The sequence below is a fragment of the Arvicola amphibius genome, chromosome 15, assembly GCF_903992535.2.
Source record: "Arvicola amphibius chromosome 15, mArvAmp1.2, whole genome shotgun sequence".
NCBI classification, from domain to species: domain Eukaryota; kingdom Metazoa; phylum Chordata; class Mammalia; order Rodentia; family Cricetidae; genus Arvicola; species Arvicola amphibius.
The window spans coordinates 20358724-20935439 of NC_052061.1; the positions used below are offsets into that span (position 1 = coordinate 20358724).

General features: G+C 40.1%; 1 protein-coding gene and 1 pseudogene across 2 annotated transcripts; both read left to right on the plus strand.

Moving 5' to 3' along the window:
- Nucleotides 1–4945: 4945 nt before the first annotated feature.
- Nucleotides 4946–404986, plus strand: Inpp4b (inositol polyphosphate-4-phosphatase type II B). Of its 2 annotated transcripts, none has more exons than XM_038312818.1 (24): nucleotides 4946–5007; nucleotides 24482–24691; nucleotides 26644–26688; nucleotides 53616–53734; nucleotides 56046–56162; nucleotides 156668–156718; nucleotides 169302–169381; nucleotides 200231–200342; nucleotides 205840–205912; nucleotides 217644–217791; nucleotides 244401–244531; nucleotides 244891–244995; nucleotides 256203–256311; nucleotides 273805–273982; nucleotides 286430–286633; nucleotides 302879–303056; nucleotides 322380–322552; nucleotides 323865–323988; nucleotides 325132–325249; nucleotides 328162–328302; nucleotides 330970–331067; nucleotides 356227–356339; nucleotides 359270–359424; nucleotides 401076–404986. In XM_038312818.1, exons 2-24 carry the CDS (start codon nucleotides 24601–24603, stop codon nucleotides 401206–401208), a joined length of 2796 nt encoding a protein of 931 aa, XP_038168746.1. In that variant the 5' UTR covers nucleotides 4946–5007; nucleotides 24482–24600; the 3' UTR covers nucleotides 401209–404986. The 2 variants fall into 2 exon arrangements, with proteins under 2 accessions (XP_038168746.1, XP_038168748.1); XM_038312820.1 differs by having other exon boundaries at nucleotides 401081–401201.
- A 4880-nt stretch (nucleotides 404987–409866) lies between these two features.
- On the plus strand, nucleotides 409867–482345 carry LOC119801704 (annotated as a pseudogene).
- The last annotated feature ends 94371 nt before the right edge of the window (nucleotides 482346–576716 follow it).

Here is a 576716-nt window from a genome sequence, read left to right on the forward strand (position 1 = left end):
CTATAATAGCATTCTCATAATGGAGAATGACAACTTTGAATTTTATGTAGACTTAGCATTGCACTGTGAGCCTTTAAGAAGTTCTGACTCTTCATGAGTCTGTGTGTAATGGTGATGATATACAACCAAGTTAATATAACACACGTTTTCCAGTATTTCTTTATTGTTAATTTTTAGGCACATCTAATTATTCCTATTTAATACATACTGCAGAAATTCTTTGTCCTTTCACTCCTTATTCTTTCTCTCTTCCTCTCTTTCTCTCTCTCTCTCTCTCTCTCCATTTTTATTTGTTTTGTGATGAACTCACATTCACATTCTATAAGCCTAGCTGGCCTTCAACCCACTCTGTAGCTCATCATCAGTACTGCTGTTCATCTTTCCTCAGCCTTTTGAATGCAAGATGCAGGTATGAGCTGATGCCACACCTGGCTTATGTTCCCCTTATGTTTGAGGTTACTTCCCTAGAATAGAATCCTATACTTAGAACTGTTTAAAACTACCACATTGAAAGTGTGGACATGTGTTTGCTGAGAAGCCATTTTCTGGGAAGCCATTGCCACACTTTTGCTGGGATTATCATGAAGAAACAGTTTTGTAACTTCATGTGATTGCTCAGCATACTTATTCCAAATTGTTGACTATGGTATCTCTAAGACCATGCTGATGCTTGACAATCAGTTACCTAAAAGTGTGATTGATAGATGTTAAGATACAATACTTGACAGGGGCATGATGGAGGACTCTCATTGGTTAATAAAGAAACTGTCTTGGCTTTATGATAGGGCAGGATTTAGATAGGTGGAGTAGACAGAACAGAATGCTGGGAAGAAGGGAAGTTAGTGAATCGCCATGCCTTTCCTCTCTGAGACAGACGCCATGGAGCCAGCCTCCAGGTCAGACGTGCTGAATCTTTCAAGGTAAGCCACCACCTCGTAGTGCTACACACATTACTAAATATGGGTTAAAGCAAGATGTGAGAATTAGCTAATAAGAGGCTGAAACTAATGAGCCAGGCAGTGTTTAAATGAATACTATTTGTGTTGTTATTTGGGGGCATAAGCTAGCCAGGCGGCCGGGAGCCAGGTGGTACAAAAAGCAGGCCTGCCCACAGCTCATTACTACAGGGGCATCTTCTCCTAACTACATGGGGTTTGAATGCTGCTTGATGCTCTAGTACAGGGCCAAGAACTGTTTGGGGATGCAGGAAAAATAGTGCTCAAAGTAGCCCCTCAAAAGCTTCAAATGTGAATATTTTTTTCTTCTTGCCAATATGTTAAATTAAATATTTCTGGTCATTGCTTTACTAGTTATTTTCCTGGGTACTAATAAGGTCAAATACTCTTTTGTTTGTTCTTCAAAGAGCTGTGTTTCTAATTGTAAATTATCCATTGGTTACTTATCTTCTTAATATTAAATGTTTACTTAAAATACATTTTATTGCAGCAGAGTTATTACAAACATCATCTAATTTTATTTTGATATTTAAGCTAGAGGGGTTTTTCTCTAGTATAACGTGCCATACATTTTCTTTGTATAATCATAAGGTTTTCAAAAACACACTTGGTCTCTATAAAATTGCATGCAAATAAGCTGTACTTAATTTTATTTTTATTTTGCATTTCCTTGTGTTCACCTCAATGATACACCTAAAGCTAGCATCTATACCTAATAGAATATATTTGATTTAATACTGAAACTTAGGCAGGCAACGACTAGACAATTTTCTTCTGCTATATTTGTAGTTCATCTTTTAATGCACGCTGAATTTAAGTTTTCTCTCTGTCTACTTCCATGGGGTCTTGTGTCAGTTTAAATTAAATTATACTAAAGAAGATATCAATGAATTTGTCCCCCTCCAAAATTAATGGAAGGATGAGGTAACGGCGTTGCCATTTTAATAAGTAGCATGGTATCCCGTAGTGCCTGTCGGGTGCTACACATTGTTAAATGAAAGAATGTATAAGGTAATATATTTGGGAAGAGTCCCATATTGTGCCATTAATACCTGCATCCCTTTCAGAGTCATTTCTGTACTGTGTTAAGTGTTGGGTTAAGAAAATACTTTATCATTAGTGCAAATGCATCTCTTTAATATCCATATTCAAAATTTACTTTATGATCCACAGCTTCAATGAACTCCAGAAAAAATTAACAGGCTGTAAAATTACTCCCACTGGAATTTTTACTTGAATTGCATCAAAACTAGAAATTAATTTGTGCAACAAGTGATATTTTCATTGCAAATACTTTTCTGCTCATGCATGCATTTTCGCTCCTTAGTTCTCCGTACAGCTTTCTATAATTTTATTTACACTGCTATTCATAAGTATTTCATTAATTTTATTGTTACAGCTGTAATGACTCAAGTTATTGTTGCTGCTATGGGAAGTTACATTCATATATTTTGAATGATTTACTTTCTATTTATTACTATTACACAGAAAAGTTATTGTTGCAAATTTACCTTACAACCTGGGAATATGCTTGAGTTGTTTTACCAATTCTAACAATTTTTTGTAGTTTTATACGGTTGAATTAAGACCATTTTGAGCTGGACCTTAGTGACTGCTAAATTGCCCTTTGGTCTTAAAGTGGATGGTGGGAATAGGCTGCAGAGTGAGAATTTGGAAAATTGCTGTTGGAGATGGAATTGTTTATTTTAGAAGAGGGTGATGACAAAACATTTAATAACTACATATAGATGTCATGTGAAGCAGATACAGAAATGCCAGTGCCTGTAGGAAAGAGAGGTTTTATCGTGGAAGACCTCTGTACTTCAAGATCCCCTGAGTCACCTAACATGCTCTCTCCTGGGCTGCTGATCACTCCTCAACTCAACCCTTCTCAGCTTCTGGTGTTAGTGTACCCTAAAACCTTTTCCTGAGAAGGGAGGCTCTTCCTCAGAGTCACCCAGGATGTCTCAGGTCAACATAAAGCATTTGAAACCCAAGCGTCTTCCATGGGCCAGCATGACAAAGGCAGCAGGTTTTAAGTAGAGCTGCCGCTAAGTTGATCCACATAACTCTACTGTAGAACGGGAGGCTGGGCCACAGAGGGAATGGATACAGAGACCAAAGAATGCACCAACTTCTATAATGGAAGATAGATCCCAGATGGAACCGTTTCAGCCAATTTGAACGTGCCACATCCTAATCATAAATGATAATGTTCATTCCATCCTAAGGCCCAGAAGTCACTTATAATAGAAATTTGTTGTTCGTTTTAAAGAAAACTTTCATGTTCTAATTAATGAAAATTTCCCATTTGGTAGCTTACGTAGAAGGTAATGATAAGTGTTAAATGAGATTTACTGTGTGCACTAACTCCACTGGGGTGTTTATTTAAGGGGTCTATGGCCTGCAAGAGATTAGAGCAAATGATGATGGGGACTGAACGTGTTGAATAGCATCACAATGGGAACAAATTGATCCTGAAAGATCCAGCCTCATATAACACAGCTGATCTGTCTGCATCCGAGAATTTTGTTCTTTGGACTTGCACAAGTGTCTTGTTCATTTAAGTGCATTTAATTATCACTGTGTGAAGATCTCCCCTTGTGTATGTTTTTCTTGTTTTTAAAAAGATCATTTAAGGACTTTTTAAGACACTACATATTACATGAGAGTGTGTTTACTTCTGAACCATCACACTTTATTTGTATAAATAGACTCATCACAATTTTAAATGTAATGATATTCAGGACAGGGCCTGGCCATATTCAATATGTACAAAGGGGTCACAGTGTTAATTTCTGGGTGGACTTGAAATTATGGATAACTTATGGTTTGTTCAAGTTAGGATGAAGCTACCATCATAGACAATGATCATGACCAATTATGCCAAAGTAGCTTTTGCAGCAGCTTCTAGCTGAATAAACGCTTAGCAAGCCAAGCTTACGGCATTTCTCTGTGACTAGGGCACTGCTTTCTGTTTTGCATCTACTTAGTGACCGATTGGTTGGTTATATTTTCTCCATTTGTACCTTTTGTCTAATTTCTCACGGTGAAAATCTCTAGCACTTAACTCCACAGCATTGTTGACTCCATCACACTCAAATGAGATCTCTTAAGAGGCTTTCGGGTTGCACCCAGCTAGATTCCCTCAAGTTCCATGTCCAAAATACGTGGTGTCTTCAGCAATAGAGATTCACTTTCAAGTTCTGGGAAGCAACCAAGTGCAACAGCAATTACTTTATACACATACACTTATACAAACACATAAATATATTATGTCATTTGATGTAAAGACAAAACAATACTATTCTTATGGCTTTTATGTGTATAATCTAGAATAACTACAGAAACCAGACAACTTAAAAGCAACTACAACATGAGGGGAGAAGTTATAGAGGGGGGGAAAGCTGGACACAGATACTATGGATGGGGGAAGAGGAAAATGGGCCGAGGATTTTAAAAGTGAGGAGGAAACAATACTGTAAGAGGGGAGAAGACACTAAGAATAAATGACACGAAGGTCTGAGAAAGCAGACACTGTTATCAGACTCTTTCAAGAACTCAGATCTCATCACCCAGCAGTCAACTAGAGGCTGGTCCTGAGACAGGCTTTCCTGGAATATGTTGGGTTTGGGTAATGCAGAGCTACTGAGCTGACCTCATGTTGACCCTTGGCTATGAGTAATGAAAGTTAATCCATGTAACTTAGAGCAGTGCCTGGCAAAGAAGAGAGCTAGGCACACATGAATAAGAAATAAGGGGCAATGGCAATTCTTCTAGTGAACTTTCTGGGCTGCAAGGGGTATATTAACTTTGACTAGAAGTAAACAGCGTTCTATGTAATAATAAGTTCCCCTATATTTGTAATGCTCTTCATTGGAAGTATATCAAATGATGTATTTGAAATATTTGTGGGTATTTTATTAAGGTATGCTTTGTATGTACATAAAACAAAATTCTAAAAGTTTGTTCCTTTGTACTTTACAGAGCCATAAAACCAGAGAAACCATGAATGCAGATCCAAGCTGTTGAGGAACACAACATATATCAGGTAGAGGAGTCATTCTCTATCCATTTGTTAAACTGATAATTATGCAAGCATATTACTTCCATATTAACAAACTATTTTATAGTTCTGCTATTTGATGACCTAGATAGGTGTGAGTGCATATTGAAAGGTAGTTGAGCAGATTCTGAAGATAAATTAATTGCTTTCTTTATATTAAATTATATTTGGGGGCTTCAAGTATACTGGATATATACAGAAATGCAAAAATTAACAAACTAGCATTACCCATTAGGGAGTGACCTCTGAAATGCTTTACAAGATTAAACAGCATAGACATGTCCATTCTTGCCTTCCCAGGACTTGAAGCTCACTAAGGAAAACTTCACTTAAACAAACATCCATACACGAAAAAAGTTTATGATAAATGCTATTTAGGAAAAATGCAGAGTTCAATATGGCAATACATTAAGAAAGAATGGAAGAGTCTACTGAGTTTGTGTAAATAGTATGTATCTTCCTGTGTGTTCTTTCAATTAAGACCTGAAATGTGAGAATAAAGATACTCAGGCTAATTGAGGAACACTAAATAAACATTGAAGAAGGAGGAAGAAGAGGAGTAAGAGGAAGAGGAGAAAAAAGGAGGCAGAGAAGGAGATGAAGAAATGAAGGAGGGAAAAGGAAGGAAGAGGGCACAGGAAGGAAAAGACTAAGAAGGTAGAAAAAAATGGAATCGTTAGTGTGACATCAGCAGGGTCACACGATTGGAAAGAGACAGTGGATAGTGTGACATCAGTAGGGTCACACGGGTGGAGACACAGTGGGTAGTGTGACATCTGCAGGGTCACAGAGATAAAGACAAACAGAGGATAGTGTGACATCAGCAGGGCCACAGGGTGGAGACAGACAGTGGATAGTGTGACATCAGCAGGGTCACACAGGTGGAGACTGCCAGTGGACAGTATGACATCAGCAGGGTCACAGAGATGAAAACAGACAGAGGATAGTGTGACATCAGCAGGGCCACACAGGTAGTGTGACATCAGCAGGGTCACACAGGTGGACACAAACATGAGAGGAGTCTATGATGAAGAGGGCAACTAGCCTGGCATTACAGGCTTTAGTCCCTATCATAAGATGTCCCTGGGCCAGTTTACTTTGGTCAATTTACCCTATGGTTTGTCAGTTCCATGTTCCTGTGTTTTCGCTGATTCCTGTCTACAGGTGGTTTCAATCCTATCCCTTTTCCCCAGGCTTTCCTTGTCATCTCCTGGGGAAGTGCAGTGAAAATGGGGTACTGCTGTGCAGAGACATGGTCACCATGTTCATTCCTTCAAATATTACTTCCCTGTAACATTCTGTATAGCATAATTAGGTTTAAAAAAAAGAGTTTGGAATTGTCTGAAGACTGAAATTCACAAGTGCTTTGAGCATCGATGAGCAGTGTAGAGTTTTACACATTATGCGAAAAGCAAAACTCACATACACATATCTGCACGTACATGTTTGCAGGCATATACATGAATATATAACTGTATTTATTGTTTGCACTTACCTTAATATTTCCCAAAGCTGTTTATTGTATGGTAGTGTGAGGGGTTGCAGAGGATTCTCTTGGGACCTGTTTTATGATATTCCTTTACACCTGAACCTAGCCTACCTTTAGGTAATGAGGCCTATTTCATGTGTATGCATATTAAACCAACTCAGGTAGATTCCTAGGATCTAGATAATTCAAGCCAGGATATCTGCTTGCCTCGATTTAGCTTCATCCAGCACAGGATTTTTCTTGACCTAGATTATATGGCTAGTTTTTTTCAAGAACTCAGTATATTTGAAAGTGAAGGCCCAGCCTGGGGTAGCATTAAGGATTTCTAAACAAGAGCTTAATAAATAAATTTTTAATGTCAGCATTAGCAATGTTGATTTTTAAAGTCAAAGCAACACAGGAAAACCACAAAGATACTGTTTGCATATCAACTAATCTGACTCATTCCTTTCCACTAAAAAATGCTTATTGCTGATTTTTTTAAATTCTCATAATTTAAGCACTCCTCTCCCTGATCAAGCAAACCTCTTGCAGTGGGGGGTCAAAGAGCAAGGCTGATGCCTAGTGCAGGGTGCTAAAGAATGCTGGAATGAGGTGGGATTTCCTACCCGAGCTGATAGGAGTCCCAAGAACTCTGAGTTCTAGAGTTCATTTACATTTTACAAAAAGGAAGTTTAGCATTTGTGTGAGAAAGGTCATGGGCTTTTATAGATGAAGTCAACATCTTTCATTTAAATTAATTATTATTTTGAAAAGAAGAAAATCACAAATAATTTCCCAAAGTTACGTTTCATCCCAGAAAGACAAGATACAGCTGCCTTTTAACTAGTCCTGTCATTTGCTTCCAACTAGAGACGCATGCGCACGCCTTTAATCCCAGCACTCGGGAGGCAGAGGCAGGCGGATCTCTGTGAGTTCGAGACCAGCCTGGTCTACAAGAGCTAGTTCCAGGACAGGCTCCAAAGCCACAGAGAAACCCTGTCTCGAAAAACCAAAAAGAAAAAAAAAATTGGGATCTAATTAGAAATCTTAATTGAAAATGGTTTTCTTTAACAAAGAAAAGAAAGCAAAATGATTGGCATGGAAGCATAAAAATGGGGAGAAAAACAGAAATAGTGATAGCTCACCCATACTGAGTAAGCACCAGTCTGGGTCTGAGGTGGTCTCTGGGAAGTTGCTATCTGAGTGCAATCTGAACGTCACTGAAGAGTTTCCTCAAGCAAAAGAAATGGCTCATTCTCCATAGCTTATAATTCCCAAAGCGAGGAATTTCTTCTTCCTAGGATAGGAAGGAATGTCTTCCTGAAAGGAAAGGAAAGGAAAGGAAGGGCAAAGTAAGAAAGAAGCACAGCCCTACTTCATCCCTCCCTCCCTCCTTCTTTCCTTCCTTTTTCCTTCCCTTCCTTCCTTCCTTCCTTCCTTCCTTCCTTCTTTCCTTCCTTCCTTCCTTCCTTCCTTCCTTATTTCCTTCCTTTTCTTCCTTATTTCTTTCTCTTTTTCTCTTTCTCTTTCTTTCTTTCTTTCTTTCTTTCTTTCTTTCTTTCTCTCTTTCTTTTTTTAAAAAAGACAGTAGTCTTAAATCCTAAAGCCCAGGGTAATTGCCAGCTCCCACACTTTCTGTGTTGCCCTGAACTCATTTTTAACTATGCTCTAAATTTCTTATACATCTCTATAAGATTGTTAGATTTTCTAATCTCGCTTTTCAGCATGATTTCTATCTTGTCTTGGGTCTCCACTTACATGCTGTCTGATGCTTAGCAGCCAGCCTAGAAAGACAGCAGTAATCACCAGAAAGAAAGGAAACAGTGGGAAGTAAAATAAGAAAGCCTTCAGAACATTACCACAATATCTAGTGGCCTGTTGCCGATGAAAACACGGAGACTTGTCTTGTGCTTATTGATTCCGCCCAACAGAGGCAAAGACTAAAAGGCAGATGCATTGATCTTTCACTCGGACAATTCTTGCAAATGGTATATGCAGGGTGTAAGTTCCACTTAGAGTCCAGGCAGCACGTTGCTGAATGGTACAGGGCACTTTGAGTGTTATTAGGTATGGTAGACACTCAGCATTTGGTTCATTGAGTGACACTATAACCTCACAGGATCAGGGACAAATAAGATCATTTGTAGTCTTCTTTGGATTACAAACCGTGCCTAACATAGAGGGGGAATGAATCACAGCCTCCCGTGAGTGACTCCATTAGATGATATCACACCTATATCCTGCTCCCATCATTTTGCTCCCTTTGCTTGCTGCCACCAGCGCAGCCTGGAGAGCCAAGACTGGCTGGGGGTGCCAAGATTGACACACGGAGGCTTCTTTTCAGATGGAAGAACAGCAACCTTTATTTTGCGCAGCAACCTTTTATACCTCTACTCCTTCTGTGGAGACCCACCAGCCAGAGAGAACACAAACATCCTTGTCAATTACAGACCACAAGGAAGTTCCGCTGTGGGTCGGGGGCATGAGGGCAGCTGGATCACAGCATTGCTAATATTCAGGCACCGTCCACACCCGTAGCCTTTTGTCTTTGTTTTCATTTCAAATACTCTGTGCCTACTGCCTTCTTAGTCTTTCTCTCTTCATTCACTCTTTTTATCTTCTTCCTTTTCTCTGTCTCCAAATCGTTTAAATTCCTGTCACATGACATATCCATGCCAGGTGCTCCTGAGATCATCCTTTTACTGCTCTCTTTCTTTGCTTTGTTTTCAGAAAGTTATGGTCGGGTCCAGCCTCGATGGGTTCATACATTCCAGGGTAGGGGCGTGTGGATTCAAAATGTTAGGCAGAAAAAACAGAGATACCAGATAAAAAGACAGGACTCAGGAGAGAGTTGGGAGGGCAACCCAGTGAATACTGAATTTGTCCACTTTCTATACCCTTATGCTTTAGATATCCCAATCCAAAAGTGGGGGAGAAGGCAAGACTTCTTTACCATGATGTAAACAAGAAACAAAGTAATTACCTCTTCAATACCCAAAACATCAAGCAACTATATCCTGAGTTAAGTGTTCTGTTGTTTTGGCAGGACATGAAATGACCACACCATAGGCCAAGCATCCTGTAGGCAGGCACACCCCGGGTCAAATCTCTGTCATAACCTCAAAGGAGCAAGAATAGGCTTGAACTCTCTGACCTCTGGTCAAGGTGGAACAAATCCATTTTCATGGACTCTGACAAAAGTATGCTGTGTTTGACATCACTAAAATCTGAGCTCAGCATAGAGTCCATGACAGCCAAGTCACAGGCTTGTCCAAGCATCTTCCCTTCCTCTCTCTGCTGCATCCTTTACCCCTTTTCTACCACAAGAGTGGACCACTAGAAAACTTGTGACTTGCTCCCATCTCAACTTCTGTGCTACTAGAGGGATGAAATCAGGCTGGGAGCATCAAGACAAAGGTCCTGTTTGTTATCTGTGTCAGGTGACTTGGTTTTCAGTCTTCCTTCTGTATTCCTCAGAGACAGGAGCCAGGATCTGCTACCCAGGAAGACTTTGGTTCTCTGGTAACTCCTTGCATCCTGTTCTTTTTGTTCCTTCCTTTTGTTCCTTCCTTGATTTATGAGTTACATGTACACGGTGCTGAGCACTATATCGGCACAAATGCTTCTCTACCACCCCCCAAACTGTCCTCTCAGTACAAAAGGTTATAGAATATTCAAGTAAAATGAATGCATCTTGCTTTAGTGGTCCTTTGGCATCTATGGGTAGCATGCTTCCCATCTGCTCCTGGTCACTGGGAGAGCCTTTGGCTGTAGTTTTATATCCTACTTCAAAATGGTGCACCAGGAACTTATGCATGTTAATATCTTTACTTGTCATCATAGTTTAATAAATGGGAATTCCCATCTACCCAGTATGCAAAAACATATCCCAAGAGTAGCATGTGAAATGAATTGTCCAAAGAGCCACAGTAAACAGAAGAGGCTTGGCAAGCGGGGCTGATAACTGGCTTCTTAAGCACTTGCTATTTCTCTCGGTGAATGACCACAATTCGAGGTGCTACGCTAGAGGAATTCCAGTACACACACCAGACTAGCATAAAAGAATATAAAGAGGCCCCAGAATAGCAGCAAGATGTAGTCAAACAAAGGCGAGTGTCTCACCTCAAAAAAGGAACAGGGAAAATGCTCTCAGTACTTCTCAAGGAGAGAGAAGTCAGGGGCTCCACATGACGATGAAAAGAGAGGTGTGCAGAGCTGGGTGTGCAAAGCAAAGTGGGGTGCAGAGAGACGGGTACAGAGAGAAGTGAGAGGGTCCAGAGCTGGGGAAGATGAGAGGTGGCGCAGGCACAGCTGCCATGCTCTTGATAACCAAGCCTTGAGAAATCCGTGCTCTGGAAGACTGAAAGGAAGCTTCTGTTTGTACTGTGCACTAAGTGCTGAACAAATGTGCATCATACAGATATTGGCTATGATATTTCTTCTTCTCACTTCTCCTTATGCTAAAACCAAAGAAGTCCTAAAGTTGACCTCTACAGTCATCAGTATAGCGATTCCCCTGTAGGCTTTACAGCAGGCAGGGAAAAGGTAATCCTTGAGGAGACAAGAATGAAACTTGGCTCAGCCTGATTTTATTGTAACTGGTGCTGGACCAAGACCTCTAAAGCCTGAATCAGATCATTTTACTTTAGCCTATTTAAGCACAGCACAATTTTTGAAAAGGTATTCAGCCAACAATTAACTCAGTTCCAAGTGCACAACAATTTATGACGTGTTTACATTGAGATTTCTTATCAAGTATGTCTGGCTTCTTTTATAAGAATGAATACAGTAAACTCAGAAAAAGTGCCCAATAGGTCTAGGGAGTTTGACTGAGGTAAGCATAACATCTCTGGGTGTTGAGATTGTCCTGGCCCTACGATAACACAGAAGTCACTTAGGCTATTATAAACCACAAGGGACCTCACTCATAATAGTGGATTTTATGGCCTAAAATCAATGCTCAATATCCAGGGGGAAAGGTCTAGGATAATGTAAAACCTAAACTCTTGGAGACAAGGCAGAGCCTGTTTAACCAGACAGCAGAGGACCACCGGGTTGTACAACGACATCATTCCTGGCTCTCCAGGTAGAGCAGCTACAGTTCATCCCGCTGAAGAGCTGAGCTGTGTGCTTAGTTTCTCTGGCTTCTCCAGTGCTTATCTGTGTACACAAAGTCTTTTGCCCTCTACACATCAGAAAGGAAGGAAAGAAGTTGTAGAGAAGTTTGCCCATGAGTTTTTCAGTATTCAGGCATAAATGAATGGTGTAATCTCATAGTGTGTGAGTTCCCAGTCCTCCAGTGTTTTAATGTAGGCCATTTCCTTCTGATCACAGAAGATAGTTATGGTATAAGAGGATATAATTAAATTGATTCATGACTTGCTCTAGCTCTGTGGTATGTCCCAGACAATTGCAGCCTGAATATGCTGGTGGCATAGTGGCCTTGAACACCCTTCTTCACCTGCGAGCTTTTGGTGGATAGTCTACCCATTGTAGGCAGCAACTGAATTTTCCTTCTGTAACAATGCGCATTGCTTGTTCTTATATTCAGTATAGGATGGTCTTACTACATAAAAACTTTTAAGATGAAATGTGTGGTTGTGTACGTATCAGAGAGGTAAGAAGCTAGCAGTGAATGTGTGAAAGATGTGTTATGTCTGCCTTAGGCAACAGAAATGAGATGGGTCCGTGTGCTATGTCATATTCTTTATAGATAACCTCAGGCACTCTATGAACTTCTCTGGAGAGTTAAAATTCCAATAATTACATGTGTACATTTGTTCTTCCCTGCCATAATAGAAAGCAGAAGATAATGTTTTAATTAAATCTGCTATCTGTCTTGCTTTGAAATTTTAAATTTCAAAAGAAAACGCGCATTTCATCATCAGAAATTGCAGATAATTTAGTCAATACTATCTGGAACCTGAACTGTATCATCATGAGCAATTCAATCAGCTCTGTGAATTAATAACTTTGATGATGTCTGCATTAGGAATGGCCCGAGGATATAATCAAAACTCCAACTTTCGTTTTGCTCAGGCACATGAAATCTAAGTGATCTTGGATGTATATATGTGACCACGCTCACAAGGATTTGGAAACAACTGCCACTGTTCAGGCCCCATTTCTCTAGCCTTCCCTAAAATAAGAAACAACTTTATAATCTCTGTACATCTCTGCTCTTAAGACAGAGTGGAGACAGGCTACCAGATGCCATATGCTTTTAAAGCACAGTTCAAAGAAAAGTGTCAGGGAGAAACTTTTGTCACCTAAGTATAGGTAGTAAAATCTAGTTGTTGCACTGTTGCCTAAAGTTTAGTTTTTAATTTATTTTTATTGTTTGAAGATAGCAGAGGAAGCCATTAGAAAATCAGTAAGGATTCCGGGTGCTACCAACATTAACCATGATGTTCAGTTTCAAATGAAAGAATGAGAGATGCTGCTAACTCATGAGAACACTGGCCTAGCAAGCAAGGAGCCCTGGGTTCTATTCTCAGCCTTGCATGAAGGGGGGCTCCAACAACCCTTTGACGGGTTAACCCTTCAGAAAACACAGATATTTACATTTATGATTATAACAGTAGTAAAAGCACAGTTATGAAATACAATGAAAAAATGTATGGTTGGAGTCACCACAACATGAGGAACTGTGATAAAGGGCTGCAGCCTTAGAAAGACTGAGAACCACTGACTGAGAATATGAACCCGTTATCTGGCAGCTGGATACACTTCTGGTCCATTTCTGGGTCTTGGGGTCTTCATCTCTTCAGAGATAATCATCCCAAATTTCTCACAGTCTGTTAAGTCTGTGTTCTGTTGAAATACTTGATTGTTATATTCTATTTTTAAACTGTTTTGTCTCTTTTCAGTACTAGTTCTTGACCCCAAGGCCTTCCGCATGCCGGCCACGCACTTTGCAGATGAACCAAACTCCCAACCCCTATTCTTTCCACAACTGCTAGTGTGTGAACATATTATCACTAAATAATTCAAAAGGAGTTGGAACTTAAATGAAGCGTGCATTCACCGGTCCTTGGGGTGCCTTCTCTCTTGCAGACCGATAGAACAAAACAGAGCCAATCAGGACTAAAGGCCGATTTACAGTCCAAGAGCAGGCGCTAGCCAGTGCCTCCCATGCACATCTCCTCGCACACCACCCCAAAGCGCAATCTCCTCTGCTCATTTATTCCTCCTGCCATAGCATCCTGTTTATAGGCTTGGTTGTCCATGGCATGTCTAGATCCTAACTTTCCAATTGTTACATTAAATTCATAAGTGTTTCTGCCTTTCACTTTCTTGGGGTAATATTTCCCATTTCTCTGTCTTGTAAAGACATGGCCCCTATTTCCTCAAAAGAGCACAAAGGTAAACACTACAGACATTAAGGTGAGGCTGTCATTTTCCGAGGCCTGAAGCAGACCTCCCTTGTGACTAAGATGTCATGTATGATGACAGATGTATCACTATGCTCTGCTTCTGCTCACTTCTGTCACATTTATTGGCAAAGCTTCTGTCCTCTGCAAACGTTTCTTGGGGACATTATCTTTCATTGGTCCCCAAGTTTCGCCTATTAGTCTTTTAAATGATTAGATGATTTAATTTCCATGGGAAATTCCTATGTAACACCCATCACTCATAGTTTCTTTATCGTGGAGATGCTAGCCACTTTCAGCCACCCACTTAGTTCATGCTGTGCTCAGTTCTCATCTTTTCGAACAGAATACTTCACTCATCTGCCACTAAATGGCATCTTTCCCTGTAGGTGGCTTCCCAGTTCAGCAGAAAGGACTTACTGCATTCATCTTTTTCTCAATGCGTTGTGAGACAAATGTTTAGCCCTGTGTCACTTGTTCTGTCTGCCGCTCAGTCCTTGGGGAGAAGGCCACCAGGTAGGTAAACTGTCACCCCCCCCCCAATCTGTGGTGTTAAACGCAGACCACTTGTTCCTACCTAACGTTCACAATGGCCAACCTAATATTCCATCTCCCTACCTAAAGTGCAAACCACCCACGGCCTCTTTATTTGTTGCCAGCACATGACTGCGCCCCTTCTGATTTAAGTTCCTAAGAATGCGTAAAACACATAAATGAATAAGGAAAATAGAATACATGTTCCATTTTATCTTTAAGAAAACTCTGCAGATGGAGTTTAAAACCTACTGTGCTCCCTCCCAGACCACACCCCGGTGCCCCCCTCCTTGCCAGCATCACACGGAGTCTGACTTGACAGTTCCTGGTGAACGGATCTGTACTTGTGCCTCATGTCTGCACACTCAGTGCAAAATGGAGCTACAGAGTGTTGGTTTACACATTATAAATTATTAGAGTGTTGGCTCCACGTTTTCAATTTTTCTAAGCATCTTACCATGTCTTCTGTCTTCGTGCCCCTCCCGTGTCTTACTCTCCCTTTCTTAATATTTTCTGAACTTGTTTTTTTTTGTTGTTGTTGTTAAATGAAACAAAAGTTTACTAACTTTACTGCAAAATTGAATGGGAAATCCTCAATGTACTTACTGAAGTACTTTCTTACTTAAGGATATTTAGTCTGTTTGCAACACTTTTTAGTACTGGAACTTCACTAGTAGTGAACATTCTCCAAATGATTTGCTGGCCTGTGTTTCTAAGTGTTTATTTCGAACATCTGCTTGAGAGTGGCATTGGAAAAAAAAAAAGAAAATGATTTTGGTTTTCCACTTTACCAGACATTGACAACTTGGTTTCTACCATGACTGACATTGGTTTTCCACTTCACCAGACTCTGAAAACTTGGTTTCTGCCAGGACTGGCATTGGTTTTCCATTCACCAGAAACTGACAACTCGGTTTCCACTGCAGCTGATGCCCCATCACTGCAGAAATTTACACAGATTAAATCTTCACCAAACTTTCAGGTCTGGAATTTAATACTGTTGCTTACCAATGACTATTTGGTCATATCTCATTTGCTTTGTCAGACTGCTAATGAATTTGAAAACCTCCTAATATATTTCTTAGCCACAATTGTTTAATATTTTAACTACTAGTTCATATATTCTCACAGACTTTTCTTCTGATTGAGTTGTTTTGCCTTTTGTTTTTTTTTCTGGCATTTTAAGTATTTTCTAGAAAGTAAATCTTTATGCATTATACTTGCTATCTATACTATTTTCTTTATTCTGCATTTGTAAATGTGATTTGAATTATTGTAATTATGTTACAAGATTACATTATGGATTTGTGATTTGTTTTCCTAATATATGCATTTGAAACCATTACTTTCCCTCCAAGTACATTTTGATACACAGTATACAGACTTTCCTTAATATCAAACACATAAAAGGTATCATTAAACTTTATTTTTGATTCCTGAGCTATGTGGAAATATATTATTTAACTTCTATCCCCTTGAAAGATTTTCTACATATCTTTTAATGAGTAATTTCCAGTTTAATTTTATTGTGGTCAGAAATATATTTTCTATGACTTCATTTCTTTTAGACTTGTTAGGGTTTATTTTGTGGCCCATAACAGTCCATTTTAGTTATTTCTTCATGCTCACCTTGAAAAACAAGATGTGACTTCTGTTGTCAGGTAGGCAGGTTTCTAGACGGTAGCTAGGCGAGCTTGTCAGGAAGATTTGTCTGTATCTGTGCTAAAGAGGAGCTTTGATGCCTCCAGGTGGAACAGTGAGTTTATCTACTTCATTTTCTGAATCTATTGTTAGGTTATTCCTATATGATTCATTTAGGGTTATTATATCTTTTGGTGATTAACATTTTATAATTAACAATGACCCTGCTAATATTAGTGGAAGCAAAATCATTTTTTTTCAGCATGTGGGAAGCCACTCGAGCCTTCTTCTGATGAGTGTCCAAAGTGAACGCGTTTTCTCATCCCTTGGCTTCTTATCTATCAATGCTATCAGGTTTAAATGTAACAAAAAATAAAGGAAATGCTTGAATGTAGCTGTGACATACATAGAATTTGCCTTTTCTGCATAATCTTAGATCTGATCATTGAAGTGTACGTAAGAAATTGCATGTACTGTAATTATATGTTTGGGTTAAAACCATTGTGGTCACTGGATTTCATATCTTCTAGTTTTATTTTTTTTTAATTTATTCATCTATTTATTTGTTTCAAAGATTTTTATTATTCCAATTGTGAGTGTGGTATGTGCACATGAATGGAAGTACCTCCAGAGTTCAGAGGTGTGAGAGCCCCCTGGAGCTGGGATTCCAGGCAGTTGTAATTCCTGATGTTAGTCCTGGGAATTGAACTTGGGTCCTTGGGAAGAAAGTAACAGTAACAGTAACAATAACCTTTAACCACTGAACCATCTCTCCAGCCCATCTATTTATGTTCTTTTTTAAAAATTGCACAATAATTTTATATTTTATTCTAGTCTGTCACCATTATTAGTTTATCATCTATGTTTAAATACCACTAATGATTACCTAGGATTTTCATATCTACTGTAATTCTTTAGTGTCTATTTATTAGGAGAATAATCATATACTATGCCTTCACCATACAAGCAATACCAGGGTATTCTTCATTGGTTCTCACTGTGTTTAGTGTTGATGCTTATATATACATATATAGTATATATGTATGTATATATGTGTTGTTTTAGATTATATAAATCCAAAATATTTTCTTATTAATTTTGCTATAAACTAGTGGTTGCTGTCTCTGAATTACAGGTCAAATCTAGAATACAGTGAATTTTGTCTGTAAAATTTGTCAGCATAGTGTCTATTGTTTCTATATTATCAATGGCCGATTTTGCATAGCAACATCTAAACTGAGCAATTGTAACAATAATAAAACAAAAAAATATGGCCAACAATTTTTTTTCTTACATTTTTCTTTAAGTGCCGGAGGACAAACCCAGAGTCTTTTACATTTTTGTCTGAGCAGAAAATGCCCACCTTTGACTCAGGCAATTAACTTTTGTCCTTATTAAAAGCAAGAGAAAATGAAGTTAACTTTTGTTTTTGTTATGCTTTCTCTAGAGCTGCTCTTTCTTTCATAGACCTGCATATCTCTGTCATGCTTGAAGAACTTCTCTTCCATTTTGTCAAGGACTGATGATGAGTTTTCCATTCCTTATTTCTGGCTGAAGAGCCTTTAGTGTTCTCCAGTGCTTAGTAGTTATTTTTGCCTTGTGCAATATGCTGGGTTGATAGGTTTTCTAATTTCAAAGCATTGGAGATACCATTCTGTTCTTTTAACATGTAACCGTTGAGGCCATTGTGTTTCTCAACGTGTTATGTTTTGCTTAGATGTCTCAGGATTTCTCCCTGTGATGGTTCACAATGCGTAGGGCTTCTGCAGGTGTGTGTGTGTGTGTGTGTGTGTGTATGTGTGTGTGTGTGTGTGTGCTGTGCCTGTGATTTAATGGTGTATAGGGTGTGGGCTCTTCCTTTGCTTGATGTTTTCTGAGCACATTTGGATATGTATTTTGATATCTTTCAACATTTTTGGAGCAATCTCAGTCATTACCACCTCAAATATTTGCTCTGTTCTCTCTTCTGAGAATCAGACTGCACATGACTGGTGTTCCCACCAACATGTTGCCACTGGTCTCTTTGCTTTTTGTGTCTCTGTTTGGGTACATACAATTGACCTACTTTCTGAATATCTCAGTTTTAGGTTGTGACAGATCTACAGACAAGTCTGCCAAAGACAGTCTTTATTGGGTTGCTCACTGTATTTGACATTTTTAATATTTATTTTATTCGTTTCTTTCTATTTATATTTTGACTACCATTTTTTATCTGGTTGTGTAGAGCTTTCTGCTATAACCTTCAGAACAGTCTCTCTCCGATTCTGTTTTTGATGATTTTAGCATCTGTGCATTACCTGGATGTGGCCTCTTTAATTCTGTTCTTACATTTTCTCTTTAAAGATTTTCCTTATTTTAATCCTCCTCCCCCATTTCTGTTCCTCCCCCTGCTCCTTCAATTTTCACTCTCCTTCTTTTCATTTCCCTTCTCCTCTTCCTTTTCTTGCTCATTTTCCTCTCTGTCCTCATCTGTGTGCTATGTAGAGCTGCAGACCTTGGGCTGTAGAGAAAGGATTTGTGGCAGGAACTGGAATTCCAGTTTTACTTCTAAGCCTTTAATGTGTATTCTGGGGATCTGGAATCCATCTAGTCAGTAGTTTAGCAGGCTTCTGCATTGTTCCTATTGCATCCTTCACAGCTGACTATACATTCTACTGGTGTTACTCCTACACAGTATGAGTAGGGATGAGTGGTTGGAGACTTAGTTCTCTGCTCCCAACATTAGGCTTTTTCTGGGAGAGATGTTCACGGTTCACAAGTGAACTGTGATATGCTCACAATGGTCACAAGTGGGATGTAGGTAGCTTGCCATATTTGCACTCTGCTTTCAGTGCAGTAGGGCAGAAATCAGGCAGGGCTGCTTTCTACTGATGTCTTAGAGCCAAGGTCTTAGATACCAAGCTCTTTGACTATGGATCACAGTAATAGGGATCAAAAAGTCCTTAGTGGACCTGTTCCATAGATTCTCACTGTTTTCTTGTTTCCACTCCCTAACTGCAGTGGATCTAGGTTGTACCCTCATGGAAGCAGGACCCATTGTTTCTGCATTGTAAGGAGGTGACTAGATTAGTGCTATGTGCATTTCCTGCAATGACTGCTTTTCCCACCCACGGGCTTGTTTCCCAAAGAGGTGCTGTCTAGACACCCAGTCAGTTCTGCCTTTCTCATAAGCACCTGAGTGAGGCCAAAGACAAAGGAGCTGTTGATGAGTACAGGCAATGCCTGAGATGGATCTCAGGAGTCGTCTCCACCCTGATTCTATCCCTGATCTATTAGCAATTCATCAAACATTCTGCCTGAGTTCTTACTGCAAGCTTGTGACCTGGAATAATTCTTCTTGTCCTTGGGCCCTTGGAGGCATCTGTGCTTCTGTTGTTGTTTGCTTGTTTGTTTTCTAAGATTCAGATCAATTGATCACCTTGAGACTTTTTCCTAATTCATTAGTGGAAAGTTTTAATTGTATACATTGTTAGCATTTTCTTGACTGTGGGATGGGGCTGATTTAAGTCTTTGCAAACTGAACCTCAAAAGTTCCATGTCTATTTTCTAGGTGTGCATTTTGTTTTCTCATTGCTATAGTGCTGTTTGTGCCTAGACCATTTTTATTTTAATGTTTACAAATGCCTTAGGCTTCTGTTGCTGTGATTAAACACCATGACCAAATGAAACTTGAGGAAAAAAGAGTTCATTTCAGCTGATATATTCTGAACACAGCCCATCATGAAGGGAAGTCACAGCAAGAAATCAAGGCAGGAACCTGGAGGAAAAACTAATGCAAAGGCCATAAAAGAATGCCACTCAGTGGCTCTGTCGCTCATGGCTTGCTCAGCCTGCTTTGATGTACAACCCAGGACCAACTGCGCAGTGATGGCACCACCCTTGCTGGACATGGCCCTCTGACATCAGTCATGAACCAAGAAATTGTCCCACAGACTGTCTTACAAGTCAATATTCATTTTACCAATTATGATTCCTTCATACTAGATTTAGCTAGGTTTGTATCAAGTTGAAAAAATCAGCCAGGACTTCAAATTTATTAATCGTTACCTGTATGGTCTGAGTTTTTCAAAGTAGATTAGGACTTTCCTATATTTAATTTATGAGCATATATGACTGTGTCTTTTTAGCTACAGGAAGTGAGGTCATGGTGGGGAGCATCTTCTTGTGAGACCATTGCCTCATTTTCAGTTCACATCCCTCCCCCTGCGTATAACAGACTCTATCTATGATATTCTCTTACTGTTTCCTGCATCCCTTTATCAATCAGTTGTGCTCATGTCTTCTCACCAAAACTGCCCTCAGTGGAGCAATGGCACCGATCCATTGACTGCTTCTTTATTCCTTTCTAGTTTTCCTCACTGCTTCTTAAGCTTTTTTCCAAGAATCCCTACTTATCCCTCTGAATTTCTTTGTGTCTTATAATTGATTCTCCAAACCTTTCTTTTTATTTTTCAGTGAGCTTATACACTGTACCAACTTAGCCATTAGCCAGGGTTTCCAAATACACCTAAATTATTCCAGCTTGTCTTTCTTTCTTCAAAATCTATGCTCCTATGTGTACAAGAACATTGTAGGTGAAGCAACATGTTTAAATACCAAAACTCACCTCCTTGGCTAAAATATTGTCTTGTTTCTTCTCCAGGAAGTTCATTGGTTCAGAGTTTCCTAGGTATCAAAAACATACCTATTTTTCACAGTTGCTACACCAAATTCTGTCACTAAGACCAGTATCATTTGAAATTATGGCTCTCTTTTCTAACCAAATATTTGTATGTTGGCATAGATTCTCGTTTTATTTTTCTGAGCTACTAAAATCACTGACAAATAAGATAATTACCTTATCATTATCCTTGTCCAGGCTTCTAGGATAATCTTTGCTTTGAATCACTTGGTGAACTTCCTACAGTAAATATGCAGTACATCTGCCTTGGTGTATTCCTTCTCTTTCTACCTAGTCTGCTATATAGGCTTCAGATTGCCTAATTGCTGAGTGTTATGTGCTCTTTCTTTGGAAGCAATTCTTATTTCTTAAAATTAGAAAATAGAGAGAATGAGCTATCGTAAAAACAGTAACAGTGTTGAGCTCTGGAACATGTTTCATGAACTCTGTGTGAGTCGGGCTACAGCAAAGGAACAAACCTGGAGGTAGCTGCCCTAGATTTAGGATAGGAGTCAGGGCATCAAAGTACTTATCTACTCATGACCCTGTCCTCCCTTTGGGACTTTACGTTCTAGAGCGAAGTTACCTTACCCTTGAATCTGGTCTCACACCTGTCTCTTGTTGTTCATCCAATCAAAGCTTAGTTGAGATCCAGAGACCCAACCAGGTCTATTCATATAACTGTAGTGATGAGGCCAGCAGGCCTGCTTTTCGTCCACCCAGCTCCCGCACGGCTAGCTTTACACCCGAACTAACAACACACAAATTGTATTCATTTAAACACTGCCTGGCCCATTATCTCCAGCCCCTTACTGGCTAACTATCACATCTTGATTAACCCATTTCTATTAATGTGTGTAGCATCACAAGGTAGTGGCTTACAGGAAAGGATCTTAGCCTACATCCATCTTGGGCTGGAGCTTCATCGCATCTGCCTCACTGCCTTCTTCCTCCCAGCATTCTGTTCTGTCTTCCCCACCTACCTAATTTTCTGTCTTATCAAAGGGCCAAGGCAGTTTCTTTATTAACCAATGAAAGTAACACATCGACAGATGACCCTCCTCCATCACATAACAGAAAGTGAGAGAGGTGAGCGAGCCTCACTTCATCAAGCTCAGGTGTCTTGCCCTTCCTGTCCTAGAATAAATAGCAGGGCTCGGTCTCTGTAGACAGATGACACCATTTGGTAAAACTAAACTGTGCATTTGATTGCAAGATGAATATCCTTACTATACCTTTTGGATGTAATCACTATGGACCTGATTCTTCTATTCTCTATTTTATTTTTTTGTAATTTTTATTACAATTTCAGTCCTTTTTAAAACTTTTTAATTGAATTTTTCCTTAAAGATTTCTAAAGCATGGCAAGGCCACATTAATATATGACAGTGTAGTGGAAGGGTGTTGTCTGAAACACACCACAATGGCTAAGCCCATCATTCTTGGTATCATGTCCTGTGCCCACTGTTTGCTTTCAGCACTCTATCTTGGCCAGAAGATGCCATTTGATCTGATTGTCAATAATGAATGACCAGCACCAGGCTGCAGCCTTCAATGCTGAAGGTATTTCATACTGCCCCTTCACCATGGAATGTCTCTGTTTTGTCCTGTGTATGATCAGTCTCTTCCTAATTAACCATGATATGACTTTTGTGACAATGTCACAGTTTTACTTTTAGTGTGAGGCATGTTAAAATATTTAGCAATGTTTATTACATGGTCTATGAGAAATAATATTCAATAAACTATAACTTGTAAATATAGCTCCACATCATTTGTCCTCGTCTGGGGGAGTGGGAGAAGCAACAGTGCTTGCCCACGACTGTGCAGTACAACCCTGCATTTTATGCATTGCTTCTGGGTAGGTCTGAAGGTCGAAGACCTGGAAGTAACAGTCCCTATGCTTAAAAATGGACCTTTAAATGTATGTGTGGTAGGCAGAAACCTAGCTGAATGATCAGCAAGCCAGAAAACTTCCAAACAGACCCAGAAAAGGAAGCCAACCACAGCAGGGTAAATACTGCACTTACCACCTGGGAACTGAAGGGTTTTCCGGAGCTTTGCTACTGATATGTTCTGAGGCCTATGTCTCGATAGCAAGTATCAAATCTTAAATTATTCTTCAGTTTAACAAACGAAGAGTAAAACTAGACCCTTGTGCTCAGCAGTAGCACTTACTTTTCCTGTGTGTACGGTTTTCCCATGCTGTATATGTTTTGAGTCGATGATACAGTTAAGTGTGACCATGGCAAGAAAAGCTCAGAGACATCATACTTCCTCCTTGTCCCTTCTCTCCACACTATGCAAGTGTGCACACAGACCTGCGTTAGCATTTATTTTATCAATTATTTTATTCATATTCGCTGTGCTGAGTGGCTATTTTATCAAGGATTTGCTTCATCTTTTGTGGGTCTTGCAATTTTTTAAAATGACTGATCAGGATTAAAGGTTGAGTATTTAATTAAAATAATATAATGAGGTTGATAAGATTCTCATGTCCAAAGGCCGCAGAATTTTCAGGTCTTTGGGAGACTATGCAATGAATATGTTTGTATTTATCAGAAAAGAATTATGAATGGAATAGGCAAAGAAGAAATTAGAAGAACTGTATTAATTCAAAAATAATTTTGAAATGGATGATTATGATCTAATTGATGTCAAACAGTCCTTTACCTTAGACAATAGTCTCTTGCTTATATCATTAAGACTAATATCTGCAGCCAAATTTTAATGTTTTCTAAAGATTCATGTTGCTTTCTGCATGTGAATTTTGTCAAATGATTTCTAAGAACTAAAACTGAATTCTAAATGAAGCTACTTTGTTAAGAACAGCAGAATGTAGGATTGTTGATTTGTGGGTTTTGAGGTTACATCAGTATTCCAAACCAAATTCGTTGACTGTTATCTCATTAAATGGCGCTGGGTAGACTTTTAAAGATTTTTGCACATTTTAATTCAGCTGGTAACTTGATTTAAAACAACACTGATTTTTTTTCAATTCATTCTTGGTCATGTATATCAACATGAATTTGTAACTATTTGAAACTATTTAATACAGAGTATTAAATCTGGGGGGGGGGACCTTTTTCAGTATTGATCACCACTAGTTTTCTGTTTCTTTCATTTTCCTTTGAGCTTCAGCTTTTAAGAATTATTTTTCATTCTTTCCCCACCATACCTCAATCATTAAATAATTAAACCACCATCAGACAGAACAGTAGGAGACTCTGGAAAATAACGAGGCTGGAAACTCCCCTTTTGAACCTGCGGGCCCGTCTTGGAAGAGAAGTGCATGCCAATTAGGGTTATGTGCTTATGACCAATGCTCTGCCGGGGGCAGAGTGGGACGTCCTGGACATAAAGGGAGATTCCAAGGGAAGGAGTTGCAATGATGATCTTAGTGGCGAAGCAGGCAAATTCCTTAACAGGATGCCATCTGCTGTGTTTTAGCTCAGTAAATAAAATTGAAGAGATGAATATATGCACCTTAAGTTAGCAACCCTGTATGTATCCCATAAAAATTAAATTAAATTAAATTGAAGGGATGAATATACCTTTCTGGATTTAGGAATTTCCCATATGACTCTAATGATTACCTTGAAAACATTGACTCAGCCTAGAGCTCCCAGTGCATTGTGTAGTTTGATTCTGAAAGTGCAAGAGGCCTGGACATGGAGGAAAGGAAATTTGTGAGTTGTTGTAGTTTCTATACTAATCCTTAGCGGTCATTTGAGCTCAAAAATGGGTGAAATGTTGAATCTTTGTATTTTCTATGTGCAGAATTTCACAGCGGGATATTAGATCGTTAGAGTGAAGACATATCAGCCTTAAACCGGAACCATTCTCTGGTACCATTTGGACAAGACACCGTGGACAAGAAATCAGTTGTGCGGTGGATCATGGAAATCAAAGAGGAAGGCACTTCAGAAGAAGGCCAGCATTTTCTTCCTACAGCTCAGGCAAATGACCCTGAGGACATTCAGTTCACAAGTAAGTACATGTGTCTTGTCTCCCATAGGTTTCTAAAGAGCCAAACTGTAACCCAGATATGTGTAAGACAAACAAATATCCTTGCGCATTCACAGAAACCTGGATTCCACCAAGGAGCATGGGATTACCCAGTTGTTTTCCCCCTTTCTCTCTGTGCTTTGGGCTGTGAGTGCATGACATTCTTCTCAGCTTTATCTTAGGTGAGACAGATGATGTGCCAGCATGAACCAGCATCCAGTGATCAAGTTTACAAACATGTATTAAAACACTGACAAATACATTTGATGGACCCTTTCCAGATGCTAATCTTATTTAAGTAATAACAACTTCCATTTGGAATTTATTTATTCCAATAGAGAATCAATATTTTGGAAGCTCGACCTTGTTAAGACCAAGCGGTATTTAAGGTGAAAGCATTAGTGGAAAGTGGTACCCAAGGTTTGCCTCGCAGCTCTCCCAGTCGGCAAATCCACAGAACACAGAATGCTTAAAGACTTGGCCAAGATTTAAATCTGAACATTGGCATCAGATTCTGTGCTAGTTAAGTAATTAAGAAATTTAGAAGACTACTATGTTTTCTCTCATGCTTACAGTTCTAGGATTTCAGCTTGTTCTTCAGTTTAAACTCTGGCCTTTTCTTTCCAAACAGTCCTTTCGTTCATTTTTAGCACTAGCAGATAGATGCCTAACCTCATTAACCTTATATCTTAAAATAATGTCTCTAGAAAAGGCTCTTTGTCAGATGCATTGCCAATACATTTGATTGTCAAAGCTTAGAGCAGAGTTAATTATTAGTACTCAAAACAAAAACAAAACTGGATTATTTCACAGGAACTTCCCTAATGATTCTAACATCCTTGGACAGCTTACCATTGTTAACTGGAGCTTTTTAAATGACAGCAAGAGAAAAAAAAATAGTTTATGTACTAAAAAAACAAGTAAATAATTAATTCTGTGGGTAAAAAGGCATTGCATCTTGCTCAAAAAAAGTGGATTTAAAAATAGGTTATTGAAAACGTGCTAGTTAATTTAAACCGTTTCTGAAGGAATACACAAACAAGGGCGGGGGCTTTACATTTATTATTAAGTGATATAATTTTCTATATGTTTTACTTTGTTTTTTTTTGGCTACTTATGAGCTGTAACAAAGAATGTCATTCATTCACACCCTTGCCATGCTTGTTTGGGACTGCTATTCACTCTCCCTCATCTTCAACATCCACCTCCCACAAGGGATTGCTGTTGACGACCCATGGTCTTCAATATCCACCTCCCACAAAAGATTGCTGTTAACTACCTATGGTCTTCAACATCTGCCTCCCGCAATGTGTTCCTGCATCCTGAGCATCTCACTTTCTCACAGTTACACACCACATTTCTAGGCCCTCGTTCTGAGACTCACTTCCCCGCTCCTACTTCATCTTCCATCATTTGATGTGCTGTCTTCTTTTGGAAATATCACTGACAAAAGGAGTAAAGGGAGTGAGCAGAATTTGATTGAAATAGTCAATAAGTGAGCAAAATAAGCAGCTCCATGTCCACGCCGGCTAGAACTTGGCTGGAGCCATCATCCCAGTTGTTAGTGGTTCCATATTTACAAGTCATAGAGCCTGAAAGAAAACACACTTAAGAGAGTTCCTTGGTGAGGTGATTCCTTGTAAAGCTCCCACTTCTATCTGCACACTTCCAAACTAAGTCGACACAGTTGACAAGCGTGTTCTATATTACCACTTGGGGTTTCTCTATGGCCGTGAGTTGTCGTTATTTCTATTGACTTTACAGCATGTGCTTTGCTTTCGCCTGAGAACTGGCAATGGTTAGGCCTGATTATCTAACTCTATTCATTTTGCCAAAAATATATGTTCATATCTGATCAGATAAAACAGTAGTTAGTTGCTATAGTATTGATAACAAATACTTTTAAAACCTAAACGTATCCCTACTATTTCTAGGTATACAGAAGATCCCCAATGAACCGCAGCTGGAATTCATTCTTGGTAAGGAATTCTACCTTACTTATAGCAACCAGCAGAATGAGAATTTAGGCAGAAGTTTGCAAACTATGGGTGTATTATGTGTATTATCACATTTTACTTTTATAAATATTGTTCTATTTTTAAAATCTTCTTATAAAATAGGAATAATTTTCCCAACTTGTATTAATAAACAAAATCTGGGGTGTGTATAGATCCATACAGTATGACAGTAGCTTACACTTTGTTTTAAATTAAGCATTTTAGATTAACAGATTTACACATTCAAATTAATATCCAGAGATGAGATATATTTTACATGTCAATAAAGATATATTTTGAAGTTTGGGGAACAGATTTTAAAATATAGATATACTAAATTGAGTCTTAGTGATTTAAAGTTTCAGTTATTTTAGTCACATATACTTTTATTAATTAACAAATTTGTACCCTCTGTTCAGCCCATTTTGAAGTATAACATACTGAAATAATAATTATACACAAATAATATTTTGAGCATCTCGGTTTTGTGCATCTTTCTGAAAGGATGTAATAACTAAGCATTCTGGACAGGAATTTCCTAGGTATTGTGAAACAGGCAAAGTTGTGAAAATATAGAAATATTCATGACAAAACTTACAAAGCTGTACTTGCTTGAGTTTTGAGATGGCTTCAAACATAGAGAGAAGTTGCTTTCAGAAAGTGAACTGAGACGCAAAAGGAGACGAGGGCAAACTCAACACACTGATGAGAACCCAGAGCTCATATCTTCCGGGGGAAACTAATTTAAAAGAAAACAAAACCCTTTCTCTAGACTTTCTGAGAAGAGAGTGGTAGTTAGAGCAATGCGCCGTATTTCAAAGTACAAATAACTCTCTCTTTTATCACATGCAGGAGAAAGGGGAATCTGGAGACAGAGCCCTGGCATTGAAGGGAGACATGGAGACCAGATATCTGGCTTTTTATTTCAATTAAAATGAGTGGCTTTGAACAAAGTCAGTTGTGCTTTTTAGTGCAAGAGCCCAGTTCAGTAGTAAATCTGTCCAATTCAATGGCAGCTCTGTTGTCTCTTATATTTTGGGTTTTGAAACATAAATAAAAGAGAATCACAGGGTCAAATTCATTTATAATAATGGATCCAATTTAAATAATGTCCATTCTTTTTTCTTATACTTATCAAAAACACAGTAAAATTGCTAAAGGTGGATAATTTTATCTTATCTTGTATATCTTAAGGACAGAACACACATTTACCAAAGACAGTCAGTCAAGAAGGAATTCATGATTTAGCAGATATACGTAAAGACAGTCAGTCAAGAGGGAAAGGAGACTTGGGAGGTGTATGTTACAAACTGTCAGCTTCGTAGCATGTGAAGATTCTTGACTTTCTCGTTTCTAACGGGACCTTTTCTCATTGTCTCATCAAGGACACCATCCATCCTTTACCTGTGGATTTTAGTGTATTATCCTGTTAATTTACCTCCTTAGAAGTATTGGTTATTTCCAAAAATTCTTTGGCTCTAAATATTATATGGTTAACTATTCATTTCATAATAGATAAGATAAAAATAATTCTCCGACGTTTGTTTTTCACTTTTTAAGGGGATACATAGCTACCTAATCAAAATAAAGAACAAATTTTAGAAAAAAAGAAAACAGAACAAGAAATGAGACCTTTTCCCCTATTCAAATATTTGGATGCTTGATTCTGTACTCTTTACCAAAACTGTCAAATAACTTGGAAATTCCAATGGCTTTGCTTATTAAGTGGGGAACAGCCACACTTGTTATCCGGACAGGTGGTGTACTGCTCCGAACGCGTTATTTTATGTGAGGTCTGTTACTCGGTGATCTCTGTGAAGATCGTTTCGTCTTGCTGGAATTTCCCTGCTCCATCTTTATTCAAGTCAATGAGGCAGGAGATGCTTAGTCAATTGAGCAAGCGAATGGACTAAAGACATCTTGATAGCACTCGCTAGGCGTGCTCAGAGAGAGCACTCTGTCCACCCCAACCTTGTTTCTAGCGGGGGACTGCAGCTAAAGGAAGAAATTTACTCTTACAGCTTGGAGTCTGAACCCGTATTTGCTTCCTTGTCTTTTTGCTTGTACAGCAGTTCTTTATGTTTCACAGGGAAAGAAAAAAAATAAAAATCCCAGAGAGTATTTATTTTGTTTACAGTTTAATAAGATTGTTTTTGTGTAAGCAAAGTTAACACTAAAAAGGAAGGGACATTTTTTAAATTTTGGCTACTTGTTCTTGAAATTGTTGAGGAAATTGCATAGAGAAGATCAATGGTGGAAAAGGTGTAACAGGAAAATATTTAGAAACTGTTTAATTTCATTCCCCAAGTATGCTTAAAATGTTGATTGCCACTTATCTCTTATTATTTCAAGTGAATCAATGGCTTATTAAAATTTTGTTTATAATTATTGGGCATGGTGGCATATGGCTTCAGCCTCAGCATGGGAGGAAGACATAGGTAGATCTCTGTGAGACTGAAGCCAGACTGGTCTGTAGAGTGAGTTCCTAGTCAACCAAGGCTCCATAGTGAGACCCTGTCCTCAGAAAAGTCATGTTGGTGGGGAGATGGTTCAGGAGTTAAATGCACTTGCTGCTCTTGGAAAGGACCAGGGCTTCAGTTCCAAGTAACTGCATGGCAGCTAACAGCCTCTAGCTGTTAGTTTCGTTCCAGAGGCTCAGATATCCTCTGGATTTTGCAGGCACAAAATGGACATGGCATATAGATAGGATACACAGACAGTATGCCCATATACACAAGAATAAAAGTCAATAAAGTTTGAAGAAAGTACATTTTTGTTTCATATGCAAATAATATATATTATAATTTAAATCAATAGGTAGCAAATCCTGGAAATTCGTAGAAGGGAATGGCACATATATTTTTCACATGACCTCTGAATTCTTTCACACTATAAAGTCATGCCCATGAAGCTAATTTATCTCAGTGCTGGATTTTTAGTGTCAACCAATTAGACAGAAACAAGACACAAAAAGTTATGCATATATATCAGAAAGCTTTTATTATAATAGGGTGAAAATATGGAATCCGGAGTGAATTCCCTGAGAAGAGAAAGCCTGGCATCTATTCATTGTACTAGTCATAGTTAGCTCAGAAATGAAGCATTTCCAGCTAATGGCAAGTCCTAGGCAGACAAAAAATCCAGGCTGCTGGAAGGAAGGCTGTTTACTTGGGGAAGAGGAAATTTCTTAAATATATATTTAAAGAAGCCTCTAGGATGCCCAAGATATGGATGTGTATTGGAAATTGTCATACTGGACTGAAAACCTAGGTGACTTTGCATGAAGTAGGTGATGTTGGAGCATCAGGTCACATGGTTCTTAGGATGAGATAATGAGGATGAAATGGCTGTAAGTAGGTTACTAGTTTGCACAGTCATGAAACAAAGTGATGTGTTGATACAGTTCTGAGATAAAGTACCACAGGGGTATTGGTAGATCGTGAAGGACCATTGGCTAGCACACTGGAATGCCAAAGTAGAACAGAACACTTGGTGGCTTGAGTAGATGTTGAGACAAAAAGCCCCTACTCCTAGGCCTCTCATTCCTAACTCTGACCTGACCCCTTGCTCTCTGGAAAGTAGGATGAAGCCCCACAACTGCCTATGGTCTCCACCATATATAATGGTCTCATCCATTATAAAAGAGGTGAAGAGAACTGTATTTTAAAGCTTCTTGGTTGCTAGAATCCTTGTCTTTTGTGAAGCTATTTATATTTTAAGAATCAACTCTATCAAGACTTTGCAGATAGCTCAGTACGTAAAGGTGCCGTGTCACCCAAACTGATGACCCAAGTTTGATTATCACGACCTGCATGGTTGAAGGAGAGAACAAACTCTTGTAACTGGAGGTTTCTCTCCCACCTGCCTGTTCCAGAATAACTGCTCTGAGACTTAATATTAATTACAAACTGTTTGGCCTGTTAGCTCAAGCTTACTATTAATTAGCTCTTACAACTTAAAATAACCTGTTTCTATTAGACTATATTTTATCACAAGGCTTGTGACTTGTTACTCATATCTAGCTGCTTGTGTCTCCCTGACTCTGCCTTCTTTCTCTCTGTCTCTCTGCTTGGATTTCTTGTGTGGCTCTATTCTGCCAGGTTATTGGCCAAATCAGCTTCTTTATTAACCAATGGTAATAAGACATACTCACAGCATACAGAAGAACATCCCACACCAAAATCAGCATGTGCACAATAGCATGAACATACACACACATATAAGCCCCCTCCTACACACATGGACATGTGAAACATAAGCAATTGCAAATAAAATACCAACAGACTCAGAGTCTCTTCTCTTCTGAAATCATTTCCTTTTAGGTTGTTTTTTCTAATTTTCCTTTTGCATTTCCTGCCTCCTCTATAGGCTTTGTTTCACAGAACAGTACTCGTCTTAGATTCCACTTGTTTACATAAAATTATTCAGCTTTCCTTAAAACTGTTAATTCTGCATTAATGCTCTACTGATTGCTGGCAAGAATCAATAACAGGCAATTCAGAAATTCATCACAGTTAAATACAAATGCAGTCAAATTACAGCATATGTCTCTAGCCAGAGTCAACCCTTTTTTCTTTCTCTTTCCCCTTCTCAGTATTGGCTCCCTCTTAAAACATAAGATTCAGAAAGTGTGAAGTAAAACAGGGGCCACTGTACCTCATTATTAATCCAAGTAAATCAGCCACATTAAGTTTAGAGTGAAATTAGAGTTTGTTCTTTTTAACATGATATTTTTATTTATTATTTGGAAATTTCACATAATGCACCTCAATCACCCTTACTTCCCAGTCCTCCCAGGTCTGCCTCCCCACCCTTGTGACACACCCCACAAAAAAAGATACATTAAAAAAATTGTGTTGTGCATATAGTCACTGGCATGTGGTTAAACTCTCTGTGGCCAGCCCTTGAAAGGAAACTGAGTTCTTCCACACTCACACCCTGCCAGTAGCTGTCTGTCATTGAGAGCTACACCTCAGCATCTTCGTCATGTTTTTAAAGAGTTTCTTTGATGACTTCCTGTCTAGGCTGGTACTTTGGGGTGGGGCGTAGACACAGAAATCTTCTGTCTCTCATTCTCAGCTGTGTTATTGTTAAGATAGGCTGCTTGGCAGCCATTATAAATTATCTCTCAAGGGAATATTTTATCACCCAAGAAAATACAAACAGTTTTAAAATGGCATAGCAAACCATCTGCCTAATATGATCCGGAATTAACTGCCTGTCTGCTTGTGCAAGGGAACATGAATGAAAAAAAAATAGGAATGAGTATTTTTAATTATGGTTATTGCCAGTTTGTAGATTTTATTATTTATTTTGTTATGCTCTTCCAAAGTTTGTGCAAAATTTTATATCGGATATTTTTCTTTTTGATAAATGACCCAAATATGACAAAGAAGCATATCTAAGGTAGAAAATTTGTCTTCACTTTTGTTTGCTTATAGAATAGGGAGATCAAACCACAACTTCTGAAACCACTAGCAGCCGCGTTGGACTAGGTTACTTCTTTGGGTTTCTAAGAATACAGATACAGGCAAATAGAGGCAACTGATAGAGAAAAAGTGAGGAAGTTGTACCAAGAACTGACCAAAGTTAAATTCTGAGGGAAGAAACCAGGGCTGGGATGTCTAAAGAATAGGAAGAATTGCGTCTTGGACTCAGAGATCAGCATAAGGAGATGCTAGGTGTTTGTAAGAAGAGAAAGAGTCCAGACTCGGAATGCGAAGGAATTGTCTGTTGTTCTGCCTGCTGCCATATTGAGGAAGGTCGTCAGCTGTTGTTCACTGTGACAAATACCAGAAAACCAACTTACAAAAAGATACTTTAATTTTGCTTTGGTTCTGTGGTGCCGTGTGATAGGGGCTATGTGGCATGGGAAATAATTCATCGCAGGATAGCCAGGAGGCCCAGAAAGAGAGAGGAAGGGCCAGTGTTTGAATGAACATTCCTTTCAAGGGTGTGTCCCCAATGGCCTGACTTCTTTAAATGTGTCCTTGTTTCATTTGCTTGCTTGTTTGTTTAAAAACAATCTTTTCTCATTTTACAAATCAATCCCAGTTCCTACTTCCTCCCCTCCTCCCATTCCTTTACATCCTACCCTCACTCTATCCCCATTGACTCCTCAGAGAAAATAAAGCTTCCCATGGGGAGTTAACAAAGTCTAGCACATCACTTTGAGGCAAGACCAAGGCCTCCTCCACCTCCCTGCCTATATCTAGGCTTAGCAAGGTATCCCTAAAAAGAGAATGGCCTCCAAAAAGCCAGTTCAAGCAGTAGGGATAAATTCTGGTCCCAGTACCAGTGGCCCCTCAGACTGCCTATGTCTCAGAACTGTCATCCACATTCAGAGAGCCTAGTTTGAACAATACCCCCTTCTCGCCATAACAACACAGGCAGTGAAGCAAGCTTTTAAAACATGTGCGTTTGGGAGTCACTCAAGAGCCAACCTGTGGGTAGAACTGGACCATCTTGTCTTCCTAGAAAAGGACATGAAAATAATGTTCTCATATTGGCATCTTTAGGTGCACAAACCCATTGTGTACCTGTGCCATGCAAATGAAGCATCAATTCAGTTCTATTTGAACATTTTCTTCTGATCCAATGATGAGATGCCCTGTAGGACCTTACTCTAAATGTCAAAGCAACTTTAGATCAGGAGGGATTAGGATCTCTTTGGTTTTTAAGGCTTTGTCCAAGAAAATGCAGAGCCAATTAAAATACTTCCTACATTATGTCATGTGTCAGATCCAGCACATGGATTTGGGATGTTTATAGAAAGAGCAACTGTATTTCTAATAACTATTGCATCAGGAAAAAGATGGTGTGATCAGTTGTTAGTGCTCAGAGTACGGCAGTGTATGGACGGAATTGTGCCAAGTCTGACAAACTGCTCAAGAGAAGCAGTCTCATCTATTAAAAAACGTAGACACTGGTAAGGCTCTTCACTAACTTGTGTGCCAAGGCCGTTCATACCATGTAAGGGCCAATGAATCAGGCATTGTTTAATACCTCTCTAAAAAAAAAAAAAAAAAAAAAAAAAACCTAGAAAGCCCATCTTAGATTCCTTTCTCACTTCTACTAGTCTCCTTTTTCTTTCTTTTTTTTTTTTTACTTTTCAATTTTTTGAGACAAGGTTTTTCTGTGTAGCCCTGGCTGTCCTGGAACTTACTTTGTAGATCAGGTTGGCCTTGAACTCATGGAGATCCACCTGCCTCTGCCTCCTGAGTGCTGGGATTAAAGGTGTGCGCCACCACCACCCAGGTACTTCTCTTCTTGGCTTGCACTTTATAAATTATTGTAAAGCTCAAGTATTTCTAAAACCCAGTGGAAAAATGCAAACATTTAATGTACTTTAATCTTATGATAGTATTTTGATCTTTCAGATGTCTGCCAGACCAGCTGAAAGGAATCCTGAACAAATAAATATGGTTTCACATGTAGCACTGTGATAGAGCTATGTCTTCTCTTTAATGGATGCAAGGCAATCTTCAGAGCAGCAAGAGAAGCAAGAATTACCTATTAGCCAAGGTTCATACAATGTTTGCCTTCTGCCCTATCATAAATTAACTGCTATCAACATGCTAATAGCTACATGCTCTGCCATGTGTAAAACAATCTATTCCTTCATAAATGATAGATCCATTGTGCCAAGTCCCAAGAAAAGCCAGGGCCAACTGCTTTATCTTCAGCTTAGCTGTATACAAACAAGTGTACGTCACCCAAATCTGCCAGATCCTAATACAAAGAGTAGAAATTGACTGCATGTGGTTTTGTTGTTATTGTTCGTAATTCACAGATGCATGCTTTTCCTTTGTGTACACGCACGTGCACATTTGTGTGTGCCTGGGTACCATGCACATACCACAGTACACCCGTGGGATTCAGAAGACAACTAGCATTAATTACTTTTCCCCACTGAGCCATCTCGCTGGCCCAGATTCATTATTTTAACTTTCACAAAACATGAAGAGTTTGTCTCTCATCATTCTTATCTTATTGGTGAGAAAACTTTGGCATGAATAGATGATATAATAAGGAATCCCAGCGCTCATGCTCTTATATTGTGTTTACCCAGTAGGCAAAGACTGCTAGCTTTCCGAAGACCTTATGAAAGACCATGCAGCCATGGTCCGAGTTGAATTTGGCTAGTTCTGAAACCCCGCATTTAACTGTCAGACTGCATCCTCTCCTTCCAGTTCCTACTCACTAGGAAGCTCCAGAGATGGGGCAGACAGAGCTGTGCCATGCTGGGCACACTATGATAGGGACATGCAGAGGCACACTCCAGCGACTGTGGCTATGCTGAGAAATAGTGATTCAATAGCTCTGGTATCAGAAGTAGTATCTCGGAGGAAAGGGCTTTGGATCCAGATCTTGAAGAATGAGCTGTAGCTCATTTGGTTTAAAAGGAGCACATGATGGAACAGACAGAGAGAGTAAGCCGCAAAGAACATAAAACCCCAGAACTCCCTTCCCACTGTGAGACAGTGCCAATTTTTACTTTTTCTTACAATCCATTCTTAAATAGGAAAGAACCAGAAATCCTCTTGTGGCTTTTATGATTACTGTGCATATACTAAATGCTTGCTTTGAAATTCTTAATAATCTGCCTTTAAGCTTTGTTAAACAGCTAGTAAATTGTGTTAAGTCATCGTGACCGAGTGAGTCTTTCTGACATTAGGACTGTGGCAGATGAAACTCACGAGGCTCTGGCCACCCTGAGATGGACAGAGAGGCCCCTCACTGTATTGTGTCCAGATAACTGACTGAGGGTTTACAGTTGCATGTGAGCAAACTTTTTTTTTTTTTTTTTTTTTTTTTTTTGGTTTTTCGAGACAGGGTTTCTCTGCGGCTTTGGAGCCTGTCCTGGAACTAGCTCTTGTAGACCAGGCTGGTCTCGAACTCACAGAGATCCACCTGCCTCTGCCTCCCGAGTGCTGGGATTAAAGGCGTGCGCCACCACCACCCGGCTGTGAGCAAACTTTTTTAGGTAGTCTCTATATCATGTCAGCTTTGTTAACAGTGAGTAATTAATGATACAAGAAAAATTTTCTAAGCAACCACTTACTAAGGACACAATAGCAAAAATAAATATGAATCATTTGCTAATGGTTTTAGCTCAGGTGAAACTTACATTTGAACCAGGGATTGAGAGTTTGGGATATGTCGCTAATTTTCTAGCTTTGGAATTTCATTTTATTTATTAGCTACCTATCTTCGTGGTCAAGGAGTAACTGTGCTGTATCTCTGAATGTCACCTATAAGACAGGAAGGTTTGTATCCACCACAGAAGGTTCCTTTGAAGATCAAATTAGTTAATGCATGTAAACCACTTAAACTAACTAGCATGTAAGATTGGCTTTGTATTGTTATGAATAGTACCTTGGATGGAGCTAGCCTTTGTAGTCACTGCTTCCCTGAGCAGGCCGTCTGGGTCCCAGAATTCCTGTGCCTTTGATTATTACCACTTACTGATACCTTCAAAAAGCCCAATACTTCTATGTTTTCTTCCTGTAACTGTGATGGACTCCAAGGTACTTCTCCTTATTCCCATTTCACAGGCGAGTCTGACCCTTTGTGTGATGGTATGGAGCAAGAATATGAAGGCATCTAGATTTTTAACTAAAAAGAGCATGCTCTCTGCGGTTGACTATTAAAAGCACAGGAATGGCAGAGAGAAGAACAATAAAATGTTATCTAAGACCAGCAAAATTGTTTTTTCATTGTGGAAGTAATTAGAGATTTAATTGAAGAAAAGAAAATGAACCGATTATTTTAACTAGTCTGTTGTGTGGCAGTGACTCCCAACACCTGAGATTTAATTCATTGTGCACTGGGACCTTTGCTTGCCTCTTTAATGCTGATCTAAAAGCCAGCATGATACTGTCTGTTACTGTTGAGAATCATGGCATCAGTCACCAAGCCAGAAGGACGCAAGAGCAAATTTTTCCTTCCTGCTTTTTCTTACCATGCCTGTTTCCCTTTACTGCAGCTGAGTTGCTGTGGTGTGAGTGTATTTTCCCCCTCACGTTTCTTTCTATGTAACCTTCTGCAGAGGCATTTAAAGAAAGCGGTGTCTTTTACCAAATTTCCAATTTGGCTTGAACTGTTAAATTGTGGGGTGTTTAATTTTTTTCTAAATGTTCCCCTTCTACCTTTATTATTTGTGTCTTTTATTCATGGCCAATATTACTCATCCATTTTATTTCTCTTTCTGTGTGATTTACCTAATTACTCTCTGCCTTGCATTGTCTAATTGTGGAGAGCCCTGGTCATTGGGATGGAATACTTTTGAAGCATTTATTAGTAGTTATGGGTAATTGGGGAATCAGGTCTATCTCACGGTTTTGTTCATTGGGTGTTTTGGCATCTCGTTAAAGTTAAAGCCACTGAGACTGTGGGGTGCAGCATCCCTTAATGTTGTCAGTGTGGTTGAATATGATCAGTTAACCTTCTCGTTGGGCAACTAAGTGTATCTAAGACCAGTTGAGACTCACGCTATGGAGAAAAGAGATCAGAAAGTGGAAGGGAAGATTAAGAAAAAGTCCTACTGTAGAAAAACATCTATCCCCAAATGCTTCTTTCTGGAGCTTTAACCGCAAACAGACAACACTGTTAGTTTTTCTACTGAAAGAAGTTGGACCTTTGGAGGCCGAGCAACAAGCCTGCAGTCACAGACTGGAAGGGAGAAGCCGGAAGCTTCTTGAGTCCTCTCTCTCTTCTATTTCTGTCCCTCTCTCCCTGTGACACAAACTGCTCTGAGAAGGGGCAGAAATCACTTTCAGCAAACAATGTACCCCCAAGTCGAAATGTATTCAAATTCAGAATATCAGTTTTGTTTTAAAACATGTAAACATCCAAAGCAATGTAAAGACCAATGGCTTTAAAATAACATTTAAGGGCCTTTCTGAAATTTGCAATCCTTGCCTTTATGCGGTCACAGCTTTCAACTTTGTTCCAAAGCTCTACTGGATTGGTCGATTTATTTGTCTCGCGATTATTTTAAACATACAGCAGCTAAAACTTGGCTTCTTGATCTGCATTCCTGACACCAAAATATTTGACACCCTTAGGATGCACATGTTTGTAAAACACACCAGTGTCCACTCAATTAATGAAATACCCAAACTCTTACTCTTTGGGACAACTGCTTCCTTGTCAGCGTGCCTCAGAGTTACCCTCTATTTCTGTATATGCTCTGCTGAAAAAATACTCTAAATTCAAGCAGTGATATTGCCCCCCTCCACTGTATCTATGCCAAACTATGGCAGAGTGGGTGGGGAGCTGTCATCTGAACCGCTCAAGGAAGTTTCCAGGTATGGCTTTCAGTCTGTCGACACAATAGCCAAAAGTATCTAAGGTGATATCCATGTTCCCCAACTCTGGGTCTCCAGTGGCACCCAGTCTCGCCGACTGCATAGTAGCTTACTGAGTTCTGCCTAGATCTCAGGGAGACATGACAGTTGTTCCTTTCCACACATACTCTGATCTAGGCCACCTTGTCCTTCTGCCCCTCACGTGGGCTGAACGTTGCCTACATATTGAGCATATTGGTTCCTTAGGTCACAGCCAAGGGTCCGATCATCCTAGAAGCTTCTCCTCACCCTGTCCTCCAGCTCTCTTATTTTATTTCCCTGTCTAGAATGCTGGCAGCTGTATGAAACTGTTAACCAAAAATAAATAACTAAATAAATAAATAACGTTTCCAGCATTCAGGAAGCTTCCTTGGGCTGGGTGCATACATGAATTCCAATCCATACAGTACATTGCTGTCTTTAGAGGTGCCCCTGAAAGTGTTTAATATTGACTGCAAGCATATTGTTTGAAAACTTAAGTTCAGAAAGCCTAATGTATACAATTAATTGATCATTCCTGTTTTATGATTTCCATGTTCTCTTCAGAAAATGGAGTCTCTGGGGTCTTTGCAGTTCTTCTAGAAAGAACTGACATAAAGAATGTGTTATAGGAAATATGATTAACAAACGAGTTCTATAGCTGAATTGTGTCTGACTGTCAAGATTTGAACCACATGTGTGCCCAATCTGATGCTCAGAATTCCTCACAAGATAGCTTTGAAAGCCCTGTGCTTTTGACACTGGGAAGCAAGTAGTCCATGTTAAGATATTCTTAAGAGTAGACACAAGATGTCTATTCTAGATGGCAGCAACTAAGATAACAGAAATGGAATGGTAAGAAGACTGGAGATGGCATTTGAGCCTACAGCATAGCACACAAGGAAGCAGAGCTAGACTGCATTGCCTACACTGCAAGTTCCAGACCTCTGGGTCCTGACTGTGCCCCTGGCTATCTGCATGACCATGAACAATTCTTTTCCACTGTGTTTTTTTGTATGTTTGTTTTTGTTTTGTTTTGTTTTTCTCAAATTGAACAAGACAGTTTCTTAAAGCAGTGAGAATGGTGCCAAGTGTATAAGGATCACTTTGGTGCCAGGTGTGTGAGAATTACTCTGTGGCATTCTAGTCATTGTTTTATATTAATCCTTCACCCTTCCTGACATCCTTGTAGTAAGGAAGGGACTACTTGTTGGTTCCCAGCCGCGTGGGTATCTTAGACCTGAAATAATCAAACAGAAACTATATTAATTAAATCAATGCTTGGCCCATGAGCTTTAACTTCTTGTTGGCTAACACATCTTAATTCAACCCAATTCTCTTAATCTGTGTATTGCTACATAGCTGTGGCTTACTGGCTAAAGTTTCCAGCATCTCTCTACAGAGGCTCCATGGCTTCTCCCTGACTTTGCCCTTCTTTCTCCCAGCATTCAGTTTAGGTTTCCCTGCCTACCTAAGTTCTGCCTTGCTATAGGTCCAAAGCAATTTCTTTAACCAATAAAAGCAACACATAGACAGAAGGACCTCCTACACCATTTCCCCTTTTCTGTTTAAATGAAAAGGAAGGTTTTAACTTTAACATAGTAAAATTACATATAACGAAACAGGTATCAAGCAAGAATTACAGTTACAATATTTATATCTACTTTATCTTTTATCATAACAAAGGAAAACTATAATTATAAATATTTCAAATACATCAAAGACTCCAGAATGATATATTATTACCTATGTAAATAGGAAATACATTGTAAGCAACTTCCAAACCTTTAGAAATGACAGAGACATCTCACTGTCTGTACAGTCACCCAAAGTTTTTTTGTACAATTGGGGCATCCGTCTTTAGCCTATAGGCCCATAGTATCCAGTAGACTTTTCCATGAAGCAGGAAATTTAAAAGACAGTTCCACCTATGCTGGCAGTTTGTCCAGCAGATTCTTTCATGAAGCAAGAACCCCAAAGGACCACCTCACCTTTAGGCAAGTTCAGCAGTCATTTCTCTGCAGGTCCTGCATTTGTAGTCAAGCAGTCCAGGCAAGAGCAGTTTCTTGCCCAAATGGCTAACCAACTCAATAGGAGCCTCTTCAATGCCCATTCTCCTCTTGAAGTAGCTTGGTGATGCCAGGAGCAGATGTGTCTCATTGTCATGAAAAGTCTTAAGTTCTTAAACATTTTAAATGCCATATTCTGTAGTCTTTGAAAGGTTTGAAGAATGCCTATCCATCTGAAATACATCTCTGTACATCTAGAAAACCTAACTAACATGACTACAAACTTGACTATTATAGATGACTATCTATTACACTACATTTTAAAATGAGCTGCACAAATACAATACCTTAATCAAGATCAGAAATACATATACACATAACAAAATTGACCTTAAATTTGTATCAATAAAGCAAGATCCACACCAATGCAAATATTTATAGCATATCCCCCTTTAAATGTACATAAACATTTATAGACATTATTTGGGAATATGGGTATAGTTTTCTCCATACTGCTTCCTGCTGATTGTTGGACATAGTAATTTTTGGTGGTCTTCATGGCTACCTTCAGGGGTTTTTTTCCATCAAAACATACCAGTCTGGAAGCAATCCACAGGTTCTCCTCTTCTGTGGAAACAAGAGAAGAACAACTTTTCCAAAGCAACAAATCCTTAGACCCAAATTTGGAAGTCATGATACCTTTACAATATACATGCTGTTTTAGCTTATCAGTGCATACATGAAATATCTCTCTGTACTTAGCTCATTCACAGTCAAAGAACTCAAAGATAACATAATAATATACATAATCGAGACTGTGTGTATTCCGTATTTATGTGACTTATTTCTTTTACTTTATTACTTTTTAATATTTCCTTTAATCTATGACTGCTGAAAACCATTTACTTCTTTTCCAACTCTCTATACTCTTTTTCTTCTCTCTCCCAAACCTACATACATTTATCTAACACTGTTATCCATTTTTAGAGGTCTTTTATGTCTGAATCTGTCCTACTGTATATCTGTAATTCTTTTAATTCTTTTTTTTTTTTTTTTGAGACAAGGTTTCTCTGTAGCTTTGGTGCCTGTCCTGAAACTAGCTATGGTAGACCAGGCTGGCCTTGAACTCACAGAGATTCACCTGCCTCTGTCTCCCAAGTTCTGGGATTAAAGGTGTGTACTATCACCACCCAGTTGTATCTGTAATTCTTTACCGTACAGGAGTGCTTCTTAAAACTTAAGCTGCGCCATTACTAGGGTATATACAGTACCTCCTGTTTGCCCTTCTCAGTCCAACATGGTAGAGCCACTTGTGCCTCTGAGGTGTGCACACCACCTCACTTACAGGCACACAGCCAGTCCACGTTGCCACCAAGCAAGCCACAATACACAGCTCACAAATCCCATCCAAATGCTCAGTTTCCCTAAAGAGTCAGAGTTTTTGCTAGCAGCACAGCCCACAGCTGGGAAGCTGCCGGTTTGAAACTATGCAGCTGCTACCATTGAATCAGTAAGACCTCTTTTAAAGGAGCTGCAGCATGCCTCCTCAAGCAAAGCCCATTTGGGAAAAAAAAGTGTCTAAACTTTGTTTTTTAGTGTCTAGAATTTCTTTTCAAGCACTCTCAGGTTTTACATTGACTCCAGTTTGTTGGAGGAAGCTGCTTGTTGGTTCCTGGCTGCTCAATCCTGAAATAATAAGCATCCTTCTTCACATTCTAATTCCATATCTGTAAATTGTGGATAATAGCTCCTATTACCCACAGTGTTTGACCTAAGAATATGAATATAAGAAGTGTGTTATTAATATATTATTGGTAATTTCATAAATCATTTTGCCCACAACATCTCTGTAACTGGGTCTTTCTGAATATCCAGTGAGAACGAAAAGAATTATCTGTATTTTCAGATAAAGATAAGGGAATATCTTTTTTTTTTTAAGTGAGTGTTTAGAATATAGACAGGATGAAAAAATTTCCCCCAAACCCAAATAGAAGATGTCTTCTATTGGTTTTCATTTACTTTAGACAGGGTCTTGGTATATAGCCCAGGCTAGTCCCAAACTCACAATCTTCTTGCAGCAGCTTCCAGAGCGCCAGGACTGCGGACTGCAGGCATGTGCCGGCTGGACTGCTTCAATGCTGCCTTTTATCTTTTTTTATTTATTCTATTTGATTAACATTTTTCATTTGTTTTACATACGGATCACAATATCCCCTCCCTCCTCTCAACCCCTTCTTCTCTCACATAGGCTCTTGCTTATCCTGGAGACATAAGGAGGTTCTTTGGAAATTAATGTGATGGTTTGGACCACTTTGTAAGAAAATGTTCATTATCCCTGGGTTCCAAGCAGTTTGCCATAGCGAGCTGCTCTGCTGGTCTGTGGGTCTGAGCTGTCTTTTCAGAACTCTTTGGTGTCTGCAAATACCCCACTTTGAATTAACTTGGCTTCATTTTTCTCCATAGACTGTTGAAGTAGTAGGAGTGTTTCAAACTGTCACGTACTCTCTGCCCGCAGCTTGCCCAGCATTGCTTTCTGACTTCCCCATTCCACCTAATGCTATACCATGGGTCACAAGTCAGCAGGAGCTGTAACTGACCTGATTGTGCCTTCTAGCACCAGTGAGGCAACATCTTACCTCAGAGCACTTAACTCTCAGAGTCGTCTTAGTCAAAACTTGTATTGAGCCGGGCGGTGGTGGCGCACGCCTTTAATCCCAGCACTCGGGAGGCAGAGGCAGGCAGATCTCTGTGAGTTCGAGACCAGCCTGGTCTACAAGAGCTAGTTCCAGGACAGGCTCCAAAGCCACAGAGAAACCCTGTCTCGAAAAACAAAACAAAAAAACAAAACAAAACAAAACAAAAAAAAAAAAAAACAAAAAAAAAAAAAACAAAACAAAACAAAAAAAAAAACTTGTATTGAGACTTTTTTTGGTTGTTAGGACAAAACCTCACATGTCCTTGAAGAAGTAGGCAAAATCAGGATCCTTTCAAGAGATTCACAATTTGTTCAACAAAGAAAGACCAAAACAAGGACACATGAAATGAGAGATTAATCATCCCTTAGAAACATCTAGTTTTCCTTTTACCCTTAGTTCCTAATCTACATTATATATGTTAATTTTATTTTATGTTTTAATTTTGCTTGTAAGATATTTATCAGTAGACTGAAAACAATTTAGCAATCACACACACACACACACACACACACACACACACGAGTTTGTTGATCCTGTTTTATTTGAGACAATGCCTCACATAGTGCTTGCTGATTTAGGATTAGCTATAGACTTGAGGATGACCTCAAACTCATGATCTTCTGGCCTCTGCCTCTACCTGCAGGGATTACATCATGATTCCCAGATATTAAAACTATTGATTTCACACATATAAGTATTGAACCTAATATGTCCACAGGAAAAATTACTTTAGTATAAGCACCACTCTCTATAAAGCAAGTCCTGGGCACAATTTGTTTTTGGAACTTTTTAAAAGCAATTTGTGTTGAGAAAACACATCCGGAAATGGAATTCTTGGGGATGTGTTGGAAGCACACACATGACTCAGTGTGCTGGATGAGAAATCAGCCAGGAAGCGGCTGGTCCCTTTGTTTCTTCCTGCCCAGACAAGTGGACCTCAGAGACCCTGGAAGCTGCCGTTCCCTCAAGACATCATCCCAGGCCCTCCTCCCCAGACTCCTACACAACAACCAGGGTGTAGATTCAGTTAAAATTCATCAACTTTGTGCAGCCTTCCCTTAGCCATCCCTTCTGGCAGCCAATGCCCCCAGAGTCCTAAGACCCTTTCTGGTACCTCCTCTCTCCACCAACTACATTGGCCTCATCTTTTAGTGCAAGGTAGAGCCCAGTAACCATCGACCTTGCTGAGCCCACTAAGTAGCCTTATGCGTGGTAGGAATCCTTTCTGCTCCTATGCCAATGGCAACTGTTTTGGAAAAATGTTACCCCTGGAGAAAAGAAAGTGAGAGTCTCTCTCTTTCTCTCCCTTCCTCCCTTCACTCCTCCTCTCTATCTCTATGTATGTAAGTAAGTATGTATGTATGTATGTATGTATTTGTGACTCGGATCAAATTTGTGTATTATGCTTCAGGTGCCTTCCACCTTAGCTTTAAAGACAAGGTCTCACTATCGTGGTGCTCACCAAGTTGTCTAGGCTTGCTGGCTAGCAACCCCCAGGGATCTGCCTTTGTCTACCTTCCCAGCAGTAGGATTACAAACACAGGAAGCACCGCAGCCATCTATTTAAGTATGTTTTAGGGGTTGGGGTCAATCCTTGTGCTTGGAGACCACTGATTCTATTTTAGTTCTTCAGATTTCTTTAATGGGATGTCGATATTCCTCTTCGTATTCAGCGGAACCCGCTTTCCTCCTTGGAATAACTTTCTCCTGCCTTCTGAAACAGCACATATGTTCCTGCTAAAAAGAACAGCAGTAAGCAGCATGCACTGGCTGTCTCTCTGAAGTGGAATGTGGGCTGGGAGCATGCTCAGACAGAGCCATGCCTATGTGCAATTGCAGGCGATGCCAGGCCAGTTGACGGTTTGTGACATGTTGGTGTGAGATATCAAAATCCAAAGAGACTCGAGCACAGGCTTGTTTATGATCCAATTGCTTGAAGATGGAATCTGAGCCACCTCGGGAATATTCATGAAAACAAGACAAAAAAGATTTTCTAAGGATCGACACCAGAGAAGCTGAGGGAACAGGGCTTGAGTTCAAGAATGGAAGTCTTCTGGTACTGACAAGAGTGATTTGAAAAAAAAAAATGTTCTTTTTATATGCAAATTATCTGTCTGCCTGACAGCTGTTATGATGTCTCGCTCCCCAGCACAGATAATCCAAGTGTGTTTTCAGGGAGCACCATTGTTCCAGGCAGGGTTACATTTTCTTTTCCTTTCCCCAGACTGCCCAATGAAACCTTTTGATCTGGCACTGGATAGGAAGTGAAATTTAGTCTCAATAATGTTTCCTAAGTAAAGATGTGAGCTCTAGCTTCTCGGCCACCTTTTCTTACGGACACGTTTCCACGTAACACACACAGAGACACATATAAATTATGGTGACTTAGTTATATATTGTTCTGTACATGACAGAGTAAGACATTTTATTTCAAGGCATATTTTCCAACCCAAACGTAGCCTTTTAGAGAAAGAAATCAGTTTTATGTGAAAGAGAATTGGCTGGAGTGGAATTTAGGAGCAATGGGCTCAAGTTTCAGTGCAGCAAGAACTGTAAAGCCATCCTTCTGAAGCCATCACCTTGTTTCCTCAAGAATTCTATCATCTGTTTCTTCCCTACGGTGTTAGCCTCATGCTTTCCCCAATTGTTATCCGAGGTCGACTCTCAAGAGTGTAGAGTCTTGAAATTCCCATTAAGAGCTGGTCCTCCACTGGGCCGGCAGAAGAGCCAGCTGTATTGACAATTGACTGTGACTCTGAGCACTGACTTAGTGGTTGCTGGGATTTGAACTCAGGACCTCTGGAAGACCAGCTTGTGCTCTTAACCGCTGGACTATCTCTCCAGTCAGCACTGACTTATTGGTAAAGTAAAAAAGAGAGTCTTCATTCTTGAACTTCACATCGCAGCCTACAGATATCCACTGACTCCCCCCATCCCCCCCAAAAATGTGCATTTGGACCTGATGGGGCAGTGAGACTGAGCAGGCCGCACACTATCACCCTGGGCATTAGCAGAAGCCAAGGATCTGATCACAGAGCCCATCTTCCAGAATTAACGTCGCTGGTCCCACGATCTTGGCGTGGTTCCCATATTGTCTTAGATGACAATTGTAGAATCTAGATGGTGGCTAGAAGTTCACACTCACAGTGCTGTTCCAGTTTGCCTTAGCGACTCCAGCATTAGGATAACCTCCAGTGTTTGCTTCCGTCCATTCCTTTGCTCATCGCTTGTTAGTCCAAGTCACACGAATGTGGATGTTATCTTTCTTGGGAGAAATATAGTGACTTGAATTTTGGAAATAAGATTTTTTCTTTTAATTTTATTTTAAGCTGGTGTCTAGAAAGGGAAAATAAAAATGTATAGAAATGAAGAAAACTTTCTAAAGCTTCGTGTGTTTCCTCTGCATGCCCACATTTATACATTTATTATTATTTTTCCAATAACTCTTGGTTGTGTTGGCAGTTATACATGGTTATAGTCTCTTTAGGGAAGTGTATGTTAATTAAAATCTCCCACACAACGCTTAAGGAGAAATTAACATTTTTTTTATTATGTCTACAGAGGTTTTAAACATGGTTAGTAAACTGAGAGGGGACAATGTCGTCTGTCCTTGACCCTGAGCGTCTCAGATTTTATGAACACTCAAGTGGCGGTTCCTGTGACCGTGTCTTTTGGGATGATGAGAGGAACATGTATTAGAGTGTAATTTGAGATATTAGAGAAGAAAACAGAAAGCAATAAAACCTATGAGAAAAGTTACAGAAAGCAGACATTTTCATTAAAAAAAAAAAAACTAGAAGGAGCAAAGAGACAAAGGATTAAAAAAAACAGTAAATAAATTAAAGATAGCTCAAAATTTTAGAGGGCAGAGAATGGATGTGGAGGAGGGATTTGCCAGTGGCTATAGATCAGCTCAGTACCTTAATAGTTACATTCTTCTAGGAAGCAGCTCTAAGATCATCTTACAGAGGATGCCCAGCTGCCCATGGAGCACTCCTTGTGTGTGGGCGTGGGTACCAGGCAGGAACACTGTTCATAGTGCCACTTTCCTTCACCCAGTGTGTTCCCAAGTATCTAGTCAGGGAACGAGGCAGCATTGCCTAGTAAATCTACTCTGGAGGTCTGGGGTATAAGGGCTGGCATCCCAGGCTTCAGGGAATTGTTTCTTAAATTTTCTGGGGGAAAACAAACAAACATCAGTCAGAGGCAACTGAAAATAAGAAAGCCTAACACCCTGGAGAAGCAATTAGGGAGAGGGTCTATTAGACTCTGAAGTGTTCTATACATCTTTCTCTGTATGATGCAAATTAACTTAATCTAAATGTAATCACTGGTGTAGACTGGGAACTGTGAAGCCCTACAATGAAATCCGATGATTTATTGGACTGCAGACACAAGCTAAATTGGTGTATCAATTCATCAGTAGAATCTAATTTTCTAGAGTGCAAGAAGAAACACTGTCTAAGTGGTATTTTGGAGAAACAAAACCAAACGCTAAGAATCTGAGCCACGGATAAGACCCTGTCCCCAGGCTGCAAAAGCCTCCCTTAGTTCTCAGGGAAGAGGCAGATCCTGATTGCAGAGGTGTGTGGATAAGAAGAGTCATTTGGGACAAGCTGGAAGCACTCTATTTATTTCTCTAAAGCCCTGTGGGTGTAAGGCCACACACTGGATCTAGAGTACTTCCTGTGGTGTGACCTCTTTTGGTCTTCACAGGCTTCATATTTCCCTAAGAACAGTCAAGGGCGCAGAGTTCCTTACACTTACATTAGTACAAAGGTGCACTTCCACCCGGCCACCCTCGGTTCTGCTTTACTGTTTTTAATTGCAAGGTTTTGCTGGTGTGGTAATGCAAGTTCTTAATACGAGCACAAGGTCAGCCTTTTACACACACACTCATACATTCTCACACACAAACACCCACCCACATTCACATTCAATATATTCACACATACACACACTCACACATAGACATATACCCACACATACACATGCACACACATGTAGACATTCACACACACACATACACAGACACACACACATATACACTCACATACTAACAGATATATACCCAAACACGTACTCACACATACACTGACTCACACAGACTCTTACACACATGCACACTCATACACACATACATATGAAGACACACACAGTCTCATACACACATACACACACATACACACTATCTTATTATTTGTTTTAATACTATGACAAAGGCCTTTGGCAATAGCAATAGAAAAGGCTTATTTGGTTTCCTAGCTCCCGGGTACTGTCCATCATGGCAGGGAGTCATGTGGAGTAGCAGGGGACACCAGGTCGTGTTTCATCCAAGATCAGGAATCAGAAAGATGAATCCTGCTGACCCGATCACCCTCTCCTGTTTAATATTTCTGAGCTCTGACCCTATTCCAAGGAAAGTTGCCACTTATATTTAGGGCAACTCTTCTTACCTCAGTTAAACAAATATACATAATCCCTTACAGCCATTCCCAGAGACTTGTCTCTATGCAATTCTAGATCCTGTTTAGTTGATAACCAATATCAACTACCAATCATTACCTTCTATGGTTTTTATGCAAAATCTACCTTGTCTTTGTTGTTGTTTGCAGGGGATCAAACAGAATGAGTCATTTGCAAAAATCCATAGTTCTTCAGGCGTGATGCAACTAGTTAGCACAGTGTTATCTTCAGCCAAAAACCAAACAAACAAAAACCAAAAAGACAAACCTTCTTTAGGCTAGGGATGTAGCTTATTGGTAACATGAACGCTATCCCAGCACATATGAAGTTCTGGGGTCCCTATCCAGTACCATATAAACTGTGGGTGGGCATGTGTCCTAACCCATTATAACCAAGTAGAGCCTGTAGGATTGCAAGTCCAAAGCCATCCTCAAAAACACGGATCTCAAGACCACCCTGGGATATGTGACATCCTGTCTTGACAACAAAATAAAACTCCAAATATTTCTTTATTATACTATGCAGTGTCTCCTCTGCTCCTTGATTTTCTCTGGCTCATCTTAGCAGAGAATTTTAGAACTCTGGAAAGTCGTCATGATACCCCACCTACTTCCCTACTCCTCATATGTTCAGTTCCAGGGGGAAGGGGGAAAGAGGGAAACATTGCCAGTTGTGAGTAACACTGGATGGATGCTGGTAAGGCAAGAAAAGGACTGAGCTTCACAGGAGGAAGGAGATGATTGTCTGGGCTATCTACGAACACAGGTGCCCCAAAGCTGGCATCTGTCTTCCCTCAGTCTTGTACCCCATATCCACTGTAAGGCTCAGACCTCCTTGAATGGACAGTTGTGCTATTCTCTGATGTGAGCCAAGAGACTTTTCAGCTTCCAGCTACAGTTGCCTAGAAAGATGGAGAGGCTCCTTGGGCCTAATAGACATGGCATGATTTAGATAACCGCTTGAAACACAGCTGAGATTTTATTTAATAATGCCAGTGTTTTGTGGATGATAGAGTCTTTGACTTGAGAACAATCCCGAAGATGCCCTCTCTTTGACCTCAGGATCCTCAAGTAATAGAATAATTACCAGAGCAGAAGCCATTCTTTTCTTTTTCTAGACATCCAAGTCACACTGCAAGCATCTGGAACAGACACTGCTAACTTCCAGCCCTCAGGCTGAGGTTAGCACAGGGTGGGTACTGTGGCTTTTCTAGTGCTCACTGGCAGGGTGGCTGGGATTTCAGAGCTTGAACAAATCCCAGAATGCAGCCACACTGGCTGCAGTTTCATGTTCTTCTGCTGGCTCCTGTGCCTCCCCGCAAGACACAGAGGTCCCCTTTATCTTCATCACTGCATTTCCATCTGCAAGACTAGAGCTGCCTGGCCCCTGTACAAGCCTGAGCTGGGTTAAGTTTTACAGCTACTTGGCTCAACATCGTTGGAAGAAGAAAGGGGACCATCCTGTTGATAGATGCTATGTGAAGTCATCAGGAAAAGAATCATTTATAACTAGTTCATATTTTTCTATGAAAACCAAAAATTATAATTTCTATTAATTACTCCATTTCCCTCCTCTCTGTTTTTTAGGTAAAGCAGCCAATCAATGGACATGAGCACATTTTCACCCCAACTTTTCAACATAGGTATTTTAAGCTCTTGTTCTTGGAAAATGCTTACCAATGGCTAAGTCCAAAGAAAATTAATAAAAAGGCAGACGCAAAAGCTAAAAAGCCACTGAGGAGTGCATCACCTACTAATACTATTTAGTTAAAGCAGAATTATTTTTAATCAACCATTTAATAAGTATTTTTCCATTTCATTAGCATAAATTAATTCTGCCTAATTATGAATTTCTTTACATATTTTCATATATGTATATAATGTATTTTGATAGTATTCATCACCTATTACTCTCTATGACTGCCTTATTCCCACTCTTCCAGACCACTTCCCTTCTACATTCATGTCATTTATGTGTTTATTTTGAGGGCCTAGTGTGTCTAATTAGGATTTCTTGTCAGCAAGGTGTCACTTATAAGGACAGAGCCACCTTACCAGTGACTACACCACTAGGAAATGCTCCCTTTCTTCCCCAGCCACCATTGAACACTCATGGAGCTTTTGGGGGATGCAGTAAGAATTCTTAAATAAAACAGAAGCAAAGATCCCCAGATGTCCTCTGGTGGGAAATACTGAGGAAGGCTGCTTATCCAGGATACTCTGGGGTAGAGCTACTGGGAAGTAGAGCCAGGGGAGACTGCTGTGGAAGAGGGGTGGCACAGTCTCGGCTTCTGTGAGCTCACTTTCAGGGTTCTTCTCTTAGTCACTTTTGTATTGTTGTGAAAAGAAGTCACAACCAGGACAATATATAGAAAAATATGTTTCATTTGGTCGGTACTTCAGTTAGCATCTATGATGGTAGAACATATGAGTAGCTGAGAGTTCTCATTTTAATCCACAAACAGGGGCAGAGAGGGAGCCTTGGGAATCACACAAATCTTTTGAAACCTCAAAGCCCACCTCCAGTGACACATCACCTCCAACAAGGCCACACCTCCTAATCCTTCCCAAGCAGTTCCACCAACTAAGGACCAGGTATTCAGATATGTGAGCCTATGGGGACCATTCTCATAAAAACCACCATAGATCTTTATTGACTACTGAAAAATCCTATGCAGATTAGATTTCATAATGCTCAAATGAGTAGCATCTCCACGCAGTAAGCACTGATTTAGCCTTCACAAGCCCTCCACGGGGCAGTTGCAGGAGACATAGATTCATGCTTATCTCTTCCACTTTTTGATATATAGTCTGTCATAGACTGGCACTTGTAAAGAGATACAAATCTGGCAACAGATTTTATAGAGTCATGTAAGTAGAACTATACCAATAAAGTTTATTTAAGTAACAATGACATCAAACACTGTTAAATATTAATATAATGCTATTTGTAAGCATGAGTCTTGCATGTAGAAGTTTACCATAAGAGGCCCATGTTCTTTCCACCCCAACACATGAGGCAGTTGAGTGGTAGAGTTTGTGATTTATTTGCTCTGTGTCACAAAACTAGAAAACAGGAAATCCAATGCTATATTTTAGGAATCCTGTTGGATCTTGGGATCTCTCTCTGTCTCTCACTGACTTAGCATTAAGAAACAGTAAATGCCGTGGGCTATTGTTCAAGCTGAGGAGAGATAAGAGCACAGCCTCCAATGTAACTGTTGCTGCTGTTGGTCTCTGTGCCTGGCTTTGAACACAGACAGTAGCTGAATAAAAATGGTGGTGTTGTTGGTGCTCTTCCTGGCTCACTCTTGGGGCATTGGGAGAGCTGCACTATGGTTCTATGTGCTGTCTGTTCTTACGGGAAGTGCAGCTGAGAGGCCCTCTGCTGAACCACAGAAGAGCTGCTTGCTTCTGGGAAGAACCACAGCCACAGCCGATAAGAACTCAGAAGAGGTGTGACTTATTTTGATCAAAGGTGTCAAGAGCCCAGAAGGCAGGGGTGAGGCTGCCACCAGAGAGTGCATGAGATGTGTGCTTTTGAAATTCAAAGCCCCTAGCATTAAAACCCCCAAAACAAGATACTTGTAAACTTCAATAGATGTTCACAGTGAGCAGAAAGCCAAGAGGACCGATTCAATGAAACACACTCAAAAGGCAAGTAAAGGAAGTGATGAGAATAACCACCAAAGAACAATCGCACGAAACCTTCCAGTGCAAAAAATTTCCCAGCGGTAGATTGATATATAGAAATCATTTCTAGGGAGGGTTTTTGTTCGTTTGTTTTGTAAGAGTAGATTCATTGGAGTAAGCAATAAATGATAGTAATAGTGGGACTTCCATCGGCAGATCCACTATGCAAGAGATCATGTCGCTATGCCAAAGAGAGAAACAGAGACAAGGACTTTTGGTGCACTCTGAAGGTTAGGCAATGAGCAGAACGCCTCAAAAATTGTGCAGGCTAAGTAAGCTGTGGCTGTTCTGTTCCACCCATGCTTTCATTTAGCATTTCTGCTTTGCTTAAGCCATGTGGTTTCAGTAAGGACAATATAACAACAAAATGATATACAGGAATAAAAAAGACCCCTAGTTTGGCAAGAAGTGAAGAAGTTGCATAGTCCCCAAGCTTTACTTGGTTATCAGGCTGGTTTCCTTTCAAAGCGCCTGTGTTTTCTCTCTCCTTCTGTTTCTATAAATAAGGAGCTAGCTGTTGGAAGGTGATAATTGCATCTATAAATTGCTTCGCTTTCAAGTTTCAAATTTAAGCTGCGTTACCTTTGTCCTAGTGGCCCTGCAAATTGCAGAGGTACCATTGCAGAGTGTAAACACACCCTTCTCCTCTGCCTGTCTTCTTGGTCACTGAGTGGATTGGGGACAGTCTGGAGCCCTGGATATCAGCATGTATCATTCGCAGGGCTGCGTCTCTCCCGTAACCTAGCAGTGGCTGCAGCCTGTGGCAGGCAGGCCAGCAGTTTTACCCATCTCTGCTGAGTGAAATGCTTTTGATCACACTTAGTGGTTGATTTCAAGAAGTAGAAATTCAAAAAACAAAATCCAAGAAAATTCACTATTTCAAAATCAGAGGGGGCAAGAAGGGAGGAGAGCAATACCAGACTTTCTAAGAAAAAGAATTAGCACCCCCCCCTCCGATTCTTTTTCTTTTTCCAAAACTGGGGGATGCTGTGTGAGAGGAGAAAATACTCCAGTAAATATGGCATGGTACTGGAGCTGCAACCAGACCCGACTGTGTCAGAGAAAAGATCTTAGAATGTGTGGCCCCTGGGCAGCAATTACCCAGTCCTTATCAGAGTTGCTTTCTCCCAGGACAGGACTGAATTCCAGACAGAGGGCACTTTAACCCCTGCCTGCTTCCTCTTGTGCTTGAGCTGTTTGGTAGGGTAATCACTCTTCCTGTTTCCGCAGGGTGGAGGACTGGAGGAGGCCAGTTCTAACACAGGTAGGGGGAGGAACGTGAAGAGTGCATTCAGACCTTCGTCTTAACCCAGCCAGAGTCAACAAGAGACATCTTAGTCTCCTGGCTGTGGCCCACATTCGCTGCAAGACGCAGGAGTGTGAATGAAAAGCCCAGGGGTTAAGGGCTAGTCAGAGTCCCCTCAGTCCGGGAGCTGTGTGCCGAAATATTCACACGCTGGATCTGGGATCTCCGAGCACTCGGGACTTGCATGTGCTGCAAATGTGGCCAGTGGAAATGAACTCTCAATTCAGCTTGGCCGCACGTGACTTCCTATTTCTGTAAGGTACTTCCAAGAGACTTCCTCTGTAAAGCCAGCTGAGGACCAGGAGATTTCCTTCGGCGACTAGGCAAAGTTTGTTTCAGCTCTGGACAGAAGTTTGCCCTAAGAGATCGAGTGAGGTGTTTCTCTTTCTTTCTTTTTCTGCTGTTGCCAGCGTGCAAGGATCTTGTGGCGCCCGTCTGTGATCGGAAACTGAACACAGTAGTGCAGATCTCGGTCATCCATCCGGTGGAGCAGACCCTGACGAGGTACTCCAGCACGGAGATTGTGGAGGTGAGCCTGGCATGGGTTTCTCTCCGCCTGTCGTCTCTCTCCCTCTCGCAGCGCGCTGTTGTCCCTGGGCATCCTGCATGCCGCTCCCTCCCCCCCCCCCCACCACTGCCTCTCTCCCGCCCCTCTGAACAGCTGACATAAGTTAGCCTGTGGTCTCTGGTCCTGCTGTTGCTTTCGTCTGTCATTAAGGAACACAGACCTGAGGTTTTGAAGCACATGCAGAATAAACAGATGGGAAAGAATTTGACTTTCCTTTGAAAGGTTTTAGCTTTCTTCCACAGAAAACTTTCCACTGCGAATTCCAAGAGAACAGGATACTCGCCTAAATATTTGTGTGTCTCTACATATATGATCCACTGTCTACATTGATTTTAAACAGAACAAACACATTTAATGATGGAAAAAGTTGAACATACAGAGTTTAAAAACAGGTGAAGGGGATTTTGCTCTTTACAGTTTTTCCAGCCCAGTAGTGAAAACTTGGTATTCTCTACTATGTGTCTTTCAAAGCACAGTGTTTTCCAAAGAAAGGAAGGTGATTAACTTGATTAGCTATAATGTTTCCGGGCAAAATGTGTAAATGTTACTCATGGGATGAGAGATTTCCTATTTACGTTTATTGTTGCTAATGCAACATTCACCGGGTATCGGGAAATTCATTATTGTGCTGGCTCACATTCAACGGGACAAGTTTCGCTTTAGATGGTTTTGTTCTCCTGACACATTTCAGGACATCAGTGAGTGACAGATACTTATCTGAACATCTGGGACTCTGGAGAGTGTCCCTGCAGCTCCTTCAGTTTCTCTTATTTCTCTTCCACTTGTGAGCCCCACTATTCTGAATGTGGAGTTTCTGTCTGAACTTAGGCAGTCTGCTCTAGCCTTGGCCGGCTTTGCTCACCGTTTGCTTTAAAGCAGTGGATGGAACCAATGATTCAGACTGCAGGAGAGTCATTTCTATTCTGGGAATGGCCTAAATCCTGTGTGTAACCCTGTGTCTGCTCCTTCACGCAGGCCTGAATCTGCCCTTTGGAGACTTCAAGTTCTAAAGCCAGTACAATGTATAGTTAGCCCATAGTTCAATTAAAAGTAGATAAAGTCATTTTCTTAATGAAAACACCTCAAGTATTATTATAACTTGGTTATTTTTAAACATTGTTAAATTTCAAAGTAACTTGGTTTTGCTTTTATTATTTTGTTCTACTACCCTCATTTATTCTCCTGTGATAAAACACACATATTTTGAAATCTATTATTATAACTATAAAACTAAATTATGTTGACTTTTATATAGAATATGCATAATTTTCTTAGCTGATTTATTTACTGCCTGTCTCCAAATATGTCTGATCAAGAAAATACCATTTTTTGAGTTAGAAGCCAGCTTTGTCTACAAGAGCTAGTTCCAGGATACACTTCAAAGCTACACAGAGAAACCCTATCTCAAAAAACAAAGAGAGAGAGAGAGAGAGAGAGAGAGAGAGAGAGAGAGAGAGAGCATTTGCCTTTTGAAGAATAAAAAGATGAGTAAATTAGTACCACAGGCTTTCAGAAGTTTTAGTAGACTATTGGCTTACAGACTTTTAAAAACATTTTCAAATATATTTGGTTGCGCACGCGTGTGTAAAATGTCGTGTTAGAGACCAGCTTTCTAACAGCGGTTCTGAGGCCCTGGAATGTCTTGGTGACCACATTCCAAGCAATAATTGCTTTTCCCCAGTCTATCATGTTTAGACTTCTCACTAGTTTTCAAGTTTGTTTGTGGACTGAAAAGTCACCATTAAACATCTAAAAACAATCACACACTCATAGAGCATAGCTTTCTATTGAAGCAAAGTAAGAAAAAAAAAACATTTTTAAAAGGATAGCATAGCATTTACCAATGATTGAAGAAAATAGTTTCATTCAATTTGGTGAGATGGTATCTTAGATTATTTGTTTCAATAATAAATATATATGTAGTATTTTATGTGTGTGTGTGTGTGTGTGTGTGTGTGTGTGTGTGTATTCAGATGTGCTGGCAACTTGTCCTAAAGATAGGTTCTGATTACAACTTTTAAAACTGGGTTTATTTTAAAGTCCTTAGTCACTTAAAAAAATGCAAGTTCACCTACTCAGTAGCCATCAGTACAGTGGGGCCCTGGGCTCACGGCCCACAAGCAACACTTGGCTCTTCAGATCTCTCTTTTCACAGAACTATTCCTAGAAAAGCAGGCAGAGACACACTCTCTGTGTTCTCATTTGTCCCTGCATGCTGCCAGCTACAGTTGCTGCCTTCCTGAATCCAAGTTATCTGCTTATGCTGTTTCAGGGAACAAAAGACCCACTGTTCTTGACGGGTGTCACATTCCCATCCGAGTACCCCATCTATGAAGAGACTAGAATAAAACTGACAGTCTATGATGTCAAGGATAAGTCTCACGACACTGTAAGTACTTGATCTTCTTTCTCTGGGAATAGAGGATGAGTTTTAGACTTTGCCAAGCTGTTGGACTTTGAACGCTACCAGCATTTTTAAACAGGGCTGTTTGGACTGCACTTATATTTGTCTTGTGGCTGTACTTTACTGTGTGTTGTTCAAACTCATTTGGCTTGTCCCCAGCATGGCAATTAGCTAGGGACAAAAACTTGCTGAACAGACCTATCTCTCTTTCCTAAGAAGGCTGATTTGATCTCTCGGCTTATATATTTGCTGCAATTTTAAGCTGATCGGATGATAATGTGGTTGAAGGAACAGTTTAAATAATAGTCCACTTTTTAAGATACTGTAACTGCCAAAAGCTGACGATTGACAGTACTCTACTCTCGCTGTTTTTCTTTTTATACTGCGTCTAGAGAAACTATTTTTTTCCTGATGTTGTTACTACCCAATGTAAGAGTTCGTGGAAACTCAACTGAGGCTTACTCAGTTCTTTTACACCAAGGACTTGCACAGTCTGAACAGCCTTTTGTCCTAGATACTCAAGATTCCTATCCAGTTTGATTTTCTTGTCGAATGAGTCCTCTGCCTGGTTAGGCATTTAGGTGTCCTGATACAGTCCATGAACATGTGACTTATAACTCCTGACCAGATCCTGAAGCTGCTGGTGGATACCGAGACAGGGAAGCTGGCCTTCCCCTTCAAGTATCTGTGATAGTATGAAGGTCTATGGGTTTTTAAGGCAGCATAATGATGGGATTTTAATACTCAAAAATGAAGCAAGAGGCATGGAAGAGTTTCAATGGCACTTGGACCAGAAAGTTCCAAGGAGGGCTCTGGTTGAAACCAAAGGGGGAGAATGGGCTTGAAGAATCACTCAAGGGCTGAAGTGTATTCCGACTGCGCCTTACTTTGGCCATAATAACTCTATACAGTGTAGTAGAAGGAGCTCACATGTACTGGTAAGGTTATTTAGTAGAGGAAACATATATTAAAGAGATTTATGTATGTTTATATACATCAAACCAAAAAGATTCATTTCTTATAAATTATGGAATAAATGCCCCATTAAATGTAAGCATATTCATGGGATAGAAATGGCCACAGCAGTCTGCTACAGTCATTAAAGAAGAGAGTTGCTTGCCCAGGATTCTGGATTTATTTCACCTACCAGCCTTGAGTTTAAGAGAGCTTATTTTCTATATCTGCTCCTCCTTGAGGCATTGGTATAAGGAGAAAATGAGTAAATGTGTGGAAACTGTTTAGGGTCCGGCATATACAGAGACATGAACAATTAGTAATTACAAGTATTGTAGTCATCATTTTGAATAATAGTTCCTCATAACAGGTAAAAGCCAAATAAAAGTCTAATAAACAAAATCAACAAAATCATTTTCTGTATTTAGTAGCTTTTCTCTTTTCAAAAAAAAACAAAAAACAAAAAACAAACAAAAAAAAACCAACTTTTTTTGTAATTGAAAGAGAATTCTAATTCAACTGCTGTTTATGTGTATCTGACTTTAGGGCTGACCACTCTGTATTGAATGGCCAGTAAGGGAGGGGCTTCCTGGGAGAGGCTAATTCTCTTTCTCTCAGAAGTTATTAGTTGCCTATAGTTCTTTATCTAGGCATGAACTGCTTTAAAATCTCCCCACCTCCATGTTTAACTGACCATTGCTGCCTTCAGGTCTTTTCTAGAGCCCTAGGGGAGACTTTCATAGCTGAGTTTCTGGTATTCTAAGTCTTACAATCTTTCCTACCTTTCTTCTCCACTATTTGTATTCTAAAACAGATGCAAGAATTTAGGCACATTTTTTTCCTTTCTATTTTCTTGGGAGTTATATTTTTGCTTTTCTTTTCTTCATTTTGGAATAACACAAGAAAATGGAGATTGAATGAGGCCTGATGGGTTATGCACAAAGTCCCCAACTTCTTCCTTGTCTCCACAAACGTCTACAAGATGAGAGAAAGAAGTGGGTAGAAAATCACCCAGTGAGGAGTGAGAGGGGAGCTGGTTCTGATGGAAGGTGGGCATCCATATTGCACCTGTACCGGGAAATAATGATCTGAGGATGTGGTGAAGGACAAGGAAGAGGAGCAGAAACAGTTAGCTTTACGTCATCACACACATAATTAAAGTCAGTGCTGCAGCAATTCCCAAGTACAAACAGAAAGGACAGAGATTGTGAGCAGGGTAGAGTTTTAGGAATATTATGCTTCAGAAATTTAGGTTCGTCCCCAAGAGTTATGGTTGCTAAATTTTAGAAATACCAGAGGTTTCTTAGCTACTTTTGTTGTCTCGATGGCAAAATATCTCATGGAAGCAACGTAAGGGAAGAAAGATATACTCCTCACTGATCGGGCATTCTGCCCATCAGACCAGGGAAACCAGAGCCTTAGTGACGAGCAGCTTGGTCCAGGGTGGCAGGAATCTACAACATGGCTTTTTATATCTTGGCAGATCAGGAGAGAGAGAAAGAGAGAGAAAGAGAGAGGGGGAGGGAGGGAGATAAACGGAGAGAGGAAGAGAGAAAGAGAGGGGGAGGGAGGGAAATGGAGAGAGAAGGGGGAGGGAGGGAAATGGAGGGAGGAAGAGAGAGAGAGAGAGAGAGAGAGAGAGAGAGAGAGAGAGAGAGAGAGAGAGAGAGAGAGAGAGAGAGAGAGAGAGAACTGAAGTAGTAGTACTGGGTTATAATCCCCAAAGACCTATTCCTACACTTCTAGTGGTCTATGCCTGGAGTACATGTCCAAAATGTTCCACAATCCCCAAGAGCTATGTTACTAACTGGAGCAGGGTATTCACACACATGAACATGTGGTATATAGTTCACACTGAAAACTTAACACAATATTAACCACCCAAAGTGTCTTAATCTTCTACAATCCACTCTACTTAAAATGCATGCATTTATTAATCCTTCACGGGGAAACAGCTCTCTTACTCATCCATTGTACAATCTGTTTGCTTTGTTCTGAAAACTCATTCCGTGGATTCCTTTAACGACTTTCTTCTTTGACTGGCAGTGTTCTCATGTTAGCATATTGGGTGAACTGGAAACTCTGGCTGTAGAATAAAATGTGAGAAACTTGAACATACTAAGAGATGCAGCTGGCTGTCATTCACCAAACTCTGTCAACTAAAGCATAACCTGTTCCTTCCTGGTGATGGAAGTGTGAATAGAAACACAGTTCATTAATATGCTAATCATTCCCAGAGATACATGCAACATTGCATCTCTTCCCACCATCTCTTGAGGTTCCCTTTGGGGTGGGGAGAGGAAGTAAGTGGGCTATATTAGAGCCTTTACGTGCTTAACAACCTAAGTGCTTTAGATCCCAATATTTCTAAACCAAAAGGAAGGAGACTGAATTTGTGTATGTTTTGGGAGATTGGTGATTATATACATATATTTTAAAGCATGTTAACTATTTGATTTCAGCAAGCCTTTAATCATATTAGACCTGGAATAGTCAGGTCTTCTCAGTTCATTTGGCTGAGTCCTCTAGTGGGCTGAAGCCGAAGACTTGGTTGCTTGTGTCTTTCTCGGGAGTTTATCCTGGCTCAGAGCTAACCAGTCGGATAAATGTGGCAGCTCCCTACTTTATGCTAACTTGCAGACATACTTCTGTTAGATGCTATTAGAGAGAAAAGGTGATATTCTCCTCTGTGTGTTCTTGCAATGCATACTCTTACCTAGATATTCTTACATTCTTCTGATCAACTTGACCTAAGATTCATTACCTCAGTGACTCCCGCAGAAATGCAATTAATCTTCATAACACACGTGAGATGTCTGACTGTTGCTTCAGAGTGACTGTCCCTCCTTCACCTCGTTCATAGTGCCCTGTACGGCACTGCCTGCTGGGACAGCTAGATGGAGACTGTTGGGCTGTGAGTTGAGGAGGGCGACAGGAACTGTCAGGATCATTATCAAGACTTTATAATATTGTGGTTCTTCCCTCATTATGATAATATATATTCTCTGAATGGGCTGTTCAAATATCCTGCTGCTTGGTAGGGATTTAATGCCTGAAAGAGAAATGCATGGGCTAGGTATAAAATCTCCTGGGACCTGAAATTTAAACAAATATATTTTTTCAGAATGTTATTTACAATAATCAGCCACAGGGACAAGCAGGGAAGGCGGGTCTTCCATGTTACTGTGGAAACTTCTGAGCAAGGAGAAACTTGTGGCAAAGAATATCAGTATCAAAAGTGGTTTCTCTTCTTTCTCATGCAAGCTGGGGTGTTGGAAGGCACTGTATGAAGTTTCTTCTGCTCTGCTGAGGAAGGCTGTCCCACCAGCCAGCGTATGATTAGATCAGAGCATTGCTTCTACCTGTGGTTGAAATGTGAATTTCTACCCTATTTTGCAGAAGTATTCACTGACCTGCTTTTTGTTCTGGAGGTAAATAATTCTTTGCTCTATCTACAACTGAATTAGTTCATAAGAGAATCTGATGTGTAGTGGACACTAGACAATCCTATGGTTAGGAGATATAGCCTACCTCAATTTAAAAACTGCCAGTTACTGCTCTAACTGTCCACTAAAGCCTTACAGAACATCAACAGCACCAACCACAGTGCCGGTAAATGTATTGCTTCCCGTGTTCTCTGCCCCAGGTGGATACAGTTAGTACAGATCTATCGCTAGATAAAAGGACTCGGTCCTCTCATCTGTGGTCTTTGCACTGGCCCTCTCCGAACATTCAGTCTAACTAGTTAAGACACAGACCCTGGTGTCAGGGAAAGTCAAGATGCGGAGGGAAACAGAAGGCAGCTGAGACTGTCGGCCACTGAAACTCTTCTGCGCGCTCCATGCATGCTCCCTTTCGTTGTCACGACAGTCCTTTAAGTGTGCTATCACTGTGCTCACCTTGAAGATGCAGCTGGTGTCTGGAGAAGTACAGGCCATGTTAAAAAGCTTTCAGCTCTCCAGGCTCAGCTATAGTGCTGTGTTACAGGCATCGATGGTAAGCTCTCCTTCATTCCCCCTCCACGGTACATTTCCATTTCAACAGATGTGTTAAGAACACTCTTATCATAGAACTTAAACGCTTATTATTTTAAAAAAAATCAGTGTTCACAGATAGGGAAAATATATAACCCAAGTTTTAAGCACTTATAATAATTATGTTCATATATATATAAATATCAAATATGTTCATATATATATTTGATAGACATTTATTTGTTCCTACTATTTGACAACAGTGAATAAAACATCAGATATCTGTGCTTTTATTATCTTGAATATATACTGTGAGATGATAGGGCAAATTCATATATGTATATGTTTATGCATATGCAATATTATAATATATACAACTATTCATAAAGGAAAGTAAAACATAGTGGGTAAGACTATTTGTGAAATTTCTAAGTTTATGGCTAAACTTTCGTCTTTTCCTCTTGACCTTGTTTTTCTGTTTGTTCTGTGTTCTCTGTGGGCCTGACAACATGCCCCTTCTCTCAGGCTTGGCTTTGGGAAGGCATGGTTTATAATGGGGCTAGAGATCCACACAGAAGGGGTTCACAGGCTTCAAGGCTTGCTACTCTTTCTAAATGAGCTCGCTTCCCAAAAGCCTGATGAAAACTGTCATGCATTCAGAAATGGGGTGCTTATTTTAAATTACCGTAGGCTTTACATATAATATTATGGGTGGGTATAAAATGATGAGTTTATTAGCTACATATGCCCATGTAATTTCTACCTAAGATAGGATAGAAACCATTCCACTTATTCCAGAAAATTCCCTTGTGCCTTTTTGCAGCTGACATCCTATGCAAGCTCAGACAACCACTGTCTCATATTGGCATGACATTTATTTCTTAAAATGTTTATGATTGAAATAGTATGGAATGTTTCATCTATGACTGATGAATTTTGCTCAGCATAAAGTTCAGATTCATTCATTTGCTGTGTGAATCAATAGCCATCTTTGTTCTTGCTGAATTGCATGCTTCTGTGACAGGCCCCAATTTGTTCATCATCTCTTTATTGATAGACATTTAGGTTGTTCCTAGTATTTGACAACGATGAATGAAACATCAGATGTTTGTGCTTTTATTCTCTTGGATATATACACTGAGGAACATAATTGTTAAATGGTAGGGCAGATTCATGTTTACTATTCCTAAAACAATCAAACTGTGTCCCAGGCCACAGTTGCTCCTTGCTACCTGACATTGCTGGTTCTTTCATTTAGTAGGAGTTCATCAGTTGCATTTCCGGATGGCTGGTTATATTTAAATCTTTATGCTAATTGGACATCTTTACTACTGAAGTTTACAAGCCTTCTGCTTTTTCAAAGTTTGCTTTCGTTATTCTTTCTGAGAGTTCTTTGTATACTGTGTAGACACATGCTCTTGGTGAATTTCAGTCCATGTTATTTTCAGTCTACGGCCTGACAATGTCTTTAGGATGTACTTATAATTTAAAGCTGAGATTATTATTCTTTCAGTTCAAGTTTAGTGTTTCCTTTTGGAAATTGTAATAAGAGCACTGAAGACCTCCCTTTTAACAAGACTACATAACATGACACTTTAAACTGTAGTCCCAATGTGTACACAATCTCTAGAAACTGTTCATCATGAAGAAATGAAACGTTAAGCCAGGCATTAGCAGGTCCTTGATCATTGCAGCCCTTGTCCTCTGCACCGCAGTTAATTCCCCTGGTAGTGAGAGCTTGCCAGCCCTAAACTCCTCAGACAGTAGAGGCACAGTGTTTGTCCATAGGTAATGGGCACCTATCACTTAACGTAATGTTCTTAAGGTTCATCCATGTCTCCTAGGGTGGAGTTTCCTGTTTCTTAAGGTTAAATAATGTTCTGCCACATGTATTGATCACCGTGTCTTTATCCATTTGCTGATAAATATGGGCTGTTTCTCCCTGACTGCTATTATGTCTAGCACCACAGTGACCCTGATGTGCTAATAACTCTTGGAAATTTTGATTTCACTGAGTTGATACGAATAACTACAATTGCTGTATTATATTCATGTTTAATGCTTTGGCAGAAGAGTCTAGTAATCCCTAGACTGCGATTCTATTTTGTTGGATGTGATCCTGGGTTTTCTGAAAGGCTTTTGTAATACGTGTTGCGTCTTAGTGTCATCAAGGGGAGAGTCTCTCATCCGCATTTACGCCTTGACCTTTCTCCACCTCTGCATTCCCACCTCTGTCTTTGTGCCCCTCTCCACAGTGCACGTGTCAAGTGCATCCTGTTCTGAGTTGCTCTGTAATGACTTCACGGTCCCTCTCCTATTCCTGTCCTCTCTGTGACTCCCACCTCTCTCACAGTGCCATTCCAGATCATCTCTTGAAGGGTTTTGTTAGTTTCTAATTCTGCTTTTGTGTCTCTTTTGGATTTCCACAATAGAAGGAATGATATCGATTGAATATATTGTCATTTCGCCCAGTAAGATGGATGTTACCTGCATAGAGCAAGGCTGGCTCTTCACAATGGAAAACTAACGATCTGAAAACAAAGTATGTGAGCCCTACTACTGTCCAACTGGCCGAGGGAAACTTGGAAAGTTCCAGCACCTGGCATCACTTCACTGTGTTTCACTTAGGTGAGGTGAGGTGACTTCCTGTTGTGTTTTGAAAAGGTGACCCATTTATTGGTATTGATCACTTGAGGAAGGGAGCATTGTCCAAACTGCATCTACCATTGCCCTACGTTCACACAGCATTCAGCAATGGCTGTTGTTTTAATTGTTCACCGTTGTCTACTTTTGAGTAGCGAGCATTTTTTATTGTTGCATTTAATCATTATGAAAGAGTGTTAGGAAGGCTGAGGGTGCTGCAGGAGTCTCAGAGACAGAGCCTGTCTGTCCTTAGAGTCGAATCGTGCATACTTCACATGCCAGTTTTGAAGAGAGCCTACACGAGACCTTAGAAATATTTCTGATCTCTCATCACAAGGAAGTAGGATGTCAGGGCAAGCTTTGAGTTATAACCACACTTCCCTTACTCTTTCTTTCTTTCTTTTTGAAGGGGTAAGGATGCCTAAGGTCACACAAGGTCACACCAAGTTAGGCAAACACTCTCCCACTTAGCTACATACCCCGGTATGAGGTATTCTTTCAAACAAGCCCAGTGGTTACTACACTGTTCAAGAAATCGCTGGTACATAAACAGCACCACGGTAAAATAGAACAGTTCCCAAGTCTACTTGTGAATGCTAGTCAAGCTGAATGCCAAAACCTGATGGATGTTTCTAAGCCTATCACCAAACTTCAACTAAAATAGAGGCATAAAATTATAAATTGGCTAGTATATACCACAGTAGACCTATGTAAGAAAGCATCTGCTTGAACCAAGTGAACTTATCTTAGGAAAACTAGAGCAACTCAATGTCACCTCCTCTGTCAATTTGGCCCATGTTGTTAATAACTGAAGGAGAACATTTGGTGAAATGAGACATTTAATGATGTGTCTTTGCTAATCAGATAAATGGGTTATAGCACATAACCAAACCATTTACCAGTAAGGTCTAATAAATCTTTTAAATAATTAGGGAAATCCACTCAATACGAGGCTGGCTGCTATAGTTAACATTATCAAGCATTTACTGGAAAGTATGAGCAATGAAGAAATTCCTTGTATGTATGAAGGCAGGGGCAAACCCTTCTCTACTAATCTGATAGAAATCCAAGAAGCTTCAAAAGACTTTAATAAATAAAGACCAATTATTGGTAATAAATAAAAACCATTTATGTGGTTTTTATTTAGGTAAGTTGCCTATAATTTGTTGGTGATGGGCGGTCTTAGTTACTGTTCTATTGATGTGAAGAAACAGCACGCCTACGGTGATTCTTGTAAAAGAAAGCATTTAATTGGGGGTGATTACAGTTTCAGATGGATAGTCCACACTCATGGTGGGAAGCAGACAGGCATGGCGTTAGAGCAGCAGCTGAGACTTACATCCGGATCCACATTCAGCAGGCAGAGAGAGACAGAGAGAGGTAGGAGGAAGAGGAAAGGGAGGAGGACTGGGAGGGAGAGGAAAAGAGACTGGGCCTGGATGGATTTTTGAAACCTCAAAACACAGAGACTGGGGAGTGATACACCTCCTCCAATAAGGCCATGCCTCCCAATCCCTCCCAAACAGTCACACTCCCTGGTGACTAAGCATTCAAACATGTGAGTCTATGGGGGCTATTCTCATTCAAACCACTACATGGACAATTTTAAACTTGTAGCTTCTTCTTGAATAGCATTAATTAGTTAAAATAGGATATCCTGTGGAGAAATATTCAATGCAGTCTTTATAAATCGAGGAATATGACTATGCTTGAACATGAAACCAAATAGAAGCTGTTTAAGTTCAACTTACAGATTCACTGTAGTTTTTAAAGAATTCTCAAAAGTTCCTTTTTGTGGGAAGGGATATTAAGTATTAGATAAATTTTTAAGTTTATAGGGGAAATAACATAATGATAACATAATGTTATCATGTATTTAAAACCTATGTTATGTTTTAAACATAACATAATAATAACACCTACCTGTACAGGTATCCAAACATAACATAAAGAGAGGGCAATTAAATCTGGGTGATGTTCCAGAAATCTAGAAACAGAGAAGAGAGGCCTATTAGATCTGGAAACTGACTACAGGTCACATGACAATGTAATATGGTCGGGACAGCTTTGACTCTGCAGGCAAATGATGGACAATTTCCCGAAATAAGATGATATGGTAATTGTACATCCGGAAGAAAATCATGCCATCACCATGTTCCATTGAGAAATACTTTTCAATGGGCTGAGTGAGCACGAAAAGACGCTGGAGGAGAGTGGTGTCAGAAGTCGGGGGCAAGGGAGATTTCCTGAGCACATGTATGGCTGCTCATAACCTGATGCTCATTTAAGATTTATATGTAAGACTATATGGCATAAAAAGAGAGATAGAAATAGATATGGAGGATTATTGCAGTTTGAAGCTAAGAGCTTAATCTCTATTATATGAAAATTGCTGTGTGAAAAATTTAGTAAAAATTGGACAAAGAATTAATGAGACAGTCTTCGGAGAAACAGATCGGGAAAGTACTCCCATAGTCTTTGGTGAGACACACAGACTTGGAGAAGTACACGGCCAGTGTGTTCTAACACTGAAAAGCTTTGCAGGCTGGCTTTGGGAGGGCTGCAACAAAACTGTGTCCATATAAAATGTTGATGGAATGTGTTTTTCATCTTCCAAAAGTAATCTATGGTGTCCTTTAAAATAAAAAGCTCGCGTGTAGTTGCTTCAACCATATTATTTCTTACTATCAAGCCCATCGAATCAAAATTCCAAGACTTCAGAGCAAATGCAAATGCTTGTAATGCAAATGCTGTGATGAATCTAGCTCCTCACAGTCGTGGGGAACTGTGGGGAAACTGAGGCACAACCACCTGACAGGACATCATGATACCTTTGTGAAGGAAGGATGGAGGGCGTGTGTTAGAGCTGCGGAAGGACAGGCGCCTGAAAGACTTTCTGGGATTAAGATGCTGCAGAAGCCATTAGAAGCCCCATTTAAATAACAGTATTATTTTCTGAGGCAGATTCTAAAGTAGTGCAGGGCTGGCCTTAAATTTTCCATGTAGCTAACACTAGCCTCAAATTCCTGATCCCCATGTCTCCACTTCCGAAGTTTTAGGTTTACTGATGTGAGTCGCCATACCTGGCTATCATTTCCTTTAAAATAGCTAATAATAAAAAGTGACTACGTATATATGTGTAATTGTATGTGACAGCTATGACTGTGTAGAAAGATATAGGAGAACCCATACCATAGGTAGAATGGAGGAAAGGAAGTAAATTTAAAAAATGAGGGAAAAAGAATATGAAATATAATAAAAGCAGAGTAAGACAATCATGGTAGTAGATATCCTTACTTAAAACAAAAGCAAATAAATGAAATTGCTTATAAAGAAGGGTGTCTTTTCCATTGTCCTGTGAAGAAAGCTATTCTCATATTCTGAGGTTTCCATAATTAAGGCTGTCATGGCAGAACCCCCACCCCAGTCGCACACAGAGAAGGGCCCACTTTGAACGAGTGGAGTTTGTGAGCACGTGTGGGCCTGTGAAGATAAGCAGACACGCCATCAGCCACAGTCCAAGTACACCATAATCTGTCACTGAAAATACCCCAACGCTGGTCAGTGTAGAGAAGGACGAGAATGGCAGGCCCCTGCCATGCACACGTGGGCGCGCACACACATGTGCTCTCTCTCTCTCTCTGTCTCTCTCTGTCTCTCTGTCTCTCTCTCTCTCTCTCACACACACACACACAAACACACACACACACACACACACACACACACATACTTCCTGAAGCAGAGGAAGACTCTCTGAACTAAGTAGGAGGAAGTTCTCCTTGGCTGTCAGCGATCACGAAGCCTCCTTGTGCTAGTAGAGTCAGTAAACTATGATTCATTCATGATTCAGAGTGGATCTCACATCATTTACCTGCTAATTAAATCATCTGATGCCTGACCAACCTGTGAGGTCTGTGAGTGAAGCAGGAGCCCTGAACTGAAGAGCTCGCTTCCAGTCCCTGTTATTTTTCCTCTACTCTGGACTTTTGGCCTGCTCCTCTTATCTTCAAGGTTTCTTCAGCTGTTGACACATGCCTGGTGGATTAGCTCCTTATTGTCTGCCTAGCCGTCAGAGCTGTATCTGTCTACACTGCAACCCTTTGGGCACAGCTGTCTCTGTGGGCGGATGTTTGGTAAGCATGCTGTTTGATGGTTGGTGAACACTTAGAAGGCCTGAGTGTGGGCAGTGGGACATGTGTCTTGTATTAGATTCCTTCTAATGCTTGGTTTTGCAAAACTGAAATGTGATACACTGCCAAAATATTTCGTCTGTTTTGAAAGGAGCAGCAGTTAGTTATTCAAAAGCTTTCGCTGCTCTGGCTAGGAATAGCTTTTAATTAACGAAAGTTTATATACACAGCACAGTGGGAACAAAAGGAAAGTCTAAAGAAACATAGGCTGCTCTTGGAGTCCTTTGAATGGAATGATAATTATAGCCAGGTTAGGTTAAATTGAGGTGAAAATTATGTTTCAATGAATGGAAAGGTCATATGTAGATCAAGAAAAGGTGATGGCCATGAGCGTAAAGGGGCATCTGTTCCCACATCACAAAGATTTTGTTCTCACCTTGTCATGATCTCGGTTGTGTGAGTATCATGTGTTAAGTCAAACTGTCTTTAAGGTGATGCTGTGATGGCGGTGGCTTCTTGTACCACGTCCTAGAGAATTCAGTGTGTGGGTATGCACAGACATTAGTCTTGCATACTAACTGTTGCATAGTTTTGAACCCTGATGAAGATTTGCTTTTGGAAGGTGACTTAGGAATTTATCTAATGAGACACGTAACTTATTATTTTTATATGGTATATTGATTTTTTTATATTGTCAGTTGAGTTTTTGAAGAAACTATTGATAAGCACATTATATTCAACTATAGCCTCATTTTGTTTCTGCTTAGGATTAAAGAAATTGTTTAAGCTGGTACACTTGCTTGTCATTCTCAGATTTGAGCTGAGAAGGAGTAGAATTTATAGGGCTGCTTTCTCAGGCCTCAGAGCAACAAACAACCTAAGGCCTTATCTCAGAAACTCTAGTCTGTAGTTTTGGTTCATATGGACACAAATTTTAGGTATGAATCTATACACTAACATTTATGATTTGAATATGTGTGTGTGTGTGTGTGTGTGTGTGTGTGTGTGTGTGTGTGTGTGTGGTGTTGGGTACAGCTTTAAATTTAAATCCAAGGCTCAAGTTCGTTTATTCCTGAAAAAGGGCCAATATGTGCTAGGAAGTGGTAGTGAGAGAATAACAATGTTCTGTGTCTGTACAAAGAACCTTTCCAACTAATGTAGGCCACAGTCCGAGGATGCCTGTTAGAGCATCACTGCCTCCCTCTGCTGCTGCCTTCAGCATACAGAGGGTTACACAGCTGCTTCTCCTGGCAACCTAAGAAGGCATCAGAGGAAAGATGATCCCAAACTGAAATGGATGATTATATTAAGAAGTATTTGAAACCCCACCAGGGGCTGCAAGAACAAAGGTCTGAACAGTGTAGAGAGAAAGGAGATACATAGCAAAAAGCTGTACCAAGAACATGTCCCAGTTGGGTAGAAGATACACCGCTTTCTCCCCCATTGATTCCTTTACAACCAGAAAGGCACCAGTGGCTTTGGGCTTAGATCTGCTACAGGCTGGGTGGATGGGGGATCTCAGCGCCTGCTGTTCTGTAGTGGAGGCTCCAATACCTGCTCTGACAATGAACGGGAAAAATGTAAAACTCCTACAGAGCTGCTTTAGGAGATCAGGATGCAGTGGGGATGCCAACACTGGCCACATCTGTTACATGTTTTGCACTCAGAAGTTTATTTTTTTAATGACACCGTCTGTGTCTAAGAGAAGACTTGCTGGTGCCAGACACAGCAAGTTGACTGTCTTCGCTGTGTACCTTCCAGTCTGGTATCTCATCTGTGCTCTTGTTGGGTGACCTGTAGCTGGTCCAGGTCTGTAAGATGACCCAGGGCTCTTGTTCTTGTTGAGTGACCTGTGGCTGGTCCAGATCTGTAAGATGACCCAGGGCTCTTGTTCTTGTTGGCTAGTCCTACAAGATGCTCCAGGTCTGGGTGTTTAGCTGGGTGTTTGACCAGGTCTGTATGATGATCCAGGGCAAGGGTGCTTTCACACATGTGAAGAATAATGAACAAAACCCCATTTTTCTATTTCTTAAAAAAAAAAATTGTTCCTATACTCTGCCTTTTGATATGGCGACAATCGTTCCCCAAGTCCTGCTGTTTCAGAAAGGGGGGAAAACTGTAAAGTGTGAAGACTGAACACAGTCCTGCTCGCACGTTCCTGCCACTGGGACCAAGCCATCTTGATTCTGTGTTCTCATTTCTGTCCCATTATAATGCACAGTGTGTCTATGGTCTATCTCCTGAAATGACTTTTGAGAAAGAATGAGAGACAAACAAATTCTTTTCATACTTGCTGTACTGACAAGAAAGTCATCCTGTCCATCTTTCTGTCCAGTCACCATTCAGTTTCATATCTGAGATATCATTCATATGCCACGAAATCAAAGGTCATTACAGGGTTCTTTGACCTTGCTTCCTCTTCTTTAAAAGCAGTGTGAGAAAGGGAAAGATTAGCTGAACGGTTCTTCTATAGCTCAGCCTCTGGAATTTCAAGAATGGCTAACTATATTAGATTATAGGGAGCAACATCTGAGAACATCACCATCTCCCAAATATCCATAAAGTCTGCCCTTCCCCTTCTGCACCCCTACAGATTAACCAGTTAGACAGCCAGAAGCATCAAAGACCATTAAAAGGCAGGCATAAGTGCTATTATTAATAACAGATTGGACAGTGTACAAGTGGTAGTAATTAAAGTGGTAGATTAAAGGGGAAGGTAAATTATTTTACAGCTATATAGTTACTTCACCCTTAATTCTGTTTGGAGCTTAACAAAAAGTAAAGATCAAATAATTGATACAGAACACGACAGATTAGAAATAATTTGTACATAACAATATCACATTTGATTCCCACGGTATCCCTATTGTTTCAATCCGTAGAGCTGAAAACCAAATTTGATTTGCTCAGAGTTATAAGTAATCACGGTCGGAGTTCGATTCTGAAGATGAACGCACCTAGCAACAGGAAGTGTCTCAGCAACAGGGTTAAAGTGTACCCGATCTTACTGGTCTTTCACTTTGAAGGTGGCTTTCAATTTGTTCGTTGTTAGGGATAATCAATCCTGTGTACATAGACAGGAGCTGCCTCTATGCTGAGCCTCCTGATGCAGAAAGGGGGGGTCTCCGTATTTGAAGATTCTGAGGATCTTTATTCTAATGCCTTGGACAATGCTGGATTCTCCAGAAGCCAGTAGATCTCAGTGCATATGCTTACTGCCCTGGTTAGCCATTGACCACTCATTTCCATTGTGATAAACCTGCCTTATGTCACTGTGTAGCAAGGACAGCGAAGCAGCTTGGTATCAGCGATGCCCACCCACTTAGTATCAATGATGCCCACCCACTTAGTATCAGTGATGCCCACCCACTTAGTATCAGTGATGCCCACCTATGGTCGGCTGAGTGACAGAAGCGAGGCTTAGGTATAGATGAGCTAAACGACATGTGAGAGAACCTCAGACGTGTTGTCAAGTGATCAAGAGATCTTATCCCAGGGAGCCGATGCCAGGATAAAATCAGGGAAATGTGGGCCAAGAGTTACACAGTCCAATTCCACGTCCTTGGAGGGGCTTCCTAGAGGCTGTATTTCTGCATTAGGGTTTAGCTGCATCACAGTTTGTAAGTTCCTTTATTATTCTATATACAATGCTGCTTTGTATTAAGTATAAAGATGCCACATATATTGGCTCCTTTCTATCAAATTGATTTTCATTATGATTAATTTGGTACAGATGGAAAAATCCATGTGGGAAAACCCTTAAGCAGACACAGAGAATGAAGAGACAGCAACAAGACTGGCCTTGTTTTCTAGAAACACCTGTCCAGCAGTTGCATAAGTGATTAGGACTCTACCCTTCACACACACACACACACACACACACACACACACACACACACACAGCAAAGGTCACATGTGGCCATTGCTGATGTGTTTCTGCTGTGTATGATATTAGCATCAGAGGTCTAGAATCCTCTTCCCAGTCTCTCCTCCATCTCCTTAACCTCTAGTCCCCCTTCCTTCCCCTTGCACGGTCGGTTGTTGCAAGGCAGGTGCTGCACACCTAGGGTTGTGTGTTTGCTTATCTAACTTAGGAGGTCACAAAGAAAGGATTTCACCCACTCGACCTCTACCACACACATCAACTCTCTCCACCCTTGCTTGAGTCTCCTTGACCAGGACTGTGCCCATGTGTCTGTTCTTTCCCCTTTGAACTTGGGTGTATTAAAATGGGGCAAGTGGAAAGATTTTTGGATTAAGTAAAAAATAAAGATAAGGGAGCAGACTTACAGAAGTGACTCATGGAAAATGAAAGACTTTTCAAAAAGAAAAAGAGTAGATTGAGAAAGCAGTTGAAATGTAGAATAAAGCCTGGTAACGTGCTGGGACTTAGGGGCCGTCAAGCTCCGCTGCAAATGAGGAAACATGATAAGAAATACAAGTAGCACAGGTGGAAACCAAAGTAGAAGAGAACTTTAGGATGGAGAGAAAGGGACAGACTGCCAGGTCTGCAGAGATTCGGGAAGAGAAAAACACAGAATCTAGTGGTTAGGTCCCTGACCTCTTGGGAAATCCTTAAGGAGTAGCTGAGACTATACTGATTGTCTCGTCCAGCCTTGATTTGATGGTTTGTGCCAAGTATTGCATCTTGTTATGCCATGTCCGGCTTCTGTCCCTTGCTCTTTTTTTTGAAGGGAAACAGAAAAGAAAAATGTGGGTGAGTGGGTGGGTGACTGGGAGAGCTGGGAGGAGAGGAGGGAAAACAGCGGTTGGGAAGCAATGTATCAGAGATTAATAATAATAGAATAGAACAGCTGAGAGATTAAAGAGCGTGAAGAAAGCATCGAGGCTGAATGGGAAGCAGAGCTGGAAGGACTGGGTGCGGGCGGGTGAGCGTGTGGAGACAGTCACCTTAGTCTGTGTTGATCACATCTGTTCCTGTGTCTTAGGCCACTGGAGCAACTCGGCTGAGTTCCCGTAAATCTTGGAATTGTGAGCCATAGGATTCCAGAAGGCATCGCTAGCATCTCTGAGTAAATGTTTTAGAAGAATTAATCAAATTTTACTTTGTAAACCTCAACTTGCAAACTTTCTCATGCAGCATTATTTATGTTCCAGTTCATTCTTTGGGTCAATTTCCAAGTGAAAAATAACAGTATCCCTACCTAGGGTCTGGGTCGTTCGAATACTAAGTGGGAAAACTATTTCCCATGATGCCTTTGGAGGGGGATTGCTCTTCATGAAGAGTGTCACTATGGCGTCTGCAGACAAAAGGAGACCTGTGCTGTCTAGCTATCTTTTCCTAGTTACAGCATCATCAACAAAGTTTTTTTCTGACGAGTTTGGGAAAAACAAGGATACCAAGTAAACAGGATAAAAACATGAAAGAAATGGCACTCGGCAGTGGGATAGGCACCATTTGTTTGAACTAACTCGGTCGCACTGCAGTGTGGAAAGCTTTCTGTTTTATTACAGATCAATTTCTATATTTCATGTCTTTGAAAATATTCACTTAGTTGAGGTTCCCTGGTAAATCCAGAGCCTTCACAAAAGTTACCGTTAGCATGAGAACGCATCATTGCGGCAAACGATGGCCTGATGTTACTAGTAAGCCTTGCTTTGGGGTTTATAATCAGGCTCTGCTGTTTGAATCTGTGAGCATGGACCAGTTACTTAATGACTCTAGATTTCCTTTTCCGAATCAGAAAAAGGAGGGATAGCTGGATACTTTTGTAAGGATGAAATGAGATCATCCCTGCAAAACCTCTTCCTCTGTGTCTGATATACAATCGCTGCTGCTTTCCCGGGAGGCTGTCTATTCTGTAAGCAAAACAATTATTGCATTTGCATATTCGAATAGGGCAGGACAAGTGTTCATCGTGGCACATGTCGAGGTCAGAGGACAACTTTCCAGGCTTGGTTCTCACCTTTCATCATGTTGTTCCGGGTTAAGCAAAGAGCGTCCAGCTTGGCAGAAAGCGTCTTTAACCCCAGCCATTTTACTAAGCCTCTCAGTCTGCAATCTTTGTTTGTACCTTCATTGTATAATCAATGTTAGAGCGGTTTTTGTTTCATTTTTGCTTGTTTTAGCACTAACCACAGAGAACTTCTTACTCAGGAACATGAGCAAAGACAGCGACTCTTTGTCTGGTGTGTCTGAGTTCATGTGTTATCGTTTCTTTCGATCTCAGTTCTCAGTACATTTTCTAAGCTAGTTTCAAACTCATGAGTTTAAGGAAGGAAGCCTCCCTTTAACTTCAACTTCAGCCTCACATGTAGCTGGAACTACAGGCATTTCCTGCCATGCCCAGCAATGTATATTTAAATATGTAATCATCCTCGTGCTGATCACCATAACAGCAAACCTTCCATACACTGTGCTCCATCACAGACCATTAAACAGAGGCATGATGGGATATCAAGTCATCTGGTGTTCTCTGGCACATTTGTTCACTTAACCTTCATAATGTCTTAGTAGGGGAGAGACACCTTTGGCCCATTTTCATTTTCTATATGAGCGTGGGGAAATAAATAACCCGCCCCAGCATCATGAAGCTAGCTAAGGTCTGGAAGAGCTGCTCAGCACCAGAGCCTGGGCTCTGGTCTCTTCTACTCTGACAGTAAGCACAATGCTAATCCAACTCATTGTGCATGTATGTGCTGATTTTCCCACGCAGGTGTTTTTCCTTATATATTTTAAGCCTCAATGAGAACAACTCCAATCGTTTCACAAAAAAATATGTTTATCTCTAAGTATTTGAGACTTAACTGTCTCAGGTTTTCAGAACTTTAAAAGGTCAAAAGTTGCTAATTCTGTTCATAGTCTCAACTTTGACTCCAAGAAAGGGCACCAATCTGTTAGATGCAGATGCAGAGATAGAAATCATGGCACACGTGGGCCTTGGCCCTTCAGTTAGCCTCCGTTCACTATGCCACACCAGAGACAGACATGCAGAACGGTCCTGGTGAGAGTCAGCAGCTATTGGGAGAAAAGAGACGGCTCAATTTAAAACTGTTTCTGTTTCATGTCCAGAAGCCCTTACGTGTGTGTACACCTACATTTGTGTATTTGGTAGGTGAAGCAGAAGCTGAATTCTTGGTTCATAGTGTGCAAATCTAAGCAAACAATTAGGAGGTTCTGTGAGGAGGCATCAAGAAGGGGGTGGTAGAGGGTTGTTGCTTCTGGCCCCATACTGAGCTCACTGGCTCCCCCTGGGGGGGAGAGAGAGAGAGGAGAGAGAGAGAGAGAGAGAGAGAGAGAGAGAGAGAGAGAGAGAGAGAGAGAGAGAGAGAGAGAGAGAGAGAGAGGAGAAAGCTCCTGAGCATCATGGGCCATTCCCATCAACTCTACTCTCTATTCTTGAAAACTGTCTCCTTCTGAGGCACACATTCCCAGCAGAGGTCAGAAGCCACATTGGAAATGCCTTTAGGACTTAGAGGCCTGCCTGGTAATCACTTCTGTCCTGCTTTCCCTTTCTTAAAAATTTCTATGACAGGACCAATGGTGGGTCCTATTCTCTGCCTGTCTTAGTCCTACCTTTTCTTTCTTTCCTTCCTTCCTTCCTTCCTTCTTTCCTTCCTTCCTTCCCTCCCTTCCTCCATCACTCCCTCCCTCCCTCCCTCTCTGTGTCTGTCTCTGTCTCTCTCTCTCTCTCTCTCTCTCTCTCTCTCTCTCTCTCTCTCTCTCTCTCTCTCTCTCTCTCTCTTCCAGTGCATAGAATTATGTTATACCGATCTTATGGTTTGAGGATCAGTAAGTCTGAACCCCTTTTTATTATTAGTGCCCTTTGCTTTAAAGGAAGGCTGTGCTGCATGGGGACTAAGTGCGTTCGTCACCGCACCTCAGGACGGGAGACAGGGTGGGGTTTCAAAGCAACTACTGGACAAAGTCCCAGGCTGGGAACTATCATAAAGATAGACACTGGGGGTTAATAAATAGGTTTGACCATTGACCAGGTGTTTGCATATTTAACCCTTTAACTTCCTAAACGCTACCATTGTTTAAGCTACTATCATGTGCCTACTGGTGTAGCACAGAGTTCTCTCCTAGGGTTTCCAGACCTGTGGCTGGAGGAAGAGTGGGAGTCATTCTGATCTAAGGTTTTAGTATTTTCACTGTGGAAATATTGTCAGGGGAAGCTTTCTTTGGCATGTGATGGGGGAGTTTCATCAATTATCTGAGAAGAATTAAGAGCAGGAACAACAAAGAAGAGATAAACACAAAGCCATAAAGAGCAATTGTAGGTGTCGTACCTAGTGTAGACAGACTTGGCTGACTGCAGATAGTAGCTGTGTGAGCGTCTTCTACAGTTCCTTACTTTCTTCCTTTGTTTTGGTTTGGTTTTTATTTCTTTAACCTTCCCATACTTTTCCAGTTCTCCTTCCCTCCCTCTTGTCTTTTGTCATTCCTTCTCATTCTCCCTCTGCTCCCCCTACCCCTGCTCTTACCACTGTTTTTGGAGAAATTTTCAAGAGCTCCACCCCAGCACATATACCTCTTTCCACATGCAGCACCTGTTGCTGCCTCTGTGTCCCTTTGGGGGACACACCTCTCCATTCTTCTTCTTTCAGCCGTTCTTTTCTCTGCTTCTGTACTGTTTGCACAAAATGCATCTTAGCAATTCCCACTGAGTAAAATACTTTTTCTTGTGCACAGTCCCAGCTGGATGGCATGCCTTTAAAGCACTTTTTGTATGTTTGTTTGCTTTAACATCCTTTGTATTATATGTCTTTCGAAAGAACAATGAATTTGCTCAGTTGCTTTTCTTGGTAATAGTGATATTTTATGTAGATTTCAGTTGTTACGCATATTAAAAGGGGAAAGACACCATGGTGGTTTGAATAGGAATTGCTCCCATAGACTCATGTGTTTGAATGCTCAGTCCATTGGAAATGGCACTATTAGGAGGTATAGTCTTGCTGGAAGAAGTGTATCACTGTGGGGGTAGGTTTGAGGTCTCATATGCTCAAGTTACACCCAGTATGGGAACAGTTCACTTCCTGTTTCCTGTGGATCAGGATGTAGAACTCCCAACTACCTCTCCAGCACCATGTCTGCCTTCATGCTGTCTTGCTTCCTGCCTTAATGATAATGTACTAAACCTCTGAAACTGTAAGCCAGCCCCAATTAAATGTTTTCCTTTATAAGGGTTGCTATGGTCATAGTGTCTCTTGACAGCAATAGAAACCCTGACCAAGACAGACACTATTGCTAATATTTCATTAGCTAATATTTCATTAGAGAACTAAGCATACTATGAGCAAAAATACACACTCAATGATAGAAATAAAAAATTATTGCTTGGTTTTAAAGACAACGTATTCACATTTTTATAGAATTATCTGTGTTGGTTTGTATTTTATTTTTGGCTGATAAACATAATAGCATATATTTATTATATTTAGTGTAATCTTTGGCATGTCTCCCTATTGTAAAATGTGGAAATGACAAATTTTAGCACAATACTTGAAAACCAGAAGAAGAGAGTCATTAATTGACATCAAACCATTTATTTTATTTACTTGATATGTTGAGCTTTAAGACACATATAAGAAAATAATAATCTGTGTTCATCACAGTAATAAAAGGACTGTCTTTGTTTTAGAGAGCTGTCTTAGATTTGCAGACAATTCCTGTTGTTTAATCTCAGGCACTTTACTAACTACATCGGCCATGTATAATTCATGCCAGTGAAAAGTGAGCTTTTGTATTTGTAAATATCTCAGTACAGAGAGGTTGAAAGTGCAGCACTTAGTAGGCCTTTTATTTGTTCACTTTTGAAGCCTGGCACATAATACTTCCAGCTCACTTTTTTGGGAGTTTAATGTCATTAGCCAAAAATTAACTTCATAAGAGAAATCATAGTCCATCTGTCTCTGAGAACATGCTAGAACTCTCCCCGATTCACAAACTATATACACCATCGTAGCAGGGCGAGGTGTCCAGCCAACGTAGTGGCAGAGCCATACCATAGGGCACATTCTCAGCTTTTGAGCCTGGCACCCCTAATATGGTTCATTATGGCTGGTGACTTCTGTGTTAGTTTTATATGATAAAGGATGATGTTGATATGATGCTTGGAATGAAGCTAATGTAACTTTGAGTCTTGACTCCAGAGTTCTGATTCTGTGACCATGGGCAAATTTAACATCACTAATTCTCCAGTTTTCTCTTCTTTGAGATGTGGGCAGCAATAAGATGCTTTTCATCTGCTGTAAGTAATAAATAACAAGTCACAAGGAGCCCTGGGAGAGTTCCTGACACACCAGTGACTCTACACATGTAACTGCCTTTATTATTCTTATATAATGTCTTATAACATCTAGTAGGTAAAAGCTCGGTTAGAAGTTGGGGGCATTTTCAAATCAGTGTTCCATAAAGATAAGTCATTTGTCCATCTTCTATTTCCCTCCTGAGGTCAAATAAGAAGTCCTCTAATTACAGATGTGTGCATGTAAACGTCTACATATTCAATTCAAAATGAATGATAGGCAAAAAAACATTAGAAGCATTCCAAATATTCATGACCATTTTTTTCATACAACAGAAATTAGTGGAATTTGTGGAAGGGAGGACTGGAAGCTTTGGTAGAGGATTGTGCAGAGAGAATGATCTTCAGAGATTCTAGAGGAAAATGTGAGGGAGGTTATTAGCTATGCAATCAGCGTTTTCTCTGAAAGTATAAGCATGTCATGGATATATTACTGATAATTATCATAATTGTAACAAATATGTTTCAAAATTTATTCACATGTCATTTATTTATTCATACCTCTTCGTCCCTTTGACTTTATGTTGGGAATTCCAGGAGTAGTCTGCTGAGGACCAGCATCAACAAAATCACCTCTTACCAGTGTAGGGGCATGGGCATAAAATAATAAGACAGAAAATATAAGACAGTATCAGGAGGAAGGTTCAGGATTACTCAGATCCTGAAAAATCACTTGCGCTTATTTTTCCACAGCTTTTATACCCAAAGTAACCTAGGGGAGAGGGTAACAAAAGGCTTCATTAGCATGATACAAAAGATTAACTCACAGGGTCAACTCTGAGACTCCGTCGCCTAGGTAGCGAGAAGCCCAAGTCACGTGTACTCCTCCCCAGGTGACTTCTTAGTTACAAAAGAAAGGAGCAGAGACACATCTGCATATCCTGACCACTTGTCATGATGGCACTAAGCTTATCTTAACTTCAAAAAGGGCCAGGCAGCCACCTCCTGAGTTAGAAGGTAGGTGCAGTTAGGCCTGTTAGTCTCCAAAACTCTCTGGCCGTCAGACAAAGTGAATGGACCTGAATTTCTTGGCGTCCTCTGTAGTCTATCAGTCCTTGGCCTCAGAGCAGAGTTTTGCATCACAACCTCCCACACTACGGGAATGCGACATTAATTGAGGGCATTAACTACTGACGTGTGTTGATGGCTTTTTGGTTGCTTTCATAAACACCATGACCAAAGGCAACTTGAGAAAGAGAGTTTCAGTTTACAGGTTATAGTCCATCACGAAGGAAGTCAGGGTAAGGACTCAAGGCAGGAACTGAAGCAGAGACTAAGGAGGAATGCTACTGACTGGCTTGCTTCTCGTGCCTTTTACATGTGATTTTTTTTTTATAAGCACCCAGGACCACCTCTCCAGGAGTGGTACCACCCACAGTGAGCTGGTACCTTCCACACCGACCACTAATCAAAAAAATGTCTGGTAGGCTTGTCTACAGGCCAGTGTGATATTGGTACTTTATCAGTTAGGGTTACCTCTTCTTAGATGATCTTAGATTATATTGAGTCAATTAAAAAGTAACTAGCACAGCAGGTAATTACGTAAAGAGGGCTTTTCCAACTCAATCCTTTAAACAACCAAAGTGCATAATGTTCATTTTCTTTTTAGGATTTTATTTTTATTTTCAATTTTACTTGTGTGCTTGTGTGTGCGTGTGAATATATAAAAATAGGCGCTGTGCCTTGGGAGGCGTTGGCTGCTCTGGAGCTGGAATTACTGGCAGTTGTAAATGGCCTGATGGGAGACCTGAACTTGGATCCCCTGCAAGAGCAATACATATTCTTATCTACTGAGACATCTCTCTAGTCCCGTATTGGTTGCTTCTAAGTATGATTCTCTAGTGTCTCCTATAGCTGAATTGTTGACTCTTCATAACATTTATGCAATTGTGCTGAGCCAATTATTTGGCCTGGTTGGTTGTAAATATATCCAATGCAATGGATTAGTTAATATTTAAATTTTGGCAAGCAATGGTGGTATACATACAACCCAGTATCCAGGAGTCTAAGCAGGAGAAACATGAGACTGGGGACAGTAAACATAAGATTTTGTCTTTAAAACTTTTTTTTTCTTTTTAATCTTGTATTTCCTTGATGCTTTGGATTTAGATTCAATGACCAAGGCCTGGAGTCAATGACTCAGCGATGAAGAGTACTAGCTGCTCATCTAAAGGACCCAGGGTCAATCCCCAGCACCACACAGTGCTTCAAAATCATTCGTAATGCCAGTCCCAGAGAAAATGTGAAATGTGATACCCACTACTGGCTGCTGTGGGCACTGTCCACAAATGTTCTCAGACATACATGCAGTCAAAATACCCATACACACACACACACACACACACACACACATATTTAATGACTGCAAAGATAGAAATCTCTTTTGTTTTTGCACACCAATTTATGAGTCAGAGTTAATGTTTATAGCTAATCTTAAGGCACCAGGGGGAATTATTTTCCTTCATATCCATTTTTGTGTCCTTTCATACACACAAATTATCCCAGAACATCAAACTTCCTATGTGAACTCATGCAGTCATGCGGCCGGGGTACACTAAAATGCTCACATTGACTCTCAGGAGAACAGTCAGTGTTTCTCTTTCTGTCAGATGAAGGTGCAGCTAGTGGCCTCTCAGAAAAGTCCTGCAACATGTTAGCTCACAGCTTATTCTTTATTATTTGAAGTCAGTAATTCAAAAGAAGGAGCGGGTCTTGCTCATATCCCATGGGAGAGAAGAGACATCATAATTTTCCACTTAAGGTTGAAAATATGCTCCCTATCTTGAATAGTGAAAGTTGACTATCTCAGGACATGAGTCTATCAACTCCAAGGAATTCAGTAAAACCCAAAATGCCAAGAATCATTGAGAAACGTATACATATAGTCAAGGATTGGAGACCTAACCTCTTTGACTTCCAATTAAAAGCTTTAGATATTCCATCTTCTACCTCCCCTCCAGCCTCCTCCAGTCTTCCCTCACGGAGCTGCAGTGGGGTTAATCCTTCCAGGCTTCAGTCTGTTCATATTCCCGTGATTCACATTATGTTTTCAAGCTCACTGTGTTTTCTCTGATGTGTTTTCCGAATCATCAAAGGTGTGTAGACTCTTTGGTCATTGAAGTGCACTCATTGAGTGGCAAATTCATCTTGTAGAAATAAATAGCTGGAGAAGATCTCAGAGCTGCGTGAAAGAATACGCGCATTGTGCCAAAGTTTTCACCTGTGCCTGGGAGGAAGGTCCGTTCTACCAGTCACTTCTTTAATAACTGGTCGGTGATGTGGACTCAACGTCAGGGTGCCAGATGGCTTGACGGGAGTATCTTCACTTCACAGTGTCAAGACAGGATTTTGTTCTAATAAAGACCTGAATTGAAAAAAAAAGACAGGATTTTGTGACCTCAAACAATTGATCAAGAAATCCAGTTTACTATTTTCTGAATTCTTATTTTTAACAAACAAGCCAGAAGTTTAGTTTGCCTTTTCCTTTCACACCCCCAAACTCATTTATTCTTCCCACATTTCTGTGCCCTACTCTGGGCTCTCTGATTATTGCCCCCAAGACCTCTGCTGTGAATTTGACTTTGGCTCTAGGCAGCATGAGCCCTTTCTGGCGATGAGAATGTGGAAGCTGAGCAAAGCCGGGCTGTTGAGCATCCCACTCCAGCTCAGCTTCCCTCTCTAAGGATCTAGCTGCTTCCCTCTCCTGCCACCTTCCCACTTGGGGCTGGTATATGCATTCCTCACTCACTCTCTCAACAAATCTTTTGTTAACCTGGCTCTGTCCTCTATACCTTTCCCCTAGTGACAGGGTAAACTGACTAGGAGGCTCCACTCTTTACTGCTTCACTAATCCCTTTTATATCTCTTATCCTCCCTCTTTTTTATAGACGATCCTTTCCTTTAATCTTTTATTGTTTAACCATTTTTGAGTGTTAGAGCAAGAGGGACTTGCTTGTAGCCTGTAAAAATATTGGCTTGTTACATATCTTCTTGTTTATGGTGACACCTACAAGCTACTATTATCTTATTTTTGCCATTGTGAGTTTTGATAAATCCTCTATAAGATGTATTGTTATTCTAGGACACTTTAAAAGTCTGTTGAATTGATTTGAACACACACTAGATCCTTTTATTTTCACTGCATCAAGCAGTGTGGTAAACTGCGCATAGATTACAGAGTGGCAGTTTCCTCACAGAAACTAACAGTCAAATATATAATTAAGTTTCACCTTCTCTCTTACTTCTCAATTATATGACCTACTGTAGCTGTCCTTGTTCTGAAACGTAATCATAGGAGTGTTAAACCAGAGATAGTTGCTTCTGGTAGTATTTAATTTTAATATTTATGGCAATTTTATAGCTGTTATTTTTCTGGTGGTGGGAAAACACTTTCAAAAATTATTGCCAGATTGAGGTCATTGTAGGCTCAATTCATCTGATCAAGATGATCCCTAGGTCATTCGAAGTTACCATGAGTGAGGAAAAATAATTGATTATTTTGGCATGCATTAAACCACTGAAAATTGTAACTTTTAAAAAAAATCGTGATATATGATTGAGAACAGTATTTTGTGGTTTTATGCCTTGCTGGATCTTGGCTGCTTTGGCGGGACCATGCGTTATACTCAGTGGCTCTGGGAATGACTGATGTTGTGAATACACATTGCATTTAATTGATGTAGCTCATGCTTGAAATAAATGTTCTTGTGGTGTCAAGTGTGACCCTCTCTAGTTTATTCAACACTGCCCACATCCAAGTGTAAAAGCAGGCACCTGAAACCGGCAGGGGCTCCGGCAAGAAATGCTGCAGACCGTTTTCTTTGTATTTCTTACACCTAGCGCTGATGGGCTGTTTTCATGGCAGTAAATCATCTCTGCAGAGAACATAAATAGTAGTCTTTCTTCTCTGCTAATACCCGCTCTTCCTCCCCCGTGGTCTCCGTTGATTTTTGCGTCCATGTCTATCTAGCAGAGTGAGAGGGCTAGGCTCAGTGGGAAACACACATGAAATGGTTCTAGTTTTCACCAGTCCTTGCTCCCCTGTTGTGTTATGTCAAATTCGTCTTCCCAGCTGGGTAACAGATCCCTTAGCAACATCTTAGGCAGATTAGACAACTTTCAAGTCATTGTTCACAACTCACATTCTGCCTAGTTGAAAACTCCAGTATCGTTTCTTATGTAGAAAATTCACCATTACAGGCTTTTTGATTTCTGAGGACGCCTTGGCTTAGCTTTCTTGTTGCTTCTTCCTCTGCAGGGAAAAATTTGGTAGCTGACTTCTGGACTATTTCTTCCCTTTCTTTTTCTTGCATGGAGAGGCTGGAAGTAAGCAAAGGGGACAGACAAGACCAGGAATCATTGCATTACTGGGAGTGTTGCATTTGTGGGATTATTGTTGCTTTCTAGGTAACTGCTTGCTAGTGGCACAGCTGTCTGTCCTGGGGACATATAAGGGCTTAATATATGGCTCAGGGTGTAGGAGCTTCCTTTCTGTAATGATCTGAACCAGATCTCAGGACCTCACTTGTAGGTTCTTGCTGTAGGAATGCCAGAGTCCACGGCTGTGAAGTCAAGTGGCACAGGTCCCATCCAGCTTTCTTCCTAGACGCCCACTTCCCATCTGATACGTGACACGAGAGCAAGATGCTGTGCTGAAAGCATCGCTGTGTTTTGTCACCTGATTTCTTTTCAGCTTGCTTTGCAGTTTTCTCATCCTAGATATAATCCAAGCTGATCAGGAGAGCACTGCATGAGTGGAAACATCACCCAGCGCTTTCGCAAACTGTCTAAACACCCCAAGCACTGGCACTTCCGGATTCCAGGGCCAAAGATGTGCCATCAAGCGCTCAAGCAACTTACACAACCACCCAGGGCCCTCAAGCCCTATGCGACGTACGTGCAGCACGGTCACGTGATCTACATAACCAACTACATAAATCCCTCTGCGCATGTGGTAGGCAGCCTTTAAAAGCTGGACACGTCCACTTCAGGCTCTCTTCCTGTACCATCTTCCTCAATGATGCACATGCGTCTTTCTCTCTCTCAAAAATTGGGTTTCGTTGTGTGTCTTGTGATCCGTTCTTGCTAGCACCTGGTAATTTCAGTCAGCGTCTTCAACACCATTAGCTGTTGCCTCCCATCAGGGCAATAGCTTGTGGCAAGAATGTAGGCCTTTGGTGATTTTCTCTGTGTCTTTTACAGTTAAGTAAAAGGACTTTTAAGGCTACTGTGATTTTTCTTTTACTTTTTTTTAATTTTATTTTTAAGACAGTATTATTTTACATACCAAGCGCAGTTTCCTCTCCTTTCTGGCCTTCCACTCCCAGAGAAGTCGAGACCTCCCATGGGGAATCAACAAAGTCTGTAACATCGCTTGAGGCCAGGCCAAGGCCCTCCCCCTCTGCATCTAGACTGAGCAAGGTATCCCTCCATGGGGAATGAGCTCCAAAGAGCAAGTTCTTGCATTAGGGATAAATACTGGTTCCACTGCTAGTGGCCCCACAAACTGCCCAAGCCATACAACTGTCTCCCACATTCAGAGGGCCTAGTTCGGTCTTATGCAGGTTCCCTAGCTGTCGGTCTGAAGTTAGTGAACTCCCACTAGCTCCGGTAAGCTGTTTCTGTGTCTTTCCCCATCATGGTTTTGGTCCCTTTGCTTGTAATATCGTTCCTCCCTCTCTATGGCTGTACTCCAGGAATTTGACCCAGTGCTTAGCTCTGGATCTCTGCATCTGCTTCCATCAGTGATTGGATGAAGATTCTATGATGACAATTTGATTACAGGGGAAGGCCAGTTTGAGTACCCTATCCACTATTGTTTAGGATATTAGCTGGCATCATCCTTGTGGATTCCTGGGAATTTCCCTATTGCCTGGTTTCTTGCTAACTCCATAATGGCTCCCTCTTTCAAGGTATCTCTTCTTTGCTCTCCCTCTTTGTCTTTTTTCCAGCTCAACCTTCCTGATCCCTCATGTTCTTCCTGCACCCCTTCTCCCTTTCACATTACCCTACCACCATTTCTTGTCCCCCACACTGCCACTTTACTAAAGAGATCTTGTCCCCTTCCTGGGGAGATCCATTAATGGTTCTCCTTGTTTCCTGTCTTCTCTGGGGTTGTGGACTGTAGGCTGGTTATCCTTTGCTTTATGTCTACTTTATACTTATGAGTAAATACATATCATGTTTGTCTTTCTGTGTCTGGGCTACCTCACAGTGATTTTTTTTCCTAGACTCATCCATTTGCCTGCAAATTCCAAGATGTCATTGTTTTTTATTGTTGAGTCGTACTCCATTGTGTAAATGCACCACATTTTCTTTATCCATTCTTCAGTTGAGGGGCATCTATGTTGTTTCCAGTTTCCGACTATTAAGAATAATGTTGCTATGAACATAACTGGCAAATATCCTTGTGTTATGATTGAGCATCCTTCAGGTATATGACCCAGAGTTGTGTTGCTGGGTCGTGAGGTGGATTGAGTACCAATTTTCTGAGAAACCATTATACTGATTCAAAAACAGCTGTACCCGTTTGCACTCCCACCAGCAATGGAGGAGTGTGTTCCCCTTACTCGGCATCCTCTCCAACATAAGCTATCCTCGGTGTTTTTGATCTTGGTCATTCTGACTGGTGTAAGATGGTACCTCAGAGTCATTTTGATTTGTGTTTCCCTGGTAACTAAGGATGGGTCCACTACAGATGCCGAGGAGGCTTGTCATATAAGTAACCTAGTTGTTTGTAGTTCTGTTTAGAATGTGAGGCACTTCTGTTCTTTCTGTTCTTCGAGTTAATGATCAATTTGGTCAAATTTAAAGTTCATTTCCCTGTCTGAGGGACAGAAGTATCACAGAAAAATATTAGAAGTCTTGTCATGGAGTGATAGGCACAGCCTCTTTCCCCGAACCCCACCCTCACTGAGACATCCTTTTAATAGAAGGGGCCCAAGGATAAAAGCAGGGACTTCAGTTCTGTCTGATGCTACTGGAGCTCAGCAGTTCTCCTCAGCTTCACCCTTCTCAGCCTTGGGTGACCCATATTAGGGAAGGGGGCTGATGAGCCCACCTGCTTTTGTCTTTCAGGGATGCTGGAGACAAATGTGCTAATATCCAAAAACCTTTGGAAGGAATATTATGGGTAATCTTGGACAATGTTTTATGTGATACACACCTCAGTCATTCTTTCCCCTGTGACCGGGAAGCGTCTTTGTGCTGCTGTGGGTGTAGAAGACTAGCAACGCCTTTGAAATCTCTACTCTCTTTTCTTTGCGAGCACAAACACTCCCTTGTTTCTTTCAAGCAAGCAATACCACGTAGAAAGGAGCGGCAGGGCTGTGTCCCACCACCTGGCTAGCTTTACCCAAAATAATTACATGGAAACTGTATTCTTTTAAATACTGTCTGGCCCGTTATCTGTAGCTTCTTATTGGTTGATTCTCATATCTTCCTTTAACCCATATTTAGTAATCTGTGTAGCACCACGAGGTGTGGCTTACCAGGAGAGATCTTAACCTGCGTCCATCTCAGAGAGGAGAAGCATGGAGACTGCATATGGCGACTGCCTGAAGCATCTCCCCACTCATGCTACCCAGCATTCTGTTCTGTCTACTCCGCCTACCTAATTTTCTGTTCTCTTAAAGGGCCAAGGCAGTTTTCTTTATTAATTAACCAATGAAAGTAACATAGACAGATAACTCTCCTCCATCAATACCATACCATGCTTTGTTTACTTTCATATCTAACAATGTGCAATAAATTATTACTCAACCCTCATAGGCACTGGAAGAATCCAATAACTCAAGGAGTAAGATAGGTCTGTGAGTTGTGAGGACACTGTGAAATACAAATGAATATGTATCATAGTCTATTAGCTTTACATTATCACAGCAAAACACTTGAGGCTATTAAATCCTATGAAGCTTTAGCTCACAGTTTTGTAGGTTCAGTACTGGTGTACTCATGGGGCTTCTGATAAAAACACTGAATGGCAGTGTTAGTCAGGTATGGGAGAGGGTACATTTGGAACAAGCTTCATAAAATGAGCCACGAAGTAAAGACCTTCCCAAATGTCTTTCTAGAGAACACCTGCATTATTTTAAGTATATCCTGTAAGACTACAGCTCATTAGATTCTATGGTCTCCTAATATCATCACTCTGGGGACCACGTTGTTAATGCATGAACCTTTGAAGGCATTCAGCATTCAAACTTTTGCATGCATGGAATAATAGAACTCTGCCTAACATAGGTACTATGTATTTCTCTTTACATATATACATGCACACTCTAGTTACTGCATTAATTGGGTGTTTCATCTGATGGGACAACACTTTGTAATTTTTAGATTGATAAAAGCATATGATATAGTTAATTCAGTGGATCTCCTTGAAAAGCTGAAAACATGTTTACACACACCTGTGCATTTGTGTTTGTGTTAATAGATTGTAAGAGGTCATTGAAATTTGTTTTAAGCTCCAGAATTTTCTGAACCTTGCCTCTGGTGATGGCATCTAAGTTGCAGTGAGGTTAAAGTAATTTAAAATAGGGAAGACCTATAAGAGCACAAGCTTTCAGAGGTAAATTTCTTTAGCTTTCTATAAAGTCTGTAAGTCACATGATCTTCCTTTCTTTCATTTTTCAGCTTTTTGTCTATATGTTTACAATAAGTAACTTCCCTTTATCTTTCTAGATTATAAGAGTTATGTATATGCATTTTTATAATAATTTTAATTGACACCCTTCATAAATGTTGATAGAATCTGCACAAACACCACATCCTATGTCTCCCCTCTCTTCCATCTCCACAGTGAACTTTTGTAATTTGCCCACATTAAAACATAATTACTCTTTGTAAAACTTTTTGTTTGTTTGTTTTTTTGTTTGTTTTGCTTTTTTGAGACAAGGTTTCTCTGTAGCTTTGGTGCCTGTCTTGGAACTACCTCTTGTAGACCAGGCTTGCCTCAAACTCACAGAGATCCACCTGCCTCTGCCTCCTGAGTACTGAGATTAAAGGAGTGTGCCACCACTGCCTGGCTTTTGTAAAACTTTTAATTTACATGTAGCATGTAGTGTGGTGGTGGTGGTGGTGGTGGTATGACCTCTGTTTGTGTACCTGTGCTCACCACAACATGTATGTATAGATCAAAGAACAACTTCTAGGTTTTGGTTCTCTTTGTACCAAAATGTGGATTTTGGAGATCAAAGATCTCCAGTTTTGTCAGCCAGTGCCATTACGCACTGAGCCATTTTGCCATCCCAAAGCACAATTATTATTATTCCTTGGATTCAACTGGATTGTCTTGAGGTTGGAGCTAAAGGAAGGGAACACACAGGAATGTAAGCTCTTCCATGTTCCCCATGCACAACCTGAGCTTCTGGAAGCACCTCCTGGGTAACCTCTCTGAGCTGTTGTTCATCCCCACTGTTCAATTGTCTTTCCTACTTTGTTCAAATAGGACTGAATGTTGTAGCCTAGACACCAGTTCAGCCACAACATTTCCCAATACTTAACAATAAGGATTTCTTTCTCCTTTGAACCCTATGGCATTTGTGCCTTGCTTGTGACACCCATAATGATTGTGTGTGCCCATGAATTTCTGCTGCAGAAAAAGGGGAAATGATGTGGGAGGGTCTTCTGTTTTGAGTTGATTTCATTGGTTAATAGCGAAACTGCCTTGGCTATTTGATAGGCCAGCCCTTAGGTGGGTGGAGTAGACAGAACAGAATGCTGGGAGGAAGAGGGAAGTGAGGCAAGAGCCATGTCTCTCCTCTCTGGGTCAGTTGCCATGAAGCTAGCCACCAGGTCAGAAATGCTGAATCTTTCCCGGTAGCCACCACCCTGTGGTACTACACAGATTATTAGAAATGGGTTAAGCAAGATGTGAGAGTTAGCCAGTAAGAGGCTAGAGCTAATGGGCCAGGCAGTGTTTAAATGAATACAGTTTCCATGTAATTATTTCAGATGTAAAGCTAGCTGTGCGGGATCTGGGTGGGACGAAAAGCAGGCCTGCTTGCCTCCTCAGTACAAATTTCCCTTTGCATTGGTCTGTGTCATTTTTAAAAGTGCGAGTCATGTCATATTTACTGTTAATTATGTTTGCATCATCAAAATTAATGCCTTAAACAAGATAAATGTGTCACAAATGCTCATTGATGTATTGGACTTATCGCATAATTTACAATGTTTAGTTCTTATAAAATGATTTTATTCTTTTTTAAATGTTATCTATCCATCTGTCTATCTATCCATGTAGTAATGGGAGCAGCGGACTTCATTCCCTCCCAGCTCCCGGCCGCCTGGCTAGCGTATGCCCCAAAATAACAACATACAAATTGTATTCATTTAAACACTGCCTGGCCCATTAGCTCTAGCCTCTTACTGGTTAACTCTCATATCTTGCTTAACCCATTTCTATATAATCTGTGTAGCACCACAAGGTGGTGGCTTACTGGGAAATATTCAGCATTTCTGACCTGGTGGCTGCCTTCATGGCGACTGTCCCACTGCCTTCTTCCTCCCAACATTCTGTTCTGTCTTCCCCACCTACCTATATTCTGACCTATCAGGCCAAGCAGTTTTCTTTATTAATTAACCAATGAAAGCAACAGATAGATAGAAGATCCACCTACATCATTTCCCCTTTTTCTGTTTAAACAAAAAAGAAAGGCTTTAACTTTAACATAGTAAAATTACATATAACAAAACAGTTATCAAACAAGAATTACAGTTACAATATTTAGATCTACTTTATCTTTTATCATAACTAAGGAAAACTATAACTATCTATTTATTCTTCATCTCCATCAAAGACTCCAGAAGGACTCAATATTACCTAGGTGAACAAGAAGTAAGCAACTTCCAAAACTCTAGAAATGACAGAGACATCTCGCTACTGGGACAGTCACCCAAAGTCCCTCTGTACCGTTGGGGCATCCATCTTCAGCCTACAGGCCCATAGTATCCAGCAGACTTCCATGAAGCAGGAAATTTCAAAGGCAGTTCAGTCACTATCTGCTGTCTCCTGCAGAATGTCTCGCAGACTCTTTTATGAATCAGGAACCCCAAAAGACCATCTCACCTTTAGGCAAGTTCAGCAGTCCTCTCTCTGTGGGTTCTTTGTGTCCAGTTTATACAACAGTCCAGGCAAGAGCAGTTTCTTGCCCAAGTTGTTATCAAACTCCACAAGGAGCCCCTTCAATGTCCATCTTCCTCTTGAAGTAGATTGGTGCTGCCAGGAACAGATGTGTTTCATTGTCATGAAAAGTCCTAAGTTATTAAAACATGTTTAATACTAAAACATATTCTGTAGTCTTTGGAAGATATGAAGAATGCCTATCTAACTGAAATATATCTCTATATATGTAAAAAATCTAACTAACATGACTACAAGCTTGACTATTATTGATGATTATCCATTAACAACCTATATTTCCTAATTAAACATTACATTCTTAAAGGAACTACACAATCACAATACCCTAATCAAGATCAGAAATACATATACATATAAAAATTGGCCTTAAAATCCATATCAATGCAAATTATTCATATCTATATCATATCCCCCTTTAAATGTAAAAGAACATTTATAAACAATATTTGGGAACATGGGCACAGTTTTTTCTCTGTAAACTGCTTCCTGCTATATGGGGGCACTGCTAATCAGATCTTCTATGGTGTAACCTGTGTGCCATGTTCATCTCAGTCATCAGTTGGGTGAAGTAATTTTTTGAGGGTGTTCACAGCAACCTTTCAGGAGAGCATGTTCTATCATACCATATTGGCATAGAAGCAATCACAGGGTCTCATCCTCTGTGAAAACAAAAGAAGAAACTCTTTTCCAAAGCATGATATCCTTAGATTCAAATTCTGAAGTCAAGGTATTTTCAAAATATCTATCTTGGATTAGTTCAGCATTTATAAACAAATATTTTTTAGCAGCTATTGTTCCTTCCTCAGCATTCAAACAATTCAAAGAGAGCATAATAGCATACAGTATCAAGATTCTCTGTGTATTTTCCATTTTTGTGCAGCTTTATTTTAACCTCTATTTCGTTTATTTTTACTTTTATTTTTTGAGACAGGTTCTCTGTATATCTTTGTCCTGGAATAACTCTGTAGACCAGGCTGTCCTTGAACTTACAGAGGTCTATCTGTCTCTGCCTTTTCAGTGCTGGGATTAAAGGTGTGTGCTACAACACCTTAAACTCACAGAGATCTGTCTGTCTCTGCCTCCTGGGCTTTGGGATTAAAGGCGTGTGCTACCACACCTTGAAATCACAGAGGTCAATCTACCTCTGCCTCCCAAATGTTGGGATTAAAGGTGTGTACCACCACACCCAGCTACTCTCTTTTTTTCTTTTTTAAGTACTTTATCCTTTTTCTTTTCTCTCCCAAGCCAGCATATATTTTTAACACACAGTAAACCATTTAGAGATTTTTTTTTAAATCTCTCTTTACTATATATCTCTCTTTTTCTGACCACATGAGTCTTTATGGAGAGGATTAAAGCCATGGTTTTGAGGACTATATCCAGCCCATTCCTTAGCTTTCCAGCCTCATGGTGGAGGTACTGGCTGTAGCCATTTTTATTGTCACAACTCTATGGTGTTTCAAGGTCCCTGCCAGCAAACAAGCTGCAGTATTCTGCTCACAGACCACACTCAGTTGGACCGCCTGCTTGAAAGAGTCAGAGTTTGCCTTGGCAGGACAGCCCAGAAAACTGGCATTTTAAAAGAGCACACCTTTTTTCCTGCTACAGCTGAAAACTGAAAAGCATAGGGTCGGCTTTTCATCAACACTCTGTGTTTCATGGCAGGATCTCTTAAAGGAGCTGCAGGGTATTGCAGCTAAAGCTGAGTCAGGAAGCCTCTCTTAGATGAGTGTGTTTGCTTGCTTCTAGCAAGCAGAGCAGACCTGAGAAATAGCTGCCACCCAAAAGCCTTGTTTTAGTCTATTCTTTCCCAAGCTTTCTCAGGCTTTCTGTGGATTCAGTTATCCACGTGGGCACCATTCTGTAGTGATGGGAGCAGTGGGCTGCATTCCCGACTGGCTCCCAGCTGCCTGGCTAGCGTATGCCCCAAAATAACAACACACAAATTGTATTCATTTAAACACTGCCTGGCCCATTAGCTCTAGCCTCTTACTAGCTAACTCTCACATCTTGCTTAACCCATTTCTATATAATCTGTGAAGCACCACAAGGTGGTGGCTTACTGGGAAAGATTCAGTATGTCTGATCTGGTGGCTGCCTTCATGGTGACTGTCCCACTGCCTTCTTCCTCCCAACATTCTGTTCTGTCTTCCCCACCTACCTATGTTCTGACCTATCAGGCCAAGTAGTTTTCTTTATTAATTAACCAATGAAAGCAACAGATAGATAGAAGACGCACCTACATCATATCATATATATATATATACATATATATATATATATATATATATATATATATATATATATATACATATATCATGCTTACAGTGTTCTGCCTGCACACTAGAAGAGGGCACCAGATTGCATTGTAGGTTGCTGTGAGCCACCAATGTAGTTGCTAGGGCTTAAATCCAGGACCCATGGAAGAGCAACCAGTGCTCTTAACCTCTGAGCCATCTCTCCAGCTTCAATTTTATTCTTTCTTATTTACCACAAATATTTGTTTAGTACAAATGCTGTGAGAAATGGCAATGACCAACTATGACTAAGGCAGAAATGGTGTTTATAGAGCTTGCAGAAGAATCTGGAGACACAAGCAAAATCACAAAAATATAGTAAATTGTGATCATTGTTACAAGGAACATGATTCTATGACTCACAGTTACAATAGGGAATCTAATTTTATAGACTGGACAGGGAATTTCTATGTGACAACTAACTGGAAACATAAAGCATTCCCTCAATTAGAGACAACCTTTTATATGTTGTAGATGCTACGATCAGGCAATGAACCTTCTCTATACAGAAAGCTGGAAAAAATGCCATTCCTGACAAATCTGGATTATGCCATTAGGACAGATATGCCAAGTTGATATAGGGTAGGCCAATAACGGTGTCTGTCCCACTTAACAAAGCTGGTTCATATCCCACTAGAGAGTGTGTTAGGACTATAGTGTACACCAGTCCACTTAGGATCTTAATGATGTTTTAAGGTATTTCAGAATCTGAAAGTCATTGTCTTTTTTTGATGTAATGATTCTTTTTTATTTATTTATTAAAAAATTCCACCTCCTCCCCTCCTCCCATTTCCCTTCCAATCCCCCCACTCCCCCTCCCTCTTCAGTCCTAAGAGCAGTCAGGGTTCCCTGCCCTGTGGGAAATGCAAGGTCCTCCCCCATCCATCCAGGTCTAGGAAGGCGAGCATCCAAACAGACTAGGCTCCCACAAAGCCAGCCCATGCAGTAGAACCAAAACCCAGTACCATTGTCCTTGGCTTCTCAGTCAGCCCTCATTGTCAGCCACATTCAGAGAGTCTGGTTTGATCACATGCTCATTCAGTCCCAGTCCAGCTGGCCTTGGTGAGCTCCCATTAGATCATTCCCACTGTCTCCGTGGGTGGACACACCCCTCGTGGTCCTGACTTCCTTTCTCATGTTCTCCCTCCTTCTGTTCTTCACTTGGACCTTGGGAGCTCAGTCCAGTGCTCCATTGTGGGTCTGTCTCTATCTCCATCCATCGCCAGATGAAGGTTCTATGGTGATATGCTATGGGATATGACCAGTTTAGGCTCCCTTTCCTCAGCTGCCCAAGGAACAAGCTGGGAACATCTCCTTGGACACCTGGGAACCCTTCCTAGAGTCAAGACTCTTGCCAACCCTAAAATGGCTCCCTTAATTAAGATATATACTTCCTTGCTCCCATGTCCACCCTTCCTTTATCCCAACCATCCCATTCCCCCAAGCTCTCCCCAATCCTCCCCTTCTCCCTTCTCTCTCCCCCATTGAGTGACTTTAGATATGGAAAAAATATCACCCTACTTGTATGTTCTTAAATCAGTGTGTGTGTGTGTGTGTGTGTGTGTGTGTGTGTGTGTATGTAAGTGTTTTGCCTTCATGTATGTGTGTACCATGATATGCCTTGTACACATGAAGGCCAAAAGAGGGCATTAGGAACACTTTAAGTTAAAGGTGGTTGTAAGCTACCGTGTGGGTGCCGAGAGCTAAACCCACATCCTTTGCCAAAGCAGCAAATACTTTTAACTGCTGAGCCATTTTTCTGATTCCTGGATCCCCCCTCTTAAGTTTTAAACGATGTGTCATCTGCTCTGTGGGATGGGGACTGGATGGCAATGTGGTCACATCAGTGTGTTGGCAGTGAAATGAAACAGAGTGTTGAGATTTTAAATACACTTTTGCGGCGAGCGAGCCCCGACCAGCGGGGAAAGATCACCACCGACACAGGATTCTTCTCTGATCACACTTTATTGAAGCGCTGCTTGGTTGAGGGAAAGCTGGAAGCAGGGGGCCCCCCCCGAGCCGGGCTGGGTGGCGGCTTATATACAGGAGGACGGGGCGTGTCTACTGATCAGGCGATGAGGCAGAAAAGGATTGGTGGAAGCCTGTTGCTAGGTAGATGTGGCGCGAGAAGTTCGCGCCACATACTTGTTTACTTCAGCCCTCGGCGCCATCTTGTAATGGCGAAGTGTAGGTGTGGCCGCCACAGTTTCCTTTTTTTTTTTTTTTTTTTTTTTTTTTTTTTTTTTTTTTTTTTTTGCGCAGAGACAGTCAAGGTTGAGGCCAGAAGACCTTACCCTGAAAAATGAAGTGTCCTAGTTTTCTCAGGGATGGGAAAAGTATTATAGGACTACCCATGTGCATAAGGTCATGACCTCCTGAGTGGATCTACTCAGTGCACTCTTAGGTGCAAAACCTCCTGTCCAGGACAAAACGTCCCCAGATTCAGGGGAACCTCATCGATCCCTCTTTCCGAGTGCAATGGCTCAATGGCCTTCGGGTGCAAAAGCAGGGATCAGGGTCAGGAGTCCTGTAAGATGCTGATCCAAGCTTGGGGGGAGTTGCCGGCCTCCAAGGCTGCGAGGGCACGTGCAATGGCTACCTTTTCCCGTTTCCTTACCCGAATCAGCCTTAGAATCAGAAACAACGCCAATATCACTCCCGAAGTTAATATTAATCCTAGCACGCCAACCCCTGCCCATTCCTTAATATATGAAAAGGTATCTACCAGCCAATCTGTAAATTCCCCCAGCGAAACCATAGTCGCCTGGGTTTGATTCAAAGCCAAAATCTTCAAACTAAAATTGGCTTGCAATTGTTCCAATTCCCTTGTCCAATTGCCATTTAGATATTGAGAAATCGCTCGGGATTCATTAAGGGTAGCAGTATAGGGGGTAACACACAAGTGCTTAGTACGATCCACACAACCAAAGGTAACTATATCAAACATTTATAACATATTTCTTTCCACCAAATCAACTCTCTTATTTAACAATAAAATACCTGACATTAATTGATGGTTAATCTTTTCTTGTATATACATAGCGTCCGAGGTTTTTTGTACCACGGAATTGATAATAGTAACTGTCTGAACTTGATTGGCCATAGCTACTCCTGCAGTGACAGCCGCCACAGCAGACACTGCAATAGCCGTCACAATAGTTGCTGTAATGCCAAAATCCCTTTTCCGGCGAACCAGGGTGGCTAATGGGAAGTTCTTAGGATTGGCTTTTACAGGCAAAAACACAAAGGTAGGGATGCGCATAACAATCGCACCTGAATGGCGGAAATTCCAACATTGTGACAGAGAGCAATTATCCTTCTTGCAATCAACTGCAGTATTATTTGAACTCCCTGTAATATTAAACAAAAGCCAGACAAAGGGAGGATCCAGGCAAACTCTGGTCTGCCGTAGAGTAGTATTATGTTTTTTCTCTACACTAGTTATATTAATTTCTTTAGAAGTGTGATTCATAATCCCTGTATAATTATTTAACACAATTATTCCAGAGCGAACAAATGTAGCAAATGGAGACAACTCAGTTATAGCTCCTCTGGAATTCATAAGTATCCATGGTGTAAAGGGTGATCCAACCTTTATCATAAGTTTTCTTTTAACCTTAAAATGGTTAAGATTCCTAAGAACCCATCCAGAATTATTGTAAAACTTATCATATCGTCCTCTGCAATCCACAAATTCAGGGGGATAGCTCAAATCATTACCAGAGCATCTAGGGACAGACCAAGAAAAAATATTATTACTAGTATGATTACTATTGCCAACCTGTGAATCACTATTATTAACCTTGCTAACCTGTACCCAATTGGGCGTTGTAAGGTTGCAACTTATCCCATAAGTGGTAACATTAACAGTATCATTGGAACCGGAATAGGAGCCAGATCCAGATTTAGCTCCAGATCTGACCTGAGGCAGGGCTACGCTAATGGCCTTTCTCAAAAAATTGGGGGTATCTTCTAAAAATGGATCTCTAGCTACAGTAAGATTCATGGCATCTAGCAAGATGCAGTCTGAGATAGAAGTGCTCTGATTTGTGGTAAAACATAAAGTTCCTGCTAGGGGCACTACAGTTTGATTAAATTTTTGTTCCTGTGCATCCACCTTTTTGCAAACTAAGTTCAATTGGCAACTATCAACAAAAAATTGTGGCAATATTGTGGACTCATTGTGAACAGGAATTGGAATGGGCCATGTACGGGCCACAGCCCAGAAATAAGATTCTTCAGATTCAACTGGAACCGGCAGGTTCACCAACAGGATCAGGAGCAGCAACATCTCCTTGCTCTTCGTCAGGCTGTTCCAGTGTTGTCACGATTCTTGTCAGTCTGGTAGGGATCCACACCGGGTCTGGCCGATTCTGAGGAAAGACACAAACAGCTCCCCTGGACCTCTGTATCACAGGGTCCGGTCCATACCATTTATTATCAATTACATCCTTCCATTTTACTAATTCTGTATTTCTGTGTCTGTGGTCCATATGTCTTTCCGTGGCTGAACGGCCATTGGAATCCAAGGTCAAAAAATTAAATGTAAAGAGAGCGAGAGATATTCTATCTCGCGGGGATGCGCCCTCGGCTATTCCCCCTTTTTGTTTTTGAAGAAATTCCTTAATGGTGCGGTTAGCCCTTTCCACGATGCCTTGTCCTTGTGGATTACAGGGCAAACCAGTAATATGATTAATTTCAAAAATAGAGCAGAACTGTTGAAAACTTTTAGAGGCATATGCCGGGCCATTATCAGTTTTTAAAGAATAAGGCTTGCCCCAAGCAGCCCAGGCTTCTAGGCAATGGGTCTTTACGTGAAGGACCTTTTCACCACATAAAGGGGTGGCATGTATAACACCTGAACAAGTGTCCACAGAAACATGCAAATATTTTTGTTTGCCAAATTCTGAAACATGAGTAACATCCATCTGCCAAAGGGTAAGTGGCTTTAACCCACGTGGATTAACCCCAATATGAGGCGGATGATGAAAAACCACACAGGAGGAACATTGTTTAACTATCTCACGCGCTTGGTCGCGAGTAATATTAAACTTAAGGCGAAGGGTATTTGCAGGCACATGAAACTTTCTATGAAATTGTTCAGCCGATTGCATAGGATCCAGGGCAACTAAAGCCATTTCCCTGGTAGCCCTATCAACCATATCATTAGCTTCAGTCATAGGTCCAGGAAGACCGGAATGAGCTCTAATATGACCGATAAAAAATGGTTTAGCACGTTGAACTATACAATTCTGAATTTGTAATAACAAAGATGCAACCATGCTACTAGGTTTAACATATGCAGCCACTTCCAGATGTTTTACAGCATTAACTACATAGCATGAATCAGAATACAAATTAAAAGGCTGATGGGGAAAGGCCTTAAAGACCTCCAACACTACTTGACACTCCACGACTTGGGATGCTCCAGAGCGAAATTCCAGAGTAACAGGCAGGGAGCCATATACCATATAGGCTCCAATTCCAGTTTTGGACCCATCAGTAAAAATAGTCAAGCCATTATTCAAAGGAGAAGCACTGGTAATCTTTGGAAAATATACAACATTCTGTGTCATAAAGGACAGCAATTTATCAGACGGATAATGATTATCAATAACGCCTGAATATGAGGAAATCAATACGGCCCAATCATCAGTAGTCCCTGTCAAAACCTCAATTTGATCTTTGGTATAGGGCAATATTAACTTTTCTGGCATTTTGCCAAAGGTGGTCAAGCTGAACTTCACTCCCAATAAGGCCTGTTGTGCCACTAAATCAGGATAATAGCTTAATGTGCGCGAGCCAAGAGTATGACCATGTATCCACCAAATCGGGCCTGTCTGCCACAATACTCCAGTAGGATGGCCAGCAGTGCGCAAAATGCAGAGCAATAATGGCTGTTCTGGATCAAACCGAAGAACCTGTGCTTGTTCTATGGCCTTTTCTACTATCTTTAATGCCTCTTTGCCCTTGGGTGTAAGTTCTCTAGGTGATGTAACATCAGGATTTCCTTCTAATATGGAGAATAACGGCTGCAAAACCTAACGAGTAATGGGGAGATATCCTCTCAGCCAATTTATATCTCCGAGCAATTTTTGAAAATCATTTAAAGTGCGTAAATGTGATGTGCGAATGCAAATTTTTTGTGGAAAAATCTGTTTTGGGGTAACACGGGCTCCTAAAAACTCTATAATACTTGTCTTTTGAATCTTATCGGCGGCAATAATCAGCCCCTTTTGTTTTAAGGATGCCTCCAGGGCAACTAATGCCCGTTCTAGCATATGCTCTTGTTTTGCTGCCAATAGGATATCATCCATGTAATGGATCAGCCTAACTTTGGGAAAACTACGTCTCACTGGTTGTAACGCCTGATCCACGTATAGCTGGCACATGGTGGGACTGTTGGCCATACCCTGTGGTAAAACCTTCCATTGATAGCGTTCATCAGGCTGTTCATGATTTATAGAGGGAACAGTAAATGCAAAACGATGTTTATCTAAAACATGCAAGGGTATAGAAAAGAAGCAATCCTCAACATCTATGGCAAAAACAGGCCAATCTCTTGGTAAAGCACTTAAAAGAGGCAACCCTCTTTGGACAGATCCCATGAGTTGCATCTGTGCATTAACTGCTCTAAGGTCATGCAGCAGCCTCCATTTTCCTGATTTCTTTTTTATGATGAAAATAGGGGAATTCCAAGGAGACACAGAAGGTTCAATATGACCAAGCTGAAGTTGTTCTTTAACTAATATGTGTGCGGCCTGGAGCTTTTCCATAGACAGGGGCCACTGAGGCACCCAAACGGGTGTATCTGTGCCCCAGGGGATGCATAACGCATCATCAGTGGCCCCTAGGAAAAACCCAAGCCCTTCCGATCAGATTTGGGAGTGGGCAACACGGGGTCACTTCGTCCTTGAAGGCGAGCCCCCAGCCCTTTTCCTGGCACAAAGCCTTGTGCCTTCATGATATCTTTACTCACTTGAGAATAATCATTGGTAATTATCAATTTTAATTGTTGTTGTACATCCCTTCCCCATAAATTTAAAGGGAGGTCTATGACAAAAGGCTGAAAAGTGCCTTGACTGTGTTCCATCCTCCAATGCAATTGCTTAGCACTCATATCTGGAGTATTTTGGTATCCTAGACCCTGTAAGGTTTGTGCAGCCGTCTGTAACGGCCACTTCTTCGGCCAATCCTGTTTACGCATCACACTTCTGTCCGCTCCGGTATCCAACAGGCCCGTAAAGAGCTTTCCTTCTACTTCTAGGGTACACATGGGGCGATCATCAAGTCCTATAGACAAGCATGCTAGCTCAACCCCAGAGGAGCCGAACCCTCGCTCGCCCCTCTCTTTCTCACAAGCGGGAAATTTTTCATGGTCTGATCAAAGAATTAACAATTGTGCGATACGATCTCTGGGTGCAATCGAAATGATGCCAAACGGAGAATGACACATTACCTTAATGATGCCTTTGTAGTCAGGGTCGATCACTCCAGGTAGCACTAATAACCCTCTAAGAGTACTGGAGGATCTTCCTAAGACTAGTCCCACTGTTCCTTCCTCCAGAGGTCCTGACATATCTGTGTCTATAGCTTGAACACCCATACTCTGAGTCAGTACTAATCCGGTGGTGGCACGGAGGTCCAACCCTGCGGAGCCTGTGGTGGCCCTTCTGATGACTGGGGTGGTCTCATGTTTGGCTCCTGAATTGCCCCATAAATTCTCGGGCCCTGGGGTAGTGGGCCCTTCTGCCCGTTTTTTGACATGGCCGGTGTGGCATTGGGTATGGGCTGTCCATTGATATCCTTTACGGATCGACACTCATTCGCCCAGTGTTTTCCCTTTTTGCACCGCGGACATGTGCCAGGCTGTCTTTGGCTTTGGCTCTTTTGCTGTGTGCCTTGGGGGCAGTTTTTACGCACATGCCCTGGCTTCCCGCAGTTAAAACAGGAACCTGATCTCCCCTGCCCTCTAGATGCCGCTAGCATAGCGGCCGCTAGACCAGCATTAGTTAGAGGGCCGCCTATCTCTCGGCAGGCCTTGAGCCAAGCATCCAGCCCTTTATTTTTCCATGGCATGATGGCTCTCTTACATTCTTTAGTAGCCTGTTCAAACACTAGCTGTTGAACCAGAGGCATAGCTTCTTCCGCCTCACCGAAAACTTTTCCTGCAGCTTCCATCATGCGAGCCACAAACTCCGAAAAAGGTTCAGTAGGGCCTTGAATAATTTTAGTAAGGTTGCCCGTCACTTCACCTCTTTTTGGTATCATTTTCCATGCTCTTGTGTAAATTTCATTAATCTGTTGATATACCTCCACTGGATAAGCTGTCTGATTAGCTGTCCATCGTCCCTGCCCTAATAACATATCTGCATTCCAGGGAGCTCGATTTGGCGTTTGTGCATTTACCCGAGCTTGAGTATGGGCGGCCTCTACCACGATAGATCTATAATCTAGATACTGGCCTGTAGAGAGGCATGCTCTAGTGATCTCCCACCAATCCGTTGGTGTCATAGCTCTGGTGGTCAACCGAGTCAGCAATGTGCGAGTATACTGCGCATTAGCTCCATAAGTCTTTGCCGCTTCCACTAAATCTTTTAACTCTTTATAAGGGACTGGCTCATGATATCTTTGTTGATTTTGATCCTCAAAGACAGGAAATACCACCACTGAAGGTGGATAATGCACAGCTAACTGCGCAAGAGTGCCCCTGTCGATGAAATGGCAGCTACTCCTGGGCTGCACGTAAGGAGGGGGAAGCTCTCTAGTGGGCGCTTTTAGAGCTGGCCCATATCTCTCCTCCTCATAACGTGCATCTTCCTCCTCTAAGCTCTCCTCCTCTGCCTCTGACAGCTCCTCTTCAGACAGCCGCAAGGCTGCGAATTCATCCAGCACCGGATACAGGGGAGGTGCTGAAGGTTTATTTATCTTAGGATCCTCCTTTTCTTTTATATCTTTCTTTTCCCCTTTTTTGTTCCTTATTACCGTGCACTTTTCTTCAGTATCCTCCTCTGTCTTTGAACCTGCTTCTGAAAGGCTGTCCTGGTGTCTCGCCAGCATCTTCCTTCCTTCTCTTAACTCCTCTACATTTTTTCCGTCTTTCAAGCAGGAGTGTACTAATCTCCAAAAAGGATAAGTCCCCTTCTTTAATTGCCCCTGTTCCTTTGCTGCCTCCAAATCTTTGCCTAGCTTTCTCCAGCAATGCAGATTTAGATCCCCAGACACTGCAAACCACGGCGCCGTGCGATCAATATCCCCGACAATCACCTTTATGGTGGATTTCGAGATTTTCAATCCTCTCTCCTGGAGTAACCGCTGTATGGGATCTACAAAATCGCATGCACTGGAGACAGACTGATCGTTGCCCATCTTTGCTTACTTTTCTACAAGAGGCTTACAAGAGGGCAGAAAAATCGCATTATCTGCCACGGACTTACTTTCGTTTTAGATGTTGCAGCAGCGACACTCCTCTCCTGGTCTATGACAACGGATAAAAATGCAAAAGGCATAAACCACTACAGCAAAAACAACCACTGCTAATGCAAACCACAAAGGACTAATTCCTCCAAGAAGCATACCTGAGGACACTTACCGGCGCCGACCGCTTCGTGTGTAGAGTTCTGAATCCTCTTCGGCCCCCCCCCCCCCCCCCCCCCCCCCCCCCCCCCCCGCGTGTGTCCGCCGAAGTTCCCGGGTTTCGGCACCAGCTGCGGCGAGCGAGCCCCGACCAGCGGGGAAAGATCACCACCGACACAGGATTCTTCTCTGATCACACTTTATTGAAGCGCTGCTTGGTTGAGGGAAAGCTGGAAGCAGGGCCCCCCCCCCCCCCCGAGCCGGGCTGGGTGGCGGCTTATATACAGGAGGATGGGGCGTGTCTACTGATCAGGCGATGAGGCAGAAAAGGATTGGTGGAAGCCTGTTGCTAGGTAGATGTGGCGCGAGAAGTTCGCGCCACATACTTGTTTACTTCAGCCCTCGGCGCCATCTTGTAATGGCGAAGTGTAGGTGTGGCCGCCACACACTTTAAGACGGCGGACTTAGCAGATCCTTAGAGAGCAGTTGCCATAATGAGACAGCATCAAGATGACACCCAAAGAGCAGAACGAGCGCATGCATGCTATGTATAGACCATAACAAGCAGGTATCATATTTATAGACTATAAATGTTTGCCTGCAGTGAACAGTCCCATGAAAAGATGCTGATACAGATTCTTAATCATTCTGCAAGATTTCCTTCCAATGTTATCTAAAATTGTGTTCTTTTTTTCTGCAGTGTGTAGGTCTCTGACCTGAATACCATGGGATTTGGAGAATTAACATAGACGTTATCCTACCCACGGAATGACCTAAATTCTTTACTGGCTAGGGAAGGATTTTAGCATTAATTATTTCTAGTATATTATAACTACACTTGAATTTTGAATATAAAGTATTCTTGAGGAACATGAATCTGAAATGAACGTTCAGGGTAGATTCCCATGAATTTCCACGGTTTTAAATATATTTGACAATTTTGAAACATCTTGACCATAATGTCTTTCTATCTGGTAAAAGGACAAAATGGTTTCAGATGACCAGCTGTTTGTTAAAGACAAAATAAGGCACTAAATAATATTGACAGTCTTAAATGAGCAAGTTTTATAGTTTGATACCTGCTGGGTTGCCTCTTCAATCATCCTTCTATATAGTAGGCTCTGAAGTGTTTTTATTTTCATAATTAGCATCCATGTATGCATTATTATTATTATTATTATATGTATATTCTCATAGAGTCAGAATTTACATAGATGGTGCCAGAATTGTGAAGTCATGTTCTATAATAGGGTCCACATTGTAGTTAAAATTACCTCTAATAGTGCTTTGTTTGGCATTCTTTAAAAGCGTCTCCTCTCTATGACATTTAATGCAAAGGAAAACACATCTAAAGGTTCCAATGTCCTTTTTAGATGTCATGTGCTTTCTACAACCAGTGTATATAATGGCAGCTATCACTTTGCCATTTTTCTAAATGGGCACAAAAACCAAACCCAGAGAAAAGGGGGATTAAAGTTCAGTGTGACTGAATAAGTTTTGACGTGAAAAAGAATTTCTTGCTAGATAGGTTATATTAACTCAATAACTTACAATACTCCAAGATCCCCAAAGCCTTCAAAAACATAAACTAAAAAAATAAAGTTTTAACCAAGGATAATCATAATTCATGGATTACATTTAAATTCATATGTATCAACATAATTTGTTGTTAGTGACAGAAATGGGCATCAAAGCCACCTGCTGTTGTTTTGAGCTATACAGAGCCTGCACATTGTTTGAGGTTAGCAGTAGTACATATGAACCTTTGCCAAGTGCTTAGCTTGTGATCACATATCCTTGTTTTTCTTGTCACGTCCATGACAACAATGTGAGGGTAGGTACTATGATTACAATTCCTGATCTTACAAAGGAGAAGCCTGAACATGATACCATTCAGTGAGGAACCCAAGTTTGCTCGGTTACTTTTATGAGGCAAGGATTCCCCTGCAGCTCTGCCCCAAAGTCTATTTTTCACCTGTGTTCTTTGTCACTTCTTGAAGAAATGTCACAGGGAATTTTGAGGATATAATATCAGTGATTATTTCTAAGTACAGTAGATGATATGTACATGGGGTGAAAGGCATGCCGACCCCAGCCACTGCCATCGTATGAAGTCCCTCCATAGGCTAAAATCATTTTGCAATGGTTTCTGAACTGATTTTCCCAATTCGAGCCAGACTGACCATTGCATCAAGAAGGTCAGAATGGCCATTTAGACATGGGTGTTATCTGGAAAGACGAGATTACTTTCTAAATTGATTCTCTGGCAAATAAGGGTTTTCAAGAGGCTCTAAAGCGTGCCTCTGAGCTCTGTTCATTGAGACACAGTGACTTTTCTCCTGGGACTCTGTCTGAAGCACTGTTCAAGTGTACAGACCCCAGCCTGGCTGCTTAGGAATCTGGGCACTGCAGAGTCACATCTGTACGAAGGTCTCCATCCAGTTCTCTTATTTTGGAGTGTTGGGAACCCCAGTGCCCAGCATGACTTTCAACCCTGACTGCGGTTAGAGTCACCAGGGAGGTTCTCAGAAGCAGTAGTATCTTGATCTTGCCTCTGGATAATTTTTATCTGGCATAACATGAGTATAGCAGATTTTTCATAAGCTTATCAGTAAATTCTGGCGTGCAGCTTAACTTAAGAATTCTTGCTTTAGAAAGATTGGCTCAGCGAATGGTCACACAAGTGCATGGTTACACCTGTGCGTGGTCACACTGCACAACTGTGTTTGAAGCTGGAGAAATTTCAGTCTGTTGAGACATAATTTATTGTAGCTGTTGGTGTGATTGGCTGTGCTTATATATACAGCAGGGGCAAATCCTCTTTTACAGTCTGTGAGTAGTCTTCTCTTTTTATCAATATACCTTGTATTTCATCTTTTCTGGGATGCCATTTCAAAATGGTATTCATGGATTTATTATAGGGCTTTCACATTTAAAAAATCCAGATAGTAATAATCTTATAATTATATTGATTTCAGTCTCCCAGAATTTTATTGCAAAATATTTTGTGTTGATATAAAATTATAGGAGATGCAAATGTGCATTGTGATGGGTTGAATTTTTATTGGTATGCTTCTGACTCTGGGGCCTTTGCATGGTTCAGTTGCTAATTCCCTGTTATATGCTTACCTAGAAAGGCTTTTGCCTCCCATTTTGTAGGATGTCTTTTGTTCTGTTATTTCCTTTGCTCTAGAACCTTTCCAATTCCATGCAATCTTGTTTGTCCTTTTTAGAAAGTCCCTACTTTTTCTGTATCTTGAAGTGTTTCTCTGTGTTTTCTCCTAGCAGTTTTGAAATTTTACAGTAATCTTTCCTTTCTTCCACTGAGGATCTAAGCTCTTTTTTCCTCCTCCTTGTTCTTGTTCTTCTTCTGCTGCTTCTACTCCTCCTCCTCCTCCTCCTTTTCTTCCTCCCCTTCTTCCTTCTCCTCCTTTTAAACTAGGCTTGTCAGTCTGGCCTACTTAACCAGGCTTCCTTTCCTTAGCCACAGTCATTTGATGGGGGTGTTTCAGATGTCCTCATTAAAACATTAAACAGCCCCCTGTCCTGTAATTTCTGGGTTTCCAGCCTGGGTAAGTTCCACTGTCCAGTTGCTTTCATTTTCGGTAGGGCACTAGGTGTGGCTGGAGAGAATTTTAATATCAGATTCCTCAGCTCTCACCTTAGCTATTCCCTTCTCATTGTCCACTGCATTTTGCCTCATAACTGGTACCCGCCCTAACACACAAGTCAAGAAGTCCCCAGGTTTACTCGGTGATCCCCAATAAAGCGTTTTGTCATTGTCTAAGAGCTGAAGAATAGGACAGTGGAGGACTCTGAGGCTACCCAGGTTTTCTTTACACTTTCTCTTCTATCAAATATTTTATAAATTTTCTATTTCTTCTCTTTCACTCAACCTTTATCTGAGTACAGGGAACCAACCACACTTCTCCTTGGAGGTGTGACCTGAGGTGTGACCTGTGGTGTGATCTGTCCATTGGAGCTCTGGATGCTTTCCTCACGCCGTTGGCCTTTTTTGAACTCATGGAATTTATTGGATCGGATAACTACCGCCTCCTTCCTGCGTACTCATTTCCTTTGCATGCGACCCATATTCCCTGTGGCCAGAATGAGCAGCCTAAGAATGCTTTGTTTGTTTTCTTCCATTGCTCAGTAACCTACAGCTCATCTCTAGTACTTTCCCAAACCATGTGGATCTCCCTTTCTCTCCCACGACCTCCACTCCCTGCCTTCCTCTCTTCTTCTCTAACTTTCTTTTGGATTTGTCTTCTAAGACAGGTTCTCTTATCCCAGAGGACCTCAAACTGCATCCTCACCCTCTTAATTTGAGGGATTACTTGCATGTATCACTTCACACAGTTCCAAATTATCTCTCCCCAGGCTGGTATCCATAGGCATCGTCTTACTTTTCTTTTAGATTAATGTTCACATACAACTTGGTATTTTTAAAACTTCTTTGTTCTCCTTTTTCCCCAACCCCTTTTGAAAATCCAGAATGTTAAGATTTTCTCCTCTTAACTTGAAACATTTGATCCATATTAAATGTGTAGTGCAGATATGGAAGAATTATTTTATGTTCATAAATGTGTGTCCATGCAACACATGTGTACCCTATTCCATAGAGGTCAGAAGTGGGTCTCAGATCCTCTAGAACTAGAGTTGCAGGTAATCTACCAGGCGAGGGCTGGGGATCAAGCTCTGGCAGATACTTCAGGAGAGCAGCCGGTGCTCTTTACTGTGGAGCCGCCTCCCCAACCCTTCATACATTGTTTATGCTCCTTTAAAAAGGTGTCTTTCTCCTTTGAATACTGTGCACCATCTGTCCTCCTGTCCAACTATTGGTCATTTTATACAAAAGAAGGAAGACTTTCCAATATTTTGAAATGTTGATGGCATCCTTTATAAAACACATCCTGTCATGTTCATAGCTACACTAGGGCAGGTAAGTTCATGGGTCAGGCCACAGCTTGGACACACCTGCTAGCTATTAGCTATTTGAATTGTCCTATTTTTCCCCTTACAAATCTGAAATTTTCTGGAACGATAGTTATATAGGTCATATTTTGTAGCCCTATCAGTATCTAGCAGAGTGTGTGGTATTCACAAAAATAGATACCTCATATTGAGTCCTGGTGCCCTTTTTCTTGAGGTTAAGAAAGGACTCAGCATGGAGAGGTGCAGTTGAGGCTAGCCTTATGTACAGAAGAATTTCTCCCCTTGAAATTAATAGGCCTTTCTGGGGATCAAAGCTTTGACATCATTAGCTTCATGCTCTGGTAAGCCGAGTTGCTTCGTGAGGTTTCTGTGATTAAACAGAGCCTGCTTTGAATGTGTTCACCTTGTCTGAAACCGGTGAGTTCCGAATCTCTGTGTTGTGACTTAACAATGCTCTCTAGTAAAGTATTTGCTTCCCTTGGTTAAGAAGGTCATGGTTATTCATAGCAGATAAGAGTATGTACCTAGTCAATAAGCTGACAAGACACAGCTTAGTCTCTGTGAGGCAGTCTCACTCCTAATTCTGGCCCCATCATTATGGAGTGAGGATTTGCTGAGCCCCAATCCTGAAGAAGGCAAACATAGCATCGGCTTGCCTCCTGTTTATTAGAATTCAAGATAATCATTCTGAGCAATAAGCCAACATCCTCTGGTTTCTCATCTTCCATAAGTACATATGCTATTGAAAGAAGGGTCTACGTCTCTACTCTCATACAACCTCCTGGGTCTTCTCTTTTGTGGTTATCTATGAGGTCAGATGTGCTGGAAGATCCCTTGAAGTTTCTTTTTTTAAGGGATGCAGTCTAATCTTCTACCACTCAAATCTGTCCTTCCCTCTCACGTGCTGTGATGGGAAGACTGCAACCTAAGTGGCACACGGTGACCTCTGATCCTCTAACCAGAGAGATACTCAGGGTTCTACTCTGCCTTCTTGGGAGACTTCAGCATCATAGAAAAGCTTGATGAAAGATGGCTAAAGGAGTGAGTTCCAGATGTTACAGCCACTCAGCTATCTTAGCTGAGGACCCAGGCATGTGAATGAGCTCTCTTAGGGCATCCAATTCAGCCTATCCAATAGCCCACCCAGCCCAGTGAGTGAGCTAGGCACAGCTGCTTTGTCGGTTTACAGCATGAGGGATGGGACCGTCATTCAGCTGGTAGCTAGTGAGGGACAGTGAGGTGACTCCGTAGGTAAAGTCCCAGCCTTCCATCCCAATAGCAGGAGTTCTGTCCCTAGGAACCACATGGGGTAAAAAAGAGAACCAACTCCTCTGTGCTCTCCTCTGTTCTTCACACCACACCCCATGGTGTGCATGTGCCCACACACATACACACAAACAAATAAATAAATGTTTAAAAAGAGTCTATAAACAGATGGCTGGCTAGTAAATCACATTTCAAGTATATTTTAACCAGAATCCCTAAACTCTAGTATGGTCAGAAGTGGATTTCTCATGTGTCATATGGAAAGTAACATAATACTACCTGAGATAAGCCTAAAATAAAGTTTATTTCAGTGAAGCACTGGGTCTCTATTGTTTCAGTTTCCTAATTTGAAGATTTAGGTCAATGGGCTAAATGCAATTTAAGACTTTTTGTTGTTGTTGTTCTATCTTCTGCAATTCCAACTTGCTCTTGTTCAGATGAATTCTTTAATAAAAGAGTTGGAATTAATGATCCTAATTTTCTTCTCTGTCCTATACCTGAATTAATCTGGCCAGTTTGTTCCTTGAGTACTTTAAATATATAAGAGATAAAAAGTGGAAGACTAGAGAAATGGGTCGTCAGTAAATAGCAAGCCTTGTAAACATAAGGGCCTGAATTTGATGCCCAGAATACATATAAAATGTTGGTGTGCCTGCATTCCCAATAGTGGGAAGTTGGAGGCAGGGGGACCCCTAGGGTTTCCTAGCTAGCTAACTTGCCTTGTCAAGCTCCAGGGAATTGAGGAATGATATTCAATACTGTCCTCTGGCTTCCACATGTCTATATGTTTATGCATATCCACACATAAATGCATGCTCAAATGCATGCATGCACACAATACACATACAGAGATAGCAACTGAGGGACAAAGAAACCCATAGGCTTTTGCTGTGAAAGTCCTGTTCCTTTTCCATAGAGATGGGCCGTGCCATCCAAACATGTATCTAAGCTGCTATAGTTAAAGAAGATATTCACTGGCTCAGTGGACACTGATTTATGTGGGGTTTCAGTGCACTCTCTAAATTTGTAGGTTTGAGAATCATTGTGCACATATGTCAAGACCCTGTTTTATGGCTCTGGGAAGGCTGGTGGCATTTGATGCCCAATAAGCTGGATTCCATTTAGGTAGAGGTGACTTTGCTGGTGAGAGTTCTATTTAGCTGGTTTGGGTCTGGTCTGTGTCTGATTTCTGCTTCTGAAAAATCAGGTGAATCTTTCCTGAGTTCTTAATATATGGTTTAGTTTGTGTTCTGTGACCTTAGGAATAATACATCAATTAAATTCCACACTGGAGAAATGACTTAGGCCACCAAGAGTTATCTAACGCAATTTCCGGAATTATTGGAATTTCTGGGAAGAAATTCCACTGAGAATAAATTATGGAAAATAAGGATACATAGAATTATGTAGTTAGGGATGCATGAGAAACCATCCAGGAAGGAAAGTGGGATTCAGAGAGCAAGGGGACACACTTAAAGTCACATAACGTTGACGTTAATGATTATCTCTATAATACTATCACATCATATTCAACGTCAGAGAAAAGAACTAGTGTGCTTCAGTATCATGGCCAGTTCACCGAAAACACCAAAGTATCTACCTGTGTGGGGGTGGGGGGAGAGAAAAGGGAGAGGGTGGAAAAGAGAGAAAGGGGAGAGGGAGAGGGAAAGGGGAAGAGAGAGAGAGAGAGAGAGAAAGAGAGAGAGAGAGAGAGAGAGAGAGAGAGAGAGAGAGAGAGAGAGAGAGAGAGAGAGAGAGAGAGAGAGAGAGAGAGAGAGACTGATGAGGTCAAGTTGCCACATGGAAGGAGTGGAGACTGTGAGTCGTAACTGCTCTGCTATGCTGACATCTTAATGCTTCTAAAAAGCCCCAGTCCTGCAAGCACGGTCCCTGCAGTGCCCTGACATGTGATCAGTCAGGTTGACCCCCCCAGAGGAAGGTGGAGTTTCTCTTTTTTTTTCCTGTCATTCAGGAACAGTGAGGAAAAGAGCATGGCACTCCCCCTAGAGGCACACACACACACACACACACACACACACACACACACACCACACTCACAGGCACACACACACGCACACACACACACACTCACAGGCACACACACATGCACACACATACACACTCACAGGCACACACACACGCACACACACACACACTCACAGGCACACACACATGCACACACACACTCACAGGCACACACACACGCACACACACACACTCACAGGCACACACACATGCACACACACACTCACAGGCACACACACACGCACACACACACACTCACAGGCACACACACATGCACGCATATGGTTGCAGATTAAAGACACTGTAATATAGCAGTCTTAGTGTTTTCAGCTTTGACACTTCCCTGCTAAATATACTAGTGTGATCTCTATTTAATGCCCTCACAAACTTGAAGGGTAAAGAAAATTTAGTTTCACCTCTTTCATAAAATATTAAAGACATAGATGTTATTTCTATTATGCTTAACTAATTCTATTTAGCAACTTGTGTGTGTGTGTGTGTGTGTGTGTCTGTGTGTATGTGTGTGTACACAAGTGCATGTGAGCTTTCAGAAGCAAGAGGTATACATGCAAGCTTATGGAGACTGGAGGTCAATGTCTAAGATCTTTCTTCCTTTTTTTGAGAGTCTCCCGCTGGATCTGAACCACAGCTATTGTAGCCTCTTCAATGAGCTGCAGGGCTCTGCCTGTCTCAGTCCCCTTCACTAGGGTTACTGTTATGGATTGCCACATGGCCAGGGGATCCGAACCCAGGTCCCTGTGCTTCTGTAGCAGATACTGCACCAACAAAATCATCTCCCCTGAATCTACTCTCAACTTTTCCATTGCGCTCCTAGGCAGCACCATGAGCATTAGTGATTCAAAGCAGAGGAGCTCTCTCAAGAGGAATGATAAAGCTTAATTATCTGAGTGGTGGTCTGGGGAGACATCGTCCTGTGCATTCCTAACTCAATAGTCTGCTCGTCAGCAAAAGTGTCCTCACGTAACTGAGCCCATGGCTGTTGTGATAAGCAGCTCCTTGCAGGAGGCCGCATTCACCAATACACTGTTATTTGCTGTGTGTGTCTCTGTGATAAATTTTGATAACATTGGGGTTTAAAACAGAAGCTTGCACTTTTGGAGGCATCTCATCAGCAACAAATTAGTGGGGGGATGCTTGTTTTGTTCTACCAAAAAAACTGCTTAGGTAAAAGCAAGCCAAGAGGGCAGGGTTGTGAGAATGTCTGGGCCGTGGACTGGCTAGGTCATTACGCCGTCCACCCGGTAGGTGTCAAGTCCAAATCCACGTGGGTGCCAGATGTGGACAGAGGCTTAAAAGAAATCCCACACTAGCTCAGAAGTGAGAAATAGATGGTTATTTATTCAGGGGTAAACTCACAAATCAGAATCCTCTGCTTGAATGGAGAACAGAAACCGAATCCAGCAACCAGAAAGAACTGCTGGAAAAGAGGCTCTACATCAGCATATATAGTATAAGAGGCCATGCCCCAGTGGGTGGGAAACCACTGGCTGTAAGACTTCCTACAGCATCTTCCTTTGCCTTGTTTGTTGTATACCATTGCTCACCAAAAGCAGATTTAAGTCTCATCTCATTTAAGAAGGACACAGATGGTTCTAGTCATTAGGGTAGGCAAGGGGGCTCAGCACACAAATGCACTTGCCACCAACACAGACAGCTTGAGTTTAATTCCTAGGACCTACATGGTTGAGGGAGAGAACTGACTCCCATAATTTGTCCTTTGACCTTCACATATGGACCATTTCATAAGCATCCCCACATACATACATACACACACACACACATATATACATACACACACATACATATATAAGTGAAAAAATGTTAAAGAAAGAGATTTGTTTAGTTCTTGGTAAATCATAGACATATGGTGGGGAAAATTGATAGTATAGAGTACAAATGTAAATATATGCACATATAAGTTTTTAAAATAAAAATTTGTATTCATAGATAAGATTTTAAAATAAAAATTTGTATTCATAGCATACAGAACATGTCTTAGCATATTCATACAGTACAAGCCATACAAATATATTGCAGCTTTGGTTTTTTTTTCTATTTCAGTTCTGATATTGTGGGAAGAAGAGTAAGTGTTGGCGCCTCTGCCCTCACTTTCCTTTGTTATCTTCAGGCCACAGGTTGCGGGCGCCACTGGGGAAGTATTTGTGACACTTTCGTAAACCTGATTAGGCTCTGGCTGGAGTCTCCCATTGTGCTGTGCAGGAATTCCTGTGATGTGTAGGTACACAAAGCATCCTTCAGAAGCACAGCCACTGAACAGACAAGAAAAAAAGGGAAACACATTACTTGGCCAACCCGAATAAGGAAACTCCTGTCTGAGTACCCATCAGGAAATAGACACTACTTAGAATTTTTCCAGTCACTTCCAGGATCTGTGTGTGTGTTTAAGAGCCCCTGGAAGCACACACATGGGAGACAAGAGCCGTTTCACTGGACTCTGCTTTCCTGGTTCTAAAGTAATCAGTAAGTATGTAGGTTGGTTAGGGCATTTTCAACAAGTTCACATTTTGTGGGCATCATTGATTTAATAGTATACATCTCAACCTGTTTTCAGGAATGATTGCATATGGAGAATCATGATGTGAAAATTAGCTTTGGGTTTGCATAATGCAGAAGATCTGCTTTAAATCTCCATACAGGTTTTGACTGACAGTGTAAACATACCAGGTCTTTACTTACTTTGTGAGCACAAGCAGTTTCTGCAGGAACTATACACACATTGAAGTTTGAATGCTGAGTTCAAGTCCCAGGGTTTCTTCCTACCTACCAAGTGGTTAGCAAAATGTTGCCTATGTAAAGCAAGAAGAGAGACACTCAACCTAACTGTCTCAGGGTGTTATCAAATTCCTCAGGACCCAGTCAGATGGCAACCCACACAGCCTATTGAACACAGTATTTAAGGAGTCATTTCTTAGGCTGGAAGCTTTCGTGACTCTGGTAAGTGTCAAAAGAGTCTGCTAAATTGCCACATTTGTGCCAGAATCAGAAGGCAGTTTCCTCTCCTAGATTTAGGGAGACAACAGGAAACACAGGAGCTATTAACTCTTGGACTTTTGAAGGAAATGACCAGTGGAGTTGAAGTTAACTGGCATCTGGTGAGTGGGGGCAGTAATCGTGGCTGAGAGCAAGCACTCCTCAGAGGGAACAGGGCAGGCTGGCTCTGGTGACCCTGAAAGGTTTGTAATAGTGCTATAATGCTGGAAATTTTGCCAGATGGTTCCAGGAGCTCTAGAGAAAAGGGCAGCCAGTAGGGTGATGCAGGGAGAGAGACATAGCATCTTTCTGACTTCATAGGAAAGCCTGAAGAAGAACCAGCTGGGACAAAAGAAAGATGATCTGGGGACTCTCAGGCTCTGGTTTACAAAGCCCACACAAGACACCTCCACTTGAGCTTAGACTGAGAAAGTCTACAAAATGCTTTGCAACAAGAAATACCAATTTAATTTTGCGAAATAGAAGCATGATTTTTAAGTATTAACATTTTGAATCTTTTAAAATAACATTTTAAAATATCTTTGAAAAATAACCGTGGAATAGATATTTTTAAATGACTTCAACATTATCGGATAGATTCCCAGTTCCAGGGCATTTAACCAATTTTTACATGACATTAGGTCTCCTTCTGGGTGAGGCTCAATGGCTTATGGTATGCTTCTCCTGCTATTGTAAAGTAAGGCTAAAATCATTTATACAGAATGAAGTAAACCTGAGTAAACCAGAATATGTTGAGAATTGTAGTTGTGTCCATGTTGGTGATATGTAAAAGAAACTGGTTTGAGTTTTAAGTTCTTATTTGTTTTGCCAAGGAAAATGACTAGCAGGGGAATCATATATCCTGTGTTTAATCTTTAAATTGTCATCTGCAAATTACAGTTGAAACATAGACACCCATTATTGATCAGAGAATGTGACAAAGATTCTGCTGTTGTGATTTTGTCTGCATTGAGAAAGAGCATGCCCTGTGCTTGGGCTGAAATCATAGCCCGTATCTGAAGGTGTGCAGAGAAAGCAGGATGGAGGTATGCAGCTTCCACAGTGCAAGCTCTATCCAGACCATGTTCCTCAGCGATGCAAGCTTAGGGCAGTTTTCCCTGTATGACTCATTGCATCGGAGAGCTCAGAGACTACCTTCAATGTGGCAGTGATGCTCCAAGTCCTACAGGAGGACCACTTTCAAAACGAATCCAATATCTGTGCTTCTGTTTGTTTGTTTTTGCCTTCATCTCTGTCTTACTTAAAAAAAACTGACACATTTACGTGGTGATGTTGATTTTTATTTTAAAACTCACCTATCATAGATAGAGTCTAAGAAAATCTGAAAATATGTGTGCATAAAGTTTTTGTTTTGTTTGCTTTTACACAATAACTAAAAACAATGAAGCAGGGCTGTTGCAAGGTTTTATGTGGATTTAGTTCACCATGTTGATGCACCAGTCTGTGGGAGAGAGATATTTGTTCATCTGGGCCACTCAGAACCAAAATAACCACACAGAAACTATATTAATTAAAACTCTGCTTGGCCCATTAGCTCTAGCTTCTTATTGGCTAACTCTTATATTAATTTAACCCATTTCTATTAATCTGTATATTGCCATGTGGCAGTGGCTTCCTGGCAAAGATTTGGCATGTCTGACTCTGGCGACTCCATGGATTCTCTCTGACTCTGCCCTTTTTCTTCCAGCATCCTGTCTAGTCCTCCCTGCCTACCTAAGTTCTGCCCTATGAATAGTCCAAGTATAGATCTTTATCCATTAATGGTAATCACAGGGCACAGAGGGGACGCCCACATCACAGAGACTTGCCTCTCAAGTGGGGCTCTGGGTCTGGTATAAAGCACCACAGAAAAATAAAAAATTTATGGAAGGAATCCATGATTCCTTGATTCCTTTGGGAGCAGGAAGAACCTACAGCTGTAATATTTATGGAAAACCATTCTTTCTTGTTTTTTTTTTTTAAATTTTTTGAGACACAGTTTCTTTGTAGCTTTGGAACCTGTCCTGGGAACTAGCTTTTTTTTTTTTTTTTTTTTTTTGTTTCCTCCTGGTTTTTTTAAATACATTTTTATTGATATTTATTGAGATCTACATTTTTCTCTGCTCCCCTCCCTGCCTCTCCCTTTCACGCTTCAGCTCTCCCACAACGTTTTCATGCTCCCAATTTACTCAGGACAGCTTGTCGTTTTCCACTTTCTCCTTCCCATGTAGATTAGATCTATGTAAGTCTCTCTTAGTGTCCTCATTGTTGTCTCAGTTCTCTGGGATTGTGGTTTGTGGGCTTGTTTTCTTTGCTTTATGTTTAAAAACCACCTATGAGTGAGTACATGTGATAATTGTCTTTCTGTGTCTGGGTTACCTCACTCAAAATCATATTTTCTAGCTCAATCCGTTTTCCTGCAAAATTCAAGCTGTCATTATTTTTTTCTGCTGTGTAGTACTCCATTATGTAAATATACCATATTTTCCTTATCTATTCTTTGATTGAGGGGCATTTAGGCTGCTTCCAGGCTCTGGCTATGACAAGCAAATCTGCTATGAACATAGTTGAGCACATGTCCTTGTGGCATGATTGAGCATCCTTTGGATATATACCCAAAGTGGTATTACTGGGTCTTGAGGAAGGTTGTTTCATAATTTTCTGAGAAATCCCCACACTGACATCCAAAGGGGCTGCACCAGCTTGCATTCCCACCAGCCATACAGAAGTGTTCCCTTTTCCCCACAACCTCTCCAGCATAAGTTGTCATCAGTGTTTTTGATTTTGGCCAATCTTACAGGTATAAGATGGAATCTCAGAGTTGCTTTGATTTGCATTTCTCTGATGACTAAGGATGTTGAACATTTCCTTAAGTGTCTTTCAGTCATTTTATCCCTGACTTCAAACTCTACTACAGAGCTACAGTATTGAAAACAGCCTGTCATTAGCATAAGAACAGACAGGAGGACCAATGGAACTGAATGGAAGACCCCGATATCAATCCACACATCTTCTAACACCTGGTATTTGATAAAGAAGCAAAAAATATCAAATGGAAAAAAGAAAGCATATTTAACAAGTGGTACTGGCATAACTAGATATCAACGTGTAGAAGAATTAAAATAGACCCATTTCTATCACCATGCACAAAGCTCAAGTCCAAATGGATCAAAGACCTCAACATAAAGCCAGCCATACTGAACCTTATAGAAGAGAAAGTGGGAAGTACACTTGAACACATTGGCACAGGGAAACACTTTCTAAATAGAACCCCAGCAGCAGAGACACTGAGAGAAACAATTAATAAATGGTACCTCCTGAAACTGAAAAGGTTCTGTAAAGCAAAGCACATGGTCAACAAGACAAAATGGCAGCCTACAGAATGGGAAAAGATCTTCACTAACCCACATCAGATATAGGTCAGATCTCCAAAATATACAAAGAACTCAAGAAATTGGACACCAAAAGATCACATCATCCAATAAAAAAAAATGGAGTACGCACCTAAACAGAAACTAGCTCTTGTATACCAGGGTGGCCTCAAATTTATAGAGATCCGCCTGCCTCTGCCTTCCAAGTGCTGGGATTAGAGGTGTGCGCCACCACTGCCCAGCTTGGAAAACCATTCTTAACACCAAAATGACAGTGAGTTCTATATTTCCTTCTTTTCTGTATACTTTTCTTCAAAGACATTTTGTTGCTATATAAGGAATCTCTATCTAATATTTTCAGAAATGATTGATGCTGTAAAGGAGCCCGTGCTTCATGTTTTTAGAGACTATTTTTCCTTTGCAAGAGAAAGAGACACTGATCCCTGAGACTGGCAGTCTAAATCACGCTGTCTTTCTGAGTATTTTGCTGACAGTCCTTTGCCCCCCTGAGAGGTTCATTTGGTGCTAGGTTACTGTGAAAAAGCAGATCTGGATTCCTACCAATCTTGCTTGCAAAGAGAGAGTAGGGCAGACTGTGAAAATAGCAGCCCCTTTACGTTAGATTTCTTTTCCCTCTGATTTGGGAAATGATTTTGCAACGTCCCTTTCATCTCACGTGCCAGTCATTCTTACCCTCTGGGTATGCTTCGCTGAGAATGGCCTGTCTTTACTGATGCCAGCGTTTCTATCCGAATAAAGATATGTAGCTGATAATTGACTCTGAGTTAATTTATTTAAACACAGATTGTAAATAAGTGGCTATCACCATGACGATCTTGGCTACTAGACATCACATGTGGCACAAGCTAATAAACAGACAAATGTAGTAGGAGTCTGGCAGAGAAACAACCAGTCTTTCTTGCCGAGGGGAAGGAGTTGTAAAAACCCTAGAAAAATCGCAGCTGCTCTCCTCCCTGATGCTGGCAAGGCTGAGTGCTAAGCTCTGGCTTCTTGAGCAGCCCTTCAGCTTGCCGCGTCCAGCATCCAGCAGACTGCGAATGCTTTCAAACCGCTGGGCACCAACTCTCTCACAACGACTCTGCCTGGGAGGAGGCCCCCAGTGAGGAGGAATCTGCCTGCTTGTGTGGCAATACAGCTTTACTCTGGTGCTTTGGTGGCCCGTGACGGCTCAGAGGGAACTGCCCTTCCTATGACTCCTTACCAGGGATGGCTTAGGCAGACACTGCCCTGAGTTGGACCACGTCTGCTCTACAATCTGGAAGGTTCTACTACTTGATTTGTCCCATCACCAATCCCCTGTTCAGAAAGATTGATTTATTGCTTATATCCTAGATCTATACTTGTGACTTATGTGGACAGGGCCCTGGCTGAATGGGCAAACGTTTTTCTTTTATGCCCAAGACTCTGAGTTTGAACCCAACATAGCAAAGAAAGTAGGAAAGGGAAAGCTATTCAAAAAGTCTTTCACGCTCTGATTTTGAGCGTCTCCTTGATCAAGCATTGTATACGGGCAATGAATGCAAGCCTGATTTTAATTCCTAGGTGACTAGTGATTTATCCAGTAATGTAAAATCTTCCAGAAATAGAATAGTTTTCTTCAGTGAGACCTGATATTGGCACATCTGAATTTTGAATGCCTTGAGTTCATTAAGTAGGCAAATATTGCTACAATTTTTTCTTTTACCTTCTGTCAAGATAATTCATAGTGAAATGATTGACGTAAAGGGCTGATGAATACCCAGGCTGCCTGGCAACCTCTTGGGAAAGCAGGGGTAGGGTTTGTCTCAGTCCATCCCTGTATGATGCGCAAAGGCTTCAAGATGAAAGGCTCCCACTCCCAGCATGAAGCTAAGAGTACCTTTGTTTGTCAGAGTCTTTCACAGTCATGTGATTATGTCTCATTTCATAATTACAAGACCAGCATTTGGAGTTACGCTATTTTTGTATTCTGATATGCTTCTTATAATCACAGTTCTCTGTTGCGTCCATGTTAAGCTACAGAATGAAACCACAGACTTCCTCCTGGGTTAACTTGCCCAATAGTGAGCCCAAGGCAGATTGCTCCATTTTACTCCCTATTGCTTTCTGTCTGGTTATACTTTGAAGTTGACCTATCTGTCATCTGTGTTTGTCTGATCTGAATGTGTCCTTATTTCTGACCAGTGTGTGTCCCTAAGAAAACTTTGCTCTGTGCTCATTGGACAGTATAGAAAATATCACAGGGAAGAGAAATGAGAGAGACTTTACAGAAAGCAAGGGATTAAGTTATTTATTTCTACTGACCCCAAAGAACTCACTACTGCACACATACCCTTACCAAGCAATACGTTGTTTGCAACCTTTACTATAGATATTTGTTGTATAAGGTTTCTTTCACCATGTTTGCTCTTTTCAGCAAATTATTACCAACACACACACTTCTTTGGGTCAGGTGTAGAAGACTATATACATAATTTAAGGTTAAAACTAGACAGTAGCTTAGGTTATAAAAGCTGATTAGACAGAGGAATCCAAGGCAAGTAAGGTTGGTTGTTCCATTGTTCTCTTAATAACAGGCTAAACAAACAAAAAAGCACACATGGAGTAGCGATCTTAAGTCTTAAATGATCTCAAGGTGTGTTATTAACTTTGGCTTTAAGATTCAGCCAAAGAAGCTAAGAGACACTTTCGTGAAAAATCATCTCCACTTTCTGTTTTGTATTTCCTTCAAAGTATTAATAAATTATTTTCACTTGAAATGAGAACATTGAATCTCAAACTGGGACCTGGAACCCTCTTTCCCCTCTCCTTTCCACAAGATAATCCCATTTCTATGAACTACCCTTGTTAGAAGTATAGCTAAATCTAGAAGAAAATATTCACCTGTTGCAGTCTTTCCAAGTCCCACAAGACCTTGTATTTCCCTCGCAATCTCCTATGTCCATGATACCAGGAAGGGGTCACCAAGCTTTGCACAGACTTTATTTGCTGGGGTGTTTTCATTAATGGAACATTTTAATAATGTTTTGTTGGAATTTGCTGTCTTTCATTTTGAGTTTCTCAAGTTGACAGTTAAATAAAAATAATGGTATCTTTGTTGATGCATAGAACACTGAGAAAGTTAAATTTATCAGACACTTCCCTACCCTGGGCTGATGCTCACGTAAATATTTAGTTGGTTTCCTCCAGTCTTTCTCTTGTGTGTCAGGTGACTTCCTGCCACTGTGATAAAACACCTAAGACAACCAGCTTAAAACTTTCTTTCAGACTAGACATCAGCTTGAAGATAGCTTGTTTCACTATTTCTACAAGGGTGGGCTGTGCTTCATGCTCACAACGTGAAAAGGAAAATTAAAGCGATTGCAGATTTCCAAGACAGCTGGCACCTGATGAGCCCCGGATGAGCTGTGAAATTGAACCCGGTCATTGGGAGGGTAAATGGCTTCAGATGCCCTTCCCTGAGCCATTGCAAATTCAGAGGACTCCCATTTATGGAACCCTTCTCTCGTATTGTCCTATCCAGCACTGAAACTACACAGTATTACCACCTTATGACTTAGAATGTGGGCTCTGATTTAGCAAAATAGTGGTCGAGATAGAAGAGGCATGACTTGACGGTACTCTAATTTGTTTTATCTTTTTTCTGAGTGGCTAGAGCAGAAATCATATTAAGAAAAATGCGTTTTACTTTAATAGATCCAAAATCTGCCTTTTAATGTTTGGAAAACAAAGTCCCTCATCCTTCATTCCTCCTGGCCTCAGTCTACAGTTGTTGATTACCGTTATTCACCCAGATAAAATTTCACACCTCCTGTTTCTTTGGCTTCTAGTGTGCTTTATGAAGGATATATATATATATATATATATATATACATATATACATATATATGTGTGTGTGTATACACATATATGTGTATATATGTACATATATGTATATATGTATATATATATACATACATGCATATCCATTCTTACCTCATGAGTATACCACTTTTTGTGGTCTAAATTCAGCTTTGATTATTTCATGGCATTTAGTATTTGAAAATATTTTTCATTTTCATTTTATCTATCAGCTCTCTCATTCCCACAAATCCACTTCAGTTCTGGAGTAACAGAAGGCAAGAGTCAAAAAGATGAAGGTGAAATGGAACCAAGCAAATGACCGGTTTGTTTTAGAGAGTAGATGTGGGTTTAATCGTGAAGGCATCTGCGGGGCAGATTCTCCTGGAAGGGAAAAAGAAGGTGCTGTTGATTCCTAGTTCATAAACTTCTAGGCCATGGAGGCTGTGTCTATGCAACTTAAGTGCCCAGAGCAGCACATCTTTGACGCTAATGACATGTAGTGAATCCAAACTCCTTTTGCTGCTGTTGCGCTGTTTCATAACTTCCTGTTTGCCTGTGTTGGTAAACTGAGGAGAGCAGTTGAGATGGAAATGTGTCTGAATTACCACAGTCCCATAATGAAAACATCGAGATCTGGGGCCTACAGTCTAGGGATTAGCTTGTTAAGTGAGTTGTACAGTAAAAAAAATGGAACTATTCGGGAATGTAGGACACGGACAGTTATGGTTCCTAATATCAACGTAACAGAAAAATCTTCCTTTGATAATTCTAGGGATTTTTTTTTTAGTGATTTTAAAATAATTCAAATGTAATGATTTTAAAATAATTCAAATGTAGATTACTATTGTTCTGTTGGGGATCTAAATGAGTTGCTCATCTATCTTTGCTTGGATTCTGCCTTTATGTGTGGGAGTGTGCATGCCACACGTGTGTGTGTCTGTGTGTGTGTGTCTGTGTGTGTGTGTGTGTGTGTGTGTGTGTGTGTGTACGTGCATGCACATCTGTGTGGGTCTCCCATAGTCATCTGTTTTACATCCCTCATCTGTCGGGAACAGTTATCCACTTAAAAAAATCTTTGTGGAAAAAGGGAGCATCAGATTGTTATTCCTGTGGTGATTCCCTTTTAGCTGCAAGAGAGGGGTTATTTTATAAAGTATGAATAAAATCAATTTATAATCATTATTAGAAAAGATAGGCATAGTCTGATGACTACTAAATGGTGATATCTTGAAAGCACAAAAGTGCCATTTCTAATGAATGCTGCTAAATTCAAGTGATGAAGTAGCAGCATTCACATCCAATGGGCTAAGTGCCAGAAACACTCTATTAATATTAATGGTAATATTATGTTGTGTTTACACAATATCTTACCATTTTCAAGTTGCACCCATACTGTATTGCTTCCGAGCCCCCCTCCTTTGGAAAAAAGAATGAAGGACATTATTCCTTGCTGTATGTAGAGACAAAGCATCAAAAGCGTTAAATAGTCTGGCCAAATTTACAAGCAGTTAGCGGCTGAGCAGCCAAAGGCAGCAAACTGTGGAGTTTTCCTAACGTTTCAGTTGATGAGAAGGTGTATAAATCAGAGAGTGGGGCAGATGAAAATGAACATAAAAGGCATTTGGGGCGACTTGGAGTTCTCGGTCATTTTTTTTTCTCAGAGACCAGCCAGCAGCTCTGCCTGTAGGATTCATTATTAAAAATATAGGTAAAGGTCCATTTTCCAAGTTTTGTGAAAGGCCAATTTATATTAGTCTGATTTATTCTAAACTTTCAGGATTTTGTAAAAAAAAAAAAAAAAGCTTTCACAGGTATGGGGATTTATGTGAACTCAGCAGCACTGGGTATTCTGATCATCCATTAGATAAATGTTCTGTTTCTGGCTCTTCCTCCATCTCTAGAACATCAATATCTTCGTCAGCATAAAATAAGATGGGCTAGAAAATCTAGTCGGTTATTGAGATCCCCATTGACTTCACCAGGCAGCATACCTATGTGGTCTTGTTCATCTGCCTGTATTGCAAAGTGTCCTCTGGGTATAAGATGACAAAGTAGGACCACAGGATTGTCTCACGGCAGCTCTGACGCTGGTAATATTCATATGTCCTCTCCTGTGTCTGAAAATGTATAAGTGAAACCCTTCACATACTCAGTGATCATTCCGATAACAGAACTGAGACATGGGTGCTGCTTTAGAGAGTGAGGTGAAATATCCAGCCTTGTGCGGGGCATACTTAAAGAAACTAGTCACTTTTTGTTTTGCATTTTCTCTACTAGTAAAAGTGATTTTACAAAATTTTGATAATCGTTATTCACTTATAAAAGTGTTTTATAGAATCTTTGGAATGAGGGCACTATCTATTATAACTTTCAAACATCCACATAAGTAGCATTCCATAAATATTCCACTCAGTATTGGTGCTTGCTTTTTATTGGTAATTAAAATGATCTGAAATCAAAATGAGAGTAATAAATAAAGCTCACTTTCAGAATTTTGGCCTGAAAGCAAGCCAGTTTGGATGGCTATTAAGGAAAATGAAGGCTTTAGCTGTGGGATTTCTTTATTCTAAATGGGTGAAGTATATTTTGAATTTTTTATGTGTTATGAAATTGTTTCTGTTATAAATATTTCCCTATAATTCTAATTTATCTTCTTGTGCAAATATGGAACAATTCTTACATTTTCGCAGAAGAGGAAATTATGTTCCAAGCATGGATTGAGCTAGTTTAAGTTTAAAATAGATTTCTTCTTTTCCACCATACACAGTTACTAAGGGAAACTGTTCTAGGAGGCTGGACAGGAGGATTGCAAGGACAAGGGGACATGCCTTGAGGCAATTTCTCCTGGTTTTCAATTTTGTTTTGAGTTGTTTGAAAAGTCAAATATAATACAATTGTTTGTCAAGTTCTTGGTTAATCAGTATTCTTTTTGATTTCATTTTCACTATTAACCTTAGTTGAGTTCGCATCTTCCTAAGACAATTATATTTACTCTTCGGAAATGTAATTATCGCACATCATTGCAGTAGAAATGATTGAGCTTCTTCCCAGAATCAGATCCGGGAGTATATGTGTTGAAATCACTAAGGCATTTAGTGCCCACAACTAATCTAGGAGATCCAAGCATTTCTATTTTATATGTAAAGGAACTGACGATAGAGAAATGTATAGTAATGCAAATTTAGTACCTTACTGCTTAACATCTTTACCTCCTTCTGGTTACTCTGGATCCAGATTTGTCCTCACTGAGTTCTCTGCCTGTGGTCTCAGAGGCAGGAGACAGAGTATTGAACTGTTGAACACATGTTCTTGTCTTGGAACTCAACTGGGCAAGAACCTGGTTTTTGTTTGCTTGTTTTTGGTTTTTTTTGTTTTTTTTGTTTGTTTGTTTTTTGTTTTTGCCAACCCTGTTGTAGGCAGAACTCTGTGTCTTTTGGCTGCATAAGAACCCCAGGTTTTGCTATCTTTACACTTGAGGTCATTTCAGATGTTGGAGGCTACTTGCAGTTTCTTGTCATGTGAATCTCTCCAAGTCTGTAAAGATAGCCTTTAGGCCCATTATGCTAAGTCAGAAATTTTAAGATCTATAAAGATTTATGTGGTATCTATCACATTTTCCATGTTGGAGGACCACTAATATAGCCATAGCCCATGAGCTTTGTTATTTCCTAGGTTAGAAGCAAGCCGCACATCTTGTTCACACTCAAGGCAAAGAAATTAAATGGACCAAGGATATTGAAGATTTGAGAGGCATAGATGATGTGGGGATCATAAGAGATCTGGTCTACCTTTGGCATTGGATGGATTAATCATAGCCACAGAGATCACAATGCAGCTAAATCACACAGAATTAAATGTGCTTGCAAGTTGTAGTTTGAAAACAAAATTCTCTTTATGGGCTCGTGTGTTTGGACATTTGGCCCCTAGCTGGTAGCATTGTTTTGGAAGGCTGAAGAAGCTTATGAAGTGGGGCCTTTCTGGAGGAAATAGGGGATTGTGGGGAGTGCTGTGAGGTTTTATAGTACAACAACCCCTTTGTCCTCTTTCTTTGTTCCTGGGCTGCTGATGTAGTGTGACCAACAGCTCCCCGTCTTCAGCTGCCATGCCTTATACCCTCAAGTTGCAAAGAAAAGCAAACTCATCCTCCCTTCTATCGCTTTTGGTGTTTCCTCCATCAGTGAGAAAAGTAGCAAACAATACATTGTGCACTGTAGTCGCCTGTCTCGATGGAACACAAGTAAATCCAGTACAACTACACGAGGCTATATCTGTTCATATTCTAGTAGGCTTACTAGAAATAGAGTGTCAGGATAAAACGTCTGTAAATGAACATTTCTTCAGCCTAAATTAGCCCCTGAAATAAAATATGTATGTTTTCTATTACCTCTTGTGTTTAGAAATATAAACATGAGGTTGATTTTAGACATCAACTAGTATTAACGTAAAGAGACCCACTTTTGCTTTCCTATAGAGTGTTAAATATTAGCAAAAAAAAAAAATAAATAACCAAAGCAGCTTTTCTATCAAATAAAGATACTTAAATATTCACTATTAAATACCATAGAATTTGTGGGACTTTTCTGATAAAAATGTAACTTAATTTTTACCACTGGAATAATCAGTAAGTAGTGGTGAGGGGGAGTGCTGGCTGCGGTTTGGGTTCTTAGGGTGCAGAGCTCCAGCTGGGAAGGTCCTGTCTCATACACCAGGCACACATGGCAAAAGAGCTGTGTGAATTTTAATACAGATGACACTTGATGGCCTTTTGGTAAAAGACCCTGGGTAGTTTTGTCTGTGTTTTAGGGGTCTCCAGACGACCCGCTGTTTAGCCATAAGATCTGCTCCTTACAGAGCAGTACCAAGTCTGAGGTCCTCACCACAGTCAGAAAGGAAGGGAGAAACCTGGGTGCACTGAGAGGGGGGCTAGGGGGCCCTCATTTCCCCCGTTGCCTTTTCTTTTAGCATCAAAAGCAAGTGTGTTGGGGAGCACGGGGATCTCAGTCTACTAAGCATTAGTCACCCGTCATGGAGCAGTTAGGCCACCTCTGTCTCTAGCGGGCACAGTGGGAGAGCATGCCACAGCCGTTCCTCTGTCCACATACCCTGCCTATTTTCAACTGGTACCTTCCGTTCACAGGCCCTATCCACTGAAGTGCTTTCCCTATAGTGTTAAATGCGTCTTAGTGTCAAGACATTTCTCCACAGCGAAGTTTGCCTGCAAGAAAAACCATTCCTACCCGAGAAATTGCATTTTCTCACAGCATCCTGACGTACATGTTTTCACATCCTAATAATATTTTCACTTTTTGGTTTCATGTGAGCTACTAAATAGGAGGTATTTTACTGTACCCAAAGCTTGAGACGATAAGAGAGTGATAGAATGTGGAGTATGAAATCAATGAGTAAGCATCAAAAACCCCAGCAGTGTTGTTTTTGGACGAAGGGAAGAAAGAAAGAAAAAAGTAAGGGAAAATTTGTGAATTCGGTTCATAGCTCGGATCCATTGGCCCATGAAGAAAGTGTATTACAGTAATGTCTCCTTTTAGCTTCAAAATGTGGTAGTGAATACTGATGAGTTACCAAGAGGACCCAAGGGTCTGTCAAGAGACAGCACATCCCCCACCCTGCAGCATGAAATCCAGCTGTCAGTCAACACCTGAGGTCTACAACTCCATCCTGCCAGAGAGCACCTGGCCTTCAGAGAGACAGGTAACCTTGTGTTCATTATTGCGTACATTTCCAAAGCTCCGCAGAGTGAGTGTGTTCCTCGATCATTCTCTGAGCTCCTCAGAAAACTACATGCCTACCTCCCTGGCTTTACCCAGGAGCCTGAGCTAGCAGCTCTCACGGTAATGTGCCTTAACACTTTGTTTTGGTTCTCTTTTTGCACACACGCATGGCTATTAAATCTGTATCAGTCAGAGTCCCCAAAGGAAACAGATGGCACTTGCAAATGAGAATAATTCCAGGAGAGTTTGTTTACAAAGGGACTGTTTGCAAAGCAGAAGCTCAGAGCAGCTCAGTAGTATGGCTTGGTAACTGGAGAGCCATTAGCATTCCCAGGTTCAGAGGAAAACATGGGGACAGAACTGAGCAGAGAGCATCAGGATGGACAAGGCGCACAGCCAGTCAGAAGCCCCCTAGCAGGAAGCAAGGCAGAGCATTCTGCATCTCAACTTCAAGCTTCCTCCTGTTCCCTACTGTCAGGGTCCTAACTGGTAAAACACCTTAGAAAGGTGCGGAGCACAAGAAGCTCTTTGATCGAATCCAGGGCTCTGCCTCCAGGCAACAATGTCAGGACAGAAAAGGGCAGGCAAGGTCTGAAGAACATGGAAGACAGGGTCTATTGAACACTACAGGATGTGGGAATTAAAGCCCGAAGTGCAAGTTCTTCATGCTAGGGGAAGCAGCAAGCATTTATGAAGAATTTGGGATCCAAGAAACTTGTGGTGTTAAATTTGAAAGAAAGAAAAAGTATCCAACTCTCTCATTAGCTGGGTGTGTATGCCAAGGGGAACAGTAAGGCTGCCATTGAGACTTCTATGCACGATCTACCTTATTTTCTTTGTGAGTTGCTTTTAGTTGCAAACTGCTAGGGAAATTGGGAGGTTAGTCTCTCGCAGAGCATTTAATCAATTGGAATTTACAAAACTAATTCGTTGGATGTTGGTTAAGACTTCAGTGTTGAGATTTTGTGGAAGGGAAGCTTTCAGGCACATGAAAAACTAAAAAACCATTTGCGAAGACCATTGTGAGCTAGCATGGCTTCAGTCATGTTAAGTACAGCTGGGTCACTACTAGGATAAAGAATCGGGTAGGATGATGTTGGATACATTTTCAAGAAGTGATCCTTTAAAAGTATCAAAGGAGTGGCACATTTTTATTGTTTGTTATAGTTTGTTTATTTTCTCTGCTTTATAATAATGCCAGACATAAATTTCTGGGTCAGGTGGAAGAAACCACACAGAGTGGAAAGAAGAGGAATGAGGAAAGCCTTTGCAACAACTAGAAGTTATAAAGGAAAAAGGATCATTCATAATTAACGCACATGCAAGACCCCTTTAAATGAGCTAAGCAAGTCAACTGTAGGAAAAAAAGAGAGCAGGAAACTTATACCAGATAAGCACGTGGCAACCAGCCTCATTCATACTACAGTGAGAGTCAATTGCCCACCCAAAGCTGACAAGAAAAACAAGTTCCAACAATTCTAGAACAGATCAAGATCAGAAATTTTCACATGACTGAGGGGTCATGAATACAGTAAGCCCCTGTGATAAACCATGTGAGTCCGGGTGCAGGTGTCAGGGCTGAAGATCCGTAGCAACTACTACCGATCCTCTGCATTAGAATGTGACTTACACGTGGTCAGACCCATACAGAAGAATTTCATAACAGCCGGTTACTTTTATTACATCCTAATCAATTCAATGAAATGAACCAAATATCCACTGAGAGCAATAGGGATGGGATACTTGGTATGGATAGTTCCAGAAAAAAAAAATCGGGCAATGAAAAGAAACCTGAGCAGTAAGGAATAATTTGAGCGACTTTCAAAAGACATATGAACAAGAGAATATGTACAGCATTGATATGGTTTTTGCTAAGCCTAAAAGCAAGCAGGAAATACCACCAGCACCACAGCCTCTGGCACATTCTTTAAGGAAAAGAAAGGAAAGTCATGCTCAGGAAGTAACTGTCTCCTCGGCAGAGGCAGAAGTCACTGGGGAAAAGGTGCAGACAAGTTGCTGGCCAAACTGCATTTTCCCCGCAGCTAGTATTTTCACCGTGTTGGTAATTTAGATCTAGTGGTTAAACTGCATGAAGCAACTGTGCATTTCTGTCCCATAAGCAGACAGCAATTGCTGTAAGCGGGCAGATGATCCTCCTGTTGTTCTCATTCTCTCATTGCACATTAATTCTGCCTGGTTTTCAAGGGTTTCTGTGACACTGTTTTTATATCACAGATTTCCTTTTAGTATTTGAGAGTTCAGAACATCAGACACCGAATAGGATGGGTGAATACATGGTCAGTATCCATTTAGCGGTAGTAGTGTTTCTTCTGGTACACGGAGAACAAGAGCTGAATGGAACCAGAGGGTTCTGAGGAGTAAAACCTATAGCTGCTGTTGATGACTAAACTGCGAAGTATGCTCCTTGACAGAATGGCTAAGTCGGCACGCAGTGGGCCTGCAGGAAGGCGCAGAGGGTAAAGGAAGTAACAAGACTAGAGGCTTGAGTTCAACAGCTGGAACTTATGACCACGTACAGATAGAAGGAGACAAGTAACTTTGCAAATCTGTCCACTAAACACAAGCACACAGAAGCGCATACATACATGCACACACAGATAACCATATACACACATCCACAAAAATATACATTCTCAGATACCACACTCACATACACAGACACACATAGGCATACACATACACAAAAACATACATTCACACATACACACCACACATGCACAAAACAGAAATGCACATACAGACCACAGACACATACACACACAAATATAAACATACACACAGACCACATACAGACATGCACACACACAGAGAGCATGCAGTTTCAGAAGTTAAGAAAGGAAGCAGTCTTTGCCCCATAAAAATATTAGGTAGCTGTTCACTAGACTTTTTTTTCTAATGTAATAAAGATAAAGGGAGTCATGAGGATGTTCCCATGGAAATGGTCGAATGCCTTTCTTTTTATAACTTCTCTTGCTGCTTTGGGAATTTGCAGATCCTCAGAAAGACTTATTCTGTCCTGCATTCTTTCTCAGGAAGCTGCCTGAATTCTAAGGACTGTTCTAGTGGGGTATTACAGTGCATAATTCTAACTGTGCATCGGCTTGTGTTTCTTAAATGTATAGTAACTCTGTAAATTCTTTGTATTCGGTATTAAAAGACACATAACCAAGAAAATGAAAAGGGTGTATGTAGACTGGAAGGTAAATATTTGGTGTGTGAGTGAGTGTGTGTGTTGTGTCTCTGTGTGTATGTATGCGTAACTGGGAGTTAATAGGCAAACTATGTAAGAAATATGTAAAAGTAAACACATAACTTAATAGCATAAGCCAAACAAAACAAGAAATCTACTCTAGAAATGGACAAAGGATTGAGCAGGATGGTTCAGAGGGTAGAAGAGCTGACTGACTGATTCAGTATCCAGGACTCATATGGTGAAGAGAACTGATTCCTACAGATGAGACTCTTGACTTTCACTCAGATCCTTACACATGTGAACACACACACACACACACACACACACACACACACAGGACTCAAGTAGATATTCCCGTAAGGATGACTGTGAAGGAAAAGATTCTCAACTTCACTAGTTATAAAAGAATGTATACGCGAACCAGAGGACAGATCTCTTCATGCACGCAAGAGTATTTATCATCAGAAAGACAAGGGTAACAAATGTAGGCAAGGATGGCGGGAAGGAGCACAGCCACACCACTGCTGGTAGGCATACAGCTGATACACTGTGGAAAACAATATGGGAGTTCTTCAAAATATTACAGATGGAATTTCCAAGTGATCCAGTGAGTCCTCTTCAGAACACACACTGGAGGATATAGTGCCATGTTGGGGTGAGGCATCTGTACTCCAATTACCCATAACATGAGACACAGCAGCCAAGATGTGGAAAGAGTCTGTGTATAATAAAATGGAGAATTGAAAATTAAATTTTTATATACACACGCATATATAATGAACATTTATAATCACTGAGAAGAAAATTATGTCTTGTGCAACAACATAGTTAAGCCCGAAGGAATACACACACACACACACACACACACACACACACACACACACACATATATATATCAGGCAAAGGGGATTGGATGATCTCAGTTACCTGTGCAATCTCAAAACATCCAATTCATAGGAACAGACAGAATAATTAGAAGAGTGCTCAGGCTGGGGAAGGAGAGGTGGAGAAATGTTGGTCGAAGGCACAAATGTTCAGTTATAAGAATACTGTGAGGGTCTCAAGGGCACTGTAGTAACCATAACTAATGAGTCTAGGCTGTGTATTTGAACTTAGTAGGAGAGCAGATCTCAGACGTCCACAAAGAAATCTACCTGGGAGGTGACAAAAAGGTTAATTAGCTTGTCATCATCATTTCACAGTCTGTGCATACGCAATCATCATGTACACAGTCTGTGCATACGCAATCATCATGTACACAGTCTGTGCATACGCAATCATCATGTACACAGTCTGTGCATACGCAATCATCATGTACACAGTCTGTGCATACGCAATCATCATGTACACAGTCTGTGCATACGCAATCATCATGTACACAGTCTGTGCATACGCAAACATATGTACACAGTCTGTGCATATGCAATCATCATGTACACAGTCTGTGCATATGCAATCATCATGTACACAGTCTGTGCATACGCAATCATCATTTATACAGTCTGTGCATCTAATCCACATTGTCAAGTGGACAGCAACAGAGCTGAGGTAGATAAAGGCAGGTCGATGCTGTAAATGCAGTGTGTACTAAAACAAACCAACAAAGGGAACTATGTTACCAGTAACAAGGACAAGATGATATAACCAACTACAGCTGACTTTTATGGTATTTAAACCTTACTGTGATGGGGCACCATAAATATTTTAAACATATGTCTTACCTAATATTCTGGTTTTCGCCTATCTTTTTCTGATTTCCACAAGACAGATGAGATAGGAAGGGACAATCTATTTGTTTACAAACTCCTCCATTTTGAATGAATGAGGCTTTTATGTCAGGGTTTCTCAGATTTTTATGTACTTAAGGACTGCCCAACTACCCTGCTACCCAAGAAGTACAATACTGTAATTCAACGAACATGGGACCAAAGGAGTCTGCATTTCTAATGAGTTCCCAGGTAATTCCAGGTCTGTCACCCACCGGCCTCACTTCGAGTAGTGAGAATAGAGAGGACGGACCTGTGACACGTGCTACCCAGATCAGGCATGCTTGGCATGGCCTGCTAAGCACCTGTGCTCGGGATGCACAGGGATGGCTTCTTCGATACCTCCAGGCTTTATGTTCTTCAGGTTAAGTTGTGGGTCCATGCCCGCAGCTTTAAAAGGTACGAAATGAAAAAAAAAAAAAAACAGTAGAAAAGAAGACATCGAGTCTATACACAATTTTGTTATTAGTTGCGAAGAGGGAAGTTGCAGGGTGGAATTCCTTCCTTGGCCTCTTCTAATCTCAATGCCCATCTGCTCGTAATAACTATCTCTTTGCAGCTGAACCACCCGGCTCTCACTTGGATTTTCAGGACAAAGCATGTCCCCCGTTTCTTCTCTTTTGTCACCAGAATCATGTTATTCCTCTTTAATAAACCTAGCTGTTCATCCCCCAAAGTTTATTGAAGACCAGTACAGCTTATTTTACAATTAGCATTTTGTACCTTTCTATCCCATTGTTCTTTTCAGGAATATTGGTGTATCCCATGAAGGTTGCTGACTTAACAAGAGTCACAAAAACTTTGCTAGATGTTTGCTGATGGTTAGCCCCTTATGTGTCATTGTAAAGAAAAACAAAAAATAAAGGATCTCATTGTGGGTTATAAATTTCTTCCCCTATTATTAATAAAGTAATTTGATATAACTAAAACATGGTAGCAAAAGAAAACCTGTTATGTTATAAAATGTGAGTGGGATAAAACTATGCAATTATACTAATATAAATAAGCCCGAATAGAATTTACCCTTTGTTCTGGAGTTGATATTATGAGTATAGTCAATATGCTAAAAAACTAAAACAAAATGAAACCTTCTGTTTAATTAGAAAAACTTTTTAAAATTCCTTCATGGGAGATTGTTCTGTGGGCTTCAATTTAGATATTATGTACCGTGTATGGACCTGCAGCGTCTGGGCCTCTTTTCCTTGTTTTCGGGGACCTTCAGTGAGATTACTTTTCTAAGCATGGGTCAGGGGTATAGAACATGATCTGTGGTCTACAGCATTCGCAATTAGATACTCCAAAGATAGAGAACATTTTGAAGCATCCAGCACTCACTGCCAGGGCACTTAACACTGACCCTGGGTCCCAGACAAGTCATGAGACCAGTTCTAATAAGCCAGCTTCCTGGAGCGTGTGTGTCTTTCCCATGACCAAAGTTTCCATTAGTTTTAAAAGAATTCTTCACTTAGGAATCAGATTGAGCAGATAGTTCTGAATTCTTCGTAGCTAGGCATCTAGACCCTACTTACTGACCCTGGATTAAAATGATCGGTTTCAGAGACATGAGCTTACACTGTAACACATAAGATGAAAGGATTTTACATTTAAAATCAGTTGGATACTAATTTTTCCATGTAAAAGCCTTGAGAGCTGCAGCCAGTCTCACTCATAATAACGCCAGAATCTCAAGAGATAGGCCTAACAGACATCTCCACCACTGGACCACAGTGAGCTTATAATAGGCCTAGAGAGCTGGTCAAGCACATCCCTACCAAACCTATAGCTGGTAATCTCAAGTCAGTAGTACGGAAGAGAGTAATATGGTATCTGTAGTTGAGGTTTATACACAGATAGTTAACAGGTAGTTCATAGCATTTTACCCCTGGCTCTGAGAGTCAACAGTTAGACATTTATTATATACCACTGTTCTTAAAACATAAAAAGTTTATGAAGCTACACTCTTAGGGGAAACTGTCTTTTTTTGCGGTGGCTATCAGTTTCTGGTAGCTCCATGGCTGGTCTGGCTTGGGCTCACCCAGGTTCTGTGCATGGTATCACAGCTGCTATGAGCTTGTTTGTGTAGCTCTCCCATGTGTCCAGAGGACACAGTTTCCTTGTGGTCATCAGCTGCCTCAGGAGCTTAGACTCTTTAGAAGCTGGGGTGGGGAAATCCAAACAACCTGTTTAAAACTTTCAAAGTAGAGAGCGCCTGCCGCAGCTGCTGCTGCTCCTGCTGCAGCTGCTGCTGTTCCTGCCATCATCTCCTCAGAGGCAATGACTGTGCCTCCTACATATGCTGATCTGGGCAAGTCTGCCAGGGATTTCTTCACCAAGGACTATTGCTTTGGCATTAAAAGTCTTGGTTTGAAAATGAGTCCAAGAATGAATTGGAATTTCCCTGCTCAGGCTCCTCCAACACGGAGACCATCAAAATGAACAGCAGCCTGGAAACAAAGTTCAGATGGTCCGAATTGAGAATGGGCAGGTCTTTACAGAGAAGTGGAACGAAGACAACGCCTTGGCCACTGGGGTCACTGTGGAAGACCCTCCCCACGTGACGAAAGCTGACCTTGTATCCACCCTTCTCGCCTAAAACGGGGAGGGGCGGTACTAAGCTCAAGACCGTGTACAAGAGAGAGCGTATCAACCTGGGCTGTGATGTGGACTTTAACAACATTGGGCCCTCCATCCCAGGTGCTATGGTGCTTACCTGTGAGGGTTGGCTGGCTCTCTGATGAATTTTGAGTCCCTGAACTCCCACATGACCCAAAGCAGCTTCACAATTGGCTACAAGATGGACGACTTCCAGGTTCATGCCAACCTGAATGACCGGACAGAGTTAGGTGGCTCCATTTACCTGAAGGTGAACAAGAAGTTGGAGATTGCTATCAGTCTCTCCCGGACAGCAGGAAACACTAATACTCATTTCAGAACAGCAGTGAAGTATCAAGTCGGCCCTGATGCCTCTTTATGGCCAAACTGAACAACTCCAGCCTGATTGGCTTAGAGTCCACTCAGACCATAAAGCCAGATGTCAAGCTGATGATGTCAGCTGTATTGGATGGCAAGAACATCAGTGCTGGCAGCCACAAGCTTGGTCTAGGACTGGAATTAGAGTATAATGTAATATTGTATAATTATTCATTTTAAACTATTTGTCAGCATAGCTACCTTCAGAATTTAGGGTACCTTTTAATGTTGTATGTTGGGGATGCCAGAACTGATAAATATCACATTTCTAGGTTAGCGATGGCTCTACGTTAATGTGTTACTGTTTAGGATGTACAGAAGAAACTCCAGTCTAGAAATATCTTTTTAGCTACAGGCGTGGGTTGGGGAGGAATCCTGCAAGAGATGCCAGGATGCAAAGGAAACCTGGGAGTGTGCCAGTCCTTTGTGAATCTGTTATCATGTTCACAGAAGAAACTGGATTCCTGAGCATTGAATCTTGGTGCCTTAATTTTAACTGCTAAGAAGCATGTACACACCCGTGTGAGAGGGACTTTTCACACAGATGCCCATGCCCTGATCCCATCCTAGCACGTCAGTCACCTGCTTTACACCAAGAGTAGTCTTCAGGGTGTGGCTTGCTGTTTCTTTTGTGCCATTTTAGGGTGGAGAAAGTAGGCGTTATGGAGACAGTCATTCTGGATTTAATTCTTCCTTGTGGTGTGATTTTCTTTTCTTTCCTCCTCCTCTTCTTTTCCTCCTCCTCTTCTCCTCCCATTGTAACCGAGTGTGAGATAGCTTCGGAGGCTCCGGTTCTGCAGTTCTGCGCTGGGCAGTGGCGTGCAGTCACACCATGACCATATGCACAGAGTATGGAGTCTTCTCTGTATAGCAGGTAGTTTTCTATTTTGTGTAGAATCAGCTCTGCCTCTTCAAATGCTGGAGTTCACATCACTTAAAACTTGAATAAAATTAAAACGTTCAGAGTGCCAGGGAAATAAAATGATATAGAACATTAAAAGGGAGAAAGGGAAGGGGGAAATGAGTTTGGATAAAATCCATTGAACACTGTTCTCTGTGGCTTCACCCACCCTGTGAGAATGAGGAACACCATTAGCTGAGATGCTTTAGTTTCTTCTTGACAGCGTCTTAGGAAAATTGATCTTAGGAAATGGAAGAGATGAAAAAATGTCTTGTGTCAAGCTGCGTTTGTGGCAACACTTCTTATTTCTCTTATGAGTGGACATTGGATTCAGTGCACTGAATTTTAGAATTCTCTAAGATGCCTGAACCCATTACCTACAGTTCATCAGCTCTGAGGCAGCAAGAACACTGAGTTTAAACTCAACTTAAGCACAGAATATCCATGACAGAGATCCTCCAACAGTTAAGAATGTTGATGTTAAGCTTGTGATTTCAAATATAGTTTCTTTGAGATAGCGAAATCCATAAGCACATAAGAAGATCTATTTTATAAAATTTTACTGCTTGAATATACAGGTTGGTTTGGCATTTGTTAAATACAGTTCATTGAAATTGTCCTACTTGGTGAATATGCCTCTCTCCCTCTCCTCTCTCTCTCTCTCTCTCTCTCTCTCTCTCTCTCTCTCTCTCTCTCTCTCTCTCTCTCTCTCTCTCTCTCTCTCTCTCTCTCTGTGTGTGTGTGTGTGTGTGCGTGCATGAGTGTGTGTGTATAATTGGCTCTGATTGTTGCTTCGTAAAACATGGGGGAAACACTCAGTAGACAAAGAAAGAAGTATGTCACGGGGTTAGTGCTTTAAGGCAGATGAAACACACCTCCCACTTCAATGACAAAGCCAGATACAGGTACAGCCAGGCACACAGCTGTGTCCACACATTTTCCCCAGGTCCTGTTGATAGGACTTTTGGTACTAGAAGGAGAAGTTCACTTTTAAACCTTGTTGGATCTGTTCTTTTCTTTTGTGTCTTTCTGCATGTGTCACGGGTTGCCAATGTCATGTCTTTGATCCCTTGCTTGCTGATATGGTCACAATGCAGAACTAAGCAACAGATAGGTGCGCAGTTCAACACGGCTGCAGGTTCCTGCCAGAGTCCATGTCCTTCTACTGACACTCATTGCAGGCTCTCATGGCAGTTTTAATGCTATGATTGTCCCTGTATGTATCACACAGAGAGACTTCTTCAGTAGAACTGAATTCCCTCCTGCTCCTGGTTGCATCCTTCTATTCCCACATCTTAACAACTGCACTGTTATTTAATAACTGCAATATCAATGAGCTACGAACAGCATATCAGTCATTATTTAGTGATAAAGTTACTTACCTAATGATTAACCCACACATAAGTGTGTAACCCCTTGAGCACTATTTTCCTCAAGGGTTAATGCAATCACATTCATGGGAATTTGCACACTCATGTTGTTTTCTGTCAATATCAATGTGCTTTGTCTAAATATTTGAAAACAAGTGACTCAAGGGAACCCAATGATGAGTTTTCTGAAACTTAAATACCTAGCCTGATCCTGACTCCAGAGAAGGGAGAAAGTTGTCCGATGGCTCTCATTTGTAAATGGCTCCTGTCGCATCTTCTTTCATTACTGACCTCTTGCCATGTGTTCTCCATGTACTGGATGCTATTTTTGAAGCATGAAATAGGTCGCATTATTTCTTGGCTCAGAAACTAGCAGTTTCCTGTCATAATTACAGTGTGAACCCAGTGTTCCTGGAGCCCCGACTTTCTTTGACCCTGCCCTGCTTCTCACCTCTTCCTTTTTCTTCTCTTTGGATTGTCAGTCACTTTGGCTTCAGAGCCTCTGCACTTCATGTTTCCTTGGCCTGCCGAGACACACTTCTTTCTTAGCTTCCACTGAGTTGCGATTTCCTCATTAGAAATGACTTAAAGTCAGAATCAGCACAGCCTAGATCCACTAGCCGGTGACATAGCTTCAGTTAGTCACAGTTGATAGCACTATGCTGCTTCAGTATTGTACACACTTTCCTTATTTTGATATTTTCCATCTTTTTTCTGATGTTCAAAAGTAATCTTTGAAGAGACTGTTCCTTGTTCCTGACTATGTTGCTGTTCCTCAACCTGTGTACAATGACACTGGAGGCGAAGAGATCAACCAAGGTGTGGGAGGCATTGTGTCTCAGGGTGGCCTGGGGTATCAGGTGCCCGGGAGTTAGGTTCCTGTGACAAATATCTATCCACCTTTGACAGAGACTTTGTCACAGAACTCTTCTCTGAAAGGGTGAGATTCCCCACACGGAAGCCCACTTGCAGCAGGGTTTCTTAAACGCTGGGGCTCACACACTTTATGATATTAAAAATTCTTGCAAGTCTCAGGGACTTTTATTTGCATGTGTTGTGCTAGTCATGGGTATTTCCCTCATTAGAAATCAAAACTCAGAAACTTTCAAAGTCCAGATTTATGTAAAGTCACAAATAATTAATCTAAGTTCAATTGCACCCATTTTTTTTTTTAAATCTTGTTATGAGAAAACAAAACCTGTCCTAAGGGCGGGTGTTTGATGTTTGTATGTTTGATGTTTGTTAATCTCTTTAAATTCAGATCAACAAGAAAAGATAATATGTGTTCTGCATGTAGTCTTTCAAGACATTATAGGTCATACAACCTTCAGGAGACTCTTCTGTGGCCAGGGCAAAGGATGAGGATTTAAAAGGAGACTATTACCAGAGCATCATAATGGACGGTTTTGACCTTACACGCCCTGTTATTGAATCATCCTGGAGAGCTGCAGACCTGTGATTTGAATACGAGTTGCAGGGCTGGGCTGCGGAGATGGTTTAGACTTAAAGGCTAGGCTCACAACCCAAAAGTCAAGGATTCCAAGCAGTTGGCATGGGAGCAGGGCTAGAGCAAACTCACTTTGAAACACTCATCTCTCCTCTCCTTCATCAGCCAGGTGTCTTGGTGCAAAAGCTAATTTGATTTGTGTTTACTTTCAAGATGACAGTTAAGGTTAGAGCCTCATTTTTCTCCCAACATATATTTGAAACAAAGAGCCATGAAAGAAAATTCTGTGCTTAGAGTGATCTAACTAAAGGAATGAGGACAGAGATCCTGGCATGAGCACATTTTAAAATTTCTCCAGGTAATTCAAATCAGCAGCAGTGTTGAGATTTATGGACCAAAGTATCAGAGGCTTTGGAAAATTTCCACGGGGAAGGAATCTTTTGTGATAGAAGAGTCCAGCTACTAGAATTGCCACCTCCTTTTTGCCTGGAACGGAAGGCAATACTAGTTGATTAGATACATTGGTAGCTGTTACACTCCATGCCTCATATTAACCTTCTACTTTCTAGTTCATGAAAAAACTGGGCTTTATAGGTATATTAATTGAATAATTTCTCAATGGAGCTCTATAATCTCTTGACAAGAATGAGCAAACTCTAAATTGTAAATGACCTTATGAAGTACTTGGGCAATACCACAATTGTTTTGATGCTACCTAGAAATTATTTAGCCTTCCATTGTTGGGACTAATGACTTCCAGAGGACAACAGATTAATAGATGTGCACTTGTGTTAATATTACCGTCTTCTGTCTAATGGCTTGTTCATTAATTAACTCATGACTGTGGTCTTAACTGGGGGCTGCTAATATGTAACGATGGCGTTTTTAAATCTAGTAGTGTGACCAATTGTTTCTGTATCTATTCCTGGAGGCTAAAGGAGTTTTCGTTTTAAAAACTTTTATTAAGCCACCCCAGGGAAGCCCATTAGAGTCACCATCAGTCCTGGCTCTGAAGAGACACACTGTCATGGGGTATAGCCTCCCAAAGCAGACCATCTGACGACAAACCTGCTTCTTGATACTGAAGTGACATAGACAAATGACTTTGATTTTCTAAAGCCCAGTTTTCTCACCTGTAAAATGGGCAATAATAATGGAATATAGATCTGAGATGACCATGAGTTAAAATTAGCAATGTATCCCTGAAATAATTGAACCTGAACTTAATTGTATTTGTTTGATTCACCAACCATAAGCTTTCAGTTATTTCTTTTGAAGACAGAACATTCTTAGAAGCACATAGGTCTACGCAGGTCTAGTGTGAGATTAGCGAATTAGCCTTAATGACTTTCTTCCCACTTTTCAGAATGATGGCACAATGATTTTGGATATTAAGATGCTGGATAAAGACAGGGAGGCAGATGGACACATTGTGGAGGTCTGATCTGATAAACTCTTGATGTAGATAGACAATACGGAAATGAACCGGGCTCTATAAATACTTTGCATACTAATAATATTCGTGCATGAGTTTGGGCGGGGAATATGCTAAAGTTCTACCACCATGAAAATACTGTAGAAAATCAAGCTATAAAGAAAGGCTTATTTTGATTCCCAGGTCATATGTTTGTATTGATGACCCATCAGTGCTGTTGGCTTTGGTCTTTGATGAGGCAGTGGATCTAACAGGAGCATATGGGGAAACAAAACTGCCCAGTTCACAGTTGTGAGGTAGAAAAAAAATAGAAGGAAAAGGAAGGGACCAGATCTCAGTCTCCTCTTCAAAGGCACACCCCAGCCATCTTAAGTCAACCCACTAAAGCTCACCTCCTGAAGTTTCCACTACATCCTCATAGAGCCAAGCTGGGCACCAAGCTCTTGATAGATAGGTGGACAGTGAAGGCACAGACTGCAGCAGTGAGTCAGCAGGATGGAGTCCTAACACCCAGAGATCAACTGCTTAGTCAGGGTCCAGCTGTTGTCTTCAGCACCTGTGATACCAACTGTAGAATATGCATTTACATTGTGAAGGGGTGCTATCCTTTATTTTTATTTTAAATGCTTAAACATTTCTTAGTACTTGAAGAAAATCTGTTGTTTTAAACTACAGAGCTCTTGGGAGGTTTGTTCTTTTTACTTTAATTAAATGCACAGGGCATTTATGCCTCATACGCATAATCAAGAAAACCTATATATAGTAGGCAGAGTTTTCCTGTCCTGCAGGCACTCTCAAATAAAGACTGAGCTTATATTAATTTCAAATGTTCAACCAATAGCTCAGACTTATTATTAACTAGCTGTTATATTTTAAGTTAACCCATATTCCTTATTTATGCTCTGGCACATGGAAGAATCTTTATTAGCAAGGCATGTTCATCTCCTGTTCCCTCTGTGTCTGGCTGGCAACCCCAGACTCCACCATTTTTTCTCCCAGCATTCTCCTCGTCTTGCTCTCCTGCCTAACCTTATTCAGTTCAGCTTTGGCCAGTCAGCTTATTTATTAAACAAATCACAGCAACATATATTCATACAGTATAAAGGAATGTTCCATAGTAGGTATGTTTGGAGGGTACCCTCTTTCCTAGGATGGTGTTGATGTCAGGAAGATAGAGAAATAGACTGTCTTGGAGATCAGAGTAGAACAGATACAGAGAGAAGTCTTTTACCCACAGGACTGAACCCTTTCTTTTTACATCTCTTATTTTCAGCAGAATGTGGATCATTCAGACACAACCTGCAAAAGAAAGAAAATAGATAGCTGTTTTTTACCAACCTATATTCTTTCACCTGTGTGCAATAGATTCTTTTATCATTGGAAAGGGAAATGGAATAACATGGTGGTAACGGCAGGGATACTGAGAGTTATGGGAGTCAGGAGCCCCATCACAGTCAGCATTAACCTGAAGATCCACATGCCTCCTGTGTGATCGCTAGACTTCAGTATCAGAGTGTGTTCACAGAGAGAAATTATAACTCTTAAAGAGCCAGCCATTCAGTGTAAATGGACCCATGTGACTAGAGAGCTGTGGTGTGAAAATCACTGCCTTAGAGAAACGAAAAACATCTTAGGTACATGGGATGCATCCAAACTAAATAATTCTTGCATTTGCTTTATTCATATTTTTCTTTGAAGTCAATAGGATGCTCTTATTTTGCCATTTGGTATAATATGCTTTGGCACTTGAAAGATGATTGTATTTACCTGGTAACAACCAATATAGCCTATCATTGTCAAAATTATTGTATCATTTTTGGAAATCAGGCTTTGGAACAAATACTATTTACCAGAAGAGCCCCTTATAAATATGTATTTGTAAATGAGGTTTCAGGGACTTCTCATTGAATAAACTAACATATAAGGACATCATTATTTTTTTTACCTTTTTCAGTCATGCTTAAGGACCTCAATTAAATGTTAGTTTTTGTCCTTTAGTCACATGTTGGGAAGACTCATTAGTTTTATGACTTCTGCATATTAAGAAGTTCAGAGGTTGGGAATATAGCTTCATAGTAGAACACATGTATGGGTGAGACCTTGGGCACACACACACACACACACACACACACACACACACACACACTGTGTATTCAAATTTTGTTTGAGTATGTTGTGAATTACGAAATACTCTGAATACTTAAAAGAAGAGCCAAATGGATGACAAAAATCCATGTGTTTGGACACATCATCCAGCTGTGTAAGCAGAAATGACCAGATAGAGGAAATTCCATCTATGGACATTTTTGGTATGGAGGATGTCTACCTGCATAGAGGAAGAAAAGTCAGTGAAGCTTTCGTCTCTGTGTTGGGTTCAGTGAGAAATGCAGCCAAGAAGGCTTTCGTTGAGGAGCTTTTTTTTTCTCTAGTTCAAAACTGATTTACTGAATTCCTGTAAGGTGGGAGGCTAAGGGACCAGGCAAAGGATGGGGGGCGGGAGGGGAAAGCAAAACAGAATTTCCCACAGTTCCACAGTGCCTTGGAAACCAGGGAGAAAGACAAAAAGCAGGACAGTTCCGAAGCACAGAGGGAGTGTGAGTTGAACTGATAGGACAAAGGACCATTTCTCACCTGGAGGCGTCCACCAATCCTGCTGGAACTGGAAATGTGAACTAGCAAGGTTTCACTGAGCAGAACACAGGTGTTGGCAAGCAGAGAACTATTCTGGATTGCATGTGTAGCTGAAATGACAAACTTGGAGGCCAAAATAGGACGCAAATCCCAGATGAGGCTTAGGCTAAAGAAATTTGCAAGATTTTGAGGCAGTGTGAGGTGTAATGGCTTTAAAAAGATACACAGAAACCCTGTTTGAAAAAAAAAAAAAAACTCTTGTGCTTTTGGGGGTTGGAAAACAAAGACTAACTGTGGTCTTAGTTAAATATTGGAAAGTCACACCACACAAACCCAGTGTCATTACCAAGCTGCTCATGAGAAACAACAGAGAACAGATATTTACAAGATAGAAATTGACTTTTTCATAGTCCTATGGTTAGGAAGTATGACACATAGATGCTGGCATGGTTGGCTTCGTCTCAGAATCTCCTCTAGCTTGCAAGTAGCCACTCTCTCGCTGTCTTCTGGGCAGGAGCTTTCCAAGCATTTCTTCTTACAGTTCTTGACTAATTCTGGGTCTGTTGGTCCTACACATTAACCTAGACATTTTGCTAGTGGTCCAGTCCTGTCTTGGAACACAGTCATTCTCAGAAGTACTGAGAAGAAAGGAAGGCATCAGCGTATGAATTTGGGGGAAAACAGTTCAGTCAACAATACCAAATGATCCCAAAACTCCTGCTCCTTTCTGTCCAGGTTTAGTGTCTGACTTAATTGATCAGCTGTCTCCACTATAAACATTCACTTAGCAAATGCGCTTAGCAAAGGGCAGCGTAACTTGCCTGCTAGGAGGTATCATCATGAGATCTGCAGTTCCTTGACATTACAATCCCTATGACACTTAATGTTATTTAAAAAAGAAATCCTGGGACTGGAGAGATGGCTCGTTCGTTAAAACTGTGCTGTTCTTACAGAGGACCTGAGCTGGTCCCAGCATCCATGTTGGGCATTTTATAACTGTCTCTAACTCCACCTCTCTTCTGGTTTCCTCAGACCCTCATGCCCAGCCCCACTCCACCCTCCCCCACACATATACACAGAATTACATGTAAAATAAGCTGTTTTTAAACTTTCTCATGTTACGTTTCTTGTTTATTTCTGGCTGTTCATTCAAATCACAAGGAGAATAAGCCTTAAGAAATCCTGATGCCTGGATTGTTTCATGGTAGCTTTTGATTTAATTATCCCAGGGCACAGTTGATGAATTCACACCAAAATGAAATAGAAACAAAAATGTATTGGTGTGATGGTTAACTCTAATGTGCCATCAAGGTTTGTCTCAGCTTAGCTGTTAACTGCCCTCCAAGAATCATGTGCTGAAAGCTTGGCTGGCAGCCTGTGGTGACGCAACCCTCAGGAGACAGGTGTTGGTAGAAGGAAGTTAGGTCATTGGAACATGCCCTTGAAAGAGATTTTAGGACCTTGGCATTTCCCTTTTCCCCTTTCTTCCTTGAGATAAACAGCCCTTCTTTACCACACTCTCCACTGTGCCCCCACTATTCTGCCACAGCCCAAAGACATAGGACAGAGCAAATATGGACCGGGAGCCCAAATCGACATGTTTTTCCTTATAGAGTTGATTCTCTCAGGATTTTTTCAGCAACAGAAAAATTACAAACACATCAATGACAACCATTTTAGATCATTAATTCTGGCGATGGTTTTCACTAAAAGAATTGTATGCCTACTTTGATCAGGGTACTTTAAAAAAAAACATAGTGTGCCCCTGAGGAAAGTAAGTAAATATTCCTGTCACTTTCACACAAGAATTAGGATTTGCTCACTCATTATTTTGTAAGGGATCTTAGGAATATCAGAATTATTTAGAGCCAGATCATTATAATTTATGTATTAAGTATCCTCAAAGACTCATATGTTAAGAATACCTGCTGTATGGACTGTTTAACATAATTTTCATGTTTTGCAATCTTTTGCAATTCCTGTAGTCTCATATGTAGAACATACCTTTCATTGAGTGTCTTAGTCAGGGTTCTGTTGCTGTGAAGAGACATGACCACAGCAGCTCTCATAAGGAGAGCATTTCATTGCTGTTGGCTTACAGTTCAGAAGTTCAGTCTATTATCATCATGGCGGGAAGCTAGGCAGCATGCAGGCAGACATGGTGTTGGAGAGGTAGCTGAGAGTTCTACATCCAGATCCTTAGGCAGTAGGAAGAGAGACAATGAGCTTGCCTTGAGCATTTGAGCTCCCAAATCTTACCCTCAGTGACACACTTCCTCCAACAGGGACACACCTCCTAAGCCCTGTCAATTAGTAACACTCCCTAAAGACAATTTATTCAAATCTATGAGCCTATGGAGGTCATTTTTATTCAAACCTCCACATGGAGCAAACCTTTCTTTTGTCTCTGAATTTTTAACAATGGCTTTATGATCCTCACAAATGAGCCAGTAAACTGGAAGTATTCAGGATGAACTTCTAAAAAGAGTTCTAAGACACTGAGGACCAAAGTTCCACATTGCTAGGTTTATTTTGTTGTCAAAAATCACTTAACTTTACATATGTTACATGTTCTGTACTAAAAAAAATGGCAAAAGTAAAATCATTTACTCTCTCAGACTCATTGAAGAGTTTTAGAAATTAAAAAATTGTCAAGTATGTTTGAATGTTTGACTCTTAATTAACCATTCTTATTGCCTGTAGACAGACAAGCAAACAAACAGAAAACAAAAATAACAAACAAAACAAAAGCAACATAGCTCAAAAGAAAGCCATCCCCCCCCCCCAAAAAAAAAAAAACCTTTGTTTTATTAACCTTTAACTTTCTGAGAACTACAATTTGTATAATGGTGGTTGGACCATACTAAGTGCTTAACATGTTTGGTAAGATTTAAGTAGGACATAAAGATTTAGTATGAGTTAATGTTATGTCTAGATTGTCGGGACACACAAAAGACCACCATGCAGAACAAGTCCCATTTTTAAAAGCAAAGAGCCTTTATTCTTATTCAAATTTGAACTCGGACTCACTGTGTGTCCAAATGCATTGGCATGGTCAGAGAGCCCTGAGCTCAGTTGTGGTGGTGCTTTTATAATAGTAGAGGTAGGGGTGAGGGATTTCTAAGGTTCAGGACCCCTGGTTGGCTGACATTTGTCTAGGGGTGCCCTGGTGAAAGGGGATGGGTGTGTGCTAAGCTAAGGTACATCAGACGATATTATCTATAATGGGTGGAATGTTAACTTCTTTGGAACTTTAGATACTCTCTCTTTGGATGGTCCACTCCTGTGTGTCTTAGTGTGTGATCTTTCCTGGAACCAGGTAATCTGAAACTCTGGCCTCTATTGAGCTTGTCACGGCTGGGCCCTACACTATTTTTGCTTTATTTCATCCTAACTGCAATCTGACTGTAAATTTCCATTTGAAACAACTGAGAACTCTGAATTTTGCTGGCTTCTGAGACAGTGGTAAACATCAAACTTGTGTCCTAACACTGAAAGCTCATTCTGTGGTCACTGTGGGAGGCAGAATCTTAAAGTGGGCTATGAATTCCTCCCTCTCTGCCATGTATCCCAGCATACTTTCCAGAACTATGACATGATAGCATTAGTCTCAGGTCCCATCAGGCTACACAGTTCCCCTTATTGATGGAGGACTCTCATTGGTTAATAAAGAAACTGCCTTGGCTTTTTGATAGGGCAGGGTTTAGATAGGTGGAGTAGACAGAACAGAATGCTGGGAAGGAGGGAAGTTAGTCAGATGCCTCAAGCAGTCATCATGCCTCTCCTCTCTGGGACAGATGATGAAGCTCCGACCCAAGATGGACGTAGGCTAGAATCTTCCCAGTAAGCCACCACCTCGTGGTGCTACATAGATTATTAGATATGGGTTAAAGCAAGATAGGTGAGAATTAGTTAATAAGAGGCTGAAACTAATGGGTCAGGCAGTGTTTAAATGAATACAGTTTGTGTGTTGTTATTTCGGGGCATAAACTAGCCAGGCAGCCGGGAGCCGGGCTGCAATGCATCCTGCTGCTCCTCACTACACCTTATGAGAGAGATCGGGACACAGCCACTGAGAGTAAAATGGTGGCTACAACATGGTGCAGAGAATTTAAGCGGCCACAGGTAGAGACGACTGACAAAGAGGTGAGACATCCTAGAGAGCCACTGCACCGTTGAGTGGCTGTATATAGCAATTAGATATTAGATGTTTCAGAAGGAGAAAGATGTTTAATGTCTTCATGATATATGTTTAAGGAGATGAGTGTGTCTATCTTGATTTTAAGCACCAAAATTACCTGACACAAGTAAAAAGGAAAGATGGAACACACCCACTTAGGAGTTTATTTGGGGGGGTGTATAGGCCTGGTGAGGTCAGAATGGGGAGAGAGAGAGAGAGAGAGAGGGAGGGAGGGAGAGAGAGCACAAGAGGAGTGGTGAAAGGGAAAAGTGGGGAGAAGGGAGCTTCCTCTTTGGAAGAGAGATGGAGGGAAGGGACTCAGGCCAAAAGCGAAGCTCAGCTTGCCTCAGCAATGGGGGGAAGTGGGCAGGGCTTGTCTCTTAAATGGGCAGAACAGACCATTACATTCCCATCTCTGTTTTATAATAAAAAGGCCGGAGGTTAGGTACAACAGGTTAAAGGAATTGGTACAGTGGATTCTCAAGACTGCTTCCTGTTTATTTGCGGGCATCATCTGGCAGATGACCTGAAAAAGCTGGGTCCTGGTCACATCTTCAGGTAGCTGGTCTCTTTGTTCTAGTCTGGTGTTTGTGGTATAGAAATGTCTGGTGTCTCTTACACCTGTTTAAGGCATTGGCAGAACAGAGGACAAAGTTAAATTTAGGAAAAAAATGTTTTAGGACCAGGGAATTGAGAGATGTGTATCTGACCTGTTTAAGGTGGATTCTTCAATTTGGCTTCCTGGAACTCACAAGAATTCTTTGGGTTTGTGAAATTTTAAACAGCAGCGTATTTATTTCAGAATGACTGTGACAGATATATTTTGCATAATGAAAGTATTTTTAAGAGTATGGAAAGCAGCGTGAGAGGGAAATTTGATAACTTGTATTTGTTCTCACACCTTTATAACTTGCAGGTCTTATATTTGCATTTTACTGAAATTTGTTTGGTGAGGCTATTCTTTTAAACTGACAAAATTTCTCAACTGTCAAACTACATCAGAGATCTTTGAGAAGAATAAAATTTTATTTGGGCTATTGATTTAAAAAAAAACTACAGAGAACTTACTTGGTTGGCACCTTTGTTGGGGTCTGGTGCTAGTCCAGACCATAAATTATTTCTCTGGACCAGACCCCAACGTGTACTATCGCTCTCTTGACTGGCATGGAGGCATGAGAATGAAGAGTCAACTCACATGGCTTTATTGGGAGGGAGATTCTCCATCATCCCTCATGAAATCCTGAGTTCACATCCTGAGAAAATCCTTTCACTTACTCTCCAAACAGCCTCATATATCAAAATATAAACTAAGGGGGAAATCATTAGCATTCTGTTTCCTAGGAAACCAGGAGAATAGCTTTTAGTCACGTCCATCTCTACCTGAGTCTCCTCTGTCATGTCTTCCTGTTCTGTATGCTAGCTCAGTCAAGTAGTCTTGAATTAGTACCTCTTTTCAGGCATCCTCAATATTACAAAGAAAGGAACAAAACAACATCCTGACCTTTTGTCAGGTTAGTGGCAGCTGGTCTGGAAGGTTACGTGACCACTTCGGGTATGGCCTATGGCTATAAAGCCTGACTGCCCTACCATATAGAAATATGGGCCTACAACTCTTCAGGGTCCTCCATGGTCACTGAGGATCGTATTTGCCATTTGTTGTTTAGTGCAGGGCCTGCCAGGCTCCAGAAAACCCTGTGGTCTAAGAAATCTGTAGGAAAACAAGCCTACCTTGACCTGAGCAGCTAGGCCGTCAATTCCAGCGGTTCTGTCCACTGTCTGGTGATCTTCAGTTTATATGAAAGGCAGTTTAGCTCAATGGTCAGCGCTTGGCAGTTGAAGCAAATTGCAGATGGACGTTGTTCTGTGCCCATTTGTCTTCTGTCTTCTTTGGGGAAATAGAGTGTGTTGCTGCTAGGAGCCAACCTGTCTTTTTTTTTTTGTTATGAATTTTTTTAATAATTAAATATTTAAATGGCCATATTCCCCAGATCTCTGAGCAGTTGAGGGCTGTATATCAGGTATAACTAAAGTATTGAATCTGCCTGGAGAGCTGCGTCTGAGCTTGACTGTACTGGTTCTCAACTTAACAGGTAAGATTTACACTCGTAAAAAGGCAGAAAGAATAAGAAACTGCTTGCAATAGAAGGTTAATGGCAGAACTGACAATAGTAGAGAACAGCTTAATATATTTTAAATCAGGGTTGGATTACATATATAGTAATTTTGTAAAAGATTTAAACGTACATACCAATTTAAAACATGTGACTAATTGTTTTGTAGTCTGGAATGAGATACAATGAACAGACAATTATAACATTTAACAGTAAACATAGTGTATTTAAATTACATATATGCACACACACAGAGAGTGAACAGGAATTGGGCAAAGTGGATGCTCTTGATGGGCCCTACCAAAGGCATGCCACTGCACAAAACACACATGTAACAGAGTCAGCACTGGGGAACCAGGCAGAAAATACCATGGTAAAGATGTCAGAACTTGGTCATGTGACCTGGTTCTCAGTTAAGATGGTGGTGAAGTCACCTGACCTCAGTTAAGGTGGTGGTAAGGTCACCTGACCTCAGTCAAAATGGCAGCAGTCACATGTTTTATGGAAAAGCCATGAATTTTTAGCTGTGGGGGTTTTAAACATAATAATAAGAGAGACCTAGAGACATGATCTGCCCTGTTGCTGATCCACCATGCCACAAGCCGCTGTGGGGAGCAAAGGCTAGAATTGAAAACAGCTGCCTTGTGGATCTGACCAATCTTGTTGGCAGCGGTTTACAGGTGGGTGACTGATAGTTTGAGGGTTTATACCATAGCTGCAAATGTGAAAACCTGCAAAAATCCCCATAAGACCTATAGAAGATCGTCCTCTCTCCATGGACAGGGTGTGAAATGGCGCTGAACACTGCAGGGCTTGTAGAAGAGCATCCTCTTCTGTAGACAGCTGGGGTGCTAAAGCCTGACTGGCTCTGGTCAGGGCAACTCGGCAACCAAAGAGGATCACAGCAAGGACCACTTCTGAGTGGTCCAAAACAAAAGAAAAAGAAAGGTGAAAGAAAAATCCAAGGGACCCTGGACCCCCAAATCAAATGTACTGCACAGCATGTGCAGTGCTAGTGCAGGAAAATTGACCCTGGGTCATCTGGCCACGATTTTAGCTATGGAAATCAACCAGGGATGAATTTCAGCAAAGGGTTCAACTGTAGCCGTGAAGACTGTGGTTGGGGGCTCGGAGGGGAAAACTCACCACCAAAGCCACTGGTGTGTGTAAAGTCACAAGCACCAATGTAATGGTTTAAGTAAACTGGCAGAAATGTTGCAGGTCCCTGAGTGGCGGCAGTGGACAACCGGCCATGAGACCATGCCTCAGATCCCCGAGTGGCAGCAATGAGGCAGTGGGTCCCGAGACCACCATGAGCCATGAAGGCAGCCAGCCCCCAAATGACCTGTAGGCAATGAGGGCCTGTGGGTCCTAGGCAGGGAGCCACGTGATGGGTGAGAGACCAAGAGCAGCAACTCTCAGGCAGGGAGCTGTGTGGCAGATGAGAGACCAAGATGGATAGGTACACCATGCAGAGTGAGGTTGGATATTTATTCAGTGGGTTATGGAGGGGAGAGGAAAACAAGGAAGGAGAGAAGGGAGAAGAACAGAGAGAGAGGGGAGGGAGCGGAAGGGGAGAAGTGGGGAGAATGGAATGAGGCAGAAACTGCCTCTTTGAGGGAAAAAAGAGCATGGGCTACAGTCAGGAAGGACAATCTACCTGTCTCAGAGGATGGGGTTGGGGGAAGGGGTGGGCGGGGCAGACCATTACAAGTACCATTTAGGGCTGGGTTGTAGTTTAGTAGCACAATAAGGAAAGCCCTGAGCACTGTTCCCAGCGCCACAAATCTGTATGCAAAACTTGATGCCTACATATGGCAAAATATCATGTGACTGAAATTGATATTCACATATTGTGTATACAGATAGTTTCTTATCAGTTTCATGAAGTTTGTTTCAAATTAAAGAGAAAAGGCAGGTATCTTGAAAACACATTGACATGCTCAAATAAGATTGTAACATGGAATGAATTTTTCTCTGAAGACAAAGATCTATTGTTTGAGAAGAATTTGCTGTGTGAGAAGAATTTGGTAAAAAGAATTTTCTTTTATTTATTCTTTGTGTTTTTTATATCATACATATTGATCCCATTCATTTCCCATTCATTCATTGCTCTTACAAACCCCACTCCCAATAAGATAAAATAGGTTGTTTTTGTTTTTTGAAACAGGGTTTCACTGTGTAGTTCTGGCCATCCTGAAATGCACTTTGTAGACCAGACTGGCCTTGAACTCACAGAGATGTGACTGCCTCTGCCTCCCAAGTGTTGGGATCAAAGCCATGCACCACCACCACCCAGCATAAAATAAAATAAAATTTAAGAGAAAAAAGAAAGGCATAGAAGCTGTACTGTGTCAGTGTGTCATTCAGTAAACCCTGTTGTCCATTTATCTTTTCTTGCAAGTGTTTATTGCAGAGAGTCCTTGGTCTGATGTGAGGCCTCTGGTTTCTGCTACGCTATTGATGCTAGGCCATAGCTGGGACTCCTCTTGGTTTTCCTGTTGTTGCCCTGAGTCATGAAGATTCTACAGCTTTAGACCTGCTGGTCAGGTTCCTTCACAAGCTCCAGTAGATCATAGATGGGGTGGATGTTGAGGCCGGTCAACTCTTAACCCTGAGTTTGTGCCTGGGTAGTTGTAGGATTGGTCAGCCCCCCATCGCTTACCTGTCTTTACAACCAGGGTGAGCTCTCCAGCATTGCGGTGGCTAGTTCACCTCTTGCAGCAAACTTTTGCACTTGCATCAGGCACTGAGGGATGGGAGGAGGGCAGGACATCTCTCCCCACCCATACCACCATATGGCAGGTGAGGGGTGGAGCCATATTTCCCATACTCATGTTCTCGGGTCAGTTTACCTGCATCTTGTTCAATAGGGTCAACTCTACTGTGCTGCCCATGTAAGGTGTTCTGAGTGCTTCAGCCAGTCAGGGGTAGGACCAGTTCTCCCCTAGTGTTGCAGCCAGTGAGGGGCTGGGCCAACTCTGTACAGTCCTATCATCTCTGCCTTCACTGATATCAGGAGCCTCAAACATCAGTTCAGACTATGGCTGCATCCGTGCCATGAACCCAGACATGGGTCCTGGCAACAGCCCAGAGCCCCAGACATCCCTATCACCATGGCCCTGGGTGGCAATCAAGCCATCCACCTCACCCAACTCCTTACTGCTTTTACCTCTTCAGGTATGCCTCTGATAGCAGGAAATGAACCATTCTGTCTCTCTCTCTGTAGATTTGCTCACCATAATAGTGCCCTGTCTGCTTGGTGCCACAATGTGCTAGGTGGCCTGTGTTTTCTCCTCAAAGCCCAGGGCGGGCCTGCATGTGGTTCTTTTAGCCCTGCTTGGCCCATCATGGCACTAGGAAGGAGCCAGCTTCCTCCTTAGAGCCAGGGGTGGTCTGCCCTGAGCTCACCTGTGGGTCTCTTTTGACAAAACTTTCAAGGGCTTGATCGGAACATGGAGGAGGCCATGCAGGAGGAAGTGCAAATGTGAGACCTCTGACATTTTCATTCATCTCAGCTGACAGTCATCTAGAAAATGAGGACCTCTGTTGTAGAGCTGTGGGATACTCGGTCCTGCCTATGTCTGTGGGAGCATGGAGGCGGGTCTTTCCTAGTAGAGTCTGTAAATGAGACCATGGGTAAGTTGCCTCTAGACCGCAGCCTTTGCGATCTGCCCAGAGAACTAATCCTTCAACATCCCGAGTCCTGACAGACCTGCAAACAATTCAGCATATGTTGTTTCAGGCAGTTAAACTTGTTACACACCAGTAAAACTTCTATCATCAGTTAATACAGAGACACGCTGCTTAGTGGTCACTGGTTGATAGTTTCTTCAGGCAGTGAGACTTGGGTCTCTCAGTCTGCAGCTTGTCTACTATCAGATGCTTGGGTGACCTGATCACTGGTCATTAGACAAAGAGGAAGCTAAAAAGGCACACTGTACCCCTTGAGAAGCCCTACTGTGGGTGCAACAGATACCCCTGACATATACTGTTGGGGCGGGATGGAGTTACGGGCTCATAACTGAGTGGAGAGAATCCTGAGACACTTCCTTACAGAATGCTTATATTACAGAAGGAGGTAGACATGTTTGTCCCCATCACGGTTTCATGTTTCAATAGCAACGTAGGTGCATTTCTCAAAATAGTGGAGCAAGAAAATGTCAACATGCACAGGGGTCTAAAGCAGAATTTATATTAAGAAATAAAAACTGATTGTGTATCCAATTCATTTCCAAATACATTCCAGGTTGGACCACATTCTTAGTGGAGGTTGGAGGGCCTTGCATAGGTTTTCCTGCCAGATGATCTCCAACTTCCCCCTCCATTTCTTCTGTGTTCTTCTAGAGGAGGTTGTTCCTTCCATGTCTACCAATGCAGAAATTGACCAACCTGAGGTCCAGGAAATGAAGTCAGGGACACAGACTCTTAACAGCCTGACCTTCTCCTTGGCTGGCTCTGGATCCCCAGCACAGCCCATTGCCACATGCTTAGTGACTTTCTTACCAGTGACAATGCAGCAGTCTTTATCCCGTGGACAGCAGCATCCATGTTCTGTCTAAGGTGCACTAGCTTCTGGAGTTTTCCTCTGTGGACTTGAGCCTGAATGTGCTATGTTCACCTGTTGCAGTCACATCCTGGCAGTTCCTTAAAGCCTTGCAAGTTAACAAAGTAGTCTGCAGGGAGCTGCAGGGAGCTGCAGGGAGTCAGGATTACCCCCTGCCTACTAGGATAGGCTATCATAGCAAAGTTAACTACCTATGTTTATCCTTTCAAAGTTAACGTATATGAACCTTGAATTTGTGGGGTTGACAGAGGGCTGGAAAAGACAGGAGAGCAATTTGCTTTATGTGAACCTAGAGGATAAGCAGGAGGGCACTCAGAGTGTAGACTTGCATCAGGTCATGCACGTCACTGGTCTCCCTTGATGTGCTGCCACAAACCCCTAGACAGCAGCCAGGGAGGACTTGAGTCGGGTCAACATTTCTTTTGTTGCTGTTTTTGTTCTGGGAAAATTCCAGAAGAGGCAGATTGAAGATACTCAGTAGAAAAAAAATGTTAAAAAGACCAAAAAAGGAAAAATTGAATTCCCAGGGAAGACCGTTAATTCTCAGGAGGCATGACATGGTGAGGAGCTGGAACATTCCACAGCCATGGCTCCATATCTTCTTCTTCTTCTTCTTCTTCTTTTTTTTTTTTTTTTTTGGTTTTTCGAGACAGGGTTTCCCTGTAGTTTCTAGAGCCTGTCCTGGAGCTAGCTCTTGTAGACCAGGTTGGCCTCGAACTCAGAGATCCGTCTGCCTCTGCCTCCTGAATGCTGGGATTAAAGGCTCCATATCTTCTTGAGCCAGAGGCCTAGAGGCCACATCCAAAGTTTTTCAGAACTGTGTTGTCAGCAGCGCACTCCTGCACTCTCCCACAATCCCGTGGCTCCCTGTTCTCAATTCCTCTGCCTTCCGTCTGGCTCCCTCTCACCTCAATCCTTACTGCCTCTCTGTAGCCCCGGACAGCCCCATGGGCTCTTACTCCTTACGGCCTCTCTGTAGCCCAGGATAGCTGCAAGGGCTGAAAGGGGCATAATACAATCAATGACTTATACTATCTCATTAAAAAAGCCAACACAAAGACAGAAAGGCAGAGGCACGCTGCTCCCAGAAGGATTTGGGGGTGATTCAAATGCTTGCCTTCCCTGATTTTCTGTTGCCTGGAAGAAGTCTATAAAGAAAAAAGTTCCAATTGTGTAACATCATGACCTTATCCATTTGGGGGGCTCAATCTCCTCTAAACTTATCTAAATCAAGTCCCTTGCTCAGGATCAAATGCTTTGCAAAGGGCTGGGCTTGAGCATCACACAGTTCCTAGCTATCACCTTGCACCCTTTTGCTTCGCTCCACTCTTTCTTGCTTAAAAATCCCTGAGCGCCATTGCTCTGCTGCCTCACCTGATAGCCACAGGGAGAGTCTTCCGTCTTCTGTCTGAATGCTCTCAGCAAACGCTCACATTTCCATTGAAGCACTTGCTATATTGTACTTGAAGGTTTTATATTTGTCGCAGCCACTAGACAGTGAAGTCCCACACAGAAGGGCGGACTCCTATGCACTGGCCACCCACTGTTCTCTATGCAGCAGTGGAGATGTGAAGAGGATGCATTGCATGTAAGGAGAGCTGTATCACGACATCCACAGTACCAACTCATGCTTCATGCTGGACAAACCTGCACTTTGCCTTTCATTATCAAAATAAATTTTAATTTTTTTTATTTTGATTTCCATGTCTTCCTGTACTCCTCCTCTCCCTCCCTAACACATATACACAGACTATGGCAAACCAATTCATGGTATCTTTAAATTTTTATGTATATGACTTGGAAAAAAAGCACCTTCTTTCTTCTATAGCTTATTCATATTTAGAAGGAATAATAAAAATCACACGAAATAGGAGTTTAATGGACCATGTTTGAATTGTTAATATTATTCTTTGACTCTCTCTATATGCACACACTGTAGCTTAAATCAACTATTTTATGCAGTCCTATGCATGTTGAGTCGCACCAGTTTCTGTCACTTTCTACTTTTTCAATACAAGTATTTCCCTTTTGAGAATGTTTTTGGAAGTCAGTATTTTGCAAAAGAAGGTGAATAGCTTGTGCATATGTATGTGTATGGGTTACACATATGTGCATACCTACGATCTATAGCCTTCATAGTCAGCTATAAAGAAAGGAACAAGGAACAAGGCTGTCCTTATGGACAATCGCATATAAGGTGTGTGTGTGTGTGTGTGTGTGTGTGTGTGTGTGTGTGCGCGCGCGCGCTCCATGATCCCTAACACATCTTCCGCATCTTTCTGAGGGTAGCTGTTGGTTCTCAGATAATGAGACTGAATAGTGCACTTGGCCAGAGAACAGTCATGCAGCTATCAACGGAGCCTTCCTCCAGGTGCTCTGACCTGAGTTCGTTCTGTACATTGTGTCCTTTTCCGCTCTCTCGGCATCTCTCCTGTCAGTGATTTTGCTCACTGGTAAACAGTTTGGCAATTTAATAACTGACACATTGTTCAAGTGATTAAATTGGATCTGTCGTAAGAAGTAGTCTCAAGCTGGGACTCCAAAGGCATGCTCCGCTCAGCACATGACTTTATTCAGTCATGGGGAATCTGTTAAAGAACTGTGAGCCAGAAAAGCTGGAGGAAGCTTTTTGACCCGACTAGGTATTTTGTAGCCGCCCCTTTTCTTGGGACCATTGAAGTGCTATACTCAGGAGCATGGGAACCACAGGGACTCACAGGTCTGAGCTTCCAAAGCGGTTTTGTTAGAACGACCTCAGGAAACATTTTCCACAGCATACTTCTGGTCTGTCCATCCTTTCCCATCCGTCCCTGCTCACTCTAGCTCTCCAGTTGAACAGGTCACAGTTTCGTGTAGCCCTGGATTCATTCAGCCGCCTCGTCTCATTTTTATTTCAAAGGCTGTCACGTCAGTCTTATTTGGCCTTGCTGCCTTTTCTCTTGTGTGAGAAAGATGATCTCCCTCCTGTTTGGAACTTTTTCTTTTCCTTAGGAGAACTAGGCTCAGTAGCTAGCTACATATTAGACTCAGAAAATGCAGTAGCAAGGATGAGAATGAATAGTTTGAAAACACCCCCACGACTCCAGTGGAAAACAAGGGTAGATAACCACCCCTCGGTAAACGTGCATGTCTGACTATCCAAAGGGTTCGCGTTCACTTGGAACAGTCATGTGGCAAGCTTCTGGGGACAGGTTGTTGATCCTTTTCCCATTGAGGGAGACCTTCTTTTCAAATTCATCCAGCTCTCACTGCCTTATCATACAGCCCAGATTTCACAGGGACGGGATCTAGAAGGAGCTTGGGCCTTGGCTCTTGTTCAGAGAAGAGTTTATTTACCATGAGTGGAATCAAGTTCTCCCTACCTTTCCATCTCCCTACCTTTGAAGCTGTTTTTTTTTTTTTTTTTTTTTTTTTTGAGGAGATAAGAAGGTGACTCACTTGTGTGGTGGATCTCTGCTTCCGACGAAAGATGGGTGAGGGTAAATGAGCTGTGGCCGTTCCTATTACAACAGAGCTGTCTACTGGAAAAGCCAGGAAACCTTGGGACTGTAAAGGCAGTTTTATTGCAAGGCGGTGGATAGCAGGGCAGCTGCTGTTTTCATTGATGATTAACTTGCAAGTTTGAACTGCCTTGAGAAGAAGAAAACAGAAGCCCAGGAGCTGTGTGAAACTTCTGCCCATGTTTCTATTCAGAAGTCACATAGGAAATGTTTGTTTTTCTCCATAGATTCGAACCAGTGTCCTTCCGGAGCACAAGGATCCCCCTCCAGAAGTTGGGGTAGGTGCTTTTTATAATCCAAAGATAGACATGCCATTTGTAAGTGAATGGTTTGAATTTTCTCGGACTTCCTGCCTGCCTGACAAAAGCAATCAAGTCAACAGGGTGTGACTGTTTGAGGAGTCACCTTGTTTTGTTGCTCCGTTGAATAGAATCCATCTCTTGTCTCTTGAATAAAAGTAATTCTTTCTCAAGCGGGGTTTTTTTATTTAGTTTAGATGGTGAGAGAGGAGCCTGGATACTCCTGCAGGCAGCTGAATTGCGACTATAAGCCAGCGATTTTAGACTCCTGGGGGCTAGGGAAATTACCGGTGTGAGCCATATCCTCTTAGCAAAAGCGCAGACAGGAAGCTTCTTCCGGCTTCCTAGGATGTGAATCAAGCAGCAGGCTGCTGTGGCTTTTCAGCTCAGCCTGAGCACCCACTGGAGTTTGCCTAACACCCCTGAAGAATTGAGCTCTCACCTGCTGAAGGTGAAAGAGCAAGGGAGTACTAGGGACACTAGTGTTTTCTGCTTAAACCAGGCCAGAGTTGGTGGTGGCAGAATCTGAATAAACAGCCCTGCAAGCCGAATCCCCAAGGCCACTACATTCAGAAAGGAGTAAAATAAATGACAGAAAGCTTATTTAGAAGTCGTTCGGGAACTGTCAGCCTTCTTCCATTGAGCATGAGGAGCGCGGGCAAGGTGCCGTTCATCTCTTTTCATTGAAAGCCGCCGCTTGCCAGTGTGCTTAGGGAATATTTCAAGCACACACTGAAGGGCAACTTGCCCGAGCAGAATGCCAGCACACAGAGCATCTGCTAGCACAGAGAAGGAACGACGGGGTGCTGTGTTCTTCCCCCGTCTTCCTCTCAGGGGCTTCTGGCTTCTCAGAGGAGAGAGGACATGCTTCCATGGACTAATGCAATCTTCACCTTTGTTTTTTCTGCCTATATCTTGATCCTGTCACAGGACTTCCTACCCCTGCTGGTGTTTGTGGGTTCTCAGACCACACAAGCTATTTGTACTTTAGTTCAGAAAGGGCCCAGCAAGTTCTTCGGAGCCAAGGAGGATCCATAGCGGAGTCCTTTGCTGAATCTGTGGCTGCGCTGCACTTGCACTTTCTGGCCTCCTGTCCACAGTCACCATTCAGCCTCCTGCAAGTGAAGCTCTGGGGCGCATGCTCTTAGCACACCCAGACTGCCTTCGTAAAATCCCAGAACCCGAGAAAATTTTGGCCATTGACATAATTAATACAGTGTTTTATTAAAGAGTTCCATTTATCTGTTGAGGTTTCTGCTCTAAGTCCACCTCCCAGGCTGCTCTTGTTTTCCGATGCCCACTTGTTTTAGATCTAACGTCTTGACTTGGTGTGCAAACTTCTTTCTTATCTACTTGTTGTCAATCCATTTTATTTATTTTTAATATTGAGCCTCTGATTTTATTTTTGTCTGTCTTCCCACCCTTTTCCATGACAAACACATCTCTGTAACGCAGTCACTGCAGAGTTTCACATGTCTGTCCTGGTCTTACTCTCAAGCTGGGACATAGAGGAGTAGGGGACAGAGGATGCACGGGGTTTGCCCAGGTGAGGGTCTGGCCTTCTTTGCTGGTTTGGACACCTGCCAGAGCCCTCAGCACGGCTAATACAGAAATTCTAGCTGCCCTGTGAAGATGACTCAGGGGACCCTGTGTGTTTTCCCCACAATGAAGGATGTGGCTCTGGGTCAGCTCTGTTACTGTCCCACGTCATTCCCACCCTGTGCTCTTGCTGCTAAGATTCTTTCTAGGCTCATGGGTACCAATGCATCAGCTTCTGTGTTACATGCTTGACCCATGAGACACTGCTATGCATTTACCATGTCACATCTAAGCCCCACAGGCATCTTCACTGGTGTGTCCTCTCTTCTGTTCAGCCACCTCTCTACTGCCCCTTTATACAGAACCTAGTGACATTCAGCATTAGATTACCCATGATTCCCAGAGGAGAGCATCCTGCACCCTTAAAGAAGGAAGACAGTTTTGATTCCGCCAATCTTTACAAGTGACCTGTTTGTCTAGGACAGAACTCTACTGACCTTGGGCATAGACATACGTTCTTGGAGAACAACTAGGAGATAGACCCAGCACCTCAGCAGGACAACTGAAACTGCAGTCGTCTTTACATTTTTGTTAATGGGACATCTTGTGGGTAGATGAATGGTAGTTCTGTTTAACCTTCTTCCCTTTGAGCACTTTCCTGGGGGCCCTGGTTTCTAATGGAGGTTTCCTGACCCTGAAATAGGGTACATTTGATACTATGTCCCCTTCTTTGGCAAAAACTCAGCTACAATTCCTAATCCCCCCCCCCTCAAAAGACTTAGTTGAGATTCTGTGACGTGGCCGTGGTTCCCATCAGCCATCCAGCATGCATAAAATGACGAGGGGACCTAAACGCAGTCAGTTCGCATATTTGTTTTGTTTTAATCTTGAGAAATGTTCCCAGTATCATAAGCACGCAAAAGGAATTTAAACACCAGACTGTCCCCCATTTTCTGCTTCTGATTCTATGTTTCTCATCTTCTTATGTGGGAAAGTAAGATGTTGAATTCAGTTCACGGTGCCCCTTCACGTTTAGAGAACATGAACTGCCTGGAATCACGCTTGCTTTTCTGTCCTGTGTATATCGAGAAGAACTGAGTCCTGAAAGGAGCACCTAGAAGTAGTTCCTGATTAAGCAACAGCAGAACAAGTCTCTGCTAGTAATGAAAATTTAGGTATTAGATTTCGGTATATTTGCACCGCTAAGCACTGTACTTGTGGCAGAAAAACTTTTTTTTTCCAGAAAAAGACTTCTCAACTTTGCCATTCCAATATTTCTAGGTTAAGGCCTAGATTCCTTATTAAAATAATCAAAGAGCATTCCTTGTTGGTCTACTAGCTACTTTCTATTGTTTTTAGAGCCATAAGAGAACAAATTATAGACGAAACAGAGAAGATTCCAGAAATGATTATACTAACACGGGAAAAAACTAGCATGTTTGATGTCATCAGCACTTAAATAACTTGTTAAGCATGATCACTAAGCCAGTCTCAAATACAGAAAGAATTACATTAGACTAAGTCACGTCATTCTGAATAGCAAAGATTTAACACACATTGCTCAGCTATGAAGGGTCACTGTTTAATACACATCCCATCCATCTTCAGGATATTTCTTTGAACGCTACTAAAGGGTTTGAGAGGTTAAGCTATTGGCCAAGAACATAGTGCTAATAGCGACCCTGGTCCTTAGAATGTACTAAGAACACTTATCCGGACATAAGCTGAATTCTCTGGGACTCCCACAATTGTGTTCTATGTATTTTTGAGCATCCTTAAGCAACATTTACTGGATGTATTCAAGACTTTTCCTGGTGGTTTAGTCAAATAGATGCCAATTTGTGCCCTTAGACCTTTTAGACTGTATTCATAACAATAATTATTTAGTAGATGACCTATCATAAAATACTCTTTAGTTTTGGGGTTATTCATAAACTCTTAGTAACCTCCATTTTTTTCTTTATGATTTTTTTTCAATATGAGCAGTTCTTATTATGGAGTGAGACACCATGCAACCATATTTGTTATGGTCGACAGTAAAAAAAAAAATGCCCAAGCTATTAAATTGTCTTGTTCTATAATTATGTATATGTACATAACTATATATATTATATAATTATAAATGCACATATACATATGGCTTTATAAGAAAGGTCAAAGCATCTTTTACAAACTCACTTTATCTGCAATGTAGCAGTGTCCAGTCAAACTTAAATGAGTAACAAGCAAGTTTTTTCACATATGGCATTTAAAAAAATACCTAGTAGCTATGTTTTTAAATAATTTAAAGAAACAGACTAAATTAATTGTATTTTTATTTAACTCATTATATGAAAAATAATATTTTTAAAAATATGCTCAATATAAAACACAGTTATACTCCGTATTTCTATTTTCCATGCTGAGTTTTCTAAACCCAGTGGACACTTTAAGTTTTATTGATCCCTTCTCTTGGAGTAGTCACATGTGAAGCTATTGAGCTAGTAGCAAAGTAATTTGGGTAGCACAGTTCTATGCTGTTCTTGGAAATTGGGAAGGGAACCACATACCTAGTGGACAAAGGACTGTCCTCTGAGTGAGAGCCTGTGAGACGAGCCTTCACGATGGAGCTTTGCAGATTGTGGCACTGTGGCTGGTTCTGTGCCTCAGCTAGCTTTCTCAATAGTAATCAGGAGAGCCACTGTGGACATACAGTATTAGGTTTCAGATCTGGTGAGCTGTCTGTCTACATCATGCTCCCAGCTCCTACAGAGCACAGCAGGATAAACTTTTGGCCCCACATTCCTGTTGGAGGAGGCCGCTTATTTGTTTCCTGGCTGCCCAGAAACCAAAATAATCACACAGAAACTGTATTAATTAAATAACTGCTTGGCCTATTAGCTCTAGCATCTTATTGGCTAACTCTTACATATTAAATTAACTCATTTCTATTAATCTGTTTATCACCACGTGGCTTTGGTTTACTGACTAAAGTTTTAGATTCTGTCTCCAGCAGGGCTGCATGGCTTCTCTCTGACTCTGCCTTATTCCTCCCAGCATTTCCCCACCTACCTCTATTCCCTGTGCAGGCCCAAAACAGTTTCTTTTTTTTACCTGTGGTATTCACAGCATACAGAGGGGAATCCCACATCACCTCCCCTTTTCTGTTTAAATAGAAAGGAAGGTTTCAACTTTAACATAGAAAAATTGCACAAAACAGTTATCAAACAAGAATTACAGTTACAATATTTATATCTATTTTATCTTTTATTGTAACTAAGGAAAACGATTGTTACTATCTATCCTTCAACTCCATCAAAGACTCCAGAAGGATATAATATTACTTAAGTAAACAGGAAATACATTGTAAGCAACTTCCAAAACCCTAGAATTGACAGAGACATCTTGCTGCCTGGACAGTCACCCAAAGTTCTTCTATACCATTGAGGCATCCATCTTCAGACTATAGGCCCATAGTATCCAGCTCACTTTTCCATGAGGCAGGAAATTTCAAAGACAGTTCCACCTATATTGACAATTTGTCAGTCACATTTTTCTGTGTCCTGCAGAATGTCTGCAGATTCTGTCATGAAGCAGGAACCCAGAAGAACATCTCACCTTTAGGCAAGTTCAGCAGTCATTTCTCTGTGGTTCCTGCATGTCCAATTCATCAAGCAGTCTAGGCAAGAGCAGTTTATTGCCCAAAATGTCTAACCAACTCAATGAGGAGCCTCTTCAATACCCATGATGATCCTCTTGAAGTAGATTGGTACTGCCAGGAGCAGATGTGTCTCATTGTCATGAAAAGTCCTAAATTCTTAAACATTTTGAATGCCATATTCTGTAGTCTTTGAAAGGTTTGAAGAATTCTTATCCACCTGAAATATATTTCTGTACATTTAGAAAATCTAACTATCATGACTACAAGCTTGGCTATTATAGATGACTATCTATTAACCTATATTTCTTAATTATACATTACATTTCAAAATGAGCTGCACAAGCACAAAATCTTAATTAAGATCATAAATACATATATACTGTATAACAAAATTGACCTTAAATTTATATCAATAAACCAAGATCCATACCAATGCAAATCTCTATAGCATATTCCCCTTTAAATGTAAACAAACATTTATAGACACTATTTGGGAATATGCGTGTAGTTCTCCAAACTTCTTCCTGCTGTTGATTGGGCAAAGTATTTTGGGGGATGTATTCACAGCGGCCTTTAAGTGGGTCTTGGTGCATCAAATTATATTAGTCTGGAAACAATCCCCTGTTCTCATTCTTTGTGGAAACAAAAGCAAAACCTCTTTTCCAAAGCAATATATCCTTAGATCCAAATTCTGGTCAAGATTCTTTTGTAATATACATGATGGTTTATTGTAGCAGCCCATTTAATGAAATTTCTCTCTGTACTTAGCTCCTTCACAGTCAAAAAATTCAAAGAAAACACAATAATATACATAATCCAGATTCTCTGTGAATTTTCCATCTTTACATGGCTTATCTTTCTTATTTCTTTAATGTATGACTGTCTGTACTCTTTCTCTTTAAAAACTTTTCCTATTTTAATAAACCATTTACTTTTTTTTTTTTTTTGGTTTTTCGAGACAGAGTTTCCCTGTAGTTTCTAGAGCCTGTCCTGGAACTAGCTCTTGTAGACCAGGCTGGCCTCGAACTCAGAGATCCGCCTGCCTCTGCCTCCCAAATGCTGGGATTAAAGGCGTGCACCACCACCACCCGGCTCCATTTACTTATTTTTATAACTCTCTATACTCTTTTACTTCTCTCTCCCAAGCCTATGTATATTATCCAACACTGTGACCGATTTAGAGGTCTTTTATGTCTGAATCTGTCCTATTGTGTATTTGTAATTCTTTACTGTTCAAGAGCACTTCTTAAAATGCTAAGTGCTTCTTAAAATCTTAAGCTGTGCCATTGCTAAGGGAAATATGGCACTGCCTGCTTGTCCTGCCCAGCCCAGCATGGTGAAGCTGCTTGCCACCTCTGAGAGCCATGCACAATGTCTCTTCTCTAGGCACACAGCTGGTCCATGCAGTCCATATTGCCACCAAGCAAGCCATAGCATGTTGCTCACAAACCCCATTAAAATGTTCTGCCTCCTGAAAGAGCCAGAGGTTGTGCTGGCAGTATGGCCCAGAAAGTTGGCTTTTCAAAACAGCTGTGGCTTTTTCTTTCTGCTACTGCTGAATCAGGAAAACCTCTCCTAAGGGAGCCACAGCATGCTGCCCACAAGCAAAGCCCATTGGAGAAGAAAAATGTGGTTGAACTTTGTTTTTTTGTGTCAAGAATTCCTTTTCAAACAGAGGGGAATCCCACATCACATTCCCTGTGTTGGAATAGCCATTGATGACCTCTTTTCTCACCTGGCTATTACTCTCCAGCCAATAAGTGACTGAAATGATGTTCTGCCTGTTTTAATAGTGATCTTTCCCAGGGTGGTACTTGTATTGCTCTGTTGTCATGAGCAGAGAAGGATGCTCAGAGCTATGAACTGGGCAAACAAAGAGTCTATCAGAACTAGAATTGCCACCTGACACTGCCCTGGAATCTGGGACAACATATGGCAGATGAAAAGATGCTGAGTAGAGAGCAATAGATCAGAGTTCTAACCTAGTCTAAAGTGGCTCCCTGAACATTAACTACTGGGGCTGTGTGCAAGATGGTTCATTGTTATGGACTACAGAAATTCCCTGTGCTTATAAATAGGGCTTTAATGAGGTCTAACTTCTTGTAAGTGTTTCACATGTCTTAACACAAATGTGAGCAAATTGTCATGTATAATATTTTCTCAACAGTAGCAGCTACATGGGACATCACAGCCTTTCTATCTTCCATTTTTATCATATTTAGACTCCTTCTCATTGGATTTCACCTGAATCAAGTTTTTACTTTTGCAGATACATTTCTCTTTCTGTACTGCAGATACTTTTCAACTGAATAATAATAGTAATCCTCCTCCTTTTCTTTCCCTCCCCCTCCTTCTTCCCCTCCTCTTTCTCTGGCTTCTTTTCTCTCTCCCCTATCTTCTGTCCCTTTTCGCCCTAGCCCTCCTAATCTTCCTTCCAGCTTCCTCCTTATCATCTTCTTTCTTCCCCTTCTCCTTCAAATACTCTGTCTTTCCCACAGAACGTTGGGTGGTCAGAAGGCACCTCTAAATGCCAGACCCATGGGTGTATCATCTCAATTCTTGTGTCAGTGTCAATAATGTACTTTCTTCTCTCCTTACAGAGTGTTTTATGATTGAAATAGTGCTCTGTATCAGTATTGGTTACATTAACATTGTGCATTGTTTCCCCCTCTCTGTGGATATTCAGATCTCAGAAAGAGAAAAGCCTGATTTTTCCATAATTTATTCTCTTTCCATGTCTCTGGTGAGTGTTCACATAGGTGGACAGTTTGTTTCTATCTGAGGATTGGGGCTTAGGAGGATCCTATGTTGACTTACACTGAGGTGAAACGAACACAAATAACAACAACAGAAACATGCGGGAATGTAAATGTATAGGCAATTATCCTGTTTGGTGTTACAGGGTAAAACAATTACACACCACTTTAAAATTGGAACTTTAAGGAATATTGAGGAAGAGGGGCAGAAAGACTGTAATAACTAGAGGACGGCTTGTGCGACTGCCTTAGAAATATAACAGGAAGTCTGCTGTGTGACTGCCTAACTTAGAAATAAATGTTCTGTGAAATAGACTTGAACCATGACAGATCAGCAGATTGGCTACAGTGAAGGGAGGAGATCTCATAGGCCCCCACCTCTAGACAAAGAGCTATAGAGAACTAATGATGTCTCAGAGAGGCAGAATTAGTTTTCCAGGGATGAGCTCCCTGATTGGGGAATCCAGTGCAAAGTTGCCAGCCCTGAAACCATATGCAAACAAATAAAAATAAATGCAACACACATACATACACATATTATATATACTATAAATTGTATTTATGTATTTGTTCATATATAATACATAAATACATAATAATAAATACACAACTATATATGGCAATTGCTACCTGTTGCTAAAAAAGCCACCATAATATCATGGCATGTATAGATTGCTTCATACTAAAGTCATCTAGACCTAAAGAATTTAAAACACAAGTTGAACAAGCTTACAAAGTTAAGGGTATTGTGAAATTTATGATGTTTTATATATATTCTCTTCTTTTATTTGGTGTTACAATGTTATAACAGAGCATATATATATACATACATACACACATACATACATATATAAAGTATATATGGACAAATATAGCTCTGTATCACTATGGTTTTACATTATCATTGTATGTTGTTTCTCCTCTCTCCATGGGCATCATGCATGTTTATGTGTATGTGCATGTTGATACATGTGTACATACATATGGACAATGATAAAGTAAAATAAGCTGTCAATTTGAGGGTGAGGCAGCATGGAAGGGACTAGAAGGAAGGGATGTGGGAAGGTCTGGAAGGAGGAAAGAGAAAGGGGAAGTTATATAATTCTATTTTAATTAGAGTGAATAAAGAAAATTTAACAAAATTGGACCTTTTGATAGTTCATTTCATTCAATATCATGTCCCTAGATAAAGTTAGGCATCGAATAATATTAACTTTTGTAACTAGGTGACTTCTCATCTCATTTGCCAAGTATGCTATCAGGCCTTTACCAATACTAATTTTTAGTGAGTCTTATTTTGTAAAGCTCTGAAGTGCCAGACTAAGCCTGAGACCAAGTCTGGCCCATGTGGGAGCCCATGGAAGTGGGTCCATTCCACCTTGACTAAGGTCCCATAGTTCAGGCCTATTCTTGTTCCCTCAGGTTATTGACAGGAGGTTTGACCTAAGGTGTGGCTACTAAGCTACTAAGCGGATGTTTTGACTTGATGTTTGGGGTATTAAGAAGGTAACTACTCTGTTCTTTCTATCGTGGTAAAGAAGCCTTTTGTCTTCCCCCTCCTTTTTGGATTGGGTATATAAAACCAATGAGAAATAAACACGGAGACTCTCAGTATTTACCGGATGCCATCCCGACTCTATCAGTTGTCTCTTGTCCATGTCTCTCTTAACTCTCAAGCTTCTCCCCAAGCATGGACAAAGATGTGGCGCAGGCAGGTATGGTGGGAATGATGGGAATGCTTGCCTCAGGGTCATTGTCCCTGGCACACTGGCACAGCATAATGCTTGACACAGGAGCCCCTGTTAACAACCTTGGGGCTGTCTCTGAGGCTGATCACCTACAGGTCTGCTTCTGGTCCAGCAGACAGAGACAGTCCTTTGTTGTGGTCACCAGTCTTGCTTGCAGCTGTGCCTTATGGTGTGCCCATAGCTCATCCCTAAAATTAGCCGTCCCACCTGTCTCTAGTTGCAGAATTCAAGTCGGGGGCAATTGCTACTTTATGGCTAAAAAGACCACCATGTTAGTGTGGCGTGTGTTCCTCTATTCTGCATTCCTGCAGACCCACACAGTTTTAAAGGATGCATCAAACAAGCCTAGAAAGTCAAGTGTTTGGTGAAATTCATGGTGTGTTGAGAATGTTGTTGGAAAATGAATAATGAATAGAATGGGATATGGGAATTTAAGTTAAAAACCCTAATTACCAGAGAAAGAGAAGGTGAAGTAGATATGCTTTTTAAGTTTGCAGTGTTAAGTGTTTGTTGGTTAAGAGCATCTATTCCTCTTTCAGAAGACCGAGGCTTTATTTCCAGAATCCACATGGCAGCTCACAATTGTTTGTAACTCCAACTCCAGGGGAATCCAGCATGCCAGGGAAGCCTGCATTCCCATACATATACCGAGTCCCCAAAACACACATTTACAGGATTTTTAAAAAAGCAAATTGAATATTTACAAAGATTCAAATTGCTAATTACTGGAATGCTGTTTTGCTGTATTATCTGTACACTATGGTTCTCATTTTTGTGAGGTACAATGATTTATAAATAATCACAAAATTTGTGTGTTTCCCACATTTATCAAAAGACGTGGTTGACCTGCATGTGCTGGTACATGCCTGTCATTCCAATTCTTAGGAGCCTGAGACAGGGGGATAATTGTATACTCAAGGGTACCCCCTGCTATGTAGCAATTTCTAGTCTATTGGTTGAGATCTTGTCTTAAAAATAACTTGGAATAAAAGTAACTTGGAAACTGGGGTCTGTCAGTCCCTCATCCATTCATCTGTTGCCAGTTAGCATTTGTTCCCACGTCTAGTGTGCATTCAGCAGAGTGTAACAGAAAATCTTCATCTTTGTAGAACTTGAATTCTCATTTATTTGCAGGGGTTTAAGATAAACCATTTGCATATACCATGTGATGTTCAATGTAAATGGAGAAACAAAGCACTGGGTAGACCCACAGAGAGGGTGGGAGAGAGAGCCCTCTGTCATATCTGCTCTCTGAGGAGGGAGTTTAAGTGCCTCCGTGGGCTAGTGTGTCCTCTGCCCTTTGCTCTTGTATTCTGTTCATAATGCCCCTGATGTTGGTTTTCAGCTTCCATTCGTGCTTACACCATTGCCCCTTAGGTCCGCTAGTTTGACTCTGTATTTTTCCATCTAGCAACAGGAGTTCAGAATTTCCAGTCGTTGGTGACTGGGTGCATATAATAGCATTTTGATCTTCAAGTTACCTACATGGGACTAATATTAACAGGGTTGTGTACAATTTCAAAACCAAGTTGTGTTTCCAGATGTGTGTCTTTAATCCCTTCTGAACTCTACCCTTCTGTGGTAGAGTTTTGAAAAGAGGTTAAAAATTTTTGACCTGGGGCTACAGAGATGGTTCAGTAGTTAAGAACACTGGCTACTCTTGCAAAGGACCCGATTTTGGGTTCCAGAATTCACAGAACAGATCACAATGATTCCTTGTCCTGGCTTCCTTGCTCACCCGAATGCACTGACACATATACACAGGCAACACATACACACACACACACACACACACACACACACACACACACACTAATAAAATTTTTACCAGACATTTTTTTCTTTCAACAATAACTCAGTATACATACTGCCTCTACCTCTTTTGGTGTGTGGGATGATTCTGTTTTCTTCTGAAAGCATTCCACTGTCTCAGGCTCTTCACTCCAGCTTCTTGTTCAAGCATGGTCTGGCAGCAGAGCTGTGCCAAGAGGAAGTTTGGAAGAGGCGCTCGTGACCTCTTACAGGGCATCACGTACTGCCCGTCAGCAGTGGCATAGATGACCATATGGGCTTGACACTTTTGTGTTTTGTGTTAGTCATTGAAGAAGGCGAGGATTATTCTTTATGTTATTCTGTCATGTTGTTGTCCATTCCCAATCAGAAATAGCCAGGAACAGACAAAAGACAGCAGCTCTGAGACAGAAAAGAGCAACCATTTACAGTTTTATTCCTTACACTGAGTTGAAAGGAGCAGATCGCTAATGTTTACTGGTAAACATGACACCTGGTTGTGATACGTTTAAAAACTAATTTTAGAAAATAAAGCAGAAGTACTATTTATTTGTGTGTTTGGGATGAAATTGTCCCAGGCTAGTAAAACAAAACAAAACAAAACAAAACAAAAAAAAACCCAAAAGGAAGCAAATGCTTCTAAATGCTTCTCTGATGGGGAGAAATATTGTCTTTCTATTTATAACTCATGCCGAGCCCATGTAAAAATAGCCTCAAGAGGCAGATTTTCTCATATCTTGAACACAGAGTTGCTGTTGCCAGTGATTTGAGGAACTCTAGTAAGTGGAGATCTTGGTGAATTTTGAAAGTGTAGCATGCTCATTGACACTGGTTTTCTTGTGGGGAGGCAGTTATCAGTGGGGAAGACCAGGCTGCTGTATTTTACTTCTTGTTATTTCCCAGGCTGTCAAAAGCCGTCTTTAACCAAGTTGATATTTCAGCATTGTATTTCTGTCTGTGAAATATTTGGGGGCTAATTGATTCAGTATTTTGTTCTTTTTCAAAACTAATTCTGTGTAATTGGTGTGTGAACGAAAACAGAGAAAGAGTCCCAGGCGTTGATGGAAAACATTCTTCCTTATTTTCAGAGGAGTTTCCTGGGCTGTGCCAGTTTTCAAGTTGGGGAACTGCTGAGGTCCAAGGAGCAGCTGCTGTCGCTGAGCCTGAGGTGAGTGGCTTTGTTTGCAGGCTGAGCAGATTAACAGCCAGGGTGTGGCTGTCCTAGAGGAGTCACAGTTTGCACAGGCGACAGGCGACAAGATAGAGAGCAGGACAGCAGTTCATGCTCATGTTCAGGATCCTGTCCGGGTGCAGAATTATTAGTATGTGTTAGGAATACATTTCCACCAGCAGTAGGTGGTAACAGACTTTGAAAGGAAGCAAATACAAACTATGCTCACACTATCAAATAACTTTAATAAAAAAAAACATCACTATATCAACGAGTCCGTTTTTATGCTTGAAATACGTCTGGTGCAACATGGCAGCTTTCTGATAGGAGAGGGGAGCTGGCTTTTCCAATGTTGTCGTTACTCTATCAGTCCTAAGACAGGTCAGTAGATCCTGGCTAATTCTGAGTTCAATTTATTTTGACATCAGAGATGAGTGGTCTTTATGAAGCTGCAGAGTATATTCATACTACGAGGAATTCAGAATGATGATTTCTTTCTAAAACTTTCAATAAATTTGAAAACAATCTATTATTTCCAATGTATAACAAACTTAATAACTATGGGCAGAGAACACCACTCTGCATTCATTCAATATGAAATGAATAGAAAATTGGATAAATAATTATTTGTTAATCTCACAATGTTCTTGCTCGGCTAAAACATGGAGATTATTTTCAGGGTCTAATGCCCTAAATTTGTTGTATTTTTTTCTCCCCCAAAGAACCACGTGGAGCCACAATTTATTTCATTAAATTTAAGTAGTTAGTTTTTATACAATGTATAGCCTTAAGTATTCTGTGTCTCTTGGTGGAATCTGAATTCATGTTTTTTTTTGCTTAATTTCCCTGATCATCATATCTCTGCATTTTGATTTGAAAGTATAATATTAAATTATACCATTATATAATAAATACTCTCCAGGCAGCAGAGTGAGTTCTGAAAAGGCTGCCCTAATCTCTCCAGCTTCTGTTAGAGAGTGTCTGTCTGTAAACATGGTGTGGTAATATATTTTGTCTGGGAAGACATAAAAATTTTTCTAGTATGATAATATTTTCCTCAATAAATGTTGCTGTTGTTTTTGGTTTGGGTTATGGATGGGTCAGCTACAAAGACTAGCTGTCAATGCTACTGGTATTCTCTGACATATTAACCTAGCATGGGATTAGGAGCTGAAGCTAAGCTCCAAGACCAGAGACTGGTGGCAGAATATATCAAACATAGAGCTCACTTAAAATTTTCAGTCTGCATGCATGCCTGTTTTTTATTTATTTCTCTTTTGTAAGAGTCTTGCCTGCTCTGGCCTTAAACTCTCCATTTTCTGTCCTTAGCCTTCCAAATGTAGGGTTGCAGTCATGCAGCTCCATGCCTGGCTTGCCCAGAGCTTTCTAGTGCAACTGAGGAGCATTTTATTCCTTATTTTCTTGACTCCCTTGCATTGTACCTGCAATTTGCAGTACAATAGTGCAGCCCTTAGGGCCTGAGACAGAAACCAGGATTTGCATTTTTGAAGACAGGCTCTAACCATGTAGACTTGGCCAGCCCTGGAGCTTTCTATATAGACCAGGCTGGCCCTCAGACTTGTGTAGATACTTCTGCTTTCGCTCTTAAAGGACTGGATTAAAAACTCTTCAGTGAGATAAAAATTAGTGAACACAGAGGCTACCTTTAAAAGTGTGTGAGGAGGGTCAAATTTAAAATACTAAGTGTCTTGACCCTCCTGGGGGGCGAGGGGGTCGGGCTTAGCAGGCACAGGGACGGGGCCTCCAAAGATGGAGGCTAGAGACCAGGACTTGGGACTTATACCAAGGAGATGAAAAAGAGGTGGTAAATCTTTACAATTATCTGAAAGAGAAATAAGTTTCCTATTTTGATCTAAATGTCTCTAGTTCATAGTCATTTGATTTTGATTCTATGAAAAATATTGGCTGTAACAAAAATAATTATTTTCTGGGAAGATACTAAGTTTAAAACTAATTTTGAGTGTTTTGATAGTTTTCATCCTATTATTTTTGCCATAATCATTGCATTCCTTCACTGTGATCAGGTAGATTATAGCTTACCTTAGCCTTGCATTCCCAGCACATGACCTGCAATTGGTTTTGTTTGTTTTTTGATGTAATTTATCTTCTTTTGATAAACTGTCTGTGGGATTCTGAGTTGGAATAACACTAGGTCAGGGTTAAGGAGCATTTTTGTTCTGTTTTGTTCCGCCGTTTATATTCATTTGATTATTTATGACTGCTCTTCTTCCTGTGTTCCAGCTCAGCTTTTAAACAAAGAACAAAACATCCACAGAAACAAGGGCATGTTTGCAGACATCCTTCCAGGCGCTAATTTTATTGTTTGTTTTGTTTGTTTATTTATTTATTTATTTCCGAGATAGGGTTTCTCTGTGTAACAGCCCTGGCCATCCAGGTACTAGCTCTATAGAACTCACAGAGATCAGTCTGTCTCTGCCTCCTGAGCACCGGGATTAAAGGCCTACGCCACTACTCACTGATGTTTTTTATGGCCTTGTTTGTTTCATTTTGGTCAAACCTGAAGGTTGTGCTGTGCCTTCTGGCCCTTTGGGAGCTAACAGGTAATTCAAATGCTAATATTCTGTCTAGCTACCTAGAGGGGAGCCTGTGTTCAGGTTGACTCCTCCCACATGAACTTTGAACTGAACACCAAGTGCACTGGATATTTTTTTCTTACAGAAAACATAAAGGAGAAAGAAACACGAATATAATTTGTAGATTTCGACTCAAATTTCATGTGTGTGTCTTTTATAGTTGTAGAGTAACATTGTCTGCATATATTTGGGAAAGGCCTCCAATATATAACCTGGCTCCTACCCATGTCTTCTTAATGCACACAGCGCAGGTCACCAGTTCTGAGTGTTCTGGCTTTCCATGTGGACTGATTTTCCTTGTTTTGTATTGACCTCCATACCTTTTTAAAAAGTGAATTGGTTTTTTTTGGGTTTATATGCATTCCCATCACCCCACTTCTTTTATATATTAATTCTGTTTGCCGGTGCTGTTGTCCAGATTGCTGCTCTGCCTTCCTGATTTCTGTACATCATACAATTGACACAGATTTCTTTTATAGCAGATTATAACTTTAATTGTGGCAGATATTGGATAATATTACATTACCAACTAAAGTTCTAAGAAAACACACTACCATGTGGCAGATATTGGATAATATTACATTACCAACTAAAGTTCTAAGAAAACACACTACCAAGAATACCGTTGTGTGCTCCGTGCTGAGAGTGGATTGGAGGTAGCTCTTCTGATCCTTATCAAACTAAACAATGATGTGTCTAATCCATCCCATAAATCGATCAGAAGTTGCAAACAATTTAGCATGTTTTCTTAGGTTATAATGTTCTTGAACGAGAAAGAGTTGATCTGAACTTACATTCTTTTGGCTGGAGAGTCGTTGATTTCATGGATGCATTCTTGTCAGCAAGAGACATCTGGGCCCAGTATGAAATGTCACATGCCATGTATACCTTGCGATTGAGCTATAGCAAGGACTTGGAGATAGTGTCATTTCTTCACTGGTTCATGTTTTTATGATTTCCTCCTCATAGCCTAGTTTTACAATAATAAATAATAATAAATAATAATAAGTAAATGAATATTGGCATGCTGTGGGGAACTCAGATATGTTAGCCTTGGTAGCAGAAAGTGGGAACCAAGTTCAAAAGATTGAGGGAAATAATGACACTTGTTCCAACCAGCCTCAGACATGTGGACACCCATAGCAACTGAGCATGGTTTCCTACCCACGTATCTGGCATTCATATGCTCTTCTAGCCGATCCCAAACCTTTGAGGTCATGTAGGACTTAGGAGAACTGTGGTGTTTCATATCATTTAATAATAACAGGGTTTGAAATAGAGAGATCTATTACTGAGTAGGGCTAGAAAAACAATCCTGCTGTTTTACTGTGGCAAACCAGCAACCATGTGAAGCAATTAAAAAAAAAGGTGAAAATTCTCAGAGGGAGAATGACAGAATGCGGGTTTCAGACTTCCCTGGGCTTGGTTGTTGATTTTCCTCTCTGTGCACTGCCGTTCAGCCTGTATGTAGGTAGCAACGCTGAGGTTTTGTATGTACCAACAACAGTGACGGAATCTTCAGAAAGGAAGAGCGGTTACTAGTTTGCAGTTGATATTGAGAGCGTGCTTAATGAATAATCTATTAAGCAGACACTCTGTGCAAGCTCTGCATTCGATACTTTCTATGCACCGGCTTGTTTATTTCATGCAACGCATTTCTGTTTTACATTGGCTTGATTAAGCTCCCACGGCTGCTGGCTATATACAGAAGAATAGAACTCAGTTCGTTTCTTAGTTTGTTTGGTTTCTAGTTTGCTACCTTGTAGGAAGCTTATAGCCTTCGTAAAATTCTTACTTATTTCTCTGCCATCTACTCCACAGTTTGGGGGTCTTAATTTTTTTTGATATCCTATCATATAGTTCAATTTTGTATGCCTGAAACAGAGCAGAGCTTCAGCAAATGGATATTGGGTGGAAATTTTGTTTGCTATGGTGGCTTCTTTGTATATATTTTTAATCGCTTTATGACTTTTTTTTAAAAGACTAGTACCAAGGATTTACATCTAGGTGGATTCTGTGTAAATCAGCGACTACGATAGTCTAAGCATAAGACCGACCGTGTTGCTGTGGCGGTGTGAAATGCACCCCACAGATGCGTATGTTTGAACGGGTGGTTCCCAGTTCATGGAGCTGTGTTGGGCGGCCCTGTAATCTTTAGGTGGTGGAGCCCTGCAAGAAGATATGGCCACTAGGAAAGGGTCTTGAATCTCCACAAACACACTCATTTCCTATCCACTCCCTGCTTCCTCACTGATGCTGGGTGAAAAATTGTCTTGGTCTCCTGTTGCCAGGCTTTCTCTGCTGTGATGGTCAGAGCCACTCAACTGTAAGCCAAAATAAACCTTCCTCCCTTACTGTGCTTCTCACCCAAAAGCAAGGGAAGTAACTTCCAGGGCAGTAGTAAGGAACAGATTGTGATTTTCACGAGAAGCTAGATCCGGGGTTAAGATTTACATTTATTTCAGCGTAGACCACACTACCCTCATCCTTTACTCTATCCCAGACACTTTCCTGTTACCCTAACACGTCCTGCCTCACCTGTCTGGCTTTCATGTGGGTTTAGAGGATCTGAACTCCGGCCCTCATAGTTGTTTAGAGAGAGCTTTATCCCCTGCTAAAGATAGGGAGAACCTATCTCCTCAGGTTCTCTGTCTTCTTTTATTAGCCTTTTAATCAGCTTTCTTGCCTGAGCATAGATTATGATTATGACAGAACTACCTGCTTGTTCCACAAAACTCAATGTTACTTATGTCTAAAATGTTAAAAATACGTTAATATAAATGAACTATCACCCACCATGTCTGCTTTCGGGGAGAGTAGCGCATCTCTGGCTACTTTTAAAGGAGAATAATATTGAATATTGTGAGATACAACTGCAGAGATATAGACAACAGGGATGGCATGTACCTCATTGCTCCTTTGGCAACAAAAGTAAAAATCACCCACGCTACTAGTCCCTGAAAGTGCATGAGGATGCTGCATGCTTATCTCAGGAAGTGAGCGTGCTGGAGCGTGCATGAATCAGCAGCAACCCTGCAGCAGGGTGAAGCAGAGGTTGTGCTTGCAAGACCTGTCTCCTCAGTACTGACTGCATGACACTCTCCCAGAGTCTCCCCCTCCTTCCAGTTCCCTGCTGACCTTGGACCTGTTTGCAGGGAACTTTACACCAAGTTCCTGCAGCTGCTCTGGCCCCTCCACAGATCTCCACAGAGGAAGCATCGTCATCGGTCATGCTATTCCATTTTCTAAATGACTAGATAATGATATTTTTCCAGTTTTATAGATGAGCAAATATATGAGCAGCAGCTTGATTTCCTAAGTTTCCATAGCTGCTGCAGGAGGGAGACTGGATCTTGTCCACCCAGGGCTTCCCAGGGCACATCCGTTCTCTCTCGTAGCGTGTCAGTTAGAGCTCGGTTATTGTGAGGATGGGACCGGATCTCAAAACTGGCACTTGATGTTCTTCTTGGACCCCGTTAGTGACAGGGCACTCACACTTGGTGTTCTCTCCATTTTCACACAGGAAAGTATTTGTCCTTTATCCCAGCTTTCAGCTCATCTTTCCAGGGCTGAGTGGAAGTTTTCCTGTCCTATGATACTTTTGAGAGCATCTCTTCCACCCAACCAGAAGTCTTTTTTACTCCGTTTCAGGGAACAGTGAGGGAGCAGGAGGATTTGAGGTCAAGTCCTTTCCTTGTGGCCACTCAAGTCGTCTAGGTCAGGCTGCTCTCTCTCTCTCTCTCTCTCTCTCTCTCTCTCTCTCTCTCTCTCTCTCTCTCTCTCTCTCTCTCTCCTGCTAATGAAAGCTGTAAAGATTTTTTTCCCTGTGGTGGGTGATTCTTAGTAAATTAATAAATGTAGTAAGGTCCCAGGTCCTGACTTATGCTAGAGAAAAGCATTATAAATACTTTTCCATTGTTTCTTGCTTTAAAGTTAATTTCTTCAAGTATGCCTTAATATTTTGTTTAGTTTCCTTATCTAGATGCTTGGAATTATAAACTCCACAGTTCTCTAATCTGCCGATGGCAGAGGTATGGACTTATTCTTTATATAAATGCAAATTTTCAATGACCAAGAAATGAATTCTTACCTGAAGCCTAATTTCTGGCTTTGTTCCCTTTGACATTTTATCTAGTGTATATCTGAGGGACGATCTCATCAGAGGACACATGCAGCAGTTTGTTTAAATGAAGCCTTCTGGAGGAAATAAACATAACTTTTTACTACCAACGTTAGGCCTGTAACACTGAAATCAAGACAGAATTTGTAAATGTGTAACTGTCACGTGGCTATAACTTGTGTCAGAATTTTTTTATTGCATTTTATCATTTGTTAATTTTTAAATGCTTAAAAATTGCTTTCCGTTGGTTGAAGTTTAAATATACTTACATCATTTCCCCCTGGAGTGCCTCCTTCTAACCCTTCCCATATACCACCATATTTATACTGTTTTTTTTTTAATGGATATACTGAATACTTTGTATAGAATAAATTCAGGTGACTTATTCTCTTGCTTGTATCCTAAGAATGAAGGGAGATATCAAAGAGAGGGGCAAGGGATTTGCTTAGGAAATAAGCTCTTGTGAGACCCATGCTAAAGACCCTCAGGGAGACATCATCAAAGATCACTAACACGAGCCATCTTGTAGTTACTCTTGAAATTCCATCCAGCCACTAAAAATGAGTGGAAAATCCAAATCATATAAGTATCAATTCACTACAATAAAGAAATCATTTTTATTTATTTATATTTCTATTATATTTATTTATAAAGATATTTAATTTAAAAATACCCCAGAGCCTAAATTCTGGCTCCTCTCCAGCCATACAAAAGGTTTTGTGCTCTGAGACTGGATCACCTTGAACTCCTGGCTGACCTTCCTCTATCTGCCCAGTTCCAGGACTATAACACACAACCATCATACCCAGCTACCGAGGAGCCTGCCCAGAGCTTCGGACATGCTAGGCCAGCTACCACATCACCAGTCCTAAACTCAGTTTCATATCCGTGAGATGTGGATGCCAGCACCGCCTCCCTTCTAGGGCCTGTTGTAAGGGTCGTGTGAATCCTAATGTGAAATCTTTATAATGATGCCCCACACAGGGAATACTAATAATTATTTTTAATATTCGCCTCTATTGATATGTTTAGGGAGTTTTCTGTTTTCTTTTATAGGACTGGATTAGGCGTCTGGACACAGTGCAGCTGAACTAGCTCAGTTGCAGGTTCTCCTCAGCCATCCGCTGTTTAACTAATCATAATTTTATCATATTATATCAATCTGACTTTTCCCTTGCATTCAGCTAGGCTTCCATGACATCTTAGATGTCTCTGCGGTTATATATCCTGCACCTTTCTTTATGTCCCTAATTCATTTGCATGACTGGAGGTAAAGCCGCAGAAACCAATTAGCACTTCCTTCGTTTGCATTGTTCAAAAGATGTGGGAGTCATCATACTGCAAATTGGTTTAGAGTTCTCAGACAGTGACGGGACAGCCCACGCCTGGAGTAGACTTCAGCAGCTCCTCAGTTTCCACAGAAAGGCCGGAGGTCTCTCCTGTTTGAAAATGTCAATTACACCAAGTTTCTCTCTGTACACAAAGACACCTGCTTACGAAGTCTGAGAGAGAGAGAGAGAGAGAGAGAGAGAGAGAGAGAGAGAGAGAGAGAGAGAGAGAGAGAGAGAGAGAGAGAGAGAGGAGAGAGAGAGAGAGAGGGAGGAGAGAGAGAGCTGACTTACCTGTGAAGATAATTTGCAGGATGATTAGGCCTGAAAGGAACCACACGCGACTAGCACATCTTGTACCAGCAATCTCGTACTGACCAGAGTAGTGTCCACCATTGTCACCAGGCTTCTGCTCTCCTGTTGCAATTAAGTCATCTCTGGGCAAACAGTGATTTTTGGATAACTAGTATCACATTGTTATTGTTTCTTTAAGAAAAGGAATTCAGCAGTGCACTATGTTAGAAGCTCCTACATGAAAAAGGAAGAAAAGCAGGCTTTCTTTCTATATGACTTCTCAGTCTTCACCAGCCCTCCAAGGCCTCTTGGGAGACTCAAAGGGCACATGTCACAACGATTTTATTTGGGTTGACTATGAGCCAGTTTTTTCACAGAACATTTATTAACAGCTTATTAGAGCCATGGCTCAAAAAATATGCTCATGTAGTTCAGAAAATTCTGCTTTATAATAATAGTAACCAAAAAAGGATTTTTCAGAAAAATAAAGGGGCACTGTCTATTTTGAATTATGAACTTTCTTCTACCATAAACAGATTCTTTGGCACACACTTGAGTAGGTTGGTGTGTGGGACATTATCAAGTGGACATTCACTTTCAACTCATAGGCCAAGCCTTTCTTCCCCCATTTTCCCACGCAGGCTTCAAGGAGCCCATAATACTTATACTCTCGCTACTGAGCTGTGTAGAGCACAACTTCTGCAAGTCATACAAAATATGGGAAGAGAGTCTTTCAAATTGTCCACTCTCTCTTTCTTCTTTAGTGTTTGATTTTTGAGATTATAATAAAATCAAATATTTAGCCTTTTCCCTTTTAATCCTTCCAAATCCTTCTATGTTCCATGCCCTTTTCTTTCTTTCAAATTTATCACCTCCTTTTATTTAATTGTTACTGTGTGTGTATGAGCATTCCTAAATATGTAAATAGAACCTGCTCATTCTGAATCATGTTTCTTGCACGCGTGTTTTTAGGGCTGACCCCTGGATACTGGAGAACCCTCTGGTGGGCTGTTCCTACCCACTGGTGGGCTCTTCCCTGGGAAGACTGTCTCTCCTGCTCTCAGCATCCCTTAGCTTCCTGCAGTTCTTTGTCAAGGTTATGGCCAACTCTTCTAAGCTTGGATGCGCAGAACACGCATATTTGTTGGTTGTTTTAACTACGACAAAGTGAACTATACTCTCCTTTTGAGATTTATTCCTCTTAGAGCCTTTCCTTTCTTGATAAAATGAAAAATTTGAAGATATTTTAAATGTAACCCAAAGTACGAATCTCAGCATCATTTGTAACTCTTTTTTCAATTCCTATCTGATTATGTATTTTTCTCCTTTAAACCTCCCAGGTTGCTCCCATCCTGTGTGGGATCCCAGGGCCTCCTATGCACAGTGTGCATAACTAGGCACACAAATGCAGAAGCTTCAGACAGGCACAGCAGCTTCTCCATCTTCCAGGGATGTCTGCATTTCAGCTTCATGTTAGCTACATAGGACACTTTGGCCATTACCCTTCCCTCACATGTGCATGGTGTGGTCACCAAGCACTTTCCTAGCATGGGATCAGAGGTCTACACTTCTTGCTCTCCATTTGTCTTCTGTTCCCTGTGTTCAGCTTACATGAGCTCAGAGTCCTATCTGCGATGCTGGAATGCGGCCTAGCTGCTTTAGTACTCTGGTCTTCATGTCATGGCCTTTACCCCCAAATTCTCTTATCCCCCGAGGAAACCTCAAGCAATCCAGACATGGTCTCAGTAAGGTCAAGTCACCAGCCATGCCTCAGTTTCCTTTGACCAATGACTTTCTTCTTGACTTTCCTCTGAGGTCATCATTCCTAGTTCACAGTCTTGGTGGCCAAAGAATGTCACCAGCTCCTAACTGGACTCCCAGCGAGGTTATCTTTGGATTTTCTGCAGATAAATTACCAGTCCTATTTCATATTCACATGTAAGAGGGATTGAAACTGGTCCCCGGGAACATAGAGAAACCTTCCTTTTCTCTGTACACTTTTGTTTTCCCCACAAGCTCTTGAAGTTCAGGACCCCTGTGTTGACTCACTTTGTGGAATTCGTTGAGTCCTGCTATGGAATACAGCGTGGCTATCCCCTAGAGGAACCATAGCTCAAAGGCTAGTGAGAGGCTTCACTGGATGAAGGTGCTCGCTGCTAACCCTGACAACTTCAGTTTCAGTTCATGTGCGCATGTGCAAAAAGGGGCTAAGCAGGCCTAGCAAGCTAACCTTTCTGAGTCGTTGCGCTGGCTCTCACACTCAGGCTTAACACGTTCGTTTAGTGTGCACAAGGCCCTGTGTTCCATCCTCAGCACCACAAAATAAATACATGTGTAAATAAACACAGTTAAAACCAGTGTAGCCGGGTTGTTTTCTGCAGTGCTGTGTTACAGTGGGAGATGTTTGCTTTCAGCCCAGCAGACGATTAGGTGAGTGAGCCACTGGATTCCCTGATCAAAAGTACTTGGAACTTACTAGATTTGCAAATTTAAGATTTCTCGGGGGCTTACATGGTAAATAGGAGAGATGGCCTCCAAGGGCTCTTGGGTTTGCTTCTTGGGCAAATTGCCCACAGACACTAAATGTCTTGGCTATTGAGATTTGCCACCGCTTCCAGTACGGATGGATTTCTGCAGGGCACAACGGCATTGGCCTTTAAGAGCACGAAGGGATTAGCTGTGACTATAATGAAAGAAATCGTTGTCACCAGGAACTAACTACTTTGCTTAAATTTCCCAATCTGTCAAGTGAGAGTAACACCAATAAGAAGAGCTAAGTCATAAAATCCAGTGCCAGGTAAAATAAATGATGTCATCATTTGATCACAAGGATGTCTCTCCCTTCTCTTCTCCCGTGTCATCTCTCAATCCCCAACGCCTTCACCACATCTTGAAGCAAATAGTTCTCAACGAATACTATTTTCTTCATGGCGAGATCGCTTGAAGAATAGACAGGGAGGAAATATAAGCTTCATGAAGCCCGTGGGAAGAGGAAGGCAGTGGAAATGCATATAACTGCTTTTATAATATTTATTATGGGATTGTAATATTCCCCCAAAGAGTGTCCTTGTCATGTCTTTGAATTGGTTGAATTTGAAAATGCCCAGGCATGAATATGAAAATGGTACTGAGAAAGTTTTCTTTGAATTTCATGATCAGGGTGACTAGATATGGGAATGTGTCGTCCCCGTAGAGTTTTCCCATTTCTGCACTTTTCAGATCAGTCTTCAAACGGAGCCTTGCCCACTTCCTGCCCTGTGCCCTCCTACAGGGAGGAGAGGCAGAAAGGAAGATGGGAACTTCCAAGATACATTATGTACAAGTGGTTTTAAGCAGAGGAGCTGGGTCACTCATGAGCTGTAAGAGAGCCTGGAAGCAGAGCGCAGAGCCATGTTTTGTAGAAACACATGAATGGTCACTCTGGGAGGGTTTTCTCTTTACTCTCCGAGTCATCTGTGTTCAGCCACCACATCCACAGAAGTCATGAAGATCTGGGGCAAACTGCAGGGCTACACACTGGTTACTGTAAACAAGTCGTAGGAAGAGAGAAACAGAGAGACTAGTTTGGGTTCTCAGGAAGTCTCACAATATCACCTATAAGGGGGTGAAGACTAGCATGTATTTTGCAATTTTTAATAATACATGCAATGCACTTGAAATAGTGCCTGCTATATAGTCAGTCTGTAATGAACACTGGCCACTGCTGCTGTCACAATCATCAATCTGAGTATCCCATAAACCTGAGACCACATTTACTTCCTGTCTTTTTAAAAATGGGATTTAAATGACCCAAGACTGATGAATGCCTTCTTGCTTTTGTCCTACTCTCTCCTCACATTTTGTCACTTGAGTCCTGAGACTTCAGTGTAAGTTTTATTGGAAAGACTATTTGAGCAGAATTAACATTGAGAAAAACCACGATACAGATCTAAGCCTGGCCCTGGCGATGGTGGTGTTGATACTCTTTTCAGGTGAACCATAGGTCATAGGCAGCTCTGCCAGGAGTCTGTCTGTTGTGTGCCAGGAGGAGCAGAGGCCTATGCAGCAACTGTTGGAGTGAGTTGGGCAAGTCGTAGAACCAAGGAAATGAGACCAAGGAAGAACTAACATCAATGGTGGATGGGTGAAGGCCTTCATCAGCTTGTACTCAGAGTAAAGCCAGAGTTATAGTAGGGGTCTGAGCAGATAAATGGCAAGATTCAACTCCAAGCTAGGATTACAGAGACTTCAGGAGCAGGGACAGGGTAAATGAGGACCAGTGGGAAGCTACCATATCTAGTCGTGTGAGAAGTGTTGGAAGTTGGCAATAAAGAGGTAGTTTGGAGGTGGTAAAACAGAATAATCTCATTCTGGATTCATTTTCCAAAAAGGACAAACTTAATTTGGTGACAGAATGGGTGTGAGACAGGAGAGAAAAAGACAGCAAAATGAATGCAAGGTTGTTGTTGTTGTTGTTTTTTTATTGACCTGTTTTGCAGAATTGCCGTTGCTGCTGATGGTGGAAGTTGAGAAAGCTGGTTCTAAAGAGAAAGAATCTAAGTTCAGTTTTGAATTTTATCTACTTAAATGACTGAAGTTTGCAATAATGAAATAATGACGAAAATAAACATTGACATATTCCCTGTAGCCCAGGAAGGCAGTTAAAATTATGGTCAAGGTCATATGTTTAGGATTAAGTCGAGAAAAATCATGACCAAAGCCTTAATGTTCAGTTATTAGAGGATATTCTAGAATGCATTTGTTAAGTGCTCTCGAAAAGGATCTGGGGGGGAGGGGGTGGCACCCGCCTTTAATCCCAGAACTCAGGAGGCAGAGTCAGGTGGATCTCTGTGAGTTTTAGACCAGCCTGGTCTACAAAGTGAATTTCAGGCCAGCCTGAAAACACACACACAAAAAAAATGCTTTCTCAAAAAAAAAAAAGAAAGAAAGAAAAAAGAAAAAGAAAAATCCCAGTCCCAATGCAAACAAACAACAAACAAACAAACAAAAAACAGTCTGTAGCACATTGATTCATTAGAAAATAACAGAAGAGAATATTTTAAATATAAAAGAAAGAACCCAATGTTTCATATAAAACACACAATGATAATACAGAAATAATAATTTCCTACTGAAGACAATTTAACCGGTATGGCTGAAAATGAGCATAGTCATATTTAAAGAGTTAGATTCTTAACTCTGCTAGGGCCACCTCCTTCCTGCAGAAGTAACGGAGAATAATAATGTGTGCTGTGCCCATGCTAATTCATCTAAGATGAGAGTTAAAATGGAAAGCCAGGAGAGAACGTGGTATTTGAATGCGCTAACAAGTATAATTTATAGCCAGGAGTAAGCCGGCGCCAAGCCCTCTTCCGTGTGTCCTTCTTGTCCTCCGCACCTGTTGTCCCTCATGTCATGCGCTGCTCCCAGCAATTCTCTCAGGCTACCGCTCCTCCATGCTTGATGCACTTAACATTTCCCAGAGAATTTTGTGCTTACATAGATATTTATTATGTTTTACAATATGATCAGATACAGAATTTATGGCGCCACATACATGTTCTTTATACATGGTGTGAGTATCAGGCCATACAGGAAAAAGTGAGATTGATCCTCTAACAACATAGTAATTGCTGAGAATTATGAGCCAAAGTCATGACTGTCCAAGAAGCATAGTGTCCCAAGACTCCTCGTAGCATTGTTCTCTGAATCTACATCCTTGTGAGCATTTTCAGGGAACTGAACCTGAGCATCTACTCAACTCAGATAGGTGGATGCTGGGATGCAGCTTGCTTTCTCTATTCACCTCAGTTCCTGCCTCCAGACCACGACATGATGTCCTTCACCAGCACAGTGGTCTTTCCCATGGACTGAAATCTTTTTGGAAACATTTTCACAGACACCCCAAAGGTGCATTTCCATGGAGTTTCTAAATCCAGACAAGTTGACAGTGAGGCTTAATTATTTCAGGGACTGAGCCTGGCATTCTGTCTGTGCGGCTCATGTCTGTGAACCCCCCCTCACAAGACATGAAGATGCTTTGCATTGACGCTTCTTGCTGGGAGTATTCTGGAAATGAAGGATCTGACAGCTCTGAAGGGAGTTTTAGAAGAAAGTTTGCCTGTCCTTCTTGATAATGAACGATTCCACAGTCACATTTGGGAAGCAAAGAATTCACTGTAGCAGTAATTTGGAAGCACACCATGTACCAGAACATTGTAGATAATGCGTGTACTCTAGTGGAAGAAGATGAAGATGCTTCTCAGAAAATATTCTCTACACATAAAGAGCAGAATAAGGCAGCACAGAGGGACGCACATGGGAGCTCCTGCTGCAGTATAGACAAGGCCGTCCAGGAGAAGAAACCCAGGGAAGGAAATAAAGCAGAGAAATGAGTTCATCCCAGATGTGACTTGCTCTGAGGAAAGACCAATTAGTTTTTTTTTTCTTTTTTTGGTTTTTCGAGACAGGGTTTCTCTGTAGCTTTTTTAGTGCCTGTCCCGGAACTAGCTCTTGTAGACCAGGCTGGCCTCTAACTCACAGAGATCCGCCTGCCTCTGCCTCCCGAGTGCTGGGATTAAAGGCGTGCACCACCACCGCCCGGCGAAAGACCAATTAGTTTAACAGGAGGAGAATTCCTCAGAGCTTAAGAGCTGGCTGCCATGAGCTAAACCAAACCATGGCTGTTTCCCATGAACACTGCAAAATCAAAATAATACTGTTTCCTTTTGGCTTTCACTAATACATTTAACATAAACTCAAAACAATCTTCCGACCCTAGTATTCTTAGGTAACCGTCAGTACTTGTGATGACTCAGTTTCCACAAGATGACCCAGGGGAGGCTGAAGGTGAGCATGGGCCATAGGCGTCACTCATTGCAGTCAGCACTGCTATTCACAGGACTTAAGAGGTTATCTGGTAATCACAGACAATCTGCTAAACCCAGTGTTAGTTAAAACAAGTGAACCTTTTTATTTGGAACACATTTCTTTTATTACCTAACATTTTTAGAAGATCATAATAACTTGAATTACAAATTTCAATACTATGGTTTTGGATCATCTATCTTTTTCTTTCTGTTTTTTTTCTTTCTGTTTGAACTTCCGCCTAGATAAAAGCCAAATTAATTTTCTTACACGTGTCCTTAGAGGTGTGCAAGGACCTTTCAGTTATTAATAGATGTATTTTGCTATGTATCTTGCTATGGTCAGAGGTCTGAAATGACATCTTGCGGGGAGAAGTCGTGGAAGGAGTAGATAGACCTCCTTCTAGAGTACTTTGTAGAAAACTGGTAGAAGACAGTTTCTTTAATTTTGCTGTTGATTTATTTTTTCTGATACCCTTGTTTAGTGCAGATAAAAACAATATATTCATCCTAATTCCTCTAAATCTTTATGGCTCTATTTAATCCATCTCAGCTGTGAAATCAGCCACACTTGTCTTCTCGAATATCTACCAGATGATTTAGCACTGCCGAGTTCACCAAAATGGCAGAGTAAGTCAAAGGCAGGGGACAGGTCCTTAACAAGGCCCCTTTTCTATCCTTCCATTACGAAGACTGTCTACCCTAGCACACTTGGGCTAAACTCAATGTCTGTGTTTTCACTACAGTTTTTGCTCACTATGTGGCATTTTCGGATGCCCCTTGGCTTCATTTTCAAGGACTTGTGTCACGCTTTCTCTTTTGTGCTCAACTCTGCCCTTGCTAGCTGCTGCTCCTTAACTGAATTCTGCTGTCTGAGGTCTACTCTCACATGCTTGCCAGCTCGCCCCAGACAGCTTTGCCTTTGGCTTCTTAATTCTTTGAATAATCCCCGAGTCTTCTGAAATCGAGGCTCTCGGCTTCCACCCATCCGAGGCTCTCCCATGTCGATAGTGACTTCATCAGTCACCTCCACCTCATGGGACTCCTAACTCTTGACACAGCAGGACTTCCCCCTGATGTCTGTGGCCTTCATAAATCGCTGGACTCTTAGGGCTTTTCTAACCCACTTCACTAGCTCATTCTGTCTTAAGGTGACTTTCTAGTGACCTGACAAATGGCATTAACCCCTCCCTCCAGGGTCTCCACTGTGAGCATACTGTTTCAGATCTTTCTAGAAAACTTTGAGTAGTCTCTCTGTGACCCCTAGTCCCTACTGCTGCTGCCTATCCTTGTCCTTCCCAGCCCCTGCCTTTTGCCCAATTAAGGTTTCCTGATCCATCCTCTAGAAACCATATGCCCTCTACTCCCAAGTATGCCCTTTCCTATTGAGCAGAATATAATATAATTAACCATTTAATTAAAACTGTAACTTACTCTTTTTGATAAAAATAAACCTACCTGAAACCAATGTCTTGCTTACCTACCTTGCAACTGCATTTCTGCAACTGAGTAGACAGAGGCAGCTGACTTCCTTGTTCATGGGCTGCATTTGGGAGCATGCACCCTCATTTCTTGGTGTCTTCTATGAAAGTACAGTACTACTGTACACCCCGTGATTCCTTCCCAGTCTCATTGTCTGTCTGGGCCACTGCTTTACGCCACACCATTCCTCAAATCTTGAGCGTTCTCACCTCTTCCTCTTTCTCAGCTAATTTATCTGGTTTCTGTTTCACTGGGAGAACTTGACAGTTTCCCACAGCATATTTACCAGGCCCTGGGACTTGTTCTTGCCCTCCTGTTAAGATTAACTCTTAATGTTTTAGGCAGTGCTTTGTCTCATCCGAGAGCCTGGCTCAAGGATTATCTGCTGTCACTGATCCATCATAAACCGGACCTTCCAGTTGTCTACCATTGTAACACCTCTCCATTCATCCTTCCACACTCTCTGGCTGATGCTCCAGCTCCCTGCAGCCTTTGCAGCAGAACCATTTCACTTGCTTAGATCATTAAAAAAAAAAAAAAAACCTCCCTGTGTTTTCATCCCTGATACTTTACCCAAACAGGATGTAGCATGATCCACAGTGGTCTCATGTTGCAAAATCCTGTGCACAATTTCCATTATATCTCTCACTAAAATATTCTACATTGTGGATCAGTTGCCTATTCCTTAAACATGTTCTTCACTTGATATCTGAAACACCAGGCTTTTTTTTCCACTTTCTACCACCAATGACTTTTTCATCTCTGTTCCTATATGTCTTTGTTGGTCTGACTTCTAAGTATTGATAATTCTTACACTGCAGTTTAGTAGAGGAATTCTCTTATAGTCATTCTTCAGATCTTTTCTTGATAGCCCCAAAACTTTTTAATAGCTTCACTTATCCCTTGTTTGTGTTGGAATATATATTCATGCATGCAATTACTGAGATATTCCTCCAGCTCCTAGGTCTACATTCTGTTGTTGCTTGCCAATAAAATCTCATATGTATCTCTCCTCTCCTCTTTCTCATGTGACTTACCTGGTTTCTGTTTTGATGCAAAGAAGAATCTAGCCATTGTCCACACTGTAATGATCAACTTATCTTCCAGACTTACACTTCCCATCAAAAGCCAGTCATTTAACCACTTACCGATAAGGGAAGTCCAAATAGGTGTCTAAACTATTCGAAATTGAATCCCCCCTTCCTGCATATTCTCTCCTCCTTTCTCCCCAAATCTGTCACAGTTCAAAATGCTCTGCTGATTATTCTCGTAGAAGGAAAATAAAAGTTCCTACAGTGGCCTGTGAAATTCGAGAGTCCAACCTCTTTCATAAACCTTCGCTAGTGTGAGCCGGCGTGCTAGGAGAGTCCAAAGTTTCCAGTCACTGGGGTGATACTTTGCACACCTCCCCTTCAGTTTGGGCATAACCTGGGAAACTGATAGGAGGACCACTATGTCCGTCACTTCAGTTCTCATCCTCTGTTAGTGGGGGAGCCAGCCATGTACTTCATACATTCTCCCAACGCTTATAGGAAACATGTTCTTCCCTATAGCCTCCATGAGAGAAAAAGATTGTTATACCCAGCCTGCATCTTGACTTCAACTTGGTTAGACTGTGATTAAAAAAAAAAAAAAACCTCTGATGACTTCTCCACCACAAAACCTATGAAATTCGAGTGCTGTTTCAAGTTACTAAGTATGTGAAAATGAGCTAGGTTGTATTAAAACTCACACGTGCTTCTTGTGCTGGTTATTTTAATTCTCATTTCGACAAACATAGAACCACTTGAGAAAAGTCTTAATGAGGAATTACCTAGATCAGGTTGACCCATGGGAGTGTCTGTGGAGGAGGCTTGGTGAGAAATTATCTAGATAAGACTGGTCTGTGGGCATGTCTGTAGAGGTGACTTGGTGACCCGATATAGAGAGACCCAGCTCATTGTGGGTATCACCGTTCCCTAGGCTAGGTCCTAGCTTAGTTAGCAAGGAAGAGTGAAAAGAAGAGAGATAGAGACAGAGAGAGCAGGCAGGCTTGGTGCATTTATTTCTCTCTGTCCTTCTTTCTTTCTGTCTATCTACCTACTTACCTACCTGTCTGTCTGTTTATTTCACTTCTCAAGACCGAATTTCTCTGTTTATCTCTGGTTGTCCTAGAACTCACAGATATCCACCTGCCTCTCTCTACCACCCAAGTGTTGGGGTTAAAGGCATGCGCCATCACAACATGGCCTCTCTCTGTTCTTGATCATGGATGTGGTATGGCTGTCCAAAGGTCCCAAGTTTGCGACTTCCGCATAATGATAACCCGGAGCTGCTAGCCAAATTGACCATTTCTCCCCGATGTTACTTTTGGTCAGGATATTTGGTCACAGAAATGGACATGAAACTAGGAGAGATCTCTTAGTCCTTTCCCCTAGTGCTCTGGCATCTCTGCTGCTTTTAGAACATGGCAGCACCATTAAGTTTCAAGACCTTTGAACTCTCTGCTTCTTGGAATGCTTCCTCCAGCGAGATGAACAGCTGAGTCTCTTCTTCCTTTTGGTGCGTGTTCAAATGTTACTTTAGAGACATTAGTCCACCCCTGATTATAGGTAACAATCCCAACATGGCACTTCTCAATCCTTCTATACTTACTGCTTTTCCTCCAGGGATCTGACCATTTGATATATAGCTTGTTTGTTTCTAGAATGGAATTTCCATAAAGATAAGCATTGTTGTACTTTGCTGTAAAGATTACTGTGACTGGAATAGTGATTAATCATACAGATGGCAAATGTTTTTAAGTAATGACTATTCCTATTAACTTTGCATTATTTTCATGTTTCTATAGAATGTTTACGAATTTCAAAGTATTACTGGTGGGAGATGTTGCTAAGTTAAAAGAGAAAAGAAAATGTCATTTGGAGAGTTGGAAGATTTTATTAGTGAGTCACAGAAGAATTTAAAACAAATCCAGAAGCAATTAAGCAAGAGAATGTAGGTCATGAGAGCTGTTCCGTCTCAAAGTACATGTCTCCTGTAATTTAAAACTCATTGAATTTCTGCCTGTACAGGTTTGAAATACATTATACTTTAAAATCATGCTCGCACACCATAATTCTGACCTTTTGGTTCTGGCATTCTTAGAGAAGTCTCTTGTACTCCTTACTATTAGAAGCTGACATGAAAAAAGTTCAATTAAAACTATGTACCTCAAATCTTAATGTTAAATAGTCTTATCATCAACATTTAATAACTGAGTGCTCTAATTCTCCAAGATTGTCATGTATGGTTTTTAGTATCTAAGTGCATTTTGACTGCCATTGAAACTTTTGAAAGCCATTCACATGAAAAGTTCTTTGCAATGAACAAAAACTCTGCCACACCTTATTTTTTCTTTCAGATTTTATTTTTATATTTTCTAGTTTGTGTGTGTGTGTGTGTGTGTGTGTTTCTATGTGGACTCATGCATGTCACAACACTGCTGTTGACCTCAGAGGACAACACTTAAGAATAGGATCTAATCTTCCATGGTGTGAGCTTTAGGACATAAGCTCAGTCATCAGGCACAGTGACAAGCACCTTTACCTGTGAAGTCATTCACCTGTCCCATTGTTTTTCCTCAAACGAGTCTACATTTATCGATTTTAATGACTGCTTCTGTACTCACCCTGTGTAATTCTATTCTTGATACCGATCTTTCTCTTTCAATAGTCTCTTGCCACACATGAACCCTCTTTCCTACCCAACCTTTCCTGATCCCTCTAGTGAACAATACCAGCAAGTGAACATCACAAACAAAGCAAAAGGCCAGCAATAGCTTCTTCTCTCTCTGTCTCAATGAATTCTTTGGCAGAAGATGACCATTTGACATATGCCCTGATCCGGGGTCATTAGTGTGGCAAATTCATTGTGTGTCCTTGAATGAGCAATTTCCTATCTGGTTTGATGACCTGTGGTATGTTTTTTTTTTCCGTTTCATATATGAGATTTCTAATGTCTTTAGTTACTTTAAAAGCATAGTACATAGATCAAATGCAAACTTCGAGTCTGCCATCCCAAGGAAATATTAAATATTTGATTTGGTTGAAATGGAAAACAAACCCCCTTTAAGATGAGGGAGTTTTTTAAATTTTTCCAGACTAAATTATTGTTTTACTTTTCATTAATTTATTATCAGAGAAGATTGTTGATTGTTGTCTTCTTTCTCATTTATCCAGATTCACCAATTACTACAGTAAAAGTGTGTTTTACATTTCTGTGAGTTATAATACACAACTAAATATGCATAACGGCACCAGAATCAGGGTATTGGCTGGGCCCATCACCATCAGGGGACACCCCTACCCGTGCTGCTTGTGAGCTCTGATCACCACCCAAGTTCACTTCTGTCACCAATCAATCTGTTGTCCCTTCTAGAAGAGTTTTGATTTTTAAGTAGAAATTGAGCAATTAAGAATCTAACAGTATCTCAACCTTAAAGATCAACTCCATTCAATCTAATACCCAAAATTCATGCAAGTTTTTGCTTGTGCCAAGTTTCTTTTTCTTGATAAATAATATTTCATGCTGTGGATATACAACAGTTAGTTGAATAATTCATATTAATGTTATTTGGGGTGTTTATATCATCTGGCGATCATGAATAAGGCTGTTAGATTCTTTTTGTGTATACTTCTTAAAGTGATCCCAAGTGTCCATTTCTCTAGGATAAATATCTAGGATTTTTGTTTCTAGTTAGCCCATATTTGGTTCTATAAGTGCTAGACTATGTCCTTGTCAGCACTATGTGAGGGTGTCAGTGTGCAGCTTTTGTGGCTGCCTAAGCTGTTGAAGCTGCATATTATAGCAGTTTTAATTTTCACCAAAACCTTCTCCTGCTGTAGATCATCTCTTCACATGATTTTGCCATCTGTACATCCTGCTTTTGAAATGTAAGTGTTCTGGAATTTATGTAAATTGATGATTTAGTTTGTTTTCTTGTTTCAGTGTTGTAGAGTTCTGAGACTTTTCTGTATATTTTAGATTCAAATTCTGTTTCATTCATGCCACATTGGAATTGGTTTCCTAGTTAAATACCTGTATCATCATCATAATCATTATCTTCACGTTGGTTTTTCAAGACAAAAAAAAATATTACTTTGGTTTCTCTGTGTAGCTCTGACCGTCCTGGAACTCACTCTGTAGACTTAGGGTGGCCTCGAACTCATGGAGATCTGCTTACCTCCTCCTGAGTGCTGGGATTAAAGGCGTGCACCCCCATGCCCAACTTTTTATTCTTAGAACAGTGTCTTTGACAGAGTTAAAATTGTCAGTTTTGATGACATTGCATTGAGGACCTTCCTTCCTTCCTTCCTTCCTTCCTTCCTTCCTTCCTTCCTTCCTTCCTTCCTTCCTTCCTTCCCCCCCTCTCTCCTATCTCTCTTTCCTGCCATCTCTCCCCACAGCTTCGATGTTTTGAGATAATCTTACTATTTAGCCCAGGCTAATACTGAATTACCCATTCTCTTGCCTTCACTTCCCAAATGCAGGCTTTACCATAATTAGCTCCCATATCCTGATATTTTCTCCTTTTATAAGACATGGATTTTATACCACATGTTCTTTACCAAAGTCTGGTTCACAATTTCCCTGGCATCATTTTTTATAGGATAAGTTTAGGTTCATGGACTACTTTATCCTTTAAGTAAAGTTTAAAAGCTCAAACAGAGTTTTTTCTTTCTTTTTTTTAATTTTCACAAATAAAGATCAAATTGTCTCAGCACCATTTACTGAAAAGCCTTTTCTCTATACTGACTTGCTCGTAACTTTTTCAGAAACCAATTATGCCTGTTTCCTTTCCTTTCTGTCTGTAGTGTTCACTGGTGTATCTGCGCTGTCTTTCTACTGCACAGTTTCTGTAGGTGTCTAGTGCATCTTGCTGTCAGTTCCAGCAACTCTTATACTTTTTTTTCTCAGGGTTGTTTTGTCTGTTCTATTTCCTTTGCCTTTCCTTGAATTTCAGAAATCAGCTCAAGGAAGTCTCCAAAGATTTGTCCTTTGATTTTTGTTCATATCACACCAAATCTATAGGCCAGCTTGAGGAGAGGTGACAGCTTTAGTAATTTTTTATTGTCAATCCTTTATCCAAGTGGGTCTGCTTATCTAGACCTTGATGTATATCACAGGCATTAATAGTTTTTTGGAATAATTACCTTCTATATTTTTGATAGAGTTATGCTTAAACTTCATATCTATTGTCATACTCCTAAAAGGTATTTAAAACTGTGCTTTCCAATTGTTTATGGCTAAATGTTTGTGTGCTAGCCTCCTGTCTGGGGTTACCCTGCATTCTCACTTTCATTTCCCAGCCCATTGTGTCCTTTGGATATACCTTCATATCTGCCATCCAAGCACACCAAGGCCTTCCTGATGATCCGAGTTACTACATCACTTCTATATCAGATCCACAGCCTGTTACCGGGATCCCGCTAACAGCATTAAGAGTTCTTTTCCTTTCCTCCTTCTCCATGACCTCTCTGGCACTGCTGTGTCCTGTAGCTTCCCCGTGTTGGTTCTCCATCATTATTATTCACCCATTATTTTCTGTATAATTCCACCCTCTTCCTGGGCCACGCAACAGAAGAAGAAAGATGATGGAGACAGAGTACCGTCCCACACAGCTAAGGTCACATCTTCACCTGGAGATGCTCTCCTATCACAGTTTACAGGAACGTGGGAGTGTTAGAGCAGCCTATGAGCCCCGGTTCCATCCACTTTTATTGCTGCTCCCCACCATGATCATAGAGAGATTACATGGGCCTACAGCACCAGAGAGTTAAGAGAGGAGACCCTTGATTTTGGAGTATCAGGAGTCCTAACTTCTGTATCCTGAGCTAACTCTAGAGGTCTGGGCTCTGTCTACACTAAGGTTAATCTCTGGGAATGGGACTATGTTTAGTCTATGTCACAGAAAATCAGAAGGGAAATAGAAGCTCATAGCTGCTGGTTTGTTGATATTTGAGATTCTGACTTTCTCGTCTCATATGCCTGGTGCTATTTACTTTTAAATTCCTCAGACACTGTAGTGGTCATGCTTTCTGCACTGACTTTATAGCTTATTCAATGTGTGTTCGTACAGTAGCCCTCCACATGGCTTCCCATTGCAATTCAGCTGGCGAATTATAACATCCTGTTAACTTCAGTGTAATTTCAGTTTCTTCAAATTCATACAAAGGCATTCTTAATAAGTCAACCTGTATCCTCACCTTATTGATCAATATGCTTGAATTCAAGGAAATCATTTATGCTTCACATTTATCATCAAACCTACAGCTTTTCATATGAAATTTATCATGCATTTTAATTGAGTAGAGTAAAACTTGCTTTTGTTTATTTGTGCCAGTAGAATTCTCATATCTGATTAGCACCTTTTTAGTAACAATTCATAAACCAGTGAGTCTGAAACATGGATGCCCAAATTATCTATTATGTGCATTTCTGATAACCCAAGTTTCATAACAATAATTCTATCATAATATATAAAATAATAATTCTACCATTTTATATATATATAATATATAACAACTGTGCCAATAGTTCTCATTATTGCATGATAAAGCATACTTATGTTCACTCTCAAGAACTTTTGATTTTGCCAACATTAATCAGGATGCTTACAATATTCAAGTTCTATAGAAGGGAGATCTTCACCAGAGACCAATTGCCCATTCTTAATCAGAGTTATTTATTGCACAGCAGGCGATTGTGGTAGCCATGGAACCCCATGCTAATCAAAGTCACTGTGCTTTCCACTAAACCATGCTCTAAGGATTCTGGGAGCTGAGAATATGTCCCGAATGCTGCATGTTTATTCAGCATGATCCCAGTAGCCCTTGAACCAGGCACCGTAGCATACTTCTGTAATCACAGAACTTGAGGGGAGGAGGCAGGAGAGGTAGAAGTTTACAGTCATCCTGATAACATAGTGAGTCCAAGGGAAGCCTGGGATACAGGAGACCTTCTTTCAAAAACAGATAAGGGCCTGAGAGATGCTCAGCTCTTAAGAGAACATGCTGCTTTTGCAGAGGATCGGGGCTCCCAGCACCCATATAAGTTGTCTAGAAGCTGCTTACAGCTATAGTTCCAGGGGAACCTATATCCTCCTCCAGCCTTTGAGAGTACTGCACACACACAGTGCACACACATACACACACATTCGCTACCTCTATCTATATCATATCTCCACATAGGCACACATATACATATAAATAAGTCTTTAAAATGAAGAAACACTTGTTAAGGGATGACATATGTCATTATGAATCAAAATTCAAAGTTTTCCATAAACTTTGTCAGTTTCTGTTATAAAGCCTGAAAGGACAGACTATATTGGTTAGACTCTATAATTTAGATTGGACAATGGATAAGGACTTTTAATGTAACAAACAAAACAAAATAATAAAGAGAAGGGTAAAGGGCAAAGACCTGGTGTGGACGGGATGTGAGAGGAAGGACCTGGTGTGGATAGGATTTTAGAGGAAAGGTCTTGAGGTAGAACTGGAGGGAAGAGATGAAGCTGCTTGGGATGTGCTTGGGGGAACCTCCCAGAGACACCAGGAGGAAGGAAACACTGGGACCTAGTGACAGATTGGAGTGGAGCAAAGGTAGAAATAGGATATTTAGGGCTTGGGTTTTAGAAATGAATTCTCCTTATATGAGTGACTTTGGATTTAATACATGGGGCTTGGTTTAAAATTCATAGAGTATAAACTAATGAGGTCAAGAGAAAGGGGATGAGAAACTATAGATTGGGAAACTGGGGTCCAGCTGGATATGTTGAATTATGTTAGATCTTCATAGAAGAGAGGTTGAATCCCATAGTATTTCTTGGGGTGAATTTATAAAGAGGAAGGATACAAATCCCAAGGGTGACACAATAGAGTGTGCAGATGGCTATAAGACTGAGACCCATTAAATACTTACAAGAAAGAGTTCTGCGGCTTTGAACATTCAGGAATGTCATACAGAATATGGATGTTGCCAGTTACCTGTACCTACATGGACTTCTCATTTCCTCGCTCCCTGGTTTAGTCTAACAGTATAATTATATGCACCAGAAAGACTCGCCGTGTCTGCTACATATGGCCTTTGTTTATTTTCTTGTCCAGATGAGATTTTCATTTCCTAGCTACTTGTCTAGATGGCTTAGATGCATAGCATGGCTCACGACTGCAAATCCCTGTGTATGACACCAGAACTGCTTGATATTCACAAAGCCTGACAGTGCTAATGATGTCTTTCCCCTGGATGTTTACAGAGACATTGCTTGGTTTGCATTGCAGTGGCATTTCCAGAGGAGAGGCATTGTTTACATTTTGATGTTTAACATCTTCAGGAGCGCTTTTCTTTCCTTTTTCTTTTTGATCTGTTAAATGATGGCAAAATAGGTAGGAAGAAAAAACGTAGAGACTATGTGTTATTAGAAGACTGTTTTACATTTCTTCTATCTTCTAAAAATATGTGTATATTTCAGCCTGTGAGACTGAATATTTCATTAGGAAGCATTAGGAGCTGTATTTTAAAGTCAGACTTTTGAGATCCCCATCATTATTGTATTCCATATCTCTGAAAGCCTAGGTGGGAAGGCCGTCTAAAATTGAAGGGCATATACTTTGTATGATACCCCCCGTTCTTTCCCTTCCACACCTTGTCACAATTAAATATTTAAGTCCCTTTAATGATGGAAAGGGAACTTGATGTTCTGATGGAAATGCTGTAGAGGTCATGGCTTATTCCTTTTTCTTTCCCTGGTGGTAATGAGCTGACATTGTGCACACAAAAGTACTTGGTCTTTCTCCATGTGCATGGGTGTTTTATACTCTAGCCTCATGGCATTACCACACGAATTACTAGGATGTACTGGGATTACCTTTGCATTTGTTTCAGTCACGTTTGTTGTTAGCTACTCCCCACGTTTGGCAGGTATTTGGCTTGTTTCGTGGTAAATGTCAATGGTGGGCGGATGAGGTATAAGGGGGAGGCTGGATCATGCCTGGCGTTTTTCTCACATCTGTGTCAACACGCTGGCTGCTCACCTGCATGTGTAGAGGGGTTCAGAAGTGAGCAGAGCACGGGGCTTAGAGGGCTTTCCTTTTCAGTAGCACTTTGAACTCTATTTTCCAGTGAACTAAGCTGAACCCAGAGGAGCAATATGCCTTAACTCAAGGAGCTAATCCATGGCTGAGCTGGGAGTAGAACTGGGGTCTCTTGGTTCCTAGTCCCAAACGCTCTTCAATATATATTTGAAGAGATAACGATACATTTTCAAAAGTTAGCGTCTAGTAGGGTTTTCATGCTGAGTTTGGGGAAGCTACTGTTGCTTAGAAAAACCAAGTGATGAGAAACAAGTTGACAGTGTAGTGAGCTGCTATCTGAGGATGGATGCTGGTGTACTGGCCACAGTATTTCTAATGGTTTTGGAACGCATTGTGGAATGGCATAAAGAATACCATGTTAAATAAAGGAAATTTGGGGTTTAGTCCTGAATCTGAAAAACATAATAAAATGTCTCTCTCTAGACCTTTAACATGTTGTTTTGCAACAACCTTTAGGTTCATGAACTGTGGCTTTGCCAACTAAGAAGCATGCTGATGGCTGTACTCTGGGTGCAAACGTGTTGTAGAACAACTAAGACCCCAAAATGTACATTGTACTTTCATTCAATAAAGGACGAATCAGGCTTGGGTTATCATGGATTAATATATATATGTATACATACATACATACATATATATATACATATACATATGTATATATGTATATATACATACATATATATGTATATGTATACATACATACATGTGTGTGTGTGTATATATATATATATATAACCTGATCCAGCTCTGTGAGTCATAAATCTCAAATGGGGGCGTGCACTTCTAAGAACTTCAAAGCGCTGCCTATGTAAAGTGATTGGGGGGGAAATAAAACTAGGATTTTAATGTCAATAGTTTTTGCAAGCGCCTTCCTTGTATTCCACTCAGTATCTAAGAACTCCATAGGGCAGTGGTTCTCAATCTGTGGGTTGTGAATTCTTTGGGAGCATCTAACGACACTTTCACGAGGGTCACCTAGCCATAGGAAACATAGATATTTACATTATGATTCATAACAGTAGCAAAATTACAGTTACAAAGTAATAATTGTATGGATTAAGGGTCACCACAATGTGAGCAATTGTATTAAAGTGTCGCAGCATTAGAAGGTTGAGAACCACTGATACTGGGGATAAAGTAGGAAACACAAATGACAGCCAAGTCATTGAGTAAGCAGTCAGATACTTTAAAAGGGAACAAAAGGTCAGTGACTCAGAAATACACACACACACACACACACACACACACACACACACACACACACACACACTGTGCGTTGTCTATTCTACCTTAGCATTCCGAGATGGCTCTCTTGTAATGCAATAGGGATTTATCTGTTCTCCACCATTAGGATTTTAAATTTCACAACAGCACTAAGTTCTTATAGGTGCTGCAAGCATTCACACACTCCTGAAAAAAAGACTCCAAGATAGATTGTTGGCTTGTGTCCCAGTCTTTCTATCCACTTCAGTAACATTTCTGGAGAGAACTGCCTTAAATGTGCTGGCCATGGAGACTCTATCCATGCCTGCTGCTGTGTTCTCACCAGGTCCAAGTGGAGAAGTGAAGACCTTTGTAAGACAGTGGCTGGACACCTTACCTTCATCATCTCTCAAAATCCAGTCTGGAAAAGAAGGACTAAGTCACAAATGTGAGAAACAAAACCTCCCATGACTTGCAAACCCAGCCCTCAGGCACTCATCTGTTGCACACATGGGGGCATGGATCCTCTTATTACTCAGCTCTAGAAGAGAGCGAATCTTTTACCAGGTGTTCTCATCTTCAGCTGTAATATGTAATATGTGTGTTAGCAGAGAGAGAAATCCAGGGTGTTACACACAGGCACCACATTTCCTAAAATTAGACAAGTGTGCTCAAGCAAAAATGTTCAAATACTTCTCTGGGAATTAAAAAAAATATCTGTGGTGGGTAATAAATTTCAGGGGGGATATTGTTGTTGTTCATTTCCTGGCCACTCAGACTCCTGAAATAATCACACAGAAATTAAATTATTTAAATCACTGCTTGGCCAATCACTTGATCGTATTGCCAGCTAGCTCTTATATCTTTGGTTAACCCATTTCTCTTAGTTTATATTTTACCACGAGGCTTGTGGCCTACCAGCAAGGCTCCAACTGGTGGCTTGTGTCTGTCTCTGGCCATGGCTCCATGACTTCTCTCTACTCCACCTTCTTTCTCCCAGCATTCAATTTAGTTTTCCGTGCTTAGCTCTACTCTGCCGTACCAGGCTAAGCCAGTTTCTTTATTCATTAACCAATAAAAACAACACATAGATAGAAGGACCTCCCACACCAGAAAATCAATCAATTAGTGGGTAATCAAATTCAGGGGGAAATCAATCAGTGGGTAATCAGTTTCAGGGGAAATGGTGATTCATACTACCAATAAAGGTCCTGATTAAACCTTTAACTACAGGTACTGGAGAGTTGTTCAGAGATAGGCCATTGATGACCTGTAACACCTTGTTGGACATATTTAAGCAGAAAATGATAAAATGAATTATTTAAAACTTTTTCAGAATTGGCACTAATATAAGTTTTCTACACTATCACAGGCCACAATACACATGCATGCGTGCGTGTGTGCGTACACACACACACACACACACACACACACACACACACATACATCTGATGTGTTCTTCTGTTTTGATTTCAAAACTGTAGTTGATATTTTAATTTATTGATTTTAAATTTATATGAAGCATTTATTTCTTATTAGTAAGAAATATAGCATATTATTTAACAATAAATCGCACTTCTTTCTAGGTGAATACTATTTATTTTATTGTAACATGAGGTTAGTTGTACAAATATCACCAGTATTGTCTTATTCAGTTTCTTTTGGCACATTTTAATTTCTACGTTTTGCTTTATTAGAAGAGAAATCACCATGATCTAGTAGCACACCTGAGCATCATTTCCACTTACTCATTCTTTAATTAGCATTTGGATGACCTACATTGATATTCTTGTTTCTGTTTCTGACACCTCTTCTAACAACACAGGGGTATTCAGAAGGTGCTTATTAAATTATATACAACAGCATTACCCAGAATAAAGTTAGATATCAGAATAGAACATTAGCAAAGAATATTAGTGTCTAACCCGAGACACTGAGCCAGCAGGGCTTAGATGGAAGCTATAACACATCAGACCTCTGGAACTTCACATTTAGCTTCCATGAGGTTACAGTGGTAGAGTTTCCCTGGTGTAATGCAACAATTTATTCTTCAGATTTTCCTGTTTAAGGAAAAACACCTAGAGAATCCTCAAACTTCGTGGTTTGTTACTTTTATCTTTAGCTTGTCTTATTATTATATACTGGTGAAGATCTTACTAATAAAGTCAGTATCATCACTAAATATAGAGGAGCCTTTCAGTGACTAATAATCATAAAGATGTTGGATGCCTCAGGTTGTCCCTTTGTTCTTGGATGGGTCATTTCTGCTTTGGGTCCCTACTTTTGTCCAGGATGCTCTACTACACAAATTCCTTGGCTCTGCTTTATGCAACCTCACTTGGGTTTGCTGGGACACAGTTTTCTTTGCTTTCTCTCTCGAGAAGAAAATGTTAAAAATTAGGAACGTAGTCAAATTTTGAAAGCAGTTGCCATCTATACCAGTATGCATAGATAGTTCTTTTGTTTTACTCAGCAGTATTTCCATAATAAACATGAACTTTATGTCGGGTGGGTGAGATGGAGGGGCAAGAGCTTGGGCTGCTGTAGAGATTCACAATTATAGCCCACAGTTTATAATATGGTGTAGAGTGTTGATCTCTTGCATTGCGCTCTTTCCTCTGGGGTACCCTTTAGAGCCTTTTGGGAGGTTCATCTTCACATTGCAGTTTGTAGTCCTTCCTCATGAATTCATGAACATGAAACAATGCCTGCAATGTGATTTGCTGTGCATGGACCAGATCTGTTTAAACTGTATCAACCCCTGTTTTAAGAAGCCATTGTTCCCTGTATTTCTTATAAGAGAGAGGGTACTTAACTTAGTGTTTCATTGTTTTTCTCTTGCAGAACCTCAGATGGTGGCAAAGCAGTTGGCACCATAGAAGTCAGCCCCGTGAAGATGGGGGAGATTGAAGATGGGGATACCGACCACATCACAACAGATGCGCAGGGACAAAAGGTAGGATTGCAGGCAGCTTGCTGCGCAGATTAAATTAGAAATGATAAGCTTGGCCAGAAGCCTGTGTGGCCAGCACCCTGTGGGCTTTGAAATCTCATTATTCAAAAGCTAAATGAGAAATCAGCTCTGGAGTCGAAGCAGGATATGTGCATTTCCTCTGAAGCAGAGTGCCATTTACCCGGAGCTGCACAAAGCTTTGTGCCATTCAGAACACCTTTCTCTTCCGTGCCAGCCCCCATGTTGATATCATCTCTTCTCAGTGGGAACAAAAGTGGAGATCATTGTTGCATTCTGCCATGATTACCCTGCATGATGCACAGGAAGGATTCGGGGAAGGTGACAGCAAAGTGTAGCCTGCTCTTTATTCCCAAAGACATATTTGGAAAGAGATGTACTGCTAATTTGAATTTTATATGAAGGAGAGCATATTGAACAAGAACTTTGTATTTTATAAAATTGCACAGGGGCGGGGGAGACAGAGGAAGGGAGAGAGAAAGCAGAAAAAACAGATGTAGATCTGGAGGACAGTCAATGCTAGCAATGTAATAAATAAAATAAAACAGTGTTTTTGAAGCTTAAGCCCAAGGAATGTCTGTACAGGCCTTTCTCTTTCTTCTCCCTTTTCTATAACAACAGATAATATAAATATCAGATTAAATATTGTTCTTACAAATGTAATTTTTATTGTATTAAAGCAATTGAGGCATATGGTTTAGGCTTTAAAAAGACCTCCAGGAGTTTAATAGGACATTTACTATTTCAGGTTATGATATATATATATATATATATATATATATATATATATATATATGTTTATTTTATGTTATAATTTTAATGACAAAATAATTTTTATACTATGACTTATACTTTGTCTTAATTGAACATTTTAAAGGAAAAAAACCTGTTGTGACTTATTTTCTAGTTTGTTGTTCCTTAATGTGGAATATGTATTAGTCAGGGTCTGTAAAGGAACAGAGCTGACACTGGTAGAATGAGTGTGTGTGTGTGTGTGTGTGTGTGTGTGTGTGTGTGTGTGTGTGTGTGTGTGTGTTATGAGGGACATGGTCCAGGTAGGCCAAAAACGGCTGTCTCACACTGGAGAGGTGGAGAATTCAGTAGTTGTTCAGTCCGTGAGGCTGGATGTCTCTGTGGTCCTGACCTGGTGGCATAGGCCTGGAGGATTCCTGGAGCTGGATTCCTGGAGACCTCTTGGTCTTCATTCATGTTGGCATGCCAAAGAAGTTCGTTCTAACATCAGGGAAAAAATGCCACAGCAACAGGACGGATGAAATTGCCAACAAGAGTAAAGACTAGCAGGCAAAAAGCCATGCTTCTTCTTCGGTGTCCCTTTCTCTGGGCTGCCACCAGAAGGTATAGCCAACATTCAGGATGGAGTTTCCTGCTTCAGATAATCTGCCTGAGAAGCACTGTCACAGAAATGCCCAGCAGCTTGTGTTTACGTTGGTTCCGTTTGTAGTCAAGCTGACAAGCAAGATTAGCCAGCACGGAATATGCTTGACATTTGAGCTTTGCGAAATATCTACTTGGGGGATTATGTGTACCCAACATTTTCAAAACATATTTTTTTATAGTATCTAAGACTGTCTTTCAAAAAACTGTTTCTCTTTCCCCTGAACAAGCTGCTATTTCCTCTTCCCCAAACCTCGTTCTCCTCTTGCATCCCTCAGGAACGTTATCTCACACTGTGGCGTATCCCAAGGCTCCTGTGACAGTTGGGCCATGGTGATTTCTGCAGCAGATCCTCGGGTTTGTGCATGTGAGATGTCTAGCCTGGGACTCTGTCCTTCCCCCAGCCGTGTTCCCTAGAGCGTGCCACATAACGCTCATCTTTGCCACCATTACACACGTTCTCCCCTTAAGTTGGACAGAAGACAATTTGAATTCTAAACTGGGCACCAGGTGCTGAAGTAAGCAGACAGGCCTGCCTAAACCTGGAGCAACATATCAGGACCCCAGCTGCCGTAGCATCAACTCCCACTTCCGAGATTAGCTGCTGTCCCTCCTTTCTCTGGAGCTCTCTATACTGACTGTTTTCTCAACTCACCTGCTGCTTGACACCAGGCTGTTTCCTGACCTGAGGGACCAGTGTGACCCAGGACACGTCTGCTGTATCCCCACAGCTCGCCCACCCCGGACTCCAGTTCACTGCTGTGATGATGATGCAATTGAGGGATGCTGGGTCTGCCTTGAGCCCCGTCTGTAGTCTCCTCACAGTTCACCTGCCCTGCACTCCAGTCCAGTATGACAACGCCGTGTAAACACCTGAGGGATGGTCTTCTCAGAAATGTAGAGCTTGCTACCCGGGAGCTACCCCACCAAAGTAGCACACAGTTTTAATGGGCCGGCAATGTGGATTCATCACAAATGAAAGTTTCCTTTAATAGACATTGACAGTCTCAGATCATACTGTGAGTGTCAGAAGTTAAGAAGACAGGTAAACATGCCAAACATCGTTGGCATAAACTTTGTCCTGTTTGGACTTTCAACAAATCTTAACTTTTTGCAGTTTTCTCTTTATAAAATGATTTATACTCCTCTGCAATTCCTAAGACAATTTATGATTAAGTGGTAAATATATATTAAAATCTCATGTATACAATAATCATGAATTTCATGAGAATAAGTTTTATTTCAGTGCTTTATGGCACATTTTAAGACTAGCAGAAGGGTGTATCTCTCTGTAGATCTTCCCACTCAAAATTGCCATCAAGTGTGGGCCAGCGTCTGTCACTAGTGCGATGAGATGTGCGGGACTGACGCCTGATAAAGAAGATCATCCATTGAAACAGTCAACATCTTTAGCGTCCACATGGTTTCGAGTGGTTGGGGAGATGGCTCAGTTGATAACAGCACTAGCCAAACAAGCATGTGAGACCCAGCACCCATTAACAAGTTGAGCTTGGCTGTGAGTACCTGGATCTCCAGCACTGTGGGCCTAGGGTGCAGACAGATTGATCCTGACAGCTTGCTGGCCAGCCATCTTGGCCAAAATGGCGAGCTTCCTGTTCAGTGAGAGACAGAGAGACAGCCTGTCAAGACACTTAAAATGGAGAGTGGTTGAGGGAAACACTCAAAGTTTTGCTGTCTTCCACAGTGTGCACATGGATGTTTGTACACACTTGTTTGTACACACACATGAGAGAGAGAGAGAGAGAGAGAGAGAGAGAGAGAGAGAGAGAGAGAGAGAGAGAGAGAGAGAGAGAGAAATCAGTAAATAAAATTGCATGGATTGGGAGGAGGAAAGTAGAACTTCTACAGTTAGGTCAAGGAGTGGCATGTGTGTCATGTAGATTGAAACCTACTAAAGGCTGTCGCTTGCATTAGCTAATTTAGAATTCCATAACAAAATGCATGGTCTACGTGACTTCAAAAGCAGACGCTTATTTTGTTACAGTTCTAGAGTGTATAAGCCTAAAATCAGTATGCTAGCCAATTTGGTAACTTTATATCTGGTGAGCAATATTAGTTGATTTAATCAGTTGTATTAGGGGTGTTGTCTGATTGTGTGTCATGGATCTAAATCTCCAGAGAACAGAATCGTTGTTTCAAAATTACAGTGCTATTGAGTTGATATGATACCGTCTGATTTGCAGTTTGGATGGGTGATGTGTTGTGGGAAGGTCCCATTTCTGTGTGTCGTCTACACAGATGAGGATCTTCTAAGAGGAATCAAGCATAAAGTAGTCTTTGACCACTAAGAGCCAGCGCTGCCTCCACGGAGAACAATAGTATCTCAGAACAGCAGCTTGATCTCTGTGAATTCAGGATTTTGTGTAGAAGGTTCCATATAGTTCACTCTGCTGTGGTCTTTTGTCAATGATCTTCAAAAGACGATTCCTCAAAGCTGTATCCAATGATTTCATGGACAGCTGCCACATGCAAACTAGGAAAGAGCCTCCACCTCATTCTGAGGCAGAGAGATCCGACTTCAGGGAATAGACACTCCATGCTGAGATGATGATCGCTGTGTTCCTAAACGGCCATTTAGCAGCTTTGTGTAGAAGGAGATGAGAGGAGGACGTATTGGAAACAGAAATGAGCCTTAAGTAGAGCCACGTCTCACTGCAAATGCCTCTGGTGATATCAGGAGTACCTTCCCCACCTTGCTATGAGAAAGGAAGATGACCACAAATGACATGTAGCTGGTCAGAGGAAGCATTTAAAAGAATAAAATTCATAGTAACTCCTCTGTGTAGATGGAACTCAATATAGAAATGGCAAAAGCATATTAACAAGCTTACTGCATATTGTAACTGAATCTCACAGTCAAGGCACGTGTAGTAGACAGATTTCAGAGTCATTAATGAAGATGTAGATTGTCTGGCTTCCTCTTCAAAACTGTTCCAGGAATATGTATACTCCTTTTTCATGAGGGTTCCATGTCTGAGCTTCTAGGAAAGAACATCCCTGGGAAAAGGAATAAGGAGCAGAAATGAGGGTAAGAAGATGCTTATGAGAGCAGACAGGAAATTGCCAAAAAATTTTAGGTCACCCCCTTGGGGATCGGTATCTGAAGCTGTGGACTCTTCCCTGAAGAGCCTAGTAGGACCTACAGACAGACTACAGTTTCCCTAAGACTCTCACAACAAAAGAACATTCTAGGCTTTCTGTTTATTTTATTTTGTTTATATTAACTATTAATATCTGACATGCTCACTGTGAAAATTCTCCCTGCATCCTCTCTTTGGCTGGAAGAAGGAACATTAGTCTCTCACCAGCCCACTGGGAATTGAAAAATTTCATTTCTTCTGTCAGTTACAGCTTCATAGGAAAACAAGTGAGGAACCATCTGAGGCTCTGACTCCTACTATGGCTTGATCACTGGGGACATGTAACTGTCCTCTTCTGTTCCTTCTTCTCCTCTAACCAGGGACTCCTTAGCCGCAGATGTTATAAACTCTTAATCACTAGCTTTGCAAGTCAGGTTATTTGTAATGCACCTCTTATTTTATGAGAAAGGGTTTGCACTGTTTTGTTAAAAACAAAAAAAAATATGTTTGTCCTAGAAATGAGATTATTCAATATACTTTTGTTTTATTTCATGTTTCCTTTACTTAAAATATAGTTGTTCGTATGTTGAAATTCTCCAAATGTGAAGGAAATATAAATATTTGGGTCCTTGGTTCACTTTCCTAAGGTTGTAAATTTTGTTTTTGTACTTGAAGGACAGTCATTTTCTTCTTTTTAGTTATTCCTCAAGTGCCATTTAACCAGCAATAAAGTGTACTCTGTAATTACACAATATATATATATATATATATATATATATATATATATATATATTACATATAAACATGAGTAAATGGTCATAGCTTAAGCAAACAATATATTCAAAATGGAGCTAGAAACAGATAGCTTGTTTAAAACTCTTGAAACCACATGCAGAGCTTCATGTTGTTGCAAACAAAAGTAAATCATTTAGTCTCTCATTTCATTATTTTAAAGTGTGATTACATTTTTTTCCATTAATTCCTAGTGTGCACTAGCGTATGAATGTACAGCAGCAGAAAGTGGGAGCGGGAAGGACAACTCACCTTTTTTAAATGCAGGTATGTAACTTAGCTTTGGATACTTGCATTAATGCTATATGAACATAAATTTTAATTTTCTATGAAATCCATGGTATTGAACTTGGACAGCATCCTCTCAGAGGCCCTCCTGAGTACTCAGTTTACTCCATGCTTGATTGGGAAAAAACATAATGGAATATTAATTTTCTATTTTCATGTGGGTGATAGGCTTGGGGTGGGGTGACTGTCCACTCAGTTCTGAATATAGTACTAAATGTTCTAATCCAGTCAACCTCAAGGAATGTGCAGGATGTAAGATATCAACAGCTTCTTTTTAGTTATCTTACATTAGGAAGAAAGAGGCCAATTAAGTCAGTATTCTAAAGTTAGAGTTTTTAAATTTAAAAAACCCAAACTAAGTCTTAGACCTTAGATAAGAAGTGTGTTGTGCAGATAAAAATCTTACTCATGACTTTGGCATATGTGCCCCCGTCTTTCCTTCTCTGTATTTATCTATCTAAACTCAGCAGCTTTGGCATGAACCTGCTTAAAGTCCCCTGTGAGAATTTTATTCTTTAGACAAAGAAAGCCATTAGTATTCTCTAGGTTTTGCATTAATGTATTCTATGGAACTTGGCAGTGTGGTGTGAGCTATGGAGTCCCTACTGAGTGGGAGAGAATGTTATATCACAATCTTCTATTTATATCTCTAGAGATGTGATTCACAATTCAGGAAACTCTATTGTCTTTTGTAAAAAACAAAAACTGTTTGCCTAAAGTTCTTATCCTTTTCCAAGGTTGTCTGTGCTGCAAAGTTGAATGTGTGTGTGTGTGTGTGTGTGTGTGTGTGTGTGTGTGTATGTGTGTGTGTTGGGAATCTGGAAGTCTGAGGGCAGCAGAGAAAGCTCAAGGAGAAGTTAATAGGTCACTAAAAAAATCTTCAAGTACCTTAGCTGTCTGAGAAAACAAAACTCCAGAGGTCACAGTAGCTATCATGTTTGTGAAGCTCTGATATGATTTCATATTATAATTATGTAATTGATACAATAAAGTTGAAAACATGTAATTGGTTCCTTTTAGTTGTTATGTTAAAATATAATCAGGAGCAACTTAAGGAAACATTTTGTGGGTACTTATGGTTCCAGAGAGGGAAGAGTCCCTCATAGTGAGGTGGCATGACAGCAAGGAGCAATATGGTGGCTAGAGCAGGAAGCTGAGAGATCACATCTTTAACCGAAACAGGAAGCTTAGTGAATGGAAGCCGAGTGGGGCTGTATACCACAAACCCCATCCTCAGCCATGTGCTTCCTCCTATAAGATGCCATAACCATCCCAAACAGCACCAACGTCTATGGGCTAAATGTCCCCACACTTTAGCCTCTGGGCAACAGCTCTCATTCAACCTCCCTATTGTGTGTCTGATTTTTATTTTTATATTTTTAGGCAGAATAGTAGTAAGAAAGTTAAATTTAATTTTGGGGAATGAGGAGTTGGGTCAGTGAACTTGGAACTCAAAGAAGTATAGCTAGTAGGGTGGCTTGCAGTCTAGGTGGGCTTTCCTGTCTACTTACGTAACACATGCACCTCCTCTGCCTCTCTGCCTCTGAATAGCAGAAAGGTTCCTAAAATGTAAAAAGATGAATGTGTTGTTGTTAAAGGAAGAGCACACTCAAGCTCCCAGGACTGGTGCCAAGCATCAAGGTGTCTCTCACAGGAGTTTCAGCCTTTGCAAGTCAATGACCAAATTCTCCTGATCAATGCTGGGCTTCCCCTGTGAAATCTTGTTTTGCTTTGTTGTGTGTAACTGCAAGAGTGACTGAATCTTTTTATTATGATGTTAAATCAGACTGACTCATGAGCCTTTTATGAGTTTCTGGCTGTCAGCAAACATTGGTTTTAATATAGCATCTTCCTTGGATACATCCCTATTTACTGAGTTATGAAATTAGCCTTTGTCCTTTATAGACCACTGTCATGCTGTATATTTAGATGTCAATACCCTTTGTATTCTGGGCAGGAGTCATATGTATGAAACAGTGGTAATTTTTAGGAGTATAAGTTGAATGTAAACAGATATAGGGAATGTGCCACTGTTATTCACAAATACATACAGCCTACATTTCTATTTAGGGAATTTATTATTTCTTTTTGATTCAGAGATGAACCACAACCTTTCTTCAAAACGGGCCCACTATATCCACTTCTTTCTTCACAAAATAGCATAGGCCACTCTCTCCTCTTTGTAGGTGATGCAGATTGTCAGCTCCTATGGATGCACTGCTTCAGACTTCCCATGTTAGAACGTATTGCATACATTAGCAAACATGGGACTATTAAACCTGTCAAATTGAATTTCACATTTCTTAATAATAGATTTTTTACTGACATAATAAAAATCTTCCATCTTGTAGAATCTGACCAAAAATTTGCTGGTAAAATAAAATTTTGTTATTAAATATAAGTTTTCAGTCTTGATGTATGCACAACTTTGAGATTTCTAGTAAGCTAGAAAAAACAGCCAATTCTTCTACATGGTTTATTATTTAACGGTGATCCCAAACCAGAGAGGGAAAGAGGGAAGAGGGGGTGAGGATGAAAAGAAAGAGAGAAACTTTTATTATTCCAGCTTCTTTGGTAATGAACTTCAAGCTCCAGAATGGAGGGCATTGATACATATTCATTCCTTCTCAGTGATACTCTGTTTAAACACAAGGCATCCAAGACTAGGTTTCTTGTGACAAGAATGGTCATTAGCCACTGATGGGCACACATGGAAACAGAAGGTGCCTAGAGTGGTAAGGAGCTCAGAAGTGCTGAGAGCAGATACAGACAGAGCACTTGAATCAGCGATGCATTCTTTGCTCTTAAATGCATAAGACTCTCATGGACCAGAACACCATAGGAAATTGAAAACACCTAGATTGTAGGCTTCAGATAACAGATAATTGCATGGAAATTTTGAATGATAGAATTTGTTTTCCTTAAAAGCCACTGTGAAATGTGTGTGTGTGTGTGTGTGTGTGTGTGTGTGTGTGTGTGTGTGTGCGTGCGCACATATTTGGCAATGCCTTGTTCTGTAGCTCAGATTATCCCAGGACTCACAATGCTGCCTCTGCCCCACCCAGTATGCCACAGTTATAGGCAAATTCCACATGCAACATTTTTCTATTTTTACATGTTGCCTCAGGATTTAATTGCATTCACAGAAACACACAACTAAATTAAACATTGAGATCATATTCTCTTCACTAGCACCCAATCCGTCACCCAGAATACCTTATGGCTATAAAAATATTCACCCTGTTCATTCTGGGTGCTCATGGCTTCCAGCCAGATATCAGCTTCCAGTGCTATTCCTTTCCATTTGTTTTCATCTAGTGGAGAACGATGAATAAAAACTCAGAGACAAAAATTGGGGTTCAACCTGAAGGTCAGGAAAACAAAACAGCCAGCTACTGACTCTTTCCTCAACTTCAGTCTGAAATGGCGATCCTGCCTCCAGGAATCTCAGAATGAGACTGTCTCTGAGGGCTGTCTCCTCCTATATAATCCTCTCTGGTTCTGGGATTAAGGTCGTGTAACAGCACTACTGCCTGGTTTCTACGGCAGACTAGTGTGGCTACTGGGATGAAATGTGGTGTGTGTCATTGCTGCCTGGTCTAAAAGGCTGATTAGTGTGGCTGTTTTACTTTTCTGATCTTCAGGCAAGCTTGATTTCTTAAAGTACAAATACTAGTTTAAATAATCTGCACCTGTGTTATTATTACTCTGTAATTTTAAAACTTAGAGCTATTTTGACTTAATACTCTGGTCCTGATTCCTTTGATTTCTTCATCTTTTAATTAGTTCACAAAACAATGGTTTTCTCTACAGCATCCTCTTTCACCCACATCTTGTACCTCGCTCACCTTCAGCCTCCATTGCCCGTCTGATCTAGGCCGTCCCGCTGGCCCCCACTTCCCTCCAAGACACCCTTTCCTTCTTCCATGGGCTCTTCTTGCCGCTTGCCAGGTGTCTCTGTATTTTGTTGTTTTTAATAATCTAGTGTAATCAATGGGCCTTGCCTGTGGGGACTTTCCAGCTCTTTTCATTGAGTCTGTGCTAATATATTTAGGTTAATCAGCTTCAGGTGGAAGGGTGAATTTCCTCTAATCAGCGGTGCCATCTTTGAGATGCCACTTAGGCCTCAAACCTGGGCTCTGTTCGTCCCCTCTCTTATCTGCCTGAGCTAGACTATGATAATCAGGGCAGGAAGACGACATTGTCTGAGTGGAGACTTTGCTGGAAAGATATGCAGAGCATGCAGCCGCAGTCACTCTTCCTACCACTCAGAGGACCTCTGCTTTAATAAGCAAGGACTTTGCCTTTGTCCTTTTCTCTTGCCTCCCCATCTCATACCAAACAGTGGGTGGTGCTGTCTCTCCACTCCTCCTGGGAAAAGCGAGGATGGGAACGTGTGAGTTGCATTTCTGTGGAATGAGCCCAGAGGACTGCAGCAGATGAAGGGAGGGAACCCAAAATCTGCTCATGTCTCACCATCCTCCAAAGGTGGCTCCCATTCCCATGCTGACACACAGTGGATTGTAAGCCTTCCAGGATGCTGACCAAATTCTTGAGGCAGTGGATTATAAAGAGAAAAGTTACTTTGGCTTATAGGTATGGAGGCTGTGATCAAATGATTCCATTTGTGCTCAGTCTCTGACTTTACTGACAGGTCATGTTGGGAGCACGCCATGGAGCAAACGCTTTACAATAGGAGTCAAGAAGGAATAGGAGAAGAAGGGAAAGAGACCAGAAACTGGAGTTTCCCATCTTCTTTGGAGGGATGGTCACCAGTCTTCAGTGGTTTCATGATCTTCCATGAGGCCTCATTTCTTCAGTTTTCTATGATCTCCTATTAGCACCAGCTGATAGCCACACATTTTACCCAAGGACCTTTAGGAGACATTTATAACATCTAAACTAACAGCACAGCTGTGTACTAAGACCCACAGGGCATATGCAGTACAAACAAGAGACGTCTGTCAGATAGACACAGTAGAGACTGAAGAAACCCTCTCAGGTGTTCTAGGAAGTCTAATTGAGGTTGGTAGAAAGGTGGTGGGCGGGAGAGGTGACTCTTTGAAGCATATCAAATGCTTTAAGCAGAGGTATGCCAGTACATGACTTTTTTCTCTGCCCGAAATGGGAATCGCCTGAGTTCTTCCCGTTACATCCTGCCCTGACCGTCACAAAATGAACAGGGCTGAAGCGTACCCCTTCTCTGACTACCGGAAGTCTAAGTCCAAATTCTGTAGACTGAATTCTAGTGTCATCCTGGAGTCATTTATTTTGTTTATTCTTCATCAGGATGTCTGTTATAATTTCCCCTTGTCCTTGGCCCTAAATCAACAATGGGAAGACGAAGAGTCTGTGGGTCAGGTTGGATGAGAGAAGCAATGTTGTCTAATTCAGCTGAGAACCTATTTCTATGTGGCATTTTCTTGGGATTGAATGACGGCAACACATTTAGATTCCTTAACTTATCTAGAGAAATGTCACTACAAATTTCTTGGGAGCTTATTTCTATCATTAACTATAAAATTATGTCCATATGTATGTATCTGTGCTTGGGTGTGTCCCCTTGGTGTGGGTGATTGCAGAGGACAGAAGCATTGAATTTCCTGGAGTTGGAATTACAGGCAGCCGTGAGCCATTCAGCCGGGAACTGAACTCTGGCCCTCTAGCAGAATACTGATCACTCTTAATCATGGATCCATCTCCAACCCTGGGAGCAGAATCCGTGAACAATTCATATCACACATGTTGCCTTTCGCAGAGCCGTCTCTCTCCCTGATTTCTGCACTATTGTGGTTTTCTTACTTCCTCTTCCTGTCAGCGTGTCTGTTATTTCTGTTTTTATTGTTCAGTTCTTATCCAGTCTTAATAAGAGCCGAGACCCATTTCAGATGTGTGTAAGTCTAAGAAAATGGTGAGCACCATTGAGAGGCATCGGCATCGAACTGAATTACAAGGACATACCCTTAGTGATGGAGTTCAGCATTTAGGGAAGAGGCGGCATCTGTACAATCAGCTGTAAAATTAGACAATTAAACATTGTATAATTGAAAGTATGGAATGAATGGATTTCCTCGAAGGTTCCACGGTCCATTAAAATTATCATTGTGGAAGATCTTAAATCAATGACGTCAGTTCCTATTTAAGTAAATTGTTTTACATCCTCCTAGTAGCCATGTGGGGAGTCAAGATGAGGAGAGATGTACTTCCTCTGGAAAGGTATATGAAGAGAACATGATAAAATAAATCATAGTGTTCCCTGGCAATCCTTTGGCCCAGGTCACATTTCTGGACTCCAGTTAGCCCACTGATAACCCCTCATACTTCTTTACGTCCAGACACAGACAGGACAGAGCATTCCTGGTGATTCTGATTTGTCTTTTGATCCCAGGTTTCTGGAACAGAAGGCTTTTATGTGTTATCTGTCTTAGTTTTGTTGAACATTTTCTTGGCATCTTTGAATTATTCAGAATTGTCAGAGCTTGGCTTTTATAATTGATGAATTCCGTGGAAAGCAGGTGGCATGGCACCTTTTAGCACATTCCTCTTACAGAGTCTGGGAGCAATGGCACAGACACCTGAATGGAGATGCTAAAGTGAAGGAAATCTTCCATTTTCTCTCTGCTCTTGTGTTTGCCTGGGGCTGGACCTCAAGAGGATAATGCATCAGTTGAAATCTGGACCAGTTTAGAACAAAACTCATTAAGTTATCATAAAACCCTGGCACAATGCAAAACACCTCAAGAGTTCTCTCTGTAGACCTGCCATATGGTATTTTTAACCTTTGCTTTGGAAAAAGCACAATGAATATGGAAATGGGGATACACATGGGCATCTTTAAAAGGGACTCACATGGGGCCGGAGAGATGGCACAGCAATTAGCTTGCAGAGGACCTGGGTTTGGTTCCCAGCACCCACATCAGGTATCTCACAACCTCTCAAAACTCCAGTTCCAGCCTCCGCAGGTGCCCGTATTATCTACATGATGCATTTAAACACCAATGTACTTGGAATTTTCTTTGGGCCACCAACCAGCTCCCAAATAAAGACACAGAGATGTTAATTATGAACGATTGGCCTAGGCTTAGGTTTGTCCCACTCACTTTTATAACTTAACCTGTTTCTCGTCATCTACATTTTGTCTTGGGGCTTTTTTACTTTTCTCTCATTCTGTATGTTCTGCTCTCCTTCTTCTGTGTCTGGCTGGCTGGCCCTGGCATCTCCCGGGTGTCTCTTTTCTTTCTTCTCTTTCTCCTCTGAGTCTAGATTCCTTCTCCTACTTATTCTCCTTCCTGGAAGTCCTGCCTATACCTCCTCCTTTTCTATTGGCCATTTAGCTATTTATTCGAACTATCAGGTGCTTTAGGCAAGGTAAAAAGCAACACATCTTTACACAGTTAAACAAACATTGTGCAACATAAACAAATGCAATGTATCTTTGCATCGTTAAATATTCTGCAACACACAGACAAGCACATTGACACCATAGAGATAAAAATAAATAAATCGATGAGCTGTTCGTCATGTTCTGCACAGCTATTATTAAGGCGGTGAGCCAGTTGCACAGTCAGAAAAGAATAAACAAAAGGCATAGTGGAGCTTCGGAGTTCAAGGTCTCAGTCACACGTTCACTTACACAGCTGGAGTGTGTGTATGTGTGGATTGGCTGGAAAAGGAGTTGGCAGACACACTCGGCATCAGGGTCTATTGCTCAGTGTTTGATGCGTGAGTCCGACAGCTCTCTTTTATGTGAGGATGTGAAACCCTGCCATTATTGGCACAGCAAAAGCTTGAGTTGAGATAATCTTATCTGTATTTTTTTCCAATTGCCCAGATTATTTTCATGATGGTTAAAGATCAGGCCATATATTTTTTTTTTATTTTTAAACACATGCTTCATTCTATGGTATTTTATGATATAGAAGAAGTATCCTTGCCTGGGATCCAGTTCATAAAGGAAAGCTGGAAGACTAAATCGAGTTTTGAAGAGGATCACATCAGCCAGCTTCCCCTCGCTGCGACAAATCCCTGAGCCACTGCACCAGGAGGTTCATTGTGGCGCGGCCAGGTGGTTTCAGTGCCATTGTGCCTGTGGCAAGGCAGACATTGTAGCAAGGAGTGTGTGATGGAGCAAGGCAGGTCTGCTCATTGTAGCCAAAAGCAGAGAAGTGAGGGAGTGAGGGCTGATGCTTTCTAGGAGGTACCGCCAATGGTTCTGCCACCGCTCCTCGGAGCTAAGGTTGGCAACTAAGCCTTTAAGCCACAAAGTTTGAGTCATTTCAGAGGCAAAACATAGCAGATCTCTGTGACTGACAAACATATACAATTTGGTATTCAATTATCAGCATCTGTACTGTAAAAGCTACATAGAAAATATTCATGGAGTGGTTTTCTTTCATGATTAAGTTACCAGAAGTGTGTGTGTGTGTGTGTGTATGTATTTGTTTCTGTGACTTGTGTGCATTGTATGTGTGTATTGTACATGTGTTTATGTGTATGTGTATGTGTTTGTGTGTATGTGTGTATGTCTTTGTGTGTATGACTGTATTGTTTGTGTATTTGTGTGTATATGTATTGCTGTGTGTGCTTGTGTTATGTACATTTTTGTGTATGTGTTGTGTGTGTATATGTGTATGCATATGTTTGTGTGTGTATTTGTGTATATGTGCATGTATCTGTGCATGCATGAGTTTTTGTGTGTGTGCATGTGTGTGTACTTTATTGTCATTCTTCTCAATTTCTTCCAAGACTAGCAGAAGTTGTGTGCTGTCTGTGGATGCTGTGTCATAGTGGTCAGAGGCAGCAGCTCTGTGCTGTGTAGATGCTCTGTCATAATGGTGAGAGGAGAGTTTCTCTCCCAGTTATTAGTCAAATTGTCCTTGTTTTCTGCTTTAAAAAATGTCAACAACACAGGGTTATATCAGAAAATGATCATTAAAATGAAAAGCAAACAAAAAAATCAAAAGGTGAAGGATGCGTTTGGGGCTTGACAAAGACAATGGAAAGCTTTATGTTTTCTGACAGAACTCAAAATCTAAATTTCATGAAAAAATAATTACTGATTTTTAAAGGGAAAGAAATATCCAAAGACCCTAAAAAGTGCTTTGAGAGACAGAAAAAGGCTTTGTAACTCTGAAAAGGGAGTTTAAGGCATAGCAACGGAGTGCCTACAGAATAAATAAATGATACATATTTTCATGCATTAGTAGGAAATATTTTAGACCTTTCAAATATTGAGGTTTTGTTTTACCACAATAAAAGCATCACCTTTCCAAACTCAGTATGCTAGTGTGGATTTATAAGCTCTTGCCAGATACAAGTTAACCTGAGGGCATCTTCTTGAATTCAGTACATGCTTTTTCTTTGCTCTCCTCTCCTCTCCTCTCCTCTCCTCTCCTCTCCTCTCCTCTCCTCTCCTCTCCTCTCCTCTCCTCTCCTCTCCTCTCCTCTCCTCTCCTCTTCTCTCCTCTCCTCTCCTCTCCTCTCCTCTCCTCTCCTCCCCTCTTTCCTTCCCTCCTCTCTGTTCTCATCCAGTCTCTTCCTCTTCTCTCCCTCTCCCCTCTCCTCCTCTCCTCCCTTCCCTATCCTCCTCTCTCCTCTCCCACCTCTCTTCACCTCCTCTCCCCTTCCCTCCTCTCCTTTTCTCTTCCTCCCCTCTTTCCTTCCCCCTCTTCTCCCCTCCACTCCCCTTCCCTCTCTACCCTCTTTCTCCTCTCCTCTCCTCTCCTCTCCTCTCCTCTCCTCTCCTCTCCTCTCCTCTCCTCTCCTCTCCTCTCCTCTCCTCTCCTCTCCTCTCCTCTCCTCTCCTCCTCTCTTCTTCCCCCTCTCCACCCCTCTCTTCTCACTTCTCCTCTTCCTCCCCTTTATTTCTCCCCTCTTCTTTCTCCACTCCCTCTCCTCCCCTCTTCTCTAAGTCTTAGAAAAATATAGTAAACCTTTTTAAGTTTTGTGATGTGATCAAAGGATAAAATGTAAAATAATCATAAAATCTCAAAAATAGGATCTTTTTGAACATACATTATTTCTTGGTGTTAAATTATTTTCTCTCATTATCCTACAAAGCTTCTGCTGCTTCATGCCTTTGTCAGTTCTGTAGAAGATAAACCTTTCTAATTCTTGGCCTGGGTATAGAAGTATTTTAGAAGACTTGAATTTGCTGTCTTGAGAATGAGACATTGGGAGACTTTAGAGCCATGTCTGTGGATGCCAGTGCTCACTGTGCTAGCGTGGGAAGGCGAGTCATACCCCGGCATCCACATACAAGGCCAGATACAGCCCTGTCTCTGCATGGGCAAATCCAGAACTGGGCAGTGAGCGAAGAGATAGCAAGATGGGTCGGGACTTACATCCTCTCAGCTTAGCTTCAGATTCAATAAGAGACACCTTCTCCCACTAAGGCAGTGGGTGATAAAACAGAATGGCTGACATCCTTCTGTCCTTTGAGAACACATGAACACACATGTACATGTAATACATGTGCATATCCCATGTTCACATATATACATGAACGTGCATACAAAACAAAGAATGACATTTAAAATCAAGGTTTCTGATTATACATGCACACACATATATATCCATAGGGATAATGTTGAGAGGCTTTCTATGAGAAGAATGGGTGTACATATTCTCATCTTCAAGTTCAGGAAAGGCACTTCATCTTTACTCAAATAACAAATAGGATATGGTCTTCTTCCCAAGGGTTAAAGATGTATAAGGCCTTGTACATCTTATGCTGAGGGGAGCTGATCCATGTGTTATGCTCAGAATTGCTTACAATTAGATAGATTCACTTCACTGTCAACTGTCTTAACTGGCTGTATTGGTACTGGAACCAACTCTCTAGATATAGACTGGTGACATCTGACGTTGTGCTGTCATTTAAGCCTTGGTATCTGAGTGTTACAATGGGCGTCATTGCCCAGCAGCAACTACAAGAGCATTCTGTCCTGAAATGTGTGATTTGGGAGTGTGTTGTGCGTTTGGGATTCCCGAAGAAGATCACATATAAGGTTAATGTGTGACCCTTCCCTCCTGAATCTTGGGTTGTATGACACAGTTACTCTTTAAACCACGGCCACCTACTCCAAATAGCATGCTTTCCCAATGCCAAAGATCTACTTCTGATAAGACAGGAAAGTATGATATTGAAATGTTGACAATTGAAGATATGTAAAATATTGATTTTATATATCTTAGGACAAAGAAATAAACCTTTCTGATATAGGAAAATTTTAACTAGTAGGGCTTTGGAAAGAATTTCAAGTATTTAGGAAATAGCATGTATATTGTTATTTACTCAAGGACATAAAGCTAATAGTAATCAGAGAATGCTTATAATTGTTCTCAAAGTGTATTTTACATTTATGTACTAATACTTTATCTATATTTATGGGTGCATATGCTTTATAAAATATTTAATAACAAAGAAATGAATAGGTGGGGAAGAGGCAACACTGATGCATTTACTAATTGAATTCTCAGACATGTTTACCAAATTTGACAAAAACTATGGGTTCCAATGATAACACAAAAATATGATGTAAAAAATATTTTTAAAAATTCAAGTTCACTAATGGATTCCAATAAGCAGGATATTGTTTATTAAATGGATAAACGAAACGTTGCCCTGATTGATGATTTTCTTTACTGAGCTTTTTGTGATGTCCATTTGCTTTTGATTTAACTCCTGCATTTCTTTCTTCCTGGCCAGTGTTAAGGAACCCTGTGTGTAAGCTCTATAGATTCCCCACAGCCGACAACAAGTGGATGCGAATCCGTGAGCAGATGTCGGAAAGCGTTCTTTCCTTTCATATCCCGAAGGAGCTGATTGCCCTGAACATAAAAGAAGACTTGTGTAGGTAAGAGAGACGAACCATCTCTCACACTCCTTTTTGGTTTTAGCTAAAGTTATATATCGTAGATATTTAATATGTTATGTTGTTTGAAGCACACAAATTGAGGAATGGTTACACTGAGTCATTAATCCATACAATACCTCACACACATGTTAAAGCTGACCTCAGCTACGTTTTTGCTTTCAGTTTTTCCTTTTCCAATATGGATCATGCAAAGTTTTAAATTATGCGCATTAGGAGATAGCTTAGGTGCTTCCTGTGAAAGCGTGGAATCTGCACAGACTCCCCAGTGGCCAGATCAAAAGCAGGTGGCACAGATTTGTAGTTGCATCGCTGAGGAGACAGAGACAGAGGATCACTGGAGCTTGAAGGCCAGCCCAGCTCACTAGCTGGTGAAGTTCCAGGTCACCTGAGAGATTCTGTCTCTAAAAAAACAGTGGAAGGTGACCAAAGGAAACACCACGTGTAGATTTTTGTTCTACATGTGGATGTGTGCAAATAGAGAGGTATCACGCTCCACATACACAAAATTGCATATATGATATTTTGTATCTTTTTTTTTTCCTTTTTGTTTTTTGTTTTTTGTGATAGGGTTTCTCTGTAACTTTGGAGCCTGTCCTGGAACTAGCACTTGTAGATCAGGCTGGCCTCGAACTCACAGAGATCCACTTGCCTCTGCCTCCTGAATGTTAGGATTAAAGGAGTGAGCCATCACTGCTCAGCCAAATATTTTGTACCTTGAGTTGTATTTCTTATACAAAGCTTTATAGCAAACCAATACCACAAGCTCTGACTCATGTCTTTATCTCGTCTGTTTCGGATTACTCTTTGTTTGGCTCCTATTTGAATCAGAGAAGAGGAGCCTTGTCTATGGACTATGTAAATTAGCAAGACTTTTAAACACTTGTTGGTCTAAAAGCATTTAAGAAAACTGGTAAGATACATTAATGGAAAGCACTTTTTCTGATGAAATCAAATCAATTTCTATAATAACACAGGAGGGTTTGTGAGTTCATTGGTTTGTAAGAGCATCTCTGAACCATGACTAATTAGATAATCTGATACTTTGCCTACTAAACTGTGCTGTAATGACTTACAAATGCAGAATACTGTATCATATGAAACACATTTAAGGTCCAAAATCTCAAGTAATTGTCAATGTTTTCATAGTCTAATAATTCTATAATTGCTGAAACATACAGTAGAGAGTAAACTGTCCTGTGCTTGGGTGCCTGTTTCATGTCGACAGCCGGACACCTTTGACTAGTGATATTGGGTCTTTTAGTAGACTCTGCCATCTCCAGAGATTCCAGATTGACCTATGCCAGAAATGGCACCACCGAAGGGTAGCTACAGTGGTGGGAAAATTGGTTAGAGCAGGAATTAATGCACTGCTGTTCTTTATCAAAAAGAAGAAGTGCTAACAGAAACTGACACTTAGGAAAAGTTAGGAAGGGTTTTGGATTTAAAGAAACTGGTGTGGGTCTAGAAACAGCAACTGAAGGGAAGATGAGTAGATGGGTGTTTAGGGTGACTGGTTGAGGAAAACCAGAGCACAGAAATCAGATCATAAAAATGGACTCAGGCCAAGGGAAGCTGGGGCATGGTCTGGCATCTCCATAGACTACGGAAGACCCAGCCACATATTCTGGAGAGAGGGCCTGACAGCAGTGTACCAGACAGGACCTGAACCATCACTCAGCTAAAAAGCACAAGGAGTTTCCCAATGAGCAGATGTAAGAGGTGATTGTTAGCCCTAACCCCTATGCTGCATCTTAGGAACTCCATCTAGCTTGGTTCCCAAATCTCCAAGGAAATAACCGAAGGCATAAAAAACGGACAATGAAGACATTTCACAACACAGAGAAATCTATTCACACACTAATATATAAGTATGCTGTGTTCTGACTTCCACACACAAATGTGTGTGTGCAATCATACATGTGTACATGTGAACACACACATATGTAATTTAAATAGACACTATAAAAATTCTTAAAACATGACTTTTTATGAAAGTAGAATCTCCCAGATGTAACTAGACTCTGAAAGACTTTATGCAGAAGTCTTTCTATTGCTTTTATTCAGATCCCAGAACAGTCCCTGCCCTGTTTACTTTTTCTCCCAAGCCCAGAGGCAGACGGGGTCTTCCTGACTTTCACTGAAGGCCAGAGCATCACTGATGCCATCCTTCAGTGCTTGTGAGCACCTATAAAACATTTTATCACCATACTTAGGGAATTATTAAGGGAAAGATCAGGACTTTCCTTCAGGAAAAGTTATCTGGGCCAACTTACTATGATGAACACTTATATTGGCAAAGACTCATGTAATTATTTTGTGAATTTTTAGCCAAATTGCATCCCTATACTTTTAATAAAAAGGAATAAGCTGATGTATTGTGTCCTCTATGAGACCTGTAGAACATAGAAGGGTATTCAACTACACAGAGAGATAATAAGCAGATATAGATATAACCAGTCATACATACTTTAAAATATAATTCAATAAACACAGTCTTAAGTCTGTTATAAGTAGTCATGTTCATATACCTATAGCATGCATATATATTTCTATATGCTATATATCTAGCTGCAGCTATGAGAAGACTATACAAGGGCCAATATAAATATTTTTGTTTTTTCTAGACAGATGTGGTCTCTGTCCCTGCCACTTTAGCACAAGCAAACAAGCAGTCACGGACATTTGAGTGAACCGTTATAGGTGCATTTTAATCAGATTTTATTGAGAAAAGCAGAACTTGCTTCTCAGGTCCCAAGATGGTGACCTCACAAGCACAGTCCTCATGGCCTACACAGGCTTTATTGAAAATTCTTTGTTGACAATATTAGTCTTTTTTCATCTCTTTTCTGAAGATATACATACCCTCGGACAGCATAGCACAGCCGTTCTGAGGTGTGTGTGGCCAAATCTCTGCAGGAGCGTTTGATAGTTACTTGACTATTTTGTTGTATTAACTTGCCCTAGTTGAGGAAGGAGCACCTGAAAGGCAAAGACTGCCATGGGAGGCCATCTTCACTCAGCACAGTAGCTAAGCCATGTTGTGGAACTATTGTCAGAAGAAAGCGATTGTCTCCCCTCCACTCTGTGCACCCTATAGGCTGTGTAAGAACTCTGGGGGGGGGGGCACATACCCACTGAGGACTAGAGGAACTGCTGGAGATCCCACCATTTCTGGTGGAGGTTCATGATCAAGACCAAGGGACTGCCATGGGTAAGTAGTCTGAGAGCAGATGCAAGGACATGCACCACTGAGATGCCATGACATTATATAAAGGGCCAGATAGAGCCTGTGGAAATTCTGTGATTACAAGTCCTCTCACACTACAAACCACCTCTCACACTACAAAGAACCAGACCCCCGCATCCTTGATGCATATGCAGTATCCACAATATGCCCATCACCTACTGAAACATTTCCTTGGGATAACCATAGGAGAAAGCAAACTTCTAAAAGGCTGTGTGTGTGTGTGTGTGTGTGTGTGTGTGTGTGTGTGTGTGTGTGTGTGTGTGTGTGTGTGTGTGTGTGTTCGTGTGTGTTCGTGTGTATTGCATAACAATCACAATGAAAGGAAACGATGTATCAGTTTGAGAATTTGAGTCTCAGAGACCTATAGTTTCTTCAAGTTTGATCATGAGATTGCTTTTGAAAGGTAACAGCCATGGAAGGAAATGGTTAAGGCAGTGCTAGTTATGTATAGTCAAATCTGCTTCTAAAGAAAAAATCTTGACAGTCAAATGTGTTACTGACTTTCATGTGTCTGAGTTTGACATATATCTGTAAGTTAGTCTGGGTATGTTTGCAGGACCACATGTGTTCGCTGTTTGCTTGTTGGCAGAATGCATCTTCTTAGAGTATAAATGAAGAAGACCATATTCTCCGCAGCCAATCATGACCAAGTTTAAGTGTTGCTGGAGGGGACATAATGAGCGGCAGCTGCTTTTAAATCATTCATTCACAGTTTCTGTCCTTGCCTGCCTCCGACATCCAAAACCACGCTTGCATTTTGTCTCACAGTTAGTGTGACATTTGCACCCAGCCTGAAGCATTTTTATTAAATTTGAGCTTGTACACACACAAAGTCTTATGGCCATGACAGAGTTGAAATCCTCTGGGAGCTGCCCCCAGCTGGCCTGAGCAGTGGCATCTTCTCAGTTTAAATTCAAGGAAAATAATCTTTTGAGTCGGCAGTGAAGGGTTCACAGCGCTGCACTCTGAATTCTATATTGTGGTTTTGCTCCAGCATCCTCACAAGCAAGAAATCTGAGCCAACACTGTTTACTGCAGTAAAGATGGGCACATTCTATGGTTAGTAATTTTGGGACATTTGTTCCTGGAGATAGAATGTATAATATAATACAGATATGGAAAATAATGAATTTTTATTATGAAAAGAGTGCATGTGAACAGTTGAAGAAATAAAACAAAGAAAATGTGAAAAGGGGAAAAAACCACTCTAAATTTCAATACCAGAAGGAAAGAAGGGTATATAATTTTAGTATTTACTCTGGCTGTGGTAAGCATAATTTCCAGCTGTGGCCATCATGACCTCCTTGGGGTAAAGTTGGGAGTTTTTAAGATGTAACTTTGTGGTTATGGATAGTACTGGGGAGTGAACCTGGAATCTCACACAGTCTCTAGCACAGATCCGTTATTCCCAGCACCTGCTTATGTTGTAAATGTATCTATAGTGTGTCGATATGATATTAAATGAAGTATAGGCTAGTAACCAATTAGCTATTTCATCTTAGTTTTCATGAGTATTGTTAAAAGCACATGGAAGGATGTGCTTCTATAATGTCTTCACAGTGCGGTTTCTGGATTCCAGATTGAACTGCTAATTTATTTCACAGTGATGTAAAGTTGGGACACTAAAACTTGCTCCTCTTACAGAATTTTTAGGTCTTCCAGCTGGCAGCAGGTTCATTTCCACTAGCTTATCAATGTAAATATAAATATCTTTTCAAAACTGAGCTCCTCAGCCTCATTTTAAATATTTTCTTCCTTTCATTTTAGAGAAATGATCAACCCTTTAGCCTTTGTTTCTATTTTTTATAGTTGAAAGATGATTCGGTAGTATTTAACTTAATCTAATGCATAGGTTATATATGGATACCAATGTATATAATAAATAATATATAACACATTTTAATTAAAATAGGATTACATTACTTCCCCCTTTCCTCTTCTCCTTCAAACCCCTTCCACACCTCCACTCTAAAATCAATAACATCTTTTCTTTCATTAATATTGTTACATATATATGTATATGCATGGAGATACATACTTATCCAAACCTTAGACATTTGCTTTCTCCTATGTTTACTCCAAGGCAATGCTTCAGTAGGTGATTGACTTACTGTGTGTATTGCTTATGCATCAAGGTCACCGGAACCTGGTTCTTGGTTCCTTGTCTTGTCTTCGCTCACCTGGTGGTTTGTACTTGTAATCACAGAACTCTCATGGGCTCCATCAAGCAGGTGATGATGTCATGGCATCCCAGGTGTGTCCTTGACTCTGATCTCAAAGTATTTACCCACCATGGTAGTTCCTTGATACTGATCATGCAGGCACACCGGAAATTGTGGGATCTTCAATCATCCCACTCGTTCTCCGTGGGGATGTGCTGTCCCTGAGAGTTATTATACATCCTGTATTGTTCTTCTCCCAGCAATTCGATAGCATGACTTATCTACTTTACTGAGTACCCATTGCCTCTTCATGAATCTCAGTGAGTTCGAGGCCAGTCTGGTCTACATAGTGAATCCCAGGACAGCCAGACCCACACAGATAAACCTTGTCTTGAAAAACTAAAACCAAAATGGTGACCTCACCATCAAGGCCATGCAGGCACACATATGTGCTTTCAAATACTTTAAATTATATTAAAATGTATACCATACTGTACATGATATTCACTTCCCCTGAATTTAATGGCTATTTCCATGCTTTAATGAATTTTCCTAAAAGTTTTGTTTATAATAATTACCTGATATTCTATCATATGACTGTCCACTAATGTACATAAAAACTGTTGCTCCAATGTTTGAATATATATTTTGTAATTTAACTTACCTCTTGTGTGTTTAGTGCATGGATACACACGTGTGTGTGTGAGCACAGCTGTCTGTGCATGCCCATGTGGAGGTCAGAGGTTAACTGTATGTATCTTTCTCTATTTTCCTCCACCTTACTTTTTTTAAGGTGATTTCTGTTGACATTAGATTGACACTAGAGCTTGCCTTTTCAGCTGCAGGAGCTGGTCAGTAGCTCCTCCCATCAGCCTCTCTCTCCCTTCCTATCCAGTGTTGAGTTACTGGCATCTACTGCCTTGTCAAGTTTTCCATGGATTTTTGGTGCTTCAAGCACATGCCCTCCTGCTGCACCACTAACTACTGAGCCAGGCCCCCAGCCCTGTGTTATGAAAAATTATTTTACTAGTAAGTGTCTGATGAACACATTAATGGGCATCTTTTATATGTTTTCAGTTTCGAGGCAAAGTGCATTTGTATTTTATGACCTTGATTTCCTATTGCCAACTTGTCTCTGGCAACTTGGCATTAAAATGTTCCTGTTACTTATATATGCAAATCATGAACTCACTGGTTTTAAGACATTAATATTTTATCTCTTATGTGGATGAATATCTGCCCATCTGTGGATTACCAATACCACAAAAACATAAGGAATATGTCAATGCAGAACCCAATATATTCATCATTTCCTCTTACTTTTTTAAATTTTAAGTAAACTTATTATTTAAAACATGCAAATAAAAAAATACATGCCAAACTTAATCAGACCCAAAGTCTATATAACTCATGGAACTTCTGTACAGTTAGGCCAGTCATTCTGAAGCCATAGAACTTCACGTTGATTTTGTTTGATTATCAAACTATGTTTGGTAGTTAACTGTAAGTTTCACATGCTTACCCACCACCAGAACCAAAAAGTCCACAACAGAGCTAGAACTATAAAAATGTTGCCTTTTACTTTTAAGAGTATCTTAACATATATACTTTGACATGTTTCAAATACTATTTTTAATCATACTTTTACATTATTTTCATTTCAAATTCTTAGGTATATTTTGTTGTCTTTCGTGTTGTAACTCAAAAGCCAGCTTTGGTTTAGTGAGTTGGTCCAGTCAGGAAAGTGTTTAGCTTGTCAGAGTGGAGACTTGAGTTAGCTCCCATGAACCCTGGTAAAACAAACTGGGGCTAAGGGTGCATTCTTAAATCCCAGTGCTGAGGAGGGAGAGAAGAGAAGATTCCTGGGATCTGCTGACCACCCAGCCTAGACTAATAGATACACTGCAGGCCACTGAGAGACCTGTCTCAATGTGGTGGACAGACCCTGAGGAATGACACAGAAACCGTCCTCCGACTCCAGCATTCATGCACACACACATATACACAGACCCATAAATGTTAATCAGTCTCTTAATATTTTGTTTATTTTACATTTTGAAATCTTACAACCTGAAGCTTATTAGCATTACAGAAGGAATTGCTAAATTTTCTCTACTACTGAAAGTGTGTCCAATTTTATTTCCATTTTTACCTTTTATCTGCCACTAAGTTAAGGGCATTTAGTAGTCACCATAGTAACAACACAACAAACCACTTAGTTTTCCCCCAGTTATGTTACTATTACTTTATGTTTGTGTCTGGCAGGGGTGCACATTGACATGCCACAGCATATGAATGGAGGACAGCGAACCACACAGAATCTGGTGTCTCGCTGGGTGGTGGGTGGTGGGTGGTGGCATACGCCTCTAATCCCAGCACTCGGGAGGCAGAGGCAGGTGGATCTCTGTGAGTTTGAGGCCAGCCTGATCTACAAGACCTAGTTCCAGGACAGGCTCCAAAGCTGCAGAGAATCCCTGTCTTGAAAAACCATTTAAAAAAATAAAAGAATCTGGTGTCTTCTGGTATCTCCTTCCCACACTTGAATTCATAGAATCAAAATAGGACTTAAGGCTGAATGACAGGTGCATTTTCTGGTCCAGCTGAATTCCTTTTTAAAAAGCTGACATCTCATGCTAAGACCAACAGCTAATAAATGGGACCTCATGAAATTGAAAAGCTTCTCCATGGCAAAGGACACCTTCATTCATACAATGCTACAGCCTTGAGAATGGGAAAAGATTTTTTTTCCAATTACACATCCAATTAAGGGCTAATATCCAAAACACGTAATGACTCAGATATCAAGAAAATAGCCCAATAAAAAATGAGGTACATATCTAAACAGAATTCTCAAAAGAGAAAGCTCAGATTTCTGAGAAACACAGAAATTTTCAATATCCTTAGCCATCTGGGAAATGCAAATCAAAACTACTTTGAGATTTCATCTTACACTTATCAGAATGTTTGATAAAATAAATCATAGCTCATGTTGGAAAGAATATAGACTAAGGGAAATGCTCATTCCTTGTTGGCCAAAGCAGGTCCCACAGGGGATTTCCAAACAACTCAGGCTGTTTCTAAAACTATAGGTTGCTCTCCACAAACTGACAGCAAGACCCCATTGCTAAGAACAACACCTACACAACTCATTGAACATGGAGAAACTGAGCTTGTGCCTATTAAATAGTCTTTACCTCTACAGGCTACCATATACCGTACAGGAGTACTCTGCATGGTACCAAATGAGAAACATAAATGCCAAACCCTGTGATATACAATGCCTGCAAGATAAGCTAGTGCAACGGAGGCACACACCTTGTGGGAGTTACCAGCCAATATCTGCTTTGTCTTATGGCCCACTCCATGAGATGGAACCCATACCTAACATTGCTTGGGTGACCGAGAACCTGAGACTGGATAGTTCAGGGACCTTGGGGGAATTCAAATACTACGGTTATAAAAGAAACAAACAAACATGGCAGTAAAATTATTTCTAATGACTTTCTGCTCTGCTCATGGATCAGTGCCTGGCCTAGTCATCATCAGAGAATCCATATACTCATGCCTTGCCTAGTCATCATAAGAGATGTTTCTTCATGCAGCAGATGGGAACACATACAGAGTCCTACAGCCAGACATTATGCACAGAATCAGAGATCTTGGAGCACTCAGCCAAAATTTGGATGTCTCCATCAGATCCCCGAGGAAGAAGAGACAGAAAGAATGTAAGAAACAGAAGGGATGCAGAGCACTAAGAAAACAACAACAAAAAAAACCATCCAAATCAATATGACTAAAGTGCATATGAACCAACAGAGACTGAGACAGCATGCACAGGGCCTTCATGGGGTCTTTACCAGGTCCTTCGTGTATATATTATGGTTTCCAGTTTAGTGATTTTATGAAATTCCTGAGTAAAAATGAATGGGTCTATGGTTCTTGTGCCTTCTCTTGGATTATTCTCCTTTTTGTTTGTTTTTATCCAATTCCAATGTGTTAATTTTCTTTTATCTTATCATATATCATAATATATTATTATAACTTAGAAGACTATTTTAAAACTTCTTCTACATGTTGACATCCAGTTATGCCAGCACCATTTGTTGAATATGCTTTTTTTCTATTTTATATTTTTTGCTTCTTTGTCAAAAATCAGGTGTTCATAGGTATATGGATTGCTATCCAGGTCTTCTATTCAGTTCCATTGGTCCTCCTGTCTGCTTTTATGCCAATACCAGGCTGTTTTCAGTATTGTATCTCTGCGGTAGAATTTGAAGTGAAGGATTGTGATGCAACCAGAAGTTTCTTTGTTGTACAGGATTGTTTTGGTTATCCTGGGTTTTCTTCTTTTCCATATGAACTTGAGTATTGTTCTCTTGAGGTCTGTGAAGAATTTTGCTAGGATTTTGATGGGTATAGCATTGAATCTGTAATATGTATTCACTCATAAGTGGCTTTTAGACATAAATCAAAGAAAAATCAGCCTGCAATTTATAAACCCAGAGAGTCTAGACAACAAAGAGGACCCTAAGAGAGACATACATAGATCTAATCCTCATAGAGGTCCACCTGATTCTGCCTCCCAAATGTTGGGATTAAAGGTGTGTGCCACCACACCCAACTACTCTCTTTTTTATTTAAAGGACTCTGTCCTTTTTATTTTCTCTCCCAAGTCTCTATATATTTTTAAACACATTGTAAACCATTTAGAGGTTTTCTTCATCTGAATCTATATTTACTGAATATCTCTCTTTTACTGACCATGTGAGTCTTTAATTTGCTAACCAGTATGGCTAGGATTACAGCTGTGGCTTTGACAGCTGGATCCACCCCATACCTTACCTTTCTGAGAGTCTAGACTCATGGCAGAGGTACCAGCCAGTGCCATGTTCATTTCCAAAACTCTATGGAGTTTCAAGGTCCCTGCTACTACCCAAAAGCATGCTATCAACTATTCATAAACACCATTTAAGTGTTTTGTGGTGGGGCCTCTTAAAAGAGCTGCAAGGTTTTTGCAGCTGAAGTTGAGTCAGGAAGCCTCTCTTAAATGAGACACTTGCCTCCTGCAAACAGAGTCCACCTGAAAAAATGCTGCTACCATGAAGTCATGCTTAACACTGTTCTTTTGTGTCTAGAATTACTTTTCAAGAGCTCTCAGGTTTATGTGGATATAGTTGCCCCACATTGGGTGCTAATTGTTGACAGAGGTTTCTGTTCTGCCTGGTCCTGTAGCTGTTCAGTTCCAAAGAAACACACAGAGGTCTACATTAATCATAATCTGCTTGGCCTATGAGCTCAGGCTTATTATTAACTCTTACATCCTACATTAATCCATAATTCTTGTCTGTGTCAGCCACGTGGCTTGGTATCTTTTATCAGCAAGGTCTTCTCATCTTGCTTCCTCTGCATCTGGGTTACAACTGCAGACTGAACTTTTCTGCTTCCCAGAATTATCCTATTCTGGTCACCCCTCCTATACTTCCTGCTTGGTTACCCTGCCTATTCTTCCTGCCTGGCTACTGGCCAATTAGCATTTTACTAAACCAGTACAACTAACAAACCTTTACAGGGTACCATTGTCCCACAGCAGTCCTCCCCAAACTCTGGCTCTTACATTCTCTCTGCGCTGTCTTCTCGGGTACCTGGTCCCTGAGCCTTGGGAAGAGTGTTGTGATATAGATGGACCAGTGGTGGCTGAGCAGATTTACTACACTTTGACCAGCTGTAACTTCTGTATTAAGAACCATCTACTTCACAAAGCAGCTCTCTGATGAGGCCTGAGCCAGCATTGCAGGTCCCTTGCAACTGGTGGAGTTGTGGAGGAGTATGGAACGTCCCACCTTAGTGACAACTTCATTTCTACTATATAGTTCTATAGTTTCATTCATATAGTTTTTGTTAATATATTTTATTTTTAGTGTTCATTAAAATAATTTTTATGGGTGAATCTCTCCTACTCATCTCATTAAACTGTTTATTTTTATCTTCACTGTGTAAACTGCCATCTTGTATAGATTATATGTGGCCTTTTTCCCTATTCTGGTTGTTTAAAGGAAGAAATGGCTAAAACTGTTATTGCCATATAAAAATTGCAGTGACTGTTTCTGAGGCCACATACATATTCTGCTACCTGTGACATTTATGATGATATTTAACTATTTTCTAAAGCCTTCAATTCTAGTCTGATTTCATCCTTTGTCTAAATTATGTTTAGAAAACGATTCCTTTTCTGTAACCTCATGAAAATATCAGTGTTTACTTTCACTAAGCTTAAGCATTTTAAATTGCTTCTGATTTCATATTTACTGTCCTTATTACTTACTTATACCTTTTCCTACTATTTCATGATATCTAAAAGTAAATTCTACTTTGTATCCAAGATGTAGAAAGGTATAAAAAGTCTTTTTAATTGGCATAAAATTATCATTGACACTATAATACTGATGCTATCAGCACAATCCATCAAGGTTGTTGTTGTCGATTTCTGTTGCTTGATCTTTCAAAAGTCTAAAGAGTTTCATGGTGAAAAATATATTGGTAAGACTTGCCAGTGACTCAAATGAACAGCATTTATCCTGCGTATGTCTGCCCTCTCAGCAGAATCCTTTTACTTGGAAACAACTCACATCTTCCCCATGGGCACACTCTCCTGGCAGTTTAACCTGCTGTACCTCTGGTTCTCCCTAGCAGCTTCTTCATCTGAACCCTGTAGGATGGTGCTGTTCTCCTGCATAGGTCTAGGAAGCTGACCTCTCTTGCTTTATCTGCTCTTTAATGCACACTTGTCCTCTGAGCCCTCAATCCTCCTATCTAATTGCTAGCTGAACATTTCTACATATATGTGTTGTTGCAGTTGCCCCTCATGGCTAAAGCTTAACTCATGTTGATTTGTTTCTAAATCATTCTTAGCCAGTGCCCATCTCAATAAATCACAGCACCCATTCCAAACCCAATGATATATCTTACTAAATTTACGCCAAATCAAATCTAGTTTCTGATTATTCTTGTTTTGCAGCTTCTCGCAAACCCATGACACTGGTGTCTCTCCTCATGTGCTCTGATTGAACACCATTATTCTGTTTCTGTGATAGTTTAACTACAGCTCTTGTTTGCACACATCCTTAACCTTTTCTTCAAATCCACAAATCACATTGCAGGATCATGCAATCTATTAGAAATATTTCTTAAATGCAGGTTGCAGTTAGGGATTTCTGGAGATAGCTTTGGTATTTAGCCCTTTGTGAACTGTACCAGAATTACACTCTAGGATAGAATGAGGAGGCCAATTTCTCCTTATAGAGTGTTCAAAGATGCACTGTCGTTTTGAGAAGTTGCCAGTGACTAAATGTTTCTATAGTAATAAGACATAGAAGATTTGGTACTTCTCACAAGCAAATTACTACTTTGATCTAGTGTAACTAAAGAATAGAGAAGAAACTAGCACACTGTGGAGTAATTTGATGAAAAGGAAAGAATGACATGTTACAAACATCTCTCTCTCTCTCTCTCTCTCTCCCTCTCTCTCTCTCTCTCTCTCTCTCTCCTCATCTCTCCTCAAGCTCCTCCTCATCCCGCATCTCTCTCCCTCCTCTCTCTCTCTATCCCCTCGACTCAGTCCTCTCTCATCTCTCATCCTCTTCCGTCTCTCACTCTCATCTCTTCCTCATCTCTCTTCCCAATCTCTACTACTCTCTCTCTCCTCTCTCTCTCCTCTCTCCTCTCCCTCATCTCTCCTCTCTCTCTCTCTCTCTCTCTCTCTCTCTCTCTCTCCCTCTCTCTCTCTCTCCCTCTCTCTCTCTCTGTGTGTGTGTGTGTGTGTGTCTTTATATGTTATGTATTTTTCCTTGTATTTATAGTTCTGCCAGCATGGTTGAGTGCAGGATAAGTTATATAGGTCTTCTAAGCTACTAACATAAAATTGTTATAGTCTGTCTTAATGTCACCACATATTTTCTTTATGTTGAGTATTTTCTTTAAATATCACACTATTTCACAGTTTGCTAGGCTCAGTCTACAGAATAGTCGTACCTATATAGTATAAGTTCCTTAGAAATTTTAAATATTGTATTAAACCTAGTGTGGTATGCATGTATTTAGATGGGACCCATGTAGCCATGTACTATTATCTTTATAAAGATAGACAAATTCATATAACATAAAATGTCATTTAAAAAACTTATTTTACTGTAAATAGACTTTAAAATGTAATTATCCAGAAGAAAATAATTCTATTGCATCAGTTTTTGTCTCTTTTCCCCCTACTTCCCTGTATACAATTTTAATCATTAATTTAATTAACAGAGAGCAGAGAAGCTTTCTAGTATATAGTGTTAAGAAGTTGGCACTCAGGATATGGATGTTTTATAAACATGAGCTTGAAGTACTCTTCAAATTTTATATCAAACAGATATGTGTGCTTTGTTTTATAGTGCAGAGAAAAGTTACAAACCAACACTGAAAAAAATGTTCTTAGTATTTTAGTGTAGAAAATTGCAGCAGAGTTTGAAAACACAGACTTTATATGCAAAACTCTGGTGACTTCTGAGAAAGAATAGATAGACTTTGCTTGGGTATTTCAGTTTCCAAAGTTTGAACATTTGCAAGATGGTAAATCATATTAATGACAACGAATTGAAATTAAAACACTTCAATTTTTTCTTTTTAAATGATAAAATATGCTTCAACAAAACTTGTAAGCACTATTAAGACAGATCATTCATTCATACAGTAGTAGTGGAAGTTTATTGAGTCCCTATAATTTTACAGAAATTCTCTGACTTGATGATATAGTTATTTATAGTTTGTTAATGAGGTTCAGTAGGCTGAAGTACTTTTTAGCAATCACAAACTGGGAACTTTTCATTACTTATTTACAATTCTTTAAATTTTTGTTGGAAAATTTTGGCATATAAAGTATTTTGTTTAAGTCTTCCTTGAAATTACATTCCAACCTTCCTGAAACACCTTCCCAATCTCCCTCGGGTATTTCCTCATGACTTTTATTTCACTTTTTTTTTTAAATCAAAGTTACTGCATGATCTTCGTGTTGTCTGTATGTACCTGGGTGTAGGATCATCTACTGGAACATGGCTAGCCTCGCAGCGACCACACCCTTAAAGAAAATGGACTGTCTCCCCAGAAGTCATCCGTTGCCAGTAGTGTCTCAGATGGGCACAGGACTTCATGAGTCTGATCCCCATTCACTCTGGGAATTTGACTAACTTAGTAATCTTCATGTCTTATGCACATAGCCATAGATACTCTTCATTCTTTCTACAAAACCCTGCAAATGCAGTTTTGCTGTAGGCATTTGCTGTCTGTAGCTCATATATTCTTTCTTCTCTATTGGCTGTGATGATCCCTGAGCCTTGTTGGAAAAGGTATGATATAGTATAGGTAAATATATATGTGTGTGTGCATACACACACACACACACACACACACACACACACATTCCAAGCACCCATTCTCTATTTATTGATAAGCAATAGGCTTCTGTATTAATTGCTATCTTCTGCAAACAGAAGATTTTCTGATGAGGATTGAGAGATGCATTAATTTATTTGAATTAGGGAGAACTGCTTCATGCTATGTCTATTTAGTAGAATAATAGTACTAAGTTCTCCCCTATGGCCTAGAACCTAAACACTTCTGCATTTCGGCTCGGTTTAACAGATCTGACATATATTTTCACATATCATTGACAAGGATGATCTGTAGGCTCCAAACTTTGAAATAATACTTGCTGTAAAGAAATATATTAGAGGTACAGAGTCTACATATTCACCTAAATATTTTCATATATCTGTGCTGACTTTCTAGGTAGTAAAGGGGTTCTGAAAGGAGATAGTCTTTTTATTTTTCCCCTCATTTTAAATCATTTTGTCATTTTAAAATCTATTATTTAAAAATGTTTATTTCCCCATGATAACATTATAGAAAATCTTTTAAAACTAAATTACGCATTAAAATCTTAAATTAAAGCCATATTAGGTAAATATCATTGTAAAAATAACATCACTTATGAATAAAGAACCAGTAGGATTCTTGCAAAATAACTTTATCTAATTCTTAAGACTTTTAAAGATGAACTTACATATTCCCCCCCACCGCTGCCACTGCCAAAGGCATTTATTACCAGGGAGAAAGTCTCTTTTCCATGCAGTCTGTTATAGCATAAGCATGATCTCTGTGAGTATAAACTTGATCTTTTATTTACCTAAGTCTCCATCCTTGTCATAAGTCCAGTTTGTTACACACAACTGAAGCACAAACCTTTCCCCGTGTCTTTTGAAGTGTACATACTTGGAAAAAGCAAAAAAGAAAAAGAGAGAGAAAAATCTTTACAGACTTCAAAAAAAAAAAAAAAACACGGCTTAGAGTGAACAGCAATCAGGAGTGAGCCCCTCTTCTTAGACAACATACTTATCAAATCATCCCCAGACTGATGAGTTTGAGGGGTGAGCCACTCTTCCTAGTCAACATATTTATCAAACCATCCCCAAACTGATGAGTTTCACAGATGATGAATTCATTTCCAAGCCCCTCAGTTTACATATTTATCTTTGTTTCCTTGCCTGCTCTCGTTGAGAACCCAACCCTGAGGATCCAGAAGAATGAATTATCGGCATCACATCCTGATGCTGGTGCGGGCTCATGCCTGATAAATCCCCTTCTTCTGCTCACTTTTCTTTATGTGATGCTGCTGCACAGTGGCATGCGGTTCATCACCTGAGTGCCTTTGACCTAGCAACTGCTGGCACAGAGGGCAGATACTATGTGTCATTAAGTTCATTGTTTTATGAGGGGTCATGTGTCGTTTTTGTGTCATCAAGCTGGCAACGAAATGTGGGTTATATTTTACTGTTTTGATGATAAAATATCCTCACAGGAAAGAATGGGGTGAAATCTACCTAAAAAGGATAACTTTGTTCTGTTGTGCCAGGATTCTGTCCTGGTGTGATTTATCCTTTTTTTTCTTTTTGATTTGATTTGCTTTTCTGAGGCACTGTGAATTAAACCCTGAAATTCCCCATGCTAGGTGAGCACTCTACTATCGAGCTACAGCTACAGCCCTATCATGCCAAGATTCTTTATATAAAATTATTAGGAGAGAGTGTGTCATGAACATTAAGTTATATATTGAGCTGGTGAGATGGTTCATCAGAAAAAGGCACTGGCTGCTCTACCTGGACCTGGTGACCTGAGTTTGATACCTGTGTCTCACATGGTAGAAAGGTAGAGCTAAATCCTGCAGGTTGTCCTTTGACTTCCACATTCACACAGTGATGATGAACAGCTGTGTGGCAATTCTAAATTTTCAGTTTCTTCCAAGTGCAAAAAAAACCCTAAGTAATGTGCATACATGTGGAAAATGATCAATGAATGACATATACCTGGTATATAAACACATGTCTTTTTAAATATGTTGAGATTCTTTGCCTTAGCATAATAAATAATGAACATGCAGCCACATGATCAAAGTTATTATTCTTCTTTCTTATTACAATGGAAAGGTGATAATTTTAGAGGCACAAAAATAAGCATATTGTATGTGTCTGTATATACCTTCAAGATTAATAGCATTAATAGCATCTCTGGCAGCATAAATATTCTGTGTCATAAATTCCCAGAGATAAAAAATAGATTGGACCCACTTTCTCTCCACTGTATTGGGGGCGGTTGATTCTGAGATACTGATTTAGGAATAGTAATCAGACCTCATAGTCATTGGGGTCTCAGGTATTCTGAAATATATAAAAAAAGAATACTTCAAATTTTCTGTTGATGTTTCTGTACATTAATGGTAGCTCTATACATATTATATTAGTTTTAATGTTATCACTTTTTCCTGAGAAAGCTCAAAATTATTAATAGAGTCCAGTATTTGGAAAATCATAAGGTAGAGTAGAGATCAAACATGTTGCCTTAAACTTCAAACTTTAAGGAGCTTTGTCAAGAATGACTCAAGCATTTCTGCCCGCGGGTTTAGAAGCACAATGCATTGCTATAGCACTAGCGAGTGAGTTTCAAGGGGCTGTTCTTTGTGGTCCTTATAGCCAACACATTTCTTATTCTCAGCTTCTGATTGTTTTAAAACAGAAAGGCACAGCTAGGTATATCTCTAGCATCATGACATCAAGTATTAGGGTCTCAGGAATTCTACAATATAAAAGGAAGGACACCTCAAGTTTGCTAATGATACTTTTGGATTTTTATGTCAAACTATCTTTAGTATATATCTAGCTAGTTAATATTATCTTTTCCCTGAGAAAAATGAACATTGTAGAGGCCAGTGTGACAGCCCCACACTGTCTTCTGGTTCACTTGTGAGTCCTGTGACAGGCTGTTTGAAAGTGCATCTGAAATTCAAGTGGGGGTTTCAAGGGCCTCTTAAGACTCTAGCTCCTCTCCTGATTCCTTCACCATTTACCTACTCCAACACTAAAACTGTACTATCCAACACTTGCAACTCGTGGCTATTTAAACCTTCTTTAAATTTATTACAATTAAATCAAATTAAAATTTCATGTTATTCCCCTGGGTTATATTTCAGTTTTGCCATCTCTACTTGAGGCTAGTAGCTGCCAAATTATACAACACAGTTATTACAGAATTTTGTTAGATAGGACTGATCCAAGATAATTAGCAGTTGAATCTGTATTTTTTATTTTTAAGTTTATAAGGTAATCACCACATTTCTCTCTTTCCCTTTCTCCTTCTAAACCCTCCCAGATACCCATCTCTGTCTTCATTCAAATTCATGGCTTCCATTGCATTAATTGTTGTTGCATGTATATATGTATATGCACAACACGTTTAATCTTAACCAAAACCTGCTCTGTATAACGCAACTTGTATATATGTTTGGGGGAATGGCCATTTGCTATTGGAAAACCAGTTGGTGTGCCCTGCCCTTTAAAAATAAGAGGAAGAGTAGCATAACACCCTTCTCATTCTGCCTGCTGGACTTCAGGGCAACGTCATTCTTTTTACTTTTGTGCTACTCTGTTCATGTTTTTCCCAGATTGGTAAACTCAAGGAGAGAGAAGAGAGGGAGGGAGGCAGAAGACACCTATTTCCCTATTGGTGGCCTGTTGGGATCCAGCCTCAGTGAAATTCGCACATTCCAGGGTAGAAGCATGAGGATTAGAATTGTTAAGCAAAAGGAACAAAGATATAAGAGAAACAAAAGACAGAAACACACAACAGGATTGGGAAGGAAATTCAGTGAATACTGAACCCGCCCACATTTGTTTTGTTTCTCACATGCTTAGATAATTCACTCTAAAAGGGGAGGGGGAGGCAACAGACTTTCTTGACGTGATATAAGGAATAAACCAAGTATCTTGCAGGCAGCTACTCCCTGAACTTCCTGCCAATCTCCTTTGAAGGAGCAGGAATAGAATGGTGGAGCGGGATCCATCTCTAAATTCAAAATAATAATTAATCACACAAGGTCAGGATCTCTTGTTTGTATTCGTGAAGTTTCCCAAAAGCCAACAAGGGGACCGACCGAGTCCCTTATGTAAAAGCAAAGAGCCTTTATTTTATGCAAGTTTGCAAACTCGGTCTCTCCGCATGTCCAACGTATTGGAATAAACGGAGAGCCCCGAGCTCAGTTAGAATTGAGTTTTTATAATAGTAAAGGTGGGGGTGAGGGGTTCTGAAGTTCAGGATCCCTGATTGGCTGACATTTGTCTAGAGGTGTCCTGGTGAGTGTGTGCGGGCAGGTGGTCCTATCTACAGCTGTTGGAATGTTAGGCATTTCCTTTGGATGGTCTGTTCTTGGGTGGTGCTCAGGTAATCTCAGTTTGTGGTTCTTCCTGCAGCCAGGTATTGCTTCAGGGTAAACTACTGAGACTCAGGCCTCTGTTAAATTTATTTATGGCTGAGACCTACTCTGGCAGGTGGTAATGGTTGGAAGTAAAGAACTTCCCTTGGTTCATATTTAGCTTATCATGGCTGGCTTCTACAGTAGACACGCCTGTAGTAAACAACTTTGAAAAAGCAAAAATAAGCTCAAACTCTCTGACCTTTAGTCAAGGTGGGACAGGGTCACATCTGTGGGCCCCCACCATAGCCAGGAAAGTGAAGGGATAAAGGATAAAGGGATCCAGAGTCCCAGCACTCCTTTCAAAAACCTGATGCCAGAGATCTAACTTTCTCCGGCTAATTCCTAAACATCCCAGTTGTCTCCCAATGTCTCCTCTACAGCCGATGACTAGACTTTCAACACACAGGCTTTGATGCTGAATTAAATATCCAAGTCATTGCAGAATAGAAGAGTAGTTAAAGCAACTGTTTGGGTGTTGCTATACTCCCACAACTTCCCTGTACTGGAGAAAGGACCTCTGGAGGTAGTTAGTGTAATGGATTATTAAAAAAAATGCTGCAGATCCCAGAGTAGCTTAATGTGGGATCCCCAGCAGAGGCAGGCAGTAGGCAGGGAGTCCCGAGAGCAGCCAGTCCTAGGCAGGGACTGTGCATGAGACCATGCTGCAGGTCTCTGAAGGTGGCTGGTCCCTGGCAGTGTCTCCAGCAGTGGGCAAGAGACAGATGGAGAAGGCACACCATGCAGAGTGAGGTTGGATATTTATTTAGTAGTTATGGAAGGGAAGGGAAAAGGGGAAAAGAACAGAGAGGCAGAGAGAGAGAGACAGAGACAGAGACAGAGACAGAGAGACAGAGACAGAGAGACAGAGACAGAGAGAGAGAGAGAGAGAGAGAGAGAGACCCAAGGTGCCCTCCAAGAGGGAGATGGAAAAGAGAGAGAGACTTAGGCTGCAAGCAGGAAGGGAGACCTGCCTGCCTCAGCGAATGGGGGAGGGAATGGGCATGGCTTGTCTCTTAAAGAGACAGAACAATCATTACAGTTAGGGGACAATGAAGCCCTTACCTTATTTTTTTGTTTTTTTTTTTTTTGTTTTTTTTTTTGTTTTTTGTTTTTCGAGACAGGGTTTCCTTGTAGTTTCTAGAGCCTGTCCTGGAACTAGCTCTTGTAGACCAGGCTGGCCTCGAACTCAGAGATCCGCCTGCCTCTGCCTCCCGAGTGCTGGGATTAAAGGCGTGCGCCACCAACGCCTGGCTTAGCCCTTACCTTATTAATAACCCTTATCTAACCTGGCCAGTAGCTATGTAAACAGGGGAAATCTGGACATAAAAAAAAAAGCAAGATTATGTACCTACAAAGTATAGCCAATGATATGGCTCAATAGAGATAATGTTCTGTGAGGTAAGGGGCAGGCATCAGGGGACCCAAACTGCTGATATGTTTTCTTTGATTCACAGGCTTCAGAAGTCTCTACAACTGCATTTCCATCGATAAACCAGAGTATGATATTTTCTCATGCAGCTCTGGCTAGCCTTTATCTGGTCTAAAGCCAAACTGTCTGGGAGCAATGCCAGCTTGGCTTTGCACCAGGCAGTGACCATGGATGGCTTACTTGACTTCTCTGAGTCTCAGTTTCCTCATTTGTAAAATGATAATGATTGTGATGATAATTGTACCTTCATCACCATGTTACAAGTAATGAAAGAAGAAATGTCTCAGGTGCTTAGAGCAGTAACACACATAGAGAAGCTGGTTAAATACATACCAGAAACATTTTTCTGTAATGTTGGACTTTGCAGTAGTTGATACAGTCAGAACTATGTATCAAATGCACTTTGGAGAATATTTAAAGAAGCTTGTTTTGGAGTTGGATGGTATCGAAATAAGACCCCACTTAGATACTTTCTTAGAAAAAAAATATTTCTCACTTGGAAATAAGAGAAAGTGAGTAGAATGTGTTTAGTCTGTGCTTTTCATGACTCCTGCAAACAAGTTGGCATGGGCCAGAGGGGTTGAGAGAAACCATCACTCCATGCAGTGTACACTGCAGCATGGAGCTTAAGATATTAAGTAGTTGCTGTTCATGTTTTGTGACCTCTAACAGTAACAAGAGTAAGACATTGCTTAGATGCAAACACCAGTTCACTTTTATCAAGAGTAACAAATAGACTCTTAGCCTGGAACAAGGTATGCTGATTGCTCCTCGTGTTTTCTAATGCAGTTGCCTAAAATTAAATTATAGAACCCTACTGTTTATCACATACAAACAGATTCTGTGATTACAACTTAATCCTGAAATAACTGTGTTCTAGTTCCCAGTCTTTGCATATAAATTGAAACCTTGTTATGTGTGGAGAAACCATTTATTTTAATGTCAAATGAAAATCAGAGTGAATGACCACTCAGAAGGTTCCATCATTTTCGGTGTAATAGTGGCTCATCAATTACAGCATTAAATACACAGTCATTTACAAAATGCATGTTAAAAAAAGAAACCTGCCATTTACGGATGGAATTGTCATCCCTGTATCGGCTGAAACACATTTTCAATTGTGGGCAGAACACACCATGAAACCTGACAGCTACTTAAACTCTGCTGGCTTTATGCTGCCACCTAACCCTTCATGCACCTGAAGCTGCCCACCAATCATTTACGGCTCTACTCTTCCCTGGTCATTTACTATTTAATTTTTTCCCTCACAGATAATTTTTGCGACTTCTTGTGGGTTTGATTTAAGGTCTAATTTTGCTTAATAAATGGAAACAGCTTGATGGTTAAACTTGCTTCTCGTGCCCACCCACGTGTGGCTTTATGATATTCTAACTACCAAAGTCTTACATTTAAATTGTATAGCTATTTTTACTCCACAAAATAGTTTTATGGAGCGCATTCTGGGAAGATATTTCTATTTACTTCAACAATAACAATTTAAAATACAGTTTTGCTGTCCTGTTACTCAGTCACAGTCTTTGGAATATAAATTTTTGTCATGCAATTTAGTCTGACCACATTCTTAAACTGAATTAGCTGCTAGTTTCAGATACTTGTTGCAATAATTGCTCTTAATCATTTCAGGAATTTTTTAAAATTTATGAACCCATTTAAAAATTATAATTGTGGATATACCCTTCTAATATAAATGTATTCATGCATGTGCCTTTGTTTGAGAAGGAAAGACATTTCCTGTGCTTTCAGAAGCCCATCGCCAAGTCGGACATCTCCACAATGATTTCTACTGTGCAGACTTGGGAGAATATTTGTGAAGTCAGTGATGAGGAGTAAAAGCTCATGGAAGGAGCTGAACAGCTTATATTTCAGATATTTCTCTCTCTATTCCCTCATTGCCATTACAATTGCTTTTGCCACCCTTGGCCTCATGCAGAGAGAAATGTAGTATATTTTATGGAAGTATTGTTTAGGTATCAGTGTTCCTTGGAGAAAATATATAGGATATATTCCTATAGAGACTCACATACTATTTTTTCATTCATACATACATATACATACTTAAGTTATTCATATACATATCTTATTATATGTATATATATAGTCATATGTATGTACATTTGCTTGTTTTACAATAAGGAATTGACATATAATATTATGGTAACTGACAATTTCTAAGTGGCTGTCACTCACAGTACATGTGAGCCATGTTAGAATCCTCCTCTTCTACAACCCATCCCCTCCCATCAGTCTTAAAATTTTCTTTAGTTATCTGTTGTCTGAAGTTTCTGTCCTGCCCGGTTCCCACATCATTAAGTCCCAAAGAAGTCACAGAGGTTTACATTAACTATAAACTGATTGTCCCATTAGCTCAGGCTTCTTATTAACTCTTATAACTTACATTAGCCCATTATTACATTACATTATTATATTATTATATTACATTAGCCCATTATTCTTATCTGTACTGAGCCACATGGCTCAGTACATATTTCAGCGGTATAGTCACAGTATTCACATCTTGCTGCTTCTGTGTCTGGACACAACTGCAGAAGGAGCTTCCTTCTTCCCAGAATTCTCCTGTTCTCATTGACCTGCCTACTTTCTGTCTGGTTGTCCCGCCTATACTTCCTGCCTGGCTACTGGCCAATCAGTGTTTATTTAAAACATAATTGACAGAATATAGACAATTGTCCTACATCAGTTATCCTTAAGTCCTGTTTCATTTTTTTTTTTTTTTTGCTGCAATAGAAATATCCTGCCTCTTGCAACATAATTTGACATTGAAATCAAATGCAAGCTTGCTTCATGGGAGGAGGTGTGTAGGTGAAGGTGAAGGGCTGGTATCTGTCCCCACGCTGGGCCTTGGCTTAGTGTTGCCCTCCATTGCTCTATTCACAGTTGCCCCAGGGAACAGGGAGCATGGTATCAATGCCATTTACCAACTGAGCCCCCATGCAAGTTTTCTGCATTGCAGATAAAACATGAAAAGCAGGTTTGGTTGTTTTACATGAAGATTTTGTGAGACTCATTCTGTGTTCAGTTATTTGCCTTCACTCTGCACAGCTTTGTCTCTGTATTATTCAGTGAATGTGTTTCCACATGGGGCAGGATTGTTATTAGTCCATGCTGTGGAAGGTTCAGGGGACCGTAATAACTTGGAGGAACCTGCATGTCTCCTGACAGAAAAAGCTGGTGCTTTTGAAATATTTAGATAGGATGTTACAAAACCACACAGAGATAGCAGGTAGTTCCTAAAGTTATTGCTGTGAATCTGTCTCAATTATTCATTGAGTTTGAAGAATGCCACACTTTGTGCATGGGATGTCCTGACCTACAGAGCATGAACTATCTGTGTTGCAAGCCTGAGCCATCATCTGTTTCTTTGCAGATGTTTGTACATGGGAGGGACCTGTGATTACTAATATTTCAATACCCAGCATGTTCTTCTCAACCTCCTCTGTTTCCTTTTTGTCTGCTAGAGGACAAGGTGGAGTTGGAGACAGGCTAGAGAATTATGTAAGATGAAGATACTAGTGAGGGAAGTCCAGGGATGACAGGAGATTGTTCTTGGCAGGGGAGTGGTTCTCTGGGAGGAAGTATTGTGCTATTGGAGACAGGGAATATTGTAATAATGCATGCATACATAAAAAATCAAAGTGTACACTTTATTTATATATATATATAACTTTTTAGAATTATTTTTATGATACATTAAGACTTCATCGTCTTTATATATCACAAAGTGTTGGACTACACTGTGTTCTAGTTTGCTTTCTTTTGCTGTGACCAGAAACATTTTGATAAAAATCAATCTGAACAGCAAAGGGTTTATTTGTCTTATACTTCTAGCTCACGATTCAGCTTTTAGGGAAGTCATAGCAGGAGCTGAGCCAGGGACTGCAGTAGAAACCATGGAGAAAGGCTGCTTCGTGGTTCACTTCCTGGAACATACTCAGCTAGCTGTCTTATACAGTCTGGACCCACTTGCTTAGAGATGGTGCTACCTTCAGTGTGTTGGGCTCTCCCATATAAATCCTCAGGCAAACCAGACATGACCATATGCCAATCTGATCAAGCAATGCTTCAGTTGAAATATTCTCTTCCTAGGTGAACAACTGTTCTTGAACTTCTTGTAGAATAGGAAAGACGTAAGTGTAGAAAAATGAATGTGCTATAGAAAATCTCTAAGCCAATAGACAGAGAATTTGATAGAAAGAAGTGTTTGAACTTGGAAGTCTGGCTCACTTAGCAATAAATTACAATATCAAAACATTGCTGAAAATAAACAGTCCTGATTTCCTGATTGTGAGGTTCCCTCATTTCTGTTGCCTATTAAAGTCTTTTTAATCCAGTTTAATGTGTTAATATAATTACCTTATTTCAATTATCTGTTTAACTGTACAGAAGCTCAGTGCAGCTTTTGCTGTTTTGTTGCTCTGGTTTCAGCCTCTGTGTGAGCTTTTCTCAGTGTCAGCTAACCCTGTGCTGATGGGTCTGTATGTGTGCCTCTCGGTGTCTTTGTTAGAACGACCAGGCCTGTCTGTGCATTTCTCTGCAAGACTGTGACATGTTACATACATGCAATATTTCATCCCATCTGTTGTGGAATCCTGACAGTTTATCTCGAGTCATTCCCACCCCATAGAAAGCTGAACTTTTTGGACCATGTTTCGGGAAAACATCTCATAGTCAAGGGCATGCATAACCACTTGGACTCATACCACATGAAGTTCAGAGATATTGTCATGTGTCCTCCTTTTCTTCATCATTTAAACCTTTAGTTAGTATTTCTGATGAAGACACAGAGGCACCATAAATCAAAAACACATATATATTCATAGTACATAGAAACACTAAGCACTAATGTTCATATAGAACTATAAAGTGAAGACGAGAACCAGTTAAGTTTATGTACCACACAACTCTCTATCTCAGACCCAACCTTCTTATCCTGCTTCTTCTAGGCTTGGAATTCTGGAACTTTCTGGAATCACATGCATGTCTTTTCATTCTTTTGCACTCAATTTGAACATCCTATGATTTGAGGTCAGAGAATGTGATTCTTCCTTCTTAAACCGTCTATTTCACTATTGATTAATTACTTCTCCAATGAATATTGTGTCATGAAAGATAATCTTTGGGAAAGCTGAGAGTGAGATTAATGTTGGCAATGACTGTAAAGACCACATGAAAGATGGAGTGGACTTCATCACAGTCCCATTGAAACAAAGCAAAAGCAACAACAAAGACCAGCAAACAAGCACATTTATATACACCATCAATTATTCTTGCACTTAACATTCCTATAATAAAGATTCTACATCTTCTGAATTTATTAGCTTGGTATTTAGCATGTTTCATGTCCAAAATAGCAAAGACATTTCATTATCGCTGGTTAAATTAGCGTCATGAAAATGTGGCCAGCAAAAGGTCATGGAAATGAGGAGCCATCCAACTGCACAGTGTATCTGACCATTTATCACTATCACTCTTAAAAGGCAATCTGATTATTTAAATTAACTTGGCTAAAGGCTAGAATTTGGTTAAAAGTTAGTAACTTCAACCTAAATGGCAGGATTAGGTATTCCTCTGGATAAAGCCGAGATAACACACATGCATGCAGAGAATTGAAATTGCCCTTGAGAGAAATTAATGACAAGGGAGCTGACCCAAATCTTCTGTATGTGAGATTTCATCAAAAAGTTCACTTTTTTTGGATTTTTATAGTCTAAACTTCTTATAGTTTTATTTTATTATTTTTTATTTCAAGCTGACAAAGTCAGAGTTTCCTAAGAAGGGCATTGAAAAATTTGTTATTCATCTGATAGTCCTAATTAATAATTCTGACTGTTGAAATAAAAGACAAAAATATATGTTCTATTGTTTTCTTAACAGAAACCAGGAGTTGAAAGAGCTTGGTGACCTGTCTCCACACTGGGACAACCTACGGAAAAATGTCCTTACTCACTGTGATCAAATGGTGACAATGTACCAAGACATTCTGACAGAACTTAGCAAGGAAACAGGTATGGAGCAGCGACTGCTTTCTGAACGTCCTGTGGAAACAACAGCTGGAATGGCTGCTGTGGAGATGAGAGAAGCGAAGACTCAACTCTTTGTCGCTCTCTTGTCTCGTCAGCTAATGCAAGGGAGCATGAGCTGTGTTGCTCTGCATTGTGGTATTATTATGGTAATATTATAATAAAGGAAAGAATTTTAAAATTGATGTTTGTGAAGAAAGTGGAGGACCTAATATTTTCCTTTCTGAAGTTCTTGTAAGATCATTCATTTTTGCCAAATGTGTCCTTGACCACACACATATTTCATGTGTGTTTATGGATCTGTTTATTCATTTGCTAATCATTTCTAATCTTCCTTCTTCTAGGGTCCTCTTTCAAATCCAGCAGCAGCAAAGGAGAGAAAACGTTAGAATTTGTTCCAATAAATCTACACTTGCAGCGGATGCAAGTGCACGGCCCTCACCTCAAAGGTATCTGATATTCCTCTGGGAGTGTCCAGTTCTGTCACAGTGTGTGCTTGTTTAACAGGTTGATGGTAGCAGAGACCAAAGTTGAGTTAGGGTGGCAGGAAGATGAAACAGCCAAAGCTGATGTTGGCCCTCAGCGACGAAACAAAGCAACACTGTTTCCGCGTTTCATGGAAGCTTACACATGTGGCATCTGACTTGACTTAGAGATGAAAATCCAGTCTCATCTCCCGAAATAGAAAAATAGGAAACAAACTTTTCTGTTGTTATCTTTGGTAGAGGCCTAAACTCCAGAGTGAAGCTCTACCCTGCTCATGTGCTTTAGTGACTGTTAACAGCAATACTCTTTCTTGTGGGAACAAGTGAGTACGTGAAATTTAGTGAATGGAAGGTGGCAGAATATTTTGTTTGATCTCTTGTTCATGAGTAAGTTGTGGGTTCTCAGAGCACAGCGGAGCTGGATCTCAAGTGATTGATACAGTACATTTTTTTTATTGTTCTATAAAATCCTTACTTTTTTTTAAAATTGTTATTACACTCATTTAATGTATTTGTGTGTGAGTGTGATGTGTATATGTGTGCAGGCACCATTAGAGTACCTAAGCAGAGGTCAGAGAATAGTTTGCAGGAATTGCGTCTCTCCTTCAACCAAGGATCAAACTCAGAATTGATGACAAGTGCTTTTTAAAAATGAGGTATTTTCTAGTCCCCCTTGTAATTTGAAAGTAAAATACTTTAAATGTTCTTCATAAGTTTGTAACTGGAGGTTTCTCCCCTGCCCTCCAGTCTCTGAATAACCAATCTGAGGCTTAATATTAATTAATTACTGTTTGGTCTATTGGCTCAGGCTTATTATTAACTACCTCTTACAACTTAGATAACCCATTTTTATTATTATATGCTTCACCATGAGGCCTGTGGCTTGTTACCTCATATCTTGCTTCCCTGGTAGCTACTGGCATCACTCTGACTCCACCCTTTTTATCCCTGTATCTCTGTTTGGATTTTCCACCTGGCTCTATTCTTCCTTACCATTAGAGAAATCTATTTCTTTATTAACCAATGGTTAAAACTTATTCATAACATACAGAGAGACATCTCACATCATAAGTCCCTTTAACTTATTTATCAGTTTTATTTCATGCTTTATTTTATTTGAGACAAGTTTGCATGTAGAGTGGACTGGCCAAAATTTGCCATATACATGAGGTTTATGATCCTTATGTACCTCCTCTCCTGGCTCTGGGATTATAATTGTGTGTCCACAACCTTCAGTTTATTATGTTGGGAATATGGTGGAAGGATCAAGACATTCAAGAATTCTCCATTGATTGCTATCTGTCAGTAATTTGAAGTGAACAATATGGAAATTTTAAAACCACCAAACATTAAAATGTAAGATTATATTTAAGAACTGTCACTATTGGGCTGGAGAGATGTCTTAGAGGTTGAGAGCACTGAGTGCTCTTCCAGAGGTCCTGAGTTTAATTCCCAGCAACCACACTGTGGCTCACAACCATCTGTAATGAGATCTGGTGCCCTCTTCTGGCCTGCAAGTATACATGCAAGCAGAACACTATATATTTAATAAATAAATAAATCTTTAACAAAAAAAAACCTGTCACCATGTATTTTCCTAATAGCTAGTGTGACAAGATGTGTATGATTCAATAAGGACCGTGTCTTGCAGCAGCAGATTTCGCGTGACTTAGAGCTGCACCAGACTTTACATATGACCTAGGGTCTTCGTTTAATTCTTTAAGTCATCATTGCTCTTAATACTGTGCATGATTAAGTGAGATGGGATATCTAAGACATATGGAGCAGCATAGGAATAGCAGTTAATATGTTGTTGTCCTTTGATAGCATGAAGTCAAAATGTATTTATGTATGTCATCAGAACCATTAACACTAGAGAAAACTAAGATTCCCATCAAAGGAATATGTCTTGAAGTAGGAGCTGGCCAGGATTAGGAAAGAGGTGAACTAGAGAAGCATTTTGAACTGTTTTTATGTATAAGTACTTAATGACAGGCACAATACGATTAGAAGGGGAGGAATTTTGACTCTAGCCATGGAAAAATGACAGTGTCCTTACCCATATATACCATATGGAGCCAAATGAATACAGATGTGGGTTCAGACTGAGGTAGGCATTATAATATTTATAATGATTAAATATACAATGTATTAACCAGGTTATATTATCAACTCCTTATCTCTTATGAAAATTTTGTATTCTATGGAATGCTCTAAAACATCTGAAAGATAAACTACTGTGGACTAGGATGTGTTACAGCTCTAGAGGGAAAGGTGGCCTGGCTGGTCTAGAAGTCAGGCTATATCTGGAGTTGCTGCAATAGAACAGTTCTGGAGGGAATGGCATCCTGATTTGATGGGAAGCCAGGCTATACCTGAACTGGGGTGTGGTGGGGGATGGTCTCCTAGCAGTATGTAGCACTCCTGCTGCTCTCCTAGAGAGAGCCAGTTCAGCTGAGGCCTATCTAGTCTCTTCCCCTAAGGGAACTCATAGTACAGTTACAGGTTTCTTTTTCTGCTTCACTCTGCTAAAGGGGAAGCCTGTGAAGAAATGTAGCAGCCTCCTGCAGCTGGGAGAAAGGCTGTTACCTTTCTAACCTACTCCTTAGGGTGTTTCCCAGAAGGATAGAACTGTTTCTTTTTTTTTTCAACCCAACCAAAGAGAACATCTCAGCAAAGGTTCTTTCTTCTACTCCACTCCTGTGAAAGAGCTTCACCCAAAACTCTTTAATGAAGAGATTAATTTGGGAAGGAGGAGTCCAGGAGAGTGGCTGCCTCTGCTAGGATGGTGAAGGACAGCCAGCAACTGAACAGGCAGAGGGGCTTATGTAGGGATTCTTAGGGGATGGAGTTTTCGCAGGGAGAAGATTTTCTACTCAGGGATTGGTTGGTTTTCCTGCTCAGGGATTGGTTGGTTTAGTTGGTCAGGGGCAGAGATGGCTCTGGTTTCAGGGCCAAACTGGGTTTCTTTCACTTGCCTTTTTAAACCTTTGGCTCTATTTTCAAGGCTAAGACATATTTCTTTCACTGAGTCTGCTTCCAGGGCCAAAGTGTGTTTCTTTTCTGGTTTCAGAGTCTAGGTGCACTTCTTTGGTTCTGGGTTCAGGACTAAAGTGTTTCTTTCATTGTCTGGGGTTTCAGATCCAGGGTGTGTTTCTTTCACTGGCTCTGGTTTCAGGGCCAGGGTGGGTTTCTTTGACTGGCCCTTTTTCCTACATTGGACGAACACACTATTTTTAGCATCTGATTCTCTGAACTGAAAGGAAAACAACTGGGGACTAAAAGGCAGGAATTTAGAGAATCCAACAAAAACTGGTTTAGCTAATTTGATTTGGCATGGATATTGGCCATTAATGACTACCATAATGAAAACCAACAAACAGTGGTAGCTAGACAACCAGAAACCCTATTGTCAGCGAGGCCATGTACCCTCTAAGCCTGAGGCAAAGCCTTCCTTAATGATTAGGTGGTTGCTGATCTTTCTTGCCTTTTTTTTTTATTGACATGAGTATACACCTTGCTAATCCTGCAGCTTTACACGTTGCCTTAATTTTTTTTCCTCTAGGATTCTCTGTGTCTTCCTCTCTCCTCACTCTCGCTTGCTAGCTTTCTGTTCAGTTTCTCTGTCAGAACACTGGTCATGTTAGGACAGAGCACATTCTAGTTGTTTGCCATCAGCTTGAGTCGGTTGCAAAGACTCTGTTTTAAAGAACGGTTTGAGAGTGGGCAGAATCTTCAAATGCAAGGCTAATGTTGGGCTTTTAGAACAGGTGACTGAGCAGCACTAACGTTGTGATGTCTCTTACTGACAAATGAAGTAGCCTGCAGGTAACTGCAGGTTCCTTCAGATTACTCATCTTCATTAATGACTTAAGTGTACAAATATCCACAACAGACATGCTGAACACTGATGAAATAACAGCAGGAACAGAAATAAAACCCCCAGAATGAAAACTCTAAGTGCAGACTCCAGAATACCTCAGTGTCTTTTACTTTTACAGTCTATCAGTTATAAACATTATAAAATACATATTCTTATTCTATTATAATAGTCTGTTGTAAGTCTTATGTGTTGGATATAATAAAGTACTATATTTGTGGTATAAAATGTAATGAATTCAAATGAAAGCAATTGTTTTTCTTTAAAGAAGTAGAACTTTAGTGTTAGTTTTGGGCACTTAATCCTGTAATTGAGCAGCAACATTTTTGGCAGGTCTGTTTGAAATGTATATTATTGAATTCTTTTATGTAACTGTATTATTCATGCGTTACTAATTTCAGATATCAGAGCTCTATAAATCTTAGATATATAAGCAGAATTTTACAGTTTTATTCTAGTGCTTTAATGGGTAGAATTTGTTAAAGGGCCATGAAGCCATAGTATGTGCTACAGAAACAGGGAGGAAAGGAGAGAGGGAGAGACAGAAAGGCAGACACAGAGTGAACACTTGCTCCAACTGAGTCAATGAGACTTATATTTTGGGTTCCCGAGGCAGCCCTGCCCACGAGTTTAATTCAATGTGTCTTAGTTACTGTTCTATTGCTGTGATGAAATACCATGAATAAGGCAACTTACAGAAGTGTAGTGTGGAGCTGTGGGCAGGCCTGCTTTTCATCCCACCCGGCTCCTGCATGGTTAGCTTTACACCCGAAATAACAACACACAAATTGTATTCTTTTAAACACTGTCTGGCCCATTAATCCCAGCCTCTTTCTCACATCTTGACTAACCCATATCTAATAATCTGTGTAATACCACAAATGGTATCTTACCGGGAAAGATTCAGCAAGTCTGACCTGGCGGCTGGCTTCATCCCAACTCTCTCCCTGAGCAGAGGCATGGCAGTCTGTCTAACTCAGGAGAGGCGTGGCATCTGACTGAGCCATCTACCTCACTTCCTTCTTCCTGTTCTGTCTACTCCACCCACCTAAGGGCCGGTCTATCAGATGGGCCAGGCAGTTTCTTTATTAATTATCCAATGAAATCATCAGATAGATAGAAGACACACCTACATCACAGAAGGAAGCATTTAACTGGGGGTTTGCTTAGTTTTAGGAGGCTGGTCTGTAATCATCATCACAGGAAGCACGGAGACAGGCACAAAGGAATAAAGCTGGAATGGCAGCTGGAAGCATGTATTTTATCTGCAAGATATAGTCAGAGAGAGAAAGGGAGACTGTGCACAATGTGGACTTTTCAGCCTTAAAGCCCATCTCCCAGTTATAGAGTTCCATCCAACCTTTTCTAAATATTCCACCAACTGGGAATCAGACCTTCAAATATATGAACATATGGGGGGCAGTCTCATTTCAACCTTATTGTGAAAAGGCAAACCAAAGATATACCATCCCAAAATGGGAGTCTCTCATAGTCTTTTAGTTGTCGATTGAGTCCACAGTGAGGGGACTAGCTCTGGGTTTGTAGAAACTAAAACCAAAACCTTGCAAGCATACTACTGCGTGTACATGCACAATCACTGATTTTCTGTTAGCTATTTCAAGTGGTTGCTATTAAAAGTACCTTAAATAATGTGTATCTAAGAATATAATAAAACAAGAATATTAATATCATGAGAGTGAACTTAGAATCAGGTGCAACACCAATTAGATTTTTCAATGTAACTGAAAGTGTTAGCTCCACAAGGAAGGACCAAGCAAAAGGGCCTATTAGAGTTTCCTCAATGCTTTATTTCGAGAGTGTAGATGCAGCATCTCCTCAGTATGGATAATCTTTCTCATGTTAGCTCAGTCATGATCCCAAATTGTTTGAGCTATTAAGAAACACAAGCTCTCCAACCGATTGATGTCAAATGGATTTGTGTGCCTTTTAGAAATCAGGGATTATGTTTAAATTGTTCCTTGATATGAGATCATCATGCATAGAGTTTTATATTAACACATTTTTATAGTTGAGGAGATTTTAATAAGATCTCCTGTAAAAACAGAACCATCTCATTTCTATTATTAAATGCCACTTAAAAGCTACAAGATATCTCAATTATGAATTCTCAGATAAATCTGCTCTCAGTGACTTGATGAAGCTCACCCACTTAAATGCTGCTTCCCTGTGGCATGGTACGTATTGCAATTTTCACGAGACCAAAGGTGTTTTTCAGACACCATATAATGTCAATAAAGGAAGGCACATTTTTAAAGAAAGACAAAGGGAGAGGGCCTTTAAATACTTTTTTTCCTTTTCTATGCAACACTCCACCTTGTTTTTAATGATTGTCTTTTGACACCAAAATCTGAAGAGTTTGCTCATATATAACTAAAAACTGTTCAAGTTATGAAAATACACAAAGAGTGGGAAAATATGAATATTTTAAAATAATAGCACTTTTCCTGGTTATGAAATTGCTACCTTTCAGTTTGGATTTTGTTATATGACTGATTCTATTCTAACTCTTCTACCTGCTCTTGCCTAAGGAAAAACAATCAATTGCCATTAATTCTTATCTTAAAGGAGTATGGCTAAGAATAAATGTGGCTCTTTAATTGGACATTTTTCTTCATTATTCTCAGACCAGGAAATTAACTACCTACATTGATCAATCTGCTATTCTGTAGCAACTGCAAGTGAAATTCAAGGCCCTGGGACCCTAAGAGAGAAACCTAGTTGTTCAAACATTTATCAGTAATTGTTGGTTCTCAAATGATTATTGCAAAAATACTAAGCCTCATTTAAATAATAATTTTGTGGATTCCAGAGAAGACACTGGTTTTTAAGTAATCGAGTGGATACTGTATACAGTGCACTGTTATTTCAGATCATGAGACAGTTTACATGTCCATATCTGTAGCTGCAAAACAAAATAGTGTGCTCATACTGAAATCCATGTTCATGTGGGGAAGAAGATTCAATAGGTATTTTCTAGTTGGTTTCTTCTGTATTTCTTTTTGGCTTTTAATGCTAAAATTTAAAAATTCAAATAAGCCTTTTAAAACTGTGAAATATGAAAAAAAAAAGCTTTGCCATCAAAGCTCGTGAACATAGAATAGATTCATAATGTTTCAAGCTTTCTAAAAGTTGAGTCTGTCTGAGAGTCAGAACCAGTATACTTATAAACACAGGAATGCCAGACCAGAGTGGGACTGTCACACCCTGACACAGACGTTAGGTGTCCCATACAAGAGCCTGCATTAATGGAATATCACAGGTGACTAGAGACACGGGAAAATGAAAGAGACTCCACTTTAGGATTTCTATAAAGTACTGGTTCCGCAACTGGATGATCTCAAGTATTTTTGCAAAGGTCAAATGGGGGGATATTTTAGCGTCTCTTCTCTCTTTAAAATATATCTAGTGGTGATTTAGAGTTTCTTAATTATATTATATTGTTTATGCTTTGACCTTTTCTTTAATCCATTCTTCAGTTGAGGAACATCTAGGTTATTTCCAGTTTCTGACTATTATAAATAAAGTCACAACGAACATAGTTGAGCAAGTATCCTTGTAGTAGGATGTCCTTGGGTATATGCCCAGGACTAGATATAGCTGGGTCTTGATGCAGATCAATTCCCAACCTTCTGGGGAACCACCGAATTGATTTCCATACTGGCTGTACAAGTTTGCACTCCCATTTTTAAATTGGATTATTTGTTTTTTTAAATACCTAGTTTCTTGAGTTTTTTATATATTTTGTATATTAAATCTCTATGGGATGCAATTTGGTTAAAATTTTCCCATTCAATAGGCTGCTGCTATATCCTTTACCTTACAGAAGCTTTTCAGTTTTATGAGGTACAATTTATTAATTGGTGATCTTAGTACCTGTACTATTGGTGTTCTATTCACAAAGCTGTCTCCGGTGCCAATGCATTCAAGGCTATTCCCCACTTTCTTTTCTATTAGGTTCAATATGTCTGGATTTATGTTGAGGATTTTGATCCACATGGACTTGAGTTTTGTTCAGGGTGATAGATATGGATGTATACTAATTCTTCTAGACACAGACATCCAGTTTGACCAGCATCGTTTGTTGAAGATATTTTCTTTTTGTCCAGTGTGTATTTCTGGCTTCTTTATCAAAAATCAGGTATCCCTAGATGTGTGGACTTGTGTCTACAATTTCAATTCAGTTTCAATACCCACCTATTTTATGCCAGACCATGCATTTTTTAAAATTTTTATTACGATTTATCTGTAGTACAACTTGAAACCAAGGATAGTGATACCTCCAGCAGGTCTTTTGTTGTTCAGGAATGTTTTAGCTTTACAGGTTTTTTTTTTTTGTTTGTTTTTCTGTATGAAGTTTAGAAGTGTCTTTACATTTTTTCCCCCTCTTCTTTTTCCCCTGCATCCAACTGATGTGTGAGGTCCTTTTATGTATGTGTTGTTTTTATTGGTTGATGAATAAAGATGTTTTGACCAATGACTTAGTAGAACAAAGCCAGACTGGAAATCTGAGCAGAGATAAATAAAGAAAGTAGGTAGAGTCAAAGAGACACCTAAGGAGAAGGACACTCTGGAACCTTAGGAACCTTACTGGAAGGCCACAGCCTCATGAGGGTACAAAGATGGATAGAAAAGGGTTAATTTAAGTATAACTATTTAGGAATACACTAGAGTCATTGACCAAACAGTTTTTAATTAATATAGTTTCTGTGTGATTATTCGGGTATGATCGGCTGGGAAATGAACGAACAGTCTCTGCTTACATCCAACCCCTCCAATGTATTGCTCCTTGCTCTTATTCAAATTCAGAACCTCTTTTTATTTGTGGTTACACACACACATGCGCACACACACACATTTTATACACACAGACATACACATGTATATTTTTCCTAAATATAAAATAAATATAGTCTTCTTAGTCCATATAATGTTAATGATATATGTATACACATGTGTGTATGTGTGTGTGTGTGTGTGTGTGTTTTCAGGGTGAGCTTTTGGTATTGTATAGTCAATTAGTGTGCTCTTTTCTCTTGAAATTTTTCAGTTCCTGGCATTTCACCTTCACAAGAAAACATAACTTGCTTTTTATCAATATGTAAATCTTCCCTAGAATTTCATACACTCTACCTTTTGTTTTTAATTTATTTTTATCTTCTTGTAAATATGATAATAAATGATACATAAAATATTCAAGCTGGTAATTTCGTTAAGTGAATGGGACAAAGAGGACTGTTCTTAATAAACTTTACAAAACACTTTTTAAAAAACACACATGCTGCAACTTTTTGAATAAATTTCTTTCTTACAAAGGTGTGTGCCATCAACAAAGCTAATTCATGTGCATAGGAGTGTTGATCACATAGGTCTATATGTTGATAATTGGAATCAAGAATCTTAATGACAGGGAAAGAGATTATAAAATGTAGAAGAAAGGAAAGAGTCTGTTTTATAGTTCTGAGTTGAAGGGAAAGATATCAGCATGACTCACATTTCTGTTGTTTGTCTAGTGTAGAAAAATAGGTGAGTAAGTAGCACAGATGTTGGTGTGCAGCAGTTCATAAGTAAAAGTGTTTTCTAGTTCTGTCTACTGACAGGGATGGTGACATTGCAGTAGAACACAGCATACCTAATTCACAGGACTTGATTCTTAAGATTTATTTTCTAATCAAAACACAATGGCTATTTGTATTTTGGCCATTTGTGACTTTCTATAATGGTCCCCATCTAAGGAAAAGACAGGGGTGAGAGTTTCTCTTATCAGTGGGTATAAGGATATATGTTAAGAATGCAATTAGAGATTACACTGGTTTGGGAATGTGGCAGTACTAGGTTCTCCTCTATGGTCCCTATTACTACAAGTACTTGGCTATGTTTTCAATGTGAGGCATGAATTACCTATACTGAGCAAGTATAAAGTCAAATTAGACAGCTGCTGGTTACAGCCCATATGTAATTGCCACTGTTCCATCTTTGGTAATCTCTTGCCATGCTGGTCATTGTGGCTAACCAGCTACTACATGGCTGAGTCTGACTATTTGTTGCTTTTCTCCACGGTACTTCTGATACTCTGAAAACTTATCCTTAGGATAAGATTCCTTGTCTTAACCATAAGGTAAAATCTTGCGGTAGGAAATAATTAAATTTCTCATAAAACAATTATTCTTCTATCCTAAGAAATATTATAATTCATTAGTGACTTATCAAAAGTTAAGAAGTTATTATGTTGTAATTGTCATTACAGTCCATTAATTGGTTGTTAAGTCTATGCTGTATGAAGTGTTGGGTCACATGGGAAATTGTATTTTATTTCTCCTGATCTGTATTTTTAGAGTGGTGACATTCTATTTTTAAAAAGTAACAATTCAGATGGATTTAGATTGAGTAATTTTGAAGAAGCAATGGTGTCCACCCGAGACTAACAAAACAATTTGTTTTTCTCAGTAAACCATATCTTAGAAACAACCAATATGTCAATATCAAAATCAATTTGAGAAAGATCTCCTATGAAATTAGATTTCACAACAAAAATGTAGTTTAACCAGAAAACATACACTCTGTTTTCCTTAGAATATCTTTTATTTGAATATAAAATGATGGCATGTTTTGAAGCCATAAAGTTCAGGATCAAAAGATTGAATTTCAATTTAAATGTATGGATTTGTTTTTTATGAAAAGCAAAGTATCTGACTGGAAAATAAATTGAGACATTTTGCATTCTCTCTATTGTATGTAAGAAGTTGCAAAAGTATGTATTCAACATTATGTAAATTTTAGAATAGATAAGCAGGAAATGGCAGATAGATTTTTGTTTTTAATGTGGTTGTACTCTTCTGCCCTTGAGCCAGCATAAATTAATATTTTTTGTTCGTCTTTTTGAAAACTTTGGTTGAGAAATTGTTCATTATTGTTGAATTTCAACATGATTGCAAATTAAATGATACAAAATTCAATAAAGCAAAACACAAAAGACCAATCAACATGTTATCTTAGTAAGTATATAAAGGGATGGAGAACATGCTGTTCTGCACTGTAGCATATAATTAAGATGCAGTCATAAATCTTGGAAATATAACTTGTTGAGGTGCACAGGTAGCTTTCAGAAAAATTGATTCTTTTTGCCCCCTTGAGATGAGAGTCCATAGTTATTCCTACAAAATGAAGCAAAAAAAATTTCTCAAACTTCCTGACAGTGGATAGTTTAATGCACAGTGTATGCAGGAGAAAAATGTTTGCAGAGTGTTCATCTCCTTGCCTGTTTCCATTCCAGATGCTCTCTATGATGTCATCACTGTGGGAGCCCCAGCTGCCCATTTTCAGGGATTCAAGAATGGTGGTCTTCGGAAATTACTCCATAGATTTGAGACAGAGAGAAGGAAGTAAGTAAAGAAATAAAGAAAACCAGCATTTCATTGGTGCTATCTATTCTCTTTCCTTCAAATAAGTCTGCAGACAAGGTTAGTACATTGAACATCAATCCATCCTAATGAACAGTTCTTAACACGTCAACCCTGAAAGTAAATGAAAGTTGTTGAATTTCTCTACATCACTGGAGAATAGACTAGAACCATTAAACTGCAGGAATGGGATCCCTGGGAGCTCTGCTGGCACGCCATTGTTCTGAAAGCCATGCTGCTCAGTGGGATGCTCTGGTATCACTCTTGCTCACTGGAACAACAGTGAGGAGGGATTTAGCCAGACCCATGACCTGGAGCAACCGTAGAGATAAAGTGCCAGGGACCAGCTTCAGCAGAGAAGTGGATCTCGAATTGGGATTACTGGCAGGTGAAATGAGTACACGAACATGGGATTCTTATGCAAGCTGATAGGCTATCAGCTGCAGGGCAGGTTCTTCTTCTACCCCGAGCTTCAAACCTCAGTCTTTTATTGTGCATTTTACACAAGGAAAATGATTCTGCTTCCTTGCCACATTTCCTGGGCAAAGCAGTTCACAAGCAGTATAAAGATTCCTGAAATCAGAGCATCATCATTTATCATGACATTTTCCCAGTTCCCAAGCCCTGTGTCAGCCACTACATTCTTAATTCTTAGCTGAGTTAATTATAAAAACTCCTGATGCTTTTACCTCAGAGGCAAACTACTTGCAGTTTACAGAAGCATAGTTCATCGGGTTTTACTCCATTGTCTTACTTTTCCCATTGTTGTTCCTCACAATTCCAATTTTGATTTATAAGGCCATAGGTGGTCAGCCCTAAAGCCCTAGGTGTCTCAGAAACTTTATTCATCATAGTCACGTTTCTTTCTATTTCAGTATAATTATTTTGCCAAGTTTTATAATCAGGCCAAGAACAACTTTTGCATTTTTCCCAAATTTCCCCAATTCTTTCATCAGTTTTTTTCCCCCATAACCTGATTTACAGCTTCAATGCCTGCCCACTCTGTCAGACCAGGAAGACTCATATTATCATACAGTACATCCACATTTTCAGATGCCACTGGTGTGGAAGGAGAAAAAGAACATGAAGAGCAAGTGCACTAGTAGAATTGCTATAAGCAGAGTCAACTGTAACATTGCCAAATGCATATGCAAAAGCCATAGAAGTGGTTCTTGGAGTACGTAGGTGTTTTCTCTTTGGCCCTCAAGTAACACGCTCATTTAGCTGCCATTGGGTTGCCTTAAGGGACTTGCTTCCTGCATCTCAGGAACTGCATGTGGGGGCGGGGGTGGCTATGCCTTGCCATCTCCTGCCATTAAGATGCTTAATGATGAACATCAATTGTCTTTTTCATTTTTTTATTTTTTGATGATGACCCTATTGGTGATTGCTGCTTGAACTGAGGCACAATGTAAAACTTCCCTAACCTTTAACTGTGTTATTTGAAAAGGAGAATTATCAATTAGATGGTTAAACTAACACATGAAACTTATTTACTTAGGAAGAAATAGTGTGAAACTACAATATTATCTCTTTTTACAACTTTATATTACTATTTCTACACTTTTGTCTATTAACTACTTTTAAATGCTACTTAATCAAGTGTCTGCCTCAGTAACACATGCCCTCTGTCATCCCACATTCAGGAGAATTTACCTTGTAATTTTCTCTAGCTATGACTATGTTCATGCAAGCCACAAAAAAAGTTATTGAGAAGAGAACAAGTGTTTTCTCCTTCACAAATAGTGATCTTCTTGGATTAGAAACCCCAAATTGAAAACTGAGGGAAGCAGTTAGTGTCAGTCACACCTAGTTTGATAACTGTGTTAGACACTTCATGCAAGTGACAAACCAAGGATCTTTAAACATTTGAACACATTCATCACAAAACCATCCTTTTCCATACTACCCAGATGTGGGAGAGGCTTCTGCCACCCCTGGTCCTGTAGCCGTTCAGTCCCAACAAAGCACACAGAGGCTTGCATAAATTAGCTCAGGCTTTCTTACTAATTCTTATATTTTTCATTAATCCATAATTCTTGTGTGTGTTAGCCACATGACTTGGTACCTTTTATCAGTGAGGCATTCTCATCCTGCTTCCTCTGTGGCTGTGTGATGACTATAGATTGAGTCTTTCCTCCTCCCAGAATCCTCCTGTTCTCATAGATCTGCCTATACATCCTGCCTAGTTATTGGCCAGTCAGTATTTTATTAAAACAATACAAGTGACAGGGTACAAGACCATTGTTCCACAGCATTCCCCCTATTTTTTTGTTGATAGAGGTTTCTGTCATACCCAGTCCTACAACCATTCAGTCCCAAAGAAGCACACAGAAGTCTACATTAATTATAAACTGGTTGGCCTAGTAGCTCAGACTTCTTATTAACTCTTACAACTTAAAGTAACCCATAATTCTTGTCTGGTTAGCCACATGACTTTGTACCTTTTATCCGTGAGGCATCCTCATCTTGCTTCCTCTGTGTCTGGGTGATGACTACAGACTGAATCTTTCCTCTTCCCAGAATCCTCCTGTTCTGGTTGCCACACCTCTAGTTCCTGCCTGGTTTCCCTGCACCTGGGTACTGGTGAATCAATATTTTATTAAAATAATACAAGTTCATTGTCCCACAGCAATTTCTCCCCTTTTCTTTTTCCAAAACAAGAACTCTGAATCTAATCTTCTTTGTTTAGCATTTTTTCCCCAGACCATTATCCATAACAACTTGTAACCAGTACTCTAAACAAAGATAGATATCCATAATCTACTTTTTGGGAATGTGGGCATAGTTTTCCAGGCTACTTCCTGCTGATTGGGGGCACTGATAATTATATGGGTACCTAAGGAAAATTTAGAATTATTATCAAGTCCTGACAAGAATATTCTGTAAGGCTTGATCATCACAGCCAGCAGTTTTGAGGCTGTTCTGGAACTCAGATGAAACTCCAACAGAGGTCTTCTAAAATGTTGGATCATCTGAGCCATCCTCTCTATTGGAGACTTTTAGGTGGGTCTTCCTTGATCATACCTGATTTTTCTTAACACAGAATGAATCCACAGACTCTCATTTTCTGTGGAAATAAAAGCAAAACTTCTTCAATGAAGTAACATATCCATTGACTTAAATTTTGAAGTTAAGGCATTTCAATATATATATGTTGGAATTATCCAACAGCATTTATAATCAAATGTCTTTTAGCAGCTGTTGCTCTTTCCTCAACATTCAAACAATTCAAAGACAACATTCAAACAATTCAAAGACAACACAATATCATAAGTATTTAGACTCTATGTATTTTTCCATCTTTATGTGACTTTATTTTGAACTCTATTTTTTCTTATTCTTTTTAGTTTCTCGTTTTTTGAGGCAGGGTTTTTTGTGTATCTTTGGCTTCCTGGAACTCACTCTGTAGACCAGGCTGTCCCTGAACTCACAGAGATCTGCTTGTCTCTGCCTCCCAAGTGCTGGGATTAAAGCACCACACCCACCTTCTCTCTTTCTTTTCTTTTCTTTCTTTTTTTTAACGAACTTTTCTCCCAAGCCTACATATATTTTTAAACACACTGTAAGTCCTTTAAAAGTTTTGGGTTTCTTTGTTTGTTTGAAGCTATCTTTACTGTATATCTCTGTTTTTCTGATCACACGAGTCTTTAGTTTGCTAAACGATATAGCTAGGATTAAAGCTGTGGCTTTGATGGTTGGATACACTCCATCTTTTAGTTTTTGAGAGGCTAGCTTTATGTCAGAGGTACTGATGGGAGCCATGTTTATTGACACAAGTCTATGGAGTTTCAAGGTCGCTGCCACCACCACGAAGCATGCTCTTGGCTATTCATAAAAACCATTTAAGTGTTTGGTGATAGGACCCTTTAAAAAGAGCTGCAAGGCCTTTGCAGCTAAAGCTGAGTCAGGAAGCCTCTCTTAAATGAGATGTGCTTTCCTCTAGCAAACAGAGCCCACCCTAGAAAATGCTGCTACCAAAAAGCCATGCTTAACTCTGTTCTTTTTTGTCTAGAATAACTCTCCAAGCTCTCTCAGGTTTTATGTGGATGTGGTTGTCCATATTGGTGCCATTTGTTGACAGAGGTTTCTGTCTCACCTGGTCCTGTAGCTGTTCAGTCCCAACAAAACACACAGAAGCTATATTAATTATAAACTTGTTGACCTATTAGCTCAGCCTTTCTTATTAACTAACTCTTACACTTCACACTAACCCATAATTCTTGTCTGTGTTAGCCACGTGGCTTGGTACTTGTTAATCAGTGAGACATTCTCATCTTGCCTCCTCTGTGTCTAAGTAATGACGACAGACTGAGTCAGTCCTCTTCCCAGAATTCTCTGTTCTTATGGCCCTGCCTCTACCTCCTGTCTGGCTGGCCCAACTATATTTCCTGCCTGGCTACTGACCAATCAGCCTTTTATTAAAACAATACAAGTGACAGGGTACAAGACCATTGTCCCACAGCCACCCAGATGTTTCTGAAGAAAGTATTCCAGAATTGAATCATGGCATTTCCAATACAAATTTCTTCTTCTTCTTCTTCTTCTTCTTCTTCTTCTTCTTCTTCTTCTTCTTCTTCTTCTTCTTCTTCCTCCTCCTCCTCCTCCTCCTCCTCCTTCTTCTCTTCTTCTTAAAAATACCAAATTTTACATAATACTGTGATCTCAGTTGTATTCTTTGTTCACATTTTTTTTAAAAAAAAATTGTTTACGATTCATTAGGGATGGACTTGTGTGTATGTAATTATCACATGGGGAGCATAGTGTTCCAACCACTGGAATCACAACCAAGTACTGTCTTGTCCCCAGGCTTCTCCCCTGGTCCCCAGGCTTCTTCTCCTGTACTTAAGCTTCTCCCCCTGTCCCCAGGCTTCTCTTCAAACTCCAGGATTCTCCTCCTGTCCCCAGGCTTATCCCCTTGTCCCCAGGCTTCTCTCCTTGTCCCCAGGCTTCTCCTGCTGTCCCCAGGCTTCTCCTGCTGTCCCCAGGCTTCTCTCCCTGTCCCAAGGTTTCTCCTCCTGTCTCCAGGCTTCTCCTCCTGTCCTCAGACTTTTCCCTCTGTCTCCAGGCTTATCCTCCCATCCCCAGGCTTCTCCCCCTTTCCCCAGGCTTCTCCTATCCCCAGGCTTCTCCTCTTGTCCCAAGGTTTCTTTCTCCTCCTGTCCCCAGGATTCTACTTGGTAGCTATGCTCTGCTTCCAGACATTTCTGTTTTAGAAAGTGCCTCTATTTTCTTGTTATTTAGGTAGTAACAGTCAGAGTTCTAGCAGTAGGCTCTGCAGCGAGTTGGAAGTCAGTTTAAACTACAATGTCCAATGAAGAAGGGGTGCTCTGTGTTTACTGATGTGTGAGTGGCAGGCAGTTTTCTGCCCAAAGTCCTACTGAGGAGAGCTGTTCCTCATTGAGCTCCTTCTGTGCCTGCCTCTGGTAGAAGGTACTGGCTTGTGCATTCATCTCCAAAATGGGTGGATGTGACTCAAAGATGCAAGATTCACCGGGCTACCAATTTCACCAGTTCTTCACTTTCTTTTAGTGTTAGTTTGTTCTTTTGGTTGTTGAAGTCAGCTTTTTTCTGCTCAGATTCTTTCTCTGAAACTGAAAAAAAAACCAGCATCTAGAAGTGGAAGAGATTAACACAAACATTCATTATCATTTCATCTTCTATATCCTGACACCCCCCCCCCCAAACCACTCTGCCTTTCCCCTTCTGCCCCCTTAGAGTTATTAGAATTATCACATTTTGTGTGGAGTGGTCTATTGTGATATGCAGAAGCTAAATAGTTGCTATTTCCACTAGCCTGTCTGGAACTAGAAATTTCTTATTGGCTTATTAATTTTGTTCTGTTCATTTTTCAACCAACTATGCTTTAAAGAGAATAATGATATAATTACAAGATTCAAAACTTCTGGATATAGGCTATCCAGAATCTAGTTGAATGCAAATTTTCAGTATGTGAGATGTTAGACGTAACTCTGCAATTACCATAACTAACTATGGTATGGAATTGGCAAGGACAAATGCTCATCATTGAACCCTGAGACATATTTATGTTTGAAGACATACTTATGCATGAAGTCTTCACTAATCACTTCTCACTGGGATATTGCACATAAGGGAATAACTGAAGGATTAGATTTAAGGTAAAATTTAGTGAAAAGATATGTCCAGTGCTTTTTAACACTGATTTCCTTGGAATATTCATGTGTTAAATATCCCATTGCTGCTGTTTTATTTATAAAATGTAGCAAAAATGATTATCATTGAACTTAAATCAAAAAATGTAAGTCAGTCAAAAAGTACTATGCTCCAGGGAAAACTATGGATCAAATATGGCTTGCTGAGGCAACACATAACAGAAAATGCTTTAGGGCTACTCTTTGAGAGCCAGCCTGAGCAAATATAACATCAAAAGAACTGTCACACCATCCCAATATGATCCTGAGGCCTTTTTGTCAACAGATGCTGTGTTTTCAGTAAAAGAAAATGCAAGAAGTATATCTCACTATGTAAAGCGAATAACTAGAAGTTTAGGTTGAAATTTGTAAGGCAGATAATCACCTTAAGTGATGGACCTCTTCTTGGTCTTCTTTATTTTGATACACGGGTAAAGATGGGCATTTTCAGCCATGGTTTGGAGAAACTACCCCTGCCGTTGGGTTATTTTATCTTTATTTATCTTCCTGGACATCAACTTGATACAGTACAGCGTTATCTAATAGTGGAATTTCCTCCTCTCTTAGCCATCAGTAGTCACAGCTGCGCAGGTATGGGTGGGTGCTTGTGTGTCATCGCTGCTTACCCAAGTTCATGCATCAGTTCCATTCTCCCCAGAAGATGTTGTTGCTCAGGTCCTCCCCAGCCTCTGGCTCTTACCATCTTTTATCCATCTTCCAGAAGGTTCCCTGAGTCTTATTAGGAGGGTATGTGCAATACTTGAGTTGTTGATGTGTGAATGCTCCCCTTAATAAAAGGCACATATGCATTTTTGTTTCTTTGGGACTTGTGTCCAATATACCCTCACTAATTTGTTTTAAAAGATCAGTCTCTGGACCAATAGCTCAAATTCATATCATTCATTTTCAAGTGCAGCTTTTGTTTCTGCTTTCAGAAAGAACATATTCCATTAAGAACTTACTCGTAAGTGTTTTCATGAAATCAAATAGGTGCAGTGAATGTAGGGCCAAGTGAAAAGCCTTTGACAGTTCCTCTTCTTTTCCTTTTGAACTGAATCCAGTCGCTGAAAAGATGTCATTTTGAAGGAGACAGCAAATTAATTTTTGTGCTGATTATAATTTGACTCCTTAAAGGTCTATTTTCTTCTTGTGAGTTGGTTCTCATTGGTACTTTTAGCTCGAAGTTCAATTTCTCTTTTAGCAAAAGCAAAACTCTTTCTGCCACAGCTGCACATGTAACTTTTCTGCTCGAAGGGTGCTCCCCTGTTCACAGCCTTATACACGATACCAAGTGTCTCTGAAGGGCGGGACTTTATCTTGTATCCACAGCTCGGGATAGGCAGATGCATTTAATCAAGTAGTCCTGTCATGGCTTGGGAATATATGCAGACAGAAGGACAGGACTTGCCGAGCACAGGTGGAAGGTGGCACATGGGATCAGACGTGTTTTCACTAATTTCATGTGCCCTAAATGAATTTTAAATATTATTTTTTTCTTCGTAAAAATCCCTGTTTTATCTGTCTATTATATTTGCTGGTAGGATACATATTCCAAAACTAAAGGAACATATAGTTGAGGTCCTAAATGACTTGACTTCTTTCCAGTTAAGTATATGCCACTAAATAATTTTAGATGTCTTAAAACCATGTCAATATAGTAGTCAATGTCCTCACAGATTCAGGTCATCAGATGCAATGTGATTGAGTATTTTTTTGGAATTCTATTTAACTTTTCTGTCCGTTATTATTGGGCAAGCAGAAAATTTCAGTCTGTAGATAGTTCTTAGGCACCAACCCCTGCTTAAGTTTGAATTCTAACTCATTTAATTGCCTTTGTGACATTAATTAAATTACCTCACATTAGTATACATTAGCTTTCTCAGTTGTAAAGTGGAAATTGGGATTATTAACCATGATGCTTTTTGGAATTTTGATAATACTTGTAATTGTCCCTTGTATATGGTATAACGTTATCAATGTTAGATATTGTTATATAAAACATAAATATTTTATATTCATCAAAATAATTTAGCAATTCCTCAATTCATGTTTAAATTTCACTCTTTTGTGTATTTCCATGTATGTATGTGATTTGTATGTTAGTGCACATAGGTACAGAGACTGGGAATGGACACTATGTATCTTCCTCAATTGTTTTCAACCTCATTTTATCAGATAAAATATCTCACTAAAGCTGGAGCTCACTAATTTGCCTGGACTGTCTATGCAATGAAGCCGTTGATGTCTGCACCAAGGCTACACGCGCACGCGCATGCACACGCACACACATTCTCACACATACAATTCTTACATAGGTGTTGGGGATTTGAACACAGCAGGCACTTCACCAACTGAGCTATCTCTCCAGGTCCACATTTTATACACTCTACAATCTGACTTGGACTTTATTGATTGGACTTAGGGTGATTAATAAATATTCCACAGACTTAAAGTGCATCTAATTGTTTTCATAATCACTTACACTCTAAAATATATCCTTATTCCTATATCTCTGGAAATTTATGTTCTTATTTCTAAATTATTACATAAAAGATGCATAAATTTAAGAGATGCTATTATATTGCCTTTTGAAAAAGCATTGATTTACACAAATACTCAGTTTACAGCTAAATCTCAACAATGGACTTCAGACACTCTCTTCATGTTACATTCAGATTTGGAAGGAATGATTGATTGTAAGGTGTGTCTGTTTGTGTGTGTGTGTGTGTGTGCACGCGCACATGCGCGCGCCCGCGCGCGCACGTGCATGTGTGTCTCTATGTTTGTGTGCATGTGTGTGTGTGTGTGCATGTGTGTGTGTATGGGCATGTATGTATGTGTATATGCATTCATGCATGTGTGTGCATGTGTGTGTGCGTGTGCATGTGTGTGAAACCACCCATAGGTAGCTCTACTTCACTTGTGCCCTCAAGGTGTCCCTATCAAATCACTCCCCTCTCCACTGACTCTCACACTTGCATCTCCTGAGGGTTCCTTGTCTTACAGCAAGCACAACCAACCAACCAACCGAAAATCCCTGAGACAGTACTAACATCCACTCAGATGTTCCCCTTAGGGTCAGCTAATTCTTGGCACCCGTTTTTCCTTTTGCTTCATTTTAATAAAAGAGAAGTCTGCATGTCAGTTCTGCTTCCTAACTCTTGTGTAAGTCTTCCATTTCACTAATGAATTATGGGTGAAGATAATCCTGACCCACAGAGCACTGTCTTCTAGGTGATCCCCTGGCAGAGATTAGTCACTCTCCTTGCTTCTCGGATGGCACCGATCCAACCATTTGGTTCATTTTGTCTGGGATGACATTTCTATAAGGCAAATATAATTTTGTGATTTAATAATTTTAAACAAATTTAGTCACTTCTTACTTGAAGATTAAAACCTGGGGTGCACATTATACATTAGTGTCACCTTGTCCTCAGGGACTGCATCCTCACACCCATGGAGAATACCTTAAAGCTCAGCTAGATCCAGATCATTTTATGTCACTTCTTCATTTGTACGCATACACCCGTGATAAAGCTGAACTTATAACCATGGAATAGAAGATTAATAATGACTACTAATAAAATAGAACTCTAATAATATATTGTAATAAGATAACCAGTAGCACAATTTCTGATTATTGGGATTGTTATTCAGTACAATAAAGTTGGCTTGATCACAGGCTCTAAGGAATCCTGACAGTGGAGCTGATGTCCAGGAGAGCTACTGAGGGACTGAGACTGAGTAGGAGATTCTCTGCACAGAGGGATGGGACAGGGCATTGGCAAGCAGAACAGGAAAGTCCAAGATTCCATCTCACTACTAAGAAATTAATATAACTTTAAAATTATATAAATTATTTATTTTCATAATTTTCCATTTATCCTATGGTCCACCATAGATTGTTGAAATCATGGAAAGCAAAACTTCAAAGGAGGAGTGTGTTAGGCAGTTTTCTGAGTTAGGGATCCTGATATAAACAACTTATAAAGATGTGAGGTTATTTTTATTTTATTGTGGCTCATGAGTTCACAGATTTCAGTCCGTGTATTTGGCTCCCTTGCTTCAGAGCTTGTGGTAAGGAGGAGATGTTCAGGAAGCAGACTGAAGGGAACATATGGAGACCTGGTATACCCACCACATTCATGCCCTCACGTTTTGTCATACTTTCCCTGCCAGACATTTCTAGAACTTTCCGTAACAAGACTACAAGTTGGGATCAAGCATTCAACACACAAGTATGCTGGAGTACCTTTGACACGGGACCCATAGAGGATTCTCTCTCGTGTGTAACTTTCTTGTGCCTTCTTTTCAGTTTTCTCTCTCCTACTTCATCCCTCTCTTACACAGCGCCCTCCGCAGAGAACCAGCATGGTATCCGCACTCACTGCCTCTGATCGTCCCGTAAGGTCGGGCACTGAGTGGAAGCCCGGTCTGAGTCTGTAGCTAGGACATCCGCTCTGAGCCTTCAGTGTAAGCATCCTTCTAGGCAGAGCTGGATCTGAAAGCACGGACTATGTTATCTGACGTACTCCAAATTCCCAGGAACCTGTTTGACAGGTGTTTAGTGCACTAACAAGGATAACGGTGGAGGGACGAGATGGAGAAAAAGATTTCCGACAAAGCCAGTCGTTCTCCCAGGAGTGACTGACGCAACTGAACGAAGAAGTAACAGTGAAGAGGACATTTGGTGAAATCAGGATCAGAAACACGCACTTGTAAAAAACGTCTTTCGCACTTGCGGACCATCCATGTCTTGCAGGCCTAGACAGCAGCTGCGTGGCGTGCGTTGTAAAAGCGCTGTCACACCCGTCTCTCTAAGAAAGGAATAAACATTTACGTATCCTGAAGGAAGAGGGGTAAAAGTGTTTGTGAAAGCTAGCCAACGTAATGGCTGACAATTAGTATCACCCCCATGCACGTTTCCATTCGACATTTCTAAGCTGGGGATGCGCTCCAATACCTACCGTGCTTGGGTGACCAAGTGTGTTCTGTTAGTCAGGAAGTACCACATGACAGTTCAAAGTTTTAAGACATGAAATCGCTGAAATAAAAGACTTATACATTTGTAAAGGATAATATGTAAATAGCTCTTGAAGTTTTGATACTACATTTGTCAAAATAGCACTGTGTAAAAATAACAAAACATGAAGACTTTGAATTGTGAGTTTTCAAAACACCATTCATCCTTAGGCCTCATTTGCAATGTAGATATATGGCTGATTCCTCCTGATTTACCCAACTTGTCGCTGCAGCTGAACTACTGGAAAGCATAAATAAAATTCTTACATTTTTGAGAACTGGCTTATTAAGTAAACAAGTCACAGTTTACTCGAAAAGATAATTTAAATGGTTATAAAATACTCAATATAAAATAACTCAATGTCTTAATTTAACATAAAAGTTTAACATAAAAATTGCAAAGATTCTAGATTTGAATATGTTCATATGTACATATGTATGCACGAAAGCTGAATGCAAGCAGTAAAGAACGTCTGTGCTCATGCTAAGCACAGAGATTTCCAGAATATTTAACTATTCAGTAATCTCTACACTTGGCCTTCATCATTTCAAAGGCAGCAGAAGAAAATAATTTACCATATCTAAAACAGTATTTTCCAGATTAAACAAAATTATCTACAGAGGGGCTGAAGAAGAACTTCTGATGCTCTTACAGAGGAGACATGTTTAGTTGTCAAAACCACATAGGGTGGCTCCCTTTCTGACTTCCATGGGAACCAGACACGTGTATGATACACATATGACAAGCAGGCTTTCACATACACACATAAAAATGTATTTAATGGTGGCCGGGTGGTGGTGGTGCACACCTTTAATTCCAGCACTTGGAAGGCGGAGGCCGGTGGCGCTCTGTAAGTTCAAGGCCAGCCTGGTCTACAAAAGCTAGTTCCAGGACAGACTCCAAAGCTACAGAGAAACCCTGTCTTGGAACCCCCACCCCCAAAAATGTATTTAATAATCTAGAAACAATTTCATTTCGTAAATGGTAATGAAATACTAACTTTAAAATGTATGCATAAAATTTATGTCATGGGGGAACATATGCTTACCTAAACTGAGATGACTTATTATTGTATCAAAATCTATTAAATGTGATTTCCTGAAAAATTCTCTTGTCATAAGCTTCCAGAACACAAAGATGGCTTCAATTGTGAGATCAGCACAGGTGGAAAGAAAGAGGATCAATTTTAATGGTGTCAAGGAAGGAGTGGGAATTTGTCTGGGTTCTATGAGCTTTTTAAGTTGTGAGGTGAGAATCCAGATATAGCAAGGAAGAAAGCATGGAATTATGCATAACGTACATACATAAACCATTTCATAGGCCACAAATCTGCACCCATTGGTGAATACAGTGGAGAGGCTAGCAAGCTCGCTGATTGGAGCAGAAACCTTTTTCCTTTAAAATAGTTGGTCTTTGTTTTACTAGGTGCAGAATGATTTTGTGTATTCATGTGTGCATGTGGGTATGTGTGTCCACTCGACTTCTAGCAAGCATAAAACCTTGAAAAAATGGAAATACTACTGACTGTGGCTCCTTAGGTGGGGAAAATCTGTGTACTGTGATGTGAACATCAGGACTGAAGTGAAATGCTTAGTGAGCAAGCCGTGGGCACCCTCAGGGTATTAGTGACACTCAGAATTGAGAGTTCAGCTTTGAAAATTTTTCTAGGAAAAAGCCACCTCCCACCTCACCCTGAAAAGAGGTTGCTTCTCCTTTTTTTTTTTTTTTTTTTTAAATCCCAAGTGGCCAGTCATGGTATAACATTCAATGAGCCCTGCTGCTAGATCTGACCATTTGCTTTTCTCAATTCATTGACCAAGTAACAGTCATGAAATGTTTGTTGATTGTAATTCAGCATCAGATAATTCCCACATTCTTTCTTCAGACTAATCTTTCTTATAAACTGGAATCATAACCTTCTCTAATGAACACTCTTAATTAGAAGATAAGAGATGTAATTCAAATTTTTGCAGTCTGTGCCTGCCATGATATTATTAAATTGTTCATCTTTCCTGTGTTACTCTGTTTTATATTTCTTTTAACTTTAAAATGACTCAACTCAGTGATCAGGAGATAGACAAACTTAATTAGAAGTTCAGGTTGTATGATTCTGGAGGTTTAAGCTAAATCCATATTCTATTACACCCACTATTTGTGTGGCCAACACAAAGCCACTCCCACCTTTATTGTCAATGTTTACATAATGTAATAGTATTTCTTCCTAAAGATCTGTGGAAATAAAATAAGGTAACCCATGAAAACATTAGTGTAGTACTAGACATGTAAAGTACAGGCCCAGTTATTACTTATTTTACCAATGGAAAAGCTATTTGGATTTTAGTTAAATTTATGGTATAAACTATTTGCTTTATTAGATTTCCTCTTTGTTTTAGATTTAACATGGAAAAATGAAATGGCTCATGAATGTGTCTTCTGTTTTCCTGTATCTTCATCTCTGATAGTAATCACCAGTTCTGTAATGGATGCTAAGAATATTTGTTTTTATCTTTTTTTCTCAGCAGGTTATTTTTTTATTGCTTTATAAATAATAACAATCAAAATTTCCACATCCCCCCCCCCTCCTACTTCCCTCCTGCTCCCCCAGTCACCCTCTCCCTCTCTCTCTCCAGTTCTAAGAGATGGCAGGGTACCCTGCCCTGGGGAAGTCCAAGGCTCTCCCCCCTCCATCTAGGCTTAGGAAGGTATGCATTCAAATAGAATAGGATCTTAAAAAGCCAGTACATGCAGTAGAGACAAATCCCAGTGCCATTATCATTGGCTTCTCAGTCTGCCTCAACTGTCAGCCACATTCAGAGGGTCCAATTTGATCCCATGCTCATTCAGTCCCAGTCCAGCTGGATTTGGTGAGCTCCATTGAGCCTATAGTTCGCCATCCTAGAGAAGATCAGTAATAAGGTGAACCCAAAGAAAAACATATATAGTTCCTCCTGGAAATTGGAAGTAGAAAGATGGCCAGGCAAAAGTTGGGAGAATGGGTGTGGGTATGGGATGGGGAGAAGGGAGGGGGGAGAGAAAAGGGAGAAGGGAAGTGTTGGGGAGAGCTTGGGGAAGTGGGATGGTTGAGATGGAGGAAGGAAGGATATGGGAGCAGGGAAGAAGATAACTTAATTAAGGGAACCATTTTGGGGTTGGCAAGAGGCTTGGCTCGAGAGGGGTTCCCAGGAGTCCATGGGGATATCTCCAGCTAGGACCCTGGGCAGTGGAGGAGAGGGTTCCTGAACTGGCTTTGTCCCGTAGTCAGACTGATGACTATCTTGAATATCACCATAGAACCTTTATCCAGTGACGGATGGAGATAGAGACAGAGACCCACATAGGAGCACTGGACTGAGCTCCCAAGGTCCAGCTGAAGAGCAGAAGGAGGGAGAATATGAGCAAGAAAGTCAGGACCACATGGGGATGGTCCACCCACTGAGACAATGTGCCTGAGCATTTGTTTTTAAAGAAGAGTCTTATCAAAATACAATTTGCGTATCATAAAGATAGCCTATTACATCTACTTGTATATGAAAGCAGCCATCATGACTAAGAGATCACAGTCAAGAAGTTAAGAATTACAACAATTACTAAGAGCCACCGAAGTGACAGACGTATCCACAGTGGGAAGGCTAGAGGAGCTGACACCGTTTTATTGTTTTGTCTCCTCCGTCGGTGTCAGTCGGCAGAGAAGGAATAAGTGATGGACTCACACTTAGGCCAAAAGTTTCCATGGGTGCAAGGTTTGGGTTTTTGGTTTTTGTTGTTGATTTTCCCCAAGAAGACTAGCTTGAAAAACAGACCAATTTTGGCACAGATCTTGGAAATCGTGTAATTACATAAGTGAACCCACAGGAGACAAAGAAAGTGAATGCTATTTTTTCTAGTTCTTTTCTCTAAGCACCACATCCTACAGGAAATAAAGAGCAGCCAAGGGGGGAGCCAAGAGGTGCGACTGCACCTGCAGCCATTTCAGGAAGCATGTTGAGAAGCCCTGTGAAGCCAGAAGGGTAGAGTCAAGTGACTGAGGTGGGAATTCTTATGGATTAGTCACGTGGTTTTCTTCTCAGTGAGAACTAAGAGCCTGTCTATGCTTCTGTATCGATTCTGGAGGCACACAAAGACACAGACACACAGAGACACACAGACACATACAGACACAGACACATACACACATATACACACACACAGAAACGTACACAGGGGGATCTCAGAGGCAAATCAAGGACAGTGGGTGTCTCTAATGATAGTCATTCGCTCTCATTAAAACCTCCCAAGGATATATTACAGTGTAGAACACCCTGAAGCAAAGTCTATTGACTTTGCAAAGAAATTTTATATCCTTAAAAAAAATACTGAAGCCCTGTCCTCATTGTCAGTGCACTTATGGCCGCTATCATCTGAGCTCCATGCATCTGAGGCATAAGAAAAACGTATTTAGAATGATTTCTTAGAAACATGTATGTTAGAATCAGGTGGAGAATTCTAAGCATTTTCTGGGCACAAAATGAGGTAAGAATAAAGGGAAAGTGGATGATGTCTACAAACAACAGAGTGAAGTGTCAGCAAAGCAAAGAGGTGGGAGAGGCAGCCATCACAGCGAAGGGATGAAAGGAAGAATAGTGTCAGAACTGATGTGTTGGGAGAGAAGTGAGCAGAAAGATGGAAGAGCATCTGGCCTTGGGCACTTTAGCTTTCTGAGGACTCAGCCATTGGGGAGCTTGTCAGTCCCCGTAAGATCAGGAAGAAGACGTTTGTAGCGGGAAAGTAGGTCAGGGAAGGAGCCACCGTGAAACCCACTGCACACTGTTTTCTGTGCGTGGCATGTAGTGAGTCCTGAGTGCTCTAACCTCCGCTGTCCGATAGCAAGAACTGTCCTCATTTTCGTGCCATATCTTTGCACAACTGTTTTCTTTGCAAAAGAGATGTGGAGTCGTTTCATTTCTCCAAGACTGGTGGGCTGAACATTGCAGCGTCCCTCCCAGGCAATACAGCCAAAGGAAGCAGAATGAACCCCGGGCTGTTCAGACTACCGTGTACCTCTTAGCTTCCCAAAGCTGTGTCTGCTATCACTTTCTTGTGCTGTCATGCGATCATTTCAAACGTACAAGAACATTGCTCATAACTGCTTTGCAAAAAGTATATAAACTGGGAGGAATATGTTGTATACTGGTAAAATATCTTATTAAAGTTTTAAATAATTTTTCGAAGAACCCAGAAAGAGAGAGAAAAACTACTTTCTAAATAGTATTTTTTTTCTCAGCTATTTCTAAGTTTTCAAAAATGAAAACGGAATCAGGGAGATTTAAATAATTTAGCTAGTAACTGTAAGGAAAATATTTCATAAGTCCTCAAAACAGACTCCCATGTATTTTAAAGGCAAGGCATTTGAATATTGGTTACAAAGGATGTAAAAAGTTTGCACCAAACCTGTGAACGCCTCCTTCTCCATTCTCCTGCCCCTAGCTTGACTTCCATCGCTGTCCATCCTGGGATGCAAACAGTGCTCCATGCTCCCAGCTCATTCGCTGCATAGAATCCCTCCTCCCACCGGGCTCCCAGCAGTTCCTATGTACTGATTATGGAAGTCAACGATTCCTAATTGATAACCAGTTTTCAGTTTTTAAGCTAAATTTTTAGAACAACTGTGGAGATAACGGAGCTTTAGATTCATTTTTTTCTCTTTAAAATAGAATGGCCTATTTGGCCACTTGGAGTTGACTTTATTTTCTCGCCATTTTTTGAGTTCATGGCATTTTTTTCTGTCCTGTGCTTGTCAATGTCATAGAGAAAAATATAGGTGATCTATTGGATGCTTCCTTCCTCCCAAGCACTGTTTTAGTCTCTGCATGTGAGTGTCTCTAAATTGAACCATTTTACAGATTTGCTTAGGTAACTGGTCCTCTTCCCTAATGAGGATGTAAAATCTGCCGAAGGGGCTGGCAGTCCGGTGAGCGGCAAGCCAGGATTTATACTGTGATGGAGTTGATTGTGGGGGTTGAGAATCTACTGTTTGGCCTGATATTTCTTAGTGATTTATGTTGCCAGTCATTTTATAGTAATTCTTAACATACGGAATCACATTAAATCTTTCTTCTGCTTGATCAAGCTGGCTTTACATCATCTAGCCTTACATTTATGTAAAATCTCAGCACGTGGTAAACTTGTTAACACTGTTCTTTAGTAAGAATAATGAATTGGGCTCATTGGGGCCCGCTCGTCAGGTGTAAGAGCTGCTGATAGCTTCTGTGCTTTGCTTGACCGCTGTCCTTGTTGTTGCAGCACCGGATACCAGTTTATTTACTATTCACCTGAAAACACAGCCAAGGCAAAGGAGGTGCTCAGCCACATCAGTCAGCTGCAGCCTCTCATAGCAACCCACGCCGACCTGCTGCTCAGCTCCGCCAGCCAGCGCTCTCCAGACAGCTTGAGGAGTTCTTTAAAGATGCTCTCAGAAAAAGTAAGATCCAAATCTTTACCCCAGTGGGGAAAATGAAATCCCCCAATCCCATAAGTGCTGCCTCCTGCATACATCACCTTTCATGGCATCTGAAAATGTAAGAGACCAGGTTAAAAGGAAGCTTCAAAGAGTCGCTACAGGATCAAAATGAATTGGCTTCATTCTCTCTGTGGGCTTTGTGTGCGTTCCTTCTTCTGCTGGTAGGAAATGAAACCTGTTATTGCCTGGTATACGGTTCCTCTTTTCCTTGCTATTTTTGTTCCTTCTTTTGGTTTACGGTCTGAGTAAGTGAATAAATTAGATTTTGAAAATTATTTTCCTCTGATAAGCGCATAATTTTATGCATATGTATCTGTGCATTTGGATGGGGTGTCACATGATTTGAAGCGGATGCTTGATGTGAATCCCATCAGGGGCATGGGACAATCCATCCATCTCCCTTTGTCTTCTGCACCATTATCAAACAGGAAAAGATTACCAGCACTGTAAAAATATTGTTATTTAAAACACGATAGGATCCACACTGTGTTTTTTCCAAGAGTGGCTTTCTAGATATCAACAGCAAATAACACTGGTCAGGTCTGGGGCATATGCACAATATTGGATTCTATAGATAATGAGAACTAATGTATTACCTAGAACTAAGGTGAAAACGGATCAATTAGAGCAATATTTTAAGTGTAAAATGAAGCGTCCTAGTTTAATACTACCGAGCTTGTCTGTCATCTATGTGTCCACATTTTGTGTGCTCTGTTATAAGACATTTTTAACAACAATGCAGCGAAGAACCTGAGCAAACGAAACCCTTCTAATAAGTCTAGCATAGGTCAACACTATGGTTCTTTGCCTTTCTGAAGACAACATCTATAGAAACTGGGTGTCACGCGTGGCTGTGGCTTTTATGCATCTATGTCCATTGCTAATAAGTATGTTGTACTTGAATTTTTACCTTAAATTGTACATTTCTACATACATGTTACTTATAGGAGAAGACTAAGATCCGTGTTAATTAAAAAATAGTCAATTTCTGCTCAGAAGGGTCAAATGACTTTTCAAATAAAATTAAGACAAAAAGAACTCAAGATCCATCTTTTAAAGCTGGTAACTTTCCACGCCACCACAGATGTATCCATCTTATAAAGTAGAGAAAGGCTTGCCAGGTTTACCCGGAGCTACTTTGTGTCAAGAAAGGAAAGGACCAGGCCTTAAGATATTTTATTTAAACTTCACAATTGTTGGGTACATGTTACCATCATTTCACAAAGGAAAGCTCTAAAAATCTGATAAAGTGCAAAAGCCACAAAGTTCTAAGGTGTGAGTCATTCCTAGTAAAGCCTGTGTGGTCTATCTACCTACACCAGGTTACTTCTTATAAAATGAGTGTTTTACTCATTTTTAAAAATTATTTTAACTTGGAAAACTCCTTTAGGACTGGGTGGGTTGGGAGAAAACCCCAACGATGATTATGTCCAGTAAAATAATGTCACCTCACTTTGATGTGGCTCTCTTGTGGGTGGGTGGTGGAAGGAGATGATGTTTTTTTCTGAATTCACCTAGGCAGAAAGTTTTAGCGTCTAGTCCATTTGCAGCATGGCGTTTCTAGTCTTCCTGTGCACTGGACAGGGATGTATCAGCTTGTACATCATGCGGCTCACTGCAGGGATGGAGAGGGTATCTCTCCTCCTTTAATCCAGCATTGTTCCAGATTCTTCTCAGGTTTTCTGTTGAGTAGACAGGCTCCGTCTGCTGATAAATTTGTACCCTAGAAACTAATAGGATCCTCCAAAAGTTATGTTTATAAGTTACACATCCCTTTAAAAATTCAGGCCTTGAGTTTCAAGGAGGTGTGTATTTAACAGTTCTACATGGTCTTTGAAAGATTTTCTCAGGCTTAGTCTGTGAGTTGAGCATGAACAAAACCTTTTGGAGATATCATAAATCTCAATCAAATCTATTATTTTATGCTAGAATGTTTTATGTTTCAAAATTTCTTATGATTCTGTGGATTAGAGAATCAAAGTTATCTCATTGATAGTACCCACTGTTTCTTTTCTTAGACAGGGTTTCTCTGTGTAGCCCTGGCTGTCCTGGAGCACACTCTGTAGACTAGACTAGCCTCAAACTCAGAAATGTTCCTGCCTCTCCTGAGTGCTGGGATTAAAGGCATGTGCCACCACACTCTGAAATACCATTCACTTTTAAAGTAAATTTAAAGAGTTATTTAAGGCATAAGCATGATCTTAGAATTCAAAGAATGAAGCCAATTAGCATATTTTGTAATTTCATAGCTTATTTTTGGTGCCTTAGAGGCAAGGGCAGCTGAAACCTACCCATTTTCCACCAATCCCTATACAACATAACTTTCTATATGTTCATCCTGTGTGTTTGGTTTCAAGACCTGATCATCCCACCTGTGTGCAGTACTGAAGCATCTGATTGACATGTCGCTGTTTTATTGTTTCTAAACTAATATGTTGGGGAATATTTCCTTAACGTTTCTGCTCTAGAAATTGATGCCACAGACTATCTAGGAAATATTAGCATCTGTCCATGCTTATGCTTGCTGGTGTACTCAGCACTGAGCATCTATCTGGACACAGTAGGGCAAAGCTGAGAACAGTAAATTGGGCTTTCTGAGACATGCTTGGGACAGTGCGGAGTGATGTTGAGGGAGGTGTTTGAGTCTAGAACTGAGGTAGCAGTGTTTCTGCTCTTAGGTAAACATTGGCACCCAGAGGTCATGGCAATAGGTATTATCAATGACCATGACCCCGAGTCTACTAAGAAAGCTAGAACAAGAGGGAATCTCAGCTGACTGCGGGCACATTTAGATAGGAGTTTATATTTGTTGATCCAAAGCAGTTCCTACCTTCTCTGCTGCTACTGAAAATTGTGCTGTGAGACTGTGCCCTCTTCTTCTAAACAAAAGAACAAACAACTTGCAAAAAATGTATATATGTTTTTGAATTCATACTCTTTTCTTGTCCCTGTGCCTAACCCAAGGGGCACAGAGTAGCATAAAAACAGAAGAAGAGCTCTCTTTCCAACAAGAGATTCCAGAGCCTTGATGGTAATGGTTGTAATGATGATGGCAGGGAAGAATGAATTGCCTCAGGATCAATTAAAGGCTCCTTTACAGTGAGGTTCCCAGTGTTCACAACTACATGTGGTAGCTACTATCATTTCCAATATTTACTGTTGATATCCTGTCAAGTTGTTAGTGTTCCCATTATAAACTGGGGCACAGAAATGTGAAACAGTTGTTAGCACCCACATAAGCTGTGTCCCTAGCGGAACCATATTTGAACTCACATCACTGTATACCTCTGAAGATATGCATGACCTACACCACTGTATACCTCTGAAGATATGCATGACCTACACCACTGTATACCTCTGAAGATATGCATTATCTAAACCACTGTATACCTCTGAAGATATGCATGACCAACATCACTGTATACCTCTGAAGATATGCATGACCTACACTACTGTATAACTCTGAAGATATGCATGACCTACACCACTGTATACTTGTGAAGATATGGATGACCTACATCACTGTATACCTCTGAAGATATGCATGACCTACACCACTGTATACCTTTGAAAATATACATCATTTACACCACTGTATACCTCTGAAGATATGCATTATCTACAGCACTGTATACCTTTGAAGATATGCATTATTTAAACCACTATATACCTCTGAAGATCTGCATGATCTCTTGGGCTAAGGAATATGTGCAGTGGCGAGCATAAAGGAAAATTCACAGTCATGAATGATTACTAGGTAATTTTGCCTAGACCACAAAAAATCAGCTAAGTTGCATTATGATTTAACATTTCGTATATATCTCTTTGTAGTATTAAACAGGGTCTCACACATGCCAGTCAAACACACTGAGCTACTTCTCTACTCCTTGTCTCAATATGTCTTCTAGTGGGCAGTTGTTCTTTGTGGTAGCTTATTAGTTCATAAAAATATCAAAGATGCAATTTAATCAGAACTGTTTTATCACAGAACAAATTCTGAATTTAGCTGAATAATTCTGTCAAAAACGTGTATAACTTCACATAAAAGTCAAAATTTTAGCAAATGATGCGAGTAGCTAATATCAGGATGATTTAAAAATGCAATTTTCTTTTCCTTAAAATACAGATAAGATCTTTGACAAAAATTCAAAGAAATATGTAATATAAATAAATTCAAACTAAAAAGTAAGGCAAATGTAGATAGCATATACATATCCCATTGATCAGAAATATGAATGGCATTGGCTTTGAAATGTCCACCTCTCCCTCCATTCCAGAGAAAGTCAGTATTGTCCTGCTCAGCAGAAAGCACCATTGAGCAGTTAACTAACTGTGCATGGTACTGTACTTGATGTTATAAAATAAATTCTACATAGACACGGCTGTTAACTTTTACAGCCTTGGATTTTCAAAGAACAGGGTGTTTCACAATACTATAATGTTTAAGAAATGGCATGTAAACCTTGGAAGGCAAACTTACAATGTACAGAAGAAATTCCAGTCCTGGAATCTGTCCGCCACAGAATCCTATACATAACTGTTTCCTTCTGAAACCCAAGATTTCCTTGAATCTCTTTCTGTGATGGCAGCACTGGCAGCCAGTCTTTCAGCAGTTGAAGTAGTGTATACTCTTGAAGAGGGTACTGTGTTGGCTACCTAGGTTCTAAGAGGGCGTTTCTCACTGTGCATTCACTTCAACCATCCCTAAACTGAACCTCCCCAAACCGAAAGGACAATGGGAAGGAAAAGGTTGGCTTCTTAATGATTGGTTAACGTACATGTGGTGGGCAAAACAGAACTTCAGAACGTCTTCCTTAAATTCCGTTGAAAATTGAGGGTATGGATTTACTTTCTTCTCTCCAAAATCCCTGTCAAATTGTAAATATTTAATTAGTGAAGTGTTATACAATGAAAAGTTGTATTTATTGGTCAACTAGGGAATAGAAAAGACAAAGACAACGTCAAAGATAACGTTAAGCGTTTGTCTTGCATGCGATCCAGCCAGAGTCATAAGGTGTTACATGTGATACAGATGCAAGTATCATCCTCCTCAAGAAGGAAAAGTTGAGGACAGGGGATCCTTGTGCATGCCCAGGTTTCTTTCTAAGGTGCTTTCAGGCTGTAGTACAGGAGAGAGGATCTGAAAGGCATTTCTCAAAGAAAAGACAGGAGCTAGGCTTTGGGAATTCTGAGTTGGCTCGATTCAAGCAGTATAGTTTAAGAGAGATGGAACTTAACCTAGAAAGAACTCTGAAGCTCTATAAATGAGTGTTTAAGACTTCACTTGTCTGACCCATGCTTATGAATAAACCACGTGTCAAGGGAAAGACACACCAGACATTAGCCAACAGAACTTTCTCAGTTCTCAAACAGTGCTATGAATATTTTATGTTCACACAGCAAAGGGAAGAGATATACTTGGAATTTTCTGAGTAGAGTCCTCAGAAATTTGGGTCTGATAGTAAAGCTAAAAGAAATCTAGATTATGAATTGTCGTTAATTCACATGAAGAAGACTTTAAAACAAGGCTTGAGAGAGTCTCATTTACTTCAAGTAAACTAAATTTTCCTCAGAACAACACAGTCTTTAATAGAATACAATACAAATTAAGCAATTGATAATATAAAATCAAACTGTATGCTAATAAATCAACAAATACCAAACTAGTATTGAAAAAATTGCTGATGATTCAGTGGTTAAGAGTTCTAATTGTTCTTGCAAAGGACCTGGCTTTGGTTTTTAGCACCTACATGGCAGCTCAGAACTGTCTATGGCCCTTTCCAGTGTTGTCTATGCCCTCTTCTGACTCCACAAGCAAAGATACATGGAGGACTTTATTAAAGTTACACTTTTTATCCTATATTAAATATTCTTTATTAGTTCTTTGAGAACATTATAAAATTAATCTTGACCTTATTCAGATCCCCCAAAATAAAAAATATTAAAAAGATAGATTAACAATGAAAATACTATTTACTGTATATTATTGTAAATATGAGAAATGGGATTTTCAAAAGATAATAACAAAAATATAAATTTTTAACTTTCGAAAATACATCATTAAGTATTAATGTATCATTAAGCCTGGAGAGGTGGCTCTACAGCTAAATAAATCAATGGCTCTTCCAGGGGACCATAATTAGGTTTTCAGAGAGGACCATAGTTAGGTTTAGGTTTTCAGAGCAGACCATAGTTAGGTTTTCAGAGAGGACCATAGTTACGTTTTCAGAGAGGATCATAGGTTTTTAGAGAGGACCATAGTTAGGTTTTCAGAGAGGACCATAGCTAGGTTTTCAGAGAGGATCATAGTTAGGTTTTCAGAGAGGATCATAGGTTTTCAGAGAAGACCATAGTTAGGTTCTCAGAGAGGACCTTAGTAGTTAGGTTTCCAGAGAGGATCATAGTTAGGTTTTTCAGCACCTACATCTGGCTGCACACTGTGTCCGAAACTCCAGATCCAGGTTATCTGACGCCCTCTAATGGCCTCCATGAAACTGTACTTGTGTGCACAAACCCACACAGAGAGGCAGGCAGACAGCTCTACCTAACAAGAGGTAAGATCTGAAAGAAAATGTAAAAGTAAAACGGGGCTTGTTCGGTGGCTCAAAGAATGAAGACACCTGCGACAGGCCCAGCCCCCTAAGTTAAAGTTCAGGACCCACATGGTAGTAGGAAAGAAATGGCTCCTGCAAGTTGTCCTCTGACCTCTGAAAGCTTCCTGTGGTGCAAGTGTTCATACACATGCATACATACATGCACACATATGCACAATAAATAAATATTTAATTAAAAATGGAAAAGTCAAGTCATGAACCTGAAAAAAATTATGGAGAATACATGTCTCATAACGGTCCTGTACCAGAATCTAGAAAGTGCTCATGCCACTTAATAAGTCAGCAGCCAAATTAAAATGGAAAGATATTTAAAAGGCACTCCACCACAAACATGTGTGAATGGGATGGAAGTACTTGCAAAGTTTCTCAGCATCATTTCTTAGAAGAGAAATGCAAATGAGATTCCACTAATTACCTATTGAACTAGGCAATTCAAGTGGGATTCCACCAGCTACCTATGGAAGCAGCTAGCAAAAGGTGGTTCATGCAGATGAAGAAATAGAGAGCTAAAATTCTCCACCATACAGCACTGATCCCTAGCCACCTAACTAGCATGCAGTTAGTTGCTACAATAGCTCATTCTTTGGACTGGAGAGATGGCTCAATAGGCAAAGGCTTGTTGTGCAAGTGTAAAGACCCAGGTCTGTGTTCCCAGAACTCATGGGAGGCAGGGTAGAGAGAAACAGGCATATAATTCAATACTCCTACAGTGAGGTGCAAAGTGAAACAGAGAATCTCCTGGAGTTCACAGACCTGGCATCCTGGTGAACGCAGTGCAAACAAAAGAGAGACCCAGTCTTACCACAAAAGTGCAGACTGAGACTCCTGCTTGTCTTCTGATGTCCACACATGTGCCCTGCATTGCACAGTTCAGCCCTATAGCAACAGACAGGCTGAGTGCGAAGGTATGTTGCGTTTCTGGTCAGTATTGGGCATCATATTATGCCAGTCACGCTTCTGAGGGACCTTGCTAAACATTCAAGTTCTGAACCATTATTCAGGGCTAAGACTCTGTAGTTTGTATCTTAGTATTTGTGGCTTTTAACTATCATCCTGGGGAAAAAAGAGAATGCATTTGAAAAGTAAATCACTCCATAAAGGTTCTGTGGCAGTTGTTCCCCGGATTGCGGAAAAGCGATTTACTATGTGGCTGTAAAGAAAGGGTCTAAATCTCACATTTTGGGCGGGGGGGGGGGAGTTAGCTAGAAGAAACTGGATAGCAATCCCACATAAAGAGGTTAAGGAAAAATGTCCCAGGAATTTGCATTCTGGCTTGATAAAACAGTGATTTCGTCGGGTGGAATATCTTAGAACACAAGCTAACGAAAGCAAAGCAAAGACAAGATCCCACTTTGAGTTCAGATTGACACTCCTACTGGAAAGGCTTTAAGTTGCTGAAGATGGCTCAGAATGTACGTGGAGACAGTTTCAGAGACCTGAGTCTAATGATGAAATTGAGACTATGAGGAAATGTTGTATTACAAAGAGAAAAAAAAATGCTTTTAAGAAAATGTTTTTAAGTTACTGGTTTCGCATTCAGTGTCCAGAATGACCAGGGGGTGAAAAGATACAAAAGAAAAATTACAACAAGTTCAGTCACAAAAGAGGATTGCAGATAGAAGAAAGAAGTTTACACTTCATGGTGAACCGAACCGTTTATAGGCCGGAAGTGCAGTTTGTATAAACTGAGAGATGGTTGAATCGTCTGTTCAAGGTTACGTATATGCTACATAAATACCCAGGGTGTCTGTAACTTCCTGGCTGCTCACTATAATTTCCCTTAAGGAATTCTGAAAAATATCACTATGCCAAATGGTGAAATATAAAAATATTTTCTTTTTGAAATAAGTAAAGCTTATAAAATATGAAAATAAATAAGAGTTTTTCTTGATGTACACATGACTATCAAAGTAGCTGTCATCTACTTCTGCCAACAGTTGCTTCTGTATTGCAGGTGCAGTCTGATCAGCATTGCCTTGTTTTTAATGAGAATGAAATTCTAAGAATAGATTTTACTGAATTTGTTGTATTCTTTAGCGGGGAAGAGGAGCATGCTCTAACCACTCTCCTATCATCAATATTCAGAAGCCTAGGAAATTTTCTTTGGCTGTCCCGAGAGAAGTAATTTTTAGTACTTTTAAACTTCAAGGTAATTCTGTGTTTTCCCATGAAGAATAGATGCATTGAAATATGAATTTTATAAATTCCATAAAAGTAAAATATTTCACTTCCAAGTTAGCATTTTTTTTTCATTTTTAAAATCCTGAAAGACATGAAATAGATTATCATCCTCAGGTTCAGAGTCTATTCTTTCATTGTTGACTATACAGTTAAGCCAACATTTTAAATGAATTATGTGGCCTACCCTTGTTACACATTAACACAATCTGTTTTCTCCACTTAATGTAACCTGAGTCAAAAAAGGAAAAATGTTTCAAGGAGAATCAATAAGTGACTCAGAAACCAGATCACAGCATCCCCTGAGTTTGTCTCCCCTAGTCTTACATAGTCAGATACAAGAATAGTCATATGCAAATGGGTTGGAATAAGTGAACTAGTAATTTCCAGAACCTTCTATTTTGATCATAAATCATCTAACCTCTACTCATCTTATTTAATGAGAAATGCTTATCAAGAAAACTAAGACATTAAAGTCACACAGATCTCACAAATGGAATATTTGATATTTTTTGATGAGATTTGATTCTGTGTGTGCATGTTTCAAAAGGTCCAGAGAGCTCCTAATGATCCAGATACAATTTTCCCTACAAACAGAAAGTCAAAGCTCAGCTTTTATGGCTTTTGTATAATATGTTATTACTTTGTATTTAGCTGTCTAAAAGAAGTCCTGGCTGTAAAAAAAGAGTCTGCAAGAAAGTATTGCATTATCTTCTAAATGAGATTTAAATAAATGAAGCAGAGAGTCTGTGTGTGAATGTTTGGGAAAAAGTGATACCAAGTACACTAGAATATCCTAGTTTGTGTGAATAGCCACATACCTATATACTTATTATGTAAGTGAACTGATTATGTAAGTGAACTTATTATGTAAGTGAACTCAAGTACTGTAGAAGATTTTAGTTCATGTGAACAGCCACACCTCTATGTAGTAATTATGTAAATATTGCAGAAAAGTGATCTCAAGTACTGTAGAAGATTCTAGTTTGTGTGGATAGTCACACCTCCATATAGTAATTATGTAAATATTGCAGAAAAGTGATATCACGGACTGCAGAAGGTTCTCGTTGGTGTGAACAGTCAAGTACTATAAAAATTTCTAGTTGGTGTAAATAGCCAAGAAGTGTAGAAGATTTGAGTTGGTGTAGTCACGTACTATAGAAGTTTCTAGTTAGTGTGAATAGCGAATTAATGTAGAAGATTTTAGTTGGCGTAAATATCTAAGTACTGTAGAAGGTTCCAGTTGATGTGAATAGTCATATACTTTAGAAGGTTCTAGTTTGTGTGAATAGTCACACTTCTAAATGGTAATTATGTATGTATTGCAGAAATTTAAGATGTAGTCGTAGCAGGGATGCCAAGGAGTCTGGTTGTTGTTCTAACAATAAATCAAAAGAATGTATTGAAACTAGCAAGAAACAAAAGTTTGGTTATCCTGAAAGGGAGTAAATTCACATTTTTAATAAAGTAGCACTAATGGGCATATGCAGACTATGAGAAATTATGTAAACAGCGTGTTTGCCCATTTTCTATCATGCACCCTGACTAGCTAGTTTCTTAATTATTTGTTCTGCATCTTCCATTGTCATTTTAACACACTGTATAAGTGGACACTCACTGTGTTTTTCCATTGTAAGCTAGCTGACTTCTCAAAATTTATTCTAAAGTATTTTTTAATTGTTAGTGTTTTATATTCAGTATTTCACATTTATTGTTTTCTTACAGAGTAACTAATACATTTGTTTAATGTTGACAACAGTCAATGAACTTTTGCACCAGCAATAATTCCATGGGCAGTCTGCAGGAGGGAGATTTAGTTCTAACACATGTAGTTTTTAAAATGTGTGGGGATTCAGACTGAGGGAGGGAAGAAGGACACAGATATCCAGACTGCTTGCAAGCGTTGCGTGGGGTGCAATAAGGAAGGATTTCTGAATTTGCTAGGCATCTTGCAGCCTGCATCATCTGAGCTGACAATGAGCAGTGTGTTAACACAGACTGTTATATTTCTTTCTTTCTTTTTCTTTCCTTTTTTATGGTGATCTGAATGAGAACTTCCCACATAGGCTTGTACATTTGATACTTAGCCCCCGGTTGATACATAGCCCCCAGTTGGTGGATCTGTTTGGGAAGGGTTAGGAAGATATGTGGCATTGTTGGGGGAGATGCATCCCTGGGGGAAGGCTTTGACATTTCAAGTACCCATGTCTGTCCCAGCTGTTCTATCTGACAGCTGGCCTTGTATTGAGATGTGAGCTCTCAGCTACTGCACTAGCACTATGCCTGCCTGCCTGCTGCAATGCCTCCCACCCTGATCATCATAGACTCACCTCTGAAACTGTAAGCCCCAAACAAATTCTTTGATTTCTAAGTTGTCTTGGTTGTGGTATTCTATCATGACAATAGAAAAGTAGCTAATACAGTTTTATATCTGATTAATGAAGGATCGACCACAAGGTCCGTTCTGGCTTTAGAATGGCATGATCTGTTGTTGGAAAGAATAAAATATACAGATATGATAAACAATTTTGGCACTTATTTGCATAGGGATTACCTGAATCTCTTTAAATATTGAAATTCACAAAGAGAAACAGAAAAAATTTACTAACCTTGAGTTAGCCTGGCTGGATTTGGGGGTAGACCAAGAAACAATTACTCTGAAATGTAGTAGTGATTAAGTTAGCATCATCTGAGCTTGCTACATGAATGGATGATGATATCAATAACCTTCAAAAACTAGCACTTAGATAAAGGGTCTTTTCCTGACTGAACTATGAACCATATTGGCCAATGCTGGCTTATCTCTCTAGTCTTTGAACACACTGTTAGGTCACAGACATGTTAAGTTTACTATATTAAAGAAAATCAATTACTGCATCCTTCGGTCTATTACAGATGAAGCTATTAAACATTTTATCAGGGAATTGCAAGGTGCAGCTGTGAAACTCTTTACTGGTAGCAAGCTCTCATTATTCTGGCGCTTACCAGGTATTTACCCCCAGCTTGTAAAATCTTCCATGGCAACTTTCATCGTTACCTCATTAACATCGTATTGTTGGTGTGATGTGGCTAAGGAGACAGCTTGAGGTTGATAATAAATTGTAAAATAGCAAATATTATCACAGGGAACTCTAATCTGTTGAAATCTTTGCAGGATATGAAAGCACTCTGAATTTTTTTTGTAATGCAGGTTTTCCCCCTGTAGCCTCTATTTCTGCTTTAAATATAAAATAGACATAGCGCAATCAGGCTTTCCTTTGGGATGTGTTCGGGATTGCTTGAGAGGTATAGCAGGTAGTTGTTGAAATGATTGTCCCCAGTGATATATACCTCCAAAGACTGTCAAGCACAAAGAGAAGCGGCTGAGATGACAGATGGTGTTTATAGTACATTTAAAACCTCAGCATTTTAAAACAGGAGGACTGCAGTCCTCGGCAGCATCCCCAAACCAAACTATTTCCCATTGATTGGTGTGAATCACTCTCCCTCCTCGGTGCCTGTGCTTTCCCCCCACACATGGCCTACTTAAGTACCAACAAATCTGCAATTGACCTTGTCACAGCTCTGTGCAGAGATGCCTACCCTGGGTTTCTAATCCTCATCAATTTCCTTCCAGACTGAGCTTTTTGTACACGCCTTCAAGGATCAGCTGGTCAGGAGCGCTCTTTTAGCTCTCTACACGGCAAGGCCAGGAGGCATCCTTAAGAAGCCACCCTCTCCTAAGGACAGCACAGAGGACACTTGTCCCCTGGATGAGCCCCCTCAGCTGAGAAGACAAGACTCCATACCACATCACTCTGACTATGACGAAGAAGAGTGGGTAAGTCTTCTCACGGTGTCTGTTCTCATGGCTTAGCACCAAGAAATGTGGTAAACATAATACAAAAGCTCACTTCTCATGAAAATTACACTGGAAACCAGTCTCAATATGGTTGTGGATAGATGCCACATGCTTTCCTTAGGAGCAAGTCTCATGTGAAAGTTATATTCCTGAACCAAATTATTTATTTGTTATCAAATAAGTCGTGTTTATAACCAAGAACAAGTCTTGAATTCACTTACCAAAATTACAAAATCCTATAATACCTCTCCTTGTTCATTTCTAAGCTCAAATTATTAAAACTTTTTTAGAAGAAGAGTAAAAAGTCAGCCGGGAAGTGGTAGTGCACACATTTAATCCCAGGACTCAGGAGGCAGAGACAGCTGGATCTCCAAGTTTGAGACCAGCCTGGTCTACAAAGTGAGTTCTAGGACAGCCAGGGCTACACAGAGAAATCCTGTCTGGAACCACCCCATTGCCCCCAAAAGTCATGTCAGCCCTAGTAGAATACAAGTATTTCTACTGTTGCTAGGTAAAGATGTACTTACCTGCATTTTTTAAAAAAAAAAAAAAAAACTTATTCATGTATAAATGAGAGTGAACATGAAGATTTCTTAAATCCCATCATCTGGTGATTTGTGATTGAATAGATTGCATGGCAGGACTCTGACATCATATAGTCTCTGTGCATGCATGGCAGGACTCTGACATCATATAGTCTCTGTGCATGCATGGCAGGACTCTGACATCATAGTCCCTGTGCGTGCATGGCAGGATTCTGACATCATAGTCCCTGTGCGTGCATGGCAGGATTCTGACATCATAGTCCCTGTGCGTGCATGGCAGGACTCTGACATCATATAGTCCCTGTGCATGCATGGCAGGACTCTGACATCATATAGTCCCTGTGTGTGCATGGCAGGACTCTGACATCATAGTCCCTGTGTATGCATGTGCACAATTGCTGGTGAAGGTAAATTGAAAAAAAGAAGCAAAGGTGTGAAAGGAACTCTAGTAGAGAGAAATAGAATGGGAGGAGCAGTAATGGTGCAGAGGAACCATGTGCTATCAACGAGTCTTTGCATATTAATGATTTAAGTGCCTCTATGGTTTATGTATATTTATATATGCATGTGTATGCACACTCATATCCCTTTGTGGTATCACATGTTCAAGAAAAGAATTGTGCTAGCTGCATTACATGTTACATTTTTAGTTAAAAATTGTTTTCTTCCTAGCTAGTGTTTAAGAGCGTTTAGGGTAAGGTGTTTGAGAGGCCCAGGCCCCAGAACAGTGTTTGAGGGCCCATGAGAGAGCAACTGATCTCCTTTTTGATAAAATTCCGACCACAGGAAGCACACCTACACAGTTCGGGAGGCGCATGCTGAGTAAGAGCTGCTGTTGCTGATGGAGCTTGTATTTCCCACATGACAGCATTTCAGACGAGCAATCAGATATTTCTTCAATTTAGCTTCAACTTCCTCGATTTATTCACATCTCCAAGATGTGCATACCTCTTAACCTCTCTGAAGTTCAATTTTCCCCACTGTATAATGAAAACTGTATCTGTCCTGCTTAGCTCTTAGGATGAATATACAATAAATGGTTTATCTGTAGGTGATGCTTTACTGCCTGGACAGGCCTCGTCAGATTCTGTGGCGGGATATTGATATGTGCTTCTTGGTTAAAATATGTGGCTTATAGTCTTATTATGACAACTAAATCTATCCCTAGAGACCCCTAGTTGTGATATATATATATATATATATACATACATACTATATGAAACAAGTCAGATATATATAAATAAATATAAATAAATATATAAATTTATTTATATAAATAAATATAAATAAATCAGGCATATACCTATGAATATGTCAGATATGTATTTATATAAAAATATAGATTGTGAATTTCAAGAAATTATTTCTCCTAATTAACCAAACAAGTTTACCCTTTGAGAAATAATTGCTATGTTTACCCTGAATCAAGTAAAAAATCTTGAGCGGCTGCACTTTCTTTTCTCCATTTTCTTCTACTTCCTGTGGTCCCTCCCACCAAGCCCTACTTTCCCTGCTATTTCAACTGGCCACCCTCTTTCTTGAGGTCTTCAGTCCAGTACATTTTGAAATGGTAAATTAACCATGTTAGGTCCTCACTAAAGTCTTAGGGGAGAGAAAACACATTAACAGCTATAAAATGTGGAAACAAAGTTTAGGATACTGTGGGATAGCTTCTGCTAATAGGAGTTCCCTCGACCCAGTTTGAATTCAGGACTGTCTTGTGGAGCACCAAGGAGAGACGTCACTAAGTAGGAAGGGTTAGAGAGGGCCTTTTGCTTTAGTCAGAATCAACATTCTGCTGCTGCCGGGTTCACTACACTGCACCCTGGGAACTCCTGAGGACACCCTATGGCTTCTTAGAGCTCACAGCTCATTCAGAAATCTGGAAAGACAGCTGGCTATTGTATAATGCAGCCTTAAAGGTCTATAAAGACCAATGCCAGGGTGTGGAGGTCAGAGTGGAGGTTCAAAAGCCTCCCTGGAGGTGGGCGTGGGAACAGAAGAAGCCATTCCAGGAAGGGAACCGAGTGTTTGAGCTCTGTGGAGAGAGGTAGTAGCTATAGGCACAACACAGAGATAGACCAGATTATTACTAATTTTATTTATTCTGTTTTTATAAATAGTTGAAATTTTGGCTTATCTATAATGGAAATGATCATTTGGAAAGGTCAGGTGGAGATGGGCAGCACTGGGCCCACATAGAATAAAAAAATTGACCCACTTCTCGTTTGAGGAATTCTTCAGCTGAGACAAAGGACTTAAAAGAGCTTAGTGAGGTGGTCTGGACTAGATGGGTTCCCTTGTCCCTTCCACATAATAGGCGAGCCTTGTGCTAGAGGAGGACCTAGGGTAGATGGAAGGAGGGATAAGGAGAAAGCTTGCGCACTGATTGGGTGCAATTTTAGCAACATTTGGAACAATAGTCAGGGTTTCCATCCTTGTGGAGGAACTGGCAAATGGTCTGCACAGTTCTCTGCTTCCCACAGACCACTCTCTGGGAAAGGCAAAGGCATGCTGATTGTTTGCACAGGCCGTAAAGTGTTTTCCATGTTTCTCTTGGTTTTCATCGTGAGCATGCTAGGTCTGCATGTCTCTGTATACCCTTGCACATCTTAGGAGGTCCCTCTGAAGTCACTGTTTCTTGAAATCACAGAAATAGTTCGCCTTAGTGGAACACAGTTAGAAGGAAACTCCTACTCAGTAAATTCCCTCTAATGTTTTATCTTGGTTTGTAAATCATTATTGTGAAGGTCATATAGCATTTTTACAGATTTTCCTCAGCAATCAATTTCTACTAAAAAGATCCCTTTGCCAAGGGATTTAATCTCAAAAAAAAAAAACCCTCAGCAGTCATAGTAGCCACTTAATATATTATTTTCAAAATATTTTCACCTCTGTCCAATGTAGTGAACCTGAAGAAGATGCAGGCATTTGAAACACCTTTAGAGATAGTTTTGGTGCCTGATTTGGATCAGACACTTGCCGTATTACTTTCCTTAATTAGCTGTTAGAAACGTATTAGTATTGATTACTAAATAGTCAAATTCTGAAAGTAATTTCATGTTTAAAACGGGTGTAACCGGGTTTCAATGACATCTGAAGATGTTCTCTGATTACGTAAGTTGGTCTAGATTTGAATGTAAAGCATACAGGTCCATTTGCTGGACCATTTGCTTGTTTCTCTTAGCGCTCAGTCATTCACCATGACAACAACTTAGCTTGAAGCCTACATTTCTTACAGTGAACATATGAGAAGCCAATACATCTTAGTAATTCCTCTTGAGTCCATCTTTATGCGTCTAACAACTTTTGCTTTGTAGTCATGAAAGAGAATCTCTGTTAAGCCCACATCTTTCTGAGGCTCCGTTTAGAAAAGCTGACGATGTGAGTGTGGATGGAAGCTGTCAAGTAGAAGGGACAGAGGTTGAAACCGAAGCAAGGGACGCCAAACGTGCCCACTACCTGCTACACTTTAGTTATTAGGTGATTGAAAGCTCTACGGGTTTATTTTCCCGAAAAGTCAGTAAACAATTAGACCCTGATGGAATAGTTGGGATTTTATGACAATCTATGCCAGGAAATTGACTAGCACATCCTCCTTTACCTCCCAGCCAGTGAAGATGACATACTGCATTTCTCTTTGTAGCCTGCTCGAGCAGATGCTTCCAGCAGCTGGGATCCCAAGATTAGGTTGTCCAGAATATGAAAGCACATCATCTGACCAAACTATTAGGCTGTCCCAGATTTTGTGGCTTCAGTAATTACACTATTCTCTACAGCGATGCGGTTTAATTCCAGCATTACGACACTGGGGATTTTGGAGCCAAATCTGGCCATTCCTAGTCAAATAAATTGTTTAAAAGCTGATCTTATCATACTTTAAATTCTGATCCATTCTAGCAGGGCACGCAACTGGCAAAACTGTTCTTATTATTGGAAATACCCTAAACTATCATTTCAAATTGAATCATATTTCAGCATTCAAATTACCCAACTGATTTCTGCTTCAAGTTATACCCCTAAATTGATGTTTACTCCAGGACCAAGAAGCTCCAGTGTGCTGCTCCTGAGAAGGGGTCTGCAGAAAACTGTGATGCACACTGTACATACCAAACATTACACGTGTGCAAGTTTTCACCATGGAGGAAGTAACTAAGGTTTAAGAGAATGTGTATTTCAACGTGACTTAAGCTTTAGGCAACGCATTCATGCGCCAGCACCCCACAAGGCCTTGCATTTGTATGTGGAAATGTTGCTCATCTATAGCCAGTAAACACAAAGTTTAAAATGAGTCATAAACCTGATTTCATAAACAAGCAAATTCTAATCTTTTCTAAGCTAGAGTACATTTTCTTTTCTGTATTAAGATAAATGTACTTATGTTCACATAAAGAAAACAACTGGCATATTATTTAGAGTCGAATTCATAGCAATAGTCATATCAAACATCCCATTAATCAGGTCCACATATATAATCTGAAAATAAATTCAGGCTCCTCTGTTAACTCAGTGATGCCAAATACTGTGCTTTGGATTCATATTTCTATGTATGACTTTCTTATAGGGTTCTTATAAAACCCCATATTGTGATCTTGTCTGATAAGGTCTGGGATAAGTACAAATGTTTAAGATTTGTCAGAGCATTGATGAATTTAAAGTGCCCTGAGTAGTGGAGGTGAGAATAGATGTTTGTACAAACCTACAGAGTGTTCAGGACAAAGCCCACTCAGCCAGGGACCCCTATAAGGAAGCAGTAGCAGTCTGCAGGCTGACCTCATCTCCAGGGCCGCCATGGCTGTTTTTCAGCTCACCTGGAGGGACAGTTTAGACTCCATGCAAACACACTGGTGCCTATGCAAACTGATATTCAAAAGAGGTTTTGTTCCGTACTTGGACTAGCTAGAGTTATGTTACTGAAACCATTGGCCTGATATTAATAAGAGGAATTAACTCCTCTTCTTTTCTTAGAGGCAGTTAATACCTGTAGTCGGCCTGACACTAGCTAACCTCTGATTGAGCTTCTTCAGTAGTGGTACTCTGTAGCTTACCTGCCTAAACGACTCCTCCATACACTGAAAGATGCCACATACTTCTGAAGGTTTTGTCAGACCACTGTGCATATGCATGTGTGCATTTACTTACACATATTTTCAAATCTAAATGATCTTGTTTTAATAATTAGTTTGGGATTCCATACACACATGGTGGATGGAATTCTGAATTATAGCAAGTTGTTCTTATTTCTCTTTTTTATATTATTCATGTGCTTTATAAACTTCTAAAAGAAGATTCAATCTCTTATTCACTACTGTATTATCAGAGTTGGCAAAGCATCTTATCTACCACTGGTGATCACGATAAATTAATTTCTTAAACATTAGCCTTCAAAGTATTATTTAATTTATCGTCTTAGTTTGAGAACATAATATTTGAATTTCATGTAATTATCTACTTATATCTACTATATTGTTCTGTATTAGAAATAATTAATTCATTTAAATTTTTTATTCTCCAAATAGTGAAAAGTCCCCAGTTATCCCGTCCATGCCTTATTTAGTTCAGGATCCCCCAGCTCATATTAATATCTGTGAACCAGGCTGCCCTTCGTCAGGATGAAGTTTTCTGAAAGTTCCATTTCTATATTTACAATTTGTGCAGTTATGTAATGTGCTTTGACCAAACCCACCTCCCATTTCCTCACCTTCGGTTTCTTTTCTATTCCCTGTCTCACCTTTCCATCCTTCATGCGCTTTCTCTTTTTAGACTGCCAGCGTACTTAGCGCTTCCTATATATGGGGGTAGAGAGCCAACTGCTGAAGTGGGGCAGCCTTGATTTTTTTTAATTTTTTATTCATTTTGCACACCAACTACAGTTTCCCCTACCACCCCTCCTCTTTATCTCCCCAATCCCCTGCCTCCCCCTCAACTCACCCCATCCACTCTTCCTAAAGGGTAAGACCTATCACGGGGAGTCAACAAAGCCTGACACATTTAAGTTGAAGCAGGACCAAGGCTCTCCCCGCTGTATCAAGGCTGAGCAAGGCATGCCACCATAGGGAATGGGCTCCAAAAAGTCAGCTTGTGCACCAGGGATAGATCTTGGTCCCACTGCCAGGTGCCTCTCACACACACCAAGCTCCACAACTGTCACCCTCTTGCAGAAGGCCTTGTTCGGTCCTATAAATGCTCCACCACGGTCAGTCTAGAGTTCATGAGTTTTCATGAGCTTAGTTCAGTTTTCTCTGTAGATTTCCCCCAAAATGGCCTTGACTGCCCCTTGCTCATATAAACGCTGCTCCCTCTCTTCAACTGGACTCCCAAAGCTCGGCCTGGTGCTTAGCTGTGAATCTCTGCATCTGCTTCTGTCAGTTACTGGATGAAGGCTCTATGATGACAGGGTATTCACCAATCTGATTACAGGAGAAGGCCAGTTCAGATACCCTCTCCACGATTGCTAGGAGTCTTAGCTGGCATCATCCTTATGGATTCCTGGGAGTTTCCCTAGCACCTAGTTTTTCTCTAACTGCATAATGGCCCCCTCTATCAAGCTATCTCTTCCATTGCTCTCCTACTCTGTCCGTCCCCTAACTCAATCAACCTGTTCCATGTTGTTCTCATTCTCCCCATCCCCTTCCCTCTACCTCCCCCAGGCTCCAGTTTACCCAGGAGATCTCAGCTATTTCCCCTTCCCCGGGCAATCCATGTGTCCTTCTTAGGGCCCTCCATGTTATCTAGCTTCTCTGGAGCTGTGTATTGTAGTCTGGTTATCCTTTTCTAGTATCTACTTATGAGTGACTACATACCATGTCTTTCTGAAACTGGGTTACCTCACCCAGGATGACTTTTTCTAGATTCATCCATTTGCCTCCAAATTCCATGATGTCATTTTTTTAGAGCTGAATAATATTCCTTTGTGTAAATGTACCATATCTTCTTTATCTATTCTTCTGTTGAGGGGCATCTAGGTTGTTTCAAATAATGCTGCTATGAACATAGTTGAGCAAGTGTCCATGTGGTATGATTTAGCATGTTTGGGTATACGCCCATGTATCACTGGGTCTTTAGGTAGATTGATTCCCAATTTTCTGAGAAGTTGCCATACTGATTTCCAATGTGCAACCTTGATTCTTATTTATTAGTGTTCCAGCACCAAACTGACTATTCTAGCCGTCTTCCACTTAATCCTGATTGGGGTGCATATTCCCCTCTCTTAAGCACTCTAGTGACTGTTCATCTCCCAGCAGAGAGCAGGAAAACTTCAACAGCTCTACATCAGAGATTACTGAACCACAGAACATGTTAAATTGAACGTCCTAGGAATTTCGTGGCAGCAGTTTTAATTTTGCTTGGTCTCCCTTGGAAGAATACACATTCCTGTCTTATTTGAAATAGTTAATACATTCAAAGAAACTTATTCCCTTATCCCATCTTTTCCCTCTTTGTCCCTAAGCCACATTATATTACAATCTGGTTTTGTGGATCTTACAGTGATTAAAATGGGGTCTTTCCAACAATTGATAGGGTAGTTGTGTTGGGTATAAAGTTCAGCTTCTCAGTTAATAAGGCACACTTCCTCAGAGTTTCCCTGTGATACAGATCAGGTGCATTGTTGTTTTAGGATAGAGAGTGGGCTGCTTCACTTATGTGATGCAGTTCATCCCAGTGTGTGTCAACATGAGACAGTGGAAATAAGCAGCAATTAGCAGAATGCTGGATATTATATTTACTCGGGATTTGAAGTCAGCTTTTCTTAAGCTGATAAAATTTATATGATATCTATAATACTGTATATTTAAATATCAATTCCCATTAGCAGATTAGTAGCAGAAACATTGATATGGAAAAACAGTTTTGTTTTTCCCCATATAGACCTTAAATTTTCTCAAAAAATAGCAAAACATTGACCTTATTAAAATACCTCATATTTAAAAAAAAACACCTCATGTTTCCTTTGTAAAAAATAAGGAATATATCAACTTTAAAGAAAAAAGCAAAAATCACTAAATTATATAGTCTAATATGAACTATTTCTATCATTTAGTGATCTATATTTCAGTTATTTATATAAAAAGATGAGTTACTATGTTTATTAAGAGCTTGAGTCATAATCGCTCCTTATCAGACTCTTCAAATGAATTCATTTTTATACTCATTTGGTTTTACAACCTGCTTTATTGATTTTTTTATTGTATTGGGAAAACTAAGTAACAACAAAAAAGAAAGATTTTGCGTGTTCCTCCCCATTGACTGTTTCAACACACTTTGTGTGTTATAGAGCACTCTTCCCTGGGAGGTCTGCTGCTTGTGAGTGGAAGAGTGCAAGCAGTGGATCTGAGGAAGAGGGAGGGTGTGTGGTGGGACTGGCAGGGTGGAGGGCAGAGAAACCGCAGTCAGGATACAGTGTATGAAAGACTAAATAAAGGGGAAAAAGAGAGAATAATCTAGAAAAACAATGAAGTCTTTCCAATCAGTTGGTCTAAGCATCAGAAAGGGCAGAGAAGAGATGAAGGGAGTTTAGCCAGTTGGTCCCCACGTGGCAACTGAGCGTAGTCTGTCATCTGTTTCCTTGATGGATGGGAAGCATTCCTGAACTTGTCCAGTCCATTTCCCCCAGGAGATATGTGCCCGGAATACTTTTCTGCTATTCACGCCTACAAAAGGCGATTAAGCAAAGTTCATGGCTGTCCATTAAAATGCACAAATGTTCTATTAAATAAAAGAAGCCCCAGATAAGAACTTTATGTACATGCATATTCATGAAACCCTGCCCACAGCTACATTTTCCCAACCTACAATTAATACTTTCACCTTCAGTCCCTGCTTGATGGCACTTAACATGAGGTTTAATGCATCCAATTTAAGATAGTCTTCTGTGCTAATGTGGGAAAGCTGATTGGATGGATTGGCCAAAGCAGTGACTGGTTGTCCTGCAACCTAACGTGAATTTTAGCAGAGCTGTTTTATTCTATTAAATTTAGCAATGGTGGTTTCTTCATTGGCGTTTTATGCTGAATATCACCATATTTTTGGGAACACTTTCCAGATTATTCCGATTCCTGGTGTAGGGTCACATATTTTGATGACTGTATTGATTTGGACTTGTACACCTTAGAAATTTATTAATACCTTCAACCCATGTGCCTTTGGACATCAATCTAGTCTATAAGAAAACAAAATGAGACCTTTTTCAAAAAGTGGAGAATTTTGATGCTCCAAGCTGAGTAAGTAAAGGAAATGCTGAGCTGTACACAAAGTGTTGACTGATTATATTAGTATAAATTTAATTAGAAGCAATAACCTGTAAAAACAGGTGTTGACAATTAACAATTACGTGAGCGCATAACAGTACTCATATATGTAGGGGATGTGCAACTTTCAGTGAAAAGTTAAAATCATTGATCTGGGTAGTGATCACACACACACACACACACACACACACACACACACACACACACACACACACCTTTAGTCCCAGAGGCAGAGCCTAGGATTTCTGATTTTGAGGATAGCATGGTCTACAGAGAGAGTTCTAGAGCAGCCAGGACTACACAGAGACAAGGTCTCCAAAAACAAAAAATAAGCAAAAAAGTTAAATCATTACTGTCTCACCAGTGGACATAAAACCCAGAATGCTTCACAATAGAAACGTCGCTTCCTCCAGTGTTTCCTCCATACCTTGGTTGTTTAATACTGACCAAGCACAGAGTGGGTGCCTGAGAAGTATGTGTTGATCTATTCATGTTTTGAGGATAGCAAAAATGGTAGCCTTAGTAAAGTATTTTCCTTGATGATTAAGGAGAAACAGGAACCATCTCTGTCTTCCTGGCTATCCAAGTGGCTCTAGCTGACAAAAGGTACAGCGCTGGCTCTGGCACCAAGCCGACAGGTGTTCAAGAGTGACGAAGTACTCGTGGCAATGGATGAAGTTGACTACAGTACTCGTGGGTGGGCCTAACTTCTGCCTGACTATGGGGCTGGGCAAAGACCGTACAGGAAGAATGAATATGGAGAGGTCATCACTTGCCATATTCAGTGGCTTGCTGAGGCCGTTAGGGTGAGCAGAGCCTACAACTCGGGATAAGGTCAGAAATGAATGCAAGCTCAGCTTGGTTGCTAGGAGTGACAAAGGATTTTCACCAGCAGCTGAGTTGAAGTAAAACAGGAAGATCTAAAAGAGGCAAAGCCACAAAATTTGTCCTGGTTGCGATGAATGCCATGAGTCTTAGTATTTGTAGTAGACTTATTGCGCTGGTAGTGTTTGAGGCCTGTATAGCCTGGGTCGTGTATGTGCCGGTTGCCCTATAGAACATCTTATGTGCAACTTATTTTAACCAATACTCTAAATTAGGATTTAGAGAGAAGACCTCCAATCCATAGAAGGAGAAGAGATTTGTAGTGTTAGAGAACATGTTTAATCTTAAGTAGTCCTCACTTAACCCAAGGATGAGTTGAAGATAAGATTGACCTTGTTACTTCATTGGGTGTTTCTAATCAAAGACCTTAAAAATGAGTTATAGCCAACAAGAACTTATTCATATATGCATATATATACATATATATACATATATATACATATATATACATATATATATATAGAGAGAGAGACAGACAGAGACTGAGAGACAAAGAGAGACAGAGAGACAGAGAGAGAGACACAGAGAGGGAGACAGCGAGAGAGAGAAAGAGGCACAGAGAGAGAGAGAGAGACAGAGAAACTTTGGACTTCCACATCTATTCTGGTTGTGTTATTGCATTGTTGCTGATCAAAAATTGGTCTCATAAAAATTGATCATGTAAGCATTACTGAGCTGTCTTTTCAAAATTCATGATTGATCCCGAATGTCTCTTTGTGCTCCAGGGTCCGTAGCATGTGGGATGCTGAGTAGTCATCTTCCTTTCGACCCTCGTAGCTCACTCTGGCAGCTGTAATGCTCCTCTGTTACATGCTAATGCATCTATCCAACTCTCTCGACTATGCCACTGGGTTTGACCTTTACAGTCACTTACATCCTAACCCACAGATAAATGAAGGCCTAGACTCAGAATGGAGTCAGTTTTGGCATAGCATCCGCCTTGTTTTGTGGCCTCAGTAGCTAGAAAAAGTTGGCATCTACTTTACCTCCCTGGAGAAGGGGAACCCTGAAGTCTACATCAAGGTTAAGGACATTAGCTAAAGTTCAGGCTCCATGTAGTAATTGTTAACCTGTAAACTACCAACCTTCTGTTGCTTCCTCATATTAGGGCAATCACTGCTACTACTAGGGAATGGCCTTTCAAGCTATATCTCTGATGGTTGTTTTAAAACCTGTCTGGGTACAGGAGAGCCATGCAGAATTCGAGTTTAGTTTAGCACCTCTGGCCCGAAAAGGGTAGAGGTGTGGATTAAAGCCACATCTCTGGGCTTCCTGTATCTTCTTTTTAATTTTTATTTTTTATTACTTTATAAATACCAATCAAAATTTTCACTTCCTCCCCTCCTCCCACTTCCTTCCTGCTTTCCCCTTCCTCTCCCCTCCTCCCCCTGCAGTCCTAAGAGAGGGCAGGATACCCTGCCCTGTGGGAAGTCCAAGGCCCTTCCCCCTCCATCCAGTCTTAGGAAGGTATGCATCCAAATAGAATAGGGTCCCAAAAAGCCAATACATGCAGTAGAGACAAATCCCAGTGCCATTATTATTGGCTTCTCAGTCTGCCCCAATTGTCAGCCATATTCAGAGGGTCCAGTTTCATCCCATGTTTGTTCAGTCCCAGTCCAGCTGGCTTTGGTGAGCTCCCATTAGCTTAGGCACACTCCTCAGTGGGTGGACCAACCCCTCGTGGTCCTGACTTCCTTGCTCATCTTCTCCCTCCTGTTCTTCAACTGGAACTTGGGAGCTCAGTCCAGGACTCCAATATGGGTCTCTGTCTCTATCCCCATGTGTCGCCAGATGAAGGTTCTCTCCGGATCTCCTCCTTCCTGTATCTTCTCACTGACTGCTAGCCAGCCTAGACAGAAATGTCCAGTGTTATTGCAATAGAGAAAAGGAAGGACTAGGACCCCATCACATCAGCAGCATAAACTCAATGATTCTTGCCTATAGACTGGCACAGCAACAGCCATCCAAATGAGAAGGTGTGCTTGTTGGTCATTGTCTTCTGTGTGTGCTTCCAGATCTAAAGGAATGGGCTCCTTTAGGAGGAGACTTATAGTCCCAAGGTTTCCTTTCAAGAATTTAACCAGTAAGTCTTTAGTATCCTACTTCCAAAATGATGGGCTGCAGTTGCCTCATACTTGAATCTTTCCTTCCTGTGCTATTGCTCCTCTGCATACTCCACTTGTGAAATGGATCTGGAGCCCATCCTCTTCCTCTGCTAGCCATGCCACTTATGTTTATCGAAGTGGATGAACGGACAGTTGTTAAAGTGTCTTGTTCAATCCTGCATCCTTGGCTCCTTTGGTGTCAGCCTAACAGGTGCATGTGACTGGCATGTTCTTTTGGTTGGATGTGTTTTACTACGGCTTCTATCGGTCTTGTGTCTGATCTCAGATACTTGAAGGCTTAGTTTACCACTGCAAAATGGCATTTGCCTCTCTGAGCCTGCATGGAAGCCTCTCCTCCTGACTCTGTCCTGTCTGGCATGTGGTGTGCCATCATCAACTCTTTGGAGGGATCAAGTCTTTGGATTCAAGAGAAATGAAGTTCTAGTTCATTTCTTCCACGTTAATACTGAATGTTATTACTTCTCTCTTACCTAAACTCATCTCTCCTAGAAAACCGAGTCAAAAATAGGTACTGATTTTGTGGTTTTTGACAGTGAAATTAACTAGTGTATAGATGCCAGATAAATATAAACACTATAACCCCCCATCTTGTTTCCTTCTACCTTCTCTTCCTTTTTCCTTACTTCTAAAAATCTGCTGAGGGATAGTTCCTGTCCCATAGAGTAAAAGCAGAACTCTTAAAGAATTACAGGCTAGCCTTAAAGGCAGGCACAAATCAGCAGTTTTAATCTTGAAGGCCATAAAAGAAGAGAGAGTGAGGAGCAAAGCAGTTCTCTGTCTTCAGTGCAGCGGCTTGCCTTTCCACAGATAGGAACGGAATGTATCTGCTCAGGGTTTGCTGCTGTTCTCCTAAATGTTTGATCATCTGCTCATTACCTATAAGGGCTGCAGAAGAGATCACGCATCTCTCACCCTCAGAAAACGTCCTCTGAACGAGAATACCGACATGTGTGCCTCCTGTTTGTCACAATTGCTGCGTTCCTCAGGGCCTTGGTCAGTGAACAAGCCTCACTGTGCTCCCCAGGCCAAAACCCGTGCCTTCGCTTGCAACTGGAGTCATGTATTCTACCAGTGGAATCTTGTAATCTTGTGCTATGCAAATGAAGACTCATCTAGAGATGTGGATAGCAAATCACCTTCCTAATATCTGTCCCTTCTGGCTCTTCAGAGATGGAATTGAAAACAAAATGAGTCATCTCTGGTATTCCTTTGCATAAAAAAAAAGCAGCTAAGAGCCTCTAGGATAAAAACCTAAGCTTCCTTCAACACCAGAAGCAGAAAGAGAACTGAAAACTTGTCTCCCATGCAAAGCTAATCTGAAAATTTGAGAAGGATTTGTTTCTTGTTTGCTTGTCAATAATAGAGTTTGTTCCGAGGCTCAGCTAGAGAATTGTTCCACTCTTTTTTTATCACTTTATGGATAAAGCCGGTGGTAGCGGTGAAGATGTATTTAGAGTAAAGGTCATAGGTCATTCAGTAAGTCACTGTGGTTGGAAGGTAGATTCCCCACCGAATCCAAAGCTGAAGGGAGCCCAGCCTTCCAGCTTCTCACTTCCTTGGCCCAGTACTTCTTGCATACTTGAGCTCTGTCCCAGCTAAGGGACACCTGTGCCTCATTTCCCCAGGCAGCATGCAGAGGATGATGTAATCCACAGATGTGATTAGCGTCTTAATTTCCCTGAGAGGGGAAGTCCTCTCAGGGCTTTGACGGAAAGATTTTCCTCTTGGGGAAAGATTGTTATGATTATTTGTGATTAATAGCATACTTCACGGGCAAAATTGCAGGGTGAAAGCAAGCCAGCTCGACTCACTGAGGAAAACCGGGCTGGGCTGGAAGTGGGCCTGCTAAATTGTAGTGATTTCCCCTGCACACTTCCACACAAGGCACGAAGCACAGCTGGCTCAGAAGGCACCATGGTGAAGCAGGTGGAGCAAGAATTAGGATCCCACGTTGTAGGTGACAAGCATGTCCGCAGAAATGAGGGCTTTGCCCACAGTCCCCACATTTATGTGTTGTGTAAATCCTCAAAATTAGCTTTCTCGCTTTGAACGTGTCTTCTTAATAGAAAATGCTGGTACTTTCTCAGCTAAACAGAACAACTGTACACCTAACCGACATGGATAGATTACTCGGTTTAACTTTTATAAGACAATAGTTAAATAATGTAAATTCAGCTATAGGGTTTTTTTTTCTTCATAGATTTGCCCTCTTTCGAATCTGTTTGTTCACAGAATTAACTTAGATGGAAAATACACACTTGTGGAAAATGTATAAACCAGTGATGGTTTGCTATTACTCAGTAGTTGCTTTATTTAGCCCTGTGCTGAAGAGCATTGCAGGTATCTGATACCGCTCTGCTTTAGAGACGGGAGCAACTAAAAGACTCCTGTCTGCATAGAGAGCGCCTCGCATCTGCTTGATTCATATCCACATAGAGAGACCGAGTGGGTGCCTAAGTTGTGTGTCCGGCCGGCTTCTGTAAGAAGAATACTAAAAAGCGAGACTGGTCTCCTCTATCAGAGCGACTGTGCTTAAAACATTTATTTAAAATTTAATGCAGTTTTTATGAATCAATGAATTCAAAAAGAACAAGCTTGTCATAACTGGGGACACCAGTGTAAAGAGGTTCCTTAGAGACATGAGCTGTTTCCCAGGAAATGAAAAATGGCACGAGTTGTGTGACTGTAGTCTACTACACGGAACGGTGGCACAGACGATGTCAGCTCTGAGCTATGTAGCCACAGAGCACCACATGTGTGAAATTCAGAAGATCTAAGGATCTGGCTGTCAGAGATGTGTTGAGAATGGAAAAAGGCAGGTTTATCTGTACTGGCAACAGACTTTTAGGTTAGGCAAATGAACACATTCTGGAAGTGGATGTTGGTAGCATAGGATGAGAGTACTTGCCAGGCAATGATGGCACACACCTTTAATTCCAGCACTTTGGAGACAGAGAGGTAGGCAGATCTTTGAGTTAGAGGCCAGCATGGTCTACAGAGCAAGTTCCAGAACAGCCAGAGCTACACAGAGAAACCTTGATGTCTCAAGACATGAGAGTAGTCACAAGGATGGACAGTTTCTGATGTGATAGCCTTTCTTTCAAATATTATCGTATCTTTTTTTATTTTGTGATAAAAAAGGCATGTATCTAGCAAAATGTCACAATTAAAGTTCAATTACTGGTTAATATTATATAGCATGTTATCGTTTCAAACATATTATATTAACTAAAGAATTAACAAGATTTAACCTTGATCTTCAGGAGAAAATAGATTTTCATATACCTGAAATGTGACCCAAATAGTGATAATATTGTAGCCTTTCCACACTCTGCTGACTGTGCCTCTGGTTGCTTCTCTAAGCTGGCTAATGTGATGATTTAGTAGTGAAGTCTGTAGTGACACCCATGCTGTCTTTAGGATCGGGTGTGGGCCAACGTGGGGAAGAGCCTCAACTGCATTATTGCTACTGTGGACAAACTGATTGAGAAAGACGGTCATAACGGAGGTGGTCCCGGAGGTGGTCCCGGAGGCAGCAGTGGTCAAGATGGAGACACGGAGCCTTCCCTAGAGAATTCCATCACATCTCACCCAAAGGGTAAGAAACCGCTTTTCGCCAATCATTGACTGAGTAAAGGAAATGGAAAAACTGATTTAGATGAGATAGAGAGGAGACAGTTGTGCCTTTGGTGAAAGATCTGGAGACAGGACTTCACAGTGCTCGGGTATGGATGATGGGAGGATATTTGTGATGGCAGGACTACCTGCCATGTTCATTTTTTTCTTTTAGTCCATAAGCTTCTTGAAAGAGGACCAAGGCATCCTTCAGAGAAGTGGTTCTCAACCTGTGGGCTTTGATCCTCAAAAGACCATTGGGAAACACTGATATTTATATTATGAATTAGGTTGCAGTTATGAAGTAACAGCAAAAAGAATTCTATGGTCAGGGTCCCCACAGTATGAACAACTGTATCACAGGGTTGTATCTTAGGAAGGACGAGAAGCCCTGCTGTAGGGCGTGATACAGTCTCACCTACTTTTACAAGGTCCCAAACGATAGTTGAGAGACAGTCAGCCGTGTGTTTTAACTCACAGATCCTTCAGTACTTTCTACTTCTCACTGTTCCTGAACAGAGTGCAGCATGATACAGGACTTTCACATGATTCTGAGGACCTCTTCTTAGTTATCCTAAGACATAAGAAGGTTCAATTCTGAACATCATCTTGTTGTCATCTCTGAGGGCTATATTTTCATGCAGGCAGGTACACAAAGACACACACATACATATACATACTCATGGAACTATATATGTGTATGCACAGATGACTGTATAGACAGAATCTATGAGCAAAGAATAGAAATTGGCAACCCAATAGATAGTAGATGGATGGGTAGATAGATCAAAAATGACAGGTAACTGCATCCAAATGTTTGCCATACTAATACCTTAGCTAGCAAGTATGATGCACATTTTAACAGTATTCATGTCTTCATCAATTGTTTTCCTATTTTTGTGGTTAATCTATTAATACTAACAAGAACAAAACAATATTGCATGCATTATTGACATCAGTAGTTCCATTATAATCAAACTAGCATTTTTCTGGGTATCTTGTGTTTAGAGGGAATTAAAAGGCATTTCTCTAAAACAAACTTCTAAAATCTATTCTTTTTTTAAAGGAGTCTCAACAAAGTATGAATGAACTTCTATAAAATTAATGTTTCCCCAATTTGTTCTCTTGATGTTCCATTGCTGATATTTCATCATGAGTTAAATATATATGCATGTCAGTGACTATATATGTATATATATATGTGTGTGTGTGTGTATATATATATATATATATATATATAATGAGTTATAGACACACGCATATATCTGCAACAGTAAATGTGGAGAGAGGCCATTGGTTTGAAAGAGAGCACAGAGTGGCACATGGGAGACTTTGGAAAGAAGAAAAGGGAGGGGACAACGATTTAATTATAATCTCAAATAATAAGAGAAATATTTGGAAAATTCCATCTTTCCTCACATGATTAATGATAGACTCCTTCCTAAATTATATTTGGAAATAATAGACTTTCAGAGTTGTCTTACATAGATGGCCAAGCTTCCTGGTTTGTGTACCCACATAGGTGAACAGCCAATCTTCTTTATGCTCACTCCTGCCCTATAGAAATTTCTTACTTATAAATACTATATTAATTTTTAAAGTAAAAGAATAAAGTAAGCCTCAAATTTCACATGAATCACAATGGACACTTGTCATAATTATGTGTTAAAAATTGTATTATTCAGCTTTCTCCAGCTGGAGCTGCATCGGCTAGCAAGTATGAGCTGGAGGTAGCTGTGCTCTAGAAGATGGGATTGGTTGGTAGACTCCAGCAATCACAGAGAGAGGGAGAATGAATCAAGTGTTTCTTGAGGGACTTTCAGTGCAGATTAATTTGAGCAGAAATAAAATCCAATTGTGCTCCATTTTGAAACCCCCCAAACAGCCCAGTGAGGAAAACACAGTTCTGAAATCTGTGAGATGAACCAATTTGCTCAATCTCACTGGAGCGATGTTCCTGGATTGAAGTGAAATGGGGCTGGAGAGGTGGCTCAGTGACCATGAGCCCTGGCTGCTCTTCCAGAGGACCTGACCCAAATGGCAGCTCACAACCGTGATTCTCTTTCCGGGGAAGGACTCCCTCTTCTAGCCTCCAGCAGCCCCAGGCATGTAAACATACATGAAGGCAAAACATATGTACATATAAAATTAAAATAAAAATTAAAAAATTACAGTAGTAGATTATCGATCTGTTCCCCCTCATGGACAGTGATAGTCTAACTATGGTGTAATGTGCACTAATTGACTTTTATATTTTTCTTCTTTTTACTTTATCATATAGACATTTCCTTTTACACTATTTTGTGTGTTATAAAATTCCCTAGATGTTACAATTTAAAGTATAATGTGAAGTTGTTTAATATAGGATATGATCAATAATATCAAAGTTAAAATTTTATTAACATTCTAACTTCTGGTCAACAGCATACAGGGAGTATATTTTAAGTAAGCCATTGCTATGAAACATGAGTCTTGAAAGTAATTCTGTGCTTAAGAATACTTAAATACATTACAGGTGATACTGATTAGCTAGAACGACATTAATGAGTTAAGTCAGTTAGCTAAAGATATTTTTACCTTTATTAATTTATGGTCTTCCTCATCGATTGATTGACTGAAAGAGCAAATAGCTCTTTCAGTTTCTATACTGACTTTTGCCACATAAAACAAAATGGTACAAAAATACATAATGACTTTTTGTTGTTGTTGTTTTGTTTTGCTTTTTGCTTTTTCTTTTTTCCTTTTAAATTATATTTATTTATTTTTCAAGCAATCTTTTCTCATTTTCCGTATCAATCTCAGTTCCCATTCCCTCCCCTCCTCCCGTTCCCATCACATTCTCCCCACTCCATCCCCATCCACTCGTCAGAGAGGGTGAGGCCTTCCCTGGGGAGTCAACAAAGTCTGATACATCTCTTGAGGCAGGACCAAGGCCCTCCCCACTATATCTAGGCAAGAAAAGTATCCCTCCATAGGGAATGGGCTCCAAAAAGCCAGTTCATGCCCAAGAGGTAAATCCTGGTCCTACTGCCAGTGGCTTCACAGACTGCCCAAGTCACACAACTGTCACCCACATTCAGAGGGCCTAGGTTGGTCCTATGCAGGCTTCTCAACTGCTACTCTGGAATCAGTGAGATCCCACTAGCTCAGGTCAGCTGTATTTCTGGGTTTCCGCATCATGGTCGTGACCCCTTTGCTCATGTTATTGCTCCTCCCTCTCTTCAGCTGGAGTCTGGGAGCTTGGCCCAGTGCCTAGCTGTGGATCTCTACATCTGCTTCCATCAGTTGCTGGATGAAGGTTCTATGATGACATTAAGATAGTCATCAATCTGATTACAGGAAAAACCAGTTCAGCCCGGCTCTCCACTATTGTTTAGGGTCTTAGCTGGGTCATCCTTGGGGATTCCTGGGAATTTTCTTAGTACCAGGTTTCTCACTAGCCCCATAATGGTTCTCCCAATTAAGATATCTCTTTCTTTGCTTTGCCCTTCTGTCCTTCCCCCATCTCAAGCGTCCTGTTCTCTCATGTTCTCCTTCCCTTTCCCTTTTCCCTCCCCCTCCCCTTCTGCCCACACTCCCAATTATCTCAGGAGATCTTGCCTATTTCCTCTTCACACCCATAATGTTTTTGAACAAAAATCAATTTTAAAAAACAATCAAGGAAACTTATATATTGGGCCCATGCTGTAGCACAAATTATTATGATAAAGGATATTTGAGATGTGAGCCAATGTTTCCATATATATATATATATATACATATATATATGTATATATACATATACATATATATATGTATATATATGATGTAAGAATCATAAGAGCAAAGATAATACATCACAAGGTCTGTTTAAAGGCAGTAGATAGGCTTGCAAATGCTTTTTAATTTTACTTCAAGTGGCTATAGCATCCACACACTTACAGTATGTTCTTCAAATAAGCTGGAATACACGTCATGGATAAAATGTATGCTTTTATGTCTTACATATCAGTATTCTCCCATAAATGTTTCACGGAAATGAGATTTTAGTGATTGTAAACTAATTTAGCAAAATGGAAACTGCTCTTTTAGATATTCATTTATTATATTAATGTTACAATTAACAAACAAGAGTCTTTGGATATTTGATTTGTTAACTTCATGGATATTCTCATTTAAGTTAGACTGCTAAGAGAGGGAAAATGTTATAATATTTCCTTTCCTCCCAGGCATTACTTATGCAACTAATCATTTTTTTTATCACTGTGGATGCATACATGCTTCATTTTATTTTATTTTATTTTATAATCTAATACCATTACCATTTATTTTGGGCTCAAATCATTGTGTATCCAGCAACTGGAAGTGTCTTTAGCTCCTTGCCACAGTCTTAGGTTCAGAATTCTCCAAGGGCTCTTGCTGCTTTAACCGGATAACTGCACTTAGAATCCACCACTTGGTTTACAGAAACATTTTCCTGTCACAATAGATCCTGAATCTACTGTGTTTACGCAGGTGCTCTCCAAAGCACACCTTTGCCCTTCTGATTCCATGCCATATTGGTTTTAAAAAATTGTATCTTGCTTATGTGGGAAGTTTAACAGTGTAAAATGTATTAATCTATACTATCTTCACAATATATTCTTGATAATGAAATCAGCTTGTTCAATATTCTTGTATTTATCCTTATCTACTAGCTGTAGAAAAAAACTTACATTTTTCTGTTTCTTACAATGAACCGAGTGATTTCCATCATCATCTACTACTTATTGTATGTCTGATATGACAAATACCATCTGACATTTTCACAAAGTCAATATGTTTTACGTGTATTTATTTCTCGGTGCTGTGTAAGGATGTGCATGGCACGCTGTGGAGGTCAGAAGGCAGCCTGGAGAGCTCTGATCCCTCCTTCCACTAATGGATCCCGGGTCAGACTCGGGTCCTTAGCCTTGCTGGCGAGTGTTTTCACCCTCAGAGTCACCTCCTGACCTGTCAGTGACTCATTTCGTCATGCTAAGTGACTCTCATTCTTGTCTTTATAAATTAAGATCTGCAAATATTTTTAAACTGTTGCAGAATTTCATTATGTATCATGTTTTGATTGTTCTTTATATTATGATCTATATTATGTATATATAATATATTATATGTAGATATATATTTACAAATAACATAGATAGATAGATAGATAGATAGATAGATAGATAGATAGATAGATAGATAGATAGATAGGTTTTTTGAGACAGGCTTTCTCTGTGTAATAGTCCTGAAACTAGCTCTGTAGACCGGGCTGGATTTTAACTCACAGAGATCCACCTGCCTCTGCGCACCGAGTGCTGGGATTAAAGGCATGCACCACTATTACCTAGCTATGTTATATTTTTCCAGTTTCACAGTGCTAATCAAACTCTTACTGGATTCCATTTTATTGCCAGCTTCATTTGTGTGTGCTTTGCTTCATTATGTCCAATGTATGTATGTGTTCATGTATGTATGCTATTCTGATAGTCATCTAAGGTGACATACACCCATTCTTTTCCTATGTTCCTCTTCAAATTGTACACATTTCTTTCTCTGATTTTATATTTTTTTCATTTAACAGTGGGTTAGCATGGTAATGCTATTTCGCATTTGCACTGTGTGGATTTTTGGCTGGATTGTTTGCTTAAGGGCTTTAAGATAGATCTTTGACTTGCTTTATAAATTTCTTTCATCATGAATAAGAATAGCACTAAAGGAAGTAAAACTTTCTCTACTGTTTAGATTAAAATAATAAAACAGATTTTTCCAAATGTTTGTATTTATCTGTGTGTGAGTGTAAGCATGTGTGTGTTTATTTGTATGTATACATGTATACATGTGCAGTATATGGGTGTTATGTATATATGTATGTATGTATACATTTGTTTGAGTGTGTTGAGTTTATGTATTGTGCCTATAAATGAGTGTTATGCGTATATGTATGTGTGTATGCATCTGTATGTGTGTATATATTTGTATGTGTATATACATTTGCATGCGTGTCTACATCTATGTGTGCGTGTTTAATGAACACAGATTGCCCTTTATTTCCTGTCCACGTAAACACAATTATGGACAGCTGCTCTCTGCAGAGCACCACATGCCTTCAATTTCATAATAAATTGAGGCTGCAAAGATTAAATCAGTGAATATTAAACTCTTAGATTTTGATGTGGACTTAACGATTATGTAATTAAGCCTCCCGAATTATATTAAGAAGCTTTACCTACAGTGCCCCTGCCAATTCCAGCCTAGACCGTAAAGCGCAGCTGTGGTTACAGGAAACACGAGTTTGCTTCCTAGTGCAGCGCACTCTAGACAGGGATCCAGCTTTGCTTCCTTTAATCCTGCCCACTGGCCCAGATGCAGCTCTTTGAAATAAACACAATTTCATTTTCCTTTTCCACATTAAGCCAAAATTGTATCTGCAAACAACCACCGTGTCCTGTTTGGATCAGCATTTTGGGGGCGGCATCTTTCAAAGGAGCAGACTCAAGGCCTCCCCCACATAGTTGCTTTGCTCAAAGCCTTTGCTCATTTGTCTTGACTTTCCCTAGAATCGTGCGGTGACACACAAGCCTCTGGTAACCACACAGCAATAGAGGGAATCAGCTCCCTACTCTAGTTACTGCTGATTTCAATGATATCTAAACTCATAGCATCTGCTTCATCAGCTGCCTTTTATTACGAGTAATATGGACTGGTGTAGGCATTTTGTGGTTTTGTGAGATTTAAACACCATTTAAGCACTACTCTATGCTAGATACTGTGAAATATTAGGGGCTTCAGGGGATTAAGAAGACCCATCCTGATGCTGGTGCAGAGATAGATGTCCACATGACTGCAGTATGAAACACTTTTGAGACTGCTCTCTAATAAAGACTTGTGTCTCCATCCATCATATCTACTGTCCCATTCAGGCTGATCTTATTCACATTTTATACACATTCCCTTCCTGGCCATGGAATTCATCGGTAACAATGATAGGAAAATAGAACTGAGACACAACAGGTCCTGAGACACAAGGCCCACAACTGTGTATGTTTGAATATTTTTGTTGATCTTCGTTCTTTGGGTTGTGCATTCAGTTCCCTTCATTTCAATGCCTTTCTCAAAGGCACTGTGGTATGCTCTGGGAAAGGGCAAATATCCCAAGCAACTGGATTTTCTGCCCTAATATACCAGAGTGTAAGCATGTTCAAATCAGCAGCAAAGTTTCTGTAGTAGAGTGTGTTCCTTGAGCCATGCAAAGCTGTGACGTCACAGAGCCTACCAGGCTTCATGGGGTCAATCCTGAGTGTCCAAACACTATTGATAAAAATTACACCAAAGACTGCTTGCCTGTGTGGTAAAGCCGACTTTCAAAGCCTCTTTCTTCTCTCCTTCCTCGCGAAAATCCTGTGGGGGCAGATTGGTCATTGAACCTCATTTCATAGATGGGATTAAACAATTCCTCTTAAATCACAAAATTTGATTCCAGTCTGGACAGAGTGCTTTCTAAGTCAGAAAGAATCTGGAGTTCTTAGACTATCTCTTGGGAAAGGAATGTGTAAGTTTCAGTAGTTCTGTGCCTGTGGATTGCTCGGCCTGTGTCTTTGCCCTTGACACTTTACGGTGTTGTCTTAGTCACAGGACAGTGTAACTTGCTTTGCTAAACCATCCCCTATTTTACAAGCCCTCGTGATTAACTCCCATGTGTCTAGTTGAAGGGTTTCAGCCTGCTCTCCTTCCTGACTACTTCATCCTCCATTCTGATATACCCTGAAGTCAGAACTCACCTTGTGCTTTTCACTGCCAGCCCTTGAAGGTGGTGCTGCTCCACCTCGCACAGGCCAAAGCTTGACATCCGTGGTGTGCTTTCCCTGAGCTGGCGACTTCGGGTCAATGCAGTTGGCTCTTCCTTAAAGACAATTCAGGACCCTGGGATAATGAGCCAGACATCTGGACTGAAATTTCTGGTGCTGATAATGGGTTTGTTTCATTGGTGAAGCCCGATGGGGTAGTGTTGCCTGTGCTGGGGTGTGGGGATCTGACTCGTGAGTTCTACTGTGCCTTCTCCTGTGGATGCCTCTGACTGGCAGTGTCTGTCCAGCCTCTCCACCGTTACCCAGCCAGAAGGACTTCACATGTCCACTTGCCTAAGGGAAACTATATTTACTGTGGAGTCAAGGTCAGGCTGGGATCTTTGAGGCTTGGCACCCACATATGCCCATGCCCAAGGGAAAATGACATGAGAAAGTAAATTAAAAGTACCAACCACGGTGGCGGGTCAGCCACAGCACCGCTGTGGAAGAAAAGAGAACGTTTGTTTACAGCCCTTTGAAAAAAGTCCCAGGATTTCATTTTTTGCTGGCTTCTGCCAATTACGCTGCTTCACTTTCTGTAGGGCTTGCGAGCACAGAGGCCTGAAGGCATCATGCAGGAAAAAAACGAGAAGGAAGCCAGGGAGTGAATGGAAACCAGAGCAGACTAGGAGGGCGAATCCCTTCAGAAGTGGCCACCACTCTGGTACAGCCTGTCCTTTCCACAGTGGGACATGGGCTAGGCAGGCCAGAAGTTACCATCTCTTAAGATTTTTCAAGTAAATCAGAATTTTTTATAATACATCTCAAGGTTTTAAGGATTAAAATTATTAAAACATAAAAACCAAGTGGAGTACATTCTCAGTCTGAGGAAGACTGGCTCATTCTCATTAGCAATTCTTTTGAAAACTCCAAGTCTCTGACTGATTATACAACTGACCTAAATGCTACCCCCACTGCCTGACTTGGCTCTGTGAGAAATATGTCAAGTGTTATAACTTATTACTGAATCTCCAGCACATAATATAATTATTGACAAATACAGAGTTCTTGATAAAGATGGGACTTTCTTTATCAAGAGTTCTTGATAAAGTAGAATAAAGATTCTACTGCCTTCTCTACATTTCTCACCCACCAGAAATGCTCAGACACTTTATGTTCTCAGTGTGTGCATATTTGCAAACATGGGAAAGTACTGATCTCCTGAGAACTTGTCTTTTATACTAGGTAAGTATTTTAGTGACTTTAGCCATATATAACAAATCTACTTTGCCTTTTAAAACTACCAAAAATCAAGAACAAAATTTGGTTTCTTAAGGGACTTAAATAATAATATTGAATTCTATGGATTTCTACATATTGAATGAGTAAAATTTTATTATAATAAAAATACCCTTAGATTTGGCTTTAAAAATTCACTCTTGAATGGCTAAAATGACTTCTATACTATAATTATAACCACTTAATAGATGTATTTAGAATCCAATAGGACTATATCTGTTCTCCATAATGGTAGAGTTTCAATAACATTTAAATGTAAGTTAAATTTGGAAAGACTATTTCTGTAAGAAAATTATTTTTTTAAATATTATATAATACATTAAGATGTAACATAGCTATGTGGGACAAAGACAATACTTGGCAGGTGCACAATGTCTTCTTTACTTGTTTGTGTGGCCTTTGAAAATCATTGAGATTCTTTGAGGCCACACTCTTTTTCTGCCAAATGATGATTATCTAAAAGAGAAAGAAATAAAGGAAAACTTCCATTCTGCAGTTGTATGATGGCAAAAGAGATACCACATATTTCTAAAGTCATTCAACATGCTTTATTTAGGTAACTATTCTGTGTCAGGCACTGTTTTAGACACAGAAGATAAAATATGGAATAAAGCAGACAGAGCACTTGCCCTCCTCGAGTTTGTTTTTAGTAGAAAAGCAATAACTAGAAAACAGCCTGAGAGATGGCGGGCATTATATGACATCGGCGGGTTGATGGAGACAAGGTATTGGAGCAAGTAAAAGTACTTTGAATGATGTTCTTGGTCCAAGATTGGGATAATGAAATAATCAATTGACAAGGACTTCATTTAGAAGTTAATGTTTGAGCAAAGATACAATAGATAAGGGGGATCAGCCAAGATATCTGGGGGAAGGATTACTGGATGCAGAAAACAGCTATTGGGCACATGTGTTTGCTGTATCCAGAAAACATCAAGGTTCTAGTAACAACAAGTGGAATGAGAGGCAAGAGAAAAGATGAAATTCATAGGTAAACCCTGGCAAGAATCATCTCTGACGTCTTTGCAGACTCTATTTTTACTCTGAGAAAAATGGAAAGCAATTGAGAGGCTTAACAGTGATTAACTCAGTGCAATAGAGAGAAACAGAGCTGTGCTGCAATTAGAATGTAGCTGGAGAGAGTCAAGCCTACAATAGACCAGTAAGACACCAATGCATTCATATAGGTGAGGCATGACACCATTCCTGGCACAGAAGGGATAGCACAGTTCTGAGTGCCGTACCTATTTTAAGTATTATTTAATGGGGGTTTTCTGATAATTTAAACAAAAGCATGAGAACTGGCATCAAAAATAACTAAAAAGCGTTGGCTGGAACAACTGAAAGAATGAATGTTCCATGTGTGAGTTATAGAGGATTCTAGATGGGATAAATCTTGTGGAAGGGCGTGTAGGAATTCACATGGAAGGTGTTAAGTTTGACATGCAGGCATCAGCTGTGACATTAGATCCGAGAAGCTGGGGCTCAAACAAACAAATGGTAATTTATTCAAGAATATCAATAACGTGCTGAATTTTCAGAGACCAAGGGAATCATCTATGGATTTTTCCTGGGGAAACATTAGGAGATAAGAAAGAAGTGGATGAAGCAGCAGTGTCTTATTTGAAAATCACCCGTGAGTTCGGACTGTGGCGTCCTGAAACACGGGGTCAGGTGCACCAAGCAACGCTGGATTGAGGCATGACTTTGAACTTAGCATGGCGGAAGCCCTTGGCAACAGTGAGTGGATTTTACTTTAGTAGGCAAGGATGAAAGCACACTGGAGAGAACTAGGAGGAGAGAAAGTAAAGGGCCTGGAGGCAACTGTTTATTCCTTTAAGAAAGGTGACCAGTGAAGGAAACAGACAGGCTAAGAATGACAACGGAAGTACCGACAACTTATGGCTATATTTAGAAGAAAAGGAGGTAAACATAAGTTTCATGTTTATTTGCAGATGGGAATAAATTAGTAACAAATGCAGCCTTGGGAGGGAGGAGAAAGCCATGCCAGAAAGATGCTCCTAAGTGGGTCTTAGCGATGAAATCCAATGCATCCAGAGGGGAGTTGATGATATACACTGGAGAGCTCGGTTCGTCTTCAGAAGGAGGAAGAAAATCAGGACATGAAGGACAAATGTCAGCGGGTCACACAGAGAACTGTGAATATTTCATTTCCATCCTACAGAAGATTATGAGCATGAACTCACAATACTCAGGGGAGGATACTGTACAATCATAGTGGATGAGATACAGAGCCAAAATATCACTATCACCTCTGATACACTGCTAGACCCATTCGAGGCTGGATGGTTGTTCTCAGACTTAGCAATAACCTGCAGTAGGTTAGGAAAGGAGAGATGGCACTTTCCACTCAGGAACATCAGGACATGTGACTATTGAATAGAACATCCTAGTAAATGTATGTTCACATTGCTGTTGGCTAATTGAGTACATGTTTAACATTAATAAATCTAATCTATGCACACAGTGTTCCAGTTTTATATGTATAAAGAACAAATGATCTTGTGCACTATATTCCACTGGCCTTGAACATCACTAAAAGTAGTTGGTAGACTGAGGGTAAATACACAGACACTTCCTTCCTGTGGTTGACAACACTCTACGCAGTCAATGCAGCCCCCACTGCAGCTATGTTCTCAGCCTCGCATGCAGCCATTGAAACAACAGAAGCTATGTAATGCAGACAGCCTAGTCATTTCTAGCTTTTCCATGACCTCTGGAGCTTCTTTCAGACATTCAGCCTACTTGTAGGCTAGAGCCTTAAGACTTGTGTTTATTCAGAGCCAAAAGGCAAAGTAAGGCCACGGAATGTGAGTCTGGGACTCTTCTTGGTCCGGCAGAACCCAGATCCTGAGCTTTAGAGCTACACCATTAGCAGGGCTTGTGTGAAGAATGGACCAGTTGCTGGACACTGGCTTAGCAGGATGCACAGTAGGATGCACGAAGGCTTCCAACTTGGGGCCGTGAAGTAAGAAGTTTAACCAGAGCTTCAGCTGATGCATGACCTTTGCTGCTTCTCTAAAAGCAAGAATGCAAAATTTTGTAACACTGTTCTCACTAAGCCTGGCAGAGTTTAGACAAACAAGGATCCTTGACATGAGAGAAGGTTGCTTCTGTTCTTCTCACGCTCATTTGTCTTGGACTGATCAGCATGCTCACTTCTAAAACAGCTAAACGTTGTCAAGAACAGTCACTTTCCCAGCAGACACTGGGGTTGTCAAGAACTGTTGCTTACCCAGAAGGCACTAGGGTTGTCAAGAACAGTCGCTTACCTAGTAGACACTAGGGTTGTCAAGAACTGTTGCTTACCCAGAAGGCACTAGGGTTGTTAAGAACAGTCACTTACCCAGCAGACAATAGGATTGTCAAGAACTGTTGCTTACCCAGCAGACACTAGGGTTGTCAAGAACTGTTGCTTACCCAGAAGATACTAGGGTTGTCAAGAACTGTTGCTTACCCAGCAGACACTAGGGTTGTCAAGAACTGTTGCTTACCCAGAAGATACTAGGGTTGTCAAGAACAGTCGCTTACCCAACAGACACTAGGGTTGTCAAGAACTGTTGCTTACCCAGCAGACACTAGGGTTGTCGAGAACAGTCACATAGCCCAGCAGGAGCTAAAGTGACTATAATTTAAGATGCAGTTTTGTCCTTTGGTTGAGTACTGTCCTGTGGGGAAGACAGAAGAGGAAAAATCACTTAAATGCTACCTTATTCCCAGGGCTTGCATTTGTCTTGACAATCATTTCTAGCCTTTTCCTTAATGTTTGGCTCCTTTCTTAGATAATATGACCTGTCTTATTTTCTCACCTCTCCCTTTTTCCTATCTTTGTTCCTACTTTGATGATGTCACAATCAGGCTTTCCAGTGACTGACATCCACTGTAGCTGTGAACCATTTTAGTGACTTTTCTTGTTTCTGAGGCAGAGAACCTAATATAAGAACTCAAAGGAAGAGGAGTGTGTTCTGGATCATAGTTTTAGCAGTTCCAGCCCACAGTGATGCCAAAGCTTGGTGCAGCTAGATAGCTCAGGCAATGGCCGAGGGAAACATGCCTGTTCCCATAGTCCCTTTCTTCATAGTTCCCCCAGCACCTGTCTGTTCTCGTGTAGCCCAAAAGGGCCTGTCTTCCCTCAGGAAACTTTCGGGGGGGGGGGGGGCGCAGGGTATTTGTCTTAATAATCTTAGGCACATCAACCCAGCAAACTTGAATTTCAATGCTAACAAGCACAGGTATGGAAGGATAGCTCAGTGGGTACAGAGAATTCCATGGAAAGCAGATGGACAGTCTGTGCTTAACTTCTGAAACTCACGTACAGATGGAGAGCACTCTCCCAGTTGCTATCTGAACTCCATGAATGTGTCCAGGCAGGCAGATATCTCCACCATGCAACACAATAATTAATTGGTTTTTCGAGACAGGCTTTCCCTGTAACTTTGGAGCCTGGCCTTGAACTAGCTCTTGTAGGCCAGGCAGGCCTTGAACACACAGAGATCTGTCTGCCTCTGCAGACAGTTTTAAATGTGCTGCATTTGTTGCATTCACTTCCTGCTTCTCTGGGTCCTTGAGTCATCTCAGGTTTGTGGTCCGTTTATAGCATCTACAGTATCTGTGAGGCTCAGACCCTGGTTCCCAGTGTTCCAGGGCCTTGTGGATGATGACTGCCTATATTCCATAAACCTCACTAAACTTGTTCCACATGGGATGTCTTCACTATGTCCCGAACAAGCCGCAGCCATACACGACCGCAAGCTTCTCACCGAAGGCCAACTGCCTCCCCTCTAAACACTCACTTTTAAAATCCCTCTTCCAGCTCATCCTTCCCATCCTCACTCCAGTTGCAGCTACCACAGCTTGCTTTTCATTGTCCTGGTCTTGTGTCTTTAAAGATACTTGAGGTTAGGAACTGTGTGGTACAAATATTGCTACCCTCATCAGAATTCAAATACATGTCTGTTGTGGTTCATTAAAATTGCATTTCTCAAGACGGCTGTGTGAAGGCAAAGACGCGGTGCTATGGTTTGGATCTGAATATCTGCTATGTGTTAAGGGCTTGCTCTTTGGAGGTGATGAATCCTTCAGGAGGTGGGATCCCATGAGAAGTCTGCGGGTCACTGGGGAATGTGCCCCCCTCCCCCAAGCAGTATTTGGAGAATTGTTCTCTCCCTTTCCCTCTTTCGCTTCCTGGCTATGAAGCGAGCAATGTTGTTTCCCCCTTAGTCCCTGTCTCCGTCACAAGGATGCCCACCTTAGAGAAGCAGATTTAATCAGCCGTGGTCTAGATACTTCAAAGTTCTTAGGCAAAATAGACCTTTGCTCTTTTCGAGGCCGCTGTATTTTGCCTAATACAGCGGGCAATGTAAGGAGCCAGGTTAGTACTTGTAAGGATAAGAGAAATGTAAACTGAGTTTTCAATTCCTGGATCAGAGATAGAAAATGAATCACATGGGCTAAGGGGCAGGATGGCTGGGCAGAAAATACTCTGGGCTTGAAAAAACAAATAAAAACAACACAAAACCAAAGTTTGAGCAGCTGATAGTTTACTTTTCTCAGTTACCTATTGCTGTCTGGGTTGAACCCATCCCCCTGGGCTACGCCTGGATTACAAGCTTCCGATGAGCTGGCGTCTATGTCTATAATTAAAATTGGCCACATGTATTAGACTCATACAAAGAATTTGCTGTAAGGTTGTACAGAGGAAAGTTTCTTGGTAATTTATCTGTCCTCACCCATATGGATGATTTGTACAGTGTTATTCATGTGTTCACCCAAAGGGGCTGAGAAAGAGCCATATCTATATGGGTGTAGGATGTGGGTTTGGAAAGTCAGGGGAAATTCTAAGAGCATGGTGATCCATCGCCAAGGCCTTATGCTTGCCACCAACCATAACAGTATTTTCATTCTGTATTACATGGGGCTTATATAAAGAGTAGAAGACATGTTGGGTGAGGGTTTAGTCTGAGCTGGTCTCAGACCCGTAGGAATTTTGTCTGCTTCTTTTGGAGCTGCTCCAGCTGTTTGGCTTCTTCAAAGTTCCTGAGTAAATGGCTAGGGCTTGGACGTCTCTCAGCTCTTTGTAGAGTATTTAGTGGCCATTCAGTCATTTAAATTTTCTTTTATTACCCCCCCCCAAATATGAAAAGTTGTGGTAACAAAAATAAGAATGGCTCCATGCTTTTGTGAGATTAATTATTTTAAATGAGGACAGAAAATCAAACACCTGAGAAGAAAATGGCTCAGAAATTGGCAAGAGAGCATTAGGCTGTGCTGCAGTTGCTTGCTACATGGCCCTTTTATTTTTCCTCCCGAGTAACGTAAGAGCCATTGAGCTCAGAGGACACGGACATCCTGTACAGGAAATAGATGGTGTGTGGAGGGGAGGGAGGGCACCCAGCAGTCATTCTCTGAATCCTTCAGCCAGTTTCACTTGAATACATTAGAGAAGGCCATAAAGGGACGGGAAGCAGAGCTCCACCTGGATGGCTTCCAAGCCCTTCACAGAGCTCAGGAAAAGCTCAGCTAAGCCACATGCATTTTATGTTTTCCTGCGGAAAGATTCCACTTGGTGGGCTCAGGGTTAAGGAGTCTCAGCAAGTTTTTATGGAGGCACTAAAAACATTCTCTTGGTGTTCTGCTCTGCTGCTGAAGGAAGCCTGTGGGGGAGGGCAGAACTCAAGGGTTGCTGACTGATGAGCTCGGTGAGGCACTGATGTGAACTCCATCATGGTGCAAGCACAGCTGCCCTGCTCCTTGGACGTGTCTCACAAAGGAGTGTGTGTGTGTGTGTGTGTGTGTGTGTGTGTGTTTGCACACACAGCCATGCATGTGCGTAAAACCTCAGTTGAAATGTAAAAAGCCTAAACATGGGAGAGTAGGTGTGTGGGGATTTTTGCTTTGCCCACACAACGTGAAGGGATGGTTTCCTGCGAGAGGACGTGACAGCCACATGCAAAGGCTAGAGAGGGGAGGGTGTGAAGACTGAGCTCCTCCCCAAACCAGGAGGTCCCCCCACAAAAAACAACCAGCAGTTTCAAAGAGAAAACAGAAGCATATTTTGTTCTTCGTACAAGTGATGTAGAATGTTCATTTGAGCAAAAGGACCATTTGTGACATGAACTCAGCCTTTATTAGGGCCATCATAACCTATGGTGTTTATGTCACAACTTGTGATTTACATAGGAGGTAGGTGTTGTCATGAGAAATAAGCCTGTAGTCTTTGGAATCTGCTACAACCAGTTCCTTTATCTGCTGACTTAGCTGGTATCTTCTCTTTCTAGAAAAGTAAGCATTGGTTGCCTTCCTGCCTGGTTTATGCTTCTCCAGGAAAGCATACTGTCCATCTTCACTTACGCTCTAACACTTCCAGCTCTTCATTCATAACTAATCTCTTCCCACATTCTCATTCTTCTTACATTGTAATCATAAACATATAATTGCCATCTTATCTAGAAGGTAAGGCATTGTATTAAATGGAGATGACGGTATGCTACCAATGAGGAAAGTATTTCCTGTTTCCCCAGGTTTAGAGCACCAGTGTATTTCTACCCCATTCCGAGAAGGCCAGAAATGCCCCCCCCTATCTCTACCTTTTCTCTTTCATTTCCTAAGTGACCTATGGAGCTTCTACTTTCAAAAACCTTTAAGAAAAGCAAACAGCTGCATTTCATTGGAAATAACAAACTCATTCAAGGACAAAACCTTAGACACTTAAGTTAGCTTTTCTGTTTTCAAAGTAGAAAGAACATATTACATCCGAGTAAGCTGTTACTCCCAGATATGAGAGAGTATGCTTCAAGGTGCCGAAACAATAGACACGTTTCTTGAGGACTATGCAAATATACAAAACCTGTTTCATTCATTCATTCTTGAATGAAATGAGTGGTAAGGTAGTTCTCCTTCAGCCTGATAGAGCAGCGCCCCCTACTGCACAAAAGCTGTATTTTCTGCTTGATAACTGCACAGTGGAATTTCAACCCTACAGCACCAACCACCGAACAGAGCTGGTTGACACTTAATTGTCAACATCAAACGATGAGTCAGTTTATCAGAACTTCCTTCTCCTAGTGTTTTAATGTGTGGGGGTGGGTGATGTCACCACACACACACATCCACGACTGCTCTCTCAGATTGAGGGTAGCAACTGAAGAATGAAAGAAGACGAGACATCCAAGACTATAAATCTGGGAGTTGGAGAGTAAGTTAGAACATTGCTTTGGTGCCTTCAATGTCATTTATTCTGAAAATAAATGATCTTCCCTGTTGGGTGTGAGAAATAATATCTGAACCACTGATACTTCATCCTCAGGCATACGCTGATTCTTTGTCAAATGAATCTAGCTGTCATGGGCTTTCCTTAAATTTCCCCTTCTTTATTGGGTTGTTTTTTTTTTCATGGTCCACTGCTAACACGTAAGTTTACAATATCTTTTGAGAAGAGACACATAATGTTCTGCTTTGTATTGCATCGTTTCTGCCTTTGTGAAGCTGGGGCCACTCATTATCCTTCCAAACGTTTGGATTAGGTCATCTGGTTTCTTATTCGCAACATCAAACACAGCACAGCCCTGATATACTTCCTTTTATCACTCTCTGTTGTTCATTCAAGGTCTTAACTGATTATTGACCTTTCAATGCACTCTGGAAGATGATTCGTCTTGTCTTGAGGATATGATGTTATCACAAAACTGGCTTGATAATTACTTTTGGAGCTTCTATCATTCATGTTAAGTTGCATTTGCCAACTCATGATTAATTAATTTATATTTGAACAGAATGTCACAGAATCAAATATTTGTATTTCATATTTCTCATCTTTGTTCTCCAAATAAATTGAATAAGACATAATTTGTTCATATATTCTGTGACAAATTTATAATTATGCAGTTGATGCATATTAGAAATTTAGACATGTAAGTACCTAATGGGCTTCAATTTTTATTCTGACTTTAAGAATGCTTTTGTGGGTGCTGGAGAGATGACTCAGTGAGTGAAATGTTTGTTGTGCAAAGCCGAAGACTTTAGTTTGGATCCTATCTCTTCTTATATACTGTACACACACACAATTATTTAAAAACATTATTTGAAAATGTCAAAAGTCTGACTTTCTCAAATACACCTGCATTTTACAAAAACATGCCATATTTTTCATAAATTGACCCATTCACTGTCACATTTGGTGTCTGCTGAAAACTGACCCTGTGCTAGTTTCTGGGAATTTGGTGGTTAATAAATAAATGGATTTCTCTCCCTCACTGAACTCCTTTTTAAAAAGTACTCACAGCAGTAACAGACTGAAGCAGTGTGTGTAAAAAAAAAAAAAAGGGATGTGACAGCCTTTCCTTTTTCTTCAGAAAAGACTGTAAAACTCAAGGAGACAACTCCCTTGAAGATAGAGGCCCCCAAAAAAGGGTTTCAGAGAGGGTAAACTGTTTGCCAGAAAGCTAATTAGAGAAAAGAAAACTTCTAGAAGAGTGGATATCTTGAAAGTCCCTGGGTTAAGTAAGTAGGGCAGGATGAGGGGTGCTTTAATACACTTAGAAGTCGGCACTGCAAACTGTTTTCTAAGGTGGTTCTAGACAAGTGTGCAGAGGTCGGATTGTGGTGGGGTCTTACATGAATTTGGACTCATTCTGCATGTGATGGTGGTCCTTGACTAGCTTTTGTTGGTTTATATATCTTAAATGAGGAAAGGGGAACAATGAAATGGGATTCGAACTGATTGAGAAGTTCCCATCCACACTACAGAGGGAGGATAGGAGCTGAACGTAAAGGAACCAGGAGGGACATAAGTTAGGAGGAGACCAGGAGCTGATTCTTGGGATGTCAAGGCATGACAGGCAGAATACGGGTGGACTGCTATCAGATGGGCCATGTTAGGAGTAGAGCTGATTTGATGGCCAAGTTTCTATAAAAAAAATTCAGCAAAACTTCTGTCTCCAGAATAAAGAGAATTTGATAGCATCATTAATTGATATTCAGGGAATGCCCATATTAAAGAAAAGCAAAGCAGAAAGAAAGCCACTGTTGAGGACAACTTGCATCTGGGGCAAATGTCCATGGAAGCCTGCTGTCATGGCCAACACACATCTGGGGTAAAGGTCCATGAATCCTGGGTGAATGGACAAGTTCACTCAGAATAATGATTGTCTGCTCGGTTTTTCTCATCTTTGCCACTGTTCTTGCTCCACACCCTGTCACAGAGGACTGGTATGAACAGCTACAGCCCCTCATCCTCACCCTGAAGGAGTGCATGGGAGAAGTGGTGAGCCGAGCCAAGCAGTCCCTGACGTTTGTGCTGCTTCAAGAGCTAGCCTACAGCCTGCCCCAGTGCCTGATGCTGACGCTGAGAAGGGACATCGTCTTCAGTCAGGCGGTGGGTGCCCACTGTGATGCATACAGAAGTGTGAACCGCCAGTCCCATCCTTGATGGGTGCACAGCCCTTCGAACGGTGTTATTTTTAAATAGCCCTTCTGAAATTCTGGCACCCTGTTTTGTTTATATGGATAAATAGACTGAATAGGTCATGGATAACTTTTGAATCTTTGATACTTCTTTGTGAAAAGATACAGTTCAAAGCGAAGTGTATATTTTGCTTGAACCGTGGGTGGATTTTGAGAGGAAGAGTCAGTGTTCTCTTGTGTCATTCCCTGAGACAGCCAATGGGGGAAAACGAAGGGACTGTCACCTTGCATTGCAGGTGATGGCCAAGAGCTCAGCAAAGGGCACATTTGTATATAACCCCTTATTATTCAGCTTTCCCAGAAATCTCAGGACAAGGTTTTACAGAGACCTCTTCTTCCATTCACAAGACACTTTTGCAAGGCTGCAGGATTTATTTGTAATAGTTGGCTGATGACTCCCTTTTCCTATATCCAACCCTAACCGTGACTCCAAGACCAGTTCTCCCCCAGCGCAGGGCGCACCACTTTCCCTTTGCTCCCCTCTCTCTACCCCACGATTCAGTGTCAGAGGTCAAGTACCTGGAAGAAAGAGGAGAACAATGGTTCACGTTGTAAGCTCTCATTGCCGAGGGGATTTTCACCAAACTGCCCATTGCAGTATGTTTTTTTTTTTTCCCCACAAGACGCGGCGTGGATGTTACACGCGCGCGACAGGTCGGCACAAGCAGCACACGACACACACAGACACACGGGATTCGAACTCGCGGATACGCGGACACGCGCAAGCACGCGCCCTACACGCTGAGCCACCGCGCGGCTCGCTCCATTGCAGTATGTTATGCCATTAGCGGTCCAGGGGAAGGTGGACCTAGCCAGGCGCTGCACTTTTCCTTAAGCCTGCTCATTTACGATGTCCTTTTAGTGACTCTTGTCACATGTGCAAAAACACAGTAATAGTAGAATTCGAAAATCTTAAGAAGTTTAGTGGTGCCATGGTTATAGACAGTAGACATTCAATTCAAAGATTTTTTTCCACCTTGGTTCTAAAATCCATTTATCTAGTTTCTTTCAATTCTGTATTCCCAAACCCTTAGACAATGCCACCCTAGATCAAAGACCATCAATTTATTTTAGTAAGTATGTGCAAATTCTAGCAGCTTTATTATATACCCTTGCTGAATTTTAATTAAAGCTGTGATGTCTCAAAAGTCTGAAGGTATTTACAAACTGTAATAATAAGTGTGCTGACCCCAGTGAAAATCTTGAATGATTTCTTTCCTTAGCTTGCTGGATTGGTGTGTGGTTTTATCATCAAGTTACATACAAGTCTGCACGACCCCAACTTCCTCCAGCAGCTTCACACAGTGGGCTTGATTGCGCAATATGAAGGACTGCTAAGTACCTATAGTGAGTATTGCATGCACCTATGAAGAACTGCTAAGCACCCACAGTGAGTATTGCATGTACCTATGAAGGACTGCTAAGCACCTATAGTGGGTATTGCATGGGTTCATCTTAAGATCTTATTGCTGGTCATGGTTATAATACATCCGTTTTCTCAGATAAGATGCAAACTCAGTGGTGAACCTTTTCTATGCCACGTGTCAGAGGAACGGTGTAGCTTCTAACTTCTTACTCGCTCACCCTTGGGTTTTCCTTGGGATTCAATTTATGTTTTGAGGAAGGAATTGTGGGTTATTTCAGAGTGAGCTCTTTAGCAGTCATCTGGATTTTTTTTTAATATAGAGACTTATTGACAACATTGGTTTCATTGACTGGATTGTAAAGACAGAGTAGTCCCATGTCTAGAACTGTACTGTTCAATAGGGAGCCCCATGTGTTTATGGAATGTTTGATATTCAGCTACCCCGAAATCCATGTGTTCTAGACATGAACTTCAGATTGCAAAGACTAGCAGAGGTAGCATTTTGCATTAGCTGGTAAGAAGTTTATGTGGCTTTACAAGTGAATCTGCAGTTTGTATATTTTGGGATTATATATGCTGTACTATTAAAATTAATGTTGCTTTGTTTCATTTTATTCTTTTAAAGAAACGAAAAACAGAAAATCTGAAGAATAGCCCACATTCTACTTCTATTGAATTATGCTAATCTAGGAGATTTATTATGTCTTCAGGCAATGTTTTTCAGAGTTTGAAGACAAAATTAGCATCAGGCGATTGATAATTGACAAAATGATCAGTAAAGCCCTCTATTCTAAAATATCAAATAGCAGTCCTGTCAATCAAAAGATGTCTAAATGATAGTTTGCTTCATAAAAGGCTTAGAAATCTCCCTCTGACCTCCCAGCACAGATGAACATTCTTCTTCCCTCAAAGGGAACATTGACTTCTGGTATCCAGTGAAAGCATTCTTACTTCGCTGTTGAAAACCTGCACAGCTGATCCTGGGCATATGCTGAATGGGCTTGGTGCACTCAGAAACTCAGTCACTGCACTGCCAGGCAGAACTCCAGCAGGGAGGCACCGCAGCGAGCAGCATTTTAGTTTAGTAGTCTGTTTGTTAACAAGGTACCTTTCTCCCTGTGCAGGTGATGAAATCGGAATGCTAGAGGACATGGCTGTCGGCATTTCAGATTTGAGGAAAGTTGCATTTAAAATAACTGAAGCCAAGTCTAGTGATGACCTGCCTGTTCTCACAGGAAGGCGGTGAGTGGTGCCCCTGCCCCAAATCTAGATGTTGTCACTCTGATGGTGTTTTGTGGGTAGATTTCCTCGGAATTCAGGCTAGGTGTTCTTTCTTCTGCCTTCTTCTTCTTCTTCTTCTCCTTCTCCTTCCCCTACTCCCTCTCCTTCTCCTTCTCTTTCTTTTTCTCCTTCTTTTTTATGAGAAATAAATACAGATTGGATGATACAAGGAGGTCCTGAAAACATCCTGGAAGTCTCATGCGTGTTTGTGAAATGGTCATGAGGTTGGACATAATGAGGCTCACAAAACAGAAGAAATCTGCAGCCACGGCGGCATCCAGAGCCAACTCCTCTTCACGCCGTCTGGTCCAAAGCTCTGGGTGTTCTTACGTTTGCCGGAATTGCTCAGCTAATAGCTTCATAATTCTTGAGATGACTTCAAATTAAATTCAGTTAAAAGCAGCAACATGTAAGGAAGGATATATTCTTATGTCAGGTGCATATTCTACCATTTTTCTTAATTATTTTTGACAATTCATTTTCAGACTGTAAGATTTCTGAGAAAGGTTTTTTTTTTTTTTTTTTTTTTTTTTTTTTTCAAATAAGTAGCTTGTAAGGTCAGAATAGGATAGGCAAAGTTCCAGAAATAATAAAAAAAGATGGCATGTAAAAGAGATTTTTAATAGAAGAATTGTACCATATAATAATTTGTTTCATTCAGAAGTCACCCAATTTTGATTGATCTGGTGTTTGCACATTTGAATATTATATGAGTGACTTGAATTATGAAGTCGTCTCAGGTCGCAGTGTAAACATGTGTTGCAGAAGGATGCAGAACAGATCAAGTAAACATACAATAGTTACTTAGAATTATCTGCTAAAGTTGCATATGCAACAGTCCGTTCCTCGTGTAGACAAGGTAACTCTGGAGCACAAAATAAACAGAGCCCGATGAAAGTAAATGTCTCATCTGAATATTAGCTCATCCTTTGCTATTATTGGAGGAAAAATGAATAAAATCGTTCACAAACACACTTGGAAAATAGCACAGCTCTGCACATTCTTCCGAAGTTTATTACCGAGGGTGATAAGCTGACACTTCCCTCACCGTTCATGAGGGAGTTTACCAGGCCACTGTGCTAGTGGAGGGAAGGAGGTTCTCGCTCAGGATATTCCTCCAGCTGCATTTACATTCAGAACTTGTTAGAGACGTGCAGGTGTCTCAGGCCAGAAAAAAATGCATCTGGGTCCATCCTCTCTGCTATAACAAGCTGTCTCATCTCAAAAAGCTGTCGCTTATGTGGGGAGGGAGCTTAGTTAGCAGAATTACTTGCACACCACGCTCGGATACCTCAGTTTGGTTGTCAGCCCAGAGAAAGCTGGGCCTGGGTTCCATCACCAGCACCGTGTGTGTGCGTGTGTGTGTGTGTGTGTGTGTGTGTGTGTGTGTGTGTGTGTGTATGTATATTTTTGCCTCCTCTACAAACTGTCTATACTTTTCTTCTTTCTCGATGGCTGGCTGGCTCTCCTTTTTCTCTGACTACCAGCCCTGCCTTTCCCTCCTCTGACTAGCTATTTGCCATTCAGCTTTTCATTAGACCATTCATAGGTGACTTAGGCAGGCAAGGTAAAACAGCAACACATTTTTCCATAGTAAAACAAATGCAACACATCTTTGCCTAGTTAAACAATTATTCTGCAACACAAATGCAACAAATCTTTACACGGTTAAACAGATATCCTACTCCACAATATGGTCTATGATCAATAATATTTAACAAAATATTTTACTGAAAAATTTAAAATTATTGTTAAAGGGAAACTCACTCTTTTTTTCTGTTCTTTTTCCAATGTATAAATTATGCTCGTACCCACTCCATATACTTCTGAAAATATGTGGCTTCCTCCAGTCTCTAGAGTAAACTCTTTACATGTCTACATTCAAGTTCTTCCTGCATCAGATAATAAGTGTGACATGTGCAAGGAGCTGAACTCATTTTTATGTATTCTAAACTTTCAACATTGCATAGTTAGGATCATTTTTAATGTAACTGTCTAGTGGAAAAAGTGTTTCTGTTTTCTGCAAAATTTTCAAAAGAATCACAAATGCCTAAGGTTAATTACATATTCAGTAATGTTATTTCCATCGGTTGTCCCAGTCAGGCAACTTTATCCATCCAATTAGGCAAAAAGAAATGTGTATCCTAGTCACTTTGCTCATCATTATGACCACATACCTCAAAAGAAGCCACTCAGGGGAAGTCAGGCTTATTTGGCCTCCGTATCTGAGCTAAGATGGTCTATTGGGAAGGGAAGGTATGGCTCTGGGTGGCTCTATGACATGGAGCCTCTGACTGTGTCTGCCACTTCTGTGTAGCAAGGGTAGGGACACACTCTAAACACGAAGTATCCTAAAAATGGACAGTGGTCTCCGTTCTCTTGTTGTCCCACCCCCAAACACACTGCCACTCTCTGGTACCAACTGCGCAAACACCAAACTGTGTGGGACCATTCCCATTTAATTTGCAACAATTTTATTTATCACTTTGCTAAGACTCATTATACTGAAAAACATTATTATGTTTATTTTCCCTATTTTGAGGACTGATCTGGTTCCAACAATCAATGAAGAAAACTGTAGACCACCCAGGCACTTGGCCAGGTGTCTTAAAAAGTGAGGTAAATGTCCTCCTTTCCGGTGGAACTCGGAGCAAGGCTGAGAGTGTAGGTACACATAATCTTGCCATTGCATATGTCATGCATTTTAATAATGAAACGGGTGTGTATTCTTCAGCGAATGGGAAAAAAAACAGATAAACACAAAAGCCTAAGAAGGTGTCATGGTCCAACTTACCTGTTCTTCCTCCCGATGAACCTCAAACACCCGAAAGCAAATACCAAGTTTGTTTCTTTCCTGCCCTTCCTGTCTGCAGTGAGCACTATGTGGTAGAGGTCAGGCTCCCGGCTGCCATGTTTGAGTCCCTCCCTCTGCAGATTAAAGAAGGCCAGCTGCTCCGTGTCTATCCCGTTCTGTTTAATGTTGGAATCAACGAACAGCAGACTCTGGCTGAGAGGTAGGCTTCATGAGAAGGATGGTGTTCAGAGGGTCTTTGGAAAGCCGTATTTCTGCTTAGAGAATTTAGACATAGGTATGTATAGCATTTTCCTTTCAACTAATACACTATCTAGTTACTTCTGGTGCGAAGGTAAACTGTACACATGAAGAAACCGTGCCCCTAAGTAAGTTTAAATGCGTCAGAACCTTGGGAAATACACTGACGGCACGAGCGAAGTCTGCTGTGGCCTATGAGGGTGATCTATAGAGTAGCCTCGGACTCTTTCATGTGCAGACTTTTAAAGAACTACATAGGATTTCCAAGGACCAGTAGCCTCTAGACTAAACAAGGTTTCATCCTCAGGGCTGTTGTAACTGCACCATAGGTCACTTGATTTTGAAAACATTCTCCTCTCCTCTATCTACCTTGTAAATTAAAAATGTGTCTTTAAGTACCTGGAAACTGTGTCCGAGTGATAGGATTTGGGAAACGAACAAAATTGCCACTAGGGCGACATGCTGAGGGAAGCAGGAAAGTCAGTGTGCTTGCCGCTCTGACATCAGCGTGCTGTTGATCAGGAAAATCACTTCCCCTCTGTTCTTTGATGCCTACTTTCATGATTTCAGTTTTTGGTCTACCCAGGCAACTCTTGCATGGGAGATATACTGCATAAATCCCATAACATTCTTTAATATTCATCCCTAATAATAAGTATTTTATATGTCCATTCTTACATAAACCTACTTTGACCAGTATAAAGATTGAAGACTAGACAGCTTAAAGGCTGAAGTTCATTCCTTACACTTAAGAGGCTGGGAAATCCATGAGCCAGTTCCAGGACACTGGTTCTTGGTGACGGCTTTTTTCCTATATGCTCCCATGACCTCTACTTTACATGTATGAAGGCGGAGGGCAAAGATCTTTGGTATCACATTATTGTAAGGACACTAATCCTGTGGGGTCAGAACCCACCCTTGTATCATCACTTATTCCCTTAGAGGCCACAGCAATAAACAGAGACACCCTGGAGGATACAGCTTCCGCGCATGAGGTTTGAGAGAACACAAGACTAGTCTGACAGTCTTCCAGTTGCTTACAATATATAGCCAAGTCAGAGATCCCTAAGGAAACTCCCTGTGTGTTTTCTGGACACTGTATTCCTGCTCTTCAGGTACAGGTTGATATAGATGCACAACATGGATTGTGCCAGATACTGCTTTGTCAGGTACAAGGCATATGGAGAAAGCATGATCATCCTTCAGAGGAAGCATGTCAGCAGATAGCACATGAAATTTGGGTCTCCAAATAATCAAAGATGTTGAAGAAACAAAACTAGTTAAAAAAAAAAGAAAAAACCAATGTGATTCTAGGATGGAAAGTTCCCTGTAGGGAAGTGATTCTCAACCTGTGGATAGCAATTCCTCTGGGGATCAAATATTTATATTATGGTTATAACAGTAGCAAAGTTACAGCTATGAAGTAGCAACAAAATAATCTTTGGTTGGGGGTCACCACAACATGAGGAACTGTATTAAAGGGTCACAGCATCAGGAAGGTTGAGAACCACTCTTGTAGGGGAAGCTGCCTTTCACGGGCTTTGAAGGACAGATAGGAATACATCAAGCTGACACGGAAGGTAAAGGAGTATACTCAGAGGAAGATAGTGGGGGAAGTCTCATAGGTGCTGTGATGCTTAGATGAAGGAGCATGGTTAACTGTGTCCCACACGTGTCCCCCACATGCTGTGTGGAGGACAGATGTGACAACTAATGGGACTTGGATTCGGCTTTTATAGAAAGATGAGAAACTCTTAGAGACCTGGTATGAGGAAGTATGTGTTAGATTAACTTTTCTAACATTTTAACTTACTGTCTGATACACAGCTGATAATAAACATTTGCTGGAAATAATGTTCTAGGAATATGTCACAGGAGAGGTGGGAGGGGAAAGAGGGGTCAGAGGCATATCACTAAGGTGTCCTCAAAGCACTATTACATGAATCCCACCTGTCTAAAGGGAGTGATAGAAGCAGAGATTTCAGAAGTCCAGTGAGTGATGGATAAAGTGGCCAAAGAGAGGAATCTGAATACTACTACTTAGCTCTCACAGCTGAATTTGTGGGAGAAATTGGAAGCCGATTTAGACGGCTTTCAGTTTGTGGTTTGAAAGGAATAGTAAATCTACACCTAGGAAGTGTATTTATAGATTTGGATGGAGGTACATATTGGAAGCCACTTGCTAAAGAGTCATGCTTTAAGAATGAAACTGGGACCCACTCAAAGAGAAGACAGATGCAGTGGGATACAGGAACAAGCTCCATAATAGAGGAGGATGAGAAACACCGGTGCACAGTTGCAGGGCTTCACAGGCTCATACTGAAAACATTCAAGGTGCAGTCCTCCCTGGGAGACTTCAGGGATACACCCATGGACCCAGTAGTTGGCAGAGGGCAAGATGCCATCCAGCCCGGCTTCCAGACATGTTCTTCGAATCTCTGTGCAAGCATGAACAGAAGATCTCGAATGGACAGAAAAAGTGTGGAGTGGGTTACAAAAAAAACCTCACCATCTATTTAAAGGGATAGGAGACTGTATATTACCTTTAGTACTGATTCATATTCCCCAACTCCCTTCTTTGCTTTTGTTGTTGTTGTTAGGTTGGTTATTTCTGTCTTCCTATTTTTAGGTTTGGAGATGTTTCTTTGCAAGAAAGTATTAATCAAGAAAACTTTGAACTTGTTCAAGAATATTATTCGATATTTACAGAAAAGATGCCACCTGATTGTAAGTATATGCATTGTAGAAAGACTAACAATCATTGGCTAATAAACTGTCTTAAGAGTGGCTGGAGACAAGGGCCGTGACTAAAGCAGCTTGGAGTGGGGAGTCACAGTGATTTTGAGATTTTGTGAAGGAAAGGGATGATTACCCAGGGGGTATGGCCAAAGCCTGCTTCATTGCCTTGGTTGCTGTTGTCAATGTGCCTGGTGTTCATGCTGGGACAGTAAGTACAATACCAAAAGAAAATTCCAAGATTTAGAAATATGGAAGTTATAACTAGAAATCTCAATTGAATACAAAGGAATTCTATATAATCTTTGACACTTAAATACCTTGACTGTTTGTGTTTAACCTTTTAAACATGAGATATGGTGCATGAATATAAGGAGGAAGTCAGGTAGAGTACATGTTCTCCAGCATAGTGATTAGTTTATAAATCAAGGAACAGATTCCTTGTTTTATGTGCAGTTTTTAGACGTCTAAACTGATAGGCATGTTTTAAACTTTGGAACTGTTTTCTCTATTATTCATTTCTGTAGCTCTTTCCCTCACTTGAGCTCTTGAGTATTTGAATTTATAAACTGATGGTCTATCTCTAGTATAATCTGTTCAGATATGTGTACCGATAAAAAAACTAAGTTTATACAAATGTGAAACATTAAATTTGCAACAAAAGCCACAATTAAAGTGTGATTGCCATCAAATTACAAGCAATTTGTTCATTGATCTGTGTCTGATTATGCTTGGAGTTTCTTATGCAGCAGTATGGTCAGATCTTTCTAGAACCCAGTAAGTATTGTTTCATGACACTATAGCAACCCGTGTATTCATGTGCAGATAACAAAGTTCACTTCCTAGTATTTACATTATGACTTTTATGTTATTATATTTCACATAAAATATTATTTTTGCCAAGATTAAATTCTTCAGATGTGGTTTCTTAAGCATCCAGCATACTTGGAATTATACACCTGTTAATTTCACTAGGGTTACTCACATGTATATAACAAACTACTTTTCTTTATTGATTAATGAAATTTATTGAGACTTAGACATTGGTCAGTAGTTGCTCCAAGGCTTTGATTTTCTTATCATTCTAAAACAATCTCAGAATTTTCTTTCACTTACAATGTGACTTCTGTCTACATGGATATATGAAAACTGCATATGGCCTAAGAGCATTAGCGTACCTGGGAACCCTTCAGCAATGCAGGCCCTCAGTTCCTTTCCAGATTCCTTCATCCTCCCGGAGCCCATGCTTCCTAGTGATGTCTGGTCCTTATCAGTGTTTCAGAGCTTTTAGTATGCCGTCCTTATTCAAAGGGTAAATTCATAGTACGTTGCTGCAAATTATGAAGGGTTTTATTATGCCATAAACAACCATATCACCTTAAAAGGACATAAGGAGAAGTGCTTATAAGTATTACCTAGCATATGAAATATAAAACATTCATATACTCAGTAATTTAAACTATTCCAGGGAATAAATGTTTAAAGATTTAAGAACATTAAACTTTCTATATTACCAATTAAATAGAGTAGTCCCCCTCAATGTCCATGAGGGACTGGTTTCTTGACACCCTACAAATACCTTAAACCAAATCATTTCTACTAATAAAAACCTAGGGCAATCTAAGAAGTATGGAACTGTTAACTATGCTGTATTTTTATTGGGAATAATCACATATACACAAAGACTACATCAGGTTCAGGACAGATGCAGTTTTGTTTCTGAACACTTCTGATCTATAGTCGTTGAATTCATGGATGGTAATCCCATGAGTGAAAAAACTGACTATATTATCAAGTGTCTTTAGAACACGTACACACACACACACACACACACATAGTTATCCTGATCAGTTTGTTTAAGGTATCATATGCATATGATTGCATGTATATGTAAATTGTATGTATATATATATATCCATATATATATATATATATATGGATATAGATATATATATGATTTGGAAGCTGATCACTCTGTATTAGAGAGCCAATTGAGGCCCCTTTCCTGGGGAAGCCAGCAGGAAGTCTTTAGTTGCCTGCAGTTCTTTATCAAGGACTGAGGCAGTGTGACCTTTCCACCTTCCACATTAGAGTGTCTGCTCACGGTGTCTGTTTAGGCAGCCATGCTGATGAGATTTAATGGGTGTAGTTTCTCTGACATTTCTAGATTAATCCTCAGAGCCAGCTTCCCATTCCGTTGTCCTCCCTCCCCACGACCTTGTAGCTAGGAAGCCTTGCTGTACATGTCTAATTCGGGGCTGCTCACCATTGTCCCCCTCCCCCACGACCTTGTAGTGAGTAAGCTGCGCTGTCCAGGTCTAACTAGGGACTGCTCATCAAGTCCCTCGTTCGTTCTCTGCACTGTCATGAGTTGCGGTTTCCTGCAATGGCCTCTGTTGCACAAGCCACCCCTTCAATGAGGGGCGAGTCTTATACTTACCCGTGGAAGTCATGGGTATTGGAAGAGAACGTACAACTGCCACTTTCCAAATGCCAGCAACATTTCTTTTGACATTCTAAATAGTAATCCTTATCATCATAAATTGAGCCAGTTTAAATTGAGCTGATCACATCTGATGGGTTAAATAGTAGATTTGCTTGATTTTCCCTACTTTATTTCTTACATTTTTGAGGCAAAGCTATCAGATTTTCTGCAGAATGGAGTGGTGGTGTCACTGTGGATACACATGCAGCAAAAGTGCACCACACGTCTGTGTTATCACGGGAACCTCTGGTTGCATCTCAGGGAGAGAGGAAAGTGCAGCTCACATCTGTTTAGTCAAACACAGGAACCTCTGGGTGTATCTCAAGGAGAGAGGAAAGTGCAGCTCACATTGCTCACATCTGTATAGTCACAGGAACCTCTGGGTGCATCCCAGGGCGAAAGGAAAGTGCAGCTCACATCTGTATAGTCACGGGAACCTCTGGGTGCTTCTCAGGGAGAGAAGAAAGTGCAGCTCACATCTGTTTAGTCAAACACAGGAACCTCTGGGTGCATCTCAGGGAGAGAGGAAAGTGCAGCTCACATTGCTCACATCTGTATAGTCACAGGAACCTCTGAGTGCATCTCAGGGAGAGAGGAAAGTGCAGTTCACATCGCTCACATCTGTATAGTCACAGGAACCTCTGGGTGCATCTCAGGGAGAGAGGAAAGTGCAGCTCACATCGCTCACATCTGTATAGTCACAGGAACCTCTGGGTGCATCTCAGGGAGAGAGGAAAGTGCAGCTCACATTGCTCACATCTGTATAGTCACAGGAACCTCTGAGTGCATTTCAGGGAGAGAGGAAAGTGCAGTTCACATCTGTTTAGTCAAACACAGGAACCTCTGGGTGCATCTCAGGGAGAGAGGAAAGTGCAGCTCACATCGCTCACATCTGTATAGTCACAGGAACCTCTGGGTGCATCTCAGGGAGAGAGGAAAGTGAAGCTCACATCTGTATAGTCATGGGAATCTCTGGGGTACATCTCTGGGAGAGAGGAAAGTGCAGCTCACATCTGTATAGTCACAGGAATCTCTGGGGTGCATCTCTGGGAGAGAAGAAAGTGCAGCTCACATTGCTCACATCTGTATAGTCACGGGAACCTCTGGGTGCATCTCAGGGAGAGAGGAAAGTGCAGCTCACGTTGCTCACATCTGTATAGTCACGGGAACCTCTGGGTGCATCTCAGAGAGAGAAAAAAGTGCAGCTCACATCTGTATAATCACGGGAACCTCTGGGGTACATCTCTGGGAGAGAGGAAAGTGCAGCTCATATCTGTATAGTCACAGGAACCTCTGGGGTGCATCTCTGGGAGAGGTGCCATATCTAAAAGCACAACTTGGGGAGCATTCCTTTCCAAAAGGCAACCGAAGTAGGGAGAGGGACTAAGAATTTAGCTAAGATCTCACAAACTGTATTTCTGGTAGATATGACTGTTCTGAGTCATCTTTTTAATCCAAAATATCCATTATTATTTTTACAGTAACATTAAGGAGTTTATATTGAAGGACAGATAATTTATCAAGCCCAGTACTTGCCTTTACTAATACACTTGCATATGTTGTATGTGAATTTTTAATCCTGTGTTTTAAATGACTTACAAATAAAATGCTTGGATTCTACGTGTTTTCTAAGTAAAAATCACCTCTTCCCCGAGGATGTCATTAATCTTAGTGGATATCCTCTACTTTTGTTCCTTCAGGGCTATGACCAATCTTCCCTAGACTATTCATTCACTCAGTGTCAGAGAGCTGTTAAGTTTTCTTTTACTCAGATAGGAAAACATGTGAGCAAGTATAATCTCCCCCAAGTATTCACTAATTCCGTGGCATATGTAGGCTCAGTGGATATATCAATTCATCAATCTATGAAAAGGTTGTTTTCCTTTAATAGAGGCTATGAATGTTGCTGATCATTTAGCCTTTAGCCGTTAGTAAAAAGGAGTGTGATGTTGAATAGAAGTGGCCCATCAGCCTTGCCCGTGCCCTTCTGAGATGCATGGTACAGTCTAGTGAATTACCAGCTAATTTGTTTAAAAATCTCACTGCCCACGGTATAAGTATTCATTTGAATTCATTTAGGGTCCTATACTCTCATATTCCCTCAGCTAAAAAAAAGCCGAGGGCTCTCCACAGTGAGCAGCCATTCTCCCGTCAGTCTTTGCCCAACATTGGTCTGAAGCAGCTACTATGGATCAGAAATGAAGGCCCGGGGTCTAGATGTCTCCACTAGGCTGTTGTGGGTTCTTCCTCCTGCTTTTTTTTTTTTTTTTTTTTGTACAGTGTTTCAGGTTTCAGGGGTTTGTGTTCTTAGCTAAGACACCATAGTAAATCTTCTGGAGCAGTTTCCCTTGAGGCCCTCTCTGTGATAGTCGCCTGCACAGTCGCCTGCACCTATGATCAGCTGAGGCAATTCCAGTCGGCAGGGTCAGCACCCTACTCAGTCTGATTCTTGCACAGGGCTTGTTGCTGTTCTTTTTCCTGACTCCTCGGGTCCTAAGGCTTAACTTTTGCATTCAGAATAAAGTCGAAAAAGGGGTTCTTTAACTTACCAGCTGGGACAAATAGCTTCATGTTTCAAGGTCACCATGATCTTGCAGATGTGTTCCAGGGCTTAGTGGAAGGGGTCAGAGAAGAGTTCTCCCCTTCTTAGAGGAGGAAGGACCAACTGATATTTATCACATCCGAAGTCACGGCCCTTTTCCTCAAATTGATGGTCAAGCATTTTTCCTTTGTCCCAAACGCAGTGAATGGCATTAATGCCCAGGTCTTTTAGAAACCCCCCACAGGTGGCCTTCCTTCCCACAATACTGTGCAGCATTGAGAGCAAGAAGGAAAAATAAGATACTTTTGTTTTCGCTATTCTAAATGGTTACAAGACATTTGACATTCTTGTCACAGATAGCATTTCACCTTGTAGTGATAAGAATTGCATATAAATTTGTTGTAGAAAAATCTCAGTTTTGTAAAAAAAAGTATAATTTGTCATATATTTCATCATACATATGCAATTTTTTTGCTGGAATTCTCACATTCAATTTAGCAGACATTGGCAGAAATGATATTATTTATAAAACTTTGTGTCAATCACCAGAGAAGAGGAAGATGAATAGATCTGTGGCCAGGTAGCATGCAGTCTAATGAGTCAATGCAATCAATGGATAATACACATTAACTCCAAAGCACTTTGCAGAAAAGCGTGGTTTTGGGGGTGATTCATTTTTCCTGAATAATTTAGCCCTATGGTTTTGCTGATGTTGCTTTACTTTTCCTGGATGGTGTCTTACGCATGTGGCTCTACATGGTTACAACATTCAGTTCTAAACTAGGAAAAAGGGTGTTTTATGTAACTCCTCCCTTGACAAAAAGGAGATAAAAAATGAGTCTTCTGTTTTATATAGACTTCATTTCAGATAAATGATGTGATTAGATTTCTCTGCAATCCCCCTCTCCCCCAGAAATGAGGAAAAGATCAGTATGTGCAGGGAACAAGAGCCTTAGCCCCCAACAGTGGGGAAGTTCAGGGAACCAGAGCCTTAGCCCCCCACAGTGGGGAAGTTGCTGGAGTGGAGTCTAACAAGAGTGACTAGACTGTCATCCACAGAGGTGAACAGAGACAGCAAGCACATTTGTTAATAATGGGGATTAAGAAGAGCAATTAATATTGGGGAATCAATGGTAGCATTTCATGGAATATTTTTTAATGAAATGTGTAAAACAAAAGTACACTATAGACTTTTAAGGAGAGAGCACATATGGAACATGTAGGAGACAGAATAAGGGCACACTCTTCAGAAACTCAGCACTTGCCCTGAGAGACAAAGGCAGGCACAAAGCAAGAGAAATAAGTAAGAGTATTCTTTCATCTTTTGTTCTCCTTCATTTGTCAAGATGGTAGCTGTCCTCCTTAGGATTTCTGTTGCTGTGAAGAGACACCATGCCATGGCTACTCTTATATAGAAAACATTGAGTTGGGATGACTTGCTTTCAGTTTCAGAGGTTCAGCCCATTATCATCCTCATGGGGAGAATGGCAGCCTCCAGGCAGCAGTGGTGCTGAAGGAGCTGAAAGTTCTACATTTTTCACGAAGCAGGAAGTAAACTGACACATTGGATGGTATCCTGAGCAAAGGAAACCTCAAAGCCCACCCCCACAGTGACACACTTCCTCCAACAAGGTCATACCCATTCCAACAAAGCCACACCTCCTGCTAAAGCCGCATCCTAGGAGATTATGGGGACCAGTTGTGTTTAAACTACTGCAGCAGGTGAACGTGTTTAAGGATATATGGAAATCTTGGGTGGTAAATATGGTCTAAAGAGATGGTCTTCCTGTGAGGTCCTAGAGAAGGAGACAATGGGACCCTTGCCACCACCAGAAGCCATCACTAGAAAGGCAACGTGAAGCCCACAGAGTGAACAGAAGTCTCTACCTCCCCTTGAGGCAAACTAAATGATCCTAAGGGGAAGAAAAGCAGCATTCTGGTTTCTAGAAAGAGAAACCTGCCATGTCTCTGTGAAGTCCCTGAACCTGCCAGTCTGTATAGACTCTTAGAATTAGGTGAGTTAATGCTCTTTAAGCATTATAGTCTACATGCAGATGTTGTTGTAAGGGGTTGTGGTGTGATCTAGAGTTCCTCTTCACAGCAGTGGGGTTCCCACTGTTCTATAGGAGCTTTAGAGGAAGAAATCTCAGAAACAAAGATTTATATCTGCTTCACCATCTTCCTATCAATTTACTATCAATCAAATAATAAAACGTAAGTTTTCATTTTCTTTTATTGTCTTGATATAGGTTTCCATGACATATTCAAGGCTAATCGTGAACTCAGTGGCCTTCCTGCCTCGGTCTTCTGAGTTTGGTGTTTAAAGGCATTATGCACTATGTTCAACCATTTTATATATATATATATATATATATATATATAAATATGTAATATATATATAATACACACACACATACATTGTGGATATTTTTTGCAAAAGCCATACATGCATGCTAAGAATTCTGTTCAGTTCTATCATATAAAAATTGTAGTTTATTTAAGCTGAAAGGTTTTCTGTCATTGAACTTTCACCTTGTTTTCAATTTCCTTTTGTCGTTTGCACTTGTGACTGAACCCAAGGAACTCTACTACTGAGCTGTTCTGAACTGCTCAGCGTTTTCCATTTTTACCGCCTAAATTGACCTTTATTCTCACCCGAACAGAGATTCTATGTGTCAAGTCTTTTCTCAGGACGATGCTGAAACCACCAATGATATAAAGTTTATAAAGTAACATCACCACACTGAGACAGTAACCCTATAGATAAAAGGATCCGAAAGAAGGAAAGCAATGCTTATATTTAAATACAACATAGAATAACTCAAGTTGTTCTTGATAATGCTGATGTACCACAGACAGGAACAACTCACTCCTAATAGATAATGTTATTTGTTTGTTGTTTAGTGTGTGTGTTCATGTCTGTACACATGCACATGTGTACAAATGAGTGTAAAAGCCAGAGAATGATCTTGGCTTTGATCCTCAGGGGCTCTTGTGTTTTTGAGAGAGGATAGGCCAGAGTTGGTGACTAGCCAGCGCCAAGGGCTCTGCCTGTCTCTGCCTAACTAGTCTTGAGGAACTATTGTGCCCTATCTCAGCCAGCTTTTTGTGCATGGGTTCTGGATTTAACTCAGGTCATCATGCTTGTGGGGCAAGGTCTTTTCCAACTCACCCATCTCTTCAGCCCACAATGCTTTGCATATTTTAATATTGCCACAAGCCATTTAAGATTGGCTGGCTTTTTAAACATGCAGCAAATATTTTTCATAAAGCCAAGCGCTATATTATTTTGAAAAATAGCTATGTGATAATACTTTCCTGAATAGAATCGTTGGCTTCTGTTCTGAAAAGGAATGAAAAGAGCAGAGCTGACAGGTGATCATTGGGACTGGATTCCAAGGAAAGCAGCCCTGCAAGGAATGTTACGAATATCACTAAGAGCTACTGCCAATAAGGGGGATGATGTGACCCATCCTGTAAAGACAAAACATTCAGTCTTAGGATTGAAAAGCTACTTCATCAAGCCACAGTTGTCCTCATTGCCATAGAGTCACCCACTCATTAGAGAGCAGAGTCAAACTCATGGTCTCCATATGGCTGGGGTACATGTCAGAGAAGATTATGTCACATTTAAGTATCAGTAAAGATGGTGGCCACATACATGTGTGTGTCCTTCAGTTACTGGTGATCCTACTAGCTCTGTCTCAGACAGGAATGTGCAGTGGCATTGATAGTGACAAGCGGCAGCTTGCTTACCTGAGCCACAAAGACTGCCAGTGTTCTACAACACAAGGGCACCATGAGTACTGATTTACCATCCATGTGACGCGTGCGTTGATGCCACATCAGGGTCACACAGCCATGAACATGAATGTGCTGCGGTCACAGCTATTTGGCCATGCTTTCCAGCCTCAGAAATTGGTGTTAATCCTGAGCCTGGTCACCCACACCTCACTGGGCTCTGGAAATGACCTGTGTTAATGGAGTGGAAAATGAAGTGAGGCCATTATACTACAGAGTGCAATACACACACACACACACACACACACACACACACACACACACACACACGGCACCGCAGAGGTCTTCAAACAAAAATAGTGTAACCATTTCTGATTAGCAAAGACACTTTCTGATAGTGACTATTTTCTAGACTCCGGAGTGAATATGTAAGCCATTTCCTTTCCCCCACTGTAGTAACTCTAGATTTTCTTGAACCCTTCACATTTATATACTTTTGCTTCCTCTGGGTCCTGGCAAGAACTTTTTGAGAGAATATCACACATGTACAAAGTTTGGAGCTATCTTGTCCGAGGTTCGACTGTCAGCAACTGAAAGCACAGTTAGGTTCACCTCCCTTGTAATGTCTCTTTCCCAAAAACCTATTTTGTATTTACCTGCTTTTCATTGTTTCCAGGTCTTAGAAGGAGGCCAGGATGTGCATAAGAGATTGCCCTGAAAACTTGATTAAGTCAGAAAGAACATGTAAGGCAGACAGGATATACTGCAAGCAGCTATTCTGTGGTAAAACATGAGAATACCATGTTCTGGCTACCTATGTTTGTAGTGATGAGACGAGCAGGCCTGCTTTTTGTCCCACCCGGCTTCTGCATGGCTAGCTTTACACCCGAAATTACAACACTAAAACTGTATTCATTTAAACACTGCCTGGCCCATTCGTTTCAGCCTCTTCTTAGCTAATTCTCACATTTTGCTTTAACCCATATTTAGTAATGTGTGTAGCACCACCAGGTGGTGGCTTACCTGGAAAGATTTAGCATGTATGACCTGGTGGCTGGCTCCATGGTGTCTGAGGAGAGTCATGGCGACTGCCCTAGGAATCTACCTCACTCCCAGCATCCTGTTCTGTCTACTCCACTCACCTATGTTCTGACCTATCAGGCCAAGCAGTTTCTTTATTAATTAACCAATGAAGTCATCAGATAGATAGAAGACACACCTACATCATATGTTCTTTAGACCCCAAGGCAAAAGAACATGAATTCTGTGAATCTTAAGATTTCAGTAATAGCTAACAGTCCATGTTCTAGAGGAGCATTTCTAAATAGATTTGTGGGTAACTGTACACTGTTTTTTTTTTTAATTTGAGCATTAGGAAACCATGAACATGTATAATTTACCATTAGCATATTACAAAAATAAGTGCTCCTCAAGACATCACTTAAAACTACTGATGTAAGCCAACCTTATTATTTGTTAGAAAGGACTTGGTTTCCACCCAGGGTTCTGTGAGGTTCACACATCTGGATAATGTAACAACAGGGATCAGTTCCATATATGATGGCTGCAGCAGGGTGCTTTCTTCACTTTTAAACCAGCTCCCAGTGCTGTTTAGAACCTTCTCATCAGAACTTCAGAGATAGACTCTAAGCTATGCATTTATAGCCCTGTGCTGGAGATTCCTTTTACATTTGATATATTTGTAACTGGGAATTTGTTCTCAGTTCAGTTCCAATACACCTCGGTGACTTTCTTGATAGGAAAAGCCACTAAACATAATCACCTGAGTATGATCTCTGGAACCTCCAGTGTAGGAGGAGAGAACTGGCACCTTATACACACCCATACACATCCATACACATACACACACACACACACACACACACACGCACGCACGCACATGCACATACACACATGCACGCGTGCGTGCGCACACACACACAAATATGTTATTAAATGGTATTCAGTATTTATTTTCTCAATATGTAAAAAATCAGAGATAGAGATACTTAATTGTCATTAAATTATAGACTTGCTAGAAGCATGAAGTACAAACAGCACTGCAAAAGCCAAATGTAGTCGCGTAAGCAGGCATTCAAATACCTGACCAGCCAATTAGAAGGTGAACTGACTCCCGCGTCCCCAGTGTTGCCTGTGTTCACAGCTTAGATCTGTAAATCCCTACTCTTTCCTCTTCTGCTCTGCTATGTGCAGGTACACAGGGATGTGTCTGACCTTCCTTCATCCTTACAGGGAGATTTTTGACATTCCGTCATCCTTACAGGGAGATACCTGACCTTCTTCCATCCTTACAGGGAGATTTTTGACATTCCGTCATCCTTACAGGGAAATACCTGACCTTCCTTCATCCTTACAGGGAGATGCCTGACCTTCCTCCATCCTTACAGGGAGATACCTGACCTTCCTCCATCCTTACAGGGAGATGCCTGACCTTCTTCCATCCTTACAAGGAGATGCCTGACCTTCCGTTATCCTTACAGGGAGATGCCTGACTTTCCTCCATCCTTACAGGGAGATGCCTGAACTTCCTGCATCCTTACATGTAGGGAGATGTCTGATCTTTCCACCATCCTTCCTCTTCTTTCTCTTTTCTTTTTACTGGGTTTCCAAACGTAAGATGTTCCATCATGCATTTCACATTCTGCCATGCATTGCATTTGGATGACCTCCCACTATGCTAGTCTCTTCAGCCAGCCTGAAATGGCTTAGGATAAAAAGATGGGAATTCAGTTGAAAGCCCACTTAGATATGTCTGTAGCTGTCTGGAACACGTATATTTCACTGTCAGCCAAAGGAGGGTGATTAACACACATACACTTTGTGCTTTAAAGTGCATTCCCCCATTATCTCTCTAGGGAAGGAAGTTAATATTTCCACTGTCAGTTTCTATGACAAAAAGACATCCTACTGCACATGGAAAGGCTAGAGAGATGCATGGGAGACGGGTCACTGTGCCTTGTGGGATTGTCAGGGAATTATATTTCTGCAGGGTTCTAACAAGTCAACTTATCCTTCCATTGCAGGAACTGTGAGTTATTTCTCTCATTTGAAACAATTTACAACATTCTTTCCATGGAAATCCCTTTGTTTCTCTATCTGTGTTTACTTCTTCAGGCCTGTATTAACTGTAACTACTGTTTCAACTGATTACCAATTATCTGATAAATTTTTAAAAATAATTACCTTTCTTTCTAGAATATCTATATGAGTTTCTAATAAAATCACCCTAAAGGTAATTCTTTTTGGTCTTATAGTAAGAAGTAAGTTAATACTATTACTTTAATTTCTAAGATATACATTTAGAATATAAGTATCTGCATTTGACCTGGATTAATTCCTGCATCTCCAGTGGCCCAATTTTATTTGATGTCATATCCAGTAAACGGAACATCTGTCGAGGGTGACAAATTTTAATTTCAACTTCTAATTTAAAGTAAAAGCAGAAAGGCTAGAGAGATAGCTTGACCTCTTTGCTTTCCAGGGGTCTCCTAAATACTCACAGGTCACTTCCAAGGCTCTGTAACTCCAGTTCCAATGCATGCTCCTGCCTTAGAGGGTACAGGTATGTGCATGGTGCAGAGACTACATTCAGGCAAAACACTAATACCTGTAAGGACATAGATAGATAAATAAACAAACAAACAAACAAACAAAGATAAATCTCACAGAGGGCACTGATGCTTACTTAGAAGTTGATTTTTCACAGTTTTATACTCTAAATCCCTCCTCGTCTAATATAAAGAGTCACTCTTTAATTATCATGCCGCATCTTGTCAACCCACAAAAGAGGGGCATTTTGTGTTCAATTCATCTTGTCGTCCAATTTATAACCTCATTTCCCCTCCCAGTTTTGTATCACAAATCTCCAAAAAAGTGGGACTGGCCTTGGGAGAGCAGGACAGGGAAGACTAAAAGTTAAGTAGTCCAGGTCAGTCAAAAAGAACAGTCTGTGAATGCTAATTAACACTCGGTGCTGTCTTGATGAACTGGAAATATGGGTGTCCCAGTTTGGAGGTGCTTCAGAAGGGGAATAAAATAACATTTTATGTGCTTATTTATTCAACGCTTCCTTTTTCATTTTGCAAACTTTCTGTGTACTTTTTTCATTCCATAACTATCTTCCTATGTTTGACTTCATCTATACCTTCCCTGATACCTCGGTGACCTCTGTGGGATGGCCTGCTAAGCTATCACTTGCTGCTCAGGTCCTGATGGGATGAGAAAAGAGCTGTCAGGAGAATCAGTGCCTTCAGTGTCATCAAAAAGGAAGGGTAAAGAAGACGGAAGGAGAAGGCCTGACCGTTGCCTCTCTGCGCTGCCATCTGACCTTCCTCTGTGGTGGCAGCCAGCTGGTAGACATGGGAATTATCTCCAACCTGCATTTCTTCTTTAACTAAGCTTTGAAAACATCATTCTAGTTCCTGTTTTCACCTTCTACCAACAGGCAAATCCTTTCTCTGTGGTTGTTGGGTCAAATAGGGGACACGGAAGTGGCCCTGCATGAACAGGGTGGTCATTCATCTCCCTTCATTGCTGGGACCTCCTCCACCTGAGCAAAGCAAAGGGGATTATCCACGCACTCGGGTTGACTGGCAGAGACCTGCATGGGTTATGCACCAAAGGCCTCTCTTAGCAAAGGTCTTTTTTTGTTCACCTAGTTCTGTTGCTGTGGAAAATCATCTCAAGCAGAGCAAGAAGCTCACATTCAGTGGTTAAAGGGCCGCCTAACAAAGAAGAATCTGTCGGGCCTGCTATAAAAGAAGTATCACATGTTTTGGGATTCTGTAATCCAGCTATAATCTAGTCCTACGAGAATTTTAAAATGAGAAAAGTAGTTTATACTCTCTACTTTCACTCTTTTCTCTTTTTTTTCAAATGTGTAATACATAAAAGAGGAATTTCATAAAAACTCTAGTACTGTATTGGAAACATTTTTTTAGCAATAATTTTGAAGTATTTTCTCTGTTGCTTCTGGTGACAAGTTTCTAAGCTCATTGAAGAAGAAACTCTGAAAAATGCATAGGTCAAAAATGTTCATCTCTAAGCAGGTTGGAATTCTGGTTTCTGATTTCTTATATTGCCTGCTTCACTGATGAGAGTGTGCTGGTGAGTGAAGAGGATTAACTAGTCCATGATGAGAGTGTGCTGGTGAGTGATGAGGATTAACTAGTCTAAGATGAGAGTGTGCTGGTGAGTGATGAGGATTAACTAGTCCATGATGAGAGTGTGCTGGTGAGTGATGAGGATTAACTAGTCTAAGATGAGAGTGTGCTGGTGAGTGATGAGGATTAACTAGTCCATGATGAGAGTGTGCTGGTGAGTGATGAGGATTAACTAGTCCATGATGAGAGTGTGCTGGTGAGTGATGAGGATTAACTAGTCCATGATGAGAGTGTGCTGGTGAGTGATGAGGATTAACTAGTCCATGATGAGAGTGTGCTGGTGAGTGAAGAGGATTAACTAGTCCATGATGAGAGTGTGCTGGTGAGTGAAGAGGATTAACTAGTCCATGATGAGAGTGTGCTGGTGAGTGAAGAGGATTAACTAGTCCATGATGAGAGTGTGCTGGTGAGTGAAGAGGATTAACTAGTCCATGATGAGAGTGTGCTGGTGAGTGAAGAGGATTAACTAGTCTAAGATGAGAGTGTGCTGGTGAGTGATGAGGATTAACTAGTCCATGATGAGAGTGTGCTGGTGAGTGAAGAGGATTAACTAGTCCATGATGAGAGTGTGCTGGTGAGTGATGAGGATTAACTAGTCCATGATGAGAGTGTGCTGGTGAGTGAAGAGGATTAACTAGTCTAAGATGAGAGTGTGCTGGTGAGTGATGAGGATTAACTAGTCCATGATGAGAGTGTGCTGGTGAGTGATGAGGATTAACTAGCTAAAGCTGGTTTTAAATCAGCACTGTTTTTTTCTATGCCATTTGAGATTCTGTTGCCTCCAAACTAATGTAATTATAATCTAATTACATTAATATAATTTATATATAAATTGTAAGATAGTGCAATGGCTCTTCCCCAGTTATGACTGTCTGCTTGCTAACACAGTCAGCTATAACCGTTCAGAGTTAATTAAAGTAGATTCATATTTCAGAGTGTAGTGCTAACCAGAGAGCACTGTGAAGACACTGTCGTCTTGGTGCTCAATCCCTTCTAAGGAGTTTCCTCTATATTGCCATGTAACAAGCTATCCCCAGCTTATTTACACGTTACGGAATCAGTTAACTTCAGCTCGCAGATGTGCTGGGTCAGAGTCTGATGAGGAAAGTAGGGCAGTTTCTCCCTTCTCTTCTATCTGTGACTTGGGCTAGAAGGGAGAGTGGTCAGGAATCTTTCCAGGATGTGGAAGCTGGAGTCATCCAGAGGTCTCAGTATTCATGCCTTGGATAGTGTGACACAATGCTTGGTCACCTAACTGGGACTTGCCCGTGGCATGAGCATCTCCTAGTTTATATTAGATTATTTCTTACAGTGACTATCTAGAAAGGAAGACATCACACAGTAAAGTTTAAAGAGAAGAATCAGATAGGAATTATGTAGTCACTTAAAATCTGGCCTTGGAAAATGCCACTATTTGTGTCTTGTTCATTAGTCAAGACAGTCACAGGTCTACCCAAATTAAGGTGAGAGGACATAGACTCCAGCTTCCCAAGAACAGTATGCCAAAGAATCAAGGCACAATGGTTTAAAACCATCATCTCAGGTTTAGCTGATTGGATGCTCTCTGGAGATAACCTCATTTTCTATATAGAATTCTATATAGAATGTCCCATTCTATAATAACAGCACATTTATAAAGTGCTGGTTAGTGTTAGAAACACATACATCACCATTTATTTACCTTAAATGTCTTTGGTTCCTTACAGAAACCTTGACTCAAACTATTAGAACAATAAAAAGTATTTATTTGATTAATGTTCCTGAAAAATTCAGCCGTAAGGCAGGCTTCAAATTAGGGTTGTTTTAGTCACTCAGAAGTACAAAAGAACTAACTTTGCCTCCACTTAATCTCTGTGTTCCTCTTGGGCACTGACATTATTGTACATCTAGTCTCCTCATGACTAAAGATGTCTGTCAACTTGGCACACTCTGGCAGTGTAATGTCATCTGACCAGGAGATCACGACATCACTCCCAGAGTTCCTTGGTGTTATAGCTCAACCCACTGAGAAGAATAATAATTCTTGTTCATGCCCAACACTCTGCCATTGATTCTGGTCAGTATTCTGTTTAGAACACTTGCTGCTGAAGGGGCATCATTTGGGGAGCCACAGAAAAGTATAATATGCAACCTTTTGCCTTGCATGTTCTGTTCCGTAGGGGTACAGACTCTGTTTGGCCTGATGAGATTGGCTTTCTTAAGAGAACAGATATCTTTGTCTATTTTTAAGGTTGTCACAGAATTGAGTACTGTAGGCGGTTCTGCCACAGCTCTTTATTAATTGTATTCTCTATGGCTTGATGACACATGGCAGGGATGCTGTACTCGTTTTACAGTTGAGGAAAGGGGCACGGGGCTAACCAGCTCATCCCGGACCGCACATCAAGCAGGCTGGAACTGGTGCTGAGAGTCATTTCTCTAGAATCACAGCTTTGTTTTCAGAAACCTATGAAAATTTCAAATACAAAAGTAAAAAAAAATAGAGAAAAGATTTAGGGATTCGGAATCTATAACCTGGCGTAAGAATCTTTATAAAAAGCAAGTATTCACAGATAAAGCAAAAGCCCCTTTTGTGAGCCCTCCCTCAAACTTTTCCACACATAAATCTTTCTTCCTTTGTGGAAAGCAACACCTTGCTTTTATTATTTTTAATTCTCATGAATATTTTTAACATATGCATCTATGTGTGTATACACAGTTTTATACAGTTAAATCATATGATTGTTATCATTCCTTTTTCTGCTTTAATACCATTTTATAATACCCATGCTGAGATGTGCGACTCTGTTTCCTTATTTTATCTGTTAGTAACAGCACACTGAACTAACCCTTATAAGCTTGCCCACTCTTTTGACATTTATGGTTTTTTATTATGTAACATGATAAACAATAATTCAATTACTATTTTGCACCTTTTACCTCCACTTGCTTTCTAAAACCCAATTTAAAAAACAGTAAAAGAATCCGTGTATGGAGGTTGCCCAGAGGTTCAATTGAACTGCCTAAATTTAGTGTTAGAATAATGCATGAACACATGGCCAAAGCACGATCTATTCACTTTATAGACATTTCAGGAAGCATGGTGTAAACTGAAAGAAAATCCATGTTTCTCAATGATCATGAATTCAGTTGCTATAACTGAACCTCACAAATTAATAAAAATAACCATTATTAGTGATAACCCTTTCTCAAATTAGAACTGGTTTTATGTCCTGCATGGATTTTTATCGGGCTGAAAAAAAATTGGTATCAATGAACGTATTGGGTTGAAAAAAATGTATTTTTGTAATTGTCATTCTAGAGATATAATTGAAAGCACGGAGTATTGGAGAAGGGCACTTTGTAAGGCTCAGGATTTGATCTCCAGCGTATAAAGAAGAAAGAAGTAGGAAGAGAGAGACCGAGATACACAGAAAGAGACTCTCAGCGAGTGGAAGGGAGGACAAGAGGGGAGTGAGGAGAACGAGAAGAGAAAAGCCTGGCTTCTTTCTGATGGAATGCACAGGGGGGGGGGGCGGTTTCTAGAAGATACCATGTCTGTGTGCTGAGTTTTAACAAACAATCATTTTGAGATGGGAGTGGGTGAAGAATGGCTACTTGATTCACATTTAGAAGACTGGTAGACTGTTCTCAAATGGCTCTCCTCTTTCCAACCTCCTCTCTTGCCCCTCCCACTTATTCTATGCTCCCTACTCCCTCTCAACTTCAAGAACTTCTCTGAACACTCCATTCCCCAACACACACAAACAACTGAGTCATTTGGTGTTGCCTCTATGTACAAGAGTTTAAGAGCTGACTCTGTGAGGAGGTTGTTCCCCAGAGGAAAGAGAAAAAAAGAGAAAAAGCCCAAAACTGATTGTTCCTCTCTCAGCGGCCATTGGTTGCCTGTAGCTCTTTATCTCTGGCAGCGCAGAGTAATTTTCCCCCACCAATGTTGCCATATCAGTTGGTGTGGGCATGGTGCTCGTCTGATTTAGTTTACCATATTTTTTTTCTCATGGTTTATTTTTTTATATTTAAAAATTTCCATCTCCTCCCCTCCTCCTCCCCCTCCCTCCCCTCCTCCTCCCCCTTTCCTCCTCTCCTTCTCCCCCTTCCCTCCCCTCCCCTTCACCCATACCTCCCCTCCCTCCCTCTCAAGGCCAAGGAGCCATCAGGGTTCCCTACTCTATGCTAAGACCAAGGTCCTCCCAACTCCCCCCAGGTCCAGGAAGGTGATCGACCAAGCTGAGAAGGCTCCCACAGAGCCCGTCCATGCAGAAGAATCAGAGCCCAGCGCCATTGTCCTTTGCTTCTCAGTCATCCCCCGCTGTTGGCCACATTCAGAGAGACGGGTTTGGTCGCATGATCCATCAGTCCCATTCCAACTGGAGTTGGTGATCTCCCATTAGTTCTGTCCCACCATCTCCATGAGTGAACGCACCCCTCACATTCCTGACTTTCTTTCTCATGTTCTCTCTCCTTCTGCTCCTCATCAGGACCTTGGGAGCTCAGTCCGGTGCTCCAATGTGGGGCTCTGTCATTTTCTTCATCTATCGCCAGGTGGAGGTTCTATGGTGATATGCAAGAAATTCATCAGTATGGCTATAGGAACTGGCCGTTTCAGGCTCCCTCTCCTCAGCTGCCCAAGGAACTAACTGGGGGCGACTCCCTGGAAACCTGGGAACCCCTCTAGGGTCAAGTCTCTTGACAACCCTCAGGTGGCGCCTTAAATTAAGATATATGCTTCCCTGCTCCCATATCCACCCTTCCTGTATCCCAAGCATCCCATTCCTCTGAGCTCCCCCCATTCTCCCCTTCACACTTTTCTCTCCCCATCTTCCCTTGGCCCAGTCTCGCCCAACCCTCAAGTTCCCAATTTTGCCTGGCGATCGTGTCTACTTCCAATATCCAGGAGGATTACTATATCTTTTTTTGGGAGTACACCTTCTTATTATCTTCTCAAGGATCCCAAATTTATAGGCTCGATGTCCTTTAATTATGGCTAGAAACCGATTATGAGTGAGTACATCCCATGTTCATCTTTTTGGGTCTGGGTTACCTCACTCAGAATAGTGTTTTCTATTTCTATCCATTTGCCTGAAAAATTCAAGATGTCATTGTCTTTTCCCGCTGAGTAGTATTCTAGCATGTATATATTCCACAGTTTCTTCATCCATTCTTCCACTGAAGGGCATCTAGGTTGTTTCCAGGATCTGGCTATTACAAATAATGCTGCTATGAACATAGATGAGCATATGCTTTTGTAGTATGATTGGGCATCTCTTGGGTAGATTCCCAATAGTGGAATTGCTGGGTCCTGGGGTAGGTTGATCCCGAATTTCCTGAGAAACTGCCACACTGCTTTCCAAAGTGGTTGCACAAGTGTGCATTCCCACCAGCAATGGATGAGTGTACCCCTTACCCCACAACCTCTCCAGCAAAGGTTATTATTGGTGTTTTGGATTTTAGCCAATCTGACAGGTGTAAGATGATATCTCAAAGTTGTTTTGATTTGCATTTCCCTGATAGCTAGGGAGGTTGAGCATGACCTTAAGTGTCTTTTGGCCATTTGAACTTCTTCTGTTGAGAATTCTCTGTTCAGTTCAGCGCCCCATTTTTTAATTGGGTTAATTGGCATTTTACCGTCTAGTCTCTTGAGTTCCTTATATATTTTAGAGATCAGACCTTTGTCAGTTGCAGGGTTGGTGAAGATCTTTTCCCAGTCAGTAGGCTGCCTTTGTGTCTTAGTGACAATGTCCTTTGCTTTACAGAAGTTGCTCAACTTCAGGAGGTCCCATTTATTCAATGTTGCCCTTAATGTCTGTGCAGCTGGGGTTATGCTTAGGAAATGGTTCCCTGTGCCCATTTGTTGTAGAGTACTTCCCACTTTCTCCTATATCAAGCTCAATGTGTTCAGATTAATATTGAGGTCTTTAATCCATTTGGACTTGAGTTTTGTGCATGCTGATAGATATGGATCTACTTTCATTCTTCTACAGGTTGACATCCAGTTATGCCAGCACCATTTGTTGAAGATGCCCTCTTTCTTCCATTGTGTACTTTTGGCTCCTTTATCAAAAATCAGGTGTTCGTAGGTTTGTGGTTTAAGATCCGGGTCTTCTATACGATTCCATTGGTCAACTTCTCTGTTTTTATGCCAATACCAAGCTGTTTTCAATACTGTAGCTCTGTAATAGAGTTTGAAGTCAGGGATGGTAATGCCTCCAGAAGTACCTTTATTGTATAAGATTTTTTTGGCTATCCTGGGTTTCTTGTTTTTCCATAAAAAGTTGATTATTGTCCTCTCAATCTCTGTGAAGAATTTTAATGGGACCTTGATTGGGATTGCATTGAATCTATAGGTTGCTTTTGGTAGAATTGCCATTTTTACTATGTTGGTCCTCCCAATCCACGAGCAGGGGAGATCCTTCCATTTTCTGGTATCCTCTTCAATTTCTTTCTTCAAAGACTTAAAGTTCTTGTCAAATAAATCCTTCACTTCCTTGGTTAGAGATACTCCCAGATATCTTATGCTATTTGTGGCTATTGTGAAAGGTGATACTTCTCTGATTTCCCTCTCTGCTTCCTTATCCTTTGTGTATAGGAGGGCGACTGATTTTTTGGAGTTGATCTTGTAACCTGCCACGTTACTGAAGGAGTTTATCAGCTGTAGGAGTTCTTTGGTGGAGTTTTTGGGGTCGCTTATGTCTACTATCATATCATCTGCAAATAATGAAAGTTTAACTTCTTCCTTTCCAAATTGAATCCCCTTGATTCCCTTATGTTGTCTTATTGCTATTGCTAGAACTTCAAGCACTATATTGAAGAGATAAGGAGAGAGTGGACAGCCTTGTCGTGTTCCTGAATTTAGTGGGATAGCCTTGAGTTTCTCTCCGTTTAATTTGATGTTAGCTGTCGGCTTGCTGTTAATAGCTTTTATTATATTTAGGAGTGACCCTTGTATCCCTAATCTCTCCAAGACCTTTATCATAGAAGGGTGCTGAATTTTGTCAAATGCTTTTTCAGCATCTAATGAGATGACCATATGGTTTTTTTCCTTCAGTGTATTTATATGATGGATTACATTGATAGATTTTCATATGTTGAACCAGCCCTGCATCTCTGGGATGAAGCCTACTTGATCGTAATGGATAATTTTTCTAATGTGTTCTTGGATTCGGTTTGCCAGTATTTTATTGAGAATTTTTGCATCAATGTTCATGAGTGAGATTGGCCTGTAATTCTCTTTCTTGGTTGAGTCTTTGTGTGGTTTAGGTATCAGGGTAACTGTAGCTTCAAAGAAGGAATTTGGCAGTGACTCTTGTGTTTCTATATTATGAAATACCTTAAGGAGTATAGGTATTAGGTCTTCTTGGAAGTTCTGGTAGAATTCCGCATTGAAACCATCTGGTCCTGGGCTCTTTTTGGTAGGGAGGTTTCTGATAACAGTTTCTAATTCTTCGTGACTAACAGGACGATTTAGAGCATTTACCTGGTCCTGGTTTAACTTTGGTATATGGTATTTATCTAAAAAACTGTCCATTTCTTTTACATTTTCCAATTTTGTGGCATACAGGCTTTTGTAGTAAGATCTAATGATTCTCTGAATTTCCTCTGTGTCTGTGGTTATGTCCCCCTTTTCATTTCTGATCTTATTAATTTGTGTGTTCTCCCTCTGCCGTTTGATTAGTTTGGCTAAGGGTTTGTCAATCTTGTTGATTTTCTCCAAGAACCAGCTTCTTGTTTCATTGATTCTTTGGATTGTTTTCTGTGTTTCTATTTTGTTGATTTCTGCCCTCAGTTTGATTATTTCCAGTCTTCTACTTCTCCTAGGTGAGTCTGCTTCTTTTTTTTCCAGAGCTTTCAGGTGTGCTGTTAAGTCACCAATGAGTGCTTTCTCCGTTTTCTTTAAGTGGGCACTTAGTGCTATGAACTTTCCTCTTAGCACTGCTTTCATTGTGTCCCATAGGTTTGAGTATGTTGTGTCTTGGTTTTCATTAAATTCAAGAAAGACTTTAATTTCTTTCTTTATTTCTTCCTTGACCCAGGTGTGGATCAGTAGTTGACTGTTCAGTTTCCATGAGTTTGTGGGCTTTCTGGGGGTAGCATTGTTGTTGAATTCTAATTTTAATCCATGGTGATCCGATAAGACACAGGTGGTTACTAATATTTTTTTGTAACTGTGGAAGTTTGCTTTGTTACCAAGTATATGGTCAATTTTCGAAAAGGTTCCATGAGCCGCAGAGAAGAAAGTATATTCTTTCCTATTTGGGTGGAATGTTCTATAGATGTCTGTTAAGTCCATTTGGTTCATTACCTCCATTAAGTCTTTCAATTCTCTGTTAGGTTTCTGTCTGATTGACCTGTCCATTGGTGAGAGAGGAGTGTTGAAGTCTCCAACTATTAGTGTGTGTGGTTTGATGGCTGCCTTGAGTTCTAGAAGTGTTTCTTTTACATAAGTGGGAGCTTTTATATTAGGGGCATAGATATTTAGGATTGAGACTTCATTCTGATGGATTTTTCCTGTTATGAGTATAAAGTGTCCCTTTCCATCTCTTCTGATTGATTTTAGTTTGAAGTCAACTTTGTTGGAAATTAGTATGGCCACACCCGCTTGTTTCTTAGGGCCATTTGCTTGATAAACCTTTTCCCAACCCTTTACTCTGAGTAGGTGTCTGTCTTTGTGGTTGAGGTATGTTTCTTGTAAACAGCAAAATGTTGGATCCTGTTTTCGTATCCAGTCTCTTAGCCTGTGCCTTTTTATAGGTGAATTGAGTCCATTGATATTAAGTGATATTAATGACCAGTGGTTGTTAACTTCGGTCATTTTTTGTAGTAGAGTTTGTGTGTTTCCCTTCTTCTAGTTGTGCTGTTGAAGGGTCACTAGATGCCTGAGTTATTGTGGGCGTTGTTGGACTCCTTGGTTTGTGATTTTCCTTCTATTACTTTCTGCAAGGCTGGATTTGTGGCTACGTATTGTTTAAATCTGTTTTTGTCCTGGAATATCTTGTTTTCTCCATCAATGGTGAATGCAAGCTTTGCTGGGTATAGTAGTCTAGGCTTGCATCCATGTTCCCTTAGTGTCTGTAGCACATCTATCCAAGCTCTTCTGGCTTTCATGGTTTCCATTGAGAAATCAGGTGTAATTCTGATAGGTTTCCCTTTATATGTTACTTGACCTTTTTCCTTTGCAGCTCTTAATATCTGTTCTTTATTCTGTATGTTCTGTGTTTTGATTATTATATGGCGTGGGGATGCTTTCTTTTGATCCAGTCTATTTGGTGTTCTGTAGGCTTCTTGTACCTTCATAGGAACATCCTTCTTTAGGTTGGGGAAATTTTCTTCTATAATTTTGTTGAATATGTTTTCTGGGCCTTTGAGTTGTAATTCTTCTCCTTCTTATACCCCAATTATTCTTAGGTTTGGTCTTTTCATGGTGTCCCAGATTTCCTGGATGTTTTGTGTTAAGAATTTGTTAGATTTGTTTAGTTCTTTAATCTGTGAATTTATTTCCTCTATAGTATCTTCAGAGTCCGAGATTCTTTCTTCCATCTCTTGTATTCGGTTGGAAATACTTGTCTCTCAAGTTTCTGTTCGTTTACTCAGAGTTTCCATTTCCAGTCGTCCCTCAGATTGTGTTTTCTTCAATACCTCCATTTCATTTATCAGGTCTTGTACTGTTTCCCTTACCTGTTTGATTGCTTTTTCTTGTTTTTCTTGTTTTTCTTGGGTATCTTTGAGAGATTTATTTATTTCGTCTACCTTTTTGTTTGTCATCTCCATTTCTTTATGGCAGTTTTTTACCTCCTGTTTAAGGTCCTCTATTATTTTCATAAAGTACTGTTTAAGGTCGGTTTCTTCTATATCTTTTGGGGTAGGGTGTTCAATTCTTGTTGTTTCGGGATGTCTGGATTGTGGTGATGTCATGTTGCCTTTCATGTTGTTGGAGGAGCTCCTGCATTGGTGCCTGCCCATCTCTTCCTTCAAAAGGAGCCCGGAGGCACTTGGGGTCCTAGACCAATCTTTGCTGTGACTGAAACTGGTTGGATCTCCCCAGTGCTAGAGGAGAACCTATTCCTTGCGTCACAATCTGAAGAAGCCTGCACTCCCTTGCAGGAATCGTCAGACCTGCCTGGAGGCCAGAGTCTGACCCCTTTGGGTGGATGGCCTTAGAACAGGAGCAGGACACATGAGATCACTAGGGAAAGCTTGGGAGAGACAGGGACCGGAGAAACAGAGACAAGCCTGCAGAGGGAGCTGGGGGGAGGGGGTCTGTGCTCTCTTCCAGGGCAGGTTGCCCCAGGGTCCGCATTCACTCACCAGTTCAGATGGAATATCAGTGCACAGGATCGGTGATTCCAGGCAGCCCAGGGTCGCCGCCCAGACAAAAGGGCCAAGGTGGGGGCAGGGCGGGATGGAATATCACACAGCGAACCTGGCAGCACAATCTGAAGGAGCCCGCACCCCTCGGCAGGAATCCTCAGACCTGCCTGGACGCCAGAGTCTGACCCCTTTGGGTGGATGGCCTTAGAACAGGAGCAGGACACCTGAGAACACTAGGGAAAGCTTGGGAGAGACAGGGACCGGAGAAACAGAGACAAGCCTGCACAGGGAGCTGGGGGGAGGGGGTCTGTGCTCTCTTCCAGGGCAGGTTGCCCCCTAGTTTACCATATTTTTAAGATTTCATGCATGCCTGGGTGGTCTTCAGGCTTCCACCATCTTCCACAAACTCTTTTCTAATGCTCAGAACCCCAAACCCAATGTCAACACTGAAAAAGAGTTACTTTATTAAAGATAACCTGAGTACATTGGTCTGTTGTAAAAATAACAGAGCTGTTTGTGAAACCCCAACTAACCGTGCAAGCACAAATAGGACAAGGGGAAATTCTAGAGCAGGAGCTCACAGACTAGTCTGTAAGCTTCTGAACTCTGAGGCAGGCAGTGTTAGTTTGCTGTCAGAAAATGACTCACCTAACAAACCTACACAGAGAACAGCCAGGCAGACCGTCATGACAGGAATACATGGCAGTGAAAAATCACGTTCTGGCTAGGAAGCAAAGAAAGGAAGAAGAAAATTTCCATTACATACTCTTTCCTCCAAAGGACATTTCTTGTTTTGAAAGTTGCGTTTGCAGAAATGTTGCAAGAAAACTCCATAGGAAGCTGCTTCATGCTGACCCTGTTTCATGGTTTTCTCCTGTTTTTTTTCTCCTTTAGATATTTCACATTTTCAAGAACAAAATGATTTAAAAGGATTGTTGGACAATCTCCATCAAAATATTCAAGCCAAAAAAAGAAAGAATGTAGAGATCATGTGGCTGGCAGCAACAGTAAGCACTCGCATCCATTTTTTCCCTGCACACCACGAACAAGCTTGTCAGGGACGTGGTGCAGGGTCTAAGTCTGTACTTTGGTTCCTAGGTTTCACCTTACATTATTTAGCTAACAGGGCATCATTGCTTTGCGGGTCGTCTTCTCAGTAGTGATGGAGAAAGATGAACTCAACATGGAACATACTCCTTACCAAGTTTGGGCTTTCTTGTCACTCTGAGGCCAAAAAAGAAGTATCTGTGATTCTCCTGGTATTACATGCTATGGACAATTGTCAGTGTTATATGGCAATCAGAATTTTGAACTACCACTGTAGAGATATGTGATTTCAACTGTGGGGTTGCTAGATCCCTGACTTGAGACTCACGGACATATTGTTCAGTTAATGAGCTCATAAATGTGTTTGTTAGTTTAGGTATTGGCACAGAATTTATTGATGATTGATTGCCACGAGGTAATGATCTGACTGTGCTTGGTTCTCTATTGCTTAATGGCACCCTCAGGGTGTGAGATCCGCCTGTTTTCCTGCCTCAATTTCTACATGAATTAGTGAGAGACTCATGCTTGTGTTTAAAAGCTCTTCTCCAGCAACTTGAACCAGAGTTCATATTAAATTTATGAATTTTGTTAAAATCTCAGATCCCAGGACCTTCCTTTGGGAAAGCATCCCTTCGCCAGGAAAGGTGCCCTGGAGACCTCTGTGATGAGTCTGTGTTTGGAGCCTTGGCTGTCACTCCCACAATGCAGAGTTCAGGTTCATTAGCCCTGCAACACACGTTATTCATGCGCCATCAAAAGCATTTAAATCAGCCTTCCTACTATTACCAATGCTATTAGTCACTTCTGGGCAAAAAGGAAGGGATAATTTACCATGTAACCACATAAAGTAATCAACCAAGAAGAAGACAGAAGAAAGCTCCTGCCATGCCTACCTGGTGTGCTTGGGAAGGACATCAGAGGCAACCAAAGCAGGAAACACTCCTTTCAGACAGGCCACTTACACTGCTCACACTCAGCCCCACACCAGTTACAGAGTTCTGTGTGTCTTCAGACACCACCATGGTTAGCAACTCCCAAAGATTCACTAGGTTAAGCCTTGTATTATTTGGAATATTTTGCTGAAAGCATAGCATCCAGGAATTCTGATCATTTGGAAAACCTTCCAATATCTGGGGACTATATATATATATATATATATATATATATATATATATATGGCATTACCTTATTGTATACATAAGATAAAATCACCTGAAAAGATAAAGCAATGATCGTTTTATGAAAACGTGAATGCATATCTTCTCTTGGTAACTCCTTTTACCTTTATGAATTTGTAAGCACTTCCCACCAATCTTGCTGATTTCTAAAATGTTTTTCTGGTGTTTATACCAATTGCATAAGGTTCTTATACAACTCACAGTTGATTGTGTATTCCTTAGTATTGCTCTAAGTTGAAAAGTCACTTTCAATATCAGCTTTCAAACCAGAACAACTTAATAACACCCTTAAAATGGAGAAGTCGGGCATCCTCCTTGACGTTACCAAATCACTTTTATTTATGTTTCTTTCTGTCTCCCTAATAAAATACTGCCTTTGTCAGTGCTTCACAGTCTAATTAAAACACAGTTATTTTATTTTTCTTTATTTAATTAAATAACAAAAGGAAAAATTTAAGAAACCAAAGGCTGAGTATGTACAAGCAAGCTTGGATCATTCAGAAGCTGTAGAGACTGAGATCAAGACTTTTCTTGCCTACTGTGGAGACACAGCCCACCTCCACTTGGCTTTAAATGCAAGGCATTAATATCTCAAGCAGGAGAGGTACATGCTAAAGTAGTGATATATTTTAAAGAATATTACTTCTTTTAAAAGCTGTATCTCAAACGTATCCATTAAGCTCTATTTTGTGACTATGAATATAGTCACCATTTGAAAATGTGAAATACTATTTATTTGAACGAATTAAAATTTTCTAAGTAAGAAGAGATTATATGGTAAAACCATACTCTCATTTTTCTGTAGCTACTTTTATTGGAAATAGAAGGGAGTAAAAGTCTGAATTAATAGGGACATATAAATCTTAATTTAAGTGCCAAATTACAATTAAAATACAGTGGAAAAATCCTCAGTAAAAACTGTTTTAACGTTTCTTCTCCAGGCGGGGACTCTGAAGGCCTCGTTGATCACAGAAAATAAAGTGGATGGTTATTGAGTCGCATTCAATTTATCTTAAATGAACATTGACTGGCATTGCTGATGCTGCCGTTAATTATTGGTAGCTCATCTTAGAAAGCAGCGTGGGCTAGCAGCAAAGGGAGCAGAAAGGTCTCCATGTTAAGCATATGACGATGAGGAAATGGGTGCTCCTAGGTCAGAGAGTGTTGTCTGTCTAATAATGCAAGTCACTGAGGAACACCAGATGCACGGAAGCTAAAAACTCTCAGTGTTTAGACTTAGCCTGTTCCTGGTCTGCTGTGCACAAGTTACACAGGTTACAGACGCTTCCGTTTTCCCCACTGTAAAGTGAGGGTAGTCATGGCTTCCACTGGGGTTCCTGCTCAGTTCGTTACAAAAGCATGTCTATCAGTCATTTATAACCCCGTGCTGTGTGACAGTCTGTGTGAAGTAATGGCAGCCAATTTAGTGTCCCCGACATTGCCACATAGTCCAGCAAATACCTTTTATTTTCAATAGGTGAGTTTAATATTGTTTACTACTTGAGAATTTTATACCTGCGTACAATGTGTTTTGATTAAATCTACCCCTAATCACTTTCCTCTCATTCCTCCTCGCTACCCTCACCACCACTTTTCCCTCCCAGCGTCATGTGCTGTTTCTGAACCCACTGTTTTGCTCAGTGAATGCGTGATTGTGCAGGGTAGACGTAGACAGAAGTGCTTGAGTCCTCGTTTCCGTTTGCGTCTTGCAGATTTGTCGCAAACTCAACGGCATCCGCTTCACCTGCTGTAAAAGCGCCAAAGACAGGACCTCAATGTCAGTGACACTGGAGCAGTGCTCCATCCTGAGGGACGAGCACCAGCTGCACAAGGACTTTTTCATCCGAGCGCTGGACTGTATGAGAAGGTATCGCACATGTCTTAAAATGGCTTTCATGTTAAGGTCACATTGGTTAAGCTTTAAAACACATACCTCCTTAGAAGACCAAACACTTAACGATTCCTTTGTATTTCCATATTTAGATTTGAAGCATCCTTTCTACTCATTTTGGGTAATATAAGGAAATAAATGTATGCATAATTTTTCATCTTGAGTTAAACGGCTGTGTGCAGCTAAGACGCCCTTAAGAGTACATTTTCTTGACGTGTTTGAGTATGTACAAATTAACAACAGGTCAACAGACAAAATCTCTCCAGACTGAACCTAAGGGATAGTCTTCCCATGGCTGGCACAGTCTGCACTGGTGGCTTTCCCCATGAGAAAGGCAGAGTTACTCTGATACTTCAGAGATCTGATATTACAACTCTGCTGACATTTAAAATACTGTGCCCCAAGTCATATCTTGATTAATTTCCACAGTAATTAAATCCAAACTTGAAAGAAGCCATAATGGAAATGAGTCTTATTCCAAATGTTTATCAGCAAGGACATGTGTTAATATAAAAGTGACAGAGATCAGAGTTAAAGACGTTTGTGGGCTCCACTGAGGGCTGCTTCCTGCTACTTCCTGTCTGTCTTACCATTAGCTGTGCTTTCTTTTTGGTTCTGGGTCTCCCATGGGAGACACAGATGCATGCTTGCATTGCTGCAAGGCCTGCATTTTCCACTAACAAGAGGCTTCTGACATCTGTTTTACATTTTCTCTTGTCTCCTGCATTTTCATTGTTCAGTAGAGTTCTGTCATTAACTTTGAGAACCATTTGAGGATGGTTTAGGAGCCTGGCATGAACATCTCAGCCATATAAAATTTATTTTATTGCTATAAATTTCTTTCAAAAAAAATCTTTTAGTACTAATGGGGAATATACTGCTGACTGTGACGCTAGACTCTAATTGCAGAAAACGAGCAGAAATGTCACTATGGATGCCCAGCTAGGAAGAGCACAGCAAATAGGCTAGGGCCACCACAGGACCAGTGTCACTTAACTCAGATATCTGGAGGGTGAAACTGGCATTTATTTGTTTAAGATTGGAAGGAAGAATCTCTAAATTAGAAAGGAAATTCTTCAAACAGGTAAATGAAAGGCATGTGTTCCTATGCATGCTGAATCAGCACAGGAGGTCAGAGGGCAGCATGGGAGGTCAGGGGATGGCACAGGAGGTCAGGGGATGGCACAGGAGGTCAGAGGGCAGCACAAGAGGTCATAGGACAGTACCAGAGATCAAAGGATGTCACGGGAAATCAGAGGGCAGCACAGGAGGTCAGAGGACAGCATCAGAGGTCAGGGGACAACATCGGAGGTCAGGGGACAGCACGGGAGGTCAGAGGATGTCACAGGAAGTCAGGGGACAGCATGAGAGAGGTCAGAGGGCAGTATGGGAGGTCAGAGGATGAGACTGGAGGTCAGAGAATGTCACCGGAGGTCAGAGGATGGCACTGGAGGTCAGAGGGTGGCACCAGAGGTCAGAAGACAGCACGGGAGGTTAAAGGGCAACATGAGAGGTCAGAGGACAGCGCGGAAGGGTAGGGGACAGCACAGGAGGTCAGAGGGCAGCACGGAAGGGCAGAGGACAGCGCAGGAGGTCAGAGGGCAGCACGGGAGGTCAGAGGGCAGCACGGGAGATCAGAGGGCAGCACGGGAGGTCAGAGGGCAGCACGGAAGGGCAGAGGACAGCGCGGAGGGCAGAGGACAGCGCGGAAGGGTAGGGGACAGCACGGGAGGTCAGAGGGCAGGGTTCGGAGTCAGTTGGACTAAGTTAGGATTCAGGTTTCATCACACACTACCCAGGAACAAGTTAATCTCAATGCTTCTCTGTGGCTCAGGGAAGTTAGTCAGCCTCTTGGTTTCTCAGTGTCCTCATCTGTAAAACAGCCACAGTAATAGTGATCATTTCTGGGCAGTGCCTTTGAAAATGCAGAGCGATGAGAATAAGGGTTAACAGTGTAAGCTGTGCTTAGTACATAAAAACTGAACATCAAAGCTATGAAGTTGACATTCTAATATTTCAGTTTAAGCAAAATCTGAGTACAACCTTGGCAGTTTTATGTTTGGAAATGTTGGGATTTAGATTTAACTCCAGTACCACATATTAAATCATGTGTTTTACACATTCAGAACAATGAGTCATTAAAAAGGTGTGTGTGTTTACAGATGCTAACTATGGAACTAAAACATGTATCGAAAGAATGATTGCACATTGCTGGTGCTTAAAGATCTAGTACAGTGTGTCCTTACAAAGGGTCATGATCTTTGGTCTCATACAATCATCTTGAACATTTCTCCTAACGGACAATAAACTGGATGTCCAGAGTGTTGGCTGTTGAGCACTCAGGACACATTAGGACAGCCAGGGTTAGGTCTCTAATCACATTCATGTTTGCACTGGTATCCCCTGAAATTAATTGATTATGCATTAACCACTCAACTCCATTAGTTACAATAGAAATTACGCAAAAAAAAAATCCTGTTCTTTTAGAACTTCAAGGTTATGTACAAAACGAGAGTGCTTTGTTCCCATTGGCCTATAAAGAGTCATTATTCTGTAATGGCAGAATCATTTCAACATGTTCTGTAATGTTTATCAATGTATGTAGATGCCGAGTGCAGTGTCTTGCCCAGTATAAAATAGTATAATATGCAGAGGTATGCAGGTGACAGAATGTCAAAGACCCAACAGAGGACACCTGTTCTTCCCACACAGACAGCAGTGTCTCAGGAATAAGAATGTGTCACACTGTTGGTTGATTTTAATTAATCACCAGAACCTTGAAATGGTCATTTTTAGCCATTGAAATAGGTTTGCTCCATGGTCTGTGAAGTCCCACCCTCCAGACATTGCCCTTGAATGATATCAGACACCTTCAGGAAGTTATACAGTTCCTTACCTTGAGGTCTGTATAGCTTATCATTGAGCAATCTTAGGTAGGTGTGGAGATCAAAACTATTTAAGAACTTGAACAATATTCTAGAATACCACACTGGATTTAATAATGCCATAAGGTTTTAGTTAACTTGCTTGTGTGTGTGTGTGTGTGTGTGTGTGTGTGTGTGTGTACACATGTGAAAGTGTGCACATGTGTCTTGGTATGTTTATGGAGGTCAAAGGGAAACTTAGGAGTAGAATCTCTCCTTCTACCGTGTAGGTACTCAAGATCAAACCCTGGTCTTAGGCTTAGCAGAAGCACCTTTACCCCCTGAGCCTTCCAGTGTTTTAAATTTTATTGTTTGCTTGGTTTTTGCTTTATTTCTATTTTTTGCACTTGTAATTTTAATTTATCAACAGTTGCATCTTATTTATCTTTGGATCATTCCAGCCACTTTTCAGGCATTTTCAACAGTTTGTCAAAGCTATCCCAGGTTATTCCCTGTGATGCTGGTAGCAGCAGTGACCTGCAGCTCCCAGTCAGTCACATAGCTGCAAGGGGGATGGACGCAATGCCATGTAGTGCTATGTCACTGCGTTAGGATACCCAGCAGGCCAGGGTCATTAAATACTCTAAGGCTTATTGCATTGTCAGCTCATAGTGGTATTCCTGGGACTTGATTGTATTGTTAGTTCATAGTGATTCCTGGTACTTGATTCTGTCGCACACTGAGCTTGGTCTGCATTACTTTCGGTGGCATGTTTATGTCATGATGATGTGTTTGATTGATGTGGGAGATTTTCAGATCACCTCTTCATGTGGGAAAGGTAGCAAGAAATCTGGGTGCCTGATTCTCAGTCAGACTCTCTTCGTGGTTACTGTGTATTACAGGCAATGATTAGCATAGCAACCATCACTCCCAATGCTGATCAGAAGATACATAGATCCAAATGAACAAAAAGGCAAGAGTCCCAGTAGGCTGGCCACTGGGATGGAGTCAAGAATGAGAACCACTGAAAGTCTGCCTCCTTTAAGCCAGTTTTAATATGAGTTTACTTACTTAACAATCAATTTGTATAATTTTCTTGAGCTATGAGATACCTTGTCTAGCCAAAATGTTCTTCATCAAAATGGTGTTTTACAAAATGGTGGATAATTAGTTGGCTAGTTGTTTGTTGATTCTGCAGTTTGAGGAGTTTTTTTTTTTTAATAGAGTATAGGAATGAGGCTTCTATTTCCAATTCTAGAATATCCATTGTTACTAAAAGCTATCTTTTCTTGGTACATTTTTTTTCAGAAATCTAAATTTACATTTGATTAATAGATATACATATCCAATCTTTAATAGATCAACAAAATTGACTGGGTTTAAAAGTTCTGTTTTAACATAATGTATTGGGAAGTTTAAAGGCCACCATAGAGTAAATTAAAATGAAATGCCATAGGATAATTATGTCTCTAAGCAAGAACCAAGAGTTTATATGGGTGAACAGTATAAATAACATAGAACAGCATATTTCTCAGTTGCCTGCCCTTTGTCATTCTACCATGGCCCTTGAAATTAAATAGTTGATAACCTAATAGCAAGACAGATCAGTGTGAGTTTTGGGATGCAGCTAGTTATCTCCAATAAGGCACTGCGCTGTAATGATTCTTTTCTAATAAAAGACCTTATTCGATTTTATGTAAAGTTTGTGAGTGTGATGTAAATGTGTGAGTGTGTGTTTTTCTGTGCATGCAGTTGTGCACTAATGAGTGCAGGTACACATGCCTATGTGTCTAAATGCGTGAACATGCATGTGAATGTATGTAGGCCAGAGATTGATATTAGCTGTCTTCTTCAATTGATTCTCCACCTCATCTTTGGAGACAGGGACTGAACTTGAAGCCTACTAACTGGGTAAACTAGATGGTCAGGACATACCAGGGCTTTACCTTTCTCAGTCCCCTGACCCACTAGCACTCACCACCATGACTGACTTTTATGTAAAGGGTGGTCCTCATGGTTCTACCACAGGCAGGCACTTTCCTGAATGAGCCATTTCCCTTGCTTCTAGATTTTTATTACCAAATGTAATAACTCATTCACAACACATTGCAACTGATCTTTAACATGGGAGATATGATTTACTAAATGTTTTGCTTTGTTGACTAAGTGACCTCTGAACTCCTGAAGTTCACAACATTGTTTTGAGGATGCCTTATTCTTTTGAAAGATGACTTCTCAAAAAAAGGGTAGTTCTGTTGTTATTGAATAAGTCAAGTCCCTCTCTGTGTTTGTCCACGTCAGTTTATTTTTCTTTACTTCTGATGGTCACATCAGCTTTGTGAGTGGCTAGAATCTATTTCAGAATTAAGGAAATTTGTGAGCACTGATGATGTACGTAAGCAAATGTAGCAGATAATTGCATATTGTCTTGAAGGCTATATTAGTAGATTCAACAGTAGCAAATTTTCAGTTATGAAGTAGCAAGAAAATAATTTTATGGTTGGAATCACCACAACATGGGGAAGTGTACTAATGTGCCATAGCACCGAGACACCTCTATATCAGATGCAACCGTGCTACTTCTTATATGTACGAATCTTAAATAAAATATTTAGTGCAAAAAAAAAAAAGAGAATACCATAGACAGGGATACATTTTCTGTTAGTGCTGCCATCTTCCTCAAGAGCCTCAGTGGCATATTTCTGTACTATCTATATCTGACCAGATCTGTGATCACGATTAACCTCGGAGGGAACACGGTCAGTGATGTGCGGGGGGCCTTTATTTCAGCTCATGCTTTCAGAAGCTCCAGTCCACCATCACCTAACACCCTTGTTTCGATCCTATTGAGACCATGCATCATGACTAGAATGTAGGGTGGAGGTGGACTCTCACTGAACGACGGTGTAAGAGAAATTAGAGAGATGGAAGGGTCCAAACTCAGTATTGCATTTAAAGACAAACCCAATATAATCTAATCTACTTCTTACCTAGGTCCCACCTCCCAATACCACCACAGCTCGACAACATACATTTAATAAAAAGACCTTGGTGGGGGGGGGCATTCCAGATCCAAGTTAGGGCATCCCATTCTGATGAGTGAAGATGCATATTTGTCTCACAGTGCGAACATATTTATGTCTCTCTGGGAGTCCCCACAGACTAAGCCCAGTTTCTCTTTCTTGATGTTTTATTATGGAGAGTTGGTGGGTAACTACAGGGTAAGGTGACCTCTGGCCTTTGGGTGTCTGTGTCAGACTCCAGAAAAATGGAGTGGCAGTGGTTGTTCGAACATACCTTTTTAAAGCAGGAAAGTCAGAGGGAAAGTGTGTGAGGCTCAGTTTGGTATAGAGAGAAATACGGGTTTCTGACGGGAGTTTGTGGCAGACTCAGACATTTTTATAAGTCCGTGGTGTGGAGAAGCAGACTGTTTTAGACATAGAGAGGGATGACCTGGAACCCATTGTATTCAAGGATAACTTTACAATTCTGATCCTCCTGCCTTAGCTTCCCAAGTGCTGTGATTACAGGTGTGCACCACCATGTCTTCTGTTTGTAGTACTGGGGTTCAATCCAAAGCTCCCTGATGGCAGAATAGTTCTCCACCAACTGAGCCACAACCTTAGAATTTCCTACTGAGCTGTCTTCCTATAAGCAGTCCTTGAGCCTCTTCATGGGTGATGGTTTCCTGAATGTACATGCTTGCTGGGATATGTTCCTATTACCCTTTTTCTCATACAGAAATAAATGCAACATGATCAAAATAATGCATTAGTCTTGTGCCATCTAGAAATTTTTCCTTCCATCACAGTGCCTTCATTCTTCATAAAAGAGTTCTAATCCTCTTCCTAACTTGAATTCTAAGCGACTCCATTTCTAGTCCAATGGAGCACCCTGAGTTTCTTCACAAGCCAAAACCCTGCAAGCTTTTCTCCAGAATGGGAGATCACAGATGCTGGGAACGTTCAGATGTCTAGTTTAATATATTTGTGCCCACAGGATCATGGCCGAAAGTCCCGTGTAATTACATACAATTACACTGCATTCTGTGCCATTCAGTGAGCACCCCTGAATCCACATGAGCAAGGGTGACATCATTATAGGTTATCAAGAATATAATTTATAAAGCATATCATTTGCAAAATTGGTAGCTTGTTAGCTGTAACAAATCACATGACAATCAATGCCATTGCAGCATTGTTTGTGAGGGAATCACTGTTCAAAAATACTTCAGAAGTGAAGCTAGTTTGACAGTGTGCCTCAATATGGTACATAAAATAAGCAGAGAACAGTGAGGAAAGGAATGCTGTTTCGAGTTATGTTAACCAGTTTTCACATCTCTTAACAAGGGGGTCAATTCTAAAAGCTCTTAGACATTTGTCTGTAAAAATTGAATGACGCACATGTGAATGCATGCATGCATGCACGCACACACACACACACACACACACACACACACACACACACACACACAGTGGGGCTGGAAAGCATGTGATAAAGTTGAACTGTGTCATGTGGTACCTTCACAGCTACCCCATCTCAGTATCCAGTATCCTCATGAACATGTAGTAAAATAAACATCCGCAATCACTAAACACAGTACTCATTACATAGTGCGCCTCAGTAAACATTAAGGGCTGCTGTGCCTCTCACTGTCGCTTTGCAGTAATGGTATCCATTTGCTTTTAGCCCTATAAGTTGCTTGCTGTTTTGTCAGAATGGATCCCTATAGGAGTGTTTCTGCTAAAGCTAAAAAAAGAAAGCAGCTGTATTTATTTGTGTATTGTGTGAGTGTGTGTGTGTGTGTGTGTGTGTGCGCGCGCGCGCGCGCGCGTGCATGCGGATACATGTATTGGATTCTCTCTTGTTTAAACTAGTCAGAAGCTCAGGACCAGTTTTATGAAGCAGCCATATCAAATGTGTTATACTCACTTAAATCGTTCTTAAATTGAGTGCAAGTACTTAACAATAAAGGAGAGGCATGCCTTCCAATCAACATTGAGTATTACTAATGCAGTTTTTCTAAACTTCAAGCAAATCTAGTCTCTTACACTTACATGTGTGTGTTTTCAAAATTGTGCATACTCTAAACTATTTGAGAAAAAAAAAAGCCCCTATGCCTTTACATGCCTAGGCGTTTGCCAATCACCTTGACAGCACATTTGTTCTCGAACGTGGAATGGCAATCTCTACCATTTTTGTTCACTTTCTATTCCTTAACTTTGCAACATAAGCTGTTATAATTCTTATAACCTGAGATTTTATTTGAGCCTGTGAATATTTTTCCTCTTAAAGAGACCAGAACAAGAGACAGGAAGCCGTGAGAGCTGCCAAGAGATAGTAGTAGTGACAGATAAGAGAAGTAATCACTCTCCCCTCTGTAGAAATGAGCTGGGTTTCAGCAGCTGCTGTTGAAATAGCTGGCTTCTTGGAAAGTCCACAGCATCTCTAGCCACTATAAAGAATAAAAATTACCTTAGACAATACAAAATCCCTATTATGCACAGAGTAGTGGTATATTTTATTTAGCATTTCGTGGTAAGGTTAACGGCACCTGGTCAAGTACAGATGAGTGCATCTTGACCACAGAATGTTTCTTGTTGGGTGGCTTTCCAGAGCCCAAGCTCCAACTGTGCTTAATAGGTTAGTGTTTTGCTTTCAATGGTTTGGCTAAACTCATACAATTTTAACAAGTATATTAATAACTTGAAGTTTGGTGATAAATTGTGCAGTTCCTGAACAGAGAATTGAGCCTATTTTTATAAGCTTAATAATGAATACAAATAAGATGTGCTGGAAATAGAAATGACCCAGGCCCTTCTAACTTTGCATTGCAATAAATTGGTAGTGAAATTTTAGTTTTGAAAGTTCCACTCATGATCTACAGGCATTGTGTCTAATTAGAACTCAGTTCTAAACCAGAAATCTTTTGTGGGGAAGGAGTTAAATGTATCTATTTTTAGAAAATTGTACAATTTTGATATTCATATTAACCACTGTAACCTGCTCTGATGCAGTGCTTAGGATTCTTTCTTTCATAAATTAAAATTTCATGCTGCAGAGGTTATAGTTTCAAATCATAATGGAAAACAGACGCTATCTTCTTTTTCTATTTAGGGCAAGGTAAAGAAATGTCATGGCTCTTTGCAGTCTGCCCTATATAGTTTTATGATAAATGTGAGCATGGTTACTTTGCTACCTTTAGCTATAGCCCTTGAATAGCAAAGAACGGGGTTACATTAATAACCTTGTAGCAGGTGCTGAGATGAAAGTGAATACTCCGTTTTTGGAGCCTTAAAATTTTGGGATGTTAGCACAAAAATACTTGGCCAAAGTATATCTTTTTCTTTTAAATTTGAGCTCAGTTTGAAAGGCCGTAGGCACTCTGGATGTTCTTGCTGCTGGTAATGTTCAGAAAGGCCGGGAAGAGTGGCACACAGCAGAGTCTGGAGAAAAGGAAGGGGATGGTGTAATTACGGTAACCGCAAAAGTAAGTTACGTTGTCTTCACACATTTCCAAATGTTGTGGAACTCTGAGAATTTCCTTTAGGTCTGGTAAGTTATCACAAGAGTTTTATTTAACTGATTTAAAACAATGAAAAAGCAACAAAATTAAATGGATCTTAGGATTTAGAACAATGTGTGCAGTTGATCACAAGTGTTCCCCTTCGTTTGGTTTCGATGTGGTAGAAGTATCTGTGGATTCTTTCTTCTGCTTAGGGCTCAGATGACACGGCCCACATGGGTGGCGTGTGACTCCCACACCGGTGATGCTCTCCCCATAAGCTAGCAGTTGAGCTGTGCTGCCTCACGCTTGTCTAAAGGAGAATGTTCCACCGTGAAGGTAGACGGTAGATAGCGTGGCAAAGATGCAGGTTTCTCCCGGTAGGAAGTGCTCAGCACTTGATATTTTTAGCAGGCCCCTGGAGAAGCATACAGAATAAAGCAATGCAGCTATACAGCTTCTCAAATACAAAAAGATTCAGTTTATCAAATGGACACAGAAATCTTACTTAACTACTTCAACAAATGTAAATGTCATTCCCATTATTTCATCAAACACATGTGAAGTCTATTAGTATTTTTTCCTATTAAATCAGTGTGATGAAGCAAAGTAGGTATCATTTTTCCCAAACTTCACAATATTTTAAAGAACAATTATATCATCATTAGTTTTAGTCTGTGCATTGTTCTTTCAGTAACCCTTTGGGATTTTTCCGTTGAGGATTCTGTGTTGAATATAAGTGAGCAGTTGAAGTTTCTATGAGATTTGATGGTGTGAGTTCGATGGGGGCAGGGCTGTTAAGTGACATGGGGTTTCTCTTGCATCTCAACAGTTTCCAGTCTATGAAGGGGTGCTTCTCTTAGAAGCAATGAGAATTTATCTAGAATTAAGTTTAGATCTTTGTGTCTGAGTGAATGGTATAAAATCACTTAGTTTGGGGAACATTGAAAGATTTATAATCTAAACAGAGTAATTAAAAATTAATTTAAATAAGCTCTTTAACTGTCACTCCTTAAGTTGCTCTGGAAACCAAAGCTACAGATTTAAGCAATATATAAAAGCAATATATAAAAGGCACCTACACAAAATTGAATACGTACAAATTATTTGAGGGTTTCTTTTGAGTAAACCTAACTTGATTGTGTTTGTAAGCTTATTCACATCACCTAGTCATCATGACTGTCCTTATAAGAGCCTTAGACCCCTACAGTAACTAAATTTAATACTGACCTTTAAACTTTCCAGTATTGCTGTATTTTATTAATGTCAGGCAAAGTTGAGGAAAGTACTGTAAACAGATGCATTCACCTTCCTTGATTCCCTTGTTCTTTGTTTCCATGAGTTGGTGAACCACTATGTATCTTTGGTGGCAGAAAAGAAACCTATTTACTAATGTCCTGAGTCAGTCTTCCATCGGTCAACTTCAGATTCCTTTTGTTTCTGCGTGCTTGTACCTTTCCATGGTAATGTTATTTTATGATGGAAGCACTTGGGAGAGATCTTGGTTATTACTTAGTGACCCTGCCAACCAAGGCAAGGGATTTTTTTTTATATGCCATCCCTGACATGTTGTCAGCTAACCTTTCGCTGAGTTCATCTCATCACAGGGGTCATTACTTCATGCGACGACCCTTCCTATAGGTGGCTTAATGAAGCCTCTCATCCCGTGAAGTTGACTTCCGTCACTTTAGCTCCTATCAGGGACCACTCTCCACCTACATCAACAGATATCACCTCACTGCCTCCTTTGTTCCTACTTCTTACATATTTGAAAGTGGTTTCTGGGTTGCAGGAAACTGGTAAACCCTTCATGATGGAAAAGCATGTGCCACTCTTTCTGAGGGCCACTTCTGCCATCTTCCAGTACGCTTTCTAGTTTAATTCTTTACAGCTTTTTGAAAGCAAAACTCTTAGCTGGCCTGTTCTGAATCTGAACAACACAAAGTAAGATGAGACAGAGGCCTCCCTTCATCCTGCTGCTTGCTTGCCCTCCTCTCGATGCCCCCACCCTTCCTCTTTCCTACCTGGCCTTCCTGACTTCTGTATCTATCAGGGCCTCTAAAGCTATCAGTTCCTAGAATTTTATTTAACCCCATGGATTAGGCCTTGAAATATGAAAGAAGAATACAGTTATAGACTTGTTCATGCTTTTATGACTATGAAGTACTGGAGAGAGGCCTCCTTCAAATCCATGAGCAGAAAGTGATAAGCTTATATTTGCCTTTATTCCTGGATCCATGTATTGTATAACATTTTTTTAAAATGCTCTACCTCATTACATAATAATTAGAAAGATGTTTCCAGTGCCCTATGTATCCTCTGCAGCAGGGTTTCTGGATATCTTTACTTAGATACTTCATATTTCAATGGCATACAAATAAATAAACTCCTTCTACTGGCACTATCACTAAGATAAGAGCATTGAAGTGAATGGGGATTGCATGTTTCCTGTATTTTAAGAAATGGGATGGAGTTTTGTAATAAAACATACTTGTTTTTTCTGTATGATTGTGGTGTGTGTGTGTGTTTGTGTGTGTATGTGTGTGTGTTTGTGTGTGTGTGTGTGTTGGGCAGTGTACAGGTACATGCTTTCTTATAGAGGCCAGAGGACAAGTTGTCATGTTGTTTCTCATGTGCCATCCACATTTATTTATTTGTTTGTTTGATCATTTTTTATTTAGCATTCATTCATTTGTTTATAGGCAGAGTTTCTCACTGGTCTGTAATTGACCAAGTCGGCTGGGCAGTCTTGCTGAAAAGCACCAAGGGTCCGTGTACCTCTTCCTCCCCAGTGCTGGAATTAAAAGTGCCCACAATCAAGCATGGCTTCTGTGTGTATGTTTTGGGAATCAAGTACAGTGCTAACTGGCTATGTAACCTTCCCATTTCTCATAGAACATGGTTCTCTCCAATGATGCCTAATCAATCAGTAATCAGGGCTCGGTACACAGCGTTTATATAAATAATCAAGTACTCTAAATTACCATTTGACAGGTAATCCAGAGAAGCGATGACTTTGGGCACTGAGTTACCTACACAGTCATGGAAAGCATAAAGCTGGAGACAGCTGGATTGTCCACCACAGGAAGCCACTCTGCACTGAGTTTGCAGTTGACTCTATAATTTACCTAGACCATGAGTTCTTAAACAAATTTGAAACTTGTGGAGACAGCTAATTTGCGACTTGTCCCCAGGCACTGTCACTTCCCCAGCGCAGACAAGCAGCAAGACTAAGCCGGATGGACTAGAATGTCCCTGGGTGACACATTGCAGCGCCCATGCCCCTGGTTTTGAGGAAGTGAGGTTCAAGTCACAGCACTGTGCCCTGATACCTTTGCTAAACTGCAGCCTGTCTACATCCGTGGTGTGCCAACCGCCACAAAGAGCAAATCACAGAAATTTGATTCATGTCTTTTCCCTGCTTCTTTGCGGAATGTGCAGACTGTACAAGATAGTGCTGGCTGACTTGATTGTGTGTGAAATCTATAAAACATATTCCATTTTACACTGGGTCATTATACCACTGTGGCAGAAGATAGCTAGCAAAAGATGTAGATGATTCTGAACACTTCTTTATATCCAAAAAGCAGTGTCTAAGAGTACAACATTTACCAAGCATCATGCCTCATTCTGTAATTATATAAAACACATACTAGGTTCATGCCTCATTCTGTAATCATATAAAACATGTACTAGGTTCATGCCTCATTCTGTAATCATATAAAACATGTACTAGGTTCTTTCTCTTCAAAAGGCTCCAAACCTGTTTGGAATGAATCACATGCAAACAAACCATGGCAGAGGTATTCCTCTGTGGCCCTGTGCAAAGGATCCTTCTGCGAAGATCAGAGAGCGCTTAAGCCAGTGAGAAAGGGAAGAATGCACAGCACGCGCTGGGGGCTATGAGGAAAGAGTACTTCCAAGCTGTGATCATTGGGGGATAGGGAAAATCGAGAGAAATATTTCCCACCCATATTGTAAACTACAAAGATCCCTGTTTGTGAGATGCTCTTTCTGGGGCTAGGGATGTGGTTTTATTGGTAAGGCATGAGAATCTGTGTTTGATCTCAAGAAGCCACTTATGAAAAGCCAGTCATGGTGGCATGCCTTTGAAATCACAGCATTGTGAAATCAGAGACAGGCGAATACCCAGCGCTGACTTGCCAGCTAACCAAGCTGACTTGGTAAGTTCTAGGCCAGTAAGAAAGTATAGCTTAAGAATGAGCGAGTAAGTAAATAAATGAAGATGACAGCTAGGAAGAACACCTGGCGTTGTCTTCTGCCCTACAAAATGCATACATGCATTTCCAAATGTGTGACTGCACAGGAGTATAGACACAAACATGCATACACACACACACACACACACACACACACACACGCCATAATCAGTATGCTTTTGCTTGAGGTTTAAGATTGAGACATGCTGATAGTTAGCAGTAAAAGTGGATTACTTTATCTAATTATGACCTCAGAGGAGAAAAAAAAAAAAAAAACAGCTTTAAGAGGAACTAAAAAATTCTTTGGGTTGGTTTTTTTTTTTTGGTTTTGTTTTGTTTTTTCTTGTTTTTGTTTTGTTTTTGTTTTTGGAGATAGGATCTTCCCATAGTAGCCCTGGCTGTCCTGGAACTCATTCTGTAGTTCAGACTGACCTCGATCTTAGAAATCTGTCCTTTCTCTGCCTCCCTAGTGCTGAGATTAAGGGCATGCACCCCCACTCCCTGGTGTGAAGCTTTTCTGATAATACAAACTAATGAAAAAAATCAAATAGGAGTGAAAATTCCATTAAATCCTTTGTAGTGTAAAAATCCTCTGATGTTTACTAAGATAGACATAACTTTGAAGTGATGTGTTCAACTTCCATAGTGTTCACCTATTAATATCCCCAAATATAATATAGCATAGTTCAGAGAGATTAAAATACTTGGCGCTTATCTAATGGAGGGCCTTATTCACAGTGTGTTTTTTTATATAGTGTTTTTGATTATACAGCACGGTATGTAGTTAAATAAGATACCCCTTTCCATAAAGCGATTCCAGTCCAGTGTGAAGGACACACACGTTTGGTAGAGGTGTGGGGGAGCAGCTGGGGGCACCATCTGCTACAGAGGTAGGGTTGAGAGCTCTCAGGAGGAGGGACAGCCTACGGTGCATTTGAATTTGGACTTGAGGGATAATGTGCAGATTTTCTCATTTTTCATGAATATTGGGCACTGTGGATTCTAGAAATGTTTGATAAGGAGTAATAAGAGCATGATACAAAGAGGGATTGGATTTCTGTGGATTTTTAGGGCATAATTTTGATAGAATTTAAGCATGAGTAGCTCAAGGGAACTAGAATTCTACTCATCCTGGATTTTATACCTTCACCCTTTGCCTACGGATATGTAAGAATTTCCATAATGTTTGTTTGAATGGAAGCTTATTTCTGGCATGACCAATGGGTTTTGCTAACATAAATGGCAGCATTGCCTGCTCTCTTAATTTCAAATCCAAGCCTGAAGATGCCCGTGCCAGATGGCCTTTGGCATGTGGAATAGCTATGAGGTTCTCTCATTTTTAAAAATCGAGTAGAAATGGAGGAACTCAGCTGTTTTCTATAGAAATTTTGCCTTCTCCCCACTTCAGTCATTAACCAGTCTGAAGGGTAAATCCGGCCAGTCAGTGGCGGTGGGTGAGCCTAATCACCGATAAAGTTTCAGTAATTGTAGAATAAAATAAAGATAAATTGATACAGATAGAAAATACACGATTAACTTTTAGCATCCTTATCTCAAAATACAATATTTTTGTCATTTCTGTGCTTCATGCAAATGTGCTACACTTGCTAGTTTTGACTCATGATGTGACAAAGTCATTGTAGATCCTTCATGCCAGGTCCTGCCCGACATATTCGTCCATGCTTGTGTGTGTAGGGATGTGGACTGAAAGAGAGAGACAAGAGACAATGGATAGAGTCGGGAGGGCATCCAGTGAATTCTGTGGTCAGCCTCGTGTTTATTTCTCACAGCCTTTATAAAATCTCTAAAGAAGAGAGGAGGCAAAGGACTTCTTTACCAAGATACAAGGATCAAAGTAATCACCTTCTCATTACCCAAAACATCAAGTAGACACATCCTAAGTCAAAACATTCTGTCAGTAGACATGTCTTAGGTCAAACCTCTTGTTGTATAACCTTGAGGGAGCAAGAAGAGGTCTGGATTCTCCAAACTTTAGTCAAGGTGGAGCGGATCCACTCCAGTGGACTCCCACACCCTCAGTATTTCCACAATGCCTGCCATTCTCAAATGTGGGCACACTGATGTCACAGACAGTATAATGCAATTTTAGAAAATAAGTTGCATAATTAGAATCGTCCTCATCTCAATCATGAAAAGAGAACTCCAAACATTTTTTAGAATTTCCAAGCAACCCAAAGTGAGAGCACTATAAAAGTTGACTCTACATGGGTGGAACTTGGTTCACTCCTGTTAATATTGTTCACTCTCCCAAGGCCAAATAGAGGAGAGTAGACCTCCAACTTCACAGTGCATCCCACCTTCACCATGGACACGTATGACTGGGTTACTAATGTGGAAGGAGCTGCAGCAGGCCTACTTTTTGTCCCGCTTGGCTCCCGCACAGCTAGCTTAGCCCCAGAAATAGCAACACACAAACTGTATTCATTTAAACACTGCTTGGCCCATTAGCTCTAGCCTTTTACTAGCTAACTCTCACACCTTGCTTTAACCCATATTTAGTAATCTGTATAGCACCATGAGGTGGTGGCTTACTGGGAAAGATTCAGCATGTCTGACCTGGTGGCTGGCTCCATGGCGTCTGTCTCAGAGAGGAGAGGCATGGTGTCAGACTAACTTCCCTTCTTCCCAGCATTCTGTTCTGTCTACTCCACCTATCTAAATCCTGTCCTATCAAAAAGCCAAGGCAGCTTCCTTATTAACCAGTGAGAGTCCTCCATCATTTACCCTTTTTTTGTTTAAACAAAAAAGAAAGGCTTTAACTTTAACATAGTAAAATTTCATATAACAAAACAGTTATCAACCAAGAATTACAGTTACAATATTTAGATCTATTTTATCTTTTACCATAACAAAGGAAAACTATATCTATCTATTCTTCAACTCCATCAAAGACTCCAGAAGGATATAATATTACCTAAGTAAATGAGAAGTAAGCAACTTACAAAACTAGACATCACAGAGACAACTCGCTGCCTGGACAGTCACCCAAAGTTCCTCTGTACCTTTGGGGCATCCACCTTCGGCCTACAGGCCCATAGCTTCCAGAAGACATTTCCATCAAGCAGGAAATTTCAAAGGCAGTTCAGTCAGTATCTGCCGTGTCCTGCAGAATGTCTCGCAGACTCTTTCATAAATCAGGAACCCCGAAAGATCATCTCACCTTTAGGCAAGTTCAGCAGTCCTCTCTCTGAGGATTCTCTGTGTCCAGTTTATGCAATAGTCCAGGCAAGAGCAGTTTCTTGCCCAAATGGCTATTAAACTCCATAAGGAGCCTCTTCGATGCCCATCCTCCTCTTGAAGTAGTTGGTGCTGCTAGGAGCAGATGTGTCTCATTGTCATGAAAAGTCCTAAGTTATTAAAACATATTTAATACTAAAACATATTCTGCAGTCTTTGAAAGATATGAAGAATGCCTATCTAATTGAAATATATCTCTATATATCTAGAAAATCTAACTAACATGACTAAAAACTTGCTTATTATTGATGATTATCCATTTACAACCTATATTTCCTAACTATACATTACATTTTTAAATGAACTACATAATCACAATACCTTAATCAAGATCAGAAATACATATAACAAAATTGACCTTAAAATTCATACCAATGCAAATTATTCATATCTATATCATATCCCCTTTAAATGTAAAAGAACATTTATAAACAATATTTGGGAATATGAGCACAGTTATTTCTCTCCAAACTGCTTCCTGCTGAACGGGGACGCTGTTAATCAGATCTTTCATGGTGTAACCTGTGTGCCAGGGTCATCTCAGTCTGCAGTTGAGCGAAGTAATTTTCTGAAGGTGTTCACAGCAACCTTTCAGAAGGGCGAAGTCTATCATACCATGTTGGGATAGAAGCAATCCATAGGGTCTCATCCTCTGTGAAAACAAAAGAAGAACTTTTCCAAAGCATCACAACCTTAGATCCAAAATTTAAAGTCAAGGTATTTTCAAAATATCTATCTTGGATTAGTTCAGCAACATTTATAAACAAATATCTTTTAGCAGCTGTTGCTCCTTCCTCAGCATTCAAACAGTTCAAAGAAAGCATAACAACATACAGCATCAAGATTCTCTATGTATTTTCCACCTTTGTGCAGCTTTATTTTAACCTCAATTTCATTTATTTTTACTTTTATTTTATGAGACAGGTTCTCTGTATATCTTTGTCCTGGAATAACTCTGTTGACCAGGCTGTCCTTGAACTCACAGAGATCTGACTGCCTCTGCCTCCCCAGCACTGGGATTAAAGGTGTGTGCCACAACACCTTGAACTCACAGAGATCTGTCTGTCTCTGCCTCCCAGGCATTGGGATTAAAGGTGTGTGCTGCCACACCTTGAAGTCACAGAGGTCAATTTATCTCTGCCTCACAAGTGTTGGGATTAAAGGTGTGTACCACCACACCCAACTATCTCTTTCTTTCTTTTTTTTTTACTTTAAGAACTTTAACCTTTAGCCTACATATATTTTTAACACACTGTAAACCATCAGAGGTTTTCTTTGTCTTTGAATCTCTCTTTACTATACATCTCTCTTTTTCTGACCACACGAGTCTTTAATTAACTAAGCAATATCTGTAGGACTAAAGCCGTGGCTTTGGCAGCTAGATCCAGCCCATTCCTTAGTTTTCCAGCCTCATGGCTGAGGTACCGACTGTAGCCATTATTCTTGCTACAACTCTCTGGCGTTTCAAGGTCTTTGCCAGCAAGCAAACTGCAGCATTCTGCTCACAGACCGCACTCAGTCGGACTGCCTGCCTAAAAGAGTCAGAGTTTGCCTTGGCAGGACAGAACAGAACGCCAGCATTTTTAAACAGTGCAACTTTTTTTCCTGCTATGGCTGAAAACAAACAAGTATGCAGTCAGCTTTTATCAACAGCATTTAGGTGTTTTGTGGCAGGACCTCTTAAGAGAGCTGCAGGGTTTTGCAGCTAAGGCTGAGTCAGGAAGCCTCTATTAGATGAGAGCACTTGCTTGCCTCTAGCAAGCAGAGCAGACCCAAGAAATTGCTGCTACCAAGAAAACATGCTTTACTCTATTCTTTCCCAAGTTTTCTCAAGCTTTCTGTGGATTCAGTTATCCACGTGGGCACTATTCTATAGTGTTGAGAAGCAGGCTGCATTCCTGCTGCCCGGATCCCAGCCACCTGGCTAGCTTATGCCCTGAAATAATTACACAGAAACTGTATTCTTTTAAACACTGCTTGGCCCATTAGCTCTAGCCTCTTACTGGCTAACTCTCACACCTTGCTTTAACCCATATTTAGTAATCTGTGTAGAACCACGAGGTGGTGGCTTACCGGGAAAGATTCAGCATGTCTGACCTGGTGGCTGGCTCCATGGCATCTGTCTCAGAGAGGAAAGGCATGGCATCAGACTAATTTCCCTTCTTCCCAGCATTCTGTTCTGTCTACTCCACGTATCTAAATCTTACCCTATCAAAAAGCCAAGGCAGTTTCTTTATTAACCAATGAGAGTCCTCCATCATACTAACAGTTTGTGAAGTTATATTTTCAGTTTAGCTGCTGATGTTGTTCATCCTACAATATGTTTAATTTTCTGTTTAGCTTTTTCTAGGCATTTAGTGCATTATTTTTCTGACCACAGTATTCAACAGTAGCTACTTTCTGAGGTCTGGAGCTTACATCTTCATAGTTAAAATAAAAAGTCCTTGACCTGACTTTCCTTCTCTTTCTATCACCAGCTTCCTTAGTCATATTTCTGTTATTAAGTGCCATCACACCATCTTTTCTTGTCTACAGTTTCTGCCTCCCGAACTTCAAGGTCTAATTTGTTATCAAAATGTTGGAGTTGGGAGGACCTTGGACTCAACATAGTGTAGAGAACCCTGATGGCTCTTTGGCCTGGAGAGGGAGGGAGTGGGGGTATGGGTGGAGGGGAGGGGAGGGAAGGGGGAGGAGGAGGGGAGGAGATGGCAATTTTTAATAAAAAATAAATAAACTGGAAAAAAGTTAAAAAAAAATAAAATAAAATCTTAACAAAACCAAAAAAAAAAATGTTATCAGAGAGAGGGTTGGCTTGTACCCTTTTTCCATGGCTGTATAAAGATACCGAGTATAGAAGGATTCTTTTTCCAGTGCTGGTAATCCTTGGCCCTTTAGTGCTGAAGGTCCTTTGTGTGTTATGCTGACAGAGTTAGAGGCTCAGAGCCTCAGAGACGTGTGACCCTCCCATTAGAGACTGCAGGTTCAGCACTAGCTGCTAAGGTTTTGTCCTAGGATTTGATTAGCAGTAGCCCAAGAACTCTGGAATCTCATTTTCAGCAGTTAGTGGAGCATCATTCACACCTGCTCACAGTACAGCTCCAAGGCCTTAAGTGTCAGGACCCAAGTCCTTGGACGCTACCCTAAACTCCTCCAAGGAGCAGGCTCCTCAGTCTTTAACTTCAGCTTTTGACAACTGTGCTGGCTTGTGGCTAGTTTTATGTCAATTTGACACAAGTTAGAGTCCTCTGAGAAGAGATAACCTCACTTGAGAAAATGTCCCTACCAGATTGGCCTATGATACATTTTTTGTCTCAAATTGTATTTAATTTATTTTTTAAAAGCAATTCTTTCTTCTTTTAACATTCCAATCCCAGTTTCCCATCCCTTCCCTACTCCTCCTCCCTCTACCTTCCCTCCACTCCACCCCCATCCACTCCTCAGAGAAGGTAAGTCCTCCTATAGGGAGTCAACGAAGTCTGTCATATCACCTTGAGGCAGGACCAAGCTGTGCCCCCACTACCCCGTATCTAGGCTGAGCTCCAAATGGGCTCCAAAAAGCCAGTTTATGCACTAGAGATAAATCATAAATCCTGGGCCCACTGCCAGTGACCCCACAAACTGCCCAAGCCACACAATTGTCACCCACACTCAGAGGGCCTAGCTCGGATGGTGACTGGCATGAGAGGGTCTGGCTTACTGTGGACTAGTAGTTCTGGGTGCTCAGACAGTAAACTCAGGAAGCCATGAGGAGCAAGCCAGTAAGCAGTGTTCCTCCATGGCTGCTGCTTCAGTTCCTACCTTCAGAACCTCACCTTGAGTTTCTGCCCTGACTTCCTTCCATAATGAATTATAACATGGAAATGTAGTGACTACCCTTTCCTCCTCAAGTTGCTTTTGGTAATGGAGTTTCATCACAGCAACAGAAACTCTTACTAAGAGTTCTACTGCCCTGCCTTCTCTCATCTGTCTCTGTTCCCAGTCATCCATTCTCTTAGCTGCCCTCCCACAGCTACTGCTCCCCCAGCCCCTGTCACTGTTGCTGCCTCTGATTGGCACTGCGGCTTCCTCCTCTCTCTGTATGTTACAAACTTAGATCATAGAGTGACGACAAAGATAAACCTCACAAGATCATTTGAGAAAAGCCCTTCTGTTGGGTTTAATGCAGAGTTAGAGGCAGCGCAGGATGTTCTGCCAGCTGATTTCCAAACTGAGTTGAACAATCTGGTTATATAGGTGAAGGTGGCATAGGAATGTGACTTTAACTTCTAACCAGTCATAGGATAACTTCTAGCATCATAAAGACCAATCACAGCAAAGGATTGACACATCCCATCCATCTGTCCATCATAAATGTTTCTGTGAATAACTACTGAACTCTTCTTTTGAACCCAACTCAATGCAGGGGTGGGAAGTGTTAGCCAGAACCAGGACTCTCTAGGAGAGCTGAAAGGAGGGTTATGCTAAGTTCATCTGGACTTGACTGGAGGTTGTGAATGTTTTGGAGCCAGCACAGATTATACCATCGTGAAGCTTTCCTGGAACAGGAGCCATGTCCTCAACATCTGTGATTAGAATATTCCTCGCAGCTGGAATATAATCCCCTCAATAGCGCCCAGCTCAAATCTGCCAGGCATTCATAAGTGAAGGATTTGTTGAGTAGCTCATTCTCAACAACTTCATTTGTTTACAGAAAAAAAAATCAAAGGTCCCTTAAAGAAGAAAGCTTAATGAAAGTTCAGTCAAAATTAACATTTTCCATAAAAGTCAAATTTAATTATTATAGCAGTGTTCAGAATTTCAACCTCAATTAATAAAAAACAAAAATGTATACTCACAGATACTGGTTGCTTGAGTCATCCTTTATTGTTTTATTGAAAGATTCTTTTTACGTTCTATAGAACAAAACTTTCTGTAAAAAGAGAAGTTCGTTGTAGAAAATCTATACATATCTGTACAACATTACACAAGTCCTAGCTGTATTATAACACTTAAGACTCAGAATGACCACTTCATATTTCTAATGCTGTAGGCCCAGGGTGTGTATAGAATCCTGGGAATTAAGTCAAATACTAATGCATTTTAATTTTTAATAATCTTATAATAATTTAATGGTCATAACATCTAGCAACAAAATTTATAATGAAATCAGTTAAATGATAGAGAATAATTTTTGTATTTGACAAGAAACTGCTTTTATTTCTAGCTAGGGGCTGATAGTTGTGTTTTGAGTTACCTTTCTGTATGGATAGTCCAAAATCCACCTATGCCTGGGCACTATGCCTCCCATCATAAATGACAACAGTGAATTTACAATCTGAATAGCTATTTGTGCTTCTTAGAATTGGTAATTGTTATCACTGTATTCCTAGTTCTGTTATTTTAATTGTGGTTACTTATTTGTGATTTATTTTTTAATTTTTTATTTTTCGAGACCAAGTAACTGTCCTGGTCTCGAACTCACAGAAATCTGCCTTCTTTTGCTGCCCCAGTGCTGGGATTAAAGGCATGTGCCACTACCACCCAGCTTCTGTTTGTTTTCAATGATGAAACTAATTTGAACCTGCTATGATATAAAAATGGTGTTCTTAGAAGTTAGTTTTGTGATTCATATCATTCAGGATTATAAATTCTCAGAGTAGGTCCACAAAGTACATATTTTTAATCACTGATACAATATCAGGAATCTAGATAGTTCAAACTCATGACATATAGACTTAATATTTGTCTGTCACTTAGGCAATCTTCAACTGATTGCTATTTAAAGTAAGTGATATTAAAGCAACCGCAGGTATTTGAGACTGTGGCCGCACAGGGTGAGCTCCTCCCTCTATCACTCTTATAAAGAGTGCATAATGAAGATTAAGTGACCTTATGTACATTGTTATCTCGATCTCCAAATACTTACTGCCCGATGGTGTCATTATCTCTTAGTAGATGTGTTTAAACATAATCTTTTTTCAGCCTCTTAGAATCCTATTACTTACTGTATATAGTAAGAGGTCATAGAATGTTAAAACCGGTGCTGCATATTCCCAGCTCAGTCAAGCAGAGACCAAGGCTGACTCAATCTTCAATGAAAGAAAAGTCAATATTGGGCTTTGTAGAATGAGCCCATTTTTAGATCATTTTGTGTACATGTGCACTCTCACAAACTGTTACCTGTGCATGTGCACACGTACGTGTATGTGTGAGCAGAGGTACCACTCCATCATCACAGAGCATCTCTCTCTAAACTACACAACATGGACCACCAAACCCATTGCCAGGTCAGTTTAAGTTCATTTCCAGCTAGAAGCTGAGATGAGACTGTGAGGAGCAGCAGGGGTTGTCTCATGCCCACTCAGCACAGCACTCAGACACAGCTGCTTCCAGATGTGGCTCAGAAGGCATCCAGCTATTCAGAATCATATAACAAACCATGGGTTGTGAATGCCATACAATCACACTGAGCGTGGGCAGCAGCCAGCATCAGTTTGCTTTAGTTTCTTCATAATAGAGGATACACAGCAGTATATACCATCATTTAAGAATTATTTGTTGCAGTTCCAGCTTGGCAGCCTTCCCCCAGTCTCTCTTAGCTGCTTTCTAGAAGCCAGCCTTATATTCATGTCTCAGATTTGTGTCTCAAAACACATCTGATCCACCCATTGTCTCCTTCAGAGCAGCTGAGTGGCCTTTTAGTGTCTGTTGTGTCCTTCCCTGTCCCTTGCAGCCAAATTTCCAGGCTCTGGGATCCTCTGTCCCTCGCACATGACCCTTTCTAAGATGTGTCCACTTTAAACACCTTTAGGCTTATTGTCCTTGTCATTATTTAATCAGAAAATAACCATTTACTCGGCATTTTCAAGACACTGATAAAGAGTAAGTAATCTACAAAGTATAGGGATGATGTGTATATGTGTTTACAAATATTGTAGATAATGAACCTGAGCACCCTCCAAATCATGTAAGCACAGGGGGAATCCTGGAGACGGTCCTCCAGAGAAGCAAGGGGCCACTCTGTTTATAACAGTGGAAATGTGACCTGAACAAAGATGTATATTAGATAAGGTACATACATGGCAAACCATCAAAGTCCAATAAGTTATATATTATTAACTACACTTACACATTTAAATCATAGGAAAACCCAACCATAAAGAAGTTTACTTTTGAGAACCCAGGTCTACACACCCACGAGATGAAATGTAGAAATTCTGTATTAAGACATCAGACACTTTAAGCCTAATAAGTTTTTGCTAGGAGATAAAACAAATATGATAAATATATATATATTGCTTTTTGGAGACAGGATTTCTCTGTGTAGCCCTGACTGTCCTGGAAATAGCTCTGTAGACCAAGATGAGCTCAAACTCACAGAGATCCGCCTGTCTCTGACTCCTGAGTTCTGGGGTTAAAGGAGTGCACCATCACCACCACCCAGCTGTATATATTTTTAATGTATAAGGAGTTGGTCAATTCACTCTATACTGCAAAGTAGTCCATATTATTTTATGAATATGTATTTTGTATCTGTATGGCACTAACTTATAATTATCAACATGTGAAAACATGGGTTATACATAAGTAATCTGGTAATACTTTCTGGATAAATTAATTCTCAATAAATAATTGCTGGAGAATAAACTAAGTTAGTAATAAAGGCAGAATAATATTTTGCATTATAAATTATTATGCAGGTTAATAATTCATTCTCCATCTAGTCTCCAATTATCATTATCCAAATTAAGAGATTAAATTCTCATAATTATTAAAGATATAAATATTTGAATGAAAATTTTAATGCATATTAATGATTTATGATTGAAAGTATTGCAGATAAATATTTTCAGAACTCAATGATTATTTCAGGTACACAAAGTAAATAATAAGATTGATTGATTCATTGCATATGAACGGTATTATATTAGACACGAAATAGGAAATATCAGCACTATAATCTATATCACAATAAAATTAAGCAGTATTTTTAAGTAGGTCTTTTTGTTATTATTGTTAAAAGGAGCTAGACTCTATGTCAGGGAGATTGCACAGGGAGACAGCTCATTCCTAGCCTTCATGAGGTCTTAGGTTTAATCCTGGGAACTGAATAAAAAGAAAAAAGAAAACTAAATGTTTATGGTATGCCATCAAATTTGAACTTGAAAAATGTAAGAAGAATAAAGAGAAAGCAATACAATATGAATTAATCATCAGTTATAAATCTGAAGACTACAATAGTAATGATAATAAAAGTTTTTACTGTTGCATCATTTCTAGGAAGCATAAACACTGTAGAGAGGATTCTAATTTGCATGCTATATTTTCAAAAATAGTTTAATCAGTAATAGAAATATTTCACGGTTATTTCATTGTTACTTACTTAATAAATAATTATCAGTATTTATATAAATGGTCACAATAATTGGAACTACTGATTCTCAATCACTTTAAGCACTTCAGACATGCTATACTAATACAAGTATGTATTATGTATGTATGTATATATACATATACATATGCACACATACATAAAAGCTTCAGGCAGACAAAGTAAATTATAAGACTGATTGATTCAGGTGTGCATGTATGTGTGTGTCTGTGTGTCTGTGTGTGTGAGAGAGAGAGAGAGAGACAGAGACAGAGACAGAGAGAAAGAGACTCTTCACACTCATATCTAGCTTTCACATTAACCCATGTGTAATGAAATGATTGTCATCCCTCTTTTCAATAAGACTACATTAATGTAAAGCAAAATTATGTGCCCTGTCCAAACAATACAAATAACAAACAGGAAATTCAGATTCCATCCTAGAATTGTCTTGCCCTCCAGCATGTAAGAATCATTTTATAGTAGAATAACTATGTGTTGTGTAAACTGATTTCCATCAGGAAAAAATATTCCGATATTTATAGAACTGTAGAAATTTACAGGGCATTAATGCGTATTTTTATATTTAGTCATTTGTTGCCTTTTATTATTATTTCTACAGTGGAAACATTTTTGGTAATGAAAGAGACAGATGTGTCTTCTGTTGAAATGAATTCTGTTAGAATACAGCCATCCACAGCATAAGGAACTAGAATTTCACTTTCCCATTTCTAAGGAAGAGTGTCCTGGGTCATTACTAAATTGACTTTGAGATAATTAGATAATTAACTTGTAGTTATGGGTGTTATGTGTGGCTATAAAGTGTTTTCCATATTTTTTGATACTTTGTCTTTTGGAGGTCTTCATAAGTCATCATCCCTTGATTTGCCTAGGAAATGGATCCCTGCGCCTTGATACAAGCAACTTTGTGGAAAGAAATACATTAGTAAATATCTGTCAGACACCTACAACATCACCTTAAATGCCAGTCATAGTTTACATTGTTCGTTTGATTTCTTCTACCTCATTTTCTATCCCGCCTTCAGAATTTTGCATGCACGTATATATTTGTTGATGCACTGTCAAATATTATTGCAATCTTTTTTAAATTAATTTCATATATCATATCCTGACCACAGTTTCTCCCCTCCACCTCTCCCAATCACTCTCTCCCTCCTGCCTTCTCCCCAACCATTCCTCCTCCCTTTTCTTCAGAAAAGGGCAGGCCTCTAGGGATCTCAAACAAGCAGAGCAGATCAAGCTGTAATGTAACTAGGCACCTCCCTTCATATTAAGGCTGGACTGGGCAACCCAGAAGGAAGAAAGGGTTTCAAAAGCAGGCAGAAGAGACAGAAACAGGCCCTATTCCCGCTGTTAGGAGTCTCCAAGAACACCAACAATAACAGATATACAGAGGGCCTAGGTCAGACCAGTACAGGGTCATGGATTTGGAGTTTAGTCTCTGTGAGCCCCTGTGAGCCTACGTTAGTTGATTCTGTGAGTTTTCTTGTGGTGTCCTGGAACCCTCTGACTCTGACAATCCTCCATTCTCCTCTTCCTTAGGATTCACCCAAATTTTGCCTAATGTGGGTTTCTATATCTGTTTCTATCAGTTGCTGGGTGAAGCCTCTCTGATGACAGGTGGGCTAGGCACCAACATATGCGTATAGCAAAATATCGTTAGGAATCATTTCATTGGTTTTTTTTGTTGTTATTGTTGTTGTTGTTGTTGTTGGCTTTTCCCCCCAGGCATGTTTGTTTCTTTCCTGTATCTCTTGACTGTTCAGCCTCTGGGTCCTGGCTCTCCAAGCAGTGTCAGGGCTGGGCCCCCTCTCATCCTATGGGTCTCAAGGTGGACCAGTTTTTGGCTGGCCACTCTTACAATTTCTGCACCACCTTTACCCCAGCACATCTTGAAGGCAGGAAAGATTGTGCGTCAAAGGATTTGTGGCTGGTTTGGTTTCCCAGTGCCTCCACTGGATTCTCGCCTGGTTACAGGAAATGGCCACTTCTGGCTCTGTATTTCCCATTGCTACGAGTATTAGCTAGAGTCTTCCTCATAGATTCCTGGGGGATTCCATTGCACTAGGCTTTTAGCTTGTTCCAGAGATGCCACCGATTCCAGCTGTTTCTCCATCCATCCTCCCCTGACATGAGCCCTCCTGTTCCTGTCCCTACCTGCCCCCAGTGTACCCATGACATTTTTTCTGTTTCCCCTTTCCAGAGAGGTTCATAAGTCCCCTCTTGAAGCCCCCTTGTAACTCTGGGTCTGTGGATCACATTATATTATCCTTTACTTACAGCTGATATCTACTTAGAAGTAACACCATGGAAGACAGTTCCCCTTGCTCCACATCCTCTCCACCATGAGCTGTTACCTGTGCTTTTCATCTTAGCCATTCTAACATGTGTAAGACAAGATTTCAGAGTTCATTTGATTTGCATTTCCCCGAAGGCTAAGGATTATAAATAAACATATCTGTAAGTGCTTCTTGGCCTTTTGAGATTCTCTGCTGGCAATTTTATATTTAGATTCATACCCCGTTTTTTTTTAATTGGGTTATTTGGTTTGTTGACAACTAGACACTTGACTTCTTTATATATTTTGGAAATAAGCATTTTGTGCATTTTCTGGATTAATGATTGATGTGGGGAGGGCCCTCAAGTTAGTCATGGTATTTGTCACAACACAGAATCCCCAATGACATCACTTGCTTACCTGCTCTCCTTCCTTCGCATCTCTGAATTCTCACTCTTGTGGTTAAGGTACCATGATAACCACACAGCAAGACTCATCATTAGGTTGGAAAAGGAGTCTTACATAGCCTGAGGACTGTTGAGGAAAAGGCAGCTCAGTCACATGTGTCGCCTCCACTTCTTCTCACCCTTAGGAGCACTTCAGCACAAAAATGGTCTTGGGCCTCAATAGTATATTCAACCTGTGGCATTAGGGACTCCTCTGTTGGGAACAGGCCATGAGCCCCCACAGTGTGAAAAACCTATGGAGTGAAGAGCAGGCCTGTGAGAGAGTGCTCGTGAGCCCCCACGGTATATAAAAGCTGAGGAGTTAGTGAATCCCCCACTAAAGATGGGATATGAGAGCAAAAGTTTGTGTATTAAAGCTACGCAGTCTCATTAATCCATTTGTTCTACACTCAGCCCCAGTCCTGTGCTCCTGAGGCTGCTAATGAGCCAGCATTTTCCCCTTATAGCTCTGAACCTCAGAGGAAAACAGGGGGGCTGGAGGAAGAGGACCACTAGGAGTCTCCATTAATGCCATCAATTTGAGAGGAAGAGGTTCTTTAAGCAAGCTATAGGGATTCTAAACAAAAGAGGAATATGGGGGAGGACTTGCATTTCTGTGTCTTGCTTAGCTAAACTCAAAGCTGATCCAGAGTGTAGACTTCTGATTGATGTGCAGCAGCCCATTAGGGAAGTAGACGGAAAGAGAACCACTGGTACCCTGAGAATTCTGAGAATTCTAGACTGAAGCCACTGCAACACTTCTTGTTTTAATCAGAAAAGTTACCGCCAAGCAATTACCACAATAGGCTCCGGGTGGTATTTTTACTCTTCTTGATGGCCATCTGTTTGGCAACCAGCGCGGCTGTTTCCAGCATTATTGTGGCACATTGTTTTAAGTGACACAAATGATGGCTCTGTTGGACCCAGGGTGACCGTCTGCTTCGGTGTTGTTACAGAGGGCACAGAGAGAAATAGAAAATGTACCTGAGAAAATACTGGCTCCTCTTAAAGTGTTTGCCAGCGCTACTCCTGCAGGCTTCTCCTTGGGTAGCTGACTGGGTGTGAATTCACCTCCATCTTCAAGTGCATCGGCAGTCAGGGAGAGAAGGGGGACAGGAAGTGAGGCCATGCTACACAACCTCAAAGCCTCACCTAATAACCGACTTCCTTCAGCAAGACTCCATTTCTTAAAGATTCTAGAACCTTTCAAATCAGTCCTATTAACTGTGGACCAAGGATGCAAGCACAGTAGCCCCTGGGGATCATCCAACATTCAAACCAAGTGCCTCTCATGAGAAGGAAGGTATGACATAAGCCAAGTCATTGGCGCCCAGCAGGATATTAGCCTTGCGACCTTCTGATGCTAGTTAGACATATAACTGGATGTACCCGCATAATTCAGAGATGGCAGTTAGAGAGACAGTTTTAAGGTTCATCCGTATAACATGATGAGAAACTCGGGGAACTTTTTGAATTAGAGGAAGTAGGTAGAAGAAAGCAAGCACGACACACACCTGCAACCCCCGCATTTGTGGGGCAGAGGATGAAGGACTGGTGCAACTTACAGACCAGTCTGGTCTCTAGTGAGTTCCAGATCAGCCTTGGCTAGAAAGTGAGTCCATGACTCACGCATAATGGAAAAGTAGGAGTGTTGCCCTCTGCCCTTCATGCTTCTCCATCAGTACCTAAGAGACAGAAGGAAAGAGAAGGAGCCTCGTGCCTCCTCAGGACATGCTCTGTTTGCACACACACAAAAGGCTTATCTGGGGAGAGAAACAGAAGGTAACTATACAATTACATTCTTTACTCATTTTTACTATTGTGAGGGTGCTGTGCACTTTTGTGCAATTCTCACGGGGATCCTGTGGGAGATGTAAATGCTCTCATTTTCAAAAGAAGAAGTTGTGACTTTGGGGAGCTAGAGAATAAGGAGCTGGGCTCTTCTCTTTCATGTCTCTCCTGCCTACATTTTTATGTGCACTGTGCCCGGTACCAGTATCTGCCTCATGTCCCTGGCTGCTTAGAAAATGCAGTAGGCTACAGTCTAACAGAGTGCGTGGGCATCTGGTCTGACTAAGGAGTTTCAGAGCAGAGCCAGAGTGGGGCATCCACATGGCTTGGCTTCCTGCTCCACCAGCGATGTGAGGTAAAGATGGTCCAGCCCATTACTCTCTGCTGAGGTTCACCAAGAGGCAAAGAAGCCTTAGGGCATGACCATTCATTCCATCTTAATTGGGAGTCTATCATTATAAACTCCAGGAAGTCTTTAATTAGAGAGGGACACTATGATGGTTGCCATCTGAAAATAACGGTAGCAGTATTTCAAGGATCACTCTTAGATCTGTTTCATTGGAACAATTGGAACTAAAACGTGTTGTTGGGGTTTCTTTGCAAATGAAATCACAATTTCGTAGTTAGTAGACAGTGCATATCTCTATGGATGTGCCCATTGCTTTGCAGACATGCCCTGTTCACTTTGTTCACTAAGGTGTAGAAGTTGTAATGTATTTAGGGTTTTGTTTTGTTTCTTGGTAGGTATTTGTTATGTTTATGTGGCATATGTGTGTGTGTGCGTGCATGCGCGCTTGTGTGCTTGCGCAGGTGCATAGACCCATCCACTCATGTTGGGAAGTCAGAGGAGAACATCGGTGCAGGACACAGAATTCTGTAGCTCTCTAGAACCTTAGCAGCCCTTGCCTGTGTCTTCCTCACAAGTTCTGAGGTAACGGGTACATAAGGCCACTCCAGGTGCTTTTGAGAGTGCTAGGGATCTGAACGCAGGCCATCATTCATGGGCATCAAGTTCTTTGACCACTGAGCTAGCTCCCAAGCAGGGGTTTCCTTTTCATATCTTTGAAATAAGCAGCAATGGACATTTCCACTTGTCTCTGCCTGGAGAAGACAATCTCGGGTTTAGTGCTTGTGTTCTGTTCCTGCTGTGGGTTTGCCTGGCACTAGAGCTTGGCACTGTCTGCACCCAGCATCAGCTTTCTCCCGTTTCCTGTTCCTCTCCTGCCATCTGACATCTTCCCTTCACTGCATCCAAGTCAAACCTCACGTACACATCTCTGAAGAACATGGCTGTGCCAGGTTTAGCCTCTTCCAAATTCCACAGCCTTTCCCCTGGGTATACTCCCTTACCAGCTACACAGAACCCTCCTGGCATGCTCTCTGTCCCTCTGCCCTCTGCCAGGGCACGGCTTTGTGTGTATCTCTTGCCTCCATTCCTCTCCTTCCCTTTCCTTCACCTGCTCCATATATTTCACGCTCAGCTGTCACACATCCCGTTACTATGCCCTTCCCTTCCCAATGGACACGTCACATTTTCTCCATCATGAAAGAAGGGAAATCTATTTCATTCAGGCAAAACTATACTTTCAATACTGCTGAACATTACTGAACCACCCGTTTTAAATCCCAGTCTCAAAGAACACGAGGAAGAAGGAAAAATACAGAGCAAACCTCAAATGGATACATCAAATTCATCTTAACATGACTTGCATACACTAAAACAAACAAACAAACAAACAACAACAACAACAAAAACAATGCCCATTCAGGTTTTTTTATACACACAAGACTAAGCATCGCTATTTCAGCTAATGTTTCTCCTTGGTCCTTTACTCATTTATAGTATTTCTTTCTTGTCCTGATCCAAATTCTCTCCTTTCTAAAATCCAAAAACCAAAAGCACTTCTCTGAAAAGAGCCTGGTGGAAGTAATTTACTTAAAACTCATTCTATCCCATATTTCTGTTTCTTTTATAGTAGTAAGAAAGTTCAGATTGCGTCTATGGCCACTCCTACTATATGTTCACAGCTGAGAGTTCGAGTACGGTGCTTTCTTTATCATACAGTCGGTGCACGCCACCTGGAAACGTGACCACTCAGGCGCTTGCCACCCCAAGAAGATAGCCCTTTTTATGTATGTTATGAAATAAAAACATCGAAATGAAACTAGAAAGTGGCATCAAGGAAAATTAAATTATTTTAACTAGTAGATCAGTTTTAGTTCACATAAATTCTCAGAATTGTGTCCAAAATAGCTTTAAATAACAGGAACTACACTACAGACCAAATAGAGGATCAACCTGCTTGGAATTCTTTTAAATTTCCATTTACCTCTTATATTTTGATGAACTATTACTTGTGCTTTTAGGAGAAAAAATATGACCTCTGGAACATTGCATCTGCCTTACCTGAGTCATCCTAGGAAACGTGTCTAAAGGGTTCCTAGTCTTGACAGGAAAGGGATGCAGCTTACTTAAATACGGGATGAGGCTCAAAGCCTCTATCCATTGCTTGGCCATGGTCTGGAGATTGTTAGAGTTCATAAAAATCAATGATATTTCCATTTTGATCACCTGTAAGGAACAAAGACAGCATCTAGAAAGAAAGATTGTTCTCTCGTGGGAGCATGAGCTGCATGCATTGTTTTCTGCTGCACACACTTCCTGTGCATTCCAAGGAGACTAGAAACACTGCCTAACATTTTGTCCATATTAAGTCACATTCTTCTCAAGCCTATCTTGAAGGTTATCCCTCTCTTCAGTTAGGAAATGATCCCAAGCCCCAGTTAACTTATATCTCCCTGGTCCCCTTGCACGCATTTCCTCTGACTTGCAGCAATCCTCTCCATAGAATTCCATGCCCAGAAATTCATTCCATGCTCCTTGAACAAAAAAAAAATCCCAATTTCTCTGAGGGTTTCGCTTAAATAACTGAAGCTGATTTATTCTTTGGAAACAAACTTAACTATGCTTATTGTTATAAAATAGATAATCCATATCCTGATGAAAACGTTCTGTAAAAATGAAATTGTATCTTCCAAGTCACTTTCTTTGAAGATTTCAAAATATTATTTTTATATGTATTTACTTTTATGCATTCATCTATGTGTGTGCACAGACACACACACACACACACACACACACACACACACATACTCCCCCAACACACACACGTACCCCCACAGTCCAAAATAGCCTAATGGATCTCCTTGATTAGAACTGCAGTGCTTTTGAGACACCTAACATGGGTGTGAAAATTGGGCTCAGATCCCATACAAGAGCAGCAAGTGCTCCTAAACACTGAGTCATTTCCCCAGCCCTAGAACAGACCTGTTCTTAGAACTCACAAGTTAACACTACATTCTAAATTCACATATGGAATTGCATTCAAAAGAAAGAAACATTTTAAATGTGGCTGGTGCCCCCATGGCTGACCATAAAGGTCCTCTAGGTCAATAGAAATTACCTCGTCCTAGATATTGTTTATTAAAATTGCATGCACAACTAAATGTTCCCACATTTGTTACACAGTTCTGGAAGTCTTCTCTTAATATTTTAGCTATAACCCAGAAGTCTGAAAAGTCTTGGAAGATCGTTTGTCATCAGGCGTATTCCCACGTGTGGTTCAGGTCTAGCATACTCACTGAGTCTGCGTGGACTCATCCAGTCTCACTTCTCTCTTTTCCTGAGACGATGATATAAATAAAACATGGACCAGATAATTTATGTTTTCAGAAGGCTTTCTTTTAATTGCTGCGTAGATGCTCAGGGAAAGCTTTATTTCCTCCAGGAAAGTTTTATTGTTTAGATTCAAATAGAGGATTTCTTTGAAAGTACTTTTACACGTGAGGGTATTTGGCTGTCTGGTTGCCTGTAGTATCTCCAAAGCTCTCATGGGTACCCAGCATCCATCACATCCATTCTACACTGATGTGACAATTTCAACTCTTCTACAGTTCTGAAACTGGGAGCTAAAGCATGGTTCTCTATAAATATTGATTCATAACTAACTACTGAGTCAAATAAAGCTCTTAAAGCCATTGGTTTTAAAACAATGAGTCATAATTTCAGGATGGCATTTCCACAGCTCCAAACTTAAAGCAGGTGATTAAATGTGGAATGGTTTCTGTTTGCTGGTCAGAAGAAAAGTTTTTGTTTTTAATTAGTTTTAATTTCTGAGTTTTTCTTTGGGGAGCCTGAACTAGTATAACAGTTAAAGAAATACAATATCAAGTAGCAAAACTATTAATGAATAATGATTCCCAGAGGCAGGCAAGCAAGGCATCCAAACATTCGGTGCAGAGTTCTGAATGATTTGAGAAAATACCTGTGGTGAGTGGCTAAGACCTCCACATTCAGAACTGTTAATAACAGAAAAAATGAGGAAACAAGCAAATATTATACTGGGTTTTGTTTGAGGAGTCATCTATTCCTTGTAGGTAGCAATGTACTTAAAAGTGAGACACGTCTTTTACTTGTTCCTATTCTTAAGTGATTGTTTTGACAGGGATTTGAATGTTATTTTAGAGCTTCATATTTACCAGGTGCCCTTAAATGTCTGATCATGTTGCATTATCCCTGGGGACACCACCGAGATTTGCTTTCATGATGCTCCACAGGTGCTGCTAGCTAGCACTAATGGCACTGAATTGTCAGGGTGCCTTGAGAGGCAGCCACTAATTCCCATAAACTCCTGGTGAAGCGCATGCTAATATTGTTACTGAGAGCATCCTTTACACTCTGCACAGGCAGAGTCTGTAAAAATCCACTGGTGTCCATGAAGAAGTGTCCATTTGTGCTATTCTTGGCAGGAGTGAAGGAGGCAGTCCCAAGGCCACCTGTCTGCTCTTCCGTGCATCGCTGCCTTCACACATCAAGCTGTTTCGTGGCCAGATCACTTTGAATTCCAGCCGAGTAATATGACGATTATACAGGAAGCATTTTTAATGCATTACTCTAATCTCTAGAGATAGAAGTTAATAAGCAACAAATTAATTTGATTATAAAATTGCCCTTCCACAAACAAAATGCTTTGGCTTAGTAATGTTGACTCGGAAAGCACACACAGCCTCCAGACTGTAAAATATCAAGTGTTTCTTTGAGTTGGGCAGGGGTGGGACTTGGGAGTGCAATCTGATCTAAATTAGCACTCTGAACGTGGAGTAAGGACCATTATTAGGAGACATTTTCTCACCACAGTTTTAAATGTTTCTGTTGGTCTGAGTGCTCAATTCTTGAGTAGTGCCTATTTATAGAACATCCTCAGTAGGAAGGCGGGCATTTCTGCACTTCATGCTCAGAAAGTGTAGAGAATATTTGAACCTGAACTTGCAGTGGGAATGTAACCTGTGCATAGTAATAAATGGATAGATAGGTAAACACATGATTGATAGATGATGAAGAAGAGGAAGAGAGCAAAGGAAGTAAAACAAATGAAAGGAAGGAAGGAAGAGAGAGATAAAAAGAGGGGGAGGATTTCAATGGATGCATGTTTCTCAAAGGATTTTCTAAGTACTGAAGAAGCAAAATGTCAAAGTTAAGAGATAACCTTCACTTTAAACCCGGACAAGTCTAGTTTTAATAAGGAGGACATATTAGTAAGGATGATATTTAGCAAATCTTTCATGCAATGGGACAAAGTCAGCAGGAGGCTAATTGGGCAATGTTGTACAAGGGAAACACAGGCATTGCAGACAGAACATGTGGCAGCCTGGGGACTGATAACTCCAGTCTCTTTAAAGCCAAGTTCTCAGGAATTGAATCTTTAACTCCTTTGAGGCTCCAGCCCCAGCCCCAGACTGTTCTTGCCAAGTTCTATCCCAAGCAAAGACACAGAATTAGGTCCTTTCTGTCCTTTCATCGGGACCTCTGAGAAAGCATCGTATTGGTCCAGCTTTCAACAGCTCCTGCTATTGCTGTTCTTAAGGCCAGATGAGTTGCTGGTACCTAAAAAGTTAAAAGACACCTAAGTTCTCTGAACTAACACATGCATCCTAGTATTATCAAGCAGATTGTTAATGTGAGCATTTCAATCATAATATTGAACAAATGTTGAAGCATGTAGAAGGGGGTGGAGTTCCTATAAATTGTGCATAACACAGTTTTGATCAGCTTAGGAGAATTTGCATAACTAGTGAAGGGACAGGTAATTTAGAAGTGTCCCTCATTTTCTGGAATAGAGGAAGTCCCCTTCAGTAACATATAAGGGAGGTTACATAAGCAGTAAGTCCAAATGTATAAGGATATCATAAACGATCACACTGTCCAGGGCTGCAGCTAACAGCCAAAGGTCCAGATGAGCCTTTTTCTCTGGATACATCATAACAGAATGTAATCAGTGAGGAGATCTTAGATGTTATCTTCATCCAGATCAGATGGGTCTTTCAGGACGAGTCCAGCAGCACTCAGAGGCACAGAGTTCTTCTGAATGGTGATGAAGCACATACCCAGGGGGATTATCATTCTCTAACTAGAGCACCAGATCCTAAATGTATACTGGGAAATGTCAGTCTATGGGGAAACCTGATGTCTGAGAAACTGTATTTTAGAATTCTCATGGACTCTAAAGCCATAGGCCTTACATGTCATCCAGATAACAGATCTGTATTGAGCCACCAACAACAAAGAAGAATTGTTGAGGATTCCCACTGCAATTGAAGAGAGCAGTGTAGGGCCTCATATGAGAAATGAAGGACCAATTACACCTAACTGCCCCTTGCAGGCCTGCTGTGGGGTGGCAGGTCTCCCAGGGAACCATGGGAGGTGGCCACTTTGCCAAGGAGCCCTGTTCTACAGGAGCAGGCTCCCAGTCTGCTCAGCCTCTGCACTGTATTTCGCTCTCTTTCCTCTTTTTCTCTGCTGTAAAATGCCCTGCTGTAGTGGGCAAAGTCCGGGAACATCAAACAGGCGTTTTTGCCCAAAATATCAGGGGGCTCAGGCTCCTGCAGCTTCCCCAGTGAAGATTGGAAGGGTTTAATAGGAGACCCAATAATCCTGTGTAATAAAAGAGGAGGGGAACTCATCTCAGCTGAATGAGACAGAGCCATTTCAGGTGATTTTAAAACTGTATCATCTGAAAAGGAAATGGTCTCTCCTCTGCGGCATCATGAAAAGAAAGTAATTCAGCACTGACCCGGCTTTCTCATCCGGCTTTCTCATCCGCAGGGCCTTTTATCTCTATTTTTTTTGACATCCTCCTCCCCAGTATCTCACGTCTGGCAGTCTGTTTGGGGGTAGAGTGACCAGATTTACAAGAATGTTGAATTATAATTAAATCAACTTTTTTGTTGTGAGTCTAAACAATCACCAATCAAATTCTACCATGCAGAGTCATTAATATGAAACTCATGTGGCCTTTGTAGGTGAGATTCTGTCTTTAAACCTTTACCTCCCTACACATTTCCATGTCCATAAGTTTATAGGTCCATCTTCAGGGACCCAAGGGCAGAGTTTTAGAGTGAATGGCAAAGGACCTCTCTAAGTGCCACAGCGATACATTACAAACCTGAGGGAGAGACTGCAGAAGCAAAGGAAGCATCCAAACCAGCGTTTCTCAGCCTTACTGAATCTGTGGCCCTTTACCACAGTCCTCATTTTGGGGTAACCCCAATTATAACATTATGTTTGTTGCTACTTCATAACTAATTTTCTACTGTTATGAATCTTAGTGTAAATATCTGTGTTTTCCTATGGAAAGGTTATTCATTTCCTACAGGGGCTATGACCCATAGATTGAGAACTGGTGATCTAAAGGAAAAACTATGCCCTCAAGAATTCTACCACCCCAGAACTGGAGAGATGACTCAGAGCTTAAGATCACTGGCTGTTCTTTCAGAGGTCCTGAGTTCAATTCCTCACAACCACCTATAGTGAAATCTGATGCCCTCTACTGGTGTGCAGGCAAACATGCAGACAGAACACTATACATAATAAATAAATAAATGTTTTAAAGGAAAGAGAGAAAGAATTCTGCTAGCCCATGTTTTACTTTGGTGCTTCAGCTCCTCCTTCAGGCTGACTTCTTTTATTTATCTATATATTGTGGCAGCACCAACTCCTTCTCCTGTACTCAGGTGTCTCTGTTTGGGTGCCATTTTGACCTGGACCACAGGTCATCCTCCTTAGAGAGAGGAACAAGAGGTCAGAAGGTAAGGCGATAGAAGACAGAGAAGATAAGGTTTGGAGTCTGGAACTCTTGCTCAAGCTGTGTCTTATATCAAGCAAATGTATTAAGATATACGACACCTAGTGTACTGTTTCCAGGAGAGGAATGGGACAGAGTGGCTGGCAGGGGGCGAATGACTGAGCACACATGGGACTGATAACTCCAGTCTCTTCAGGAGGAAAAGTCAGCTTCCCACGAACTGAACCCTTAACTCCTTTCAGACTCCAGTCCCAGCCCCAAACTGGTCTTGCCAGATTCATTCCGAGCAAGGACATGGAACTATGTGTCCTTTCATCGGGATCTCTGAGAATGTCCTGGCTTGGTCCAGATCTCAACAGCTCAGCAGCTAGGAGTTTGCATGGTGTGTGTGACCTCAGGGATGACCGCCTGCTGTTGGATCATTTTGTGTGCTCTTTCCTGAGGAACAATATTTCCATCATCCTCAGCATGCCTGTAGTTCTTTCCTTGGGGGAGGTCCCATGAGAGTTCTCTCACATTCTAGAGTCTGATCAAAGCATTTATATAATTTAGGAATCTATACTTACAAATGTGTGTATAATAACAAAGTAATAGACAGCACGAACTTGAGAGAGGACAGGAGGGAAAGCATGGGGAAAGTTGGCTGGAGCAAAGGGAAGGGGAGAAATGATATAATTACATTGTAATTTCAAATTTTATACATGTAACTATAAAAAGAGCATTTGCTGCTCTTTCCGGAGACCTGGTTCCTCTTCCCAGTATTCACATGGTGCCTTCCAGCCATCTGTAAGTGCAGTTAGGCCTCACTGAGCTCCAGGCTGGCACATGACACATATACACACATGCAAGCAAACACTAATGCACATAAAATAAAAGAGAGCAATCTTTAAAAATTAAAATTTGGGCTAGAGAGTTAGTTCTGAGGTGAAGAGTATTGACTGCTCACCCAGACGACCTGGGTTCAATTTCCATAACCCACATGGTCACTTTCTAATGTCTGTAACTCCAGTTCCAGAGATCCAATGCCTTTTTCTGGCATCTGTGGCCACCAGGTATGCACATGGTACACATGTGTACATGCAGGGAAGCATCCAAACACACAGGATAAAATATTTTTGATTAAAACAAAAATAAAATAAAATCTAGTTCACCAGACATTTAGGGAAAAGTGGAACAACTAATCAAATTACTTGTAGACTTAAGACCATGAATTACACCAGTACAAAATTTCCTCCCTCTTGTTCAATGAATCATGTGTTTTAGACAGTCTGGTTGTCTCTGGTTACAATGCTAGATCCTAACAGACAGGGAGATGAGCCTGAGGCACAAACCACAGACTCAGTATTTCAGACTTAACTCTTTGGGCTGACCGTGACAGTCATCAAATGTGACCACGCGTGGTGTCAGAACCTGGGCAGAAATCCGCATACAGAGTTCTCAGGGAACACACGTGCTTAGGAAGGGGCACAGCTGAGCAGCCTAAGTAAGGCCCACTTCCTTGAGAGGACAGCCTGTGAGTGTGACCACATCCAGTAGGAGCCGAGAGGCAACCGCTTCTCCCATTGACTGTGATTGGGATTTGCATGATGGGTCTTAGATTTGTCGTGACTAGAACTGCCTTTAAGTGAAATATTTTTCTCTTGCACAGGGCCTACCTGATCTGAGAAATTAAATCTTTTGTCTCCTCTGTTTTGAAAAAACAGGGTGTAGCAATAGCCTTGGCCCTGTAAATAGATGAGCTGAAGACAGAATGATGTACGAGCTGAGCTAACGAAGGTCTCTGAGTGGTATTTTCACAAACTAACAATATGGCTGCCAAAGATGACATGTCAGGTGCCTCATTCCCTTCAAAGACCGAACCATGTCAAGAGATCACTTTATAGCTTTAAATACATTACACCGATACCACACCAGACGAAGGTAGACTTGATGTGCCAACCACATCCAGTCGTCTCCCAAATCCTGTGTTCCATTCCATCATGCTTGCATTCCCAGTGATGCATTTATCAGATCATTTTATATGACCCGTCCCATCATTTAATTTTATTCTTGTTGTCTTGTTTAGTGGTGCCATTATGCCCACCCAATTCTTCCTTCTGCGGGTAGCTCTAACCTCTATAAGCATCACCACCGTGTTTTTTCCTCCAGTAAACCAAAGGGAATATCGTCTTTAATAATGTTTGTCCACGTAGTACAGAGAAAAGAACACAGATGCACATGGGGCTGCTTAGCACAAAACCTTCAGATGCAGACGTGTTGCGTAGGCTGATGGGTATGTTATAGACGGTTACTCTTGCTGCTCTGCAAACTCTCTTCTGTTTTCTTCTCTGCTCTCGTCCTCCCTGTTAACAGCAGCCAGACCCAGGGAGCGCTGAGTGAGTCCGACGACCCTGAGACAGGCCGTCTAACTGACGACAAGCCAACGTCTCGACACTTCTACCCCGTCGCCCTTCTCCTCGTCAGCTCACACCTGCTCGTTGTGTGGCTCATTTTAAGTCTGGCGTTACTCTTAGCCAAATACCAGTAAATTTTGTGCTGTGCTCCTTCCTTTTCTACAAACGACAATGGACTTTAATTCTAGGGACAATGTTGTAATATTTCTACACTTTCAGATTCACAGAGTTTAAAAAAAGGTGATAAAAGGAAATGTTTAAATTATGGTTTTGTTTGTTTTTCCTAAAACCTAGAAGGCAAGAAGTGCTATGCATTAAGTGAATTATTTTGCTCTTTTGTTCACGGAAAAGTGTTTTCCCTCTGCTAAGTAGCTAAAGACACATTTTAAAATTACTGTCTTTGGAACAAGACAAAGAATAGAATCCTGAAAGCTTGAAGATCTGAACCTCCCCTTCCCACGTCATTTATTAAAGAAATTTGGACTGAGATTGTGCAACAGTAAAACCCCTGAGACAATCTGGAAGGCAGGAGGTTCCAGACCCTCTTTCCACTGTGCTAATAACATAGTTGCGATCAGCTGATAGACGTGTGTCCGCTTTCCGACTCTACCCTCCTGTCTCTTAGTCATCGCTGCTTTTAATCTTCTTGTGTCAAGTAACTTTATGGAAAGAATGGCTATTTATGTTTTGTAATTAAATTGACCTATTTCTAACTATTGTTTGTGTTAATTTGGCTTTCAGACTACTTTTCTATTCTTTTGAACAAGGACTCGTTTGTGTCTTGATGCGCCTTTTTTCGCACCTGTGACTTTTGTACCGCGGTCGAGGCGCGCTCCTCCTTCGTGACACTGGCGTTTGGAGCAGGCTGCTGAGAAAGCCTCTCTTTACCGCATAGCTAAAGTGACCAAGTCAAATAGGAACGAACTTCCTTTTACAAATCTATAGGGCCAGACTTAATAAATTAAATGCCTTATTCCTAGAGATGCATCCTTAGGGCTACACGTAGACTTTAATGTGTTTTAAGGGACTGATAGTTAATTTGTGGAAAAGTAATCCAAAGGCAGATATATTTATGAAACTAAAGCATAGCTGTATTGTGAAACAAATTATATTTAAAGAGTTTATCAAAAGTTAAATATCTGTTAAGAAACTTAATCCTATCTTTCCGAAGGCAATAATGGTATTGGGCCTGGCCTAGGATTTAATTTTGTAAGATGTATCATCACTTGTGGGGAAAAAAATGTAGAGTTGAATCTTTGTTATTTTTACTTGGACTGTTGCTGCAACTCTGCATTGACCAAATAAAGCATATTTCTTTATTCTCTGTTTCATGAAGTTGTACTTTCTGCCCTTTCACCAGAGAAGGATGCCGCATAGAGAACGTACTGAAGAATATCAAATGCAGAAGGTATGCTTTCAACATGCTACAGCTGCTGGCTTTCCCCAAGTGCTACCGACCTCCAGAAGGCACTTACGGAAAAGCTGACACCTAACTTTCCCAGCATGGAAAAAACAGGAATTCAGATACATTGCGGTTAGAAGATCTACACCTCTGCCTTTTTTGTTTTTTAATGTTATGAGTTTTTGGAGCGAGGTACTTATGGGTGTTGTTCATATCCAAGCCAATACATCACTCAGAAAGTGACCCAGCACCACTATGTTCAGCCCGTCTGTTCTCTTCTGTGTTAACTCTTACTGGTTGAGGTTAGTTCAGAAACTTTAAGGAACTAAAAGTGCAAAAAAAAATTAAGAATAGTGTCTGCTCGTGCTCAAATAAAGATCCTCAGCAGCTTGAATTTCATTTGGAGAAATCCAGAGATGCGAGAGACATATGTATTGAGATGTTCCCTGGCAGTGCTCTTAGTGTGTGAGTTTGCAGTCTACCATAGGTCAATATATGTGGAGTGGAGAGCCTATAACACACATGAGTCAAACAGTGATAAATGTACACAGTAATTTTCAGTTAATTGGGATTTCAGATCCTACCTTATGGTAAGATAACACTCTATGTAAAACTACTAACATTCCAAGTTACTGGTTTCCTTAGAGACCAACCACATTGAATAAGATTATCATTCAAAAAATGAGTAAATCAAGGCAGGTTGCTCGGTTAGATGACTTCAGAAGAACAATTACAGCCACCCTTATATCTATCTCTTTGAAACTCCCTAACCTGCCACTCCTGTCTTCTGCAGATCGCTACACTAGCTATACATGACCCTTCACAGAGAGAGTCAAATAGAAATAGGATTTATCACTGAAATGCACACTTAAAGTACAGCGATCTGAAAGAAAATCTGTATTCTTCACATTCTCGCCAGTGGGAAGACTAGTGCAAGCCTGTGTCTCCTCTGAGGCCACCAGAGATTTCCATCGCAGACACTCTGCTGTCACCTCATCCAAAGCTTTACTTTATGTCTTCACAGGTGCCATGATAGGTGTTTGCCTAAGATGCTTCCTGTGCAGGCTTATCAGATAGCCCTCCAGTCCTGTGTTGAGTATTTCAAAAGTCTGAGAATAGATGATAACCCCCTGAGGCTTCCACATGGGATTATCCATTTTTTTATTTTAGCTAATGGCTTATGGCTTTTGCCAAAGCAATTACCAAACTGTTTGTAGCCTTTAAAAATGAAAAAAAAAATGCATCTAAATAGGGAAATAGTTATCTAATTTTCTGAGAGCTAGTCTCCATTTCAGTGATTTAATGTAATCTTTTAACTGTTTGATTTTTAGCTAGGTGGTAGGATTTGTGGCTATTCTCATTACTGTACTGAGTTTAAGAGAGTTGTGATGACAGGGGTTTGTCTAGCTCTGAGCTGTTCTTAGTATTTTAAGTGGTGATATTCATCCCAGGACATTTTTAGCACAGAAATGTTTTATAAACAATAATTGTTTCTATAGTTTTATAAATTAACCATCTTAACTAAAATATGCTATTTATTAACTGGAAAGCCAATAGTAAGGTTTTCCAGTTTTGTATGACATTTTATTAAGACATATTTTTCTTTGTCAACAAATGCTAATACAGAAATATCAAAGGTGGACCTGACTATACTGCACCTGCAAATGAACATTTATTCGTTGACAGCTTCGCCATCATTTCCTTTGGGAATCTTATGCCTCCTTTCTTATTTCCTAAACATGACTGCACTTCTCCAAATGCACTCAGACAACCACTTCGTGACTTTCTGAATCAAACCAAAATGAAATATTTTAGAATCTCCCTTGAACAAACTCAGGCACAGTCATGGGGTTTTCTCAGCTCCGTCATACTGTTCTACCCATGTTCTCGCTGAAAAGCTGCACCGCCAGCACGTCTAGGGAAAGCACATATTTCTAAACAACACAGTCTTCTTTCTCATAAATAAGAATTTCCATACTATCATCAGATGCGGGTATCAATTCTGGGTTGACTATTAACAGAACCCTGGGAGAAACATGTTAAAAGCACAAAAATCAAATCCACGATTGTTATCCAAAAGTCTAGAGTGTGCATCTGTCTTCCAGACAGCTAAATACACCCTCGAACTGTCTGACTGAACCAGGGTTATTTTGTGTGTACCAGTTCACTAAATTTCCACCTCTACTTTTCCTCCTATGTATTGCCGTGAGTTCACACACACTGTTTTTCTTCCTACGTACTGCCCTGAGTTCACCCACACACAGCTTTTCCTCCCTTGTATTTCCGTGAGTTCACCCACACACCGCTTTTCCTCCATCTAGACGCTGACACTGTGTTGTCTGGTAATCCAGCAGGGCCCTGATAACTGCATGAGGTGCTGATGAATGATGTAAAATCTGCCCACTTCACAGTCAGGGAGATTCTCCATGTGGCCACTAGTCACTCACGGTGCTGCTGCTTCCCACAAGCGGAAGCCTTGAAGGCTGCCACTGACTGCATGGCGCACCTACCCTTCCACGTGTTAAGTGGTTTTCGTAAAGTAGAACTCAGAATGGTAAAAGGGAGGAAACGTGATTTTTTTTCTAATCAGATCAAATCCCTCCCTCTGCAGAGATACTCTGCGAGAGACATTTTCCCCGTTGTGCCCAGACTGGCACTAACGGATGCATGAGAAGTGGTCGTTGAGTTTTCAGGAATGGTACAAATTGGTTGCTGCACAGTGGCATAGCTATCTGTAAGTCATTAAATGAATTTATTAAAAGTAAAGATGACAATCAAAGCTTAGAGCTTCCTAGATTTTTAAAAATCAAATTCTGCAGTTTATCCCGCTTCTAAGTGTAGTTGGCTCAGGTGGTTCTGTGTGGTGGAAATGCCGTATTGATAACGCACACCTGTGAATCCCCTGGATCCACATTTAAGAACGCAGTGTTGGTATCTGGAAATCAGCCACTGCGGGAATATTTACATCACAGAAACTGGCAAATGCCATAAACTAGGACATTTACATCTTGAAACACCAGCGGTTAAGCATTTACCAACTAGTGCATGGCTCTGAGTCACTACGACAGTGTCTCAGAAAATATCAGATTATTGAGGGGAGTTACAATTATTAGGATGGTTTTAAATGAAAGTAATCTTTCGTCAGATTATTATAATTTTATGTTTGATGTTTTCAACTTAAGGAAACAGGCATGACTATACACTAGAGTGGAAACATATTTTTTTTCATAATCAGTTATTAAATTAGAGGGCGAGTTTAAAAACTATCAGTTGTGTGCTGCTGGTGGCCTTTAGCAAGACAAGCTTATTATAACTAATACTTCAGGGCTAAAGTCAGGAAGTGGGAAGTTAATTATAATATAACTATAATATGTTTCATCTCAATATCTAAGTGTATGATTATGGCATTGCTGACAGAAGAGTGGAATCATATCACTATATTCAATGTTTACTAAGTTGATCACAGTTGAATCCTAGACTGATTAGATAAAATAAGCACTGACAATATGCTCACACCACCCAGATATATGTATTTGATTTTCAAATGACATATGATTTTAGTTCAATAGGAGGAACACATTTTGTAATCTTTTATGAACTAAATTAATTTTGGGGAAGGTTCAAGGCAGGCTTTCTCTTTTCAACACACATTTCAGAACCTTGTTTGAGACTCTGATCAGCAAGGTGGAGGGAAGCAGGCAAATTGGGCACATCCCTGCTATCTAGAAGCTGTATAACAATGTGCTCTACTCACAACTAAAAAAAAAAAAAAAATGCAGTTTTCTAAAAACTTGCACAGTTGATTGACAGGTTTAACATCAATTTATATTCATCTATCCCACTTCCAATCTGTGTAAGCTATGACCCATATTTATGATATTAACTTTTTTTTTTTTTTTTTTTTTTTTTTTGGTTTTTCGAGACAGGGTTTCTCTGCAGCTTTTTTAGAGCCTGTCCTGGAACTAGCTCTTGTAGACCAGGCTGGCCTCGAACTCACAGAGATCCGCCTGCCCCTGCCTCCCGAGTGCTGGGATTAAAGGCGTGCGCCACCACTGCCCGGCAATGATATTAACTTTTTAAGTAAAATATCCTTGTATAGATTGTCTTTTATTTCTCTGACAGCTTGAAATTAGATATTTTTTTCTTTACATCTTTCCACACAAAGATGCAAACTATAGCATACACTGTCTTTAAAAATAGGAAGATAAAAATCAACATTTTAGATAAAATACAGCCTGCCCATTAATATTGATTTAAGGAACTGAAATTTTCCCTCTGTCTTTCTGAGCAATGGGGCATGTTAATTTCTCTTTGAGTTTTATTTCTAAGACTATAAAATACATTAATTATGCTTCTGATTGAAGCGGACGAGACAATGCTTAACTAGAGAAAGGGACGCGCACAAGGTAACACGAATCCCTTGAATCATGAATCCAATTGCTCTTCCTGAACTTGGATTTTTACTCAGGCATGCGTATTTTAAAAAAAGAAGTTCAGACTTCAGCTCTAAAGAGCATAGACATTAGTGTAAATGCAACTTGTAAAAAATGCTTCTCTCCATAAGCCGTGTGCTGTAGGTACACAGCAGTACACTCTACCTCTCAGTAACAGCAGTATTTAAAGATGAAAGGTACACACCATTCTGCACCGGAAGAATTTGTACAGACATTTTAAATTATTTCCCTGTCATGAAAGGGCACAGTGTAGGAGAATGTCTTTTGTGATGGCGGTGTTCATCAGTAGGCTCTAGACTCAAATTTGGCCAACATGTCTATAATGTCTCTATAATTCTTGAAATTATTTATGTCACCCTCAACACCATAACCTATCTGTGTTGAAGAGCCTGCACACCTTTCAAAATGCAGAACTGTCATGGATCTGCATATGCCACCTCTTGTGCATGTATTTTCTTCTGTGAACATTTTGTCTTTTAATGCATTTGCAGATTCTTGTGTTATTCATTTGAAAGGTTGACCTTTCTTTTTATATTAAATGTATATCCTAGATGAACCAATAATGCATATTCCAAGGAAATGAACCTCAGATAGATAGATCATCTTATATTAGCATTTGAAGAAATATAACATTCATCTTATTTTGTGTAAATCATATTCATTGTGCACTGTATGTATATTTTTGTTGAAATAAATATGGTTTTATTTTTATGTTTCTGTCTTTTTTCCCCATTATACTTTTTTTTATTTTTATCCATGTAGCAACATTTAAACATTAATGAAAAAGGAAAGCACAAATAATATTTTGAGGAGACTAGACCTCACTTTTGTTAGACCACAAAAAATGCATGTTTTATATTGATGACAAGTTAGTCTACTTTTGCTGGCAGAGTGGGCTTTCATGGTAATTCTTTTTAGGGGAGCAACAAACACAACCCCCAGATTCAAAAACAGCTATGGTGATTCTATACTAGGGGATCATCAATAATTATTAAAATATATAGATGATAGATGGATGGCTGAATGATAGATATACAATGATGATGATGTACATAGATAGATGATAGATAGATAGATAGATAGATAGATAGATAGATAGATAGATAGAATATAGATGAGAGGAAAGATTGATGGATAGACAGATAGTAGGTAGGTAGATAGATAGATAGATAGATAGATAGATAGATAGATAGATAGATAGATAGATAGATGATAGATAGATACATACATGCATACATACATACATACATACATACATACATGCATACATACATACATACATACAGGAATTTTTAACCCACTGAGTCCAGTTAGTGCTGCCCACGTGTGTGTATATAAGGTCATCTTCCAGGACACAGGCAACTTACCAGTGGCCACACTCTTAAAGAAATATGATCCTTCCTTCCCAAGTAGCCATCCTCTGCCAATAGCTCCCCAACTGGGAGTGGGCAAGTCATTAAACTTTGTTGTCTAGATTAAATGTAGGGTCATTTGAACATACTAAAGTAATTCTTTTTTCTTATAGACTTCTTCAGGCTGATTATTTGTAATTATTTATAGCAGCTACCAATAGAAAACAAATTCTAAAGGCATTAATTTAGATCTTTTTGCAAAGGAATTAACCAAAGGGAAACTCAGGGAATATGTTAAGAATGAACTTTCACCATCTGGTGTATTTCAGGAATGTAGCTGATACAGCAGAGAGAGTATTCCTTTTCTGTGAGGTCATCATCCTCGGTGTGTGTTCTTTCTAATAATACATCTTTCTGTGCCAGCTCAGGAAGGATGCTGGAGGTAAATATATAGCCAGCAGTAAATTCAGTAGGATGCTGCTTACCAGAGAACTGGAGAGCGAGCGACCTGTGTGAAATAACCCTCTGCTGCTCTCTTAAACATCCATGTGTGAGCCCCTTGATTCTTACAAGGGTATGAAATCATCAAGCAGAATATCATAAGGGACCCAGTGAGACTGTTCTGAGATCCTGTTTTAATTTGACTGGAGAGTGAATGCAGGAGGATGTGTGGGTATAATAGCGGTTGGCCAACCACCAACCTTAGAAAGATTTTCAGGGTTAAATGAGAGTTGGAGAATTCAGGCAGCTCTTAAGGGGAGGCAAAAAAAAGTTACAGTAGGGAGCTGAGAGGAATTCTAAGGAAGCAGAGAGGGTAGGGTCCTGGTAGCAATAGTTTCAATCTGGGATTGAATGGACTCTAAACAGACTGAAAGACTTGTCAGATAGAGATGTCCCAAATCACAGAGAAAAGACTTCCCTCTCCATGTGACCTGGCCTGGCGGGTAGATAAAGGTTCCTGCATGCTGACTTTCATTTAAAACAAACAAGCAAGCAAGCAAGCAAAGCAGGACCGTCCATGGTGACACTTACCCAGAAATAGCGGAAAGACAAAGGGCAAAAGCATGAAGAGGGGAAACAGATGCAGAGATGAGCAAATAGAATTCTCCAGAGTGCTGGACTAATGCAGAGGTCAGGGACCCACCACTTGGAATTTCCGATTTAGTTAGGGGCCTGATAAAGCAGGGCAGACTGTCAGCAAGGCTTTCTTTGTTATGTTAAGTTGAGCAGCTATTCCAAGCTATTTCCCCCTACCCAGGAGCAATTTGCAAGTTAACTCTCTCTTTTCTTCCCCCCCAATGAATCACCCTGCTAGTGGGACTGACTTAAGGTGGTGGTGGCAGCAAATTCCACCAGCCCCTTTTACGTTCCTGGAGGGTGGTTCCTGTGGAGTTAAATTACAGTCACGGGTTGCAGGGGAGGTCAGTCAGGATCCTGAGGCTTTGCTGCTCCCTTCCTAGCTCTTGAATGAGATTACAAGGGTGCTCCCTCTTGAGGAGAGGAGCAACGGACTCCAGAGCACATAGAGGCTCTTCATGTTTAATAATAGTAAGGAACCATCTTTCCTTCGACTCCCCTTATCCCATCTTGAGGAAAAGGCATGAAAGACAACTGGATTACTCACCCACCTTTATCTGGCTAGCAGTGACCAAGGAGTTCTGGACCCCTTTTAGTAAGAACCTATCTACACTGAACACCAGAGAATTACCTCATCCGGGGCAATTTCAAAACTTATCTTTCCAGGTTTCTGTTTGAACACCAGATATTGCTGCGGTAGTGACCAGCCTTCATCAGCTCAGGGATTAGAGGGATCCACAGAGTCCCCAAATGAATCACTCTAAGTGACTTTCCTATCTGAGGGAGTAAAACTTAATTCTCTGGGTCAAGCGAGGGGCAAAAGTAAACTTTCCGGGACTGACAAAAGAGGTATAACACACACACACACACACACACACACACACACACACACACACACACACACTTTTCAGGCCTCTTTATCATCTTTCTCGCCTGCTCTTTTTTTCCTACCTCTATCCAGATGTAACCCTTCTGTCTCTCTTCATGATTTCCTTCTAACTAACTTTATTTTTTTTTCCTGGAAGATTATATACCCCAGGAAAATCTTTCAAGCAACATAAAACTTACGATGTGTTTACACTTTCAAGTGAATGATTACAATGAATACAAATAAAAAACAGCATATTTTCCTCATCCCTTACATGATTAAATATTTACATATTACAGGTGAAAACTATGTTGTCCCAAGAACCCAAGCAATTTACAGATTAACAGAATCTAAGCAAGCAAGGTATTTTTCTCAGCCAGTTCATTTGGCAACCTGCATTTTGTGGTTACAAAGAAAGGATCACTTACTTTGTTATTTATCTCAAAAGATAATTTTAAAAGAGTTCTTAAAAGAGTCTAAACATTTATATATAAAAAAACAATCTGTTAGCTCCTCAGTCAATCCTCAGGGTGCACACCCACCCATCAATAGCTTTTATAACAGGAAGCTGAGGTCTGAAATGGGTGCAAGGAATTGATCACCACCCTGATCACCAATCTATCCTAGCAAGAAAGTTAAGTCAGCCAGCAATAGCCAGGCTGCCATTGTTCCTCTTCCCTGACCTCAATGGGTCCCTTGTTCAACTATTAAAAGTATGTCTTTATAAGTTTAAAATTGTTCCCCAAGATTTTCTACCATAAAGTCATTAATAAAAACTTTAACCTAACCTTCCTAACAATCTATATGTCTTAATTCTTTCTAAGGGTGGTGGTTGAATCATTAATCTACTCAAGCGACAATGCTTGAAAAAGTCAATCCCTATAATTGTAAGTACCAGTAACACTGCCCCAAAAGGGTCTAGAGTTCTCTTACAATCCATAGATTATGAGGGATGTGGTGACCATGAAGCAACAATCAGAGCTATGCTCAATAACAGCATGGGGTCCTCAGGACACATAGTCCTCATGCCTTGCCTCTCCAAGGGTCACCCAGGTGTGTTTTTGCCACCCACCCAGCCATGTTCCATGAATTCCAATTCTGCCTGTTGGTCCCCTCGTATGGCCCCCGACAACCACAGTCAGAAGGTTTCTGAGCATCTGTGAAGCTAGCATTGATCTAATCCAACATGCTTAGTGACACACAAGATTAATAACTTCTCTATTAATAGACTTTCCAGTCTCATTTAGTGTAGGCATGAACTAAAAGGAAAAATAACTAAACTACAATTATTAATTACAGTATATAATATGAAGAATATTATTTAAGGATTTTGATATTGTTGTTTTTAAACAGACTCACTATGTAGTCCAGAGTGGGCTCTCTAAATCATGATGCTTATTCTCTGCCTTTTGAATCCTGTAGTTACAGGTATAACACCTGGCTTGATGAATTTATTATCATTTTAGTTAGGGGTTACTTCTTTGAAGACAGTTGGTAGGGTTATTCTTCTCAAAGAGATATAATCCACACTGAGCTGTTATAAGCAGACCACTTGTTCATTCCTGGTTGCCTAGACTTGAAATAACCACACCGAAATAGTATGAATTAAATCACTGCTTGGCCTATTAGCTCTAGTTTCTTATTGGCTAGCTCTTACATCTGAATTTAAGCAATTTCTATTAATCTGTGTATTGCCATGTGGGTGTGGCTTACCGGCAAGGTTCCAGCTTGTCTGTCCTGGTAGTAGCTACATAACCTCTCCTTGACTCTCCCTACTCTCTCTCTCTATATATATATCTCTTCAAGCCTTGCTATAGTCTGTTAAGCCATTGGCAGAAACCAGCTTCTTTATTCATTAACCAATAAAAGCAACACATAAACAGAAGGATTTCCCACACCACTGAGCTACAGAGGAGGAGAAACATCCAGCCAGAAGCAGAAGGAGACACACAAAGGGCAGTGTGTGCAGTAAGGATGAAGTAGAGTTGAGACAGAGTTACCAGGAATCTTTCTGACTGTTAGAAAGGACTCAGGAGGGGGCACACAAAGGGCAGTGTGTGCAGTGGCAAAAGGCATAAGGATGAGGTAGAGCTCAGATAGAGTTACCAGGACTCTTTCTGTCAGAAAGGATTCGGGCCTCACACCATAGATAATAAGATGCAAAGGCAAGGTTCTGAGCAAGAAGTAAAGGAATCTAGAATACATTTCCAAAGATTCTAATAGTTGTACAGATAATAGATTGTAGGGAATCAAACGGCAAAGTCCTGAGGCAACCGGAAAAGTTTATATACTGACAGGTGGGCTGACATGGACTGTTTGCATCAGTAAAAATGAAGAGAATTAGGAAGTTTGATTTAGTTTTTAGAAGCAAAGAACCAAGTCTTGTTGGAGGGTGGAGATGCCAGTGAAAGGAAGCAGGTGATTCTGGTAAACTGTGGTCTGTGTTCCTCCTGACCAGAAGGTTGTGGTCATACTGAGATGCAGATGCACTGATTTGTATAAATTTGGGGGAGAAAATAATGTTTGACTTGGAGTATTATGACTTCAGTTGCCTCTGAGTCATACAGTTCAAACAGAAAGTCAAATAAGTATATTCAAAGGCGTGATTTAAAATTTGGATCAGAGCATAAATTAAAATATAAGCTTTCAGTACAATGTTAAGTGATTCAAATCATTTTTAATAGTAGTAAGTGCTTAGTTGAAAATCTCTCTCTGTCTCTGTCTCTTTCTCTCTCTCTTTCTCTGTATGCACATTTTATGGAATATGGCTTTCAATTATATGTGCTTAGTGTCAGAATGTCTCTGCCAGTTCCATGCCTGTAAGGTAATTTTAGTTCATGATCATGAGATAAAAGATTTTTTATCTCTAAGCAATCACATACTCACCAAATGGATTCTGCTCATCACCGGAACCTGTGTGGAGATGGATGGGCCAGTTTGACTCACCTCTGTCTGTCTACGGTGGATGAACAGAGTATTTTAATGGCAGTTTTGCCATGTCCTTATCGCTGAAGTGGAGACTGATGGGCCAGTTTGATTCACCTCTCTCTTTCTATGGTGGATGAATAGGGTAGTTTTAAAAACAGTTTTGCCATGCCTTTATCACAGAAAAGAACCAGCTCACACAAGGAAATAACACACAAGATAGATAAGTCTACTTACAAAGTCGAAGTAGTGAGAAAATTTCCAGATCCAAATTCTTAGGAGCTCCAATATTAAGACTCTGGGCTGCAGATAAAACCAACCCAGTTTTAATAAGGAAAAGATTCAGATAATTCACAGTCACATTCTGCAGTCACCAATAAAAGGAAAATGCAAAGTAATTTCACTACACAATAAATGAACTCAAGGGTCAGGCTGTAGAGAAAGGCAAGGGGTTTAATGCTGTCTTCTTTTGCTGCCAAACAAACAGATGGATTCCCATCTATTTTCTGTTCTTCACTCTATGTTAACTATGTTGTCATGGCTCCTATGTGGGCCCTTTCATGGCTGGGAAGAAGAAATCGACCTGAATTCAGGGGAGGGGGATTATGAAGCATGCCTGTCTCTGCAATGCGGTTGAATCTCAGAGGTCCTTGACTGACTCCTAGAGGGAAATTGTGTCTTGAATGTATTTTATTTGCATAGTTAAAAAAGAAAATATAATTATAAAAATCCATTTACTTTGCGTCATACCTTTGTTATCAATGACTTCTGACATTGTCTTCCATGACTTGCAGATTGTTGTCACAACCTTTGTGATTTGATTGTTCAGTGTGGGAAGATGAAGAAAACATGTATAGTTTACCCAATGCCTATTTTTTTGATATTTTACTAGCTATAAAAATCATATATAATCTTTTGGTTTTTCAAGCAGGGGTTCTCTGTAGCTTTGGAGCCTGTCCTGGAACTAGCTCTTATAGACCAGACTGGCCTCAAACTTACAGAGATCCACCTGCCTCTGCCTCCTGAGTACTGCACACACCTTTAATCCAAGAATCATATTTTATAAAACAAAAAAGAGAGAATATTCCCAAATCATTCATGAAGTCAGTGTTACTATAGGAGTAAACTGTAGTATAAACACCGCAAGGAAGTAAAAATATACCAACTAATATTGCTTGTAAATAGATACAAAATTCTGAACAATTTTTGCAAATCAAATGTAACAATTGGTAATTAGTGCAAGGACTTCATAGTTCGATGTTCCACATCCAATCAGCATGATTGTTCATCTGAACCAATTACAGACGGACCATTATGTAACATCTTCCACAGCAAAAGCAAAAAATAAAATCAGTTGAGGCCAAAGGACTTAAAAAAAAAAAAAAAAAAGACAGCAATATCTTTGACAGTGGACATTTTTGGAAAAAAATCAATGAGTACTTTTTAAAAAGAAATGTGATTTTTTTTCTCTTTGAGGTCGGAATAAGATATAGACATCTGTTCTCAATTCTAATTGGCATGCACTGAAGGTTCTAGCCAGATAAATGAATGAAATAACCCAAAAGATAACAAGCAAATTTTTAAAGAAGATTTCAAATTATATCTATCTTCAGAAAAGAAAGCAACTATGTAGAGAGTCTACTGAAGTATATATTAAACAAGTCATAAATGAACTTGACAAAGTTGAGGAACATAAGATAGAAGAAAGACGGCAGACATAGATATATAATTGCCTATAATAAAGTTTTTCAACTAATAAAATTTCATTAAATAAAAAGAAGTATTTATAAAGGTACAAAAACAACAAGATTAAAAAGAAGCTAGATTTTCACTAAGTGGGACAAGAACACATGAATGGGAAATGGTCACGGCCACTTCAAACTGTGCACACTTCATGAAAATGTAAGTACGAAACAAAATAGTATAGATATCTAGAGGATACAAAAAGTGAGTTTCAATGTTTAGTGAGGAAAAGAGAATTTAGATATAATATAAAGGCACAAATCATGAAAGTATAATAATTAATTAATTAAAATTAGTTGAATGTGCAGTTTCTGTAGTGTAGTGGTTATCATGGTCACCTCACACGCGAAAGGTCCCCAATTTGAAACTAGGAGGAAACAAGTGTTTATTTTCCAGTCAGCAGGGGCCTTCCTGTGGGTAGGCTCCCCCAAAATCCAAACCTATCCAGCGGCCCCTCCAAACTACTAGCCATACCCTGCCCCCAAACACGCTTATCTCCCTATAACCTTGGTAGAACTCTGAAACATAGCTTGCCCCAATACTGGGGGGACTTAAGAGGTGAGTGAACAGCCAGCCATATGGTGGGATACCCCACTCTCTAGAATCTCCACAGTGGGACAAAACCCCAGGCCTCTCCCCCTACACCCTAGGCTTTTCTAGCCAACCAGCAGGGAGTTTCCTGGGGGTAGCCTCCCCCAAAGCCAACTCAATCCACTGGACCCTCCAAGCTACCAGCCACATACTGCCTAAGATCTGAGAGCTTGATATAATACTGAGGGGACCAAGAGAGAGCACCAAGAGAGCAAACCAGGAGAGAAGACCAAGAGAGAAGGCTTATAGAGAAATCAGAGGCTTTCTGAGACAGACATTGACAGTACAGAGCAGACCAAGAAAAACTCCCAAACACTCCGACAGCCACTGCAAGGATTGGACTAAGATGCAAGGTCACTGCTGGCCTATTTGAAGGAAGAGATGGGTATGTGCCAATGCACCAATTCCTCCAACAATCTAAAAAGCAACATGGTAACACAGAACCCAATGTTCACACAACAGGAAGACTTGATCATCCTAACCCAGAAAATGTAGGAGAAAACAACTTTAAAAGTAACTTTATGAAAATGATGGAGACCTTTAAAGAGGAAATAAAAAACTCCTTTAAAGCCGGGCGGTGGTGGCACACGCCTTTAATCCCAGCACTTGGGAGGCAGAGGCAGGCGGATCTCTGAGTTCGAGGCCAGCCTGGTTTACAAGAGCTAGTTCCAGGACAGGCTCTAGAAACTACAGGGAAACCCTGTCTCGAAAAACCAAAAAAAAAAAAAACCAAACAAAAAAAAACCCTCCTTTAAAGAAATGGAGGAAAAAACAAAGAAAAATTCAAAGAAATTAATAAATCCTTCAAAGCAACCCAAGAAAACCAAGAAAAAACCAGACAGGTGAAACAACAGTTCAAGAACTAAATACTGAAATAGAGGTAATGAAAACACAAACTGAGGGAATTCTGGATATAACAAATATGGGTAAATGAACAAGAACTACAAAGACATGTATAACCAACAGAATACAAGACATAGAAGAAATAATCTCAGGTGCTGAAGATACTATAGAAGAAATAGACCCATTGGTCAAAGAAAACATTAAATCCAACAAATTCTTAACATCTAGGAAATCTGGGACAGCATGAAAAGACCAAACCTAAGAATAATAGGTGTAGAAGAAGAACTCCACCTCAAAGGCACAGAAAATATATTCAACAAAATCACAGAAGAAAACTTTCCCAACCTAAAAAAAATGATATCCCTATGAAGGTAGAAGAAGCTTACAGAACACCAAATAGGATAAAAAAAAAATCCCCTCGCCATATGATGATTAAAACATAAAACATACAGAATAAAGAAAGAATATTAAGAGCTGCAAAGGAAAAAGGTCAAGTAACACATAAAGGTAAACCTATCAGAATTCCACCTGACTTCTTAATGGAAACCATGAAAGCCAGTAGGTTCTGGGAAAATGATCTGCAGACACTAAAAGACCACAAATGCAAACCCAGACTACTATACCCAGCAAAGCTTTCATTCACCATTGATTGAGAAAACAAGATATTCCGTGACAAAAACAGATTTAAAAAAAAATACCTATCCACAAACCTAGCCCTTCAGAAAGTTCTAGAAGGAAAACCCCAACCCAAGTAAGCTTTCTGCACCCACAAAAACACAGGCAACTGATAATCCCCCACCAGCGTAACCCAAAGAAGGGAAACACACAAACAGCATACTGAAAAATAACGAGAATTAACAACCAGTGGCCATTAATATCACTTACTATCAATAGACTCAATTCACCTATAAAAAGACAAAGGCTAAGAGAATGGATACAAAAACAGGATCCAGCTTTCTGCTGTTTCCAAGAAATGTATCTCAACCTCAAAGACAGACACTAACTCAGAGTAAAGGGTTGGGAAAAGATTTTCCAATCAAATGGACCTAAGGAGCAAGGGGGCTTAGCTATCCTAATATCTAACAAAATAGATTTCAAACTAAAATCACTCAGAAGAGATGGAGAAGGACACTTTTTGCTCATAATAGGAACAGTCCATCGAGATGTAGTTTCAATCCTGAACATCTAAGCCACTAATACAAGAATACCCACACATGTAAAAGAAACATTATTAAAACTTAAATTGCACATCAAACCCCATACACTAATAGTAGGAGACTTCAACACTCCACTTTTGCCAGTGGACAGGTCAACCAGATAGAAACTTAACAGAGAAATAAGAGAAATAAGAGATGTCATGGATCAAATGAACTTAACAGACATTGATTGTAGATGGAGCTGCGGGCTGCATTCCTGCCGCCCGGATCCCGGCTGCCTGCTAGCTTATGCCATGAAATAACAACACACAAACTGTATTCATTTAAACATTGCCTGGCCCATTAGTTTCAGCCTCTTACTCACATCTTGACTAATCCATTTCTAATAATCTGTGTAGCACCACGAAGTGGTGTCTTACCGGGAAAGATTCTGCATGTCTGACCTGGTGGCTGGTTTCATGGTGACTGTCTCAGAGAGGAGAGACATGACGATTGCCTGAGGCACCTGCCTCACTTCCCTCTTCCCAGCATTCTGTTCTGTCTGCTCCACCCACCTATGTTTTAACCTATCAGGCCAAGCAGTTTCTTTATTAATTAACCAATGAAATCATCAGATAGAAGACACACCTATATCACTCTATACAACATTCCACCCAAACACAAAAGAATATACCTTCTTCTTAGCACCTTATGAAACCTTCTATAAAATTGATCACATACTCAGTAACAAAGCAAACCTCCACAGATACAAAAAATAGAGTAATTCCCTGTGTTTTATTGGATCACCATGGATTAAAGTTAGAATTTAACAACAACACTACTCTCAGAAAGTCTACAAACTCATGGAAATTGAACAGTGAACTACAGAACCACCCAGGTCAAGGAAGAAATAAGAAAGAAATTAAAAATTTCCTTGAATTCAATGAAAATGAAGGCACAATGTATCCAAACCTATGGGATACTATGAAAGCAGTGCTAAGAGGAAAGTTCATAGCATTAAGTGCCCACATAAAGAAAACAGAGAAAGCTCACATTAATGACTTAACAGTACACCTGAAAGCTCTAGAACAAAAAGAAAAAGACTTACCCAGGAGGAGTAGAAGACAGGAAATAATCAAATTGAGGGCTGAAATCAACAAAATAGAAACAAAGAAAACAATACAAATAATCAATGAGACAAAGAGCTGGTTCTTTGAGAAAATCAACAAGATTGACAACCCTTTTCCAAACTAATTAAAAGGCAGAGAGAGAACATCCAAATTAACAAAATCAGAAAAGAGAAAGGAAACATAACAACAGACACTGAGAAAGTTCAGAGAATCATTAGGTCGTACTACAAAACCCTGTATTTCACAAAATTGGAAAATATAAAAGAAATAAACAATTTTTTAGATATATACCATATACCTAAATTAAATCAAGACCAGGTGAGCAATTTAAATAGACCTATAAACTACAAGGAAATAGAAGCTATCATCAAAAACCTCTCAATCAAAAAAAAAAGCCCAGGGCCGGATGGTTTTAGTGCAGAATTCTACCAGAACTTCCAAAAAGAGCTTATACCCTCAAAGTGTTCCACATAATAAAAACAGAAAGAACATTGCCAAACTCTTTTTATGTGACTACAGTTACCCTGATACCAAAACAATACAAAGACTCAACCAATAAAGAGAATTACAAACCAATCTCACTCATGAACATGGATGCAAAATTACTCAATAAAATGCTGGCAAACCAAATCCAAGAACACATCAAAAAAAAAAATCATCCACCATGATCAAGTCAACTTCATCCCAGAGATGCAGGGATGGTTCAACATACAAAAGTCTATCATTGCAATCCATCATATAAATAAACTGAAAGAAAAAAAATCATCATTTCATTAGATTCTGGAAAAGCATTTTACAAAGCTCAACACCCTTCATGATAAAGGTCTTAGAGGGATCAGGGATACAAGGAACATATCTAAATATAATAAAAGCAATATACGGCAAGCCAACAGCCAACACTGTCAAATTAAATGCAGGGACAAACAAAGCTATTCCACTAAAATCAGGAACAAGACAAGACTGTCCACTCTCTCCATATCTATTCAACGTATTTCTTGAAGTTTTGACAATATCAATAAGACAACAAAAGGAAATCAAAGGGATTCATATTGAAAAGGAAGAAGCCAAACTTTCATTATTTGTAGGTGATATGATAGTATATATAAGTGATCCAAAAAAAAACTCTGCCAGAGACTCCTACAGCTGATAAATACCTTCAGTGATGTGACATGATACAATATCAACTCAAACTTATCAGTAGTCCTCCTATACACAAAGGATAGAGAAGCAGAGAGGGAAATCAGAGAAACTTCACCTTTCACAATAGCTACAAATACCATAAAATATCTTGGGGTAACACTAACCATAGAAGTAAAAGACTTATTTGACAAGAATTTTAAGCCTTTTAAGAAAGAAATTGAACAAGATACCAGAAAATGGAAAATTCTCCCTTGCTCTTGGATGGGTAGGATCAACATAGTAAAAATGGCAATCTTACCAAAATCAATCTATAGATTCAATGCAATCCCCATAAAAATCCCAAGAAAATTCTTCACAGATGTTGAAAGAACAATAATAAACTTCATATGGACAAACAAAAATCCCAGGCTAGCCAAAACAATCCCTGGCATCAAGCTCCATTCCAGAGCGACAGTGATGTGATGAAAACAACTTGGTATTGGCAAAAAAACAGAGAGGTTGATCAATGGAATTGAATTAAAGACCTGGATATTGACGGACACACCGATGAACCCCTGATTTTTGACAAAGAAGCTAAAATTATACAATGAAAAAAAGAAATGAATGAAAAAAGAATGAAAATAGATCCATATCCATTACCATACACAAAACTCAAGTTCAAGTGGATTAAAGACCTCAATATTAATCCAACCACACTGAACCTGATAAAAGAGAAAGTGAGAAGTAGTCTTCAGTGTATGGGCACAGGAGACCACTTCGTAAATATAACACCAGTAGCACAGACACTGAGAGCAACAAAAAGTAAATGGGACCTCCTGAAACTGAGAAGCTTCTGTAAAGCAAAGGACACAGTCCAATAAAACAAAAAGGCAGTGTAATGAATAGGAAAAGGTCTTCACCAACACTACATCAGACAAAGGACTGATCTCCAAAATATATAAAGAACTAAAGAAATTAGACATTAAAATTCTAAATAACCCAATTAACAAATGAGGTATGAAACTAAACAGAGAATTCTCAACAGAAGAATCTCAAATGGCCAAAAGATACTTAAGGAAATGTTCAACATCCTTATCCATCAAGGAAATGCAAATCAACACAACAGAGATACCATCTTACACCTGTCAAAATGACTAAGATCAGAAACACCAATGATAGCTTATACTGGAGAGGATGTGGAGTAAGGGGAACACTCATCCATTGCTGGTGGAAAATGCAAACTTTTACAACCACTTTGAAATCAGTATGGAACCACTTTCGAAATCAGTATGGTGGTTTCTCATAAAATCGGAAATCAACCCACCTCAAGATCCAGCAATACACTCTTGGGCATATATCTAAAAGATGCTCATACTACAAAAGCATTTGTTCAACTATGTTCACAGAAGCATTATTTGTAATAGCCAGACCTGGAAGCAACCTAGGTGCTCCTTAACCATAGAATAGATAAAGAAAATGTGGCATGTTTAAACATTAGAGTACTACTCAGCAGTGAAAAACAATGACATCTTTAATTTTGCTTGCAAATGGATGAAATTAGAAAACACTATCCTGAATGAAGCAACCCAGACTAAAAAAGATGTATATGGTATGTACTTACTCATAAGTGGATACTAGCTATAAACAAAGGACACTGAGCCTATAGTTCATGATCCTAGAGAAGCTAAATAATAAGGTGAATGCAAAGAAAAACATATATAGATCCACCCGGACATTGGAAACAGATAAGATCACCCAACAAAATTGTGAGCATGGGGTGGGGGACAAAGGAGGGTGGAAGAGGAAAAGGAGGGGACAAGGAGAAGGTTGAGGAGAACTTGAGGGAATGGGATAGTCGAGATGGAGGAAGGACAGAGATGAGAGCAAGGAAAGGAATATCTTGATTGAGGTAGTCATTATAGGGTTAGCAGAAATTGGTTCTAGAGAAATTCCCAGGAATCCACAAGGATGATCCCCGCTAAGACCTTAAGCAGTAGAAGAGAGGGGGCTCCATCTTGACTTGCCTTGTATTCAGACTGATAAATATCTTAAATATCCCCATAGAACCTTCATTCAGCAACTGATAGAAAAAGAGGCAGAGACCCACATCAAAGCACCGAACTGAGCTCCCAAAATGCAGCTGAAGAGTGGAAGGAATGAAAATATGAGCAAAGAGGTCAAGACCATGATGGGTTCACTCACTGAAACAGTTTACCTGAGCTGATGGAAGTTCACCAACTCCAGTTGGACTGGGAAGGAACAAGCATAGGACCAAACTAGTCCCTCTGAATGTGACTGACAGTTGCATGGCTGGGAAAGACTGCGGGACCACTGGAAATGGCATCAGGATTTATCTCTAGTGTCATGTACTGCCTCTTTGGGGTCCTATTCTCTTTGGATGTATACCTTACTCAGCCTAGATATAGTAGATAAAGCAATGTGCCTTACCGTCTCTGAGGATTGGATAAGGGTGGGGTGAGGGTGTGTGTGTAGGGAATGGAAAGAGGGGAGGAAGTGGAAACTTGGATAGGTATTTTTAAAAAATCTAATAAATTCTAAAAAGGAAATTCAAAAAAATAATTAAAATTGGAAATATGTGTTTTACTGTCAACATTCATGTCAGAAGGGACATCTCTCCAATGAAAAAAATGTGTGTAAGCTATGTGTGACCAATAGCATGGAGTAAACCACATGTTCATATATTACAGTAATGGAGAATTCAAAATAGAGCATCTAGTTTTCAATATGATTTTAGTTTCTTATAATATTGAACATTTGACTATACATTATCTAGGCACCTCACTCAGATTTTTACCCTTTGGGATCAAATATATGTATTTTTATATAAGAATATGAATGTTTCTGTTTGCACTGACTATAATTTTAAAACTGTGATTTTAATTTAATTTAATTTTAAAAATTTAATTTAAAACCTAGATTTTTAACATGTTCTTTAGTCATTGGATGGATAAGATGCCATGATGCATATGTGCCTTGTAACAAATAGCCAACTGTTTCTATTCATAACAACTAATGACTCTCAAATTAATCTTCACTAAGTGATACAAATGAGACCCCAAGGTTCACATACTACTTGCTCCAACTGTATCACAAGTCAAAGGAAAACAATATAGAAAGATAAGTCAATGGTTGACAAAAATTCGAAGTTGAAAATAGTACTTAAGCATCAAAGAACCTCAGTGTCTTATAGAGTTAAAATACACTATCTATGTAAATTTAGTAAATGTTGTTATCCATTTTCTTTATTTGGTTTCAATTATTATTTGATTTTTAAGATAAGTTAATATAAAATTTAAATTTAGAAACCACATATGCATATACATCAAGCATTAGTTAAAATTAAAATGACTTAGTAAAACACGTGTTGACAAGGTCTTAGAGGAGCCTATGCTGACTTTGGCAAGAAATAAAAGATAAAGAGTGTATGCTATGTGACTACACTGATTACAAATTCTAAGGAACCCAAAGTAGCATATGGTTTTAGAAAGAAGATGAAAACCTGCCTTTGGGGTAATGTGGTGGTAGAAGGATAGATTTGTATCACCAATGTAGGATATCAGCCTTGGTATTTCTGTGATTTCATTGCATTTTCTATGTTTTATTTTATTTGAACACAGTCATGCACTATATAACATCTTGTATAATGAGAAACCTTGTACAGAAGGATGATCACATAAAATCATATTGCCTGATGACAATGAAGATGTCTCAGATTGTGTATCATGCTCACACAGCCAAAATTGCTTTTCAATGCTTATCTTAGAATGTATATCTTTAAGTGATGAATAAGCACACTTATTAACATATGATGTATATAGGACTTATAAATAAATGAAGGAAAGTTAGTGGAAACTATACCATCAGAATGATAATAGCAAAATATATTTCAAAGCTCACCAAATTCTGCATTTCTAGTAAGTTTCATATATAAAATTATAGTTCCATAAAGTCATTTAAAAATGATAGTCAAAATTAGCCAATATACCTATTATCATTATTTTTCATACTCATGGATAAATTTTCTAATCAAAAGACACAGAGTGACCAAATAGATCAGTTCTAATTGCTAATAGTGATTTTAGCCTGGAAGGTATGTTTAAGCTGAAAGGTAAGAGAGGTAGAAGCCAATATCCAAGTATATGGCAGCCAACAGAGAAAAAATAAATTTTGATAAATGGATCTCTTCAAGATAAGAGCATAACAATTATAAATAAATATATTCACTCAATATTGGAGTATTTAAATCATAAACACTATATTAAATATGAAAGAAAAAACAAGAAGAAATAAAATAATATTTGGATAGTTAATTAGTATACTTGAATCAACAAAATAACACATTAATAATGAATATATATTCATATATATATATAAATCCTTTGCATGTATAAACAGCGGATTGCAAAAGCATTTTAATGTGCATGAAACATTCTCCAGGGTAGGCCATATGCTTGGAAACAAACAATTATTAACAAAGTTAAGAACACTGAAACCATCCCAAATACTGTTTCTGACCAAAACTTTATTAAATGAGAAATCATAAAAGGAGGAATTTTGGGAGACATGCAAACATGTGAAAATAAACAACATGCCAGAGAAGTAACTATGTAAAATGAAGCAATAAATCAAGTGACCACAGAAAACATTCAAGAGGAACATTTAAAAGGTTCTTTAAACAACAATGAGAGCAAAAGATATGAGCTGAGGTCAAAGGGGACTCAGTAAGTGCCTACATCAAGTAACAGGAAAATTTCCAATAAATGGCCTGACATGCTCCAGGGAACTAGAGTAAAGAAAATTAAAGTAAACCAAAGAGAGCAAAGTTAGGAAATAATAAAAAGCAAAATAAAAATAAAACAAATACACTATTTAAAAAAGATAACGATAACTATAAATGTTCTTTAAAAATTTTGAGAAAATCAACAAACAAATTCTAGAGCTGAACTAGAGAAAGGAAAAAATCTCAAGTTAATAAAATTCAAAGGGAGAATGCAAGCATCATGCAACACCTCAGAAATACAGTGATTCATTAAACACTGTTACAAACAAGTATATGCCAGAGAACACATAAGACACAGATTGCTAGCAACAAATACATCCTAGCCTTTAATCCCAACACTCAGGAGGCAGAGGCAGGGGGATCTCTGTGGGTTCAAGGCCAGCCTGGGCTACAGAGCTAGTACCAGGACAGGTTCCAAAGCTACACAGAGAAACCCTGTCTCGGAAAATCAAGATATATATCCTTAAGGTGGTGACTCCTTAAGAAATAGAAACCTTGAATCCACCAGTAGAGTTAGATTGAAGTAACAATTAAAAATTCATATCTGAAAGAAAAATATGATATTAAATATATGTGTTATCATTAGTTTTGAGATTTACATAAGTCATTTTCATAGATTTGAAAGTCTGGCTCTCTTCCTAAAGCCACTCACAGCTGAGGTGTGGCTCTCCCTAAGCTTTCTGTTGAGTGCTTATCTGCAGCTGAGCTTTCAACAGATGAGGGTAAAGGGAAGACAGACAAAATAACCAGAAGGTTGGAAGCCATTGCCATGGAGCAGTATGGAATTGCCTGCATTTTATAAGAAGGATGAAGGCAACAGCAATTTCATTGTAGGATAGTACACTAGAAAGCAGGTGCTCAAAGGACCAACAGGTGGCTTTGAAGAACAGACATCAAATATATTTAAACTGATGCACAACAAGGGATTTCCCCCAAATCTGCCCCATGTGGTGAACACCCTTAATTCCAGTACTCAAGGAGCAGAGGCAGGTGGATTTCTGTGAGTTACAGGGCAGCCAGGACTACACAGAGAAAACCAGTCTCAAAAAACAATAGTAACAACAGCAAAATGATAATCACTGAAAACACCATACATTTGAGAAGACACAGGGACATGGGGGAACCTTAATTGCATATTGTAGTTGGTTGTTTTTACTCTTTTATTCTTTGGGTCTTTGGGGAACCACCCAGCTCGCGAATAATCACACCTGGAGACTTAATTCTGACTTATAAATGCCCGGCCTTAACTTGGCTTTCTTCTTGCCAACTTTTCACAAATCATCCCACCTACCTTTTGCCTCTGGGCTTTTATCTTTATCTATTTTTGCATATCTTTTCTTTCCTTCTTTTTCCATGTCTGTGTGGTTGGGTGGCTGGCCCCTTCTTTTCTTGCTCCTTGATTGTCTCTTGTTTCCCAATCCCTCTAGTTCTCCTTATATATATATATTCTCTCTGCCTGCCAGCCATGCCCATCCTTTCTCCTGCCTTGCTATTGGCCATTCTGCTCTTTATTAGAACATCAAGTGTTTTAGACAGGCCAGGTAACACAGCTTCACAGAGTTTACCAAACATAACATAAATGAATACAGCACATATTTGCATCATTAAACAAATGTTCCATTGCATAAATAAATATAACAAACATTTAAAATTAGTATTCTGCAACAGCATAATTAGCTAGTAAAATTGCCCTGCATTATACCATGAACGTATCATTAGTCACTGATCAAAGTCTGTATAGTCACCTACAGCAGAGAGAACTCTTATGAAAACTGTGAAATATGAATGAAAGTAACATGACAACATAGACTGCGGGTTTGAAATCTCCATCAGTGAGTAACTTCACAGAGGCATCTGGTCTCATCACACAACCACTAATGTTAAATTTGAACAACATGGGAACTACTAATGTTAAATTTAGAACAATGTGGCAAACACAAATGTTAAATCTAGAACAATATGAGAAACCACTAGTTTTAAATGTAGAACAATGTGGGAACCACTAATGTTAAATCTAGAACAGCACGTGAACTAATGTCAAATCTAGAACAGCATGGGAACCACTAATGTTAAACCTAGAACAGTGTGGGAACCACTGATGTTAAATCTAGAACAGCACGAGAACTAATGTCAAATCTAGAACAACATGGGAACCACTACTGTTAAATCCACAACAATGTGGCTGGTTTTCCTTGAATGGGAAACAAAATTCAGATGAAATCCATGGTCTTGGAACTCTGTAATCTTTCTTGACTCTTTTAAGGGACTTCTGGTGGTTCTCCATCATCCTGCAGGCCTTTGGTTGCACTTAGAGCAGCTACAAGAAGGGGAGATATTAGTTAGAGCAGATTGTGTTTCAAGTTCACTATGAATTTATTAGTTGCAGTGAACAACAAAAATTATGGCAGGTAACAGAGTTGTGAAAGGAGAAGGCTATCTCTATTCTTTTTAGACCTAGAACATCCAATGGAAGCACATTCAAGAAGGTTCTGAGATAAAAATAGTTATCAGTAGTTTTCTTTATCAACTTGACATGACCTAGATGTCTTAGGAGGAGGCCCTCAGTTGATCAGAATGGATTGTGGCCATATCTGTGAGAACTTGTCAGGACTGATGACTGACAGGGGGTGAGGTCCTAGCTCAGTGGGTGAGGTACCATATATAGATATGTGATTCTGGACTCTATGAGAAAGCTATCAGAGAGCACCAGAGTGTGAGCAAGGAAGCAGCATCCCTCCATGGTTTCTCTTGAGTTTCTGTCCTGACCTCCCTCAGTAGTGGACTGTGACTCTTAAGTTGTAAGATGAAATTAACTTTTCCTCCCCTAAGGAAACTTTGGTGAGTGTTTGATCACAGCAAGAGAAACAAAACTACAACAACAGTGAACAGAAAGAAGCTGCCGCCATCTGATGGGTGGATGGGGAATAGAGACAATTGATAGCCTTTGTTCCAAAGGCACAGGAAGCTAAACAGCAGCTGAGGTCACGATGGTGTGATGGGTCTGCTGAATACAGAGAGAGAGCAAGAAAAAGAACTATCATGCACTTGGCTCCCATCATGTGGCTCCTACCAAATGGCACCCACCATGTGGCTCCCCCAAAGGAAGAGGAAGCAGAGGCTCATTAAAGGGTAATTTAGGGAGCCCTGGTCAAGAGATTAAGAGTTCTAACAGATCTAGATCATGTTTCTCACAGGCCTCAAACAAATTGGGCCTTCAGACAAGACAGGCACCCTTCTAGCATGGACAGTCAATGAAGAAGACATCCATTTTGTTATACTTGTTGCCTTAGCAGGTCATAGCTGAGAGCCATGTTAAAAAGGAATGATGTGGGATTCCCCTCTGTGTACTATGAATATGGATTATTGCAATTTGTGATTAAAGTAGCTGTTTTGGCCAATGGTGTAGTAGAATAAAGCCAGGTGGAAAATCCGAACAGGGATACAAAGAGAAAGTAAGTGGAGTCAGGGAGACACTGAAGGAGAAGGATGCCAGCCACCAGCCAGAAACTTACCAGTAGGGCACAGCCTCATGGCAATACACAGATTGATAGAAATGAGTTCATTTAAGATGCAAGAGTTAGTTAGAAATATGCCTAAGCTATTGGCTGAACAGTGTTGAAATTAATTGAGTTTCTGGGTCTGGAAATTAATTAATTAATTAATTAATTAATTAATTCGGGTCTGGAAAGATGGGAAATGAGGGAACAGTCTCTGTCTACAAGAGAATATGTTGTTTAAGATAGAACTGGTTAAGGGTGGGATGACAAAGAACAGTTATGTGCCAAAGAAACCAGACATCACTGTTTCCCCTCCCTGGTTGGGGGAATGACTGCATGAGTGTGCTGTGGTTTGGAAGAGGGATGGACCTATGTACACTGGCACAGTCAGCAGATAGGAAGTTTGTTCTGTGAAGGTTTTATTTGTTCATGATCTCACATGTTTGGTTTTGAAAGGATAACTGAGTGGAGACTGATGTTCCCAAACGAAAGCAATGGGTAGCTTCAGAAAAGCCTTCAATTTTCTGCTTCTGGAGGAAAACTCTAAAGGTAGGTCCAGCAGACCTGACTTTCCCACCACCAACTGTCTCATAGGACACAATCAACACTGAACAATATCAGAAAGACCAGGAGAGGCTTCTAATGATGGATCTCAGAGTACCACCCCACTGATTCACACCCAAGCATATTGGGGAGACATCTCATGGCTTTGCTATTAGCTATCACAACATGGACCTACTGGGAGGCTTTTGAGTGAGTGAGAAACTAGAAACTGGCAGATCCACTAGCTGCAATGCTTAACGTTTTGGAAAGTTTCCTGATACGGATGATAGAATAACAAACAGGGATAGTAGCACTGCTCAATAACGTCCTGTGCCACAGTCAGCTCTGGGCCCACGTAGGTCAGGACCATCTGCAAGGGAAGCGCCTCCAGCCTTAGCAGGGGGCCTTCCAGCTGGCAGGCTCTGATGTTAAAGAAATCAGAAAGAATCTACTGCATTCCCTTGTTTTTGTGCCAGGGTATTTTTTGTGTCTGGTTTTTATTTTTTTTAAAGATTTTTCTTTTGCCTTGAATATTTTTGCCTTTATTATACTCTTTCATTATTTATTTTATTTTGATGCAGCTCACAAGGTATTGTATTCTTCTTATATCTAAATAATTATGCTTAAAGACATTTTTCTCTGCAGGACAGTTGTTTTTATCTGCTTTTTTCTATACCTCTGTAATATCATCATGATTCTCCTTTATTTAGCCTAGGTTCTTCTTTTACATTTTATTTATTTATCTATCTATCTATTTATTTATTTATGTTTACAACTATCTTTTCTCATTTTACATACCAATCCCAGTTCACAGTCTCTCCCCTCCTCCTGTTCCCTCCACCTTCCTCCCCCACACCTCCATCCACTCCTCAGAGAGGGTCAACAAAGCCTAGCACATTGTTTTGAGGTAGGACCAAGGCTCTCCCCACTATATCTAGGCTGAGCAAGATATCCCTCCAAAGATGATGGGTTCCAAAAAGTCAATATAAGCAGTAGGGATAAATCCTGGCACCACTGCCATTGGCCCCACTGTTACCCACATTCAGAGGGCCTAGTTTGGTCCTATGCTGGTTCCTTGCCTGTTAGGCTGGAGCTGGTGGGCTTCCATTAGTTCAGGTAAGCTGTTTCAATTGGTATTCCCATCATGGTCTTGACCTCTTTGCTCATATTCACACTCCTCCCATTCTTTGACTGGACTTTGGGAGCTCAGCCCAGTGCTCCACTGTGGATCTCTGCCTCTACTTTCATCAGTTGCTGGATGAAGGTTCTATGGTGACACTTAAGATAGTCATCAATCTGACTACAGGGCAAGGCCAGTTCAGGCCAGTTCAGGTGCCATCTCCGCTATTGCTTAGGTTCTTAGCTGGGATCATCGTTATCCTTTGCTTTACCATTAGTATCCACTTATGAGTGAGTACATACCATGCTCATCTTTCTGGGTCTGGGTTCCCTCACTTGGGATTTTTTTTCCTAACTCCATCAATGTGCATGCAATTTTAAAGATGTTATTTTTTTTTAACCAGTGAGTAGTACTCCATTGTGTAAATATACCACATTTTCTTTATCCATTCTCTGGTTAAGGGGCGTCTAGATTGTTTCCAGGTTGTGGCTATTACAAATAATGCTACTATGAACATAGTTGAACAAATGTCCTTGTAGAATGATTGAGCATCCTTTAGGTGTATGCCCATGAGTGGTATTTCTGAGTCTTGAGGTAGGTTGATTCCCAATTTTCTGGGAAACTGCCATACTAATTTCCAAAGTGGTTGTAGAAGTTTGCATTCCCACCAGTAATGGATGAGTGTTCCCCTTACTCCACTTCCTCTCTAGCATAAGCTATCATTGGTGATTTTGATCTTGGTCATTTTGACTGGTGTAAGATGGTATTTCAGCATCCTTTTGATTTGCATTTCTTTGATGACTAAGGATGTTGAACATATCCTTAAGTGTCTTAAGGCCGTTTGAGATCTGTTGAGAATTCTCTGTTTAGATCTATACTCCATTTTTAATTGGATTATTTGGTGTTTTAATGTCTAATTTCTTGAGTTCTTTATATATTTTGGAGATCAGTCCTTTGTCTGATGCAAGTTGGTAAAGATCTTTTCCCGTTCAGTAGCTGCCTTTTTTTTTTTTTTTGTCTTATCGACTGTGTCCTTTGCTTTACAGAAGCCTCTCAGTTTCAGGAGGTCCCATTTACTTTTTGTTGCTTTCAGTGTCTGTGCTACTGGTATTATATTTAGGAAGTGGTCTCCTGTGTCCATGCACTGAAGACTACTTCTCACTTTCTCTTTTATCAGGTTCAGTGTGGTTGGATTAATATTGAGGTCTTTAATCCACTTGAACTTGAGTTTTGTGTATGGTAATGGATATGGATCTATTTTCATTCTTCTACATCTTGACATCCAGTTATACCAGCACCATTTATTGAAGATGCTTTCTTTTTTCCATTGTTTTTAGCTACTTTGTCAAAAATCAGGTGTATAGATTAATAACGAGCTCTTCCATTCAATTCCATTGTTCAACCTGTCTGTTTTTATGCCAACACCAAGTTGTTTTCATTACTGTAGCTCTACAATAGCACTTGATGTCAGGGATGCTGATGCCTCTGGAAGCTCATTTATTGTACAAGATTGCTTTGACTATCCTGGGATTTTTGTTTTTCTATATGAAGTTGATTACTGTTCTTTCAAGGTCTGTGAAGAATTGTGTTGGGATTTTGATGGGGATTATACCAAATCTATAGACTGCTTTTAGTAGGATTGCCATTTTTATTATGTAAAATAAATGGACAATTTTTGGGATAGGTACCACATACCAAAATAAAATCAAGACCAAGTAAACAATTTAAATAGACATATAACCTGTAAGAAAATAGAAGCAGTCATCAAAAGCCTATATCCAACCCCCCCAAAAAACAGAAAAAAAAAGCCATGGACTGGATGCTTTCAGTGCAGAATTCTACCAGAACTTCAAAGAAGAGCTAACACCTATACTCCTCAAATTGTTCCACATAATAGAAACAGAAGGAACATTGCCAAACACTTTTTATGAGGCTAGAATTACCCTGATACTGAAACCACACAGAGACTCAACAAAAAAAAAAGAGAATTATAGACCAATCACCCTTGTGAACATTGATGCTAAAATACTGGCAAATCGAGTCATAGAACACATCAAAAAAATCATCCACCGCTGGGCGGTGGTGGCGCACGCCTTTAATCCCAGCACTCGGGAGGTAGAGGCAGGCGGATCTCTGTGGGTTCGAGACCAGCCTGGTCTACAAGAGCTAGTTCCAGGACAGGCTCCAAAAGCTACAGAGAAACCCTGTCTCGAAAAACCAAAAAAAAAAAAAAAAAAAAAAAAAAAAATCATCCACCATGATCAAGTTGGCTTCACCTCAGAGATACAGGGATGGTTCAACATATGAAAATCTATCAATGTTGTCTACCATATAGATAAGCTGAAAGAAAAAAAAACATATGGTCGTCTCATTAGATGCTGAAAAGCATTCGAAAAAATAAAACACACCTTCATGATAAAGGTCTCGGAGAGATCAGGTATAAAAGGAACGTATCTAAACATAGTAAAAGCAATATACACCAATCTGACAGCCAAAATCAAATTAAATGGAGAGAAACTCAAAATGGTTCCACCAAAATCAGGAACAAGACAAGGCTTCCACTATCTCCATATCTATTCAACATAGTTATTGAAGTTCTGCCTAGAGCAATAAAACAACAAAGGAGATCAAGGGTATACAAATTGGAAACGAAGAAGTCAAACTTTCACTATTTGCAGATGATAAGATAGTATACATAAATGACCCCAAAAACTCTACCAGAGAACTCCTACAGCTGACAAACACGTTCAGTAATATGGCAGGATACAAGATCAACTAAAAAAATCAGTAGCCCTCCCATATATAAATGATAAGGATGCTGAGAAAGAAATTAAAGAAACATCATCTTTCATAATAGCCACAAATATCATAAAATATCTTGGAGTAACAGTAACTAAAGAAATAAAAGACTTAAGTCTTTGAAGAAAGAAATTGAAGACAATGCCGGAAAGTGGAATGAACTTCCATGCTCTTGGGTAGGAAGCATCTTCTTTCCGTTCTCAATTTCCTTGTCCATTCCTTTATTTTGTGTGAACATAATCTTTTAACTCCCTAGTTTCCTCTATAGCATATTTAACAATGTCTTTTCAGCCATCATGGGTGGTATAGTACAGTCCTTGGCTTGACTCTATTTGAAATGTGTATCTGATTTGTTTTGATTTACTGTGTTTGCTATTACAGTGATGAACTTTCCCTTTCTCTAAGTGATACTGGAAATGCACCTCATCTGACAAGGCTACTTATCAGAAAAAATTACCAAATATGGAACTGGGGAAATGGTTCATAGAAGAAAAGCCCTCGTTGAGCAATTGTGATGACCTTCATTTGAATCCCAGATTTTATTATACTCTTTTATTTTTTATTTTAATACTCAGAATTCCCAGAACTCTGTAAAAGATAAACACAATGGCATGAGCTTCTACAGTCACTCATATGGAAAGATTAGAATTAGACACACGCACAATATTCACACATACCAGATGAGATATTCATTCCAAAGACTATACAAATCACAACACAGAACCACAAGAAACGTGAGAAACCCAGGAAAGACAACTACTCTAGAGAAGACAACTCAAGAACTGAATCCAAAGAACAGAAGTATGGGAAGATGTTAGTCGAATACTTTGACATTTTCTTGTGAAATGATCTGTTTTCAAAGTAGGACACAAATGAACAGATGGCTGAGGTAACTCAAGAAACAGAAAAGAAACAACCACCTGGGAGGGGAAGATAGCCACAGGAACACAAAATGAATAACGTGAATGAACAAGTCTAAAAACTATATGAGGAACTCAACAATGCTTTGACATATTGACTAAAAGATAGAAATCAAACAATGTGTGTTCTAGTCTTCCTCTTTCTCACTTGTAACCCCTGTTTGTTTTGCTTTCATGGGCAAGCATAGTTATATACCTTACTAAGTTCTTTCTCCTATCAGAGACCAGATGGGTGGCACATCTGGAATAATGAAAATATATGCCACCCATTCCAGTTGGAATGGAACTGATGGAACAGGGGACCAAACCGGGCTCTCTGAATGTGGCTGACAGTGGAGGAGGACTGAGAAACCAAGGACAACGACAATGAATGTGAACTCTACAGCATGGACGGGCTCACTGTGAGCCTTAACCTTCACCTGGTGATGGATGGAGATAGAGACAGAGCCCCACATTGGAGCACCGGACTGAGCTCCCAAAATTCTGATGAAGAGCGGATGGAGAGAGATCATGAGAAAGTCAGAACCATGAGGGACGCGTTCACCCACTGAGACGGCAGGACAGAACTAATGGGAGACCACCAAGTCCACTTGGAATGGGACTGATGGAACATGCGACCAAATCGGACTCTCTGAGGGTGGCTGATGGTGGAGGCTGACCGAGGAGCCAAGGACAATGGCGATGGGCTTGGTCTCTACGACATGGATGGGCTCTGTGTGAGCCTTGTCAGTTCGGTTGCTCACCTTTCTGGACCTGGGGGGAGTTGGGAGGACCTTGGTCTCAACATAGTGTAGAGAACCCTGATGGCTGTTTGGCCTCAAGAGGGAGGGAGTGGGGGTGTGGGTGGAGGGGAGGGGAGGGAAGGGGGAGGAGGAGGGGAGGAGATGGCAATTTTTAATAAAAAATAAATAAACTGGAAAAAAAAGAAAAATAAAAAAGAAAAGGGAATGAGTTTGGAAAATAAGCTGTAAAACTTTTGTGCCTTGCCTTCCCTTGGACAGTTTTCTTCCAGTTGGCTTGACATGTCTACCTTCAATGTGATGGTTTTATTTTTATCTTAGTGTATTTTATTTTGTTACATATTTTTAAATGAATAAATGAAAGTCTAGGCACAAGAATAAAGGCTAGCCAACTGAACTGTCACTTACACCTGCTGGGAGAGGGAAAATTAGCTTTCTCCAATTGATTGGCACTGGATACCAACTACACCAAGACAAACCTCACATTCAGAAGTACTTGACCAACATATAATGGACTACACAATTTTTTGTGTGTGCTTTTATTTGGTTATAGTATAATGTTTTGGTTTTTTCTTCTTAGGAGTGGTTTTATTTTGTTTTCTTTGTGTTGGCGTGTTTTATTGCTATATTGAGTTTTGTTTATTTTTTGAAAAAGAACTTAAAGTTGCATGGGAGGAGGAAAAGATCTGGAAGGACTTGGAGGAAGAGATAAATATGGTCAAATACATTTAAATTTAATATTGATTTAGATAATAAAATATAATAAATATAATAAAAAAGAAAAATTATAAAAATTAATTAAATATTACCATTAGGATAAAATTTAAATTCCTATTACAATAAAAGATATACAAACACATACATTTGGGGTTTTTTTTTGCTTTTTTGCATCCTTACATTGATATTGTTTCTAGCATATTTCTCTCTGCACCCATACGTATCTGGGCAACACTAAATAGACTCAGTGGTAAAGCTGAGAAGGAAGAGGGGTGGGAAGGAAAAAGAGGAATGGGAACTGGTGAGAAATGAGAAGAGATTTGATCAAAATACATTGCATGCAGGTGTAAAACTCCTAAATAATCAAAAAGCACTAAAATATTAATTCATTTTTATAAAGGCTATGAATAAAGACCAAATTTCATTCTTCTACATGTCAATATTCAGTTTTCACAGTAAAAAAGGAAATGGATGTTTAATATGTTTTAAATGTACATTTATCCATTTCTCTCCCTTCTCTCCTTCTGTGTTTTTTTGTGTTTTGTGTGTGTGTGTGTGTGTGTGTGTGTGTGTGAAAGAATAACTTTTGTGGTAGTCCTTTTCTTCTACCATGTATATTCCAGGGAGAAAACTCAGGTCACCACCATGCTTAATGGCAAGCATCCTTACCTACTGAGCCATCTTACAGACTTCTTAAGATTTATATCAGCCCACTTGGGTGTGGTTTCTTATACTATAAATGTAGCTGTAAAGTGTGTGCTGGCTCTCTGGCTTCTAGCTCTCACTTCTGGCTACTAGACTTTGTTCCTGTTCCCCATTTGTGCAGAGGACTATGATCTAGGACAGTGATGTGTGAGTCTCCCCTAAACAAATAACCCTTTATTATACATAATTTCGAACTAGTGTTGGATTATTTTGTATCTTCTGCCATCATCTGTCACCCAAATGTGGGGACCAGTCCACACTATTTGCTGTGTGGTAAATTGGGCACTGACTCTCTGACCCACAGCTCTAGCCAGCCCTCAGATGAGGCAGGCTGCTACTCAGAACTCCCTGGCTTGCAACCCACACACTGCCTCTCTGTGTATTACACACCAGTTCACACAATGCTGTGGTGCACAAAATCTGCAACTCACACTGAAGGAAACCTTGGTTTTTTCTTTATCCTGGGCCCCAACTCTTGGAATCCTTTGATCACCTTAATAACTGCTCTTAATTTGTTAAACAAAGTGTATTTTTCAGTACCTAAGTAAGCAACACATGCTACTCACTACTAGTGTCCCTTGGCCACATAACTGCAACTGTGACACCTGCTGGCCAATAACGATTATTACACCTACTCCAATGAATTGAAATTGCCTTATGACAGGTAAAAACTGAAAAACTACAAAAAAATAACTGATAACATCCAGGAGTTTAACAATTATTTTGTTTATACTATGTAAAATATTCTGCAAGGCTTACATAATTTTCCTTCTACATCCCTTTATTTGATTCTAGAAATTAGCTTTGTTTTCAATATTAATAAGTATTAATATTGGTTAATTAACCAATGAACCATTAATAAATGGTTCAATATTACAGAGAGGGATAGCATCAATTTGACAAAATTAGCTGAAAGAATTTGTGCTGTTGAATTTAACTATCAGAATCTGTTGAAAAGTTTTGAAATGTCCAAGGATGAGACATTATCTTTACTGGACAAGTTTCATAACTTAGAATCCTCATTGAGGACATTAGAACAGAACACTGGACAGGAGATTCAGACTTTTAAAAAGAAAGTAGTAAAAAGAATTGAAAAGATTAAGAAATTTATTGAAATTGCTGAGCAGGGACAGAAGGTACAAGGACAGAATTTAGTCTCCTCAGTAAGTGCCAGACCCCAGGATGACTTACACAGAGTTTCAACTGCATATCTGGTAACTTCCTCAGAAAGACCATCTGGCACAAAGTACAAGGTAGCCAAGAATATGCATGGGAATCAATATGTATGAGCAATCTAAAGAAATAAAACAAGCAATAGTTTCTTATGGGTAACATTCACCATTTGTCAGAAAATAGTGAAAATGTGAGCTTCAATCACTAAGGCAACCCCACACAATTGGCTCAATTAATCTCAGTGGTCCTAGAAAATGAACCTCAGCTGCTTGGAAGTGTTATTAGAGAGAAGAGGCAAAAATTTTAGAGCAACAGTAGAAAGCAAAAGGATTTGAGACTTCCCAAGATCAAATTTTTGGTGATGGTCATTACTCTGATCCTCAGGAACAGGCTCTCTATGACAAACACATCTTGTCCCTATGTAGCATATCAGCTTTAAGTGCTTGGAACAGGATTCAGTAACTAGGAAGGAGAACTGAGTCATATATTAGGGTTAAACAGGGCCAGAGAGAACACTTTACTGACTTCTTACAAAGATTAACTAAGGCTGTACAAGTAGGAGTGACAGACCCTGAAGCTAGACATGTACTAATTGAATCCTTAGCCTTTGAAAATGCCAATTTAGAATATAAGAAGATCCTTGGGCCTTTAAAGGTTAGATCAGCTCCCATAGATGGATCTTGCATACAATTAATGTTGAAACCTTTGACTATAATACTAAAGCTTGGGTAAGAGAAGCAATTTCCAATGGTATTAGGAGACACCAAAATGCCAACTGCTTTAATTGTGGAAGAATAGGACATCTAGGAAGGGACTATAAAAAGGAATTCCTAGGAATAATGTCTCCTCTTAGAATGGCAAGAACAGGAGTTCTCAGCCTTCTGGTATATGTAGGAGGTGTGGCAAATGCCAGCACTGGACTTATAAATGTAGGTCAACAAAAGACAGACAAGGCAACCTGATACCACCAGGAAACACCCTAGTGGGGCCTCTCATAGGTCCCAGTGTCAAATAAGGTCTAGTCATTTTCAGTCACTGTGGAGAACATGTCTCACCAGAAAAATTAAGCAATCCAGTGCCTACTTTAAAAATCATACTGATATGGATGATGGAATAGACCTGGAGGTTGAGTCAAAAACTCCAGTAGGAAATAGTAAATGTATATTTTGGCAGACTTCTATAAGTGATTAAAGGCCAAAGCTAAGAGTGTGTATAAATAACATTGTAATTGAGGGATTACTAGACTAGATTACAGGTGTGGGCATGACTATCATTACTCTAGAATCTTGGCATCCAGATTGGCTTCATCAAGAGACTGATATTCAGTTTCTAGAAACTGGAATCCTATCTTAACTAAAACAAAGCACAAGGTGGGTTGAATGCATAAGGTGAAAAGGACAGAGAGGAAGAATGAGGCCATATGTAGCTAATATTGCACTGATTTTACCCAGGTTAACATTCCTGTAGTCCCCCAAACTCATGTTTCTGGGAAGAATATTATAAGATATTATAAACAAAGGTCACCAGCCATTCAGACTGTACAAGAACACAAAGCAACTAGCAAGTCTTCAGAGGTACTAATGGCCTTGCCTTTAAAATGGTTAACTGAGAAACCCATTTGGGTTAAAAAATTGCCTTTAATGAAAGACAAACTGAAGGCTTTAGAACAGCTGGTACAGGAGCAACAAGACGCTCACCATATTGAAGAATCAACCAGCCCTTAGAATTCTCCTGTATTGTTGTTAAAAGTAATCTGGAGGGGCTGGAGAGATGGCTCAGTGGTTAAGAGCATTGCCTGCTCATCTAAAGGTTCTGAGTTCAATTCCCAGCAACCACATGGTGGCTCACAACCATCTGTAATGAGATCTTGTGCCCTCTTCTGGCCTGCAAGCATGAATGTAGGCATAATACTGTATACACAATAAATAAGTAAATCTTTCTGGAAAATGGAAAATGGTTATAGATCTAAGATCTGTTAATAGGGTTATCCAATCTATGGGCCCTCTACAATCTGGAATTCTTCTGCCTTCTCTATTACCAAAAGAATGGCCTCTTATAGTTATTAATTTAAAGGATTGTTTCTTCACTATACCTTTATAAGAAAAGGATAAGGAAAAATTTGCTTTCACAGTGCCTACTTATAATAATTCTCAGCCTTCTAGGAGATACCAGTGTGATGTAGGAGGGTCTTATATCTATCTGTCATTTCACTGGTTAATTAATATGAAAACTGCTTGGCCTGATAGGTCAGAACATAGGTATGCGGGGAAGACAGAACAGAATGCTGGAAGGAAGAAGGCAGTGAGGCAGATGCCATAGCTCTCCTCTTCAAGATAGATGCAGGTTACGATCTTTCGCAGTAAGCCACCACCTCGTGGTGCTACACACATTAATAGAAATGGGTTAATCAAGATGTGAGAGTTAGCCAGTAAGAGGCTAGAGCGAATGGACTAAACAGTGTTTAAATGAATAAAATTTGTGTGTTGTTATTTCGGGTGTAAAGCTAGTCATGCAGGAGCCAGGCAGGACGAAAGCAGCTCGCCTCTTCACTACACCATTGAACATTCCTCCCACAGGGAATGCTCAATAGTCCTACCCTGTTCTGATACTTTGTAAGTCAACCATTGGAAATAATACACAAGCAATTTCCTAAGTCTATAATTTACCATTACATGGATGATATTTTGTTATCCGACTCAAATGCAGATGCTTTAGAAAGAAGTAAAGAAAGTTTTGCTTAAATGGGGATTACAAATTGCTCCTGAAAAAACATAAAGAGGAGATTTTGTCAGTTACCTAGGCTATAAAACAGGTTTACAGAAAACTAGAACACAAAAGGCACAAACTAGGAGAGACTGATTGTGGACTCTTAATGACTTTCAAAGATTGTCAGGAGACATTTCCACTCTACAATCAGCTGTTGGGATAACACCTGAGCTAATAGTTCATTTAAAAAAAAACCTTAGATGGTGACAAAGACTTAAACAGTCCCAGAGAACTAACAGTGAAGCAGAAAGAGAATTGATGGTCATTGAAGAAAAATTACAGGAGGCACATGTAGATGATTTAATTCATATCTTAATTGTAGTCTAGTGATATTTCCTTCCAGAATTTCCCCTACAGGAATTTTAATGCAGACAGAAGATATTATCTTAGAATGGTTCTTTTTACTACACAAACCAAGTAAAAATTTAAAAACTTATGTGGAAAAAGTCTCTGAACTAATTATAAAAAGAAAATTGAGATTTCATCAACTAGCAGGTGTAGACTCAGTAGAGATTATAGTTCCTTTTACTGCTGATGAAATTTAAAAATTATGGGAAGATAATGAACTTTGGAAAAGAGCTTGTGCTAATTTGTTGGGCGAAAATAATAGCAATTATCCCCAAAGTGATATAATTAAATTAAGAAAGAGAACTACTTGGATTCTTCCATGAATTGTATGTGATGGACCAAGAACTGGAGCCCATATATTTTATATTGATGCAAGTAAATCAGGAAAGGCAGATTACAAATCAGAAGAATCAAATAAGGTATAACAAAGCCCTTATAAAAAATTTGGACAGAATTATATGCTATTCTCTTAGTACTAAGTGAATTTAAAGAACCTCTCAATATAGTTACTGATTCACAATATGCAGAAAGAGTTGTCTTGCATATTGAAACTGCTGAGTATATTTTATACCAAATAATACAGAATTGACTTCATTATTCATACAGGTTCAAGATATAATTAGGAATAGGCTATGTCCCATATACATAACACATATCCAATCCCATATGGGTCTGCCAGGTTCTCTTGCTTAAGGTAATGCAGTTATTGATTTGAAGTGTGCTGAAGGCCTCAGAAATTTATAAGAAACATCATGTCAATAGTAAAGGTTTAAAGAAAGAATTTTCTATTACATGGCAACAAGCTAAGGAGATTATAAAGAGATGTCCTACTTGTTCTTTCTATAACCAAACACCATTACCTGCAAGGAGTAACCCAAAGGTTACTTAAAGGAATAAGATATGGCAGATGGATGTGTTCCACTTTACAGAATTTGGAATTAAAATATGTACATGACACCATTGACACTTTGTCAGGTTTCCAATGGGCCTTGAACTCAGAAAAGGCCAATTCAGTAATCATGCATTTATTGGAAGTTATGGCCATCATAAGTATACCTGCACAAATAAAAACAGACAATGGTCCAGGATATGCATCTAAGAAAATAAAACTGTTTTTTGCTTATTATAATATAAAGTATATCCCAAGTATACCAAACAGTCCTACAGGCCAGGCAGCTATAGAAAGGTCAAATCAAACTACAAAGGATATGTTAAACAAACAGAAAGGGATTGAAAATACCCCTAGAAATAGATTGTATAATGCTTTATTAACCATGAACTTTCTTAACACTAATGAGAAAGGAACAATGACAGCAGAGAAACATTAGCTAATAGAAAAAAAACTTCTGAATTAAATCAGGTAATGTATTACAAGGATTGCTGACCTCACAATGGAAACCAGGAGATGTGTTACTTTGGGGAAGGGGTTTTGCTCTTGTTTCCACAGGATAAGAATTATGTGGATATCATCAAAATTATAAACCTTTGGTTTGAAAAGGAGAAACCTCTTGAGAAAGAGAAATGATGGTTCATCCACAGAAGTGACAATCATACAGGTGGTAAGAAAAATTCATAAGGGTTGGGGCAGGGTTCTGTTCATGTCTTTGCAGGAAAATATTTATCTTCAAATAGTCAAGAGACCTTGGACATCTAGATGCCTAAAGATAAAGAGATAGCTATCCAGAAGGAATCAACAAACAAAGAGAAATCTGACTTATGATGCTGTATCATCTGCACAGTAAAATTTATTTATCTGTACATGTATATATCTCTAATTAAAAAACAAAGCTGGCTTTGGAGTTGGATGATGACTCTATCCTTTTCTACATCCAAACATGTTAAAAGAAAAAATTTAAAATTTCTCTCTCATGTCAGGAGCCATCTGGTATGGAACAGAAAGAAGATAGATTTTAAGAAAATATTTTATTTTTCTCCATGGCCATTTTGCCTATATTATATCTTTTGTTGAATATATGTCTATATGAATGATGTTTAAGTTTTCAACAATGAACAGTAGATTTTCTGTAGTAATCTTTGAAGCTTCCAGAAAGAAGATGGGGCCCCACAACAAGACTCCACCTGATTGATATGATGTCATGATGCTGATAGCACTACTATGAACTAGTTTTGGGGTACCAGCTGCAGAAATGGTGCACCTTCTTAGAATGTTCTGGCTAAAATGTCAAATAAGAACTTAAAGCAAAAAACAAACAAACAAACTTTTCTTTTGAAAACCCTATTGACTACTCAGAGACCATTTGCAATTATACAAAACAGCAATCTTGAAACTTAACCATCATTTTACTTTTACGGGATCCCATAGAAAAAACATTGTCCCCATGACAGCAGGAAGCAATTCTAGAAGATAACATCCCCTCTCCCAACAAAGTTTGCCCTCAGGGTTAGGAACACCATTTCAGGATCCATTATTACTTGCATAGGATTGCAGTTTTGGGTGGAAATTATGTAGGCCCAGAGATATTTTAAAAAGCGGGGGGGGGGAGGATTGAATGGAATAAAAGATAGATTAGTGTGACTTACTCACACTAATAATAATAATAGTGGGTAATAGAGTGAATACTTGTGAGCTATTTATGGACATTTTACATTGGGATAGATTTTTGTATATTGATACAAGTTCAAGTGATATTTGTTATAATGAATATGCACCTATTTCTATTTAAAATATTTCTACACCTATGCAAAGTTATTTTGTCAGATTGTGTGTATGCATGTTTCTACCTCTGTTTAAGACATTTGTATATTGATACAATTTTAGGATATATTTATCATATTGTATTATATATTTCTACGTCTAACTAAGCTATTTATACATTGTTTACATTTTGAGGTCATTGTCCTTCTTTACTTCTTTTCTCTGAAGATTGTTTAATATTCTGATATAAAGTGTTAATTATTAAGGCATATAGGTATTAAGTATTATAGGTCAATCAATAGTCATTCATGTTTTTTATACTTTTAATCAGACTAATTAGGTTCTTTAGATACACAGAGATTGTATTCTGCATAGATATGTAGTCTTCAACACTTTAAAGATTTTTAGAATATGGCATTTAAATAACTTAGGATTCTGTTGACATGAGACATGATCACTCCTGGCAGCACCAATCGATTCCTACGAGAGTGTTGAGCACCAAAGACACTCCACTTGGAGTTTGTCTTCTTCTTGGCACACCTGGCCTTTGGGCAAGAAACTGTCCATGCCTCAATCACTGACAAAGTGCACAGTGCCTGGACTGGACAAGCAGAATTCAGGAAAAAAGACTGTCGAATCTTTTCAAGACAAGGTAAGACAGTTTTGAAAAAAAAAAATGCCTCTGAAAATGGTCTCAGTTAACTAGGCCTTAGCCAAAGTTGGTTGCCTCAACATTGCAAATGAGTCTTCGAGTGATTGCTCAGGCAGACAGTTGTCTCTGTTGCATCTACTGCACATTTCAGAAGCTGCTTGATTGTAATTCCTGCCTATTACTCAAGTAATACTATCTCACTTCTCAGGCCTTTGATAGGGTTGAAGATTAAATAGTTGTAGTTATTGCCTTCTCATGATCTAGCCAACCCATTTTCAATATAAGACTTAGACTCTGTAGGATAGAATGTTTATTAAAACATTAGGATATGTTCTTTGCTTAATATTGTTTATGCTGGTTGTAATTCTAATCTTATACTTGATACCTAGTGTATATTTATACTTGATTCCTAGTGTATATACAATTTTATATTGGGTTTATAACTCTCTTATTTAAACAAAAAGGAAAGGTGCTGTGGGAGCTCCTTCAGCTCCTTCAGCCAATAGCTTTTAAGATATAAGAGCCCATTTGGGTGTGCTCTCTCATGCTAAAATGTAGCTATAAAACATGTGCTCACTCTAATGCTTCCAGCTCTCACTTCTGACTGTTAGGCTCTATTCCTATTCCCCATTTGTGCAGAGGACTGTGATCAAGGACAGTGATCTGTGAGTCTCCCTTAAATAAATAATCCTTTATTATACACAATTATGAACTAGTGTGAGATTATTTTGTATCTTCCACTATCAAACACCCCTTCATGATAAAGGTCTTGGAAAAAGCAAGGATACAAGTGACATACCTAAACATAATAAAGGCAATATACAATAAGCCAACAGCCAACATCAAATTAAATTGAGAGAAAATTAAAGCATTTCCACGAAAATTAGGAACAAGACTTGGCTGTCCACTCTCTACATAGCTATTTAATATAATAATTAAAGTTCAAAAAGATAACTTAAGGAGATCAGGGGATACAAATTTTAAAAAAACAAGTCAAAGTATTATTATTTTAGTTCATAAGATGATAGTATGTTGGGAGCAATGTGACTTCTTCAGGGGACAAGACCTGAGAATAGCATGAACAAGTTCTCTGTTTGACAAGGCCTGGAAGAATTTAACCCATCTTTGGCAAAGGTGATGGATAGTTTTCTGCATGATTCTAGGAATGACCCCAGGAGCATATGTGCTGCCCACTCTCCTTGCTTACCTTACACAAATTATATTGCCAGCTGCCTCTAGTTTCACTTTTTTAAAGCAATAGATGAAATGGCTATTGTATTAGTAAAATTTTTCCCTGATGACCCTCCACTGGGTAAGCCAGAGGGGATATTGTTAAAAATATACAGTGCATCTGATTCAGTCTCTAAAGCCTTTGATATTTCAAGTGCAGTCATAAATTCAGGATTCTCAAGAACAGGATGTTTCCTTTCCAATGCACCTTGTGACTGTCCTGAAAGCATCACAGAAGATCATGACAATATTACAAATCTGTGTACTTGTCCTGGAGGAAATGATTTTAACCACAAGAGTCTAGGAGAAATGTTAATAAGTAGATACTATCAAGAGTTAATGGGAACAGTCTAAGAAGAGAGAATGAAGCAGAATCATAGAAATGCAAAATGCCCTCATCTCTATAGCTGTGCCAATACTGTGGGAAGCTGGAAGGAATGTAACATGAGAAAAAAATAGGCATTGCCAACTACTAGGAGTGGGCTTTTAAGTTATGTAGTTTGCAGGATGATAGGAGAAAATTTGGCATATCCCATAAAGGAGATAGGGTCATATAGAATGAAGAATGGATTGATTCAGCCTTGGATGATAAGTTGATTTTGAGAACTTAGATTTGACCAGAGATAAACATTAACCATTAGAAGCAAAACTTTCTTTCACTTTGCATGATGCTGTAACTGCAAATGCTGCCAACTAGGCACATTGTTCCAACTGTAGGTGTGCCTAATTAGAAAACTTTCTTTGTTGCCTGCTATACTGATTCTGCTTCTACTATTAAGGCTATAAATCAAGTAGATAATGCTTACCAGTGGGAAGCTGAGGGATGGAAAGGGAAGGGGGTAAGAGAACAAACTGGCAATTTTATTAATAAAAACTTAAGGAAACAAATATGATTGTAAAACTGTTCATGCAAACTCTTGAAAGTATATAAAGAAAAATGTCTCAGGCTATTTGTGGTCACTTGCTTGAAATGGGTGTGGTGTGGGAGTTTCTTCTGTCTATGTGTTCCTTTTATTGGTTAATGAATAAAGAAACTGGTCTGGCCTGATACAGCAGAGTAGAGCTATATAGGGAAAACTAAACTGAATGCTTGAAGGAAGAAGGCAGAGTCAAGAATAAGCCATGGAGTCACTGCGGGAGACAGACATGACTGGAACCTTGCCAGTAGGCCACAATCCTCATGATAAAATATAAAATAATAGAAATGGGTTAAATTAAGATGTAAGCATTAGCCAATAAGAAGTTAGAGCTAATAGGCCAAGCAGTGATTTAATTAATAGTTTCTATGAGGTTATTTCAGGAGACTGGTTACCCAGAAAATGAACAAATGGTCTCCTACTAAAACTTGGTGCACCAACATGAATAACTACATCCACATAAAAACCTGAGGAAGCTTAAAAAGGAATTCTAGACACAGAACAACAGAGTTAAGCATAGCTTTTGGTAACCAAAGACTTTTTTTTTCTAGATGGGCTTGCAGCAAGCAGGGGTGCCATGGCTGCTTTAAGAGAGGTGCAATAAAAACTGCATGGCTTTTTTATAAATGGCTGCTTCCTGGTTCACCAGAACAAATGGCTCTGACTCTTTTGAGAGGTTCAGCTACAGAGCATTTAAATAGGGTTTATGAGCAGAGTGCTACAACTTGGTTAATGGTGACACAGACCTGATGTCTGTCTGAAAATGGGGCTGTGAGCATGGCTCATGCTAAACAGACCTCCACCCTACTATGTTGACTGGGTGAAGCCAAAATGCAAAGCAACCTTAAGACTAGTCAAGTTGCAGCTTAGCATTTTAAGAAGCGCTTCTGGTCAGAAAATAATTACAGATGCACAATAAAAGCAGATTCAGATTTTTAAAAAGTCCTCTAAATGGGCCACAGTGTTAGTAAATGTACATAGGCTTGAGAGAGAAAAGAAAAAGAATATAGACAGTTATTTTAAAAGTAAATGGTTTAAAAAAACATTATTTAAAGAGACAAAGTATAGACATTCATAGATCAAAGGAGTAAAGATAATAAAATAAATATTAAAAAGTATTAGAGTAAAAACAAATAAACCATGTAATGATGGAATATATACAGAGAGTCTGGATTATGTATATTTATGTGTTTTCTTTGAATTTTTTGACTGTAAAGGAAATAAGAAACAGAGAGACATTTAATTGTATGGGCTGCTAAGCTAAACCAGCATAGATATTTTAAAGGTATAGTGACTTTAGAATTTGGGTCTAAGGACTTGTTGCTTTAGAAGAGATTCTGCTTTTGTTCCGGCAGAAGATGAGAACCTATGGATTTTTTCCAGACTAGTGTGATTTAATGGGACAAGACTCCCTTGAACAATCACCTTGAATACCCCTCAAAAAAATTACTTCACAGGGGCTGGAGACATGGCTCAGTGGTTAAGAGCATTGCCTGCTCTTCGAAAGGTCCTGAGTTCAATTCCTGGCAACCACATGGTGGCTCAAAACCATTTGTAAATGAGGTCTGCTGCCCTCTTCTGGCCTGCAGACATACACACAGACAGAATATTGTATGCATAATAAATAAATTTAAAAAAAAATACTTCACCCAATAAACTGCAGGAAGCAGTTTGGAGAGAACAATGCCCAAATTCCCAAATACAGTTTAAAAATGTTTGTTTGCATTTAAAGGGGGATATGCTATAGAGATTTGAATTGGTATGGATCTTGGTTTATTGATAAAAATTTAAGGTCAATTTTATTATATGTATATTTCTGCTCTTAATTGAGGTATTGTGTTTGTGCAGCTCATTTCAAAATATAATGTATAATTTATAAATACAGGTTAATAGTCATCTATAATAATTAAGCTTGTAGTTATGTTAGGTTTTCTAGATATATAGAGATATATTTCAGTTAAATAAGCTTCAAATCTTTCAAAGACTACAGAATATAGCATTTAAAATGTTTTAAGGACTTAGGACTTTTCATGACATGAGACACATCTGCTCTTGGAAGCACCAATTACTTCAAGAGGAAGATGAGCATTGAATAGGCTCCTTATTGAGCTTGCTAACTATTTGTATAAGAAACTGCTCTTGCCTGAACTGCTTGATGTTATGCTGTATGAACTGGATATGGAGGATCCATAGAAAAATGACTGCTGAACTTGCCTAAAGGTGAGACCATCCTTTGGGGTTCCTGATTCATGAAAGACTGCTAGGTATTCTGCAGGACACAGAAGAAAGTGACTGACAAACTGCAAATATGGAACTTTCTTTGAAATTTCCTGCTTCATGGAAAAATCTGTGAGACACTACAGGCCTGTAGACTGAAGATAGATGCCCCAATGGTACAGAAGAACTCTGAGTGACTGTTTAGGAATTGAGATGTCTCTGTCAATTCTAGAATTTTGAAAGTTGTTCACAATGTACTTTTGCTTGCTCAGGTAATATTATATGCTTCTGGAGTCTTTGATGGAGTTGAAGAATTGATTGTTATAATTATAGTTTCCCTTGTAATGATAAAATAAAGTAGATGTATATAATGTAACTATAATTTTTGCTTTATAACTCTTAATATGTTAAAGTTAAAACCTTTCTTTTTATTTAAACAGAAAAGGGGAAATGGTGTGGATGGTCCTTCTGTCTATGTGTTGCTTTTATTGGTTAATGAATAAAGAAACTTGCCTGGCCTGATAGGGTAGAGTGGAGCTAGGCAGGGAAAACTAAACTGAATGCTGGGAGGAAGAAGGCAGAGTTGAGAAGAAGCCATAGAGCCACTGCTGGAGACAGATATGGCTGGAACCATGCCAGGAGGCCATAATCCTCATGGTAAAATATAAAATAACAGAAACAACTTAAATTAAGATGCAAAATCTAGCCAATAAAAAGTTAGAGCTAATAGGTAAGCAGTGATTTAATTAATACAGTTTCTGTGTAGTTATTTCAGGAGTCTGGGAAATGAACAAGTGACCTCCTACTACACTGGTAGTCAGACTTTTCTTCATTTTACCAACTTCATAATCCATCCCAGGTTACTGGACTCATTAATAGCACGGTTCTTAGCAATAGTATAATTAAACAACCTAAAACTAATTTACCAGAAAACTCCTGCATCTGATAAACACCATTAGTGAAGTGGCTAGATACAAGATTCACTCAAAAAAATTAATAGTCCTTTTACACACAAATGACAAATTGGGAAGAAATCAGGGAAACAACACCCTTCATAATAGACACTAATAACATAAAATACCTTGGGATAACCCTAACCTTACAAGTGAAAGAAGTGTATGACAAAAGCCTTAAGTCTTTTCAGAAAGAAATTGAAGAAGATATCAGAAGATGTAAAGATCTCCCATTTGTCTATGGATTGGTAGAATTAAAATAATAAAAATGGCCATCCTACCAAAAGCAGTCTATAGATCTGACACAATCCCCTTCAAAATTTCAACAAAGTTCCTTATACAACTTGAAAGGACAATACTCAAATTCATATTGAAAGACCAAAAAAAAAAAAAAAAAAAGAACCAAAGCCAAAAACCAGGGTATCCAAAACAATCCTCTAGAATAGAAGAACATGCACAGGTATCATCATCCCTGATTTCAAGTTGTACTACAGAGCTATAATGGTGGTGCACACCTTTAACCCCAGCACTCTGCTGCAGAGGCAGGTTGATCTGTGTGAGTTCCAAGTCAGCCTGGTCTCCAAAATGATATGCACTACAGCCAGAGCTATTACACAGAAAAACTGTGTCTTGAAAACAAACAAAATCCCACACGGTATTGACATAAAAATTTTAAAAAAGTTGATCAGTGTAATCAAATTGAGGGTCAAGACATAAATCTGCCTACTGTTTTGTTTTTTTTTTTTAATAAAAAGCCAGAAATACACAATGGAAAAAAAGAAAGCATATTCAACAAATGGTGCTGCTGCTCTAACTGGATGTCTGCATGTAGAAGAATAGAAATAGATCCATATTATCACCCTGCACAAAACTCAAATTCAAATGGATCAAACACCTCAACATAAAACCAGATACACTCAGCCTAATAGTAGAGAAAGAGGGGAACAGTTTTAGATGCACTTGCATTCAGATGACTTACTGAACAGAACACTGATTGTACAGATATTAAGAACAACAATCAAAAAATGGGACTTCATGAAATTGAGAAGCTTCTCTGAGGCAAAGAACACCATCAATAGGACAAAACATAGGCCTACATTATAGAAAAATATTTTTACCATCTCTTCATGCCACAGAGTTCTAATTTCCAAAATATATAAAGAACTCAAGAAATTAGACAACAAAGCAAATAATACAGTTAAAAATGGAATATAGATCTAAATAGAGAGTTCCCAACAGAGAAATCTCAACTGACTGAGAAGTGTTCAACATCCGTAGCCATCAGGGAAATGCAAATCAAAACAACTAAGATTCTATCTTATAACTAACAGAATGGCTAAGATAAAAAACACAAGTGATAACTCACACTGGTGGTGTAGCAATGGGAACACTCCTCCATTGCTGGAGGGAATGCAAGCTTGTCCAGCCTCTAAGGAAATCAATATGGAAGTTCCACATCTGCATCTCGACTCAGCTATATCACTCATGGGCACTGGGGTGCTCTAAGCCATGAGGCCATGGCTTACTTGGTAGAGTTCCAGCCAGCATCTGTCTCTAGCAAGGCTATATCACTTTCTCCCCAGCATTCAGTTTAGTTTTCCCCGCCTACCTCTATTCTTCCCTGTGCAGGCCCAAGACAGTTTCTTTATTAAACAATAGTATTTACAATATACAGAGATGAATCCCACATCACCCAGGGAGGGTAAAAGCCACCAAGAAAATAAGGCCATCTAAATCAGCTTGAGCAACACTCATATGAACTCTCAGAGACTGACGCAGCCTGTACAGGGAGGGCTACACCAGGTCTTCTGCACATACATCACGATTTCCAGACTAGTGTTTCTAATGGATTCCTTGGTGTTCCAGCTAGTGGTAGCTGATTGCTGTGCCTTCTCTTAGGCCCCCTTTCTTCTGTTTGTTTACCTTGCCTAAGGTTTATTTTAATTATATTTCCTCTTTCCTGTTCTTCCCTCCAAACCTTCCATATAATCCTCTCCACTCTCCTTCAAATTCAGGGCCTCTTTATTAAAAATTATTATTACATGCATATATATTTGCATATATGTATATATTCCCAAATATAATCTGGTGAGTCCCTATAACAGAACATTTTTGCTTTTATCTACAAGTTAACCCAAATGTAAAAGATGTTGCATATGTTATAGTTTGGACTTCTAAGATCTACTTGGAACTAATGTTTAGAATTGTTCTTTAGAGGGGATGAAAAGCACTTAGACAAATATAAGATGCCTTGGAGCCAGAAACCAATATGAGACTATTGGGGTTGGGGATCCTTTAAAATGTATTAAGATGTATAATGAGTTTTCAGCAGGAAAAGTAAAGAACCTGCTCAGAATGTACAACAGAGTTTGCTTACAGATGCCACTCTAGAATAGCATTCACAGGTGATGTAGAAACCATAGCAACCCTACACGGCACCTGCCACTCAGTCATGCTAATTTCTCCTTCAGCAAACTCAGTGGCAAAAAGATGAACAAAGAGAATTAACTCATTAAGCTTAGAGTATTCAACACGGATGTCAGACTACCAGTCTAAACTGTATTTTGTGGCAGCTATTACATGGCTTACTGTATCATTTAAAAAATGTTTTATGATATAAATATATATTATTCATTATGGGGAGAATCATTTTATGGGTGAGTCAATTGATACTTCTCTACATGTGTGCATTATATACTGCCTAAAACTGGTTTTACGTATATAGCTCCTCAATTGTTTATCTTTTATTCATGCTGTAAATGTTAAAATCCTTTTTTCTAGCTCTTTTAAAGTGGACACTGCACAATTTTCACACACAACCAACTGACGGTGTGGAGACTGGAGCTTCTGTTCTTCTGTCGTTAGTACACATTGGCCAGCCCTACCCAGACCTGCTGCTATGTTTCTCCTCGCCTCTGCTGCCCACTGTTCCTTTTCCAGCACTCCTGAGATCAGCACATTCAGATCCCCTTATAAAAGCTATCCTAAGCCCTTGTCTCTCTGTGACTGGATCACTTCATGAAATATAGCGATCTTTAGCTACATCTGTATTGTCACCAATGACAGAAAATCCCCGTTTGGTGGCTAAGGAGTGCTGTCTTACTCATAGTGCCTCATTTCTTCTTTGGTTCATTAATTAAAGGGATCCCTGATTGTTTCATTTGTAAGTCATTGTGACTCAACTTTAACAGACCTGGGATCCCAGAGGTCTCTTCTTCAGGGCTGCATGCTCACAAAGAGAGTGACCACAGAAGACACAGGTGTTCAATGTCCCAGAGCTGGAATTACAGATGTTTATCAGCATCCTGATGTGTATTCTGGGAATCAAATTCAGGTTCCCTGGAAGGGAAGTACATGCTCTTAACTGCTGAGCCACCTCTTTAGCACTGAGATATTTATATAGAGAGATAGATAGATAAATACATAGATAGATAGATAGATAGATAGATAGATAGATAGATAGATAGATAGATAGATAGATGATATTTTTTTCTTGGAATAGCCATACTGTTTTCCCTAATGTTTGCATTATTTACATTCCCACAAATAGCATTCATGTCTGCCCTTTTCTTCATAGCTTTAGCAAGGACTTATACTGTTTGTCTTTCTTATAATAAGGTAGCCATTCTTCCAGTACTGAGGTGATATCACATGTGGGTTTAAGTTTCCTTCCCCTTGTGATGTCTGAGCAAGTAGGGTCGTCTTGTTTGTTTGTTTGCATGTGCCTGTTGGGTAACTCTAGGTCTTCCTCTGAGAAATATCCTATTTATTTAAAATACCCATTTTCCTAGTTTTTATCTTTTGCTGTTGATTTATTTGAATCCGTCATATATGTTAGGTGCTAATTCCTTGTCAGATATGCAAGGTTTTTCTATTTTAAAAAATATTATTTAATTGTTTTAATTAAAAAACTATAAATGAATTCCTTTTTCATACATTTCATACATGGCATTTCAATTGCATTTTAATAAATAAAGACTACCTGAAAATCTGAGAATAAAAGTCTCACTGACTTACAGACCAGGATATGGTAACATACAACTTTAATCCCAGAAACCACAATGACATGCACCTTTAATCCCAGTAGCCACATTAGTTACCATAGAAATCAGGTGGTGCTTGCCTTTAATCACGGTGGTGCATGCCTTTAATCCCAGCCCTAGAGAGGAATATAAAATGGGAGGAGACAGCTCTCAAAACAGTTTCATTCTGAGATTCCAGGAGCAGGACCATAATTTCAGTCTGAGGTAGAGGAAAGAGCCAGTGACTGAGTATTTTACTTTTCGGATCTTCAGGTTGAACCCCAGTGATGGAGGAGAGTTATCTGTCTATGTTACTTTCATTGGTTAATTAATAAAGAAAACTGCCTTGGCCCTTTAAGAGAACAGAAAATTAGGTAGGCGGAGTAGACAGAACAGAATGCTGGGTAGCAGGAGTTGGGAGATGCTTCAGGCAGTCACCATAATGAGTCACCATGCTTCTATCTCTCCTGGTAAGCCACACCTCGTGGTGCTACACGGATTACTAAATATTGGTTAAAGGAAGATGTGAGAATTAACCAATAAGAGGCTACAGATAATGGGCCAGGCCGTGTTTAAAAGAATACAGTTTCTGTGTAATTATTTGGGGTAAAGTTAGCCAGGTGGCGGGACACAGCCCTGCCGCTTCTTTCTAGACCCCAGTTTCTCTCTCTGAGTTTTTATTAATCGTGCTTCAATACAATATATCCTGACTGCAGATTCCTCTCCCTCCACTCCTCCTAGTTCCTCTTCCCTAGGTCCATATTCACTCCCTCTGCTTTCCTTTAGAAAAAAAAGCAGGTCTCCAAAAGACATCAACCAAACATAACAAAACATGGTACACTAAGACAAGGCAAAAGCTGGAAAAGGCAACCCAAAAGTCCCAAGTGCAGGCAAAAATGTCATAGACACACCTGTTCCCACTGGTTGGAGTCGCACAGAAACACCAAGATATAACATATAGGCAGAGGACCTGGTGTAGACACTTGCAGGCCCATTGTTTGCAGCTTCAGCCTCTGTGAGCCTATGAGAGCCCCGTTAAGGTGACTCAGTAAACCAAGCTCTTCTGGTGTCCTGCATCCCCTCTCACTCCTACAATCTTCCCTTCACCTCTTCTGCCAGGTCAAAGCTCTGAGGGGATGGGCCTTATGGAGACCTCCAATTTAGACTCTCTGCATAACGTCTGTCTGTGGGTCTCTGCGCCCACTCCATCTACTGCTGGGGGAAGCCTCTCTTTTGATGACTAGACACGATATTGATCTAGGAATATAATGGAAAATCACTAAGAATGATTTTGTTGATTTTTTTTTCAGTCACATTCCGTTTTACCCTAGGTCTCTTGAGTTATCCACTCTCAGGTTCCTCACCATCTTGGCAGTGTTGGGCATGGGCTCCCTCTTTTGCATGGGTCTTAAGTTAAGCCAGACATTGGTTGGCCACTTCCACAATTTCTGTGGCACCATTGCCCCATCACATCTTGCATGCTGGACAGATTGTAGATTGTGGAGTTCGTGGCTGGGTTGATGGAAAGCTTTCTCTTTCCATAGCCTGCAGAGGACTTTCCCATGCCAAAGAAACTATAACGTGGAGTGAAGGCCCCTGTAGGTCCCAATTCAACCCGTGCATTCAATGAGCTGTATGGATGTTGTCCTCAGCAATGTGGTCCACTGTCTGTTTTTAGAGAGAAACCCTCTGTCTTAGCATCAGCCTGCCTTGCTTAGGAATCTACTCCAAACCCTCTCAGTCAACAACTCAGTCCCACCACTGAAAACCTTGTTAGCTACAAAGAATGGCCAGTTCAGACTCTGCATCCTCCATTGCTAGGAGTCCTCACTCCGGTCAACTTCATAGATTCCAGGAACTTTCCACTGTGCTAGGTTTCACACCACCCTCCCGTGCCCGCTCCCTCCAGCTGTCTCTACCCTTTCTCCCTTCCTTTCACTCCACCTGATCAGTTTTGCTCCCATCCCCACCTGTACCCAGTCTACCCAAAAACTCTATTCTATTTCCTCTCCCAGGGAGATCCATAGCCCTCCCCTTTACCTACCTTCTCTGGGTCTGTTCTCTGGGTCTGTGTATTGTAGCTTGATTATCCTTTACTTAACAGCTAATATTCACTTGTAAGTGAACACATGCCATATTTGTCTTTCTGGGTCTGGGTTATCTCACTCAGGATGTATTTTCTTTCTAGTTTTTATCCATTTACCTGAAAATTTCATGATATCATTTTTTTAAACGCTGAACAATACCCTGCTGCGGGTTCAGCACCTCTCCCTTTTGTTTAAGTAAGAGAATTCCAAACCCAATACAAAACAATATACACTAGGAACAGATATCAAGTATAAGATTAGAATTAAAATAAGCATAAACAATATTAAGCAAGGAACATATGCTAGAAGTTTTAATAAACATTCTTTCCTAAGGAGTCTAAGTCTTGTATTGGAAATGGCTTGGCTAGATCATAAGAGGACACTTACTAAAGGGTTATTTGTCTAACAGCATGAAATGGGAGCCTGGAGCAAGAGAGCAAGAGCAGGGCTACCACTGCTTTTTAAAGCAAAAGAGACCACACCCAAGTGGGCTGATATCATAAAGACTATTGGCTGAAGGGGCAGAAGGAGCTCCTGCAGCAATACCCCTTTGTGTAAATGTACCACATTTTTTTCTTTACCCATTCTTTAATCGAGGGGCATCTAGGCTGTTTCCATTTTGTTAATAAAGCTGCTATGAACATAGTTGAGCAAGTGTCCATGTGGCAGGATGGAGGGTCCTTTGGGTATATGGCCAAGAGTGGCATAGCTGGGTCTTGAGGCAGATGGATTCCATGAGAGCCATACTGGCTACACAAGTTTGCACTCCCACCAGCAATAGAGGAGTACTCTTCTTGCTCCACATCCTCACCAGTATAAGCTGTCACTTGTGTTATTGATCTTAGCTATTAGGTCTAGGATGAAGTCTCAAAGTAGTTTTAATTTTCATTTCCCTTATGGCTAAGGATGTTGAAAATTTATTTCTCAGCCATTTAAGATTATTCTGCTGGAAATTATCTGTTTAGATCTATATCTCATTTTTAATTTAATTATTTGGTTTTTGATATCTAGTTTCTTGAGTTTTTTTAAAATATATTTTGATTATTAGACTTCTATCAGATGTGGATTGATTTGGTAAAAATCTTTTCCCATTCTGTAGGCTGATGTTTTTATCTTCTTGACAGTTTCCTATGCCATACAGGAGCTTTTCAATTTCATGAGACCCTATTTATTAATTTTTGTTCTTGGTGTCTTGCTGTTGGTGTTCTATTCAGAAGGTCATTTCCTGTGCCAATACACTGAAGGCTATACCCACTTTCTCTATCAGCTCTCACTCTGATAATTGTCTTCTGTGCTGAATGGAGACTTTTGTCTTTACGTTTGTTTTTCTGTGTTGTGATGACTTTTATTGAGCTGAATTGTCTCATATCAGTGAAAACTGTGAGATAAAATATATTCATAAACATGGGGACATTTCACAGTATTAGAAGACATATGGAATGACACTTCTTACAATACTATAAATCTCTCAGATGTAATTTTTGACATAGACCCTTATATCATAAAGAGTATATAAAATTTTGCTAGTTATATGTTGTACTGTGAAATAAGTTTTTAAATTTAATATGAATCTATATATAATATATCTAATGTTGAGAACTGTAATAAAATGACCTTCCTCTATATGTTCCTTACAGAAGTGCTGGTCTGTGTGAAATAATTTAGCACCATCTTGGCTGAAATGTCCTTTGGAATGCACCTGTTCTTTGTTCCATCTGTAATTCTAAAGTAAACACAATAGAGAATTGGGCCTTGGAGCTAAACACAGCATGAATGTGAAATAGGTTAATTCTTACATCACTTCACTGCTTTTCCATGCCACACAGGTACTGTCCCTACTGCTTAGTCTTTGCTTTTAGATTAATACTGCCTGCCCAAGACACATAGGAAGAAGTGTTTGTTTTCTGAAAGTAGTTTTGAAAATATGGATCCTTAGATAAAATGCTATTTGATATATTACAAATTAATTCTTAATCTTTGGGAGATGAGTTATATCTCAATTTTCTATAGAAAACTTGTTCTTTTTTCTGTTTTCTTATTTAGACAAATCAAGACAATACTTTTGTATTTTCACACAATATTCTGTGTGGTGGTTTGAAAGAAAATGACCCCCAAATGGAGTAGTACTAATAGGAGGTATGTCCTTGTTGATGTAGATATGGCCTTGTTGGAGGAAGTGTTATCACTGTGGGGGTGGCTTTGAGATTTTCTATGCTCAAGCTACCTCAGTTAGATGGACCATTTCTTGTTGACTACAAGGCAAGATGGAGGATACTCAGCTAACTCTCCAACATTATGTCTGTCTGCAGTAATCACCATGTCTCACTGTTGTGATAATGCAGTGAACCTCTGAACTATAAGCAAACCACCACAATTAAATGTTTACTTTTATGAGAGTCAACATGTTATGGTGTCTCTTTCTAGCAACATAAAGCCTAACTAATATATCATGTCTTTAAAATAAGTATAAATGCCCTGAGGATATCTTCAGTTTTATGTCTCATATGATACTTTTGAAAAGAAGGATTTCGAAATGTTCAACAAATGAAAAAAAGGAAAGAAAAAAAGAGAAAAGTTCATCTTTGAGGCAAATGTAAGACAAACCCAAAATATAAGACATCATCTTACCCCAGTCATAGTGGTCATTACCAAAGAGACAAAGCACAGGTGACATAAAGATGTTAAGAATAGGGAACTTTAATACTCGGTGAGGGATACATTAGTGACCTTATGTCCACTGGATAAGCAACTTGAACTAGAGCTTCAATGTTATCCAGCTATTCCACTTCCAAGTATGTATCCAGAGGAAATGGAATCATGAGACATAAGAATATAGGAACATCCTTTTTCCTTATTGCGCTATTCATAATATCTGAGATATGGGATCAACATGTGTGTCTATCTCCAGGTGAAGGAGTAAAGAGTATGTGGTATATATGCACAGCAGAATCCTATTTGGCAATAAGAAGCAACAGAATCCTATCATTTACATAAAAATGAATGGAAATGTGGGACAATCTTTTAAGTGCAATGACTCAGGTTCAAAAATGTAAATGTACTCTTTCATATGAAGATTTTTTAAAAAGTCAACTGGGGTGTACGATAATGATTAGATGGGGAAAAGTGTGCTCTGCTGTGTGTGTTTGGACAGTTCCTAACAGAACACAATGGAAATGATGAGTTCTAATGTTTTCTGGAATAGTAGCACAGTCATAGTTCATAGTAGCCTGTTATATATTTTATAAATATATAACTGGAAGAAAAGAGTTTGAAGGCTCAGTATCAGAACACATCATCATACATTAAGCTGTAAGAGAAGAGTTTGAAGGTTCAACATCAGGACATACCGTACACTCACATTAAAACAGCACACTGTACCCATAAATTATAATATGTACAATTATCATATGTTAGTCGAAATTTAAATAATTAAAATGAAATATTCATTATCCTAATTTGATCACTGCACTTTGAGTACATATATCATATTATAATACGGTGCTCCATAAATTGAGACAGTCATTTAAAAAATTAAAAGATGTATGTCAACCTAAAATAAGAAATCATATGAATAAGGGATTTCTATTAATATGGAGTTATAGATTTCTGTAAGATAAAATTTCTGTATGTTCTTTCTCCTGAGGATGTTCTTTAGATATCATTAAGTCACAGCTCTTAGAACCATCTGAAACTCAGACTTTGTGTGCTTTGAAGCCTTATTGTATTAGCAGTTAGCCCATCATGCAATCAAAATAACTCTATTGGAGAGAATGAACTTTTATCAATTGCAAATTCATTTTTGTTTATCCAATTTGATAGAGGAAAATGTCCTGGTTCCTTCTTCTTCTGCCAGGTAGCAAAAATTGCTTATTATTATTATTATTACTATTATTATTGTTTTACTCATTAGAAAGTCAAATACACAGAGGCAATCTTAGTTTTACACATGTAATAGTAGCCTTGGATGAATTCCTATCTAAGAAATCCACCCATAGGGTGCTGCAGGCTGCTGTTCTAAGGGGTTACATGGTCCCAGTATTACAATGAAAAGATGAAATATATTGCTCTAATACAAACCAGAATCTTCCTTTAAAAGATTCCTTTAAAAGTGTTCTTTTCATGAAATAAGAAACATTTATTTTAAACTAATGCAAGCCATATGTTATACAGTTTTTGCCAGGAGTGTTTAGAATGACCACTGTTCATGTCAGAAGAACTGGCTCTTACCACAGCCCACACCATTTCAGGTCATTGCCTACCCTGCTACAAAGCCCTGCATCCAACACCAGTGGACGTCCATGACTCAAGGGGCAGGCCACACTAGTCAGGACAGACTCCAGCTGCTGAGGTGCAGGCAACACCAATTAGATGAACAGAGACCCCCTGTTGCACCAAAGCCAAACTAACCTCCAGAAGACCAGAAGACTCCCTACTAGATCAGAGGCCATTCCAGCTGCCAGAAATCCAGGCCAAAAAGTAAAAATACAAACTTTCTCTAATCAAAGATGGAGAAAACAAGATACTTCATGACAAAGTCAAATTCAAGTACAATATCTACCTACAAAGTCAGTCCTGTCCTGCAGAAGGTACTAAAAGGAAAACTGTTGTGGTTATTTGATCACACTGTGAAGATGTGTCTCTGTCCTTCCTTGCCTACCTAAGACACTTTCTGATTGGTTTATTAAAAAGTTGAATAGCTACTCAGGAGATGATAGGCAGGACTTCCAGGCAGAACTAGTTATAATCTGAGAGGCATGGAATTTGCCAATTAAATATGGAGGAAGTCAGGCAAACGGTATGGAGGAAAGGTAATGAGCCACATGGAAGAATGTAGATTAATATAAACATGTTAATTTAAGTTATAAGAACTAGTTGGAAACAAGCCTAAGTTAAGGCTAAACTTTCATAATTAATAAAAGGTCTCCATTTCATTATTTGGTAGTTGGTACTCCAAAGAAAGTCCAGCTACAGAAGATACCAACCCGCTGGGTGGTGGTGGCGCATGCCTTTAATCCCAGCACTCGGGAGGCAGAGGCAGGTGGATCTCTGTGAGTTCGAGGCCAGCCTGGTCTACAAGAGCTAGTTCCAGGACAGGCTCCAAAGCCACAGAGAAACCCTGTCTCGAAAAAAATCAAAAAAAAAAAAAAGAAGACACCAACCCATGGAAGTTAACTACAAGTACCAAAACACAGACAACAGAAAATCTTATACCAGAAAAGTTCAAAAAAGGGACACACACACACACACACACACACACACACACACATTGCCACCACCACCACCAAAAACAAAATGACAGGAATTAACAATCAGTGTCAATAATGTCTCCCAATATCAATAAACTAAATTCATCCATAAAAAGACACAGGTAAAGAAAATGGATATGAAAACATGATAAATTCTTCTTCTACATACAAGAAACACACCTCAACATCAAAGATAGACATCATTTCAGAGGAAAAGCTTAAAAAAACATTTTCATGCAAACAGACAGACCTAAGAAGCAAGCTGGTGTAGTTATGCTAATACATAACAAAATAGACTTCAAACCAAAATTAATTGAAAAAGGTGAAGAAAAACATTTAATATTCATCAAAGGAAAAAAATCCACAAAGATGATGTCTCAATTCTGAAGATCTATGCCCAAAATTCAAGGGCACTCACATTTGTTAAAGAAACATTACTGAATCACACATCAAACCCCACACAGTAATAGTTGGAGAATTCAATGACCCCACTCTCACCAATGGATGAGTCATCCATCCACAATCTAAACAGTGAAATAATGGTGCTAAAAGACTTTGCGATCAAATGAACCTAATATTATCTACAGAACATTTCACCCAAACACAAAAGAATACCCTTTCTTCTCAGCACCTTGTGGAACTTTTTTCTAAACTAAGCATATATTCAATCACAAAGCAGATTCAAAAAAGTGAAATAAGCCCTTGTACTTATCAAACCACTGTGAAGAAAAATTGGATTTCAAAAACAACAGAAACAACAGAAAGCTTACAAGCTCATGGAAATTCTCTACTGAATTACTAGTGGGTAAGTAAGAAGTAAAGAAAAGACTTTTTATAATTCAGTGAAAATGAATAGACAACATACCCAAACTTATGGAATAAAAAAATGGTGCTGAGAGGAAACCCCAGAGCTTCTAAATAACTTCCTGAAGAGCTTAGACAAACCTCATACTAGTGTATTAACAACACACCTGAAAACTCTAGAATAAAAAAGAAAGCTAACTGAAGAGAAGAAGTAGATGGCAGGAAATAAACTCATGATGAGTCAGTAAAATAAAAACAAAGAGAACAGCATAAAAAAATGAACAAGATAGACAAATCTGTATCCAAACTAACTAAATGGCAGAAGAAAAATATCAAAATGAACAAAATCAGAAAAGTAAAGGGAAACATAATGACAGACACCAAATCCAAAGAGTCGTTAGGTCATAATTCAAAAACTTGTACTGCATTAAATTGGAAAATCTAAAATAAATGTACAAGTTTCTTAAAAGGTATAACAAACTTAAATCAAGATCAGAAAAACAATTTAAATAGGCCTATAACCCCAAAGGCAATAGAAGCACTCATTAAAAGTCTCCAAATCAAAAAAAGCTCAAGGTTAGATGGTTTTAGCACAGAATTCTAACAGAAGTTCAAAGAAGTAAAATCATTACTCTTGAAATTATTCCACAAAATAGAAACAAAAAAACCCAAATTATTTCTATGAGGCCACACTCACACTAATACCCAAACCACACAAGACTCAACAACAACAACAACAACAAAAAAAGAATTACAGATGAATTTTCCTTGTGAACATGGATGAAAAAAAAATACTCTCAAAAGAATCCAACAAGGCTTCAAAAAGATAATCCACCACAATCGAATGGGCTTCATCTCAGAGATGCAGGGATAGTTCAACATACAAAAATCTGTCAATGTAATGCATCATATAAACAAACTGAAAGAAAAAAAAGCACATGATCATATCTTTAGATACATAGGAAGCCTTTGACATAATCCAACACCCCTTCATAATAAAAATCTTGACGATCTCAGGGATATAAGATACATACCTAAACATAATAAAGACAATATACAGCAAACCAACAGAAATCATCAAATTAAATGGAGAGAACCTTAAGGAATTTCCACTAAAATCAAGAAAAAAAAAACAAAGTTGTCCACTCTCTTCTTATCTAATTATTATAGTACTTGAAGTTTTATCTACAACAATAAAATGACTTAAGGGAATCAAGAGAATACAAACTGAAAGGGAAGAGGTCAAATATTGCTATGCTATTTGCAGATGATATGATAGTAGACATAAGCAACCTGAAAAATTCTGCAGGGAACTCCTATAGCTGATAAACATCTTTAGCAAAGTGGCTGGATAGAAAACCAACCAAAAAATCAGTAACCATCCTATATACAAATGATGCTCAGGCTAAGAAAGAAATCAGGAAAACAAAACCCTTCACAAGAGCTACAAATTATATAAAAAATCTTGGTGTAATTCTAACCAAACCAGTGAAAGAACTGTATGATGGAATTTCAAGTCTTTGAAGAAAATATCAGAAGATGGAAAACTCTCCCATGCTCATGAATAGGTTGGATTAACATAGTAAAAATAATCATTTTAACCAAAAGCAATCTATAGATTCAATGCAATGCCCATCAAAATTCCAACACAATTCTTTAAAGACCTTGAAAGAATAATACTCAACTTCATATGGAAAAACAAAAAACCCAGGATAGCTAAAACAATCATGTACAATAAAAGAAATCTGGAGGTATTGCCACTCCTGATTTCAAACAGTACTACAGAATAATAGTAATAAAAACTGCATGGTATTGGAACAAAAATAGACAAATTGATCAATAGAACTGAATCAAAGACACAAATGTAAAGCCATGCACCTATGGACACCTGATTTTTTTTACAAAGCAGCCAGAATTATATGATGGAAAATAGAAATTATCTTCAGAAAATGGTGCTGATCTAACAGGATGAAACACGTAGAAGAATGCAAACAGATCCTTATCTATCAACCTGCACAGAACTCAAGTCCAACACACTGAACCTGATCAAAAAGAAAGTGGGGAATAGCCTTGAAAGAACTGGCACAGTAGACAACTTCCTGAACAGGACACTAATAGTGCAGATACTAAAATCAATGCTTAGTAAATAGGACCTAAAGAAACTGATAAGCTTCTTTAAGACAAAGGACATTGTCAAAAGGACAAAATGGCAGCCTATAGAATTGCAAAAAAAAACTTTATCAACCCCACATTTGACAGAGGGCTATTATCTAAAATATATAAAGAACCCAAGAAACTAGACATCAAAAAACCCAATAATTCAATTAAAAATGGGATACATATCTAAACAGAGAGTTCTCAACAGAGGAATCTCAAATGACTGAGAACACTCCAAGATGTGTTCAACATCCTTAGGTATCAGGGAAATGAAAATAAAAAGAACACTAAGATTATACAAGGGGAATGTTCCTCCCTTGCTGGTGGAAGTACAAACTTGTACAGCTCCTTTGGAAATCAATATGGAGGTTTCCCAGAAATCTGGAACTCCGTCTACCTCAAGATGCAGCTAAACCACTCTTGGGCATATACCCAAAGGATGCCCCACTATACCATCGGGACACATGCTCAACTATGTTCAAAGCAGCTTCATTTATAATAACCAAAAACTGGAAATCCAGGTATTTCTCAAGCAGAGAATGGATAAAGAAAATGTGGTGCATTTACCCAACAGAGTATTACTCAGTTATTAAAATCAATGACATCATGAAATTTTCTGGCAAATAAATGGAACTAGTAAAGATCATCCTAAGTGAGATAATCTGGAGCCAGAAAGACATACATGGAATAAACTCACTTATAAATGTATACTAGCTGTAAAGTAAAGGATAACCATGTTACAATCCACAGACCTAAGTGGCTCTTAACAAGAAGAGGTGAAGGTAGGACACATGGATCTTACTGTGAAGGGGAAGTAGAATAGACATTATTGATGGATGGTGATGGGTCTGGATGGGGGTTTGGGGATGAGAACAGGAGGAATCAGTTGGAGGGAGGATGAAAGGAGAGAATACATGGAGATTGAATTGGAATTTGGGGGCATCTTTGGGACAAGCTAGAAACCTAGTGCATTAGAAACTACAAGGAATAAATGAGGGTGGCCCTAGTTAAGACTCCTAGGAATGAGGGAAATCGAGCTTGAACTAGCAATTTCTGTAACCAAGAAAGACTTTTAGCAAAGGGATTGGGAACCCTTTGTCCTACAATTTTGGCGCACGCCTTTAATCCCAGCACTCGGGAGGCAGAGGCAGGCGGATCTCTGTGAGTTCGAGACCAGCCTGGTCTACAAGAGCTAGTTCCAGGACAGGCTCCAAAGCCACAGAGAAACCCTGTCTCGAAAAACCAAAAAAAAAAAAAAAAAAAAAAAAAAAAAAAAAAAAAAAAAAAAAAAAAAAAAAAGATATTTTGAGGTAAAGATGGTGCAGAAATGGTGGGAATGACCAACCGATGAATGGCCCAACTTGAGATACATACCATGTAAAGTGGCTCACCCCTGAGGTCTAGGGCTCAGAGTCAGAATTCTCAAGAGAATTGGATATAACCAAACATTACTGGCAAAGAAAGTCAATGAAATGATTCCTAATGATATTCTGCTATACTCATAGACTTGTGCCTAGCCCAACTGTCATATGAGAGGCTTCACCCAAAAACTGATGGAAACAGATGCAGAGACTCACAGACAAACATTAGGCTGAGCTCAGTGAATCCTGTAGAAGAGGGGGAAAGGATTGTAGGAGCCAGTGATGTCAATGGCACCATAAGAAAACACAGAGTCCACTAACCTCTGGGCTCATATAATCTCAGATACCAAAGGAGCCTGACTGGGACTGACCTAGGCCCTATGTATGTCTGTGACAGTTGTGTAGCTTGGTCTTTGTGTGAGACTTCTAACAGTGGGAACAGAAGCTGTCTATTGCCTGCTTTGGGGACCCATTCTTCTTACAATCTTAATAGAAAAGGAGCTGTCTAGTCTTACTGCAATTTCATATACCGTGATTGGCTGATATGCATGGAATACCTGCCATTTTCTGAACAAAAATAGAGGAGGAGGAGTGGGTGGTATAGGGGAGAGCAGAGGAGGAGGACTGGCAAGAAGAAGAGAGGGGAAACTTTGATTGGAATGTAATAAAATAAAATAAAAATTAAAAAACCGAGCAGTCCAAACAAACGAAGCAATAAAAGACCACTACTCAATTCATATAGGTCACCAATAGTAATGAGAGAAATGATTCTATCAATATAAGATGTGGTGATTTAAAGAGTTTAGTGAGGTTATTTACAGGACTATGAATGAGGGGACTCCCCCAAGAACACAGGATTCAATGACAGATGTTTCAAAGCCAAAACTCTAGAGCACTTTTCACAACTTTCCTAAACAAGTATGAGAATTGCTTTTTTCCCTGCAGTCCTTACTGCTGACTTAATCTAATGGAGCAGAGACTGTAAATTTTGTAAGTTTTATGAACTTAAGACTTGTGAGTTATGTTTTTCCTATGTTTTAAAAGACCTTCCTCCAGGATAGAGATAAATACTTTGAGGATATTGTTACTCATCATTTGGGAATCACTTTAGAATGAATTTACATGTTCAAACCCACCTCTAAATTGATTAGGGTCAGCTCACCAAGCGTCCATTGAGCATATACTATACACTGGGCACTATGCTAGGAGCTTGAAATCAAGCGCAAGCAAAACGATGTCCTCATCCAGAATACATTTATAGTCTTGTGGACAAGACGGATGGGGCAACTAAAGTTTTGATATCATGAAGGCATTAGATTAAATAAAAAAATATAATTTGTTGTTACTGAAGAGGAAGAAGGAACAAAGTAAAAGCTTTCTCAAAGATACTGAAGGTGTATCCTAAAGGATAATAAAAACCAGTGATAGGACTTGGGATAATGTTCTCTCTCCAAGCTTTGCCATATTATATGGTTGTCAAATAAATTCCATATTGTCTATTAGTGAATGCAAATATGTGCTTATGTCTATGTGAGGTATGCCTATATCTACTTGTATACCTATATCTGTATCCATATATCTATATATCTATCATCTATCATGTCTGTTTATCATACGTCTATCTGTCTGTCTGTCTGTCTGTCTGTCTGTCTGTCTATCTACCTATCTATCCATCTTACAAAAAATGTTTAGGGAAAATAATCAGGTTCAATCAAGAAACTGTGGTTGTGTCAGCTAGATAGTTCAGTAAGTAAAGGCACTTGGCATCAAGACCAAGAATCTAAGTTCAAGTGGTAAAAGAAAAGAACTGACTCCAAATTGTCCTGACCTCTACACTTATGCCATGTCCTGCTTGCCCCCTCAACAAATAAATAAGTGTAAAAAAAAATCTAGGATGAACAAAGTACTTCTTCAAAAACAATATGGCAATCTAACAACCAGAATTATCTTTGGATAGTCTCAATTTCTCATGTCCTGTAAAGTCTCTCTGTACACAGGCTAGCTTATATTTAGTTTTCAATTTCAGATAAAAGTGTGAATTTTTTAAATGAAAATAACCAATTTATATGTATTTACTCATGAGATTTTTTTAAAAGGACAGTGGAAAAATGTACTTGGCAAGTTAAAGACATGTATGTATGTGTGAACACACCCCCAATGATACAACTCAGTTTGCATCAGATTTATTAAGTCAAATCAATTTTACAGACATTTAGTCAAGAGCTTAATTCCATTTGATCTTCCACCTGGTAATCCTCATTTCCCACTGTGTCTCCCTGCAATTTATTTTAACATGTTTGGACATCATTAGCAAAGGAAATAGCATCGCTGAAGCTGTGTGATAAAGAAGAGGCTTCAGACGTATCAGAGAGAAAACAATGAGTTGTAGAATCACATGATCAAATATAGTGGGTATTCACTCTGCTTATGAAGACTGAAAATAGATACTTAACTAGTAGATGGTTTTCAAGGCTTCCCAAATAGCAATGATAATAAAGAAGAGTCTATAACAGATTTCTTATTCTCCAATAGATACCTTAATGGGAGAATCTACTAATAATTGTTGAACAGCCATTTCTGCTGGGTAAATGATATGCTCTCTGTGATGTTCTTCTTCATTACATTTTAGGGACAAAATTGAGATGGAACACAAAAATTAAAAGGCCTACTGCCAGTTACATCACAAGAATTAAAAGCGGGGCTTCCTTCTAGGTTCTTAGTCTTTGTATTGTTCTCAACTATTTGTGGGCTGCTTATAAGAAAACAAATAAGACCCATGAAAAATTCCAAGTCGTCGAACTAAATTCTTCAATTTTAAATAAAAAAGAGTTGGAAGTTGAAATATTCAATTATTATAGTCAGGTAAATATATTTACTATAAAATTATCCTAAACATCTAATGCCAATTATGTCATTGAATCTTCAAAACAATTGCTTGATGTAGATTTTAAGTGGCAACAGGAAAATTTGAAATTTATCATGAAGTCTGAATCCAGAACATGTTTCATTCATAATTACCATACAGTTTCCTCACAGACTTCTTTGCACATTGAAAGTCACTAGGTTTTGAGTAGCCTTTGAAGCATATTCTCTTTCAGGCAATACATGAGTGGAAAAGTGAGAAGCTTCGTTTTTTTTCCATTTGGCTACTGTTTTATCAACCTTGTTTTTTTATATAATTGGAATGCATTACTGCAGGCTTCTTTAACCACAAATGCTAAGAAGAGTTATGTTCTTCTAGCCTTGGTACAAGCAAGTAATACCTACTTCTAGAAATGAATCATTAGATTTCATAAATATTTTTATTAAGATTTTAGATATTTGTAGAAATAAAAATCTTCTTGCTCTCAAACACTATACACTAAGTCAAATCTTTTTCCAAATACCATCAAAGAATGCACGCTTATGTAGGGCTCCATCTGTAAGAAGAGATGTAAGTATATGCTGATTAAATGTTTTATCATGTTGGTTAAATTGATCTGTTTACATCCAGTGCTAATACATCTGCTAACATCAGTCATTTCATTAAGCTCAGGGTTCCCCTCGCAGGGAAGCGGCTTCTCTGATGAGTTAACTGTACTTTCAGCCACAGAGAATTGAGATGTGCTTCTTCTCCATTTCTCTACCAGCAGAGACAGCAAATGTGGAGGGAGTTTTCTTAGGCTAATCATCTAATGACTCACCTTGAAAATAGTATTGAGGGTGCATATTTGATGATTTTCATGAGGGTAGTTTGAAAGATCACACCCTAAGTCTTAGATGTTTATTTTTTGTTCAAGTTTGAATGGAAAATCTTGCTTCAGTTGTACGTTGTAGGTTCAGACATTTGGGGTATTGCTCTGCAAATCAAGAAGATGGAAGTATTTTGGAAATCTGAAAATACCTACTACAAGTTCAAATGTATCCAAAATCCAGATTGAAAATTATATAAGAGTTACTAACAGCCATTCCTTTTGCTGACATAAAGGTATTATCGGTAATCCAGGCTTGAGGAATCATGTCTGTGTCCTCAGCCCTCAAAAGGATAGTTAGTCAAAGGGATTGCTAGTTAGAGGCCAACATCAGCTGCATAGTGAGATTAAGTCTCAAAATGAAAGAGACAATAAATGTAAGGAAGACATAAATGTATGCACTTTAATGTATGGCAGTTAAGAAGCATACACCATTGAGATTTGGAATTATTCTTGATTCAACCTAAGTCAATTTGGTCAGCCTCTGCTATTTGATTATTTTCCTTGAGTATTAGTGGCCTCTAATAGCTATGTATATATGAGAAGATAGGTCTCCCCACTTCATTAAAGACACAGCAACTCTCAGAGTGAATTCATTAATTCATGCACAGCGTAATAAAGCACGAGATAGAAAACAGACCTTACTGCATAGAAAGAGTTTGGGGTTTTCTGAGAATAATAGTAACATTTTGCCTTGAGGTACACGTTGAATTGCTTTACCTAATAATATTAAGCTAATTCAGGTGCCCTAAGATGTGGGAATGATTGGCTAAGCAATAGCATTGAGGACTGAGTTCTAAGTTGTTAATTTCAAGGTCGAAGATAAAGAATTCTTTATGGAATCCAGGTCCTTAAATGCTACCCTACAGTTTTCTCTACATTTTTTTGTGTCAACAGATCTTCAATACAATTCATTCTCCAAAAACAAAAAGATGACTTTAATACATAGTTCACAAATTAAGAGTATCTCATCAAAGCTGAAGAGATGGCTCGGCAGTTAGAAGCACTTGCTGTTCCTGCAAAGGACTTGGATTTGTTTCTCCCAACCACCTCTACCTCCAGTTCCAGGGATTAAGACACCCCCTTTTGGATTCCTCAGGCACTGCAGGCAAATTGTTAACATACATACATATAGACTCATACACATAAAATCGATATAAATAAACATTAAATCAGAATGTCTAATGTTGGGGAAATACAAAGATGTGTGTAATTTCTGCTAGTTACATCCTAAATGTTACAATAATCTTTTAAATTAAAATTGTTATCTAATATTTGCTTCTTTTCTTCCGAGTAGAACATCTGACTGTTCCCATATACTGTAGACCTAAAGTAACATTATCAACATTTGGAACATTATCATGAAAGAAATAACAAATGGAGCAAAGAAGTAGGCAAGAGAAAGCTTTACACATTGCTGTTCCATGTGCTCACTAGCACAGCCACTGTGGAAATAAGTGTAAAGTGTGTCTATAAAGCCAAAATTGCCATCTGGCCCAGCTGAACCACTTCTAGGCACATACCCAGGGTTTTAGTGGAGATTGGAAGCAGGATGATTGGGGGATGAAGGGGTGAGGAGGAGGTCAAAGAAAGCTAATTTTTGAAATGCCATGATGAAACCAGCTTCTGTGTGAACCAATCAAGAAAAAGTTCTCACTCTCCACTGAGGACCTGCCTTGCTGTGTGCTCTTCTGTTGTTACTCCAAAGAAATGTTCTGAATCCCCACAGTCCTTCGCTAGATGAGACCTTTGCTAGAATGTCCCAGGCATTATTGACGCCTCTTCTCATGGTGAAGAAGTAAACTTTGGTGTGGATGCTCAAGTCTTAACTGCCTCAAGGTGCAGAACTTTTAACTATCGCTGAAGCCGTCACAATGACACCAAAGGAAGAATAGTGAGCACTGAACAGAGTTGGGGAAGTAACAAAGTTCACAAAAAATGGGACAGCAGTTGTAAAGTCAATCGATTTAAAGGATATACATAAAAACATCAGAGCTAAACTTGCTCAAGATATTACCACTAACCCACATGAAGAAGCTAGGGTGGCACCATGACAGCTAGTATTCTGACATGCTCTGTTGCTTAGGAGGGCATTGAGAAGCACAGCAAAGGTGCATATCTGATGCAACCATGACAGGTATGATGCTGGATGCTGATGCTATAGTCGCTGAACTTAAACAGCAGTTTAAGCCTATGACAATCAGGAAGAAATTGCTCAGGTTGCTATAGCTTCTGCAAATTAAGACAAAGACATTTGAAATATCACTTCTGATGCAACAGAAATGGTTGGAAGAAAGGACATTATCTCAGTGAAGAATGGGAAAACCTTGAATAATGACCTGGAAATTATTGCAGGCATAAAATTGGATACAGGATATATTTCCCCATATTTTAATAATACACCAAAAGCTTAAAAATGTGAATTCCAAGATGCCTATGTCTGTTGAGTGAGAAGAAAATGTCTGATGTTCAGTCCATTGTACCTGCTCCCAACAATGCCGGTGCTCATCAGATGGGTGCCCTTGGTCACAGTTGCTGAAGATATTGATGCAGAAGCTCACTGGCTATGAACAAACTAAAAACTGATCTTCCATTGTAGCAGTCAAAATTTCAGGGTTGGGGGACACTAGGAAGAACTACCTTAAAATTATGGCTATTGTTGCTGGTGGTGCAGTATTTGGAGAAGGTGGGGTTGAATCTAGATCTTGAAGTTGTTCAAGCTCATGAGGTAGGAAAAGTTGGAGAGACCATTGTCACCAAATATGATGCCCTGTTTTGAAAAGGAAAGTTGAAAAGGCTCAAGTTGAGAAAGGTACTGAAGAAATCACACATCTCAACTAATGTAAATGAAGAGGAAAATTGTGATGGAGGAGGGTCATCTGTCTATGTGTTACATTCATTGGTTAATAAAGAAACTGATTTGGCCCTTTAATAGGACAGAAAATTAGGTAGGTGGAGTAAACAGAACAAGATGCTGGGAAGAAGGCAATGAGGCATTCGCCATGACTCTCCACTCCGAGACAGACCCAGGTTAGGATCTTTCCCGGTAAGCCACCACCTCATGGTGCTACACAGATTACTAAATATGGGTTAAAGCAAGATGTGAGAATTAGCCAATAAGAGGCTGAAACTAATGGGCCAGGCAGTGTTTAAAGGAATACAATTTGTGTGCTATTATTTCAGGTATAAAGCTAGCCGTGCAGGAGCCAGGTGGGAATGCAGCCCGCTGTTCCTTCTACAAAATTGGGTGAAAGCTGACTAACCCTTTAGATGGAGTAGCTGTGCAAGAGTCTGAAATAGCAGTTGTGTCTGGTGAATGAGAATAAAGACAGAGTTACGAGCTCTGCATGCCCTCAGTGCTACAAGAGCAGCTGGTGAAGAAGTCATTGTCACCCAAAGAAAATGATTGAAGCAAAGGCTGGCTCATTCACTCTATCCATCAATTATTGGTTTCAGTTGAAAAAATATGAAAGAAATCGAAAGGTATTTTTGTAGTGGAAAAGAAGGTTAATGCTTTGAAGGGTGTTTTTAATTGAATACAATCTGTTTATTAAGTGATGCCTAGTTATAGTTCAAGTATAGCCTGTATTATAACTTGTATAACTCTAGGAACCTCAATTCCAAACTGAACATTATTGTCCTAAGAAGTAAACAGAGTAAAACTTCCAATTCATTTATTCCCTGCAATTAGTCAAATCTAGCTTTAAAGGGCTTGACATGTAGGCTGGAATGGTGGTACAGTCTGCAAGTGTGCTTGAAGCCCAAGTATGAAGCCCTGAGTTCAAATCCCAGATCATCATGTAAGAAGATAACCATGACCTTACTGATCTATAAATGTGGAAGGGGAGACAAGATAGAGTTCCTTCTACTTACACACATGAAGATCCATGCTTGGGACCTTTCTTCTTCACTGGGGGATGGGACATGGGGCAGCAATGGCCAAGTGGCTGCTGAATTTGGGAGTGAAGACAACTCCTCTGCCCGATCTTCTCCTCCAGGTGTGAAAGATGTTAGACATGAAAATGAAGATTCTTCTTGGCGTTGCTGGCGGTCTACTGTTTATTATGTATATGCTGTTAATTTATGTTTATTATCTTACCTGTAAAGCAGCCAAGGAAGTCAAATTCGCAAATTGTCAAGATGTTGAAAAGTGTGTTGAACCAAGAAAATTTACTCAAGAAGAGATCATCGAGGTCAAACAGATTTTTGATAATTCTTGTAACCTGCAGTACTATGAGGAGTGTAGCCCCTATGCAGATTCTGACACCCTGCCACCATGTATTTGTGGCCTCAGTGATGGCTGAGATGGAACCCAAAATTATCACAATCAGTATTTCTTTGTTAGTAGAATATTTTGTTTTTCAAATTAATTTCTGTTATGTTTATTCTTATTTATCCTTTAATATGGTTTTATGTTCTTTGTATAAATGCACCATAATAAAAATAGTCTTATACCTTCAAAAAAAAACACTGGATTGTTGTATAGAGTAAAAAAAAATGAACTTTGGAGTAAGATAGAATAAAAGCCACATTTCATTCTCTTTCTATTTATTGTGTGACCTTAGCAAAAGCCCACTCACTTCATCTGTTGCAAGGATAACTGAAAATGTCCGGGGTAAAGTGTGCTGAGAAAATGAAATAAGACACGATATTCTCGGCACTTAAGAGTCAGTTACTAATAGAAATTACATACTTATTTCTAATAGGCGAGTTTTGAAAATAAAGGTAAAGTGATGGTTAGTGCTTTTTATTTAAAAGTGACAGTTCAGCATACACCTAAGTGGGTGGCTCACGGCCTATGTCTCAAAGGGAAACCAGGCAGAAAGGCAACCGGTTTGGGCTGTGAGTATGTAGCATCCATGTCCCCTCAGCATCATTATTGCTTTCTGTACTTATTGTCTCCTTTATAAAATCATTATGAATTTTTAGTAACACTCCTCCGACCAGATCTAAGCTATAATTATAGTCACAGCAGTAATGCAGAGGTGGCATCCAATGAGTGACTCAAGACCTGCCGAGGTCCTTCATGGTTCTCCTTATTCTTTTGTGTTCCTTTTAGTGAGCAAAGGCAGCAAAACACAGGCCTTACACTCCAGGTTTGTAGCCCCATTTCTCCTCTTAATACGTAGATCAATAGCACAGGCTCTGCTCTGCCGACATAAAGGAACCCCCCACCCAGACTCCTTTCTTCCTGACAGTTCTTCAACACTGTTGGAGGTAGAAACAGCAAATACAGTTGTTAGGTGATTGATTTACCAGCACGGCTTAAAGGACCATGGCACACACAGTTTGCTTTCAAAGGCTGTAATAATCTTAAGAGGGTGCTCAGGATCAGATTTGGTCAAACTATCTTTGTTTCTTCAAGGAAGAAACATTTACTATGAAGTCTCCTCGGGTTGGTGAAGAATGTGTTGACTTTGGGTTTTTTATTTTAACTGTGTTTTCATACTAAAATTGCCAGGCTGTATTAATATAAACTAATTTTGGAATTCATTGTGGGAGTGGGTATAATTATTATAAAATCTGCAATTTCCCAAAACCAGAGAAAACTTTGAGTCGCCAGCACAAGGAGTAGCTGTGTTAGAGATCAAAGCTTTTGAAATTGGTACCCATTCTTCTTTATCAAGGAAGTGCAAATGGAGTGGTAACTGAACTTGATAGTAGAATAGAAACGCATTTTCCTATGTGAAGATAATGAAAAATAAATTAAAACACTGCCAGTTGTATTCATGCCTAATTTGTTCTCAGAAAGCCAAAAAGTTTTCTCTGTCAGCTCTTTTCTGAGATTGCTCCCTGAGACAGTCTAACAAGAGTACACACGGAGGAGGGATTCCTAAATGACTCATTCAAAACCCGCCTGCTCCAGCTGTGAGTGGCTCATCAAGCCCACTCTGAAAATCATCGATGATCACCAACCCACACTGGAGTTTGCTGTCAGCTTTTCTGTATAGTAGTATCGCGGGGGATACGTACCACAACGCGGGGTTGCTGTAGCAGTAGGCACATGTTGCTGCATAGCGAATATCGTTTCAAGAAAGCACCTGGTTTAGCAACCATGGCAGCTGGAGGAGCACTGGCAGGCCCTTACTAGCTTATGCAGACTTAGAACTCCTCCAGGTAAGGAGATTTGTCACACAGGATCTTGTTACTTAACTTACATGGTGCTGCTTTGCCCATTTGGGTCTTTAAATTGGGCTAGAATTTCCAGAAAGGAAGAAAACAATACCGTATATTTCCTAGAGTCTCCTGGTAACGTATTTTTAATTGGAAACAAGTTTTGTTTGTGTTGGTTTTTGGTTTTCTTGGGTTTTTTTGTTTGTTTTTTTAGTTTTTTGATACAGGGTTTCTCTGTAGCTTTGGAGCCTGTCCTGGAACTTGCTCTTGTAGATCAGGCTGGCCTTGAACTCACAAGTTTTGTATTATATTAATTTTTGCTACTTAAAATAATTTTAAATTGAAATATATTTTGATCATATTGCTCCCCTCACCCAAATCCTTCCAAGTACTTCCAGGTCCTCTCCCCTTCCCTACCCACTTAAAATCCAAAAAATAAAACCATGCCCCAAAAGATATAAACTCTAAATAAAAGTACACACACACACACACACACACACACACACACTCACAGTCAACCACTCCTGAACATGAGGTCTGTCCTGAGGGGCTGATAGACCCAGTGACACTCCATTAGAGAAAACAGATTTTCCCTTTCCCAGTAGGTGTAAGGGACAATTCAATTGTTAATCTTTATCCTAGTAGCTATGTATTAATTAATTTATTCATTTTTAAATATAGCAATATATAATAAGATAAAACAAAACCTATCCCATAGATGTTGAACAAGACACATAAAAAGAAGAGAAAGAAGTTTTATGTAATGTATTTGATCATGTTTCTCCTTTTCCAAATCCTTTCAGGTCCCCCTGCACCATGCCTACCCAACATTATGTTCCATCTCTCTCTCTCTAAACAATGAACAAAAAAGAAAAAAGGAGGGAGGGAGGGAGGATGGGAAGGAGAGAGGGAGGGAAGGAGGGAAGGAAGAAAGGAGAGAGGAAGAAGGATATCATCATGCAAGTTTTTAAACTCGCATCGTCTGCCTGCTTGTTTCTTCTTCCCTCTATTTCCTACAGATAGAATATGAAACTCCTTTTTTGCATAGTATACCTATGTCAAGCCAACAAAAAATATATTGTATGGTGAGTAACTACTTAGGCTAATAAGATTGAGTTGACAATAATAGGTGAACAAACAGCTCTAAAACCACATCATTTCCTTGACAGCTAGAGGTATTCAGAAAGTGACATAGCTTGCTTGTCTATCACTAACCTTTAATGCTTTGGGTGGTGATGGGAAGTGTCATTGGAGAGCGCAAAGTTGCATTTATGCCATCCCGTACTCTCTTCTGCATTTCCACCTGGTCTTTTCCTGTGTTACTCCTTCAGGAAGCCTGGTATTTGCCTATGGGATCTGTTCTACCTACTGCTTGATTTCGAAGCCATGTCATACTGACAATGCATATATTGACATTTGATTTCTGGTGACTCCTAGCTTTCTGATTGCACTTAACTAATTAGTCCACGGTATTTTCCATTCATACATTTCTGATCCAGGGCAATTTAATCAACTCACATAATGTAAAAGGATTACATCCTAGTTCATTGATTGCTCTTAATAAGTAGAACTGTGGCCAAAAGGACACGGGGCTTCATTCAAGCCATAAAGTAGTATAGCACAATTTAATGCACAATAGTTTATTTGCTAAACTACACACTTCTGACTTGTTTATGATAATGATTGTCTCTGAAATGAAAATAGTCCTACTCAGTATCTATTAATCTGTCTGTTTATCTGTCATCCTAATAGCCTTCCCAGAAGGATCTCAACAGCATATGCTTACATAAAAATTTAAAGTTGGTTTTATTATTCTTATAATTCATTTGGTTAGTCAATAAAACCAAATACTAAAGCATTTTAAGTAGTTATGCAAGACATAGCTTATATCACTAATTTCCTGCCAAATATTTGTATTTGACTTTTTATGTCAATCTAATTGGTTTGAATTTTTTAAAAATTTAAGTCCCACCACATTAAAAAAGACCTCTACTATATAACAAGCTTCATTTGGGACTCCATTGTGCGTAGTTGATTATTTTCTATTGAAGTAGTTAATAGGCTTCACAAAACTCAATAAGAAATTTTTAAGTGTATTAAACATTGGATTTCCGACAAAACTGCTGAGAGCAGATAATCACACAAAAACATTTCAGCCTTTTGACAGCGTGGTACCCGCCACCCTGCTCTTCGGAAATGATGTTTAATTATTTACGTGAATGTCTGTTGATAAAGATTATCGCACACTTTTTCCAATGTTTTCCTAAGAAGGGAAAATAATAAATCAGAGATTTAAAACTGGGTTGGATGCTTGCATCGGTCGGGGAACTAAGAAACTAGAGCCTCCTTAACAGAAAATGTTCTCTTCTCAGAAGCCCACAGCAGACAGATGCACAGTGTAACTGAGGTCTCCTAACTGTTTGGTGAAATTTCAAAGACAGCCTGTTCCCCTTAATAAGCTGCCTTTCTTATGGGGAGCATTAATTATCAAACGAGTTAGCCAAGGAGGCAGCATGTCACAATCTATGTTGGTCATATGAAAAATGAAGGGAATAAGCAAATTACAGTATTTTTGAAAGAGTCGCATGCACTGGCTGTTTCAAAGTCTATCTTAAAGGCCAAGGTAATTGTGAGGCTCCAGAAGAAAGAAATGTCATATGCAGGTACCGGTACTGAAGACTCAGTGTTGATTACACAGTGCTGAAAGTGCAGCATATTCATACTGACTTCTCTGGTTCTCGGTCATTCTCAGCTCCTGTTGGCTACACGATATCAATAATGTGACAGTTCTAACAGTTGGCATTACAAAATTATATTTGGGAATCTGGTCTAATTACATTTCTTTAGTAAAAAGACGTCTTTCCCTCTGAATTGAACATGAGCTCCTGGAGGCATATAGATAGTTGGAATGCCATTGTCTTCTTCAAAAGTGGTAATGCAATTTTTATGTTATTTATATATTTAAGACATTTTTATAAAAAATGATTACATAATTCACCACATTTCTATATCCTCCCTCTAACACATGCCCTCTTCCCTCCTCCTTTTGGGTTCAATAATGCCCTTTCCTCTCAAATTGAAGGAATTTTTGCTTTTAGTATTGCTATTACACATGTGCAGAGAGATGACAAGAAGTCATTCCTGAAATTATACATGTACAACAACAAAAATGGACTCATCAGGCTATATTTATATACTTTTGCAACTTTTAATTTTTACTCATTTCTCTGATTAAACTTGTGCAGTGATTAACATCCATCCCTCAACTTGTCATCTGGAGACTAAAGGAACTGACAGATGTCTTAGAGAAATGAAAAAATATATGCTGTGTCTGGGTCAGCATAGTTGAAATAATCAAATACCACAACCAAGAATAAATTACTGACCACCCCTAAGGTAGAGTAAATTTGTCAAATTGTAAGGATGCTGGAACGAAAAACAGAAGGATACATAACTAACTTGATATAACAAGGATCATGTGGATTGTGTTTTATTCCAACAGAGAAGAGATGTAATTTTCTTCCTCCTTGTATCCATGCTGACAACTGAGCAGTTGAGTTGAATGGCCTTGTCTTTGAGATAAAGGGCAGAACTGCCACACAATGTTCTTGTATTGCTATCTCAAAACATATTTTGCAACACCTGAAATGTGAAAACATGTCTAATAGCATTTATGAAGGATAATATTTGGAAAAACAAATGAAGATTTTGTTGCTTTGTTTTCTTATGCACCTTGTATCTACTGGTTTATTCTCATTAAAATGAACTGGACTAGAGTTCTTTTCATTTTATGTGTGTCTATATTTTCTATTAAAATATTCTTAGATTGTATGGAGTGAGGTATGGTGGCATATATCAGTAATTCCAGAACTCTAGAGTCAGAAACAGGGGATCACAATTTTGAGACCAACCTGATCAACATAATGAATTCCTATCTCAGAAAAGATATCTATGGTGTGTTTGTGTGGATACACCTTGTAAACACACAACTTGATTGCAAAATCATTAATCCTAAGTAAGCTTGCATGTCTTTAGTAGTCAATGTTCACAAAAGGTTTTCACATAGCATGCGAGCTATAAAGACCTTAAAATTTATCTGTGGAGTGGTAACTAATGATTATCCACGTCTTAGGATCTTAAATATTTAATAGTATAGCAATTTTAATCAAGGTTTTATTCATTTGGACATGAAAACCTATGCTCATTATTTTTATATTATATGGTTTATAGAGTACTAGATTATTGCTGTTACTTTGAGAATAGAGTCTCTCTGCATTTATTGCCCAGGCTGGTACATATTGACTCTGGCAGCTTCCTGTCCATGCCTCAGTCCTCCACACACTGAGACTGTAGGTATGTGCTCCCACAGCTAGTTCTGGTTCTGTGTTTTTTTTTGAAAACTTTCTAATTAGAACTTCAGCCAGTTTTTAATTGGAATATTTGTTATTTTTTTCTTTTGGGCACTGTAAGTTCTTTGCATATTCTGCCTACCAGTCCTCGTCATATATACTTGGCAAATACTTTCTTTTATCTCACACTGCCAATGGTTTTGTTTGCTATAAAAAGCTTTCTACCTAGATGCAATTCCATCTGTCTGTTTTTAATTCCATTTCCTGTGCTTTTGAAATTTTTTTCTAGAACTCCTTGTTCGGATGCCCTGAAATACTTCCCTATGTTCCTTCTAGTAATTTCTTAAATCCAGGTCTTGCACACTATTCTTTAATCTAGTATAGCCAGTGTTTGTAACTGAGGAGAGGTAGCAGAATTTTTTTTATTCCTTTACACATGGATATCCAGAATTTTCAGCACCATTTTGACACAGTGGTCATTTCTCCAATGTGAGTTTTAATTTTTTTTTTGTCAAAACTCAATTGACTACAGGTGAGAGGGGTTATTACTACTGCACATCTCTAGGTCCCTTGCCCTATGTGGCATGTCTTTATGTCAATACCATGCTGTTTTAGTGACTACAGTGTTACACAATATTTGAAAACAAGATAATGTCATCTCTAAAGAATGAACTATAGCTGGGTGGTTGCCTCCACTAGATTGGCCTGTGACCTCTGTGAGGAGTTTTCTGATGAATGACAGACATGAGAGGGTCCCACACACTCTAGGGGTGCTATCGCTGGGTAGGTGGTCCGGAGTAGGATAAGCAAGCAGACCCAGCAAGCAATGAAAAGAGTCAGCCGCAATTTTCTGTGGGCTCTGTTTTAGCTGCTATGTCCAGGTGCCCATTTTGAGTTATTGCCCTGGCTTCCTTCGATGAAGGACCCTGCTCTGTAAATTAAAGTGAACCTTTCTCCCTATACTGTTATGGGTCATGGTGTTTTGCAAGAGCAAAACAACTAAGACAGATAATAACTTTTGCTTCATTATTTTTGATCAAGATAGCTTTGTCCATTTAGGGTTTATGGAAACTTTTATGTATTTTCCCCTTAGAAATAGGAGGAGCGCCATTGTTATTTCTTTATGGATGACACTGAATCCTTTGTTTAGTGATACAACTATTATGTGTTATTGGTCTGTTCAGGTTTTCTTTTTCCCTCTGATTCAACCTTAGGAAGGTAAAAACATATACAGGAATTCTTCATTCCTTGTAGCATATTGAACATTTACTTTATTTGATATACAGTTGTTTGTAAAAATCTTTAATGACCCTGTCGTGTAGACAGAAGTTTCTGTCCTGCATAGTCCTGTAGTCATTCAATCATAACAAAACACACAGAGGCTTATATTAATTATAAACTTATTGGTCTATTAGCTCAGAGTTATTATTAACTAGCGCTTACAACTTAAATTTACTCTTACGTTTTGTCTATGGTTAGCCATGTGGCTTGGTACCTTTTATCAGTGAGGTATTGCCATCTTGCTTCCTCTGCATCTGACTGGTTACTGCAGACTCAGTCTTTCCTCTTCCCAGAATTCTCTTAGTGTGGTTGCCCCACCTATACTTCCTGCCTGACTACTGGCTAATCAGCCTTTTAGTAAACCAATCTAAGTGACAAATCTTTACTGTGTACAAAAGCATTATCCCACAGCACCATTGGTATAGTTGTTATGTTTTCCTCTTTCACTTTCTATTTGATTTGTCAGTTTTCTTCATCTTTTCGGATATCCAGCTTGTGCTCATCAGAAATCAGAAAAAAGGAGCAACTTGCAGCTGCTGGTGGGAATACAGATGGGTAGAGTCAAGTCGTCAGAAAAGCAAGATGGGGGTTCCTCAAAAACTGGAGGAGTTGCCACATGGCCATACAAGTTCAAGATGTGTCAGTGAGAGGTATCGTAGCACCAAGAATGAGAAACCGAGTATAACTGTAGCTCTTTGGTTTAGTGGGTAGAGCTGTTGATATATAACGTCAGAGATTTGCTGTAGCCCACCCTTCTGCATAGTAGATACAACCCGTTCCTGTGGAAAAGCATTAAGCCCATTCTCAAAGAATTAATAAGAGCAACAATTTCTTCTGAAAATAATTAATTTAATCCAAGATTAAAATAATAGTAAGAAAAAGTAAGACAAGTGGGATTACACTCAAATCTAAAACAAGCATTGTGTTTTTCTGTCTCATTTCAGTAATAAATGGTATTCTAACATTTATCATAAAAATACACTGTTTTTTTTTCCATGATTCATCTAGGACACAGAATAATAATGCTCAAAAAATGTTCCCCAAATAACCATCATTTGTACCTTGTCTGTGGCATGATTAATAAGCAGTCAGTTGTGGCTAGAGGGCCAAGGAGATCTGAACAGAAAGAAGTAAAGGTGGTGAGCAAAAACATGCAGGATAGGTATTTGGCCCTGATGAGATTTTTCACTTCTGTATATGACTGATGCTTTCCTTTAAATGAAATAATTTTAATTGTATTATTTTTATTTGGACATAATAAGCATAGACTTGTACTAAATCAAATAAATCTCTTCCACTAAACCATTTGTCAATTATTGTTTATTAACGTTTTACTCATCAATGTCTTGTTTTTAACTTCTTCCATTGTCTTATAGCAAACTGGATTTAGAAGAACTTCAAAGACAAAACATGTAGATACTTGCCGTCTTTGGTCCAAAGACCAACAACATGTGAAAATGAGATGAAAGAAAGTTCAAAGGTAAAATGCAAAAAAAAAAAAAAAGGATCAAAATTCTGGATTCAGCCTTGTGCCATGGATTAAGGGGCAATTAGACATTGAGGCTTTATAGAGATTTGCTTGGTATAATTAGCTTTGAGCCGCTAGACCCACAAATAATCCTGCAGCTCTAGACAGTAGGTAATTTTGACTTTCTCTTATGGCTGCAACTTGTGCTTCTGACCCCAGGTGACTTTTAGAGAGGACCAAAGCCAGCACATATGGCCTCAGAGTACAGACTGCAACACTTTGACCTTGAATTGTTGTGTGAGCCAAAGGCCTCAGCAAATGCAGCTTCTCTGGCAGGTGTGAGGCCTCAGGCTGCAGGCTGTGGTAGTTTATTACCATGCAGGAACAGTCTGGCTTGGTGTCACTTGCCACAAAAGTAAGGTTATTACTTGGGTCTACAGATCAGACAGCACCATGACATAGGAGCCACGGACACCAGAGAGCATCTCAGTTCTCCTGCCGCAGGTGGCAATAGGTGTCCATCTTTCTGCCTTTAGAACACGGCCTCCTCAAACTATTAAAAAGTTAACCCTTTCTCTGTGTTAGTGTGCTCTTTAAAATGATGGCTGTGGAAGCTAGGCATGTGGCTGTCACAGTGCTTTGGAGATTTATGGGATGGAAAAGGTAGCTGCTGTATCCTTTGGAGCGGTGCACAGGACCGGGCCACTGGCTCTCAGCTGTTCACTAGCTGGCCAAGCCCAACGCTACAAACACCTGCCCGGTGCCTCCAGCTCAGTTTCAGCCCAGAAGTCTTCAAAGGGTAATTTCCTGCTGGATCTGAGGTAAATTCTATTATAGATGCCATATATTTTTCGACAGTAGCAATTCCATTTTGAGAAATGTTATGCCTGTGTATAAGAGCTTGATCAGATAATACCTCAGAATCTATGCTGTTCAATAGAACCAAACTTCAGGACCAAAATGCTCAAAGGGCAATGGGAGCCCAGAGGATTAGAATATAAAGGGAGGGGGGAGGAAACATCCTGAGAACCTTGTCAAGCAGCTGCTGCCCTTACAAAGGAAGATGCAAATGTTGCTTCAGTACCACCCTTTTTAAGAGACACAAGAAAGCCACATCCGAATCCCTGTCCTCCCTGCCATGGCCTATGCTTCATTTTCATCATCAGCTTCACTGGGTCTAGAATCGCAACTGTATGACTTTATGACAGCATTTTCAGACAGATTTTATTGAGTACGCGAGACTCACCGGGAATCTGGGTGTCAGCATCTCACGGGGCCCCAGACTGAATAAAGGGAAAGAACAGAAGGCAGGCTGAGCACCCACATTCTTCACTGCCAGTCCTCCTCCACCACTGGCGGACTGTGTCCCTTCCAAACATGAGGCAAACAAGCTCTCTCATCACTGAGTTGCTTCTGTCAGCTCTGCCATGAGAAGAGCAACGCATGGACTGAGTGCTGATGTGTAAGGTCATTGCTGCATTAAACCTTACTGGATTTGTGCGCTGTGGGAATAGGCTTGTGGTAAAATCATGGAAGGCGTAGGCCCAGGAGTCAAGGGAAGCTCTGCAGTTTGGAACTTAGGAGATGGGCCTGGTGGGAGTTTGAAGACCACAATGCCAACAGGAATGCAAGCAGTGAAAGCCAAGCTGGTGTGCTTTCAGAAGAGAGCAAGGGCTCCGACCGGAACCAGCATGACGACTGATCATCCCAAAATGGGGACGAGGAGCCTAGCTGCATTCTGGCTTCATCCTGACATTTTGAGTAAGACAAACTCCAAAACAAATCAACTAACTTGTTTAGATGGAATTTCCAAACAGCTTAAGGTCCTAGCTGCAGCATGGTGACTACTTGCTGCTCTTAGTGTCCACAGAGAAAAAGAGTGAAGAAAAATAAAGGAAACAGCCGCAGCCAAAACCAAGTACTAGAGTGTGGGGAGAGAGCAGTATAAATAAAGAGACAGACAAGACAGACACAGACAGAGCAGATGGAACCGACAGAAATGAATGTCGCCAAAGAGAAACCCATTCTCCACTGGGACCAAAGGGAGCATGCGTGAAGGAAAGACCCCAGACTCAGGAGATTCCAGCTTGTGAAAATGCTTATTTATTAGAAAGCATAGAGACAGCAAATTCAGAACACACCTGAAGGCGCTTACAAACACGGGGAAGAACTTTGCTAATGCTAACCCCAATGGTGCGCTGAGGCCACTTCAGGTGAGGTGAAGAGGGGCAGATTACAGCTCAGGCTGATGGCATCATCACACAATGCTTTCAAAATGCAAGGCTTACAGGGTTGCGGAGGTTCTGAAAGGTGACAGAATCCGGTGTGCAGCCCGAGGACATTCACCGTGTCAAGACTGCAGAGTGTCTACTAAGAGATGCTGCTGCTGTGGAGGCTTCGTGTGGTGCAGGTAACAAGGCTAAGGAGCAGGGCTGCCCAAGCTTGTTAGATCAGATAATGTTACTCCAGTCTCCAGACGCCTTGGGGTTTCAACGTTTGATGTACGCCATGGGGTGCCCCCGTGCTCCCTGTGGAAACAAGAGTGTCCACTCTGTGACATTGCATAGTGGAAATCTGCGACGAGGTCCGTGTTTCAGAAGAGAGTTTGGACTTTGAAACTGTTAATCCCATGGGCAGTTTTAAAGTTAAAAATCAATGTATTTTTGCCTTATGAGATGTTCATTCAGAGGGCCAAAGGTAGAATCTTACAATTTAAAAATGGTATGTTAGACATAAACAGAAAGTGGGGTGAATAGGGGGGGCAGGGAGGATCTGAGAGGAGTTGGGGAAGGGAAACACATGATCAAAATATAGTGAATGAAAAAACTTTACATAAAAAATCTTTAAATAAAATGATGCGTTAGATGTCGAGTCAATAAAGGATGGGCTTGTGACACTTAATCTTCATTATCAAATTAACTCTAAGAATATGAAGGAGTCACACCTCTGGGCAAGTATGTGAGGGCATTTTCAGAGAGCCTGAACAGCGGATGAGAGTGATACGAACCCATGGACTGAGGTTCTCAACTAAATAAAACGGAAACAGAAAGTGATCTGAGCACTCAGATTCATCGCTGTGCTTGTTCTTCAACACCTCCGAACCATAATGGACCATGGCCCCTCAACCCGTAAGCCGAAGCAAATCCTCCCTCCATGAACTGTGCTGTAGGGCATTTCGTTACATGATGGAGGAGAGTTATCTGTCTATGTTTCTTTCATTGGTTAATTAATAAAAAAAAAAACTGCCTTGGCCCTTTAAGAGACAAAAAATTAGGTAGGTGGAGTAGACAGAACAGAATTGTGGGAACAAGGAAGTAGAGTTGGGGAGAAGCTTGAGGCATTCGCCATAGTGAGTCTCCATGCTTCTCCTCTCCGAGATGGACGCAGGTTAAGATCTCTCCTGGTAAGCCACACCTCGTGGTGCTACCCAGATTACTAAATATGGGTTAAAGGAAGATGTGAGAATTAACCAATAAGAGGCTACAGATAATGGGCCAGGCAGTGTTTAAAAGAATACAGTTTCCGTGTAATTATTTCGGGTGTAAAGCTAGCTGGCGGCCGGGTGGCGGGGCGCCGCTTCACACTACAGTTACAGAACCTAGAAAGGTAGCTAACACTGCCCATGCGTGATCCTACATAGAGAGAAAAATGTAGCATTTGCTAGGATTTCCCTGCCAATTAGCATAGCAGATCATGGATTCCAAGAAGGTACCTAGGTTGTGGAAGAGGAGGCAGAAAGAGTTTAAGAACCAGAGGGAAAAGAGGAGAACCAGGTCCTCTAAATCAATGGAGCAAGGCTCATATGAATGCAGAGACTGAAGCTGCAAGCGTGGGGCTGACACGGGCCTGCGCTAAGCCTCCTGAGTATGTAGTACAGTTGTCAGGTTAGTGTTCTTAAGAAACTCTTGAGTGTGTGAACGAGTCGGTCTCCTGGGGCTCTTTTTCTTCTGTTGGTTGGTCTTATCTGACTTTAATGCCATGGTTTTTGTTATATATTTTATTTTGTTGTTACTTATTAGAATCCTTTTTTGTCTAATGAAAGACAGAAAGGGAGTTAATCTAAATGGGAGAAGAGGTGAGGAGGAACTGGGAAGAGCAGAGGGAGTGGGAACTATAATTAGGATATATTGTACAAGAAAAGAATCTATTTTTAATGAAACAAGAAAGAATACAAAAATTATTTAAAAAAATACTGGCTGAGGACCTTGAGTATCTGACACATCCCTGGGATCTGGTTATTTAATCTCTCTTTACTCAGGTGTGGCGTGCTTCTCCGTCTGACCCAATGGGATAAAAACACTGGGAAGGGTATTTGGAGTCTTACGTGTATGCATTGAAAACAAATAAGTCTATATGTATACATGGTACGCAAAGGTACGTTAAAATATACCATATGCCATATGTGTGCAACTGTGAGGGCATTGTTGATGTATAGCATAAGTATACCTCCACGCTTATACACAAATGTTACATATAAGCCTCATGCACACACACCCATGTTTGCATTCATATAAAAGTAAACCACATCATTTTTTCCTATATTGTGACATTGTTAGAGGTATTTTACTGATTTTTTTATATTTCTTTTCTCTCTGTACTTTAGCCAGATAAAAAGTGTTCAAATGACCAAAGCCATTTGTTCCCACAGCTTCTATGCTGGCTTCTCCTACTTTCCATCTGTTCCTTTTTCTTGGTCACAAGATGTCTTCAAAAAATACCGAGAACTCATCTAAATGCATTTATTTTATCTTAATTATTTAACTTTGGTCACTGGTCATGTAGTATGACATACTTGAGAGCAGTACACGTATCTTTATTTGAGGTTGGTATCATGTGCACATAATAATACCGTGAATCCTCAATCCTTCACTGATGTTAAGAGTCTCCCCGAGAAAACTCTGTTTCCAAGTAATTGAGTTATAAATCTCTGGAGCAATTACAGAATATGAGGGGAAAACAACATATCCAGATGCAAGCAATGGGGTAATTTCATGCAGTGGTCGTGCGGTCTATCAAGAGGGTCATCATGGAAAACCTTAAAACAAAATCAAATTCCTTGTATGAGCTGATTTAGACCAGACTTCGGTGAACTACTTTTGCTGCGAGGTAAAAGAAGGAGAGCTTGTTTGAAATCAAGGCCAGGCATAGTGATTACAGATTCTCTTTGTGAGACTGTGATGTGCTTAATGCTTCCTCAGAGGCAGAGACAGCATCTCCTACCCAATCAACAAAACCTGTTGCCTCACCAGCTGGGAGAATATCTAATGCAGCCTGCAGATATGAAATCTTTAGACTTGTTTTAAGTTGGAGGGTCATGTACATTCAGCAATCCCTCTCATCTCCTGGAGGTTCTCCCAGCAGTTGACCCCGGCCTGCCTACACTGTACTGATTCTCCACCACGGCATTCTGATTCAAATGACCCAGGAGGCCATTGAGCACGCTCCTGAATATGGTGACTCTGTGTTCCTTTTCTCGTGGAGATGGCTGCAGACTCCCCTGTAACTGCAGATTTTTAGAATGCTCAAATGCAGACAAGCCTAATACAAAAGAGTACTATGAATTTATAAAGCAATGCAATATATCTGTGTTATTTTGACGTTTCATTCTCAGAAAACATTTAGCATGCAGTTGAATACACTGAGTCTTATGTCATGCTCTTCTCCTGGGCACCACTTTCCCCAAATTGGGTAGTATAGTTCTTTGCTTTCACCATATGCCATGGTGGACTAGAGATCTAGAATTTTGCCCTGATAACTGTTCCTGAATTCTAGAGCCATTCAGAAATCACAGCTTTGTACGTTTCTTTTCACACTGCTGATGAACCCCTTTCACCACCACTGACTAGATTTTATGTTCGACGCAGGAGCAGTAAAAGTGATACCCAAGCTGAAAGCACTGAGTCTTTAGCTCTTTTTCCTAACTGTAAACCATGCTGGTGATGTTATATTTCCTGTTGGTGGTGAGGGAGTGAGGGAACGATCAGAACAGTCATTATGGGATGAAATATGAGTGCATCGTTGAGCAAAATACTGCTGTGGGAAGAAGAATAACCCTGTCATGTGCTACGTTAACCGAGAGCTTGAGCGAGCTCTTTTTATATCAACATATAGAGCTGATCAGATCTGTGATGCTGATGCAAATCACGGGCAAAATTGTCATATGAGAAAACTGAAAACAGAGAGAGGTATAATCGAAAACTGATTCTTCATTTCTTAGCTGCCCAGACCCAAATAACTACATAGAAACTATATTAATTACAACACTGTTTGGCCAATAGCTTAAGCGTATTCCTAGCTAGGTCTTACATCTTAAATTACCCTATTTCTATTAATCTGTGTATCAACATGAGGCTGTGGCCTACTGGTAAGGTTCTGGTGTCTTTCTTCTTTGGCAACTACACCTGGTGTCTCTCTGACTCTGCCTATTCTCTATATGTCTCTGTTCAGATTACCCGCTTTACTGTGCTCTGCTAAGCCATTGGCTGAAGCAGCTGACACAGCTTTATTGACCAACCAATGAAAGCAACTCATATACAGAAGTCCCTCCTCTCGATTCACAATCATCTCAGATATTCATAGGTTGTCCAGGTATCTTCCTAAGCTATGCATATCCTTGTGGTGCTCCTGTCAGTGTTTTATTGCTCCCTCCAGGAAGACTATTAACATTGAGCAAAGTATAACTTACACTAAAATCAATAATAAATAACATGTAACTTTCTGTATGTCAGAGTAGTGGTATTTACATATGTTCATGATAGTGTGTGCATAAATGCATACAAATATACATGCATGGAGGAGGAGGAGGCACTTTCTCTGCTTACAAATGACTCATTTTGCTTGGGAAGTAAAAGCATGAGGGGAATAGAGGGAGAAAAAGCAACAAGAGGGACTGAGGGGACAAGATATGGCAATGGGGGTAACTGAAACACATTTCAGACATAAACGTATGGAGCTATCATTAAACCCACTGTACAATGACTATAAGCTAATAATAAAAGTAAGACAATTAGGAAATATTGACACAGTGTTATATATTTAGTTCATGTTTGTTGCATACATATATTCCTTCTTAGCATTTACAGTGTTAAAGAGAGACATTTTCTGCCCTGTTGGTCCCTTCTTCCCTGTGTAGTTAGTGGTGAACATGACTTCAGCACTCTCCTTTCCCTTTGACCTCAGTTCAACCCAGGTTAGTGACGTCTTTGTCCCTCTTGGAGACAAGCCTGCCCACAAGTTCTCTTCTGTTCTTGTCTGCCATGAAGCTTTTCCAGGATGTCCCTGCCAGGCACTTGCCCTGTTCCAGTTGCCAAAATAGAAAAACCCTGCTTAATTTTTCAATATAATGAGACTCATTTGGCATCCGTACAACCTCCAACTTGGCCTTGATTAACAAGGACAATGACATACTGGCCTCTGCTACTCTCTTTCCCTTCTATTTATTCAGAACTCAAGTGGAGAGAGGGAATAAAAGCATCAGCTTATTGAAAAGGAGGAAGAGGGCTAGAAACGTAGTCCACTGGGTTAAATATTTAACACACAAGCAGGAGGCCTTAAAGTATGAGGCTCAGAAGCCACTGAAAAAGATGCAATATGTAGCTCACGCTTGTAATTCCAGATGGAGATAGGCAGATTGCTGAACTCACCGGCCAGTTTCACTTTCTGTGGCAGATCTTGTTTCAAGAAAACATGGTGGATGAGAAGCAAGGAAAGGTGCTGAAGTTAGCTTCAAGTCTAGGCCACAAGTGCAAGTGTGCATGTGTGCATGCACACTCACTCACACACACATACACACACACACACACACATGAATGCATATATATTCATATATATATATATATATATATATATATATATATATATAGAGAGAGAGAGAGAGAGAGAGAGAGACATAAAACGATAAGGAAAAGGAAGGTGACAAAGGAAATATATTTTTCCTTATATTTTGTGAAGAACTTTTTGACTTCTGTCACAGTTATCTCTTTCCTCAGATAACCTGGAAACAGTCTCAGAACTGAGTGTTGAAGCCAGTAACTGGTAGCACAGACTTGTAATACCAGCATTCAACAGGATGAGGCAGGAGGGTGCTGAGCGTGAGCCAATCCTGGAATAATTAAGGGATAGCCTGTTTCAAGAACCTCAACACCAAGATAAAACAAATGTATTTCTGTTAGTCCTGATTATTTGCAATTGAGGGATGCTGCCTGTTTCTAGCACAATGGTCAGGTGGTTGGGGTGGTAGCCATCTGCTGGTCGTTTAGCTGACTGTCCAGACTAATTCCGAGGCCTGATATCTCAGACAGGATAGCAAGTGTTTGTGAAACCCTGGTGTATGAGAACGGAGAATCAAAGGTATAAGGAACAAGGAGAAGAGAGCAGGAGGTAGCCAAATCCAGGATGGCCCCCAATGCCTTTTAGTAGTTACTTCCAAACAGAAGCATGTTTGAGGAGGCAGCAAAAGAAGATGGTTCCCACAAACCATGGCATGTGAAAAGCCTCTACAGGCACAGTGTGCTCATGTGACAACTGATGTTTATCCCGTGAATGCCAGGGTTGGATGGCAGATGGGACAGCAGTGATGACCAAGACAGCTGCTCATGTCAAGCTGGATCTCTACGGTGAGGGTTAAGCTGCCACTGATTGGACGACTCTGATTTCCCTCCGCCTGACTATGTAGGATTCCTTCACACAGGAAGAAGACTGGGGAACCTCATGACCTATTCTGTCACTGCACAGCGTCTGGGGCTAACAGGATTAGACTGCTCAATGGTTGCTGCCTCCTCTAAGCAGGTGTATCTCGAGATAACGATGAAACATTTTGCATGACCTAGACTTGGGAAGCCCTGAAACATAAACATCATCTTTGTGCTTTAGGACACACACAGGGTCAATGCAGATTCAGCATGTGAAAGACTAACGTGCTCACCCAAGCCCAAGGAGCCTTGCCTGTGAACAATGTGTGTGGGAGTGTGAGGGCTTAACCACGGCTTGTTACATTGGAAGCACAGGTGTTTGTTATCAGGAGTTTCACTTATTTGAAGGCTTATTAGAGAGAAGTATAATTTGTTTAATTTTTCAATGCTTGTCACGGAGACTATAAATTTATTCATCAATCTTATTATAATTAAACTCTGACTAAATACCGATTATGACTTCAGTGAACTTGTAAGGTGTTCAATAAATCTGGGCGCTTTCTTTTTCATTTTGAAAAATATCTGCTTCTTCTCATGTGTTTTTCTTTATTTCAAATAAATTACAAAAGTTGAATTTTGAAACATAGTATACAACGCATTTCCTCCATCATAGGAACTACTTCAAAATATACCCTCTTATATGCCTAAAAGGAGATAGTAATTACTAATCCTGGGACGCTGTAGAAAATGCTAAAGTCAGGCCATCACATGACTTTTCTGTGGAGACATACAGAAATGACCATTTAGTTCATATCGAACAGAGACAGGTTATGAAAATGCTTCCAAGTTCAGCTCAATGAGCTGCTGAGTTTATTTTGGTCCCCATAATAACGTAGGTCGGAAGTTACTTTCAGGAAAATGGATTGACAGAAAGACAGCCATGCCTTTGAAGAGTGCAATCACTGTGTGAATGACAGCTCACAAAGCTGCATCCTTGGAATCCCACCCTTAGGTACCCTTGTGTTCTCTAGAACCCCCAAGTCCACAGTTGGAGAACTGAGAGTGACAAGTGACATCTCAGGTGAGCACCTGGTGACTTTGCTCTTTGGGGAAAGTGTTCACAGCTCCAACACCTTTACTGTGAACATGCTAGAGCAATCTCTGCTCTGCAGTGCTACTGTTATACCCATAGGAAACAGACATGTCCCTTCACAAGCGAATGGGAAAGCAATTTGGAGGGCCGAGTGCACAGGACTCTCTCTCATGTGCAAGTGGCCTTCTGGAAGAAGAATGGGTATCCAGAACAGAATTTGATTTCTGTGTGGAGACAGAAGACAAGGCCGTATGATGCAGTTGAGGCTTAGCAAAGATGGATAAAGTGGGTACCATGCTTAAAGCATCAGCATTTTTGTGAGTGTATGTGTGCCAAGATACTACGTAGAGACTATAGAATATAGCTGGTACTCTAGAGAAACACTTGTAGTTATTGAAAGCATGGGTTTCCGCTTCTTGTCTGTCTCTCTTCCAGGATGATGTTAAGTCTGCCAGCTCGATCATGGGGCTTTTATTGTGCCCATCTGCACTCAACAGCCAGAAGGAAGAGGAGCAAATGAAATGGTCAGTATCAAGAGCCTTTCCACAGGCCAGGGACGAAACTGACACACACACATTTTAATTGTGCTTTATGGGACAGAACTCGGGAGTATAGCTGAAGAAAGCTGGAGCATGAGACAAAGGGCTAGTTGTATGGTTGCTAAACAGAAGACAGGGTCAGCGAGCAGACAGCCAATCTCCACCACATTCAGAAACTGTAATCAGGAAAAGGCTTGATGTTGGGCACTATCATAGTAGCAAGCTAATGCCCAAGAAGAGACAGTTAAAAGAAGAAAGAACCTATGAGAATTTACTAGGTCATGAGGGCTCCCCTTTTCAGTGGTGGAAGAGGTTGAAGGGAATTTTTTGTGCCTCCCTCACATAAAGATGCGAGAAGAAAACATTAGTGATATTGCAGAGAGTGAGTATGTGCCACATGCCAAATCCAATAAAGCCTTGACCTCGAACTTCAGAGTCTCAAGAGCTCCAAGAAATACATTTCTGCTGAGAAAAGAAAACAAACACAAAAAATCTCACATATTTTGTTTTAGCATCCCTACAGACTTCCCACAGACACAGAACCCTTAACTTAATATCCTTATTCTCTCTATTCTCTCTCTCTCTCTCCCTCCCGCCCTCTCTCTTTCTCTCTCTCTCTTCCTCCCTCCGTCCCTCCCTCTCTCATGTATGTGTGGTGTGTGTGTGTGTGTGTGTGTGTGTGTGTGTGTGTGTGTGTGTGTGTATAGGCATGTACAGGCCAGTACAAATGTGTTGAGGTCAAAGGACAGTGTGCAGCTATTCTTTCCTCTCACCAGTGGGTTCCAGGAATTGAACTCAGGTCCTTAGGCTTGGTTACAAGTACCCTCATCTTCTGAGCCATTTTGTTGGACCTTGTTTTTTCCTTATCTACAATAAGATTAGTCCTAGACTCTTGGGAGGGGTTAAATCAATAAGGAGACTTGCAGTCTTTGGATTTAAGACTACAAATGCCATGAAAGAATGCTATATTTATAAAATCTAACCTGAACAAGTATGAACTCAGAACCTCTATAAAGATGGTCAAAGATGGATTACCTGGGATGGCAGGATGAACGAAGTGTTGCTGAGACAGAAGTGGACCTAACATCGGAGGACACAGAACTGAAATGTTATCAGTGACCCAGACAGTTGCTCACAAGGCAGTGTTGCTGAGACAGAAGTGAACCTAACAGAGGACACAGACCCAGACAACTGTTGTCTCTGACCCAGACAATTGCTCACAGGGACAGTGTGGTTTTACAAGAAAGCACACACTGGTGAGTGCTAGTTCTCTTACGGAAATTATAAACTAAATTCTTGTAGAAACTGAAACTCTTCCACTTTGGTAATTAGCCCTTTGAAGGTGGACACACCTGTTAGCTGTGTTCATTGATTGCACCTTGACTTCTGGGGTAGGCCCTGATGCATCAGCAGGGGGAAGGCACCGCTGAAAGCTGTATACAAGATACTCTTTTTTTTTTTTTTTTTGGTTTTTCGAGACAGGGTTTCTCTGTAGCTTTTTTTGGTGCCTGTCCTGGAACTAGCTTGTAGAAGGAAGCGGCGGGGCTTCATCCCGCCACCCGGCCACCGGCTAGCTTTACACCCGAAATAATTACACGGAAACTGTATTCTTTTAAACACTGCCTGGCCCATTATCTGTAGCCTCTTATTGGTTAATTCTCTCATCTTCCTTTAACCCATATTTAGTAATCCATGTAGCACCACGAGGTGTGGCTTACCAGGAGAGATCTTAACCTGCGTCCATCTCAGAGAGGAGAATCATGGTGACTCACTATGGCGACTGCCTGAAGCGTCTCCCTAACTCTCCCAGAATTCTGTTCTGTCTATTCCGCCTCTCTAATTTTCTGTTCTCTTAAAGGGCCAAGGCAGTTTTCTTTATTAATTAACCAATGAAAGTAACATAGACAGATAACTCTCCTCCATCACTAGCTCTTGTAGACCAGGCTAGTCTCGAACTCACAGAGATCCGCCTGCTTCTGCCTCCTGAGTGCTAAGATCAAAGGCGTACAAGATACTCTTGTAAGAGTGTTGACATGTGTGTCTTTCTTTCAAAGCATAGAAACAGTTGTGCCTTCACACGTCTTGAAAAATAACCTCCCTGTTTGCGCCCAGGAGGCACCAAGTGTGCCAAAGCCGCTGAAACTGGATCAAAGAGGATCTCACATCTCAGACAAAATGAGACATCCCTGAAAACCCTTTCTCACGGCGCCTGAAGATTTGCAGATCCCCAAAATAAAACAGTGGTATAGGGGGTCCTATTCTGCATGGAACACCCAGAATTCCAGCTGCCTGTTAATTCACCAGTGTTTATCTGATCCATTTCCAAGGAGTCAAGGAAGTGTGAGTCTGCAGCAATTCACAAAGGGAAAATGGCTGCCTAATTACCCAGAAGAATATCTTAGAGCTGCCTCTGTAATGGCTTGTCGTCCTTTGCTCATGATCCATGAATACCAAAACAATTGAAAATGAAATCAAACTGAAAATCAAATTGCAGTGGGACCTCTGGTCACAATAAGGCACGGCTGTAGAATAATTATTTGACGACGTCACCCTTCCTCACTGACTCCAGAGGTAGTCATCAGGTTCATAGCTCGGGTGCCACTCTGTAAGACTTGAGAGGAAAGTGTAATTGAATTATTGTCTTTACTTTATCATGTGTGAACAATTCAGCCAAAGAGAATAAATGCCACGGAACGCCCTCCTTAATCTGTTTAGCTATTTACACCCCTGCCACCTCCAGCCTGGGGTTCACTTTCCACAGTGACAACTTTATGCTGTAAAAGAAATGTTAGCTTAGGACTCCGATTTCTGTAATTCTCAATAGCCCCGTCTCCCCAGTAAGGACCATTCCATTTCTGTATCTCACCCACAAAGCGCAGACAGAGGATGATGGTAGTTCAGAGCACCAACTAATCCTGTTCATCTTTAATTCTGTCTTGTCCTGTTAAAGAGAAAGTTCCTGTGGGTAAATGCTAAGGCAGAACAGGGCAGGTATGGGTCTGCGATGACCAGGACAGAGGAAAGAGAGAGAGAGAGAGAGAGAGAGAGAGAGAGAGAGAGAGAGAGAGAGATCAAAGTATCCAAGTTCCCCCTTTTTAAAACAATGTTTTTTTTTATTTAATACCACATGACTAATTATGAACACAATCTTTCTAAAAACCCATTTTTAAATTATCATTATATTTTAAAGTAGATTCTTCTCAGCTAGTCAACCCGCCTTTCTTAGTGCACAGAACAGTTTGCTCGCTGCACTGGTTACTACTTGGGTAACACAAAAACAATGTAATCAGGCATCTCTGTTGTAAGTCATTCACCGGTCGCCACCACCATCAGGTGAGAGGGTAGGCAGGAGAACACTGTGGGAGTTTTGACAAATGCACCAAATGGTGCTCAGCTGTATCATCTGCTTTTGACTTCTGTGTTCTGAACCAAGGGAAGCATGTTCAAGCTGGACAAGACGGTGAGTTTCCTTCACCGGGTTCTAAGACTAAGTCCCAAATCTCTCCCTCCAGCATCTGTTTACAGCGTTTAGAGAGGGACCAGCATGCGTTCTTCGGCCAGAGGAACCGTAAGTTCTCCTTGGAGATACTCTCAGTTTTGTAAGGAAGAACATCGTGTTTCTAGTTCTAGGCTGGAGTGATGGGGACAGGAATTATGAATTGAATTGAAGTCAGTGTGCACAGATTCTTTTTCTTACTCCAGGATGAATTCTAATGTTTAAGGCTTTGTGTGACTTTTAGTAAAGATATCTTCCCCTGAAATGAAGGCATCACCTGTCAGTTCTCTTATGACCTCTCGGGAGCAAGGTGATCTGCTCAAGACACATGAATATTTAACAATAAGTGACAACAGCATTATCTCTCTTACTGTGAACTAATGAGGTCACCTTAAAGATGTCCCTCCATCATGAGCTTCATTTCACACATCAGTGCAATGCAGGCTTCTCTGTGAAGAAAGCTGAGCTAAAGGGTTTTTCCTAGAATTTCAAAGATATAACATGACACTGGTAATGTCGCGTACTTAATAGAAATTATGCTTTAAAGGTTGAAGCCCCAAGTTCCTCTTGAAGCAATAACTCTTGAGATCCCAGGATGGTGGTAAACATGTGTGTGACCACACATGTGCATACATAGGTGATGATGGAAGTTACAAAACAATCCCACACTAGCTCAAAACTGAGTATATTAAAGGGCTATTTGTTTAGGGGTAGACACACAGATCACAGACCTCTGCATGAATGGAAAACAGGAACCGAATTCAGCAACCAGAAGAGAGAGCAACTGTACACTCTACTTCAGCTTAGTATAAGAGGCCACGCCCAAGTGGGCTGATATCTTAAAGGCTACTGGTTGAAGGAGTTCCTACAGGACATAGGTGTGTGTGTGTGTGTGTGTACATATATATAATATTATATATATGCATATACAATGAGTATATACTAATTTTATATAATATATTCTAATACATAATCTCTAATTTTCTCAAACACGTTTAAGATATGATTAGCCCTATTTCAAAACTGCTAGAAAATTAGAATTTGAAACTTTTAAAGTCTTCCACTTTTTGCTGACAATGTAGCTTAAACCAGGAGTTCTATCTAGAACGACCTCATTCTGAAACCTTTCAATGTTTACCCTTTGCTGTCCACAGCCAGAGAGGCAGTCCTATGTTTACAACACTTGAGCTGCCATTTGTTCAAAGTGTAGTTTTTACACATGTCAGAATGGCCAAGGTCAAAAAATCTGATAACAGCTTATGCTGGAGAGGATGTGGAACAAGGGGAACACTCCTGCATTGCTGGTGGGAGTGCAAACTTATACAGCTGCTTTGGAAATCAGTACAGCAGTTTCTCAGAAAATTAGGAATCAGTCTACCTCAAGACCCAGTGATACCACTCTTGGATATACCCAAAGGATGCTCAATCATACCACAAGGACATTTGCTCATTTATGTTCATAGAAATATTATTCATAGCAGCCAGAACCTGGAAACAACTTAGATCCCCTTCAACCAAAGAATGGATAGGGAAAATGTGGTATATTTACACAATGGAGTACTACTCAGCAGTAAAAAGCAATCACATCTTGAAGTTTGCAGACAAATGGATGGAACTAGAGAAGTCGTCTTGAGTGAGGTATTCCAGATCCAGAAGGACAAACATAATATGTGCTTATTCATAAGTAGATGATAGACATAAAACACTGGACAACCAGCTCAAAGGTCACTACCCCAAAGAATCTAGACAACAAAGAAGACCCTAAGAGAGATATACATGGATCTGCCTAGGAAGGGGAAGAAAGTCTCCTGAGTAAATTGGGAGCATGGAGGTCAGGAGAGAAGGTGGAAGGGGAAGAGGGGAAGAACGTAAGAGGAGTGAGGAAAACCTATAGCACAATCCTATCTAAACAATTAAAATGAGAAGAACAAAAATAAAGATTCATGCAAAAGAATAAAGCATTTACTAATCATTTTTATGTTACTCACAGAAGAAATTGTAATAATTGAGTAAAATAAAATATACCTCTCAGATCAGCTTCACCTCATACCCATGTGGCTTCAGCACTAGGAAGCTTCAATGACCTCATTTACTCGTAGTTTGAACTTTTTTTCTCCGGGCAGCAAGGCTGAACAGCAGCATTGCGTGATAAAGGTGTGTGAAATAGATTATACCTTACCCAAAGTTAGTGTCTGAAAATGTTTACTGAAGTTAAAAATCTCTTTTTAGCGATATCAGTTAATAACAGTCTTTTAGTTAACTCAGAGGATACAAATTAACTTAGTAAATTTAGTTACTGCTTTTTAAATTACCCTAAAGCAAAGGTCTACAATACTACTCTGTGAAGTTTGGTTCTAAATATTTTAATTTACATTAATAAACCACATTAATAAACTACTATTTTTATAATGACATTGTCCCCATTGCTTGAGGGGGGAAGGGGAAGAAGAAAGAAAAAGACAATAGTCACCTACAGAGAAACTGCAAGATCCAGGGTAAAATTAAGTCAATAAACTTGTAGCAAATGTGTGGGGGGTAGATGATAGTGTCATTCATTCTTCCCATAGTAATACTCCAAGCATAAACAGAAGACTAGCCTTTGTGTAGAGACTAGAAATTGTTATAAAAGCTCTTATAACTGAAGCAGCATCATGAAAACCTTATGGTATTTCTCCTTTCCTTTATTCAGTGTAGAAGGAGATAACGTCACAGCGTATGGAGCTAATGTTTCCCTCATTTCTTCTCTTTTAATCAGGATGTCAACATTTGTGTGTTCTTTATCCTTTGTTTATACAACACACATAGGCTGTGATGTTATCAAATTTCTTTCGGTTTCCTAGTTTTTTAAAAAAAAAACATGGAATTGAAGGGATCTCTAGTTTCTTTGCACAAGTATGTTAAACTCACCCAAGGATGCCATTTATCAGAGAAGCCAGGGATGCACATGAACACCCACTGCCTTAATCTGACATTTCATTTTTATTTTTATATAATAATGCCGCTGTGATTATTAGACCCCTTGCCTGCAATATGACAAGTGTAACATACTGCTGTCCTCTAAGGGATGGTTAGCTCATTTGCTGTCGCCTTCTAACTTTTCTTTTAAAATAATCTTCACTCTTCAGACATGCCAGCATTTTTATTTGCTTTGTGTTCTGATATTTTTATTTATTTATTTGAAAAATGACATTGAATTTTAGTTTACGTAGAAAAGTGGAGCTATTTAAAACTTCTGGTACAATAGTATCCTATAACGTGGAGTGCCTATCAAAAGTTTTTGATACAAATGCCTGGGGGTATATATGGGAATTATATAGAAGACTAGATGTATGTCCTACTAAGCCACTAAGATCCCTAGGCCACTACAGTTCCCAGTGATCAACGCTAGGAAAGTTACTTAGCTTTGTTCAAATACACATTGCGTATCTTTTATGACTATGAAGAACTAAGAATTTGGGGATTGAAAAACCTTATTGCTTTATAATAATTTTAGATAAACTAACATTAACATCAGCAATTATTTTAATCAAGACTTTCAAAGCACTTTCTTCAGAATTGTGAGTTCTATTTAGTTGCCACTTAATAAGGTTTTGTGTTTTTAAAATCTACCTATTTTATTACTTTTAGGTTTAAATGTTATTTAATACATCACCTATCTTGACAATTCTTGCACAGCCTTTTCTGATTTCTTTGTCAGGGAATATTCTAGGTTGGCATGTGATATTCTATGGAGTTTCTAATATACAGTGTTTAGAAGCTAGTAATGTAGGTCAATGTAGTCTTCAGAGACCCATTCCAGTATTCTAGAACTAGAACATTTCCATCTTCAGAACTGCGCAAGTGACAGTTTTCACATATGATAGAGGAAGACGTTAGAACCACCTCAGCAGCAGGTGGCAGGCATGGCGCTGGGGCAATAGCTGAGAGCTTATATGCAAATCTGCAGACAGGAGGGAGAAAAGAGTATCGAGAAATATCTCAGGAATTAGAAAGATTGCTATTTAAGGCAAAAACTGGCTAAAGATATATGAGAGTAAATAAATGAACTCATATAAGTCTTTTTATGTACCATTTAATATCTCTATGCTCTAATGCTCTCTTGATGTTCCCCTTTTAATGTTACTCACTATTCTCCTCATTGCACAAGGTTTCCAGTTTATGTACCCATTTTATAAGCATTAACGATGGTACCAAGCATACGTTTCTTTGGGCTAACAAGATGGATAAAGGACTGACAAGGTAGGCACCTTAGGCCTCAAAAGGGGTGTGGCTATGAAACTTTCTGGCAGATACCCAGAGGATTAGGCTAGAATTGGGTTCCCCAGCTAAGCATCATGGTACTATATCTGCTGGCACCCAGGTAAGAAGGAATTTCTTTTTCTGGGGTTGGTTTAGCTGTCCAAGATTTTTTTTCCTGTATATTTTAGGGGTAAAGTTGCAAACAGTTAATTTCCTAGACTAAGACCTTGTGTCAAAGGAAAGGGGAAGGTAATTACATAATATTAGTAACTTGTTAGGCTAGAGCAAAGGCCAGTAGATTACAACTTCCTGTGTCTGATGCTAGAGAATTCAGGGCCACCCAGCCCTGTTTATCAGTAAGGGCAGACAGGCATAATTTCTCTCCTGCTCAGTGCCTCCTGCTTGGGGTTCCTTTCATGTCAGTAAGTCCTGGCAATAAGGATAATTGTGGAGGACTAACTTGTGTCAATTTGGTTATGAGAACAAAGGTTCGACTGAGTGACAGTTTTCACACCAGGGTCCCACACTGTGGACAAGGTCACCCACTTGCCTGTACAAGAAGTTATTCCAACGAATGATTTATACACTAGCGGGATACTTTGGGATGAATCTCATTATGAAAGGGAGAAGAGTCATGGCTTCACAAGGTTTTTACAGAATTCAGAGTGACTATCCGAAAGACAAGTGTTCCCACAACTTTGCAAATTGGACTTTCCACCAGATCCTACTCTAGATAATATTTCCAAGCCATTTTCCCTACGTATGGAATTAACGAGAATAGTTCACTTACCACCCCCCTACACAAAATCATTATATTTCCTTAAATAAAAATAGTATTTTAAGTACTAATTATTTGTTAATGTTGAAATATGTTGGGATAAAACTTCTTAAAGAAAAATGCATTGTAAAAGAAAAAAGCTACCTACTTCCTTAGTAAGAAGTTGGTCTTCACTAAAAGACAAGAACTACAGAAAATATGCCATATATAGTTTTTACTCCAAAACATACAGAATTGAAGAAATATCTGGAAATCCACTTATGAACTTAACAGATATTGTGTGCTGTATGTGTTGTGTGCGTGTGTGCATGCATGCCTGTGTGTGTGAGTTTGTGTGTGTGTATATGTGTGTGTGTGTGTGTGTGTGTGTGTGTGTGTGTGATTCTTGAAATCCAATTCATGGTTTCATGCATGCTAAGAAGGTAGTTCCTGAATGTATGTCTCCTTACCTCAAAGATCTCCTAGTTTTATGGGAAATTCCTTCTCTTTATAACTTTTCATGATGCACTGATAAAATACTTTGCCAAAAGCAACTTAAGGGAGAAAGGATCTGTTTAGAGCCTGTGGATAAAATTCACCATGATGGTTGGTCACATTGTGTTGATAGTGAGAAGCAGAAAGAGACATGCATAGACTCAACTAACATTTTCCTTTAATGTAAAGTCCCAGTTTAGTACATGGCATCACCCACAATGGGTGAGCCTTCCCACATCAATTAATGCAAACGGTAAATTTCTATGGACATGCCTGAAGGCCCTCACTCCAGGGGATTCTAGCTCTCATTGGGTTGACATAGGGAATAACCATCACATATCTCTCCCATCCTCTGGGAAACCCTCAAGGGCCAATTACCAGTCCTGAGTGTTAAACCAATGAAGAGTTCATTAAGCACCACAGATGGAACAGTCGTCACTTGCCCTATTGGACAAAACATTTTAAAAATACTAACCATGTTTCAATTAAAACTGCAATAGCATACAGTATTTTGTTTCATTTTGTATTGGATTAGATTAAAAATAATTCTCAGTCTTTTATGTTAAATTCTCACTCCAATATATTTATAAATTGGCCTAAGGGACTATAATTTTATCATTTAGAGATGTATTCTACTTTTTCTGCTGTATTTTATTTCTAATTTATGTACATTCACCTAGTCTTTTTATTGCCAAACCCATTTTAGTTACATTAATGATAAATAAGCATATTTTCTATATAAAGCTCAGAATTACAGACTAAATTAAGTTCTACCATAATCCTTTACCCTGAGTTTTGTTCGGTTGCTACTTATCGTAATGGCTTTATTTTAATTTTAGCATCTGTGCTTCCCGCAAGTCCACCTGGAAATTAAAGCAAGAGTGTGTAGCAAAGACAGTTGGGACCCACGTGTGGGTTGCAAAAATTTGTGTGACAGAGGAACCTGGATCAGTGGCTTATTATTTCACTCATCGAGATTCAAGATCACAAATAATAGACTTGTAATCCTACTATTAACGCTCGATATTGAAAGCTATTCACTTTTTTCTCTCAAGTACCAGTTTTGCTTTCAGAATAGGCTCAGCAGTGATTAGCACATACTGGTACAAAGTTTTAGAAGGCAAATCCTTGGAAGAGCACTTTAAATCACATAAGAAAGGGAAGAAATATTGTCAATCAAAGACATCACAGCAAAAATGCACACCTCAACGTCGACAAGGAAGCCTATAATAACTTCTCTAAATGTTATCTCTAACCAGTGTTGCTTTCGCTGTGCTTAATTTACCTCAAAGGCTTTTAGGAATAAACTCTCTAGCTCTGAGTTTATAGAATGTGGGAGTAAGTAGTCCTTGGAGAGCATATTGCAACTTGTTATAACAGATACACATCGTTTTAAGATACAGCTTCAGCATCTGTTTCAGCCTTTGATTACAAATGATGAACCTGACAATCATTCACACGTACTCCATAAAAAGAAAGAGGTAATTAAGGAGATGTGTAACCTTTATTTAATGCAAAGAACACCTTCTCTTTCCATTTGTACCTGGATATCTCATAAAAAACCTGCTTCCCCACTCCACCATAGGGTGGGGTCTTCATTATCCTCACTATAGTATTTAATGAGATAGCACAGATTAAAACCCAGTATGGAAAAACTGCATGCATCCTCATTTCATATAGAATATGTTATCCTATCTCAGTAGAGAATGTGGAGTGCTTGAATAGAAGGGGAGACAGGAGCCTGCCAGGTTCACTAAGGTAGAGAAAGCATTTGCACAAAACATCCAGCACACTGATGTGCAGAGAAAAGAGAGCCCACAAAGGAAGGGGTTTTAGCTTCCCTGAGACCAGAGTAAATGTGCAGCAATGATGGGCTAAGTAGAAGTGCTTAAATATAAAACACTTGTGTGTTTTTCCAAGATACCTTTATCTTTGCGTTTACAAAAAGTTGGCTGTAATGAGAAATTTCTCTGTGAATTCCTACTATTGGTGACTCTCCTTATAGAGTAAGAAACAGGATACGTATAATGGGTTTAACATTCCTTTTCTTTATTTATTCACTTATTTACTGGTTAATACCCTTCTCTCCCCTCTCCTTTTCCCCCCTCCTCTTCTCTTTTGCTTCCTTTCCCTTCCCTTTATTTTGTCCGCAGTACATTAAATTGAACCCAGGGCATCACATGAGCTTGGCAGGCTCTCTACCAGCCAATTTTCACTTTGAAACAGGGTCTCACTAATAGATCCAAGCTGGTTTCAGAATTTGCAATCCTCCTGCCTCAAATGCCTTCATAGTTGGGACTAATTTAATTAAAATATATCTGCATATCCCCTTTTATAAAATCATTCAAGAGTTGCACTTTGAATATTTAACTGAATACCTGAAGGTAAGTGAAGAGATATGTCAATTATTGTGGTGAAGCTTAATAAATGTTTGTTAACCCGTTCCTTGTCCCCCCAAAAGTATGGAACACTCTACTCTGGAAAGGTTGGTTTCTGCCCCTTGCCGCGGCCGGAGGTGAAGAGACTACTCCATCCCACTAAGGCATGGAGGGACTGAACTGATGTCATGCTCTAAGCTTGTGTACATGGTTATGTGAACACCATGAGAAAGGAGGTTGCATTATATCTAGTATTTATATTTACTATAAGAACACTGCCCATCATATTACAATATGTATGCTTTCTCCAGATCCACACATCTGTATCTCTGGTCTCATGATCAAGAACATAGTTTCCTCATGCTTTCCTCACCTGGCCATGGCCTCACCTCGCCAATGATCTGCATCTAAAAATGTTTCTGCTCGTTTATGTAGACCCCCATGCAAGACCTACTTGTAGCAATTATATAGGGTCTCTCTGCTGAATTATGGGTAATACATTTACTTTGGCTAGATTTATTTTCTAACTTGGGTTTTTACTTTATAAAGATTTCTATGTAGGCCATTATTTTGTTACAGTGTCGATACTTTACTAATCTACCTCACATATTTTGAGATAACGAGCTCATAAATTATAATAAATATGCAGAGACGATCACGATTGGAATTGAAGGCCACAGCTTTACTCTTTGTATTGAACACCGTCAACACTGACGTCTATTGTTTTGTAATTCAGTGGAGAATGATGCAGTCTTGGGTGCAGAAAGGAGTGAACGTTAGCACCCACAGAAAGAATGTACATAAGGACGTGGAAGCAGTGATTTTTATCTCTTTATCAGTGATTCCTTGGTGCTCTCTCAGCAGGGAGACCCCATAGTGTTGGTACAGGAAGACCTTGACTGGAGTTCTAAAAGGACTAACAGAAAGATTCTCAGACACACATCGGCAGTAGCCTGGAGGGGTGGAGCAGATATCTCCGTGGATGGCAAGAAAGCTTCTACTCTTCTCACCATATGTGATGCCTGCTTGAGGCCAGGGACCCTGGGGACCATCAAGGATATATCACAAGACCCTTCTTTTCTGAGCTAAGTAAATAATGAACAGGATTCTGGTAGAAAATAACACAAGATAGGGGGCAAATCACATTTGGGAGATTCAAATTTCCAAATTTCTGTACTGCTAGCCTCCTGAAATAGCTGTCTACATCTCTAGGACTTTTGGACTGTCCAGTGGGAAATCTCAAAGGGGCGGCTGAAAGAAATGCACGCAGGGCTGGCTCCAGGCTCCATCCGTTCACCTCTTGGCTGCCTCCTTTTATCTGTCTGTGTATCAGATGCAACCAGCCTAAGAAAGCTTCAAGATGAGAGTAACTGAGTTTTCCTGACAGAAAGCTGCGTCCAGAAGGCATGTTTCCACAAGAAACAATGACTGCGGTAAGCGGTAAGCAATGAACCCAGCCACGTTTCTTCCCTGGAGCTAGAGAAGACGCCTTAAGCAGTGAGTAAGTCTATCGACTGTTTCTGGCTCTCAGATTTGGGCGTGATAAAGTCGGAATTCTGCAGGGACCTGCCTATCTCAGCACTTAGAGATGTTTATGTAGCGATGCCTGGGGGAGGGGCAATATTCAAAGAAAGTGAGAGATGAAGATCATGCTCATTCTTGCCAGACACTGGATGCTCTTGGGCAGTGACAGGCATATTATTAATCATGTTTTCCCTTTTACCCAGAAGGTTATTAGGCAAAATGATAGCCAGATTCTGACAGATAAAACATGTGTCTAGTGGAGAACATTCTAGTTCATTCTTCAATTTAGACTTTGGACAGAGGCCAAGGAATAGATTTAATCGTGGAGGGACTTCTTTATACACTCTTCCTTTTCACACAAGGAGCCTGGAATTCTTTGTCTGCATGATTGCCACTTACTTTTCCTTCTATTTTCTGTGTTTCTTAATCAGAATCTATGACAAATTCAGCCTCATTTCTTATTCTTCTGCACACTGTGGAAATTCTCTTACCTTCTTTTACCTTAAATTCCTTAAGCCTGTGATGGAGGATAGAGCGTTCAACAGGCAGATTGCAGAGGTGGTTTAGGACAGTGAAAGTAGGAGCGGACACATGGACATACTTTCCTACATCCACACAAGGAGCACTGGCAAGTGTGAAGTCTCATGCAATCTATGGGCCTTGTGTGATCATAGAACATGAGTGTAGGATGATCCATGACAGCCACGGTCCCGCTCCACAGGGGATGTTGAGGATGAGGGCCTGTCTGTGTGCATGGACGTAGGGCACACAAGGCACCTGGAAACTGATTCTGGGAGGATGAAGAGACAAAGACAGAATGATATTGGAATAAAAACAACTCTGCAGACCAGCAGAACACAATAGAGGTTCTAGAAACAAACCCACACAGCTTTGTACACCAGAAAAAAAAAGACAGCCTATCTGTAAACTGGCAAAACCGATGTCTGCCTTCAAAATAATGAAATTAGATCCATGTCTATTTGTTTTCACGGAAAATAAATTCAAAGTGAATGAGCAGCCTTAATTCAAAACCTGAAGCTGCTGGAATAAAATAGAGGGAAGATACTTCGGGATGTAAATACAGGAAGTATACTGACTAAGACCCAGTATTCCAGCAGGGAGCCCTCAGATTGATGGGTGGGATTGCATGAAATTTAAAAATTCCTTAAAACAAGAGAAATTATCATAAGGTGAAAAGATAGACTACAGAATAAGAGTCCATCTTTGCTAACTATTCTTCAGATAAAGAGTTAGTCTTTAGAGTATATGAAAAACTGAAGAATTTAAAAAACAAACAAAATACCGACCAGTAAGTTAGCAATGAACTTAACCAAGAATTAAAAAAATAATACAAGTAGCCAACAAATATTTGTAAGGGTTTATCATTCTTACCAATAAGGGAAATGAGAAATAAAACTGCTTTGAGATCCCATCTTTTTCAAGTAATCGTGTCTAACACAAATTCAAGCAAACTATCAAAAGGAATGGTTAAAAAAATGTTGGCAAGAATGTAGGAAAATAACTCAGTATCTCAAGAACGGTCTCCAGCCCCACTGACAACATGCTTCCCCTGCGAAACCTCCTGGGCTGGACCACCACAGTGCACCTCGTTCTCAGCTCCACTGTTTTCCCAGCTTCCATCAAAAGCCTTGATCACAGCACTCAACCACTTTCCTGTCCAAATTCTCAGTCTTCTCTCTTTCTCCGTAAAACGGCATGATCAGGCCTATTGCAGAAATAGCCTCCTCCATGGTACCAACTTTTGTCTTAGTCACTTTTCTATAGTTCTAAAAAGACACCATGACCCAGGCATCTTAGTAATAGATATAGTTAATTGGGTCTCAGAGGTCCAGAGGGTTAGAATCCATCGCCCATCACGGTGAGGAGCATGACAGCAAGTAGTCATAGCACTGAAACAGTAGCTAAGAGCTCACGTTCTTAATTGTAATTAGGAGGCAGAGAGAGAGAGAGAGAGAGAGAGAGAGAGAGAGAGAGAGAGAGAGAGAGAGAGAGAGAAAGAGAGAGAGAGAGAGAGAGAGAATGGATGGCCTGGGCTTTTGAAACTTCAAAGCCTATCCCCAGTGACACTCTTTCTTCAGAAATACCACACCATCTCCCATCTCCTAATTCTTCCAAGAAACCCCACCACCAAGGGACCAAATATTCAAACATATGAGTCTAATGGTGAAAATTCTTATTCAGCCCCCCATAAGAAAGGTAAATGCAATTTGAAAAATATAAAATTCACAACAAAGATGGAAACACTATTAAAGTTTTTTTTTTAACGTTTTCTGTTAGCCATATCTGGCGGTAGGAAGTGTGTGGAGGGGGTCTACGTACACAGAAGCCTTTAGTGCCAAATAACATTTAGGCAGACCAAAATGTCAGTGTCTGACCCACATCAGAGAGGCAAGGAGAGAATGCTAAAAGGGCTGACGTTTGGGTAAGATTTGAGCCCTGGAGGATGAAGACCCTACCCCCCTACCAGTAACATTTCATGCAAGCCACCTGTGGAGGAGTACCCATTCCTCACAGCCCGACTCAGAAATCCTCCCCTCCTCCAGACCAGGGTCTCTCCAACCTTTCTGGGAAGAAATGGGGGAAGGCTTAGCAGCAGGCCTTTGGAGGATTATCTTAATTATGTTCATTGGAGTAGGGGCTCATGAATTTGACTGGGAAATCCTGAGTTTGCTTTTTTCTCAAAAAGTGTCAAAACTACATTTAGTTATTTTCTACATTTTTCAGCAGAGGAAAAAACTTTGCGAGAGGTGAGTGCTGATTCTCCGATGGGAAAAATTTAGTTTATTGCCCAATGAAACCATTGTATGCAGAGGCTTAGAAATCAGTTAACAGAGAACAGAATTCTGTTCCTTCAGTATGTTTTCCTTTTCACAAGGACCTTGACTTCTTGGTCTGTGTGATTGACAATAAAGAACTTTGTGAAGTAATTGCTTCCCCCTCATTGGCCCACACTGACCCACTAACCTTAATGTGTGTTAGGTCCAAAGGGAAAATCTTTAAACACGCCCAAAGGGCAGGTCCACTGACTAGGTCTTGGAAAACAGTCTTGGCTCAGCTCAAGCTAGATTATAAATGGATTGTTTGCATAGAGATAAAAGACAATAGTCACTATTCCTTGGGAACCAGTGTAAAAGGTTTCTGTCTGCCAGAAAGGCCACTTCACTTGAGTATGCCTGTGGTTACATATCAAAGTCCATGTAAGCCTCCAGACTCCTTCAGTCCCTACTCACATGTAACTGTTATAAATTTCAAAGTCCCCACCTGCCTTCTCTTGCCATAAAAAAAGAGCTACACACTAGCCCAGAATGGAGTAAACAAAGGTTTATTTATTAGGGGATTAACTCACAGAAAGAGGAGTGATCCACAGTCCTCTGCATGCCCTGGGAACTAAAACCGAACCCAGCAGCCAAGTCCCCCCACCACCACTTTTACATCTGCATTTATAGTATATGAGACCACGCCCGAAGTGGGCCAGTATCTTAAAGATTATTGGCTGAAGGAGTTCCCACAGTACCTCACCCTTTTCTCTACATAAGAGAATTCTAAGCCTAATACAAAACTATATACAATAAGAACAAATATCAAGTATAAAATTTAGAATTACAATCAGCATGAACAGCATCAAGCAAGAAATACATGCTAAATGTTTCCGTGGTTATCGTATCCTAAGGAGTTTAAATTTTATATTAGAAATGGCTAGTAGATGTCCCTAACACTCAGCACAAACTTTGTTGTGAGAGGGGACATTGTCTTCTAGAATTACTTTTAGCTGTCATCGGGGTGATGTTATTTCTGTGGGATCCTGTAAAAACTAAAGTGATCATTAAGTTTCAAGATTACTGTCTGGTACAATTGCAGATACTCGCCGAGTAGTTGGTTGGGTTTTTTCTGAAGTTCTTATTTGAAGTTCTGGCTAGAATGTTGTAAGCAGGTGCACCATCTCAGCCTAGCTAAGTTGGAATCATCTTGAGCAGTTTGTAACCCAAAACCAATCTTAAAGTGGTGCTAGCAGCATAATGACATCATATAACCAGGTGGAATCATTGTTGTGGAACCCCATATTTTTTTCCGGAAATTTTAAAAATTACTGCAGAAAAATTTATTGTTCATTGTGGAAAACGTAAAATTATTAATATAAGGATATATTCAATGAAAGGTACCCTAGTGACAAAAATATGTATGGAGAGAAGCAACATTTTCCCTAAATTTTATCTTCTTTCTGTCTCATACCAGATGGCTCCTGATATGAGAAAGAAACTCTGAATTTTTCTTTTACAATGCTCTCGGATTTAGAGAAGGATAGCCACTATCCAACTCCAAAGCCAGCTTTGATAGTCACGACTATCATTATACTGAGAAGTAGGGAGATGTATATGTTTAGGTAGTAAAATTTTGCCCTGAAGATGATATGTTACCATAAGTCAGATTTCTTTTTGCTTGGTGATTCTTTCTGGATAGCCATCTTTTCTTCTTTAGGCATCTAAGTGTCCAAGGTCTCTCAACTTTTTGAAAATAGGTATTTTTCTGCAAAGACAAGAACAGAACCCTGCTCCAACCCTTATGAGGTTTCCTTATACCTGTAGGATTGTCACCTTTGTGGATGAGCTGTCATTTCTCTTTCTCAAGAGATTTCTCTTTTAAACCTAATCTTTATTAATTTTTATGGTATCCGTAGCTTTTCTTCTCCTCGGGAAACAAGAGCAAAAACCTTTTCCCAATGTAGCACATCTCCCGGATTCCATTCTGAGGTTAAGACATCCTTGAAATGAACCAGCTGATCCTTCTCACCTCCTTCTGTACCCTAGACTTCCTGACTGTTACAGGTTACAGGGCTCCTTCTCAATTTCTCATTGTCCTTATACCCCTATTATTTTTCTACACCATGATTCTCTTGCCCTGGCTATAGCTAATATGCTTCTTTCCTTTCTCTCTGTTCTGACCCTCTCTCTCTCTCTCTCTCTCTCTCTCTCTCTCTCTCTCTCTCTCTCTCTCCTCTCTCCTCTCTCCTCTCTCTCTCCCCTCTCTGTCAAGAAAATCTTGCTCCTAGTCATGCAATGGCCATTTGGGTAGTTTCTTTACTGTGTTCTCATGGCACACAAGAATGGTCTCTTAATAATTTTCTTTATTTTTTTGTTTTAAAATTATTTCAGTTGCCCATGTCTACAGGGTGCTACACAATAATTCAGTAACTGCAGTTTAGATGCAATGGTCAAGTCAGCTAACATTTCTAGCTCCTTGAACAAGAACATTTTATTTACTGTGGATTTGTCATATTTCAACACATTACATTGATCAAATAAGTCAAATTAACACTTCTGTTTTATTATATTCCTTTGGGTTTGGAGCCTGTCTTTGTTACCTTTTTTGTTAAAGAGAAGGGGGGCTTATTTTGGCTCACATCTTGAGATTACAGCCCATCTCATCAGGGAAGACAGCAGCAAGAGCCTGAAGTCTCTGGTCCTTCTGCTTCTATAGTATAGAAACACAAAGCAATGTGTGCTTGCACTCATCTCACGTTCCCCTTTTCATGTCATCAGGCTAAGGTCCCAGGCTAGGGAATGGATGTCTCCCACTTCAATTAACCTAGTTAAGATAATCCTCCAAAGACATGCCCAAATGCCCATTTTCCATGCAACTCTAGATACCATCAAATTGACCACTGATACTTGCAATCACAGACTAATCAAACTCCTTTATCCATCTATTGAGGTTTATTTTGGGGTTAAGCCCCATTAAACATCTCAGGGTTGAGAAATATTTTCTATAGCAGGCAAAAACTGTCTAATTGGATCTGAGGGGTAGAACAAACTAAATGACTTGAGCATGTTCCTTCTGCATGTTTCTTTATTCCTTGGATGAAAAAGAAAAGAAGGGATGTTCTCCACAAAGCTTTTAGTTTATATTGACATACAGATAAGTTATCAATTTCATAGGCCACAATAATAATATTAAACATGCATTTCATAGAATCATAAAAGCACAGTGGATCTGGCAAAGAGGCATCTTACATCTCAGAGGGGGTGTGACCGTTAAACTCCTCAACCGCTGGGAACACAACATTGATAGCTGTTGTAGGAGGCTGCTTGTTTGTTCCCAGCTGCTCAACTCCAAAATAACCACACAGAAACTGTATTAATTAAATCACTGCTTGGCCGATTAGCTCTAGCTTCTTATTGGTAATTCTTACACCTTAATTTAACAAATTTCTATTAATCTGTCTATTGCCACGAGGCTATGGCTTACCCAATAAAGTTCTGGCACCTGTCTCTGATAGGGCTACATGGCTTCTCACTTTGACTCTACCTTCTTCCTCCCAGCATTCAGTTTAGTTTTCCCTGCCTACCTCTGTTCTGCCCTGCACTGCTATAGGCTCAAAGCAGTTTCTTTATTAACCAATGTTATTCACAGCATACAGAGGGGAATCCCACATCAGGTAGCCATAACAAGAGCCTGGGAGGGAGGCTAGGTGCCTGATTTGCACAAGCATCTACCTGGTTGAGTTAAAAGGAATCTCTTTGGGGGGACTTTGCTATTGACTCCAGGAGAGTGCCCAAGTGAGATTTTTATCTTTGGAACTAGTTTTAGTGACTCAGGCCTTTTACCTGAATAAACAGTTAATTTTGAGAGCTATTATCTTAAGTTCATTGAGATCAAACCAAAGTGAAGGGTAAATACAGTATATTGGTAATTTGTTAAGTTAGTGTAAAAGGCCAGTAGACTACACCTCCCTGAGTCTGCTGAGAGCAGACATACTGCCTCCTGTGTGGGGCACCTTTCTCATCAATTAGACTTGTCAAGTTTTATGTAGATTTTAGCTATGATAACAAAGGTATGACTGAGTGAGTGCTTTTACACCACAGCTTCACAGTGTGGGGAAGACATTTGGTTGCCCTACAGGAAAAGTCAGGTTTATACACTGATGGGATATTATAAAAGAGAGAAATGCCATGATCCCACAAGATTTCTACAGAATTGGCAGTGACTTATTCAAATGACAGGCGTTCCCGCAGCTCTGCAAAGGTGGGTTCTCCATGTGTGGTGTCCATCATCCCATGATTAGTCTGCTAGATCTAGCAGCTGTACATTTACTGTCTAATACTTGTGGGCTCACCACATTTTTTGGTAAAATTTATGGCAGATTTTAAAACATATGAATACCAGCTATATTTTTTGAAGTGCCAAGTCATCATACATAATGCTTATGCTTTATATTTACAAGTACTTAGTACTTAAATCTGTTGCTTTATTATTTAGCTCAGTAGTTTTCAAATTTTAGTACACATTCTCACACATGGGGCCTTTTAATCTCTGATTGCTACATTTCTAGCTTTCTATACCTGGAATAGAGATCAATTTTTTTTCACTTCTATCAAAAATGTTCAGTGATGTTGATGATACTTGTCTGGTCAATAATTTTGAGCACCATGGCATCCTTAGGTGGAATTTGTCTGGTCTAAAAAAAAAAAAAAAATTTGTCTAGAAAAAAAATCCACAGAGCTGGTAACAGTAGGGTTTATGATGAAAAACTTTAAAAGAATCATAAGATTCATATTTACCTGTAATATAAGTACCAGGGTTTTCAAAACACAGTTTATTTTTTTGTGATGACAGAAAGCATGTTTCAGTTAATGACTGGTTAGGTGAGGTTAACCAAAGTCCCTGTGATGAATGATGCTTGAGAAGCAAGCTTTCATCTGCTGTGTGTTCAATACAAAGGTCCAAGCCCTAAAGTCATAGTATGAAAAGAAAACAAAAGGCAACACATTTCAGTAGTGACCATGTTAGAAACCTCCATCCTGGCTGGAAATGTGGCTCTGTTGCCTACACGATTCCCTTCTAGCTGAAGACTTGAGTATTTCCCCAGTGCCATCTTAAGTGATAAATCATTTTGTAAGGAGCTTTGCATCACTCTAATAAAAGATACCAGATTAATCAAAATTTAATAATGTCCCTCATCTACTGTGAATCTTTGTTCTACATTGTGCTTGATTATGTTTTGAGTTCAAGTCTTAGACTCCAGTGATTCCTAACATTTCTTGCCAAAAGGGACAAGACAAATCATCAAAGTCTAAAGAATGTTTCTGAGACATATCTGCAAGTTCAAGGTACTTTCTACTCCTGCATGTGTATCTGGAGAGAAAAAGTGAACAGAGAAATGGAACAGACATGCTTGGCTGGAGGGGAGAAGGTGCTATCTTTCCAATTGTTCTTATTCCCTGCAGGAGAGATGTGAGGTTTGAATTTCAAATTAGTTTTACTATCTTAAGGCAAATACTTGCACTGTGTTCCCTGAGTGCTTAATGATACCTATCCCAGAGGCTGTGTGTGGTCTTACATATTTTCCCAGTGATCAACTGAGATGGTTATTTTTATCTCATTTTCACAGATAGGAAACTGAGCCTCTGGCAGGCCAGTGATTGCCTTTAAAGAAATAGTAGAGAGGTCATTTGAGTCCTAAATTTCTTCCTTCAAATTCCATGCAACTGTCTTTTTTTTTTTTCTGCCTACTCTTAAAATCTACGAAAAGCTCTATCTTTTCCCAAGATAGAAACAGGGGATCTCCACCATGGCTCTACATACCATGAGCCACATTTGCACTCTAGGGGCACTTCATCTTCATGTCATGGACTCTGTGAAGTCTTCAAGGCTCAACACAATTTCACTATTAGTACCTTTGATCTCAGCTTTTACAAAACATGCAATAAAATCAATAAAATATTTTATGTAAATACTAACAATATGATATATAAAATAATAGGAATTTAAATATTTTTATCAAGTTGTTGCTAAAAACTAAAAGAGGATTTTAAAACACATTTGAACTCAAAATACAAGTTATACCATTGAAACTTTAAAATTCAGGGAGATTTGAAAACATGAGATTTTTTTAAATAAAACCCAATATCAAGTAATTCTAAAAAGAAAACCCAAAATAATTTCAATGAAAACTATAAGCCAGTCACTAGAAACATCTGCTACTAATAAATAAAATGGAATTTTCAAATGTATGAACATTAGAAAGGAAAGTAGTTATTGGTATTATTATTGATTTTGATTAATAATATGATTATTTACCAGTTACAAAATTCACAATCACTTTCAGAATAAATAAAGTAAGTGTATAGATGGCTGATAGGAAGGAAAAATACAAAATAAATAGACTTTCTCTAGCTTCAGCATAAACTTCTGAAGGTAGAAATAAAGCAATGTTCCTATTAACAACAAAATCTGTTAATTCCTGGGAATAAATCCAATAAAAAACCTAGTAACATCTATACAACTAAAATTATAAGATATAACTCATGAACATATGTAGCATGATTAATAAAAACCCAAGTCAGAAATGGGGTTCAATCTGAAGGTCAGAAAAACAAAATAGCCAGCCACTGGCTCTTACCTCTATTTCATTCTGAAATGGTGATCCAACTTCCAGGAATCTCAAAATGAGATTGTATGTCCTCCTCCCATCTGATATTCCTCTCTAGGGCTGGGATTAAAGTATGCACCACTACTACCTAGTTTCTATGGCAAAGTAGCATTGCTCCTGGGATTAAAAATGTATGCCACCACTGCCTGGTCTGTAAGACTGATCTGTTTGGCTCTTTTACTCTCTGGATTTCAGGCAAACTTTATTTAATAAAGTAAAAATGAAATATCACTACATTTCCCCATTGTGTCTATACTTTAAAAAATAAAAGACTATAACTAATAATAGAAAAATTATATACAATAAGCACAATGACTATATGCAATATATACAGACAATAAGTAGGTCAACAATATCTAGTCAATTTGCATTTGAAAAATTTAGAGAAAATATTTCATATCTATCCTATTTTGGTGAGACCAATGTCTTCTACCTAATTTACTTTCTATCATAACTTGCTTTCTGTGTCTGGTAAACTATAACTCTCTAATCTTCAACACCCACAGATGCCCAAGAAGGAATCAATATTAACTGAGCAAGAAGGAAGTGCAAACAAATGACTTCTCAAAAATGTGAGAAAAGGCAGAAACAGCTGGCTGCCTGGACAGTCACCCAAAGATACTCTGCAATGTTGTAGAATCTGCTTTGGCCTACAGGCCTAGCACTTCTGACAGAGGTTTCTGTTAAGCAGGATATTCTGAAGTGTTGTTCCTTCTTGTCTTGGCACTGCTTGGCAGTCACTTTCTTTTGTGTCCTGCTTGTCTAATTAGGACAGCAGACTGTCAGCAGTCAAGGCAAGGGCATTTTTTTTTTGCCCAGCAGTTTACTTTTGCCATAAAGAATATAAACTCCACGTGGAGTTTCTTTAATGCCCATTATCTTTTCTGAAGTAGATTGGTGCTGCCAGGAGCAAACATGTCTCGTTGTCATAATAAAGAAAAACCTAGGAGCCGGGTGGTGGTGGCGCACGCCTTTAATCCCAGCACTCGGGAGGCAGAGGCAGGCGGATCTCTGTGAGTTCGAGGCCAGCCTGGTCTACAAGAGCTAGTTCCAGGACAGGCTCTAAAAAAGCTGCAGAGAAACCCTGTCTCGAAAAACCAAAAAAAAAAAAAAAAGAAAAAAAGAAAAACCTAGGTTAATAAAACATCTTAAATTCATATTCTGTAGATCTCTGAAGTTTTGAAGATGACCTGTCTATCTAAAATATATCCATCTTTCTTGGACCTTTAAAGTCACACATAATATGACTACAAGTATGATTATAATAGGTGACTAATTACTAACCTATATCTCATTATCCTTAGCAGTTGGTAATAATAACTTTCAAGGACTAGAAATTTGCATTGCATTGTTAGATGAGTTGTATAGTAGAAATGTATGAACAGAATGTTTTTCAAAATCTCAATATACAAAATTTATAAACAATATACAAAAGTCCAATCCAATGTAAAACATTTAAAACTCATAGTTGCTTTTAAAAAGTAGATTCAATAATCTACCTTTTTATTATATCATATCTATATCTCCTTTTTTTGTTTTCAAAATAAGAACCTTGAATCTAATTTCTTTTGTTTAACTTATTTAGTGACTATTAGCAATAATAACCTGAAACTAACACATTAAACAAAGACAAACATCCATAATCCATTTTTTGAGGAATGTAGGCATGGTTTTCTATGCAACTTCCTGCTGATTGGAGGTGCTGATAATCTTATGGGGACTCAAAGAAAATTTAGGATTATGGTCAAGTCCTGACTGAAGTATTCTGTGAGGCTGAATCATCTCAGCCAGAGGTTTTGAAGCTGTTTTTGATGTAGAACTCAGAGGAAACTGCAACAGAGGTTCTCTGAAACATTGAAACATCTGGACCATGCACTTGTATCAGAGATTTCTCAGAGGGTCTTCCTTGATCAAATCTGATTTTTCTTAACCTAGAATGAATTCACTGCTTCTCATTTTTTGTGGAAACAAAAGAAAGACCCCTTCTCCAAAGTAATATATCTTTTGACTTAAATTTTAACATCAAGCTATTGTCAAAGTATATAGGTTGGATAAATCCAACAACATTTATAATCAAATGTCTTTTAGCAGTTGTTGCTTCTTCCTCAGCATTTAAACAGCTTAAGGACAACACAATAACACATAGTAACCAGACTCTCTCTGTATTTTCCATCTTTTCTTTACTTCTTTTCTTATTTTATTTCTTTATTTTTATTTTCTATTTTTTTGTTTTTTTGAGGCACAGTTTCTCTGTGTATCTTTGGCTATCCTGAAACTCGCTCTGTAGACCAGGCTTGCCTCAGACTCACAGAGATCTGCCTGCCTCTGCCTCCTGAGTGCTGGGATTAAAGGCGTGTGATACCAATATCTGGTTTCTATGGCAAACAAGCATGGCTCCTGGGATTAAAGGTGTGTCCCACCACTGCCTGGTCTGTAAGGCTGCTCAGTGTGGCTATTTTACTCTCTGAACTGCAGGCAAGTTTTGTTTGTTAAAATACAAATGAAATATCACTACAAATATAGCAAAATTCCCAGAAGAATTGAAAAATAAATCCACATTTTGTGGGTGGGTGGAAGCTGAGCCAATGTCTCACTGCCATGAAAGCCTCAGACCATGACTTTCTTGCCTCAGGCACCTGAGTTCTGGGAATACAGTCAAGCATCTCATACTTATACTCATATTATAACATGCTAAATAGGAGTATTTGATAAAATATGGATGGCAAGAGAGGATTTAATTATATAATAAAAATCTAAATGCTACTTTTGGACCAAGGAAACATTAAAGAGAAGCATATCTAATATTGGGCCACAGTGTGAAACTTGTGTAACCAGTGTTATAGTGTCATGGGAACATAGAAATGGATTGTTAAAAAATTTACAAATCTATCATGTTGTCCTCATTTCTTTATTTCCTTCTCATGGCTCACTGCCTCTTTTTTCCTTTCATGCTTCCTTTCTAGTTTTATGCCCTGTACCTAAGCCCACCATAAGAATACATATGTGTGTGTGAAAATTAAAATTTAGTATCTACTTATGAAGGGAAAAATGTGATTTTTGTCTTTCCATGCCTGTGTAATTAATTTAACTCAATTTAATTACTAATTACACCATTCTTCCTACAAAAACCATGTCTTAACTTTTCTTTTTTTTTGACATAAAGCTTTATTAAAGGAGAGAGGGAGAGGGGGGGAAGCAGAGAAGTGGGGAGAGAGGCAAAAGCGAAGCTGCCTTTCCGAGAGGAAGATGGAAAAGAAGTTAACTTTTCTTTATGACTAAATAAAATCCCATTAGGCACATGTAATACATTTTCTTTATTCTTTTTTTTAAAAGGGGATCACGTGTTCCTCTTTCTTTTTTTTTAAATATTTATTATGTATACAATATTCTGTCTGTATGCCTCCAGGCCAGAAGGGGGCACCAGACCCCATTAAAGATGGTTGTAAGCCACCATGTGGTTGCTGGGAATTGAACTCAGGACCTTTGGAAGAGCAGGCAATGCTCTTAACCTCCGAACCATCTCTCCAGCCCCCATTTTCTTTATTCTTATTTATTTCTTTATTTTAGCTATAGTGGAAAGGGCAACAAGAAGCTTGGATTTAGATGGATTGCAGTTGCAGTACTTAGAATCCCTGGGTATCTAACTCAGGAATGAAGTAGCTAGGCCATATGATAATTCTATCCTTAGTATTTTGGGAAGCTTCCATGTTGAAATTGAAACTTAAACTGTCAGAGAGGACCCAGAGCAGGAAAGGATGGTTTTAATTCATGATCTAGCCTGAATACTAACTAATATCTAAGAGTGAAATATTGTGTTTGTCTCATTGAGCCTCCATCTGAAAGACTTAATGTGACCTTACTGCTCACCCAAGTGTAAAAGAGATTACAACACCTTAGAAAATGTACTAAGACAAGAAACTAAAAGCAAAGCTTGCTTATGTAATTAAATATTCAAATTCAAAACAGCAATTGTCTCTGAATAAAATTGTAGTTATGACATACACAAATTTGTCAATAGTTGAAGCCTAGTTTTAAATAAATACAAATATGCAAAATTTGTATGGCATATTTACATATAATTGCATACATTTATACAAATAAAACAAAGTAATGGAAAAACCTTATTATTGTTGATGACTTGATATGGAGTGTTTGTAAAATGAAGAGCAAAGGTATTTTGTGTATTTATGTCTTTGTTATATAATTATCTTGTTTGTGATAACAAAGTATTTTACAAAATCATTCTATTCCGTGTCATAAAATATTTTAGTGCAGAAGCTAAATAATACAAGAACCAGTCAGACGCCATCAATGTGAATAGCTTTTAAAATATTCCTCAACGAAAAATATTACAAAGAGAGCATCAGAGTTTTTCTAAAATTGTTTCTCATGAAAACTGATGAGCATGAATAATTCTATCTTCACCTGCCTCTCATCCCGCTGTGTCCCAGATTTTTGAAGCCACAAGTAAAAACTGATAGGCAAAGGAAGAGGAAGCAAGGGTAGAACACACGGCTCCCCTTCCTCTTCAGTTTCTTATTTCCTCCCTGTAGCCAGCTCAGACTGAGAGAACAGACAAACTTCTCTTAGTACGAGAATCTAGACACTCAACTCACTACTCCATTCAATAGGTATTTGTTAAGGATTGATGTTGTGCTTACCACTCTTTTAGGCTGAGGGAATAAATCATTAAACCATACATACACCAGAAAAAAAATGGAAATGAAAAATTCTTTCCCCTCAATTGAGTTACTATTGAAGGAAAGCAAAATAAATAAATAAAATCAGAAAATTACCGCTCAGGAGGCAGGAAAAAAATCAATGTATTCATCGTGGAGTTAAAATGAAGTCTTATATTGTAAATAAGTTGGTCAAGGAAAGTAACATCTGAGCGAAGACTGGATAGATATGATAATTGCATTAACTACGTATCTTGGGCTTTTAAAAAGATGATTATTATCTCACACATTCCAACAACTGAGGAAGGGCTGATTTCCCCAGGGTGTTAATCAGAAGGCAGGAAAGACTTTTCCATGCAGAGAATTAGGAGAGCTAAGCAAGGAAGAAAAAAATTATTCCACTAAGTACCAACTGGCTCCCTTTAATAAAGTGATTACACACCACAGGACAAGAGCATCTGGACCAAATTCTACCACTTCCAACATCCCACATCCATCAATGTGCTTGTTTGAGATTGCATTGGTACTCAGGAGGAAAAGGCGCATCTTTATTCACGGAGCACAATCCAAATAACTCACTAAATCCATCCACTGCTCTTCTCACAATTGCACTTCTTCCCAGTCCAAGAATAGTCGAGCAGTTTTCAGGAGGGAATGGCTATTATTTGAGTTAAGAGTGTGGCTTGCCTCTGCTGTTTATAGATAAGAGTGCACTTTCAATGTGGATGCCTGGAGGACTAGTTATCTAGAAATTTATTGTGTTCCTAAAGGTCAGAGCCTTTCTCTCACTTTCCTGAGATGGATAGCCACAGCTTTATGAAATGGGACCACACTTAAGATTCATAATGCATAAGCTGGTGGAATGAATTAAGCAGGAAACTTTTCTGTTTCCTTCCCCACTTTTTCAATACACCAACTAGGGAACATAATACTACTGTGCTCGCTCTTGTAGCCAAAACTATTTCTCAAATAATTTATATTACAGATTGTTATATGTTTTTCAAGCTTATAAGTTGCAGTTGAGAGCCCTAAATATGATGTTGTTGGTCAGCCTATATTTTTACATAAGGGTGGTCTTGCCTGTCTTCACATCTAGAATGAGATCTCTGAGGGCTGCATTTGGTTTTGTTTATGATTACCGGGAAGAAAAGAGTAGTTCCGTATATTCAAGAATGCTAATGCTACAGTTTAGTGACTCGTCTACAGAGGAGCTAAAATGTGCCCTTTGTAAGTGTACAGATTCAGTTTGACATGAATGCTGCCATCTTTGGATGCAACTTCCAACATGGTGCCAGAGTAGCTCTTGATAATTTCCCTGCGTAGTTTCCTAGCACACTACAAGTACACCAAAGATTCAGCAATATACAACCAGACTCTGGTCCTAGGATGTACCTGACTCTGAAATTAATATATCCAAGTTCATGTAGAGTTGTTGTTATCCTAATGAATATATTCCTGTCCTCCTGGACCAATCACAGGGAACCTGGTCTTGATTGTGGGCCATACTTCTCATCCTTGAGTCAACTGCACCCTTTGGGCCTCTTACCTTTCATTAAGCTAACTGTAGGTCCCTCACCTTCCATCCAGCTCCTGTGTTCTTGCTCATAAGAAGATTATGCAAGGTGCTTGGATTCTGAATCAACATAATTGCGTTGTTGCAGCACTTTCGTTGCCTGAATCACTTGATGAGACCACCCTAATTTCGATTGTAAGACAAGTAGTCTCCATCTCTCATGAAAATTGCTGCAAATATACTGGGTAAAGAGTTTGGGCACAAGAAGAATAATGACTGGCTTTTTTTTCTAAATTGTTTATTATCTTACGCAAGTGAAATGTGTATACCATATGAACTAATGATTATCATAATTGGAATCATGATGTGATTACTCTGCTCTGTGTAAGGACTTCATATATGTCAGTTTGTTGCATCCTCTAAACTCTCTGAAGTAGGCATTGTTACCATAGTGTCTTGCATGGTTTAAGACGCAAGTGTTTAAGAGGCAGCATTGCATTAAACAGATATGGGAAATGAATGAGAGCTGCCTGTCTCTGACAGGTGAGTAGGACACCGGACAAGTCTCCTAGGAAAAAATAAAAACCATGCCAAAGTAATGTGTGCATGGAATTCAGGCTCTGGAGCTAGACCGTGTAATAGTTCTTAGGCATGTCTAATCATCAAGTTGCTCTAAGGGCACAAGTCACAAATACAGAAGCCTGGGCTGTTAACCACACAGCCCAAATTAGATGCTCTGGGGAAAGATCCAGAGTTCTGATTTAAAGACACACTAGAAGATGACTCTTAGTGCTTTGTAGTTTTCCCACCAAGCTGGAATATTTTAACTATATACAACCCCGTGCTTTTTAGGAAGGGGAGGAATATTCATTGATCTCTCTAGTTTAATCCTCTCTCCCCCCAAAAGACATGCGCTCCTAGGACCCCCAGCCATCAGTCCTCCTGGGTCAAAACTGGCTGTTTAATTTATGAGTGAATCCATGTGCTTGCACACAAACATGTCTGTATTTTGTTAACCAAATGGCAAAATATCTGAGAGAAATTGTTTTTGGAGGAGGCAGTGCGTCTTGGAGGTGTGGTGTGGTGGAGGGAAACTGTCCAACTCTGACAATGACCCCCAAAAACCACTCTCTTCAGTTGTCCCCTCTCCTAAGTTTCCATCCCTTCCCAGTGGCCTATCACATTAAATATGTATAGATATTGCTTCCATGATGCATTTAAAACTTTTATGATTGTATAATGATACTCTATCACCAGCAAGTACCTTCCACGTTGTTAACCATTTTATTCCGCATTAATTTTGTTACATGATGTTTTCTGGTTGGCATTGGCCTGGTACTCTGTCTTATTGACACTCATTCTATGAATTTTCAGATACTGTGTCTTTAATATCTCGTTTCATTCTGGCAGTATATTGTTTTATTGAATTTTCATATATAATTATTAATAAATTTGTGTTTATTTCTGCCACTGTCATTTTTATTTCAATATTGCCTTCTGTTTCTGGGTTTATTTTTATTATTTTCTGTTACTTTCAAGGGTAAACAGGAATATTAGCCAATTCCTCATTGTGGTTAGCATTCACTAGTTATTTATTTCTTGGATATTCAAATCCTATTTCCTCTTTTAATTTTGCTTAAGCAATTTCAATATGAACATAATTTTATCCAGACTTTGATCATTGTCTCCTCGTATGCCTCCTGCACCACCCGAATGTATCATTTCTTATCTATGTACTTTGCAAAACTGGTTTAGAAGGAGGTTCTAATTACAATTTTCTGAGATTTTCAAATCAGAGAATATTTAATTCTCTTCTTTTAATGATTATTGTCATGCAATAATCAATTTATTTGTTTGTTTGGGCTTTTCTGGGTAGAAGAAAATATGCAGATATTTGGTTACATGATCAAGCCTGGAAGTGAAATGAAGACTGAATGAAATGTGAAAGCCTTTGCGTAAATGACATGCTGGGAGAGCTGGACTACACTGCAGAGGGAGCTGACACTCCTAAACAGATGCCACAGTGTGGACCTTAAAATCTCCTGCAAAGGTTTATGGATAAAGGCTCCCCATCCTCCCAAAGAAGCCCAAGGGGGAAATGGTAAAACCTGTAAGTGTGGGTCTTAGCAGGAGGTGCTCTTTGTGTGTTTAGGAGAAAGCCCAAAGGGATTATAGGTCTTCATCCCCCTCCCATTTTCTCTCTGGCTTCCTGGCTGTGTTAAGTGACCCTGAGTTTCCTTGCTCTTACCAGGGTGTATTGGACCGCAGGCTCAGGAACAGAATTTGCAAAGTGTAAACTGATTTAAATTATTTCCTGCTAATTAAAATCTTAATAGTGATGGGAAAATCTTTACACATGGAGACCTTTCAAGGACTGTAAACTGTGTGATTGTCTTATCTTTGCCCTAGAGAGATTTACATACAATGAACCTGAGGATACCCTCTTTCCCTTTCTAAGTAATCATGTTCATGCCGCATTCAGAAAGCTTATCTTCTTTGTAGGAAGAGAGAGGCACTTGACCAGTCAACCAAGGCTCCCTACTATGCTGAGCATGGTAGCACACACCTTTCATGCCAGCACTATGGAAGCAGAAGCAGGCGGATCTCTGTGAGTTTGAGGCCAGCCTGGTTTACAGACCAGGACAGCCAGAAACCCTAACTCAAGAAACCAAAGAACAACATCATTATCAACAACCACAACAAAAACTCCCTACTTTATAAGTTCAGCACTCCTCTCCTGAAGTGTGGATTCACCTGTGTGCAGGGAAGCCTGGCCCTGAGTGCCCAACCTCAGGTGAGTAAATTAAAGGGACAGACATGGGGATTCCCATGGGAACACTGCCATTCTCTGCCTCTTGCCAAGAGGGAATTAAAGGAGTACTGACATTAAGTTTTACTGAATGTCTGGTTCTAGGGAAAAATTCAGTCTCTCCTTTCCCAATATGTGGAAGAATATATTTTTTTCACGTCCATCTTTCTTTTGAAAAAACAAACAAACAAAACAAACCACCATGAGCTCCATTCTTTATGTGATATTTACGTGTGATGCTTTGCTTTGGAAGCCAGAACACTTCCTGTTGGCCTTTGCTATTCAGTTACGCTATTTTAGTGGAGAGAGCTTTCTTTCTACCTTTTCCTTATGTCTCTCCTTTGACTTTCTCTGGGCATTTCAATATGAGATCTTCCATATTCTTTAAATTCTTTGAAATTTATTTATTTATAATTTTACTCCAAATGTTTAATTTTCCATGACTTATGTAGGTTGTCTTAAAACTTCTGTCACCTGTTTGATTTTACAAATATCAGCTCATCCCTTGTTACTTTTGTATGCCAGCCACTTCAATGCAGTGCTCTGGTTTTTCATTCCTTTGAAATATTTGAACTCTTTAAAGTTCTTACTTTTGTGCTTCCGGCTTCTTACCTCATGAGGTTACTCACTACAGTCTGGCAGTATGTGCAGATAGTCTCAGAGTACAAAAATAAAAAAAAAATAAGCAAAACGTTAAAATAAACAATAAAACAATTCTTAACCCCCCCCCCCCAAGTAACTGCTCATTTTCCTAGGGACAAGCATGTTTTGATGTTTCTTAAAAGCATAATTCCCCAGCTTGTGGAGAAGCAGGAATAGGAAATGTTGAGAAACAGAAGTTTAAAGTCACTTGATTTTCAAATCTTTTCTTTGAAGTTATGAGAATTCTTATTTGTCACGATTTTACTTCTGATGACAACTGTACTCTAGCTTTGGGTAGCAATGGGTACAAGGAAAAGGCTCCATTCCTCCTTAGGTTATAAAGGGAAGATGGGGTATAGAGTCACATTCATTCTGTCACCTGCCCACCCCAGTGCAAGTTCACTTGGGAACTTTCTTTTCTAGGTAAAAGCCATCTTCCCACATGAGGTTTCAAAGTAATTCCCATCACACAAGGAAATCATTCCCTGCAGTTCTTTATTGTTGTTTGGGTTTATTTTTCTCCCAAGTAGCTGCTCTGGGTTGATCTGAAAGAAGGAAGTCAGCGTTTTTACAGGTTTGATGTTTTAGTCGTAATCAGTACCTACGATGCTATGTTAATAGAGAGCATTGCACAGTGACATTTTAAAACTTTCCTGAGGTTGATATACTATCCTTTCTCTTGCAGTTGTAGAAACGATAGACTCCAGGTATCATTCAGCTTCCCTTAGGGGTATCAAAAAACCTTCTCACAGGGGTTACCCAAGAGCATCAGAAAACACAGGCATTTATATTTTACAATTCAAAACAGTACAAAATCACATCTATGAAGTAGCAAAGAAAGTACTTTTTATGGTTGGGTTCCACACAGCATGAGGAACTTCATTAAAGAGTCAGCATTAAAAAGATTGAGAATCACTGATGGAAAGGTATTGCATGACGAAACCACACAACAAGATTGTCACTAGTTTCTCGTCTCTGAGTTGAGTTTCTCATCTCATTATCAAGCAAAATAAGCAGTGACAAGAGATGATAAAAATAATGCCAAACTGTTGCTTTGGGCCTGATAGGGCAGAACTTAGGTAGGCAGAGAAGACAGAACTGAATGCTGGGAAGAAGGTCAGAGAGAGAGAGAAGCCATAGATCCTCCACCTGAGACAGACGCTGGTTAGAATCTTTCCCGGTAAGCCACTGCCACATGGCAATATACAGATTACGGAAAATGGGTAAAATCAAGATGTGAGAGTTAGCCAATAAGAGGCTAGAACTAATGGGCCAAGCAGTGATTTAACTAATACAATTTCTGTGTGGTTATTTTGGGGATAAGCTAGCCATGTGGCTGGGAAGAACAAACAGACCCTCTCCTTACAACATGGAACAGTTGGTTTGTTTGCTTTTATATTTATAGGAAAAGACCAATTCAGTCCCTTATAAAAGTTTCTAAGTAAGTGGATTATAGCCGGCATGATCGGATCGTCACTTGTCCACACATAAGTCAGGAATCTAGCTGAGACAATGCTGACTGGCTAATCTGAGCAAATTGTGGTGTTCAGATTGATGGGTGCATGTGCGTACTTTCCAGATTCCTTCCTTCCTTCCTCCCTTCCTTCCTTCCTTCCTTCCTTCCTTCCTTCCTTCCTTCCTTCCTTCCTTCTTTCTTTCTTCTTTTCTACAAGCAAGAGGGAAAATGAAACCAAACAAAGGCTGGGAAGTAGCCAAAGTCTTGCTGAGTCAGAGCCTTCAGATTTCAGCTCCTGGATTCACCTACCAGAAATAGTCCATTGTAAAATGCAGGTCAGGTGCCTTTTAGAGCTGACTGCCCATTCTGCCAGAACACACAGACATGTTGTTTTCCTTGGGCTGTAGCAGTAGCAGCTGTTTACACAGCAGGGCCATGACAGCTGTCAGTCTGGCCTCTGACACAAACAAGCACCAGCACCCTGACACCGACACAGTTATGAGCTAGAACAGTTCCTTCACACAGATTCTTCCCAAGAGCCCTTGGCTAGTTCACCAGGTCCTGCCCCCTCCACGCTTTCTGAAAGCTTCTGGTAGCCATCAATGTAACTCCACCCTTTCAAGCATGTTAAAGGAGTGAAATCATAAAGCATGTATCCTTGGAGACTGGATTGCTTTTTCTCATTCATTGCGATTCTCTGGAGAGTCACCCAGACTGTGGCACCTATTACTCACCCATTCCTTTGTTTTAGCAATGTTAAAACCAATGGGTCCATACCACAGAATTGGTGTACCACAGTTTACTTACCCGCTCACCCATTGAGGGATATCTGGTTGGTCCTGATTTTTAGATATTAAAAATAAAGCTGGCATAAGCATTCGCAGGCAGTTTCTTTTATGGATATAAGCTTTCATGTATCTGAGCTAAACACCCTGATGTACATTTGCTGAGCCATATGGCTATGTATGCAGCAATGTATTTTTGCTTTTCTTTTGAGTTACACATCTGCCTGTATGCTTATGTGTGGAAGGATAAACAGTCAGAAACTGGAGAAACAGCTCACAAGTATTGTGAGTTGCCTGACAGGAGTCTCAGGCGTCACACTCTGGTCCCCTAAGAAAGAAGCTTGTGCTCTTGTGCCAGTGCTGAGCCCCCTTGCCAGTGCTTAGCTCTACAACAATACCTTAAGAAACTGCCACACTGTCCTCCAGAGTTCCTGTGCTATTCTGATTCCCATAATGCACGAGTGATCTGGGTTCTCTGCATCCCAAGCAATGGTTGCCAACACTGTTTCTTGCGTTAGCCACTTGCAGGCATGCAGTGATGCTCACTGTGATTTTAATCTGCATTTTTCTAGTTGCCCATGATGCTGAAGCATTGTTCATGTCCTCTTTCACCCTCTGTGCTGCTGGGGGAAATGTATCTTCCTGACCTCTACCTAGCTTTCCTTCAGTTGTTTGATGCTTCACAGTTGAACTAGTTGTTGGCTGTGCATGACGTTCTAGTGAGCGTTAACTTTCCACTTGACAAAGCTGAAAGTCACTCAGAAGGGAGTCTCTACTGTGACACTACACATATCCCAGTGGCCCGGGAGCATGTCTGTAAGAGATGGTCTTGACGGGTAACTGTTATAAGTGCCCAGATGACTGTAGGTAGCAGCATCTCTGGGCTGTTGGTCCTAAAATGTTGCAAGGAAGTTAATTAAGCATGATCCTGCCAGGAAGCTGACAAGCCTAATTCTTCCATGGTTTTTGCTTCCTGCTCCTGCTTGATTGAGCTTCTGCCCAGACTTCCTCAGTGATGGACTGTGGTCTGGGAGTGTGCACCAAATAAACCCTTTCTGCATATAAATTGCTTTGGGTCAGAAGGCTTTATTACAGCAACAGAAAAGCAAACTAGAACAACTGCCAATCACAGGGACAAATACTGAATCATGGCTTTTTGATGTAGGAGTGTTTCTATCTATCTGCTGTTTCATTAGTTAATTAATAAAGAAACTGTTTGGCCTGATAGGTTAGAACATAGGTGAGTGGAGTAGACAGAACAGGATGCTGGGAGTGAGGCAGATGCCTCGGGCAGTCGCCATGCCTCTCCTCTCTGGGACTGTTGCCATGAAGCCAGCCACCAGGTCAGACATGCTGAATCTTTCCCAGTAAGACACCACCATGTGATGCTACACAGATTATTAGAAATGGGTTAATCAAGATGTGAGAATTAAACAATAAGAGGCTGAAACTAATGGGCCAGGCAGTTTTTAAAAGAATACAATTTGTGTGTTGTTATTTTGGCGCATAAGCTAGCCAGGTGGCTGGGAGCCTAGCAGGAACACAGCCCACAGCTCCTTCTACAGCTTTTGCGTAAGGCATTTAAATTAACAAAATTTATAGCATTAGTGTAGAATGGAGGCTCACCGGGGAGCTGGGAGCTGGGCATTCATAGCAATGAAGTTTCAATCAAAATGTCTAGAGATAGCTTGAAGTAGCATCGTAGCTACTGTCAACAGTGGTGTGGCACACACTCCAACAGTTGAGCCAGTCCAATGTGAACTGCTCATAGCACAATAAAAAGTGGGATAGTTGAATTTAACATTGGGGAAGTCTTTCATTGGAATTGGAATGTTTCATATCTATAAGGCATTTGCATGAAAAATATACTGGAGAAGAACTTTATACCCATGAATTTATAATGTGTGAGCTTAGCAAAAGAACCCAAATGGCATATTTTGAACTGAGTGGATTACAGTGGGTGTGCTCAGGTCTGCTCAGATTACCACTGCCAGGCCTTTGGTCTGGAGCCTGACAAAGGTGACTTCATTCCGCAGAGGAGCTTCCTGCACTTTTGGTTAACTTCCCCACAAGCTAAGCAGACCACGGAGAGAAGCAGCAAATGGAGCTTTAAAGAAAGGGGTCTGCCGGGCGGTGGTGGTGCACGCCTTTAATCCCAGCACTCGGGAGGCAGAGGCAGGCGGATCTCTGAGTTCGAGGCCAGCCTGGTCTACAAGAGCTAGTTCCAGGACAGGCTCTAGAAACTACAGGGAAACCCTGTCTCGAAAAACCAAAAAAAAAAAAAAAAAAAAAAAAAAAGAAAGGGGTCTATAGAGAGAGCGCCTCTAAGATGAGCACCGGAAGAAGAAAATGTAAAACTCTGTAAGTGTAAAAATCTGACGTGAGGTGTGCCATACTCCTACCATCTTCATTGACATGTTTTATGCTTTCTAAGGAAGAGCTGCTACACATTTGAACCTGCTAGAGGTGTTTTTGAGAGGTCAAGAAAAGATTATCCAACAGGGATTAAATTTTGCAGGAAACAAACAACTGCCCAAAGTTCTAAGCTCAGCGCTCAGCTCTGACCACCAAGGAGCACATGGAGAGACCACGTAAGAGCATAGTGAGATGAGGCTGCTCTCTACGCGGCCTCGGAGACTGACACTCTTTTCACGGGACAGAGAAGTAGAGAGATTGCCCTAATGTTTCAAGAAATTGAGGGTTCTCATATCATAGCTCTTCCTTTCTTCTTTCCTTCCTTCCTTCCTTCCTTCCTTCCTTCCTTCTTCCCTCCCTCCTTCCCTCCTTTTCTTCCTCCCTCCGTTCCTTTCTATAACATAACTGTTCTGTTTCAAGAACTTGGAACACATATTCCTATTAAAACAACTACAGAAACTATTGCAAAGTCACAGCTCCTTCCAAATGTCATGACCTTGGATCAATGGCCATTTCCCTAACTGAATTTATTTAATATTATGAAGGAATTTTACGGCAAATTGCAAGCTATTTTCACAGATTCAAAATTTTAATCTTTTAATAAAAAAGCATACAATTTCAGCTCCTGTTTTCTGCTCTTCTCTTGATTTGAGGTTTGAGCCAAATTCTTCTTTTTACTAATCAGCACCTGGATTTTTGATTGTCCTCATCTAAATAGTCTGGCTTGATTATCAGCTGGAATTAGGAGAAGAGCTGCCTCTAGTCATTATTAACAGAGAGGCTCCTAAGAAAACATCCCATGATCACCTGTGAACAGGGAGGTGGAGGATAGGCCTCTGAAGCAGGGACAAAGTCACATGAAAATACAAAATAAAAAGTCTCTTTTCTGATGTTGCTAACTCATTGTCCAGGTTTTGCTTTCTGATTCATAGTGCAAGGACAGAGAGGACACTTTCATTAGTTTATTACAATTCTGTTCAGTGTCTAGAGATCTTATGAACGAGTCAAGGCCAACAGCATCAGATAAGCAGCACTATAAAACTCCCTTCCATAGTCTACTACAGACACTTTGTTTGGAGGGGAAGCAAACAACAGCACGCTGGCATTCAGCTGCTTCAGCTTCGCCTTATCCGACAGCACTAATTGAATGCTGTTCTCATTTTTCAGATATCATATGGATGCATGCCATAGGAAACGGCAGCATTCGGTGACAACTATAGAACCTGGGGCTGGGGAGACAGCTCAGTCAGAAAATTGCTTGTAGGTGAAGCTAGCCATCTCTGTAAAGCCTCAAGAACAGAAATTTATATCATCAACGGAGACATGCTGAAATGTTTCCCTAAGTGAAAACCAAAAGTGATCAGTATCCAACAATAAAGCTGTAACCTTAGGAAATCATTAGTAGTGCCTCTAGATAGAAATCAACCTGTAACTTCACAGAATGGTCTATAGTGACTCGAAGGTGACGAAGTCATTAGTGAGATCATGCCTGCTTGGTGGGAGTGGGCAGTCTGATTTACTATCAGAAGAGATTGAGACTCAACAAAGTGTGCATGCCAGCCAAGACCTGGAGCTAGAGGGATGGAGTAGGGGTGGAACCACAATGTGAGGGTGCTTGCGGGGCAAACTGGTCTCTGTATAGAGTATTCCTTACATGAGCATGCCAGCTTCCTTGGCTAGACACAGTTTTTCTTTGAAGGATAATTTACCACTGACTATATGATTTTCAGGCAGATCAATGACATAGTCATCTTTCTACTCTATTTTAGGATTTATGATAATTAGTATTATCAAATGATTACAATATATCAGTGATGAAAAATTGTACACAATTGGCTGGAGTCATTGGTCAGAAGTTAAAGTCACTTGATGCGAAATTTGACAATCTGAGATGGAGCTCCTGGAACTCAAATAGAGGAAGGAAAGCACCAGTTGGTCCAAACTGGCCTCTGGCATCCATGCATGAGCATAGGTGCACATGCACACACACAAATATACACACAAAAGCACACACACATAAATAAATGTTTTAAAAACATTAAAAGCTATGTGTGTAGTATGCCAAAATTATATATGTGCATAATGGGAAAGCTAAATTTGAATAAGAATAGACTATACTTATACAACTACACTAATTCTAGCTTGATAACTTATGAAAAATATCTATTTATTTTATTCTATTAAATTATTTTTAAGATTATGATAGACACTGAACTAACGCTGAAGTGAAATAAGGGGTTGCATGTTTTTCATGGGGACATATCATGCTCTATTTTTTGTAGTTAAATTCAAGAGATTTGTGCTAGTTTAAGGCAATGAAGTGTAATGAAAAAATGATTCTGTGGGATAAGAATTATAGCTTCATAAAACTTAATTTCTGTCAAATAACATTGCAATGAATCGGATGTTTGTATCTTCTCAAAATTTATGGATTGGAATCTAATCCCTTATGTGAAATTGTCTGTATGAGGGACTATAAGGAAGTAATTAAGCCATGGTGGTAGAGCCTTTATGAATGGGAGCTGGCTTGCCTGTCTTCCATCTCAGAAGGATGCCCTTGGCAGCGTGCAGCTGCTAAGAATCTCAGGAGACCTTTGCCACAGCAGCACGAATCTCAGGAGACCTTTGCCAGAACAACACAGATCTCAGGAGAGCTTTGCCAGAACAACACAGATCTCAGGAGACCTTTGCCAGAGCAACACAGATCCCAGGAGAGCTTTGCCAGAACAACACAGATCTCAGGAGACCTTTGCCAGAATGACACAGATCTCAGGAGACCTTTGCCAGAGCAACACAGATCTCAGGAGAGCTTTGCCAGAACAACACAGATCTCAGGAGACCTTTGCCAGAACAGCACAGATTTCCAGGTCTCAACTTTCAGGACCTTGGGGTTGAATGTCACCAAGTCAGTGGTACTTTTTTCTATTAGTCCTCACGAAGACAAATAAAGATGTTACTATAGCACATGAGCATACACACACACACACACACACACACACACACACACACACACGTACTCATGGAGGCCAGAGGTCAACCTTGGGTACTGTTCCTCAGGTGCTGTGTTTTTTAGACAAGTTTTTTCACTTGCCTAGAGCTTGTAAGTAGGCTAGGGCTAGTTGGCTGTACAGTAAACCCTAAGTTTCCCCCACCTCTGCCTCCCTGGTATTGGGATTATAACTGTGGATATGTTAACAGTTCATGTTTTTTTCTTAAAGATGATCATTTATTTCCCCATCTTTGATGTCTGCTCTTCATCGCCTTTGCTTTTTTGTGTCTTATTTCTGGCTCATAGCCAAGATTGTTTCCTCTTCCTTATGCACAAAAGCTTAAGCCATTCCCCAAGAGGGAACACCGAGTAGGAATCCAGTTTTGGTGATAAATGCTAAAATTTTGTCACCTCTTCTCCTAGAGTGACAGGCTACAGGAAATTTTGTTTATTGTCCTTGTTTTGTACATGTTGCCAGTGTGATCTAGTTACACACATGTTCAGAGACCACCTGGAATTCACGTGAAAGTTTCCAGGGGCCTCTGAAAGCCTTGAGTATGCTCAGAGTCGTGTTTTCCTACAGTGAAGATACATAGAGGAGAGTGGACTCAGAATATAGACTTCCAGGGTCCGGAAGGCTGCAGGTATACTTCTAAACCCTCCCTTAGCAAGGTACTTAAAGCAAGCTGCAAGGACCTTTGAGCCAGTTTCTACCTGCTCATAATGGAACAGAGAGTTTCTATTGGAAGTTGGTCATGCAGATACCCCCCACAACTCTGCAATCAACCACAATTACCAAGACATCAGTCTCCCAGAAGGAAAACTGAGATTCATAGTAAATCAGTGTTTGTACAAATGGTTCAGACAGGGTTCTATGCTTCAGGCAAGCCAAACAGTTTATAAATTAGTCATGAAAGGAACATTCCAAAACTAAGATTCCTAGATGCCAGCCAAGGCCAGTTCTTGCCTGAGGCAGACCCTTGAACAGAAATGTAATAACTGAGAAATGTTAGGTTTTCCGTATTAATTCTCTGGCAAAGCAGGCTATCCTGTGTGTAAAGTTAATTATAAAATTGTGCCCTGTCTATTGGATATGCGCTTTCAGATATGCATTTGGAATATGGATGACTGAGATTTTGTGACATTAAGTTTTCAGAATGCTATCTAAAATGGAAAGACTTTGGTCCCTCAAATCTATTGTTCCTATTCCCCCACTCCCAAAACCAAGATCCTAAGTTCAATCTTGACCTTCATAGTAGATTTAATTAGTATATTATCTTTGGTTTCATAGATTGTTTCTACATAGCACAGAAAACTTCCAACTTAGTCAAAGCATAATTTTAACTCTAAAATGTTAGGGTGACTATGCCTTGATATCTACTAATGAACATTTATTTCTGCATGTGTAGACGTGGCAAGGCAAGAGGGGCTGTAGACTGATGGTCACATCTTCTGTCACCCGCCAAAGCGGTGTGTACATCACAGAGTTTGTTACCTGCTTTGCATTTCCAGCTGGGAAGCAAAATAGAGTATCTGCGCTAAAGTTCACAACTAAGGTGGATGGGGGAAATAATGTTAGACAAAATACAACTATATATGTAGGGGTGTTTTTGTCTGGTTGTTTGGTTGGTTGGTAGTTTTGTTTGTTTGCTTGTTTGTTTTGTTTTTGACAACAGAACGACTTTTCCCCCTCAGGAAAAATATCTGATTGTTCCAAAACAGAAAGCAGTCATAGATGAGGGTGGAGCTGAGTGAGCTTACAAAGTTAATTAGGTTCTGGGGAAAACAGACTTTACTTAAAATTATAGTACATAAAAGGAAGCGTCCTGGACAGCATGCTGGGGAGTTCTGCGGCAGGTCTGATGTGCTCGTGCAGGAGGACGAAAGGGTTGTGAGGCACCTCATGCCACAGATTAAATTAACAAACCATCAGAATTTGGTGTATTCTCTCTGCAAAAATGACAAATCGGTGTTGGACCTTAGTTTCTCTGAACCAGAAACAATAAAGATGCTTCTCTAACCTGGGTAGATTTACAAGCCTCAGAGACCAGAATTGCTTTGAATGTATTCTCCTTGCTTTGCAATGCTCTTTCAAAAGAACAGAAGCAGAAGTTATTTCTGAAAGAGGTAAGGTCTCTTACATCTAAATTAGTTTAGCAATATCTCTCCTGAGACATCCTTTTGACATTGTGATTAATAGGTAGTCTACAACCATGTTTTTCCCAGGTACTTCTGCTTACCTCTTAGTCAAATATCCAATCTCCTCTATAGCTCTCTTTTGATGTTGGCCTGTTAAGATCAGATTCTATATTCAGAACATATCTTTTTGAGATAATTTTTGTACTTCAGTGATGTCTCGGATTTCTAGAAGTCCCTGGGTACTTACAAAGAGCCTCCTTTCATCTTATGAAGCCGAAATCCTAGTAGTAATTAGGTTGTTTGATATGCTCAATATTTCTTAATTAGTTCAACACTATTCAAAAAGCTGTCAAATCAGGAGAACCTAACAATCCTTAAATTAGTTTTATATGTGACCGTGCAATTAATACAAGTATGTTTTGGGGATTATCCTTATTAAAGAGAGGCCTTGACGGCTCCAGGATCAAGGCAATGTCCTCACCATTCATAATATGTCTTATCAATAATGAAAACATGAATTGAATCCTTACCATGTTATTATTTATTATAATCTAATTAACTCCAATGGAATCTGATAATGGTGCTTAAAGTAATGAAATAACCACTATCATTTTTATTTACTCTTTGAAGTGGGTTATGCTACCCTCTCCTGGATACCTAAAGAATCATGATAAACTACACCTTAAATTTTTGGTTTTGGGGGCTAGAGAGACAGCTCAGTGGTTAAGGGTAGTTAAGAGAATTCAGTGCTCTTACAGAGGAGCAAAGCTAGGTTCCTGTGTACTCCACAGGCACCCACACTCAGGTACACACTCACCCATACACACACACATACACACTACCCCCCCCCACTACACAAACATACCCAACACACACACACACACACACACACACACACACACGCACACACACACACACTTCAAAGGGAAAAAATATATTTTCATGCAGGACCTTTTACCAAAGACTACATCAGTGATTCTCAACATTCCTAATGCCGCAACCCTTTAATACAGATTCTCATGTTGTGGGGACCACCCATCCTAACCATAAAATCACTTCATTGCTACTTCATAACTCTGGTTTTGCTACCGTTATAAATCGTGATGTAATTATCTGATGTGCAGGATATCTGATCTGTAACTCCTGTGAGAGGGTTGTTTGACCCTCAAGGGTCAAGACTCACAGGCTGAGAACCACCGGACCTGATCCACCTCTGGTGCTCCAAGGTACAGGCGTGGGTTAAAGCTACCGAGAAGATGGCTCTTAGCCCTGGAATTTTCCGGGGAACCGTTAATACCTGCAAACTGGTTTTAGCCAAGGGCCAGACAACTTCTGAAAGCTCAGCTCAAACTGCTGACTTGAGATCCGCAATGGAAATTGACTAGAAGTGAATGGACGGGTGAAGAAAATCTAATGATGATCATTCGTTGGGCCGTGTTGTTGACGATTTTCTTCAACTATTTTTTATGGACATATCTGTAAGTTGTTTACTTTTCTTACGCACATGCTTGAGAAACTGAAATGATGTCTTTAAAATTTATTTTTCTGCAATATCGCATGGAATAGACAAATACTGAGTCTCTAGTTTTTCTGATAATATAAGCAATTTGCATAGATTTTCCAGGAGTCTGTCCTTCTGCCTAAGCTGTAAGATGACAAAGTGAGTGGCACAGATGGAAAGCAGGGTTGTATAGAAAAACCAGAGGCTCATGCTAAAGACAGAATGGGTACTGTTCTTCCTCACATAATGCCTGCTGAGTGCGAAGATCAAGGAAGAAAAGCAAAAAATCTTTGTCACGCATGAAAGAGAAAAGCCTGCAGAGAAAGGCCGCCGATGAGTCTCATAGAGAAACCAAAGGATGATAGGGTGGTCAGCGAGGATCTGCAGACAGAAAAAATAAACTCAGAGAAAGGGAGATAAAAAGAAATGAGTCATGTACAATAAAATGTGAAGGCAGGGAAAGAGTTAAAACCTAGAGAGGGGATAGGCACGTGACTCAGTGGGTAAAGTGTGTGCCACCAAAGCATGACAGTCTGATTTGTCCACCTAGGCAGAGCATGGCAGGACACATCTGAGATCCCACCGCTCCCATGCTGAGATGGGATGAACAGAACCAGGAATGCCTGGAAGATCCCAAGCCAACTATCCTAGTGTGTGCAGTGATGAACGAGAGATCCTATGAAGCAAGTAGAAGGTGATCCCTAACACCTGGAGTCATTCTTTGCCTCTGGCTCTACACGTGTGCCATGGGACACACACACACACATACACACACACATATCCCACATGTATATATGTTCCTGGAACTGAACTTGGGTCCTTTGAAAGAACATCACTGAGCCATTTCTCCGGCCCCTAGGAATGCCACTTTCTGAGAGTTTAGGAACTTATGTAGATGTCAAGGACCTCTTGAATGTTCTTTAACATAACATCGACTGCAAGAAGCATTTGATGAAGATAAATTTCTTGTTAAATTCTTAACAATAGAAAAGAATAGAAAATGTTCCAGGTTTTTCAAACTCAAATTCTGTGTTTTTGCTCAGGTTTCCATGTAGAATTTAAGTCTCTAGATGTGCCAGCCTCTTACACTAAAAAAGTGGTCAAGAAGAAAGCATGTAACGACAAAATGGTGTCCATTGACCACTCACAATCACAAGTGACTCTGTTCACACCTATCTCAAACTCTGAAGACAGGCATAAAGGTGGTTCTCTGCCTTTCCAAGATCTACAGGTACAGTGGTCAATGGCCACCTAGATATCCCATCTCCTTACAAGGTACCTAATGCTCATTTCTTCTTCTCACATTAGACCCACATACTATCCAGTCACGTACTTACCGTAACAAGATTCTAGCCATGGATAATTAAATTATTCATGATGCAAATGACTGACCCCTGAGAGCAAAGGTTGCTAATTTTTTGTCCTGGAGAACTTGGTTCAGTTTGGTTATTTCTTAACACCTTGTTTCAGGATTCCTTCCTGAACTGACTTTGCATTCTTCTTGGTGCTTTTTGAGTTGGCACAATCATGCTGCTTCTCATTCTTTAATGACTTAAGTACATTCTCATGTGTTCTCATTTCTATTTGACTCATAACTTTGTTTTTAAATGTATACTTCAATAGCACACCAAATATTCAGATATAGTTATTAACTCCTAATTACCATATTACTGCATCTCCATTTAAGTAAGGTACAAACTTGTATTTGAGAAAGGCACAAGTCCTTATCTTCAGTTTGTATTTTGTAAATATATAGATATTCACCCTTACTGAAGTAGTTCTAGAGTTTTCAGGTGTTCTGGTACTCATTGGTGTGGGATTTTTCCAGTTTCTTTATGTAAGCATTTATTTGCTATGAACTTTCCTCTTAACACTGTTTTCATTATGTCTCATAAATTTGGGTATGTTCTGTGGTTATTTTTGTTGATTGGGAAGTCTTTAATTTCATCCTTATCTTTCTTGACCTGTTGATTATTCACCTGAGTGAGCATTGTCTTTTCCTCCATTTCTTTGAATGTTTCATTTCCTCTTTAAGGCCCTCAAGCAACTCCTAACATTACTTTTTAGGTCATTTTCTTCTGCTTCATCTGTATTGGGTTGTACAAGCCTTGCTGTTTTAGAGCCACTAGTTTTTGTTGGTGTCACATAACTATTGTGGTGTTGAGTGTGTTCTTACCGAGTCTACCCATCTTTTCCTCTGATTGATGTCATTTGGGCCATGTCTCAGGTGATCACTCTTCCAAGTACCAGTAGATCCAAGGCTCAGATGGTTGTTCTTTGTGGTGTAGTGAGGGCCACGCTTCCAGGCACCCCAGAGGTCACTCAGCATTCAAGAGGTCACCTGATGATCCTGGAGGCTGCTCTGCAATCCCGGAAGTTGTTCAGGCCTGCTTTTGTGAAGGTGGCTGACTTAGGTCTCCTCCTGCAGAAGTCACAGGCTCAGGTCTGGTCCCACAGAGGTGGTTGGCTTGTGCTGCTCCAGCAGAGTTTGCTGGCTCAGGTGTGCTACAGCAGAGGCTGCTGGTTCTGGTCTGCCCCTTTGGAGGTCACTGGCTTGGGCCTGCTCTCATGGAGGTTGATCCCTCGTACCTGTTCTTGCAGAGGTCACTGGCTCAGACCTGTGCTAGTGGGGCCCACTGGCTTGAACCTGGTCTCTTAGAGGTTGCTGGCTAAGGCCTGCTCTGGAGGAGGTCACTGGCTTGGGCCTGGTCTCACAGAGGTTGCTAGCTTGGGCCTGCTCCCATGGAGATTGAGGCCTGGGCCTGGGCCTGCAGAGGTTGCTGGCATGGGCTGCAGATCCATAATTACCTTCAATAACATGTTTTAAATTTTAAAATCCCTGGGTCTAAAATGATGTTTCTCTCCCTAGGTTCTTCTGTCTACTTTAGATCTTTTAAGTGACTTCCACCTACAAACACCTAAAATTTGAACTTCCTTCTGAACACATTCCCATCTCACAGTTTCCATTTTTATCTCCCTCTCAGGCACTGTTTCCTTCCTTCCCATGCCTTGTGTGAAAACCATGGATAGCTCTATCTCCTGTCTCCTGACAGGCTTACAATGTGTTCCTTTGCCTTTCTGGTTTTACACAAAGTCACTGTTAAATTATTAAAACATCTAACCTTGCTCTGCATTCTCTTCATTTGGCTTGTTCTCACCCCTTTAGAATTACTCAAATGTAAGTCAGATAACTCACACTTTTTCGCAAAGCCCCTGCCTCCAGGCATTTGAGCTCACTGTCCCCTCTGCCTGCACAGCCTTCCCTGTGTGTCCACCATTGGCTGTCCTGCACGTCCTGGGTTTTAATGCATTGTTTTCCTTACTCTACAGAAAACTGCAAGAAGCTCCCTTTGTTTCAGTTCACACAAACTTCTGACACCCTCCCAGGACTCTCTATTTGCATCATTTACCGTCCTCTAAAACATATATTTGACTTATTTTTCTCACTGTTGACCACATCTCTTGACTTTGATGTAATCTCCATAGAGGTGTGCACTTCCAAATTATTTCTTCACTTGAGTGTCCAGCATCAAAGAGTTCATAAAGTACTTATTAGATTAATTAATTAATTATGAATTGCCCAATGGCCATTATATTAAGTTTTAATTAATATATGCTTACCCATTTGATAAAATGCCATCTAAAAATGAAATACTATCAAAATTAATATAGTATTTGAACTTAGCACAATGTTTAACCCAGACTACACTTGTTTTGTTTACATATAAATCAGTCACAAAGACTTTTTCATAGGCCATTGCTTTCTGATGGAGCAAGTATTAGAAAATCTTTAAAAGGACAGTCAATCTTCCAAACTTTTACTATGGCTACCCAGCATGCAGTTTACCAGGATATTGCCTTCTCCCACTCTGATTCTCTCTATAAACAGTACCTCTGTGTTTGCATGCACCTCAATGTCCTTGGTGTTCCAGACAGGAAGTTACAGTCTCCAATGGTTTGTTGAGGGTTATCTTCTCTTCTGTAACTTTAGGAAAAAGAGCTAAACTTCATTTTCATCTGTAGATAACCAGGAACCATGAAGGTATTGTATAATTGTTAAGTCTTAACACACACACACACACACACACACACACACACACATACACACACGTATATCCATTTCTAGCTGGTTTTGAAACTCCCAAACTACCAAATATTCTTCAAATCTCTTTTTTTTCTACTTAGCATGAAAGATTTCTCTTACACTTAGAAAATATATTCTCCTACAAAGAAAAGACTAAAATGTGCCCCCAGAATATCACACACTATTGTCAAAAGATCTGGTAAAAGGATCTGGTTTTCTAATTGTGACACCAGCTCTCAGTGACTGAAATGTCACCACATGATCTCGTAAGAACACGCAACTGCACACACTCTCCCAACATCAGTCCCATTGGGCTGAAGACACAGAATCTTACAGTCCAAGGTGCCTTCATGTTGCACAGTTCAATTCTGACTGCTTGAGTTAGATGGATTAAGTGATTCTGTCAGTTTATTCCATGATGACATAAAGCAATGTGACAACTAGGAAGGAATGTCACACAAACAGCTCATCTTGGGGAAGAACTGTGATGCCCTGCATTTACTTTTAAAGCTTTGTCCCTACCTGAAAGCAGAGAGAGAAGCTACGCACGATTCATCATACCTTGTATTACTGTCAAAAGAATGTTTCACTCCCTTGATACCTCCACCTTTATGCAGTTTATATAACCTGTCCTGTTTATAGCTTCCTGCTAGAAATGTCAGGAATCCAAGCCACTGTGTAAGAAAAAGATGGCAGTGGCTGAGGGAGAGCAGAGACTATCAACACACACATGTTTTTAATTTTTAAAGTTATATTGGTGTATGTAAATGTAGTATGTGAACCTATTGTATGTATGTTGACAGGTGAGCAGCCACGTTTGTGTATGTGTGTTTATGTGTGGAGGCCTGAGTTTGGTGTGAGTATACTGTGTGAATCTGTATGTGTACATGTTTATCTGAAAACATGCACGTGTGTGCATGTGTACAGAGGCCTGAAGTTAGTGTGAGTGAATTGTGTGAACCTATGTGTATTGTGCTCACAGTGTGCTTGCACGCGTGCGTGCATAAATAGGAGGCCTAAGATTGGTGTTGGAAATAGTCCTGCGTTGCTCTTTCCCCCCTTTTCTTCATGGCTTTCTATTGAACTCCATGCCCTCCAGAATGCACGTGACACTCTCTCTTTGTTCTTTCCTTCTTTCCAACCTCAGATTCCCATGGAATATCAAAAAAAGCAGTGAGGGGCCTATTGTTTCAAGCCACAGTGTCACTCTATGCCATTTTTAAAATATTTTTTAAATTTATGTTAAAATTTGTGTATATTTAATTATCATATCTAATATAAGTTATACATGATAATTGTCTCCTTATAACATTTTCATTCATATAAACACTGTACTTCTTATATTCACTCCATTATCCTCTCTTGTCTATTTCTCACCTCTATTAATTCACTTCTTCTGTCCTATTCTTATGTCTTTTCTTTGGGTTTCGGTGTGGCCCACCAAATGCTTTTTGATTGGCTATTATGTCTTGTCCATGGGAGATAATTCACATCTGGTGCACTCACGGCTAAGAGTGATAAACCATTGCGATTGTATGAAATGGATGTGTGGCGCCTGCCAATCACCGTTAAGGACAGGTTTAAGCCCATATGCCAGTGTTGCTCTTAGCTCTAAGCAGAGAGGCCTCTCTTGCAGCAGTTGACAGCGAGACTCATACTGAGACTCCTAACTGGTCATAGTGCAGAGAATAGATGACTTGTGGGTGTCTAGCCATAAGAGGGGCATCAATATACCTGCCTCACAGCGCAGAGACTACCACAGCAGAAGGAAAGAGAGTTTGGGAGCTGAAGAGAGGCATGGAACACTGACTTCAGACATGATATGGTTGCTACACTCCTTAATTCATGGCAGCTGTGATTACCTGAACAAGATCTGGTCATCCACACCCTAGCCTGGAAGGAGGAGAGGCTCAAAGGCCTACCCTACCCCACCCCCGCCATCTCTGATGATTTAGAAATGGATAATAATTGATGGGTGTGAGGCGTTTTCTTCAGTGGCACAGCTACTGGTGAGCCACGTGTGCGTGCTCCTGTGGACAGCTCCACTGGCCCAGCTACTGGTGAGCCATGTGTGCGTGCTCCTGTGGACAGCTCCACTGGCCCAGCTACTGGTGAGCCACGTGTGTGTGCTCCCGTGGACAGCTCCACTGGACCAGCTACTGGTCAGCCACATTTGTGTGTTCCTGTGGGCAGCTCCATTGGCACAGCTACTGGTGAGCCACGTGTGTGTGCTCCTGTGGACAGCTGTTACCTACACTCCTGATTGGATTTTTAGATATGTTTTGAGTTTTCAGATCTTTCTTCTTGGGCATCCATGTCAAATTCTCCTGCGGTTATGGGAATGTTCTCTCTTCATCTTTTTATCCTCAGACAGATGGGAGTCCTACATTATAACTTTGTAGCTCTCATTTTTCCTCATTTATGTTTTATTATTACCTGTTCCTTTCCAAGCCACTGTTTATAAGCTCTTGAGAGGAGAAACTAGGTAATAGCCATCTTTATAGTATATTCTTAACATATTTTATGGCACTTAGTGTTATTTAATATACTTGTCTATAAACTGAATAAATGTACCTTTCCTTCTTTTTTCTGTCTCAGCCATATGTGAATTATACATGGATTAAGTCCTGAAAAGTAGATGTTGACAGTGGTCTAGAAGCTCGAGTTTGATAGCTTTACAAAAAGTGCTGAGTCCTGTTCCTGAGGACATCCTGATAAGACTGCCTAGGGGCAGTAGGTCCTGCAGAGTCTCAGCAGCTGGAGCAAATCCATCCGTAGGTTTTGGTGTGCCCTAAGTTGGTCTCAGTAAGCCCAAAACTCTCAATGGGGCTGTTGGAAGAAGGTTGTTTGCTTAAAGACTCACACTGCCAGCTTGGACTCGCATCCATTAAGGGTATTTCTCTTGAGTGTTTTTTAATGAGAAAGTGTCCAGACGCCAATAACCTTCTGGTGTGATTGATGCTGGAATACAGAGCTCTGATGGCCTTGGGAACAGCCATTGCCAAGGCCTGCACTTGGGAAAGTCCCTCCGGCCTGAAATGGAACTTCAGAGTGGGAAGGCAGACAGGTGAAAGCAGCAGAGAAGCAGACGGCAGTGAGATATTTCTCCAGGGCCTCCCCGTGACCCCAAGACAAGCAGCTTCTGCTTTCCTCCTGTCAAAAAGAACTGTGTGTACTCAATGGACTTTTAGACTTCAAAACTTAAATGTCTGAGAGCCATTTTCAGTTTAAAAATTTCTGATGTTAAGGAAAAAAAAATACGGCAGTCAAGACTGTTTTTCTTTCGTCTTCAGCCTGTGCCAGCAGGGTTACTCAGGCTGAGCTTCCATCTTTTTTTTTTTTTTTCTCATGGTTTTTTTTTTTTTATATTTAAAAATTTCCATCTCCTTCCCTCCTCCTCCCCCCTCCCTCCCCTCCTTCTCCCCTTTCTCTCTCTCCCCTCTCTCCCTTCCTCCCCTCCCCTCCACCCATACCTCCCCTCCCTCCCTCTCAAGGCCAAGGAGCCATCAGGGTTCCCCACTCTATGCTAAGACCAAGGTCCTCCCAACTCCCCCCAGGTCCAGGAAGGTGATCGACCAAGCTGAGAAGGCTCCCACAGAGCCCGTCCATGAAGAACAATCAGAGCCCAGAGCCATTGTCCTTTGCTTCTCAGTCAGCCCCCGCTGTTGGCCACACTCAGAGAGACGGGTTTGGTCGCATGATCCATCAGTCCCATTCCAACTGGAGTTGGTGATCTCCCATTAGTTCTGTCCCACCGTCTCCATGAGTGAACGCACCCCTCTCGTTCCTGACTTTCTCCCTCATGTTCTCGCTCCTTCTGCTCCTCATCGGGACCTTGGGAGCTCAGTCCAGTGCTCCAATGTGGGGCTCAGTCACCTTCCCCATCTGTCGCCAGCTGGAGGTTCCCTCACGGTCCTGACTTTCTTTCTCATGTTCTCTCTCCTTCTGCTCCTCATCAGGACCTTGGGAGCTCAGTCTGCTCCAAGGTGGGGCTCTGTCATTTTCTTCATCTATCGTCAGGTGGAGGTTCTATGGTGATATGCAAGAAATTCATCAGTATGGCTATAGGAACTGGCCTTTTCAGGCTCCCTCTCCTCAGCTGCCCAAGGAACTAACTGGGGGCGTCTCCCTGGAAACCTGGGAACCCCTCTAGGGTCAAGTCTCTTGACAACCCTCAGGTAGCTCCTTAAATTCAGATATATGCTTCCCTGCTCTCATATCCACCCTTCCTATATCCCAAGCACCCCATTCCTCTGAGCTCCCCCCCGCTCTCCCCTTCACACTTTTCTCTCCCCATCTTCCCTTGGCCCAGTCTTGCCCAACCCTCAAGTTCCCAATTTTGCCTGGCGATCGTGTCTACTTCCAATATCCAGGAGGATTACTATATCTTTTTTGGGAGTTCACCTTCTTATTATCTTCTCAAGGATCCCAAACTTATAGGCTCGATGTCCTTTAATCATGTCTAGAAACCGAATATGAGTGAGTACATCCCATGTTCATCTTTATGGGTCTGGGTTACCTCACTCAGAATAGTGTTTTCTATTTCCATCCATTTGCCTGCAAAATTCAAGATGTCATTGTTTTTTACCGCTGAGTAGTATTCTAGCATGTATATATTCCACAGTTTCTTCATCCATTCTTCCACTGAAGGGCATCTAGGCTGTCTCCAGGATCTGGCTATTACAAATAATGCTGCTATGAACATAGATGAGCATATGCTTTTGTTGTATGATTGGGCATCTCTTGGGTAGATTCCCAATAGTGGAATTGCTGGGTCCTGGGGTAGGTTGATCCCGAATTTCCTGAGAAACCGCCACACTGCTTTCCAAAGTGGTTGCACAAGTTTGCATTCCCACCAGCAATGGATGAGTGTGCCCCTTACCCCACAACCTTTCCAGCAAAGGTTATTATTGGTGTTTTGGATTTTAGCCAATCTGACAGGTGTAAGATGATATCTCAAAGTTGTTTTGATTTGCATTTCCCTGATAGCTAGGGAGGTTGAGCATGACCTTAAGTGTCTTTTGGCCATTCGAACTTCTTCTGTTGAGAATTCTCTGTTCAGTTCATCGCCCCATTTTTTAATTGGGTTAATTGGCATTTTACCGTCTAGTCTCTTGAGTTCCTTATATATTTTAGAGATCAGACCTTTGTCAGTTGCAGGGTTGGTGAAGATCTTTTCCCAGTCAGTAGGCTGCCTTTGTGTCTTAGTGACAATGTCCTTTGCTTTACAGAAGCTGCTCAACTTCAGGAGGTCCCATTTATTCAATGTTGCCCTTAAAGTCTGTGCAGCTGGGGTTATGCATAGGAAACGGTTCCCTGTGCCCATTTGTTGTAGAGTACTTCCCACTTTCTCCTCTATCAAGCTCAATGTGTTCAAATTAATATTGAGGTCTTTAATCCATTTGGACTTGAGTTTGTGCATGGTGATAGATATGGATCTACTTTCATTCTTCTACAGGTTGACATCCAGTTATGCCAGCACCATTTGTTGAAGATGCCCTCTTTTTTCCATTGTGTACTTTTGGCTCCTTTATCAAAAATCAGGTGTTCATAGGTTTGTGGTTTAAGATCCGGGTCTTCTATATGATTCCATTGGTCAACTTCTCTGTTCTTATGCCAATACCAAGCCGTTTTCAATACTGTAGCTCTGTAATAGAGTTTGAAGTCAGGGATGGTAATGCCTCCAGGAGTACCTTTATTGTATAAGATTTTTTTGGCTATCCTGGGTTTCTTGTTTTTTCCATATAAAGTTGATTATTGTCCTCTCAATCTCTGTGAAGAATTTTAATGGGACCTTGATTGGGATTGCATTGAATCTATAGATTGCTTTTGGTAGAATTGCCATTTTTACTATGTTGATCCTCCCAATCCACGAGCAGGGGAGATCCTTCCATTTTCTGGTATCCTCTTCAATTTCTTTCTTCAAAGACTTAAAGTTCTTGTCAAATAAATCCTTCACTTCCTTGGTTAGCGATACCCCAGATATCTTATGCTATTTGTGGCTATTGTGAAAGGTGATACTTCTCTGATTTCCCTCTCTGCTTCCTTATCCTTTGTGTATAGGAGGGCGACTGATTTTTTGGAGTTGATCTTGTATCCTGCCACGTTACTGAAGGAGTTTATCAGCTGTAGGAGTTCTTTGGTGGAGTTTTTGGGGTCGCTTATGTATACTATCATATCATCTGCAAATAATGAAAGTTTAACTTCTTCCTTTCCAAATTGAATCCCCTTGATTCCCTTATGTTGTCTTATTGCTATTGCTAGAACTTCAAGCACTATATTGAAGAGATAAGGAGAGAGTGGACAGCCTTGTCGTGTTCCTGAATTTAGTGGGATAGCCTTGAGTTTCTCTCCGTTTAATTTGATGTTAGCTGTCGGCTTGCTGTAAGTAGCTTTTATTATATTTAGGAATGACCCTTGTATCCCTAATCTCTCCAAGACCTTTATCATAAAAGGGTGCTGAATTTTGTCAAATGCTTTTCAGCATCTAATGAGATGACCATATGGTTTTTTTCCTTCAGTTTGTTTATATGATGGATTACATTAATAGATTTTCGTATGTTGAACCAGCCCTGCATCTCTGGGATGAAGCCTACTTGATCGTAATGGATAATTTTTCTAATGTGTTCTTGGATTCGGTTTGCCAGTATTTTATTGAGAATTTTTGCGTCCATGTTCATGAGTGAGATTGGCCTGTAATTCTCTTTCTTGGTTGAGTCTTTGTGTGGTTTAGGTATCAGGGTAACTGTAGCTTCATAGAAGGAATTTGGCAGTGACTCTTGTGTTTCTATATTATGAAATACCTTAAGGAGTATAGGTATTAGGTCTTCTTGGAAGTTCTGGTAGAATTCCGCATTGAAACCATCTGGTCCTGGCTCTTTTTGGTAGGAGGAGGTTTCTGATAACAGTTTCTAATTCTTCGCGAACTAACAGGACGATTTAGAGCATTTACCTGGTCCTGGTTTAACTTTGGTATATGGTATTTATCTAAAAAACTGTCCATTTCTTTTACATTTCCAATTTTGTGGCATACAGAGGCTTTTGTAGTAAGATCTAATGATTTTCTGAATTTCCTCTGTGTCTGTGGTTATGTCCCCCTTTTCATTTCTGATCTTATTAATATGCGTGTTCTCCCTCTGCCATTTGATTAGTTTGGCTAGGGTTTGTCAATCTTGTTGATTTTCTCCAAGAACCAGCTTCTTGTTTCATTGATTCTTTGGATTGTTTTCTGTGTTTCTATTTGTTGATTCTGCCCTCAGTTTGATTATTTCCAGTCTTCTACTTCTCCTAGGTGAGTCTGCTTCTTTTTTTCCAAAGCTTTCAGGTGTGCTGTTAAGTCACCAATGAGAGATTTCTCTGTTTTCTTTAAGTGGGCACTTAGTGCTATGAACTTTCCTCTTAGCACTGCTTTCATTGTGTCCCATAGGTTTGAGTATGTTGTGTCTTTGTTTCATTAAATTCAAGAAAGACTTTAATTTCTTTCTTTATTTCTTCCTTGACCCAGGTGTGGGTCAGTAGTTGACTGTTCAGTTTCCATGAGTTTGTGGCCTTCTGGGGTAGCATTGTTGTTGAATTCTAATTTAATCCATGGTGATCCGATAAGACACAGGTGGTTACTAATATTTTTTTGTAACTGTGGAAGTTTGCTTTGTTACCAAGTATATGGTCAATTTTCGAAAAGGTTCCATGAGCCGCAGAGAAGAAGGTATATTCTTTCCTATTTGGGTGGAATGTTCTATAGATGTCTGTTAAGTCCATTTGGTTCATTACCTCCATTAAGTCTTTCAATTCTCTGTTAGGTTTCTGTCTGATTGACCTGTCCATTGGTGAGAGAGGAGTGTTGAAGTCTCCAACTATTAGTGTGTGTGGTTTGATGGCTGCCTTGAGTTCTAGAAGTGTTTCTTTTACATAAGTGGGAGCTTTAATATTAGGGGCATAGATATTCAGGATTGAGACTTCATTCTGAAGGATTTTTCCTGTTATGAGTATAAAGTGTCCCTTTCCATCTCTTCTGATTGATTTTAGTTTGAAGTCAACTTTGTGGAAATTAGTATGGCCACACCGCCTTGTTTCTTAGGGCCATTTGCTTGATAAACCTTTTTCCCAACCCTTTACTCTGAGTAGGTGCCTGTCTTTGTGGTTGAGGTGTGTTTCTTGTAAACAGCAAAATGTTGGATTCTGTTTTCGTATCCAGTCTCTTAGCCTGTGCCTTTTTATAGGTGAATTGAGTCCATTGATATTAAGTGATATTAATGACCAGTGGTTGTTAACTTCAGTCATTTTTAGTAGTAGAGTTTGTGTGTTTCCCTTCTTCTAGTTGTGTTGGTGAAGGGTCGCTAGATGCCTGAGTTATTGTCGGCGTTGTTGGACTCCTTGGTTTGTGATTTTCCTTCTATTACTTTCTGTAAGGCTGGATTTGTGGCTGCGTATTGTTTAAATCTGTTTTTGTCCTGGAATATCTTGTTTTCTCCATCAATGGTGAATGCAAGCTTTGCTGGGTATAATAGTCTAGGCTTGCATCCATGTTCCCTAAGTGTCTGTAGCACATCTATCCAAGCTCTTCTGGCTTTCATGGTTTCCATTGAGAAATCAGGTGTAATTCTGATAGGTTTCCCTTTATATGTTACTTGACCTTTTCCTTTGCAGCTCTTAATATCTGTTCTTTATTCTGTATGTTTTGTGTTTTGATTATTATATGGCGTGGGGATGCTTTCTTTTGATCCAGTCTATTTGGTGTTCTGTAGGCTTCTTGTACCTTCATAGGAACATCCTTCTTTAGGTTGGGGAAGTTTTCTTCTATAATTTTGTTGAATATGTTTTCTGGGCCTTTGAGTTGTAATTCTTCTCCTTCTTCTACCCCAATTATTCTTAGGTTTGGTCTTTTCATGGTGTCCCAGATTTCCTGAATGTTTTGTGTTAAGAATTTGTTAGATTTGTTTAGTTCTTTAATCTGTGAGTTTATTTCCTCTATACTATCTTCAGAGTCCGAGATTCTTTCTTCCATCTCTTGTATTCGGTTGGAAATACTTGTCTCTGAAGTTTCTGTTCGTTTACTCAGAGTTTCCATTTCCAGTCGTCCCTCAGATTGTGTTTTCTTCAATACCTCCATTTCATTTATCAGGTCTTGTACTGTTTCCCTTACCTGTTTGATTGCTTGTTCTTGTTTTTCTTGTTTTTCTTGGGTATCTTTGAGAGATTTATTTATTTCGTCTACCTTTTTGTTTGTCATCTCCATTTCTTTATGGCAGTTTTTTACCTCCTGTTTAAGGTCCTCTATTATTTTTATAAAGTACTGTTTAATGTCGGTTTCTTCTATATCTTCTGGGGTAGGGTGTTCAATTCTTGTTGTTTCGGGATGTCTGGCTTGTGGTGATGTCATGTTGCCTTTCATGTTGTTGGAGGAGCTCCTGCATTGGCGCCTGCCCATCTCTTCCTTCAAAAGGAGCGCGGAGGTGTTTGGTGTCCCCAAAGAATGATGGATCCTCCCCAAAGAATGATGGATCCTTCTGCAGACTGTGAGGTCCCCTTGCAGGCCAAGCAGCTCTCAGGACAAAGGCCTACCTTGCTCCGGGCAGTCAAATGAAGGAGGGGACCTCCCACCGGCCTGGGTGCACTCAATCTGGGTCCCCAGAGCCCAAACAGGCTGAGCTGTGGGATTTTGTGGCCCCAAAGACGGGAGGATGAGGAAGGGGGAGGGGGGGAGGATTCTGGGTGCAAGCTGGGAAGGGACAGGGAGAGAGAGGCGGTATCCGGGGAGAATAACCCCTGCAGGAAGAGCAGGAAGTGTGCTGGTGGCAGGGGGAGTTGTGGAGAGTCGGTGGTGCCCTCTCCGGGCAGCTGCCGCGGTTCGGGCACTCACTCCTCACTCACCCCAAAGAACGATGGATCCTCCTGCAGACTTTCAGGTCCCCTTGCAGGCCAAGCAGCTCTCAGACAAAGGCCTACCTTGCTCCGGGCAGTCAAATGAAGGAGGGGACCTCCCACCGGCCTGGGTGCACTCAATTCCAGGTCCCCAGAGCCCAAACAGGCTGAGCTGTGGGATTTTGTGGCCCCAAAGACGGGAGGATGAGGCAGGGGGAGGGGGGGAGGATTCTGGGTGCAAGCTGGGAAGGGACAGGAAGAGAGAGGCAGTATCCGGGGAGAATAACCCCTGCAAGAAGAGTGAGCTTCCATCTTTAACAATGAATTTGTCAGTGGAGATTTTTTTCATACTTTGCTTTGCTTTTTATCTCCTTCTGCTTTGGCATTTGCTTATCTCTGCAGACTAACACACAAGGAGAAATTTTGGCCTCATGAGTTAAGTACGAGCCCAGGTGAGAGAGACAGTGCATGTTTGACCATGTTATTAAATTTATGAGACTCTTTGGATTCCTCTATTTATTATTTTTATAGCCTTCTCCTCACATTCATTTACGCAATTGGCCATTAATCTAAATTACAATTTTGTGCCAGGCATATACAAAGATGAATTAACTTCTCAGAGCATACAAAAATTTTAATATACAAGAGAAAGGGTCACATGAAGAAATGAATGTGATGTTGCAGGTACTCTGATCTAAGGAATTATTATAAACAGGGAGAGTCCAAAGACGTATTCATCAGGTTTACCTGGATTGAAGTCAGAAACACTTCCTAGAGAATGACGTGCACAATGACCATTAGACCCTGAACATGGTGTCACTGAGCAAAAGATAGGCAAAGGTCATTCTGGGTTGATGTCATCAGGATGCATTAGAGACATCACATATCATGGGACTTGATAAGGATGCCGAAGGAGGAGTCAAGGTCCAAGTCTGGACCATTCACACCTGATAGAGTTCTTTCCCCTACTCTTAAAGCAGCCTTGTGTTTGCTTTCAGATCCTTCCCATCTCTGTTTCTCATTCCCCCTGTGTCACTATGAATCTTCTCAGCCCACCAGTTAAAACTTTCCAGCGTCATCATGTCTTTTACTGCCTTTTATCATAAAAACATTGTCTTCTCATTAGAGTCTTAACCAGCTCTTCCCTTCTTCAAACCCACGTGCTGTGGCCTTTCTTGATTACAGACATAACTGAGCACACTGACTTCCTAATCTTTCGCATGGCCATTGACCACATAGTGATCTTCGGTACAGTGGATGCTGTGCTTCCAAATACTGTGATTTGGTAAACATTCAGAATGATTCTAAATGTAGGATGCTTCCCTACCTGATCAGGTGATGAAGGACTTCCAACCTGGTGCCCCATGCCTCCTGTATGTGTTTCTGGCTATACTTGGTTTCTTATCCTTTGGTTTTTTTTTGTTTTTGTTTTTATTTTTTACTGGTTCTACCATCTCAGTATTTGATTGTTCTATAAATATTTACGTCTTTAGATCATTGGATGGTCAGCTTTAATTGTCAACTTGACATAATCCGAAATCTCCTAGGAATGAACTCAAAGAAGAATTATCCGTGTGGGGCCAGCCCATGGTAAGCAGCCCTCTATAGTCAGAGCACACTGAAGAGTGAGCTGAGCACTGTCAAGCATGCACGTATTCATCTCTATCTGTTCTTGACGTGGAAGTGATGTGCAGCAGGGTGATGTTTCTGCCACCTTGAAATCCTAGCTACAAGGGCTTTAAACTGGAATGCTACCCTAAGTTGCTTTTTGCCAAGGCATTTTTTTTATCATGGCAACATAAATTAACCTAGAACAATAATAAAAGAACTTTCAAAAAATTCATTTCATCTATATCTTGGTAACACATTGGTCTCACGTATTAATTACATCATGCCTAAGTCAATGTTATCGGTATATTAGTTGGAGTGAGGGAGAAGAGTAGCTATCAGCATGAAGAGTTATTACCGCCATAAGAAATTAGATAAAACTTAAATCTACTAGTTTATATTAAGAAAGCAAAAAGACAAGTGCCTACTACATCGGAACCAATCTAAAACTCCATAATAAAAGGTATCATGTCAGCTGAGCAGTGGTGGCACATGCCTTTAATCCCAGCACCTGGGAGGCAGAGGCAGGAGGTCTCTGTGAGTTCAAGGCCAGCCTGGTCTACAAGAGCTAGTTCCAGGGCAGGTTCCAAAGCCACAGAGAAACCCTGTCTCGAACACTCCCCACAAAAAAAGGTATCGTGTCATCATCCACTGAATGAAAAGGTCAAGGAAGTGGATTTTCTTCTCTGAGAAGTTAGGCTCAATTTCTCCTTTGACTGTTAATGTGGAGGAATATTCCAAGGCACTAGAAGAGCATGCGCAGAAGAAACGCTGTCTAACCCTGAGCCATAAAGGAAGAGGTGCTCTGCATTCCAAGCAACAATTTCTTTAAAATTAAATCCTCTCTATTTTACTTTACTCTGTAGTAACTGACAGTGGTGAGCAACCTGAGCGAAGTGCTTGGGACTGAACTTGTGTTCTCTGCATGAACAGCATGTGTCTTAATGGATGCATCATCTCCTGAGACCCCAACAGTGACTTTCCTATCCAAGACCCTCCAGGTAGGAAACTCTAATCAATAGCTTGAGTTGAGCAGAAATGTATTTAATTATTTATTTATGTTTCCTTGACCATCTCTCTGTCAAAGGCTGTGATTTCCCCAAAGGCCAGGGTTGGATATAGTATCTGCCTTTGATTTAGTGCTTGCTGAAGTGTTCCAGACATACTCTGTAGGTCCCATAGTCATGAAATGGCTTTTCATCTGCCATTGTTGTGACACCTTATTTATTGGATTCTGTCATTCTATTTTCTGATTTAAAAAAAAAAAAACTTCAAAATTAAGCAATGTGACCTAAGTATTATATAATGATTAATAAGCATCTTTGTTGTCTGACTCTATAGCCCATGCTCATAATCGCATTGATTCAAGTTAATGAGCTCAATACAATTCTGTTTCAAGAAGGTTGTTTATCTACAGTGTAAACCACCTGTTCAAACCCTGGAAAGACTCTAGAGAGCAGAAGACACTGACCTGGCCATGAGTTACCCAGCTGGGATGAGCTAGGCACATTTGCACATGCCAGGGCCCCTGTGCCCCTATCAGACGTCCATGGATTCTCATGTGACTTGTGACCAGAAAACAGATGCCTACTAGACAAGAGCCCAGAGGTCTCCTCTTAGGGAAACATTCCCTCGCTTACTTCAGTTCCTCATTCATTTGTGACCTACTTGCTCTAATGAGCCCTTAGCAATTCCACTGATTTTTATTAAAACGTTAAGTACTGGCATTTCTGGCTAATATCCGAAAGATGTGGGCACAATTTCTTTTTATATGAGGCATGATAAAAATATATCATGGGAATGTTGCAGTACCTCATTTCCAAAATGTTTCCTCAGATGTGATATTTTCTGTCTACTTCTCAGGAAATTCAGCTGACAGCATCTCCTCTGTGAAAATAACACAGCCAGAGCCTACATTTTCCAGTGCGATGCTCCAGAGACTGGAAGTGACACTAAGGAAAATTCTGTCCTGTGAGAAAATGTCCCACAGCTAAGAGCCGCCAAAACACACAACTTGAATAGAGAACATCTCACTCTTGTGGGAAGGAAAACCTAACTTAAAACTAGAGTTGACATCAGTGACTTGCTTCTAATCCGATGTCAACACGGAAGCTTTCTCAGGATTGATAATGTATTGTGGCGCTGGAGAGATGGCTCAGGAGGGAAGAGCACCGGCTGCTCCCCAGAGGACCCGGGTTTGATTCCCAGCACTCACATGCTACCTTGCAACCACCTCTTAACTCTGGTTGTAGAGGCTATGACCACCGTCTTCTGCCCTCCACTGGCACTGCATGAATGTAATGGGTAGGTGTGTGTGTGAGGCACAACATTCAGACACATAACTTTTTTTTACTTTAAAAAGTTGAATGGGATTTGAGTTTTTTGGTGCATCATCTAAGGAGATGTTAGTAATAATCACACACAACATGATATTTTAATTCTCAAGGTCATGATGACAGTGTTCCCTGCTCTGCTTCTTCAGTGTGACAGCCGCCTCAGGTTCCTGCTGCTGTGACTTCCCCACCAAGATGACCTACAGCCCTTTCTGTAAGCTCACACATGTCCTCCGAAGAAGGCTGGGTGGAAAAGAAGTGAAATGGCTTTTGATTGCAACTCATGTAAAGGCTCCTACCTAGGTTTAGTTTGACTTTTACATAGGATTCATGCCTCAATCTAAAGCTACACGCTCTGCTGTGGTTTGTTACAGCAGAGGCACCCAAAGCAAAACCAAGAAAGGCTGAGGCCGCTCAGGCCAAGTCTGGGCTTCCAAGAGTCCCCTCCCAACTGTTTGAATACAGTACAGCTGGTCCTTCCTGCAGTGTCTGCACAGTATCTATGATTATGAATAAGATCTTGTGCTCACGATCTCCACTGGGAGATGGTCACATTGGTATCTATGCAGGCATGAAGCAAAATTCCAAACACCAAAAGTAAGTAGGTGTTGGTGTAAATGGCATTATTTGTTCACACTTTAAAGACAACAGGACACACTCAGAAGTTCTTAGAATATTAGGATGCTTCCTGTTGTCTCAGGTTCCAGAGAACTGCTCAAGGCCTTCCTCATAGACACATCTACCCTCGCTGTCTTTGAGAGGTGTAGGAGTCTTAGGCATATTACAGTAATTCTTTTACACCCCTGGTTAGCTGTGACTCGATCACTTGTCCAGGCAGAACCCAGATGATAACCTGTAATTTGTAGTGAGTGAGGACTGGGGAAAGCAGACTTCTCAACGGAATACGCTGTGGCACCATCAGCTGAGCTAGTCTCCCAGGGAGAGCTGTAGGCCCGTCTCAGTCCTTATAACTGTAGGAATTTAAATTGAGCCCTGTGCCTAATGATGAGAGCTTCAAACTGAAGGGTACTGACCTTTCTCAAGTGCACTTGCACTCAGAAACAAAAATTAATAATAAGAGATTCAGTTCACAGTGCTAATATCATTTGGAATGAAATTACCATTCTCCTTCTCAAAACCTGAGCATCCCACTTTTCCAGATTCCTCAGGAGAGAGCCTCGGTACCTCTTGCTTTGATGCCCATTTTATTGGCCCCTGGTAGCTCAGGCTCCAGGATCAGCAAGAATAGATTCCGATTGTCTGACCTCAGAATAGGGGCTGAGGGATAATAGCAGCTAATTTGGTTTGTTTGGTGATAGGAAAATGTTGTCACCTGCCCCAGGGACGTGAAACGGAAACCAGTTCCCTCCTCAACAGTCAACGGGAGGGAAACAGCAAGAAACTGGAAATAAGTTTGGCTTTTGAGGCTGAGTCTTGCCCTTCTTCTAGAAACCCTAAAGCCATATTGAATGAGGCATGGGGTCAGAGTCAGCAAGAAAAGAAAGAAGTGCATGACATTTGTAATCACACGGCAACAAATCCTCACTGTCCCGGGGGTGGGGAGGGACAGCTCGATGAGAAGGGGAACATGGAGGACAGCTTGCTAACGGTCCTCAAGTGCTCCAGACAAGTCTGCTGAGATGTTAAGGAACACAATTAAATCTGCAGAAATGTCCTCTCCAACGCAAGTGTGTCTCCCCCAGGAGCAGGAGAGGCGAGAGAGAAACGGCAGAAGAAGAAAGAATTTCGGTGAACTGTTCTAATCACCTTCCGTTTTTTGCTTTGAAACCTCCATTTTAGGGATAATTTTGAAAAAATTAAACCACATATCAGTAGGGCAGTTTTCAGATATCGCTTGGGGGACTTTAACCTAGCCATTTTGAGATAAGGATTGTGACTTACAATCAAGTTAGTTATCTTGATTTGTCTTTTCATCTCAAGCAATTAATATAATAAATGCCAAGTTTTATGTAGCTCCCCTAAGAGTTTCGGGATCCCGTGTGCTCATGTACCTGAAACATTAAGCAACAGTCCAGAAGTTTTATGTGACTTGAAGGTGTCACTTCTGAAGGGAAGCCTGTGCTTATAACTAACCCTGACCAAGGAAGTCTCCTACCAAGGCCACAGAGATCCGGAGCCTGACATCTTGATGGTGTTGTCCTTCAGACCCCCTTCTGTGCTCTGCATGAAGATTTTCTTCAAACGAAAACAATTAATTGCTGGCGACTTCGTTTACAGCGCATGTGACAAGCAGGTCCATGGAGAACTCTAATGCTCATGGGGCTTGCGTTTTATGAAGCCATAATAAAGCAGAGCTTTAGACTTTACTAAAGATTTGTGCTGATTGCTTTTGAAAGTAGCTGCTGAAAACACAAGGAGTAAAGCCTGAAGCGCAGAGCGGAGCAGGAGTTCAGGTCAGTAGGTATTAAGGTGAGGTTATGGCAACGCCATGAACACCACCAATGGTTTAGACAGCCTTTGCCTGCTGGGCACTAAACAAAAGAAACTAGAAACCTGGAAAAGACAGCTGGATAACACGGCCAGCTAAAGCGTGATGCACAGGCACAGACCAGGCATGAACTAGAGTTTCTAAAGCTTTCTTTTTAAAAAAAAAAAACCTGGCAATCCCGCCACGCACTGATTCGCTTGCACAGGTTCAGCCTTCCTCTGGTACCCAGGGTTACTCTTCATCTTCCTTGGTGTGCAAATGCAACCTGGCTCTGAATCCCCAAGCCTGTCCCCTCACACTGTCCGGGCAGGTTACCAAATATGTCTGCTCTTGGAAAGGACGGTCAAGAAGACATATTGACAAATTTGTACTTGGTAGGAGAAAATGGTTGTTAATAAGAAGAAAAAGGTGGCCTCCCATAGTGCTGGTCAGCACATCCCAGCCAGAAATCACTGGACACTGTATCAGTTTCATTAAGAAAGATAAAAGATTGCTACATCAGTAATTGGGTCACTTTGCCACCTGATATTTTCAGGGGGAAATGTCAGTTGTGGACGATCTCTAATCTATTGCCACCACCAAGTTCTTTTATGGTGGGGAAGCAATTAAGTAACAGCCTGTTTAAAACATATGGGAACTGGGAGGAAATCAGGGGAAGGGTGGCAAGTAAGACTGACTATAGAATCTATGTAGCACACAAAGAGAATCCAAGGCTCCTTGTTTAAAAGTTTGAAAAACTATACTTGCTAGTCTAACTCTGGTGCCTGGCACAGGGTGTGAGTAAATCGTCTCTTTTACGGAGATCTGTTTTTCAGGGTCTTCTTCACATAGTTTCAGAAACGTCACTGGATATGGATGCCACTCCAACACTTAAGGTGTGTCTGCCAGATTAAAACAGGATATAAGAGCAGGGGCTGGTGGAGTGCTTGTTTAGTTTAGTATGCTTAAACCCTGGGTTTGATCCTCAACACTCAATCTGGAATTGTAGTACTTGAGATGTGAAGGCAGGAGGATTAGAAGTTCAAGGTCAACCTCAGATATATGGCAACTTCAAGACCGGCCAGGGCTACAAGAGATCTTGTCTCAAATCAAAATCAAACAGACAACCCAGAGCAGCACGCAAGCACAGTTTCTTCAGGTTTTTCCAATCACAGGAGCTATGCAACTCCTAGATTCCATGGGTGCAGTGGGTCTGAAGGGAAAGAGGCACCTGTCTGCAGAAAGAGCCCCTGAAGACCTAACACCCAGTGCAGTGACGGGGAAAAGAGGTGTTCTGGCTTGTCTTGGTGCCCATTCCCACCCTTCCCACTATCCTAGACACGGCATAGAAAACCTTGACACTTACTTGGCATCTCCACAGAAAATCTGCCTGTGAGACCCGGCTGTCCGTTCAGTTTGGATAAATGAATATAGCAAATGTTGTCTTGCTTCCCTTCCTGTCTTTATGCCAGGGGGAAATGCTTCAATCCAACATTTCCTCTCTTGTCTACCAATGTTCATCTTTCAGACATCTCCTCCTCTGCCTTCGTTTATGAAGACTCAGCCACACATATCCATATGCAAATTCGTAACTCTAATTATGACGACCACAGGCCAAGTTCATTTCTCAGAGAACCAATTGAAACTGGTGATGTGCCCACATTTCTGGAGCTGATGGCACCCCCAGTGTATGACTCAGGATAACGCTACATGAGTCATAAACGAGAATTCACTATATCTAATCATTCTTGCTTTCAAGAATCTAATCAAATCAGAAAGAATAAATTCTGCTCGACACATTGATAAATATTGAGGAGGAAATTATTGGGAAGGTAGTTGAGCTCTGCCCAGCAGCTCAGTTAAGCCTCCGTTGTGACAATCAAATCTGTTCTTGCATTTCTCAAAATGTAATTAGAATGTAGGAAGAAGTATATGAAAGAGGGTGGGATTATTTATAAAAGCTTTAGAGTAAATCTTCCTGGGTCAGGAGATTTGCCCTGTAGCGAGTATTTAATACATAAGCAAAACTCCTTGGATATCTCTCGCTCTTAGAAAGCTTTTTCATTCTCAACCAAGGGGAACTTGAGGGAATAAAGTTTTTCAAAGAAACATTAGAAGTGGATTGACAAAACCCAATTTGCTCTCCACTGCAATGGTATTATTCCATTTCTACATTGAAGAGTAATGCCCATAAAATGAAGATTACACCAAATGCCCTATTACAGGATCCAGGCGAGGGGCAGTCATCTCTGACGTGCTTCTGCCTGTGCTTGGAATGACACACAATGGTACCAGAGAAATGCGGTGTCAGCAAAGTATGAGTGGCTGGCTGACAGAGGCTGAGTCCGGCCCCAACAAGGAACTGATTAGATATAAGAGAAAAGAAGAGAAGCTGAAGCCTTTGTCTCCTGAGTATACTAATAGTATGGATTAGTCATAACTGGACTTCTCTTGATGATAAAAGTGTCCCCCCCCCCTCTCTCTCACACACACACACCTGAATGATACCTGACAAGTATGTGTATCTGTCTATGCAACATAATCAATGCATGCACCACTTGAGAGAACTGGTACAGAGTCTTTGAGAATTTGTTGATATTCAACAAGACATCCACACATGAAGTCCCATTTTCCCTTCTGTAATGTTTCAGGCTGTCCTGTAGCCCTGCTACTTTTACAGAATACACCAGAGCCTTAACTAGATGCACTGGCCAGTTTGATCTCATAAGCTGAACTTATTATGCTGACTGCCCAGGGAGGTGGGTAGAGAAGTGTCTGGTGTTGCTACCTGGGATCAGCAAAAAGATTACAGTGACTGATTAGTGATGTCTCTCATGGTATACATAGCAATGCATTAGGACGAATGTTTAATAGCTGCCTTGGACTTAACTGAGGTTGGGGAAATGGTGCATTTAGTTTTGAGTAGGAGGATATGTTGTGAGAGACCGGTACTCAGAAATCTGACATCCTCCTTCTCAATGGGCTTAGGAACCTCTAACTGAGCCAGTCATAATAAGCATGATGGAGGGTCCAGAGCCAAATAGCCCTTCTTGCTGCCAAGCTCTTCTGTGGAACATTCTGTGATGTTAGACTTTTCTCAGAGACACACTACACAGGGAAACTCTTCTTACCCAATCTGAATTCTGCCCCTGCCTTCTCGAAAGCACTGTGCCTCGGTCTCATCTGAAGACTAGCTCTTCTTGATTTTTCCCTTTTCTTCTATTTCATTCCCAGGGTAAAATCTGCCTAGAAAGAATATTATTTGCCTAAGAATATGACATGTCTATCACTGCTCATTCAATGTAGAGCATGGCTTTAGGCTTAGGGTCCAAATGCTTACCACTGCCCAGCCTGCTTTCAAGTCATAAACATTCCCAAAAGAGTACTGAGTAAATAAATAAATAAATAAATAAATAAATAAATAAATAAATAAATGGATGGCAGGATCCTTCCTTCCTAGTCATTCAGTGTTTGACATTAAGCTTCAAATTTTACCCCATTTTACCTTGATATGAGTTCTCTATCTCTTATTGTTTGAATGAAGAGCCTATCTTTCAGATTTGATAGAGTGTCTTGCAGTATCATGATATGTGGGTAGATGATAGATGGATAAATATATAAAAATAGACAAAAGACAAAAGACATAAATAACAGGTGACAGCTGGATAATTGTGTAGGAGGAGGGATAATTGTGTTCATCCAGTCTGCCCAGCTAGCTTAGCCCCGAAATAACCACACAGAAACTGTATTGATTAAATCACTCCTTGGCCCATTAGCTCTAGCTTCTTATTGGCTAACTCTTACATATTAATTTAACCCATTTCTATTAATCTGTATATCGCCACGTGGCAGTGGCTTACTGGCAAAGATTGGCATGTCTGACTCTGGTGGCAAATTCATTGTGTCTCTCCAACTTCACCTTCTTCCTCCCAACATTCTCTTTAGTTATCTCTTCCTATCTAAGTTCTGCCCTATCAACAGACCCAAAGCAGTTTCTTTATTCATTAATGGTAATCACAGAACACAGAGGGAACTCCCACATCATAATTAGATAAATAGGTTAGATAGATAGATGATAGATAGATAGATAGATAGATAGATAGATAGATAGATAGATAGATAGACAGACAGATGGTCAGAGAATAGATGATGAGAGATTAGATGGATAGACAGACAGACAGACAGACAGATGATAAAGATAGAGGACAGACCAGTGAGAGGCAAGAGGTAGGTAAATACCATATTAACATTATTCTAGTGATTTTGTTATCACTTACAGTTGACATATTTCAACAACATGCTTATCCTCAGGCAAACAGTTTAACATTCAGTCTATAGGAGGCACAGAGGCTGCCACGTCAGCATTCATCCCCCACTGCCAAGCCTCCACAGTTCTGCTCGCTACACATTGGGCACACTGGAGATGCAGGAGCACCTCTTATATGAATTCCTTTCCCACCACGATGCACCTTCTTGGCTCTGGTCTGTGTTCAGCTTTAGTCTTTCTTCTTCTTCTGGAACCGGCAAGCCTTGTGACTCACTCCCTACAGCCACATAAATATTAAATAATCATTCTAATACTGCTGACTTCATTCTTATATTTCCAAGAAAAGTATTGCTGTGAACCAAGTCATCCACACTATTGTCAGTTCTAATAGGCCAGACTCCATGCTATTGGAAAAGTTCTTTGCAAGACACGTTTATTTTATTAGGGATATTTTCAATGGGTCTCCTTAGGTATCCCCTATTTAAGTATTCATGAACATCATGGCATCTTCCAGGCTTTAAACTTTGTTCTTCAGTGTTGAAATGCAAAATCTATAAAAGTCAAGCAGAGTTCCAACTGATAATCTCACACAAGTTTTTAAAAAAAAGCTTAGTTTCTTCTCAACTTGGATGGATTGTATCAGATCCTCTGAAGAGAAATAAATAAAAAAAAAAAACTCATGTGCTCTAGACAGACAAAGCAGTAACTTCACTGCAGTGTGGGCATAGCTTTAACAGTCCATTTTTTAAGGTAGCAACAGAGTGTTTCCCTGCTAGGAGTTTAAAGGCTTGATTTTTCTTTTTCTGATAAGTGATTTATTTATCTTTATTCTTTTCATATGATCTCAGCTCACTGAAGATATGCCTAAAATTCTTTTCATTGAATTTCTTTCTGCTTCTGATGAATTCCTCAGACAATAAAAGAAAAATAATGTCTGAAGGTTTGGTTTTAGAAGATATTTTTCACTCATCGATAATGTAAGGAATACTGTCTAGAGACTTAAAAGAACCAAGCTGATCCTTAAGAACGAGTCAGATCTTGTTTGCTGCCAACGTACAAGACAATAACTTATTTAGAAATGAAATAGCCTAAAAGTTTTGTGTTTACTCCCCATACTGAAGGTCTGGAATTTCTGTTTAATTTATCCATAGTCCTTTGCTGAATCCTTTGTCTCAGCATAGCTATGCTCCATTTGCAGCACATCATTAGACATTAGCTGAGTTAGTTTTCATCTTTCATCATGACTGTTTCTCTGATAAACATGTTAGGATCCATTGTTGAAATGCATAGTTTTTTATTTAGTCTATTAGCAAAGATTTAACACTAGAAGGCAAATTATTTTGAAGGCATCTATGCTCTAAGAGGAGATGAGTGCATTAACTAAGTCTGAGACATAGGTCTTAAAACATCTTGTTTGACATGCATGCTGATCTTTTAAAACAGTAATTCTCCTTCAGTGACCATCAGGTATCCCAGTCAGCCACTGATACACCTTTCAATGCACTTGACTCAGCATTTCAGACTTCTGTGTTCCTTGCATCCCAGCATGTATTCAGATGCAGAAATGTCTTTTTACCCATAGATTGACATGTGACAATGTATGAAGGTAGCATAAAGAAGATGATGGGAAAGGAAGCCTTGAACCTTTTTCAAACCATAAAGATGCTGATTTAATAAAGTCCAATTTCCTTTATGAACACTCCCAACAAACAAAATGGGGCTCCTCTGTTCCATTCAGATCAGAAACACGTGAGCAGAGCCAGTCATTGCTTCTGGTGGAGTGGAGTGAGGTGGTAACACTCACACAGTGTACAGCACACTGCCTCAAGAGTTAAAGGCACACATAAGATGTGCTGTGCAATGAAAAGAAAAGAAAAAGAAGCCAAAGAAGAAGAACAAAATTGCACCAAGAAAGTAAACTTCAGAGGACTGGAGAGATGGTTCCAATATTGAGAGCATGTGTTGTGTAATCAGGGATCAGAGATTTGGCTCTAGCACCCACAGAACAAACCACACATGCCCCATACCTGTAACTCCAGTCCTGAGGGATCTGACTCCTCTCCTAACTTTCCTGAACTAAGGTTCATGCACCTGCACAGAAATGTACAAATGCTCAAGCAACAACGTACACATACACACAGACACACACACAGACATGTAAAATGAAATAAATTTCACATCAAAAATTGTCACGAGTGGGGAAAATCCCAGGAGCCTTAGCTGTATACAAAGAATGATAGTCAGCTGAGGAAAGCTAGAAGTGGGGGTGGGTCCTCCAAAGACGAAAGCACACCAATTGCTTGTCTAGTGCCAAATGGTCAGCCTGAAAACATGCAAACAAGTACTCGTATAAAGACTCAGTAGGTTATATTTAGAAATTATACATATATACACATATATTTGTATATATTCATATATATTCATATTTAAGTGATATTATATAAAGATAATCTACTTCAGAAATAAATACATATATTTATTTTTATATTTCATATAAATATATGTATATATGTATGCAAAAACAATGAAAAAAGAGGCCACAAATTTGAAGGAGAAAGGTATATGGGAAGATTTGGAGAGAGGAAAGAGAAGGGAGAAATATAATTAAATTACAGTCTCAAAACTAAGAAGGAGCCAAGCAGTGGAGGCAAACACCTTTAATCCCAGTACTCGGGAGACAGAAACAGGCGGATCTCTGTGAGTTTGAAGCCAGCCTGACCTACAGAGTGAGTTCTGGGATAGCCAGAGCTGCTACAGAGACACCCTGTCTCAAAAAACCAAATAGGTAGGTAGGTAGGTAGGTAGGTAGGTAGGTAGATAGATGATAGATAGATAGATAGATAGATAGATAGATAGATGATAGATAGATAGATGATAGATGAATGAATGAATAGATGAATGAATGACTGAGAAGAAATTGTCACAAGGAGCCACAAGTGGATGTGCAAATGTATAATCTCCATCAGGAAGCTGAGGTAGGAGGTTTGTAAGTTCATGGCCATTTTGAATGATATAAACAGAATCTACTTCATATCAAGGGTTCGAGAGATGGCTAATGGCTAAAAGAATCAAATGCTTTTCCGCAGTACCCATTTGGGTAAAGGAGAGAACGGCTTCCTGCAAGTTGCCCTCTGATCGCTACATGATGGTTATGAAACATGTATGTGATAGAACATGTATGTGATGTATGTTATGGAACATGTATGTGATGTGCACACATGTGCTCAAATGCTGGCATGACCATTTCTCTGCTTCTAGTGCACACTGGCTCTGCTAGATGCCACTGCTACCATGAACTGAGCCCCTGTGCTATGCTGTCTCTCTCATTATGGGCTGAAGTCCCCTGAAATGCAGATAAAATAGTCCTTCTCTAGAGGGTCTTTTGTCACGTGTTGCGGTGATGGCGAGGTGCTGTGGGATAATGATCTTGCACCCTGTAAAGATTTATCAGTTGTATTTTAATAAAACACTGATTGGCCAGTATCCAGGCAGGAAGTATAGGCAGGGTGACCAGGCAGGAAGTAGAGGTGGGGTGACAAGAACAGCAGAATTCTGGGACGAAGAAAGACTCAGTATGCAGTTGTCACAGAGGAAGCCAGACACAGAGCAAGTACGATGAGAATGCCTCACTGATAAAAGAACCAAGCCACATGGCTAACACAGACAAGAATTATGGGTTACTGTAAGATGTAAGAATTAGTTAATAAGAAGCCTGAGCTACTAGGTCAACCAGTTTATAATTAATGCAGACCTCTGTGTGTTTATTTGGGACTGAGCAGGCGAGACAGAAACCTCTGTCAACAATGAGGCAAAGGTGACTACAGTGATCAACAGGTAGTTAGCCTGAGCTGTCTCGTGGATGTTGGCATATAGTCTTAGCTATGGGACATGACTAAAGTGTGGAGATGCACTGGAAAAATGTGCATATAATTAGAAATAGTGTTGATAAATTTTATTAAGAGGACAGATCTTATTCCATTAATTTAAAAGTTTATTTTAATTTATAAGTATGCAATATATATGTATATACATATGTATGTATATACATATACATATATATGTATGTTATATATATATACACACACACACATATATATATATATTTATACACACACACACACACACACACACACACACATTCACCACTAGTGCACGGTATCCACAGAGGCCAGAAGCAGACATCAGGTCCCCTGGAACTGGTGTTATAAGCAGTCATAAGCCACTAACTGTGGGTGCTAGAAACTTAACTCAGTTCTTTAAGGATGACAAGTCTTCTTACCCATTGAGCCATCTCTCCAGCCCCTTAATGCCAGCATTATTTTTCAAACTCTAATAACAAAATGTGATCTTTTACAAGGCTTCATATTGAACCAGGCTACTCTCCTCTAAGTCTGGATTTTCTTCCTGCATATGCAGCCTTCAGCGGCCTTTTACTTTCTGAGAACCCAAGCTGTATCAACTATCCCGTCATTTTCTTCTACTGTTTTGTGCTTTTACTCTCTTTTCCTTTTAAGAAAGTAATAGAAACAAACCACCTAAAATCTAGGAGGTTCAAAAGAGCCCAGAGTATTGTATTAGCATAGATCAAACAAAACACCCAACAGAAGTCATATATAGGAAAATTCAGTGTCACTATTGAGAGGGCACAATCCATCACAGAAGAGAAGGCATGACAGAGTGAGTGCCTCAGTTCCTGCTGGTGGGAGTTTGTATAACTGGATTAAGAAACAGAGACAGCCCCGACCTAGGAATCTGTAATGTTACAAGTGACTTGCTCCTTCCAGGCAGGCTCACAAGCCACCCAGAACAGTGCCCCCACTGCAGTCCCTCAGAAACAGGAGCCTCTGGGTCACAGCTGAGAATCCAATTATGACAAGAATGATATAAGTGGGCTCTGGCACCTGACCTCTGTGATCCAGTTAGGAGATGCTTTTCCAGAGATTTCCTCTGTTTTTATAGCTCTCTAGACAGCATTCGCATACACAACTCCAGTGTGTATTTGTTCTTACAAGGATATTTATATTCAATACAGTGCACCATTCGATTTTCACTTAAGACTACAGCATTGAGGCCATTCCATAGAAGCACACACAGGTCTGTGTTGGCATTTTTGAGAACAACAATGAAAGGCTTCATACTTTTAAAAACAAGCTATGCCATGCTTGGTTGACATTCCTGGGAGGCCTGCTCTCTTCTGAGAAGATACAGAGGAGGGAGAATCTGGGGGAGAGGGGAGGAGAGGGAGAGAGACTGGAGAAGGGGAGAGAGGGGGAATTGTAAACAGGATGTCTATAAATAATTTGTGTAGGAGATTCTGGGATCAATCAGTCCCACATGTACCCTTTGGTAGCTGTTTTACCACATTCAAAACACTTAAATGTGAACCTCGGTTTCTTCATGTGCCAAAAGAAGAAAATATTCAACTCTACCTAATAATTTATTTTACAAGAAGATAAATTAGTCAATAGGACTAAATAAGTTAAGTATGCAATGCTTAGTTAATGCTCAACTTTGTATTACTTGCCTTAACTCCCATATTCAGGTTATCTTAATATCTTGAGTTTTACAAATAATGTTTCAATATACACTTTCATATGCTGTTATCCATATATATGCAAGAACAGCAATAGGATCTTTTCTGAAAGTAGAAACTTCTAGGTTAAATGAACACACGTTTTATGTATTCATACACATTGCCAAGCTAGTCTCCATTGAGACTGCAACAATTTATCCTTTACTACCTCTAATATGAAAGTGTCTCTTTCCTTTTACTACTGCCAAAGTGGCAGTCAAAAAACGATACCTCATTATAATTCTAATTCAATTACTTTTTATGTTAAACTTATTCCCAGATGTTTAAGAACCATTTTAGACTTTCTCCTTTCTACTCTCCTTTCTGGGTGGTCCTTTTGTTTGTTTTGTTTGTTAAGGAACCTTTTTCCTTCATCAGAATTATTTGCACAAACATCGCAGAAAGACGTTAGCTCCCTGCAGACAGTAGGCAATGTCCACATCAATGCCTTCTAATTTGTCTAATTCTTTCTCTCATTTCCTGGGAGCCGGGGTAGAGCTGGGAACTTGCATGAGATCTTGAACTGAAGTTAGAGCTTTAATCTGAGCCTGACTCTGGATCCTGGCCTTGTCTGAGCTTTGGTTTTAGTCAGGGATGGCACAACCTGAGTACCTCAATAATGCAATCACAAAGACGTCTCTTGGGGGACAACACCATCCAGCCTGTGGTTGACACCCCCGGAGAGCCTGAGCTTTGCTTCCTTGAGCTTCACTAAGGCCTTGTGCTTTTCCATCTCTGCTCACAGCCATGGTATTGTAGACCTGCATCTTTTCAAGATTTCCTGTGCTCCTTTTAAAATGTGTGTTTTTCACAAATGTGGGATGTATCCCCTTAAAGAATACATGACTTTGCAATAGGGGATTCTTCCTGTCATTTCTACTTGATGCTCACGTCCTGAGTGATGTGAGTCTTCAACTTGCTAACATTTGCATGTGACCTACAGCTCCATAGTACCTGAAGTCAACAAAGCCACTTTCTCTCTTACTTACTTTAAAAAAAAATCAATCTATGTTTTATACCATCATCATTGAATTCCTTCACTTATTTCTCATTTGGTGAAGTGTGGATGACCAGTGCAGGACCTCACACTGATTATCTTTCTGCTGACATCACAAGCGCTCTTTGGTCACTCACTACCTGGAGTCTGTGCTCTGAAGTCACCAGTGACTGCTGCTGCCATGGTTGAGCTTCTTCTGAGTCGGTCCACCTGCATTGCTCATCAATCTCTGAAGCATCTTTTTCCTTCTTACCTGCTCTCCTGTGGCCCTCAGGAGACCTCTAGACCATCATCCCAGTCTTCCTCAGAACCTATTAATGCCACAGTTCTTCGAGGGTGGAGTGGACCCGTGAGCTTTGTACCAATCAAGCTTAACTGTAATTTATCATCCAAACCAGGGTTGGTTTCAGGGCAAAAGAGGCTCTTTCAAAGATTATTTCACAATGCAGTTGTAAACTAGCTCCCCCTAAACAAACCACAACAGATCCCTGAAGTCAAATCCTCTCACCATGTCTTTAGATACTCTTCCTTCTCACAGTTTCCAGAACTTTCCTTCGGCCACAATGCATGCCTTCTCTGCTCTCAAGATGTTGTCTATCAAGATGAGATCAGGAGTAGGACATTCTCTTCCCTATACTCAGCTTCTTTCCTGTATTTCAAACCAAACTGTTGTCCCTCGGATGCTTCTGGATTATTCCGATGATGTATAAAGTTTCAGCTAGGATTACCGAGCTAAAACAGCAGCTAATGGACAGCCTTAGATGAAGCATTTGAATACCAGTCTTGAGCTGACATCGGAAGACAGGTTATGGAGGCAATGCTGAAAGCTCAGATTGACCATGGCCTTCTACAGAAGATGACAACTTTAATATCTAGTCACCTGAGGACCCCCCATACTTCTGGGATTTCCCCTCTATGCAAAGCACTACTGTTGTTTATTTACTTAACTTTTAAACCCAAACCTGGACCTCTAACCAAACAATGAGACACTTGCAGAAACAAATGCTAGCAAGCAGGCCTCCGACGTGTAACTATGGACAAGAAAGTCCTTCTCCCAGGGAGCCAGCCGTCTGCTCCTCAGATCCTAAGACACACAAATGCTGTTGATGCTCCTCAGATCCTGAGACATCAACAGCTCCTGTTGATGCTTATCAATGCTGGATGTGAGCTCCATCTATCATACTCGATTTCATCTCTTTCCACATTCAAATGTAAGCCTGACTTATCGGGATAACTCTGAGTTATTTATGGACCTGAAAAAAAAAAAAAGGATTTCTGTTTTGTGTCAGATTAAAGGCTGCAAGGCGTGACGTAAAGGCTGTGCTTGCAAAACGGGACTTCAGGAGTTTGAAAGTGATTCAGCCCTTCAGTCCATAAAAATATGCTGTGTTGGGGAAGTGTTGGGCCTCTTTTTATAAGCCGTTTTCTCGCCTTAATAAAACCCTCCACAGGGCCACCTAAAGGCAGTAGAGGTGACCCAGTCAAATTAATTTCAAATGTAAAGTTGATTGTTAAAAGATACAATTATGATTCCCTATAGTTTGTTGTAATTCAAATTCATATTTGCTCACGTGTAATGAGAATGCCCTGTGCATCAAACACACAGGTTTGTGAGCGGAGCAAGAAAGATTCTAGAAGCTGAAGAGTGGAGAGTTTGAAGAGGCTTACAGAAGATACCTGCAGTTCTGAAAAATGGAATAAAAGCTGAAAATGTTGGATTTGGAATGCAAATAGGAAGGTAAGATGATTGGAAGTTTCTCAGAAGCAGAAGAAGAGAAAGAATTAGTATAAATAATGTAAGTTTAAAAGGGGTGGGGCATTCCCTGTTATGTGGGGACTACTGTGTTTTTTTCTAAAACACTGACAGCTTAAATTTGTAACATGGAACTGCATATGGTGAGAACTTCTGAATTCTGTTTTCCAAGCTTGTTAACCAGGCCAGGTCTCTCAGATATCCAGACTAAGATTCTGCAGTGAAGCAAGTCCTCTGCTGCCTCCCCGGCTCCAACCCCTTCCTACTTTTTAATGGCATGTGATCACAGAGGATGCGCTCATACCACCTTCCTAGTTTTCTCCATCTACTTCTAGTCTTTTCCACATGCTATTTCCCTCAGTGTTTGGTTCAAATAATGCAATGATTCTTTAGTTTAACTCATTCATGATTTTGGTCTGACCTAAAGCTAGAAGCCTGTATACCTTCATTAAATGTTCATTTTTAAAAGTTCCAATTATGTGTGATTCTCAAACAAAGCTGGAAATGTGTGTTCATATTGTTACATTATTACATTTTATTGACGGGGAAATCTGGAAAGACAGAAAGTTGAAAAAGTACAAATGGGGTCAAAGAGACACAGATACCAAGATTAGATTTTGATGTTTCCAGATTTCCCATTAAAACATACTCTCTTGCTGTCTTCTAGACTGTAAATGGAGATTGCACTTTCATTTTCTGGTAGCCCAGACACAAATAATCATACAAAAAACTATATTAATTACGATACTGTTTGTCCAATGACTTAGGCATATTCCTAGCTAGCTCTTACATCTTCAATTAACCCATTTCTATTATTTTATATTTTACCACAAAGCTCATGGTTTGTTACCTCACATATTGCTTCTTGGGTACCTACATGGCATCTTTCTGACTCTGTCTTCTTTCTCCCTGAATTCAGTTTCTTTTTTCCAGCCAGTTGTATTCTGCCCTGCCATATCCCAAAGCAACTTCTTTATCAACCAAAGGTAATAAAACATATTCATAGCAAACAGAGTGGAATCCCAAATTTCTCCCCTTTTCTGTCTAAATGAAAAGGAATTTAACATAGTAAAATTACATATAACAAAATAGGTATCAAACAAGAACTACAGTTGCTATATTTAGTCTATTTGTACCTGGCAAAATTAAAGGAAATATTCTATCATCTATTTTATCTTTTTGAGTCTAAAGCTTTATATATAATTTATTTTTTATCATAACTAAGGAAAATTATAACTATAGCTATGTCTTCAACTCCATCAAAGAACCCATGAGGATATAATAATATCTAAGTAAACAGGAAGTGATGTGGGAGGTGATGTATGCTGACCAGCAAGCTCAGTCGGTAAAACATGAGACTCTTAATCTCAAGGTCATGGGTTCAGGTCCCATGTTGGGCATCAATCTGTCAGAAGCTACTTGTTCACTTCCCAGCCACCCAGACTTAATAATCACACAGAAACTATATTGATTGAATACTGTTTGGCCAATAGCTTAAGCATATTTCTGGCTAACTCTTATATCTTAAATGAACCAATTTCTATTAATCTGTGTATCACCACGAGGTCATGGCCTACTGGCAAAGTTTCAACAGGTTCCGGAGGAGGCATCTGTCTCCTGTGGGCTGCTACATAGCTTCTTGCTCACCCTGCCTATTCTCTCCTCCTCTATCTGCTTGGAATTCCTGCCTTGCCCTACTCTGTTAAGCCACTGGCCAAAAGGAGCTTCTTTATTAACCAATGGCAATAAAACATATTCACAGCATACATCACCTTCCCTTTTCTGTCAAAATAAAAAGGAAGGTTTTAACTTTAACATAGCAAGATTACATATAACAAAACAGGTATCAAGCAAGAATTACAGTTACAACATTTATATCTACTTTATCTTTCATCACAATTAAAGAAAACAATAATTATCATGGACCAGCTGGTTACCACAGCTGAAGTGGTAAGCAGGGCTCCCACCCAACAGTCTCAGAGGCAGTGAATGGACATCAGCCATGTTGCCATGTTGGACTGGACAGAGCCAAAAGGCAAAGCATCCTTAGTCCTAGCCATGCAGCTTTGCATTTTAAGAAGTAGTCCTGGTTAGAAAAGGATTACAGATATGCAATAAAGACAGATTCAGATACAAAACAGAGCTCTAAATAGGTCACAGTGTTGGATAAATATATGTAGGCTTGGGAGAGAGAAGAAAAAGAGTATTGGGAGTTATAAAAAGAGTAATTCTTTTTTAAAAAGCAAAGTCTTTAAAGAGACAGAATAAACTTGCAGGAAAAGTAATAGAATAAAAAAAGTCACATAAAGATGGGATATACACAGAGAGTCTGGATTATGTATATTATTGTGTTTTCTTTGAATTTTTTTGACTGTGAATGAACTAAATGTAGAGAGACATTTCATTATATAGGCTGCTAAGCTAAACCAACATATATATATATATATATATATATATATATATATATATATATATATATACTTTAAAGGTATCTTGACTTCAAAATTTGGTCTAAGGATTTGTTGCTTTGGAAAAGAGATTCTGCTTTTTTTTTCCACAGAAAAATAAGAACATGTGAATCCCTTCCAGACTAATGTGGTTTGATGAATCAAGAACCCCTGAAAGTTCACCATGAATATCCTCAAAAATTACTTCATCCAACAAAAAGCAGGAAGTAGTTTGGAGATAACTATGCCCAAATTCCCAAATATTGTTTATGAATGTTTGTTTACATTTAAAGGGGGATATGCTATGGAGATTTGCATTGTATGGATCTTGGTTTATTGATACAAATTTAAGATATATATACACATATGTGTGTGTATCTATCTATATCTATATCTATATCTATATCTATATATATATAGATATATATATATATATATATTTGCTCTTGATTAAGGTAATGTGTTTGTATGGTTCATTTAAAAATGTAATGTATAATTAAGAAATACAGGTTAATAGATAGTCATCTATAATAGTCAAGTTTGTAGTCATGTTAGTTAAATTTTCTAGATATATAGAGATATATTTTAGTTAGATAGGTATTCTTCAAATCTTTCAGAGACCTTCAGGATATGGCATTTAAGATGTTTTAAGAACTGAGACTTTTTATGTCAATGAGACACATATGTTTCTGGCAGCACCAGTCTACTTCAAGAGGATGATAGACATTGAAGAGGCTCCTTATGGAGTTGGTTAGTCTCATTTGGGCAAGAAACTGCTCTTGCTTGGAGTGCTTAATGTTATGCTGTATAAACTGAACATAAAGGAACCACTGAAAAATAACTGCTAAAGTTGCCTAAAGAAGGTGAGGCCATTCTTTAAGGTTCCTGCTTCATGAAAGAGTCTGTCAGACATTCTGAAGGACACAAAAGAAAGACACTGATGTACTTTGTCATTACAAGGCAGAACAGATTTTCAAAATTCCTGCTTCATGAAAGAGTCTGCCAATTACCATGGGCCTGTAGGTTGAAGATGGATACTCCAATGATACAAAAGAACTTTGGGTGACTTTCCAGGCAGTGAGATGTCTTGGTCAATTCTAGAGTTTTGGAAGTTTCTCACAATGCACTTCCTGTTAACTTAGGTAACATTATAGCCTTCTGGATTCTTTGATGGAGTTGAAGAATAGATTGTTACAATTATAATTTTCCTTAGTTATGATAAAAAATAAAGTAGATATAAATATTGTAACTGTAATTCTTGCTTGATAACTGTTTTGTTGTGTGTAATCTTGCTATGTTAAAGTTAAAACCTTCCTTTTTATTTAGACAGAAAAGGGAAGGTGATGTGAGAGATGATATATGCTGTGAATATGTTTTATGGACACTGGTTAATAATGAAGCTGCTTTTGGCCAATGGCTTAACAGAGTAAAGCCAGGCTGGAAGATCTATAGAGAGAGAGTAGGTGGAGGCAGAAAGAAGTCATGTAGCCATGCCAGAGACAGACACTTAACACCAGACAGAACTTTTCCTGGTAAGTCCCAGACACATGGCAATACACAGATTAATAGAAATAGGTTAATTTAAGATATGAGAGTTAGCCAGAAATACACTTAAGCTATTGGCCAAACAGTATTGTAAATAATAAACTTTCTGAGTGATTATTTCAGGTCTGGGCAGCCATCATCAAACGAGCTGTCTCTGCCTACAAGGAAGTACATTGTAAGCAAATTCTAAAACTCTAAAATTGACAGAGACATCTTGCTGCCTGGACAGGAACTCAAAGTTCTTCTGTTATGTTGAGACATCTATCTTTAGCCTCCCAGCCCATAGTATCCAGCAGACTTTTTCATGAAGCAGGAGGAGGTGAGGGAGTGAGAATGGGGATAACTATGTAAAATGAGAAAATATTGGATTAAAAAAATTCTTAATAAAAATAAAATATAATTAACCAAAAAACCCCAACAAAATGCAGAGCTTATATGAAAAAAAATCCAGCTACCAAGAAACTCCAATTTACTCCCATTTTGGTGAGTCTAGAAGCCCTTTTCTTTAAGTTCTCTTAAGCTTTATGTACTGAATGTTGGGCACCATTATGTAAATGGAGACTGTGCTTTCATTTTCTGGAAGCCTATACCTGGATAATCTCACAGAAACTATATTAATTACAATACTGTTTGGCTAATGGCTTAGGCATATTCCTAACTAGCTCTTACATTTTAAATTGACCCATTTCTATTATTTTATATTTTACCACAAGGCTCACATCTTCCTTCTTGGGTGCCTACAAGTCATCTGCCTGACTCTGCCTTCTTTCTCCCTGCATTCAGTTTAGTTTTCCCACCGAGTTATATTCTGCCCTCCCATAGGCCAAAGCAGCTTCTTTATTAACCAATGACAATAAAACATATTCATAGCATACAGAGGAGAATCCCACACCACTTGACCACTGAAGTAAATCCCAGAAGCCCCTCGTCTTTCCAGAAACACAGGGTCCCAAACAAAGATTTCCCCACTGATTCTGTGAAGACAGAATGAGTTTTAAAATAATTCGTTTGAATATCTATCATTCAGGAATGTTATGGTATGTACATGATTGAATTCTAAGATATTGCCATCAAAATGGAGAATATAGTTGATGGCATGATGAGGATGTATGATAGTTAGTGTTACCTGTCAACTTCACAAAAATCTAGAATCACCTGGACTATGGTCTTCTGGGTATAGCTCTGAAGAATTGTCTAGATTATATCAATTTTGTGGGAAAAGCCACATTTCTTGTGGGCGGGACCATTCCCTGGGCAGAGGATCCTACATTGTATAAGATGGAGACATCAAGGTGGACACAAGTATGCACACATTTATCCCTTTCTGTTTCATGATTGTGCATACGATATGTCAAGATGATTTAAGCTCTTGCTATCTGGAGTTCCCTGCCAGAAGGGACTGTACCTTGAACTATGGTCTAAAAAAGTTTTTTCTCCCTTGAGTTGTTTTCATCAGTCTTTATCACAGCACCAAGGAAAGAAACTAAGGCGGGACGTTTCATAGGTGAAGAGATAAATGCAAACATGAAGCACCATTATGTAAATGGAGACTGTGCTTTAATTTCATGGGCGATAAGTGAGTTCAAGCTCTGCATTTCAAATAAAGGGTTGGATTGTCATGGATATTGTGTCTTTATATATGGAGACTTTGACATTCCTAGTGGCAGAGACCTTGGCTACTATATTGTATTGATTTGACTTCTAGAAGAGGTAGGGACTGGGTCACTAAGGTTGGCGGCAAAGTTCCTCCACCCTGGATTTCAAGGCTCAGTAGACCATACACTACCATCATAGGTCATACCTAGGATGACTAAGTGCCACCTGGGCAAGCCATTAAATGGAGTACACCCAGACATATATTCCTTGTCTCTGTCAGACTGTGCCCTGCACTCCTAGCTTTGCTGACTTCAGTCCATACTCTTTTGCTTCAGGGACTATATGCGGAACCATGGCAGCTTCTCTGAGTTGCTTGAATCATCCTGGCAAGGCACTGAAACCTAAGTGTGTGTAGGAAGTTAAAGCCTACAACTAGGAAAAGTAAGTCAACCTGGAGTCTGCCTGGTGCTGTCAGAGGTCCTGATCATGCCTTGCCAATGAGGGGTTACCACACAATGTCAGTGGATCAGAATGCCTGGGTGCTGGGAGGGCATATAAAGTTCTCCCCCTTGCTAAACAAAGGAGCCTGCTGCTTCTCTTTCACCCGACTCTAGTTGCCTCTGTTGTTCATGCTGTGCCTTCTCTTTCCCTCACCCAAGCAACATCAGGCACCTGAATAGGAACTTCTAGCATAGGTTTGGAGCTCACCTGGTCAGAGTCCTTTTTTGTTGTTGTTGCCGCTGTTTTGCTTTGGTTTGTTTTGGTTTTTTTTGTTGTTGTTGTTGTTTTTCTTTGGAACAGGTTCTAGTTGCCTTTCCTCACTCACAGTGCGAGACAGCTCTCCCAACACAGTGTATTTCAGAGACAAGTCCCCTCAGTGTCATTTTTAACATATTTATATTATTTTTAAGTGTATGTGTATCTATGTGTCTGAATGTATGGTCCTGCCTATGTCTTTCAAAAATTCAATGACTTTCCAGTGTCTTGGAAGATTTCCCATACCACTAGCATTCCCTATAATCTTCAGGGACAAGTAATTGTGGAGAGAACAGAGGTCTTAAGGAGCTATTGGCCAGGACTAGCGCACCAGAGGCTAGGAGAGATTCTCATCTGGCCTTGACAGAAATCCTTTTTCACATGAACTTTCTCAGTTTTGATGACAAGGGGCTCAGTCCAGCCTACGAGCACTGAGTATCTCTTTCAAGGAACACACCCATGCCTCTGGTGAGATGGAGAGATTGTATCTCCTTCCAAGGGCAGTTGTCAGCTCCCCTGCTAACTCATGGGGGAGGGTAAGCTGGTGTTTTTTCCTCAGACTGCCATGACACCAATATGGGTACCAGTAAGAGATGTATGCCGGGCCATGGATCAGCCTGCTTCCACCAAGGAGGGAAAAACCCAGAATGGGTAATGTATATACTCCTCTCTCTTGTTCTCATTGACCCCTAAAACAAAATGATTTATTAAGAGCAGAGGTTATGGCCTTTGACCCTTCATTTTTTTAAAAAGTTTGGCATAATCTAAAAATGCTATTTAATCCCTCCTGGGTGCTCGCATATACCTTGATTGGTGGGGTGGTATTATTAATCTTTATTCTCTTTAAATGTCTCCTGCAGCATATCCAACAACAGTGGGCAGCAACTCTTAAGGTGTTAATGGCTCTTAGGCATCCTCTCACAGTCCTCCACAGGAGATTATGCATGCCTTGTTATCTGAAACTCAAAGGCTACTACCTAGTCCCCTACCCTGGCAACTCTTCTGTAATGAATGCTCTTCAAGGGTTGATAGTCAATGACGGGTAAGAAATTGTTTGGTAGGCCAATCTAAGACATGCACAGTCCAGTTGCCGAGACCTTCTGAGGCAGAGTCAACTAAGCCTGAGCAAAGAACCCTGAACCCTGCATCCCACTGAGCGCCCATGGAATAAATAGAAAAAAGGGTGGATATGTAAGAAGTAAATGCCTCTCAGATTGAGAGATGAGCCAACCTAGAGACTGCCCGGTGTTGTCAGAGATCTTGATTATGCCTAGCAAGTGAGGGGTGACCAGCCAATGTCAATGTATCAGAATGCCTGGTGCTGGGAGGACATATAAAGTTCTCTCCTTTGCTAAACAATGAGTCTTCTGCTTCCCTTCTGCCTGACTCCTGGTGTCCATGTCATTGATGCTTCTTCTCACATTGTCCTTCTCACCCCCTCTCCTGAGGAAGTTGTCAGGACCTAGCAATAGGGGTGGTCATAGGAATCCCCAACACAATGTTCTCCATGACAAATTTCAGGTTATCTAGAAATCTGAAAAAGCATTCATGCTACCTACCATGTGTAGATGTGTGTGTGTGTATGTGTGTGTGTGTGTATGTATATGTATGTGTGTATGTGTGTATGTATATATGTATGTGTGTATGTATATATATATGTGTGTGTATGTGTGTATGTGTGTATATGTATGTGTGTATGCGTGTATGTATATGTATGTGTGTATGTATATGTATGTATGTGTGTATATATTTATGTGTGTATATGTGTATGTATATGTATATGTGTATGTGTGTATGTATATGTATGTGTATATGTATGTATGTGTGTATATATTTATGTGTGTATATGTGTATGTATATGTATATGTGTATGTGTGTATGTATATGTATGTGTGTATGTATATATGTGTGTGTGTATGTGTATGTATATGTATGTGTGTATGTGTGTATATGTGTATGTATGTGTGTATGTGTATGTATGTGTGTACGTGTATGTATGTGTGTATGTATATGTATGTGTGTATGTATATGTATGTGTGTATGTATATGTGTATATATGTGTGTGTGCATGTATATGTATGTGTGTATGTGTGTATGTATATGTATGTGTGTATGTGTGTATGTGTGTGTATATGTATGTGTGTATGTGTGTGTATGTGTGTATATGTGTGTGTATGTGTATATGTGTGTGTGTATGTGTGTATATATGTGTGCGTGTGTGTATATATGTATATATGTATGTGTGTGTGTATATATATGTATGTGTGTGTATGTGTGTATATATGTGTGCGTGTGTGTGTGTATATATGTATATATGTATGTGTGTGTATGTGTATGTGTATATGTGTGTGTGTATGTGTGTATATATGTGTGCGTGTGTGTATATATGTATATATGTATGTGTGTGTGTATATATATGTATGTGTGTGTATGTGTGTATATATGTGTGCGTGTGTGTGTATATATATGTATATATGTATGTGTGTGTATGTGTATGTGTATATGTGTGTGTGTGTATATATGTATGTGTGTATGTGTGTATATATGTGTGCGTGTGTGTATATATATGTATATATGTATGTGTGTGTATGTGTGTGTATATATATATGTATGTGTGTATATATGTGTGCGTGTGTGTGTATATATATGTATATATGTATGTGTGTGTATGTGTATGTGTATATGTGTGTGTGTGTGTGTGTGTGTGTGTAATAACTGCAGTAGTTGGGGTTGGCGCTGGCATTGGCACTTTACAGTTTTCAGCATATTCTCCTTTATGTCTTTTAGTAATTTATGAAGACAGATTATCCTTAGTTTTTAGATAATAGATATTTATTAGTGAATAAAAATTGCCTCAAAATTTACTTAAGTAAATCTTATTAGACAGTGTCTGGATGTCAAGGATCTCGGAGTTCTTAGCTGTGGCTCTGGCTCCTAATCTCTCATGAGAGACCCTCATCTACGTCCGTTGCGTCATGTGAATCTCTGACTAGAATCTGACGCTCTGCCAAGGAGATCATTTCCTCCATAGCTAGAGGACTCCCCTCCCCTCAGTTCCCTGTCAGCTGCTCTGGAAAGCTGTCAAATTCTCCCCATGGGTGTACCTGAATGACCTCCCTGAATGTACTGTCCTTCCTCAAAGTTATTAGTGCAAGATCAAGAAAGAAACTGAAGCGGTATTAGCCGAGCTCGTCTGTCTTCTCCCTGTGGCACTGGCCTCTTCTTTCCATATCCATTTTCTGTGGTAAGAGTCCCCTAGATCCTGTCACCTATCGAAATAACAAATCATAATTTATTCCTTAATTGCTTAAAATTTTTTTCTTAATTTTTTTTTTTGTTTTTCAGTTTGCCAAAAACATAGCAATTTTAGAGTTATTATTTTCCTCGGTGATGAACACTTGCTCCTACAAAGAAAGTGTGTCTTGTTCCCATGCTTCTGTGACATTTGCTTGTGCTCCAACTTCCTCTTCAGTGTCAGTCGGATGTAGGTAGCAGCAGGAAGGACACACACATCAGTCTGTTAATAGAAAGGGAGACAAATAAGAACAGCTCTGCGTGAGCGGGTACACGATGCCCACCAGAGTGACTGTAGAATGCTCTCCAAGTGAACGGAGAAGCCCTGTTAAATTTTCACAAGTCGCTGGAGAGAGTGTCCTTTCTCTGGGGTTTGGTCTCAGCTGAGCTAACTGGAAGTTCTTGTATGTGACCACATATTTTTGCAAATAAAGAAGGAGCAGGGTAGCCTCATCTGTAAAGAGAAATGCAGGTTTTTAGTGTAGCGATAGAAAGAAAAGCTGCAGGAATAGTTTAGAAATGTTGAGAAGTCATCCTTTGAGTTTTGAAAGCAGCTGAAATTGTTTGCAGAGCGAACACTGTAAGTCTGTTTGCTGAAACTTGCTTTGTTATTAAAATGAGAAGCACCAGGGGTACCTGGCTCCAGGAGGCAAGGCAATTCAAGAGTTTAAAACACAGGTTTGACCATTTAGCTTCCAGCAAGTTGTGGTGAAGAAAGGCATTCGGAGCACATAGGAGTCTGAACTGCCAGCTTGTAAATCTGGGAGAGCAGGGCACAAACAGTATTTGCCTTCGTTGATGTTCTCAGGGGGTCTTGTTGAATGGTTAGTTACTAGTTACAAAGAAACGTCATGATTGTAAAGAGAGTGCTTAAAGAGGGCTGAAGGGAAAACCTCACTCATCTAACAAAACATTTACT

What these genes read in the sequence shown, in the direction of transcription:
- Inpp4b (XM_038312818.1), top strand. Translation starts at nt 24,601, where the DNA reads ATGGAAATCAAAGAGGAAGGCACTTCAGAAGAAGGCCAGCATTTTCTT. An exon ending in CCAGCACGGAGATTGTGGAG is followed by an intron (nt 53,735 to 56,045) that starts GTGAGCCTGGCA and finishes ATGCTGTTTCAG; the next exon opens with GGAACAAAAGACCCACTGTT. An exon ending in GCACGGCCCTCACCTCAAAG is followed by an intron (nt 244,996 to 256,202) that starts GTATCTGATATT and finishes TTTCCATTCCAG; the next exon opens with ATGCTCTCTATGATGTCATC.